Raw genomic sequence first — 569,937 nt, forward strand, 5'->3', positions numbered from 1 at the left:
CTGCTCCTCCCCTGTGCCACTGTGACCTCCCTGTTCCTGCTTCTCACCTGTGCCACTGTGACCCCCAACCCTGCTCCTCACCTGTGCCACTGTGACCCCCCCGTTCCTGCTCCTCACCTGTGCCACTGTGACCCCCAACCCTGCTCCTCACCTGTGCCACTGTGACCCCCCTGTTCCTGCTCCTCACCTGTGCCACTGTGACCCCCAACCCTGCTCCTCACCTGTGCCTCTGTGACCCCCCTGTTCCTGCTCCTCACCTGTGCCACTGTGACCCCCCTGTTCCTGCTCCTCACCTGTGCCGCTGTGACCCCCAGCCCTGCTCCTCACCTGTGCCACTGTGACCCCCAACCCTGCTCCTCACCTGTGCCACTGTGACCCTCCTGTTCCTGCTCCTCACCTGTGCCACTGTGACCCCCCTGTTCCTGCTCCTCACCTGTGCCACTGTGACCCCCAACCCTGCTCCTCACCTGTGCCACTGTGACCCCCCCGTTCCTGCTCCTCACCTGTGCCACTGTGACCCCCAACCCTGCTCCTCACCTGTGCCGCTGTGACCCCCAACCCTGCTCCTCACCTGTGCCGCTGTGACCCCCCTGTTCCTGCTCCTCACCTGTGCCACTGTGACCCCCCAGCCCTGCTCCTCACCTGTGCCACTGTGACCCCCAACCCTGCTCCTCACCTGTGCCGCTGTGACCCCCCTGTTCCTGCTCCTCACCTGTGCCGCTGTGACCCCCAACCCTGCTCCTCACCTGTGCCACTGTGACCCCCAGCCCTGCTCCTCACCTGTGTCACTGTGACCCCCAACCCTGCTCCTCCCCTGTGCCACTGTGACCTCCCTGTTCCTGCTTCTCACCTGTGCCACTGTGACCCCCAACCCTGCTCCTCACCTGTGCCACTGTGACCCCCCCGTTCCTGCTCCTCACCTGTGCCACTGTGACCCCCAACCCTGCTCCTCACCTGTGCCACTGTGACCCCCCTGTTCCTGCTCCTCACCTGTGCCACTGTGACCCCCCTGTTCCTGCTCCTCACCTGTGCCGCTGTGACCCCCCCAGCCCTGCTCCTCACCTGTGCCACTGTGACCCCCCCAGCCCTGCTCCTCACCTGTGCCACTGTGACCCCCCCAGCCCTGCTCCTCACCTGTGCCACTGTGACCCCCAGCCCTGCTCCTCACCTGTGCCACTGTGACCCCCCCAGCCCTGCTCCTCACCTGTGCCACTGTGACCCCCCGTTCCTGCTCCTCACCTGTGCCACTGTGACCCCCAACCCTGCTCCTCACCTGTGCCACTGTGACCCCCCAGCTCCTGCCCTCCCGTGGCTCAGCCCCAAGCACCGCAGCCCTGGAGCTGTGTCGGCACCGATTGTTCCAGAGGGTGACCATTACCTCTGCCGCCATTGCATCCAGAAGTGCCCACCCTGCTTCCCCGACCCTGGCTCTGCTGCTGGCCCGTGGCTCTCTGCCACTGGCCCGTGGCTCTCTGCTGCCGGCGCTGCCCGGGCCGTGGTGCCGGCTGGGTGCGCTGAAGCCGCCAGCCCGGTGCTGGTGCCCCAGCCCAGCCATGCAGCCACTGCAGCCCCAGCGGGTGCAGACCCTGCGGGCACACGGAGCCCAGAACAGCCCCAACCGGAGCCGGTTCACACAAACCAGCTTCTGAGCAGGGACAGAAACCTGACAGAGCTGACATCTGAACCAATTAACAACTACATCCTGAGGCTGTGTCTCCAGCCCCTGCTTCTGAGACAAGCCATCGTTTTATCATCCACGAGCACCCGTGCTTTTGGAAGGAAAAGAGGTCTGGCGCCTGACCCCGCAGCTTCCCGCAGGCGAGGGCTGGAGACACACGTCTGGGCTGTGCTGTGCAGAAGCTGCTGCCGCCTCTGCCTCGTGCTGCCTGTCACACCCCTGCCCCGCGAGCCGCTGGCCCGCTGGGGGCTGCTGCTGGCCACCGGCTGGGAGCCTGGGCCGCTCTGCCCTGGCGTTGCCCTCAGAGCGTGGTGTCTGCACAGCCTCCGCAGGGCTGGGGGACACGGCCAGAGAGGGGCTGCGACAGCCCTTCCTTGCCCCCACCGCTCCCCTCACGAAGGCCACACAGCTTGTAGCTGCCACCGGAGCGGTGCCAGGGCGGGAGCCGCGATGGCATGGAAGAGCACACGGCAGCCTGGGACAAGGGGACAAAGGGACCCTGCGCCCATTGGTGCGGGATCCCAGCCACGGGATGGAGTCCAACAGCAGCGAGAACCGTACAACATCACAACACTGCACCGTGATTACCGAGCACTTAAGAAAATTGCCGTTTTGGAATAAAAACACTTCACAGGATAAAGCGTGCTATTCGCCATGCCCCAGCTGAGGCGGGCCAGGGTAGCAGACCGCCCGCAGGGTGGTGGCAGGAGCCAGAGGGCGTTTCGGGGCCGGGGAGGGAGCTGCTGGCGCAGGAGCAGGGCGGCAGCAGCCAGGCGGTGCACAGCCCTGGCACTGGGCAGAGCGGGCACAGCTCACCACGGTCGCGGCAGCAGCCAGGCGGTGCACAGCCCTGGCACCGGGCAGAGCGGGCACAGCTCACCACGGTCGTGGCAGCGGCCAGGCGGTGCACAGCCCTGGCACCGGGCAGAGCGGGCACAGCTCACCACGGTCACGGCAGCGGCCAGGCGGTGCACAGCCCTGGCACCGGGCAGAGCGGGCACAGCTCACCACGGTCGCGGCAGCGGCCGGCCGGTGGCACAGCCCTGGCACTGGGCAGAGCGGGCACAGCTCACCACGGTCGCCTCGCTGTGTGCTCAGGCAGTGACATCCCCGGACACCGAGAAGGGGACCGCGCTGGTGACGGGGCAGGGTGGCAGCTGCTCGCCCAGAGCTCTGCTGGTGACACGGCGTGGGACTGGCAGAGCTGGCGGGCAAGGCTTCTGCTCGCCACAGCCTGTTCTGCCATTCACCAAAGTCTTCCAGGATCCAATCCTGCTGCAGCAGCCCTGCTGGTTCAGCCCCCTCCAGCCCGTCCCTGTCATCGGTCCTGTGTGAGGGACCGGCAGGACAGCAGCGGCCGTCCCCAAAGGTGGGCTCACCACGGCTTTACCGCAGGGTCCCAGGGACCTGTTGCGCTGCCCTCCGGCTTCCAAAGCACAGCTTGTGGCTGCAACAAGCAGGAGCACAAAGCAGCTTAAAGGACAGCAAGGTGACACCTGACCTGGCGTCCCTGCCTCCAAACAGCCCCTCTGCTGGTCTGTCTCCTCACTTTGACTTCCACCCTGCACGAAGGCACAAAAGGAACACTGCGTGTGGGGAAGCCACAGCCAAAACCAGTGTTTGCTGCGGAAGCTGATCCCCTGCGCTGGGCCGGGCAGGAAAGCGTCTGGGATGGGCAGTGACGGGCAGCAGTGATGGAGCAGGACACCCCTGCCCAGGCACAGCCCCCCCGCATGGGCAGGGTTTGGGCAGAGCCGCGGCAGCACGCCGGGAGCGCGGCTGCGCGTGGGGACGGGGGGAACAGCCACCCAACCTTGTCCAAACTGCCAAGAAACGTTCCTGCAATGAGGCAGCAGCGCTCAGCGCCTCCAGCGCAGCAGACACCGGGGCTGCAGGATCAGCGGCTCCTCCAATAGCTGCACAGGTCAGGCAGCTGGTTTCTGCCTGAAATAAATGGGTTTAGGACACTGCTTCACCTCAGGGGAAAACACGTCCTGCCAAGCTGTAGTTACCCAAGTGCCCCAGGGATTTGTGGTGCCTGGTCTCAAAGCCAGGAACAGATTTGTACCCAAAATGGACAAGGCAAAATAAAGAACCAGAGCAAGCAGTTGACAAAAATGTACATTTCACCCACCTCATTAGTTGTTCTGGATCTGCAGCACAGGGCAGGGCTGGGAAGGGGAAGCTCTGCTGTTGGCATGAAGCCTCGTGTCTGTCAGGTACAAACTCTCCCCTGTGCTTTTTCTGTTCGCTTATGCTGATTGCCAGAAGTCGTAACTAGAGGAATACACCAGACATCCCCTGGGTCGTGAATTCTCACGAGCTCTCTGCTAACGAACCAGGACGGCTCATTTAGAAGCCGCCACTAGTGCACTGGTGTGAGCTGGGCTGGCACACGCTGCTGTGTCGGAGGTGGCAGAGTCCCCTCCTGCCCCGAGCGCCACCTGCCCCCTCCCAGCCCCGCGCGGGTCAGGGCGCTGCGGGCTGTGCAGTCTGTGGACCAGCAGCAGCTGCAGAGCAGCCCTGCAGCAGCGGCACCGCAGGAGGAGCACAAATGAGCTGACTCGAGAGGAAACTGCTCGGGCTTGTTGAGAGCAGCAGCCCGGGCAGGACACGGCGGGTGGAGCGTCACGTCCTCCCGCCGTGCAAGGCTGACATGACTGTCTGGTTTAAAGTAGCATTTAACATGGTGAGAGGTGTTGGATGGGTGCAGGGGCGCTGGCTCTCCTCAGCTCTTCCCTTGCTGAGAGCCTGTCTAGATTACCATATGTTATTCTGCCATATACTTCATCGTGCTTTATTTGTCATCCGCTAGCACATATGCTTACAGCTCCACTGCCTGGCACTCAGAAAGGCTGAATTTAGCTCTGAATCAGTTACAAACAAACACTCGCTCAGGGCAATGATCTCTGCTTCTCACCATCCTCACTTCCCCACCGTGCCTCGCAAGAGAAGAGAAGGGTCAGGCAGTTGGACTAGATGATCATTGTAGGTCCCTTTCAACTGAAAATCTATTATTCTATTCTATTCTATTCTATTCTATTCTATTCTATTCTATTCTATTCTATTCTATTCTATTCTATTCTATTCTATTCTATTCTATTCTATTCTATTCTATTCTATTCTATTCCTGCAGCTCCTGCTGTTGCAAGCAGGAGGGCAAATCATGTCTGTAGCACACCGAGTCACCCTACAGTCATTGACAGAGCAGCCACCCTTCAGTTTGGGAAACATTTAAAACCATCCTGAAAGAGAACAACCACCGCAAAGGAGGGAACCAAACGTGAGGGACATTTTGTACAGGCCAGGCAGCACGCAGCCCTGCATGCAAAAGCACAAGTCAACTGTTCCCCCTGGTGCAATCATGTTTACTTAAAAAGAACACACTTGTTCCTTCTATCTTGAATGCAGCAGGCACGAACGGCAGCAGGAACATTGCTTACTCAGGATTCCACTGCGTACCTTTCCAGGCAGAGCCGCGGCCCCAGGAGATGTCTGTCTCTGCTCCCTCAGCGGGGCCACCCTCCCAACCCTCGCCTGTTGGCACAGTGGGTGCGGGTCCCCATGGGGGGCATGGTGGGTGCGAGTCCCTCCTCGTTGGCACAGTGGGTGCGGGTCCCCATGGGGGGCACGGTGGGTGCGAGTCCCTCCTCGTTGGCACAGTGGGTGCAGGTCCCCATGGGGGGCATGGCGGGTGCGGGTCCCTCCTTGTTGGCACAGTGGGTGCGGGTCCCCATGGGGGGCACGGTGGGTGCGGGTCCCTCCTTGTTGGCACAGTGGGTGCGGGTCCCCATGGGGGGCACGGTGGGTGCGGGTCCCTCCTTGTTGGCACAGTGGGTGCAGGTCCCCATGGGGGGCACGGTGGGTGCGGGTCCCTCCTTGTTGGCACAGTGGGTGCGGGTCCCCATGGGGGGCACGGTGGGTGCGGGTCCCTCCTTGTTGGCACAGTGGGTGCGGGTCCCCATGGGGGGCACGGTGGGTGCGGGTCCCTCCTCATTGGCACGGTGGGTGCGGGTCCCCATGGGGGGCACGGTGGGTGTGGGTCCCTCCTTGTTGGCACAGTGGGTGCGGGTCCCCATGGGGGGCACGGTGGGTGCGGGTCCCTCCTTGTTGGCACAGTGGGTGCAGGTCCCCATGGGGGGCACGGCGGGTGCGGGTCCCTGCCCCACCAAGAGCCAGCGCCTCGTGCCCTCACCGAGCAGCCGCAGGGTGCAGGGGAAGCCCTGGCCCAGCTCCCGCAGCATGTGCACAGCCGCCGTTTGCCAGCAGCAAACCTTCCTGTTGCTTTCTCTAAACCAAGTAATGCTAATTGGACAAAACTGTGAAGATCTGCATGACAATCACTGCATTAGCTGCAGTGTGCCTGAAACATGGTGTTTCATGCTGAAGGCTGCAGGAGGAAGATGTGTGGATCCCTAAGGAAAGGGTTCTCTCTGCCTCGTGGTGCAATCTGGTGCACTCTGAAAGGAAAAAGAGACTCCAGATTCTTATTCTTCAGGAGCCTGCAGAGCGTCAGTAATAAGTCATCTTTGGCAGATGTGTGTTAACAGCATCCAGGGAGGGGAGAACTTCATCAGAGTAGAGAAATCATTCCAGCCTGACTTTGGTATGGCTCCAGCAGTCTGAAATACCATTAGGGCTCCACTCCCATTGCTCCCAGATCCATCCTGACGCTGTCTTGGGCAAGACACCCAATTTACACTTTTCTGTATCACTGGTTTGTAACACTGATTTGCTTTCATACAGCGTTTTGCCTTTTTAAGGGTTTGGACATGTATTTGCTCAGCAAAAGGCTGCCTCAGTCACAGCAATTACCTTCCCCGCCCCGTTAGCGAAGCAGGACCTCGTTAGCGCCTGCACTGCGCTGCAAGCAGGCCAGCACAATGTGCTGTTAAGCAGGGCTGCGGCTTTGAATGGAGGGCAACTGTGCTTTGATTGCCTTTCGTTTATTTGTAGTGCTTATTAGCCAGGTAAATGGCAAAGAAGAAAACCACCAGGCATGACGGGTAAAGGCATCTGGAAGGAGGGGGCCTTGCAAATCACTTTGGGAGAAGCTGACACTATTGCCAATAACCAGAGGATGGGGTGGCAGGAGCGGGGGAGCCAGGAGCCCCGTCCCCCAGCCCCGCGGGACACTGCGCAGCAGAGCTGCTGCCGTCCCCCGGCACCTGGCCCGTCTTGGGGTTTGGTGCTCCTTTGGGTAACTCTGGGCGGCCGGTTGCCCCGTGTCGCGAGCCCGGTGCTCAGCCCAGGACCTGGAGACGCAGGCACGGCAGGGGACCAGCTGCTGGGCTGGGGGCAATATGACAATAGTATAACAACAACCTCTGTAGTCAGTTAAGGTTGCCCAGAGGCTGTGAGGAGCCCTGGCTGCTCCTGGTGCCTCTCTGCAGTCCACTGCTGGGACGAGCACCTGCCGAAACAGCCGTGGGACCTGCAGTGGTGACACGTGAGTCACAGAGAAGTGGCCTGAGACAGCAGCAGATCAAAAGCGTTGGCTGGCAGAGTCTGCACTGAAATCAGACATGGTTTTCGGTTCAGCTCACCATGGCAATTAATTACCTAGCACTTATCTTATTAACCAGAGCTTTCATCTACCATTCCCAGAGGCCAAGACCAAACGCCAGATTCTGCCCCTTCAGCCACTGCCTAAAATGTTTTCCAGAGCAACACCCTACGTTGTATCAGGTCAGGCAGCAGGACCAGCATCGCCAGCGCTCTCCCTGGCTGCAGCAGCCCGTGCACATCTGGCTCAAACAGCAGCTCATGCTGCCCAGACAAACGTGGGATGCAGAGCCCGAGCGGCCGCAGCCTGGGCAGCAGCACCGCGGTGGGGGCTCGGACAGACCCTTGGCTCGACGCCGTCACACAGCGGGCAGGCACGAGCCGGCACGTGCCGCGGTGACCGGGCACACCTGCACAAACAGCTGTCGGGACCAGCCCCTCGCTCCCACCGCGCAGAGGCGCCGGCCGCAGTTGGTCTTGGAGCCGCACAAAGCAGAGAGAGCGTATCGAACCCCGCGGAGCCCTGCAGAGCCCTGCAGAGCCCTGCGCTCCACAGCCCGGCACCCGGGGAAACAGCGGCGCCGCCTCTTCATGTTTTTGCAGAGTATCGCTTTCAGCTGACCCCGGCAGAGCCTCCGGGGCACAAACAACAGGGTACTCCCAGTGACTAACACGGGGGGACTTGAATTTGTTTTAGTAAGACATGAAAAACATTCTCTGGGTTTTATTTAAGCCTTGTTTAATAAATGGACCTATATTGTGATTTAGTTGCTTTCCCTCTATTGAAGCAGGTGGAAGGGGAAGGCAAAGTGGGCTCCTGCTGTCTGCAGAATCTGGATGTAATTTGCACTTGTACTGCTAGGCAGTTATTTGGGACAATATAAATGTAAAATCCTGATTTGTTAAGAGCTCAATAAGCTGTCACACGCAAAATACAGCAGTACATTACTCTCTAGATATTTCTGGCAGAATTATATGAAAGAAAGAGCTAAGGTTCCCATTGGCAAAATTGGTGATAAATACTGAAAGACATTTTCTGCCAAAGACACAGACATAAACAGAGGGGTGTTGAAGAGGTTATCAGTGGTGATGGGCGCGCGGAGGAGGACAGCTCGTGTGCCACAGGGCTCTGACAGACAGACGGACGGACAGCCCGGGCACCACGCAAAGCTGGCCTGTCCCTGGCACCAGGGCCGCACGTGCCCCTTGCAGGGTCCCAGGCCACCCGTGCCCGTCCTGCCCTGTCCCTGTCCCCGTGGGTGCTGCCGGACCCATCTCCCTGCAGCCCCAGCCTTGCCCATGTCAGAAACCTGCACTTGGACTCAACACAGGAGGCTGTTCTGTGTCACTTGGCAGGGAGCACACAACCCGCTGGCAGTGTTTGCGGACATAGCGGTAAATAGCAGGTGCAAAGGGAGGCAGCAGCTTCCACCCCGCAGGCTCTGCAGCCCCTCGTCCCACAGCTCTGCGGCCCCTCGTCCCACGGCTCTGCCGTCCCTTGTCCCACAGCTCTGCGGCCCCTCGTCCCACAGCTCTGCCGTCCCTTGTCCCACAGCTCTGCGGCCCCTCGTCCCACAGCTCTGCCGTCCCTTGTCCCACAGCTCTGCGGCCCCTCGTCCCACGGCTCTGCCGTCCCTTGTCCCACAGCTCTGCGGCCCCTCGTCCCACGGCTCTGCCGTCCCGGCACCCGCCGCTGCCGGCACTCCCACCGGGGACAGGGGCGGCTGCTTGGCAAAGGGACTTGGCAACCCGGAGCATCCCGGGCAGGGAGCCCATCTGTCCTTGCTGTTTTGGGCAGAAATCCCAACCAAAACCCACCTTTTTAAAGACCTGTAGTTCTGTAAAACCTGATTCTGTATTGGCTCCCGTATCAGAGGACAGACGGAGAAAGCATTTGTCCAAAGCATCTGAGCATCATCTACTGCAGACAAGGCAAAGAGGATGGAATATTTCTGGCAGAGACCTGCTGTCAAACCCAGCCTGTCAGGACCACGTTCCTCTTCTGGTTTAAGCTACACCATTTCCCCAGGGGTGGGGGAAGATCCGCGGGGCCCCGGGGCTGCAGCAGCCCGGCAGAACCTGGTACAGCCCAGTACTAATCCAGCAGAACCTTGTACAGCCCGGCAGAACCCGGTACAGCCCAGTACAGCCCGGCAGAACCTGGTACAGGCCAGTACAGCCCGGCAGAACCTGGTACAGCCCAGTACAGCCCAGCAGAACCCGGTACAGCCCGGTACAGCCCGGCAGAACCCGGTACAGCCCAGTACAGCCCGGCAGAACCTGGTACAGCCCAGTACAGCCCGGCAGAACCCGGTACAGCCCAGCAGAACCCGGTACAGCCCAGTACAGCCCGGCAGAACCTGGTACAGCCCCACACGGCCCTGTCAGCGTGGGTTCCCGCTCCTCCGTGGCGCTGGCAGCCGGAGCAGCAGCGCTGCCCTCACAGCCACATGCTGATCCCCCTCCTACCTCCAGGGAACATTTTTCTTTAAAATGTAAAATTTGTCTTTTTTCCTCCCTGACTTTATGGCCTCTGTGTCCTCAGCAGTGCTCACTAATTGCAGTCAGCACTGTTGATAGAATAAATTAAACGATGAGCTGCCCTAACATCTGGTTTTGCTTTGCTGTCAGTAGGAATGCTAACAGCTTAAATTTGCTAAATTAATTTAGATTTTCTTGGCCCGGGACTGATACCCAGACACGTACAGCGGTGTGGACCTGCACAGCCACAGCCCCAAGGCAGCACCCGCTCGGTCCTGGTGCCGATTCCTTTGTGAGACCGCGGGTGGTGCTGATGTCCCTGCAGCGCCTGGGGGAAGCAGCGTCCTGCTGCCGCGGGGACAGCGGGGACAGCGGGGACAGCGGGGACAGCGGCGCCGCACCCGCAGGGCCCCGCAGGCTCTGCGTGAGACACCCCCTCCCCCCCGCTCCCACAGCCCCCACCAGCAGATTTCCCCCCTCTTTTCAGTTTTTGGCTGTTGCCACCAGTACAGCCTTTCGGCCGTGGTAAAGCTGCTTCTGTCTGAATGACGCTCCTGGGCACTCTGCATGTTCGGTTTAAACTGCATTGTAGTGAGAATGAACACGCGCATGTTTTGCTCAGCTCAGCAGTCTGGCAATTGGAGAGGCAGAGAGCACTACTCACCGCACACCAGCTATGAGATATTGCCATACTAGTACATTGACATGAGCTCTGAAGTCAAAATCTTGCTTTATTATCCATCATTCTCTAAGAGCAGCAGAAGTTTTGGCACTGCACAACAGAAAAAGCAAATGCAGGCTGTGCCGGCCGGTCCTCATACCCCAAGGCTCAGACCTGCCGTTATTTCTTCAGGCACAAGATTAGTCTTAAATCTGATATACAGGAGATGGCGTCACACAACAGAGCTCATATTTGGTCCCTCTGACAAATCCAAACCAAACTGACTGCCAGGAAAGCCTGAGGGGACCCAAGGGAAAAACCCCCACAAGTGCTGCTGTTCCCAGCCTGGTAGCAGCTGTGACACTGCAGCCTGTGCTGAGCTCTGGGCCGTCACCAGCAGCTGTGACACTGCAGCCTGTGCTGAGCTCTGGGCTGTCACCACTCCTGCAGCTGTGACACTGCAGCCTGTGCTGAGCTCTGGGCTGTCACCAGCAGCTGTGACACTGCAGCCTGTGCTGAGCCCTGGGCCGTCACCACTCCTGCAGCTGTGACACTGCAGCCTGTGCTGAGCTCTGGGCTGTCACCAGCAGCTGTGACACTGCAGCCTGTGCTGAGCTCTGGGCTGTCACCACTCCTGCAGCTGTGACACTGCAGCCTGTGCTGAGCTCTGGGCTGTCACCAGCAGCTGTGACACTGCAGCCTGTGCTGAGCTCTGGGCCGTCACCACTCCTGCAGCTGTGACACTGCAGCCTGTGCTGAGCTCTGGGCCGTCACCAGCAGCTGTGACACTGCAGCCTGTGCTGAGCTCTGGGCTGTCACCAGCAGCTGTGACACTGCAGCCTGTGCTGAGCTCTGGGCTGTCACCACTCCTGCAGCTGTGACACTGCAGCCTGTGCTGAGCTCTGGGCCGTCACCACTCCTGCAGCTGTGACACTGCAGCCTGTGCTGAGCTCTGGGCTGTCACCACTCCTGCAGCTGTGACACTGCAGCCTGTGCTGAGCTCTGGGCTGTCACCACTCCTGCAGCTGTGACACTGCAGCCTGTGCTGAGCTCTGGGCTGTCACCAGCAGCTGTGACACTGCAGCCTGTGCTGAGCGCTGGGCCGTCACCACTCCTGCAGCTGTGACACTGCAGCCTGTGCTGAGCTCTGGGCTGTCACCAGCAGCTGTGACACTGCAGCCTGTGCTGAGCTCTGGGCTGTCACCACTCCTGCAGCTGTGACACTGCAGCCTGTGCTGAGCTCTGGGCCGTCACCACTCCTGCAGCTGTGACACTGCAGCCTGTGCTGAGCTCTGGGCTGTCACCACTCCTGCAGCTGTGACACTGCAGCCTGTGCTGAGCTCTGGGCTGTCACCAGCAGCTGTGACACTGCAGCCTGTGCTGAGCTCTGGGCTGTCACCAGCAGCTGTGACACTGCAGCCTGTGCTGAGCTCTGGGCTGTCACCACTCCTGCAGCTGTGACACTGCAGCCTGTGCTGAGCTCTGGGCCGTCACCACTCCTGCAGCTGTGACACTGCAGCCTGTGCTGAGCTCTGGGCTGTCACCAGCAGCTGTGACACTGCAGCCTGTGCTGAGCTCTGGGCTGTCACCAGCAGCTGTGACACTGCAGCCTGTGCTGAGCTCTGGGCCGTCACCACTCCTGCAGCTGTGACACTGCAGCCTGTGCTGAGCTCTGGGCCGTCACCAGCAGCTGTGACACTGCAGCCTGTGCTGAGCTCTGGGCTGTCACCACTCCTGCAGCTGTGACACTGCAGCCTGTGCTGAGATCTGGGCTGTCACCAGCAGCTGTGACACTGCAGCCTGTGCTGAGCTCTGGGCTGTCACCAGCAGCTGTGACACTGCAGCCTGTGCTGAGCTCTGGGCTGTCACCACTCCTGCAGCTGTGACACTGCAGCCTGTGCTGAGATCTGGGCTGTCACCAGCAGCTGTGACACTGCAGCCTGTGCTGAGCTCTGGGCTGTCACCACTCCTGCAGCTGTGACACTGCAGCCTGTGCTGAGCTCTGGGCTGTCACCAGCAGCTGTGACACTGCAGCCTGTGCTGAGCTCTGGGCTGTCACCACTCCTGCAGCTGTGACACTGCAGCCTGTGCTGAGCTCTGGGCCGTCACCAGCAGCTGTGACACTGCAGCCTGTGCTGAGCTCTGCGCTGTCACCAGCAGCTGTGACACTGCAGCCTGTGCTGAGCTCTGGGCTGTCACCACTCCTGCAGCTGTGACACTGCAGCCTGTGCTGAGCTCTGGGCTGTCACCACTCCTGCAGCTGTGACACTGCAGCCTGTGCTGAGCTCTGGGCTGTCACCACTCCTGCAGCTGTGACACTGCAGCCTGTGCTGAGCTCTGGGCCGTCACCAGCAGCTGTGACACTGCAGCCTGTGCTGAGCTCTGGGCTGTCACCAGCAGCTGTGACACTGCAGCCTGTGCTGAGCTCTGGGCCGTCACCACTCCTGCAGCTGTGACACTGCAGCCTGTGCTGAGCTCTGGGCTGTCACCAGCAGCTGTGACACTGCAGCCTGTGCTGAGCTCTGGGCCGTCACCAGCAGCTGTGACACTGCAGCCTGTGCTGAGCTCTGGGCTGTCACCACTCCTGCAGCTGTGACACTGCAGCCTGTGCTGAGATCTGGGCCGTCACCACTCCTGCAGCTGTGACACTGCAGCCTGTGCTGAGCTCTGGGCCGTCACCACTCCTGCAGCTGTGACACTGCAGCCTGTGCTGAGCTCTGGGCTGTCACCACTCCTGCAGCTGTGACACTGCAGCCTGTGCTGAGCTCTGGGCTGTCACCAGCAGCTGTGACACTGCAGCCTGTGCTGAGCTCCGGGCTGTCACCACTCCAGCAGCTGTGACACTGCAGCCTGTGCTGAGCTCTGGGCCGTCACCACTCCTGCAGCTGTGACACTGCAGCCTGTGCTGAGCTCTGGGCTGTCACCACTCCTGCAGCTGTGACACTGCAGCCTGTGCTGAGCTCTGGGCTGTCACCAGCAGCTGTGACACTGCAGCCTGTGCTGAGCTCTGGGCCGTCACCACTCCTGCAGCTGTGACACTGCAGCCTGTGCTGAGCTCTGGGCTGTCACCACTCCTGCAGCTGTGACACTGCAGCCTGTGCTGAGATCTGGGCCGTCACCACTCCTGCAGCTGTGACACTGCAGCCTGTGCTGAGCTCTGGGCTGTCACCACTCCTGCAGCTGTGACACTGCAGCCTGTGCTGAGCTCTGGGCTGTCACCAGCAGCTGTGACACTGCAGCCTGTGCTGAGCTCTGGGCTGTCACCACTCCTGCAGCTGTGACACTGCAGCCTGTGCTGAGCTCTGGGCCGTCACCAGCAGCTGTGACACTGCAGCCTGTGCTGAGCTCTGGGCTGTCACCACTCCTGCAGCTGTGACACTGCAGCCTGTGCTGAGCTCTGGGCTGTCACCACTCCTGCAGCTGTGACACTGCAGCCTGTGCTGAGCTCTGGGCTGTCACCACTCCTGCAGCTGTGACACTGCAGCCTGTGCTGAGCTCTGGGCTGTCACCGGCAGCTGTGACACTGCAGCCTGTGCTGAGCTCTGGGCCGTCACCACTCCTGCAGCTGTGACACTGCAGCCTGTGCTGAGCTCTGGGCTGTCACCGGCAGCTGTGACACTGCAGCCTGTGCTGAGCTCTGGGCTGTCACCAGCAGCTGTGACACTGCAGCCTGTGCTGAGCTCTGGGCTGTCACCGGCAGCGATGCCGAAGCCCCGTCGCCGGGCTCGTCCCTGCGAGGCGCACGGGGCAGAGCACCCCGCAAACCTCCCCCAAAACGCCTCGTGCGGAGCAGCTGCCAACATCACATTTTTGCAAGTTGCTTAGAAACACAAGTGAACTCGAACATACTGGAGGCAGGAAAGTTTCCTGCTTTGAATATTTACAATGAGAATAAATTCTTTAGGCATCGGCAAATAAGTCAGGCTGATGTTCCAGAATAACAACATGCAAAAAGTTTTCATATTTAAAGCACGATACAAGCCTAATAGACCATCAGTCTCACAGCCAAATGAAAAGAGACAAAGCAATATGAAACCTGACTGCATATGTTACATCAACTGTGCTTCTTTGCATTTGCTTCCTTCAGGTTTTTGAACACAACAGCAAAACCAGAAAAACGTGAGGCATTTTTCATGGGGACAAAACAAACCCCACAGCAAACAGCTTCTGCTCTCAAAGGTAAAGCTGAGAAAAGGACATCGGGTGAGCGACGGAGCACAAAACTGAGAAGACGCTTGAGGGAGCGCTGGGCAGAAAGCAGAGGCAGCCTCGACAGCTCCAGACCTGCCGAGCATCTGCCAGCCCAGAGGAGCAGCAGGGACAGGGCAGGGGACACCCCAGCTGGGGACAGGGATGGGGCAGGGGACAGGCGACACCCCAGCTGGGGACAGGGATGGGGCAGGGGACAGGCGACACCCCAGCTGGGGACAGGGATGGGGACAGGGGACACCCCAGCTGGGGACAGGGATGGGGCAGGGGACAGGGGACACCCCAGCTGGGGACAGGGATGGGGCAGGGGGCAGGGGACACCCCAAGTGGGGCAGGAGGACGGGGACACCCCCAGGCGGGGCAGGGCTGGGGCAGGGGACAGGGACAGGGCAGGGGACGGGGGACACCCCAGCAGGGGCAGGGGACAGGGGACAGGCGAGGTGGGGCAGGGCTGGTGCCTGTGCAGGGGACAGCCTGCACGCGGGCAGGTCTGGTGACAGGGGACACTGGGTGGGCTCGCGGGCCAGGCAGCAGCACAGGCGGCACGAGGCTTCACGCGGCAAACGCCCAACCCCAAAACCAGTGTCAGGGTGCAAACCATCCGCCGTCCTGCACGCGCAGCGGGGCGGGCGGCGCCGGGGCGCTGGGGGCCGGTTGCAGTCACACACCTGTCACCTGCCGTGTCACATTCTTCTTGTCTCTCCCCCCAGCAGCACGGGGAGGACATCCCTTCCATCTCCGTCCCACTTCATGGACTAATCGAACTGCTGCGCCGTGCAAAATGCCGAGATGGTTCTATTACACACATGGGCATTCCGGAGGCTTAGGTAAGCTATCCGTGGTCTTCCTTCAGAGCCAAAAAGCTATTGATAACAGATATTCTTAGCAATAGGTCACACAATTACAAGCTTTAGAATTTTGCCAGGTCCCCAAATATCAAACATGATATTTTGTTTTGTGTTAAAACCCAGCACACTTCTAGAGACCCGCTTCACAGAGTGCACGTTTTCATAACGAACAAAGGCTCTGAATTCCCACCAACGGGTACCACTTCTCAGACAACACACCTGCCCGATGCCCTTCTCGAGCCCGGGGACGCCCGGGCTGCGCGGGGACCTGCCGGGGGCATGTTCTGCCAGCCGGGAGCAATTAAAGCGGCCAGCACCTTCCCAGTCACTCATCATGTGCTGATTCTGGACATTTTACTGGTACATCTGTGCTACTGCATGAATCTCAATTATTGTCTCACCGAAAGAACCACCCCACAGTCTCACATAAATCCATGGAGATGTTCCTGTCAGGCTGAACTCGCAGAGCAGGTGACAAGCGCCGTGAGCTCTGGCTCTGCCTCAGCCTGTGTCCACAGGGACGGGGCCGGCGCGTTGTGAGCAGGGACGCGGCTGCGGCTCCTCCTTCCTCCGCGGTGTGCGCGGGGTGCTGGACCGGGCGCAGGGCACTGAGCGGGACAGGGAACCACCCGCCCGCAGCGGGAGACCCCGGCTTTCCCACGCTCATCGGCCACCCCGCCTGCGCCCCCGACTCCTGTGAATGTAAAACGGCCTTTGACTGCCCTTCCCCTCAGACACGACGACAAACCTCTGTGTTCTTATGAAGGCAGAACCATGCCCAGGACCACAGCCTGAGAAGTGCTGCGGGAGCAGACCCACCGACAGCCAGAGCCCGCTCAGCAGCCGGGCAGGGGAGCACCGGGTCCGGCACTTTGCCAGGGAACCTGCTCGCTGGTCTCTCGTGCAGCTCACAGGTGATTGTTCACTCTCTGCAGCTCACAGGTGATTGTTCACTCTCTGCAGCTCACAGTTCATTGCTCACTCTTGTGCAGCTCACAGGTGATTGCTCACTCTCGTGCAGCTCACAGTTCATTGCTCACTCTCGTGCAGCTCACAGTTCATTGCCCACTCTCTGCAGCTCACAGGTGATTGTTCACTCTTGTGCAGCTCACAGGTGATTGTTCCCTCTCGTGCAGCTCACAGTTGATTGCTCACTCTCTGCAGCTCACAGTTCATTGCTCGTGTCTCCTGCCGGGCCATGGCAGCGGCTGTCCCCGGGACAGGTGGGTGCTGGGGCCGGCGGGCGCCCTTCCCGGAGCCGTGCGCGGGAGCACGGCCTCAGCTGCAGAGGAGCAGCCCTCGGCCCCGTCCCGCAGCGGGCTGGGAGAGCTGCATCCCGCAGGACTGTAAACCCAGAGCTACCAAACACCAGCAAACCGTCAGCAAGCATGCGACGCTCACGTAAACAAACTTTGGTTATCTGTAACAGTTTCCCTTGCAAAACTAAATGCTGCTTGCAGAGTAGATGAAATGTAACCAATAAAGAATTAATAATCTGAGGGCTATTTACAAACCTTTGGATCTGTGTACAAACATGACCATCTGTGCATTGCTGAAGGCCACGTTTTATTTAAACAAAGAGCCATTTGAGAAGGTTCACAGCAGGAGCAGCGCTGGAAGGCAGCACCGCCAGGTGAGCACAGGTACAGTACAGTACAGCCGTTCCCAGCACCGCCAGGTGAGCACAGGTACAGTACAGTACAGCCGTTCCCAGCACCGCCAGGTGAGCACAGGTACAGTACAGTACAGCCGTTCCCAGCACCGCCAGGTGAGCACAGGTACAGTACAGTACAGTACAGCCGTTCCCAGCACCGCCAGGTGAGCACAGGTACAGTACAGTACAGTACAGCCGTTCCCAGCACCGCCAGGTGAGCACAGGTACAGTACAGTACAGTACAGCCGTTCCCAGCACCGCCAGGTGAGCACAGGTACAGTACAGTACAGCCGTTCCCAGCACCACCAGGTGAGCACAGGTACAGTACAGTACAGTACAGCCGTTCCCAGCACCGCCAGGCGAGCACAGGTACAGTACAGTACAGTACAGCCGTTCCCAGCACCGCCAGGTGAGCACAGGTACAGTACAGTACAGTACAGCCGTTCCCAGCACCGCCAGGTGAGCACAGGTACAGTACAGTACAGCCGTTCCCAGCACCGCCAGGTGAGCACAGGTACAGTACAATACAGCACAGCCGTGCTTCGCAGCACCGCCAGAGCACGGTCTGTGCCGGGGCAGCCAGATCACCGCGGGGCACAGGAGAGGGTTGCCATGGCGCCTGTGCCCCGTTCATCTGCTCAACACACAGCAACAACCCAGAAAATCATCTTTAAGTGTCTCCACAAACTGCAAGAGACTAAACTGCCTGGGCTGCACGGAGGATGTTTCCAGAGGGGCACTGACAGCCTGAACGGTCTCCACCAAAATCACCTCCAGTTCCTCATGGTTCCCAGTTTCTATTCCAAGGCTGCAGTTTTCAGGCTCAACATGAATCTGACAGGGGAGGAGCCCCAGGAGAGGGCCAGTGTCCTCCCAGGACAGACACATCCGCTCCCCTCACCTCACGTGCACTCTAACCTCCCGTTCAAACGCAGTCCTGCTACGTCCCATGGCCACTTAAGAAAATTCTGTACTAATAGCAACGTACCTCGAGTTCTTTGTGAATAATGTAAAAGCACTGCAGGAGAAGCACCGTGACACTCGAGCAGTTTGCCTGGTTTGGCAGGTGAGGTTTGCTCTGCCCAGCTCACAGACACACAGCCCTGGTCACTCACTTTCTGGAGACAGAGAACTCTGTTTTCCAGGACATTGTCCAGCGAAGAGACTCCTGTTCCTCTTATTTTGCTTTTAGCTTAATCATTATGTTGTTACACGGGTTTTCTGCTGCACATTCTAAGTGTGACCCTCTGTAGGGGTTTCGGATGAGTCAGTAGTTTGGAGCTCAGAACGCGTGTCCTTGGTGAGCTCCTTTTCCAAATATTGACGGTTGCTGCAAAGCCCTCTGTTCTCAGAGGGGTCAGAACTCACGTTTTTCTTTTTCTATAAATAAATGCAGAAATATGCATATAAGCTTATGTGCACAGAAGTTGGCACAAAGTCTACATGTCCTGCAACAGCTGGATACAGCACCGACCGACCTTGTGCCAGTTGGGTGCTTGACTTTCAGGCATTACTCGATATTTAAGCCACTTTTCTGACTACCAGAATTCACTGGTAAGTAGTATCTCTTGAAACCAAATAACTTGATTTTCACAAAGAAGTATTTCTCTAGGCTTTAAAAAATCAGATTGTTAGACAAACTGCATACGCTTCATACGCTGGCATAGCGGACAGCCGAATTCTGAACTGTTACCTCACCGAGTCAGAACCAACAAAGCAGGGCTGCAAGAGATGCTGGCTGAAGAGTCTATTTCCCATTAACAGCAATTTTATAAACTACTGGGTTTATATACAAGTAATTTCCTGCATCTTTCCATGGCCCCGGTCCCACGGAGGCGCCGGCCAGGCCGGGACAGCGGCTGCGGGAGCTCCAGGAGCGGTGCCGAGCACAGTCCCCGCACCCATGCACACCCACCGCACCTTTTCCATGCTCCACCCGGGCAGGAAAACCCCTCTAAAAATCCTCATCTGGCCCCACTGTATCAAGAACAAGACCCGACCCACAGCTACAGTGAACAAGCACAAACTCGTCCATGTGAGCAAACCTCCGTCCAGCCTGTTCCCTGAGAAACAACAGACCCGAGGACAATCACGAGACACTGCCTCAAAATCAGTGCCCTTCACTTTAAAAAAGTCTGCTTCGTTTAGATTTTTTTAATAGATGTTATAAAAGATAACTATAATCTGAAAAGATTTTGTACCGCTGAAATGATCTTACCGATCTGCTTTCAAAGGAAAAAAAGCCTGTCCTGAGCGTGGGAAGCCCTGTCTGCGGGAAGGCGGCCAGCAGCCAGCCTACGCCCCGCAAACGGAGAGCAACACTGCGCCCAATGCACAGCACCCAACAAGCGGCGAAGCTGGCCAAGTGTGCCTTGAAAACCATGAGCTGCCCCAAACGAGACACCAAAATAAATGCACAAATATACACAGAGTCGTAATTTTAGCACAAACATGCAAAGGCCCAATGCAGACGACACGCAGCTCCCACGGCTTTCGGGCAGCCCTGCAGCGTTCCCCCGCTGGAACGACCTGGCTTGGGCGCCCAGGCTGCGCTGCGCGTCGGGAGCGCGGCCGGTCTGCACAGCAGCTGTCGCTGTCCCCGTCCCGTCCCTGCCCCGGGAGCTGCCCGCGCTGATCCAGACACAGCCACGGATGTTCAGATCCTTCTCATGTCAGTCATTGTTAGAAATTTTTGGTTAAACCGCTAATTGTCACTTGTTTACATACATTTTACACTCAGGTGAGGCTTGAAAACATAATTGGTTACAAAATGAAACTACATCCATTTCCCTTTCATTTAATAGCATCATTTTCAGTAATTTCAGCTCCAAAATAAAGATCCCAGATCTGAAATGTTATTTGTAATTTATAGTGAAAGACCAATCTGCAATATAAAACTGCACGGCTGGTTTGCAGTAAACGTGATGCAGCAAATTGGTTTCTAAATATAGACAAAGGTTGTGTTTCTTCTTATAACTATCAAGAAATAATAGAAACACTAATGATAATGAGGATTTTGTAATTAAAATGATCAAATTCTCAAGAAAGCTGGAATGAAAGTTGTGGGATGTGTTCACGTATCATAATATAAAGTGGCTGTTCTGTAAAGCTGTTTTGGATTTAGGGTGCCAGTTGAGCCCCGGTGCTCACACTGGAGACGCCGTGAGCCGGCGTGGGCCGGCGGGAGGCTCGGTGCCGTGTCCTCGCTCCAGGACGGGACGTCAGCCCAGCCCTGGCCCTGCCGGCACGGCATGGTGGGCACAGCACGGTGGGCACGGCACTGCCGAGGGGGAACACGCCAAGAACACAGCGGTTCAGGGACACGCCGAGAACGCGGCGGTTCCAGGACACGCTGAGAACGTGGCGGTTCTGGGACACGCCAAGAACGTGGCGGTTCTGGGACACGCCAAGAACGTGGCAGTTCTGGGACACGCAAGAACACAGCAGTTCTGGGACATGCGAGAACACAGCGGTTCTGGGACATGGCCCCAGGGAAATTTATTTACAGTTTCCACATTATAGGCCGGACAACACCCCCGAGGCTTTTCTGCTCCTGATGCGAGGTACTCTACATCTTAAACGCTGTAGATTCCATGTCTCTCCTTGGAAGCTTCGGCGGAGGGATTTTGGGTAAGATCTGTCTCGCGTACGGCGCTCCGTGAAGCCCGGCTTCCCGAAGAGCCAGCTCCACACGCAGTCTGGGGTCAGAAACGATCTGTTCACATAAACCACAGCAATGAGAAGCAGAAACAAAACAATACTGTCCTTATACACACAGTGTATCTTACTGGTTATCTGTAGATGCATATATTTTAAAAAATTTAAAAGACAGTCAGCAAATTAGGGCCGTAACACAAAGTCTTCAAAAGCAGAGAAACTCTACAGTGAACAACCCTTATATCACTACACATATCTTCGTGTTATCCTTTTCAATATTAATGATCACACAGTATTTAATGATGAGCCCTGGTTGTCATTCCTCAGCAACACTCGAAGGGTGGGTGAGGAGCAGGGAGACTGTGAGCCTGGCTGCCCCGGCCGAGCCGCGGGCTCCACCGGCGCTGCCATCGACGCGGCTGCCACCAGCACCTGCTCCGGCGCCACGCCGGAGCGCTCCGGCCCGTTCCACGGCACCCGGGTGCTTCCAACGCACCCACCGTTCTTCTCACGGTGTTGCCTTGTGACTACATGGCAGCGCCACTTCCATTTACATGACAACAATCAGTGCCAGGGAAATTTCTTCTAAAACTTGTCGAAAGGATATTTGACAAAACTGTTAAGCCTCTTTCCAAGGCTTCTTCCATGGGCTGCAGCGGGGGAGCACTGGAGGTGCAGGAGTCCCGTTGTCTCCAGTTCCAGCAGCCCCGGAACGTGACCCAGAGCCAGAGCCACTGCAGTGGGACGAGCGCCCCAGGCGTGGCAGGAATGGCCCGCGGCAGCACCGCGGCTGCTGGGAGCCAGAACACGAGCCATAGTCTGATCATTCAGGTACCAGTCCCAAATACGCATTTTCTCGGAGCATTTTTAAGCGAAGGCTTTTCAGAACCTCATACGTAGGTCAGATTTGGCTAAATTCTAATAGCCAAATAAAATGTACGTCTCTTGTACCACATCTCTCCTTTACTGAACTGAGAAGCTTTAAAATGTCTTAAAATGGGAAGTGCTGGCCAAGCTTAGTTATACATACCATTACATTTCGGATTATTCATTGCTAAAAGAAAGCTTTTGTGCCATAGAATTATATCATGGCACTTCTCTTTCTCTAAACGTAACTTTCAAATTCCAGGATGGGAATAATGTCAAATGACTGAGCAGATGGGGACAGTAAGGGAATCAAAAAGTCCTCCCCTATGCTGTTGAATTCCATTTGCAAGTGAGCTAGCACTGTCCTCAGCAATCCCAGGGACCTGAAACTGGAGTGCAGGCCAGTTCCCTGCTTCGTTTACACTGGTTGCTTCTCCTTCAGCCCTTGCACATCACATCCCAAATGATCTTCAATCCAGCAGTGGTGTAAAGACAGTCAAGATGCTAACTTTCACACTGAGCCTACTTACCTCAGATACTTAGTACAACGCAAACTGGAGCAATGGAAAGGAAGAAAAGGAGGAAGGGCTCTCTGAACAGGTGTGTAACAACGTGAAAGGGAGAGTTCTGCACAGGCGCAGCGAGCGCAGGAGGACGCGCTCCGCACAGCGCAGGGGAGGCGCTGCTCGGGGAGCCCGGGACGCCTGCTCGGCTGCAGGGACCCCGCGTCCCCTCCCGTGTCCCCTCCCGTGTCCCCTCCGGCGCCCGCGCTGTGTCTGAGAGATTACCCCGCCTATGACTCCTAATGTTTTTATTTTTACACACATTATATTCTATGTTCTACTGTTAATATTGCTGTTTAGTATATATTTTTAACATTATTGTCATATATTGCTATTAAAATATATGTGCATACAATAAACTATACGTCATGATTACAATTACCTGCTGTTCACTGTATGTGTGCAACTTAAACAGCGGCTTTTGAAGATAAAACTCTTCCTCAGCTCCGATGCCCATCCGAGCTCTAGAGGCCACCGTGTCAGCCACTGCCCTGGCTGGATCCAGCTTTGCAACAACGGCGACCTGAAGCACAGGGCATGGAAATAACAGTTACTCTATGTCACCTAACAACTACTCCATCTATGCAGACCTAAGGTGAGAAAAGTTATTAGCAATAAGCTGTCCTTTGAGAACATCACCATTTACCTGGTTTAAAAATGTCTAAAGCTGTCTAAAGCCACGTTGTACCTAGAACGTGACTGCAGCGCGGCCGGTCCCGGCGCAGCCAGGCACCGCGGCTCCGGGGAGGCGCCGCACGGGCTCAGCGCCAGCGACCAGAACCAGCGCGCTCCTGACTCAGCAGCGCCCACAGCTCCCGAGGTACAAACTGCCTCTTCTTCAAGGCGTTCAGATCAGTAGTTCACAATTTGAGAGTCATGGCCAACAACATTGAGTGATTCGCCACTAACCACATAATTCCTTGGGTGTTTTCTTAAGCCCCTCGGTTTTAACCGTCTGATCAGTATCTAGATTGTCCCAGACACTACTGTGAAAGAATCAATCTTTCTCCATTGCTTGTTTCCTCTGTGTTAATATTTTCAGACACCGGCTAACACTACTTTGGTAAATACAGGAAGACGCACGAGCAAAATAACCCAAGTCAGGACACCACCTGAATAGTTAAAACCAGAAAAAAGATCTAAAATTGTGTATGATAATATTTTTTTCCATCTCTTCAATAAAGTATCATCTTTGTATTTACAGGCTGTCAAAATATACAGACTGGATGACTTTACTAAAGATCCTTTTTGTTTTTCCACAAACAAGCAAGGGGCATGTTTTATGAAGCAATATTTCCTCAGTGTGAAACACAAACGATAAATGTTAGTTAGCAAAATGCAATGAAGCGCGGCCTCTGCCACCCTGGTCACGGGCCGCTCTAGAAGCTTCTTCTGCTTTGGAATGAGAGTTGGGTGGGTCAGAAAAGATCAACAGATCAAGACGCTCTTGTTAAACCCAGCACAAAAGATAACGCAATTCAACCAGTAACTCAGAAAAGATGGAACAGAGTTATTATTAAAAAAACAATGACAACCTAAAATAACACTGTTAATACTGCAAAATATTTAATTGAAGCACGTTATTAAAAACAAAGCATTATTGACTGGAAACGAGCCTGAGTTGAGCAGTTGAAGAAGGAGTGAAATAAGAGCCCGGTGAGGTCTGTTCCCTCCCGTGGCGCTCAGCTCTCCCGCAGAAGGTGCCTCGGACATTTGGCCCCGTCACGGTTGTGTTTGTCCCCAGCTGCCGAAGGGTGAGCACCACGAGGCCACCAACGGGCCGCGAGGGACCACGGGCCAGGTCACGGGGCGCGAATCCTGACCCACGGGCCGTGCCGAGGTGAGCTCAGGGCCGCCTCAAACACCATGCCCTGGACACGGGCAGTCCCGCAGGAGCTGCTGCACCAGTGCTGTTTAAACTACCCCAAACCAGCAGGATTGTGGAGCGCCTTTGCTCCCTCCCTTGCTTTGCTTTAGCTGCACCTTTAGGCTGCAGCTCCTGGGCTGTAAAGAATGTGAACTCCAGATTTTCGCTTTTAGTCTTTGGAGAAAGAAACAAGGAGATAAGATACAAAAATATAAACAAAGGTAAAATTACTCCTTCAGAAGTCAGCACTAGGAAAAAAATCCCCCTACATGTATTATGACAAACATTAACAAGCATTTTCTGGGATGTCCTTCTGAAATAACATGCAAAAGTTTCACGGAGAGTTAAATGTCTCTCTGAGGAAAAGTTGTCCAAGGTCTGTACGTTTTCAGAATTTAAAAAGAATTTCAATTACTCATAAATCTCGGCTAAGACTCCAGGCAGACTTAGGATTATTGAAAAAAAGAGAAAGGAAGTCACATCCAACCCAGAAAAAACAGTATCTATCTGCTTTCAGATATCACCAGCTTGTACGGTGCAATTTAACATCATGATGTTACTGTTGTCGGAGTTATAAAGCACAGAAGATTTATAACGCAACAGAATTACTGTTAAAGTTGGACTAAAAGCGCATTTTAACTTGCTCATTTATTTGCCTTTGCTAGGTTGTTCTTCCTATGGTTCACACAAACGCCAGGGCGTCTGTGTCGCGACTGCGTGTGAACGCGCGCAGGCGGTGCCAGCCCCACCTGCCGTGCAGCCCCACCTGCAGCGCCAGCCCCACCTGCAGTGCAGCCCCACCTGCAGCCCCAGCCCCACCTGCAGCGCCAGCCCCACCTGCAGTGCAGCCCCACCTGCCGTGCCAGCCCCACCTGCAGTCCCAGCCCCACCTGCCATCCTAGCCCCACCTGCAGCGCCAGCCCCACCTGCAGCGCCAGCCCCACCTGCAGCCCCAGCCCCACCTGCAGCGCCAGCCCCACCTGCAGCGCCAGCCCCACCTGCAGCGCCAGCCCCACCTGCAGCCCCAGCCCCACCTGCAGCGCCAGCCCCACCTGCAGTCCCAGCCCCACCTGCAGTCCCAGCCCCACCTGCAGCCCCAGCCCCACCTGCAGCGCCAGCCCCACCTGCAGTGCAGCCCCACCTGCAGCCCCAGCCCCACCTGCAGCCCCAGCCCCACCTGCAGTGCAGCCCCACCTGCAGCCCCAGCCCCACCTGCAGCCCCAGCCCCACCTGCAGCGCCAGCCCCACCTGCAGCGCCAGCCCCACCTACTGCGCCAGCCCCACCTACTGCGCCAGCCCCACCTGCCGTGCCAGCCCCACCTGCAGCCCCAGCCCCACCTGCCGTGCCAGCCCCACCTGCCGTGCCAGCCCCACCTGCAGTCCCAGCCCCACCTGCAGTGCCAGCCCCACCTGCAGCCCCAGCCCCACCTGCAGCCCCAGCCCCACCTGCAGTGCCAGCCCCACCTGCCGCGCCAGCCCCACCTGCGGTCCCAGCCCCACCTGCAGCGCCAGCCCCACCTGCAGCCCCAGCCCCACCTGCAGCCCCAGCCCCACCTGCAGCCCCAGCCCCACCTGCGGTCCCAGCCCCACCTGCGGCGCCAGCCCCACCTGCAGTCCCAGCCCAACCTGCCGTGCCAGCCCCACCTGCAGTGCAGCCCCACCTGCAGTCCCAGCCCCACCTGCAGCGCCAGCCCCACCTGCAGCCCCAGCCCCACCTGCCGCGCCAGCCCCACCTGCGGTCCCAGCCCCACCTGCGGCGCCAGCCCCACCTGCAGTCCCAGCCCAACCTGCAGTGCCAGCCCCACCTGCAGTGCAGCCCCACCTGCAGTCCCAGCCCCACCTGCAGCGCCAGCCCCACCTGCAGCCCCAGCCCCACCTGCTGTGCCAGCCCCACCTGCAGCGCCAGCCCCACCTGCGGTGCCAGCCCCACCTGCAGCCCCAGCCCCACCTGCAGCCCCAGCCCCACCTGCAGTCCCAGCCCAACCTGCAGTGCCAGCCCCACCTGCAGCCCCAGCCCCACCTGCAGTGCCAGCCCCACCTGCAGCCCCAGCCCCACCTGCAGCCCCAGCCCCACCTGCCGTCCCAGCCCCACCTGCCGTCCCAGCCCCACCTGCCGTCCCAGCCCCACCTGCAGTCCCAGCCCCACCTGCCGTCCCAGCCCCACCTGCCGTCCCAGCCCCACCTGCAGTCCCAGCCCCACCTGCCGTCCCAGCCCAACCTGCAGTCCCAGCCCCACCTGCCGTCCCAGCCCCACCTGCCGTCCCAGCCCCACCTGCAGTCCCAGCCCAACCTGCCGTCCCAGCCCCACCTGCCATCCCAGCCCCACCTGCAGCGCCAGCCCCACCTGCCGTCCCAGCCCCACCTGCCGTGCAGTCCCACCTGCAGCCCCAGCCCCACCTGCCGTCCCAGCCCCACCTGCCGTGCAGTCCCACCTGCCTCCGGCGCGCCGGGCGGCACCGCGCGCTCTCCTCCTCCGCGCGGGCTCCTCGCAGGGCCAGCTCCCTCTTCTGCAGCAGCCGCTTCTCCAGCAGCGCCCGTCTGAACCCGACCCTGCGAACCAGCACACACACAAACGGGAACAACATCGGTCAGGCGTGACTTCACACTTCTGTTATGTCAGTCTGAAACTAGGCTGATGGCTTCTGTATCTACCTAATAATAATATGGTGGTTCATCAAAACACCTGAAAAACGCCAAAAATGCTTTTTCATTTCAATGTGTTACTTTTGTTAGCTTTTTGACTTGGAGTTTTTGGGAAAGTGGGGTTCGGGGACTTGCATTTGTTACTTGTTTGGGGATTTTCTTCTTTGGTTGTTGTTGTTTTTTTAAACAACTTGGCCAACCTTTCAGATTTCATTTCCAGCACACAGACGTTCTCTAGCATGCTTTATATAGCCCTGTTACTCTTTTTTCCCCCGCTTTCTTTGCCAAGAGGAGGCACAGACATCTCTGACATCTGTTCCCTGACATCCGTGTATGGCAGGAGAGCTCTTTCCTATAACCCTTTTCCATTATAAGAAACATCACTCCCAAGCTTCTTACTGGAAAAGGCAAGAAAACTTTTCAAAAGGAAAACCCAGGAGGTTAGCACAAATCACCCTGGAACCTGCCCTACAGCGTTATTTTGGCTGGTCAGCCTGCCACCGTGGGATTTACAGCCCCGACCGCGCCACCACGGCCGCGCTCGCGACCCCCCGGAGCCCGGCTCCGGAACCCGCGGCGGCCTCTGCCGAGCCGCTCCCAGCCCTCGCCCAGGGCTGCCCCGGCCGTGCTTTGCATTCAGACGATCGGCCTTCTTTTGCCCTTCGCATTTCAACTTGCCTTTAGAGGGACGGGAAGGAAGAGCTGCTTCAATTACAATGAAACGTGTAGTTTTCTTTTCTTACTTTCAAAATTGTAGTAAGCTCAAAGGAGTATATAACTTGCACTACAAACTGCAAAATCAGAATTAAACACGCAGTTATGCTGGCAGCTGGAAAACCCCCTGCATCAACAATGCAATAACAAGTATCTGGGCAAACAAACGTGTGCCAAGAGCGGAACGAAGTGCCCGGGGCCGTCCCGAGGCGCCCGCAGGTCCCAGCGCAGCCGGCAGATGGATGCTACAGCGCTGAGCTCCAGGAGACAGCACGGCCGGCTTCTTGTGGGACGGAAAATAAAAAGGAGATGTTCATATTTGTATGAAAAATCACAAGAAAAACACCCTATTGCAAACCTTTCACTCTGCTTGAGCTGACTGCTATGATATCTGTTCTAAAATACCCCAGTGTTACCAACCATGAAACTCAGTACCCTGAAAACTTCTGTAAATGACCAAGAAGGAAAATGGAGGGGCACTCACACAGCCCTGAGCTCAGATGCTTTGTCTCCGCTGCGGAAGTTTCCCTGTACATCGGAAAGCAAAGTATTGGCAATGGGAACCTTTCTGGCATTTCCAGCCCCAGTGTGAGCAGATGTGATTGTAACCAGTGTGACCGTGGGCAGCCGGCACAGCGAGGACGCAGCACCTCCAGCAGCAGCTGGTGTGACCGTCACCGGTGTGACCGTGGGCACAGCGAGGACGCGGCACCTCCAGCAGCAGCTGGTGTGACTGTCACCGGTGTGACCGTGGGCACAGCGAGGACACGGCACCTCCAGCAGCAGCTGGTGTGACTGTCACCGGTGTGACCGTGGGCAGCCGGCACCTCCAGCAGCAGCTGGTGTGACTGTCACCGGTGTGACCGTGGGCACAGCGAGCACGCGGCACCTCCAGCAGCGGGTGTGACTGTCACCGGTGTGACCGTGGGCAGCCGGCACCTCCAGCAGCAGCTGGTGTGACCGTCACCGGTGTGACCGTGGGCACAGTGAGGACGCGGCACCTCCAGCAGCAGCTGGTGTGACCGTCACCGGTGTGACCGTGGGCACAGCGAGCACGCGGCACCTCCAGCAGCAGCTGGTGCTCCTGAGAAGGCGGCTCCTGTTTGCGTGACCTGTCCCAAGATGTCATGTTGCCCGTCTGGAGAGGCCGAGGCCAGGATTAGCAAGGCTGAGGTTCCGCTGTCTGAGGGCAGCAGCAGAGCTGTGGGATCTGCACTGGGGCAGGGAGAGAACTTGTAAATACACACCCAGCCGTACATTGTGTTCCCAACTTGGAACATTCTTCCAATATTTTTATACTTGGCTTTAAATGTTTACTTGAGCGTTGGTTTCACAGTGTCCTCATCCAAATCGTTAGTTCTCTTTCACCCTCTTATACTTAGCACTATGTTAGCTACTTCACAAATTTTATAGGAAAGCTTTAAATTGTCTTAATACTCGATTTTGGCTTTAAGTACCACGGTGAGTAACAATTTTACTAAATCACCAGCTGAAAAAATAAGCTTAGCTGCTTAGTTTCAGTAAAGCTACTTTTTTGAGGTATTGTGGGTATACACTTATGTAATTTTTGACAAGCATAATTTCATTAAAACTCTGCTTGCAGACACCATCTCATAAACATTCAATAGGAAATAATGAATTACTATGGTTATTATGAAAGCTTTAGCAAAACTTTAAAAAGCTGGGTTACTATATAGGGGTTTTTTCCCTATATCACAACTTATCCTGTTCTCTGCTGTCAGTCGCCCGGCTCAGATGTCTGCTTGTGCTCCCAGCTGTGCAGCTCCCAGCTGCAGCGCTGCGCACAACGTCACCGCGCAGGCGGCGGGTGAATCCTGTGCAGCTCCCAGCTGCAGCGCTGCGCACAACGTCACCGCGCAGGCGGCGGGTGAATCCTGTGCAGCTCCCAGCTGCAGCGCTGCGCACAACGTCACCGCGCAGGCGGCGGGTGAATCCTGTGCAGCTCCCAGCTGCAGCGCTGCGCACAACGTCACCGCGCAGGCGGCGGGTGAATCCTGTGCAGCTCCCAGCTGCAGCGCTGCGCACAACGTCACCGCGCAGGCGGCGGGTGAATCCTGTGCAGCTCCCAGCTGCAGCGCTGCGCACAACGTCACAGCGCAGGTGGCGGGTGGACCCTGGCGCTCCCCTGCCCGGCGGCCGCACCCTCTGCCCCTCACAGGTAGGGAGGAAAACACTTGCACAATTCCCTGCCAGTTTAATTCTTACCCTGCTACATTAAGGCATTAATGTGTTGCTTGGGAGAGGTGGGGGAAATAATATTTTAGAATATTTTATGTATATTCAATCCAGTGCGTACCTACAAGACCTGATGGAGACCCTGACTGCAACTCACTGCATGGATAAGAAAAGGGTGGGGCGGTGCGGCGGTGGGGCGGTACGGTGGTGCGGTGGTGGGGCGGTGGGGCGGTGCGGCGGTGGGGCGGTGGGGCGGTGCGGCGGTGGGGCGGTGCGGGGCGAGGGCTCCGGGCTCTGCGCTCACCGTGCCCGCGGCTCCTCAGCGCAGCCAGGACAGGCTGCACGCTGCCCTAAGCCAGACGTGTCGCACCACCCTACCTCATAACAGCAACAGCTCTGCCCTTCTGTGGTTAACATTTCTAAAGCTTTGAAGATGAAAAGCGTTAAGTAATTTCAAAGAATTATTAATCTCCACAAACAGTAAGCATTTTTCTTTAAACCGTGTTATTTTGTACAGTATGCCAATTCTGGGAAGCATAATGCTGAGCTTTTACCGACTTTTGATTCATAATAGCCTGAAGGTGTGATTATTTCCTTCATGTGCTCCTCAATGAACTGTGCCATCTCCTCACCTTTCATTCTGCAGCGTTCATTAGCACCAGCAAAGAGCAAAGCCCAGCTGTGTGGCATAGTGCCCGACACAGGTTTAAATAAAACCACTTTTCCTGATCACTAATGCTGAAAACTCAGTAATTCAAGTATGTGTTCCTTTCGCTATGTGCTAAAATCATTGCAGGTATGTGTAAGGAACGGTACAAATAGATTTGTAGCATAAGGATGCAGACATTTAAGTTGAGCTGTCAGCAAGGTATCGGAACACAATCCCATTTGAAGTAGTGTTCCCACAGAATGCTTAAGACCACGTTTAATATTCTAATGCCAGCGGTACTTTAACCCTATCTTAATTACATTTCTGGTCCATGCAATTTGGTGGCTCCCTCCATGTAAAAAAAGTAATCTTGTGATATGAGAGCAGTTAGAACCAGACCCCATACAGGGTTTCTATGCTCCTCTGTGACAGAGAATTTCCCTATGAAATCAAGTATTTCTTCACCAGGTCCTTAGAGGGCATGTTTGGCAACAAAGGCTTGGCAAGGATTCAGATGTGACAGGTTGAACTCCTAAATTACGTCCAACAGGCGAACAGCATCTACAACTACACACACAGTTTAAGACCCTCTTAAAGAATTGTAATTATCTCTGAGGCTGTTAAGTGCTTAATGTGCTCCTCTCACTTGCCTCTCAAACAAAACAAACGTAGTTATAAATAATTTTGCAAAGTGGAAACGTAGAAGGTCTTATTATCAAGCTACAATTGAAAAAAACACAAAGGGAGCTGGTTTTAATGTGTGCACTCTATCATGATTACAGCAGGTGAGCACTTACAGAGGTCTAAAACTTCAATGGATATGAATGAATTCAAACTAAACTAAAAATGACACCCAGGATCCGAGCATGGTGCAACTGCGGTGTATGGACTGGGGTAACCGTGAAACAGAAGTTAAAAACATACTTATCTCAATTGATTCTAATTTAGAAAGTCGATTATAAGAAGTTCCTACTGATACTATAGGTATTAACGTTTGATTTCTTTTACCGTTCTCTGTCTCTAACTGCTTGTTCAGCCATCAGTTTTCTGAACTCCTCCAGACGCTGTAGACCTTTCTCTTTCTGTTCTTGCCACCTGCGCTGTTTCTCAGCCCAGTACATTTTCACCTGGAGTTTGAACAAATACAGTAAACAAAAACCAAATCACTCACAAGCCAGGACAGTGAGAACAAATAAAGTAAGAAAAGTATTAAAGAAAATCCAGGTTTAATCTGTTTAGAATAAAATTTATATTCCAGAACGGTATGGGCTAACAAAAGGTTTGCAAGGAGAACAACAGAAAGAGTAAAATCAGACTGCAGGCACTACTGTGAATGCAGGTTCTGACTCCGCAGACTGAAGATCACCCTGTGACTCGCTCCTCGCTCTCCTGCGCCGCCACCAAAGCCTTCAGCCGCGCTGCTCCAGGCAGCCGGCGCTCCGGAGCGGGGGGCCGGGGCCGCCCAGCCGCCGATCCGCCGCCCCGGGAGCTCCCAGAGCCGAGTGAGAAACAAAGGGCAGAGCAGGAACGTGAGACCTGAGCAGGGAAGCCCATCTGGAAAGATGAGGGGCTTTGGGTGCAAAATGAGGAACGGAGGTTTAAGACAATATTGCTGAAGTGAAATTCCAAATTCTTCATTTAAAAAAATCCTACAGGACTGTGTTCCTAAACCCAGGACAGTTCTTCAAAGACAAGCTGTGGAATTTGCAGCAAACTTGTAATTCCCACCTTGCCATGACATCTGTTACAAATCATAGAACCATTCAGGTTGGACAAGACCTTTAAGGTCATCAAGTCCAATTGTTAACGTTGCACTTGCCAAGTCCACCACTGCCCCCTGTCCTGAGAACCTCCTGTCCGTCTGTGCAGCCCTCCAGGGATGGTGACTCCAGCACTGCCCTGGGCAGCCTGTTCCAATGCCCCACAGCCCTTTGGGGAAGAAATTGTTCCTAAATCCAACCTCAACCTCCCCTGGCGCAACTTGAGGCCGTTTCCTCTGCTCCTGGCGCTTGTTCCTGGGGAGCAGAGCCCGACCCCCCTGGCTCCAAGCTCCTTTCAGGCAGTTCAGAGATCAGAAGGTCTCCCCTCAGCTCCTGTTCTCCAGCTGAACCCCCAGGTCCCTCAGCCGCTCCATCACACTTGTGCTCCAGCCCCTCACCAGCTCCGTTCCCTTCTCTCCACTCGCTCCAGCACCTCAAGGCCTTTCTTGGCGTGAGGTGCCAAAACTGCCCCAGGATTGGTGGTTTGTCCTCCCCAGGTCCCAGCACAGGGACGGTCACTGCCCTGGGCCTGCTGGCCACCCTAGTGCTGGGACCAGCCAGGATGCTGTGGCCTCTTGGCCCCTGGGCACCCGCTGGCTCGCACAGATGGCTCTCACCAACACCTTCAGGCTGCCTTAAGGAGAAAACCACTGCCGCCCTTTTAAAGGATCTCAGGTGTAATATACTCAGATGAAACATCTGCCTCCTGATCTCCAACAGCTGCAGCTCCACCCGTGCACAGGCAGAGAACTGTTCCATATAGACGTTACACACAGGCCAGAGAAAAGCGTAAAGTTTGCACAGCTAAAGCATTCACGCGTAAAAGGAACGCTGGTGGTGGATTGGTGGCACAGCCCCACTGAGCCCCTTCCCGTCCCCTGCCCTGGGAGCACAGTGTGAGTTCAGAATAACAAGCGGAACAAGCTGCAGCAGACAGAAAAGCAGCAGTGAAGTTTCTCATAACACAAGCAGCAAACACGTATGTGACACAGCTTGATTTTCTGAAAGCATTACATTCACTATACCAGATCTGTGATTTTCTATTAAGTTGAAGTTTAGGCTTACGCCTCAAAGCCATTTCCCAGGCAGTCACCAGTTCAGTCCTTAGAATGATCTAACCTAGACTTCCAATCCCCTGAAACCGTTAATGTCCCCACTGTGCTGCAGGGCTGACGGGGTCCCCGCGCTGCCCCGGGGTCCCTGTGCTGCCCCGGGGTCCCTGTGCTGCCCCGGGGTCCCTGTGCTGCCCCGGGGTCCCTGTGCTGCCCCGGGGTCCCTGTGCTGTCCCGGGGTCCCTGTGCTGCCCCGGGGTCCCTGTGCTGTCCCGGGGTCCCTGTGCCGGCCCGGGCTCCCCGTGCCGCCCCGTGCCGCGCTGGCTGGTAGGCGGCTCACCGCGGGCTGGTTTGCTGCATTGCAGCACGCTGAAGTGCAGCGCTGGAGCCTGCAGCGGCCGTGCCACGCTGCTGAACTGCAGAAGTCTGCGAGCAGCAGAAACCCAGCAGTGCCTCTGCACAGACGTTTGTGACAGGGAGACAGTGACATACGCTTACTTGTGTACGCCTTTTTCTTTTGACAAATGTAATGGAGTACCATAGCTGGTGTGTAAGAGCAGGCAGCTTTAAGGCTAAAAGGGCCAGCAGCAAGGCTCAACTAACCATTCGCTCATCTCTATACTAATACTTAATACTTTACGAGAATATAAGGTAGTGAGATCAGTTAGGGATTTTAAAGGCAACTGCACACATGAACATATGTAAAAATGTATAAAAGGTTCCCATACTTTCTCTCTCTCCTGAGCTCTGCGAGTCATCTCCTGCTCTTTCCGAAGCCTCTCCTCCTCGTCCTGCTTCTCTCTCCTCCCGGCAGCTCCAGCAGCCTCGAGCCTCGCGGCCTCCTCCTGCTGCGCCTTCCACTGCAGAACCTGCGCACGGGTGAGGAGACGGAGCTGCAGCAGCGTGTCCGCGGAGCTCCTGCCCACCCCACGCAATCCATTACAAACCGTGATTTGTAATCCTATCAGCAATACATAATCACTGAGCAAGCACCACCTTTCCGCATGTTAATGTGCAATTCACACCTGACTGGCATAATATGCAATAAAATCTTATATGGAAAAGATTTTAGGCAAAATTGCCAAAAACATTTCAGTAACATCAGATCATAAATTCCTCTTCAGCACTCAAACTTTCAATACGTGTAAAATCCGTTAATGAACCTATGAACTAACCGAGGCCAGCGCTGCCAGCCCAGAGTCCGCTCGCATCCTTCAACTTGGGCACGTCTGTAACTGCACGTCACTCCCAGCCAGGGCCCGTGGAACTCAGCGGGCTCCGGCGACAGACGCTTCACCTTCTGGCAGCTTTTGAGCGGTGCAGTTAGCCAAGGGTCCCTGTCACCAGCCTGAGGGCAGCAGCTCTGGCCAAGGGTCCCTGTCACCAGTCTGGGGACAGCAGCTCTGGCCAAGGGTCCCTGTCACCAGCCCGGGGACAGCAGCTCTGGCCAAGGGTCCCTGTCACCAGCCCGGGGACAGCAGCTCTGGCCAAGGGTCCCTGTCACCAGCCCGGGGACAGCAGCTTTGGCCAGGGTGGGCAGATACGGGGCAGGGCCCAGCCCCACGGCTCCTCTTGCCACCGGGCCGGCATCATTCCCAACATAACGTGGTTGGGACAGCACAGATCACTGAGCCCAACGCGCCGAAATCCATGCCTGACGTATTGCCAGCCCGCGGTGCTGGTTGACACGACGGCGAGCCCCGCAGCGGGTGCGGCAGTGGGTCATGCTCATGGCTCGTGGCCAGCGCGGACCCCGCCGCACGCGCCGCTGTCCGGAGCAGTGGGACGCCCGGCCGCTTCACGCTGCTCCCAACAGGATTAACCGTGTCCCTCCTTTGTTGGCCTGCCAGCTCTTTTTGCAATGGATTCGTCAAGCACTAACAGAACTCTGTACTTCTCAAAGGAACAAGCATTGCAGCCATTTTTCATCTGTTTTTCTATGCTACAGTAAGTGCTTTAATACCAAGATACTAGAATACTTTTTTTCCCACCTCTAGCGCATTTCACTGTGCACACAACCTCCAATTCTGCTGCTCTGTGCTTGGGAAAGACTTTGGCTCAGGAAGCCAGTGCTGCCCGGGTCCGAGCTCCCGGTGAGCGGCATCTCCAGTGACGCCGTGTCTGCCCCACTTCTTGCTTAAACAGCAATTCTGTTCTGTTCCTTGCAAAGTGTCCCACCAGAGTGAACACTGCTGTGAGTTTTCATGAAGTACAGGCAAATTAATAACATGAAGACAACAGAAAATCTTACAGTGGTTGTAAAATCAAAGTCTCTGTTAAAATATTTGCGGATAACTTGTTAGAGATACTCTGCCTGCAAGGAATGCCACGTTGACACAGACAAGCCAGCAGCTACTTTGCCTCCCGCAACCTGAGTTAATCTTCAAAAGTTCAATGCAGTTTGTTAGCACAGACAAGCACAAGCACTAACTGGTGTGTTTTCATGTTTTAATGAAAACTAACGAGTTTTGAGGTTCTTCAAGCAACTTCCATTTATGCTGCTATTCTCTCAGAACACACACAACTTTTCCCAGCTCCAACTCTATCTCCAAAGTTAAGAATTACGATTTAGCTGAGCATTAAACTCTTTTTAACCTATTTTCTTCCATTTTGTAACTAATTCTCAGTGAACTAATTCTCATAACTGTGTTGCACTTGCTGAAATGTCCTTTCTAGAAAAAAAGGCAGCTAGAAAACAGCCATAATTGCTAATTCGATGTTTTAGAGGAGGAGAGCAGAGGCCCAAGCCAAAACTTACCCTTGCAAGCAGGGAAACAGGCAGCCGGGAGAAAAAGGCACGAGATCCCAAACCCCAAGCTCTCCGCTTCCCGCCCTCCCCGCCTCCCCCGGACAGCGCTGCCACTGGGGTGCAAACCGGGTGGGTTTGTCTGTGCCAGCCAGGATTCATGGCACCGAACCAACGTCAGAAACTGCAGTGGAACCGTTTGCGGTGGTTTACAAACACGGCGACTGCAGCTGGGCATGGACGCTTGACATATGCAAGAGGGATTAATTAGGACACGTACATGCAAATGGCACCTGTCCATTCGCATTCCAGTGATGCAAAGGCACACAGCATGGAAACGGCTGCTTTTCTTTTAGCTATTCTTACAAAATTATTTCAAGCTAGAGTTCAAACTTACACAGTATGGAAAGAAAAATGTAAAGTGTTACAGCAGCGCTCCTTCACACAGATGTTACTCTTCACAGATGATCTTTCCCCTCAGAATTTTGAAGGCGTTCCCTTAGCAGGATCACAATGAGGTAATAATAATAAATTGTAATGAGAGACGTGTTTGGTAGAGCTGCTTTAGCAGTGGTAAAGCTACCATTCCATTCCTAAAAAGAACGAAGCACCCACGGCCGCCAGCCCGAGCCCTGGAGGTGCCGGGCAGGTGTGCCGCCCCGTCCGAGCGGGACGGGCTGAGCGCCCGTGGGGCACCCAGCGCCCGCTGTCCCACCCGGCGCTGCGCTGGCCAGGAGTGACGTACCCACATCAACAGCCCTCCGGTGTGAGCCCTGTGACGTAAATAGCTCCGAGCATCCTCACTAAATCACGTCCTTTTTCACAAAGGAGAATTGAATGTGACTAGTCCCACCTGAATAGATGCATATGAAGCATTTACCTTTATTTCCTCAGAAGAAGTTATTAAAAGAAGTACTGGGCAATAATTTTTGCTAAGTAGTAGGTTTCCCCTCTACAAATTTCATGCTTTTGGTCATCCCAAATACTTTAACGAAATCAAGCAGTTTCCAAATTTTCCTTTAATGACTGGATTAATCAAGACTGCCATATCACAGCATAACTACCTTGAGCCCTCTTAGCCAAGCTGTGGGAGCCCCACATTCAGTTCTTTATTCTGTAAAAAAGCAATATGAAGCCATGTTTATTGTTAAAACTGTTCCAGGCTGCAGGAACCAGAATCAGAGCAGCTGAGGCGGGAAGGGACCTCTCCAGACTATCTAGGTCCTAAGTGCGTTCACAAGTTGAAAACATCAGGCCAACAAGTGGATGCTGTAAGACTTCAAGTTTCAAAAAAAAGAATCAGGCATTTAGCTCTGATTTTGTGCACGGCAGAAATGCATTTTCTTGAGGAACACACAGCGCAAGGCTCAAGTGGTGCAGCTGGGTGCAGGAGGGCGGCAGGCGAGGGGTCTGAGCCGCTCTCCCGGAGAGCTGCCCGAGCAGCCCCGGCGCTGCGCGGAGCCGCGGGGGGTGAGGATCCGCCAGGCGGAGGGAGTAAGACGTGCGCAGACCTTACCTCAGGGCTTTCCTAGTTCTGGCGTCAGTAGCAAATTCAGCACTAGACAGAGCCTAAACAGCTTGCTTAGCCTGGCAAGAATGAAAAAGCAGAGGTTTGTGAGCCGGACCCTGCAGAGGGCAGCGGGCCGGGCCCGTCTCGAGCAGGGGAAGGGCAGACGGTCAGTCCCACGCCACACAAGGGTCATAACTCCAGCAAGTGGGCAAGAAATCCACAGCTGCTCAGCACCCTAAAGCAAGCGCCTTCCACGGGAAGTGTCCGCAGAAGAACGTGCCTCACTTCATAGAACAGCCAGCTATTAGTGCAACTCTGAGCCATCTGACTAAACAAACTCTCTCAACAGCCTGTCACTCTCTTCAGTAATGAGGAGCATGCCAGGGTAATGGGCTCGTGATTCAGCTTCAGTCTCCTCCAAGTCTCAGACCCTCTTGACCCTTTGCTGGTCTTCACTAGATCCTCATTTCCCAGTCAACCAGGGATCTTTTAGTTGGTTGCCTGCAGCCACAAGTTAGTGTGGAGAGTCCCCTGAACTGGTGTCAATACGAGCTGCAGTTAACTCGTCCTTAGGGGAGCTGCTGCTGGAGATGGTGTTGGGAGCAGAGCGGCCCCGCAGAGCCGGTCAGGACAACCACCGACTGCAGGACCGCAAACCACAGAGCGCTGAGCAGGTACAGACGCTGCTCTGGACTCGAATCATCTCAGCCTCCTTAATTCATTTGATTAGCAGTGGTTTGCATGCCAAATCTTACACAGCAAGTTCATGACAGGGCACAATCACTTTCCATAGCTATTTTCATGTAGCTCTTGTGTTACAGCCTTGTGAGTCAAGGAGGAATCAATACTGGGGCACAAGCTGGATTTCCAATGGCTTTCATGCAAACCAGAGAGCACAAATAAGCATCAAATAGATAACTTTGCTCAGCTGACAAAACATGAACCGCACAATCGTGTTCCTCAGACAAAACTGCTATGCCAGTAACTCCGTGCTGTCTCCACTGTTTGTGCAGTGCTGTCTGCACTGCCCTACATCACTGCACACACCTATCCACCCACCGCCTAGAATCTACTTTACATTTTTATCTCGTTAGTTTTTCCAAATACATGAGCCCATTGCCAATCAAGAAAACGGGCAATAAGAACGGCAGAGGGAAGGGAAGTTTCATTGTATTATACTTCCCACAATACCCATTCACTTGATCCTGGGAGCAGCATATGAAGTTAGTTTACATTATACCTGCCCTTCCCACGGTCATCCAATCCAGCCTTTTTATTAAGGCAAAAGAGGAGTCACTCCCTTTGAAAACAGATCCATTACTAGGGGAAAACACACAAGCAAACACACACACAACACCAAAACTAGTAAAAACCAGAAAAGCACTGTTTGCAAAATATTCATGAAACGCCATTCAGTAGGCTGGCATTGTGCCACATGAAGAGCTCAAGTCATATAGGACAGAATGTTCTTAACAGAGCTGAGCTAAAAAGTGTTTTACTATGTAAGAAATATAAAAAATCAGGAATTAAATGGCTGATTCAAATGTCCAAATGCTTCACTTTTCCAACCACGTTCAAGCATTGAAATGTCTCTACCAGAGGGCAGCTCTGGTCCCACAGCCCCCACGTGCCTGGGGCCAGGCGGCCCCACGGGGCACGTCCCACGGGTGGCGTCCCAGCGGCGGCGGGGACCGAAGGGACAGGTTCCCAACCAGCCCACTGGCCACACGGCCACAGGTTCAGCAACTTAATTCAGGGTAACAAGGGATACAGCCAGCTGCCTTGGACGCTGAGTTTCCAGCACTCTGCACTTTACACTTCTCAAGGAAACCCACTGTATCCATCACATTTTTCCTCCACAGGTAGTTTCGTGCAGATCTGAAGAACAACAACAAAAGCCCTGAACAGTGATTCTGATTCACTAAGGCAGTAATGTGGGACCACAGAATCCACACCAAAAATAGTGTGTTCTTGATTGCATTCTTTCATTCCCACGAGTGCAAATCAGAAGGGCAGAGATTACTGTGTCAATAGTAAATGTTCTGCTTAAATATCTAAGAAATACCAGCAGTTGAACTATTATTGAAAACAGACTGAAAACTGGAGCCCCTCTCGCCTGTTTCGCAAAGCATCCACATTCTAGCAGTGCATGTACTGCCAACGTGAAGCTTGAAAGTTCTTAATTACAACTGGCATTTCAACCACATTTCACAGTTCATGTATTATTAGAGGAGCTTTTGCCAAGTGGATTATTAAATTGCTGTGCTGAACAGAATGCACGCATACCTCTTTTCTGTTCATTATTTTAACATTGCACATTACAATAATGTAAAGTACACTACAAACTAATTAAAGTAATAAATTAGTTCTTTCTCTGCAATATCTGAATATTAACAATGTACTTAATGCCACAGATACAAGTCTTTTAATGACAAAACAATTGTTGAGATACTTTCGTTGGGAATTCCCATTGAACCGGCACATGTAAGGTTTGCTCTTTAAGCAGCACTGACACACGTTATAACCAGGTTACAAATGGCTGCCGGGGTGACACAGGGCTGGCATCGAGCTCCTCCCGGCTGGGCAGGGACACGGGCGAGGGGCCGGGGCGGGAGGGACACGGGACGGACACGGGGCGAGGGGCCGGGGCGGGAGGGACACGGGACGGACACGGGGCGAGGGGCCGGGGCGGCAGGGACACGGGGCGAGGGGCCGGGGCGGGAGGGACACGGGGCGAGGGGCCGGGGCGGGAGGGACACGGGGCGGGAGGGACACGGGCGAGGGGCCGGGGCGGGAGGGACACGGGACGGACACGGGGCGAAGGGCCGGGGCGGCAGGGACACGGGGCGAGGGGCCGGGGCGGGAGGGACACGGGGCGAGGGGCCGGGGCGGGAGGGACACGGGGCGAGGGGCCGGGGCGGGACGGACACGGGGCGGGAGGGACACGGGGCGAGGGGCCGGGGCGGGACGGACACGGGGCGAGGGGCCGGGGCGGGAGGGACACGGGGCGGGAGGGACACGGGGCGAGGGGCCGGGGCGGGACGGACACGGGGCGAGGGGCCGGGGCGGGAGGGACACGGGGCGAGGGGCCGGGGCGGGAGGGACACGGGGCGAGGGGCCGGGGCGGGACGGACACGGGGCGAGGGGCCGGGGCGGGACGGACACGGGGCGAGGGGCCGGGGCGGGAGGGACACGGGGCGGGAGGGACACGGGGCGAGGGGCCGGGGCGGGAGGGACACGGGGCGAGGGGCCGGGGCGGGACGGACACGGGGCGGGAGGGACACGGGGCGAGGGGCCGGGGCGGGACGGACACGGGGCGAGGGGCCGGGGCGGGAGGGACACGGGGCGAGGGGCCGGGGCGGGAGGGACACGGGGCGGGAGGGACACGGGGCGAGGGGCCGGGGCGGGACGGACACGGGGCGAGGGGCCGGGGCGGGAGGGACACGGGGCGAGGGGCCGGGGCGGGAGGGACACGGGGCGGGAGGGACACGGGGCGAGGGGCCGGGGCGGGAGGGACACGGGGCGAGGGGCCGGGGCGGGACGGACACGGGGCGGGACGGACACGGGGCGAGGGGCCGGGGCGGGACGGACACGGGGCGAGGGGCCGGGGCGGGACGGACACGGGGCGAGGGGCCGGGGCGGGAGGGACACGCAAGGAGTGAAACTGGAGCCTGGGGGAAAAACACACTGCAAACGGAAAGGACAGAAACGATCAGGAGGAACCGTATCAGAACAACTACACAGAGCTCCAGATCAGTTCTCATAGGCTACCCTGTGCTACACAGACAGAATAAGCTGCTAGAATTCCAGTTCTAAGCAAGAATTCCCAGTAACTGTGATAAGGTCAGCCGTGTTTCTCATAACTAAAGGGATGAAAAGAAAATCCTCTGATAGCCCTTCCGTGATTCTCTCTAGCTCACTTTTTCAGCCTTATACAATGACTCATTCCCAGTACACTTTCAAAACCTCCCAGAGCTTTGCTAATCTTTGAAATATTTGTGCACACCTTTCTCTGTTTTTATGATGGTTTGCAGGTTTGTTTCCTTCTTCCAGCTGTTCACAACTGGTTCACAACTGATTGGTTCACAACTGATTCTAGGAATGTCTGGGGAAAAACTCAGAGGATCTCTTGAAGAAGAACTTCACCAAAGATGCTGCATGGCGCAAGGAGGGCAGTGGGCTGGGAAGGACAGGCTGCGGCGTGCACCAGAGCACCAGAGCACCACTGCAGCGCTGCGGAGAGACCAGCGCTCCCCGGCGCCGCCCCACGCGACCCAGAGCAACGGAGCTGCACCATCAGCAAGCGCGGCTGGAGACGCTGACACGCGACTACGGCATGACTAGAGATTCAAATACTACTTGAAGGAATTCAATGTAATAGTAATGCTAATCATAAAACAAGCAATCACAGAACGCATGTACATACATTCGTCCCACAGTTCTCGCTGGCTGCTCTGCAAAGTGGTTGGGAAATGGCACCAAGTAATAGCCATGAATTGCTATTTCATGTTTCACAGTCAGGACAGCACAGACTACCCAAGATTAGTGTTGTATCATGCATGCCATCTGCCAAAAGCTGGTTTAAGAAGCAATAAAATACCTCTTGTGTGGCAAAGTTCCACGTTAGGCTGCTGAAGGTACCCAAGAAAACACAGAACATTTCAGCAGCTTTTTGGCTTGACCAGCTAGAGCCTAAATCATCACTCAGAACCACGAACGACACTGTGGAAAGGAGAGTGCCAAACTGTGTGGGAACCCGCTCCCTTTCCACGGGATTATCAGCGGAGTCCGCAGGTCACCTCGGGTCACCTCGGGTCACCGCAGCTGCCGGCACCGCGCTCGTGAATGCGGCACAAAGAGGACGCTTGGAATCAGAGTCCACAAGCTGAGCAAGACGCCCCCGGCTCAGCCAGCGCGGCGGACGGTTACCGGCAGGGCCGCGCTCCCCCTTCCCACCCCTTCCCCACTTCACCGCCCCGCTGCCACCTTGCTCTCCCGGCTTCCCTGCCCTGCTCTCACTCCATATGGAACTGAGAGTTATCCCATTTATGGAAGTCAGAAATGCCTCTCTGTTTTTCCAGATCGAAGCCACAAGGCACAGAAGGGAAAAAATCTTACCCTTAATTGCAAGTTGGGATTCAAACCACATCAACCGTGTTGTTTTTGCTTCATGTCCTTAAGATAAGGACTGGAGCCACGGAACGAGTTGGTGACTAAGGAATTCTGTTTGCACAGAAGAGAGCTATGCATTTGTAGTGTGGCCTGGAAAGCAGAATCAAGCAAAGCAGATGTAAAAGCTGATTAAGTGATAAAAAGTTATGGACTAAAGGAATTACAGGATTGCAACATCAGGTCTTCAGTGAGGATATTCTTCTCAGTTCAGTTCCTAAGGACTCACCGTCCAATCAACGAAGATGATTTAATATATCTGTCAAACTTATTTCCCTGCACAAGAGAAGGTCATCACTTTGTATCTACTACAGAACTGGTCCAGGAGCACAGCCAAGCTGAGATCACTAGGAGATTAACATGGAAAGCTCATCAAGAGGTGACTTTCATTGCCAGCAGCGCAGCCTCTTCCATTGCGATCCGGCTGAGTCTTTAACACTGCAGATAAAAGCGCTGCGTGCTGACCCGGCTCTGCCCGAGCGACTCCCTGCCGCTCCGAGGTGGAACGGACAGACAGACTGCCACGAAAAGGAGGAGGGAACGGCAGAGAAAATAAAGAACTAAAGACCTGGTCTACCACAGGACGAGGATCCACCCAGATCATTTTTACTAAGGTTAATGGAAGTTAAGCACATAAATTCCCCTTGAGTTAATGGGGTAATAGATCCCTCAGACTTAAATATTTTATAAACGGAAAATGACAATAGAAGCCTGTGTTACAAAATGAAAACTTTTTTTAAGTCGCTAATTATACAAAGACACCTGTTCAATGACTATTAAAAAGTAGCCCATTTCACTGAAAAAAAAAGCAGTTTTCAACCTTGCCTGCGTTCACTCAGTCTCCCATTGCAAACCCCAGCTTGCCTGCTCACATTTTAAGTCTTTCTGCTGGGGACTGGGAGAGGGAACGTTCTCACATCCGCTTGGTAGCAATGCTGTAGCAGCCTACAACCCGCCAGCTTCCTGAAGGAGGGTCTGTATTTAAAACTGAGGTTATTAAAACTTGCTTGTATTTCCCATATCCAATAGACCAACAGGTCACACTTCTGAATAGAAAACTCTTCTTTTAAATATCCCACCTTTAAATATTTATTTTTTAAAGTTTTCTGCAAAATGATCAGATTATTGTAAACATACTGGATTTTATACCTATCCAGGCATTTTTTTTTTTTTTACGTTCAGTTGTAATATTTCAATGTTGATCTCCTATGGCAGCCAAATATTCAAAGCAGTGCCTTGACTACATGCTGAACAGGGAGACACAACTACTCTTCCCCCAGGTTTCCTGACACATCCTTTCTTCTCCTTATACCAGAAGCGAGAAGGAAGGTGACCTGCAACACACTTTACATGATTTGCAATATCCCAGGTAGCTCCACCCAAACTCTTTTCCTTTTAAATGAACAGGAGGAGGGCTGCGAGGGCTGCGCCCGGCGCGCGGGAGGCGCTGCAGGGCGCGGGGCTGCAGCGGGCTGAGCGCGGGGCTGCAGCGGGCTGAGCGCGGGGCTGCAGGGGGCTGAGCGCGGCGCTGCAGCGGGCTGAGCGCGGGGCTGCAGCGGGCTGAGCGCGGCGCTGCAGCGGGCTGAGCGCGGGGCTGCAGGGGGCTGAGCGCGGCGCTGCAGGGGGCTGAGCGCGGGGCTGCAGGGGGCTGAGCGCGGCGCTGCAGGGGGCTGAGCGCGGGGCTGGAGCGGGCTGAGCGCGGGGCTGCAGCGGGCTGAGCGCGGCGCTGCAGCGGGCTGAGCGTGGGGCTGCAGGGGGCTGAGCGCAGCGCTGCAGCGGGCTGAGCGCGGTGCAGCAGAGGCAGGGCGGGCGGCACAGCCGCGCGCGGCGGGAGCAGCCTCCTCCAGTCTTTGTACGTGAAGATGGAAAGTACTGGGTTGTAAACACTTGAAGATACATTCAATGGAAAAACAACGTTCTGAATGCATGCAGATACCTCGACTGAATTCCTAAAGGTACCAGAGCAAGCGCTCCAATCCTTCCCAGAGGCGCTGGGAAGCAGCACCTCCTAACCCTCCCGCGAGATCACACTCTCACTTCTGTGCTTAACTACAGACAAGAAGTTGCTCCTCTGTGTTGATCAGAAAGAGGAATTTTATGCAGAAAGAGCATTTTCCTTGTTTTACGCGGTACCTGCCGCAGACCCCTGGAAGCGGTGAAATCCACCCGGGCCCAGCCCATCGAATGACGGTCATCCTGGCCACTCACCGGTGCAACCCCACCGGTTTGTTGTGTTTTCACACCGCAAGCGGTGTTGGAGACGCACACCAGAAACATCTCCGCTTTAAGGATGTACAGGAGAGCCTCACTAGTGCCACCATTTCACACGTTATCTCGTTTGGGTTACTGCCATATGGCCCTCGTGAGCTTCTTGAGCTGCTCCAGAATTCCTCCTCAGAGACCCTGGTTTCTGTTGAGGACGCACATTGATCTGCTGTGAGATGGAACGGGGAATAAGAATTTGGAAGTGCTTTCCCAAGTAAAAACTGCTAGAAACACTCATTTAACTTCTCTGTTGCTTTACTTTTTAATTGTCAGCACCTCTTGCCAGTCAAAAGGCCTAGAATATCACTTACAGCATAGTTGCTTCTTGTGCATTCAAAACAGCTTTAAATCAAGTATTCTGTAGCATACTTTCTATGCCTTTGGTTTGTTGTTGACAGATTAAAAGACCTATACAAAAGTTGTACCATGCGGTTATTGCAGTAATAAAGGTACATAGCCTGTCATGTATGACTATTTTCTCTTTTCAATTGCTCGATCTGTACTACAATTAGGAACAAATTGATTTTCACACACGAAGAAAAACTCTTTTGAAAAGCCCCACAAGCTCAAAGCAGCATAGAAATTTACAGCAAGATATCCCTTTAAAGAAGATCAGTAAAGCAGGCTGAGCGGTTTACTGACTGGAAGGGGTCGTATTCAGAGCCCAGTCTTCTCCCACGCTGTCACTAACAGCTACTCACACAATCCGTTTTGATTTTAAGGTATTTCTGTACATCCTGTCTGCAGAACGGAACTAACGAGCCTTTGCATTTCTGGAATTGCTGACACCTCTTACAGCGTGCGAGTTATAACTCCACTTTACAGCTGATTTCAACGGCCCGCTGGTGTAACGAAGGAGATCTGTGCCTGGCGTTCAGGATGCGAGCTCTTCCCAAGCCCACCTGGAGTCTACCGCACAGGCAAACCAGAGCAAAGCGGCACATGTAAGATTTCCTTATGCTAGACTTACTGAAATGGGAAAAATAAAGTCAACTAATGGCCAAAAAGAAAAAGCGGGAGAACAGCCCTACTCCCGATTCCCAGCTGAGCGCTCGTCCCTGTACAGGCTCGCTGCTCGGCCGGGCCTGGAGGGCTCCTCGTCAGGCCGCGCTCGTGTCGGTGCCGTGCCCGCCCGCCGCTCCCCCCGCGCGGACCCGACCGCAGGAGACCGGTCTGCAGAACCAGCTGTAACGGGGTGAGGTGTGGCCTTCCAGATGTGTGCGCCCACTGAACCCAAACACCGTCCGCACCTTCGGAATAACTTCTTTGAACAACAGCTAGCTCCTCACCCATTTCACTTCCACCCGCCAGCTGCAGAGCTGATCAAAACAAGGTCACAATGATATCCTTCTTCAATGACAAAAAAGTACCTTTTCCATTCCTCTTTTCTGGGAAACAGGTGAATTGGTTTTGTTCAAACGTTCGATACTGTAACAAAGCTGCCTTTGAAAGCCACCCTTAAAAAGTGTAGGCTTAATAGGTTTCTGTTTCAAACAGCTCCAGGTTACTGGAAACAGGAGGTCACAATCCAAACAACTTTCAGACAATGTTCAATGCACCAGGGAGAACTTTAAGCTACGTGGAGACAACACAAGTATTCCAACACCGCTTGTTGCTGTTGTGGGGAGTCAAAAAATAGACTGACTCATAAATCTCACAAATTCCCAGCTCTGGAATAGATGGCCCTTCTAGCTCCAGCTGTGCAGATAGGGGACACACGGCAAGGCCAGAGAGGGCGGCGAGGTGACAAAGAACCAAAGCCCCAGCTGCAGAGACACACTCCCGAGCCAGGGGACACGGCCCAGGAGGGGACACGGGGGCTCCCGCCCAGCCAGGTGTTGAGATCCAGACCTTCCTGCAACAGACAGCTCAGACAGCAGGGGTTTGTATTACTGCTACAGCAAAGAACTATCATCCACATCAAAAATCTTAACCACACTACAGGTTTTCCTGTGTTTTTCTACTGTAGAAAACCAGAATCAAGGGTTTAGTATTTCTGTGCAATGTAAGGGTTCGACAGAGATAACGCTGGTGAAGCGAGAACAGCGCAGAGTGTGCTCGGTGATCCCTGTGCTAGTGGAAGCCACACCGAGCAGGTTAAACGAATCTTAACGCGCCTCTCATGCCCAAAAAAGTGATTCCCCTTACAAACACCTGAGGCATCAACATCCCAACACCTTCTCCTGTGTCCAGGCTCCTCCCATTTTAGGCTATTCTCTAACAAAAAACAACAATTTCACCCTTCACACAGTAAATCACCTTTCAGAATATTGTGAAACCTCCATAATAAGGGCAAACAAGTTATAGGATCCATTTTTTCAGGTCTTAAAAGCATTCTTAAATAGAAGGAAAGACATATTTATTATTTCTCTGAAAACAGACTAGCATTTAATCTCAAACTGCTGTGGCTCTGATGATGAATAGAATGCTTTGCTTCCGCTGCTGAGAACGCCAGTGTTAAAAGCAGATATGAGGGAAGCCCCAGACAGTGCAGATACCAATCCCACTGCTGAGGAAGAAACAAACACACAAATACTTTGTGACTTGCCAAGCTCACACAGGAGCCCAAGGAAGACGCTGCCAGGCCTCCACTCCTGCAGCTTGCTCACAGTCTCCTAGGCTGTGAACCGCAGAACAAGTCTGGTTCTTCCAACACTGAAATACAGTTCAAACTCTTTGATGGTGCTCAAAATCCACTAAAATAAATGTGATCGGGGCTTATACAGATTATACCCACAGTATGAAACTCACAGTAGGGTCTAAAGTATGCTAGATAATCAAGACAAAGGTCAAGAGCTGGTTGAAACACTAACGAGGATCCTTGTCCGTAGTGAAACAGAGTGTCTTCAAAACCATGTGCAAGTCGGGCTGCACAAACACCCTGATCTCTGCCAACGGATTACAGTTTGCATTTTTCCTAACCACCAGGCCAGTAAAAACAGGATTATGACAACTAGCTTCAGTTCATTTTTCATCACTTAAGCACCGTAACTTGAATTTGGATGTAGCGGTGAACCCAGCAGAGGAGGAGGCGGTAGGCGTGTGCCTGGCCGTACCTTGGCTCTCAGGTCAGCACAGACGCGCTGCTGGCGCCGCCGCGTCCCGGCCAGCGCCGCCGCCTCCCGCCGGGCGGCAGAGGCCCGCGCGGCGCCCGCCGCGGCCCTGCGCAGGAGGGCTCTGCTGGCCCGCGCCCAGTCCAGCAGCAGGGCCCTGCGCCGGCTCCTGCCCAGCTGCTGGCCATCCCAGACCTCCTCCTGGGCAACCTGGGAAAGTAAACAGAAACGTTTGGAACTATGCATCAATGAAACAACTCCAGATACTTTCATAAACCTTGACAATGACTGATTTAATTATTATATTTCAAGTACTCCTATGGAACCCACGGCTTGGCGCCCAGCAGCTCTCTCAGGTGCCAGGTAGCTGCAGCCCCAGTGCGGGTGACACCACGCCAGCTGTTCCGCTGCCTGTGCCGCATGGCGCTGCCACAGCCACATCCCGCTCTTCCTTTCTGAACTGTGCTTTTGCGATAGGAATACATTGAATGCAATGGTTCCTTCCTGCCCTAAAGTACATAAATGCAATTAACTCCTTTCAATATATCTTCAGAGATATTGAGCACTTTTAGCAAGATGAGGCTCTTTGTAGGAAATTACAATCTATAGAGAAACAGAACACCTATTAAAGCAATTGCACAAATGCAGTGCAGATGAGAAGTAGCTCCATGTTTTCTTTCCTAACAGGAAGTTTGGAAACAGATTTCTAGCTTGCCAGCTAGATTTCTAGCATAGATTTCTAGCACTGCCACCACCAATGTCACCACCCAACAAAAATGGTGTTTAATCTTCAATACACCTTAGTTGGCCTTATTCAGTGAGGTTCCTGAGGACATTCACCCTTCAAGATCTTGACAGAAGATGTATCAGGTGAGGCTGCATAGACTGAGGCATTAGAGGCTTGGACCTATCTTATATTCCAGCAATCACAAGCAACAGGGCTGAAGGAGGTTCTAGAGCCGGCTGTCTGCTCACACGTGGCAAGGGCACCATTTCTGACACCCGTTTCCAGGCTGTTGGCAGGAACAGGGGATGCTGACCCAGCTGTGCCCAGCTCGCAGATGTTGCTCTCAGTTCACAGCTGTTCCCATCAGCTCACAGCTGGACTAAGATGAAGTGATACCGCCACGTCCGGACCTTCTTTTGGATCAATGGCACACAGGCCACCGCACCAGAAGTTCCCATTGCCAATGCTGCCGCAGACTCTGGTGAGCGGGTGCGAGGACGGAGCTCCCTGGTGAGCCGGCGCGGGAGCCGGCGCTCGGCGGCTGAGCTGCACCCCAGGGCTGCAGAGCCTCCAGGTTCAGTGCTCCGATGTAACACAAACGTCTTAACAACAGGTTCTTAGTGCTGGTGTAACAATGCTGTATTTTTCAAGCTCATATAGATGTTAAGATGTATCAATTTAATGCAGAACTATGATTTTTAAATTTAGACTTTTTAAATTTTAAATGAACCTTCAAAGAATTATGGAAACCCATTAATAATGGCTATGCTTAAAATATACCTACACTGTACAAAGCAGGTAATTATTTAGCCCAGTTCTCCTAGTCAAAAGTTCTGAAATCCACAAGAACTTTATTTTTGGTGCAACTTTGCTAATTATCAGAACCATTTTGCTGGTGCTCTCTTGCACTAGGCCGCCCTCAAACACCAGCGAGTAGATGGTCTAAAAATACATGCAGAGATAAAAAAAGATTCCTACTTTACTTATGACATCCTGAAGCGTCCTGGCCTTGCAATGGGTTTCTCTATTAGCCACTATGTTCTTAGTCACTGTGGAGCGTAAAAGGAATCGGCAATCAATTTGAAAGGCATTATGCATATAAAAATAGCCTCTCCCTGAGAACAGGAGATAACTTTCCTCTGTTCCTGCTATATATGTGCCACAGTCCAATTAAAATAGCTATTCCTAGACAGACAGTGACAATGCTATACATCCTCATAAAGAATAAAACACAAAGAGCAGCAGACCAGCATGACACAGCTATAAACTGTACAGCAAAGCAACGCTAACACACTAATCCTGTGGATTTGGCTGAGAGACTTATGTGGAACTATCAACTGCCCAGGGCTTATCTGAGGAAGAGATGGGTTTTCAAGTTACGCATTTTGAAGACAGGGACATCCCTTCCTCACTGTGCATAATAAAATGAATCATTAAGAAATCTTTAAGTAAAAGCCTTTGATATTGTTAACACAAATCTTAACTGCATGGTTTATGTAAGAATTTCTGTAATTGCTGTGCTGTTTAAAACAAGACTGACCAGCTCATGCCTGGATTTGTGAGGAAGGTACCTCTGCAGCGCGTCCAGGTACAGCATCCTCCTCCTCTGGAGATCGCTTGGGTACTGGTGCATAACGGTCTGAAAAACCCACTGATCTTCCTCCGTCCAGTCCATGTTCCTACAGAAACGCAAAATTATCAGCCCCGGTATAACTGGGGTGATTCAAAACAGGGGAGAGAAAAGACCTGGCTCCTGTAAAAAGGTCGTTTGCAGCGACTGACGGCTACTGAGCAGATGTTGGAGACAACATAACAAGTGAAATTACGTTAGCAGAAGAGCAATGAAGGTGTTTCTTATGGGTGATGGCTTAGGTTTCCCATGACAGACAATGAATATAGCTGCCTGAGCTGAGGGTTTTTCATACGCTGCGTCTGAAGGAGGCGAGAGGGGCTGCGGGACGGCTGTGGGAACATCCCGCAGCCTCCAAGCTGCAGGTCCTGCAGGGCGGACACGGCTCTCCAGAGCCCCCGAGCTCTGACACCGAGGTGCTGTTGGACACATGTGCTACTTCTGCAACATCTGCCGCTTCTCAGGAAAACATCGTGCAACTCATCCTCTGGAGTTAATGTCTTCACCTCCTTCCTTTTCTCTAGAAGGAGCTTTGCCATGAAATCAGTTCACTTATTAATTTTAGAATCTGTGTCATAATTTAATATAATGAGGTATAGGTTTTCTGAAGAATAACTTTAATGAACAATTTAATTATTCTTTGCTATGATTTAAATCTTCTTCACCACAACTGCTCCTACTGATGCCAAACTGAGTACAAAATCTACATTTTTCTTCAGATAACACCTGGCATTCTTGTCTTTCCAGCCCCAATACTTTACTTATTTTTTTTTTAGAAGAACCACCATGAGCTCCTGCTATTCTTCACTCAGATAGAGAACCAGCGATCCCCTCTGCCTCCAGCACACAGGGCGGCTGGACCAGCTGCCGCAGCCCTTGCTGCTCCTGCATCCCTTGCTGCTCCTGCAGCCCACGTCTCCCTCCAGGTTCCCTCTGGCCCAGACACTCCTCTAACAGCCATCTCACAATGCATCTGTGCGCCAACAGCCGTCGAACAATGCATCTGTGCACCAACAGCCGTCGAACAATGCATCTGTGCGCCAACAGCCATCTCACAATGCATCTGTGCACCAACAGCCGTCGAACAATGCATCTGTGCGCCAACAGCCATCTCACAACGCATCTGCGCACTAACAGCCATCGAACAACGCATCTGTGCACTAACAGCCATCGAACAACGCATCTGCGCACTAACAGCCATCGAACAACGCATCTGCGCACTAACAGCCATCGAACAACGCATCTGTGCACTAACAGCCATCTCACAACGCGTCTGCACACCAGCAGCCATCAAACAACGCATCCGTGCACTGCTCAGGAACAAGACAGAGACATGAAGGTTTGTGGGAGCAAGAGCCAGAGCCACAAGCAGTCTATTGTAAGTAGGGACAAGCCGCCCACCAATGCTTGGTTTGTCAGCAGTGCCAACGTTTGTCAGCTGTGCTGAGGTTTTGTCAGCTGTTCACAGACAAACAGCCAAAAAAAGAAAAGAAAAGGGCACGATCCAGCCCTATGTATTCATTGCCATTAAATGCACGGAGAATTTCAAAACATCCTGCCCAATTGAATTCAAGTTGTCACCTCACTTAAACTTGTGTAAAATTCCAGAAAGGAAGATCTCATCTACAATGAGTTTGAGAAGCACCAACACATTTTCCATTTAATATTTGAGCTAATATCAGCTCTTCAGTGTCAAGATATTGACAACCTTTTACAAGGCTGGATGCATGACCCAAATTTTAAACATAGTGCTTGCTTCTCTTGTGTGAATCATTCTACTAGAAAACAGTGCGATCTTTATTCCGAGCCAGAACTGAAACACAGCAACTGTCTCGCATTCGCCAGCCCTGGGGCAGCTGCTTCCTTGGAGCAGACGCAGCCAGCACTAATCCCGAGCGCAGGGCGGGCGGGAGGCCGGTCCGGGCAGCGCTAATCCCCGCTCCGCGGGCTCTGAGGGGCGCAGGGCGGGCGGGAGGCCGGTCCGGGCAGCGCTAATCCCCGCTCCGCGGGCTCTGAGGGGCGCAGGGCGGGCGGGAGGCCGGTCCGGGCAGCGCTAATCCCCGCTCCGCGGGCTCTGAGGGGCGCAGGGCGGGCGGGAGGCGGGTCCGGGCAGCACTAATCCCCGCTCCGCGGGCTCTGAGGGGCGCAGGGCGGGCGGGAGGCGGGTCCGGGCAGCACTAATCCCCGCTCCGCGGGCTCTGAGGGGCGCAGGGCGGGCGGGAGGCGGGTCCGGGCAGCACTAATCCCCGCTCCGCGGGCTCTGAGGGGCGCAGGGCGGGCGGGAGGCGGGTCCGGGCCGCAGCGAAGTGCTGCACACGGGGAGCCCGGCCCGAGCGCTGCCCGGTGCTGCCGGGCCAGGCGCGGCCGGAGCAGCAGCGGGACTCGGTCCCACCGTCCCGCCCGTCCCGCAGGCTGCTGCAGAGCGCGCGGCGCCGCACACGGGAGGCTCCGTTCATCCTTCGCTTATTTACGTGACACCCTTTTGACGTTGTGGCAAAAACGTAACAGTGCTTAGAGAATCATCAGCTACAACTAACGTGCCAGTTCCAAGTCCACCATTTCTGGGATAACTCAGGACTTGGGTATTTCCCAAACACAAGGATTTGTGTTTTAGCAGCAGTAAAAGAAGCAAATTTAGATTATAAAACATTATAATCCTATATTATCCTTGGAAAAAACCCCAAATCCTTATCCAGTTTCCAAAAGCAATAAACACTGTAACATGCATTCTAGTAGGACTACAAAGCACACTAAGAATGTAGCAGACCAGAATAGTGTCTTATTCTGGTTTTTCTTTGGAAATTCTGTGCACGTTCCCAGTTCTCTGCCCCAGACTGTCCCACCAGCTCGGCAATGAGACGTGCTGTGCCAGAAGACCCGTGTTAACTTCAGCTTTCCTCACCGTGCACACGATGAGAGAGGCCCGGCAGAAGTAATGCTAAGACAAAGTGACTAAATTACCATGTTATCATCTAATCACATTGTTCTTCTGAGCACCTTCTCCAAGTAGGAAAATTACTAAAAAAATGTACTGCAGGAGACTGTTTGGTATCTTTGTGTCTAGAGCACTGACAGTAATTGCCGAGGCTTCAGTGAGGCTATATAATCAGTAGAGTACGGTGGGTACGTACCAAGGACAAAAATCCATCACTCAGCTTTGACAGTTTTCTCTGTGTTAGTTGGATCAAGGTTGGTTCCATTAATTATAGAATACTTAAATCACAAAGTTGTATCTTTACATACATAAAAATATTTTTGTGCAAATTAGCCAATATAAAAGTAAGAGGTATCAGTGTTTTGTCTTTTAGAAAGCCCAGGTCTTGGAACCAAACAATTCTACAACAACGAAGTCTTGGGTTTTTGTAACTGAAAACACATTTTCAACATTGTTGTGGCTTAAAACATAGAAACCTAAATGAGCAACACATGAAAGATTTGGAGACCAGAAGGCAAATTAAACAAAAATACCAAGATCTGGATTTAAATAAAACGCCTGAGATAATTGCTGGTGGCTCGTTTCTGATTTCATCCACTCCCAGCTAACGATACCGGCAGACGCTGGTGCCAATGGGGTGAGCTGTCCTGCCCCGTGGGCTGTGCCTCTGCCACCACCGCACACAATAACCACTGCTAGTCACACAAAGCCTGTGGAGAGGACCCCTGGTGCACACCAGACTGTTTGCTCTTCAATCCACACAACGTTGTGCGCGTTGTTTCCGCGGAGCTGACAGGGAGCGCCTCGGCTCTCTCTGGTACCGGCAGCGCAAAGCGGGACTGAGCGCTCACCGCAGCAGCTGCTCCGTGCTGCGCGAAAGCCGGACCGACTCCAGCGGCACGGGCGGCCGCAGCATCCACACGTCACAAAACGCATTAGAGTTATGTATTTTATACCCAACAAGAGAAATCCAGATGTCATTACCTATATGAAACTTGTAGCTGTTCGTCAATCTCTTGGAGCCTGGACCAGTATGCACCGGCAAGCTTTCGGTATTCATCGATAATTAAGGTCTTCAGGTCCGGGCAGGGGCATTCCAAAGACAGCAGTGCCGACGGAACTTCAAGGACAAGTCCATTTTTCTCTTCAAAAGAACATGCTAATGCCTGTCGTGAAAACACGCTGCTCAGCAGACTACTCAGCATTTCTCTCTCAAGAAAGTGCTAATTAAACTTGTAAGGAAAAACTTACTTCTAGTTTATATTCTTCTAGCTCTCTTTCCAAAGCCAGACTTTCAAGGGCAAGGAATTCCAAAATTTCCTTCTGTTGCTTCTTCACAGATTCAATCTATTCCATGAAATACGTTAGTGTAACTTCTTTCTCGTAGTACGAAAGCTCTTTCTTATAAACAAAGAGCCAGATCTGTAGTTCTACACTGCTGTGCTTTGACAGACCTCAGCGGAGCAAGTACAGAGCTTACTGGGTACTCCGAATGTGAGTTATGTTCTCAACATATTACAGAAAAATAAATGAAAATGCTAAAAATACAGTGATAATAAACTGTAAAAATTAAGATAAAATACCAACCTGCTGTAACATGTCAAGTGCATTGATTTTAGACGTCAGAGGGGACTCTTCTGGGAGGTAACACTGCATCTCAGACAGCCTGGACTTCAAATCTTCTCTTAGTTGCCAGATAGGAGCTACAGTATTTGCTTGGTGTGTATCCCGCTCCTTTGATAATTTACGTTCTATATCCAAATGAAACATAAAGCTTTCTCAAATACACAAAATACTACGCAGCAATGTAAATTCTAAATCTAACCATGTCATGACAGAGATCTAAAAACTCAAATAATCAAGAAACAAATAAAAAATTCTTACCCAAGTCACTCATATCTGAAAAAAAGCCGTGGTTATGGCTTTCTTCATCCAGAAAAGTCTTTATGTCTGCTTCCACCTTTTGCCTGGAAGGTATGAATGTGAGTTTTACAGAAGCTTTAATTTCTTATTCATTATGTTTTCAAGAATGATAAGCCTCAAATACTCTAATAATTAAGTAAAAAGCGGAATTCTCTGCCTGGAAAAGTATGAAGTGCAGGACTCGGACAAGAAGGTGGTACAGAAGCCACACTCCTCTGAGCAAAACCAGGCTCCCGTGAATCTGCTGCATGCATAACATAACACACAGGTAAAGACCAGAACAACGTTAGTGCTCCCTGTGACAGGTGTGAGCTCAGCACGCACGTCTGGGACAGACGTGAACGGAGCAGTGTCTGAGAGCTTCGCTGGTCCTGCACGCAGCCGCTTTCCAGCCGGGACGGGCCAGCTGGACGGCTCCGGGGTCCCCGAGGGGGCCGCGCAGCCCCCCGCCCTGCTCTCCTGGCACGTCCCTGCAGAGCCCTCACTGCAGACCCAGCACTGCAGAGCCCTCGCTGCAGACCCGGCACCACAGAGCCCGCGCTGCAGAGCCCGTGCTGCAGAGCCCGTGCTGCAGAGCCTGCGCTGCAGAGCCCGCGCTGCAGAGCCCGCGCTGCAGAGCCCGCGCTGCAGACCCGGCACCACAGAGCCCGCGCTGCAGAGCCCGCACCGCAGAGCCCTCACTGCAGACCCTGCACTGCAGAGCCCTCACTGCAGACCCTGCACTGCAGAGCCCGTGCTGCAGAGCCCTCACTGCAGACCCAGCGCCGCAGAGCCCGCGCTGCAGACCTGGCACTGCAGAGCCCTCACTGCAGACCCCGCACCTCAGACCCCTCACTGCAGACCTGTTACTGCAGAGCCCTCACCGCAGACCCCGCACTGCAGACCCCGCCCCGCAGAGCACATCTCCCACACTCACACAACACATCGTCTGCAGTGCAGCTATTTTAATTGTTTCCTCTTAATGTCCAAGTATGGACATTAAATCAAGTATGTCACACCAGATCCCTGCCTACTGCAGTATTTCTCCAATAACGGCTAATTACAGTTGCTCGGCTCTTACCTGTCCTCCCTCAGTCTTTCATGCTCTCGCCACCACACCTGCCGATGCTGTTTCAGCAGCGCCTGCTCTTTGTTAATTTTTGAAACTTGCTCTGTTTTTTTAATCTGCAGGAAAAATTAAAGCTTGTGTTTTGAGTCTGTTCAATGGCTTTATCAAATACCTTCCTATGGAAAGTTTTAACTCCAGAATGGTGAGCTTATAAGACTTTTTCAAAACTGTTTTTTTCTAAAGAACAGCGGGTTCAAATGTAACCAACTTTCATGAAAAAAAAATAAACCATTTCAAATTACAATTAAACAAGAGGAAAAGGCAAAAAAATGCAGTACATTTTCTTCTTTCCCTTGCCGCCCGTTTCTGGGCGGTGAAGCGGGGCAGGCGAGCAGGAGCACGGAAGGTTCGCCTTCTGCAGGCAGGGATCAAAGGGTGAGAGCGTGTCTGTTGAGACAAAGAATTTAAAACTTGACTACTCAAGAAAGAGTGTTTTTCCAAATGTACCCAATTAAAGAGGGTCTGACAGTGTCTGAGGGCTTCACAGAAGCATTGCTTCCACCCTCAGATAACGCAGGAATACTCTGTTTGGAGACAGATGGAGTTCCTGCTAAAGCAGCGGCCAGGCCACCGGGGAAGGGGCTGGAGCGGCAGCCAGGGGCCTCAGGGCACCCCACGGCAGAGGGGAAGGCTCAGGAGTCGTCTGTGGAGCCGGGAGCCCCGGGACACGTCAATTCCCATCCTGCCGCCACCACGGCTCCCTCTGGCCTCTCCGTGGGTACTCGGCACAAAGCATTTCAGCTCGGAACTGGCTCCTTTCCTGCTCCTTCTCCTTTTGCCACCGTCCTCCCCCCAACACCAGCCCCGGCCCTGCCCAGCCAGCGGCCAGACCCTCCCATGGCAGAGGCTCCCGCAGCTCACACCTTCTCCTCTCCTCTCCTCTTTCCCCTCTCCTCTCCTCTTTCCCCTCTCCTCTCCTCTTTCCCCTCTCCTCTCCTCTTTCCCCTCTCCTCTCCTCTTTCCCCTCTCCTCTCCTCTTTCCCCTCTCCTCTCCTCTTTCCCCTCTCCTCTCCTCTTTCCCCTCTCCTCTCCTCTCCTCTTTCCCCTCTCCTCTCCTCTTTCCCCTCTCCTCTCCTCTTTCCCCTCTCCTCTCCTCTTTCCCCTCTCCTCTCCTCTTTCCCCTCTCCTCTCCTCTTTCCCCTCTCCTCTCCTCTTTCCCCTCTCCTCTCCTCTTTCCCCTCTCCTCTCCTCTTTCCCCTCTCCTCTCCTCTTTCCCCTCTCCTCTCCTCTCCTCTTTCCCCTCTCCTCTCCTCTTTCCCCTCTCCTCTCCTCTTTCCCCTCTCCTCTCCTCTTTCCCCTCTCCTCTCCTCTTTCCCCTCTCCTCTCCTCTCCTCTTTCCCCTCTCCTCTCCTCTCTCCCCTCTCCTCTCCTCTCTCCCCTCTCCTCTCCTCTCTCCCCTCTCCTCTCCTCTCTCCCCTCTCCTCTCTCCTCTTTCCCCTCTCCTCTCTCTCCGAGCTGCCTTCACACAGACACATCCCGCTGGTGCAGAACGCAGCAAGGCAGGACAAGGATCTGGAAACTCTTGCCCTAGTTCGTAACAGGGACAAATGAATAACATCTCACCCCACATCTAGTTCAGGAAAGAAACGCTGGTTTTCCAGTTGCCCGACGTGCAAGCAACCTGCTCTGTTCAAAGGCTTAGTGGGTGTCACTGCCCAGTGATGGCTGGACACAAGGACACACCACCCACGCTAGAGCACGGACAGCAAACCCCTGCGGCATGTCCTCTGTCCCTCCTGCATGGGCACACGTGTCAGAGCATGGAGAACAAACCCCTGCGGCGTGTCCTCTGTCCCTCCTGCATGGGCACCATGTCAGAGCATGGACAGCAAACCCCTGCGGAGTGTCCTCTGTCCCTCCTGCATGGGCACCATGTCAGAGCACGGAGAGCAAACCCCTGCGGCGTGTCCTCTGTCCCTCCTGCATGGGCACCATGTCAGAGCATGGACAGCAAACCCCTGCAGCGTGTCCTCTGTCCCTCCTGCATGGGCACACGTGTCAGAGCATGGAGAGCAAACCCCTGCGGCGTGTCCTCTGTCCCTCCTGCATGGGCACCATGTCAGAGCATGGAGAGCAAACCCCTGCGGCGTGTCCTCTGTCCCTCCTGCATGGGCACACGTGTCAGAGCATGGACAGCAAACCCCTGCGGCGTGTCCTCTGTCCCTCCTGCATGGGCACCATGTCAGAGCACGGACAGCAAACCCCTGCGGCGTGTCCTCTGTCCCTCCTGCATGGGCACACGTGTCAGAGCACGGACAGCAAACCCCTGCGGCGTGTCCTCTGTCCCTCCTGCATGGGCACCATGTCAGAGCATGGAGAGCAAACCCCTGCAGCGTGTCCTCTGTCCCTCCTGCATGGGCACCATGTCAGAGCATGGACAGCAAACCCCTGCAGCGTGTCCTCTGTCCCTCCTGCATGGGCACCATGTCAGAGCACGGAGAGCAAACCCCTGCGGCGTGTCCTCTGTCCCTCCTGCATGGGCACCATGTCAGAGCATGGAGAACAAACCCCTGCGGCGTGTCCTCTGTCCCTCCTGCATGGGCACCATGTCAGAGCATGGACAGCAAACCCCTGCGGCGTGTCCTCTGTCCCTCCTGCATGGGCACCATGTCAGAGCACGGAGAGCAAACCCCTGCGGCGTGTCCTCTGTCCCTCCTGCATGGGCACCATGTCAGAGCATGGAGAGCAAACCCCTGCGGCGTGTCCTCTGTCCCTCCTGCATGGGCACACGTGTCAGAGCATGGACAGCAAACCCCTGCGGCGTGTCCTCTGTCCCTCCTGCATGGGCACCATGTCAGAGCACGGACAGCAAACCCCTGCGGCGTGTCCTCTGTCCCTCCTGCATGGGCACACGTGTCAGAGCACGGACAGCAAACCCCTGCGGCGTGTCCTCTGTCCCTCCTGCATGGGCACCATGTCAGAGCATGGACAGCAAACCCCTGCAGCGTGTCCTCTGTCCCTCCTGCATGGGCACCATGTCAGAGCACGGAGAGCAAACCCCTGCGGCGTGTCCTCTGTCCCTCCTGCATGGGCACCATGTCAGAGCATGGAGAGCAAACCCCTGCGGCGTGTCCTCTGTCCCTCCTGCATGGGCACACGTGTCAGAGCACGGAGAGCAAACCCCTGCGGCGTGTCCTCTGTCCCTCGTGCGCGGGCAGGTGACATGGCGGCTCCTCCAGAGGAAGCTGCAGACCGGTGGGCACAGCGCTCCTGTGCAGGTGAGCAAGAACCTCGCAAACCACAGCTACAATCTTACATCCAAACAAAGTACCTCCAAAGTCAAAACCAGAAACACGTACACCTCTCAAATGAATCTGAGCTCAGCAGATCGGTTGAAAACGCCTGCTTGTACAGTCACATGAGGAAGCACCACAACCAGAATGCGGTTAATCCATTGTGCTCTTGCAGCAAACCTGCTGCACTCGCATTATTTGAGCAAGAAGCTGCAATAGGTGCTGTGGAGAGATTTTGTGACGGTGCTGAGAAACAAGGTGTTCATTGGAAGCTGCAAACGTGACTGCGCTACAAGAGTCTGCACTCGCCTGCTTGAGGCTTCGGTCAGTGTCACAACGCTTTTGGATCAAAGACAATGTCTCACGATTTTTATTGTTTGCATGTTTTCATGTTTAAAAAAATCTCTCATAGCTTCATCTTGATCACTATTAGGTGCATAAAACCAGACTTGGGCAAACAGGATACTGTATTTAAAGTATATGAAAATAAATACATCTTCAATTCTAAAACTAAAGGGAAACAAAAGTTGTAGTAGATCTGTAGACAAAGTTTAATATGCTCTTGAAATTATTTTACCACAACAGCAATGACATTTATGCAGAACTGCTGCAATATTATCTTCTTTCTGTATGTGCTGTATTTTTCTTTCTGAAACGGTCAACTGATTGACCATTTGCTGCCTTGGTTGTACCCGAACGGAGGAGCTCAGCGCCTCAAACACGGCACAGCCTGAATCAGCAACAAAAAGCAGTAGGTGGGAACACGTTCCATTCTCTGCGGAGCTTTCCGCAGATATATTGTACTGCCTACTCGGCTGGAAAACACTTGAAAAGGTGAAATACCAAAAGACATGACAAAAAATTAGTTTAATGCTTGAATGAATTCAGTAGGATTTTGTACTGCCGATTCATGAAGAAATAGTTGTCAGAACTTTTGATGTATTATACTCATCTGCATTAAAGGAAGCAATACTATAAAAAAGTATGTATTTTTTTCTCCTGTCTGAATGAAGACCTCGGTTATATTTTGTACACGCCAAAGCCCTGCGGTGATCAGGCCCCTTTGCCAGCCCCGCCAGCACACTCCGGCACCGCAGCCTGCGCGGTTCCGCACTCAGCGCACTCTTCATTCCAAAGGCCACCCACCAATTGCAGCTGTTCAGGGCAACGGCCAAGGACTGAGACACAAATGGCCGTGGTAGCCCAGGTTAAGCATCAAAACCGTGTAATCCTTCGGCTGCGTTTGCAGTTCTCTGAAAAAGCATTCGAATGACGTTACTGCTGGAGCAGTCTCTTTCAAATCAATATGTTTTCCGCTCTTGTATTGTTTCTCGGCCCAAAGGAACTATTTCAGCTGACTGTGCATCAGTGCCCGTTTCTTCAGAAGTCACTTTTTCCTGGGGATGTGACTGCCTTTTCAAATCGTGACAGCCCAGAGTCACAGCGTTACAGGCCGCACGCAGCTCCGCGCTCAGGAGGAGCCCCGCGGTGTTTCCGGAGCAGCGTCTCGGCACCGTTGGGGCAGCTGCGCAGCGACAGCCCCTCGGCGCCGTCACGCGCTCCGGCAAACACGGCGCTGAAACACGCTGCTCCTGGCTGCGGGGAGGCAGCACACAAACATATTCTGCATCTCCGATTCAAGGAAATCACAGTAACACTGACTGTGATAAACTTTCATCTTTTGCCCCATTTTGCCGAACAGTTACAGCAATTGCTACCCCTACTCATTCTCAGATTCCTTGGGGCACTGACAAGAAATACGAACATTACATTTTAAAATCATTCACATTACAAATACTACAAAAATCATACCTTTAGTTGAATTTTTGCAGACGCCCGTTTTTCCGCCGCAACAAGTTCCCGCAGGTGTTTGTAGCCGCCAGGTTTGTAGCTCTGGCTGCAGAGACCGTTCCTCAGAGGAACAACCCGATTTTCTAGCCAGCACATAGAACACACACAGTCATTTCAAATTCTGCAGAAATATTTTAAGTCTGAGTCATAAAGTGAAAGCATCATAGATAGAAATTAGAAACAGTAGATTTTAAACATTAAAAGTTTCCATAACAAAGAAATTGTTAGTTGGTGAATAGGAATGTGAAACAAACGTCAGCTAGCAGAAGTTATTGGAGAAACATTACCCATTTTTCTGTTTATAAAGAGTAAATTTTAAAAGTTTTTTTAATATGTGAACTTAAATAATAAAACTGGGTTTACTGGCATTTTAGTAAGTTCTGCTACAGAAGTACCTAGGTTTCAATATACGCACTATGGTTTCACGAATTGGAAAATGACCTCAATATGTATCGCAATCCATGGACTGAAAAATAGGAGCAATTTCTTTCTAAAAGGTATGCAGACTGCTAGCTGTGCGTAAACAGGAGGAGTTGCAGTTACGTTTCCCCTTGAACCTGCAGCCGTAAGAACAGCATCACTTGCCCACTAAACTTCTGTAGGGCCCTGGGAAAAGAAGGGATCTCCTTAAAAAAGAGAAGGTGCTGAAAGGCAAGGAAAACGTCGTTCTGGGTTTCTGCTGCATGCACTCTGCACTGTAACGTCCACTTCACCAGTATGTGAAAGACCGTGGCAGTACGGAAAGACTGTTGTCCAAAACACCCAGAGGAAGCAGTTTTGCTGAAGAAGCATTTAAAGTCAATAAAGACTGAACCAGGCTGGTCTTTGGCCACACAGTGAAGACAACTCCCAACGGTCCCTTTGGCAATTGCCATCGGGCGATTGCCATATTCACTGAGCTGCAGTTACCTCAAGTTCACCACAGAGTCCTAGTTCGAGCTTATGTTCACACTCCTAAAACCCACCCGCTCCATTTCCGCTCCCCCTCGCCAGCCCCCCAAGGACAGGCACCCCCAGCATGTACCCCAGGAGCCGGCTGAGACTGAGCAGAGCTGCAGCCACATCAGAGCGAACACAGAAACCGAGGCTGCAGATCCTGTTTGGACAAGGTGAGTCAACAGACAAAGAGGAGGGCGCTCAAGGTAACCTCAGACACATCACTGCCTAATATTAACCAACTTGTTTTCCTGGCTTATTGGCCTGTGCCAGGCTCTCACAGAATCCCAAACAGCACCGCATCCTCATCCCCCGCAGGAGGTGTCGGGGGAGTGGGTCACCCACGCGGGGCACGCCTGGGTCCCCACCCCACGCTCCTGCCTCGCTGCCCCGGCCCCGCGCTCCTGCCCCGCTGCCCCGGCCCCGCGCTCCTGCCCCACTGCCCCGGCCCCGCGCTCCTGCCCCGCTGCCCCGGCCCCGCGCTCCTGCCTCGCTGCCCCGGCCCCGCGCTCCTGCCCCGCTGCCCCGGCCCCGCGCTCCTGCCCCGGCCCCGCGCTCCTGCCCCGCTGCCCCGGCCCCGCGCTCCTGCCCCGCTGCCCCGGCCCCGCGCTCCTGCCCCGCTGCCCCGGCCCCGCGCTCCTGCCCCGCTGCCCCGGCCCCGCGCTCCTGCCTCGCTGCCCCGGCCCCGCGCTCCTGCCTCGCTGCCCCGGCCCCACACTCCTGCTTTAGTCCCCCAGCCCCGCGCTCCTGCCTCGCTCCCCCAGCCCCACGCTCCTGCCTCGCTCCCACTCAGCTGCACAACATGCCAATTATTTCATGAAATCAGTGTTACGCTAACCAGGTTACAGCTTTGATCTTGTATTATGACTACTTTTTTATTCTCTAAATACCTTACACAAAAAACTATCAGTAGTTTGATTCACTCATTTCTTCCATTTTACCCCTCCTATGAGCTTGGTATGGATCTCCTTTCTCCCAGTTTTTAGGACTTGACGCAGCTTTGTTCATCTGTGGGCTTTTATCATCTGTCCAAATTTGAAGTTCTCACTCCTAATTCAGCAAGATTTTGTGTGAAGATTTTTTTCCTTGTTTTTGAGATTGCTTCCAACATCGTCCAGCAGAGATCCTGGAACATAATTCCATGTTCAAAGAAACAAGAGTCCAGTCTCCAAACCCTCTGAAAAGCCACTGATTCAGTTCTTCCTCCTAAGCCTATAACTCCTTCGTCCCTGCTCCCAGAGGCTCGCGGTCCCTTCCCATCTACAGCAACCCCAGTGCCACGCTGTGCAGGACAGGGCAGGGGCTGCGGGGCAGCCCGTCACAGGCTGGGGCAGGGGCTGCGGGGCAGGGGCTGCGGGGCAGCCCGTCACAGGCTGGGGCAGGCGGACGCTCAGCAGCACCGGGGAGGCAGCTCAGCTGCGTCCTGGCACGTTCACCAGGAGCCACTGAGCAAGCCTCCTTGGTGCAGCGCTTTTGAATCGCACGATACTTGAAAAGCATGTGCGTGTGACGTTCCAGCATCAGAGATCCTCAGCTAATCCCAGGACAGCAACCTGTGTGCAGGTAAGTGATGGAACAGAGGTGCGACACGGTCACCTTCCCGAGGAAATGGAGATCCAAGTCGCTCCTTGCAGCACCTGCTGCAGAGGCCTGTGTGGGCACCCGACGTCGGTGTTTCCGGAGCGCTCTACACGTGTGCAGTGCCTGTGTTGCCCAAGCCCTTACGCTACAGCCAGCTCCTCGCTTTGTCACTCCCCTTCTGTCCAGGGATCTGAGTTATTCCCAAATCATTCCACTTGCGTGGATCTCTCCCATGGCTTGTTCTGAGTTGTGGTGCTGATACCCAGGGGCAGGAGCCCTGTCTGGGTATGGCACTCAAAACTGCAATATCTGGACCAATTCTCTTTTCTTTGGCCTATATGTCAGCATCGTCATCTCAAACCACTCAAAGCGATCCCAGTTTGCAGTCCCTGTTTGACAGCTCTCACCGTTGCCTTTGCAATCCTGCTTCCTCTACGCCACCTTTCTTCCCCAGGACAGTGCAATAAGGATAAGACGTGACCGCGAGACACATCCATGTCATCTTTTTTGCACCCTTTCTCACAATATGAAGTGAGAGAAGACGGTTGACAACAAAAAGCATGGAAAACCAGAATTAAAAATGTAAAGTGTATACTGGTATACAGGAAGCAATAACGAACACAGCCCAGAAAACAACTAGGAAGGGAGGCTGCGGGATCCCCCTGGATGAATAGATGGGAAGAACAAGGAATGCTGTAATTCAACAGGGAGAAGCACTGTTTTGCTTTGGCTGGGCTGTCTTCATCTGTGCTACCCACAGAAAAATGTACCGGAGAGCAGTGAATAAGCAGAGAGAACCCATTTATGTAGAAAGGTTAAACACGGCGGTATGTAGATTGAAAAAATGTTGTTACTATATCGGGTTTCTGAACAAAAGAGCTTGTGGTAATGTTTGGAAGCCTGAAAGTTGTCTCTGAAAGAACCCACTTTAATTTAGCAACATCATCTGATATTTTCTACACTCTTAAAAATGTTTTGCATAGAACATATAAATATACATAGCTATACATAGAACTAATGTAAGAGGAAGTAGGTACCCCAGGTACTTCCTCAGGTAACTCATTCACCATCCCCCATATCTAAGAAAAGAACAAGGAAGAGTGAAAGACAGGTTCAATTTCCAGACATCTGCCCCCAGATAATTTCATTTTATCTTTGCTTCTGACATGCTTTTTCCTTCAGCCTGTGCGTCTGAACCTCATGGATTGTTGCTACTAATCTTAATCTCTTTCTTCTTCTACTGAGGACTTTACTCAGAAGAATTTTCTGAAGTCAACTGGGTCTACTTGTGGGAGATTAACTCCAAAATCTGGCCCTTGTCCTGTAGGATGTAAACTTTGTATTTAACAGCTAACGTATTGGATGTGCCTCATATTTTACAAAGAAAATTAATTTTATATATTTTTATATGTATGTACATACCCACAAATATATACACATGAATAAAAATAGAAAATATTAACCATTTAGGTTTTAAAACGCGTTTTCACAATCTTCTCTAACAAACATTTGCTAAAGCCTGAGATACAGTTATGATGGTATACGAAAATACTTGGTCTTTTGTCCCAGTACTGTAAAGCATTAGTGCACAGATCCTCAGCAACTTTACACAAGCTAGGAAGCTTACAGGGATAAGGAAAGGGCCTTTTATTCCAACCTCTTTTTTAGGTTCCCTTGGTAGTGAAACTTGCTGTCAGGTATTAGCAGAGAGATTTTTTGCCATTCACTGTTAAAACCACAGTGGCTGGAAGCGATGGGTCTGGCAAACGGTTTTGCAGAAGGGCCCCATATAAAACGATAAGGTAGATCCCGCCAAGCTATGCCCTGGTTCTCCTGCGAGTCTCCCCTAAGGGTTTTCATTTGCCACCTGCCTACAGGAAGTTTGACACCGTGACCCCAGGCGGTTCCTCACTGTGGAAAGATCCTTTTCCAAGTCAACCACCAGCACCATCCCCAGCGTCAGTACAGACCGGGTGTTGAACAGACCGGGAGCAGCCCCGCAGAGGACAAAAGAATGGGACAGGAGCCAGCAACGTGTACCCTGCGCTGTGTCCCCAGCCCTGGGGGCAGGTCAGCGAGGGCGTTGTCCCCTGTGCCCGCTCTGTGAGCCCCTGCAGTGCTGGTCCAGCTCTGGGTCCCCAGCACAGGACACACATGGACCTGCTGGAGAGGGGCCAGAGCAGCCCCAGGAATGACCGAGGCTGGAGCAGCTCTGCTGGGGACAGGCGAGAGAGCTGGGCTGGTCAGCTGCACAGGAGAAGCTCTGGGGAGACCTGACTGCGGCCTTTCAATATATAAAGGGGGATCATAAGGAAAACAGAAAAAGTTTTTACCGGGGCCAGCAGTGACAGGACAAGGGGAAGTGATTTTGCACTAAAAGAGGGGAGATTTAGTAGATATAAGGAAGGAATTGTTGCCCTGAGGGCGGTGAGAGCCTGGGCAGGTACCAGAGGGGGTGGATGAACCATGCCTGAGACATCCCAGGCCAGGCTGGACGGGCTCTGAGCACCCTGAGCTGGTGACGATGTCCCTGTCATGGCAGGGGGGGCACTGGGGAGCTGGGGAGGTCCATCAACCCAAACCAGCTGTGATTCTACAATCAGAATGCCATAGCAGCTTCCATATGTAGCTATTAATTTCACATTAATTTCATAAGTAGTTTTATTCTAGATTGTGATAAAGCAATTAAATTGAACATGATAGCATACCTACCTACACCACTCATCCTACGACTTGTAAAGGACGTTCCATGGTCTGGTTCGCCCATTTTCATTTTTCACGTATTTTTTGTATCTGTTGAGAAACAAACGAACGCTTTGAGAATACCAAGATTGTGGACACACGCTAAAAGCACATTAAAAATATGTATTGTTTTCTGAGGAGAGAGGAAACATCTCACTAAAAACATAATTGAACAGAAATTCCAGAAGTTCATCTTTGATTTTAAGAGAGATTTCATGTGCCTCTCAATTTAATAGCTAAGAAAAAGAAAACGCAATATTATCTCCTTGATGAATCTGTAATGCTGTCACATAGATCACCTATTCTTTGCTTTGTGCTTTTCAAAATATAACAGCCCTCTTGACCCAAACGTAAGTATTTGAAGTGGTCTTTGCTTTTCAGAAACAGCGCCTGAAAAGATCCCTCTTTTCCTACATTTAGAGACCACGGTTTACGTACGGAACCCTCTCCACCCCGTGAGAGTCTGTGCAGCAGCACTTGCCAACCGAGTCCAGCGGCAGCTCAGCTCCCGAGGAGCAGCTCTGACAGGCGCCCAGCGAGTGTTCATGTCATCCTACAATATACAACATAGTAAAGAACCTTGATGTTTTAAAACCCGTACTTTCACCTTAAACACGGATGGGCACCGTCGCAGGTCTGGCATACAAGGAAAAACAATCAGTCAAACCAGGTGTTGCATTTGAGCTGAACTGATTGCTGCACAGCGCCAGAAGGTGAAGGTGAAGTACAAGCAGCCTCACAAACCCTCTCCCTCAGAGCCAGCTCTACGTCACCAGGATTTCCTACACACAAGGTCCCGTCCGCTCTGTCACACCTTTGGCATTTGTCTGGTTGCACATTAATTCTGGACTTGTCAACTGAGCAAGACACAAGGCAAGTGATGCCATGAGCACCAGGCTTTGCACAGCGACTATTCCATGACCAAACCAGGTAGAAAACAGTGAACGCTCATTGATAAAGCGTGACGTTTCTCAGTGCTTCTTCATGGGTATTTGTCACTGTTATTTAACAATGCCATGAAACTGCCCCTTGCACTAAACCAAAAATATCAAAGTCTAAATGTCAGCTGTCTTCACCCAGGAGTCACCCTTCATTAACAACAAAGGGACCTCTTCCAATTTGTTCTGAAAGTAATTGACAATACCAGCTGGTCAGAAGCTACATCAAACAACATCTGATGACAAAGGCTGACATTAAAGATACACCGGAGTAAGAAAACATGATAATACGTGAGGGAGTTCATTCCCCTTTTGAATGATTAATGCGTATTTTACAATCTAATAGTAACCTGTAAATAAGTTCACAGTTTTATCTCAAAGTCACCACACTCCTCAAGAGTTGAGGGAAAAAGAGAGGAAGAGAAAGGTCCGCCCACTCATCCCCTTGATTCCATTTTTCCCCACTTAAAGCAACTATTTGGTTTCGACCTGTAACCACAGAATCACAGAATGCTGGGGTTGGAAGGAACCGCTGGAGACCCCCAGTCCCACCTGCACTCACACAGGGGCACAGGGCGGGGGGCACAGGGCGGGGGGGGGTGCACAGGGGCACAGGGCGGGGGGGGGGTGCACAGGGCCGGGCGGGGGGGGGGTGCACAGGGCTGGGGCGGGGGGGGTGCACAGGGGCACAGGGCGGGGGGGGGGGGGGGGTGCACAGGGCCGGGCGGGGGGGGGGGTGCACAGGGCCGGGGCGGGGGGGGGGGCACAGGGGCACAGGGCGGGGGGGGGGGGTGCACAGGGCCAGGGCAGGGGGGGGTGCACAGGGCCGGGGCGGGGGCCGGGCACAGGGCAGCCCGGGGTGAGCAGTGAGAACAGAGCTGGCGCAAACACACTCACTGGCCGGTTGGTGTGCCCACTCCTTTCCAGCCTGTTTGTATTTGATCTCAGCCTTTTAATGGACATTATTTTCTGTTATGACAAATTCAACATTATGACTTGGCTAAAACAATGCAAATGAATGCTAAGGTGGTTTTGGAAAGGGCAAGATCTGTATAACTCTGTATTTTGTCTTCAGTAACTAGAACATGTACCAATCAAAATTATAAAAGCCCTGCAAGTTAAATTTACTTCTGCTTTAATGCTGCTGCATGTAAAAACCCCTTCAGTACTACGGAAGTTGGTCTGAGCCTGAATTCAGACGCCCTGCTGCAAGGCTTTGTTCAAACTCCAACGCAGCCTCTAGGTCGGGAGCCTTGATGCATCTTAGACAGCAAGAGTACAAAAGATGAAACAGGCATCCAACAGAAGCCTTTAGTCCACAGAAAACTGCTCCCCAAGAATGCTAAATCAGCTCTGTCTACAGCCAGCCATGACTAAACCCTTTAGGAACAGGAAAAAACATGAGGTTTATCCGTGCCCCGCTTCTCCTCCCGCTGACACTTTTGTAAAGATTATCTTCCAATTCAGCTCAACACTTGGGCGGATCTTAATGTAAACACTTGCCAGAGACTGAGGTGTGTGGCTTAAGTACATTCTGAACTATGGGAATAGCCAGTAATAAAGCAAGACCCTCCTCCCTTCCATCCGAATAGAAGTTGAACCCCGAGCGCCGGTGAGTCAGCTCTGGAGCCAGCGCAGCAGCAGCGGCTCCCGCCGCGACCACGGGAGGGTCCGGTCAGCAGCCCTCAGCACTGCCCAGAGCGGCCCGGAGCCCCCCAGCTCACACCGTTTGCACACACATCCCCGCACACTGCACACTCCCGCCCAGCTCACACCGTTTGCACACACATCCCCGCACACTGCACACTCCCGCCCAGCTCACACCGTTTGCACACACATCCCGCACACTGCACACTCCCGCCCAGCTCACACCGTTTGCACACACATCCCGCACACTCCCGCCCAGCTCACACCGTTTGCACACACATCCCTGCACACTGCACACTCCCACCCAGCTCACACCGTTTGCACACACATCCCTGCACACTGCACACTCCCGCCCAGCTCACACCGTTTGCACACACATCCCCGCACACTCCCGCCCAGCTCACACCGTTTGCACACACATCCCCGCACACTGCACACTCCCGCCCAGCTCACACCGTTTGCACACACATCCCTGCACACTGCACACTCCCGCCCAGCTCACACCGTTTGCACACACATCCCGCACACTCCCGCCCAGCTCACACCGCTTGCACACACATCCCCGCACACTGCACACTCCCGCCCAGCTCACACCGTTTGCACACACATCCCCGCACACTCCCGCCCAGCTCACACCGTTTGCACACACATCCCCGCACACTGCACACTCCCGCCCAGCTCACACCGTTTGCACACACATCCCCGCACACTGCACACTCCCGCCCAGCTCACACCGTTTGCACACACATCCCCGCACACTGCACACTCCCGCCCAGCTCACACCGTTTGCACACACATCCCGCACACTCCCGCCCAGCTCACACCGTTTGCACACACATCCCTGCACACTGCACACTCCCGCCCAGCTCACACCGTTTGCACACACATCCCGCACACTCCCGCCCAGCTCACACCGCTTGCACACACATCCCCGCACACTGCACACTCCCGCCCAGCTCACACCGTTTGCACACACATCCCCGCACACTGCACACTCCCGCCCAGCTCACACCGTTTGCACACACATCCCGCACACTGCACACTCCCGCCCAGCTCACACCGTTTGCACACACATCCCGCACACTGCACACTCCCGCCCAGCTCACACCGTTTGCACACACATCCCCGCACACTGCACACTCCCGCCCAGCTCACACCGTTTGCACACACATCCCCGCACACTGCACACTCCCGCCCAGCTCACACCGTTTGCACACACATCCCCGCACACTCCCGCCCAGCTCACACCGTTTGCACACACATCCCCGCACACTGCACACTCCCGCCCAGCTCACACCGTTTGCACACACATCCCTGCACACTGCACACTCCCGCCCAGCTCACACCGTTTGCACACACATCCCTGCACACTGCACACGCCCGCCCAGCTCACACCGTTTGCACACACATCCCCGCACACTGCACACTCCCGCCCAGCTCACACCGTTTGCACACACATCCCCGCACACTGCACACTCCCGCCCAGCTCACACCGTTTGCACACACATCCCCGCACACTGCACACTCCCGCCCAGCTCACACCGTTTGCACACACATCCCTGCACACTGCACACTCCCGCCCAGCTCACACCGTTTGCACACACATCCCCACACACTGCACACTCCTGCCCAGCTCACACCGTTTGCACACACATCCCTGCACACCGCACACTCCCGCCCAGCTCACACCGTTTGCACACACATCCCCGCACACTGCACACTCCTGCCCAGCTCACACCGTTTGCACACACATCCCCGCACACTCCCGCCCAGCTCACACCGTTTGCACACACATCCCCGCACACTGCACACTCCCGCCCAGCTCACACCGTTTGCACACACATCCCCGCACACTGCACACTCCCGCCCAGCTCACACCGTTTGCACACACATCCCCGCACACTGCACACTCCCGCCCAGCTCACACCGTTTGCACACACATCCCTGCACACTGCACACTCCTGCCCAGCTCACACCGTTTGCACACACATCCCTGCACACTCGGGTCACGACGGGCAGTTTTCCTCTCAGCTAAACGGTTGTTAATCAACACAAGGGCAAAATGACCGGGTGGGGGCGCAGTGTTTAATGACCTGGACATGCTCCTTGGAACAAAACTTTGTGTGCATCTTTTAAATCAGTCAAATTACTAAGTGTAAAATCAATGATACGAAGCCACATCAGCTCTACACAAAATACAATTTAACAGCATAATCAATGACAGTTTAATAGCTCCTCATATTTTGTGTGAATGCAGGTTAATTTTGCAGCAGCAGGTGCTGCGAACCCGCCGGCGGTTGACACAGGTTACTAGTGGGCATACACAACTGAACCCAGACGTGAACCGCTGACTGCGCTGGGAACGTCTAACACAACACCAGTGGGCTTGGATTACAGATTCACACACGTTTCCTAAAACATCCAAACCTGGGAAAAAACCCCAAACATACCAGTCCCTTATTTCAGTGATCTCTTTTCAATACCTGGAGATTTATGAAATATTTTGTGGGAGGTTTTTTCTAGGTTTTCAATTTTAAAGGAAATGTTAATTACTCATCTCCTGCACGTTTCCATTCAAATAGGAGGAATATTGACATGCAGTTGTTGGGTCCTAATTATTGCTAGGGAAAAGAGGCCGAAAAATCATTTTTGTCATAGGGCATGGAGTAAAAACAACAAACCAATAACCAGCTTTATCCTTTAATCAGATGCCTTCTCTGGTCCAGTTGAACTGCCCAGCTGGAAATGGCACTCATCCAGAACGCTTTAATCTTGCAGCAGCCAATCCTTTCCCCAGAAGAAAACACACAGTATAATACTGGTACCATTCAGTGTCAAAACACTTGCTAGAAAAGTCCCACAGTTTGATTATCATTTAAATTTGCATTCCCTAAAGAAAGAATTATGGATCTGTTTGAAATAAAGTCAAGTATCAGAAATGGTGCATTCCCAAAAGAGACATGGTCCTTTTTGTCTGTTATAATCTCATTACTTCCTCATTAAGTAAAACTTAATCCAAAGTAGGAAGATCAATTTGAGTAACACTTAAAACAATCGGCTTCGTGAACAGCCTGTGAGTGCACGGGGACACAGCTCACCTGCTCCGGAGCGCCCGCCCGTCACCAGACAGCTACTGCTCACCTCGGCCTTTGCACATTGCAAGGAGCAAATCCGAGATTAAACACACTTTAAAAACGTTTCATGTAGAGGGAAAAAATTGCAACAAGCAAATAAAAGTAAGGAAGTCAATGTTTTTTGAGTTGGCAAGAGCCAAAGAGAGGGCAGGAAATGAAGTCACCCAGGCCACCCGCCACCTTGAGCCGAGCAAGGCAGCTGGCGCCTCGGGTGGCGGCTGGTTCCGAGCAAAGGCCGGTCCAGGCCGGCAGCGGACGCACGGCCGCGGCAGCACCGACGGCGCGGCAGCACCGACGGCGCGGCAGCACCGACGGCGCGGCAGCACCGACGGCGCGGCAGCACCGACGGCGCGGCCGCGGCTCCGCAGGGAGCGCAGGCACTGCGGGGACCGGGACACGCCACGCTGCCCGGAGCCAGCGGCACCGCCGGCACGGGGCAGAGCCGGGCAGACCCGCCACGCCGAGCCAAGGGCAAGAGTTCACAGGCAGCGTTCGCAGGCTTTGGGATTCGAACACGAGAAATTCAGAGTTTTATTATATACTGTTTATATTCTTAATGTTCCATCTAGCTTCCTAGATATAAGTTACAAATTAAACAATATACTTCAACATACTAATTTAAAGATGCGAGTCTGAGTTATCCATTATGGCACCCTCCAATTTTCTCCGTTACTTAAGAAATAACAAATGTATAGTTAAATCGACCTTTAACTGTCTGACTTGTAAAGCAAATCTGCTCGTTCGCTAGTCCACGTGGAAAGCGGGATATTGGCAATGGTGCGGTGAGCAGCCTCCCCCGCTGCTGCTCTAGCACCCAGCAGGTGCAATGCTTCAATCTACGGTACTCATTTAGCACAACAGAAGATACTGTAACAGAAAATTGCCATAGAATCAACATCCTCTGCGCTACAACAGAGTACCTGGGCTTTGCCTTGGCTCTTTTTTCACTTTGCCTTTTTTCTGTTAGTAAAAAACAAAGCCAAAGGAGTAGCTTGAGAGCCTATAAAGAAATTTATTAATATATTAGTGGAACAAAATATTGCAATTTCATTATCTCTTAAGGCGTTTCGGAACCAAGTGTTTCAGCCACCCATATAAAAATTATACAGTGTTCTTTCTGTTTTAAACCAAAAAAGATCCAATTCACATGAACAAGGAGACCAGACCTAATAGTGCAGAAAAACATTGGGAAATAACTTCCTTGATTAGGATTTCTTTGCTCAATAGCACCAACGAAATGATGCTCATGTCCAAAATTTGACCTGCCTTCTAAGTGCTAAAATGGATCAAACGAATACTGCTTGCTTATACAGAACTAGAACATTTGACTTCACGGTAAGAGGAAAAAGCAAACAACCTATCGCTTTAGTAGCTTAAGAAAACGCTTCCTTGCCCCACCAGGCGGTACTCGGAGCTGCGCAGGGCACAGCACTTCAAACTCCATCTGTGTAGAAATTAAAAACTGCAACACTTTCACCATTTAAAAGATATTTCAGAACAAAGTCATATTACCCATGTAGATAATTTCAAACGGTGCAAGAAGAAAATCTGCCTGTTATTTCCGCATAAGAGTTCCAGGGCCGTTCTTCCGGCCACGCAGTCAGACCTGGTGCTGAGGGTCCTGTTCCGCAGGGTACCGGCCCCTCGCTTACACGGGGCTGCAGGCGCAAGTTCAACACACCACAGTGTTTTGTAAAGTCTGGGTCGATACTAAATACTCTTCATATTGTACAAATACACAACAGAAAGGAAGTGTTTGTATTTCTAAGGGAACTAACACACATTAAAAGACACACACCAACACCACCGAAACTAACTAAGCAACCAGGAGAGAACGTTTCCTAGGACTAATACCATCCGCTAACATCTAACTTTGTGATGATAACCTGAAAGCTGGAAGCATTTCCACCTCCCCCATTTTCACGCAGGCTTTGTTACTGCCGGCGCACGGAGCCGTTCGCCGCCCCAGCGCTCCGCTGGCAGACCCTTTGCTGGGCACACCTCTGGGGTTTCGTGATGAGCTCCAGCAGAAGTCAGCTGCCTTACTTTATGCTGGATGGGGAGCAGTTTTCATTTAGCAGTGCTTCAAGAACTTACTACTCTGAGTAAGTCAAATTCCTCCTTAAGCCAAGCTCCTTTTTCCTATTACACTCTATGAGAAGCTACAGCTTTCTCAGTTGCAGTGATTTGCACATTTCTGGCTGTATTTCAGAGCAAGTGTGCATCAGGCCTCTCAGAGTTTAACAGATTGTTTCACAAACCGAGCTTAAGGAGCAGACACAGCCAGGCCTAAGGGCCACCGGGGTCAGGGAGCCCGGGGAAGCAGGACCCTGTGGCCCCAGCTCCGATCCCCTCCCGCGCCGGACGGCAGCACGGCTGAAGACACAGCAGGTTGTCTGCAGCCTGTGAGACGCAGGCAGGAGGGACAGACAATTCACGTGATTTAGAAGCCCCTGCGGGTTATTTTGTCAGCACAACCAGTATCATTTTGTAAAGCTTCTGCCAGTTTGGCCAGGCTGAATCTGCAGAGTTGTGTGCAGGGAAGTGTTTGGCACACCTTCACTTTAAATTAATGCATGATGTTGTCTGACATCCCGCTGCAAAAATCAAAGCATGCTTCTCTGAAGCATCTCATTTACAACCCCTGGAAACGTACAGTCCATAAATAAGAACCAAACTTCTTTTTGCATATATATTTTCTTCATTGCCTTCTTACTAAAATTGAAGGCTACTATCTGAAACTTTAAGTTCCTGTGAAAGCCCTCACTGAAAGAGAAAAACGTTAGTCCACCCTACTTCAGAAATACACCTTCTATCAGGTGCCACTCCTCCCCAGTTCAACAATAACAAAGCAGAACATTCATTTAATTTAGTTTAAAAAGCAGTAACAGTTTCCAAACTACCCAAAGCCAATTGTATCATGATCAACTGAGTTCTCATGACATCAACACATGGCCTGCAGTGACGTTTGAAATCAGATTGCAGGTTTTAACGGGGGCAGAAACCCCCCATGCACCCGAACCATTTCCCGCGTGCCCGCTGCGCGGCCGCCCCGCGGCTCAGCCGGCTGAGGGCATCGCACTCTGACCTGTTATTTCTTTGCCAAACCTTCGTAATTTCAGCATCTGTAGGAAATCACAGATAAAACAGGTAGCACTGGATAGTTTCCAGAAAAAGAGAAACAAAGGCAACACTGTTTTTGGGAATGGTATTTATCTCTACAACCCGCGTTTCCAAGGGCCGAGCATCCTGTGCAACAGTTACCGCTTTCTCGCCACATGTTTACACCCAATGGGAAAACCGAGGTGATCTTGCAACCAGAGAAACAATGCTAAACTTCAAGATAGGCGTGCCAGTCCTGCAAGGGACATCTGTGCAATACTAAAGAAGAAAATCCAATTTGGATTAATTTCAGAATAGATTAAATGAAGCAAAACAACATATTAATGACTTGAAATACTGAAGGAGCACAGTAGCAACAAAACAACCAGCAAATACCCACTAACTAAATTGCTCATCTAAAAAGCTGGAAAAGAAGCACAATCGTTTTAAGACATCCCATTTAAGGCTCATAAGAAACCAGGAAGGATAAGAAGGAAACCATGTCATGAGATTTTTATAAGATTTGCAAACATAATAGAGTCAGTGCTTGCTGAACGATGCTGAGAATGAAAACCAAAGATCATCTTACTTTCAAGTCACTGCCTGAAAAAGGTAAATAAAAAGAAACAGTTCTTGTTTGTTGCTGATCCTAAAACTGATACAGGGGTTTAAATACGTATTTGACAAAGGCTATTATCAACTAGTAGAATAAGAAGTCAAAAGAATCACTACAGCATGCAGCTTTCTATTGGGAGGTTCAAATGGGGTGCCTTTCCATAACATATTCTGTCCCTATTGGGCTCAGTACAGGGGCAACTGGGTGAGAATCGATGGCCTGGGATAGGCTGCAGTCAAATTAGATAATGTAGTGGCTGCTCTCCCTGCCAAAACAAATTTTAAAAGCTATGCCTGTATGACTAATACCAGCTAGAATGAAATAGCTGTTCTTCACTGATATTCAATATATTTGCAAATCTGACAGGACCTCAAAATATTTTAATTCTTTATACTTCTATTGTGCCAAAACAAACTGGCTCAAGATCACTCTCTCCTCCCCACCGCTATTTCTTCCCTTTCCCCATGGTGCTCCAGCACAGAGCCCTGCAGCGCGGGGCTCCGCAGGGATCCGGGCACCGGGAACAGCCCGTTCCAGACCTGGCCAAGGTCACAGCCCCCCGGGCGCAGGGCTGGGGACGGCGCCGTGCCCCCTCCACGTCCCGCGGGGCCGTGCCTCCGCAGCACAGCAACGCCCAGCAGCAGGGCAAGGAAGCAGCTGCCTTTTCTCCCAGCTGCGTGGCTGTGGACGCTAAGACAACGGAGCCGTATCCAAAGCACAGGTGAAAACCCGTTAAGGCTGATATGGAGTTGATTTAATTAACACAGAACACCTTTGGTAGAAGCAACCCTGCAACCAATGGAAGTCATTGCGCCCACAGGTTCTGTGCTTTCTCCTCCCTTTACTTATCCTGACTTCACACTTTATTTTTCCTTCTTTCTTGCTCTCCAGCCTTGTTTGACCCTTCCCATGCTTATCTTATTTTACTCTTGTTACTCCTTGTTTTATTAAGTTTCTGCTATTATTTCTCTGGACTCCTCTTTCCTAGAAGGAGACCACCGTTCTGGTTTGGTAACATTTTATATCCACTTAACACAGCATGAATCATGAGATTTTCAGGGCAGTGAGGAATCAAGACCCCTGTTTACATCTGCCAGGTGTTTTCCATTGGGCACATGATCATACTGTAAGAGTTCCTACTGTATTAATCCATACAAATTGCAACAAATATTAGAGAGGTTAAAATTATATCAATAACCTACATAGTTTCCAGCATAGCAGCTACATTGTCAGTGGGAAATTAAAAGAAGAGACTATATGAATTCTGAGTTTATAGGTGACTCCCCCTGTTCAGCCTCCCCCTACTTGTTATCTGCAGTTCTTGTCTGAACAGAGGCTAAGAACACAGTTCTACCTGTAGTGTCAGCACTTACTAAACCACATCAGTGTTATCACATGTCCTTATGTCCACACAGAAATATGGCACCTCCCATTGCACACTGACCTGGAGAACGAACCTGGATGGAAAAAAAGGCACCAGTAAAAATGCAGGTACCATTTTCATGTTAGTTTTCAGCAGGATTCCTGCACAGTCTGCATCAACGCAACAGGGGAAGGGGTTTAAGGAGACAACATCTTAAGACAGCATGGGCTGCTGAGTTACACCCCAAATCCAAGTCTGCCAACAGGAGAATGTCTGGAGACGACTTAGTGCACCAGCCAAGCATCAGGAAAAGATAAAAGGCAAAAGCATAACAGAGTAAAACGAGAACATATGCATTTCTGGGAAGATTCAAGCAGCAAGCTGATCTTGCTTCTTTCAGCTGTTTACAGCATCATCCTCATACTGGTCAATGCAGCAGTGAGCGTCCCATCGCGGCTGGAAGAGCAGCGGGCTGGGGAAACGATACTGCCAGAAACCCCTGGGACACGGGGAGGGGTTGAGTTTGGGAGAGTCACGTAACTCAAAAAGAAGGCCAAGCATTTAACACAGACCCTCTCACCCAAAACCCATTTTCAAAGTGTTTTGTAGTATCTTGAGACATATTGGATTTTCTCTGCATCTATAACTATTTACATCATAAATTTTATTAGACCACTAGTAGAAACTTCAAAACGGTGAGATTTTAAAACACTGTAGAAAGTGTTTTTCTGCTCTTTCACGAACACCTCGACCCGCCAGGGTGTGAGCAGAGGGAAGGGCTGTCGGACCCGCACCCGGCACTCGGGGCTGGCTCCCGGCAGCCCGGGCCGCCCCAGCTCCGGTCCCCGCTCTGCCGGCTCCTCCGGGGCGGCGGCACCGCCCGGCAGCCCGCGAGGCCGCTGGGGCAGCCCGCCTCGCCAGGGCGCCCGGCCGGCGGCAGGACCGCGCCGCCCCGCAGCGGCCATTTTGCAACCGGTTGCTCCAGCCACCTGCGCCCCGCCCGCTCCCGCGCCGCGAACGGACACTCACCGCGAGGAGGCTGGCGGGCTCCGCGGCGGCGCTGGAAGAGCCTCCCGGCCCCGCGGCTGGCTCGGGCGGGCGGCCGCGCCCAGCAGGCACCCCGGGCGGTGCGGAGCCGCCGGGCGGTGCGGAGCCGCCTGACTCTGCGCACCGCTCCGCCGCGAACCCCGCGCGGGGAACGGCGGCGCCTCCCGCTCCACCGTCTCACAGCATCAGTAACCATAGCAACCTCAAGTGCCGCCGCCATTGGCGGGTTTAACGCGAGGCAGTCACCAATGGAGTGCCGCCTTGCGCCGCGCCTAGCCAATGGGCGCGGCGCAGGGCTGGGCGCTGCGCTGACGTCACGAGCGGGGCGGAGCGAGGCCAGGCGGAGCGGGCGACGGTGCTCGGCGGCGCCGGCGCCTCCACCGCCACCATGGAGACCCCGGGCTAGGGCCGCCGCGGCCCGCCGGCGTTGAGCGGGGCCGGCCCGCCGCCCGCTGGCGCCTCCCTCCGCCGGTGAGTGTCCGAGGGCTGGGGAGGCCGTGGGCTGCCCGGGGCGCCGCGCGGGTGAGGCGGGAGGCGAGGAGGCGCGGCGGAGCCCATCAGGGGCCCGGGGCAGCGGGGCCGATGAGCCGCCGCCTCGGGCGGACCCGCGCCCGGCTCGCCAGCGCCGCGCCCTCCCGCGCGGGCGAAGCACGGCGTGCCCTCCGCGCCGCCGCCGGTGCCAGCCGCGCCGCGCGGGCCCTGCGGGCGGAGCTGCCGCCGCCCGGCTCCTGCCCCGGGCTCCGGGCGGGCACCTGGGCGGCGGGGGCAGGAGCCCGGGGCGGGCGGGCGCCGCGGGGCAGGTGCGCGCGGGCCGGGAGCCGCAGCGGGGTCGGGGCGCGGGGCCCGGGCCCGCCGTCTCCAGTTCGCCTCGGCCGCTCCCTCCCGGCGCTCCGGCTTCCCGCGGCGCGGGGCGAGCCCGCGGCGGATGCGCAGCCCGCGGCCGCGCCGTAGGGCGCCGTGTGCGCGGGGCGGTGCGCGGCGCCGCGGGCGGGAGCGGCAGCCGCAGCGGGCTGGGCCGCCCTGCCGGAGCGCACCCGCCGGACCGCGCCCGCAGCGCCCGCGGCCGGGGGGCGCGGGGCGGAAAGTTCGGGGGCCCACGGACGGGCTGGGCCTGCGCTCCCGTCCGGCAGGGTCAGCGCGGCGGCCGCCGAGCCGGGCAGCACCGGGCCCGGTGCCGGCTGCCCCGTCTCTCCCGTGTCGGGCTCCTCGGGCCGCGTTCCCCCAGGAACGCGGTGTTTCCGTACCGGGTGCCGGTGTCCCCGGTGCGAGGCGGGCTCCCGGCGCTTCGTTCCCCGAGCGTGGTTTACTGTGAGAAGGGTTGTTCACCTCTGTGTGACCGCGCGGTGCGCCGGGGGGTCCGCTGCCCGCGCCCGGGGAGCGCGGCTGCTGCAGCCGGCAACTTTTTGCAGTTCCCCCATTTACCCCCCTGCTCAAAAAAAAACCAAAAAAAGGAAAGAAGCAGGAGAGCAGCGGCACAGGAGCACAGGAGCACGGGCACGGGGTGAGCGCGGCTGGCGGGTGTTGCGTGTGGCCGTTCGCTGGCGGGGGTTTGGGCTGGAGCAGAGCGCCCGGCGCTCCGCAGTGCTCTGACCAGGGCAGCCGCAGATACGAGTTACTGAATGCAGCTCCCTTCTCTAGGGCTGGGACAGCTGGGAAATGAAGTCTTGGAAGAATAAAATTACACTGATGCTGAACCTAGGCTGTTTCAGCAAAAGAATATATTTAGGTGATTGTAATTTCTGCAGAAGGTAGAAATACCAAATGCTACAGAAAAGCAGTTTAGGAATTGAGCCGTCTCTGGTCCTGTTCCCCTCCCAGACGGCTCCTGAGAATGCATTGGTACCTCACCGGAGAGCCGGCTGTTTCCAAAGGGCTTGTGTTTGCCCTGTAGACCTTTGTACTTTTTTTCCCTAATAACCTTCTGCTCCATGTTAATTTTACATTAGTCATTGCTTCAAGATCTGTCTGTGTGAAGGAAAAGGTGTGGTTGGATTAGCAGGAGTAATGTTTCATTAACCAGCTTTTCGTTTTTTTCAGCATTCTTATTCCTGATAGTTTGGAGTTTAGAGATTAGGAGACGACAAGGATGATAACATTTTCCCCTTTAACTAATAACTGTATTTTTGAGGTAAACACTAAGTATTATCTACACTGATATGAAAACATGGGAACCTCTAAATGTTCTTGTTTAGTGTATGGAGGAACATTCATACAGACTCGTCTGTCACGTTTAAAATGGGAGGAGTGGGTTTTGGGGGCAAGAGCTCATTGTTGGCACTGACCTGCTGCAGCGCCTTGGTTAAATGCTACAATATTGCATGCAAATGAATGTAACCTATCCACGGAAAGGCAGGTTGCAATAACATTATTTTGTTGAAATTGCTTGTAAAGTGCTATATTGCTACTGAAATGAGTTGCTATTAATATTTTTAATTAAGGTAGAAGAGCTGATGGGCCTTTTCCAGTAAAAATTGTGTCTTTTTTTCCTTTCATCTTGGTAGATGTTAAGGATAAATAGCAGTAATAGTAATAAAGGTTCTCCTATAAAACGCAGTTAGAGCAAGTTTTGAGAGAGCAGTCGTCTGTAAAGGAGGAAGATTTGTTCTCATTTTTCTTAAGAGTCTACAATATAACACATCTCTTGGTGTTTGTGTTTTCAATAGTAACGCAGGGTCCTTTTCAAATGGACAGACTAATTGAGTCACAGAATGTAAACAAGGAAAGCGATATTATACTTTTTTTTAAATAGCAGCTTTATATACTAGCGAAATAAAATCTGTAATGTGTTTTGGGCTATTTTTATATTGAATGATAGCATGTGCCACGTAAAAATATTAGTAATCTTAATTAGTAAGCTGTGTCAGGTGTTTAGTACAGGAAACGTACATGCACTGCAAGAGAAGCCTCACTGGAAGAAACACTGCATATTAAAACAGGAAACAAATAACACTATACACTTCCACTTGATGTAGGTTATTTGAATATATTTATAACAAAGGAAAGGCTGAAGCAGTTCCAAGATGTGTAACTCAGAGCACTGTCTTAATTTTTGTTTTCCTTAATCGTGATGCTGAAAATGAGCAAGTTCTGCAAACGTTTATCTGCTTATTTACTTATCACAGGATTGCACTGACTAGTTCAGGCACCTCTGTGAGCTTAATGAAGTTGTTGTAACTATAATCAAGTATGATTTGGTTTATTACTAGAATGTAGTTATTGTAATACGATATAGAAAAGATGCCTTAAAAGCAAGTAGACCTTGTGATACTTGTCTGGAAAAATTACCTGTCAGCTTGTCATCAGACATATTTTGTATTGCTCTCATTGACTTTCCTATTATTTTCAACCAAGTCAGTGAGTGTAGGTTAGAACTGGGTTCTGCGCTCCTTTAAAGCCGTTTACAGCCCGGTTAACGAGAGCGGCCCCCGTGAGCAGAGTTTTATGGGCTGGCGGTGGCGGGGAAGCCCCAGTCCCAGCCTGGGCCCCGCTGGGCTCGCCCTGGTGTCCGTGTGCTGCGGACTAACGAGCTTTGAACAGTAACTTCATTAGCCAGGCTCCCTTTGGAAGAAACAACTTGGGGGAGTTGCTGCAGAAAGAGCAGGTTTTGTCGTCTTGAATAAAAGCCGCGTGGGTAACTTGTGTTGGTGCAGTTCAGAGGTTTTGGTTAAGTTTGTGTGGGTTGTTTTCTCTAATGAAAAGGAGGCAAAAAATAGTTATGGATATGACAGGTACTGTCACTCCAAAAGTAATCTGAACTGGTTTCAACTTCACTAGTTGGGGAGGGAAAAATACTGAGCTAGCGTAGCTTTGTGTGCAAGTGCACGGGAAGCCAGAGCTGAGCTGGGCTTCTGGGCATGGCTTGTCAATATTGCTGCTGTTCTCATCCTGATTGCAAAGATTGCTGACAACGAGGCAGCTCCAGTGAAGACAGAGTAAACACGGAGCAAGAGCTGAGCACGGCCCTGCCACACGTGGTGAGAGCACAGCCCTGCCACACGTGGTGAGAGCGCGGCCCTGCCGCTGGTGAGAGCTGCGCCTGGTCCCTGCGCAGGGGGTGCCCAAGGAAGGAGCGAGGGCAGCGGAGGCACCGCCAGTCCCAGCCCTCCTGGGCTGCTCAGCAGCTTCTCTGGGGCTCAGCTGCGCTTCCTAAGGCCTGAGGTATGTCTGGATACGTTGGAGAACTTTTCATGTCCTGTTTATCTAAACAGAATACTCATTTATTCTGTTTGGGAAGGTTTGCCCAGGGAGGGAAGAGGTGGGTGAGGACAGCCAAAATCCACCTCTCGTGACCTTCCCAAAGTTGCTGCTTGCACAGAACAATGTCGGTTCAGATCTGTGTGTCTGGCACCAGCGCTGGGACCTTTGCTCTTTCCCACTCGCTGCCCCTGGCGCCCGCTGGCTTGTCTGCCGAGGCAGAGGGGAGACACGTGTGTTCTGGGAAGAGGGAAGGACTCTCCAGTTTCGCAGTGAATTAATTTATTGCTTTTTTAATAATGAAACTCCCAACACTATCATCAGAAGGAAAAGCTAAGGAGGCAGATCTTGGGATGGTATCTGGCAGAGGTTTGGCTGCTCTCCCAGCGCTCAGAGGTGGGAGGACGTGTCTGTCCAGTCCGGCGGTGACCGGGCTGGTGACGGCGGCACAGCTCATCCTGGAGGCTGAGTCAGGCCTGGCTGAGTCGGGCCTGGCCGCCCGGCTTTGTGAGGCTCTGCTGGAGCCGCCCGTGCACACCTGGGCACAGGAGCCGGGAGCCCTGGTCCCGCTCGCTGCGTCCCTCTGGCTCAGGCGAATGAAGGCAGCATCGCTTTGGGAAGGGCAGTGAAAAACTCTTCTTAGTGTTTCAGTGTTTTTAAACTAGACACATTTTTAACAGAATTTTTTTTAAAAAGGCATAATTTTAATATACATGTGTTTTCCTCCTATCATCACAATTTTAAGATGTTGTGGTAACAAAAGAAAAAGAAATCACTATTTTTCTCCAAAATGTGTCCATGGTCATCTCTTACATGTCTTCCACGTCCTTTTTCAATTGCATAGCATTTGACACAGTTCTTACCTAGCACTAGAAATTGAAGACCAGTCAGCTTCCTGTTGAACGCCTTTCAAATTTACTTTAAGTACGCCTTCATTGCAGTGGAGAAAATAAAACTGTGAGCTATTACTTTATTTGCGAGTGGTTGATCCGTTCTTGAAGGAATAATTAAAATGAAGACTTCCCCACCCCTCACCTCCCCTGTGCAGTGAGGCCTTTTACTTATAAAATACTTGTGATCTAAGTGAAATGTAGGGGGTTCTGTGAACCTTAAATCAACACTATAGCTAATCTAACATTCTGATTGGTATTGCTATGAATTCATTATTAAAGAGGAAAAAAGGAATGTATTGTAAATGCTTTGAAGGCGTACAAGCTGCAACTCGCTCTCTGCATCACAGCTCAATGGGGAGATAGGTGAAGTATTTACTGTTTATGCAACTGTGGGGTGGTAGTTGTGGGCAGTGAGTGAAATTACCCTTCAGCTATTGGATCTGCCAGGCAGACGTTTGTACGCAGTGCGTGGGGTGTGTAATGAGCCAGCTTTGGCTGCTCAGGGGTTTGTCCCCGCTCCGTGATGGGCGCGGTGGGTCTGGGGTGTTCGGGTGCGCTGCGGCGGGACGCGGCTCTGCAGGGGACACGTGCCCCTGCAGTGCTGCCCCTGGCTGCCCCTGCAGTGCTGCCCCTGCAGTGCTGCCCCTGGCTGCCCCTGCAGTGCTGCCCCGGCTCCAGAGCCACCCGAGCAGGAGCCGCGAGGGGACACCCAGGCCAGGAGGCACCGGGGCCGGGGAGCAGCTGGGCTGGCTGCGGCCAGGGCTGCTTTTCCCAGACGAGGTTCAGCTGTCAGGAGACAGGGGAGAAGTGTTAACAGAAATCTGGATTTCTGTTTGTTTGCGTGGCTGCAAAAAACAACTCCTCACCCTCTTAACCAAACGTCATTATGGCACACAAGGGGTGTGGAAAGCCCGAGGCTGTCACCTGTGCTGTACTTTGAGCATTTTTAAATAAAAGTTCTCAAAATCATTTGCATTGCACTTGTTCAGATAGAGAGCCCCCACTGCAGATCTTAATTTGCCTTGAATGGTTCTAGTTATGCCATCTCTGCTGGAGCACCGCGCCAGCGCGTGCTGTGCAGTTCCGCGCTGCTCCTGCCCGGAGAGCGGCTCCCGGGGAAGTCCTCCCCGTTCCCACACTGCCCCATCCGCCCGGCGTGGCAGAGCCCTCTGGGACTGCAGCACGTGGGCGAGTGCTTGTGCTCGTTACCATGAAGGTAGATCCGGCTGGTGGACCCGGGGCTGCGGTGGCAGCTCCACTGTGTGTCCCTGTGGCGCGGGGACAGGGCCGGGGCGGCAGGGCCCCCTTGCTGCCACGTGCCCTCGGGAGCTCTTGGTTCGGACACGCTAGCGCTAATATATCTTATTTAATATGCTGAAATTCAGCACAATATCTCTCACTTCGTAGTGGCAGGGTTTGTAGTAACTCCAGTTTAAACAAACAATTAAAATTCGCTGATCTCTGAAATAATTTCAGGTAAATTATAACTCCTTGACCCCTGTGTCAGTGTGACATGCTTAAAAAGGAAGTGTTTCTTTCACAGAAATAAAACCAAGGTGTAACACAATTGATTTAAAGGGCTTCTGCACAAGCGAAGTGCTGGAGTGTTAACGGGAGCAGTTCGTGTACAGATGTTCGTGTGACACTGGTCACTGTCTTGTCCTGATTCCTACGCGGGTCTTGTGCTGACTGAAGATAAACAGGGAGACTGATCCTAGAAAGAGCTGATATTCTTGTCTTGTTTTTGTTTAGGAACAAATTGCCACATTTTGTTATTAAGAAATAAGACAACAATATCAAAATGATAGCCTGTAATGAAAGGAGATGCCATTGGTACTGTCAGAGTGCCTAATCTGCAAACTGGTGTTCGCTTCCATGGAGCCGAGGGAAACCCGTGCTCCACGGAGCTCACGGGCAGAACGGCGAGAATAAAACACGTGGAGGACAAGAGATCAAGAACGTGACTTTTGTAGGATATACCTGCATCCAGGGTGCTTGTGAGCCAGGAGTAATGCCGAGTTCTTGGTAGCTATTCTTTGAGATAGCCTTAATTGAAGATACGCTGCAGAATTTGCCATCTGTTGCTGCTCTGTATCCTTCATATCGAGCTTAGTCCTCACAAGCAACGTAATGAAAATAGCCAGTGCCGTATTTTAGCTGGAACAGAAAATATCGGCGTGCGAGATGACTGATACAATGCATCGCTTGTTCCTGCGAGCGTGTTTATGTTCCAAACGAGAGATGAAGGAGCCCTGGACCCCAGATTTCAGATGGGCCTAGAGATGGGAGACGTGTCTGTTTTCTCTGGCCTGTTTGGACTATCCAGTAAGAGAATTACTAAGTTTTCTCAGTTTTGCCATTGTTTCTTAGCATAAATCACAGCAACAGCACACACCGAGATGAGTAAGATTTCACTCTAATTACATGCATTCTTTTCCAGAAGATACTTTTAAAAAAATAATTGTTTCTCATTCTTTACAGAATAGAAAGAGTGACACACAAACTGGTTCAAAGGCTCGGAATATTTTAGGGAAGCTGGGAGGTTCTGGTGGGCGGCACTGCCTTTTGGGGGGTGCTGTGATCAGTCTTCCAGTACTGAGACAGCTTTTTGATATTGTTGTGGAACACAGAGTTGACTTCTAAACAACAGAAGAAATTCACCAAGTCATGTCCCGAGACAGAAATAAAATCGATTAAAAAAACGCAAACAAACAAAATCCAAGCAAAACAAACGAAAGCCAAAGAGCAAGCCCTGACCCAACAGGGCCAGCCCGGGCTGGGCGGCCGCGCTGGCCGGGGCGCCGCGTGGGCTCGTGCTGCCCGGCTCTGGGGGTGGGCAGAGCGCGGAGCCCCCGCCGCCGCTCCGGCGCTCGAGCGGCCGGACATGCGCTCGCACAGTGCAGGAGACAACGCTCTAGGAACCTTCATGTGTTCGGTGGTGTTCATCGTGGTGTTTTATATCTGTTAGGCTGTAGGAGATGTGAAAGAAGGCGCCTTAAATCACAGCTTACATGTGTTAGGGCGCGTGTAGTTCGTCAGGTTTAGAAAGCCTTGACTTACTTGAACTTGAGCAAATGCTGTTTTAGTGATATAGTTAATTGTATTATTTTGCGTTGTATTATTAAATTGTCTTGTATTACCAGTATGTGGATTTACTCTATAACATAAATGTTTATTAATATATTGCAGAAGCTCTGAAATTTGAAATAGAAATTGTTTTAAATAGCAAGGAAAACTCAAGTTATTGCAGTTTTCCCAGACTTTTCCCTTCATCTCAAAGCATCACAGGCATCATATTACAACACAACAAAAATATTTTACTCTGGTAATATTCCAGATAATTTTTATTCCAGAAAGCTGAAAATAATGCTTTGTGTATAGCATTGCAAGCTGTTTGTGGTTTGCACATGTTCAAATTCTATGTTTCGATAAGATCCACTGATTAAAAGCTCGTTTATGGGTTGCTTAGTCCTGTGTGCATGTCTTTGCAGATTGAAATGGTTGATGGAAAAATACCAGGTTGGTAGACTAGTTAACTTACGTGCACCTGTGATGTCAGGAGGCATCGATGCAAGTAATGCAGATACCCATTGTCACCCGCAGGAACAGTTGTGCAGCAGGTGGGTGAACGGCTGCTCTGGCAGCTCTGTTGCACACCTGTGAGTCCTCAGCTCCCCATGCCGGGGCTCGTTTCCTGCTGCTCGCTGAACTGCGTCCTTCTCCATGGATGGTTCTCAAACTCCCGTGTTGTGGAAACAAAGATCTTGCTGTGCAGCCGCCTTCTGCCATCGGAGGTGTGAACGCTCGGTTTTCCGTGCGAACGGAAGCTGGGACTGATCGCGCCTCAGCACAAAGTCATTGTGTGGAAGCTCTGGCAGCATCTCCTTCAGTCGCATTTTGTCATCAGAGCAGCTCAGAGATGCGTCATCCTACAGGCCAACAGTCAAACGCGTTCTTGTACACAAGTCTTTTGTTACAGAATCAAGAGCTACTAACGCTAAGCATGTAACTTCTTCAATATTTCATGCGTCTCCTGAACGGATGTTTGGTTCTGTGTGATCCTGCGGAAGCGTTTTCCCGCAGGTTCACTGGAACGAGCGGGCGGTTGGTGACTCCTGACGCTGTTGTCTGGGTGGCAAACACCCCCGCGTGCTCCAGCTGCGCCTGGCAGTGCGGGACGTGTCCGCGTCCCCTCCCTGCAGATCGGCCGCTGCGGCCCCGCGGGGGCTTCGGGCTGGGCTGAAGGGCGCCGTCCAGCTTTAGAAATTCAGTGTGCCGCGTCCTTTTTCCCCAGCATGAATAAATGCCAAGCGTGAAGCCCCTGCAATGTCATTGACTAACGTTCATTAACTAATCAACAACTAACTTCAAAGCCTCTGCTCTGGCAACTTGTAAGAGCCTCGAACAGAAGGACAGCAAAGATGTACTTGTGATAGTTAAAGAATCTTCTTAACTTTCTTAATTTTTCCAGCTTTTGTCAACCCTCCCATTGTACCGCTCTCTTTTGTATTTACACTTGTCAGTGTGTTTTATGATTTCTTAAATTAAGACATTGGGTGAAAATCCTTATGGAATTGTGTAGTCTGTTGAAATACAGAACTCTTTGGCTCGCTTGGCCTGTGTTTCAGAGTGCAGTTTGGTTCCAGACAGCAGATGAATAACTACTGTTCTTCAGCATCTTCTGTTGCAGGAATCTGGCACTTGTATTTAAAGGTTTCAAAAGAAGATTCTTTACAGAATATGGGGCAAAAACCACCTGGGAAATAGCTGATATTCTGTGTTCCTTCAAAATATTTCTCCTTCATTTTACACAACCTTTTAGAAGATTGGGTCTTTTTTAGAAGTTTGGTCTTTTTATCTGCTTTTGCCTCAAATTGCCATAACCCAGCGGGATGTAGTAAGTGGTTGGAAGCTGCCGTGTGGTGGGGAGCCCGCGGGTGACAGCAGCGCACGCTCCGCGGCCCCTGTTCTGGGCCCGGGGGGGCGCACCAGCTGCACCCCGGTTGGGGCGCTGCGGCCTCGCTGCATTTACCGCGTGCAGCTGGTATTTGGACTTTCTCATTCTCTGTTTAAGGCAGGACAATCCAAGCTGACGATGATGGGTATAATGGAGGATACGCTATGTTTGAAATATAATGCTCTCTTATTTTTAATACATTTAATAATCTCTAGTGCACGGAGCGAGCAGCTATCTTAACAGCAGTATTGGTGACTCAGTTTGCCTTTCAAAGGACCTCACTGATGGATGCCCTGGATGCTCCGAAGTTTAGACTTCTTACCAGTTTTTAACATGAGTGTGAGACAGGCTGGCGTGATGTTGCCTCATGATGTGATGGTTAAATTTTTAAAACGTGACCTCTTAGGTGTACGAACACAAACTTTGCCTTTTCGGTTGCAGGTGCACAGTGTCTTTCCGCCCAGCTTTTCCTAAAAGGCAGAGCTAGTGTCCAATGCACTGAGTCCTGCCCCGTTCCCTGGCAGTGATCTAGTGACTCTGCGTGACGTGCTGCTAGTGTCTGGTTTTGTTTCTGGTCTGCCTTTTCTATTCCAACGCGTGTGTTGGGAGATGCGGTGACTGTGCCTCTCCCCTGGCCTCATCAAGATCATTTCTTCATCTAGATGAAAGAATATGTGCTGTGGACCTTTGCACAGGGTAGGATTTACGTGTAGGTTTGTATATTATCTTCTGTTAGCAGAGTGACTTCCCTGTGCAGATGGACTCGGGTAGGGGCGTTCAGCTGCTCCCAGGTGTAAGGTATTGTTCACCATGGCACAAGTACGACTGCAGATTCTCTCCTGTGCTGCTCCTTGTGGGCTGGTTGGAGCAGCTGTCGCCTTGACCAGCTCTAAACTGAACAGACAGCAGATATCCATTGTCACCCGTAGGAACAGTCAAATCCCCATCTAACCCCAGGCGAATTTAACCCCAAAAGTGAAGTCTTACCAGAAAACCAGCAGAAGGAGACGCAGTGGCTTGAAATGATTGTTTTCAAATGCCAGTTTGTACCTTTAGACATGGTGGAACCTGAGTGTGTGACTCTCAAAATCCAGTGGATGTCCAGACGTATTTGGCATTGTTACAGTGCTATAGGTAGATTCTAAATGTAGTAATAGCTTTGATTATCAATGAGTTTAGCTACTGTATGAAGATATTGATGTATATTTTATTCAAGAGCCCTAATTAAAATGACCCTACCACGGAAGGAAAGCAAGGAAGCAAATCACCTTGGTTTGACTGTAACAATTTCCAGGTGCAGAGCAGCCAGCAGGATGTGACCCAGCCGGTGCTGGGCGCAGCTGCGGCCGGAGGGGCCGGCTGCTCTGCTCCTTTAGCCGTGTGCCTGCAGGGGGCTCGGCCTTCCCTGGGGCAGATAGGATTTTATTTGTATACCCATGTGCCCTATTGCCATAAGAAAAAATAAATTGGATATACTGATATGATAGGAATCCAACCTAAGGATCCTAACAGTGCAATTACAACTGTGTGGAAAATAGCCACAAATAATTGTATTCTCAGGTAATAAATTCCATATATTTTTTTTTTCACTTTTCGAGGATGTTCGTTAGATTGAGAAGTTCCCCCATTTATATTTTTAGAGATCAATTTCTTTATTGTCATTTAAGACCTATTTGGTCTTCTTTCAAACGTGTCCTTATCCTCATTTTTACCCCCAAGCATTCACAGAAAACACTGTCTCCTTAGTCTGTTTTGTGGGGTTTCTGCCTGTCCAGAGGAAGGTTCGGTCCATTTATTAACATGACAGCCTTTTAATTCAGTCAGACCAGCACAACCAGCTGCAGATGTGAGAAGCAAGGCCTGTGCCAGACTCCGGGTTAATCTGTGTTTCATTAGACTGGAAGCACTACTTTGGAACTGTGTATGTTTGGTGTGTTCTGCCCTGGCATGGCCACCTCACCGGAGCAGCCAGCAGGTCCGTGCTGGGCTCCGCGGGCGCCTCTGTGCGGTGAGCTCGGCGTCTGCCTGGGAACCGCGGGCCCCTGCGCTGTGGCCCAGGACAGCAGCGGGGGCAGCTCCCTGGGCTCTCCCACTCAACGCGCCTTCTCCGTGCCCCCCAGTCTGCCTGGGAACCGCGGGCCCCTGCGCTGTGGCCCAGGACAGCAGCGGGGGCAGCTCCCTGGGCTCTCCCACTCAACGCGCCTTCTCCGTGCCCCCAGAGCCCACGGCGCTGGGACACGTGTGAAGGCCGGTTGTTCTGACGATGTTCAATGGGATCAGTCACAGGAGAATTTCTACTGGAGGAGCTTCTTACCAGATGGAGCTTCTCGTTAACGCTACTTTTTGTGTTCCTTCCCACAAACAGGCTGAATACAAAACCACGATCATTTTCAAATAGAGACCACATGAGGTTATTCTGTCTTGGGTACCTGGTAGAGTACTACCTGGCCATGTTTTCTCTACAAACAAGTGTTTTTGTCACTCTTGGAATTTCTTTGCTGCGCTAGCCAGTCTTGTTTGGCTTGTCTGTAACTTTCACATAATTCCATTAATATTTGACTTGGAAAACAAAACAGCAGTTTTCAAATCCATGGCTGTGTAGCTGTGTCCTCTGCCCTTAGGGTGCTCTACCTTTCCAGTCAGATCTCCTTTCAGCAGGTTTGCTTCCCGGATAGGAGCGCTTTGTTGGCCCCGGTGTACGCCGCGTGAACCCGTGAGTCATCCCTCCAGCGCTCCGGACGGATTTATCTGGAGCACGGGCGTCAGCCAGCGCTGCTGAGCCCACCTGCTGCATCCCGCCACCTTGTTTTCTGTTCCATAAGCTCTGTTCTTCCCAAATGGATGGCTCCAGTCACGGGTCTGCCTACTTAAATGACCCTTTCATTTAAAATTTAAATCAATCCATAACAATGTGCTCCATGGCTGTTTCAGCAACAGGTTTTTTTTCTGTTCTGACTTCAGGCTCGGGTTTGTTGAGCTTGTAATCTTCTATGTGGGTTTAATTGCTCTTTCGTCACCATGTCCATGAAATGAATACCTGTGCCCCATCATTATGATGATTAATCATGCATTAGTCAATGTCTAGCAAAGGTAGGTCTTATAGGACCAAGTTTCCAGTGGCATTTGTTTCCCGTGGAGTTTCCCCACCAAAGTGTGCGTGGCCGCTGCCCGCAGCGACCTCCTCTCTGCTGCTGGAGAGGCGCTGAAAGCTGTGCATGGTTATGCCGTGAGCTCTGCCCATTTCCCAGGGGGAACAGCAGTTCCAGAATGACCGGTCTCCAGAGAGATGGCTGCTCGCTGAAGTTGAGAGCTGGTAACCTGACTATTCTCATCTTTTGAATTTTGCTTGGTTCTGTGGGTCTTACAGTTCATCAATGGATTGAGTTGATAACTAATAAACTGGAAATATCAGAAAAGTCTTTTGTGAAGACACCAAATCAATAGTTTATTAAGGAAGGCTTTTTTTGTTGAAAGTTGGTAGCTTTGGGCATGCTATACTGGGCATTGACACAAGCCTTTCCATGCTTTGCAAATAGGTCATCGGTGAGGGTGGATCATTGGTTCTTCAGAATTCGGTGTCAAACCTGAAGTTCATCCTGCCATTCCGGTAAATAAACTGTTTGATGTTCATGAAGGCTTATTTGGGGATAACGAGGTCTAAAGGCTCGGCCCACCCCTCTGAGGTGTCAGTTGGTGACAAGTGTGGAACAGGTAGCCAACCTCATGCCCGAGCTTTGTCCCGTGCTGGTTCTGCTACATTTTCCTTTCTTTAAGTGCTTTATATTTCTAATTCCTATTGAGGACAGTGGTGATGGTGGTGACCTCGGTTTTGAAAGAACTTCAGACTGGCTCCTCCAAGATGAGGGCTGGCTGGCATCGCTCTGAGCCCTGAAGCACAGGCGTGCTGTGCCAGGTGCCGTGCTGGCGGTGCCGTGGCCGCGGTCCCCTGCTGTGCCAGGCGCTGTCCCTGGCGGTGCCGTGGCCGCGGTCCCGTGCTGTGCCATGGCCGTGCTGGCGGTGCCGTGGCCGCGGTCCCCTGCTGTGTCAGGCGCTGTCCCTGGCGGTGCGGTGGCCGCACTGGCGGTGCGGTGGCCATGATCCCCTGCTGTGCCAGGCACTGTCCCTGGCAGTGTGGTGGCTGTGCTGGTGGTGCCGTGGCCACGCTCCCGTGCTGTGCCAGGCGCTGTCCCTGGCGGTGCCGTGGCCGCCCTGCTGTGCCAGGCGCTGTCCCTGGCGGTGCCGTGGCCGCCCTGCTGTGCCGGGCGCTGTCCCTGGCGGTGCCGTGGCCGCCCTGCTGTGCCAGGCGCTGTCCCTGGCGGTGCCGTGGCCGCCCTGCTGTGCCGGGCGCTGTCCCTGGCGGTGCCGTGGCCACGCTCCCGTGCTGTGCCGGGCGCTGTCCCTGGCGGTGCCGTGGCCGCCGTGCTGTGCCGGGCGCTGTCCCTGGCGGTGCCGTGGCCGCCCTGCTGTGCCGGGCGCTGTCCCTGGCGGTGCCGTGGCCGCCCTGCTGTGCCGGGCGCTGTCCCTGGCGGTGCCGTGGCCGCCCTGCTGTGCCGGGCGCTGTCGCGGCGCTGGCAGTGCCGTGGCCGCGGGCGGGCCGGCCGCTCCTGCTGGCAGAAGCCGGGCTGTTGAGCTGGGTACCGCCCTGGCGCGGTTCCCGTGTCTGTGTCACCGCAGCCGGCGCTGCCGCGTCCCGCTCGGCTGGGGACAGCAGCTCTCCAGAGCACACGGGCACTTTGCTCCAGCAGTTCGGTTGCCGGTAGACGCTGCCTTTTAAGGTGGCTGCAAATGACAAGCAAAGGGACTTCTGGCTTATTCTGTGTATCTGACAAAATTGGGCACGTCCTTCCTGCGGCTCCACGAGGGGATGTTGACAAGCAGCAGCATCGGTATTGAAACCGGATAAAAATGGGACAAGGTAGAATGTGAGTGTGTGTGTTTCCCTTCCCGTATTTGGACATGTTGATCCGAGTCTGCATTAACAGCCTCGCTGAAGTCTATTTTTAAAACATATACAAAAAGATCGGAAACAGTGTTCACTAGAAGGTGTGTTGGAAGTTGTTTGGGGTTAACCAACAGCACTACTGTAGAGAAACAAGTTACAAACTGCATTTGCCATTGTAAGGAAGACATTTCTTTAAAAATGTTATTGAAGAAATAATTGTATGCAGACTGTACCTTGTGGACATTTTAAATTAAGTTTTTATTGTGCTTTCGTTTGTCAAAAGAAGTGGAGCGTTATATGCTTCCCTTAAATGAGACAAGTGTAAGGTGGATTTTGGAGCCTATTCCTGCCCCTCCTTTGCTGGGCATGTTAACGTTGCCCTGGCACTTGTCTGGTGGCGGGAGAACTGAACTAACACAGAATGCCCTGGGCAGACTTCAGAAGAAAAACCAAAAAGAGGTCACACCCTCTGTGGAACCTCTTCTGCGCCTTTGCGGAAAGGCTCAGCTTTGAAACGTTTGGATTTGAAGTGCGGTCTCTCTCAAATAGAAAGGCAAAAAGTGTGATTAGGTCCGTAGGTATCCAGTTAGCAGCTGTGATCTATCCCGCCATCCGGGATGTTGGAAAGATCACTAGCAACTGACAGCACCTTGCTGAAATGCCGCATTTGGCGACAGCACAAGTGATCTGTGTAACAAATATTCTCCTTTCCCATGCCATGGCAACACGGGTGTTTCTCGGCCGTTCCCCTCAGCCGGTCTCGCTGTTCTCTGCTGGTCTGTGTCCTGCTCACAGCAACACGGGTGTTTCTCGGCCGTTCCCCTCAGCCGGTCTCGCTGTTCTCTGCTGGGCTGTGTCCTGCTCACAGCAACACGGGTGTTTCTCGGCCGTTCCCCTCAGCCGGTCTCGCTGTTCTCCATGGGGCTGTGTCCTGCTCACAGCAACACGGGTGTTTCTCGGCCGTTCCCCTCAGCCGGTCTCGCTGTTCTCTGCTGGGCTGTGTCCTGCTCACAGCAACACGGGTGTTTCTCGGCCGTTCCCCTCAGCCGGTCTCGCTGTTCTCTGCTGGTCTGTGTCCTGCTCACAGCAACACGGGTGTTTCTCGGCCGTTCCCCTCAGCCGGTCTCGCTGTTCTCTGCTGGGCTGTGTCCTGCTCACAGCAACACGGGTGTTTCTCGGCTGTTCCCCTCAGCCGTCCTCGCTGTTCTCTGCTGGGCTGCAGCGCTGCCCTTCCTGCTCCCCTCACAAAGCTCCGGCACCATCGGCTCACTGAAATGTATAGATTTTTATGGACCCTAAGTAAGACATTCTAAAAATAAAAAGAAATGCCTCTAACTACAATGACCATTGAAGCGTTCCATGAAACAGCAACCTTGCAAGTTGTGCGAGTGCATTCTTTTCTGCTGTTGTCATCTGATTGTGCTTCCTGAGCTGCTGCGCGGAGGTTTTCCTGGCTTGCACAGTGCAAGCAGGAGCAGGCTCTCTCTGCTTCAAAGTGGAAATCCCCTAAAACGGTACTTAATGCTTCTGCCTTTTTCAGACTTAAAATCATGTAATTTTTCAACTGCTTCATATTATTAAGAGGATTTGCTTTTGATAGATGTGTCTTAAACTCCTCATTTTAAGCTTTATGTGAAAGCACAGTGAAAATAACTGATTAATTTCATAACTTTTCTGATGGTAGAGTTGCTTGTTTAAATATGTCAGTATTAATTGTCAGGCACATCTAAATCATAAACGTGACCATTTCATTTGTTCTAGTACCTGTAGTTATGAAAATGTCTAAAAAAAAAGTTTGTTTGAATTTGGAAGGGGGAAGGGCACCTCAATATCCCATTTAGAAGAGCCGGCAACACTTAAATAATTAATGTCATAGATATTATTTGATACCTGGCAAGAAGAGAGCAGTGGCTTTTAGGTATTATCCTTGATTATTGCTTTGTCTGTCCTGCAGTGACTTCGATACTTCAGCGGTTCCCACTGTTCCCCGTAGTCTCTGTTGCGTACCCAAACACAGGCAGCTCCTGCATAAAACGTGCGTAGCTTTGGTTGCTCTCTCTGACTTTTCAATTATGTAGCTTGAAACTGGGTGCACAAAGCTGGGTGTACTTCTCTAGCCCAGCACACTGGGAAGATCACGCATTTCAGCGCAGTGGGACACGGAAGATAAGCAGGAGTGACAAACGAGCTTTGTTTTTTTCTCTTTCCCCTCCCTTCCTTTCCATTCCTCTGTCACAGGAACGTGTGCTCTGGTTGCAGCAGCCCGGCTCACCCCGCTGGGCAGCGCCTGGGACAGAGCCCATCCCAAGCCTTCTTTCGATGAAGGGAGCCATCAGCTACTGCTTTGGGAGCGCCTTCCTGACCGTCCCGTGGTTACCCGTCCCGTCCCCACCTGCACTGTCTGGGCTGTTTGTCCAGAGGCCATGTGGCAGCATCAAAAACTTTCGGTCCAGATGTATTTCTAGTGCTCTCGTTGAAGAACAAAATGAGTTAGATTTGATGTAATCTCCTGACAAGCCCATGCTTTTCCTTCGCACTTGCAGTGCCAGTGGCACAGTCTGTTCCTGGTTTGGTGTGCTTCATTTTCCCTGCTCAGAAGTTGGAGTTAGACTGGGATATGAGGCAGGGAATTAAAAGGTTGAAATAAGAATGAAGTTGTGACCAGTATCTGAGATTCCTCTGGATGATCATGGGACCATGTTGGTAGAAGAGCTGCAGGACGATGCGGTCGCCGTGCCGCTGCCGCACCGCGCGCGCCGCCCGGCACCCGCGCTGGGACATCGTGTTTGAACTGAGCACCAGGAGAACCCAGCTCTGTGCCATCCTTCAGTGTTTGTTTCCCTTCTTGACTGTTTCCACACTTGATCTTCATTGCTTTGGTCTGTAGTTCTTTGTCCCTCTGAGTTTTCTCGTTGCTAGATACTGAATTGTCACATTTGGTCCTGTGGGCCTCTGTTTCACAGTGGGGTTAAAATTACTGACATTCTTTAATGGATCCTTGACCTGACTTATTTCCCTTATGGCACTGCTGCAAAAAGTCTTCATGCATAGCCGAACATTTTATCTTGAGTCTCATTTGTAGTTATGCTTCTATCTTCCACCCCCTACGATGGGAAGGCATATGGTTCACTTTGATAGGAATAGTTAATATCATTTTATATTTATCAACATTACCTCACTCACCTTGTTTTATGGTTTTCCTCAAGTTACTCAGTTGTCTTTGATCTCCAATCATGTCGCTTGTACATGTTGGTGTTTCAGAGATCTTCATCTCTTTATAGTGTATTAGCAATACTGTGTTCTCTCTGGAGTGGAGCTCTGTGTGATCCTGCTACGAGCACTTCAGGTTTTGAAGGGTAACCAAAGAAAAGATACCTCAGAAAAAGTGATACTGATGATACCTGCTTTTCGGGGCATTGGAGACTGACTGAAGTATTGGTAATTTTGCTCTTCAAAGCCAGACACGTGTTGTCTATTTCATGGAGGGTTTGCTACTATCTGCACCTTTTTCAGCTTCTAACTTGGAGAACAGGAGAAAGATCCATCTGCTTCAATAGAGAAGTTTGCATGGAGAGCATTCTCAGCAGCAAACTGAGTTTTGCTGTCCAGTTCTGTTTCAGAGCAAAATGAAGAGTAAACTACAGTTTAGCAATTAATAAAACTACAGTTTAGTAAAACCTTTTGCTAAGCTGTAGCCGTGTTCATTAGAGAACAGTGGTATTCCCTAATTCTGCAAGAAGTTGGTATTGCCATAGTAGTCATCTGAGTAGGAAAAAACAGAGGTTGCATTAAAGAACTTACAAATGTGTGCCAAGTAAAAGCAGAAGTTTTAACAGCACCACGTCTCAGTTTTGCAGGGCTGTAGTTGGATTTTTCTGCCATCTAACCCCGCTGAAGCTGCTGCTCGTTGCTCTCGTTCCTGAGCCGCAGTCCCGGGTCCTGGCTGCAGCGCGGCTCTGCTCTGCTCCGCCCCGGCCGGCCCCAAAGGAGGCTGCAGTGGGCTCCGCGGTGTGCGGGTCGCTCCGAAACCCACGCTCCTCAGCTGCCTTTGCATTGTGCTTGTAGCTGGTAATTTCTGTCTTTGGGAAAAATATCATATTTTTTTTTCGGTGTACTATATGACAAACTTGAGAACCATACTTTTATAAATGCATGTAAAATAAAATTGGGTTTATAATTCTTCCAGTTGGCATATAGCTGCATACAGTTAGTGTGCAGTAATGTATAGAGTAATACTTCAATAATAATTTTACAGAGCTAGGAGAAAATGTAAGTGGAAATTGAATAAGGCCTGCAGCTGTTGGTGGTGGCTGTGTCTGTGCCGGGGCTGTTCTCAGTCTAACCCGGTGTGTGTGTCTCGGGCGGGCGATGGGAGCGTGTGGCTCTGGAGCCGCGGTCCCTCGCGGGCGTTTGGCAGCTCTGCGCTGCCGTTACTGGGCCCCTCGGTTTTCGGGTTGTGTTGCTCTGCCACGTTCATTCTGAATGCCTTAATACTCTTAACTAATTGAGAACATCCCAGCACCAAACTAAGAATTGATCCTTCTCTGAATGGTTGAATGAATAATTGATGGCTGTCGTCGTCACCTGCCCGCGCGTGTGGAAAACGCGAAGCCCATCCGTGATGGCGCAGCTGCCGCGTCCCCGTGCGCGGGGCAGCCCAGCTTGGTCCCCGCGCTGAGCGTGCGCCGGGCTCGCTGCCCGGGCTGCTCCGAGCAGCGCGCTGCGAGGCTCCCGCTGCGAGGCTCCCGCGGGGCTGCGCTGCCCCCGCGTTCGGACGGGCGCTACAGCCGGGCTGGCCCAGGGGAACGCTGGCGTCTGGGGGCTCTCCTTCCTCTTGTCTGCGAGGCACAGAGCCTTGTTGGCTTAAACTACTGAAAACTATTCATTGCCAATTAGCTTGTGGTACTTCATACGTCTGGGAAGTGGGAATGTTCTCCAGATACCCTTTCTTCTTTTTCTAAGGTGAGCTACAAATGGTGCCTCGGGCCTTGAAGGAGATGATCGTAAATATGTCTTTATTCAAGACGGTCGTCTTGCAATACCTGTCTGATCTGTTGAATGGTTAGTTTGAAAGCTATAAAAATATGAATCTTATGAGCGTGTTACAACTGGATATTTGCGGATGTAGAATCTTGCCTGCTCGCTGCAGTGGAGTTAAAGTATGTAGCCATCGGCCAGAAAAAAAAGGGCTCTCTTTTACTAGGAACTTCAGCAAAAATACAGTTGTCCAAAAAACAGGGTAATAATTCTTAACCTTTTAAAAAGGACACAGCACCAGACACCTTTTGGACATGCATGTTTTTGAAAAAATACAAGGAGAGAGGGAGGAAAATGTGTCCTGGAAAGAAAAGGGGATGAGGCAGATGGTGCATTCAGCACTGAGACAGTTGGAGGCGTCTCCACCTCGCTCGGTGGCTCATCGGGTGCACGCAGGTTTCTGTGCTACTGGGGGACTCGGTCTGCACAATTATGCAGGTCAGTCTTTTAATCCTGTCATTACAGAGGTCAGTTTCTTCCATGTTTTCACCAGATAATATGTTTACTTCCCTGGTTTCATCCTGAAGTCCACGTGAAAAAAACTTCTGCACTAGTAAGGTCCATACAGAAAAGTGATACCTTAACAGAATGCTGAGCCCAGAGCGTGATCTTTGGAGTATCTTGACTTACAGCATCTGGAAATTTTAAACGTGTTTTTAATGTAAACTTTCGAGCCACCTTTTGCAGACTTGCATCATCTTTGCAAGTGGATAAGTTGTCATCTGCTTTGTTTTCATGCAAGCCCGTGGCTGTAGGGTAACAGGGTTTGTCCGGGCTCAGCGGGCCGGAGCATGTAGATGTCAGCGGAGCAGGGAGGCGAGCGGCGACGGAGCCAACGGGAGCCGCTCATTCCTGAACTGTGCTGACATGCCTGGCAAGTAACTCAGAGAATCAGATACATTTTAATCACGTCTTCATCTAAAAACTGTGGAACTGTAGCGAGTCTTGCTTTGGTTTCGACTTTCACAGATACTGTAAAGGATGAAAAAAAATGAAAACCAAAATACCACAAGAGTGTTTGACCAAGAGCGGAGATGTGCCTTGCTGCTTAAATGGAGAGTTCTGAAAATAACATGTTTGTGCAATAACATGTCAACATCCCAGCAAGTTGATTTGATCTTACTGGAGCTTTTTTCTTCTGTATATTGAGTCTTGCTCTGATGTCTTCGGTGATTTACTCCTGTTGCCTGAGTTCATTTGTAGCTAGATAAATACAAGGATATTTAGTGATGAGATGTTGGTCATGGTTTTTCTCATGTTTCCCTCATGAACTACAGTCTGTTGTATTCTAGTTGGCAGCGTTCATAAGAATTCTATTACCTGTTCAGTGCGAAGTCCTCTGGTGACCTTTGTTACGGGCTCAGGTCAGCAGTGGGAGGCTCCAGGACAGGGAGCACAGGGGTGTGCTGGGAGCGTGGCGGCTGTGAGGAGGGCAGGAGGGCTCGAAGGGGAGAGTGGCAGCGGCAGGCGGCAGCCCCATTGCCGAGGGCAGGCGGCAGCCCCATCGCCGAGGGCAGGCAGCGGCGCCATCGCCGAGGGCAGGCAGCGGCGCCATCGCCGAGGGCAGGCAGCGCCCCGTCCCCGAGGGCAGGCAGCAGCGCCATCCCCGAGGGCAGGTGGCAGCGCCATCCCCGAGGGCAGGTGGCAGCCCCGTCCCCGAGGGCAGGCGGCGGCGCCATCCCCGAGGGCAGGCGGCGGCGCCATCCCCGAGGGCAGGCGGCAGCCCCATCGCCGAGGGCAGGCAGCGCCCCGTCCCCGAGGGCAGGCAGCCGGCGCCATCGCCGAGGGCAGGCGGCGGCGCCATCGCCGAGGGCAGGCAGCGCCCCGTCCCCGAGGGCAGGCAGCGCCCCGTCCCCGAGGGCAGGCGGCAGCCCCGTCCCCGAGGGCAGGCAGCGCCCCGTCCCCGAGGGCAGGCAGCGCCCCGTCCCCGAGGGCAGGCAGCGCCCCGTCCCCGAGGGCAGGCGGTGCCATCGCCGAGGGCAGGCAGCGCCCCGTCCCCGAGGGCAGGCGGCAGCTGTGACCGAGGGGACGGGGTTTGGGCAGGCAGGGACGGCCAGAGCCGTGTCCTGTTCGGTGAGGTCTCGCTGCTGAGCCAGGTGCGAGCAGCCCATACAGCCACGGACCTGCTTTCCTGAGGGTGAAGTCTGGCTGCTTGTTTTCCAGTAATGAGCCAGTTATCTGTGCCCAAAGGAGTGAGTAACGCAACTCGGGAAGTGTCTTCAGCCAGTAAATCCCAGTCTTGCGCAAGGAAGAAAGAGGTTTTCTTGTTAACTCCTCCTGATTTTTACTCGTACCTGATGACTGGTATGAATCCTGCGTTGGGTATTTCCTGTTCCTGTAACATGACCATGAGAATCTGAAGTGGGCTGGTGAGCGCTGTTCCCCAGCAGGTGCCCAGGCTGGTGGTGGGACGGGTCCTGCGCGGGCTGGGCCGTGGGGACATGTCCCAATCCCGCGTCCCCGCTCGCACCCCGCGCAGCTGCCGGGGCTCCAACAGCCGGAGCGGGAGCGCCAGGGTTTGCAGGGTCACGGCCAGCAGCTGTCTGCTCTGGACACCAGGGTCACAGCACTGCTGGCCGTGCCGAGAAACGCGGTGATCGAAAGGGCAGCAGCCAAAACAACTGCGTGTGTGGAACGGTATAGCTCTGATCACACCTCCTAACGCTGCCATAGATGTGCACTTAGCACTGGCATCTTCACTAATAATTAAATTGATTGTTTTTCATCTGAGTGTTACCATTAGAGACTCGGTATCTATTCCAAAAAATTACTAGTTCAGATGTACATTTTTTTGACTGATTTGTTACAGAAATTTACTACAGAGAGGTTGAAGAGTTACTTCACAATGTTGGGGTGAGACGAGATCGCCAGCTAAAGTTACGGAACAGACAGACGGAGATGGTCTCGCAGCTGTGCTCGTTAGGTCATGTTCTCACGGGGTTTGTGGCTGGTCCAGCTGTAAGCATTCATTTAGACAATGCGCTTTGAAAGTGGGCGCTTCGAAGGAACTGGCACTGCCTTTTGTAATACTTCTGTGGTACATCACAGAAGCTTCAAAAAGTCACTGTTTTGAAGTAAAGTTAAAAATCCCATGCTTTTCTTCCCCACGTGTCTTAAAGAAAATTAAGAAGTCTCTTGACAGAATAAATATTGATGGGAAAAATATTGCACTGATTTCGGTGTTTTAAGGTATCTCATAACTTATCTTTTTTTTTTTTAATCCATAGTTAGACCTTTGGAAAGAACCAGAAAGTTATAACTATGACCACAATGGCATGTTGTGCTGGTTTTGGCTGGGTAGAGTTTAATTTTTGTCATGGTATATAGTATGGTGCCCATAAGAGCGTTGGTAACACTGCATGGACAAGAAAGCAGCCCATTTCTGCAAGAAGCTCAGGTGTGACTTGTCAGAGTTATTGAGATTTGGCCTTTTGATGACTTGGCAAATATTCCTAAATGAAGGAAAAGCTTGACTGGGTAGTTTTATTGCTTCATTATATGCTTGCAAATCTAACAGTCCATTTAGAAACCTGAACACTGAGCTATAGTCATAAAAGAGCCGTGGAAAGTGATTTAAAAAATCAGGTATGACCCAGGGAATCGTAACATGTATTCTGTGATTCTTTGGGTTATTACAGCTTGATGAAAAAGTTGATCTTTAAAAGTAAACCCTTGAAAGAATACATTTTAATGTTCTAAAACCTGGAAGTTATGTCTTTACCTTTGACTTTAAAAAAATCCCGTTGTATAACTGAGAGATCCCGTTTCCGGCGCTGCTTTGTGAAAGCTCTCCAGCTTGCTCTGCAGAACGAGGGCCCCGCGGCTCCGGGCGTGCGCCAGGCTCACGGCTGGCACCCGTGGGGCAGCCTTGGACCCGCAGTCCTGACGGGAAGAACAGTGTTGTTCCAGACCCAGGCAGATCTGGCTGGGTCCTTTGGTGTCACTCTGCAAGCCAAGCGGCGTGTGGCACCGTTTCATGTCTCCTGTGCCAGCTCTGACAGACCCCAGGGGCTCCCTCAGCGGGCCAGAGCAGCGGGGGCTGGGAAGAGACGGGAGAGATGGTTGTTATCCTCCTTTTCCCTTCTGGTTTCTTGTGTGGGTTTCCTTGTCTGTGTCAGTTTCCTTGTCTGTGTCGGTTTCCTTGTTTATTTTTTCTTGTCAGTTTCTGTTTCCTTTTCAGTTTGTCTTTTTGCTGTGTTTGTTGTGGTTGGTTAACCCGGGCAGCATTCCAGCCCGGGCGCTGGGGCAGGGCCGGCGGGAGGGGACAGAGCGGGCGGGACCGGCGGGAGGGGACAGAGCGGGCGGGACGGTGGCAGGAGGGGACAGAGCGGGCAGTATTGGGGCAGGATGGTGGCAGGAGGGGACAGAGCGGGCAGTATTGGGGCAGGATGGTGGCAGGAGGGGACAGAGCGGGCAGTATTGGGGCAGGACGGTGGCAGGAGGGGACAGAGCGGGCAGTATTGGGGCAGGACGGTGGCAGGAGGGGACAGAGCGGCTGCTCTCGTCGGAGGGCAGGGCCTCGCCGCGGCCTTGGCCTGGGTGCTGCGCGTGGCGGGAGAGGTCCGTCCGGGCAGCGTGGGCAGGCTGGTGCTGCGGTGGCAGCGTGGGCAGGCTGGTGCTGCGGTGGCAGCGTGGGCAGGCTGGTGCTGCGGTGGCAGCGTGGGCAGGCTGGTGCTGCGGTGGCAGCGTGGGCAGGCCCGGTGCTGCGGTGGCAGCGTGGGCAGGCTGGTGCTGCCGTGGCAGCGTGGGCAGGCTGGTGCTGCGGTGGCAGCGTGGGCAGGCTGGTGCTGCGGTGGCAGCGTGGGCAGGCCCGGTGCTGCGGTGGCAGCGTGGGCAGGCTGGTGCTGCCGTGGCAGCGTGGGCAGGCTGGTGCTGCGGTGGCAGCGTGGGCAGGCTGGTGCTGCGGTGGCAGCGTGGGCAGGCTGGTGCTGCGGTGGCAGCGTGGGCAGGCCCGGTGCTGCGGTGGCAGCGTGGGCAGGCTGGTGCTGCGGTGGCAGCGTGGGCAGGCTGGTGCTGCGGTGGCAGCGTGGGCAGGCTGGTGCTGCGGTGGCAGCGTGGGCAGGCTGGTGCTGCGGTGGCAGCGTGGGCAGGCTGGTGCTGCCGTGGCGGTGGCCGTGTGCTGTGGGAAGGTGAGGGGAGAAGGAGCAGCAGCTGCTCTCCGTGTGGCTGAGCTGGCGTGCTCGGGGGTCCCTCTGCACTCCTGCCTCAGAAAGCCGGCAGCACAGTGTGTGTGCAGTGTCTTTTCCCGTGTTCCAGAAGGCCAATGCAATGTGGACACATGGTGAGGACGGGTGCCGGAGGGTCCCCAGGGTGCCTGGCGCTCGCTGAGGGCAGGATGGGCCCTTCTCCAGATGTAACTCAGCCCAAGTGAGGCTCTTGCTCCAATCTGGTTTTAGGAGCGGCTCTTATTTTTCCATTTCAAGAGGTAGAAGCTGATCTGTGACCAGACTCCTGCCTCTCATCCTTCACCTCACTTTAGTTTCTCTGAAGCTGTTGTGGCTTCAGCAGCTGATATGAAACTGCACATTAACCCTGTTACCGGCTCTTGCAGCAGCCCGGAGTAGTGTGGTTAATAATGGCCACCTGCTCGTGCACTTGAAGCGCCTTGAGCCTCAGCAGAGTCCTTGTCCCTCTCGCGACGCTCATACTGCTGTACGTGAAACATGACAAAAGTACTTTTCCTCACATCATCTCTCTTCTGGTTTCCACCCCCTGCCCCAGGCTGCCCGCAGTAGCTCAGGGGTGCTCTGGCAGCACCATGCTGTCTGTGCTTGGCCTCTGCAGACACGTCCCGAGGGGACGGTCGGTCCCGCGGGGTGACCCAGACAGATCCCTGAGGGTCAGCTCCACTACCCATCCGCTAAATGGGAAACGCCCAGCTCCACAGCACGGCCGCCGCTCTGGGAGGTTGTCCTGTGCCGTCAGGGTGGCGCGCGCCAGCTCTGTGCCGATTCGGCGTGTAGAAGGCAGGTGGTGGACAGGGATGGTCATGGTGAAAAGAGGTCAGGACTCGGGTCTCACGGGGTCATTCCCGGCCTTGTGGACTGTTCGCAGTATAAGTTGCTCCGTGTGAAATGAAGGGGAGGAAGCTGCTGTTCGTGTTTGTGTCCCCTGGGAACATTGTGTTTGTTCTGAAAATCTAAAATGAAATATTGACTACTTTTAATATTAGACCTCACAAGCTTTGTTTTCTTTTTTTCTGAGGGAAATTAAAGCATGGTATGTGTGCAGAAACTACATCGATACTACCTACTTGCTATTTTCATAGTATTAAACACATTTCGTAGCTATCTCTGTAATATTAGTTACTAGAGACCTGTGCAGTTAACCGAACGACTTGCCTGGAGCTGTTAGTGTGCTGCCTCGGCATTCCCGGCCGATCCTGTCTGTCCTTTCCACACTATCCATAGCCCGGGGCAATTGCTTTCACTTCGGTGTTTGAATTTCTTCTTTTGCCAAAAGAACACTAGAAGCGTTGTTCCATATAACTTGTTATTACCATAATTAGTGTCTCCCATGGCTTGTTCCCAACAGGAACGTGTTCTGCTCTTACATGTCATTATTTTATGCTAAAAACTGCACGTGTGGTAAACTTCTACTGATCCTGGGTATTAGTCATGTTTAACCCCAGGATTTTTCATGCATCTTGAATTTTGCTACTTTAATAACTTCCACAAAACAGTATTTAAAAAATAATTGTTGAGAGTCGCACTGGCTGGTTGTTTCTGCCCGCCCCTCGTGTTCTGTATGGAATTCTGGTGTCAACTGGAGAAGGTGAAGCACAGTGATAGCACCATATGTTGATACTAATAATACAAAGTTTTCTGCTAATTTGGTTAAGTTTGGAAAGGTTTCATAAAAAAGATCACTTATAATCCTGAAAACTTGAATTTTGTTAAACGTCACTGATCCAAATGTAAAGTATGTTACCCTCTTGTTGTCGCAGGCGCGATGCCAGCCCCCGAGCAGCCCCCCATGGTGGACGAGGGGCTGCGGCAGACGCAGGAGCCTTCCACGGGCCCAGGCATGGAGCTGGAGACCACGGCCACCACCATCCTGGCTTCTGTGAAGGAACAGGTATCTGCCTCTTTCCACGAGTTCAGTAGGCACTGTGGGGTTAACCGTTGTCTGTTATTGCCTTGCTCAGAAATAACCGTCGCTGGTTCTAAAAGTTGGTGCCTAGCGTTGGTGTAGTATATTTTGTGGGTCAGAGTGTTAGAATCTGAATATAAAGGGCTCATTTAATTGCATTGAACAGAAGCATCATTATGGTATTCTCTGTCCCTAGGAACGTTCACGCTGTTGTTGTGAATCAGGCTTGAAATGCAGGTTTATTGTCTAAGACAGAAGAAAAGCTGGCGTAGAACGATTCCTTTTTGTACATTCTGCAAAGCTGTGTACAGTGATGTAGAAATTTGCACATAACAGTTTAGGTATCATTAACTGTATTTTGCTAAAGAATGGGTTTTAAACTCTGAGTTTGGTTTCAGTTATCAATACCAAGGTAGTAACATATTTTAAATTTGCAACACATTTATGAACATGTATCTTGATCACAGTTTCTACACGGAAGATAAAATTGGGTTTGAAATCGATGAAGCCTTAATTTGTGAAGATCATCGGGGCAAGTGACTTGCAGCTTTACAAAGAAGCGTTTGAAGTAAAGTTTCTGTTTATAACAAAAACAAAACCAGCCAAGAAACCCCGACAAAACAAAACAAAAATAAGACACACCCTAAAGAGAGAAGTACTAGTTTGGTTTTCACTGTCAGAACTAGAAATAATGATCATCTTTCTTTGCTTAATATGTGGATTGCAACATTTGAATTTCAGAATGAATCTGCTTTGCTGTCTCTGTTTCAGAACTTCTTTGAAGATAAAGCGGTACTCAATTCGAGATATTAACTCTTAATACAAACACTTGATGTATTGGTTCTCATGTGTTGTCCCATATTAATATTAAAAAAAGTGAGAATTAGATTATAAGGTCTTGATATAAAAAGATTCATACCCATAGAACCTTCAGTCTTGAATGAAAATTTTCTACATGATGATGAAATGTGGTTCTTTATTTCCATGTCGAAATTAATAGTTTCAAAATTATTTTAAGATGATAATGGCAACCCTAATACTTTGTTAACGATATTAAAACTAATATTAAATCCTCCAGTGTGGAGGGTATTAATGGTGGAGGCTGTGGAGATGTGAGTGATGCAAGTGATCCTGAGCCAGCTCCCATCGCCTGGGACAGCAGTTTGCCTGGTGCTGCCTTAGCTTGGCACAAACGTCAGCTATAACTCGTTTGCTTGCTGGGTGGTTGCGCTGGGTCTGAGCGGGGCCGTAGCGCTGGGTCTGAGCGGGGCCATAGCGCTGGGTCTGAGCGGGGCCGTAGCGCTGGGTCTGAGCTGGGCCGTTGCGCTGGGTCTGAGCTGGCCCGTAGCGCTGGGTCTGAGCGGGGCCGTAGCGCTGGGTCTGAGCGGGCCCGTTGCGCTGGGTCTGAGCGGGGCCGTAGCGCTGGGTCTGAGCGGGGCCGTAGCGCTGGGTCTGAGCGGGGCCGTAGCGCTGGGTCTGAGCTGGCCCGTAGCGCTGGGTCTGAGCGGGGCCGTAGCGCTGGGTCTGAGCGGGGCCGTTGCGCTGGGTCTGGGCGGGGCCGTAGCGCTGGGTCTGAGCGGGGCCGTAGCGCTGGGTCTGAGCTGGCCCGTTGCGCTGGGTCTGAGCTGGCCCATTGCACTGGGTCTGAGCGGGGCCGTAGTGCTGGGTCTGAGCGGGGCCGTTGCGCTGGGTCTGAGCGGGGCCGTTGCGCTGGGTCTGAGCGGGGCCGTTGCGCTGGGTCTGAGCGGGGCCGTTGCGCTGGGTCTGAGCGGGGCCGTTGCGCTGGGTCTGAGCGGGGCCGTAGCGCTGGGTCTGAGCGGGGCCGTAGCGCTGGGTCTGAGCGGGGCCGTAGCGCTGGGTCTGAGCGGGGCCGTTGCGCTGGGTCTGAGCGGGGCCGTAGCGCTGGGTCTGAGCGGGGCCGTAGCGCTGGGTCTGAGCGGGGCCGTAGCGCTGGGTCTGAGCGGGGCCGTAGCGCTGGGTCTGAGCGGGGCCGTAGCGCTGGGTCTGAGCGGGCCCGTAGCGCTGGGTCTGAGCGGGGCCGTAGCGCTGGGTCTGAGCGGGGCCGTTGCGCCGGGTCTGAGCGGGGCCGTAGCGCCGGGTCTGAGCGGGGCCGTAGCGCCGGGTCTGAGCGGGGCCGTAGCGCCGGGTCTGAGCGGGCCCGTTGCGCTGGGTCTGAGCGGGCCCGTTGCGCTGGGTCTGAGCGGGGCCGTTGCGCTGGGTCTGAGCGGGGCCGTTGCGCTGGGTCTGAGCGGGGCCGTTGCGCTGGGTCTGAGCGGGGCCGTAGCGCTGGGTCTGAGCGGGCCCGTTGCGCTGGGTCTGAGCGGGGCCGTAGCGCTGGGTCTGAGCGGGGCCGTTGCGCTGGGTTTGAGCGGGGCCGCTGTGTTGTGCAGCTCAGACGGTGGCTGCAGCGGTGCCGCAGCCCCCGGGGTGCCGCAGCCCCGCCGATCCCAGCGCCGCGGTGGCCGTCCTGCGCCGTCGCAGTTGCGAACGCCGAGCACGCGGTTCTGACAGCACCGGATATTGAGTTAATATATGATGAGTATACAGTAAAAACCCATTTGCTAACATCTCCTTTCCTACCCAAGAAATGTTTTTATCTTGTTCTTAGAGAAAAAAATGTTAATGGAATCTTTCTTCATTTTAGAAAGGAGGTTAAAACCTCTTCCCCTTTCCATTCATAAAAAGACTATTAAATATGTGGACCATTACGTAACTCAATTCTGATGAAAGGAAAAAGCAAAACTAAAATTGTGTTTAATAGTTAGTGAAACACAAACTTCAGAACTGTAGCCGAAGTTTAAAATGTATAGACACATTAGAACAAATACCAGGGGAGGGAATTGTACTTACTCTTGGAAATGATAATGAGAAAGAATTAAGAGCTGAACTGTTGCTTTCTGGTATTATTTTTCTGTTGATAATAATTATGGACACTGACATATTCGCCACCCTTCCTGTATGGCAGAAAGCCCAGAACAGAATATTTTCCAGTGCAGTTATTTACTTTATTAAGCTTGAACAGAAACCACTGTGCTGTTGGCCATGGCCTAACTTCCTTTCCTACAGGAATCTCTGCTTGCAGTGGCTCTGCACTTGTGAAATAGTTGCCACACCTTAACTTCATCACTTCTGCAATGCTACGGTGGAGACACAACTCAGAAAAGCCTTTATTATACTCGTCAAATTGTGCAAGATTTTAGCTTAATAAAAACTTAAAAATTACTGCAGCGGTTCTGAAATAGGTAGATACGTTTATCGAATGACTTTGTTAAGCCTTCTACCGTAGTCACATAGATACGTTTGTACAAGATTTGCAGTAGTTAGTCTATGTACCCTACAAGCCACTTCAGATAAGCTCCCCGTTGGTTTATCCAAGAGGAGACGGGACTCGCGGTGTGAACGGTGAGGTTGTCTGTGCAGGGACAGGAGCTGGACCCGTGATCCTGTGGGTCCTTCCAACTCGGGGAAATTCTGTCATTCTAGGATTATTTTTCCTATGACCCCAAATCAGTTTAAAGCAACTCTTTTACCAAACTAGAGCACGTCCCCTGGACTCTGAACCGTGTCTGACTAAGACAAAATTGTCAGATGGCTGTGTACATCTCCCTTGGTTATATTTTAGGAAAGAAACATTTCAATTTACTTTCACTGTTTTAAAATAATACATGCAGAATAAGTATAATCTGCAAAGGAGTATAGATGACTGCAGCTTTGCAGTACTACAAGTTCTGTTTTAATGTGCACACACGTCCCTGCCAGCCCAGCCCCGGCCTCGGCTGCGCGGGGGTAGTTCTGGTACCCGGTTCAGTTGTCCTGTTTGCACCTACACCAGTGCAGGTGTTTCTGGGTGCACATCCAGGCCGGGCTGGCTGCCTGGGCTGAGCTGTGTCTCCACGAGGGGAATTCCTTTTGGATGCAGGGAAATCCTAAGGCCAGCTGTAATGAAGCTGAAACACGTTTTGGCCTTTTGATTTCTCGTCGTGAATTTGATGACGGCTCGTGTTGGTTTGGTTTGGGGAGGGGGCTGTTTTCTGTGCGTTTGGTTTGGGTTTTGTTTGTTTGTTTTGTTTTCCAAAACATATTTTACTTCTAAAATGTGACAAAGTTCCCAGCTGGAACAGACAGAAGTATCTTAGGAAACGCTGAAACAACTTCTAAGTAAAACTAAAGCCTTGAAATGTACACGTCTATATTTCTGAATCCTGTGGAGTGTTTGGATAAAAGTTTAGTTGAGTTCTGTAGGGAGTCTCTCTCATATTAAAAGTAAATGGAGTATTTGGATGCTAAAGTTAAAGTTGTTACAAATTGCAGGCGAGCCGGCCGCAGCCCGTTTGGTGGGAGCGGTGCGGGGTCCCGCTGCCGCGCGCCCGCCGCGCCGCGGGGCTCGGGGCGAGCGGCTGCTGAGCGGCCGGGTTACGTGGGCCGCTCGGAACTGAATTTCCCGCCTAGCACGGGAGTTTTCCTGTTCAGAGAGGAAAGGCCTCACAAGGACACTGCCCATGGTCCAGTTTTCCGAGGCCACGTGGACGTGCCGGTTGGAGTTCTTTGCTAAGAGGGAAGCACTCACAGCAGCGACAGGCTTTTTAATGACTTTGGTCTAGTTGTTTGTTGATGGACAGCTTTTCACCTTTTCTTTTGGAAACAGGTGGCAATAGAGCAAGAATGGTCGAATATGCTTTTGGATGAATAATCGTAAATCTCTTGAGTTTTCCTAAGTGTTTTCTGTAAGTGTTCACTTCAGTTCAACACTTGAGCAAAACCTTTTCATACAACTGTGTCAAACCATATCAAGTTCTTAGAAAGTGTGCACTTTGCTTTTTTCCATTCTTTAGTGTTTAAGTACAAAATTCTTTACGTAGTTCTTGAGATTTTTGTTAATAGGGTTTGCGGGGGGGCAGGAAGGCAAACCCCAAAGTGTTTCAGATGGAAATGGAGGAAAGAATGCATTCTCCATACAGCAAAGCATTTATTATTGCACGGTTTAAAACATATTTCCTAGAATGACAGTATTTTAATGTTAAGTTCGGGAGATGTCTTTAGCAGCTCTAATAGTTTGCAACCCGACCGCGTAGTCATGTCGCTCCAACAAGATCCCGCAGAAAAAGACTCAGTGAATGCACTTTCAGTAATTAGGCACAAACATTAAAGAGCCTCACTTTGAAATTCTGATTTGCTTGCATCTAGTGATCAGTTGGGTGGATAAATGTGTATCAGTCCTGAAATGAAGGCCATTCTTTTTATTAACTGGACTTCTGAGCTTTGCGTGAATGTAACAACAACTTTGTCAACATTTTCCGAATGACTGGAAGAGCTGTTGTGGTTTTGGGTTGTTTTTTTTCACCTCTCTTTATACTGTGTTCAACTGAATAGGTCATTCTTCCCTGTTTGATCCCAGAACCCTGACCTTGGCTGTTTCTGCTGTTTACACACGCTTCCAGCTCTGGTGAGTCGGGTCTGAGGAGTCCACTTCCCCAGGAAGGACAAACACACGCCGCTGCTTCTTAGGTGAAGTGACTAACTCATTTCCTTAATCAAAATCGTGTGTGCTCCTTCATTCATATGAAGGTCTAGAAGGCTTTTTTCTTTCCAGGATGTCCTGTTAGGATTCTGGGGAGAAACAGCCCTTGACAAAGAGCCTGCCTGGAGCTGCGGGCGCCCCGAAATACACAGCGGTGTTTAGACCTGTTGCAACACTTTGATGTTCATCTACTCGGAGGTAACTGAACTCCGACTGCCCGCTGACAGGACAGTGTTCTTGGCTTTAAAAACCCCGGTTTCCACAGGGGATGCTGCTCAGCACAGCCAGCGGATACCCCAAGCAGCATTCTTCTTTCTACCACCGACTAAGAGTAAGCTTTCTATTAATCGCTTACATTTTGATCCCTCATCAGCCAGAGCAGCACTAAACTGTTTTACCAGCCTAGTGAACAATGTAGGCGTAGAAGTATTAAGGGCTTTAATGGTCTGCTGCCGCTGAATACAGAATAAGTGTGATCAGCCGGTAATTGTAGCTGTGTCATTTCACATCCTGGAATCTGTAGCTCTCTTTACCCTCGCCAATTTTTTATCTTTTGTCTTCTGTTTTGGAAGATGCTGCGATACTGAAAGCATGCAAACGCACTTGTGTGCATGAGTAAACTTTATTTTTACAAAAAGTGTTAAGTTATATCTGGTATGGTTATTTAAAAGTACAGGTTTTTTTCTCAGTAGGTTCTGGTACAGAATTTATTAGATCACTACAGTGTGATAGTCATATTGGGAAAAATCCAGTATTCGGTGTGCTTTTAGGGAGTCAGTTGCTTGGTCTGGCTGGAACTGCAGTGAGTGGAAATCTGTAGAGCTCTGTGTAGATCGGGGCAGGAGGTTAGTGGGAAGAAGGTATGCATGACCATAATGCTGTTTGTCCTCCTCTTTGTTGCACGTCTGTATCATAGCAATGTCCTAAATGAACTGACCCTTTCCTCAGCACCATTTCAGTTTCCGTAGACGATGGCAGCCATGTGGCTCTGCTCTGTGTGTGCGGTTGGTTCAGAAATGGGACGTGCCAGGTAAAGCATCCTCTCACGTGCTGGCTGCCATAGATCAGCTCAAACTACTGGAAGAGGCTCAACTGAATTGTTCAACAGGCAACGTTTTTATGATGAGAAAAACATTTCATAGTTCAGCTTACAGTCACCTTCTGAATGTTTCACAGTGACACTGGGCAGCTGTAGCACCTTAGCACACCCGTGTTACTGCACCTCGGAACGCCCTGCAGCGCTGCTGCTGCGCAGGAGCCGCCGGGATGCGGGAGCGCAGAGACCTGTTGGTCAGTGCATCCCCTGGGGCGTCCCCCCTGCTGACCGTTCCAAGAGCTGGGGCTCGTCCCACTGCTGGGGCCGCTGCCCCTGATTCTCGCAGAGCCGCCACTGGAGAACCTTCGGCCAGCCAAGCGGACCGCTGGTTGGGCAAAGTTTTAAGTTATCTGTTTTGCCAGAGGTTTTCAGATTGCAACAGAGCAGGAAAGAAAGTAACTTTTATTTTTTGTCATAGTGAATGTGGACTCCTCATTCTCCTCTGTTTTACTGAGGAATGAAAATTCCTCATTAACAAAATGAAACTGTTGAATCTCTGCAAAATGGTATCATAATGGGATGCAGATAGAAAACACAGAATTGCCTCTAAGCCTTTTATTATCCGCAGTCTGCAACAGGAGAATGAGTCTTCATGGCCCGTCATACAAATTCCATCCCCATGACTTGCCTGTTTTCAGCCGTTGACTGTTAGGAGCCCAGCGCGGCGTGTCGGCGATGGTCCTCCCTGTCAGAGGCACACGGCTTTCCAGCCACGAGGCTGTTGTTTGCAGGACCATGTAACATGTCTCGCCTGCATCTCGCGGCAGCGAGGACCTGCAGGCGTGTTCTGGGTGAGATCTCTGGTCGCCTCAAGGAGCGGCTGCTGCGCCCGCCGTGTGCAGCAGGAGCCGCGGGCGCGTTGGCTGCGCCGCGGGCCCCGAGCTCCCGGTGCCGCGGGCCGTGGTTCCCGACGGAGGCGGCGCTGCCTGCGCGCTGTCTGACTGCCCCGCGAGCCAAGCTGCTTGCTGCTCTTTCTCGGACCATCTACGGCATTCCTGTGCCTTCAATGTAATTGGTTTTAAAGCCAGCGCTTTTTGTAGCTTAGCGTTAAGAGATGTGGTCCGTGGTTTTGCAGTGGAATTTAGGTTATGTACAAAAACTATAGTTTTATAAGGTCATTAAGTAGTTACTGCTGAACAGATGAATAGAATTGTAGTGGTGGTAGGGGGGTTTCCTCCTTTTCCCCCGCTCCCAGATGTATATTGAATAATTTTGAAAATGTAGCTCTGGCCGAGGCACTGTAGTGGTACGTTTCAGAAGGTCTGGTTCATCCTTTTGGTGCAGTATGGCAGTGTATTCTGTAACCTACATCTGTAATTTTAGTATGTTCTTGCCACATAGATGCTGTCCTGCAGATGCAAACAAGCTCATTAATTGTTTGATTTGACTCCTGTCACGTCTGTTTGTCACAAGCCGGTGATCCACATGAGGAGGTGGTGAGCTGTGGCTGGCCCAGCAGGCTCTGTGTCCCTGCGCTGTTCCTGCTCGCGCAGGAGCACGTTCTCAGGATCCCGTCACCATAGCACACCGTCTGCTGGATCAACAGGCTCTGTGTCCCTGCGCTGTCCCTGCCCGCGCGGGAGCACGTTCGCAGGATCCCTTCACGACAGCACACCGTCTGCTGGATCAACAGGCTCTGTGTCCCTGCGCTGTCCCCGTTCGCGCAGGAGCACGTTCGCAGGATCCCGTCACGACAGCACACCGTCTGCTGGATCAACAGGCTCTGTGTCCCTGCGCTGTTCCTGCCCGCGCAGGAGCACGTTCGCAGGATCCCGTCACGACAGCACACCGTCTGCTGGATCAACAGGCTCTGTGTCCCTGCGCTGTCCCCGTTCGCGCAGGAGCACGTTCGCAGGATCCCGTCACGACAGCACACCGTCTGCTGGATCAACAGGCTCTGTGTCCCTGCGCTGTCCCCGCTCGCGCAGGAGCACGTTCGCAGGATCCCGTCACGACAGCACACCGTCTGCTGGATCAACAGGCTCTGTGTCCCTGCGCTGTTCCTGCCCGCGCGGGAGCACGTTCGCAGGATCCCGTCACGACAGCACACCGTCTGATGGATCAACAGGCTCTGTGTCCCTGCGCTGTTCCTGCCCGCGCGGGAGCACGTTCGCAGGATCCCGTCACCACAGCACACCGTCTGCTGGATCAACAGGCTCTGTGTCCCTGCGCTGTCCCCGTTCGCGCAGGAGCACGTTCTCAGGATCCCGTCACGACAGCACACCGTCTGCTGGATCAACAGGCTCTGTGTCCCTGCGCTGTTCCTGCCCGCGCGGGAGCACGTTCGCAGGATCCCGTCACCACAGCACACCGTCTGCTGGATCAACAGGCTCTGTGTCCCTGCGCTGTCCCCGCTCGCGCAGGAGCACGTTCGCAGGATCCCGTCACGACAGCACACCGTCTGCTGGATCAACAGGCTCTGTGTCCCTGCGCTGTCCCCGCTCGCGCAGGAGCACGTTCGCAGGATCCCGTCACGACAGCACACCGTCTGCTGGATCAACAGGCTCTGTGTCCCTGCGCTGTTCCTGCCCGCGCGGGAGCACGTTCGCAGGATCCCGTCACGACAGCACACCGTCTGATGGATCAACAGGCTCTGTGTCCCTGCGCTGTTCCTGCCCGCGCAGGAGCACGTTCGCAGGATCCCGTCACGACAGCACACCGTCTGCTGGATCAACAGGCTCTGTGTCCCTGCGCTGTTCCTGCTCGCGCAGGAGCACGTTCGCAGGATCCCGTCACGACAGCACACCGTCTGCTGGATCAACAGGCTCTGTGTCCCTGCGCTGTTCCTGCCCGCGCGGGAGCACGTTCGCAGGATCCCGTCACGACAGCACACCGTCTGATGGATCAACAGGCTCTGTGTCCCTGCGCTGTTCCTGCCCGCGCGGGAGCACGTTCGCAGGATCCCGTCACCACAGCACACCGTCTGCTGGATCAACAGGCTCTGTGTCCCTGCGCTGTCCCCGTTCGCGCAGGAGCACGTTCGCAGGATCCCGTCACGACAGCACACCGTCTGCTGGATCAACAGGCTCTGTGTCCCTGCGCTGTTCCTACCCGCGCGGGAGCACGTTCGCAGGATCCCGTCACCACAGCACACCGTCTGCTGGATCAACAGGCTCTGTGTCCCTGCGCTCTGTCCCCGCTCGCGCAGGAGCACGTTGGCAGGATCCCGTCACGACAGCACACCGTCTGCTGGATCAACAGGCTCTGTGTCCCTGCGCTGTCCCTGCTCGCGCGGGAGCACGTTCGCAGGATCCCGTCACCACAGCACACCGTCTGCTGGATGAACGGGGGGTGGAAGGAACCCGGTTAGAGTGGGAGAAAATGTCATTGTAGGGAAGCAGAGACTATGGAAGTGATCAATGCACTTATTTAGAATTGATTAGGACTTAGTTTTCTGTAATAATGTGGTGATTTAAGCTAAAAGAAAATAGGTTTAAAACATGAGGTATCCCAGCTGTAAAGAAGATGATACCTCTAAAATTATCCCTCTTATGTATTTATACAGGTATTTAAGACATATCAACTACAGCTGCAGATAGCAAATTTAAGGAGACACATACAAAATTCAGCACTCATTGTTTCAAAAAGTATGTAAACTTCGCTGCTGCATTGGAACCGCCGGCTGCAGGCACAGAAGCGTCATGCAGACTAGAAAATACAGTGGGGGGGATTTACTGTGTTACTCATACTTGCAAAATACGTTAGATCTTCCTAAGCATCAGATTGATTTACAAATGGCAAGTTGGTTTCGTGCCTTTTACACCTTTGCGGTTCAGTTGCACCAAAATACAGAGTTATGAAGAATATCGTAGATAGACAACTGGCGGTGTTGTTCACTAATTAAAAGATCGGTAAATAACAATAGGCAACTGAGTCTTGTGTTCAGGTTCATAGTTTATATCAATGACATTGCTGTTTAAAAACTGATTTAAAAGTAAGGAACAGGAAACAACTTTAAACGTAGGGTAAATGTTTTATGTGATTGCTGCAAGCAAGCAGTGCAGCACTGTGTATTTTAAAGATTTGTGTTTGTTACATACTACATAATACCTCATGGTTTACTTGGGAAAAAGCTCGTCTTGCTGCTTTTGCTTCAAAACGTACAGAGCTTCAGCATCTGATTTATTTTTTTTCCTAAATCACAGCATTTTCCACCAGCATGTTAATAGCCGGCTGGTGAACCAGCGTTTAGATGGATGTGTTATCTATAGTCACACTTGGAACTGGAAAATAAATTCTCATTTATAATTTTCTTGGATTTTTTTCCTTGATACACTTGTTAGTGTTTCCTGTCTGCAAGACAGCGTGTCCAAGTGCAGTGCCTGGGCGCGTGTGCCTCCGGCGTAACGCGGAGTGCGATCCTGCCGGGAGCCGCTCCTGGACTGCGACCCCGGCTCTGCGCTGCTGGCTGCAGCTGCGCCTGCTACACACCTCCTGACGCTACCCGTGCTTCTCCTGCGCATACAGCCCGACGGATCCGCCGTGCTCTGCAGTTGTCATGGTCGTGAGACTTTTCGTATCGAGTCTCAGGACTAACAGGGTTTAGCTTCAGAATTCTGTTGAGAAGCAGGTTTTAATAAAATCCAAGTTTGGGACATATGCCCTTTCATGCCTGAGCACTGACTGCACTAAGCTTTGCTAATGCTGGAGCTTGACAGCGAATGCCAAGCCAGTGCTGCTGCCGTGGCTTGTGTACTGATTTTTAACAGCACTGCAGAGAACTCTGTTCTGTTGAACTGCTTGTAGGAGAGCAATGGTACAGAAATGCCGTCTGTTCTGTGGGTGCTCGTGCCCTGTGGCAGCAGTGGGCAAGTTCCATGGCCCGGAGGCAAGTGGGTTTGCTGGCCAGCGTCAGGAACAGCAGAGCTGTTTATTCAGCTCGGTGGTGAGCTCTGTGTTGTATGGAGCTCCAGTCAGACTTTCAGAAGTAGGTTTGGTTGGTGGTTTTTTGGGTTTTTTTGGTCATATAATGTGGAGAGTAGTTTTATCGGCATGGCAGCTGCTGTTTGACTCAGCCCTCAGCTGGCTTCCTGAGGAAATCAGTGCTAATCAGCCTCTGTTCAGAGGTCCTTGGAGGAGATGTCAGTGTCTTGTCAGAGGAACAGCTTCAGCCCTGCTCCTGCAGGGCAGCTCCTGGCTGCAGAGTAGCTCTGTAGCACAGTGTTCTCTGCCCCTGGGAGCAGAGAGGAGGAACCTGCAGGCTGCTGTGCCCTGGGGTGCTCTGCTGTGCCCACACTGCTGTGCACTGGGGTGCTCTGCTGTGCCCCCACGGCTGTGCCCTGGGGTGCTCCGCTGCGCCCCCTCCACTGCGCCCCCTCCTGCTGCGCCCCCTCCTGCTGCGCACTGGGGTCCTCCTGCTGCGCCCCCTCCTGCTGCGCCCCCTCCTGCTGCGCCCCCTCCTGCTGCACCCTGGGGTCCTCCTGCTGCGCCCCCTCCTGCTGCGCCCCCTCCTGCTGCACCCTGGGGTCCTCCTGCTGCGCCCCCTCCTGCTGCGCCCCCTCCTGCTGCACCCTGGGGTCCTCCTGCTGCGCCCCCTCCTGCTGCGCCCCCTCCTGCTGCACCCTGGGGTCCTCCTGCTGCGCCCCCTCCTGCTGTGCCCCCTCCTGCTGCGCCCCCTCCTGCTGCACCCTGGGGTCCTCCTGCTGCGCCCCCTCCTGCTGCGCCCCCTCCTGCTGTGCCCCCTCCTGCTGCGCCCCCTCCTGCTGCGCCCTGGGGTCCTCCTGCTGCGCCCCCTCCGCTGCACCCCGCTGTCCCTGCTGGAAAAGGGGTGCAGGCTGCAAGAAGGAGCCCTCTCACAGGCACCAGGTGAAGTATTTAAGCCTCGTTCGTGGAATGTCAGCTGTGGAAGAACAGTTTGCCTTCACCGTGATCTATGGGTGAGGGTGATTCGTGCACCGTGGCAAGGCACACAACTACTGTCTAATACAATGTAACCATTTACATTCAGAAAAAAACCCTTATTAGTAATTTGCACTTTAAAGGAATGCTCTTTGCTGTATTTGACTTGTGTGTGACACCTGCATCATCAGATTATTCAATATTGGTGTTCATCTATTTTTAAATAGTGTTAAACAGTTTACTTAAACTTCAGGGGATGCAGAATACCAGTTTGTAAAACGATCCAGTTGCGCTGACCGCATCCTTTTAGCCGGTTGACAAGAGCTAGCTGTGCGTGAGAACGTCACTGCATTCCCTGATCCGGTACGGACTGCGGAGCTCCGTGTTCGCAGAGGTTCACAGCACACCCGTTCTGTGCAGTGTGAGCAGCGGCCGTGTCTTCCTCGAGCTCCGTGTTCGCAGAGGTTCACAGCACACCCGTTCTGTGCAGTGTGAGCAGCGGCCGTGTCTTCCTCGAGCTCCGTGTTCGCAGAGGTTCACAGCACACCCGTTCTGTGCAGTGTGAGCAGCGGCCGTGTCCTCCTCGAGCTCCGTGTTCGCAGAGGTTCACAGCACACCCGTTCTGTGCAGTGTGAGCAGCGGCCGTGTCCTCCTCGAGCTCCGTGTTCGCAGAGGTTCACAGCACACCCGTTCTGTGCAGTGTGAGCAGCGGCCGTGTCTTCCTCGAGCTCCGTGTTCGCAGAGGTTCACAGCACACCCGTTCTGTGCAGTGTGAGCAGCGGCCGTGTCTTCCTCGAGCTCCGTGTTCGCAGAGGTTCACAGCACACCCGTTCTGTGCAGTGTGAGCAGCGGCCGTGTCCTCCTCGAGCTCCGTGTTCGCAGAGGTTCACAGCACACCCGTTCTGTGCAGTGTGAGCAGCGGCCGTGTCCTCCTCGAGCTCCGTGTTCGCAGAGGTTCACAGCACACCCGTTCTGTGCAGTGTGAGCAGCGGCCGTGTCTTCCTCGAGCTCCGTGTTCGCAGAGGTTCATAGCACACCCGTTCTGTGCAGTGTGAGCAGCGGCCGTGTCTTCCTCGAGCTCCGTGTTCGCAGGGCCGCTGCGGAGGGTCGGCCCCCGGCGGGCCGCAGCAGGGCTGCGCCAGCGCGGCGCAGAGCCCGGCCCAGCCGGCCTGCCAGGGACGGCGCGGGGCGCTGGAGTGCTGGGGGCAGAGCAAAACCTGGGGCGGCAGCTGGGGTTTTGCAATTGGCCGGGTTAGGGTACAATCTTCTCCAGTACCTCTGCTACAGGTGAAACTGAAGAGTCACCTTATAGGCATTGGTTTGCTTAGATTGTAGCAACATACGGAGATACAAACATTGCAATTGCAGGAGGAATAAAATCCACAAATGCTTAAATGTGTTTTTCCTTTTGTAACAGGTGATAAATCAATATTTGCGTAAATCACTTATTTAAAGAACCATTAAATTCCCACTTTAATCTTCTAATAGGTTATTCCACTAAGGAAGAGTCAAAGCAAATATGATTGTGATGAAACAGTGATTGTTTCAGAATGAATCCACACCCAGTTTTTAACATCAAGAATGCTTTTCTTTTTATTTTGAACTTTCAGGAGCTCCAATTTCAAAGGCTTACCAGAGAACTGGAGGTGGAAAGGCAAATTGTGGCTAATCAGCTAGAGAGATGTAGGCTGGGAGCAGAGTCACCAAGTGTCGCCAGCACAAGGTACAGGTCCTCATGACTTTATTTCATATGTCCCATAAATCAAAGGGCTTTCTAGTGGTGCTTATGTCCTACATGCATCTATTTTCACTGGTAGCTATTCACCTTCCATTAATATCTGAAGTATTAAAAAATTGCTGTAAAGAGTTGTGGGACAGTTTCCAGAGGCCTCTCTAATAGTTGGTTACATTGTCTATAGAGTGTATGTAAAGCTTTAATTTCTCTTTAAATAAGTTTGTTTCTAAGATTTAGCCCAAGAGAAATACATTAGACTTATACCTATTTGTATCAAAGAAACAGTACTAGTTAAATGTAGTAATGCAATTGATTTTTCCCTGAATTAACTTCAGCTTTTCTGAAATACTTTGTGGTTACATTTGTTTTCAGGGAACACATTGCTATAAGTGTATTGTTAGCATGTTTAAATAGTGTGACACATACCCAATATATTTCACATACAGTGACATGTAGCAAAGCATTTTGTTACTATTTCAGCTTTAGCTAGTATTCTGATTTTGTTTAATTCCTTAGCAAACTTTTAAACTCGAAATGTATTTGAGCAATCATTCATCTCAAGCATATTAATGATTGGTAGCTCTTGATTCTGAAAGCCTTGATAAAAATGTCTTCTCTTATGAAACATTTATACCTGCAGTTCGGGTTACAGCATAACTTGCCTTAAGTACTGTTTGTTTCTATATTCTTTCAGCAATAAAGTTGGGCATCACTCTGACATGGTTCCTCCCGTGACCATAATAAATATTTCTGCAGGTTAAATGGGAAGTTTTTCCTGCAAAAACTTGAGAAACAGGAGGTGATTATTTAAAAATAGATTTTAAAAGTCCGGTGTACCGGCTACCACCGCTGGTTTTACACATCCAACTGCTTGACCGGGGTTGTCGTTGACAGTGTGGTTACTGGCATGAGAGCTTTTGTTTGGGAAACCATGAAACATTCCAAAACCTTCCTTGGACGAGAGAACTGATTTATTCCCTTCCTGCTTGCCTGTCTTCTCTCTAGATCCACAGAGTTCTCCAGGTGTTGCTCAGATTTTGTTTTGAAAGCTAAACAAGTTAAATTCCTATGGAAGAATAAGCAAAAAGCTTCAGTTGCTTTGTGACTCCAACCGCCTTTCACTCAGTATTGAATGTCCATTTTCAGTGAATTTGCCTGAGGAATACAAAGAAGGTTTTTCCACACCGCAGGTCCAGAGATTTTCGCATACAAAGAACCCCAGAGTTAGCTTATCCCGCAAATAATGGTGTGCAGTTTTTTAACTAATGTACGATTACCAGTGTCTACACAATAAGTTAGATGTATCAAATACTGTCATTTACTGAGACGGAAAACATAATTTATAGTATCATGGAGTCATTTCTTCCTTTGGTTGCTTCCTGATGGCTGAATGATGTTTATTCGTATTTAAAAAGCTGGTGACGGTTTAGGGGGAGACAAGACGAGCACACAGCGTGGTTTGTGGTTCTGTGAGTCAGATAAACTCCTCAGTCTCTTGTGTTCTGAGCCATACGTTTTCCGTAGTTATTAGTAAAGTATTTTGCACGTTTAAAATCAAAGCCTAATTATGTTCGTAGTTCTTATGGACACTTCTGTGTTCTGAGCACCCTTGTTGTTTTTCTGATTTTTCTGTCCCAGCTGATTCTAGTCCTGTAGAGGTGACCGTACAGTCCTGTAGAGGCGACCGTACAGTCCTATAGAGGTGACCATACAGTCCTGTAGAGGTGACCGTACAGTCCTGTAGAGGTGACCGTACAGTCCTGTAGAGGTGACCGTACAGTCCTGTGGAGGTGACCATACAGTCCTGTAGAGGTGACCGTACAGTCCTGTAGAGGTGACCGTACAGTCCTGTAGAGGTGACCATACAGTCCTGTAGAGGTGACCGTACAGTCCTGTGGAGGTGACCATACAGTCCTGTAGAGGCGACCGTACAGTCCTATAGAGGTGACCATACAGTCCTGTAGAGGTGACCGTACAGTCCTGTAGAGGTGACCGTACAGTCCTGTAGAGGTGACCGTACAGTCCTGTGGAGGTGACCATACAGTCCTGTAGAGGTGACCGTACAGTCCTGTAGAGGTGACCGTACAGTCCTGTAGAGGTGACCATACAGTCCTGTAGAGGTGACCGTACAGTCCTGTAGAGGTGACCATACAGTCCTGTAGAGGTGACCGTACAGTCCTATAGAGGTGACCGTACAGTCCTGTAGAGGTGACCGTACAGTCCTGTGGAGGTGACCATACAGTCCTGTAGAGGTGACCATACAGTCCTGTAGAGGTGACCGTACAGTCCTGTAGAGGTGACCATACAGTCCTGTAGAGGTGACCGTACAGTCCTGTAGAGGTGACCGTACAGTCCTGTAGAGGTGACCATGCTGTGCTACATCCCTTTGTTACTGAGGACGCGGGGTGAAAGTTGGCTTAGGCAGTGCGCTCTGAGACGTGTGTGCCCTTGGTTGTTTTTTTGACTTACTCTTGGGTGCGGATCTCTGTTTTAAGAGGTGTGTGAGAAGCTAGGAAAAAAATATCGGTATCTGAATGAGATGCTTTAATTTCTTCACAACCTGTTGTTTCCAGTGTAGCTGGAAGAGTTGTTGAAAGGATCAGGGTAAAACAGTCTCTTAGAGCGGTATCACAGCAGACACAAACACAGCAGCAAAATGCATAGCCGTAAAAAGGTGCACGAGTTTCCCCAGGCTAGGTGATGTAGGTGTTCTGCTGGGGCTGGGAAGAAGTGAGCCCTGAGGAGGGCAGGGGCGCAGGCTGGGAGCCGAGCACTGTCTGAGAGCTGGGCAGGGGCGCAGGCTGGGAGCCGAGCGCTGTCTGAGAGCTGGGCAGGGGCGCAGGCTGGGAGCCGAGCGCTGTCTGAGAGCTGGGCAGGGGCGCAGGCTGGGAGCCGAGCGCTGTCTGAGAGCTGGGCAGGGGCGCAGGCTGGGAGCCGAGCACTGTCTGAGAGCTGGGCAGGGGCAAAGGCTGGGAGCCGAGCGCTGTCTGAGAGCTGGGCAGGGGCGCAGGCTGGGAGCCGAGCGCTGTGTGAGAGCTGGGCAGGGGCAAAGGCTGGGAGCCGAGCGCTGTGTGAGAGCTGGGCAGGGGCGCAGGCTGGGAGCCGAGCGCTGTCTGAGAGCTGGGCAGGGGCGCAGACTGGGAGCCGAGCGCTGTGTGAGAGCTGGGCAGGGGCGCAGGCTGGGAGCCGAGCGCTGTCTGAGAGCTGGGCAGGGGCAAAGGCTGGGAGCCGAGCGCTGTCTGAGAGCTGGGCAGGGGCACAGGCTGGGAGCCGAGCACTGTCTGAGAGCTGGGCAGGGGCAAAGGCTCAGAGCCGAGCGCTGTGTGAGAGCTGGGCAGGGGCAAAGGCTGGGAGCCGAGCGCTGTCTGAGAGCTGGGCAGGGGCAAAGGCTGGGAGCCGAGCACTGTCTGAGAGCTGGGCAGGGGCGCGGGCTGGGAGCCGAGCGCTGTCTGAGAGCTGGGCAGGGGCGCGGGCTGGGAGCCGAGCGCTGTGTGAGAGCTGGGCAGGGGCGCAGGCTGGGAGCCGAGCGCTGTCTGAGAGCTGGGCAGGGGCAAAGGCTGGGAGCCGAGCGCTGTCTGAGAGCTGGGCAGGGGCAAAGGCTGGGAGCCGAGCGCTGTGTGAGAGCTGGGCAGGGGCGCAGGCTGGGAGCCGAGCGCTGTGTGAGAGCTGGGCAGGGGCAAAGGCTGGGAGCCGAGCGCTGTGTGAGAGCTGGGCAGGGGCGCAGGCTGGGAGCCGAGCGCTGTCTGAGAGCTGGGCAGGGGCAAAGGCTGGGAGCCGAGCGCTGTCTGAGAGCTGGGCAGGGGCAAAGGCTGGGAGCCGAGCGCTGTCTGAGAGCTGGGCAGGGGCAAAGGCTGGGAGCCGAGCGCTGTCTGAGAGCTGGGCAGGGGCGCAGGCTGGGAGCCGAGCGCTGTGTGAGAGCTGGGCAGGGGCGCAGGCTGGGAGCCGAGCGCTGTCTGAGAGCTGGGCAGGGGCAAAGGCTGGGAGCCGAGCTCTGTCTGAGAGCTGGGCAGGGGCGCGGGCTGGGAGCCGAGCGCTGTCTGAGAGCTGGGCAGGGGCGCGGGCTGGGAGCCGAGCGCTGTGTGAGAGCTGGGCAGGGGCGCAGGCTGGGAGCCGAGCGCTGTCTGAGAGCTGGGCAGGGGCAAAGGCTGGGAGCCGAGCGCTGTCTGAGAGCTGGGCAGGGGCAAAGGCTGGGAGCCGAGCGCTGTCTGAGAGCTGGGCAGGGGCAAAGGCTGGGAGCCGAGCGCTGTCTGAGAGCTGGGCAGGGGCAAAGGCTGGGAGCCGAGCGCTGTGTGAGAGCTGGGCAGGGGCGCAGGCTGGGAGCCGAGCGCTGTGTGAGAGCTGGGCAGGGGCAAAGGCTGGGAGCCGAGCGCTGTGTGAGAGCTGGGCAGGGGCGCAGGCTGGGAGCCGAGCGCTGTCTGAGAGCTGGGCAGGGGCAAAGGCTGGGAGCCGAGCGCTGTCTGAGAGCTGGGCAGGGGCAAAGGCTGGGAGCCGAGCGCTGTGTGAGAGCTGGGCAGGGGCGCAGGCTGGGAGCCGAGCGCTGTCTGAGAGCTGGGCAGGGGCGCAGGCTGGGAGCCGAGCGCTGTCTGAGAGCTGGGCAGGGGCGCAGACTGGGAGCCGAGCGCTGTGTGAGAGCTGGGCAGGGGCGCAGGCTGGGAGCCGAGCGCTGTCTGAGAGCTGGGCAGGGGCAAAGGCTGGGAGCCGAGCGCTGTCTGAGAGCTGGGCAGGGGCAAAGGCTGGGAGCCGAGCGCTGTGTGAGAGCTGGGCAGGGGCAAAGGCTGGGAGCCGAGCGCTGTCTGAGAGCTGGGCAGGGGCAAAGGCTGGGAGCCGAGCGCTGTCTGAGAGCTGGGCAGGGGCGCAGGCTGGGAGCCGAGCACTGTCTGAGAGCTGGGCAGGGGCAAAGGCTCAGAGCCGAGCGCTGTGTGAGAGCTGGGCAGGGGCAAAGGCTGGGAGCCGAGCGCTGTCTGAGAGCTGGGCAGGGGCAAAGGCTGGGAGCCGAGCACTGTCTGAGAGCTGGGCAGGGGCGCGGGCTGGGAGCCGAGCGCTGTCTGAGAGCTGGGCAGGGGCGCGGGCTGGGAGCCGAGCGCTGTGTGAGAGCTGGGCAGGGGCGCAGGCTGGGAGCCGAGCGCTGTCTGAGAGCTGGGCAGGGGCAAAGGCTGGGAGCCGAGCGCTGTCTGAGAGCTGGGCAGGGGCAAAGGCTGGGAGCCGAGCGCTGTGTGAGAGCTGGGCAGGGGCGCAGGCTGGGAGCCGAGCGCTGTGTGAGAGCTGGGCAGGGGCAAAGGCTGGGAGCCGAGCGCTGTGTGAGAGCTGGGCAGGGGCGCAGGCTGGGAGCCGAGCGCTGTCTGAGAGCTGGGCAGGGGCAAAGGCTGGGAGCCGAGCGCTGTCTGAGAGCTGGGCAGGGGCAAAGGCTGGGAGCCGAGCGCTGTCTGAGAGCTGGGCAGGGGCAAAGGCTGGGAGCCGAGCGCTGTCTGAGAGCTGGGCAGGGGCGCAGGCTGGGAGCCGAGCGCTGTCTGAGAGCTGGGCAGGGGCGCAGGCTGGGAGCCGAGCGCTGTCTGAGAGCTGGGCAGGGGCAAAGGCTGGGAGCCGAGCTCTGTCTGAGAGCTGGGCAGGGGCGCGGGCTGGGAGCCGAGCGCTGTCTGAGAGCTGGGCAGGGGCGCGGGCTGGGAGCCGAGCGCTGTGTGAGAGCTGGGCAGGGGCGCAGGCTGGGAGCCGAGCGCTGTCTGAGAGCTGGGCAGGGGCAAAGGCTGGGAGCCGAGCGCTGTCTGAGAGCTGGGCAGGGGCAAAGGCTGGGAGCCGAGCGCTGTCTGAGAGCTGGGCAGGGGCAAAGGCTGGGAGCCGAGCGCTGTCTGAGAGCTGGGCAGGGGCAAAGGCTGGGAGCCGAGCGCTGTGTGAGAGCTGGGCAGGGGCGCAGGCTGGGAGCCGAGCGCTGTGTGAGAGCTGGGCAGGGGCAAAGGCTGGGAGCCGAGCGCTGTGTGAGAGCTGGGCAGGGGCGCAGGCTGGGAGCCGAGCGCTGTCTGAGAGCTGGGCAGGGGCAAAGGCTGGGAGCCGAGCGCTGTCTGAGAGCTGGGCAGGGGCAAAGGCTGGGAGCCGAGCGCTGTCTGAGAGCTGGGCAGGGGCAAAGGCTGGGAGCCGAGCGCTGTCTGAGAGCTGGGCAGGGGCGCAGGCTGGGAGCCGAGCGCTGTCTGAGAGCTGGGCAGGGGCGCAGGCTGGGAGCCGAGCGCTGTCTGAGAGCTGGGCAGGGGCGCAGACTGGGAGCCGAGCGCTGTGTGAGAGCTGGGCAGGGGCGCAGGCTGGGAGCCGAGCGCTGTCTGAGAGCTGGGCAGGGGCAAAGGCTGGGAGCCGAGCGCTGTGTGAGAGCTGGGCAGGGGCAAAGGCTGGGAGCCGAGCCCTGTCTGAGAGCTGGGCAGGGGCGCGGGCTGGGAGCCGAGCGCTGTCTGAGAGCTGGGCAGGGGCACAGGCTGGGAGCCGAGCGCTGTGTGAGAGCTGGGCAGGGGCGCAGGCTGGGAGCCGAGCGCTGTCTGAGAGCTGGGCAGGGGCAAAGGCTGGGAGCCGAGCGCTGTCTGAGAGCTGGGCAGGGGCAAAGGCTGGGAGCCGAGCGCTGTCTGAGAGCTGGGCAGGGGCAAAGGCTGGGAGCCGAGCGCTGTCTGAGAGCTGGGCAGGGGCAAAGGCTCAGAGCCGAGCGCTGTCTGAGAGCTGGGCAGGGGCAAAGGCTGGGAGCCGAGCGCTGTGTGAGAGCTGGGCAGGGGCGCAGGCTGGGAGCCAAGCGCTGTGTGAGAGCTGGGCAGGGGCGCAGGCTGGGAGCCGAGCGCTGTGTGAGAGCTGGGCAGGGGCGCAGGCTGGGAGCCAAGCGCTGTGTGAGAGCTGGGCAGGGGCAAAGGCTGGGAGCCAAGCGCTGTCTGAGAGCTGGGCAGGGGCGCAGGCTGGGAGCCGAGCGCTGTCTGAGAGCTGGGCAGGGGCGCAGGCTGGGAGCCGAGCGCTGTCTGAGAGCTGGGCAGGGGCGCAGACTGGGAGCCGAGCGCTGTCTGAGAGCTGGGCAGGGGCGCAGACTGGGAGCCGAGCGCTGTCTGAGAGCTGGGCAGGGGCGCAGACTGGGAGCCGAGCGCTGTGTGAGAGCTGGGCAGGGGCGCAGGCTGGGAGCCGAGCGCTGTGTGAGAGCTGGGCAGGGGCGCAGGCTGGGAGCCGAGCGCTGTCTGAGAGCTGGGCAGGGGCGCAGACTGGGAGCCGAGCGCTGTGTGAGAGCTGGGCAGGGGCGCAGGCTGGGAGCCGAGCGCTGTCTGAGAGCTGGGCAGGGGCAAAGGCTGGGAGCCGAGCGCTGTCTGAGAGCTGGGCAGGGGCACAGGCTGGGAGCCAAGCGCTGTGTGAGAGCTGGGCAGGGGCAAAGGCTGGGAGCCGAGCGCTGTCTGAGAGCTGGGCAGGGGCGCAGGCTGGGAGCCGAGCGCTGTCTGAGAGCTGGGCAGGGGCAAAGGCTGGGAGCCGAGCGCTGTCTGAGAGCTGGGCAGGGGCGCAGGCTGGGAGCCGAGCGCTGTCTGAGAGCTGGGCAGGGGCAAAGGCTGGGAGCCGAGCGCTGTCTGAGAGCTGGGCAGGGGCAAAGGCTGGGAGCCGAGCGCTGTGTGAGAGCTGGGCAGGGGCACAGGCTGGGAGCCGAGCGCTGTCTGAGAGCTGGGCAGGGGCAAAGGCTCAGAGCCGAGCGCTGTCTGAGAGCTGGGCAGGGGCAAAGGCTGGGAGCCGAGCGCTGTGTGAGAGCTGGGCAGGGGCAAAGGCTCAGAGCCGAGCGCTGTCTGAGAGCTGGGCAGGGGCAAAGGCTGGGAGCCGAGCGCTGTCTGAGAGCTGGGCAGGGGCAAAGGCTGGGAGCCGAGCGCTGTCTGAGAGCTGGGCAGGGGCGCAGGCTGGGAGCCGAGCGCTGTGTGAGAGCTGGGCAGGGGCAAAGGCTGGGAGCCGAGCGCTGTCTGAGAGCTGGGCAGGGGCAAAGGCTGGGAGCCGAGCGCTGTCTGAGAGCTGGGCAGGGGCAAAGGCTGGGAGCCGAGCGCTGTGTGAGAGCTGGGCAGGGGCAAAGGCTGGGAGCCGAGCACTGTCTGAGAGCTGGGCAGGGGCGGCCCGGCCCGCTCCCGGAGCAGAGGAGTCAGCATCCACAGGGCAGGAGGCTGCTTCTTCAGCCGGGGGAAGAATTGTCCAACAGAGTCGTGTAAAACCAAAACCATGACAAAAACTAAAACGGCAAGCGAAACTAAACATGAGCTGCATTTGCCTTTTTATCCGTTGTTCGAGGCTTGTGTCCCTGAGGAATCGGCAATGCTTTATTTCAAAGAGAGCGCTTTAAGCTGCTTCAGTGAGGTTGAAATACTGGGAGCGTTTCGTTTCAGAGGTGCAGGTGAAGGTTTTGTTGAGTTTGGCAGCAATGCCCCGATTTCCCCGCTCTGAACTGGGTTCCCGCAGCAGCGCTGGCGGGAGGGCTGGGGGAAGTCCCGGGTGCTGCTGTGCCTGCACTCGCCTGTCACCTGTGGCGGTGGCTGCAGCTCAGGCCTCCCGCTGCCCTGTGGCAGTCAGGCCACCCCCTGAGCCACCCGCCACCACAGGACGAGATCCACCCCACGGGAAGTCGTGGCGACAGCTGCCGAGGGAAGGGGGAGATACATCAGTGTCCTGAACCAGCGTAAACTTCTCTGCAGCTGGTACGGGAGCTCCTCCACTGGGCTGTGTGGCTGGGAGCCCAATGCTAGTGCAGTGTGGAGTGCAGGTGTGCAGAACACACCTGGATACACCATCTGCAGGAGGCATCGGTGACCGGGCTGTCACCGTATGGAACACAGCTGTGCAGAGCACACCTGGATACACCATCTGCAGGAGGCATCAGTGACCGGGCTGTCACCGTATGGAATACAGCTGTGCAGAACACACCTGGATACACCATCTGCAGGAGGCACCAGTGACCGGGCTGTCACTGTATGGAATACAGCTGTGCAGATCACACCTGGATACACCATCTGCAGGAGGCACTGGTGACCCGGCTGTCACCATATGGAACACAGCTGTGCAGATCACACCTGGATACACCATCTGCAGGAGGCATCGGTGACCGGGCTGTCACCGTATGGAACACAGCTGTGCAGAGCACACCTGGATACACCATCTGCAGGAGGCATCAGTGACCGGGCTGTCACCGTATGGAACACAGCTGTGCAGATCACACCTGGATACACCATCTGCAGGAGGCATCAGTGACCGGGCTGTCACCGTATGGAATACAGCTGTGCAGAACACACCTGGATACACCATCTGCAGGAGGCATCAGTGACCGGGCTGTCACCGTATGGAATACAGCTGTGCAGAGCACACCTGGATACACCATCTGCAGGAGGCATCGGTGACCAGGCTGTCACCGTATGGAACACAGCTGTGCAGAGCACACCTGGATACACCATCTGCAGGAGGCACTGGTGACCAGGCTGTCACGGTATGGAACACAGCTGTGCAGAACACACCTGGATACACCATCTGCAGGAGGCATCAGTGACCGGGCTGTCACCGTATGGAATACAGCTGTGCAGAGCACACCTGGATACACCATCTGCAGGAGGCATCGGTGACCAGGCTGTCACCGTATGGAACACAGCTGTGCAGAGCACACCTGGATACACCATCTGCAGGAGGCACTGGTGACCAGGCTGTCACGGTATGGAACACAGCTGTGCAGAGCACACCTGGATACACCCGTCTGCAGGCGGCACCGGTGACCGGGCTGTCACTGTATGGAATACAGCTGTGCAGAGCACACCTGGATACACCCGTCTGCAGGCGGCACCGGTGACCGGGCTGTCACTGTATGGAATACAGCTGTGCAGAGCACACCTGGATACACCCGTCTGCGTCAGCGCCTGGCGTGTGCCCGAGCAGGACGCTCATTGCAGGAGCGTGGCGGCTCTGTGGCTGCTAGTCCTCACCAACTGTACACACAAACAGAAGGTACTTGTAGTTCAGGCTTGTTAGTCTGTCACCCACCTGTATTACAACCATACTTGAGTACAAGCAGCACACAGGAGTAGTTGTGTGTTTTATTCTCTTAAGAGTGTGAAAGATGAGAACATGAGCAGATCTGCAGATCCTAAGCAATTGTAGTGTCATGGGTGGAGAAGGAAGAACTGGATCAGCTGCAGCCCTGGATTCCAATACAGCTTTATTTTTGTGTATCTGTAGGTCACTTGGCTGTTAAAACTATTTCTTCTCATAATTATTTTTATAAATGAGTGTTGCGCTCAGCACTTTTAAGATCTTTCATGGGATCTCATACGCTTTCAGACCTCTAAAGAGCCAGAAATGATACCTGCTTAGTGTTACGTGTAAGCATTAAATATTTTCATCCATGCTGTACACTGCAAGACCTGAGATGACAGGCTGGGGCAAACAACGTGTGCTTTCAGTTGTATGTTTTCACTTCCGTTTCGTGCAGTAACACGCGCAGGTTTCTGTGAAGCAGCCCGGGCTGCTCAGGCTCCTGCACTCACACACGCTGACTCGCACACACTCGCGCACACTCACCGTCTCCAGCACCCTGCGCGTCCCGGCCGGGCTGTGTCGGTGCTGCTGCGGGAGGTGCCGGTGTCCGGCGAGGGCAGCACCGGCCTCGGCAAACAGCTCTGGCTGGAGCTGCCCTGTGGCTGCTTCGCTTCGGGAACTGGCTCCTGAAAACCCAGCGGTGTTGGCAACCGAAAGGCTCATACCTACTTAATTGTAAAATACTGCACTCGTAACAGCAGCTTGTCACAAGCGCTTTAACAAAAGCATGTACATGGCACACTGCCCTTTCGGCAGTACAGTAAATAATGTTTTAAAATTCAACTTTTTGAGTACTGAACAGTCAGTTTGAGTAATAATGTGCCTACCTGAAGCCAGCTGAGTTTTGTAAAGTTAAATGTGTTTCATAGTTACTAGGATGGTTTACTTTCTCTGCTTTAAGTTGCAGATAATATTTTTTTCCCAATGCCAGCTGACATGCAACGTGCACTCTCTGCAGCAGCAGAAAATATTCCAAAGGGCTTCAGTATTGCGTGCTGTGAACTTTCTGTGAGATCAACGTGTGTTGCATTTCATGGTCACGGTTTTCTCTGTGAAGTGGGAGAGGCCAATAAGGAGCGTGAGCGGAGTGGCAGTTCTGCTCCCGTTCCCGCGGGGAGCGGCGGTTCCGCTTGTGTTCCTGCGGGGAGCGGCGGTTCTGCTCCTGTTCCCGCAGGGAGCGGCAGTTCTGCTCCCGTTCCTATGGTTCTGCTCCCGTTCCTGTGGTTCTGCTCCTGTTCCTGGGGGAGCGGCGGTTCTGCTCCCGTTCCCGTGGTTCTGCTCCCATTCCTGGGGGAGCGGCGGTTCTGCTCCCGTTCCCGTGGTTCTGCTCCCATTCCTGGGGGAGCGGCGGTTCTGCTCCCGTTCCTGTGGTTCTGCTCCCATTCCCGGGGGAGCGGCGGTTCTGCTCCCGTTCCTGTGGTTCTGCTCCCATTCCCGGGGTGCGGCAGTTCTGCTTCTTTTCCTGTGGTTCTGCTCCTGTTCCCAGGGGAGCGGCGGTTCTGCTCCCGTTCCTGTGGTTCTGCTCCCGTTCCCATGGTTCTGCTCCCGTTCCCAGGGTACGGCGGTTCTGCTCCCGTTCCCGTGGTTCTGCTCCCGTTCCCGGGGTGCGGCGGTTCTGCTCCCGTTCCCGTGGTTCTGCTCCCGTTCCCGTGGTTCTGCTCTCGTTCCCGTGGTTCTGCTCCCGTTCCTGGGGGTGCGGTGGTTCTGCTCCCGTTCCCGTGGTTCTGCTCCCGTTCCCGGGGTGCGGCGGTTCTGCTCCAGTTCCCGTGGTTCTGCTCCCGTTCCCGGGGTGCGGTGGTTCTGCTCCCGTTCCCGTGGTTCTGCTCCCATTCCTGGGGGAGCGGCGGTTCTGCTCCCGTTCCCGAGGGAGTGGCGGTTCTGCTCCCGTTCCCATGGTTCTGCTCCCGTTCCCGGGGTGCGGCGGTTCTGCTCCCGTTCCCATGGTTCTGCTCCCGTTCCCGGGGTGCGGTGGTTCTGCTCCCGTTCCTGTGGTTCTGCTCCCGTTCCCGGGGTGCGGTGGTTCTGCTCCCGTTCCTGTGGTTCTGCTCCCATTCCCGTTCCCGGGGGACCGGCGCCGGGCGAGCCTCAGCACGCTTGTCCTGATGAGACCGCGCGCTCCGCGCTGCTCCGGCTCCCGTTGCCCTATGCAAACTGGTTTCGTTTTGTTCCTGTGGTGTGTCAAGCACTTTGGCATTTCCAAAAGGTTTATTTGAAATTGCCCATGTATGTTGCAATATATAATGTCACCAAACTTCCATGGCACATTGTAAGCTCTGTAAATATTACCTTTAGAATCGGTATGTCCTTTCAGGATGAGGAGAGGAATCACAGTAATTTAAACTATTTATTTACTTACACTAATATCACACATACTGAAATTTGAAAATAAATCAATTACAGGGCTACATTAAATTTAAAAGCAAGAAAAGATATACCTAATTTTCTTTGCAAAGCTTCAGTGCACTGTAAAAGCGGGACTGAAAAGTATTTGACAGAATTTAGCTAAGTAATGAATAATTTAAAATCAACATCTCCTGTTGATCATAATAGAGTATGGGAGAGTATTTTTGGCACTGATATTAATATTATGTTTATCTCAACGATTGAGAAGCAATAGTGCTGAATTCAGTGATCAGTCGCTAGCTGGGCACCTGTAAGCTGACTGGTCCCCGGGTGAGCTGGCGCTGCCGGCGCTGGGCACGGAGGAGCGGCTGTCTGGCTGCGGGGCGGAGGGACCCCTGCGGGTAGGAACCCGGCTGTGCTGCGGCTGCTTAGGCCTTGCACTTTGAGTGTACTATACATCTTCTGCCGTCTGGCTGTGGAGTTTCTATTCTCTCTATTACAATAATTACATACAAAGATTCAACTTTTATTGCGCTGTAGACTGTAATGTTAACCTGTGACCTTGATTTCAGAGCTTGCGAATGGACTGTTAGGTTTGTTCTCCTGGATTTTCAAACAGTTTCAGGGAATGTCTCTTCCTCCATCTTTATTACTTGATTTAACTATGAGATGCCCTTACTCTACAATTGTCTTAGGAAATTAACTTTTTTTTTCTTTTCTACTAATTCCCTAGTCAAAAGAATAAAAAATAAGAACAAAACCATTAGTCTATGTAACATCAGCAAATTTTGAGGATTTTTTCGTGTTGTCTTCACAGCCTGGTTCGGATTTGGGTTTTTTTGGCTGTACTACGTGTTAGACAGAGGTTTCCACGGATGGGTTTCCTTCTGGTTTGTGCAGTTCCCTGCTCGCTTGCTGGAGGCCGCAGCAGTGCCGGGCGGCAGCGCCGGCGGAGCCGCGGTGGCGAAGGCGGCCGCACAGCCCTGCCGTGCGCACGGCACGGTGGTGCGCGCGTCCCAGGTTGTAGGTTTGTCAGACGGCTTCTGGAAGCATCGCACAGTCCCCTCTCTGACTCGGAGGACCTGAACAGTCACTCTATTTCCAGTCACTCCATCAGTTAATAAGGCTAATGAAGATGTTTAACTTAGTGCGTGGGTGATCAAAGCACAGATCTGCAGATACAGGAGACATCAGTCCAAGTGTCTGGTGCTGAGTTTACAATTACAGGGTGTGCTGCCATTGGTCTTGAGTCCACAGAAATTTAGAAGTGTTAGTTTTTTGCATGTCTGCATCAAAAATGAATGAAATTTGCAAAGTTTTCTTGTTGCGGCTCCAGTATTTATATTTTTGTCCTGTTTACCCAGACTGTCAGCCTTTCTGAAATTCCATCAAAACTTCTGAATGCCAGTAGACCTGAGGATCTTTGGGGTTTTATGCAATTCACTGATGCTCATGTATGAAAGAAATAAAAAATCTTGCTGTTGAAGGCAGATAAAGGACAATTAAACAGTATGTTGAGTCCCAGCCAGCCCTGAGGTCCTGGCTGGCGGCTCCACGGCTCCGCGCAGGCAGAGGCACCGTCCCCCGCGGGTGAGTGAGCCGCCCCTGCGGCTGCTGGCGGAGCAGACGTGCTCCAGCGCAAAGCTCAGCCGAGCCGTGAGCTAACGTGCTAAAGAAGTACCCATGAAGTACACACCTATTCAACAGAACTGGATCTTTGGCTAGTTACAGCTTTTCACAATTTTAGAGATATTTAATAAAAAATACTTATTTTTTTCTGCTGTTGCCTTTTTTGATGACAACACCAGTATATTCAAGCACTTAAGGTAGACAATGGACATCACTACTTTTCTCTCAAGCAGTACTGGCTAAATCAGAAATACATTTCATCTTATGGAATACTTGCCAAGATAATAAACTTAAACGTGAAGCTTAAACTGCTCCATGTCATCTAATACCTGCAAAAGATGTATGCGGCACCGAGAATTCAGTGGTGCGGCCTGCCCGCTGCCTGCGGAACGCTGCTGCTGCTGCTGCTGCTGCTGCTGCTGCTGCTGCTGCTGCCGCCGCCGCCTCGTGCGCTCGGGCTCCACATGAAGCCACAGGAAACATTTGCCATTTATCAGAATTTTTTTCCAGATTGGCAACTGCTGAAATGTTGTGTGTAAAACACCGGCTTTGAACTGAGGCTGTAAGACGGCAAAGAAAAGGTGTGAAATTACACTAAGAAAGGAACAAACAAACCCCAAACCAACGCGAAACAAACAAATCAAGATAATTAGGAAATAAAAGTGAAAAAAAATGCAAACAGATACTTACAAAATACAAGTGAGGAAAAAAAAAGTAGAGGATGCAAACAAAGTGAACAGATTGCCCTCAGCAGAGATTGTGTGCATGCTCCATCTTCGGTTACCAACTATTGTGTTACTGGCTAAAACATAGTGTCTCAATGTATGCATTGTATATGCACTTAGCATTGAGTTATGGTTTTATTTCACTCACTCTTTGTGCTCTCACAAAGCAGATTGAGAAGGAAAGAGAGAATTCTATTAATGTCTGTGACTGTGTGTCTGATATTTCATCTATGCTTTATAGCGTTTAAAAATGGCTGCTGTACTGTAATGATGTTTGTCTCTAACTTTATTGAAAACTTTATACATCATACCGAGCTGTTCTGAAAGAACAAATTGATTTCTGCTTGTCTGCCCTACTACCCTGGTTCATTTTCCCGGACAATGGTGGGCTGGAATGCAGTGCTTTAGAGCGCGGCGCATAGGGCCCTCTGGCACTCGTTACCTGCTTGCGCCAGGACGGGGCAGCACAGCGGCTGGTTGGGAACAGCTTCTCCCTGCTGGGCGGTATTTGGCTGCACTGGGTGTTAACAGCAGGCTAAAATGCGTTAGACTTATCAAAGCTGGAAGATTTAGTCACTTAAAGCATTTCATCTATAAGGTGACAGAGTTAGATGATGAAGTCAATAGGTAGTGGATGCTGGACTTTTGCAAAAATAATTTAGTAAGAATCAAGTTAAATTCCTAACCAGTTTAATTGCAGCCCTGGAGGTGTTAAAGGCGAGGTCCTAGGGACATGGCTCAGTGCTAGAGCTGGGTTAGGCTGTGGCTGGACCACGATCCTGAGGGTCTCTTCCAAGTGAAATGACTCTGATTCTGTGTTGGTGAAGCAGCCTCCTCCGTATGACCCGCAGCCAGAGCAAGCTTTCTCATCGGTGATGCTGAGCGCACAGGAGCTTCAGTTGGGCAGATGTGCTGGGCAGAGAACGTTTGGGGGTTTTATAACCTGGTGTGTGGAAGAGTGCAGTGTTTCTGTGTGCTGAGCACCCGTGCCTTTGCCAGCACCGCAGACCATGTCGTCTCACTGGAACTGGCTTTCCCGAAACTCTGAGGGCTGAAGGAGGAGGTGGAGAGCGTGAAACTCGGTGTTCAGGTAGTGCGAGATTGCTGGGGCCGGTGGTCACAGTATCCATCAAATACTCTTCACATTTCTTCATTTCAGTGGGGCAAAGTATTAATGAACTCGAGAGCAGGAATTGATTGGAGAACCCGTTATATCCAAGTTTGCTCGGCGAAGAGTAAAGAGTATACTCTGTAAAGAATTCACGTAGACGAACTAACATTCAGAACTCAGCTTTCAATAATTAAAAATCATTCTGCTTTGCACAAATTATTTTGAATTCAGTACCAGTTTCAGTACAAATTTCCCCATGAATTTTTAACAGTAATATTTTTAAAGGTTACATAGTTACAAGGTTCATTTTGCAGGCAGAAAGCCAGTGAAGTTGTATGGAATGTACCGTGGCACGTAGTGACAGTGGCACAGAAGGGTTCGGGTGCGCTGGAGCCATAGGACCCCATGGCAGCAGGTTTGGGAAGGCAGCTCTGGTGCTCGTGGGGGTTCTCCAGCTGTCCTCCACAGCCCCCAGGGTGACAGTCAGCTGAGCTCATTCCTTCTCTCAGCATCTTGCTTCATTTTGTTTATGGGCTTGTTTAGTGTTTCTGGCATTCGAGCACTGCTAAGTGACTTGGTCTTAGTCTAAGCTTCAGATGTCTGTGCTTCTGGGCTTGGACAAGGTGGTCCTTGAGGAGAGAGAAGCCCTCTGTGGAGGTTGAGGCGCGCGTCTGACCGAGGTGGAGCCTGTCTGAGCAGCCTCCTCTCCACAAGCACCTTGATGGTAGAACTCGGAGGGCCCTGCAGGTGAGGAGCTGCAGCCTCAGCGGGAGTTGAGCTCGTCCCCCAGCTCTGCCACCCAGCCGGGTCTGCTGCGCCGTCCCCTCATGGACACGCTGGAGAAGCCCGGAGCACGCCGGGAGACTCCGAACTGGGGCCGAGGGAAGCAGTGGCCAACATGCACTAAAAATGCTGGCTCTATCTCGATATGAAGCTGTCTTTCAGATACTCAAAAACGGCATTTGAATTCTCCTTATTCTCTAAATTTCATTGTAACTGTAGCTTAGTTTGTCCTAGCATGCAAGTTTAGTACTCCCCTATGCACAAATACTTTGTTTCCAAAAAAAGCTCCTAAATGACTGTGTGTATTTTGGAAAATAAGTATCTAATGCTGTTCTTGCCGCTGTACTTAAGTTTTTTTTGTAATTCGTAGCTATGTTAGAAGTAAAACAATACTAATTTAGAAATAGATATGTCCTATACAAAATTAGTTTCATACTGATGTTTAGACATCATAAAATCTGATGGATTTGCCTGTTTTTACTCTAAATAGTTTTGCTTTCAAAAATAGCAATACTCATTGAAAAATGATTACATATGAATTATCAAACTTTGAATATTCAGAGTGAGAAAATACTGACTTGGCGTGTACATGTTTGAGTGTGTCAGATGACTTCAGTTCTCACCACATGCAAAAGCTCGAGATTCTCTCTGGAAAACTGGAAAGTGAAATAGCAGTAAAACTTGTAGTTGTATTTCTGTTCAGGTTTTTTTGAACTGCCTTACATGTAGAAGCAAAGTGCTCTGGAATTGTGACTCCTCGTTCCCTTTGCTAGAGCCCCTGGGAGCAGCAAGTGCTTTGCTGCTGCAGTGACACTCGGGGCTGGGGACACTCGTGTGTCACTGACACCCTCACAGGGAATTCCCAGGGATTAACACCAAATTCGAGTCCAGTACCCAGTGGGTCCTGGGGCCAGCAGGGTGACCATGAGCCAGCACTGGGCCCTTGTGGCCAGGAAGCCAATGGTACCTGGGGTGGGTTAGAAGGGGGTGGTCAGTAGGTCAGAGAGGTTCTCCTGCCCCTCTGCTCTGCCCTGGGGAGACCACACCTGGAATCTTGTGTCCAGCTGTGGCCCCTCAGTTCCAGCAGGACAGGGAACTGCTGGAGAGAGTCCAGCGCAGCCACCAAGATGCTGCAGGGAGTGGAGCATCTCCCGTGTGAGGAAAGGCTGAGGGAGCTGGGGCTCTGGAGCTGGACAAGAGGACACTGAGGGGGGACTCATTCATGGGGATCAATATGGAAAGGGGGAGTGTCAGGAGGATGGAGCCAGGCTCTTCTGGTGACAACCAGTGACAGCACAAGGGGCAATGGGTGCAAACTGGAACACAGGAGGTTCCACTTAAATATGAGAAGAAACTTGTGGGGGTGAGGGTGGCAGAGCCTGGCCCAGGCTGCCCAGGGGGGTTGTGGAGTCTCCTTCTCTGCAGACATTCCAACCCGCCTGGACACCTTCCTGTGTAACCTCAGCTGGGTGTTCCTGCTCCATGGGGGATTGCACTGGATGAGCTTTCCAGGGCCCTTCAACCCCTGACACTCTGGGATTTGGTTGGGTGTCAGGTGTGAAGAGCTGCCGAGTGTTGCTTTACCTGGGCTACTGATATTTATCTGCTGGGTGTTTTGTACAATTTTGTCTGCTTTGGTTAAAGAGATAGAAAATCCAAACTAGCCACCTGGTTCTTTTTGTGATATGTTTTTTTCTTTCTGCAGCTCTACTGAGAAGTCGTTTCCTTGGAGATCATCAGGTATTATCTTTTATGTGTACATTTTGCTTTAAGCCCAAAAAACTTTACTTTTGTTGGCATTCGTGGCTTGTTTTGAAGTGAGCTGAACATCAGCAGCAATGCTACATATCTTTCTAAAGGATAACGTTAATAGCCCCTTTCCCACACACGAAGAGGCTGGTGTGTTCCTCTGTTGTATCAAAGGTGGGTTTGGCTTAGGGGTAGGCACAGGTACTTTTCTGGCACCTTTATGTGCCTTTGAATTTTTGTGCAAGATTGACCATAACAAAGTCTTGTGTGTTTGGTGTCCTTTGCAATTAATTAAAAAATACCTTTGAGTATTCCGCTTGGCAGGTAAGGAGCATGAGAAAATACTGTGTATTTTAAGCTTGAAAACTGATTTACAGATATTCTTAATTAAGAAAATCTCCAGTGAGCGAAGGTTTTTGAGAATGCTTTTTCTACTTTTGTATCTCAGCTTGAACTTTCTTTCCAAAACCAGAAATGTTTGTCTTGTAGTACTTGTGCATCTACTCTTGAGTATATTAGGTGGAGTGGGTAGGACTCGATACTAAAAGTAACTTGAAGTGTCTGTTGAAATAATCCGACCTGTCCATCACGGATCAGAGCATTTCACTGGTCAGGTTTAGCTGCGGCTGAAGCGCAGAGCACGGAGGGGTCCGTTTGCGTGGGGGGTCCCTTTGCGTGGGGGTTCCCTTTGCGCGGGGGGTCCCTTTGCGCGGGGGTTCCCTTTGCGCGGGGGTTCCCTTTGCACAGGGGGGTCCCTTTGCGCGGGGGGGTCCCTTTGCGTGGGGGGTCCCTTTGCGCGGGGGGGTCCCTTTGCGCGGGGGTTCCCTTTGCGCAGCGGGGTTCCCTTTGCGCGGGGGGTCCCTTTGCGCGGGGGTTCCCTTTGCGCGGGGGGTCCCTTTGCACAGGGGGGTCGCTTTGCGCGGGGGTCCCTTTGCGCAGAGCCGCGGGCGGGTGCCGAGCCGTGTGCGGAGCAGGACCTGACGGCGCTGCCGCTGCGGGACCGTGGCGCTGGTTCTGTCCTGCACTCCTGGCACAGCGTTGGTTAAACAGACCCCTATCAGAATTGTAGGTAGCATGTTAAAGCTTTGTTAACCAAGTTCCTATCTGTACCAGGATGCACGCACTTTAAAGAGCTGTCTAGTTTCTGCTGTACAGAGAATAACACATCAGTTATTTGCTTGTTCACTCAAGCATATTTATAATTATGATTAATTGTGACTATTTTAGGCAAATAAGTCTCTCTCTGCTTTCTCTTCCCCTTCCTGTTTTTTTTTGTTTTATTTATGGATTAAGCTCTTCTGTATAATCTTATTGACATGGTTTCAGTTGCCACCATGGCATCGCCTCAGCGGAGGTGAGACACACATGGGCTCTTTTTCCTTTCTTTTGAATCTCATGCTCTCAACAGCCTTACATGTCTTGGCATTTAAATGTTGCTGGTCACGGTGATGTTTTTCAGGTATTCCTTCAACAATGTTTTTAAACAAGTCCGATTTGTTCTCCTAAAGTAACTGAGAATTAGCTGTACTTATTCTTTCAATGTGGAAATGATTTGTGTTGGTTTAGCTGGCTTTTGGCGGTGTGGTTTGCTCTGGTTCTGCGGTGCTCCCGCGCCGCTGCAGCGGGACGGCTCCTCGGCAGAGCGTGCTCGCTGCCTGCTGCGCCCGGCCCGGCGCGTCCCATTGCCTCCGTTCTCCCCGGCTTTTCCTGACACTGGTGCTTCTTTTCTCCTTGGCTGCCTATTAGTTTCTTTCTTTCGGCTCCTATTTTTATTTTATCCTATAATTCTTTCCTCCCATTCCTCTGTTTCTTTTCTTTTAGAAATCTCCTGGGCACACCCCTGCTAAGAAACCATTTAACATATGGCAAGAACTCTTATTTCTACTTAAATACTCTGAGTTCATATAAATCTAGATGTATGTTTCCCACATCTCTGTGTATCTAAAGTAAGGCTTTTCTGGAGTAATTGCTCAGAAGTGAGCGCATTTGAGAAAAACAACATTTTTGCTTAGAATTTTGTGTCTTCGTTTCATTTCTTATTTACGTTTCTGTTGCGATTGTAGCATGTGGTGGGTTTTGCTTACAGATTCACTCCTAAGCTGTATTTTAAAGAGGTGTCACTAGATGATGCTTTACCAGCTGCGATCTGAAAACTCCTGAAGCTCAAGATGAATGCAAACACTCCCTTAAGTCACCTTTTTCCTATTGCAGATAGTACATATCAAAAACCATCAGCAGATGATGTGATAGGATGTGACCGTGGCTGAAACTGCTTCATGCGTCCGTAGAATTATCCAGAATTTTTAACAGAAACATAAAATGGTGTTGTTTTGCAGATCCTTATAAATAGAATGTTAGCTCAGCCGTTCCTAAACAGGCTATTATTTTATTCAGGGTACTCTCCCCATGGTTTCTAGCAGCAGAAAAGCTAGAAAGGCAACAATTGGCGGCATTGAGCATTGTGCCCGAGCAGCCGGTGTTTGGGCCCGGGACAGCCCTGGCTGGCGGCAGATGTGGCGCCGGCCGCTGTCCTGGGCACATCTGTCCGCTGCGCACAGCCCGGCCTTGTTCTGCCCGCGGCTCCGGCGCCGAGGCCGTGCCGGTTTGGTAGCCCTCTAGTAGCATGGCACATCGAGTAACTAAAATAACAGGGCTTTGTACTGCTGAAACAACAGACGCTGAAGATTAAAATCTTGACGTTGAGTATAATTAGAGTAATTTAAATGTCCCAGTCCCCACAAGCCTTTTCTGCTGAAGAGCATCTGGTACCAGCCGATGTCTGTTATGGTCTCTGGTGGAGTTGGTGTAACAGCAGCTGTAAAACCTAGTTTATTTCAGTGTTGTTTTCTGTATAATTTCTAGGGATACTGATGATTTAATTAATGGAAGTGTTATAACACTTCCTATTAAATCTTAAGTAAAATTTGATCATAATACTTCTACTATAGTAAATTAATTAGTATCAAATTTTACTAGATACTTTGGACCTAAGAATGTGCTACTAATAAATAACTGCACTGACAGCCTGTAATTGCTAAGAGTTATCCATTGATTTTTTTTTTTAATCTAGTGTTTGAATGGCGTTCAAACCTTCATCATAATAGCAATTAATGAGTAACGTATCTAGTATGAATGTTCCATTATGGCTAATTGTACAAATAGTGAAACACCAGCATTTTGCGTACAGAGTATTTCTTTACAGCTTGGCAGGTGCAATACTCTGGTTCGGTTTCTCTGTTGAAGCACACTGGAATAACCGCTGTTGTAAAGAATTGCCCGTAGCTCATCTGTTAGGTTTGTCGTGTTTGGTTGGTTTTCTGGGGGACTTTTTCCACGAGTGCCAGTAGATTTTATGTTGGAGTGTCTCTTGTGAGCCGGAGAGAGTTGTTGTTGGCCGTTGCATGGGATGTCTCGTCTTCCTCGGCGGCCCTGCAGCCCATGGCGCAGCCTCCCGGCGGGTTCCTCTGCAGCCCATGGCGCAGCCTCCCGGCGGGTTCCCGTGCAGCCCGTGGCGCAGCCTCCCGGCGGGTTCCTCTGCAGCCCGTGGCTCAGCCTCCCGGCGGGTTCCCCTGCAGCGCATGGCGCAGCCTCCCGGCGGGTTCCCCTGCAGCCCGTGGCGCAGCCTCCCGGCGGGTTCCCCTGCAGCGCGTGGCGCAGCCTCCCGGCGGGTTCCCCTGCAGCGCATGGCGCAGCCTCCCGGCGGGTTCCCCTGCAGCCCGTGGCGCAGCCTCCCGGCGGGTTCCCCTGCAGCGCGTGGCGCAGCCTCCCGGCGGGTTCCCCTGCAGCGCATGGCGCAGCCTCCCGGCGGGTTCCCCTGCAGCGCATGGCGCAGCCTCCCGGCGGGTTCCCCTGCAGCGCGTGGCGCAGCCTCCCGGCGGGTTCCCCTGCAGCCCGTGGCGCAGCCTCCCGGCGGGTTCCCCTGCAGCCCGTGGCGCAGCCTCCCAGCGGGTTCCCCTGCAGCGCGTGGCGCAGCCTCCCGGCGGGTTCCCCTGCAGCGCGTGGCGCAGCCTCCCGGCGGGTTCCCCTGCAGCGCGTGGCGCAGCCTCCCGGCGGGTTCCCCTGCAGCGCGTGGTGCAGCCTCCCGGCGGGTTCCCCTGCAGCCCGTGGCGCAGCCTCCCGGCGGGTTCCCGTGCAGCGCGTGGCGCAGCCTCCCGGCGGGTTCCCCTGCAGCCCATGGCGCAGCCTCCCGGCGGGTTCCCCTGCAGCCCATGGCGCAGCCTCCCGGCGGGTTCCCCTGCAGCCTGTGGCGCAGCCTCCCGGCGGGTTCCCCTGCAGCGCGTGGCGCAGCCTCCCGGCGGGTTCCCCTGCAGCGCGTGGTGCAGCCTCCCGGCGGGTTCCCGTGCAGCGCATCGCGCAGCCTTCCGGCGGGTTCCCCTGCAGCGCGTGGCGCAGCCTCCCGGCGGGTTCCCCTGCAGCGCGTGGCGCAGCCTCCCGGCGGGTTCCCATGCAGTGCGTGGCGCAGCCTCCCGGCGGGTTCCCCTGCAGCACGTGGCGCAGCCTCCCGGCGGGTTCCCCTGCAGCGCGTGGTGCAGCCTCCTGGCGGGTTCCCCTGCAGCGCGTGGCGCAGCCTCCTGGCGGGTTCCCCTGCAGCGCGTGGCGCAGCCTCCCGGCGGGTTCCCCTGCAGCGCGTGGCGCAGCCTCCCGGCGGGTTCCCGTGCAGCGCATCGCGCAGCCTCCCGGCGGGTTCCCGTGCAGCGCATGGCGCAGCCTCCCGGCGGGTTCCCGTGCAGCGCGTGGCGCAGCCTCCCGGCGGGTTCCCCTGCAGCCCATGGCGCAGCCTCCCGGCGGGTTCCCCTGCAGCCCATGGCGCAGCCTCCCGGCGGGTTCCCCTGCAGCCTGTGGCGCAGCCTCCCGGCGGGTTCCCCTGCAGCCTGTGGCGCAGCCTCCCGGCGGGTTCCCCTGCAGCGCATGGCGCAGCCTCCCGGCGGGTTCCCCTGCAGCCCATGGCGCAGCCTCCCGGCGGGTTCCCCTGCAGCCCGTGGCGCAGCCTCCCGGCGGGTTCCCCTGCAGCGCGTGGTGCAGCCTCCCGGCGGGTTCCCCTGCAGCCCGTGGCGCAGCCTCCCGGCGGGTTCCCCTGCAGCGCGTGGTGCAGCCTCCCGGCGGGTTCCCGTGCAGCGCATCGCGCAGCCTTCCGGCGGGTTCCCCTGCAGCGCGTGGCGCAGCCTCCCGGCGGGTTCCCCTGCAGCCCGTGGCGCAGCCTCCCGGCGGGTTCCCATGCAGTGCGTGGCGCAGCCTCCCGGCGGGTTCCCCTGCAGCGCGTGGCGCAGCCTCCCGGCGGGTTCCCCTGCAGCGCGTGGTGCAGCCTCCTGGCGGGTTCCCCTGCAGCGCGTGGCGCAGCCTCCTGGCGGGTTCCCCTGCAGCGCGTGGCGCAGCCTCCTGGCGGGTTCCCCTGCAGCGCGTGGCGCAGCCTCCCGGCGGGTTCCCGTGCAGCGCGTGGTGCAGCCTCCCGGCGGGTTCCCGTGCAGCGCATGGCGCAGCCTCCCGGCGGGTTCCCCTGCAGCCCGTGGTGCAGCCTCCTGGCGGGTTCCCGTGCAGCCCGTGGCGCAGCCTCCCGGCGGGTTCCCCTGCAGCGCATCGCGCAGCCTCCCGGCGGGTTCCCCTGCAGCGCGTGGCGCAGCCTCCCGGCGGGTTCCCGTGCAGCCCGTGGCGCAGCCTCCCGGCGGGTTCCTCTGCAGCCCGTGGCGCAGCCTCCCGGCGGGTTCCCGTGCAGCGCATCGCGCAGCCTCCCGGCGGGTTCCCGTGCAGCCCGTGGTGCAGCCTCCCGGCGGGTTCCCGTGCAGCGCATCGCGCAGCCTCCCGGCGGGTTCCCCTGCAGCCCGTGGCGCAGCCTCCCGGCGGGTTCCCCTGCAGCGCGTGGCGCAGCCTCCCGGCGGGTTCCCCTGCAGCCCGTGGCGCAGCCTCCCGGCGGGTTCCCGTGCAGCGCGTGGCGCAGCCTCCCGGCGGGTTCCTCTGCAGCCCGTGGCGCAGCCTCCCAGCGGGTTCCCCTGCAGCGCGTGGCGCAGCCTCCCGGCGGGTTCCCCTGCAGCGCGCGGCCGGGCGCGAGCACAGAGCGCTGTGCAGCCTTGGCTGCCCGCGGCTCCAGCTCCTGACGTGAAGCCGCGGCTCAAGCTTTGACTGGGCTGTTGCTTCCTAGGATGTTTTTTCTGGTTTCCATTGTAGGCTCATCCATACATTTCTTCAGCAAAAATGTACGTAGCTGGTGTTCCCTTTAAACGTAACCCATGTTTCCTGCTGCATCTCTGATGCCTGTTCTGCATCCATCGGTGTAACATGTTGGCAACTGAATGCTTAATAATTCTGTAAAAATCATTCCGATTCCAGTTTCTTGTTGTTCGAGTGCTCATCTTTGTCCTGTATTTCCAGTCCTTCCCTTTTTCCTCTCTGTGAGGCATGTGCGATGTCTCCTGTGCTGTCTGCTGTGTGCGCTGACGCAGCCCTTGGCTGCCGCTGGAGTTCAGCTGATGTTCTGAGCACTGGGCTCAAGAGTGGGGAAAAGATAAACGTTTGGACAGCAGTGTATGAAGTAAAGATGTGTAATACGTGTGCTAACTTGTGTTGCTGGTGCACAAACAGGGATGAAATCCAGCTCAGCCTTTGCTTTGTGGAGCTCTTGAGACACCGGGACCCTAGGGCAGTGCTAGTGACCCTCCCTGCGCTGCAGCGCGGCTGCGCGAGGTTTTTACTCCGTAAAACACACTTACTAGGTGGTTAATTACATTTTTCATTAAAGTAGATTGGAATGTACGTTTGAAAAATTAGAATTGTAGAAATACATCATACTGACAGGAAGCAACATTCTCAGACATTTGTATGAACGATGTGTGTTTGGCAGATGATACCTGCCTACCAGGAGACTCTGTTGATGTTGGAAGCCAGTTCTTCGTTAGCGTGCATGAGAAAATTATTGAGTTTGCAAGAAATGTACATATGAAAGGTTGGATTTATGTAATTAACTTATTCTTTCAGATCCTCCAAGCAGCAGCGTAAACAAGCCCCGAGTGTCAGACAGTGTTCACGCCAATGCCTATGACGTTAGGACAGAACCCGAACAAGGGAACCTCTACTCGCCAGAACAGACGTCTCTCCATGAAAGTGAGGGTCTGTTGTGTGCATTTTAAATATTAGAATATATTTCTGTATGGACCGCATAAAAATGTAATACGGTTATGAATGCAACAAATAACAAACTTATACAATATTTTTGTGAAGTTGTTAGATGCTTTTTCTTCTTACGCTGGCTTCACATCTACAGGGTCTGTAGGTAACTCAAGAAGTTCAACACAAATGAATTCTTACTCTGACAGTGGTTACCAGGAAGTAAGCGGTTTCCATAACAGCCAGAACCTGAGCAAGTCAGAAAGCAGACAGCAGCATCCCCTCGCCGGACCCGCTGCCAACCCCTTGGTGCGGAGCTCGCGCGCGGAAGGGCAGGCGTCGGTCCAGGTACGCTCCAAACGGACACTTCTTCTCTACAGCATCTCTAACACTCTTTTAAAGATAATTGTGTAGCTGGACCTGCCTTTGTGTAGGCTGGAGTTCATGTTATTAAGTTGCACCTCTATTTAACATCTTCACCGGTTAAAAAGCCGCGGTGGCTTGCAGCACACATAGACTTGCTTGCTGCAGTCAGCGCCTGTGTGATCTGGTTCATTCACTGTACCTGACATTAAGTAAAACTGAGGAGTCCTGACTGCAGAGTGTGCTCCTAATACAATATTGACAAAGTATCATTCACTTAAAATTCGGTTGTAATATTGGAGAAAACCTCCTAGAATTCAACCCGCATGTAAAAATGTTGCTTAAATGAAGGGGGTATTTGTGTTCCCTGTACTTTCTGATGTTTCTGGGTTTTTTCCCCTCCTTTTTCATTATTCAGAATGATAGTAAGACAGTAATTGACAAAACTTCATTAGCTTATACTGGAACTGTCCGCATTACTGTTCATGATTTTCTGAAGTGGTAGAATAATGAAGAAAGTAAGCATAGGTGCATATTAAAATAGAAAGCCAAAGAATGAGGAATGGAAGGTTTTTTAATGTTAATTCGCCATTTATATACTAAGAAATACTGGTAAGAAGTTATTTTACAGGAAAACTTGAGGAAATTATGTTTAGGGTATAGGTTGTATAGGTTGTTAAATTGTGTGCATTTCTTGTTGACTTCTCTGTCTTATGGGAGAAAGGTCTCCAGCCCATGGCGCAAATGCAGACACTAATGAAGGTTTGTGTTTCAAACAGCCCGCAGTGAACGTCGCCAGCACCCGCGTCATGAGGCGCGTCAGCTCCGTGCCGTCCCGGGCGCAGTCCCCGTCGTACGTGGTCAGCACCGGCGTGTCCCCGTCGCGGGGGTCGCTGCGGACGTCGCTGGGCAGCGGGTTCGGGTCCCCGTCCGCGGCCGAGCCGCGGCCCCTGGGCTCTCACGCCTACTCCTCCACCACGCTGCCGGCGCCGCGGGCAGCGTCCCCGTACGCGGCGCAGAGACCCGCGTCCCCCACGGCTGTGCGGCGCGTCGGCTCCATCACCTCCCGGCCCGCCAACCCCAACGGCGGCAGCGCCCTGTACCAAACGCCCCTCCGGGTCGGCTCTCCCCTGGCCTTCGCTGACGTGCAAAACAGAGTCGCTTCTCCCACCCAGACGCAGCTGGGATCGTCGTCCCCAAAGCGTTCTGGCATGACCGCGGTTCCGCAGCATTTGGGAGCGACGCTGCAGAGGACAATTCATGATATTGAACAGTATGGACAGCAGTATGACATCTATGAGAGAATGGTCCCTCCGCGGCCAGACAGCCTTACAGGTCAGTAAAAAGGAGAAGACGCAGCTTAAAACTTGCTCCAAACCTGCAACTGCAGAAAACCAGTAACCAGGGTACTGCTGTGCATGAAACCTTGTAGCACCAGGACATAATTGCAGCGGATCTGTCAAACCAGTTGCAACCGCTGGTGTCAAACACTGTGATCAGTCTCACCATAAGTTTGCAGTGAACGCTGTCTTTAATTACTAGATTGCTAGGTATGCATTAAATTGAATCACATGTTTTAAGTAGCTAAGTGAAATTCTGAGTGTTCCAATGCTGGAATTTTTTTAAGAGCAGGGCTAGGGGAGAAGCGGATGAAGGCAGAAGAGCTTTTCCCTCAGGTGAGGCACCCTGCAGAAGCTCTGTGCCCACAGCCAGCGAGCATCGCACGAGCTGGCGAATGGTCAAGAACTCTCAGAATTAACTACGTTCTAACTGGTTTTCCACTAGTATATTATATATTATATGATTATTCTCTGTAGACTTTGGAAGTATAACCTAGTAGAGGAGCTAGGATGCTTTAAATGAAAGCTTTAAAAACAGATGAGAAGTTGGAGGAGGACAGCTCGTTAGTACAGCAGCAACAGCGGGAAGCGAAGCAAATACAAAGTGTGCATTAGATAGTCAATGAGAGCGCTGGTGCTAGATGTTAAAATATGTTCTGGGGCTGGAAAAGAAGACTTAGAGAAGACTTACAGACTTAGTGCACCACCAACCTCCTAATCAGGATGGCAACAGTCAACTTAATAGGAGGTTGGTTGCTAATTCAGTTAGCAAAATAGTAAGGGGAAAGATATTGCACATCAGTGCTGGTTACGGAAATAAAGTAACACTCTGGAATGCACGGAAGGAAATTCTAGGCAACGTGAATAAGTTTTCGTGGCGCGGATAGAGGAGAAGCGAGTCTGAACGTGTGCAGGGCTGTTCAAAACGCTGCTGGTGGCGGCTGTTCTGCGCTTCTGCCAGTAACGTGCTTGGATCTTGCACTGCGACAGCGGTAGCAGGAGGTTCGCTGCTGGGGATGCGAGCAAATGGGACAAGGAGAAGGTAAAAGGCACTGCAGAGGGACGGCTGAAAGGCAAGGGGAAAAAGAGTTCTCACACAGCTGCAGCATAGCACTGCATATACACACCTCCTGGGCTATTTAAACCTTGATAAAGACTTTTCTCCACATGCTGAAATCTCTGCTGCCACTGCCAGGACAACGTTTGCTCTTACTGCTGCGTATTGTTTCATTTTCAGGGTTATGACCCCACTTTGCGCTGTGCCCTATTTCACAACCGAATTTCTGTTGAGTTCACAACTTACCTTGTCATTGCTAAATCTGTGAACTGCACACGCTGACTTAGGTTTTACCCTGTATGTTTTAGATTTTCAACTGTAGATGCTACCAAAAAGAATTGAATTGGAAAAGTTAAAGCTGTCAGTGTATAGACAAACTTTTCAGCAACGAAATGTGGCTTTGTCAATGAATCTTTCAGTATGGATCATTTAAGTATGGAAAGAAGTTGAGTGAATAAGTCTTTATAACTGTAGATGTAACCAAAACCTTTTCTTGGCTGAAATAAGAAAGATTCAAGCATGACAGCTTTATTATTTGTAACTGACGTGGGCCGTGGGCGTCTTTCCCTTTGTTGGTTGTAGGCCTGAGGAGCTCGTACGCCAGCCAGCACAGCCAGCTGGGACAGGAGCTGCGCTCGGCGGTGTCCCCGGACCTGCACATCACCCCCATCTACGAGGGCCGGCCGTACTACAGCCCGGTGTACCGCAGCCCGACCCACGGCGCCGTGGAGCTGCTGCAGGGCTCGCAGGCCGCCCTGTACCGCGCGGGCTCCGGTGGGTGCAGCGCCGAGCGCGGGTCGCGGCCCCGCTCGCGCTCCGTTGCGCGCTGGGGTTGTCTGCAGCCCGCAGCCTCTGGGAGAGCGCGCATGGGATACGCAGTGCCAGCTTAAAAGGGAAAACCAGGTGTTACAAATTAATGGAGGCAGAAGCTAGGCTTGAAGGACTTAAAATAATCACCAGGAATTAAAAAGCTCTTGCTATGTTTGCAATAAATACTTGGGGCTATATATAGGTGTCAGCTTAGGGTCAGAATATTTTCTGTTTGATATCGTGCACTCAGGTACATCCAAGCAAAGTGTGTTTCATTACACAAACAAGGTATGGGTTCCTCTGGCATCTCTGTGCGTCATTCTCTTTTGAATTGACTTTGTTGGTGGGTTTTTATTCATCACTGCAATTCAATGATAGCTTTCACCCTCAAATCACCTACCGCATCTTTCACAGCAAAAATTCTGGTTTTGTCCAACTTTTCAGCAAAGGATAATGTTAAATTACTATATCTGAAGATGGCATATTGAAATGGAAATATTTCTTAGAATTGTTACTCGTATTTTATGAAATGTACAGGCATTAGATTAGTATTTGAAGGGATTTTCTGTAAAGAGAAATGTGATGTGTGTTGCAGTGCAGTTTGTCCTTTAAGACTGATTAATAATTTGTGTAGTGGAGTAGTTTCCAAAAACTCTCAAAACATTAGAGTGATTTAACTAAGTAACTCTCTAGAAATATTTATAGAGAAATGTCTAAATCATACATAGCGTTTTCACTCGTTTGAGAATTGCTTTTTAATGTTCTTGAACTGAAGCACCGAGAGCACAGAATGGTGAAGGAGGCAGCGGTTTCCGAGTTGTGCAGCCTGGCGTTCGGTCAGGATGCGCCAGTGAGGAAATACAGCTAGAAACTGGAATTCTCTCTTTACTCCTCTATGTAAGGTCACTCACTTGGAAGAACAAGAGCTGCCAGAGCAGCCCTGCTAAGTCAGGGAGATACACGTTCCTGGCTTTGAATCTATCAGCTTAATCTTTGAAATCATCCTTTTGTTAGCTTTTTGTACATGTCGTTTGGAAAATGGATATATATAAACTAAATCAATTTTTGTTTACTTATTTTTTACTTTTTAGTACAGTTGGCAAGTTAATGTTAGTGATTGAATTCTGCTGCAAACCTGGAAAAGGTTTTGCATCCTTCTTTCTGCTCAGAGGCACAAGGCCCATTTCTCTCTTTCCATCCCTGTTGAGGCCAGCGGCTTGGGTTCTGGAGCTGAGCTGGCTGGCTGCCCGGGACGCTCAGCCCCTGCTCCTCCCCCTGGCGGCAGCTCCCCGTCTTCAGCACCGTACACGGCTTTAGGGCTGATTTTGTTATTTACTTTGTTTGCTTGCACTTTTAACCACGCGTTGCCTCTTCTCTTCAGCAGACAGCTGTTACCTAGCTTGTTTTAATGCTGATTATATCCTAGGAGTTGGGAATCTGCAGCGATCATCGAGTCAGCGTAGCACCCTCACGCACCAAAGAACCGCGTACGCGCTGAGCACGGCCGCGCCGTACGCGGAGCCGTTCCGGGTGCAGTACCGCCTGCCGCCCGCCGACGAGCCCACCACGCGCTCCCCCTCCATCGACAGCATCCAGAAGGACCCCAGGCAAGTCCCTTGTGCGTGCAAGAGTCACACCTGTGTGCCGTAAGGAGATTTGTCATACGTTCCTTGAACATACACGGCACACTGGGGTGCGTGTGTTCCAGCTTTCCATCATTTAAACAATCATTGCTAATTTAGATATTAAGATCTATACCTTTATAGCCACAGTAACAAATGCAGTCCACTTGTTACAGTAAGAAAGAATAACTTTTATGTTTTTAGTCGTTATTACATTTTCGTCCATGTTTCTTTTCACGTAGAAGTTATTACAAGAAATAAATTTGAGAATTGACTAGATTATTCGAAATAATTTTGAGTAACTCTACAGAGCATCCTATGATATTGTAGTAAGTTTTCTCCATATGGGAATGAGAATCAGGGTTTAGAAATTAGAAAAGTACATACCTCATTTATTTGAATTAATTTTTTGTGAGCAGCCTGTTTAAATTTCAGAACAACGTAAGTTTAAAAATTATATATAAATGTACCACTTTGAAAGCGAATACACATTCACATTTTTAAAATAGTTACTAGTCTGATGTTGTAAACATACGTACGCAGTGTGGGCACGTGAGAAGTGTAGTGCTATACTCAGAATTCGTTAGACACTGATCATTAAAGCCTTGTCTTTTCCAACGGGCTCATCGCCGCCCAGTCCGCAGAAGGCTGGGAGGGATTTCTGGTGCTGTGCGTGTTCGTGTGTGATTGCTGAAACTCCAGCCCGTCTCAGCTTGGCCAGCCCACTGAGGCCCCGCTCACGGGTGCACCTGACGCGTTTGCTGGTTTAGAAGCACCGAGAGGCTGGAGCGGGGGCTCCGGCGGTGCCGCAGAGCCTTCCCCATGGCACACGGGGCTCCGGCGGTGCCGCAGAGCCTTCCCCACGGCACACGGGGCTCCAGCGGTGCCGCAGAGCCTTCCCCACGGCACACGGGGCTCCGGCGGTGCCGCAGAGCCTTCCCCACGGCACACGGGGCTCCGGCGGTGCCGCAGAGCCTTCCCCACGGCACACGGGGCTCCAGCGGTGCCGCAGAGCCTTCCCCATGGCACACGGGGCTCCGGCGGTGCCGCACAGCCTTCCCCACGGCACACGGGGCTCCGGCGGTGCCGCAGAGCCTTCCCCAGGGCACACTGAGGCACCGGCGGTGCCGCAGAGCCTTCCCCACAGCACACGGGGCTCCGGCGGTGCCGCAGAGCCTTCCCCACAGCACACTGAGGCACCAGCGGTGCCGCACAGCCTTCCCCATGGCACACGGGGCACCGGCGGTGCCGCAGAGCCTTCCCCACGGCACACGGGGCTCCGGCGGTGCCACAGAGCCTTCCCCACAGCACACGGGGCTCCGGTGGTGCCACAGAGCCTTCCCCATGGCACACGGGGCTCCGGCGGTGCCGCAGAGCCTTCCCCATGGCACACGGGGCTCCGGCGGTGCCACAGAGCCTTCCCCATGGCACACGGGGCTCCGGCGGTGCCGCAGAGCCTTCCCCACGGCACACGGGGCACCGGCGGTGCCGCAGAGCCTTCCCCATGGCACACTGAGGCACCGGCGGTGCCGCAGAGCCTTCCCCATGGCACACGGGGCTCCGGCGGTGCCGCAGAGCCTTCCCCATGGCACACCGGGGCTCCAGCGGTGCCGCAGAGCCTTCCCCACGGCACACGGGGCACCGGCGGTGCCGCAGAGCCTTCCCCATGGCACACCGGGGCTCCAGCGGTGCCGCAGAGCCTTCCCCATGGCACACGGGGCACCAGTGGGCGCAGGACGGGGCGATGGCTGCGCCCGGCCCGGCTCTCACCAGAACTTCCTGGGTTCCCCCTTACAGAGCCTCACAGCACCATTCGCTTGTCTTCTAGTTTGGCCCTGCCTTTCAGTCTCGAAAGTAAAAGCGCCGTTTTTAATAGATTTGGTTGTTCTGTTCATTTGTGGAAATTAATATATTTCTTTTTTTATTAGATATTGAGAGACTGAATTAATTTCGTTTCGCTGAATGGCACATTCGTCTAAGTGATGTTAATAGGATAACCTTAGCTCCACATCATGCTTGCTAGCTGCATGCTGGCCTGCGCCAGCACGGCTGCAGGAAAACTGCTTGTAATAGGCATGCTTGAAATTCCTAGCAGGGAACTTAGAGAAATCCTGACTCAGTTTCCATTGCTGCTGCACCTTCTTAGCCTGTATTTCCCAGGGGGTGGTTTTACCTCACGTTTACCCTGTTTCGGTTTCTGCCGTGCAGCCTCGGCCGGGCTCCCTGGAGCGTCACTGCGCAGGAAGGGAGCGGGCGCGCGGGCGCTCCGCTGCGGGAAGGGCTGTGCCCTGAGCTCCGACTGGCACGAGCCCGGAGGGATCAACCTGCGAGTCGTTGAGCAGCTCCCAGCAGGCACGGAGCGGAGAGGCTGGCAGAGCCCTGAGCAGCTCCCCAAAGGCTCCTCCTGGAATGTCCTTTGGGGGGTTTTGGTTGCGGGTTTTGGTTTTGCTTTTAATTTACTTGTATTTGAGAATGGGAAAGCTTAGATAATACTTTTAAAAATTTATTTATTTTCCAAACCTTCCTTTACAGAAGGAAGATAGCCCAACAAACGTTAGTGGATATGTTTCTAAATCTGTGAACTGGGCATGGATATGTTTTATGAATTTTCCAAGATTTGTCTGCGCAAAATCATTCTGTTTAATGGAGGAGATTTGATTTTAATTATTTTAAGTTTACAATCCCTGAGTAACTCAACTGACGCAAACATCCTGCATCTGGTCGTGATGATGGAATTTCAGGCTGTGCAGCGTTTATTGAAGTATAATTGCTGTCAGACTAGGAAGAATGTTGAGCACTGAGGAAGAGGTGTCGTGTGGAAGAGATGCACCTGAGCAGCATGGTGAAGTGGGTGTCTGTTGCATTATGTGTTTCAGTTTTGGGAGATTTAGGCAGGTTGCAGTGCTTGAGTTGGTCTAGTTTTAGTGTTATACGTATTTGTGTAATCAACAACCAGGCTAACTGAAGACCATAGGATACCAAGCGTCCTTTTCCAGTTGGAAGACTGGAAGGTGGTGCGGCTCCTGGGTGTTCCGATATGCCTGTTCTTCTTCCTAGCCCCAACACTCCAGAACAAAACCAGAATTGTCGAAAAACACTTGAGATGCTCTAGTAATTCTACTTGGTAAATAAACATGCGTTTGTAACTAATGCCTGCTCTCGCCTGTGTTCTGCTAACGAAGGGAGTTTGCCTGGCGAGACCCAGAGCTGCCCGAAGTGATCCACATGCTGCAGCACCAGTTCCCGTCGGTGCAGGCCAACGCGGCTGCCTACCTGCAGCACCTCTGCTTCGGGGACAACAAAGTCAAAACGGAGGTAGGGCCCGGAGCGCCTGGCTGCTCCCGGGAAACTGCCAACGGGAAACCACACTGCTTGCTTTTTCTTTTTTTCGGTATAGCACAGTAGATATATATATATATATGTATGTATAACGCAGGCATGTCAACCGCACCGCTCAGCGTGGTGTCATCCACAGACCTGCCGAGGGTGCGCTAGATGAAGACATCAAACAGCACTGGTTCCAGTACGGAGCCCATGGGACACCACTTGTCTCTGGTGTCCATCCAGACACGGAGCCATTGACCACGACCCTCTGGATGGGACCGTCCAGCCAGTTCCTTGTCCACCCACCAAATCCGTATCTCCAGTTTAGAGAGCCGGATGTTGTGGGGCAAGCAGAAAAGTACTGCATGGAAATGAGATCTCAAAACATAATGTTTAAATTTTGTTTAAATGTATAGTGAGGAATAAATGCAACTAACCTGCTTAAAGCAGACAATAGAAGGATTTTTTAGCCTAGGAAATTTCTGCAGAGTAAACCCTTCGGATATACCGATAGGACAGGATATATGCTAATTTGAACTGATTTTGTCTGTGTGTGTGTTTGTGACTTCTTATTTCTAATATTCCCAAAAAAGATATTCTACGGTATAGGAAATTACCTAAAAACTGCATTATGGGGAAGCAAAACTTTAGCAGGAAAATTCTTCTCTGCACACAGCCAGTGACTGAAAATGGGCATCAGCCTTTTCTACAGGGACGCCAGTGGTGCACAGGAGTTTTCAGTACGGTGTAACAATCAACTTACTAATATTAACCAACAATATTTCTTCTTGAAGTAGAATGGAATGGGCTGGTTGTATTTTAAAAAAAAGCCTTTGGAAGCTGTAGAGCAAAACGGGTGAAATCAGTGGTGCTGATGGTCCCGACGCTCTTTTTGCAGGTGTGTAGGCTGGGAGGAATCAAGCACCTGGTTGATCTCTTGGACCACCGGGTCCTGGAGGTCCAGAAGAACGCCTGCGGCGCGCTGCGGAACCTCGTGTACGGGAAGTCCACGGATGAAAACAAAATAGCAATGAAGAACGTCGGTGGGATACCTGCCCTTTTACGACTGTTGAGAAAGTCTGTTGATGCCGAAATTAAAGAGCTTGTAACAGGTACGTTTTGAATAGAAACAAGCAGAGAATTATATTACAGATAATTTTTCTCAAGTAGACAAGATGGGAATAACTGGCAAGTGACTGGAATTGAGTATATCGACTGGGTTGTTATTTGAGCATTGGTATTTGCGAATACAAACCCACTTATTTTGATAACTGGTAGTTAAAGTGTTAGCAGAGAAGTGTAGATTCACCAGGAGAAGTGAATCTTGAGATAGTTGCGCTAAAGCTCCACTTAGGGTACATTTTTCCCAGAATGATTCTCCTCAATACACAGCTCGGTCTTGGATAAGTATTTCTGTATTGACTCCTAACATTTGGTTTATTACAGGCTTTTTCTTACCATCCGCTGACAAGGGTTTTAAGTAAGATCTTGCAGAATTCATAAGCTGGACCCAAACTGTGTAAACGTGTGTTAAATTACAGACAGAAAATCGCTAGTAGTATGCAAATGATAGAAGCATCTCGGTGCACAGAAAGTGATTTGCAGTTCTAACACGTGAAGGAACTCCATTTCCATCAGAACAAGGCAGATTTGCTGGGTGCTGCATACATCCGCTATCTCTTTTTCATAATTTTTTGCATAGGTAGATTATCCTTCTCCTATTTAGTGATGTCTTTTGGGTTGTAAAGGCTGTTGTTATTTGCTTGCCAAGTCTGTTCTGACTGTTGTACAATGAAATCTGCAGGGGTGCTCTGGAACCTGTCTTCCTGCGATGCGGTGAAGATGACAATCATCCGAGACGCGCTGTCGCCGCTGACCAACACTGTGATAGTGCCCCATTCCGGGTGGAACAGCTCCTCCTTTGATGATGATCACAAGATGAAGTTCCAGACCTCCCTGGTTCTGCGCAATACCACGGGATGCCTGAGGTAGTTTGCTCTTCTGGAAGGTTCCCTTGCACAGAGTAATCATGTTATCCAGCGGGTCCTTCTTATACTGTCATTTTTAAGACACAGAGGTTGCTACGTAATTGTATCATTTAGGCAGCTTCTGCATCTGGGTTTTTTGTTCCATATTAGAAAATTATGAAAACTACCAAGTTAGTGACTAAGAGATGGTAACTATAACGGCTAGTGGTTACATTTCAGTTGTATTTTTTTATAAATTAAAATCATAGCACTTTTCCCCTATTAATTACTGCAATTTTTTGTATTATGTGTAGGGCTTATGAACATTATTTAGGGAAAAAAATGTGTGGTGTTTCTTTATTGTTAGATACATATTTGTGTGTGCATGCATGTCAGTAAAGAAGTGTTCAACTGTTCCCTTTGTGGATTTCTCAAACAGTAGGAAGAAAGAAAAAGGCATTTAGAATAATAAAAGGCAGGACTAAAATATCTGAAGAGAATTCAAGGGCCAGGGGTATGAGGTGTTTCTGTGTCCAGTGCGTGCAGGCACAGCGTGGGCTGCGGCCCTGGCCCGGCGCACATTCTGCCTGCACCCTGCGCACCTTCTGCCTGCGCCCTGCGCACCTTCTGCCTGCGCCCTGCGCACATTCTGCCTGCGCCCTGCGCACCTTCTGCCTGCGCCCTGCGCACCTTCTGCCTGCGCCCTGCTCACATTCTGCCTGCGCCCTGCGCACCTTCTGCCTGCGCCCTGCTCACATTCTGCCTGCGCCCTGCTCACATTCTGCCTGCGCCCTGCTCACATTCTGCCTGCGCCCTGCGCACCTTCTGCCTGCGCCCTGCGCACATTCTGCCTGCGCCCTGCTCACATTCTGCCTGCGCCCTGCTCACATTCTGCCTGCGCCCTGCGCACCTTCTGCCTGCGCCCTGCGCACATTCTGCCTGCGCCCTGCTCACATTCTGCCTGCGCCCTGCTCACATTCTGCCTGCGCCCTGCGCACATTCTGCCTGCACCCTGCGCACCTTCTGCCTGCGCCCTGCTCACATTCTGCCTGCGCCCTGCTCACATTCTGCCTGCGCCCTGCGCAGCCTGTGCCAGCCCTTCCCTCCCCGCTCCCTCCTGTGAGCCGCTCTGCCCGGCCGGGCCAGCACCGCTACACGGTCCGTGAGGCTGCACCACAGCTCACCCACTGGATCCGGACTCCAGAAGGGTATTTCCAGCACAGATCCGGTCTCCAGAAGGGTATTTCTAGCACAGATCCGGACTCCAGCAGGTTATTTCCAGCACAGACCAGCTCAGCGATCAGTTCTGCAGTGCATACGGACATAGAGCTGGACTTGGACAGCAGAGAGGGCTCAGGGTGCGAGAGGGTTCTGCTTGTGCCAGGCTCTGTCAGGGACTCGGTGCTCCCTTGAAACTGGTTTGGAATCGTGTTTATCTTTTATAAGAAAGGGGGTGGGTTCCTGCACAAAATGATGTGTTTGCCTTTAACTTCTCCATATCAGTCAGTTGGATAAAAAACTGCCGCAGACTGTCTAATGAGACCATTGTGGATACGTGTTGTTCCTTGTCATTCCACCTGCAGGAACCTGAGCTCGGCGGGCGAGGAGGCGCGGAAGCAGATGAGGGCTTGCGAAGGGCTGGTCGACTCGCTGCTCTACGTGATCCACACGTGTGTGAACACCTCAGACTATGACAGCAAGGTGTGTGCACGCTTCCTGGAAAAGGTTAACCGTGCTAAACCGTGTGTCCCATAGCATCGTAGGGGTCTGTGGAGCATCGTTTAGCGCTGTGATGTGTTAGCTCAACTGGGCTTCTCTCCCGCTCCTGGTTTACTGATGCACAATCAAATTCTGTTGCATAATACAACTTGTTCTGTGCTTTTCATTTTCATCAGTGTTGAAGTAGTCATTCTTTAAGAAAATAATAATAAGCTCTTGTGCTTTTCATTTTCAGGGTACTAGAAGTCCCACTATAGTAGAGATTGCTGTTATATTTTCATATTTGAGGATATCAGGAGAGAGATCGCAGAGAAACAGACAAAGCAAGGCCTAGAATTACAATGTGCTGCTTGTGCTCTAAATGCCTTTCACCTCTGCTTGGTTTGTTTGCCTTGCTTTATCACTATGTAAGAAAGTACCTAATTGCCCGACATCTTTGTGGTTTGGCTCCAGACAGTGGAAAACTGTGTGTGTACCTTGCGAAACCTTTCCTACCGTTTGGAACTGGAGGTACCTCAGGCACGTCTGCTGGGGATCAATGAACTGGACGACTTGTTAGGAAAAGAGTCACCCAGCAAAGATTCAGAGCCAAGCTGCTGGGGGAAAAAAAAGAAGAAGAAAAAAAAAACTTCACAGGAGGATCAGGTTTGCCATTTCCTTTGTATCACAGCGTGTCAGCTGTAGTTCAGCTAGTTATGGGGGTACATAGCTTGGGGAACTACCGCACATTGATTGAAAATACGGAGGTTTGATGCAGCTCCGTGTTCCTTTTGCAGTGGGACGGAGTTGGGCCCATCCCCGGGTTCTCCAAGTCCCCCAAGGGGGTGGAGATGCTGTGGCACCCGTCGGTGGTGAAGCCGTACCTGACGCTGCTGGCCGAGAGCTCCAACCCCGCCACGCTGGAGGGCTCGGCCGGCTCGCTCCAGAACCTGTCTGCGGGCAACTGGAAGGTCGGTCACCTCCTGCTCCTCCTCCTGCCGTCCTATTTCAGCTGGGATTTTTAATAAGATACTGGAATGTGTTTGGAAGGAACACGTAATTTTCAGTATGCGTGTGAATATGTCTCTCTAGTGCGTATCGTTAGTGTTTATGTGCTACGGTAATGTCATTTGCACAGTGAAAAGCAACATTGCTTTGTAAGAGGCATGAGTAAAAACAACAAAGAGCCAAGCCGTTCTAATAACAGAGAAGATACTCATTTAACATGTCAGCTCTTCTTTGGGAAACAGCTCCTAACGTACTCACGAATTCCAATGCAGTAAGAGATTATTTCAGTCGGAACGTTGTGGTAGAATTGTGAGTAACTGGCGTGTGTCACAGTTCGCAGCGTACATCCGAGCCGCGGTAAGGAAAGAGAAGGGGCTCCCGATCCTGGTGGAGCTGCTGAGGATGGACAACGACAGGGTCGTCTCGTCCGTGGCCACTGCCCTCAGGAACATGGCGCTGGACGTGCGGAACAAGGAGCTGATCGGTACGTACAGAACCACGGCAAAGCGCCGTCGCCAGCGTGTCAGACCTCCGACTGCACAAACACCGGGGTGGGATTTACCAGTACAAATAGCAAACTCCATCTCACTGTATCATGGCATTTGGGGCAAGAAATTCATCTTTTTGTCAGCAGTAGCTTTTCCGTAGCACTGACATTTCCGTTGGCCTTAGCCAGCTGCACAGCGGTCTCTTTCCAAAGGGTAGGTCACCTCCGCTAAATGGCACCGGGCAGGAAGCTGTCAGTACAAAACACGACGGAGAACACAACTCTGCTTCCTTGGAGCTGAGCAGCGACCTTCTCTGAGCGTTCCAAGGCCCTTCGTGTTCTACGAGGACAGGAAGCTCTGCTGCCGCTGCGTCAGGAAATACTTCCTTTAATAGTACGGGATAAGGAGAGAGGGAAGAAATCCTCTTCTAGTGAAGTATTTCTATGAAAACTCAGAGGCAGAGCAGTATGCATGTGTGTCTGCTGAATTAAGTAATCAACAAGAGTTCTTGCTAGAAAAACTGTTTTCCTTTTGTCAATTTTAATATTTAAAAGTTAAAGTGTTCATCTGTGCCTTTCTCATGTCGCATTTAAAAATCCCAAATAACAGTTTTGCTGCCTTGATCGGGAATCTCAGTAGATTATGGCAGGTGTTGAACACACCTCACCTCAGACTGCTGTGGCCTAAAGGAACCCTACTAACATGTGGTGTGATCTGAAAAAGTTCCCCTTTTGTTACAGAAGCATTTTCTGTGTTGTAGACAAGTGGGAGAAGTATATAACAACTATTTATACAGAGAAGAGCATCACTGTTCTTAAAGATATCAATGCAGGTGAACAGAATGTTGTTATTTATTTCTGACGCTTGTCCATCCTGGATGTTCAGAACATGTTTTCTGGCAGTGTGGGTATCACCTCCATGAGAAATGAGCAAAATGAGAATCCTGTTGTATAGCAGCAGCCACAGACATGTCATACTCAGGTGATGTTGTCTTTCCAGGATTGTTTTCCAATCCTGGCAGAACTTCTCCATTCAGGAACACACCTCCACCTGCTCCCCCCCCTGGCCAAAGCCTTAGATAGGAAAGAGCTGTTGGCTCATCTGGGTATCAATGTCTGGAGACATGAAGCGAGTCGCAGGTGACCCATGCTGGTCACCTGTTCATGCACCTTCGCTGCCGGTGGCAGGGGCAGGAACGGCGGGTTTTCAGGGCCGGAACGCTGCAGAAAGCTCCGGTGAACAGCAGCCTGCACCGGTACACGCAGCCGTGCGATGAGCCTGCGAGGCTGGCGGGGACGGGAGCTGCTGCAGCTGCCTTGGTGACAGTTCTGCGGTGGCTTTGAGAAGCTTTTGTTTGCACAGTTCTTTCTTGGATTTTTTTTCCCTGAGGTACATTGTGCAAATAGGTAACTAATGGCTTTGTAAAGCTTATTCGTTGTTCACTGTTATGTACAAATACATGTTTTCAATAAAATCGATTAATCATTTAATTAACAACACAGCCTAAACAGGAAAAAAGAAGTTCCCTGAGCTGTAGTTCGTTTCCTTTGTCTGCAGTGTGATTGTTCCTGTGCCTCAGTCAGGAACTGAGATCTGAGAGTGCTGGGATCTGATCTCTTAGGGTAACCAGTAAAGTGAACAGAACGTCTGAAAGAAAAGAATCCAGGTTTCTGTGAGGATTTCTTTAACCATGCCCTAAACAAAGCCCCGGAACCTGCAGCTCTCCGTGGTCAGAACCAACAGTGTGATGTTTTTCCTTGAACAATTCTGCTTTCTCCAAATAATTCCTGTTTACAAAAGTTCCTGTTTTAGTGCAAAAATGCAACTTGCACATTTCTAAGGTAAAAGGAAAAAAAAAAAATCAGAAGTCTCCCTTGACTCTCCGTAAAATGTCAATTCTTGGAAGGTTTCCATGATTTTGATCCTGTGTTTCATTTTATTGCTTTCAGATGCAGTTTTGTGATGAGTCCTATAATTTCAAATCTTAAGTACCAAAATGTATTTCTTCACTTGGTTCTGTCGGTGGGTTTTTCTAGGTAAATACGCCATGCGAGATCTGGTTAATCGGCTCCCGGGAGGCAACGGCCCGAGCGTGCTGTCGGATGAGACGGTGGCCGCCATCTGCTGCGCTTTGCACGAGGTGACCAGCAAGAACATGGAGAACGCCAAAGCGCTGGCGGACACCGGCGGCATCGAGAAGCTGGTGAACATCACCAAGGGCCGCGGGGACAGGCAAGTGGCAGCTCCTGCTCGGTGCTGGGCGCGGTGACCCGCGCGGCTGCGCAGAAGTGATTGCCCGCTGGCTCGGGTTCCGCAGCAGCCTCCGGGTCAGGCTGCTGGCTCCGCTGTGGCCACGCCGCGCTGGCGCCACGTGCGGTGTCGAGACCCCGGACTTGCTTCACGGCATCAAGGTTCAGGCTGTTTTGTAGCTTAGGAACATGGTTCTTTTTAAATGGAGTAAAGTGGCTTTCTACAACGTCATATTCTTTACTTAGGTCCTCACTGAAAGTTGTCAAAGCAGCTGCCCAGGTACTGAACACATTATGGCAATACCGAGATCTCCGTAGCATTTATAAAAAGGTAAGTTACCAAATCAGCCTGCACTGGAAAATAGTTCTACAAAAACTCCTGATTTAATAAAAAGTGATTTCTTTTGATGTTTTTTTCTTTCTGCCGCTCCACAGGATGGATGGAATCAAAGTCATTTTATTACACCAGTATCAACACTAGAGCGAGAGAGATTCAAATCACATCCTTCCTTATCAACAACAAATCAACAGATGTCACCTGTCATACAGTCAGGTCAGTCAGGAAACATGGAGATTTACTGAAGGGGCCCCCGATAGCCCTTTTTTTAACTCAGGTAGCCCTCAGTTGACTGCTAATTCTACCCAAACCACGGAGGCCGTGCTGCCTCTCCTGTACGCGAACGCCCGCTGGTCACGCACCGCAGTGCTGCTCCGCCGTCCCTGTCGGGCGCACAGGGCTGGGGGGTCTGCACTGGCCCCGTGGTCTGGACACAGCACTGAGCACATCTCAGGCCCTGCTGACGTGGCTGAGCTCTCCCGTTTCAGCTGATTTCTCCACCATTATGGTATGAAGTTCTCATCTCAGGGTACGTCGTTCACAGGTCTCACACTGGGGTTCTTCATACAGGAAAAAGGATGGATGAGTTTTGTCCATTCCGCCCATCTCTGTTTTGTTAATCCTCGGGGACAAGGAGGGTACAGAGAAGGCTGGGCATGGCCACAGCTGTTGTAGATACCGACCGTCCTCTTTTCTCCTCAGTTGGCAGCACGTCCTCATCCCCGGCCTTGTTAGGAATCAGAGAGCCCCGCTCCGAGTATGAGCGAACGCAACCTTCTATGCAGTATTACAATAACCAAGGCGATGGCATCACACACAAAGACATATACACCGGTAAGATACCAGTCCGGTGAGCTTGTAACCGAGCACGTAACATTGCTGTGCGAGGGGTTTATACAGTCTGGACAGCGCGTCAGCAACCTTCGCAATGTTGTTCTCCGTGTTTATTCATGACATTCCCTGCACGTGGAACAGAGCAGGTTTTTCCTCTGTCTCTGCTATTCTCTTTAAAATTGCACGTTACCAGAATAAGAGAAGGTCTGGTTACATATTGGGAGGCGAGAGGTGTTTGGAATTTCTATTTTTATTTCAAATCCTATTATAGATTTTTTTTTAATGCACGTTACATTATTATTATCATTATCAACATTTTATAAATAATAATATGTGGTAGTATATTATAATAATAAAATGTTATTATTGTTAAATTATACCAGTATTTCATCTTTTCCCTGATCTCCCTTTTCCTTCTTACTATTTGACACAAGTCACAAAACAATATAGAGATGACAGTAAACAAAGAGAAGGAAATTCCTTGTTTGAAAGGTTATTAGTCTGTAAAACAAAAATCAGCAATGCAAAAGAGCCTCTTGGTTTCAATTTAACTTCTGCTGAGGCACAACATTTGCCTGCACTGTGTTGTTATTAGTAGATACTGAAATCTGTAGACTTAATTGTTTGGGTAAAATAGAAGTAAATAGACTTACAGACGAAAGAATAAAGACTGAAGTTTATGCCATCAACTGTTTTCTCCCAGGTTCCAGCAAACCGTCACCAATTTACATCAGTTCCTATTCCTCACCAGCAAGAGAACAGAACAGACGACTACAGGTGAGTGCCAGTGTTCTGTGGAGAGGAGGCTCAGCACGCAGGGTTCAGCAGGGCCTGTTGTGCTCAGTGCTCTCTGGAGCGGGTTCCACAGCAGGCTGCATTACTGGGCACTAATGCGCCTGAGCTGGCCGCTGCTCCTGTCCGTGTTAGCTCTGTTTCCCTCTTCCGTGACGTGCTTTAGCGTGTTCTTGTGCTGGGATCTGAGGCCGCTTTCGTGGCCGGAGCGCGGGGTCTGGGCGGTGCGGTCAGTGCTGTGCTCTGCCCTGTCACCGTTCTGAGAGCGGGGGGCAGGCGCGCAGACAGGCTCAGCCCTTTGTCCCCTTTAGTTTAACTACAGATGAGGTTCATTTCCTGGAGGATTGAAACCTCTGCTACCGTCACCATTGGCAGGGCCGCACTGAACTTTGTAGGGAGAGGTTCTGTATAACGTGTGTGCGTTTGAGAAACAAATATTTTCTCTGCTAACTATATTTTGAAAGCTTCTTTTTCTACCGTTTTGTCAACAGCATCAGCAATTGTACTACAGCCAAGAAGACGCCAACAGGAAAACGTACGACGCGTACAGGTTGTACCTGCAGTCCCCGCACAGCTACGAGGACCCGTACTACGACGACCGCGTTCCCTTCCCCGCCGCGCCGGATTACGCGGCACCGTACGGACTGAAGTCGGCCACCAACTACGTGGACTTTTACTCCACCCGGCGCTCGTCGTACCGAGCGGAGCAGTACCCGGGCTCTCCCGACTCCTGGGTGTAGCAGCGAGGGGACAAACCGCGGAGGCTTCTCACCTTGCTGGGACGAAATGGAACGGCCTCTGTGCTGGTTTGGGTGTGAATGTGAAAGTGAAAGTGAAGTACAAGAAGGAATAAGGAAGATTGATTTTTTTTTTTCCTTTTCTTTTCTTTTTTTTTTTGGTTTTTTTTTTTTTTTTTTTTTTGAGTGAGGAATTGTCAGGAAGAAAAGCTGGAAGGGAACTGGAAGGGGTGGTTTGGGTTCCGCTCTGTTTAGGTGTTAGGTATCATTATTGTAGCTCCCGTAGTCTGGTGAGGGTGTGGGCGATGTGATGAAAGGTTTGAGAATTGAGTCAAATGAATTTGGAAGGCGTGTAGGTCAGAGCAAATTAAAGCTGATTGGTTTTTTTTTAATGTGAATAAAAGTCTTGTTCTGATAGTTTGTACAGAGAAAATAAAATGGATGCCCTTGTTTTATTGCTCCTTCTAGATGTCAGATTGTACGCTCTTCCGTCTTGTAAATTTCTTCGTTGGTGTAAATATGGAGATGCCACATTGGTTTCAAGTGCCATCCATTTGTAATGCAGTGTGTCATTTTAAAAGGAATTCGAAACATCATGCACAAAAAAAATCCAAGAAAATGTTATAAATTTTAAAAGGAGAAAAAACCAAACTTTTAAAAATGAATAGTGTAATTTTGAAGCACAAGGTCCAGTCTGGTATATCTGCACCTCTCCCATTCCCTGCCTGTTTCATAAGAAACTTCACTGCCATTTTCTATGCACATGGAATAACAATAAATATGGAAGTCTCATCCATGGAAAGCTGTGCCCTGTTCATTCTTTTTCATTTTCCGTGTATGATATTGGAAACCGTTACTGTGAATATGAATCTGATTGCGTGGCTTTAACGAGGTGAAATGTGTCAAAACCTTCGGGCCACCTTCCCAGGTGTTTTCGGTGCACGTCTCCTGAACGGCCAGGCTGGCAGACCAAAGTGTGAAATATGCACTTGCTCCCCATTATTTCTTCGACTACTATTTTTACTTCTGAGATGGGCAATCCAGGATATTTCAGAACTCTACCTCGTTTTCTTCCTGTCACTCCTGTGCTTGCTCTCCCCCAGAAAAATGAGGTGATCTTGATTTCATAGAAATTATAGTCTCCATTTTTACTACATTCTGCTCGATTTATTTCCAATAAAAATCTTTGATTATTTTAAGTAACTAAATCACACACTTTCCCCATGCCTAGATTCTCTTGACCTCCTGCTGTGTGAAGCCGCAGTCGCCGTTCCCGTTGTTGCGCTGCCCTTCGGCCGCGCGCCCGCGTGCGGGCGGCGCCAGCGCCGGGGCGCAGGTGAGCAGAGCCCGGGTCCCAGGGGGCGGCGCCAGCGCCGGGGCGCAGGTGAGCAGAGCCCGGGTCACAGGGGGCGGCGCCAGCGCCGGGGCGCAGGTGAGCAGAGCCCGGGTCACAGGGGGCGGCGCCAGCGCCGGGGCGCAGGTGAGCAGAGCCCGGGTCACAGGGGGCAGCGCCAGCGCCGGGGCGCAGGTGAGCAGAGCCCGGGTCACAGGGGGTGGCGCCAGCGCCGGGGCGCAGGTGAGCAGAGCCCGGGTCCCAGGGGGTGGCGCCAGCGCCGGGGCGCAGGTGAGCAGAGCCCGGGTCCCAGGGGGTGGCGCCAGCGCCGGGGCGCAGGTGAGCAGAGCCCGGGTCACAGGGGGCGGCGCCAGCGCCGGGGCGCAGGTGAGCAGAGCCCGGGTCACAGGGGGCGGCGCCAGCGCCGGGGCGCAGGTGAGCAGAGCCCGGGTCCCAGGGGGTGGCGCCAGCGCCGGGGTGCAGGTGAGCAGAGCCCGGGTCCCAGGGGGTCACGCTCCCTGCTCGCGGTGTCCGCGCGGCCGCAGGGCGGGAGTGGGGCCGGAGGGTGCTGGGTGCTGCCCCCGCGCGCTGCGCGGTCCCACTGCCTCCCCTCTCCTCAAATACTTCATTTGTCGTTCTCAGGTCCAAAACTGTCCATCTGCTCGACTGGGAGCTTGTTTCTCGTGGCGATAATTCCCCGCTGACCGTCGCTGCTCCGCGGCAGCGCCCCGTGCGAGCGCTGGCACCCAGGCTGATGCTGTCCACACGGATGATCCGGTACGTCTGTCACCTGCTGACGGTGCTGAGCTCTCTGAGCCGCATACACTTATTTGGCGTTTTATCGTCCCAGGAAAGTTTAAATTAGCTTCAGGTAACAAAATAATAGACTGAGAGTGTCATTGTCACTATTGGCCTCTTTGAATCTGTTAATACCTCTCCAAAACAGAGGGAGGGACTCAAACAAAGCAACTGTGCAATGCAATGATTTTTGTTTCTCATCTGAGGCAGTTTCATCGAGGTCAAATCCAGCAAGGTTTGGGACAGCACCCCCACTTTGGATTTGTTATGCTGTAGAATATTTATATATATATATTTATATATTGTTCATGGTCAGTTTTGTTTCATTGGTCTCATTTACTTATATATTTTTACACACTATGTCTTGGTGCTATACTGCTTAAAATGATCTGTGCAGTATATTTACTGGTTAATACCCCTTTACGTGTGGTTTCAGACTGGATGTGTGGGAGCGGGGCAGAAATGGGGCACGGTTTCGTTTCACTTTTCACTGCCATGGTGCAGTCTGGCTTTGGGGCTGTTTCAAAGTGTCGGGACTATAAATCTAAGCTGAATGCATTTAAATCGCGTTGTGTTTGCGATTTTGTAATCAGATTGCTAGGCCACTGAGAAAGATACAAATTGTTAACTTTTGGAAAAAGTGGTGGTCCTTGGAAGGTGATGCTGATTTGGAAATAGGTAATAATAGTGGCCTGGGAAATTTAACTTTGTTTCCACCTTTCTGACAGTTGCAGATGTGGTGAAGGAAAGGAGGAGTTAATGTTCACACTGGGGCGGTTCGGCAGGAACGGATCGGAGCGGGCGCAGCAGCGCCGGTGGGGCCCCGGCGGCCCCGTGCGTGCCGTCCTGTCGGTGACGGTCCTGTCAGTGACGGTCCTGTCGGTGACGGTCCTGTTGGTGACACCCGTGCGTGCCGTCCTGTCAGTGACGGTCCTGTCAGTGACGCCCCGTGCGTGCCGTCCTGTCGGTGACGGTCCTGTTGGTGACGCCCCGTGCGTGCCGTCCTGTCAGTGACGGTCCTGTCGGTGACGCCCCGTGCGTGCCGTCCTGTCGGTGACGGTCCTGTTGGTGACACCCGTGCGTGCCGTCCTGTCAGTGACGGTCCTGTCAGTGACGCCCCGTGCATGCCGTCCTGTCACTGACGCCCCGTGCGTGCCGTCCTGTCGGTGACGGTCCTGTCGGTGACGCCCCGTGCATGCCGTCCTGTCACTGACGCCCCGTGTGTGCCGTCCTGTCGGTGACGGTCCTGTCAGTGACACCCCGTGCTGTGGGGACAGCGAGCTGCGGGGACAGTGAGCTGCGGGGACAGCAGGCTGTGGGGACAGTGAGCTGTGGGGACAGCAGGCTGCGGGGACAGTGAGCTGCGGGGACAGCGAGCTGTGGGGACAGCAGGCTGCGGGGACAGTGGGCTGCGGGGACAGCGAGCTGCGGGGACAGCGGGCTGCGGGGACAGCGGGCTGCGGGGACAGCGAGCTGCGGGGACAGTGGGCTGCGGGGACAGTGGGCTGCGGGGACAGTGAGCTGCAGGGATAGTGGGCTGCGGGGACAGCACCACCACCGCTGGAGCAGCCCAGCGCGCAGGGAGCACCCAATAAGGGTTCTGGAACACTGGAAAAAGACAAACGCTTTGGCGTGTCGGAGCTGACAGACACTGGCTGAACTGGAGAGAAGACATCTCTGCCAAGGACAGTGCTCGTGCGCGTTCTGGGTTTGAGCCTCTACGAAAGACCGATGCTCATGAAAGGTAAGAACGTGAACTTTAGTCAGCTTCTGGGGAACAACCAACCAACCAAAGGTGGCTTTGTGGCTGTGGGTGGATGGGCCCTGGTGCTGTAGCCCGAGCAGCCTGGCTCGGGAGCGGGGCCGCTCAGGGCTCTGCCGGGCTGCGGAGGGACAGTGTCTGTCGGGGTGCACAGGGACAGTCTGTCGGGGTGCACAGGGACAGTCTGTCGGGGGGCACAGGGACAGTCTGTCGGGGTGCACAGGGACAGTGTCTGTCGGGGTGCGGAGGGACAGTCTGTCGGGGTGCACAGGGACAGTGTGTCGGGGGGCACAGGGACAGTCTCTGTCGGGGTGCACAGGGACAGTCTCTGTCAGGGTGCACAGGGACAGTCTCTGTCGGGGGGCACAGGGACAGTCTGTCGGGGTGCGGAGGGACAGTCTGTCGGGGGGCACAGGGACAGTCTGTCGGGGGGCACAAGGACAGTCTGTCGGTGTGCACAGGGACAGTGTCTGTCGGGGTGCACAGGGACAGTCTGTCGGGGGGCACAGGGACAGTCTGTCGGGGGGCACAGGGACAGTCTGTCGGGGTGCACAGGGACAGTCTCTGTCGGGGTGCACAGGGACAGTCTGTCGGGGTGCACAGGGACAGTCTCTGTCGGGGTGCACAGGGACAGTCTGTCGGGGTGCACAGGGACAGTCTCTGTCGGGGTGCACAGGGACAGTCTGTCGGGGGGCACAGGGACAGTCTCTGTCGGGGTGCACAGGGACAGTCTCTGTCGGGGTGCGGAGGGACAGTCTGTCGGGGTGCACAGGGACAGTCTCTGTCGGGGTGCACAGGGACAGTCTCTGTCGGGGTGCACAGGGACAGTCTCTGTCGGGGGGCACAGGGACAGTCTCTGTCGGGGGGCACAGGGACAGTGTGTCGGGGTGCACAGGGACAGTCTGTCGGGGTGCACAGGGACAGTCTCTGTCGGGGTGCACAGGGACAGTGTGTCGGGGTGCACAGGGACAGTCTCTGTCAGGGTGCACAGGGACAGTCTGTCGGGGTGCACAGGGACAGCCTGTCGGGGGGCACAGGGACAGCCTGTCGGGGGGCACAGGGACAGTCTCTGTCGGGGGGCACAGGGACAGTCTCTGTCGGGGGGCACAGGGACAGTCTGTCGGGGTGCACAGGGACAGTCTGTCAGGGTGCACAGGGACAGTCTCTGTCGGGGTGCACAGGGACAGTCTGTCGGGGTGCACAGGGACAGTCTCTGTCGGGGTGCACAGGGACAGTCTGTCGGGGGGCACAGGGACAGTCTGTCGGGGTGCACAGGGACAGTCTGTCGGGGGGCACAGGGACAGTCTGTCGGGGGGCACAGGGACAGCGTGTCGGGGGGCACAGGGACAGCGTGTCGGGGGGCACAGGGACAGTGTGTCGGGGGGCACAGGGACAGTCTCTGTCGGGGTGCACAGGGACAGTCTCTGTCGGGGTGCACAGGGACAGTCTCTGTCGGGGTGCACAGGGACAGTCTCTGTCGGGGGGCACAGGGACAGCCTGTCGGGGTGCACAGGGACAGCCTGTCGGGGGGCACAGGGACAGCCTGTCGGGGGGCACAGGGACAGCCTGTCGGGGGGCACAGGGACAGTCTCTGTCGGGGTGCACAGGGACAGTCTGTCGGGGTGCACAGGGACAGTCTCTGTCGGGGTGCACAGGGACAGTCTCTGTCGGGGTGCACAGGGACAGTCTCTGTCGGGGGGCACAGGGACAGTCCGTTGGGGTGCACAGGGACAGTCTCTGTCGGGGTGCACAGGGACAGTCTGTCGGGGGGCACAGGGACAGTCTCTGTCGGGGGGCACAGGGACAGTCTCTGTCGGGGGGCACAGGGACAGTCCGTTGGGGTGCACAGGGACAGTGTCTCCCCGCAGCGTGGGGTGAAGCCCCGTCTGCACCGCCACGGGCTGTGTCTGCTCAGCCAGCGCCCAGTGGTGCCTGGGAGCTCCGGTATCAAACTGCTCATTACCGCAGCAGAGGTTCGAAATATTCTTTTATACTTAGGTGCACACAACTAACAGGGTGCTCATCAGTCTAAAATGTACGTATTTTGAAAGAAGATGAAGGGGTTTTTCACTCTTATTAGGTTTTTCAGGCTATCAAAAAAAATAATGTTTACTTAGCTTTCGTTATGGCATTTTAATTAACAGTAGAGTTGATAATTACATCATAATTAGACATGCTAGTGTAATCATCCTAGATGTGTTATTTTCATAAAACCTAATCAGATGAGCTTAAAACATGTAACGGGGACATTCGGGAGCACTTTTAGATTAACCCCAGAAACCAGTTGTGACTGGATTCCGTGAGGTAGGACGATCGAAGCCCTGGTCAGCTTGCAGCTTCGCACCAGCCGTCTGCTCTGGAACCGCTGGAGCCCCTCGAGCCTGCGTGGGACCCTCTCTGTGTCCACAAACCCACCGCAAGGGGCAGTACCGGAACAGATTATTTCCCAGAGTAAACTGCCAAAAGCCTGTGTTCTCCATTTTGAGAAGAACATGGAGACTTCTCTGACACTTGTGTGCTGCAGTTCAACCTGCCATGAGCACAGCTTTATTTATGGCGGTGTTTTAAAATGGGCAGCATCGAAACAAAGAGACAAAGCACCCACGGCACTGCATCTCAGAGATTTCTATCATTGATTTCAGCAGCTAGAGCACAGGTGGTAGGTGAAAAGCAATAGCATGTGTTTGCCCGAGGAAAGAAGCCAGGTCTTTAAGTCTCTAGAAAGTAAACCACCCACAGATGACACGTTGGCTCATGCCAGCAAACAGTTAAGACAACAGCTTCCCCTGCCTGCGGAACCTGACCCGCTGGGTCCGAAAGAGCAGCAGAACAGTGAAACTGGGGAATCAGCTGCCCATTCCTTGTTGAACATGGGCAATCATACACAGTATTAGGGGTCTGGTTCTCTTTGTATGTTCAAAGCATTTCTGCCCGCTCAAACCGCATGAGAAGTGGATTCAACTCCTCTGCATTATTTGAGGGAACAGGGAGTGGCAGTGCGGCCGGGGCAGGCGGGTCAGCGGGCAGACGGGTTAGCGGATGGGCAGCCGGGGCAGGCGAGCGGGCGGGCAGGCGGGTGAGCGGGCAGGCAGGCGGGCGGGCAGGCGGGCGGGCGGGCAGGCGGGTGAGCGGGCGGACAGGTTAGCGGGCAGGTGCGGGCATCTCCTTTCCCAGCCCATTGTGTTCAGGGTTTCATTAAACTTTCATTTTTAGTCCTCTGTGTACATACAGCAACTACATTTCAGCTCTGTCCTACTGCAGGTCACCCAGCCCTGCTCTGAGTGCCGAGCGGGCAGCAGGAGCCGGGCAGCTCCCACTCCTGCTCTCGCCGCCCGGGGCTGGGCGTCCCGCGGCCGGTGCTGCTCCGGAGAGCTGCTGTTCCAACGGCAGCCACTGCAGAATTGAATCCACTTCTACCCACCACAAAAAGGCACATTTCTCACTTACAACTGGGTCCAGTAGGAACTTACGTATGGGAAGGAATTAATTACCATTCAATTACTGTCACACGCTCTCTAGTGGCCTCTCACCCTATTACAGACAGTTGCTTTCGTGTATTTGTTCAGAAACATGGGAACGATAACAAGTAATTCGCAGCTGGCTGGTTGCAAGGAGTTCAGTATCACAGGATGTGTGAACCTCCAGGATACTCATAAATATTTTGCTTTCCTCTGCTTCCACCGTGAAGCTGCTCCCTGTGGTGAAGGTCCAAGGCCACCATGAACAGCAACAAATCCTCGCGGTCAGCCTTTGAGGAAACGAGTGTTGCTGTTATGATATCACAGAAATAGTGAAGCTTGTGTAGGGGCTTCCATACAGCTCAGTGTGCTGCAATTTAATTCTTTATAATTGATTCACTTATTCCACCACCCAGTAATATTTTTTTAACAAGGACACTCGGGTGGATAAAATGTGATGACAAAGGTGTATCTTTCTAGGCAAGCTCTCGAGAAAGTTTGGTTCCATGGCCCAGAATGAGCCGGTGAGGTTTATCGTCTCCTCAAGGGCATCCCCCTCCCCCAGCGCCCCCGTGCCTGCGGTGTCCGTCCCTCTGCGCCCGCAGCGTCCGTCCCTGTCGCGGGCTGGAGGCCGCCGGATCCAGCCCAGAGCCGGGGCCGAGCTCCGCAGCCGCCCAGGAGGAGCGGGTCGGCCTCTCAGGTACGAAACCGACCTCCTGCAGGGTTTGTCTGAGGCACAATGCACTAGTCAACAATTACGTCAACGTAAAATCACCGAACGTGTGGCTGCCTCCACTGATTGATCTTCTCTGGGCTTTACATACTTAGCAATAATGTTCCTTGCAACATTATTAACTTTATGCTGAACTACTATAAAGAGACAATAAAAACCAAGGACAGATTAAAAAAGTGAAAAAGCATGTACTAATAAATAAAAGCCGTGTACCTGCACCAGAATATTTTTGTCTCCATCATGCTCCTGCAGCATCTAACAACAGCAATATTGGCTCAGCTGGAAAACGCGTTGCCTATCTGTAACTGAGCTTAAGAAACAGCAATGGTATTTCACCATTCCATTACCAGCTGTGCAAACACTATCGGTTTATATCAGTAGCCACAAATGAGTAATTCAGACATCTGAAAATGATCAGTACTGGAGATCAGGGGGATAAATACTGCAGAGTCATGAGCAGCAGACTCAACAAGAGCGGTGTGAGTTAACCACGGCACGCCGGGAGGATATCCCACACGCATGGGTGCTGAAGCGCTTGTTTTAGATGTCGACTGTGCTTGGTGTATAATTACGCTAATAGCCATGAGCTGGATTAGATCCAGTAATCAGACAGTGTGCCTGGGAAAATGGTGATTCTTGATCCTGCCTCGTGACTTTCCCAACTTCACAATCAGGTCAGAATCGCCTGCAGAACGCAGATTCTAGAGGAATTGTCACAAAGGGTGAGAGAGTACCTCTCAAAATTCCTGTGACTGCTGTCTCTTTATCACGGTGACAATTCTGTGTCTGTCCCCAGGTTTTCCCACATCTGCCTCCATTGGGAAAAAGAAAAACCAAACCCATACATTCCAAAACCACTTAGAACTATGACCATATAAACTCGGTTCCTAATTCGGTCATTCCCAGACTCCTACCACCAAAAGCAATCCATCCCCAGCACCAGATGGACATCCTGCCCTCCGGGGCTCCTGCGCCGGGGCTTCGGTGGGAACGGGGCTGAGAATGGAAGGGAAAGGAAGAGCTGTAAACCGCACCACCCGGGGCACAGGAGGGTTGTTCTCACACTCTTTCGTCCCACCCAGACAAACCAGTGTAATGATTTCCAACGAAAAAAATCTAAATAAATTAAAGCATTAAATAAATCAGACCTTAGAATTTCCTTCTTTCAATCACTTTTGTAGAGGTTGCAGAAGATTTTACGGGAAGCATGGATGAGAACTGCTATGGCTTTTGTGTTCGAGTAGGAATATAGCTTTGTTTTTAACTAAAGAGCCAGGAGCGGCTGGGTTTGGATAGTGAAGCAGGCTCGTGGGCAGTGGCAGAGGCGGTCACCTCGCTGCCAGAGGCAGCGCTCTGAGCAGAACCACGAGGCCAGTGTATCTCATTGGCAGTGCCACGGCATCAGCTCAACTGCCGAACTCCGGGTTTGAGCCCAGGGCACCGAGGGGACAGCGATGGAGACGAGTTGGGCACCGAGGGGACGGCGATGGAGACGAGTTGGGCACCGAGGGGATGGCGATGGAGACGAGTTGGGCACCGAGGGGACGGCGATGGAGACGAGTTGGGCACCGAGGGGACGGCGATGGAGACGAGTTGGGCACCGAGGGGATGGCGATGGAGACGAGTTGGGCACAGAGGGGACGGCGATGGAGACGAGTTGGGCACCGAGGGGATGGCGATGGAGACGAGTTGGACGCCGAGCGCACAGGAGGTGGAAGCTGCAGCAGGGTAACCAGCTCGCACGGCTTTCCGGGTTCTTCTGCTCTCCCTGCTTTATTTATTCTGATTTTCTCACTCTTGCTTTTCTTCACAGCTATTTCTTCCTTATCCTACCAGCAGATTCAGTAGCATCTCCAAGATAACGTCATTTTTCTTCCCAAAAAAGTAAAGTAGGCTGTGTCAGCACATTAAAATAACGGCTGTTTACAAAAAGTATCCACTGGAGAGGGTTATGTCTGATCTGAGCTCTACTGGGGCCTTAAATCTGAGATCAGAGCAGCATGCGTGGGAATCCCCCCCACAACTTGCCGGAGCGTGGCGGTGGTTGCACCTGGGGCTGGCGGCTCTTGGACGGCGCCTGCCCAGAGCTGCCCCCTGCCGGGCGCAGGAGCCCCGCGTGCCGCGGGGTCGCCAGCGCCAACCGCAGCTGTTGACAGTATCTGACACGGACTTGCGTGCGAGTACAAGAACCCTCTGGTACCTGAGCAGTGCAAAGAGACGCTGACTTTGCTTCACTCGTCGTTGCTACCGGCAGATGCAGAGAAAGCAAATGCTTTATTAGCTCCCAAATCATTCAGCTCTGATATGAGGAAGGTACTATACGCAAGTTCATTTAAATAAACTGAAAAATCAATGTTTCTCTGCTGAGGCAGAGTAGCATTAATACAAAAAATCCTTACTACTGAACAAATACTCCAGAAATAGTTTCTTTTGTTATCTCTCCTTCAGACTGATTTATCTGAACTTCTTTTGCGGATCAATATTGTCATAATCCATTTCAAGCAAAATCCTTGTTGGCAGAGACATGCAGTACTATTGACTTTCATATTGGCAAAGTAAGTTGTTTTTCTGGGGAGGAAATTGCAGCATTTCAAAGCTATTTCCTGCCTCATACACACAGAACTAAAATATCAAACAGACTTGGCTTGGTTTGAATGTCCTTTAACTTCTTCTGCTCTGGAAGTCCAAGCCAACAGTAGCCACCCATGAGGCAGCTGTTGTGCTATAAGTCCTTACTGGTTTTTATTCCATGTTCTCTTCCCCTTTTTCTGCTTTATTTCCCCCTTCTGATTCTGCCTAATCACATCTTATTTTCACATTCTCTCTCTGCTTTTAGTTGTTGAGATGTAAGAACAAGAGAATCCCAAAGACATCCTGACACTAAGGATTTTCTTCTCCCGCGTTTTCTTTGGGAATCTCTCCAGCGCGGTTTTTGTGGGAGGCGCTGGGCAGAGCAGAGCGTGTCTCAGCGTCCTAGAGGCAGCGCCCTGGCGCCCACGTTGCGCCGCCAGCAGCCGCTCGGGCGCGGTGACGGCCCAGCCCGCGGGGCACAACCGCCGGCGCGCGCGGTGGAGATTCCTTACAACACAGGCACAAACGTCAGAGAAAATGCCTTCATGGAACTTTTACTTTAAATACTGAAAATGAAGTGTATCAAATAAATAACTCCAGATTAGCTGTATCTACTTCCAGTTCCTATATTTCATCGTAAAGTTGTTACAATCAGACATTTCTCTTGGGTGATGCTATTCCTACCTGGGACATCTACTTTGGACAATGCTATTTCCAAACAGGATGGAACAGGATTAACGACCAGAACTCTGCGAGGATGGAAATCACAGACAGGATGCAGAAGATCTTACTGAGAGTTGACAGTAGAGCTATTTCAGAACCAGGTATTAATTACAGAAAGGCTTCACGAGTAGTGGGAACAGCCATCTGAAAGGGGCCGTCTCCTGCTGCAGCCGGTGCTGCTGCTCAGCCCTGCAGGGCCTCCGGGGCCCCCGTCCAACATCCTCCTGGGGCAGGAACAGCTGTTCGTTTGGGTGTCTCCATCATCAATCACCCTATTGAAACAGAAGGGACCGGCTTTCATTAACAGTCTGTAACCAAGTTCTTGGTTTCTTATTTAAGAATGAAAATCATTACAATAAAGTATATATGGGAAATTATGTAAAATCACACAAGAAAAATCTGCTTGTGCCATCCAGTGCTGGGAAATTTTTAACCGAAGCATACTATGACTAATTACACCTATTTAATATATTAAGCAACAAAGAAAAACAATGATGTCCCCAGTTTACTGCGGTTTTGGATGCCAGTGGCATCGCTATAAGATGTTTGACTGACGTCAGCTCTTTGAAGGTGTGTCTGTCTAACACGTGTCGCGGTCCCTCTGTGGCAGACTGTTAACTGGGGGTCACGGTGCTGCTGAAGGCAAAGAGGCTTCGTCGTGCCAACGGTTTCATTCCATGCCACAGCTTTCCAAAGAGCAAATGAAATTCAGGACAGACTTTCTGAACGACAAACTGGATCTTTTGGCCGAAGTGATGAAACCCTTGATAATTTAAATGTTATGACAGGTGGGCATTTTCAATAAATTGGGTGAAACTTTTATGCAGGTTAAGTAACACAACTTATTACTATGGATTAGATAATTTAGAAGGGTTCACTAAAGGCTGCATTGCTGTATTTTTGAAGCGTGACAGTAAGTTATAACAGGCCTGGAAACAAAGGGGGTTTTGAACCTTTTTTTAATATGTATATGACACGCAACAAAGTCCCTGTGTCCGGCTGCTGAGGGTCCTGCGGCCCGGCGGCACCGGGCAGGAGCTCGCGGCACACAGCCACCTCATTCAGAGCACTGTGACACTGTGACTGCACCGGATTCGTGCTCATGCTGAGGAGTGAGCGCCTGTGGGTGTCACCGTGGCCCCTTGTCCCGCGGCAGCTGCTGACCCGCCGGGACAGGTGACAAACCGGCCGGACCAGGGGTCCGCGTGCGCGACTCCCGAGCTCCGGCAGCGTTTCTGCAGCGCCAGGCTGCGTTTCGGGAGCCCGCGGACTGTCCGGTGGCAAACTCGGCAGGGCGAAGGCGGGTACGTCCAAAATGGCAAACTCGGCAGGGCGAAGGCGGGTACGTCCAAAATGGGCAAACTTGGCAGGGCAAAGGCGGGTACGTCCAAAATGGCAAACTCGGCAGGGCGAAGGCGGGTACGTCCAAAATGGCAAACTCGGCAGGGCGAAGGCGGGTACGTCCAAAATGGCAAACCCGGCAGGGCGAAGGCGGGTATGATCTCCAAAGTACTGCAATCCAAAGAGAAAACTAAAATCTACCCTCTATAACTGTGCTCTCCAGACTTTTTTATGGTGCACGCCTCTCAGTAAAAAGAATTTTGAGCCCACAACCCCAATATATGTATAATAACTGATAAATTACATATATTATATAAGTTATTGGTAAATAAAATATATAAACTACTATATAAATTATATAAAGTACACTATAACAAATAGACTAAAATAGACATTTTTAAAGGCTGAGATAAAGATAAGTTTTAAAAAATTATTTTATTTATTAATGGTACAATAAACCTTTTTGCTCTCAGAACATTAATAACGGACAATATAATGTTAATAACAATTACAGTATTTTAGCAAGAGCTATATGATTGAATTTGCTTCATTATTTTTTGAAGTATCGGTTTAACACTGTGATACAGCATTTCCAAAGCATCCTTCTAAGTTCGGTTTGTTTCCATACTTGGGTTCAATGGCTGTCCCAGCTGGGGAAAAACAAACCAAACCTCACGAAGACGCCCGGATCCAAATGCTCTAGACGTGCATTGCTGGCTGCGCTCACTAAAGCACGACAGTCGTTATGCGCTCTCATCTGCTAATGGTGCAAAGGCTTTTCTCGAACTCTGGCCAGTAAATTTTCACCATCCCTGATGCTAATCAGCTGTTCTTGCAAACCGATGGAAAGGTTGTCAAAGGTTCCCGGTGACAGAAGGACCGTGGGGACACAGGAGCTGAGCGCACAGCCTCGGGTTCTGGGGGAAGCCCCGCAGGGAAGCTGGAGCAAGTGGGCAGAAGCGATGGCAACATTGCAAAGGCAACGATAAAAACCAACCGCACGCACAGCGGCGCCGCCTCGCGTCCGGCTCTGCAAAAACCGGCTGGCAAATCACTGAACACACGGGAAAGAGCCATAAGTGGACCCTTTCTCTTCATGCTGGAAAAAAGGTGAAGTGGGAAAGCATTTCAGAGGCCAGGTTTGATTCCCAAGCACTTTAATTTATTTATTTATCATACCATATTTAAATGAGAGGGAGAAAAAAGCTAAAGTTCTGGTTTTTAGGTGTGTGGAAAGTGATCAAAAAGGGATGACAAAATCAGGAACTGCAGAATGCAAAACATGATGCGGAATTATTGAAGGAAAGGGATGCATCAGAGTAACAGATGAGGCATCGTTCGGTTCAAACCGTATGAACACAGAGCTTTGCTGGGTGGGAGAAGGTGCCCAAAACAGAGAAACATTGCATTCTAGTACAAACCAGATGCGGGACTTGGAGGAGACACAAGCAAATATGGGATAAAGAGAAGTTCATCTTGAAATAAGAAATAGAAAACATATATGAAATGTATAGAAAATCATATGTGTAATGTATGCAATATGCCAGCACCACTTCTCTTGCTTGGCTTTGGGTTGAACCTTCGGCTGAGCGCTGTATCCCAACGCGCACGCGGGCCCGCCCCGCGCCGCCCGGGCCGCCGCACAGGGCGCTGCGCGCGGCCGCTGCGCTCCCGCCGCTCCCGCCGCTTCCCCGCCGCTCCCGCCGCTTCCCCGCCGCTTCCCCGCCACTTCCCCGCCGCTCCCGCCGCTTCCCCGCCGCTCCCGCCGCTCCGCCCGCCATGGCGCGGGGAACGCTCCGCTCGCCGCTCCCGCCGCGGGGCCGGCGCCGCCCGGCAGGTAGGGAATGGGGCCGGGGCCGGCCCGGGCTCCCTGCGCGGAGGCGGCGACACAGGCGCTCTCTTTCCGCGGCAGCGGGCAGCCGCTGCAGCCGTGCCCGGGCAGCGCCGTGCGGGCGGCCCCGCGGTGCGTGGCGGGTCTCCGAGGGGCCGCCGCGATCCACCGCCCCCGACGCCGCGGCCGCGGGCAGCGCCTGGCACCCGCCCGACCTGCCGCACCTGCGGGCTCGGGCGCGCCCGGCCGGGCGGGAGGGGGCCCGGGGAGCGGCCCGTCTGCGGGGCAGCACCGGCGGGTCCGTGTAGCCCGAGCGCGGAGCGGCCCGGCCCGCTGCCCGCTGCGCCCAGCACCGTCACCGGACACGGCCCCGCGCTGCCCCGCCCGTTACACCGGCTCGGACCCGGGTGGCGCGGGCCGTGGAGCGGGGCCGGCGGGCTGCGCTCTCTGCCACGGGTCCCTACGAGCGGTTATTGCCTGGAGAGCACAAGGCAGAACTTCTCTGTCCCATCGTACCGTGAAACTTGGCTTGGTTCGTTAAAGTTTATTTTTTGAAGCATGCTTTTACATGAATTTGTGACGTAAGTAGTTTTGGCTTCCTTTTCCGCTTTGCTTGTCTCTGCCCGTCCCTGGGTTCTTGCGTCTGTGGCAGGGACAGTCGAGTTGGCCCTGGAAGGGCCTTTGAACCACCACAGGTTTTCAACCATCCCGCCTGGACACCTTCCTGTGTAACCTCAGCTGGGTGTTCCTGCTCCATGGGGGGATTGCACTGGGTGAGCTTTCCAGGGCCCTTCAACCCCTCACATCCTGGGATTCAGCCGGTGGCCTGGGCTGGGAGCTGGTTTTTCTGGACGTGTGTGGCAGGAGCCGCGGCCGGTGGGGCTGATCTGTGCCCGCGGGGCGAGCGGTGCTGGCACAGGGGAGAGGCGGTGGGAATAACGTTTCAGCTCTTCACTCACCGAACAAGGCAGGTTGGAGGTGGACAGCTTTGTTCTGACCATGGTGTCCATAAGTAACCCCGGGATTCAACTGAGCTCAGTGCCGTTGTTTTCCGCTTGGATTGGTTGTTTTTTGGGGAGTGTGTTTGTGTGTGTGAGGGGTTTGTTCGTTTGTTTTGGTGGGGAAGAAGAAGGGTATTCCTCCCTTCTTTCTTTAAAAATAGGTAATGTTTTCAATATAGAAATCAGTAAATATTTTGGCACTTAGCTCTTAGCTATTAACTGTTAGATTACGTGGCTTCCAAGGTTTTTACAATAATCTAAAAACTGAACTCTGTGTTAAAACTTTGACGATCTCGTAGTTGCTTTGGCAGAAGAAACGCACACCAGTTTCTGTTGCATTGCGAGAAGCGTCCGTGTTCCCCTCCCGCTGCCGCGGGGCCGCGCGCTCTGACCGCGGGCGGCAGCCGTTCCCGGCTCCGGGAAGAGACTGGAACAAGTCCTGCGCTATTCCTAATTATTATAAATAACTTTCTTCTCTGGGCTTGCTGGTAGTAGACACGATTCCCAATGGGCCCGTTAGTGTTTAAATATGTCTTCCCATGTTGTATCTCTCTCTCCTTCCACCCCCAACACCTCAGCTCCTGCTTTTTATAACACTTTGTAGGTTTAAAATGTCTTTGCCTCATTCTGGGTCTGGATCTCTGCACCCTGCTAAATTAAAACTGTAAAAAATGCTTCCATTTAGAAATGGACAGTCCTGCGTGTGTGCCTGGTGCAGGTCCCAGCCCCAGAGTGGATCTAGGGTCACTCAAGGGTTTTTATCCACTTCCAAAACTTTAGGTGTGTTCCTATTTGTGGTTTGAGTTGTTCCTAAAATACTTGGGGTAACTAGTGCTGGTGTTCTGGATGAGCTTGTTCAAAAGAGAACAGAATGTCAAGAAGACACCAGCCTAAGGATCTTGGAATACTCCAGGATATTTTGTCTCCGTGGTATATGGTGGGTTTTGTTCTGTTGTGGTTTTGGTTGGGTTGTGGTTTTGGTTGGTTTTAACCCTTTGTCATTGATGTTTAAAGACACCTGCCATGTTATCTCCTGCTTCCAGAGATAAGGAGCGGCGGGTATTTAGAATCTTGTTTCTGCCCCCTGGCAGATAATGGGAAATGGTTGATGCTCCCGTTTCAGGGTCACTTTCCCCTGGGCAGTGAGACCCACAGACAGTTTTGCTGAGCCTGGCTCTCTGGTGCATTCACAGCACAATTGCCGGGGGCCCAGTGCTGCTCCTGCCGCGGTGTCATTGACCGCGTGTGCGCGTTGGGAGACCAGAGCGCGGTGCGGGCGCCGCAGGCTGCAGAGCGCAGTGCGGACGCCACAGGCTGCAGAGCGCGGTGCGGGCGCCGCAGGGCTGCAGAGCGCGGTGCATGCGCCACAGGCTGCAGAGCGCAGTGTGGGCGCCGCAGGGCTGCAGAGCCCGGTGCGGGCGCCGCAGGGCTGCAGAGCCCGGTGCGGGCGCTGCAGGCTGCAGACCGCGGTGCAGGCGCCGCAGGGCTGCAGCGCCCCGAGGCTGCTCCGCACACGGCTGGAGGAGAATTCCTCTTCCTAAAACCAAACCCGCAACCAGGAGGGAAAGGTCAGATTTGATAGCAATGGGTGTTAGTTACAGATGGACACATCTGCTCCCCCTAAAATGCCCAAATACATTTTGCGTGCTATTTAGCTGAGTAATTCTTGAAACTTTTCTCCTGTACCCAAATATCTGAGTTTGAAAACTCCGGTCTTGGTTATTCAGTATAAGAATAGGAACCTCGCTGTAAGATGAAGCAATTTCTTTGAAATAATTAGGAATGCATACAAAATGTGTTCTGACTTTCAGAGATTTAAAACTTAAAAGCCCCTTGCGACCAGGAAGGAAGTATTGCTTTCAGCAAGGTGCTTTGGATAACTTTACATGTTCTGTGCTCGGATTTGAATTTTCTGACACACCTTACAACTTCAGTTGTTATTGTTAGGTCACATGTAGCTTAATTAGTGCTAATTGGTTTTGTGATTGGCAGATATCTTAATAGAATATAATTAAACTTGTTAGAACACAAGTACAAGAAAAGTTTGCAGCTGGTTGTTATCTGCATTATTAGGTTTATTCTAGAATACGTGAGCAGCTGATGAAACGTTTATGGCCATCAGTGGCATTGTGCAACCACCTGAAAGTGATTAGAGGTTGGCCGGTTGGTTTGCTTTTTAAATTCAAACTGGAAGCTGTGCCAGCCGAGGTTTGCGGGGGAAGGATGTGTGTTCACGTGCGGTGTCAGGAGTGCCTGCAGCTGCGGGACCAAAGCCCCGGCCCCGGCGTGTGCGGCGGTGCTGAGCCCGCACCGCGCGGCGCTGTGCGACGTGTGCGTGTGCTCAAAGTGAGGCACGGAGCTACAAATTGAAAGATGATTCCTTGTTAACAATTATCTGTGTTTTCCTTCTCTAAGGATACATAATGTAATATGCAATCCTGTAGGTATTTTTACATAAATGTGTTTTCTTCTTGCAGTCAGAGCTGGAGGTATGAGAGTGTCTAAAAAGCAAGAAAATGGACCGATGGAGAAAAACGCTAAAGCTGCAGGAAAAGAAAACGCGAGGTACTGCACTGCAGGGCTTGTTCCCTGCGCCTTGTGAAGCTGACGGGGAACCCAGTGACAGAACGACAGAGTGTAATGCCTCATGACAAGCAGATGCCTGACAGTTCTCTGACAATACATTACATTTGCTCGTAGTTTGGTGTGTTCTGGAGTTTTACTGTTGTTTTTTAATAACGTGGTTGTTAGGGTTGTGCTGGCGCGCCGGGAGGTGCTGGTCTCGTGGGCTGCCGGCTGCGGGGCAGTGGCGCTGCTGCCCGGGCAGCCCGTTGCCCGGTGGCACAGACGGGTCTGGGGTGACTCGTGTTTGCCGGTGCGGCAAAGTGATCGATTGCCAAAGTGAAATTCCAGTAGGAAATGCGTCGTGCCCAATCCACAGAATCGTTAACTCAACTAAAGCAGTGTCTGCTTTGCCAAGAGTCACATTTAAGGTTCCTGATTCTGTGTAAGGATCATAATGATTTTTCTTGGCTCCATTTTAAGCTGTAGAAGTATCGGTGCAAATACTGGTATCATCAGAAGAGTGTGCATTCCACAGCTCTTCCTCTTGCTGAACTTAATTATTTCACATCCACAGATCATTTGTTTGTGCAGTACTGGTAACGTAGCTGTTCTTCCTTGGAATATAAAGAAGTCAATGGGATAGTATTCTTGCTTGACAAATGGCTGCTGTCAAAGGAAACTCTCTCCAAAAGCAAAGGGTGAATTTCGTTCATGGGTCTAGACTGGAATCAAGAAAATTACAAAGCCCGATCTTGCACTTCTGGATATCAGTGCTCAGATTCTGTGACGCTGCTCCACAGCGTACAAAAAAATCCCTTCTGAGATATTTAGGGACATTTTAGATATCAAATTTTTGTATAAAACTATATCTAAATAAAGCAGCCTGCAACGCACATTTTGCACTGTTCTATTCTGAGACAGCGTATCTTCCTAAATATCATATAGTCTTTAATGTGATTAAAGGATTTAGCTCCAAAACCTAAATTTCCATTACAAAATGTTCTGTGTTAGGTGTGGAAATGGAAGAGAGGAGTGTTTCTGTGAGCCGGAAGTGCTGAACACCTTTCTGCTTTGCTTTGCAGCGCCGTCGCCAGCTTTGCGAGGACTCGGCCCGTGGGGGTGCTGCTGGCCCGAGTGCTGAGCAAGGTAAGTACAGCCGGAAGGACAGCATACGTGTTAGCGGGACATCTGTATACAGCTCAGCTAAACAAAAAGATCAAACCCTGAATCGTCCTTAAACCGCTGGTATCTGACATTTCCGTGTTTGTCATCTACCACTAACTCTTCTTGAGATTCCCTGTTTCTTCAGCAGTTGTGTGGCTAAAACACTACCCTGTTTCCCTGAAAATAAGGCCTACCCTGAAGATAAGCCCTAGTGTGATTTTTCAGCATTTTTGAGGGTGCTCAAAATATAAGCCCTACTCCAAAAATAAGCCCTAGTTACAGTTCACAAAAAAGTCAATTTAAGTAGTGTCCAGACAACTATACATGTAAAAAAGTAATACGTTTTGGAGCAAAAATTAATATAAGACCCTGTGTTATTTTTGGGGAAACAGGGGAGATGGTTAGAATGTACCTCACCTCCCCTCCCGGTTCTGCTGCGTTTGGTCCCATTCCTGTTGAACACTAAGTAGCCCAGGGTGGTCGTGTGGCCCTGTTACAGGCAAGTACAGCGGGGTATCAAGGTGGGATTACAACCTAGAGCAACACCCAGTCCCGAGGTCTGTGTCCTGTGGTGGCAGTAGCTGTAGCTTGTGCACGGGTCTGACGCAGGAAGCGGGAGCTGCAGCGGCGGGTGTGCACGGGGCAGCGGCACAGCGTGTTCCCTGGGAGCTGCAGCAGCGGGTGGGCACGGGGCAGCGGCACAGCGTGTTCCCGGGAGCTGCAGCAGCGGGTGGGCACGGGGCAGCGGCACAGCGTGTTCCCTGGGAGCTGCAGCGGCGGGTGGGCACGGGGCAGCGGCACAGCGTGTTCCCGGGAGCTGCAGCAGCGGGTGGGCACGGGGCAGCGGCACAGCGCGTTCCCTGGGAGCTGCAGCGGCGGGTGGGCACGGGGCAGCGGCACAGCGCGTTCCCTGGGAGCTGCAGCGGCGGGTGTGCACGGGGCAGCGGCACAGCGCGTTCCAGGGCAGTGTCAGGCTGCGGTGGTCCCGGGGCAGTGTCAGTGTCAGACTGCAGTGGTCCCAGGGCAGTGTCAGTGTCAGGCTGCGGTGGTCCCGGGGCAGTGTCAGTGTCAGACTGCGGGGGTCCCGGGGCAGTGTCAGTGTCAGACTGCGGTGGTCCCAGGGCAGTGTCAGTGTCAGACTGCGGGGGTCCTGGGGCAGTGTCAGTGTCAGACTGCGGGGGTCCCGGGGCAGTGTCAGTGTCAGACTGCGGTGGTCCCGGGGCAGTGTCAGTGTCAGGCTGTGGGGGTCCCAGGGCAGTGTCAGTGTCAGACTGCGGGGGTCCCAGGGCAGTGTCAGTGTCAGACTGCGGGGTCCCGGGGCAGTGTCAGTGTCAGACTGCGGGGGTCCTGGGGCAGTGTCAGTGTCAGACTGCGGGGGTCCCGGGGCAGTGTCAGTGTCAGACTGCGGTGGTCCCGGGGCAGTGTCAGTGTCAGGCTGCGGTGGTCCCGGGGCAGTGTCAGACTGCGGTGGTCCTGGGGCAGTGTCAGTGTCAGACTGCGGGGTCCCGGGGCAGTGTCAGTGTCAGACTGCGGGGGTCCCGGGGCAGTGTCAGTGTCAGACTGCGGGGGTCCCGGGGCAGTGTCAGTGTCAGACTGCGGTGGTCCCGGGGCAGTGTCAGTGTCAGACTGCGGTGGTCCCGGGGCAGTGTCAGGCTGCGGTGGTCCCGGGGCAGTGTCAGTGTCAGACTGCGGGGTCCCAGGGCAGTGTCAGTGTCAGACTGCGGGGTCCCAGGGCAGTGTCAGTGTCAGACTGCGGGGGTCCCGGGGCAGTGTCAGTGTCAGGCTGCGGTGGTCCCGGGACAGAAGCACAGCGCATTCCGCGGCTGCTGCGCCTCAGGCCTCACAATACAGAGTCAAGTGTCTTCGTGACTTCTCCCTTGGAAATCCTATGAGATCATTTACAATTTTACGTTACAAAGCGGTTGATGGACCCTTCTGGTCATCATTCTAACAGCTCCCGTGCAGTGTCTCGCTAGGCTGTGGGTGCAGACTCGTACACCTCTGCTTTGCAAGAGCTGATTGAATGAGCAGCTTTTTAATTTGTGTGCCTGTCTGAAGGTCTGACAGTTATTATCTGTTGTTCATACACACACAGTCTTTAGATTCTGAAGCACGCAGGAGTTCCTCATCCGTAGAGCTTGGTAAAGCATCAGTTGCGTCCCTTCAACGTCAGCCTTTCATCAGCAGGTCAGATTATAGCTTTAGTGTGTAGGCCTTGAAGTTTTGCTCAGATTGTTTGCTCAGGAGAACAGACACAGCTCGTCCATTTCTCTGGCACTTGCCCCATCTCTGCTCTGACCCACCACTCACTTCTGCTGGTTTCCAGGATCTCATATGTGAAGCCTCCGCGGTATTTTAGAAAGTGATAATTAGATACTGTAATGATGAAGGTTTGAATCTGGGAAAGTAAGAATTTGAAGCAATTTACTGTTAACTCTGACATACTTCTTACTCTGTTTTCCTTCCTTTGACAGCTCATTCTCTGAACTACTAAAAAAAGGGAGGGGAGAAAAATCAGTAGTTCATTGAATGTAGTGACGCCAATAGCACTTTGAAAACCGAAGTTACAGTCACATGTACAAGTCACCATGAGTTTTATGGATTGATCATTTGGACTTTTTGTAGTCAGGTTTTACTGCCATTTTTAAACTGCTTTTGTCTGATGGAATTGCGGAAGAGGACAGCACAAAAGCTGTATTCTGTCCCAACTTCCCCCCCGCTTTAATGTTACAGATGAGCCACAAAATTCATGCAGCAGCGTTACAAGTAGCTCACCGGAAGCCACGGCCTGCCCTGGAGAGGTTCCCACTGCCTGGAAGAATTCGCATTATTCAACAGCCACGGAAATGTTAAGATACTTGTTAAAATACTCATGTTTACTTAAAATTGAGTTTCTATTCTAACTAGCACTGAGCACACTGGGGTGAAATGATTAAAAGCTGTGCCTTGTATCGTACTATATTTCTGCTACTGACAATAAAATACTTAAGAAGAAGAGTTACTAAATGTGCTTGGGATTTATTAAAATATCACGGCTTCTGTCTAACCTGGTTGTACAGGTGTACACTAATTACTCAACGCTAAGGAGTCCAACAGCTTCGCTTACTGTGTGAATTGTGACTGAAGTACTGGAATCTGTCAGCCCTCTTTATATATTCTTTATATATTTATTTATTTAAATTTAGTGATAGCCGAGCTGAAGCGAACATGACCCTAAGAAAGCGGGTCACAACCGACAGGCATGGTTTGTGCTTTAACTGAGGCCGTGTTCCACGCTGGCTGTACGACAGGCTTGCTGCGTAACGACAAACCTCAGGAAGCCCTGGGAGAGATTTCCGTGCAGTGGAGAACATATTTTGTGTTGCGTTCTGTAAGGAAATGCAGCAGATCCCTCTGCTGGGCTGCGGACGGAGGGAGCGCCGGGTGAGCGCAGCCGGGGTGCGCCTGGGGGGGAGGGCGAGCGGGGGCGCTGCTGCACGGGACCTGAGCTGCTGGGGGAACGCGGGGTTCCGGGCTGCACAGACAGAGCCTCTGGAACGCGGGGTTCCGGGCTGCACAGACAGAGCCTCTGGAACGCGGGGTTCCGGGCTGCACAGACACAGCCGCTGGAACGCGGGGTTCCGGGCTGCACAGACACAGCCGCTGGAACGCGGGGTTCCGGGCTGCACAGACAGAGCCTCTGGAACGCGGGGTTCCGGGCTGCACAGACAGAGCCTCTGGAACGCGGGGTTCCGGGCTGCACAGACACAGCCTCTGGAACGCGGGGTTCCGGGCTGCACAGACACAGCCGCTGGAACGCGGGGTTCCGGGCTGCACAGACACAGCCGCTGGAACGCGGGGTTCTGGAGCTGGGCGGCGCAGCCGGCGGTGCGTGGCGCGGCTGGCGGTGCGTGGCCCGGCTGGCGGTGCGTGGCGCAGCTGTCCCGGCTGGCGGTGCGTGGCGTGGCTGGCGCGGCTGGCGGTGCGTGGCGTGGCTGGCGGTGCGTGGCCCGGCTGGCGGTGCGTGGCGCGGCTGGCGGTGCTTGGCCCGGCTGGTGGTGCGTGGCCCGGCTGGCGGTGCGTGGCGCGGCTGGCGGTGCGTGGCGTGGCTGGCGGTGCGTGGCCCGGCTGGCAGTGCGTGGCCCGGCTGGCGGTGCGTGGCGCGGCTGGCGGTGCTTGGCCCGGCTGGCGGTGCGTGGCCCGGCTGGCGGTGCGTGGCCCGGCTGGCACGGCTGGCGGTGCGTGGCGCGGCTGGCAGTGCGTGGCGCGGCGGGCCGGAGCTGGGCAGGTGCAGCTCCGAGTGGCTCCGCGGTGCCGTACCGACTGAGGGCCGAACCCAGCGTGCCATTTCTGACTCGTGTCAAACCGCGGCAGGTGAAACGGCAGAGAGATTACGCGTGGCAAACCTGGGAAGATACTGTGAGAGAACTGTAACAAAATACTGTGTTGCTTGAAGCTTCTGTCCCTTCCAAGCTGTACTTGTTTAGCCTGTTTTTCTCTAAGCAGCATGCACAGGTTTGCAAGTCGTTTCAAGTGCAGTGACCTCTCCCTGGTGTACAAAACCCAGAAGCTCTGGTAACAGGTATACACATAACCCAGGTGTTTACTGAGCGTGTCTCTAGTTTCAGTGGTAGAGGAGTATATTTCTAGAATGTACCAAAAAAAATTCCTTGGTATAATCAGTGTCATTTGTGCTATTCGTAGTGCGATGGCTCCTGTTGTAACTCCCGCGGCAGGTTCGCACTGAAGCCCCTCCTGGCTTTGGAAGCCCTGCTGTCCCCGAGGCCGCGGTTTAATGTGCTGCCGTTCCTCCTGGTCCCTCGCGCATCTTCCAGATTATCCTCTCCTGCTTCACACGAGCAGCCGACCAGTTTAGCGGCAGGAATGTGCTGCCAGCTGCCTCGGCTTCCCTGGAGGAACCAGTCGCACTTTGCCCTTTATTCAGCAAAACCACACAGAGAACAATGATTCAACATAATAGCATGTTTATTGTTCTTGCCAAACTTGGCCACAGACTCTACTCCTGGCTATTACTCCACTCTTGATTAATTTTAATGACAAATTTTAGATCATTTTATTATCAGAAATTTCAGTCTGGCACTTCATTTATAGCAGGCTGCCACTGTTAGCTCATTCTTCATTGAAGAGGACTTAAGATTCAGAAGTCTGAGAATGGCCGACTCTCTAACTCTCCAGCTGTTTGCTAACACTCAAGATTTTATCGAGGTTTGTGGCTCGTATCAAGAGTAGCTTAAGAAACACCAGTGGTTCTTTATTATTGCGCTTAGCCACAAGAGGCTGCTGTGTGCCGCCCAGCGCTCAACACACGGCTCTGCCTACGGGGACCTGTATTGTAATCTGCTCAAACAGTTTCAAAGGAAAAATAATAACTCCTTTATGAAAGCATCATTTGGTGTTTCACAGAGGACATGACTCCTTAGAAGCTGTAAAGATACAAAGGGCATAACCCGATGGTAACAAAAAGTGGTTTCTGATTCCGTGTCCTTCCTGCGTCCTCTGCGTTCACAGCTGTAGGCGATGACCCGTGAGAGCAGCACAAGGAATGGGGTGAAATGCAGCTGTACTGCTACCAGGTGAGTTCAATGAGCTAACTGAGATTGGCTGGTTTTGCAGATGTTTTCTTATTGTGTTTCTAAATGTGGTCTCTTCAGAACAAATTCATTGCTTCATGACCAGGGAACACTGGAAGCTGGATACAGCATTTCCTACCCAACAGTTGGGTGAAAAGGGGTGGGATTTCCCCAGCTGCCTTCAGTGACACACACCGCTTTTCCGCTTGGGTTTACAGCTGGTGATTAAGTCAGAAGTTGTTTTTATATAAAGGAATGATTAAGACTTTTCCTAAGCTACTATTAAACATGTTTTATATCATAGCCATCATTTGAGTTGCACAATATGCATTTAGTGTATACTGAAATAGAACAGTCACTAAAATGAAGATTGACTTTAAAATTGAAATCCAACCTTCTCCTTTCATTGTTGATAACTCTCTTAAATTCCTTCTAGTTGAAATTTTCCGTAGCTGGTGTGCGTTCTCAGAGTTAAAGAGCCGGAGCAAACCGAGCTATCCGTAAGCTACAGAAGCCTGTTTGTTCTCACGTTACTATCAAGAAACATCAAAAAGCAGTGAAATGCAAGATTTCTATTGAAAAAAACAGCTGAAACTGAAAGCTTTTAACTTGGTTTATTCTGTGGATCTTAGCCTTAAAAAGTCAAAAAGCCCGGTTTCGAATGGTTTTGTTGGAGCTGTCAGACGGGCCGGCGCACGCTCGCTGCCCACAGTGGGTGTGCTCTGAGCCCTCCGGACCAAGGTGTGCTGGGCTTTCTGAGGACAGCCCTTCAGAATGGGGTGCGAAGAGCCCTCCAGTTGCGTTGCAAACTCCAGCTGCCAGTCCTCTGGTGGCAGCGAAGAACTGGCCTTGCTGCCTTGAATTGCAATGAATCAAGAGAAACACCTGTGTGGGGCGGGAGAGGAGCGGAGAGTCGAGTGTGCCAAAGCTCTGTAAGGATTCAGAAACGTGGCTGACAAAACTGGATACACTGCATGCATCTGCTGGTTTATATGCATATGCTATTCTAAACTAATAAGCTCACACTTCACAAATTGAAGAGCCTTGAAGCTGGTAGGGATGATAGAAGGCTCATACCTTTAAATGTTTCATATCTTTCGTCCTAACTTCTTAGCATGTACATGTATTTGTGCGTAGGCCAGGAGTGGCTGCTCGCTCGTTTTCGGTCACTGCCTTTAGAGCCGCCTCAGTTAAGGGGGCGACGTGAGGAACTCTGAATTAACAGGAATTCTCTCAAGTGACTTCTCACTTGTCCTGTGGTTTCTTGGATTTCAAGCTGGAGGCTACATAAAGTGCACTCAAATCCCCCATTGTCACTAAAATGCGACAGTGCGGTACTGCCATCCATCCAGGTTTGTGGAAGCCCGCTGGGTCCGGCCTCTGGCGCTGCGGGCGCGGAGCTGGGTGTTGTGAGCCCGGCCGGCGCGCACGGATCCGCACACCCGCGGATGGAATAACGAAGGGCACCACCATCTCTTGGTGGTTTTCTGATTCACTGGAGCAGCAGAAGAGGCCTGATCTCCCACACAGCCTCCACAAACCATGCAGAAGTTAAATAAGGAATTAATACTTATCTGCAGATGAAATAGAAAACTCGTTGGGTAACCTGGATCTACTCTTGCAATGCTTTAGTCTTCTGTGTGTGCTGTCAGTCCAGCTCCTGCAGTGGGGCAGCAGATGTACTCGTTACCTTTTTCTTTCTTCTCTAGGCAACATCTGGTTCAGTATAGTGAAGCCATGTGGATTTCTCTAAAAAGTAATCCTTAACCAGAAAATTTACACCTTCTTGGACATCTGCAAATCCAACAGTCACAAAGCTATTGAATATAAGGTTGTGTTGATTCTAGTTCTAGAACAAGTTGTTTTCTTAAAATCAGTAAATCAAGGATTTTCTATGAAATTATTATTTTGCATGAGAATGAATCTGACAGGATAAAAACAGCTGCATTGAAAAGAAGCTCCTAAAATTTACAAAACTATCTTATTTGCAGAAACACTCCAAAACCAAGAATTGAAGTATTAGGCTAAAACAAGAAGTCCAAACTAACATAAACAGCCCTGGAGCTGAGCAGAAGTGAGAGGTCTGGTTTCTTATTCCCCTAGTCCCCAGCATTACAGTGAACATTGCTGCCATGGTCTAGGATTCCTGATTTCCCCAAAAAATAAATAAATAAAAAGAAGCTTTAAAAGTATGAGAAGCTTGCATGATAAGTGTGAGACTCTGTGAGAGAAGGAAAAGGAATAGCTGAAGAATTTGGGCGTCTGGGAGTGGACAAATCATGTGAACAAATGAGTGGAAGGAGCAGAGGGCAGAACAGTTAAAGTAGAAAAGCAGCTGTGGGCTAAATTCTTCCCTAAAGGAAAGCACTGGTGAGAGCACAAATGTTGGCGTTGCTACTATCAAAAGCCTTGCTCTACTGAGACAGATAGGGAAGCAGCAAAATCATGCCCTAGTTAAAAATACTTTGAGTCTGAGGTTTCCTGTGGAACAGCAGGACCCAGATCCAACTGGCTGTAAATACTGTTTCAGAACTGTGGGTTCATATCCAGAGGGAGGGAGCACTTGGCCTGATGAGGAATGGGTCACGGAACGCTGAAGTCACCAGGACCCCCAGGTCCCTTTCCCCTACACTGCTCTCTAATATGTAATTTCCCAGCCTATACTGGACCCTGGGGTTGTTCCTGCTCAGATGCAGGACTCTACACTTGCCCTTGTTAAATTTCATCAGGTTATTCCCCGCCCAGCTCTCCAGCCTGTCCAGGTCTCTGATGGCAGCACAGCTTCCAGTGTCACCACTGCTCCCAGCTTGGTGTCATCAGCAAACTTGCTGATAGAACACTCTATTCCCTTGTCTAAATCGTTAATGAATATATTGAATAATATTGGCCCCAGTACTGACCCCTGAGGCACTCCACTAGATACTGGCCTCCGACTGGACTCCGCACCATTGACTACCACTCTCTGGCTTCTCTCCCTAAGCCAGTTTGCAACCCACCTCACTACTCTATTGTCTAGACCACACCTCCTCAACTTAGCTGTGAGGATGCTGTGGGAGACTGTGTCAAAGGCTTTACTGAAGTCAAGGTAGACCACATCCACCGCTCTGCCATCATCCATCCACCTTGTTACATTCTCATAAAAGGCTATGAGGTTGGTCAAGCATGACCTACCCTTGGTAAAGCCATGCTGACTGCCCCTAATAACCCTCTTATCCTTGATATGCCTTGAGATGGCACCAAGGACAAGCTGTTCCATTACTTTCCCAGGGACAGAGGTGAGGCTGACCGGTCTATAATTACCCGGGTCCTCCCTCTTGCCCTTTTTGAAGACTGGAGTGACATTTGCTTTCCTCCAATCCTCGGGCACCTCTCCCGTTTCCCAAGACTTGGCAAAGATGATGGAGAGCGGTCCCTGAAGGTGCCATTTCCAACCTGCCTCCTGAGCGCCTTACATGGCCCAGTTCAGCGAGTGATGTGGCTGCTCCGAGTGATCTGTTGTCATTTTTATTTATAATTCACCCATCTTTTTGAAGACCTTACAAGCCAGGATGTAGCTAATTTCAGGTTACCGATAAAAAAGGCTGCACTGCTTGAAGTGGGATCAAGGCACCTGTGCTGCGTGTGCAGCCCCGGGGCCGCCCGGCCCCGGCGGGGCTCACAGCCCCCGGCCGGGCTTGGGGCGTTCACAGCGGGCTGGGGTCACCGCAGCCCCGCACGGCGCAGCGCAGGCGAGCAGGAGCCCCGGGGACGAGCAGGAGGCGCGGGGACGAGCAGGAGCCCCGGGGACGAGCAGGAGGCGCGGGGACGAGCAGGAGCCCCGGGGACGAGCAGGAGGCGCGGGGACGAGCAGGAGCCGCGGGGACGAGCAGGAGCCGCGGGGACGAGCAGGAGGCGCGGGGACGAGCAGGAGCCCCGGGGACGAGCAGGAGGCGCGGGGACGAGCAGGAGCCCCGGGGACGAGCAGATGCCCAGGTGTTCTCGGCAGCCTCGTGGCCCGGGCGGGCGCGGCCCCCGCGGTGTTCCTGAGGTGGCGAAACATTCCGCGAAGGCGGCGGCTGCCGGGCCGTGCCGCCGGGCCGGGGCCGCCCGTTCCTCCGCCCGCCGTGCTGCGGGCCGGGCGCCGCGGGGCCGCGCCGAGGGAGCGGCGGGAGCCGCCCCGCCCCGCCGAGCCGGGCTGTGCAGCGCGGGGCGGGGACTGCAGCCGCTCCCGAGCTCATCCCGGGCCGCCCGCGGGGAGCGGAGCGCAGCGCCGCCTGGGCCGCCTGGGCCGCCCTGCCTGGGCCGCGCTGCCGGAGCCGCCGAGCGGGGCCGGGCCCCCGGGCCGAGGTGAGCGCTCCTCATTGCCCCTGCTCCCGTCTCCGCCGGGCCGGGCGCGGCCTCTCCGGGCGCTGCGCGGGGTCGGCGGCAGCGGAGGCGCGAGTGAAACTTTCCGGCCGAGGAGCGTGTGCGGGCATGTCGGGCTGGGGCCGCGGGGCGGGGGCCGAGGGGCGGCGGGGCCGGGGCCGGGGCGGTGCCTGTCCCCGGGCCGGCGGGGCCTGGGCCGGGAACGCGAGGAGGCCGGAGGGCCCGGGGCCGGCGGAGCGGGCGGAGGCTCCCGCAGGCCCGGCCCGGAGCCGCCTGCGCCGCGGGATCGCCGCCCCGGCACATACCGAGCGTGTCTGTGACTGGTGCCGTTTCGTGCCTTTATCAGCAGAGACTGGGGGGAACCCAAACACACACAAAACTTCCTTTCGGGAAAACTTGATTTTTCTGTGGTTACTGGTTCTCGATAGTAAAACGTGAGAAGCCCCCGCTGGAACGGGCAGCGCCGCGGCGGTCTCGGCGGCCGCGCGCAGCCGGAGCGGATGGACGCGGCCGCGCCGTGCGGCGGGGCTGCCCGCGGGTGTCCGCACCGCGCCGTGCGGCGGCGCTGCCCGCGGGTGTCCGCACCGCGCCGTGCGGCGGGGCTGCCCGCGGGTGTCCGCACCGGGCCGTGCGGCGGCGCTGCCCGCGGGTGTCCGCACCGCGCCGTGCGGCGGCGCTGCCCGCGGGTGTCCGCACCGCGCCGTGCGGCGGCGCTGCCCGCGGGTGTCCGCACCGCGCCGTGCGGCGGCGCTGCCCGCGGGTGTCCGCACCGCGCCGTGCGGCGGCGCTGCCCGCGGGTGTCCGCACCGCGCCGTGCGGCGGGGCTGCCCGCGGGTGTCCGCACCGCGCCGTGCGGGGCTGCCGCGGGTGTCCGGACCCCGCGGGCCGCGGGCCTGCCCGCTGTAGTGACCTTGTTCTACTTCACAGAGCGGGAGGTCCTGCCCTTGTGCTCATCGCTGTTGCCTGCTATGATCTCAGTAATACAACGATAATTTGTTTTGTCTTTTAATATGTGAGTTACTAATCATGTATAGTAACTGTGCATTTTGTAACATGCTTCCTAAAGTTTTCTGATTTTGCCAGAGTGTTATTTTAATGATTTGTTTGTTGTAGCCCCGTAATGCATATTTATTGAACAGAGAGTAAACCGAGTCCTAAGTGATTGTTTTCAAACCCAGAATGTGACTGAAGACATCTTTCTGTGAGGATGAGCCTTGGGGGGGAATGGGGGTTCGTATCTGTTTCAGTGTGGCACTGAGGGGTCCCCTCAGCGCCGTCCCCGTGAGCTGGCGCTGGCACCGGGGGGGCTGGGCCGGGAGCGAGCGCTGCTCCCCGTGTGTGCGCGTGGGAGGCTGGCGCTGGGCGCGGAGCCGGCTGCAGGACTCTGCTGGGTATGGTGAATGTTGGACTCATCCAGGCTGCTGCAGAGTTGTGCAGGACTATTCATAACATGTTAGTTGTTTGTGAGTCCTGTGTCAGCTCGTGTTTGGTAGCTGTTGCTTAAAAATAACCTGATGCTTATAAAACTAAAAATACCAGGAAATAAGGGAAATGAGTGTGATACCTTGGATCCTACAGAATTTCCTTCCACTGTAGTTTGATCTGCAGCTGCCCAGAATGAACCTTCCCCATTTGTTCTGATCTGACAGTTAAGTGCTGGAAAAATAGCATTATTTCATTAAACAATGCTGGTAAACGAGGTAAGCACAAAGACAACAGCTTTTTGCTATTGCTAGGGCAGTGTATTTACAGCTGGGTGTACATGGATGCTCCAAGTGCTGGTTGTCTCTCTTTCTCAGTGTACCTAACCATTGGAATGTCCAAACGGTGAGGAATTATGTCTGCTTTAGAGCCAAAACATATTTGGTTCATGGCCAAAGTTGCTCAGCTTCCCATAACAGTCTGTAGGAAAAAGACATGTAGTGTGTGTAACCACAGTCCTGAGGCGGATGCCATAGCAACTGGGTGATGTGAGCGGGCACTGCTGGCGCAGCCGAGCGCTCTGCGCAGGCCGGGCCTGTTTCCTTTAGCTGGACTGCTGTCGGCCGGTTTAAGCCTTTCTTTGAGGAGGAAAGATTAATCAGCAAGCCTTCCAACTCTCGTGTGTGTGAGAACATCGGCCTGATCTGGTTGTTTGTAATGATACCCATAAAAACATCTGTCAGTCAAAGTTTACATTAATGGTTTTAAAATTGAGGTTTTTCTGTAGAGATGCTGTTTTGACCATAAGTTGGTATTTCAGGCTCTGTTAGGAGGTAGATACTTGTGTTTTGCAGGGAAACAAAGGAAGGTCAGCTTTGGGTTTTGTGGGTGGCTCAGGTTTGAGAAAACTGGGTTAGTTTATGTCTTTTGGTTGCTTAAGGCTCCCAAGACTTAATGTGGAGATTGGAGAGTTTATTTATCACAAAGCTGTGGCAATGGAAGGGAAAAAGTATATGGCCTAACAAATGTCTAAGGTCCTATTTTTCTGAAATACGTTTGCGTGTAGGAGGCACTGCTGTTAGAAAAGGGATAAATAGGACAGTGTAACACCAACCTGAAAAACAAACACACACCAAAAGGCAAGCACTGAAACAGCCTGATCCTCACTGCGTTTGGGTTTGTATTGAACTTCAGTCTCAAAAACTTATTTACATTAAAAAAAAAAAGTTTGTTGGAGCCTTAAACTGTCTGATCTTGTCCTGAAGGGCAGTGAATAAAAGGATCAGTTGCTCATTAATGCAAAATATCTATTGTGTGGCCTAATATTAATGCATCTACTTCCTATGCAATCTCTTACAACCTCCTTCTTTTAAAATTCGTTGCTTAGCATGGCTGATTAAATCCTTTAGCATTCATTGTATGTAGGAAATTGTGTAAGGATATTTCAGCACGCTCACCTGATGAGGTGATTTCCCGCAGTATAAAGTGCGCTGGGGATGGCGAGCTGCCCTCCCCGCGGCCCGCAGGGCTCCAGCGCAGCGTACCCGGCTGCTCACTGGGGACGGGGACAATTTTAAGTAGTCTGAACCAGAACCTGGTGTTTTGCCATCCGGTTCTGTGCCTCGGCAAAGTCTGTGCCTTTGATCTCCTTATTGTAGCTGAAAAATGTGCCGTTGCTCCCCCCCTTTCAGCTTCGTACAGAGAGTAATGCCCAAGAGTTTGCTTTGTAGTTATTTCAGGTTTCTGTGCTGTACCAGGGATGCACCACTGTATAGACTTCTTTTTTGTCCACTCCTGTGTCTTGAAATACATGTGTTGTGGGTCATGTTAATGCAATGACTTTGACTTTTGAACTGCTGTTTCTCTTGCCATGTTTTGGCAATTCTGTTTGTATTTCTTCCTCTCACTGAGAGGAGTCCCGTTGAACTATGGGCTATAGGCTCGGTCTCTAAAGGCACTTGGTACTGGAATAGTAAACTTTGTAATATCTTGAGTGTTTGGCTTCCCTGTATAACGTGTGGAGATGCTCCGGTGTGTAAGTAGTTCAAGAGAGTCGGGAAGCAGAAGGCCAGGTAACAGAAACTGTCTGTTATCTATTTTGTGCCCAGCAGCCGTTGCTGGAATATATGCTTTATTTCCAAACTAGTACTTCACTTATTTTGTTTCCTCTTCTTGATCTGGAGCACTAATTTCTGAGGAGGGTTCCTGTTAGGAAGCAGAAGTTCCCCGTGTGTGGGGGCACACCTGGCAGAGCAGCCAGCCCGCCGGGTTTGCCGTGTCCCCCCGTTGGTGCCGTGTCCCCCCGTTGGTGCCGTGTCCCCCCGTTGGTGCCGTGTCCCCCCGTTTGCCGTGTCCCCGTCGGTGCCATGGGATGCCAGGCCCCACGTGTTCACAGAGAACACTTCTCTGCACGATGCTTTCCACACGAGAATCTCGCTGGCTCTTGAACAGGAAACAGTTCCGTGGTATCAGTCAATGAGCTCTTGGTGTAGCCATTAACAGATTTTAGATGTCTTTGAGGTCAAATCAAGAGCTGCCTTTAGGACCTCGATGTTGCTGAAGTTGGTGGCAATGCTCAGCGAGTTATTGCACATTTGACCTTTCTGTGTAAACCCTGTGAGCCAGCAGGCGGGGGCTGCGGGCGCTGGTGCTGCGGGGGCTGCGGGCGCTGCTGCGGCGGGGGCCGCGGGCGCTGGCGCTGCTGCGGCGGGGGCCGCGGGCGCTGGTGCTGCTGCGGCGGGGGCCGCGGGCGCTGGTGCTGCTGCGGGCGCTGCTCTGGGGGAACTGCTCAGGCACTCTGCCGTCCGGATGACCAAAGCAGTTTTGCAAATAGGGCTGATTTTGAAGTCACCTACTTCTTCCTCATGTGCCCTGGTGAATTCAGCTGTCTCTAGATGTGTATGAAACTGGAAAACTAGATGGAGCATAGAGTTGCAGTGATCTTAAATATCGTAACAACAGGAGGTACAAAGCTGCAGATGTGTATTTTGAATCTCTCTCTGCATTTTTCTTATCAGCCGCCTTAAATTTATGGTGTTGCTTTAAAATTAGAACCTGTAAAGTATCAATAAATGCAGATTTCCATGTTTTAGATTTCCAAAATACAGAGTGGTGCTAAAAGAGAAAAAACTCCATAACCTACAGTAGAGTTGTTTGCAGTCTCATTTTAGCCCACTGTAGAATTTTCCCTCTCATCAGTGGTCCAAGTATTACTGAAGTTGAACTTCCGTATTTTTTTTGAAGAAGCATCACTTTGCAGCATGGTCAGAATGAACCGGTCAAGGAGCCGTGTGCGGCGGAGCCGGCCGTGCCTGCAGGCGGGCGCTCCAGCGCTGCACCACCTTCGCTGCTGCCCGCCCGTCCCCACATCTAGCTCTGGCAAATCTACCCTCAAAATATTCCAGAATTAGCATGTTTGTAACAAAGTCTGAAGACTCGGTAAGGACTCGGCTTGGCTTCGTCCCGGCTGCTGCTGCTGCGGTCAGTCCTGCTGTTCAGACAGTAAAGCCGGCCCTGCTGGGAGCCCTGGCTGCTGGCTGACTCCTGCCGTCCCCAGCAGTGTCACCGTTGTGCACCCACGGCTGACTCCTGCCGTCCCCAGCAGTGTCACTGTTGTGCGCCCATGGCCGACTCCTGCCGTCCCCAGCGGTGTCACCGTTGTGCGCCCATGGCCGACTCCTGCCGTCCCCAGCGGTGTCACCGTTGTGCGCCCGTGGCTGACTCCTGCCGTCCCCAGCGGTGTCACCGTTGTGCTCCCACGGCTGACTCCTGCCGTCCCCAGCGGTGTCACCGTTGTGCTCCCACGGCTGACTCCTGCCGTCCCCAGCGGTGTCACCGTTGTGCTCCCACGGCTGACTCCTGCCGTCCCCAGCAGTGTCACCGTTGTGCGCCCATGGCCGACTCCTGCCGTCCCCAGCAGTGTCACCGTTGTGCGCCCATGGCTGACTCCTGCCGTCCCCAGCAGTGTCACCGTTGTGCGCCCATGGCTGACTCCTGCCGTCCCCAGCGGTGTCACCGTTGTGCGCCCATGGCTGACTCCTGCCGTCCCCAGCGGTGTCACCGTTGTGCGCCCATGGCTGACTCCTGCCGTCCCCAGCGGTGTCACCGTTGTGCGCCCGTGGCTGAGCTGCCGTCCCCAGCAGTGTCACCGTTGTGAGCCCATGGCTCAGCTGCTGTCCCCAGCAGTGTCACCGTTGTGCGCCCATGGCTGACTCCTGCCGTCCCCAGCAGTGTCACCGTTGTGCGCCCATGGCTCAGCTGCCGTCCCCAGCGGTGTCACCGTTGTGCGCCCGTGGCCGAGCCCTGGCTGGTGTGCGCAGCCGTGCCGCAGCACACAGAGCACACTCGGCAGCGTGCAGGGCTGAGGGGCTGCTGCTGCTTTGCTGCGTATTTCCTAAGTACCTTCAAAGTGTTTGCTGGGCTGCATTCCAGTTCCATATATGGGGGGGTGCGTTCTTTAGGGGTTGGGTTTGGGTTTTTTGGTTTGTTGGTGGGGGGTTTTTGGTTTGGTTTTTTTTGGTTTGGCCTTTGTTTTTTGAGACTCAGTCTCAGTCTTGGTTAAATTTAGATCCAGCAGGAGAGAAGCTGGAACTTGTTAGCAGCACAGGAAACGCCCTGCGAGCGGGTTTGATGTGTTTGAGCGCAGACGTGAGCCGGCAGCTGCTCGCTGGAGCGGGGCTGTGTGAGCTCTGCTCGCTGGGAGCAGCTCTGCACCTTTACATGTCGTGTTAGGCTCTGGTGGAACTTTGCTGCTATGCTCTTAATGTAATTAAGTATTAAACATACATGAGTTGCCAAAAGCCAATAGTTTTAAGTCAGATTCAAAGCTATTGTACCTAAAATAGCTGAGGTGTTTATTTGCTGAAAAAGCCAGAGTCCACATTAAATTGCTTTGGTTTCTCTGAAAACATATTAGAATTTGAATAGTCTAAAGACTGTGCTTTTCTTATTTCAGCCATTTGCGATGAAACTAGTCCATGTCTTTCTTAACAGATGTCCTTTCCTTAGAATCTCTGTTTCTGACCGTACTTTAACAAGTTAGGGTTTGAACAATATACAAATAAGAACAAACAGAAGCAAAATATAACCTTTGCTTTTTGAAACTCAAATGGGATGGAAGTTTCTGGAGAGTTCAATGTGTGGGGTTGGGTTTGGTTCGGGGTTGGTGTTTTGCCGTTTTTGTTGTGGTGGGTTTTTTGTTGTTGTTTTGATTTGTTTTTGAACAAAAATGAGAAAACTTCAAGTCCTGTCAATGTGCATTTTGGAGGGGGACGGCTTTGTGGTTTTCGCTAGAAATGCCTTTGAGTTGAGTTGGTTATTTAGCTAATATGGTTCGGGCCTGCTTTGCACAGGGCCCGATTCCCGCTGATGTCACAAAGGGATCTTTCTGTGTCGGTGAAGGACTGAGCTCCTGGATTTTTGTACAGTCTTTGCCACTAACCGGAGGTTTGAAGACAAGAGGGAGGAATATTAGTGTCACAAAGCTGGACGTGGTTTTACTATGACAGAGTGAAATTTTCAGCACTGCCCAACCCCTGATACAGAATCTCCGTGTGCACGCAGGAACTGCTCTGAAAAGTTCAAAAGGAACAACGAAGAGATATCAGGGCAAACTCTGCATTATCCTCAGATAAGTTGTACTTGGCAAGGCGAGCGCAGTGTGGGAGCGCTGTGCCGTCCCGTGTGGGTGCCAGACTAAGGTGCAGTTCATCAGGGGAGTTCACTGATGCACGTAAAACTCTGGGAACACAGGGTTGGTGTGCACAGGGGTTTATTATTCTCTAAGTCATTATTTGTGCCACTGTTGTATCTTCTCTGTTTTCTGTAAGACTGCAGTAAGTCAGTCGGCGAGTGACGGGCGCACTCTGTGAAGAGTTACACCCAGTGGAACTGGGCCTATTTTGAAAGTCTGGGGGAAAAAAATCTAATTAATGGTGGCGTTTTTTGGTGGCCAAAAATTCTAAAGCTTGTCTTTAAAAGCCAGCATGGAAAGGAGGGCAGAAGTGACACTGAGTTATTCTGGAGCTCAGACTCTGTAGAGGTCTGTGCCAGAGGGAGGCGGCGGCAGTTTGTTGGAGAGGCTGGCTCCTGCCGCCGTGCCCGCAGGGGCTGCGGCGTGTGCCACCGGAGCCGTGTCCTGCCGCCGTGCCCGCAGGGGCTGCGGCGTGTGCCACCGGAGCCGTGTCCTGCCGCCGTGCCCGCAGGGGCTGCGGCGTGTGCCACCGGAGCCGTGTCCTGCCCCCGTGCCCGCAGGGGCTGCGGCGTGTGCCACCGGAGCCGTGTCCTGCCGCCGTCCCCGCAGGGGCTGCGGCGTGTGCCACCGGAGCCGTGTCCTGCCGCCGTCCCCGCAGGGGCTGCGGCGTGTGCCACCGGAGCCGTGCTCCTGCCCCCGTGCCCGCAGGGGCTGCGGCGTGTGCCACCGGAGCCGTGTCCTGCCGCCGTGCCCGCAGGGGCTGCGGCGTGTGCCACCGGAGCCGTGTCCTGCCGCCGTGCCCGCAGGGGCTGCGGCGTGTGCCACCGGAGCCGTGTCCTGCCGCCGTGCCCGCAGGGGCTGCGGCGTGTGCCACCGGAGCCGTGTCCTGCCGCCGTGCCCGCAGGGGCTGCGGCGTGTGCCACCGGAGCCGTGTCCTGCGTGGCGCTGGGACGGGCCTCTGGAGGCCTGGTGCCCCGGGAAGGCGCTCCAGAGCGCGGCAGTGGCCGAAACCCGCGCTGTCCCTCGGCCTGCTGCAAACAAGGCTGGTTTCTTCCTGTGTTCATCGTGCCTGCTGACAGGAAAACCAGGTGCTTTTCTCCTTAGAGAGTCTTGCTTGAGCCTCCTTTCTTTCTTAGCTTGCTTCGGGAGAAAAACGGAATTTTGTTTCTTTGCAGTTTTTCTTCTCTCTGATGGGTTTTGAGCCAAGTGAATTCTTGTTGGAGTGGTGTCTGTTCTCTTCACAAGTCAGTGAACTTGGCTCGTTTGATTTATGTGGGACCTGCAAGCATCCCATTAGCAGGTTACGGTGAGGCAGTACGTGCTGTCTTGGCAAACTTGTAAAGATCTACACAGAATTAAGATTTTCATGAATTTTTTTTTTTGAAGGATACAAGTTTGTGTTCCACTGTGAGTTAAATTCTGGTTGTGAAGATTTAAATTTGGGGGTTTTTGCACATTTGCCTGTGGATGGAATGTTTTCTGGCATCTGAATTAGAGGCTTTAGCGGTGCTTGGCTGTTTAATTACTGAAAGCAGTAGGCCAACTGTAAAATTGTAATAAATATGGGCTTGCCAGATATTTCATATTTTTGGTAAGAGCATGTAGGAGCTTGTCTACACCAGGGAGTTAGTGCAGAAGAGGCAGGGTGTGAATGTGAAGCACTTCTCCCCTTGCATAGACAAGCCTTTAGTTTTTCTTCAAGAGCAAACTCCGGGATGTCCTCGTCCCTGGCCCGAGCTCCGTCGGGACTGGCGCTCGCGAGGGACCGTGCCACGGTGTGTATCCGTTCCTGTGAACAGCCTCTGGCGCGGTGGCTGCTGTGTGCAGAGCGCAGGCCGCTGCGCTGCGGCAGGCGGGGCGCGTGCTGGCCAGCCCGCGGTGCGCGCTGCGGTCACCGTGTGCAAACAGCTCGCTGTAACACCGCCAAGAGGGCTCGGTGCTTCTGCATTGTACGTTGAAACGAAAAGTGCTTTAAGGGAAAAACAGTTGGAAGAATAGGGATGTTAAGAGTGTTTACTTGTAGTTTACACTATAGAAGAATGCCCAAGTCTTATCCATAAAATAGCATAATCAAGTAATTAAAAAGGGAAGGTTTTCATTCACAAGAGACAGCCAGAGGTGGCCCAGCAGGGTGTGAGAAGGGAGTCGGGAGGGTGGTGTTTCTGCCTGGCCACATTCCTCTGGGTGAGGGAGGTTTCGGGAGGCAGCTGGGCCAGCCTCACGGTTTGGGGTCGGCCAAGGGAGCGGTTTCGGCCGCGCACCCGCCAGGAGACGCTGCTTGTTCTCCTGTGTCACCTGTGCAGCTCCGTGTGTGTCACCTGTGCAGGTCCCTGTGTGTCACCTGTGCAGGTCCCTGTGTGTCACCTGTGCTGGCCGGCACTGCAGCTCCGTGTGTGTCACCTGTGCAGGTCCCTGTGTGTCACCTGTGCTGGCCGGCACTGCAGCTCCGTGTGTGTCACCTGTGCAGGTCCCTGTGTGTCACCTGTGCTGGCCGGCACTGCAGCTCCGTGTGTGTCACCTGTGCAGGTCCCTGTGTGTCACCTGTGCTGGCCGGCACTGCAGCTCCGTGTGTGTCACCTGTGCAGCTCCCTGTGTGTCACCTGTGCAGGTCCCTGTGTGTCACCTGTGCTGGCCGGCACTGCAGCTCCGTGTGTGTCACCTGTGCAGCTCCCTGTGTGTCACCTGTGCAGGTCCCTGTGTGTCACCTGTGCTGGCCGGCACTGCAGCTCCGTGTGTGTCACCTGTGCTGGCTGGCACTGCAGGTCCCTGTGTGTCACCTGTGCAGGTCCCTGTGTGTCACCTGTGCTGGCCGGCACTGCAGCTCTGTGTGTGTCACCTGTGCAGGTCCCTGTGTGTCACCTGTGCTGGCCGGCACTGCAGCTCCATGTGTGTCACCTGTGCAGGTCCCTGTGTGTCACCTGTGCAGCTCCGTGTGTGTCACCTGTGCTGGCCGGCACTGCAGGTCCCTGTGTGTCACCTGTGCAGGTCCCTGTGTGTCACCTGTGCTGGTCGGCACTGCAGCTCCCTGTGTGTCACCTGTGCAGCTCCATGTGTGTCACCTGTGCAGGTCCCTGTGTGTCACCTGGGCTGGCCGGCACTGCAGCTCGGCACACATGTGGTGTGTCTGAGCTTTGTGTTCCCGCTTGTTTGCACATTTTAGGGTCACTTAGGAGTTGCATCTTGCTCCTGTCTGCCTTTTTTTGGGCGGTGGGTAGAGGGATGTGTTTGTCAACAGACCCGTGTAGGCAGTTGCATTCTCTGAAGGAGATAACTGTCTGCGTTGCATTTTCAGTACAGGTTTCCAGCATTTTCTGGTGTGACTTGCCCTACGGGGGCAGGGCCTGGACCAGACAACCTCCCGAGGTGCCTCCAGCCCAGCCGTTCTGTTCTCTACCCTAATCACGGAAGTCTTAATGAGTGCGGTTACTTTAATTTTAGGCCTGTGAAGCAGGACGTATCTAACGTGTCCTTTGTACAGAGTTTGGATGGAGCTCTGCATTCGATTTCTTGCTAAAGTGAGGAACTGTGATTCGCAACCATTTCAAGATCAGGTGTTTTATGATTAGGGATTACAGAAAACACACTGTCCTAGAATTTCTAGGGATAGCTGACATGGGAGGGGGGGAAATAGAACAGAACATGTTTTTCAACAAATGAAAGAAATGCTGGAAGAAGCCTTCACTTCTAGACACTAAGCATACATTTTCATACCATGTCCTACGGCATTCTCCCCGAGTTGTATGCATCTGCTAATCAAAAACTGCCCTGTTCCCCGGTACCGGCCTTGCCTTGGCAGCAGGTGATTTCAGCTGGCGTTTGGGGCAGATCTGCTTTCTGAAGGATGGTCCGTTGGTCTGCTGAAGGCGTTGGGGTTCAGGGGGTGGTGCCGCTGTCAGACCAGATGCAGTAGATGCGGGAGGTGACATGTTGGGCGTACAAAAACATCCCCTCTTTGAAACGGTGACTGCGGACAGCCATGCTCTGTGTTGATCGGTAGTTTCGGGCACAATCATGTCATTTTGAGGTACAGCAAAGATTCTTAAAATCCGGAGCTGCTTAGTGGTTTTTTCCTTTGTTCTTGTTTTGTTTTCTGGTTTGTTATGTGTAGCTTTGTAGACAAAAGAAACAAATATGGACTTCAGTGTGTTCGTTGGACCACGTGCTATTCTAGTACGTCCAGCAGAGACCTGTGGTGCTGGGTCACTTTGAAGTCACTTGGTTTTGATATTGCCTAGAGTTGTGTTTTGAGAGCTGCCTTCGCTTCCCAGTGTGCTCCACCGAGATTCTCGAGACATGACTCGTTTTGGTCAGGTCTAGTTTGGGAAAAGATAGTTTGTAATTCCTTTATTTATTTATTTATTTATGCTTAAATATTGAGGCTGCTAAGAGCTTGGTTGTTGTTCTTTGGATTGAAAAAGAATGAAAGTGGCTGCTTTGCAAGAACTGAGTTACAAATACACATCTGAGACGTGAAAACAAGACTCAAGGTTCTGCTTCCCCTCTGCTCTGCCCTGGGGAGACCACACCTGGAATCTTGTGTCCAGTTGTGGCCCCTCAGTTCCAGCAGGACAGGGAACTGCTGGAGAGAGTCCAGCGCAGCCACCAAGATGCTGGAGGGAGTGGAGCATCTCCCGTGTGAGGAAAGGCTGAGGGAGCTGGGGCTCTGGAGCTGGACAAGAGGAGACTGAGGGGGGACTCATTCCTGGGGATCAATATGGAAAGGGGGAGTGTCAGGAGGATGGAGCCAGGCTCTTCTGGTGACAACCAGTGACAGGACAAGGGGCAATGGGTACAAACTGGAACACAGGAGGTTCCACTTAAATATGAGAAGAAACTTGTTGGGGTGAGGGTGTCAGAGCCTGGCCCAGGCTGCCCAGGGGGTTGTGGAGTCTCCTTCTGTGCAGACATTCCAACCCGCCTGGACACCTTCCTGTGTAACCTCAGCTGGGTGTTCCTGCTCCATGGGGGGGTTGCACTGGGTGAGCTTTCCAGGGCCCTTCCAGCCCCTGACATTCTGTGACTCTGTGACTCTGTGATTCTATGCAGGCGTATGACTCGATAGGTTTATGTAGGATTTTTTTACGTATAGGATTTCTCATCTGCAATATTTGGCAAGTTGAAAGTGAAACTTAATAACTTTATCCTCCTTGCTATTGGTTTAGCCTCATGTTTCCTTCTAATAAAGTCTTTTACGATATTAATTCTCTCTACGTGGGATAACTTCCTTCCCTTGAAATTTTAAGGTGGTTGAAATAAACAGTGATTTATTTATGAGCTATGTGAGCTGTAGCTGAAAAGCCACAATGAACAGCAGATGGTGGTTTGCCTGTGTCAGCTGCAGTGGCTCATTTGCTAAGCTTGTGGATTTTAGTGGTGTTTAGTCAGTCCAGGAAGGTGAAGTCATTGGCGCTCAGCCTGACTGGCAGACCTTGGAGTCCTCAGGAGCGACGTGTGAGGGACATGTGGCACTTGGCTCCTCACCCATCGTGGGACTGGGGACCGTGTCCACCCTCAGAGGGGACTCTGAGTAGAAATGGGGTGACGGAAACAAAACTGGGTTCTGGTTGAGACGATTCTGTCCAGGGTTATGATAGCAGATGAATCTTGTGTATGCTATCTGATGAGGAGACGCTGATGATCTTCAAAGAATGTTCTATAATAAAAACTGGTAATAATTCAACTGTCATGATGTCATTTTGCTGCCTGCCAGATGAAGTTGGGTCTCGTTCTCCTCCAGGAGTGCACAGAGAGGGCCCGTGCGGCTGGAGGAGACGGCCGTGGGCTCCACAGCGCGATGGATCCGCCTGCCAGGCGGTGCTGCGGCCCGGCCGGCGGGCGGCCTGGCCACGCGTGCACGGAGCTGTCGCTGGGCTCGGGGCGCCCTGTGGCGCAGGAGCCGCTTCGGCGCCGGAGCAGAAACTCTGCTTTTCCCTCCGCTGCAGCACGGAGAAGATCCCTGGGCAGTGGAGGTGGTGTGGCCGTTTGAAAATCCCGCCCAAAATGGTTACAGATCCACGGTGTGGCCCATCAGTTTGGTATGTGAAGGTTTTAGTCTGTCCTGTAGTAATGTATTTTTGTAAAGTAGGTATTATTTCTGGTTATTGCTTGTCTTTAACACTAAAAATATTTGTTACAGCTAGATGGATTTCTTCCGCTTCTTCCCCCACTTCCCTTTCTCGCGCAGGGCGGTTCCTTCAGAGTACCCGCCGTCCAGCAGGAGCAGAAGCAGCTCGCGTGAGTACAGGGAGCAAAGACTGACACGGGCTGCCCGCTGAGCCTTTTCAGGAGCGCGGAACCCACGGCTCTTGTGAAGGATGTGCTGGAAACTGCGTGGTGCCCGAATCGTGCAGAGAGCCCGTCCCGCCCGTGAAGTGTCGTGGTCACTTAGAGAGGACGGTGCTATCCTAACCCAACCATGCAACTATGCGGTGAAGTGAGAGTTGATTACTATGAATTGGGGTGAGATTTTGGTTAGCAGGATTGATCTTCATTTTCTGTACACTAGTAAAGCTGAAATGGCAGATTCTGATATAGTTTTCATCTAGTTTTAGGCTCTGGATTTTCTGCTGACAGTGTGTGCAAGGCATTGCTTCTGCCAGCTGAGAAGTGCTGAGTTTTCTTGTCCAGTGTCTTGACCCTTTCATAATCCATTTTAAAGTAGGGGCTTTGTCACTTTTTCTATGTTTAACGTGGGAGGATGGAGAGAGATGGGATGAAAACGGCCATTATGACAAAGGCAAGAAAAAATACACGTACGGTTATATTTCATTGTCCTTTGGTCGCTCCTGCCTCAGTGCAAACGCGTTGTGACAGCCAGGCTTTCCTGGGCTTGCTGGCTGGGGTGCTCGCCGTGGGGTTTCCTCAGGACTTTCTTTTAAACCTCGTGACCTTATTTCATTCTAGAACGCCTCTCTAAATAGGGACCTTCCAGTTAGAGGAGGGCCAGCTTCTTTTAACCTGTTATCGAGATGCAGATTGCTGCTGCAGACAATAGCAAGAGTCTTCCTCTCAGCCGCCCTTTGTATTTCTGCTCCCACCACACCTGCCCACCTCCTGCCCAGGAGCACAAACTGATTTCGTGGCATAATCCATGTACACTGATCCCTGTCTTGCAGAGCTGGGGGAAAGATAATTCATTCAGCTGAGAAATAAGAGGCAGTGGGGTGATAGAGGCTTTGCTGCTTGATACCTAAAGCCAGCGGTGAGGTATACTGGCATACCAGTAAACCAGGGTTGGCCTCTGCGATGCCTCGAGATAAAAACTGAGGGGGAGAAACAGCCCTGTTAGCCAGTCAGGCCTGGGGAGAGGAGACCAGGGAAGCACGCGGCAGCTTTTGATCCTCGGAGGAAGCGGGAGGTACCTTGTAAATGCCGAGAGCTGCCGCGGTGATGTTCCGAAAGAAGCCTAAATAGAAAGGATACGTTCCGTAGGGATGAAGAGCAGGGTGTTTTTTCTAGGTAGTTGTTGGTTGTCTTTTTGAGGGGTTGTTTGTTTTCAGTTTTTGTAAGTCATAAGTGAAGAAAGGGCAGATTGTTTAGAAAATGGTGGAAGGCTGTGGTTTTGGCATTTTCTCTGGAGAGACTTGGCAGAATAGGAAGAGAAGGTGAAAAATAGTCTTGTCTGCACCTCCTCTGTGGTCAGATGTTTTTCTTACGAGAAGCAGGTGTGAATGTTAAGGTTTATGGCTCCTCTGTTGACAGCTGCTGCTCTTTCCCCAGTGTAGGCAGGCGAGTGACTCAGCCGGTGATTCGTCATCTGCATCACCGCTGAATCGCCAGCTTGGCTCACACGGGTGCTCAGGACCTGCGCCATTAATGCTGTGCACGGCGAGCGCTCTGCGCAGCGCGGCAGGAGGGGAGCGTGCAGTGCGGCACAGGGGAGCGTGCAGTGCGGCACAGGGGAGCGTGCAGTGCGGCACAAGGGAGTGTGCAGTGCGGGAGGGGAGTGTGCAGTGCGGGAGGGGAGTGTGCAGTGCGGCACAGGGGAGTGTGCAGTGCGGGAGGGGAGTGTGCAGTGCAGCACAAGGGAGTGTGCAGTGCAGGAGGGGAGTGTGCAGTGCGGCACAGGGGGGTTGTGCAGCACTGCAGGGCTGTGTGCAGTGCAGGAGGGGTTAGTGCAGCGCTGCAGGGGTGTGTGCAGTGCCGGGGAGGTTAGTGTGGCGCTGCAGGGGTGTGTGCAGTGCAGGAGGGGTTAGTGCGGCGCTGCAGGGGTGTGTGCAGTGCGGGAGGGGTTAGTGCGGCACTGCAGGGGTGTGTGCAGTGCAGGAGGGGTTAGTGCGGCGCTGCAGGGGTGTGTGCAGTGCAGGAGGGGTTAGTGCGGCGCTGCAGGGGTGTGTGCAGGGAAGGTTAGTGCGGCGCTGCAGGGGTGTGTGCAGTGCAGGAGGGGTTAGTGCGGCACTGCAGGGGTGTGTGCAGTGCAGGAGGGGTTAGTGTGGCGCTGCAGGGCTGTGTGCAGTGCAGGGAAGGTCAGTGCGGCGCTGCAGGGGTGTGTGCAGTGCAGGGAAGGTCAGTGCGGCGCTGCAGGGGTGTGTGCAGTGCAGGGAAGGTCAGTGCGGCGCTGCAGGGCTGTGTGCAGTGCAGGGAAGGTTAGTGCGGCGCTGCAGGGCTGTGTGTGGCGCTGCAGGGCGGTGGGAGCAGCTGGGAGCAGTAACCCTGCGACTGCTGAGCCCTCGTGCCTGCGCTGTCTGGCACCTGAGCGAGAAGGGCGGCTCAGCAGGGAGATGAGGACACCTTCCCCTGCCCCCTCAGCTGTCCTTAGAGACACGGGCGAAGTGATCAGCCAGGCAAAGGAGCAGAGCGGAGAACAAGGTGGTTGCAGGATAGAGCTGGGGAGTCAGGCTTGGAACCAGACCGGTGGGAAAAAGCTCCTGCAGAAGCACATTCTAATAACTAACACGATAATGAGACGCTTCTCACGCTTCCTCATCTTTCACCTCTTTCATTCTATTTTAATAGTGCTTCAGGGCGTAATTCCGCTGTGTGGAAGCCAGCAGTGAATTGGAGACTCGGTGTTGGTTCGTAGTCTGCTGTGGAATGGCTGCGTGGCTTTCGGAGTGCCGGATAAGGGGCTTGGGAGTATCTCATAGGTGAGATTAATGACAATTAGCTTGTTCAATGAGCAACAAATGAAACAAATGCAGTATAGCTTGTCAGTGTAATCTGTGTTGATCTTCCTGCATAACAAATACCTACAAAGGGTAAAGGCCACGTTTGTTTAGGGTGTTGTAGAAAAATATTTCAGTAATCGCTGTTTAACTTCAGTGAATTTGTTTAGGTTTGGTTAAATACAGCCCACTGGAAACACACATGCCATTTAGTTTTTGTTGTATGAAGTCAGAGACGGGCCTGTCAGTGTGTCTGCTCTGCCAGTTTTGTTCATGCGTTTTGAACAATCACATGCATTTTGTGTTCATGCGTTTTGAACATATAAGAAGTTGAACCTTAAACAAGCAAACAAACACCATTCTCTTTGTTTCAAATGTTTTCGTTCATTGTTGAATTAGGAGTCTCTTAGAATTAGGAATATTCCCTCTTTATTATAAAATGTTAGATATAGGTGACTCAGTGGAGTAATTGTAAAGGATTTTCACTTACTGTCTTGCCTTGTTTTCTGTTACATCAGTAACCTTGCTGCTTGAAGTGGTTTTGTTGTTTCCCTCTTGTTTGGAATATACACTTAAGCTTAAGGGATTCAAATTTGTCAGAAAAGGGAAATGTTGAAACTTTTCTATGTGTAAAGAACAAAATTCTTAATGCATTTAAAGGCAATGAAAGCAGGTGTGACTAAACGAAGTTTTCTGCAAACCTCAGGACGGAATATTGGGGTATTAACAAAATACACTTTTCAAAATGCTACTTTTGTGAAGTATATGCTTAATAAATCCTACACTGAAAGGCAGTAAGTCCTTAAGTACTGTGTGTGCATGGCAGAATGACTAAGGTGTCCCACCCTCTGTTTGTTTTCAAGCAGGTGAGGTGCTGTTCAGGATTTGTCTGTGCAGGAGGGCACAGCACGGCAGGGTGGGCGTGCAGCTCGGGGCACGAGCTCCGGGTTACACCGCTGGGGGGTTGTCTGAGCTGCTGGGGGGTCTCTGAGTGACCCACTGCTGGGTAAGGGGTGTGGAACAGGGGTCTGTGAGTGACCCACTGCTGGGTAAGGGCTGTGGAACAGGGGTCTGTGAGTGACCCACTGCTGGGTAAGGGGTGTGGAACGGGGGTCTCTGAGTGACCCACTGCTGGGTAAGGGGTGTGGAACAGGGGTCTGTGAGTGACCCACTGCTGGGTAAGGGCTGTGGAACAGGGGTCTGTGAGTGACCCACTGCTGGGTAAGGGGTGTGGAACAGGGGTCTGTGAGTGACCCACTGCTGGGTAAGGGCTGTGGAACAGGGGTCTGTGAGTGACCCACTGCTGGGTAAGGGGTGTGGAACAGGGGTCTGTGAGTGACCCACTGCTGGTTAAGGGCTGTGGAACAGGGGTCTGTGAGTGACCCACTGCTGGGTAAGGGGTGTGGAACAGGGGTCTCTGAGTGACCCACTGCTGGGTAAGGGCTGTGGAACAGGGGTCTGTGAGTGACCCACTGCTGGGTAAGGGCTGTGGAACAGGGGTCTGTGAGTGACCCACTGCTGGGTAAGGGCTGTGGAACAGGGGTCTGTGAGTGACCCACTGCTGGGTAAGGGCTGTGGAACAGGGGTCTGTGAGTGACCCACTGCTGGGTAAGGGCTGTGGAACAGGGGTCTCTGAGTGACCCACTGCTGGGTAAGGGCTGTGGAACAGGGGTCTGTGAGTGACCCACTGCTGGGTAAGGGGTGTGGAACAGGGGTCTGTGAGTGACCCACTGCTGGGTAAGGGGTGTGGAACGGGGGTCTCTGAGTGGCCCACTGCTGGGTAAGGGGTGTGGAACAGGGGTCTGTGAGTGACCCACTGCTGGGTAAGGGCTGTGGAACAGGGGTCTGTGAGTGACCCACTGCTGGGTAAGGGGTGTGGAACAGGGGTCTGTGAGTGACCCACTGCTGGGTAAGGGGTGTGGAACAGGGGTCTGTGAGTGACCCACTGCTGGGTAAGGGGTGTGGAACAGGGGTCTGTGAGTGACCCACTGCTGGGTAAGGGCTGTGGAACAGGGGTCTCTGAGTGACCCACTGCTGGGTAAGGGCTGTGGAACAGGGGTCTGTGAGTGACCCACTGCTGGGTAAGGGGTGTGGAACAGGGGTCTGTGAGTGACCCACTGCTGGGTAAGGGCTGTGGAACAGGGGTCTGTGAGTGACCCACTGCTGGGTAAGGGGTGTGGAACAGGGGTCTCTGAGTGACCCACTGCTGGGTAAGGGCTGTGGAACAGGGGTCTGTGAGTGACCCACTGCTGGGTAAGGGCTGTGGAACAGGGGTCTGTGAGTGACCCACTGCTGGGTAAGGGCTGTGGAACAGGGGTCTCTGAGTGACCCACTGCTGGGTAAGGGCTGTGGAACAGGGGTCTGTGAGTGACCCACTGCTGGGTAAGGGGTGTGGAACAGGGGTCTGTGAGTGACCCACTGCTGGGTAAGGGGTGTGGAACGGGGGTCTCTGAGTGGCCCACTGCTGGGTAAGGGCTGTGGAACAGGGGTCTGTGAGTGACCCACTGCTGGGTAAGGGCTGTGGAACAGGGGTCTGTGAGTGACCCACTGCTGGGTAAGGGGTGTGGAACAGGGGTCTGTGAGTGACCCACTGCTGGGTAAGGGCTGTGGAACAGGGGTCTGTGAGTGACCCACTGCTGGGTAAGGGCTGTGGAACAGGGGTCTGTGAGTGACCCACTGCTGGGTAAGGGGTGTGGAACAGGGGGTCTCTGAGTGACCCACTGCTGGGTAAGGGGTGTGGAACGGGGGTCTCTGAGTGGCCCACTGCTGGGTAAGGGCTGTGGAACAGGCATTCTGCAAACTCTCTGGAACGTGGGACAGAAGTTGGGGATGGGAACAAACGCCGTGAGCCGTCTCGTTGCTGGTGCCCGTGTCTGTCGGCAGTGGCCGTACACGGAAGGTGTTCTCATGCCAAGCAGGTGCTCAGTTCTAAGGGAGACTCACAGGCAGAGGGAAGATGTGGGGAGATTTTTTGTGTTGTCTTTTTGGAGGGGATTCCCTACATGGTGAAGTACTTAGCTTGTAAAAGATGAGGAGTGAAGTAAACTGGTGTGTATGTCTGCCCTCCCAACTCTTTACATAACCTTGCATTTTTGTTTTATGAACCCGATTTTGGAGTTGCTCATTTATAACAAAGCTGATTGTACACATTCTTAAACCGAGGAACTTTCTGCCCCCTCCCTCCATGCTGTGCGGTGCGGTGATGCGGTGCGGTGACGCGGTGCGATGTGCGTGGCGTGGTGCGATGTGCGTGGCGCGATGGCGCTGTGCGATGATGTGGTGCGATGGTGCGGTGCGATGGTGCGGTGCGATGGTGCGGTGCGATGGTGCGGTGCGATGGCGCTGTGCGATGGCGCTGTGCGGTGCGATGGCGCGGTGCGGTGCGATGGCGCGGTGCGATGGCGCTGTGCGGTGCGAAGGCGCGGTGCGATGTGCGATGACGCGGTGCGATGGCGCTGTGCGATGGCGCTGTGCGGTGCGATGGCGCGGTGCGATGACGCGGCGCGGCGCGATGGCGCGGCGCGATGGCGCGGTGCGATGGCGCGGTGCGATGGCGCTGTGCGGTGCGATGTGCGATGACGCGGTGCGATGACGCGGTGCAATGTGCGATGACGCGGTGCGATGGCGCTGTGCGGTGCGATGTGCGATGACGCGGTGCGATGGCGCTGTGCGGTGCGATGACGCGGTGCAATGTGCGATGACGCAGTGCGGTGCGCTGTGCGGTGCGCTGTGCGGTGCGCTGTGCGGTGCGATGTGCGATGACGCAGTGCGGTGCGCTGTGCGGTGCGCTGTGCGGTGCGCTGTGCGGTGCGATGTGCGGTGCAGAGGGGCAGCACCGCAGGAACGGGCTTCGGTGTGAGCCGGGCTGCGGATCCTGAGCTCCGAGGGCATCAGCAAAGGGTTAGTGAGGGACTTTATTGGCCCTTGGACAACAGGTCCACATCTGGTATCTGTTGTAAAAATGGAAGCAATAGTTAAATGTTTTAGAAGACCTTAAAATCTTAACAAAAAACCCAGAAAACAACAACAAAAATAAAGCCACCAAAAACCACCACAAAAAACCCTCACCGACCAGAAACAGGTGGTTTCAGGGCAGAATTTAAAAATTGGAACCAGGAAAATGTAAAACTGAGTTGTTTATCAAAACAAAACCATTTCAGTGGCTGGAAGTGCTTCTGAAATCTTAGTCGATGAATCATGGTATTTAAACTTGGTGGTGGGGAAGGAGGAAATGCAACGGGCCCAGGAAAGACAAGGCACCAGCATTACTGGAAATATCCTATTAATCTAAATGCTCTCAAAACAAAGCAAGGTCCAATATACCTTGTCTGTTTCAAGGGATGAGGAAATATAAATGCACAGTATTGCTGTTCAGTTTGATCAGTCTTCTTGAAGTGGGAAGGATGGGTATGATACCTTTTATCTGAGCTGGAATGCTTTTGGCTATCCGTCAGCTTTACAGGACGTGTAGGCAAGTTTGGGCTTTTTCTAAATAACACATAGTTTATTTGTAATCAGTATTTCCAAGCAGTAGCATTAGGTTCATTTCCTAACCAGTTCCAATACCCACCTCTGTGGAGTTTGAATGAGGATGGAAAGTAACCAAAGTGTTGGCTTTAGGATTAAGAAATCTGTATTTTTTGTACCTCTCAGCTTGTGAATGAATAGTGGATTTCACTGTGTGCTTTCCTGCTGGGAGCTTTCCTGGTTGGGTCTCTCCTCGAGTGTAATTTGGGTGGCTGAAAGGTGTGTTTCTTTGGAAGCGATTGTCTTTCGTTTTGCATATCGTGTATGGGGAGGCAGAAGGAGGTGGGTTTTGCTTCCAGGTAACAGCAGCTGTTGTATCTACACTGGGTGTGTGAACAAGCGGCCGCCTCGCGTGCCGTCTGTGTCTGTGTTGGAATGGGTCTGGGAGCACCGAATGCACAGCAGGGAAGTTGCCCTCAGTTCTGAAAAGAGGAAACCTGGGATGGAATTGTCCTTGATTCCCCCTGTTTGATCTCTTGTTGCCCCCTACCTGTATCCTAAAATAGGAATGAAATATACTGTGGAACTTCAGTTCTGTGTCAAGCTTCTCTGTTCTCATTAATTGAAAATTTATGCTTGTCATGTTTGCAAAATAAGAAGAAAGTTAAATATAATATGCAGGTTTTCAGGTGTTTTTTATTGCCACTCTTTTCTAGCTATGCATGTAGAGTATCATCTTCAGCTTCTGAAATTCTTTAACAGTTCCAGATCTTACCATTGCATAATGCAGACTTTCTAACATTGTATGTGCTTCTTGTGTGGAAAAGAAAAACAATATTTTTATTTAAAAAGCAGATCGTAATAATACGTTGGGGCTTTTATTTTCTTTGATGTCTTATCTTGGGAGGCGATGTAGGGAGAGGGCGTTTGACTGTATTTAGAAAAAGTGCTTGGACTTGTTTTTCTTTCCTTTTGGAATCTGAGAATGTTCAGGTCTTGTAGCACTGGGAGGCGAGTGCCGCGTGCAGCGAGGCTGGGCCGGGGATGCGCTTCTGGTACCGCGCAGCCGCTGTGGGCCCGCCGGGCGCTGAGCGCGGCCGAGGCTCCGCGGGGCAGCGGCTGTCCTGGCTGCAGCCCCTGGCGCTGGGTGTTCAATGCACAGCCGCTGTGTCCCGCTGTGTCCCGGTGCCAGGCCGAGGCTCCGCGGGGCAGCGGCTGTCCTGGCTGCCGCCCCTGGCGCTGGGTGTTCAATGCACAGCCGCTGTGTCCCGGTGCCAGGCTGAGGCTCCGCGGGGCAGCAGCTGTCCTGGCTGCCGCCCCTGGCGCTGGATGTTCAATGCACAGCCGCTGTGTCCCGCTGTGTCCCGGTGCCAGGCTGAGGCTCTGCGGGGCAGCAGCTGTCCTGGCTGCAGCCCCTGGTGCTGGATGTTTAATGCACAGCCGCTGTGTCCTGGTGCCAGGCCGAGGCTCCGCGGGGCAGCAGCTGTCCTGGCTGCAGCCCCTGGCGCTGGGTGTTTGCTGTCTGTGCCAAGAGTGTGAGCCCAGCGGAGGTTTGATGGAGAAGGGGAATGTCAACATCTTCATCAGTCACAGGGTGATTGAGGTCGGAAGGGACACGGGAGGTCCCTGTGTCCAGCCTCCCTGCTCAGGAAGGTTGTCTGGGGCCGCTTGCCCAGACCGTGTCCAGACGGCTCTTGGAAACTTCCAAGGAGGGAGATCCACAAGCTGCCTGGGCACCTGTGCCGCTGCTGGGTGTCCTCACCGTGCAAAAGCACTGCTGGTCTCAGAGGGAGCCGCTGCCGCTCCAGCCTGCGCTGTCCGGGGAGCAGCTGGCTGCGGTGCGCGGCAGCGCGTGGGCAGCGTGCGGGCGTTACCTGCTCTCAAGTCTTCAAGCAGCTGTGGGTGCAGCACTTCAGGTTTTGCAGTGTACAGGGAAGCCTGTGCTAATGTTAGTGCCGTAATGTCTTGCCAAACTCTGCAGACAAACTGTATTCTATGTAATATTTCAGAAGCCATGAGTTTGCCCACGTTGGATAAGAATTTTTGTATGTACACACACAAATATACCAAATTCTTCGGGTTTATACGTAATGAATTTTTCAGATATTATTGAATATTTTTGGTTTGTTTTTCTCTTGTAAGAGGGTACTCCTGCTGTGTATTCGCATCCACTGTAAGGTTTCAGGTCCCCGCTGCAGACAGGGGTGTGTGGCGGATCAGCTGCAGCGTCTGGTCGCCCGTGAGCTGCGCAGGGAGCCGCTGCTGTCTGGAGAGCAGGGACACGGACCTACGCAAACTGGGGTCCCCGGCCACCGTCGGCAGAGCGAGGAGCCTCTCGTCAGAGGGCCCTGTGCTCCTTTCTCTGGGAGGAGTTCGGCGCTTTCACGCCATTTGTCCTTTGCATTCCTCTTTGCACCCAGCGTTTTTCTGCTTTCTTTTAAACTCACATTTCTTCTGTCTTTGAGCTGCTGTGGAGGATGTCTTGTAGTGCTGCACCTATTCAGGACCCTGTAAATGTTGTGGTTTATTATTACCTTATTGTTCTTAAGAAGGATCCAGTTCTGGTGCAACAGTGCCGTTGCCTTCACTTGCAGTAGGCTGCCCCACCATCAGCTCTGTGAAACCAAACTCTTCCACTATTACCCTGGTGTACTTTGGTTCTGATTGCATTACACCACTAAACTGTGTTGCTTTTGGAAAAAGAAACAAAGGTGCGGTGGTCTGTGTAGAGCAGAGCTGGGCTGGACGCGCTCTGGGAGCCTCGGCAAGGCTTCAGGTGTGCTGCTGCTTCCTTGTTCTGTGATAATACCAGCTGAATTTTAATAAAGTCACTGCTGCTCTTCAAGACTTATGAGGCTTTTAAATGCTGGTAAGTAAAATTTATCACAGAATATACCAACAATATGCAACACTGCATAATTTTAGAGGTAATATTTACGTTCCAAAGCCAGGCAGAAGTTAGGGAATACCAAATTAGGAATGTGTCTGCAGCTCTAATTAGACTTGTCATTCCTCTACATATGCATTATGTTTCAGCCTTAAATTACATGACTGAACACTGTTTTCTTCACCAAATGCTCTACTGAACCTGTGAATGCCTGCTGGTAACGTTAAAAGCTACAGTTCCCTCGAGTACATTTACCTCAATAGCAATGTGCTGAAATGAGCTGAGAAATGTTTTATTTTAAGGAACTGTAAACATATAAACATATAAAAATGGGTTCCAAAGAGCAGAAGACCTTCAAATTGTAATATTAAGGTGAAATGTACGTATCTAGGTTTCTGGAACAAATGACCAGTGTCTGAATACGAAGCACCACGTCTCTGTGAGTTCCAAGCTCACGTGTGGACCAGTGTCCTCCAGTGCGGAGTGGCTGGGAGTGGCGATGAGTCACAACAGTTGTTTTCAGACTTTTGCTTCTCCCTGAGGGTTTTGTACGGCATCCCAGCAGTGCGGTGCAGGACTGCGCCTCCAGAGAGCCCGCGCAGCCTGGGCCTGCAGCGACACCCCTCACTGCAGCACCGCCACGGCCCGGGTGGCCCTGCAGGGCAGGACTGCGCCTCCAGACCCCGTGCAGCCTGGGCCTGCAGCGACACCCCTCACTGCAGCACCGCCACGGCCCGGGTGGCCCTGCGGTGGCCCTGCAGTGTGTGCTGCACGAGTGGGCATTTGCTGCTGCTGCAGCCTACGTGGCATGCACAAGGAGGAAGCTGCTCTGCAAGAATACTTAATGAACCTGGGAAGTGAGTGACTCAGATGTCAGGAAGAAGCGTGTTCAGGGTGTTGTAGCAGTCGTGCCTCGGGACTGCGGCCCGTCCCTCCGGGCCGCGCCGGGCGGCCGCGCGGGTTTGCTCGCAGCGGGTTTGCTCGCAGCGGGTTTGCTCGCAGCCGTCCTCGCCCGCCGGCGCACAGGCCGTGCTGAGCTCATTAGAGGTTCTAGCACCGTTTGTGCACAAATTTGGATTGCACGGTCCAGCCTTTACATTTCTGGTTTCCTAACTTTTTGCTGCTTGTCCTCAACAATTTGGCATCATTTATATTTGTTTAAGCCTTTTTGTTTTATCTGCAAATTTTAATCATTTGGTGTAATAAGTAATATTTTAAAACACTTTTTTCCATACTAGTAAAGACGAATATTTATAGGGATTTTGTAGAGGAAAGTTAGCTGCCTGTAACATTAGGGAATATCTGTAATGACTCAAATAATGCTTTTATACAGAATTTTCAATGTGAAGTTACTCTCACTCGGTGTCTATTTCAAGCTATGGAAGATGTTCTTAGTCTCTTGATTTGTTAATACTATTGGAAGATGAATTGGATTTCCAAAAATACAAAGTGGTCACATGACTCTTCCTAAGAAAAACCCAGACTCTATTTAATCAAAAAATGGTATTATTTCTCATGGCCTACATTTCTGTAGGAGATACCGGTTGTTAAAAAAAGTGAAACCGCTTACATCGTCAGAGTTGGACCCCTGTTTTTCTTCAGTATTTGTCTCTCTTCGCTGCGTTCCACAGCTGCCGGTGAGCAGCCGCGCTCCGGCCGGCGTCGCGCGGGCGCGCTGCGCTGTGCGGCCCACCCTCCCCAGGAGCGCGTCGGTAAACGGACTGTGATACAACTGGAAAAAATAACCTTTACAGTTTACAAACTCCTTTTCATGCCTGAAGAAGGAGCTGGTGAGGTTTATGCCTTGTCTGTGGGTTTTGTGTTGTCCTCGTCCCCGTCGCTGACTCCTGTGTCACAGCGTGGAGCCTGTTCGCTCCGACACGTCTTGCTCCAGCCGCAGCCGCTGGTGTTCTGCTTCCGCAGATGGCTGTTCAGAGAGGAGTATTCCACTCCTGTATGGGCCAGCAGTTCTCCTGTTGTTCATGTCTATACTATAGTACTAGGAAGCTTTTTCTCAGTGTCTAAGCTAAATTTTGGCTGCTGCAAAGCAGGCCCGTGTTCCTTGGTCCATCGAGAGCTGATCTATAGGATAGATTGTTCCCTTCTGTGTAACAGTCTTAAAATACACACCAGGCTAACGTAGTCAGGCCTCTCCTCAAGCCTGCCTTTAAAAATCAGCCCCGTTTCCAGTCTCTCGGGTTGCAGTGTCTGCACTGCCGGCCGCTGGCCGTGTCTTCTCCGTCCCCCCGCCTGCTCCCGCCCTGGATTCTGGTGTCCCCAAAGGCACGAGGGCTCCTCCGGGGGCCTCCTTAGTGCCAGATACATTGGATTGATGACTTTCTTTGTTTTAAAGGCAACGTTGGGCTTCATATGACTTAATGATGTAGTTGGTTGTATCAGCATGTGGGCTGTTTCCAGCTGAGCGTGTCTGAGTCTCTCAGAAAAGTTGTTTTTCCCTTTTTGTAGCAGTGTGCTGAGGACAGGACTCGTCCTTTTTCCTGGTCACTGCTCTTGTGGAAGCTGTTGTCTGAGGGAGGTGCCGCTTTCTCCCTTTGCAAAGCCAGCAGGCGTGAACGCTGCGAGGGGGACGCTTGGGGAACACACGCGATGCAGTGGGGATCCAGGACTTGCCTCTCTCGTCCCGCGGGAATCAGCCCTGGGGGAACATGCAGTGTGTGGTATTTCAAGGGAAGTAACCAGGGCTGCCGCTGAACTCTGGCTCAGGTGTTTCCTTCTGAACTTCTTTTTGTACTTGTCAGAGCCGTTTGTGAATCTCAGAACATTCTTTGCTGGATTGTCTCTACCCAGGTCATCCAGACAAGTGAGGAAGGGGAAGTGTCTCCTCATGTTGCGTTTAGTTTTTCCTTCTCATGTTCATGTGGTTGAATTTTAGGAGATATTTTTTTTATTTTCAAAAGATAGCGTTGTTCATGGGGGTGTTGTTAACCGTGTTCTTTCAGTCCAGCGTTTTATGCATTGCTGGTCAGATGTGCTGAGAACTGGCCCATTCCCTTTGCCTACAGAACACGATTGGTGTTGAGCCACTGATTTCACAAGCACATAGAGCGTATGCTTAAAAAAAACCCAACGCTTTCCTCTTCCCAGTTGCCATTCGGCATTGTATTGCAGTACAGCAATGCTTATTTTCAGAAATCTATTTGTGGTGTGTATTCCATAAATAATCATAATTTGCTTCCTTGTCATTTATTTGATTTTCCACGTAGGTGGCCCAACTTAGGGGGTGTATTTTGTGGGCTTTTTCAGTCTTTTTTCAATGCTGAGCTGGAAAGGGCTGCTTAATGTCCATTCTGTGTGAAACACCTGAAGATACCATGGAACTTGTACTGCAGTTGGCAGAGGGGCAGGGTTTGCAGAGTGTGCTTTTCCTCTGGTGACGCTCGGCAGATTCCTCCCCGAGCTGCGGAGCCCGGAGGGGGTGCAGTGCTGCCGGCTTACCCCGTGCTGCGGGGAGCCCGGGCTGTAACCGTCAGTGCAGCGTGCTGGAGACGTGTGGGGTGCTCGGGCTGTAACCGTCAGTGCAGCGTGCTGGAGACGTGTGGGGTGCTCGGGGTGTAACCGTCAGTGCAGCGTGCTGGAGACGTGTGGGGTGCTCGGGCTGTAACCGTCAGTACAGCGTGCTGGAGACGTGTGGGGTGCTCGGGCTGTAACCGTCAGTGCAGCGTGCTGGAGACGTGTGGGGTGCTCGGCGTGTAACCGTCAGTGCAGCGTGCTGGAGACGTGTGGGGTGCTCGGGGTGTAACCGTCAGTGCAGCGTGCTGGAGACGTGTGGGGTGCTCGGGGTGTAACCGTCAGTGCAGCGTGCTGGAGACGTGTGGGGTGCTCGGCGTGTAACCGTCAGTGCAGCGTGCTGGAGACGTGTGGGGTGCTCGGGCTGTAACCGTCAGTGCAGCGTGCTGGAGACGTGTGGGGTGCTCGGGCTGTAACCGTCAGTACAACACGTTAGGGATGTGTGGGATGCTCAGGTTGTAACTGGTCAGTACAACGTGTTGGGGATGTGTGTTGCAGTGTTTCAGGGCATTATCCGTCTCCGGGTGCAGGTGTTGCAGTGGTTCGGTGCATTGTCCGGCTCTGGGTGCGGGTGTTGTGGTGGTTCGGTGCATTGTCCGGTTCTGGGTGCAGGTGTTGCAGTGGTTCGGTGCATTGTCCGGCTCTGGGTGCGAGTGTTGTGGTGGTTCAGTGCATTGTCTGGCTCCGTGTGTGGGTGTTGTGGTGGTTCGGTGCATTGTCTGGTTCTGGGTGCGGGTGTTGCAGTGGTTCGGTGCATTGTCCAGCTCTGGGTGCGGGTGTTGGGGTGGTTCGGGGCATTGTCCAGCTCTGGGTGCGGGTGTTGCAGTGGTTCGGTGCATTGTCCGGCTCTGGGTGCGGGTGTTGGGGTGGTTCGGGGCATTGTCCGGCTCTGGGTGCGGGTGTTGGGGTGGTTCGGGGCATTGTCCAGCTCTGGGTGCGGGTGTTGCAGTGGTTCGGGGCATTGTCCAGCTCTGGGTGCGGGTGTTGCAGTGGTTCGGGGCATTGTCCAGCTCTGAGTGTTGTGGCGGTTCGGTGGTTCGGGGCATTGTCCGGCTCTGGGTGCGGGTGTTGCAGTGGTTCGGGGCATTGTCCAGCTCTGGGTGCGGGTGTTGCAGTGGTTCGGGGCATTGTCCAGCTCTGGGTGCGGGTGTTGCAGTGGTTCGGGGCATTGTCCAGCTCTGGGTGCGGGTGTTGGGGTGGTTTGGGGCATTGTCCAGCTCTGGGTGCGGGTGTTGCAGTGGTTCGGGGCATTGTCCAGCTCTGGGTGCGGGTGTTGCGGTGGTTCGGGGCATTGTCCAGCTCTGGGTGCGGGTGTTGCAGTGGTTCGGGGCATTGTCCAGCTCTGGGTGCGGGTGTTGCAGTGGTTCGGGGCATTGTCCAGCTCTGGGTGCGGGTGTTGCAGTGGTTCGGGGCATTGTCTGGCTCTGAGTGTTGTGGCGGTTCGGTGGTTCGGGGCATTGTCTGGCTCCGTGTGGGTCAGCGTGTGTCCATGCGCGGGAGCAGCGGCCGTGCTGGCTCCGTGTCCCTTGTCACCGCGGGGCCGATGGACTGCAGGCAGCAGTTGGACCTTTACTGGGTTTGATTTTCACCAGAGTGTCTCAGTGACTTACTCGGGTTTAGCCTTATAACCTTAATTATATGTGGAATGTGGAGAATGCTGCATTATTTTTCTATATAAGAAGACAGTGAACTCTAATTGCTTAGTTCAAGTATTAAAACATTCCTTGTGCATCAGGACTTTGCTTAACCGAGCTATGTTGTAAAAAATGAACGTCACTACCCAAAGGTTTCTTCTGATTACCTCACTGTTTTATTTGTGTTGATCTTGTCTTTATCTTGTTCAGTTTGGTGAGAATGGACATTATTAATGCTATTTTTGTTTCTCTGTTATCCTTTAGGAGCGACACTTAAAATGTTAAAGGCAGTTCTGAAAAAGAGCCGAGAGGGTGGAAAAGGGAACAAGAAGGACTCAGGTAAGACTACTAATGAAATGTTTTATAACGTGGGTGGGTTGTGTGTTATAAATGGGGCAGTTAAGTACATTCTGTTGCAGCAGCGATAAAAATTATTCAACATAAACGTAGTGAGAAGTTTTTAAGTTGGTTATCGAACTTCTGTCAGAGATTCCTGTGGCGAGGCTTTTGTTGGGACATTTTTCTTTAAAATACTAGATAGAAGTTGGTTTGAGCCCAAATGGAAAATCAGGCTGTTTGGAGTGGAGCGTTGACCAGGCTTTGATTAAAATCTGACGCTTGAAAAGCCTTTTCCTATAGGTCAGAAGACATGGTTTTTTATTTTAGGATCTCATTACATCAGCTACTCATTCTTAACTGGTTAAAAATGCTTCGGAGGTAGATTTGTGTTAGTATTTCCTGTTGGGTTTCTATGCTGCCAGCTGCTTTGCAGTGTATAATTATGTTTGTGTCTTTAAGTGCCCCAAAGCCAATGACTTGCTGCATCCTGGGAATCTGCCTTTTGTTTTTTACTTACTAAGTGAAAGACCATTCAGTATAAAATACTTGTGTCTCAACTGAAAGAGAAAATGAAGTCCTGTGTATGCAGCTTGCAGAACACGCTGGCTTGTTGGGATGGAGTTTGGTGGAGCGGGTGCTGGTTGGGGTGCAGTTTGGCGCCGGAGCGGTTGCTGGTCGGGATGCAGTTTGGCACCGGAGCGGCCGCTGGTTGGGGTGCAGTTTGGTGCCGGAGCGGCCGCTGGTCGGGGTGCAGTTTGACGCCGGAGCGGGTGCTGGTCGGGGTGCAGTTTGGCGCTGGAGCGGTGTAGCTGGTCGGGGTGCAGTTTGGTGCCGGAGCGGGCGCTGGTCGGGGTGCAGTTTGACGCCGGAGCGGGTGCTGGTCGGGGTGCAGTTTGGCGCTGGAGCGGTGTAGCTGGTCGGGGTGCAGTTTGGTGCCGGAGCGGGCGCTGGTCGGGGTGCAGTTTGACGCCGGAGCGGGTGCTGGTCGGGGTGCAGTTTGGCGCCGGAGCAGGCGCTGGTCGGGGTGCAGTTTGGCGCCGGAGCGGTTGCTGGTCGGGGTGCAGTTTGGCGCCGGAGCGGTTGCTGGTCGGGGTGCAGTTTGGCGCCGGAGCGGTGTAGCTGGTCGGGGTGCAGTTTGGCGCCGGAGCGGGCGCTGGTCGGGGTGCAGTTTGGCGCCGGAGCGGGCGCTGGTCGGGGTGCAGTTTGGCGCCGGAGCGGGCGCTGGTCGGGGTGCAGTTTGGCGCTGGGGCACACTGGTGCTCCTGAGCCGGCGCCGGCCGGGCTCAGCCGTCGCGGCATCGTTGTGCTGCCCCAGCCCCAACCTCAGTGTCACCTTTCTTGTGTTGTGTGTCATTAAACGTTTCTGTCCGAGGAATGTGCTTGTAAGCAAGCTGAGAGCATCGAGAGCTTCAGGTACCTGTCTGGCAAAGTCACTGGCTAGAAATCATTAAACAAAGTGATCTTGCCTTTTAAAATTAAATATGCAAATTTAGTTGGCTTTTTCTGGCCAAAATCTCAATGACCTAATGATATAATTTGAAGTGTGAAGGGGCTTTCTGGTGCATGAAGCGCACACCCACTAGCTGGATCACTGGACTTCTACCGGAGGACTCCAGCATCGACTTTTTGTTGTTACTCTAAAAATATCTCGCAACAGCAGCAGCATTGTTTCATGCTTAAAATATGGAGCTGGTTTTGATTATTCTGTGTTGCTTTGCCCAGTTTCTGCGGCTGTTGACAGTTACTTAAGAGTTTAAACTCCTCTTTTTGCTGAGCAGCAAGTATTTAATGTGGTGAGTGTCTTTTCCCAGGAGCTAATTCCAGTGAGACATCCCGTGTACACATAAAAAGAAAAAAGATCCTGCCCTTGAAACACATAACTAGAAGTTACTTCAGTGCTCCTAATAAACCTCTATTTATCACTGTTTTCTTTAAAAAGTGGTTGTTTTCTTAAGTAAACACTGCAAGAGAACTTTAGTATTTTGTGTACTGAAAAAGCATCCAGAGCTCAGAACTAAATGCCAGAAAGTGAGAAAGCAATGTCAAGTACAAGGTAGCTGGCAGAGATTGTCCGTCTGGACCCTTCATCCCGATTTTCCGTGCTTGTTCCTCGCTCGGTGCCTCCGTGCTCCCTCGCTCAGGCTCTCAGGAGCTTTCTCCCCGGGCCAGGCGACTTTCTCCCGTTTTGTGGCCTCTGCAGAGTCTCGAGGAGCGAGGGGGTTGAAGGCTGGTGCTCCCGGTGCGCCCGCTGGCGGCGGAGCGCCCGTCCTCCCGCCGCGCTGCCGCAGGGCTGCGGGTTCCCCTGACGGGCGGGGTCGCCGCTCTGTCCCGTCACGCGCGGGGCCGTGTGCGGGGACACGCACGCTCGGCGTTCCCGCTCGGAAGCACACACGGCTTTCGAAGGACAGTCGTCAGCTGAAACAAAGGACCTTGTGCGCAGTCTCTAGCTGTGCTGCCGAGTCCCGCCTGGCGATTCTGGGGAAAAGCAGGACGGGAATGGAATGTAGAAGAAAACTGGGTTTTAAAGTATCACCCCCCTGGTTTTGGTAATCCTGAAAGAGTTTCTTGTTACTTAGATACAGTGATGCCTCCTTCTGGGCATCGCAGTCCAGCTGCACGGCTTTCCTCCTGCCACACAACTCACTGCCTTTTGCCCATTCACAAGTTCCTTCTGAACTCGTTTGTAATATCTCATCCCTTCTTACCATTTGTTAAGATGAAACACATTCAGCAATAGCATCCTGCAGTGGTAACACCACTTCTTTGGGTTTTGGTTTTTGTTTTTTTTTCCTTAAATCATCTTATGCAGAAGCACGGAATTTAAGATTTCTTCTGCTATAGCGCAGTTCTACATCAGTTCTATTTTTCAAGTGGTTTGAGGATCTCAGCAGTGCGCATTAAGAGCCCGGGAATGCTGTTCCGCGGTTGCGGTCTGCGTTGTCGCGGTCTGCGTTGGGGCCGTGGCGCGGTCGCGGTCTGCGTTGTCGCGGTCTGCGTTGGGGCCGTGGCGTGGTCACGGTCTGCGTTGTTGCCGTGGCGCGGTTGCGGTCTGCGTCGGGGCCATTGCGCAGTCACGGTCTGCGTTGTCGCGGTCTGCGTCGTGCCGTGGCGCGGTCACGGTCTGCGTTGTCGCGGTCTGCGTTGTCGCGGTCTGCGTTGTCGCGGTCTGCGTCGTGCCGTTCCGCGGTCGCGGTCTGTGTTGTCGCGGTCTGCGTCGGGGCCGTTCCGCGGTCGCGGTCTGTGTTGTCGCGGTCTGCGTCGTGCCGTTCCGCGGTCGCGGTCTGCGTTGTCGCGGTGTGCGTCGTGCCGTGGCGCGGTCGCGGTCTGCGTTGTCGCGGTCTGCGTTGTGCCGTTCCGTGGTCACGGTCTGCGTTGTCGCGGTGTGCGTCGTGCCGTGGCGCGGTCGCGGTCTGCGTTGTCGCGGTCTGCGTTGTGCCGTTCCGTGGTCACGGTCTGCGTTGTCGCGGTCTGCGTCGGGGCCGTTCCGCGGTTGCGGTCTGCGTTGTCGCGGTCTGCGTCGTGCTGTGGCGCAGTCGCGGTCTGCGTTGTCGCGGTCTGCGTCGGGGCCGTTCCGCGGTCGCGGTCTGCGTTGTCGCGGTCTGCGTCGTGCCGTGGCGCGGTCGCGGTCTGCGTTGTCGCGGTCTGCGTTGTCGCGGTCTGCGTCGTGCCGTGGCGCGGTCGCGGTCTGCGTTGTCGCGGTCTGCGTTGTCGCGGTCTGCGTCGTGCCGTGGCGCGGTCGCGGTCTGTGTTGTCGCGGTCTGCGTCGGGGCCGTTCCGCGGTCGCAGTCTGCGTTGTCGCGGTCTGCGTCGTGCCGTTCCGCGGTCACGGTCTGCGTTGTCGCGGTCTGCGTCGGGGCTGTTCAGCTTTCGCTGAAGGAACAGGGCTGCAACCTCCAAAGCAGTCTGAATTCCAACATCTGCACCAAACTCCACTTGGTGCATTTCGGTAGTTAGTATTCTTCTGGGTTTTAAGCGACTTGTATTGAGTGAAGTGTTAGATGTGGTTTATTATGTTTAATACTGAAATATACACTGCAAAGGTTTTCATTTTAGTTATCCTCACTAAACAGAAGGATTAGTTTAATCTTAACATTCAAGTTCTCTTTTAGGATATTTGGCTCCACAAAATCATTACTTTAGGCAGCCATCCTTGTATCTTTTTGTATTTAAAGGGAACAAAAAAAGTAGTTTGTTAATCAGATGATGCCTTTCAGTTTCATCCCTAGGTCCAACTAAACTGGGATTTGATTTCGTTCTCAAAGCTTTTTGTGTGTGGTTTTTAGAGCTATTAAGTTGCTTCCATGGTTACTTTGACCGCTGAGTAAGAACTCTGGTGCTGACTGATGCTTGTGAAACTTTGCTGCCCAGAGGGTGCTTGGCACTGGAAAACGCACAGCGCGGAGGTTTTAAAACTAAGAAGGTGATTTCACAGGACCTTTCCTTGTGTTTTAGTTTGACTGTATTAAAAAAGCTTGTGAGATGTCAGCTTCCTCCTATTCCAAAACTAATGTTTGTCTGTTTTACATTGGGATAGGGACCAAGAAATGTCATGCACGTTTAAATAATTGTTCTGGTAGCTACAATATTTGAAAGTACTAACCTTTAGGTTAGAAACAGTTTTGGTTTAGTGTGTGCATCAGTGTGTGCATCCGATTGCACGTGGGCGTGTAAGCAGTCGTGCTCTGGCTGTTGCCCAGGCGCTCTCCCAGGGCTGCGTCCCTGCCGCAGGTTGTGTGGACGCACCACGTACTGCTCTGTGCATCCCACGAGCTGCCGACTTCGGGTCTGTCTGGTCATGTGTGTAGATCCAAATGTCTTATGGGAATTTTGCTGTAGGGTGGATGAAATGTGTACATTTGGTCAACAGCCCAGTTAATACAAAATAGCAAATGCAGGATTCGGTTAAATTAAATATACAGGCTGGGTTCAGAGACCCAAAGCGTGCTACGGGCATGTGAAATGGAGCTTACCATCCCACACTGTGCCCGTGGCTGGGACAGCGTCGGGAGGGCTGCGGGTGTGTTCTGGTGGGCCCCCCTGTTCCTGGGGTGTTGTTGAGGTGTCACCTTTAGCAAACAGTCTTCGAGCGAGGTCCCGGAGGAGGAACGGTGCGGCTTCTGCTTTCTTGGAATGACCGTGTCTGTGAGCTGGCCTGCTGTTCCATTGTGTCCTAACCATTTTTCCTTTCTAAGATGCTTTTTCCTGCTTCAGTAGAATACGTGGCTGTTTAACGTGTTCCGACGTCACCGAGGACCTGGTGTCCTGTAGGTGATGCCAGCACGGCTGGGCCTCCTCAGGGTGTGATGTGTTTGCTCTAAAGAGCTCGTGTGTCTGAACACCATGCGTACGTGAGTAACAATAGGCAAAAGCTTGTTGTAAGATGAGCAAAACAGGCGATTGAAAAGAAATCGGAGCACTAGTGTAAGAGAAATTGCTAAGATACAGTGTCATGTATGTATAGACTCTAAAATACCTTTCAAGTTACTCTCATGATGAAATCATGTGAATTTACCGATTAGAGTCGTGCCAGTGGTGTGTTCAGCCCCGTCCAGCTCTGTTCCCCGGTAGAACATTGCATGTATAAAATATAAGAATAAATTAAAATTAAGTCAGTATTCAGAAGTCTGCTAAGAAGACCATGAATTAGATGGTGATTGCTCGTGTCGCAGTGTCATCTGACGAGGACACCCTGGCAGCTGTTTCTGCCGTCTTCGAGTCTTTACTGGGAGCAATGCATTTTTTGGTTGTTTTGAAAAGATATTTGTGATTTAGCTGAAAGTGCTTTTCCTTCAGCAGCAGGAAGTGTCTCCATTTTGAGTGCATTTCCCGTTTTTATATGCCACTTCGTATGTTGTGAACCAATAGCTTGTTTTTCCCTTAGACAAAACCACTGCTGCTGTCAAACAGCACATAACCGGACGGGCTCAGACTTCAAACAGAAACGGGAGCTCAGACTGTCTGTCTATGGGTGTGCTTTTCGGTGACCCGCCTTGTAATTGAGTGGAAGGGGTAACCCAACTAGATTTCTCCTTTAACTAGTTCAGCAAACAACATTTTCTGATGGTTTTGATTTTCAGGACATCACGGTGATTGTAAAATACCTTTTCAGCTGTAAAAACGCTATGATCTTCATAGGAAACTTTATTTGTAGCTCTAAGGGTGACATCTGAAAAGTACTTTGTTAAAAGTGAGGCTTTTCTTCCCCCTTGCTGTCTCTATTACAGTAAAATCCAGTCTCGCTTTCTCGTCTGTTTAGATTTTCCTGGTGGTTGTCTGTGTTCTGCCCCGCGGGCTGCGCGGTGGCACCACATGCTGAATGGTTGCTGGCAAATAGTTTTCCTCTGTTAAACACCTGTATTCCGGTGCAGGTCTGTGATCTTATTTGGGTGTCTGACGCATGCCCGGTTTTGTTCCCGCAGGGGAGTGCTGCCCGGAGAGCGCCGCGCAGGCCGCCGCGCCGCCGGGGCCCAGCGCCGAGCTCCCCGAGGACGCGCGCAGGGCGGCCCTGGCCAGGGGGGTGTCCGTGTCGCTGCCGTCCTCGCCGCTGCTGCCGCGCCAGCCCGCGCCGCTGCACGCCCGGCCCTGCGCCAAGTCGCCAGGTGAGTCCCGCGGGCACCGCGCCTTCGCAGCACCTCAGCAGCTCCGGTGCGCTCCGTGTGGAGGGAACACGGTTAAACCATGTTAATCCTTTTTGCATGTTCCCAGGGGAAGAGGCGATTGGTAAATAGATTAATCCATATGGCGAATAATTATTGTAAATGGTATCACAAATACCTAGATTGAAATGTCTGAATACGTTTAAAACTGGTTCTTTATGATTAGTGTATCAGTTAAGTAGAAGGCAGCCGCAGAGACCTTTGTTTGCACATGTGTTAGTGACTGTAAGAGTGGATGTTGTTTGTGGCTTTTATGCTTCATTTATTTTACTCGTATCTACATACATAAATGTATTAATAGATAAGTTGTTGCTGAAGTTGTGACAAGAAGCTCGTTCGTTTTCAACAGTTGTGCCCTTACTAATGAGCGCTCAGTTACGAGCGAGCCTTGCTAAATAAGGTGCTGTGTCTGGGTCCCTCCTTATCAGCATTCTGGACATATAGATCATTCCAACACGCCAGCGTCACTTGGGTTCGCTCAGGTCAGAGCGTGTGTGTCCAGTGAAATTGTCCATGCTCCTGGTACTTGTGGAGATACTCGACGGTTTTGAGGTTCTTTGTTGTAAAGTTTATAAGGTCCAGGAAGAAAGTGTCAAAAGCCAGGTTTTGTCAGCACCGAGAAATGTCTTGGTTAATGACCCATTTTACAGAAAACTAAAGAAGGAACATTGCTCAAAGAATTGCCACAGCACAGTACATTTAATTTGTAAAAAGCATGGTTGGTTTAAGTTGCCCAGCAATATCTACTTTCTCCTTTTGAAATTTAAAAATAATAGTCCGGTTCATGTTTAAATAATTTGGGGTTGGTTTTGACAGTTCGCATAAAGATTTTGAGCCACAGAATGTTATTTTGTTGTTTTATCTTACTGCGAGTGGCTTGTGTGCTGAACAGCTCTAGAAGATCGAAAGTCCGTGTAGGGAAGGAGGAGATGGGATTTTGCCGAGGAGCGGGGCGAAGGACGGGCTCCCGCTGGTGACAGCCGTGCAGAGCTGCGGGAGAGCCGGAGCAGGGCCGGGTGAGCCGCCGTGGGGAAGGGCTCTCAGAGGAGTGGTGTCCATGGATTGCGCTGCTCTTTTTCTGCCTGGGAGAAACACAGTTGCTGGGCAAAGGAGACAGTACAATTAGTATTTCATGCAACGTTGGGTTGACTTGCAGATAGTGCAGGCACTGACAGAAAGGCCAGGGTCAGTTCTTGGAAGGAAAACGCGTCCAGAACTGTGGAACAGAGGTGACCAGCCGGGAAACGAGACCCACCGAGCACAGGCCAGAGCAGGGGCCAGGAAGAGCGGCTTCCCTGCTGCGGTTCTTCTCCCCTGCTTGCTCCTGGTAAAATGCAGTTCCGGATGAACCTTCATCAGACCCAGTTCAGCCCTCTTATGCTTTTGGAGAACAGCTGCCGTTGTGCAGGTACAGGTCACGTTTCAGTGGGTCCCTTTTCATCCACGTGTCCTACTCCAGATTAGTGCATGAAAATAAACTCACCATGACTTTTCCTAGTTACTGCAATGTCATGTATTGCAGTTGCAAGAACTCTAAGTCACTTTCCCATTATTTTGTGAGGAAGAAAATTCAATAGAGGATCTCCTCCACAGCGTTAAAAATACATGCTGAAGATATTTCCATTCTGATCTGTTTTACAGGACTGCTACGTGTTGTTCTGGTTCTTTTAGAATGGTTGTGTTTTGTCGTTCAGCTTTGGTACATCTAATTGTACTTCTGCTTACAAATTACACATTTGGCTTATTGTCTCCTTAAAGAATGTGATTTTGTTTCAAAGGAAGGTATTTTTAGCTGCTTTCACCAAGGCCAATGCCCCTTGTTTTTGTCCTGGAACAGCTCTGAAAGAGCACCCTCTGGTGATAGCTGGGAACTAAGCTTCGAGTCTAGAAAATGGGATGAGCTCATAGTTTCCAGACAGGGAGATGAACAAACGTTCATATATGACGTACGTCAGCTGGGCAGCGGGGCTCGTGGTGGTCTCACAAATCCTGGTGAGCTGCTGCCATTGCCGCGGTAGAGCCGGGGAGTTAAAGCGCCCGTGAGCCGCGGGGCGCTGAGCAGCGCTGCGTGCTCCGTGTTTCACCTTTGCCGAGTTGGTCAGAGGTGAGAAACATGCACTTTTTGGAGTTCCCAAAATCAAATATTGTTGCCATTTTGTGGTTGCACTTTCTTCTTTCCCTTCTTTTCCCATCTAGCCCTTGAGAGAGCCAGTAGAACACAGTGTGTGAGCTGAGTTCCAGCATTTCGGCTTGTTCCATTTGAATTGGACAGATTTCAGCCTTGAGGTTTTGTTTGTTTGTTTGAAGAATGGAGTGACAGTGTAACTGTAAGTTCAGGATTCCGTGGAGCAGCACAAGAAATGCTCTTCATGAAAGGTGCTGAGTTCTGCATGCTTGCTTTTGAGACTCTGATCTTGTTATTGTTAATAAAATCATAACAGTAATACACAAACGTGCAAGATGCAGAAGTGGAATGCTGCCAGTAGCGTGGTTTCCTCTAGCACTTTGTCGCTGTACGTGCTTAAAAGTCATTTGACTGAAGCACGTTGGACATACTTTGAAGTGAGGAAACTTTCTTCCTGCTCTTAGGGCGATGAGAGAGGGAACCCGAGACGGCAGCTCGGTGACATGGCGAGAGGTGGTACTGAGACAGGAAAGGAAGATCGCTGTGGATTGCCAAAGCTGGGGAATCCACACAAATAACTCTGGGTTTGTATTTTGTTAGCCCGGCCATTGACTCTGTTTCTGGGGATTTTCAGGCAATATTTAGGTTGTTCTGCATGAAACATTGGAATCACCCACCACAGCTCAAGCTCACTAAAACTTTGCAAGTTTCAAGTGGTTTGTTACGCTCGTTACAAGGCATTGGGTTTGTCTTAACGGAAATTTAGGACAAGAATTTGTGTTTGTTTTCAGTAGCACTGCTGCTGATGTTTCCATTCCGCACGCCATTTAAATATCTTAGCTTCAGAGGCTGTAACTTTGCGAGCTTCCCTCTTCATGCTTCTCCACAGCTGCTTGTGCTGCAGGTGCCTGTACTTTGCTGGCGTGTCCAGGATGTGCCTGGCAGCCGGCAGCTGCGGCCGCGCGGCCCGCGTGGGCACAGCGGCGTGCGGGCCCCCGGCCCAGCCGCTGCTGCTGGGGCCGGCGCGCGCTCTGCCTGCGGGCCAGCGCCTTTCCATCCGCGCTACCGCGGACACGGCTCTTCTGGTAGTTAACGTCTCCTCTGGTTGCCACTAAAACGTGTTTAGCAAAGAATAGGATCATAAAAAGCCTGAAACCAAAGCATGAATATAAAAGCCAAAGAGTGAATTGGTTGAATTTTAGAAAAGTATGCATGTGCATGTGTGAACATACAATTCTTCTTAATACTGAAGTCAATATGTTTGAACCTCGTATGTACGTGAACTGGGAATGCTGCTGTTTAATAAAACCAGAAACCATTAGTAGCTAGTAATGCTTCAGTTTGTTGGGCTCATCTTCACCGTCCCGTGTGATCAGGCCCGTGTCGTGTTTGGAAAAGTGCGCTGTAAAGTGAAGCGTCACGGGTGTGAATTATTCAGCGTGTTGATGCTGCGGGCTGTCTGCCCGTAGTCTCTTTCTCCTGGCTTCAAAGATCCGATAACAACATTGTCTTCCCGTTGTGATGGAAGATAAAAGCTCTGAACCAAGGAGGCCCAGGAATGTTGTCTGAGTTTGAGCAGGGAACACGTCACTCGCTGCACATATCAGGAGCCCTTTCAGGTTCGTCACAGCGAGCAGATGGCGTTGTTTTCCAGCAGGCTCTGCGTGCCGAGGAGCCCAGGGAGAGTATTTGTTTCTCACAAGAGGGAAGTGCAGCAGCTTGCTGGTCTTTACAGTAGCAGCTGTGTATGTAAGAAATAGTTCCTCTGCTTGCTTTGTGTCGCAGAGGATAGACACTGTAAATGTGAAACCTGCGGTGCATCTGGAAAGAATTAGATACACTCGGCTCGTTGCCGTTGCAGGTCCGGCCAGGAAGCCCAAGTATGTGGAGAGCCCCCGGGTGCCAGGGGAGGCAGCGCTGCCGCCCAGAAAAGCAGCGGAGCACGGAGAGCCCGGCCAGAGCGGTAAGAACCTGCGCCGGGACGCGTGTGTGTGCAACAGCTGGTCGTTTCGGACACTGGTACAGAGGAGCCTGCACAGTAAGACAACATCTCTTTATTTGTGAGAATGTTTGCAGATTTAAGGTGCCCGTGGTAGGAGACGCGTCCCTTCACCAGCGGGCGATCTGTCCGTTCTGGGGCTGCAGCAGAGCGGTGGCCGCTGTGGCGATGGCCACGTGAACCAATGTCCATGTGCACCAACGGCCCGCTGGAATTCCTCTGAGCTTGTTTTTAGTGTAAATGGGTTCCGAGTTGGTAGCTCTGCGCGGGGTACAGTGCTTCATTTCAGAAACATAAGACTTGCTAAATAAGAAGACAGTAACTCCTGTGTTGGCAAAGCTGGGAAAAGCTGCTTTTCTATGGTTAATTGGTATTCTTGGAAAATACAACATTTGTTAAATTTGATTAGTGTGTGACAGTGTGGCTTTGACAGTGAATGTCACGACCAAAGCAAAATGACCCTTACGTTGCTGTGTGCCTACGTGCACTGTAACATGGATTTCGTGTGCCTTGTGTTTTTAGATGAATTTTCAGTTTACCTGACCTCATTGAAGTAACTGCACGTAACTGATGAGGTTCTACCTGAACAACTTTTTGTTTCCTTTTGCTTAAATTTTAAAGGAAACTACAGTTTTAAAAGCAAATATCTTCTTTTTTCAAGAAGTGGGGTTTTTATCCTTAGTGAAAGCAGAGGTCACTGTACTGGTTTTCACGGCTGTGTTCTGTGTGCCCTGTTCAGCGTGTCGTCGTTCCCGGTCCCTCTCGCTCCTCTGTCTGCTGAAGGTCAATCCAGCCCGCGGTGTCGAGGGGCTGAGCGGCAGCTGCTGGGCCGAGCGCCTTCGCTCTTGGCCTCATCTCTGCCGCCCGGCTGAATGCGGGGCTGCGCCCAGCGTGCGCTCACACGTGTGGAAGATGAACATTTAAACATAATAATAATTGGGTTTTGTGACTTTGATAGAATGAAGATGTTGATTTCACAAACTCTGTCATTTCCAGGATTGTAACTTGAAAGATTAATTTAATCCTCAAAATGACGATTTTACAAAGAAAACACATTTTCTAGTCCAGTATTCTAAACCCTGTCAGCTTGCAAAATATTCTCAGATGCAAAAGTTTTTACTATCTGCTTTTAAAAAGACACCGTTTCATAGACTTCCTTCTTTTGGGATTAAGTGAGAATCAGGTAATTCGATTTTCCAGCATAAAACCCAAATCTGTCCACAAAACTAAGAAATATGTGTGTTCAAGTAGGTATTGAGCTTGAGTGGAACGAAGGATTGTTGACCAGTGAATTACTGATGCTTGCAAACCGCGGGGTTATGCCACTCATAAAACAAAACATCGCTGAAGTAGTGCTTATGGTCCAGATATTCAGTTAAAATCATTGGCAAATGTTTTTCTGTCAGTCTTGGGGAAAACGTGCTATTTATTGCAAATCACAGGGCATGTCAGCTGTGTGTGTGGTTAGAGACCGCGGGTTCTGGGGAAGAGTGGATATAAATACCTATAAATACATGCAAATACTGTCCTGGACTCTCTGGCTTGGCAGAGCCCTGGAGGAGAGACCGGAGCGGAGGCCGGGCCGTTCAGCACAGCGGGCTCTTCCTCAGAGCCCTTGGGCGATGCTCCCGAATAAGTGACCACTATACCTGGGGACGGGACAGCCCGACATGCTGTTCCTTTTTGAGTGGACAAAAGAACCAGTACCGTATGAACGCTGGTGCCGGGGAGCGCGTGGCGGGTGGTGCGCAGGCCGAGGGCCGCCGGCGCTGGGTGGGACGGTGTCGGCAGCAGGGCTGTCCCCGCGCAGGTCCCCGCGCAGGTCCCCGCGCAGGTCCCCCACAGGTCCCCCCGCAGGTCCCCCGCAGGTCCCCCCGCAGGTCCCCCACAGGTCCCCCCGCAGGTCCCCCACAGGTCCCCCGCAGGTCCCCCGCAGGTCCCACGCAGGTCCCCCGCAGGTCCCCCCGCAGGTCCCCCCGCAGGTCCCCCGCAGGTCCCCCGCAGGTCCCCACACAGGTCCCCCCGCAGGTCCCCCCGCAGGTCCCCCGCAGGTCCCCCGCAGGTCCCCCCGCAGGTCCCCACGCAGGTCCCCACGCAGGTCCCCCGCAGGTCCCCCCGCAGGTCCCCCGCAGGTCCCCCACAGGTCCCCCACAGGTCCCCCCGCAGGTCCCCCGCAGGTCCCCCACAGGCGGCTGGCTTTGTCGAGCGTTGCCTCCTTTTGGGCCTGGACACCAGGAGACATTTGAAAGTGCTGTACTGATAAAATTAAATGTTTTTGCAACCAGAAAAGATGGGACATTTAGAACTGGTGTCACATCCTTTGCATACCAAGCACAACAAAAACGTATGGTATTACTTGTGGTGTTGAATGTGAGATTACAAAACATCTGTATTATTAACCTCTACTTTCCACGTTTTTAGCACTTTAGAAAACTTTATAGGAATTACTGGAACAGAATGCCATTGAACTCTGATAGCGTTGAGTTTGATGCTGCTGTTGGAGAAGAATCCTGTCGATCGCCAGCCGGGCGCTGAACTTGTTCCACTGCCCCGTGGCTGGCTTGGCGGGCAGGGTGGCCTTTCTCTGCCCCGGATTTGTGCCGATGTGCAGAGAGTCCAGGACCCACCAACAACTTAAAGTCTGGGGGACAGAAAGTTTAAATGGCTTCAGCTTCTCTATTTAGATATATTGCTGACAGAAGAACTGGCATTTACATTTTATTGTCCTTTTTTCTACGTCTTGTCGCAGTTTCCAGATATAAGACTCTAACCTTCACCAACTTTTTTCCCCCCTCTCCAAAGCAAAATCTGACAAAGACTCGAGCTGTTCTCCTGCGGCACAAGAACTGATGACAAGATTGGGCTTTTTGCTGGGAGAAGGGATCCCGGCTTCTGCTCACATGGAAGAGAAAAGCGAAGTCATGGTAGGATAACGGAAAATAATCTATTTAATGTTCATCCTGTTTCTGAGAGGAGTAATGTTATTTCCTCTATTTGCTAGTTGCAGTCACTTGATATTGACCAAAATACAATCCATTTTGATAGAGATATGGTAATAGAATTGTACATTAATTATAGCAAGCATGTATTTGTTTTGAAATTGAGAGTTGATCTTGCATTCTTAAGGAAGAGTGGACTCATCATTTCTGGAAGTTTAATCTCCTGTGAATGTGTGCAGCTTCTCGGGCTCTCTGCCTTTTTCGAACATTTATGAGGAACGTTGTTTTTTCCTTGTGTTTTCAGTAATTTCTGAGATGGGAGATGTCAGTGGTTTGTTACAATAAGAGCCTGCTTTTGGGGCATGTTGTTAATTTTTTCCGGAGAAGCTGGCTTCCGTTTGACAGCCTTGCTCTGTCGTTGCGGGGCTGGGGAGCAGCGGGCAGCTCCTGTCCATATGGAACTCGTCTGCACCGTAGCCACCAGTCTCTCTTTCCTCCCCTTCCCCTCTCCACATTTAGTCCCAGGCCTCGTAAATCTCAGTGCATCGGTGCGGGTTTCACTGATAGTGAGACTGCAGTTCTGGCGGTTCCAACCCAAAGAATGAATGCTGGGAGTGAAGGGGAGGGGTGTCCGCTGAAACGTTTAATGGAGGAGCAATCTGCCACTCTGCGACCAAACTGTGAAACTCCCTTTGTTCTTCACAGGTCACTTGTTAAGAGCAATCTGAAATCATGTCGCTAAGCTTCTGCTTCGCGAAGGTTTTGCTTGCAAATGGGCTGTTTGCTGTGTTGTGGCTGTGCTCCCGGGTGCGTCGCAGCGGCGCGCGGTCCGGGCAGTAACCGCGCTGTTCTTGCCCCGCAGTGCGCGGTCGCCAGCCGGGGCGTGAGCCCGTGCTCCACGCTGACCAGCAGCACCACGTCCCCCAGCACCGACAGCCCCTGCTCCACGCTGCCCGGCCTGGGCAGGGCCGCGGGCGGCCAGGGCAGCCCCTGCGGGACCCTGGGCAGCCCCTGCGGGACCCTGGGCAGCCCCTGCGGGACCCTCAGCAGCCCCAGCTCCACCCTGGAGAGCCGGGACAGCGGCATCATAGGTGAGTGTCTGCAGAACAGATTGACCTTCTCTTGACAGCACGGCTCTGAATGGCTCTGTTTCGCTCCATTTCTTGTTGCCTTCTACCTTTGTCCTTTTCCGTTATATATGTCTCTACAGTACATTTCAAAATGGTGAGGATCAGCGTACCGTGAAGCTGGTTTAATTGCCAGCTGAGGAAAAAATAATTGATGCTACTTCTTCTGAGAATAACTTAAATAAATCTGTTTAAAAACAGTGCAAACTTCTGAGTAATTGACATGAAAATCAAGCTAAAATGGGGCATCATGGAAGAGGTGAAATTGTGTGATCATCCACCAAACAGATGTCTGAACCGGAGTCAGTTATCCTGAGAGAGGCAGCTACCGTTACATAGCTCCTTTTACCAACTACCTAAATATTTCAGTAAGTCTGATCAATTCTAAGGAAAAGCTCCGAGTTGTTGGCTGCCTTGTTTGTGCCATCTTCCCTCCCTCTGCTCCCTGCCCTAAGGGGTCTCCTGTGAGTATCCCCCTGTTCTAAATGAGGTCAGAACTGGCCTCGTGTTTGTGTAAAGTAGTATAAATGGCATGACGCTACATCGTCCACTGCATAACCTTGTAAATACTAATATTTTTAAACCCACTGATAAAAGTTCCTTCTGGAAACAGTGAAAAGGAAGAAGCTTCCAAAATAGGAGAAACATTATTATACAGGGAGAAGAGCAAATGGTGGAGTTGTGAAGTGTAAGAGTGTGAGAGCAGGGGGCAAACCCTAGAGAAGACATGAGGGTGGGTGGGACCTCCTGCATAGCTCCTTCGGTCAGGTTATGTGGTTCAGGGTTGTGGGACCATCAAAACTCACCTGCCGGTTCTGGGCTGTCATTCGTGTCTCGAATTCGGGGAGAACCTGAACACCCCTTGGCAACCCACGTTGCACCCCTTCCACTAGAAAGGCCTGGAACCAAGGAGGGAAATCAGAGGCACCTCTGAAAAATGATCCCTGGTTTTGTTTTTTAAATACAAATGTGTCTGTGCATTCAAATTTGTTAGTAGTAGCAAATAAGTGTTTTAAGTTATGTTAAGCAAGTATGTGTTTCCTAACATCTTTGACAGAGTTCATCCAACCGTTACAATACCATAGCTTGCTCTTCCAAGCTACTTACACAGGCTTCCAGTGTATTCTGCTCCCACTGTGTTTTCTGGGCCACAGACTCTGATGGGAAATCTATCTTTTCTTCTTTCCTGCTTTTTTACTTACGGTTCGGGTTCCTTCTAGTTTTTTAATACTGTACTGCTGGCGTTGAGTTCTTCTTTGCTGTTAGTGAGTGTGACAGAGTAGCAGTAGAGCCAGGTTTTAACCTTGCACAGTGAGCTAAGCAGGAGAAAAGGCTGGGCTGCTGGCCAGAGTGTGGGCTGTTCTGGATTCCTACCACTGCTCCAGTACGGAAACCTGGAGCAGCCAGGTTTCCCGATGCTGCATTTCACTCCAGAACGAATCATAGTTTAAAATATTTCATACTTCAGGAGGAGGCAGATTCTTTTGGCACTACCATAAAAATGAAATAGATTTGTCATATGGAAGTACGATCTGAGCTGTGTGCACAGGCCAATGGAATGCCCAAAAAGCTTTTTCTTCTATTGCCTCTAAAATGTGTGTCGTTATTGGTGTTTCTCAGAACGCGAGCTCTTGAGCTCAAGCTCTGGCTCTCGGACCGGGGAGCAGGAGCAGCCGCTCCCGCGAGGCCGCGGCGCTGGGGCCGAGCGGAGCGGCCGGTGCCGCGTGGGGCCGCGCCAGCCCCGGCGCCGCCTGCGGTGCAGGCCCGGCGCAGGGCCGGCTCGCCTGGTGGCTTGGGCAGCCACGTGTAGACTCACCACACGTATAGCTTTAACGTTTCAAACGTTAGCCTGCAGAGGACCCACAGTTCACATAGACATTACTAGTTAAACTGGCATTGATATGTGTTGGTTCTGTTGTGGTTGGTTGGTTTGTTTGGGTGGGTTGGTTGGGTTTTTTTAATCGTGATACCCTCTTGTCCTTCTTTGTATTTTCCTCTGTTGCATTCAAGTGGTCAAAGTGCATTGAGTGTTGGCTTAACATTTAATAAAAACTAGTTGTTGTTCAGTGATTTCATGAGAGTTTAATGTAAGTATTGAAAACATTTTAAATGAAACAAAGTAATTTCACTAGTAAACATAGCAAAACCAGCATATATTTGCTAAATGTTCTTATGCGGGCACACTAGTATAGTTTTATCCCACGTTACTAAAGCAGGACTTCAGGAGCGCGAGTTCTTCACACCTGCAGGTATTGCAGGAGGCCTCGGTCAGGCACAGCCCCGAGGAGCTGCAGCTGCAGCCCGTGACCCTGGGACACCCGTGGGCCCCTGCAGCACCTGACAATGCACGTGATGCTGTTCGGCTTTCGCTTGAGCAAATCACTGCAGCCGGGAAAACTGCTGGTCTGTAGGGCAGCATCCAGAACACCTTGTGGTCTTTAGTTGCCTTTTAGCTGAGGATCTCTTTAGCTCCATGCTGCTTATTTTTCAGCTTCTGAAATGTTGGCAGTAGGATGTGCTTTTTTGCTATGGAAAAGTTTCACATAGTGTTAAGAAGTTATCTGTAAATGTCTCGTGATTGGTTTTTAATGACATCAGAAACAAGCAAAGAGGAAAGCCTTTGAGTCTCTGATTGACTCTGTACTGCAGTACACTGCAATACTTCAAAAACCTAAATGAGTGTGTTCAGCGTAATCTGCAGCTCCGTCCGTGTGCTGCCCGGCTCTGACACGCTCCTCTGGCTGTGCACGCTGTTGGGGGCACAGGGCAGCGCTCGCTGCGGGACAGCGGGACCCGCGGGGCGGGCGCTCCGCAGGATGAGGCCCCGCGCGCTGTTCGGGGCGCAGCGCAGCGCTCGCTGCGGGACAGCGGGACCCGCGGGGTGGGCGCTCCGCAGGACGAGGCCCCGCGCGCTGTTGGGGGCGCAGGGCGGCGCTCACTGCGGGACAGCGGGACCCGCGGGGTGGGCGCTCCGCAGGATGAGGCCCCGCGCGCTGTTCGGGGCGCAGGGCAGCGCTCGCTGCGGGACAGCGGGACCCGCGGGGCGGGCGCTCCGCAGGACGAGGCCCCGCGCGCTGTTGGGGGCGCGGGGCAGCGGGACCCGCGGGGCGGGCGCTCCGCAGGACGAGGCCCCGCGCGCTGTTCGGGGCGCAGGGCAGCGCTCGCTACGGGACAGCGGGACCCGCGGGCGGGCGCTCCGCAGGACGAGGCCCCGCGCGCTGTTTGGGGCACAGGGCGGCGCTCGCTGCGGGACCCGCGGGGCGGGCGCTCCGCAGGACGAGGCCCCGCGCGCCGGCGGCGCTGGGTGAGCGGTCTGCGCAGCACCCAGCACGGTGCTGCACGACGCACACGGTGCCGGGCACGCGAGCCTGCGCAAAGCGTCCCAGCTTTGGGAGAAATGGGCAAGGTTTTTCAAACAATGGAATTTTGAGTTATTCTTGTAAATTATTAGTCTTCAAAAATTATCAAGAAGATGCATTTAAATCTTTTTCTTGCTCTAGATGCTATTTTTACTTCTTGATGAGATGATGTTGTCTCCATGTTTACCGAATGATTTGAAAATTTGCAGAGCATGTTACACAATTTTAATTTTTAAAAAAGTTGAGATGTTTTGGTGAAGTAGGTGATTCTTCCTATAAAGTCATACGTGTCCTGATGGTTTGTCCGTTCCGCCAGCCCGCAGCACCGATTACATAGATGTAAAGATAAAACTGGATTCTTCGGAACACTTTCTTGCCTCCTTTCTCAGGTGTTTTTCCCAGTCTGAGAAGCTGCGTTGTTTGGCTCATTTAGATAAATAAAACTCCTGAAGTTCAACAAAACATCCAGTAAAGAAATAACTTGAATATCTGATGGCCCAAAATGCCATTTCAGTATGGAAATCGTAGCACATGTTAACACAAGTGCACCATTTTCCTCTCGTGTGTACTTCAGTTGTTTTTTTCCTCTCTTTTTCAGCAACTATAACAAGTTCATCAGAAAACGATGATCGCAGTGGATCCAGTTTGGAATGGAGCAAGGACGGGAGCGTGAGAGCCGGGCGGCAGCAGGGGCCGGGCCGCGGGCCGGGCGGCCGCCCGCCGGGGGCGCAGGGGGACCCGCCCCGCGCCGCCCCCTGCGCGCAGGGCTCCGGCTCCGGCTCGCTCGGGATGCCGCGCCCGAACTCCGTTGCAGGTAGAGTCCTGAGGCAGAGGAGAGGATGTTCAGTATCTCCGTTGGAGATTTGGTTTTAGTATGAAAGTATTTTTATACGACGAGAAAAGCATAGGTTCCAAATGGAGTAGATGAGCATTACCTAAGTTATTTTAGATGTCAAAGAGGGTGTTTTATCATGGTTTTTGGCAGGTATTGGCTAGGCCAGGACTCGTGGAACATCAGTCATTCTAGGACTGGATCTGGCATCAGCTAATCCTTGAGGCCGTTGCTTCTGTGTGTGCTCACATTTCCTAGATCTGTAAATTCGACTGACACCAAGACTAAAATCGTACTTGGAGCTCTGATGAACAAGTGACATGTATAATTTTTTGAAATCTATGTGAAATTCTGCCTTATAGTTGAACCGTTCTTCTAGAAAACGTGAGTCTGTCAGTTGTGATAGATACAAATGGGACTTCAGCCTGACTTTTTCCAAGCTGTGGGATACAGCAAGTCTCTGAAAAAGCACTTCTTACTTTAAATCTATTCGTAGAGCCCATCAAATCCTGATAGTCGTGCCAATTGACTTACATACGTAAAACCCTGCAAGAAGGAGTTCTGGCAGCGCTCAGCAGCGTGGGTGCTATAGACGTGGCAGTAGGTTTAGCTAGCTGAACATTCAAAGTTAAAAACTTGGTAAATGTGGAGTGAAGAAAACTTCAGTAATGAGGTTCGGGCTTAGGAGCTGGTGCTTCTGGGGGGAGGATATTACACTTCCTCCCAGCTAGAAAACACCAGCACTGAAAGGGAGTATTTCCAGTATAAAATCACAGAGTCACAGAGTGTCAGGGGTTGGAAGGGACCTCGAAAGATCCTCCAGTCCAGCCGCTGTGGAGCAGGAACAAAGGTTAAAGAAAAATGGATACGTGGAATTTCTTAGCATGGTAAGGTGTGTAGGGGAAGTATTGCTAGGAAACCAACTTTGGAAATTCCCAACGGCGAAGGTTTGGCAGAGGTCGCGCCAGCAATTTTGATGAGAATCTCCAACTCTGACAATACCATGTTAGATTTTGGAGGGTTGTGGATTGTGACATGAGCACCAGTTCTGTGCTGCTGTTGTGAAGATACAAACATGTTGGTTCAGCTGAGGGGAAAACCATGATACGTTCTCCAGTTCATTTCCAAAGGAACTATATAACGTGTTTATTCCAGAAAAGTCCTACGAATTCTCATATATTGGAATTTCAACAAAAAGGGTACTAACATGCAGCTCAATAAATGTTCTGAAGAACTTAAGACTTGCCACTAATAACCAAAATCCAATGGTTTAAAAAACCCACCAAAACAGTCCTGTATTTAGAATGCTTCATGAAGTGTCATAAAGGTGCTGAAACACACACTGCGGTCTCAATACAGGTAACCTGAGGTTTTAAAATACATGAAAGTTATTCGCACATTGTTTCAAAATGTGCCTATTTTGCAGCAACGTCCTGTGCTATGAACACACCAATGCCCGGGCTGTGCCGCTCCTCCACAAACCCACCGGCCCCGCGGGAGCGGACTGTGCCCCCATCGAGCCGCTGCTCAGAGGCGAGCGCCGTGCCGCCAGCAGCGCAAACCCTTGCCGTGAATTCGCTTCTCTGGCTGGTTTCTGTAGTTACAAAATCACAAATGTTAGAAACAGTTGTGAGTCTGCTCTGAAAATGGCTCGATTGACCTGCGGTCTCGCGTGTTTCCCCGGCGCCGGACAGGTCCTGCTCTGTGTGAACTGTCCCATGCAAAGGCAATGGAGCGTCTGATTTAGATGTTCTGCTATCTGACAGTGCCAAGATTTTGGCTACAATTTTTTTGTGAAAACTGGTGTGCTTTTAAGGTCTAAGTGACTGTTTTCTGGCTTTGGAGTGCCAGTGCTAAATAGCCCTCTTGAAAAACAAGATACCTGTGCTACACCCGCAAGAAGTTAAATGATTAGCCTGCGATCTCCTTGCAGATAAAGTGACTGAAGAAGCTTCTCCTGCACAAAGGTGGGGTTGGACGTTGTCACACCTGTTCCTAACACGTCTGACCTCACCGATGTGGTGGTTCTTGTAGGAAGGAGGAGACTGTATTAACACAGGGGCTGTTTACCACTTGGGGAAGTGAGGCAGACGTGAGGGCCATCTGAATCTTTAGTAAACTTGATCGGAAAGGATTCTGGAGATGTTACAACATGAATGGCTTTAACTTCTGTCATTGTCTAGAAAACTTATCTGTAAGTAGTATGTTTAGGAAAAAAACTGTAATAAATAATCTTATTCTTTGTAACTTATGCTGAGAGAAAAATAAGCTTCTCTCCTTTAATACTGCAGCAACAAGTTCAACCAAACTGGAAGATCTGAGCTATTTGGACGGACAGAGAAACACCCCTTTGCGCACCTCGATCCGCCTGCCTTGGCACAACACGGCCGGCGGGCGGGCACAGCCGGACAGCAAAGGTACCGGTCTGGACACCTGCGTGGGCACCCGGCCCGGTCCGGGACACCGCGCCGAGGTGTTTGTAACACCCCGTCCCACCGCCATCGTGCTCGTGACAGATCCCTCACCGTGTCTGAAACCAGGATGTTGCTGACACTTTTTACTGCATAACGCTGTGGGTTAGCAGTTGAACGTATGGCTTTGAGTAAGAAATCAGTATATTGTTCGTGTCAGAGGGCACGGGCAGCGCAGGCCGCGGGAGTCCCCGGCGTTCAGGAGCTGCTGACCGTTCTCCTGGCTGCCGGGTTGTATCCGTGCGTTCAGATGAGAGCGTGGGCGCCTGCAGTGCTGCGCCAGCTTACGGCTTTGGAGAGCCCGTCCTTAGAGCTCTGGCTTAGGAAGAAAACCCATCTAGTACCATTAGACTTATTTATGACTCTGAACCGAAAAATGTTTGCCACTTCATCATTTATAGAATTCTTAATGCATTTTCAAGAGAACTTTTGAATTCTGTGACAAATTAACTCAAATTCAATTATAAAAAGCCCTCCAATTATACTTGTAGCCTCTCTCCTCTAGAATTTAATTCATTGTAGGAATTATGGAGGAGACCTGAACTGAGCAAATCAGTTTTATTGTTTCCATGATGAAAGCTCTGAGGAGTCTGATGATGAACACTGTTAACAGAGTCACTGAATGAAATTCTCTTCTGAAACAATAGTGGTTTATTGCACATCGAGTTTCTTGTAATAAACTTTTCTCCCTGCCATCTCTTCTCAGCTCATTTCGTCCCCTATAAGCCTCAAGACATTTTGCTGAAGCCGCTGTTGTTTGAAGTTCCGAGCATAACAACGGACTCAGTGTTTGTTGGAAGAGAATGGCTGTTCCAGGCGATTGAAGAAAAATTGCAGAGCACTGATGTAGCGGAGAACAGGGGCGCAGTCATTACGGGGAATGTGGGCTTTGGGAAGACCGCAATTATTTCACGGCTGGTGGCGTTTAGCTGCCATGGAAGTCGCATGAGACAAATAGCTTCAAACAGCCCTAATTCCTCCCCCAAAAGTATGTATATTGTTTGGGTTATTGTACTGATAACAATAGTCGGGTTGTTGTTTGCTTTGCTGGTTTAGGTCAGTTGGGCCTCGTCAACTCAGCAAATGCTTGTTTCCTGCAGCGAGAGAAGGAAACTGTTAAACGGTGCGCGTTGATGAACGTAAGGGCGCACGGCCCAGCCGGCGAAGGGCGGCACGGCGGCTGTGCGGGGTCTCGTCCCTCTGCCGGGCGGGGCCCTGCGCTGCGCCGGCGCCGCGGCTCTAGAGCTGCTTCTGCCGCTCGTTTGGAAAGAGAGAAGCGATGGGGTTCCCCTGCCCGGTGCCACACGTGTTCCGTGGGATTGCAGCAGGGGCAAGAGTGAAGCTGTGGAGAAACCCCTTTTGTCTTCTGCTGGGTTCCACAGGCTTCTGTCACCCCGGCAGTCCGGTCCCTTCGGTGACTGGAAGGACGTGTGACTGTCCTCACGGCTGCTTCCCCTCCTGACGCTTCGAATAATAGTCATAATAATCACGAGTTGTTTATGTTCCTCAATATTTCAGTCATGCAATAACTATTAGTTGAAATGAGTCATCACAGGTATATTTTTCATATGGAAACCATATCAGCATACTTTGATTTCAGTAACTGTACAGTTTTGATCTCAAAGTCAGTTGAATTGTGTAAAATTGTAACGTGCCTGTATTTCTCAGACTAGTTGCAGGCTTCTTTTAAAGCAGCTTCAGATTTTACTCTAGCAGCAAAGAGATTCCGTGACGCTTTCCTGTAGAACGATCTTCTGCCAGCACCCCCAGTCTCTGGTGTCTGTTGTCGTTGCAGCGGGCGGTGAGCGCAGCCCGGAGGCCGTTCCGTTCAGCCAGCTCGCGGCCGGCGGCGCGGGGAGGACGCTGCCCGGCCCCGCGTGCCCGCAGCGCGGGGCGGACGCCGCCCGGCGCCTGGCGTCCAAGGTGAGCCGGGCACACGGCACTCGGGCTCCGGGCGGCCCGGCGTGGGCTGGGAGAACGGCGCACGGCCGGCGCCGGGGGTCGGGATCCTTTCCTTGCAGAAGGGGCCGTGTGCTCTGTGTACCTTCCAAAAGATAACATGCTTGGCCTGTGTATCATCTGTATTCTATGATACAGGTTGAGTCTGAATGTAGTCTATTTTCAATACTTTGAGAGTCTGAAATAAGCAATTGAAAGTTATTTTTGCATTAGATTATTATTATAAGTGGGGTTTTTTTTCCTAATTAGTAAAAATAATCAACATCTGAATTGCTTAGTTCATGAAATAGTTGTGAGCAAAACATGAGGTTATTGTTTCAGTCGTTAAGGTGATGTGTGTTACTTGGAAACTGTTTTGAAACCCACTGAAAACCAAACTTCTTATGTACTGTGAACACCGTGTTTTCCGTGCGGTTTGCTATAAGTCAGAAGTATTGCACACCTTTGCAGTAATCAGAACAGAGCCCGTTGTCTGCTTTCTCTGTTTGCTACATGAGGGTGTCTTTAATAGCTGTTGTTTTACTTTTGCCTGATGTTGATCAAATTAGGCCTTGGGTCCTGACAGTGTGTGACACCATGTTCTTAAATTAGAGCTAATAAGTTGCTTATTCAGAGCTTCAAGTTATTTTTCTCCTGCTCCTTAGTTACTTGGCTGTACCCCTGTATCCAAATGAACTCAAATCCCTGTTTTCCTGCCAGAATCTGACACTTTTATTTCTTTTCAGTTTTTCATGTCGTCCTTTCAGTGTCTCTGACACGACCAATTGTGGAGTTGGATAATTACTGTAACACTGAAAAATACCCTGTAGGGGAAATATAGATGTCGTAACGCTTTATTGTAAGTGCACTAACTAATAACCAACTTAGATGCTGAAGGAGTAACGCCTTTATTTTTTGAATTGCGCAGGTCGTTGCTTACCACTACTGCCAGGCTGACAACACGTACACGTGCCTGGTGCCGGAGTTCGTGCACAGCGTGGCGGCCCTGCTGTGCCGCGCGGCCCCGCTGGCGGCCTACAGGGACGTGCTGCTGCGCGAGCCGCAGCTGCAGAGCGTGCTGAGCCTGCGCTCCTGCGTGCAGGACCCGGCCGCGGCGCTGGCGCGGGGCGTGCTGGAGCCGCTCGCCCTCCTCCGGACAGGTACGTGAGGCCCGAGCTGCCCGGAGCTGCCCGGAGCTGCACAAAGGGTGGAAAGGTCTCAGAACGTGTGTCGCAGTGCTCTGAGAGAAAGACAGAAATCAGAACGGTCCTGGAGAAAGGGATTCCTTCATTGTGCTACTTGTTTGTAGCAGTTTTGGAACAGATTTGGAACAGTTTTTTCATATTTTAAAATAAAATTCTGTGAAACTTATTAAGGATCATGGAAACTTCACATTTTTTTGTTTTGCTAGAGAACTCAAGGATGATGTTGTATCTTGAAGCTAAGGCTGGCACACCTACATTAAAGGATTTAGGTTTTGGGTGCTTTTGGGTTGTTTCCGTTGTTTTGTAATCTTCTGTGCCTGAGCCCCTGCAAGGCGGATGTGCTTTTTGCTGGCTTTTAGAATGGGTACGGCAGTTTTCCAAGGCAGCGTGTAACAACACGGGTCTCCTGTTAAACCCAGGCCGGCAAGCTGCTCTGGCCAGCAGCGGCTCCAGCGCCGGCCTGGCCGCGGCGGGACGGGCGCAGTTTGTGCGCCAAGGAGCGCGTGTCCTCCGCCAAAGCGGGTGTGCAGCTCTTCAGCTGCCGTCATGGCTTTTGCAAATTGTAAACGTTTTTTGTTCGGTATGTACAATAAAGGATAAGTTTTAAGTAAACAACTAATATTTAAAACCCTGGTTAACTAATGGCTTAAGCAACCTATACGTGCCCTCTTCTCATATCCATGCATCTCTTATCTCTTAATGTTAATGGCCTTGTTTACTCCTTTTAAGTCAGTTGAGAAATAGATCCATAAGAGCACAGTAAAAGCCACTGTTTTAAGAGCTTGCTTCCACTTAGCATTTCATGGCATTGTTGTTTCATATCTCCTAATGTTGTTTTTAATCTCCTAAATGATGCTTAACCGCCATAGAAATGTATTGCTGTGCATAAAGATATGTTTGTATTTCTTGATGTTCAAAATTCAGGGATATGTCACTGAATAGGGGAATTTGTATTCACCCTTTGCTTTTTTATCTTCATCTTTCAGAGAGGAAGATTCCTGAGGAAGACTACATAATTTTGATAGATGGCTTAAATGATGCTGAATTTCATAAACCCGATTATGGTGACACACTTTCTTCATTTATCACAAACGTAATCTCTAAGTTTCCTCCGTGGCTGAAGCTCATTGTGACTGTAAGAACCAACTTACAGGTAAAAACACCTTGCATCGCTTTTCTTACCTCAAGCACTAAGTGATCTTTTATGTTGGTGCAGCTGCATTATTATGAAAAGTAGTAGTTTTAGAGGAATTCCAAGTAAAGTCTCTGGGTTTTTTTCCTCCCTTCCTTGCGTGTTTCTCCACAGTGCACAGGTGTGATATTGGAGGCCTTTATTGTTCCGAATCACCTTCTTGGGTGTGCTAGAATTCATGATACAGGGGGTGGAATCAGGGTATGTTTCCTTGTCCTTCTAGAGAGAAATGGGCAAATAAATGATTGAAAGCTTCAAAAAAATGGCAGTAATTAGGCAGCCATAGTGATTTTTCCCTTCAGTGTTTACTTGTTGGTGTATTAAACTCTGGATTTTCACTTTTTAAGAAGAGATAAGCCACAATATTACTGTCTATGTTGATGAAATTGCTATAGATCTCTTTGCATCTCTTCATCTGTTTGCTGCCCCTGGAAGAAAACAGCCCCAGGACTCGTGGTTAACGTGTTCTACCGGAATGGAGCAGCTGAGAGAGGCTGGCAGACATTCCCATGCAGAATTCCCATTTTCTGAACCAGACAGCAGAGTCCTGAACTAAGTTCTGGCTTATTTTCCAGCACTAGTCAGGCTGTCTTAAGATAGTTGCCTTCTGGTTTAAAGCAGGTGTGTCTGCTTTAGTCTTCCGCGCTGAGACAGCCCCTCAGTGTTTTCATGTTTTCTCGACAAGAAGGAAAGTTCTGGCTCCAGCACTGCTGCAGATGTGCTGACAGCTGTGAGCAAAGCTGGGCACTGCTGGCAGCTGGCTCCAGCGCTGCTGCAGATGTGCTGACAGCTGTGAGCACAGCTGGGCACTGCTGCCAGCAGGCTCCAGCGCTGCTGCAGATGTGCTGACAGCTGTGAGCACAGCTGGGCTCTGCTGGCAGCTGGCTCCATCGCTGCTGCGCACGGGCTGACAGCTGTGAGCACAGCTGGGCTCTGCTGGCAGCTGGCTCCAGCGCTGCTGCAGATGTGCTGACAGCTGTGAGCACAGCTGGGCACCGCTGGCAGCTGGCTCCAGCGCCGCTGCACACGGGCTGACAGCTGTGCTCACAGCTGGGCCGCGGTGTGGAGCATCAGCGGGTCAGGGCGCCGCTGTGCCAGCAGTGCCGCTGTGCAGCTCCGCTCCGCTCCGCGAGCTCCGGTCCTGCCTCTTGCCCCCTGACTGGAAGCTTCTGCTGCCCGGGAGCCGTCAGTTCTCAGGTCCGTCGTTGTGTTTGACGGGGTTTCCAAGGCAGGCTCTTTCCCTTCGGCAGGCGCCGCTGTCACTGCAGCCCGCACTCGCCTGGCGCCTCAGCTTGCTGAAATCCAGAGTAGAATAGAAAGGTCTTTTTTGTGTGTTGTGGGATTGTTGCGAAGTTTGTTAAACCCTTCTGATGTATGACTCTATCTAAGAGGTTCTTTTGGATCTTTAATCACATAAACATAAATGTGTTCCATGTAACATAAACTGGTGTTCAGGTGAAGCTGTTGAAGTGGCTGTGCCATGGTTGGTACTTACCTGAAACAAAAGGGGCTGTAGATGTGTGGCTGGTGCCTTTCTGGTACATGGTTACTGGAAGATGTAACAATGAGGTTATTTTCTCTCCTGTCAATTGCAATATTTCTTAATAAATCATGCCTCCTATAAATCATGACTCCTTCTACCTCCCCTTGTTCCCGGGCCTGTTCCATGGTCCAGTTCTGGCAACTCTTTTCTGTTCCCTTAGCTGTGAAGTTTTCGCTTCTGCAGCTCGTTCCCTTCGGTTGCCTCGCTGAGCTTGCTCATTAAAATATTTGAGACCTTCCAATGAAAAATGATGAGATGTAGAAATATTGTTCTATCCGTTAGCAGGGGACAATGTCTGTAAAGCTGTTCCATAGGTACTGGATTTCTTTTCAACCTGTCTGGTACTCGTTACAGAAGAGAAATCCAGCAAAGATGCGTTGTTTCAGTGCTGGAATGCTGTAATGCCTGTGGTGGTGTTTTCTTTCTCCTTTTTTCCCTCACAGGAGGTAGTAAGTTCACTGCCCTTTATCGCAGTATCTCTGGACAACTTTCCAGACAACAAAGAAATTCACGATGACTTGAATGCTTATATTCAGTACAGAATAAATAACAGCCAGGAAATTGTGAACAACATATCTTTAAATGGAAAAGCTGATGCAGCTGTTATTGGGAAAGTGAGTAACCACTTGATCACGAGAAGCCTGGGATCTTATCTCTATTTGAAACTCACTCTGGATCTTTTCCAAAAAGGTCACTTAGTAATCAAAAGCGCAAGCTACAAGGTTGTGCCGGTGTCTCTGTCAGAGCTGTACTTACTGCAGTGCAACATGAAGTTCATGACAAACTCTGCTTTTGAGCGAGCCCTGCCAATACTAAACGTGGCGCTGGCGTCCCTGCACCCCCTGACAGATGAGCAGATTTTCCAGGCTGTTAACGCAGGGCAGATCCGCGGCGAGCAGCAGTGGGAGGACTTCAGCCAGAGGATGGAAACCCTCTCGTGTTTCCTGGTCAAAAGACGTGACAAGACGCGCATGTTCTGCCATCCGTCCTTCCGGGAGTGGCTCGTTTGGAGAGCAGATGGTGAAAACACTGACTTCCTGTGTGAGCCAAGGTAGGTGAAACCTGCATAAATCATGTCCGGATAAGTGCAATTACATTCTATATAATTGGTTGCAACAATTAGTGAGAGGAGAGAGTAGTGTTAAAACACAAGCGCACCTGATTTTCCAAAAGGAACACTTCTATATATGTAGAGGTTGATTCGACCTGAAGTATCAGAGGTTACAGTGCATAATTAACTTTGTAGAATTTGCAGATTTGCATTTGACTTTGTTGCCTTCATGGGGAAGTGAGAGTATTATGTTGTTATTAATATAACAAGATCGTTAAGCATTATGTGCAGCCACACCTGTCTGCTTAGAGTGCAGGGACAGAAAGCACAGATCGTTTGGGCTCTTCTAAACATAAATGTAGTAAGACATTGTCTTCTGTCATGATATCCGTGTAGCCTTGTTTCAGTTTGATTGAGAGACCACGAATTACTTAAATTGGAGACAATAAACTGTTGTTGTTCACGCACATTCTTGCATTCTGCATCTTCCATTTTTTTCACATTCTTCAGGGTCTTATTTTCCCTGACGGGCAGAAATATTAGCAGTGTGCTTCAGCTTTGAAATTTGCCTTTGCCTTATTTGTGACGGAAGGAGTTGTGTTTGCAATGGTGTGTGTCGGTGGTCTGCCGGGCGCGGTGTGGGGTTCGGGGCGTTCCCGCTAGCACAGTGTTCACAGCAGATCTCTCTTCATCCTTCGCTAGGAGCGGACATGCTCTCTTGGCTTTCATGTTTTCTCGACAAGAAGGAAAGTTAAACCGCCAACAAACTATGGAACTTGGCCATCATATACTTAAAGCTCACATTTTTAAGGTAAAGCTTACAGCTTAATAGGTTTGATGATCTATTCATATTAATGTGTCCTAAAGATTCTCCTCTGAGTTGCTTTGATAATTTGTTAGAAGCTTACATGAAATACTTGGTAATGCTAACAAACACAATCGTTACTTCTCTTTATACTGATGAGATACGGATATAAATAGCATTTCTAATCCTATAGAGAGACTTCTGTTGTGTGATTGCTGTAGGGCCTCAGTAAAAGGACCGGAATGTCGTCCAGCCAGCTGCAGGCGCTGTGGGTGGGTTACAGCGCCGAGGGGCTCTCTGCCGCCCTCGCTTCCCTGAGGAACATCTACACGCCCAACGTGAAGGTAGGAGAACGCGCGGCGCTTGGTCTGCCCTGCGCCTGCGCCGCTGATGAGTGATGGAGCTCCTGCAACCTTTAGACGCAGAAAAGCCACCGCTGTCATCTGTAACGAACCCCTTTAGAACAAGTCTTCCTGTGCTTTTTTAAGCTGTTGTGAAAAGTCCAGGGCGGTTTCCCTCGCTCGCTCTGACGGAAGGTTCCACCCTGCGCCCGGTGTGGCCGCGCTCGGTGGCACAGACAGGCGTGCGGCTGCGTTTTCGGGGGCTCAGACGCTCCTGACTGCTGGACAGATTTGTTTTCAGCCGTGTTTTCTACTATGGGGAAGTATCAAGGGAACTGTAAAAGGGGAAATACTGTGGGAGCGAAGGATGTCAGAACCTGGCACTATCGTTTGAATCCCTGGGTTGTGGATAAGGAAATGGAAGCCGGCAAGCTGCAGTTTTAGCCAGTGCTAAGCCTTTGATTGGAGATTGGTGTGTGCGTGCACACACGCAGCTCTGCTAGTTCCTGACGTTGTTCGGTATGCAGTCTGGTTCTTTATTAATGGAGTCAGCTCCATGAATCTGCAGAGCAGTAGCAAGTGACACAGATGAAACTGTGGTGAGAGAGCAGCGAATCTGAATTTCAGGGAAGCAGTGAGTCTTCTGTTAGGTGTTCGTAGTTCAGTAATTCAGTAAACTGTTTGCTAACTGATTATTTTAAACTTTCATATTGCTATATATGTGACAAAGTCGATGTCTGCCAATAAAATCTACATCAAAATTAGAGAGTAATCTATGAGTACCTGAATCAAGATGTTAAAGTCTCTTCATAAATTCAGAAATATCTGAATTTAAAATGGTTTTTTTTACATTAAATTTTAGGTGAGTCGGCTGCTGATCTTGGCAGGAGCAAATGTGAACTACAGGACTGAAGTACTAAACAACGCTCCGGTGCTGTGTGTTCAGTCGCACCTGGGACATGAAGAAGTGGTCACTCTCTTACTCGAATTTGGAGCTGCTATAGATGGAGCTTCGGAGAACGGGATGACAGCCCTGAGTTACGCAGCCGCTGCGGGTCACCTGAGCATCGTGTCACTGTTGTGCAAGAAAGGTGCAAAGGTGAGCTGGTGCACAGACTACAGGATTTGCAACCAAAAAATCATGCAAAGGCATAAGAAAACTGTCATTGATTACATGATTATATAGTTAACATACGTGGACCCGGTCCACTGATCACAGCCTCTGGCCCATCCGCTCAGCCCGTTTTGGGTGCACCTCGCTGCACTTACGTAACCTTGCATAACGTGGGGCGTCATGGGGCAGACACGGCGGCCCTGCCCCGTCGCCACGGCACCGCCTCACCGGAGGCTGCCGGGCCGGTTAAGCGTGATTCCCCCGTAAACCTGCACTGACTGCTCCGAGCACCTTCGTGTCCTTCGTGTGTTCGGAATTAGTCCAGGACTGATTTCTCCACCGCCTTCCCAGGGACAAGGGGCGGCTCTCTGGCCCGCGGTCCCCAGCCCCCTTGCCCCTGCAGACAGCGGCCCGATGCTCTCAGGAGCTGCTCTGGGGGCCGTTCCTGCACCGCCATTAACTGCGCGTTTCTCCCCGCTGCAGGCTGACTGCGTGGACAAGAAGGGGCAGTGTGCGCTGGTGCACAGCGCGCTGCGCGGGCACCGCGACGTGCTGCAGTTCCTGCTGGCTCTCTGGGGCGCCGCGGCCCCCCCGGCCCCGCGCAGGAGGCAGGTGCTGCAGCAGGCGCTGACGGCGGCCGCCAGCATGGGACACGGCCAGGTGCGCTGCGCTCGCGGCCCGGGGACCCGCCCCATCGTGCAACAGTGCTTGCAGCTATTGTAAAGAAGTTCTGCTTTTAAAAGCACAACTGTTGAAACTTCTGACGTTTGAAGTAGTTTACACATTTGTAGCGGCTGTTTTAAATGCTGTACTTAATTATCCAATAACATTATTTGCTTCAGGATTTGTATTATCTGTAACTTTCTGTCTGCCTTTCCTGTCTGTTGTTGGAAGCTGTCCCAGGTCTCCGTGGCAGTGATGCTGTTCTGTGTCAGCGATCCACCCCAGTCTGTGTCTGCGTTAGGGCGAACTGGTTTTTCAGAGTATAACAAATGGCATATTGCACGTGCTGGCACTTTTCAACCTGATGCGCGTGTCAGGTTACAGACTTAGCTTAAGGTCACAGCAGAAATGCGGATTGTCTGCATGTTCATGACGGAGTGTTTGCCAGCATTACAAGATGATTCAGTAAAAGGAACACTGGAAGTAAACATATACTCAAAATGCTTTAGAGATTTAGGTAATACAAAAGTATGTCTTGTGTTCATTGGGAAAATAAATCTTAACCTTGATATAAAGTGATCAGTAAGTAAAGGTACTTGAGTAGAGATCACACTGCTCAGGCTGGTGGAGTTTCCTGTGTGTGTTATAAGTGATGTACCACAAGGGAAACTTAAAATCTATTCCATAAAGCCATTTAATAGTTACTGACTCTAATTCTATTTTTTAATTGCTGTAAGATCAAGAATCTGATCTTTGAAGTTGTTTACATTATTCAGACACAGAAGTGTCTGTGTGCAGTTAATGTATGGTATGATACATAAGCTGCTGCTGTCTCACAATGTAAATTTGAGGATTCTGAACTATTAACTTGAATTTACAGATAATTCCTTCACTCTCAGAAAAGCCCTTCTGTGATATCCACTGAGTCAATGAGAGCAGTCAGCTCCTGAGAATCAGCAAAATAGGTTAAATTAATCGCAAATACTTACCTGAAAATGTCCGTCTTTTTCCATTGTAGGACACTAAGAAGCCTAATTCTTCTTAGTTGGAAAAAAAGACCTGTCTGTTTAATGAATTTCAAACAAATTATAGCATTTTAACTTTAGAATCTCCATACATTGTATACAGCGCCTCTCAGACAGGCAGATGCCTGCGGACCGTGTCTGTCCTGCCTGTGCTCTCCCGCGGCACCGCGGGGCTCGCAGCGCGACTGCCCCCCCGTCGCAGCCTCGGCCGCCGTGGCCCCGCCGGGCAGTTCCAAACAGCCGCTGGGAGATACGGGAATTCAAAGAGCTCTTACTAGCAGGGGGTTACAAAGCAGAGGCTTCCTGAACGAAGTAGGAGCACAGCAAAGCTTCATTTTTAACTTGTCTGAAGTTTAAACTGTAGTAGATTACAATGCATGCTCGAACCATTTGGAAAAAGGCTACAGTATAAACCGTGTAAAATGAGAAACACAGCAATGGCCATTTTACAAGATGTATGCGAACAGTGTCTCCTTTTCCCTTTGTTTTAGACAGTCTGGAGCGTTCTCGCTGAACTGGGCTGCCCCGGCGCTCAGCTGGGGCTTTGTTTGTCTGGCTGGCTCTGGTGTATGTAGGTCACATAGGAGCTCATTAAATCATCCTCATGAAAACACCCTGCACCAATTAACAGAAGGGCACTGGGCTTGTTTTTAAACTAGTAATAGTTGCAATAACATTTTATCAAGTTGTACTAAAATCCTGCTGAACCTGCTTTGATGGAATATGAGCAATGTGAATTTTAATGCACTAAGAGAGAAACAATCTCCCATGTTGTACAGCTTTCCTGTGGCTGTGGTGCAACGGATGGTTTTGTGACCCTGCATCTCTGGTTTTGACAGGTGGTGTGTTACCTCTTGACAGCTCAGAAGGACCACGGAATAGACATCAATGACACTGATGCCTTGTGGGGAGAAACAGGTATGTGTGTTCTCCTGTTTTCTAATTGAGTTGCTCATTTAGGAAGTAAGAGTATTACATTTTGATTTTTAACATTTTTCTGTCATAATAGTCACGGGAAAATATCAGTTTTAATAATGAAATGCAGTTTGTAAGTACAGAGGTTTTTAACTTCTTAAATCTACTCATATATTGAAGAGTTATTGTGTATTAAAATTACTGTACATTACTGACTTCCTAATTAAATAGAAACCTGTCTGCGGCCATACAATGCGCCAGGCTTCAGTGCAGAGCTGCATAGGGTTACCTGTAAATGTCGCTGGTTTCCAGGAAAAGCCGGGCAGGCGGTGGCCCCGTCTGTTCTGACGGGCGGTGGCCCCGTCCGTTCTGAGGGGGCGGTGGCCCCGTCCGTTCTGGCGGGGGATGGCCCCGTCCGTTCTGAGGGGGCGGTGGCCTCGTCCGTTCTGGCGGGGCAGCGCCCCGTCCGTTCTGGCGGGGGATGGCCTCGTCCGTTCTGGCGGGGCAGCGCCCGCAAGACGTGCCTTTGGACGGATGGGAAATGCCAAGTATTTTTTACAGACAGACTGTAAACGGTGCAGCCTGCAGCTTTTTTACCATCTAGCATCTCAGTTTCATTGAACAGCTGAGATTGCACAAGCAGGAGCGAAAATGGTGTCTTGTAATGATTGTCAGTAGCCCCTTCACATACTGGAGAAGCAGAACTGCCTCTGGCTGGTGGGCTTATCCAAAATATTCATAAAGATTCCTTTGAAACTACAAACTGTGCCCATGATACAGTCGTTATCTTTGCGACTCATGTTTTTATTAGCCAGAGAATGCCTGTGGCATATTGATCCAACTTGATTCCGACCGAGGTGAGTCCCAGAGCAGTCAGGGAGCCCTTGTGAGCGGCGCAGCAGAGCCGCGGGGTGTGCGCAGCGCGGGTGCCGCTGTGTGTGTGTGTGTGTGTGTGTGTGTGTGTGTGTGTGTGTGTGTGTTCAGAGCAGCGCGGGTGCCGCTGTGTGTGTGTGTGTGTGTGTGTGTGTGTGTGTGTGTGTGTTCAGAGCAGCGCGGGTGCCGCTGTGTGTGTGTGTGTGTGTGTGTGTGTGTGTGTGTGTGTGTGTGTGTGTGTGCAGAGCAGCGCGGGTGCCGCTGTGTGTGTGTGTGTGTGTGTGTGTGTGTGTGTGTGTGTGTGTGTGCAGAGCAGCGCGGGTGCTGCTGTGTGTGTGTGTGTGTGTGTGTGTGTGTGTGTGTGTGTGTGTGTGCAGAGCAGCGCGGGTGCCGCTGTGTGTGTGTGTGTGTGTGTGTGTGTGTGTGTGTGCAGAGCAGCGCGGGTGCCGCGGTGACGCTGTGTGTGTGTGTGTGTGTGTGTGTGTTCAGAGCAGCGCGGGTGACGCTGTGTGTGTGTGTGTGTGTGTGTGTGTGTGTGTGTGTGTGTGTGCAGAGCAGCGCGGGTGACGCTGTGTGTGTGTGTGTGTGTGTGTGTGTGTGTGTGTGTGTGCAGAGCAGCGCGGGTGACGCTGTGTGTGTGTGTGTGTGTGTGTGTGTGTGTGTGCAGAGCAGCGCGGGTGACGCTGTGTGTGTGTGTGTGTGTGTGTGTGTGTGTGTGTGCAGAGCAGCGCGGGTGACGCTGTGTGTGTGTGTGTGTGTGTGTGTGTGTGTTCAGAGCAGCGCGGGTGACGCTGTGTGTGTGTGTGTGTGTGTGTGTGTGTGTGTGCAGAGCAGCGCGGGTGACGCTGTGTGTGTGTGTGTGTGTGTGTGTGTGTGTGTGTGTGTGCAGAGCAGCGCGGGTGACGCTCTGTGTGTGTGTGTGTGTGTGTGTGTGTGTGTGTGTGCAGAGCAGCGCGGGTGACGCTGTGTGTGTGTGTGTGTGTGTGTGTGTGTGTGTGCAGAGCAGCGCGGGTGACGCTGTGTGTGTGTGTGTGTGTGTGTGTGTGTGTGTGTGTGTGTGTGCAGAGCAGCGCGGGTGACGCTCTGTGTGTGTGTGTGTGTGTGTGTGTGTGTGTGTGCAGAGCAGCGCGGGTGACGCTGTGTGTGTGTGTGTGTGTGTGTGTGTGTGTGTGTGCAGAGCAGCGCGGGTGACGCTGTGTGTGTGTGTGTGTGTGTGTGTGTGTGTGTGCAGAGCAGCGCGGGTGACGCTGTGTGTGTGTGTGTGTGTGTGTGTGTGTGTGTGTGTGCAGAGCAGCGCGGGTGACGCTGTGTGTGTGTGTGTGTGTGTGTGTGTGTGTGTGTGTGCAGAGCAGCGCGGGTGACGCTGTGTGTGTTCAGCCCTGACAGCCGCGGCGGGCCGGGGGAAGCTGGACGTGTGCGAGCTGCTGCTGGAGCGCGGGGCGGGCGCGGGCAGGAGCAACCGGCGCGGCGCCCCCCCGCTGTGCTGCGCCGTGCGCCACGGACACCGCCAGGTCAGCACCGCGGCCCCGCTCTCGGCCTCTCGCGAGTCCCCGTGCGGGTTCTTACACGCGTTTGCACCAACCTCTAAGGATCGTGTTCAGCAGCTCACTTTGTATCACTTTAAATAAGTTAAAAAGGCTTCGAACGTGCATGGGCCACACGACAACCTTAGTTATAGTGTACCTGAAAAACAATACATGGGAGTTTAAATATTTGATTTCCAAGAGCGAGAACAGAGGCAATTTCAGATCCCCTGCCCTGCTGCTGTGTTAGTGGGGACCCCCGGGGTCTGGAGCCGCTCGCGCCGCCTCCTGCCGGGACAGCCCCGGGCCGCGTGCAGTTTAGACCTCAGCTGCATGGATTTCTCAGGGATTGCTCTAAATAACACCTCAGTCCTCCTCCTTCAAAGATCTTGCTACTGTGACTGAAACTCAGATCTGCCGGTTTATTTTTCAATGGCCATTTTCCGTTGCAGATTGCCCAGCTTCTAGTGGAGCATGGGTCTGATGTGAATGTGAGCGACAAGCAAGGCCGAACTCCACTTATGGTGGCTTCTTGTGAAGGACATCTGAGCACTGTGGAATTTCTGCTTTCTGAAGGTAGAAAATAAATAGTGGGTCAAGGCAGCACAGCTGTGCTAGAGACTGCATGAGCTGGGTAATTTTGCCTATTAAACAGGACGTCTTCATAACAAAAGTTGTTTTAATTTTGCAGGTGCAGCTATTTCATCTGTGGACAAAGAAGGGCTGACAGCGCTGAGCTGGGCCTGTCTCAAAGGGCACAGGGACGTGGTTCAGTATTTGGTTGAGAAAGGAGCAACAACTGATCAGACAGACAAAAACGGACGAACACCCCTAGACCTGGCAGCCTTTTATGGAGATGCCGATATCGTAAGTAGAACGAACAGTAGAAAAACTAAGCATGTATGGAATACAAAACAAAGCTTAGAAAAATATTGCCAACCAAAACAGAAAGGAAATTGGAAGGAGTAGTCAGCACTGTGAGCATCGTGAGTGCAGTGCAGCATTTACTCAGAAAAGCATTTTCTAGATCCGGTTTTAGTACCGAGGTAGTTGTGGTAAAGTCCAGCATTATGCTGTTATGTTTTACAGTGTGCTGTTGCACTTCATCGTGAGTTTTAAATCTCAATAAAAAGTAGCATTTACAATTCCTGTGTTGGATCAAACTGGAATAAAAACCCAGCCTGTGGGACATGAAAGGCAAATACATGTCTTGTTCGGGCTGTGTAGAGCTGCCCAGGTACCTGGGCTGACGGGCCCGTCGCGCGGGTGCGCGCTGGAGCACGGAGAACAATGCCAGAGGAGATGAAACGCACAAAGGTTTTGCTTCCCCGTCCCAAGGCAGCAGTACTTGTCTTTAATAGGTATCTTGCATGCTTTGCATGATGGGGAGAGAACTGTTAGAAATCCTGACGCTTTTTGCCCTGCGGAGATGGCACTGAGCACCTCCCGGTGTTACTGTCCACTCTGTACATGTGCAAATACAAGACCCGAGGCGTCGATTCATTTTTTCTCAGTTTGTTCCACAGGCCATTTCAGAAATGGGACAACAACTGAAGTTCCTTTTTCAGTCCTGTACCTTTCTCACATACGAACTTCTTCCTCTGTAATAAATGTTACAAGAATTTAGGGCATTGTAGGTGAAATGTTTCTGAATCTGAAATGGACCATGCATGCAACTGACATCAAAAGTATACAATAAGTTTAAAGCCTGTGATTTAGAATTCTCTGTATCTCTAAAATCACAGATATTTTAAGTGATTGTGTGTTTGTTCTCCTGCCGTTAAGCACAGTTCAGAGCCTGAGCAGACAGGACGCGGGTTCCACGGGGCGCTGAAGGACGCGCTCGGGCGCGCGGGCGCTGTGGGCAGACGGAGCTCCCGCCTGCGGGAGGAACAGCAAGCGCAGGCTCTCCAGCCAGCGCTCTGGTTACGGAGCTCACACACAGCGCCCTGCTGGAAACGGCAGCTCTTGAGCAGACACGCTGCTGTACAGTGCAGCTTGCTATAGCACATCAAGTCCCATTCTCCCTTAGTCAGAATTAACTTGAAGCTGTAAATAAGCCCTTAGATTTGGTGCTGCCTGTAACTGACTTTTGCCAGAAGTCGCATCCTGGGGCTGTTCCTGCGGCCGGGGGTGTTTCTGGGTGACACCGGGTGTCCAAGCAGGAACGTCTGTCCTGCTGGGGAGCGAGGGACGTCCCGACTCCCGGACACCCGTGTCTGCAGTGGTTTTAAAGTGCTGTTAGCGTTCTATGGGCTCAGTGTGCTTCGAGGAAGATGAGGCTGTAGCTTCAGTATTTCACTGTTCTGCCTCCCCTACCAAAACCAATGTCTCAAGGCTGTCCTGTTTCTTCTCGCAGGTGCAGTATTTGGTAGAGAAAGGAGCAACGATCGAGCACGTCGACCACAGCGGGATGCGGCCGCTGGACAGAGCCATCGGCTGTCGCAACACGGCCGTGGTGGTCACGCTGCTGAGGAAGGGAGCCAAACTGGGTGAGTAAAGCTGCCTGTGCTCGGAGAAACCACATTATTGAAATTGTAGTACCTTTAAATCATCACTTATTTCTATTTGAGTGCTACATATGATCAAATATGGGTCCTGTACTTAGGCCTGAACTTTCCCAGGGCAGCGCTGGAGTCACCGTCCCTGGAGGGCTGGACAGGCGGAGATGAGGTTCTCAGGACACGGGGCAGGGACAGGGCTGGGTTATGGGTGGACTCCATGATCTTAAAGGTCTTCTCCAACCACAACAGTTCTGTGATTCTGTGCTAGTCTATACTGGCTTTAGAGCAGGGGGGAAATGAATTGGACCATGTAACATCCGGCTGCTGTCTGCGCGGGGCAGGAGAGGGCAGGTATGGATATATATGTATTTTAAATACATGCGCACACACTCATCATAGTTCCATGCAGGTGGAGTATCTACAGCAGTAGGATTAGGCTTTCTAGTGCAAACAGATATAAGAAACACGCTTGCTTTCCTTTGGTCAGAGATCCTTAAAATTTAATTTGCAGGAAATGCAGCATGGGCAATGGCCACCTCGAAACCCGACATTCTCCTTATTCTGCTGCAGAAGCTGATGGAAGAAGGAAATATACTGTACAAAGTAGGTAGATTTTTATTTTTTCTAATATCAGAACATTATAATTGGACTTTTGTCTGCAAGTAGATTTAAGTTCTTTATAGCTCCTGTTCAAACAAGGTGTCCTTGCATATCCTCTCATGTTGGGGATGAGCCCAAGAAATCTTGAGAACCCGAGGAAAGAATCATTGAAAACTTCTGTGTAAAACAAATAAATAAATAACAATTTAAAGCTGGATAAGTACATTTTCTTTCTGTTGAGCAAGTCGCTCTGTGAACGTTTGTAGCAGTCAGTTGCATCTTTAGAGCAGCTCAGTACATAAGGTGCTCGTGTGGACGCGCCTTGTTGAACTAAGGGACCTTTGGGCATTTCCTTTTCCTCAGAATCGTGGCTTTTTGTGTCCACACAAACAGTCCACCAGAGGACACGTTCTACTAGAACATCTGGGCCTTAGAGTCTGAATCAACTACACCAGCAGATATTTGACTGTTCTCTTTAAAAAGTAAAGACAGATACAAATAATTAATTGTATCATGCAGGAATTGTACATACGTGAATATTTCTGGTGGAAGTACGGTGTATTAATGCAAATATTATCCTGGTGAAAGGTCCGAGTTTAGAAACAAACCCAGCTCTAGTTACACGCAGGTTCTCTCGGTTGTGTGTATGGGCGATCCATACTGTACGAAGTCTGGCTCTGTTCCGTTCGCAGAGCACCTGTTGGTAGATGTCAAATCTAAACGTGCTTTTTCGCAGCAGTCTGGCAGTGTTGAGTTTGTGAAAGCCTCTCTTTCCCCGCATGTGTAGAAAGGCAAGATGAAGGAGGCGGCGCAGCGCTATCAGTACGCCCTGAGGAAGTTTCCAAGGGAAGGATTTGGAGAAGAAATGAAAGCGTTCAATGAGCTCAGAGTTTCATTATACCTGAATTTATCACGGTGTCGCCGAAAAACAAATGTAAGCTCATGCTGTTCACCTGTTGCCCCTCTGGTCTTTGGTTTAACCAACAATTCACTAAGCTTGTATTCTGTGTTCTTGTTAAATGAAGAGCAGGTGCATTACACCTAGTGCAATTCTTCTCTGGAAGCCTCACATACCGTATCAAAGCAAGCTCTGGACTAGGCCAGCCCATTCCCGATTTTCTTGTTTTCCTCTGGATTCCTGGGGCTTTAACTGCTCTTGCTGGCTGGTAAAGGTGACTTTTGATGCTGCAGAAGCCATCAGTGCCTTTGAAGCAGTGCTGTGACTAAAGAGCGTGCAGCTTGCTTTTACCATCGCTGTGCACTGAGTACCTTTGTTTAAATTATCAGGACTTCGGTATGGCTGAAGAGTTTGCTACCAAGGCATTGGATCTGAAACCCAAGTCTTACGAAGCCTATTATGCCAGAGCGAGAGCCAAGAGGAACAGCAGGTACTGTTTGATTCTGTGCATCTGCCTGCGCAGATTTTTTATTTACCTTCAAACACTTTGAATAACTGTTTTTCTTTTCCGCTAGTTGTATTTGGAATTTGCAACAGAAGTTGTTTTCCGCGTGCACTTTCCACTTGCATTAGGTCTCTGTATCAGTTAAAGCCAACCAATCCCAAAAAGCAGTACTGAATACTCCTTTGGATGATTATTAGGCAGTCCAGAAAGTAACTCATTGCAATGCTGAGAACCAGATCTGCCCTGGGTTTTCATGAAGTTTGTTTTTTTGTTTTCCTAACCAGGAAGCTCCTTGCTGCTCTTGCTGATCTACGAGAAGCCACACAGCTGTGTCCCAGCAATCAAGAGATAAAACGCCTCCTGGCTCGAGTGGAAGAGGAATGCAAACAGTTCCAGAGAGCACAGCAGCAGAAGCATCAGTCCCCACAGCTACTGCAGCAAATGAACAGCTCCGATAATGAGGAGGAGAGCCCTGCACAAGGTGTGAATGACACTTGTAATCTCCAGGACAGGGAGGAAGAACTGCCCCACGCCGAGGACTCTGCTTCCTCTGCACAACGGCTGCCGCGTTCCGTAGCGGCTGCGTCGTACGGCAGGACCCTTCAGGAAGGTGCTCAGCAGAAAGCTGGAACGGCGTCCCCTCAAAGCAGAGCCGGCAAGAAATACCTGAGAGAGCCAGGGTTGATCGTGCAGCCGACAAAGCAGGCACAGATCGTTAAAACGAACCAGCACCTGAGCTCCAGCCAGCCCGGAGCAAGAATGGGAAGCAGTCAATGTCATACAAAGACACAATCGTCCTTCCAGCATCTTCCCCAAAGTCCCTTGCCGGTCCGACACGCTAAAATTCAGCATGTGGATGGGACAAGCACGCTATCATCTGGAAGTGTGCCCACAGGTGCTAGTGCTGAACTGTACAACGAGTTCATCTCCAGCCAGTGTTCCTGTTCGCAGCACGATGAGAGTCTCTCCTCTCACTCTTCTAGAACTGCGGACAGGTTAACAGCCCCTACTCAAAAGAATTTCAGTGAAGGGAGGCAGCAAGGTCCTGGAACCAGTGCAGTCTCTGCTGCTTCTCCGTCCAGTAGTGTGGTTCTTGCCAGCTCAACCAGCAGCTTAACCTCGGCCGGTAGCTTTTCAGATAGTGTTAAGGGCCCAGACGTTCGACTCAAGGAGAACATTAACCAAGTTCAGGGTTCCATTGCTGAACACAGACCTCGCAACACCCCGTTCATGGGGATCATGGATAAGACGGCACGGTTTCAGCAGCAGAACGCCCAGGCCAGCCGCACGTGGCACTCTCAGGCAGCGGATGGGCCAGCAGCAGCTTCTGGGGGCATTCAGTCCTCAAACTCTGAGCTCTCAGTCAGACAGCACCAAACTAAAACCTCCTCTGCCGGTGCTGCCCCAGGAGGTGGCAACCAGAACGGTGTGCAGGCTAAAGAGCGCGACGAGCTGCAGTGCCAGGTCTCTGCCCACCCCCCCGACACAGCTCCTAACCCCGCTGCACACTTACACCCCGATGCTCTGAGTGGTAAGGAAGCCCATCTCAGCCATGTCACGGCTGCAAAACCAAAGCGATCATTCATTGAATCAAATGTATAAGTATATTTTTTGTATATTTACAAGATTGTAACAAACTTAGCTCATAGCATCATGGCCTGTTATTATACTTCTATACGAATTCCACCTGGCTGGTCAGTGGTTTGGGCAGCAGCCCATGCCAGCCAGTACGTATGGGGAACAACCACTTGAAACTGTCCCTGCCATCGCGGGCCAGTCAGTAACTGGAATGGCAAATCCATGCAGAGAGTCAGTCGGGATCATCAGGCCACCAAACTGGGACCTCAAGCAGAAAAATGTTACCTTTACCATTAGGTAAGACTCTCCTTTTCCATAGGGCTTTCATCTTGGCTTTTGGCTCTAGTCCATCTCACCACTTAGATAATCATCGTGCCTCTATAATGCTTGAGTGTTTACTGCTCAAAACAGTGTTCAGGAAGATCTCTGCTGCTTAATACTCAGATCTGTATATGTATGGGCTTTTTTAAAATCAGATAGAGTATTTTATCACTTTTCTAGTGGGCTCTAATTTGGGTTGCATGATGTACATTTAGGAAGCATAAATAATTTGTGTATGAGTAAATATAAGCAGCCATGTTTTGACATGTAAATATAACTATTTTTCGTAACTAGGAGAAATCAAGTAAAATAAACAGTGACATTTGCATGTGTATTGAAAGGCTTTGACCATATTGGTTATTGCACTGAAGAACATGATATTATGGCATATTAACAATAATCGCACTTTATATAGTTTATCTAATCACCTTTGGGTGCTATCTTAAAGCAAAATGATTTATTGTTTATTTGTGAAAAAGGTACAGCAGTGAAGCGTTTAGTAAGTGTTTTCATGAGAAACCCAAGAGATGGAGGGAGTGAAGATGAAAGTTTGAGGAAAAAGTGTATGTGCGGTTGCATGACAGGATGAGGTTGTGAAGCTGTTTTGGAGGAAACAATGTTTTGTATCAGCAAGAACGTTCTGACAATAGGGGCAGTGACATTCCTGAGCGCACCGAGTCGCAGCGGCCACTTGACAGGAGTCACGTCTGGTTTGTATGCAGTGTTTTCTGTACATTGTAAACAGCCGTACCCATTTTTACAAATTCTGAGTTTGCATCATTATGCTTTAGCTTATTTATTGGTTACTGTTTCTTTGATATTTTGTACAAGTCCTATATTAGTCTTGCCCTCTAGTTCTATTTTTGCACAGCTACTGTATTTTTCCCATACAAAATAAAGATTATTAATATACCTGTGGTATGAGATGCAGTCACTGGTGGTTACAAATCTCTCCCAGTTGTCCCAACTACATGTTCGGTCATGGGGACCAGAGAAAGACACATTTTTGTTTTTTAAATTAGAAAAAGAAATACAGATTAGATACTATGCTTATCTTCTGAAAGACTAACTTGGCAAAATCAAGACTCAAAACTCATAAATGCAGTGAAAATTTTAAGAAAACTTTACTGGAAAAAGTATGAAGCTGAATACTTCATTTCTTAAACAGAAATAGCACAAAGAAAAATCAGCACTAACTTTAAAAGCTTTTCAGTAATTTTCCAGGAACTTCCACAGGTGGACGTTTTCTTTCCAACAGACGTTTCAGTGAGAGCCACAGATCAGAAACACACTTTTTTCTTTGCAGTTGTTTCTGATAGGATGATTTCCTTTAGCTACACATGATTTCATTTCAGCTGATTTTAGCACGCACCTTCAGTCGTGTTTGTGCTGCGTCTCCAGCCAGCGCCCGATGGCCATTTTCAGAGTCCTGTTGGGTGTGAGCAGCAGCGAGGGCAGCGGCAGGTTCGTCATGGGGCTGGAGCGCCTGCTGGTGCTGATCCAGCTTTCCATTGCCTCCTTCTCGTAGGAGTAGCCATCTGCAAAGAAACCACAGCGAAAGCTTTGAGCTGAGGCTCCGGCGCCGCTCCGCTGTACAGCGTTCAGCTGTTTCAATCGCAAATGTGAGGGAATCAGGATTTCCAAACAGGAAAGCTGAGATACAGACACATCAGCCAGCCCTGTCCCCCCAGGGGACGGTCACTGATTAACCGCGTTTGTGCGACACCAAGGTACACAAGTGCTGAAGAGCACCACATTACATCAGTTCTTCCTGGGTCCTTATTTGTCGTTAAGGAATTAGAGTTCATTATGAGGCTGTAAAAAGGCATCATCATGTTGAAGACATGTAGAACAAATTATTCTGAAGACACAGTAATAGCCATTGTCAAGCATCACCAAACATTGGCAAGTAATATACCCCCTTCCCTGCCTCACAAAAATATATCACAATGTCTAGATCTGCTAGTTAAGGACCATGGGAGAGGAAAGATACAGGGTACTGAACCCTTACTGGACATAAAACACAGTTGGTAATAAAATACCAGTTGTTAGTTTAAAAAAAAAAAAACCAAATGAAGTCCTGTGCTTTACCAAAAATGCATAAAGGGCATATTCGTGTTAGAGTTGCTGCACACCGTAGGTTAATACAATGATTAGCATTTCATCACAATTTCAACACTTCCATTTAGGTGGATCTAAAGTTGTTGAGCAACGTCTTTTAAAAATTTCACTTCAGGAACCCTTTATAGTGAAAAAACGGGCACCGGAAGCTGGCAGCGAATATGAACAGTTCAGGCTATTTCCCGTCTCTGACTGCAAAGTACCAACACACTCTACACACACAGAGTGAAAGTCAAAGATCTTTCTCACTTGGCTGACAGAAATCAGCACTTGGCATTCTACATTCTTTTTTCTTAAATTCTACATAGCACAGCACCATAGAAGTTTTACTTAACTCTGATTTAGCTTACTGATCTAATCAAAATACCCAACTCACGTCAGTTAGGTCCTCTCTAATCTCAGAAATACCCGAACTCCTGCAGTTTCACTGTGCAGCCCTGCCCTGGTGCTGCAGTGGGCTGCGCTGCAGGGGTCCGTCCTGCGGGCCGGGCAGCCAGCAGCAGCGGAACGGGGACGGTGCCAAACACACTGTGTCCATCTGTCTCACCACACACCCACCATCCTCCTGCTGCAGGCGCTGCCCTTTCTGTCCTCAGGCAGCAACGGCCTTAAAAATGAAGCGGTGCGAGGAACTCCCAGACCTGCCCCCTGTGCTGAACGCAGAGCAGGCCCGTGTTCCAGACCAGCGGTGTGCCACACGGAACGGCTGCCCGTGTTCCAGACCAGCGGTGTGCCACACGGAACGGCTGCCCGTGTTCCAGACCAGCGGTGTGCCACACAGAACGGCTCGATCCCCGTTCCAGACCAGCGGTGTGCCACACCAGCACAGAACGGCTCGATCCCCGTTCCAGACCAGCGGTGTGCCACACGAACACGGAACGGCTCGATCCCCGTTCCAGACCAGCGGTGTGCCACACGAACACGGAACAGCTCAATCCCCGTTCCAGACCAGCAGTGTGCCACACGAACACGGAACGGCTCGATCCCCGTTCCAGACCAGCGGTGTGCCACACGAACACGGAACGGCTCGATCCCCGTTCCAGACCAGCGGTGTGCCACACCAGCACAGAACGGCTCGATCCCCGTTCCAGACCAGCGGTGTGCCACACCAGCACAGAACGGCTCGATCCCCGTTCCAGACCAGCGGTGTGCCACGCGAACACGGAACGGCTCGATCCCCGTTCCAGACCAGCGGTGTGCCACACGAACACGGAACAGCTCGATCCCCGTTCCAGACCAGCGGTGTGCCACACCAGCACAGAACGGCTCGCGGGCAACAGTTACTAGATCATGAAAATACTACAGTTGGTCACACACACACTGTGAACATCTTATTTTAAAAGGTAACAGTTTCTCTTAAAAAGGCCTATTTGATCGTGTAATCTGCATGTGAATAGCGACCGGCAGTCATTTTCAGATTTTTCAACAAGATAATCAGATCTAAAACTATATATCCTTATTTCAAAATTATAAAAAGAGAAAAATATATGCAAAACTGTCCTCCTGCTATTGTTTAGAAGCTCGAGCCCCATAAGTGCGATGCTTACCACTCTGACAGTCATCAACTGTTTTCGTGTTTTGAGTGGTTTTTAACTCTCAGCAGTCTGGCCTGGTATGAAGTTGTCAGTCGCTGTTTGCAGAGCACCAAGAACATACGCTGGTCCTGTGATGATCACACATGCTCACTCCCTGCCCCCGAGATTAGAACTATAAAACACTAGCTCTGCATAACGTTTCACTACACAGCACCTTCTGCTCCTTGCATATCTCAGTTCCAAGGTCTTGCTGAATTTACATGCATTTAATTCTGTACAAACCTTTAAGTGCCACAGACATGGTCTGCTAAGAGCAGCAATGGGCTTGTTCTTTTGTTCCCATCCCCCGGGTGCACAATTTCACTTTGCACATGCCAAGACAAGTCTGTAATTACACGTGTAATTACATATGCAAAGGTACATAAACGAAGGAACATTTAAAACAAACAACAACCAACACAAAAAACCCAGAAAACCCTATATAGCCTCAGCAGCAGAGCTGACACTGAGCAAATCGCTTGATACAGTATTTTTCTCCATATCAGAGATGTAATTTGACAAATTAAACATTTACCACAGTTCTATTTTGTTTCAACAGCTAATTAGAACAATTTATTTATCTTTCAACAGCTAATAAGATACGCCCATTTTTGTGTTCCTCCACCTATCTTTAAATTACATTGACTAAAATGAATGACTTAAGTGAAGATGTACCTGCTGCAATGACAGGATCCTTCATAAGCTCCCTTGTTATGGGACATAGGAACTCCTCAGGGACAGCCGCAGAAACAGAGGCCATCTTCATCCTCAGGTCTTCAATCTTCTGGAGGACTTTACTGCGCAGGCCCAGAGACTCTGAGAAGTTATTTGTACATGGAGAACACAGACACATAAGGCACAGAGATTAGTTCTTGCATTAATCAGCAGTTGTGTTACAAGAGACATAGCTCCGTCTCGCCAACCCACCTCAGACAGAACAGTCCGCAGACACCCGGCCACCGCTACCAAGAGCTCAATACAGCAGCTCAGGAACAACGGAAACAGACAGTAACCAGAACACCACCTACCCCCAAAGCGCCAAGTGAGGAGACGCAGAATCACAGCGTGTCCTGAGTTGGAGGGGACTAACAAGGACCAAGTCCAACTCCTGCTGTCGTGTGGGACAACCCCAAAATTCACTCATCACCCTTGGCCCAGGTTTGCCCTGCAGTCTGGCACAGGGTCCTATTTATGCCCCCATTATGGCCATGAAGTGCTACATTTGTCACACATCAGCAGGGAGGCATTCAGATGCTGCTCCATCTCCCAAAACATCTAACTCCAGTCAGGCTGAGCACACTGAGCACAAGGACCCTGCAGTCGGTGCAGCGTCACACGGCACGCGCGAGGTGCGAGATTTGGCCCTTGAGCCCTCAGGAACAGCTCACGGCAGCGCTGCCCACGCTCCCAGGGGCTGAGCTCCGGCCACCCGGCACCACGGCCACCCGGCACCACGGCCTCACGGCACCACGGCCTCACGGCACCACGGCCTCGCGGCACCACGGCCTCACGGCACCACGGCCTCACGGCACCACGGCCTCACGGCACCACGGCCACGCGGCACCACGGCCACCCTCCTCACAGCCAAGTCTGTGCACCAGCCACACGTGCAGTAGAACATGACACCAAGCAGGACAGGAAGGTGGGCCCCAGGAAGGACCACAGGTTTATTTATGTATCCCCAAACTGATCAGAGTACTTACTATTACTTGTTTATTGAGAATAGACAATAGCTGTGAATCTCAAAAAAGAGGTATCTGTGCTTGAGCCAGCAGCCATTCTTCCCAACTTAATTGTGAGCAGAAGAGGAAAAAAGAAATCTGATAATGGGAAAAGTAATTTTACAGTTCTATAAACTGTCACACTACAATTTTAACCTGTCAAGATTGGAAATGCATCCCAGATATCAGTAATCATCTTGCAGCAGCACAAAGCATTCCTCCTTTTAAAAACTGCTCTGTGTCAAAAAAACTGCAGTGCAATGTGTCGCAATTCTTTCTTCCCCTCTAGCAGTGGTACATACCACTCTGGTTAATCTTCCATGTTCAGTACTACAATAACAAGTTGGTACAGCAGCCTTCCCAGCACTGCCCGGCCCTGCTGCCGACGGACACGCAGCCCGGCCCGAAACCAGCGCCCCCGCCCCACCGACCGGCTGCCAAACAGCCACTCCGGCACACACACCAGCAAAGACAAACCCTGCCAGAAAAACACACGCAAAGACATTCACCTGCCTTGCTTAATCGGGGCTATGAAATAACATACGTAAAGATAAAGGCAAGGTAAGAACTGAAATACAGTATTGAAATACAAGTTCATGCTTATTCTTAGGAAGGGTTTGCATGGAAATTTTGTAAAAATCTACAAGATCAGTTTGGGATCAAGAAAAATTAAAAATATAACCAAATGGAAGGACGGTAAAAAAGAAACCAAATAATTCTGTAGAGGTAACTGAATTTTGAATTTTTAATCTTCATCACATGGGCAATTTTTCCTAAATTCCGCTCATGCAAACAGATTAAAAATATTGCATCCAGTTTGCACTTCAATTAACTACCTCCTGATTAAATCTCTAGTCAGGGATTAAAGAATTATCCGTGACACGTCATCTTTGAAAACTAGTTCTAAAGAACACTTAAACTAAGATTTTGCTGATACAGGCAAAGCATGTGCCATTTTCTGTTAATCCATACTGAGCAATCCCCCAAAGCTTACTCCTACCTCAGTAGGCATGGTGAATCACAAGTGATTCAAATTCTGCCCCAAAATGTTGGTTTGAAGCTCATTCTCAGACCCAGAGTTTCTTGAAGAAGATGTGAAACAGGAAAGAACTTACACTTGTACGTACCTAGAGCAAAACCTGAGAAGCAAGAGGAAGACAAAAAAACCCCACACCTGAGAGATCACATCGCTGACGAGGACAAACTCAGCCTGATCGGAGACTGCAAAACTCAGCGTATTCATCCCTGGTTTACATTATGTTTCCAGGACACCCTGCAGTGAGGAAAGGCCTGAATCTGCTCTCTCTACTTACCCAACCTAAGTCCGGAGCCACACGGAAAGACGCCTCTCAACGTGCTGCAGAAGGGAAAGCGTTTGGAATGCCTCCAACCTCTTCACAACTTGTGATCTCACGGTACAAATCACATTGTTGGGCATTAGCCCCTAAACTAAGGGGTGGTTTTCCAAGAATCAGACCTAGCCTTTCCTCCTGCAAACAAACTGCAGCCAAGATTGACCTTGCGCTGACACATCCAGCCCGGCCCGAACAGCGAGGGTGCGGGCACAGAACCACGTACCCCTCTGCTACCCACAACTGGAACAGGATGCGCGTTGCTCTTCTTTCTGACTCAACTGCATTGCAGAATCGAATGAATGTGAGAAACCCTCAACTTTGCTGAACGTACACAAGCTTTTCAGCCAGAATGTACATAATGGTCACTTCACTTCACTTTTGCTCAACATCTCACAGAGTTTAATACAGTGTTATTTATATTGTATGACAACTGGGATGGAAAGAGGCAAGTTCCATTTGCATGGTAATGAAGCATTCTTTCAAAAAGCTGTCAAAAACAATCAAAGCAGCTAATGATATGTTATGTGAACCACTTCTTGTCGCTTTCCCTTAGATTAAATGCCTTCAAAGGCGAGAATATACCCTTTTTATTAAATGCAAATCAGAGCTGAACCAAAGGCTAACAGGACAAGAAATAAGCAGCTAATAAAAATAACAGAAGAAAAAGCTCCTATCCTATCAATCATCAAGTAAAATAGTCTAAAAAAAACCTCCCTTTGCAAAGACTGTAGAAAAACTAAAGAGTTTTTTGGAAAGATCTTATGGAACTGTGAAATACTGGGTTTTTAGAGCAAAGAAAACAGATTACTAAGGAGAGAAAAGACGTGCTCATTCTAGTATTTTTATAGTGATAGATTCCTAAAATTTAGTTAAACTGGAATTTGAATAACACCAAAAAGCACTCAAGGTTTAGGCAGACAGTATTTTCCTATTTTGTAAATGCTCGAGCCATGGCAGATAAATTCCTCAAGTCAAATAGATCAGGCTGTAGTTTCTATCCTGTACCAATTATAGCTGTGGAGTGATACACAGAAGCAGAATCACAGCATTTGCCACTTCAGAGCTGATCGATTCGAATGATTTTATTTGGCAACTTTGAGTAGCATATTTTCTTTTTAAAACTTCTTTCATATGACCAGTAAAGTGGAACTCATTGCTTCACATCGTATACATGCTGGCTCGTATTTGTGGAACAGCTTATGTTCATTAAGACAGTAAGTGATTTGAGCTAGAGCTTTTTACAAAGTTTCTTACAGCTGCCCGACACCAGTGAAAATCTGTCTCCTTATCCCACGATCTTATGATGGACGTTAAAGTACCCACTGAAGAAAAAGCCTGGCAAAAGACCAAAGTCTGGAGAACACAGACTGAGCAATGAGCATTTTATCTGATAATGGGAAGAACAAACTGAAGGCACTTCAGCTCATCCGTACAATCCATCCTCACCGCATGGCGCCACAGCTCACCAAGAGGCGGAAGGCAGAGGTCCCCGTAATCGGCCTGTGTTCTACACGTGCTCTAAGGCCACATCCACTCTGCACCTCACAGCCTGCCTTACAATGCACAACTCCGAGTTACTTTCTTATTTGACTTTGAAATGGTTCTTGATGGCGTCATTACAGATCTATCAGGCAACACATGCTTTTGTGGCTTTTCTTCTCCAAAGAGAATGCTAGAGTGAGCAGGTCAGTTCTCACCATTGCATTGAACTCTCACATCACTTTCCAGTCAGCACTATTTGATTAGCCTCAGCTGGTGACTGCTGCAACAGAGTTTCAGGTACTCCAATGGGAAAGAAAATGTGTGCAGAAACAGATGAGGCCCAATGTCCTTCATGGATGACAATTCCTGACAGATTCCCAGCATCGCTGTTGATCTCTAGAGTTCAACAAAGCCAGCTCTAACACTGAGGTACTATGAGCTGATACAGACCAATACCAGACACACACACACAACAGAAAAGGAAGGGATTGGTCTTCCTAAAATGTAGGATACTACATTCTCAAAATAAAACCATGCTTTTTAAAAAGTTTCTTAACTCACTCAGCCTTTTACTATACTTGATCTCACTTTGGCAAACACACCAGCACCTGATCTACACCTAAGTTTTGCCATCAACATGAATAGAGAACTTATACGCAGAAAGTTCCAGTGTAGTTCACCATCCTTAAATTTCTTATTTGAGAATTACCACTGTGGAATCATTACTAAAAAGGCATTTCCTTGTGATTCCTTCTAAAACATAACCACAATTTTGCAATAAAGCGACAGGACAATGTATTCGCTGGGACTCCTGATGAATTATAAAGCCTCTGAGCCAGGCAAGCTTTGCTTGATCCTCACTAAATGGCAACATCAGATCCTTCATCTCCAAGTAAAAACTAAAACCTTGTGGTTTTCTATTACAGTAACAGTACACAGAAGAATTTCACTGCTAAATTCAAGAGAGTTGACCACCCAGTATTATAAAGATGCACTTTTGCAGACCGATAGGAAAAACTACCGAGTACCCTATTTACCAAAGCCAGGATCATTAAGTATACACAAAATATTAAATTCCTTTTCCACAACTTAATTAAAAAATATCTAAAAAGGAAAACAGAAACAAAAGTAGGTAAGACCATTTAATATGGTGTTGTTAGCAGAAGTGTATTTTATGTCCTTAGGTATAAGCAAACACAAAAGAGTGTTGCAGATAATGTGGCATTTAGGGTTTTTTATCAGCCCTGGTAATAAAATAATTTCAGAGAAAGAAAATCCATGTATGGAACTTCTAACTCACCATCATCCCAACATTTCACATGCACTCTAAAGGTGAAAAACTATTTGGATTTCTATACTCTTACCGATTTTCAATTCATTAGTCAGACTCTCTTTAGTAAGGTTGAGTAGCTCCTTGCCATCAATGTTATTAGTTTTGAAAAGCCCAACGAAGTCTGCCAAGCCCTGTGCACGCAGCCAGGCTGAAACATCGTCCTCTGACCAGGCCTCGACAGCCGCTTTGGGTTCATCTTCTACCGTAGTTCCTTTGGAAAGGAAAGAGAAAAGACAGTTAAAAACAGACAAACAAAAACACACCCCCAAACAACAGTGAAAAAAAAACAGTTGTAAGAGCAATGGCAGTAACAAACGCTGGTTTTCAAGTGTTCTAAGTACTAAACATTCCCCAACATCTAATAAAACAAATGCTTATTAAACATTACTTCAGTGGGGGGTAATTTGGGTTTGTCTTTTACTTATGGATATTCAACGTTTAGAGGAATTTCATCTCTCAGATGCCTGCCCTTCTATCAAATTTGAACTGAACCAGAAGACCGCAAAGCGTCAGCAGACAATGGAACCGAGTCTCAGACTTCCTTCGAAAAGCCGACCAAAGTCCAGACTTGTGCTATGAACAAATGACCTATGTACTTTTGTTCCACCACTTCAGGTGCTGATATACTTTGTAACACTAACTATCCTGGTTTTCTCCACCTATAATAACTGGTAAGCTCTATTTCTTGTTGACAGTTATGTTTGCCATTAGCATATTTTCTGTGTAACTCTTCACCAACAATACTTGTCTAAAAAGTCTTCCAGCACTCTGGGAATAACATTAATCTCTTAAAAGCTGTCCAGAGAGTAAGAAATGGTGAATATCAGAAAAGAAGATATAGCAGTAAAAAAGCAAAAATACTTCAAATGTATCTTTTCTTTTCTCAAAAAAAAGTACCTCTGTGGGACATTAATAATATCACTTCACAGAAAACATAAATATCATGCAAATAATCCTGAGGTTACAAACTAACTGCATGAAATAAAAAGTGGGATTTTTGCATCTTAAGAAGGTGTTCAACAATATTGCGCTTTAAATTGAAGGAACAGATCACAAATACTTGACACACTAACCTGCACAGGGTTGCTTAAGGTCAAACTGCCATATGTTCACAGTTTTATCCATTGAACCCGTGGCAAGTAAGGGACTATATGGTGCAAAAGCACAAGTTGTAACATATCTACAAATAAAAATACATGTGTGAATATTCACAAGAAAATAATTTAGGTTTTTTTATTTATTAACAGTAAAACAGAATAACCATACGGAACTCTTACCTGGTATGCTGAGTCAAAGTCTGAAGGGTATTGCCAGTACTCTGTAAAATAATTTTTTTCATTTCAAATCTTAAAGAATAATGCATTCATTTCTACACTTTCTTTCAAAATAAGGAATAATATTGTTTCTTGGAAGATGGCAGAAGTTACCACCAGAGCAGTGACACAACCTGCAGAGCCAGCAACGCCACCTGTGCTCCCCGCTGCAGGCCCGTCCTCGCTGCGCCGAGCACCGACCCGGAGCACAGGCAGCGCCGACCCGGAGCACAGGCAGCGCCGACCCGGAGCACAGCCAGCGCCGACCCGGAGCACAGGCAGCGCCGACCCGGAGCACAGGCAGCGCCGACCCGGAGCACAGCCAGCGCCGACCCGGAGCACAGCCAGCCCCGACCCGGAGCACAGGCAGCCCCGACCCGGAGCACAGGCAGCCCCGACCCGGAGCACAGGCAGCCCCGACCCGGAGCACAGGCAGCCCCGACCCGGAGCACAGGCAGCGCCGACCCGGAGCACAGGCAGCGCCGACCCGGAGCACAGCCAGCCCCGACCCGGAGCACAGCCAGCCCCGACCCGGAGCACAGGCAGCCCCGACCCGGAGCACAGCCAGCCCCGACCCGGAGCACAGGCAGCGCCGACCCGGAGCACAGCCAGCCCCGACCCGGAGCACAGCCAGCCCCGACCCGGAGCACAGCCAGCCCCGACCCGCAGCACAGCCAGCGCCGACCCGGAGCACAGCCAGCGCCGACCCGGAGCACAGCCAGCCCTGACCCGGAGCACAGGCAGCGCCGACCCGGAGCACAGCCAGCCCCGACCCGGAGCACAGCCAGCCCCGACCCGGAGCACAGGCAGCGCCGACCCGGAGCACAGGCAGCCCCGACCCGGAGCACAGGCAGCGCCGACCCGGAGCACAGCCAGCCCCGACCCGGAGCACAGGCAGCCCCGACCCGGAGCACAGGCAGCGCCGACCCGGAGCACAGGCAGCGCCGACCCGGAGCACAGCCAGCCCCGACCCGGAGCACAGGCAGCCCCGACCCGGAGCACAGGCAGCGCCGACCCGGAGCACAGCCAGCGCCGACCCGGAGCACAGGCAGCGCCGACCCGGAGCACAGCCAGCCCCGACCCGGAGCACAGCCAGCCCCGACCCGGAGCACAGCCAGCGCCGACCCGGAGCACAGCCAGCCCCGACCCGGAGCACAGCCAGCGCCGACCCGGAGCACAGCCAGCTCCCACAGCACACCAGCGGAACCACCGGCGCCCGCCGGGCTGCTGCCACGCGGATAAAGCACCTCATCTGCAAACCCGGGGTTAGAAATGCCCAAAGGTGAGGAGGTAACTGAAATTCAAATAGGACCTCATGCTACAGTCCTTCAGTTGGGCCAATAAGTAATCGCACCTGTGCTTCTATGTGGCCACCGGATGCTACTAAAAACCAAATCCCTGAAGTTCTGCTAAGTTTTAACTTATGATTGGAAGTCTTCCTTCTACTGAAAGGTATTGTTTCTTTGACAGGTACAGACAGACTGGAAAGACAAAGAGGACTGATGGGTCTGAAGGACTGATGGGTCAGCACTCCAGTTTTTAGAGCTGTCCCTCATGAGGAAAGTGCCCCATTTTAGCTTGAAATCCTTCTGGCTCCCATGAAGGTTTATTGTTCCCACTTCTTATTTGGTGAAAACCTAAGGCCATACAGCTTACAAATACTATTAAGAAATACTTATGCTGTGGTTGTCTGCATCTTTCAGCTTTCTAGGGTTCCAAAAATCTCGGGGACTTCTTACATACCTGTCGAAGCAACAAACTACTAAAATAATTGGACCAAAAATTGAGAAAGTATCAATTAGTGATTTTGGTGAAAAATTTTAACCCTAATGAAAAATTCTATCAGTATAGTATGCACAGAGCAAGGTGGAGAAGCTTAAAATTTGTTCAGCCTTCATTTTCAACAAAATTATTATAGTTTTTAATACTATAAAGTACTAACGGTAAACACCACATAAAGGTGAACCATGAAGAATGTAATAACAGCATTATGGAAAATGTCCAAACAATATGTTTAAATAAAAGACAACATATTTAACATAAAAGTTTCTTTAATTTTATTATTATGCTTCTATTTTATGTGCACTTTATTTATAATTAACTGAAGAATTTTACATCAAAAGCTACAGTCCTTCCTGCTTTGGAAGCGAAGATAAATTAAGGGTAACAAAAAATCTACTTCAATATGAAGATAACATGTAAGTGTGGAATTCATTGGATAATACTTCACTGTAGAGAAATCAAATAACAAACCATTCAAAGAAATGTAACTGAAGTGAGAAAGACTGATCAGTTCTCAAGAGATATTTTTCTTCAAACTCCTTCCCCACCCAAATGCACAGTAAATACTGCGGGCTTACGCAGTTCCTGTTCTTTGATATTTCTTCACATTGGTCAGACCCTGCAGAAAGAGTGCTCAGATTTAAAGCCAACGATCCAATGAACGATCTTGCACTATGCTCTACTTACCGTTTCATATATTATGACACTCTTGTCCACAGACCTGTTAAAAAAACAAACACACACAACACATTGACATTAAAAGAATGCAGAGGAAAAACTAAACTATGTTTAATTAAGAAGAGGAAGAAAACCACCTTTTCCACAAACGAAAGAGCAAACAGATTTCTTAACATTACTTTATGAAAAGCTTAGATACCTAAATCCCCTCCCTTCATGCTCCCCTTGAAACCCCACCACTGCTGAGCTGTACCCCCAGCGGGAATAACCGCAGCGGTTAAGCGGGAAAGCTGCGGCTCCAGCAGGTGCGCGGTGCCCGCGCGCCGCGCTGCCCCCCTCCGCACCGCGCTGCCCCCCGCCCGCACGCCGCGCTGCCCCCCGCCCGCGCCGCGCTGCCCCCCGCCCGCACGCCGCGCTGCCCCCCGCCCGCACGCCGCGCTGCCCCCGCCCGCACGCCGCGCTGCCCCCCGCCCGCGCCGCGCTGCCCCCCGCCCGCACCGCGCTGCCCCCCGCCCGCACGCCGCGCTGCCCCCGCCCGCACGCCGCGCTGCCCCCGCCCCCGCGCCGCGCTGCCCCCCGCCCGCGCCGCGCTGCCCCCCGCCCGCGCCGCGCTGCCCCCGCCCGCACCGCGCTGCCCCCGCCCGCACCGCGCTGCCCCCCGCCCGCGCGCCGCGCTGCCCCCCGCCCGCGCGCCGCGCTGCCCCCCGCGCGCGCCGCGCTGCCCCCCGCCCGCGCCGCGCTGCCCCCCGCCCGCGCCGCGCTGCCCCCTGCCCGCACCGCGCTGCCCCAAGCCCACCCGCTCGCCAGCGCGGCACGGGCACGCTGCCCATCCACATCGACCCTCAGCACTTCCGTGGCTTTTGGAAACATCGCCGTTTCTAAAGCCTGCTAGAGGAAGCAGTGCAATGCAATACACAACATCCAGTGGTGCAATGCAACCAATACACAAAATATTCCACGAAATGCGAATTGCATAGTTATTTACCACGACAGCACTGCTTCTCGAAAGACTTAATGGAATAGACATTTCACTTATGACAATGCAAGCGAAAACAATCCACGTCTAATGGAAAACAAAATAGCTCTAGATCACAAACACTATTAATGACCTTCAACTACTGAAAAAGACTCCCTTAAAAGTAACAAAACCCGAAATGTCAAAGCAAGCTACTGTCTCCTGACGTTTGTATAGTTTTCAGTTTATTTGCCAGCTATTCTTTTCTTTTTCCTTTGCAAGACAACAGTTTTTCTGTTTCAGATTAGAAAATCTTCGTAAAAAAGACAATTAAAATGTAGAGTTGAGTCCCACAGTTACCTCAATCATGCACTTTTTATGGAAAAAAAGGCTTATGTTGCCATATGCTGGGTGTGGAACAGTGAGGAAATTTTCATAATAACTTCAACCAAATCTATCAAAGACAAAAACCTCAAGATATTTACCTTTCTAAAAAGTTCCTGAAAGTATTTAAGTGAGAAGGAGTCCTAAATGATGTCCCAAAGAGACTGTAAGATCACAGTGGAGATTTGTATTTTCAGTAGATCTAGGATCATTTTGGTTGGAAAAGACCTTTAAGATCGAGTCCAACCGTCACCCAACATTGTCACCTCACCTCTCCGCCCCGTCCCTGCGCACCATGGCTACGTGTGTTCAGCCCTCCAGCGCCGGTGACTCCCGCGCTGCCCTGGGCAGCCTCATGCCGGCGTATCCGCAGGAAAGGCCACAGAAATGCCCCAAAACCAGGAAATCAATCTCATGCCAACGCTCCAGAGAACTGAGCTTGCAACATCCTACATTTCAAACTCAATCACCCGCAAGGCGCAGATCAAATGGAAAGGGACTTCAATAGTCCTACTCCTTAAATATTGGAAATATATTTTGAAGTGTCCAGCTCTCCTGAACTTCCTGCTTTACAACACTGAAGCCTGAACCCAGACAGCCATCGGCGTGACATTTAAACAAGTAAAAGATACTGCTCACCCTGAAACCAGCAGCTGCCCATCGTAAGAAAAGGCACAAGCCAGAACTGGGGCAGAATGTCCACCCAACGTGCATTTATGTTTTAATTCAACACCTAAAAGAAAAAACTAAATTACTACACATGGACGTATTTGACAAAGTACAAAACAAGCTGCTTTAGATGAATAAAGCTGCACCAAAGATCTAACTCTGTGACATACTGTCTACAAAAAAGGGGATAAAAGATCAGAGACAACTTAATTTTAACATCTCCGACTTCCTCACTTTGTGGCTTTAGCAGGTCTAACAATTTTTTAGATCATTAAATGTGTGTCTGTAAACAAAATGTTCACCCTTACAGACTTTTGTATAAAAGAGATTACGAAAAAATCCCCGCTGCAGATGTTTTTGGCCATCTGCCTGGTCTCCACACAGCACTCACACATCTGCACTGCAGTTTTAGCAGGAGTCAACACTCTTTTCAGTTCTCCAGCTCTTGTACTGAAAGATGAAAGGAAACCTCTCCCTGGAGTGGTAGATTAAGAGGTTTCAACCTATCGACCTGCTCAAAGGCCACAGTAGAAATGCTACTAGTTACCAAAAACTAAAGATGCTGATTAAAATGACATGTTCATCATGACACTAAGTTTAAGAGAACTGGGGGAAATTTTTAAAAAATCTTTTCCAATTGTTGATAAATAGATCACTGAATAAAATGAACAGGGCCCAGTGTCACAAAGTGCTGCATGCCTTCACTGCTCTCCTGCCAGCAGTTACAAGAAAACTGTCCACTTGTGCTTAGTTTGGCTGTGAATCCATGACAGCAGTACAAATGTGATCTTAGATGTAAACTGTCACTTAAAGACTTAAGACACTGGAACATGAAAGAAACATCACTATACACACCTGAGAAGTCTGCAACCAAAAGAAGCCAGAGCTTGATCTGATTATCTTGACCACAAGAAGCCATCTGGAAGTATCTGAACCCATGTTCACCATCTGATAAAGTTCAAATACATTAATGGGGCTTGGAAGTACTGAACATAACAGCACATCAGTGAACCACATCAGCATTCTGACACTGGAAAATGGTACATCTCCTTAATCTCAGCACTAATTTTAAAGAGTGTTAATTAAAATAATTGCAGAAGTTCTAAAACCATTTAGAAGAAAGAAGTACGCACCACTGCCACACTGTTCCCTGAACCAGTAGATACAAACCAGAACTGGGCTCATATTTTAAGTTTTCTTGATAGTAAACATTTGATTCTTCTGTCTACTGAGGGCAACAATATACTCTTTTAACCTAAACTATATGGTTATATCCATTGCTTCTACAGTTCAGCTGTTCTCAAACTTAACCACTTAAGCATGTATAAAATGTGAGAGTATCTGGCAGGCTGTTTTCATAATTTTAAATGCTCAAGTTTTCATTTTTATAAGCTAACTGATGTTTCATGACTGCACTCCAGCCAACCACTCAAGAAATACTGCATTAACGATTAAATACAACAGTAACAGTTCTACAGCTTTCCCCTCTCTGTTCAGCGGATATGAACATTTCTGAATTATCACGTTCTATTCTGCATGAGTTGTTTCAGCTTTTTTTTTAATTATTGTTATTATTATCAAGTCCTGTGCCAAATGATTCCTGCTGTTGTACTCCACTGAGCTGGCACGAGCTACGGAACAGCCCTTCGTGGCACTACCTCTGCCTGCACCAAGCCTTACCATTCCTGCAAGAACCACCAGGACCAAAGCTGGACATCAGAAAACCACAACAGACATTTTAAGGGCTACTTTTCCCAGCTCTGTAGTTACCAGAAACATCAAGATATTTACCGCCAAGTGTCTTACAAAATAACCCCAGAGACTTCATCTCTATTTTTCCAACACATAAAGTACATTTTAGTTTCACAGGGTTATCACAATAAAATCCTAGCATACATAGACCTGTTTGTTCACAGGAACAATCAGAGCTACGACAACTGTGGCAGATCTCAGGACTTGCCTCAAATCTGTTAAACATTAAAGCATCAAAGTGCATCATTTTTGCACAGCACCGCACGTTTGTGGGACACAGGAGATTCTGGGCTTACTGCTCCCCCAAATTCCTTCAACTGAGAAAGTCAGGTGCAGGAAAACAGTCTATCTGTTCACATCCCGCAGCTCAAGCATTTAGCTTCTGAGGTTTACAGTTCTCTGCACTGCCATAATCCAGCCCTGCTCCTCGGGGAACCAACGCATGAAAGAGCAAAGTGGGAATGGTAACCGAGCACTGCACCTTGCAAGGCCCCGGCAGCCACGGCACAGCCTTCGCTCACAGACGCTGCCCAGACAGCTCCCCAACCCCGATAACTACCTGCTGAAAGCTGCCATAGCATGCCAATCACCTTGGCTGTGGACCTAGTACATTCCTTGTCATCAACCTGACCACGACTTCTACTGAAGAATATTCAGAATATTGCAAAACATCAGCTCTTCCCAATGTCATTTGTATCTCGAGCATTGATTACAAAAAGAATATGAAAACAAGAGCTTAAGAGAAAGGAAGTAATTCTTCTTTCCATGCTCCTCCCCTGACAAGTCAAGTAACTAACCAGAAATTGGCTGTGAAGAAATATCGCAACAGGTAACACCAAGATCATGTGCTTTTTCATTATGTAGGCATCTCATTTTATCGTCCCAAATGGTTAAATCACCACATGATGATCCAGTGACAAAGGAATTTCCATTAGGAGAAAATGCACAGGCCACCAAAGAACCATCTTTAACATTCCCAGATCTGAAAAGCAAAAGTACATGGGATATGAATTTAGAAAAAGTGACGTTCTGAAGAAGCGATCTCTGAAATGCAATCTGATACAATCCGCCAAACTGTTCTAAGTTTTGCACTTTGGAATCTGGTAACAGAAGGGAGAGAAACTCCCACTAACAGTGGAAAGAGATGCAAAGGAGCATGGCTGCAGGAACCAGGACCTGCTCTTGACTGCGGGAGGCAAAGTGTGAGATGGTGCGCAACGGCAAGGTTTAACGGAGAGAGAAAATACCTTTCAAACTAATGACCTGCACGGGCTCACCGTTTGAAAAGCACAATGCACTGTTAAAATTCTATGGCAGGATATATTGTAAAAGTCAAAGATAAATACACAGCTATCATAACACAAACAGGGGAAAATAAGACACCCACAAGCTCTCTGTTCTGTTTTGAAAGACAAAACAGAACACCTGCTAACCCATATGATAAGCTGTAGCTGAGTAGAGTACCTTGTAATTTATGATACAGGGCTAATTTTGGACTACTCATACACAAACGAATGCAACGTGAAAAAAGAAATTCTATATTTTAACTAAGTCAACCAAAGCACTTTGTAAAACTGATCTTAGAAGAAAATTCCTTGCAGATATGGAAGTGTGGTCAATCCTCAGGAAGGAAGTGAGGTCCATCTAACACTCTCCAGGTTACCCAGTAATAACCTAAAGTCAGTTGGAAGTGTCCCACTCCTTTTAATGGACACTAAATCCTCCCTCATCCTGTGCGGAACATCTCACCAGTTCCCTCAAATTCTTAACTTCTTTCCTAACTTTAGACAGATGTTATACAATTGCTGCTCTAAAACCTAAATGATGTCTTGCCTAAGTACAGATTACAACAACCAGACTGAAGACTTTACTGAAAGACTTTGAAGATCACCCTGTGGTTTATGCCTTTAACTGTGCAACATCACTGAAAAGGCTCATGTGCTTTGTTTCAAATGTTTATTGGACACCCACGTGAAATGTTGACTCTCACACTTAACCCACTCAGCTCCAATACTCCTCTCTGTCACCGTTATATCTTAAGCTATACGGTTTCAGGATACATCAGCAGCTCCCAAACTCTTTGATTGCTAAATTACTATTAAGCTTCTAAGACCTCCCTGGACGCCAAATAGCCTTGTAACTAACTATTTAATTAAAACCCACTACGTATAGTCCAATATGAGGCACACAGCCCCGTCAGGGTACACTAACAAACTGCATATTACGCATCATAGTTTGTTGACCCACTGCATGCAATGCATAATGCATCCTGATTTCACGTTAAATCAACAAAAACATTTCCATGAACTTAAAAAAGACGCAGGATTTAGATGAAAGACAGCTTAGTAAAAATCAAAGCTTGAGTTTGCATTGTTTGACTTTCAAAAAAGCAGACTCATCACTTCTCCCTCTCCTATTGAAAATCTTTTGGTCTTCTAAATCCTATTCCTGTTTCTCCATGACATCAGTTCAGTGGTGTAAGTCTGCAAGTCTTGCACGCAGTACAACAAACTACTCGCATGGTATCACTGTCACTGTAAACAAGGCTGTTAAAAACTATCTGGCACTTACCTGTGCAGTTTCAAGGAGCGGGTGTCCCAGAGAGCCACGGTCCCGTCCGCTGCCCCCGACACCAGGTACGCGGCCCCGGGGGAGAAGCGGCAGACGCGGACAGGACTGGCGCCCGGCTGCTCCAGCACCGCCAGCCGCCGGCCGTCGCCAGCGTCCCAAACCACCGTCGTGCCGTCTGTGGAACACGAAGCCAAAACGTGGCCTGATGGAGAGAAGCAGCAGCAGTGGACAGCATAGGTGTGACCTTTTAAAGGCGAGTACGGAAGCTCAGTGAAGTTGTTTAAAGAATAAACGCGAACAGTTTTGTCCAAGGAACATGTAGCCAAGCACGATGATGAGAAGGCACAGTAGTTGATGTCATCACTATGATCTGCTAACGTGTGAATTAAGGTTGCCATTTTATCTACTTTCAATGAAAATATCTGAAAAAAAGGTTAACGGTTAGACTTATCTCTTTTATTTCATAAATGAAACATACTACCTTAGCGAGACAAATTATCCAGGAAAAACATAATAATAACATTTGCAGAGGCAGATATTTCATCTAAGCATTGTTTTATATTCAACTTAAATCAGCGATTAATCACAGCAACAACATGGGGGGTTTATGACTTGATGAGAATTAACGTATCTAAACATTTAATGTCAACTTGCAATTCTGCAGCATAACAAGCAAGATGACATTGTAATGACTTGCTCTTAGATCAGCAGCAAAACAAGTTATTCTAGCTACTTAATTTATGCTAAAAAGTTCGCTGTTCAGATTTGTTATTATTTGCACCCACACTAGACCCAATGGAGCAAATGGCCACTACAGAAGACAGTCACAGCATTAATTATGTGACACTAGGCATACAGAATCATAGCACGGTTTGGGTTTACAGAGCACCCAGACCAAGCCCCTGCCACGGCCAGGGACGCCTTCCCTGCCCCGGCTGCTCAGAGCCCCGGCCCCGCGCTCTGCGGGACGGGGACCCGCAGCTGTTTCAGTGTCTCACCACCCTCGTGGTAAAGAATTTCTTCCTCACACCCATTTTAAACCTACTGTCTTTCAGTTTAAAACCGTCTCCTCTTGCCCTGTCACTGCAGGCTCTGGTAACAAGTTCCTCTACATCTTTCTTATGGTCCCCCTTTATACACTGAAAGGCCACAATCAGCCAAGCTCTGTCATTTTCATCTTCTGTATTCTTGAACTACTACAGAGGATGCAAGCAGGAGGAGGCCTCGTTGGTCTGAACATAATACAGAGAAAAGGTAAGCCTTGTACTAGCAAACTTACAAAGTTACCTAAAAAGCAGCAGCAGAGATAACAAAAATAGAATAACTGAGCACAGAATCAAGGGATGCCTGTTCAGAATGTTTCACAGTAAAATGTAAATATTGGCAGAGTCCAACAGAAGTAAACAAAGATACTGTTCGCTCTTTAACTCCCTTAATTCATTATTATGAGACCTGTCTTCAACTATCCTTTAATAGAAAACAATCTGTGGTTCTGTGAATAGGGAAGCATAAAGCAAAGGGAATTGCCTACAGCTCTTACAAGTTGTTTGTGCTGAACGACAGCAACAATGCTATTTATATTGAGTTAACACATCCAAGACAGTCAACTATTATTATAGTGCCTCATTATGAACAATAATTTCAGAGCTAAGAGGCAATCACAAAAGGGTTTGGTTTTGTATATACACATACACACATTTGTCTTTACATGTAAATATATACACACATGTTTATATATATGTGGATATATAAATGTGCATGCATAAACGTATGCACACATGCACAAATATATATGTATACATACAGACACAAAGGTATATTAAGGGCAAAACAGCTGTTCCTTTCAGGCAGTATAAGGCATATCAATTTAGTTAAAGATCAGATCTTTGGATACTGTTTTAGTGTCACGATTCTCACAGTTTTACTGCTATTCTCTTTAAAACCATTAAACCGATTAAGAAGAATCAACATCTCTTTATGTGTATAAAGAAAAATCAACGTACTTCTCTCGACTACGAGAAATTAAGAGTCAGGCAAAGCTGGACTCCTGGCAAGCCGAGGCTGCCGTAATCTCGTAGTTACGAGATTTCCAGGAGCTCACTGCAGAAGAGCAACTTCAGAACGAGAGGTTCCGGTATCAGCAGCCTGAACTGGCTGAAGGACGATCTGGAGCATCTGTCCCCAGCGGTGTTCGGCGCGATGCCGCTCCCCTCTCCCGCAAGGGCAGTTTCTGCTGACCCCTGCGCCACCCGCAGCCGCTGCGGGCGCTGCGGGCCCGTCCTGCCAGCACTAACGCCCCCGCCCCGGAGGCGCGGGCAGGGGGCTCGGGATGCGGCCGTACCTCACCGGTCCAGCGGCGGCTGTCGGGGACGCCCGGGAGGACCCGGCCCGGCTGCCCGGCGCGGCCGGAACCGCAGCCGTTCCGCACCGGCGGCGCCCAGGGGAGCGGGGCGGCCGCAGAACACCGGCCCGCCGCCTCTCGAGCCGCCGCTCCCGGCAGCGCCGCGGACACGCCCTCCGGCCCGAACCGCCGCCGCCCAGCCCCGCGGGGCCCTCAGAGCCCCGAGCCCCGCGGGGCCCTCAGAGCCCCGAGCCCCGCGGGGCCCTCAGAGCCCCGAGCCCCCCAGGGCCCTCAGAGCCCCGAGCCCGGCGGCGGGAACAGCAGCAGCGCGCGCGACCCAGGCACAGCGGCCAGCTCCGCTGCGCACGCGCAACGCCCCCCGCTCCCCCCGCCTCCCCGCGTGGTGCGGTCCGAGCTGGCGGCCGCGCGCTGGGCTGCACCACGGCGCGAGGGCGCAGGGGGGTTGCTGTGTTAACCGCTCACTGCCCGGCAGCCGCGGCGGGTGCGTCGCCTTTACCGCGGCGGGTGCGTCGCCTTTACCGCGCCCGGTGTGTCGCCTTTACCGCGGCGGGTGCGTCGCCTTTACCGCGGCGGGTGCGTCGCCTTTACCGCGGCGGGTGTGCCGCCATTACCGCGCCCGGGCGCCGTGCGCTTTGCAGACAGGGCGGCCCGGCCGGCGTGCCAGCCGCCCTCGCCGCGCGGGGCGCTCCGCCGCGTGCCGGGCCGCGCGGGCCGCGCTGGGGAGCTCGCGCAGAGCCCGTGGGCGCCGCAGGCTCGGCGCCCGATCGGCCGGGCCGGGCCAGCGCTGCACGGCTGGGAAACAGGGCCCGGCCCCGCTGCCGCCAGCCAGGGCGCGTGTACAGGTACCTGCTGTTGACAGGGTAACTGAAGTAGTTTCAAACAATAACTTCTCCAACCCCATAATCTCTCCGGTAGTTTGTATCATTTTTCACATCCAGATACATGCTTCGCAAGTCAAGCGAAACAAAGGGTTTATCATGGCACCTACCGTTTTGAGGAAAACAAAGTCACTTTCTTGAGTCACCTTTGCCCAGGAGACACTCGGTTCTGTGTAAAGGGTCTGCCTCCACGGCTGAGCCAGGACGATCCGCACTGTTGTGCCGTACGTTACCCAGTGGCACGCACCAGCTGATGGCTGCTGTTGGTCACTCCGAAGCCCAGGTGTGGCTGGCACTCTGTCCCTCTCACCTGTGCGGCACTGATTTAGCGATCCAGCAGAGCAGACATGACAAAATAAAAAACACCTGCCTTGCATGAACGTTATACCAGTTCTTAGAGACTTCCTTACTGAAGAGGGCAGACAGTTAATTGCGAATACTGGACATCAAATTCTGTGGATTATGCATACCACACCAATACACTTAAAAACTCAAAATTACTTGCTAAGTAAGTTGTCATGAATCAGTAACATGCCCAGAAATTTAGCCACTATCAGTTAGTGATGATGGTTTGGACAAGCAATGCGAGTTTGTGTAAACAAAGATAACACATTCATTTATCTAAATAAACATACCAGTTATAAAAATTTCTGGTTAACTTTGAAGCTGTAACCTCAAGGTAGTTCAAAAATAGTTACATAATCAAATCGCATAACCGTGGTGTTCCTGATTTCAGCCTTTAGCCCTCTGTTTGCAGGCATGTTTTCATAAATCCAAGACATCTAAGAATGATACCAGTTTAATAAACCAAGTCCCCTAGGCCACCCATTCAGCATATTATATAAAGTGATTGTCCCTCCGATGTCTGTGCCCATTGTCAGGTAACAGAGCACCTCTACCCTTCTAATTGTCGTTAGGGAGCTACAGAAACCATATACAAACACTAAAGGAAAAGCTTTAGACATCTTCCTAAAGACAGATCTTTTGTCCAAGACAACTACAGCCTTCTGACTTTCTGTTCAACAAAACCTTTGTTAAAAACAGGCACTGACAGTTCTTGCTCAGCAGAGACGAGACGTATAATGGCGAGTATATAAAACAAGGCTCTAAGACTCAAACATGGCAGGCCGAGCTTAAAAACAAAAACCAACACCCCACCCCCCAAAGAAACCCCAAAACATTATCTGATAAGGGAGCTATGGGTATCGGGGTTCCACAATATTAATTTGTAATTTCCTTCCGTCAGAGCAAAGATTAAGACTTCGCCCCTCTCCAGACCAAAGGAAGGACAGACCCTTGCACGGACAGCGCTTCCGAGGAACAGGACACGTGCCACGTATTTCCATGTATCTACATTACCATCCGCATCCACACTGGGACAGCTGTGAGCAGGACCAGCAGGAACGGGTCAAACAGTCAGCAGCCCCGTGTTCCACCCCATGCTATTCACGCTCATTCAGTTATTAACAGGTGGTTGAACTGCGGTCTGACTGCTTGGCAATCGCTTCTTTTTGAACTACCGCTAACGGGCCAGGAGAATGAGATGCATCATCATTAGAACTGAATGATAAATGCAAGACTCCCAAGATCCTATTAAAAAAATTCCTGTAGACACAGGATCTGAGGTATTAAAATCGCCAAGAAAATCTGGTTTGCAAAACAGTCTTTTATTGTATCCGTGCCACACATACTAGTGAAAAATAACACTCCTAAAAAGGCAAAGGAAAAGAATGCTACCTTTCCACAACATTTCTTTTAAATAAAACCTCAAGTACTCTTACATCAGTACAAAAAGAATCTGATCTATCTGCCCCAGCAGGCCACCACAACACACAGCAGAGAACACAGTGGTTACAAACGGGTCCTTATTCCTGTGGCAAGGCGAATGGAGGGAAATGTTTCTATGAAAAAATACTGTGTGCGTAGGAAATTGTCACAATTTTCTTCCACATGGATACAAATGATTATACTTGAATTTGAGGCCGTGGTGGCTTGAAATTATATAACAAAATAGAAAAATGGAAAACTAATATCCCCTACACCCTGTTTTGAAGGCAGGCACTACCAAGATTAAGGAGACTCCACAGTGTCGGTAGAGGATAATTACTGTACAAGCCATAGAGCTATAATTACCTTAAGACTAAAATAAAATGCTACCGCCCTCCTAAGGCATAAACAATAATGTCTGCAAACAATATGTACACATCATACATATTTAAAACAAGACTTAATATAAACAATAATGAACAGTATATACATGTCTCAATTTTTCTTCACTGTCTTGAAATACAATTTAACTACACAAGTGATGCAGCAACATATATATATAAACGTACTTGTAACTCTACAGTAAAGTTTAATTTTTAGTGCTTTTACAGCACATCAGTGTAAACAGTTTTACTTGGCTTTGTTTTATATTTTAAAACATTCCTTGTTGTATTTTCAAGATTTAAAGCAATTTTCTAATTCTTCCTTTTCACAGAAAACGAAGATTCTGAATGCTGTATAATCATAAATAATTCATAAAATTAAATACATTCACTAAAAAATGAACTACAAAGTAAAAAAATGAAAAATAGATATTTATTGAAAGGGAAAAGTGAACCATTTCCCCAAGTAGAGCTCTGGTGGTTGAATATTCAGTGCGTTTTGATATATTTTAAATTGCTATTGCACTATAACACCCCTTTCTTTGAAATTCTTTGGGTGTGCTTCCCTGTTCTACCTAAATTAGTTTGTTAAAACACACAAACCAATAACCAAGGGGCCACGGTTGCTGTAGGAGTGAAGCCTTTCGAACTAGTATCACAACTCTGTGACATTTTAAAGGAAAGAACAGTCACTAGTTACGCGTGTGCCTCGCACTTCCATGTCAATACAGTTCACATTGCTGGTCTCATCAGTCCTCGTTTAATGACAGAAAAGACAGACAGAAGAGTTTGGTAACTTCAGCTCACTTTGAGAACCTCTGTCCACTTCCTCTCGAAGTACCTCCGCATGCTGTGGCCGGCCCTGCCGATGTCCGAGTCGTCTTCGTTGAAGGTTTCGCAGTTGTCAAAAACAAGCCTGACATCCAGCGAAAATGCTTCCAGATTAGGATACCTGAAAGAAGAAAAGGGTGAGCCATTTTTGGAACATGGGGAATCAAAGGGGACATGACAAAACCGCCATAACATCAGCGAATTTACAACCAGCCGCAGAATACTCAATGAATGTTCTACATGTTGTAACATCTCTGGAAGGAAACACCCTCGTCATTGTATTTGTTACTTCACTCAAAAACTCCGTAAGGCAGAATTTCAAGCCTGTACTGGAAACAAACTTTTTATAAACCAACTTCCCCTTCAGTTGATTGCTAGTTAAAATGCTATGACTATTCTCCATTTATTCATGCATTCTTGAGCTCAAGACCTTTCAAAGTAAGTGTTGAGTACAACTGCATTTACCTACAAGAGGAACAATCAGGTACAAAATAGGCTGCCCAGATCAATCCCGTGACATCGCCTTTGTCATCCTTTTTCTTGTCCTTACAGGTGGCCCAAATAGTGCTCCAGTATTCACAGGAATTATTAAAAAGAAAGACAGCAAAAGTTCCAAGTCTATCAGTACCAATGAGCATGTGTGGAGCATGTAAACCAAAGATTCACGGGACAAAAAGCCCCTTTGTTATCCTGGGAACCGTCCTTTTGTGGAGCCGACAGACACTGACCAGGGTTGATCTTTATGGATGACAAGTTCTCTTTGGTGGCAGGGAGTCCTTAGAGCACAGGGTGGAAACAAGGAGGCGAACACAGGCATGCAGTGTCTTTTCTAAGAAGTTGTGCAGTCTAATTCTAATGTCTCAATAAGAAAAGATTAGGAAATACAGCTTTCCTGTTGGTCAATGTTGTGCATTTGGCCCGGCAGTTCCATTGGTTTTAGCCGGTTCCACAGGCTCTGCCGCCTGATGTGCCATTGAACTTAGACATGGCAAAGACAAAATTGTACACTTCAGAATGTTTATTTTCACTGTAGAAATAATCACAGATAAAAATACTTTAACTGATTTTTAAATGTACTGCATTTCAATGTTTAAATGTTTTTAAAATGTAAAGTAAAATTTACAATAGGTTTACTTACTGTCCACTACTTAGCTTGTCTCTAATGGTGGAAAAGTCCATAGGTTTTTTAATAACTTTCTTATAACCAGGAACAAGTTTCAAGTTTACAGGGAGTAGGAAAGGCCAGGCATCTTCATGCGTTTCCAATTCCGAGAGAATCATGCTGAATAAAATAAGGTGTTAAATCAATATTTTTAACATGTTCATATATTCACAGAGGTTTTTCACTGTTCCATGAATCCATCATGTACTGCCAACCTGTTCCCTTTATAAAAGGAAAGCACTTTATTCTGTGCCCTGTGCAAGGCTGAGAACAATGTCGATAAAGACAGATGTCTTAACTGAGTATTTAAAAGAGCTTTACATTCTCTCCAGGCAACCTATGGAAGATGAAATTCCAGCAATCAACATTCTAAAAGAAAAACACGGCCCTGCAACTTCAGTACTTTGAACCTCAATGCAAACGGATCACACGGGTGCTAATGCTGGCTTTGCAGAACTGTGAGAGACTAAACGATGTCACTTCTGCCAGACCAGCAATACTACACAAGCAGATACATCCCTATCGCTGTCTCCTCCGCAATTCGACACCTTCTGGACACAGTGGATAATCATCCTTGCTGCGCCTGAGAAAGCCGGCGGGAGCGGAGCCGCAGGGAGCGGGGCCGCAGGGAGCGGGGCCGCAGGGAGCGGGGGCCGCAGGGAGCGGGGGCCGCAGGGAGCGGGGGCGCAGGGAGCGAAGGGAGCGGGGCCGCAGGGAGCGGGGCCGCAGGGAGCGGGGCCGCAGGGAGCGGGGCTGAAGGGAGCGGGGCCGAAGGGAGCGGGGCCGAAGGGAGCGGGGGCCGCAGGGAGCGGGGGCCGCAGGGAGCGGGGCTGAAGGGAGCGGGGCCGCAGGGAGCGGGGCTGAAGGGAGCGGGGCCGAAGGGAGCGGGGCCGAAGGGAGCGGGGCCGCAGGGAGCGGGGCCGAAGGGAGCGGGGCCGCAGGGAGCGGGGGCGCAGGGAGCGGGGGCGCAGGGAGCGGGGGCGCAGGGAGCGGGGCCGAAGGGAGCGGGGGCGCAGGGAGCGGGGGCGCAGGGAGCGGGGGCGCAGGGAGCGAAGGGAGCGGGGGCGCAGGGAGCGGGGCCGAAGGGAGCGGGGGCGCAGGGAGCGGGGCCGAAGGGAGCGGGGGCGCAGGGAGCGGGGCCGCAGGGAGCGGGGGCGCAGGGAGCGGGGGCGCAGGGAGCGGGGGCGCAGGGAGCGGGGCCGCAGGGAGCAAAGGGAGCGGGGGCGCAGGGAGCGGGGCTGAAGGGAGCGGGGCTGCAGGGAGCGGGGGCGCAGGGAGCGGGGGCCGCAGGGAACGGGGCTGAAGGGAGCGGGGCTGCAGGGAGCGGGGCCGCAGGGAGCGGGGCCGCAGGGAGCGGGGCTGAAGGGAGCGGGGCTGAAGGGAGCGGGGGCCGCAGGGAGCGGGGCCGGCGGGGCTCCTTCCCCGCACCCTGAGAAGGGCAGGAGGGACGATCGCACAGACCAGTCCCACACTGGGCGCTGTCGTCCTGGGCTTCGTCAGCGCGCAGCAGTCACTCGAGCACACACTAAACCTTCATGTAGAGACTCGAGTTGCCACCACCTGTGTGGCACACCTGACAAACAACAGGGTTCTTGCTTTGCAGGCCCCACTTGTTTCAACAGCACCGAAGTTTAGAGTTTGTCACTTTACCTGCATATAGCCAAGTCCTTGGAGTCATCTCTTCGGGGTTTTTTAACAGCTGTGAAATTTTCTTGCTTTAACTGGCTTACAGAAACATTTTCATCCATTTTTCGTTTTTTAGGGTCTGTTTTTCCTCTTTTTAAGGAGGCACTCGTGGTTGCAGAGTCTTCATCCTCTGTATCACCTGCTAATTTCCTGCTTCTCTTTTGTTCGTTGCTCTTTTTCCCTTTGATTTGAAGTTTTTTTATTTTCAGAGTCTGACCACTTGCCTAAAACAGAGAGAACTGAAATAAGCAATAACCGAGAAACTGCAGAAGCCTCTGTTATTACTGACAGACAGCAATGCACATCAGACAAACAGAAGGACCAAAACAATTGAAATACTTCATATCAGAGATTATTCACTTTTTAATTGTCTCTAAAGGCAAATAAGGCTGTAGAAACTCCTGTTACTAGTGACTTCGGTTCTCAACCTCTGACAGTGTAAAAGCACCCGACCTTCCGACTGGTAAAACACCACCTGCCAGCAAACCAGCCTGGCGGAGCTTTGGACATGTGTTTGTCTGTTCCTAAAAGACCGATACAGCCACACCTGGAGTGGCATATTCATTTTCAAGCAACCATATTATTTGCAAGATGTTGAAAACTGGAAAAGAGGTTTTAAAAGCCAGGGAGGGAATCAGCTGTTGGGTGGACAAGGAACTGGCTGGACGGTCCCATCCAGAGGGTCGTGGTCAATGGCTCCGTGTCTGGATGGACACCAGAGACAAGTGGTGTCCCATGGGCTCCGTACTGGAACCAGTGCTGTTTGATGTATGTTGTGCATAGAATTCCTTTTGCTTACTACAGAACACTAGAAAGATTTGTAAATACTTGCACTCTCAACACTGCTCTGTACATGACTGTTCCTGGTCCAAGGATACAAAAACAGTCAAGTGTATCAGTTCACATGGCAATTGAAGAGGAATGTGGATTTTCAGCCATTAGGTTAAAATCACAACGTAAGGCAGTGAGAACAGATGAGACGTTCTGTGAATGTTCATTGTAAGTAGGTGGGAATGGCTGCTAATTCAGTTACTGAACAGAACTGTCCCAAAGTTCTACTTAGAATATTTTTCTTGGGAGGGCACACAAATAAGCCTCACGCAGGAAACATAAATTGCTTCTCTCTCAAATGTACTGTGTAGCAAACAAATGAAACTGAAGTATAGTACAAAAATGACAAGAAATATTTATCAGGTATTTTCTCCAATTTTTCTTTTCAAATGGAATCTAAGACATTGGTCTGTCAACAATTAACAATGAAGCTCAACAGACAAATACTGAAAAAATTCTAGAAGAGAAATAAAAAACTATGGCACTGAATCAGCAAGAAAATTCTGTGCCCACTTACATTAAAAATACAGTTTAAAACAAATAAAATTGGACTTCACTGCCACTACAATCCAAGTTAAATAAACCCATTGACCTCATTACTTAATGGAAGCCCAACATGAACCGTTTTCATTGCAAAAAGCACCGGTAGGCCTGTCATTCTCCCAGCCCTCGCGAGGTCCCCATCAGTCCCCTCGGCTCCGGTCCGCGTCACCTTTGCGATGCAGGCGGGACAGAACCAGTCCCCGTCCGGAATGGTGCTGATCCTGGGCCGGTGGCAGTAGGTGTGACAGCCCTTGTCACAGCCGTCACAAAGGAGCAGCAGCTCCTCGTTATCTCCCTTCCGACAAATTTGGCAGTACTGGAATACATCAGAAATGGCTTTAATTCAGGTGTAAAAATTTGAAACACAGGAATGGTACCTAAATTACCCTTCCCCTCCAAACACACTAATGCACTCTCAAAATTGTTCTCCTTTCATTTTACCACAAGCAGAGTCTGCTAATGATCACATTTGTAAAAGATTACATGTAGAATGTGAGGAACTCATCTGCAGGCTACACTTGGGAACACACTGGAAAAGCAATTCACTATAAGAAAGATGCTCTACAGTGCACAAAACTATGAACAGTTCTTATATTTCATTAGTGTCCGTGAAAAGTAAAGGTATTTTATGTACCCATCGAAATCAGTTGGCCCACACACAGCAACTCAGGAGCCCTCTCTTCATTTATGCCCAAAATGCATAGATAAGTTACTATTTCATAAAAATAACCTGTATTTTATTATAGGATTTTCAAATAATAATTAGTAAGGATCTTATCCAAAGGCCACCATGAACAAATTCAGTAGGGAAAACCAAACGACCCTAGCACTTCCTAAAATTCACACTCACCTAAAAGTATCCATTGTACCATTGATTTTCTAACACACATGGTGTGATTCTGATACTCTCCTAGATCTGCACTTCTTTTTCAGGAACTTCAAGATCTCCATATGTTTTTACCAAATACTTACTATTTCATTAAATGTATAGAACATTTCAATTAAACTGAGAATGATACTATACATTTTTTCTGGATAATAAATTACTACACCTTGAAATATTCAAATGCCTTTTCAGGTGCTTCTACTAAATTAATACACTTTTTGCTCTAAAGATACAGCTTTAACCTTACAACCACACAAACTTAAAGCTACAGCCTTACACTATAGTTTTATTAAAATCATCCTTTAATTGTCCAGCTGTAATTAGAATCTGTATAGCACTGGTGGGAAAACGAGGGAAAACACCGCTAATGGAAGAATCACTTTTGCCACCCACTACGTAGCACTGGCCGCACTAACTCCCATCATCACCATCGCTATTGCTGCAGCAGCCGTTTCCAGAAATTTGAGGGTTGAAGGTCAGTGCAATTTTGACACCCACTTTTCACGCCTGCTCTGTACAGGCAGTTCACACAGATCTACTCGTTAGCTGTGCAAGGGAGCAGGTATTCCAGCCCAGTTTGCGCGTTCAGCTGTGAGAAGAGTGCGTGCCAAGAAGCCGCGCGTTGGCAGCACCCCCACTTTCTGACAATGACGTCCTTAATCGGGACACGTGATGTTGAACCTCCATAAAGCTTATGTCAGAGGTGGCATCACAAATACTTCATCAGAGAGCGTATCTTACATCAGAGGGAGCCAGAAATCACTCTTTCTAACCAAAATGTTAACAATAAAGAGTAATTACCATCTTAAATAAAGCAACCAGTTACATTTCAGGGGCTTTTTATCTCAGAAAGCTCAGGATGTTGAATTTGGCAAGAAAGGAACAACCTTTTCCATCAGGCTTATATGTATCTATGCACAATGTACGGTTTAACCATATTAAGTTTTACACACAGTAATAAGAAATGCATTATTAACCATGGTATCTCAAAACGTCTAAAGTGGGAAAATAGGATATAGCAAAAACAGTTTAGCAACAGTATTTAAAAATCCCGCAATACTTACGACTTTCATAATGGATTTCTCCCAGGCTATGGCTTTCTGCAGCTGCTGGATGCACAGCGCCAGCTGCGCGGCGCTGCGCGCCTCCGCCAGCGCCCTCCGCCACACGCGCAGCCCCGGAGCCAGGTCCTCCGCGGTTCTGCATGGAGACACGGACAATTCAGGACGTCACTTCCTTTTTGACCATGTTTAAATGTGGAACAATCATCATCACATTGAAAGCCAAGCAATGACAAAACGTACACAGCCAATAAGTATAAGGTTTAAGCAACTAAATTTCATGTAGTGCACAGACTGTGGCTACGTGCCTCCAAGCTTAGTCACAACCAGTTAAATGTAAGATAACTTCGCAAGATTATCAAACGGAACAAAAAATATCTTTACAAAGCACCATGCAGAACAGCATGATCCATATGGATCACAGACATACAAGAAAGTACATAGATAACAGGCAATAAGAAAATAGGCTCCAATTAGCAAAGAAGCACAATAATTTTTCAAGTTAATCTCAATAACCTACCCGTCACCATCACCACTAACGGATGGTGCAGGAGCAGGGACAGTAACTGTGCCCACATTATCCAGTTTGATCTGAATGGTGGTACTTAAGGGGCTCTTCAGATACCTTCGCTCTATGTTCCGCTCCAAGTCAGCCAGCCTGGTTACAGCTATATCTAGAGGGTTGTCACTCCTCCGCTCTAGAGAGCTGGCACTGCCTTCTCCGCCTCCAGCACAATCGCCATCGTGCTTCTTGTGCAATCTAGTAATTGACTTATGCTCGCGATATACCAAGTCGTCTCTCTCTGACGCAGGCTCAGGACACAGCCAACCCTATGTCAATAGAAAGGTTTGTGCATTTATTGGTTGCTGTTCACTTAGTGTGGAAACAGACGAACTGCTTTATGGAATCAAACTAAGTAACTGAAGTGCTCTTTCCAGTAGATCTTGGTTACTTGTAATCCATCTGTAGAGACAGTTTCCAAAATATCCAGAGAACTAAAATAATTAATCAAAAAATACAAGCATTACCAGACTTTCTGAAGCGACCTTTCTGCAACAGTCTGCATTCTTATCTCCTTTTGAAGTACCTATTTTATTGGTCGAAATGTCACAATAGGCCTGTCTGTCCAACAGGCTCGGGAGACAGTATCAATTGGTCACACAGAAATAACATCCACCTCTAAAACTAGACCCCAAATATTACATCTGTACTACAACCAAACGTACGCAATTTGACATCCCTACACCCACCTTGCAAAATCCCAAATTGTCATGGGAGCCATTGAATTCTTAACCTTTTCACACGCACACCTCCACATGTTCCCCATGACCCTACAACACTCAAGCAAAGCATTATGATGTACTTGCAGGCTCTTCCCAAAGCATCAGCAGCGACAATCACCCGAGCAGGCACAACTGTGGCAAAACCCACTACAATTAAGCAGGGTATATGCAACAAAACGTATGCATTTGTGGCAGGTTAACAAAACGCGCATGGAACTGCACACTGTGCAAGAACACTCTTCAGGAACTGCCATTCTGAGCATCTTCAGCTGAAGATTTAACTGCAATAAAGTGTTTCAAACACAAATATCCATTACGCTCCTGCGTAGATTTATTTGCAGACAATTAGAGATGGAATAAGAAGGCACTTACCAACAGCAAAAAGACTGCTACCATCTACTTTAAATTCTTACCACTTAAAGAGACATTTTACTAAAAGTGGGTTTTACCTTAACTTGTAAACTAGCTGATGCAACTCTCCTCTCTAGATCTTCCACCTGCTGAAGAATGGCAAGATCCACCTCCATTGCTTGTTCTTCTACTGACCAGTTTTCCACAACATCTCGAGTTACCTGGTTATCTTCATTTTCATTGATATCAATAATTGCAACTGTATTTGAGAATCACATTTTAATTATTTTAATTAGTATCATAACTTCTCTGAGTAAATTCAAGCTGATTTACCTGTCCACTGACCAATGCTGGAGAACTGTTGTATAGCGTACTACTCTTAAGATACCCAATACGGACAACAAATTCTGCAGATTTTCAAACTTGCAATGTAAAGGCAACAAGAGGAACGAGGGGCTGAGCCAGAGCGTTACAGGGGTGGGAAAAGCTTAAGGGTTACCCGCACTGACGCCACTAGAGCCATTTATATTAAATGGGATTTCTCCAGCCCTCTAGTTTTCCAGAACAAGGCTGGTGAAAAAGCAACTACAGACAAGAAAATCTTTACCTTTTTTCTCCTTTTCTTGCTCTGTATCTGAACACATCTCAAAGAGCTCTATGCCAGCCATCTTATGCCCCCACACCACGTGTAACATAAATATCGATTACATACCATCCTTGTTTTTTATGCAAGCCAGAGTGATATAATCCATGTGTTTCTGTATTTGCTTCTGTAAGGCCTTTTCTCTTATTCCCCTGAGATGCAGCACTTTGAGCAAAGATTTTAGGTCCTCCGGATCAGTAATCCTCCACCACCCGTACTGCATGTCTAAATCGGGACAAGCACAGAAACACATTGTGGGCATTTTTTATGTGACCACACACAATCAGATTATAGGAATCACCTAGCCAAATTCAATAGGCAAATTATTTTAAAAAATTGTAACATTGGAGTGGGACTGTAAAAATGATCCTTCACATAGCTCTATCTTATTGCTGCATTCCGCTTACCTTCTGGTATAGGTTTGGGGTTGGGATAATCCACCGGCTTGGCTACCTCAACTGCTGCAGGAGGGGCAGAGGCTGTTTTCTCACTCTGTAGTGCTGGTGATTCGCTTTTACTCACGGGAGCACTAGATGCCAAGAACGAGTTCCCATTCACTTCTGACAACGCCAACCCGGACCCAAGGGCAGGTAAGGGAGATGAAAATGGAACGTTTGAAGCCAGAACTCCTGTAGGCCATCCACAAAACTGAAGTCCCATTATAGGCAGGCCAGTCTTCATCTGCTACACAGAACAGATCGTTAACACAACTACCATCAGTAATTATCACCGAGAAACATGAATTATGATTAGGATGCTGTTTGTCAAGCAATAAACAAAACATAAATGAGGCTTTTACTCAGTACTTTGATTAGTTTAAGAAAAACTAACATAACACTAACATGTAAGACTCCTTATTAGGGCCCTGTTAATGCTTAAAAAGTAATAGCTTTTAAAGGGAGGGTGTGGTATGTCACATTTCTGAAAACTAGTTTTTACTCATTTATTTGTTTTTCATTTAATACTGGTGGCCAACCTCCTAAAAGCCTAATTGAATTATCAAAATACACATACAAAATAGCATACATTGGCTTACCTAATTTTACCTTAAACATTTTATCAAAAAACTTCTAGTATTACAAAACTTCTATAATGTGGAATTAGTTATTAACATTATAGAAAAAAAAAAGATATGCTAACAGTTCTGTGAAACGATTGACCTAACCAGAAATTCTGCCCAAACACGCACAGCGGTGGAGCGCCCAGGACCCCCCTCACCTGCAGCGGCGACAGCGCGAAGGGGCCCAGCGGCACCGGGCTCTGCGCGGGGGCCGCGCCCACCTGAGGGGACGGGACGGGCGACGGCGACTCCGACGGCGGCTGCGACGGGGGAGTCAGCGCCGCCGCGGTGGCCGGCGCGTCTACGTGCGTCACCGACAGGTCATCGCAGGGCGTTCTCGGCAAGAGGCTGAACCACTGTCTGCTCTTCTCAGTCAGAGTCTTCAACAGCTGATCGTTGGGAACTAGCGGAGCACTGTAAAACTTTCCCGGCCCGCTGGCACTCGGGCCGAAAGCGTTACTGGGATCGGGCTTCTCGGCGGCGCCCGGTGCCGCGGCGGGCGGGAGGCCGCACAGGGACGGCTTGGAGTTACCGGGGTAGGCCAGGGCGCAGCCGTTGGCCGCGCCGCCGTTGGGCTTCGCGGGCGCCGCGTCCGACTCGGGCGGCATTTTCGCTACCTCTAACAGTTTGCTTAGTTTTGAAAACGACCCAGGCTTTTGTAAAAATAAATTAGTGTTGTCCTTTTCTTTCAGATCTTCCTTTTGCTCACAGTGAGTTGTATTTGAACAGTGTAATTTCTCTTCTGTCTCAAATTCTTCTTCTTTGATGTGCATGGTTTCTACTTTTTTTAACTTCTCTTTTTCTTTTGCAATTTCTTCTAGGCCTAGAAGTGTACAAGAAATACAGATGAAATATAACAGACCAACTAATTTAGACCATTTTTATCATCACAGTTAAATAAAAAGTTACTTCACTTTGGCTCAACACATGCTAGATCACAACGTCTTTTTTCACCTTACAGAACGCTTGGCACAAGGAAATGGGCTTCAAGGCACACACAGATTTAAACCCTGCTAAATACCTGGAGGAAGAACCTCCGCGTCGTTAATGCAGCTATAGTATCCTCCCTTACCACGCATGTACGTTTGAAGTCGTTTGCTAGTGCCAAGTCTGAAAAGGAAAATCTTTCGGTAGCCTTCTTTTTGCAAGACTCTCCGCGCTCTACTGAAAAACTCCGTTTGTATCAAGAAGGTAAAACGTTTATAGCCTTAAAGCTTACGTTTATAAAAGACCATTTCATTAAACTCACAGCCAACTACAAAAAGGACCACAATTCCTGTTGTGAAATCAGATATTGCCCTGATATTGAAACACAACATTAAATACTTCACCTCTTCCAATAAACTCATGACCCGATGCCAACGCTGTGGGCAGTTCAAGCCTCCGCCGGCCCCGCGCCTGGAGCGGGTGTGACAGCCCCGAGGGCGCAGGGAGCAGGAGCCGTTCCCAGCGCCAGCCCCGGTGTGACAGCCCCGAGGGCGCAGGGAGCAGGAGCCGTTCCCAGCGCCAGCCCCGGTGTGACAGCCCCGAGGGCGCAGGGAGCAGGAGCCGTTCCCAGCGCCAGCCCCGGTGTGACAGCCCCGAGGGCACAGGGAGCAGGAGCCGTTCCCAGCGCCAGCCCCGGTGTGACAGCCCCGAGGGCGCAGGGAGCAGGAGCCGTTCCCAGCGCCAGCCCCGGTGTGACAGCCCCGAGGGCGCAGGGAGCAGGAGCCGCTGCCAGCGCCAGCCCCGGTGTGACAGCCCCGAGGGCGCAGGGAGCAGGAGCCGTTCCCAGCGCCAGCCCCGGTGTGACAGCCCCGAGGGCGCAGGGAGCAGGAGCCGTTCCCAGCGCCAGCCGCGGTGTGACAGCCCCGAGGGCGCAGGGAGCAGGAGCCGTTCCCAGCGCCAGCCCCGGTGTGACAGCCCCGAGGGCTCAGGGAGCAGGAGCCGTTCCCAGCGCCAGCCCCGGTGTGACAGCCCCGAGGGCGCAGGGAGCAGGAGCCGTTCCCAGCGCCAGCCCCGGTGTGACAGCCCCGAGGGCGCAGGGAGCAGGAGCTGCTGCCAGCGCCAGCCCCGGTGTGACAGCCCCGAGGGCGCAGGGAGCAGGAGCCGTTCCCAGCGCCAGCCCCGGTGTGACAGCCCCGAGGGCGCAGGGAGCAGGAGCCGCTGCCAGCGCCAGCCCCGGTGTGACAGCCCCGAGGGCGCAGGGAGCAGGAGCCGTTCCCAGCGCCAGCCGCGGTGTGACAGCCCCGAGGGCGCAGGGAGCAGGAGCCGCTGCCAGCGCCAGCCCCGGTGTGACAGCCCCGAGGGCGCAGGGAGCAGGAGCCGTTCCCAGCGCCAGCCCCGGTGTGACAGCCCCGAGGGCGCAGGGAGCAGGAGCCGTTCCCAGCGCCAGCCCCGGTGTGACAGCCCCGAGGGCGCAGGGAGCAGGAGCCGCTGCCAGCGCCAGCCCCGGTGTGACAGCCCCGAGGGCGCAGGGAGCAGGAGCCGTTCCCAGCGCCAGCCCCAGTGTGACAGCCCCGAGGGCGCAGGGAGCAGGAGCCGTTCCCAGCGCCAGCCCCGGTGTGACAGCCCCGAGGGCGCAGGGAGCAGGAGCTGCTGCCAGCGCCAGCCCCGGTGTGACAGCCCCGAGGGCGCAGGGAGCAGGAGCCGTTCCCAGCGCCAGCCCCGGTGTGACAGCCCCGAGGGCGCAGGGAGCAGGAGCTGCTGCCAGCGCCAGCCCCGGTGTGACAGCCCCGAGGGCGCAGGGAGCAGGAGCTGCTGCCAGCGCCAGCCCCTCGGGCTGCGGCGCCAGAAAACCTTCCACCAAAAGGAAGAACTTCTTTCTCTTTTCTTTGCTCTCTTAGTCGTTCTTAACCATTTCTCCTCCACCCTATTTCTGATGTGTCAGCTTAGACTGACGGTCTTGAAAGTTTAGGGTGGAATGGAAAAACACCAGGAAAAAGGGAAGTAGGTAGAAAATCCCACATTCCAACTTCTTAAGTTATTTCATCAGATACTGCAGTCACAAAGAAGCCAAGGTCCTGCTTGTCGTTCATGGCCCGACCATCCACTACAGCTTACTTGCTCGTTCCGGAAAAGACAATTCATTAAATAAAAGAATATCCCCTCCCAATAAAACTTAAAAATTTGTCCACAGTTATGGCGTATGTCAAGACATATACAACTTGAGTTCAGCATAGGAACCGAAACGACTACAGGAGAGGGAAGGAGAAGTGTTTCTAAATGGATCATTCTGCAGTTCACATCTCGTAATTCCTGTGTCTAGAGAAAGGAATTAGGAATGGATAAACTGTGGAATTTACTTAAAACGGGGCAAAGTAAGAGCTGAGGGGAAGAGGGAGCAGTTGAGAACTTTAGAACATGTCCATTGCTATTCAGGGATAAACTGCCATTAAAATATATTAAATATATATATATAATATATATATTTAATAAATATATATATTTTAATATATATTTAATATTTAATGATATTTTATATTTATACTTAGTAATATAATATTTAATAATATATAATGTATATATTTTAATATATAATGTTTAATATATAAATATATTAAAAACCATGGGTTGGCCCTACAGCTCTTGGCCAAAAACTTCCATGTGTGTGTTCGTTTGACTGTCTGAAGACAGGTAGGCGCATTCCACTGATTTTCACTGAATTTCCAAAGTATTTGGGGATTCACGTGGTGAGCAAAGCGAACGCGAGCAGTGCAGCACAGACAGTTCACCGCCCGCACGCGCTGCTCCTGCGCCCAGCGGTTCCCGCGGCGCAGCACGAGCCGTGCAGAGCAGACACGCGGAAACGCCTCCCGCGTTACAAGGACAACTTGAAGGCCAAGATTAGACCCAGGAAACGTTCTACAGCCGATCTGGGGGGCCAAGACGGGGCTCCGCTTTCACACCACGCCGTAACGCGACAGCTGGTTCACGTAAACAGCTCTCTAGAATGACGCGGCTCTCGTGAGATCACGCAATTCTAATGCAGATCGGAGATTATTTTTTATTTTTTGGGGAAAATTGTGAGAGTAATGGGGTTTAACTTCATCTACATTAGAATTACAAAGGATTTCTCTGTGACCAAAATAGAGGCTTATGTTTAAAAATTCTCATATCTACAAAAAGGCCAGACTAATATATGTTTTCTACATCTATCCAATTTAAAGTGTGTGTAAAATTCAATCACAGTTAGTATGCAGCTGTCACAACCACAAAAGGACATCTTAATTTTAGCAAAAATTACTTCAGCATTTGCTGGATTGGAAGAAAGATCAGCTGGTATAATACAGAGACTAAATCATACTGTTGATTAGAAAACACAGTACTTCACACTGTGTGAAACTCATTTTCATGGTTTTGAAGACATATATCAAATCCTCGAGCACAGAACAGTCTGTAATTCTGCACAAAATGTAACAACCGAAGATGAAAATAGGGTTTTTGGCATTGTATGTTCATCATGGTTTTCATATGCAGAGCTCACTACCCAGGGAAACGTGACAGCTCATAAAGAGCCAAAAAATATCTCACGTGGACAGATACAAAAAAGATACAAAAAAGCATAACATATAAAACTACACCAACTGAAAACTTGAAAACATTAATCCTCATTTGAAAGCTATTACGGTGAAGCCTCAAGACCTTGCTGTACAACGTTCCAGCCTCCAGCGGAGGGCAGGACGTCTGGCCTGACCTGGGACACTGCCCCCCCGTGCCAGGACACCGAGCCCCCCGCGCCGGGACACCGAGCCCCCCGCGCCGGGACGTTGTGTCCCCCGCGCCGGGACACCGAGCCCCCCGCGCCGGGACACCGAGCCCCCCGTGCCGGGACACCGAGCCCCCCGTGCCGGGACGTTGTGTCCCTTGCGCCGGGACGCTGTGTCCCCTGCACCGGGACGCTGAGCCCCCTGCGCCGGGACGCTGAGCCCCCTGCGCCGGGACGCTGTGCTCCTGCGCCGGGACGTTGTGCCCCCTGCGCCGGGACGCTGTGCCCCCTGCGCCGGGACGCTGTGCTCCTGCGCCGGGACGCTGAGCCCCCTGCGCCGGGACGCTGTGCCCCCCGCGCCGGGACGCTGTGCCCCCCGCGCCGGGACGCTGTGCCCCCCGCGCCGGGACGCTGTGCCCCCCTGCGCCGGGACGCTGTGCCCCCTGCGCCGGGACGCTGTGCCCCCCGCGCCGGGACGCTGTGCCCCCCGCGCCGGGACGCTGTGCCCCCTGCGCCGGGACGCTGTGCCCCCCGCGCCGGGACGCTGTGCCCCCTGCGCCGGGACGCTGTGCCCCCCGCGCCGGGACGCTGTGCCCCCTGCGCCGGGACGCTGTGCCCCCTGCGCCGGGACGCTGTGCCCCCTGCGCCGGGACGCTGTGCCCCCTGCGCCGGGACGCTGTGCCCCCTGCGCCGGGACGCTGTGCCCCCCGCACCGGGACGCTGTGCCCCCCGCACCGGGACGCTGTGCCCCCCGCACCGGGACGCTGTGCCCCCCACGCCGGGACGCCGTGCTCCCTACCTTCGCCGCTTTCCATGCCCTCCACAAAAACGCCACCACACTGGGGCAGGATCCAGTACCGGCGCCTGTAACGATCTTGACCAAACATCATGGAACGCAAACAGTGCGACGCTTCAAATAACTTCTTCCTGTACTGGCTCTGTTGCTGTTTGGAAAAAGGGAAAGTGTAATTCAACCATGTTAGAACGGAAAGCACCTCCTGGCCGTCAGACTGCAGAACAGGTCTGGGATCACCTGAGGAGGCTCCGGAGATCCCGTGCGTGTGGTGTGATATTCCACTCACAATCGCTGCCTCCGTGACTTTTCTTACAGAGCTCCCTTTAAAACAATCAATTCAATCCCCTCCTAGTTCAGCTTAAGCTTACCAGTCTTCCATTCAAAAAACCCACATTTTGTGATGGCAGGTCCTGTCTGTTTAACGCTGACTCTCAGAGGACAATAGGATCAAAGATTTCATTGCACAAGAACAGCTCAAACCCAGCAGTCACACAGTAACAGCAAAGGTGGGCAGAGCACTGACGGTACTGCAGCTGCTGATGGGACACCAATGAGATATTTTCACAGAATCACAGAATCACAGAATCGACTGGGTTGGAAAAGACCTCAGAGATCATCGAGTCCAACCCTTGGTCCAACTCTAGTCCGTTTATTAGATCATGGCACTAAGTGCCATGTCCAATCTCAGTTTAAAAACCTCCAGGGACGGCGAGTCCACTGAGAACAATACTGTCTGCAAATAAATTCCTGATTCAAACACAAACAGTTCTCTGAGGGGGCCAACAAGAATTCAGCACATTTACTCAATTCTTGCTCTGCTGAATTGACACTGCTGAAGTCAGGTGTAATTCTGGACTGCTCATTTATTGCAATTTAGAACATGAGAGAAACCAAGAGATAAAGTCTTAAATGATGAATTTTCAAATATGAAGCGCAAAAACGTGGGCCGTGAGTACACCTATCTACAGCATTCTTTCCTGTTTATGTTTCTCCTCCTAGTCCATCGTTTCTTAATCTGAAGCAGACAGAGTTCTCTGCACTGCCTGGAACACAGCTGCAGAAATCAGGCAGCTGTAGCAGTGAATGAGAACTGCCACCATTTGTATAGTGGAAAATTCCTTCCTTCTCCTACACAAAATTTATCATCACTTTCTAAGATCCACAAACAGAAGCATATCATTTAGGTCTGGACAAAAATGATATTACTTTTGATTCTGAGATGTGCAAATATATTGTCATCAGCTTTCCAACCATCTTTTGAGTCATGTCCACTCAGGGCCACCAGACTTAACTCACAATTCAGGTGTCATCAACAGCAGCATCTTCCATGTTTTCATGAAACAAAGGCTGATCCTTATTTCAATTGATATTAAGTTGGAGCGCTGAAGATGATGGTTAACAGTTTAACTCATGGCATCCGATGATCAAATTTGTAGTATAACAAAGACAAACGACCTCTCACCTTTGTCAGTTTTTCAATCTGCTTCTCTAGCTCATCGACACTTGCTGTCTGGTCCCCATCATCCTGCAACCACCAAGCACACTGTCAGGCTGTAGTTATTTCAGGATAAAATCATACTACCACATCTTATTAATATTACAGTAAAAAGATGTAACAGAAAATAAGAGGCAAATTCTAAGGGTAAAAAAGGTTCCGATTTGGTGCTTGTTTAATATATTTGGCTAGGAACAACGTAGCTGGAAAAAGATGTATCTTGAATCTTTCCAAACCACCCCAGATGCAGACGAAGGAGAAAGCTTGTGGCCAAATGTCTGCTGAAAACACTCTTTTACTGGAAAAAATAATTCAGTTTGTGCATAAACACTTATGACTACGGAATTTAATCTTCATTTTCTATGAAGCCTTTTGGATATTCTAATTCATTTCTAGGCGTTCTTCATGTATGGAATAATAACAGAATCTGTCAAAATCTTATCAATCAGTCTTTGTTCAGTGCATACTTGCATTTTATTTTACAGTATCACAGTATGTTTGGGATTGGAAGGGCCCTGGAAAGCTCATCCCGTGCAATCCCCCCATGGAGCAGGAACACCCAGATGAGGTTACACAGGAAGGTGTCCAGGGGGTTGGAATGTCTGCACAGAAGGAGACTCCACAACCCCCTGGGCAGCCTGGGCCAGGCTCTGCCACCCTCACCCCAACAAGTTTCTTCTCAAATTTAAGTGGAACCTCCTGTGTTCCAGCTTGATCCCATTACCCCTTGTCCTATCATTGTTTGCCACCGAGATGAGCCTGGCTCCATCCTCATGGCACTCACCTTTTATATACTTATAGACATTAATAAGGTCCCCCCTCAGTCTCCTCCTGTCCAGCTCCAGAGCCCCAGCTCCCTCAGCCTTTCCTCACACGGGAGATGCTCCACTCCCTGCAGCATCTTTGTTGCCCTGCGCTGGACTCTCTCCAGCAGTTCCCTGTCCTGCTGGAACTGAGGGGCCCAATTTCAATATCTACAAGAAATTGCAGAGCTCCTTTAAAGTACCAGTCTGCTGCAAAGGTTCCAGCATTAATCCTGCTGTTTTTTTAGGAGGAATGCACCCATGATTAAACTATGGTTCCCTTCTTCTTGACACCCTTTAAAAGTGAGAGTCATTTCCACAAAGAGACTTCTAATTTAGTTCAGGAAAGTCTTGAATACAACCAAATCCTAGGAGTTCCCAGTCACCTGCACCGTTAGACACTGGTCTCATACTCCTTGGCTCTGTCCAGGTACACCAGAGCGCAGCCGTGTGAAATACAACATACAGCACAAATGCAGCGGAACTTCTTCTGTACCAGTCTCCTACGGAGTTACAGGACTCTAGTCTATGAAACGTCTAGTGCACCGAAACAGGAGATTGTAGTAAAGGGAAAACGAAAAACAGCACAAAGGGCTGTTCTTACCCTAGAAACTAGCTGGGGTTCTAATGAGGACTGTCTGAACAGATCTGAGTTCCCACGTCATGCTGTGTACACGCACTGTTCAAGTGGCCGTGTCCACAGCACCAGAAGCCCCACTGTGAACACCCATAACTTTGCACAGATGGCTCATTTCCCGTGTGCTACAAGGATGTACTCGGTGTTGCTTGTTTCTTCTATCAGGTTTCATCCAGCAGAGAATCCCAGAGCTGTACAGTGAATTGCACGGGCCTGTGGCACTTCTCGTAAACAATCTTTTGACTCCTGTAGATCACTTCAGCTCAACAAGCTGAACTGCCTCACAGATCCCTCCTGTATCCTGTCTGATACTGACTAGTGAGACCCACCATCCTGGGACAAAGTGCAGTCAGAACCCACCACCCCAGAGCACTTACAAAGAAACACACAAGAAGATCACGGGCAAGCTTTGTAACAGTTAACGTTAAATGTAACTTTGCACTACATTAGTGTTTTGTTAACTAATAAACGACCTGCATTCTCCTCCAAGAGAAAACTACAGTTATGCTCATTTGCTAACAAAGCTTCCATTCTCTGGATCTGGTACCATCTTTCAGAATTTCAGAGAAATTAAGAATAAGTCAAAACGAGTAAGCAGAAAAACCCCACACCATAGTACAACAGTTATTAAAAAATACTCTGGAAAAGAAACTTATTACAAAAAATTTTAAATATTGGAGGTAAGTTACTCTTCCTTCATTTTACTGTGAGAGTTTGGGAAAAGAGTGCCATATTGCAGAGAAACAGAAGGAAAGCAAGTTTTAACTTCTAAGCTAATCAAGCTCCACTATACTTAAAATCCCTCACCTCATCCTCGCAAACTTCTGCCTTCTTTCCTTTTTTATCTTCCTTGTCCTCTTCATCCTCATCATCCTCGTCCGCCTGGTCGTCGCTGTCGTCGTCGTCGTCCTCGTCGTCGTCGCTGTCCGCCTTCCTGCGGCGCCGGCGGCCGGGCGCGGGCGCCCCCAGCGCCGGCTGCTCCTCGGCGCCCGCCGCCTCCCTCTTGCCCGTCCTCTTGGCGTGGATGATCCGCAGCCTGGAACACAACAGGGTGGAGCCGTGGGGCGCGGTGCAGCGCACACGCGCCTTTCCTCCCACTGACTGGAAGCAAACCGTACATTTTAGATTCAGATTAGCTCTTCTGTTCTAATATGACATTGCATTTGCTCAATATTTAGTGCCATTAGTCAAGAAGAAAAATTCAGGTTGTAAAGCCCCTTAAGCCTCTAACTCAGTTATGAACAGAACTTCTGTTTTCTCCCAGGTGAATTCTATTGAGTAACTGTTCAGCAGAAATGAAACGCAAGAGGGACTTTGAAAAGTCAGGAAAAACAACTAGAAGAAAGAACCATTTCGACTTCTTCATCTTTTGTTTTATGCATTTAAGAACACAATCATAAAATACCTGTGTCTGAGGTGGGGAAAAGGGCAAAAATCTTTACTTGGAAGTGTGATATTATTTACATTTGCGTGGCAACAGCAAGGTTTTCTCTCCATTTCAGATTTGTATGCATTTTTAATCGATTACATATTATTTGACTCTAGTTCTTTCGCTGATCTTTTTATTCTAGGACATGCTTTCTTTTCTGAGAAATCTTAACTACCTAAACTATAAGGAGATTACTCAATCAAACTCTCATTTTTCCTTTTATGAAAGAAAAGGGAAACTTACATACCAGTAATTATGGTTGTAGTAGACCTTCTTCTTCTATAAAACCCTATAAGACAAGATTCCACACAGCAACAATTACAGTTCCAGCCTATCAGGGAGCTGGCAGGCAAACATGCTGAATCACAGGAGGTATCAATAGCCAGGCCTACCCAGTCACTTACAACGCAGACCGAAAATGCAACTGACTTAGAAGAGATTCACAAACGGGTAGAAAAGACAAGAGATTTTTGTAAGAGATGATTGGAAGAGGGTAGGATGGGAAAAGTAGAACGGTAACGACAAACACAATTACCAGTACGTAATTCTTCCTTGTCGTGCTTCTCTCTCTTCCCATCCTACAAAACAAGATTCCATACAGCAAGTGCCTACAGGTCTGGAGTGCTGCACGAGAACCGGCTCTGGGCACAGGACGCACGTGTGGGCCTTGGAAAGCGCGGCTCAGCAAAGCCAGGACTGCGCAGCACAGGCCCACGGAGCTGGTACTGCGAGCAGCGCTTTAAAAGGACCATTAGTGATATGTCATCAAGGGACCTTCTGTCCGCTCAAGAACAGTCAGGCTTTGGTTTGGTTTGGTTTGGGGGGGTGGTCATTTTGTTTGTTTAGTGGGTTGGTCTGGGGTTCTGTTTGGTTTGGTTTCTTATTGCCTTTTTTTTTGCTGCAGTGGTGAATCAACTGGAGAATTTAGACAGTTTTATACTTTTATCTTTCCAATATAAATGGATTTTTTGTTACTTTAGTGATTTTTTTTTTTATATATAAAATACTTGTCAAGCTTTCTGGTGAATTTGGAAGCGAGTAACATTTTCAGGTCTGGTGCAAAAAGCCTTCATCTCCCTGAGCATCCATCCTACTCCAGGGTGCCACCAAATTGAGTTTGTTAGAAAAAAATCCTTTTTTATAAGAACAACTTCAAACTATCAAATCCTGTTCATCCGGACTGGAAATTCGGCCTACACACAGGAATTAACTGTCAGACAAAGCCACTAGTCAATGACGGGACCGACTGCTGCATGACCGGGCGCTTCTAGAGACAAGTAAGACTGAGACCACCTTGAAGACCGTTCAGTAATAAGGCTGGCAGGCTGAGTTCAACAACCAGCAGGCACCTCTTCCATACAATCTAAGAGAAGCAGCCCAAAAGTCTCCTTTTGGTGAAAGCAAAACCAGAGATGTACCGCGGCCAAACACTGGAAGACGCCTGCGTGACACAACAACTCAGAGGGATGGAAATGGAGCGGAGCTGCTCTTTCGGTAGCATCACAAGCACGAGTCTGCACCCCAGGGAGCGCAGAGGAAGAAACCAGTGAGAACAAAGCTTTGTAAACGCTCAGGTGTTCAAGAGATAGCGCAAGCGTCCTGCTGCTCCCTACACGCGGCTCACCAAGAGAGGAAAACCTTCGCCCACAACACTCTCTCATCTTTCGCACTTTCAGGCGTATACCAAACAACATCTGCAACTGCTGAGGGAATTCTAAAGCCTGTTGGCCAGTAGAAAGAGTGGGCGGCCCATCCGATAACCAGATGTGTCACTTAAGCCTGCTCTAATATAATCTCTAATTTTTCCTAGACCTCAGAAGGAAAATCCACCTTTTGACTTAATTTTCATGCCTTCCTCATAACTTTGCACATAAATATTAAGGAGTAGCAAGGCAAGGAAATTCTAAACATCGCACACTTAACGTATTTCAGCTTGGGTCCCAAAACATGGAAGTTTCCCAAATCAGCATCAGCAGTTCCTGCTCAGACACAGGCTGTACCCCCTCCCTCTCGTGCCGCTGCTCTTGAACACCGTCACCTGCCCCTGAGCTGGCCGCCCTGGGAACACGTGAGCTCACAGGGAGCACGCCGTCACACCGGCACGTTAGAGAGAACACTGCGACAAACCTGTTCTGCAGGATTCCGAGTCCTGTACAGAAACGATATTACCTGATCCTGCAGGTGATTTATGTCATTTTTATTCCCTTTCATATTGACCAAGCTACAAAAGACATGCCAGGGAGAAGACATTTAACGGAGAAAGAGATACTGAGATTCTGATTATCTAGTTGAAAAACAGCTGAATCATCTTCAGGCGAGAGAGTCCTCTGACTGCAGCTGCGATACAGAAAGCACGGGGAGAAGAATCGATTGCGTAAGACAGGTGCCTTTACAAAAATGGTCATTAGTGTCAAGATTCACATCTAAATGTGACAGAGGAGGAATCAGATGCAGCCTCTCACGGACAGTCAGCCCAGCAGAAACAGTCCAGGCACCTTACAATTCACTTTCCAACCATAAATGTTATACGTATAAAGGAATTTTGTTCAATATCCTTAAGAGGGCATTACAAAAATAAAGCATCCCTAGGGGCTTTTATACAATGATTCCCTTTTCCAACCTGGGATTTTAATGTTGACTTTTATATCTTACAGGTTTCATATTATTTTTTTGGCCCTCGTTGCCCCTCCCCCCAATACCCAGTTGAGGTGATTCATAAAAAGTGAGAACGTAGGCACAAAAAACCACTTAATGAAGACATGTGGTACAAGTAGTCCCTGTTCTCATCCCACCTGCACGTACGTCGAGGCAGTCTGGACACGGTGCTGTGAAGATCTACCACAGCAAACACTGGTGAACCAGGCTGAGATTAAACAAACTCATCCCTCAGCATCGTTATTGTACCACTATGTGCTTCCCAGGCACAATGGGCTTGCGGTGAGTGCCACATACAGGTCTGTGTGCTCAGGAAGAGTACACGTCCACTGATCACACTGCGGGCAGCCAAGAAACCACATATTCCTATGCAAAACTGGGGCTGGGATGCTTAACAACCAGACTGAGCTTTGAAATGGATGGGGAAGACAACATGTATAAGAATGAAGTCTGGAGCAGAAAGAAACATCAAACAGCAAACTGAAATGGACAGATTTCTGTTCAGAGAAGCCCCAGAACACTTGTAAGAGTTTATGAAAAATGCCAACTGATATAATAAAGAAGAAAACGTAGTTTAAAATTGATCAAAGAAGGCTCTTCTAAGAAGAGAGAAAAACAGAGAGAGATAAAGCAAGTCCAGAGAATTCAAAGAAGTGGAAGAATAAGGTTTCTGAGCACTCGCGCGCTACTTATGCGCAAAAATAGGGACAGCGCTATTGGAACCTGAACTCCACGTGAGGGGCAACAGGAGCAATAGCAGTGACTGCAGAGGGGCCGGAGACTGCAGGGTACTGTGTGCACTATGTGGAAGGGAAGAGAAGAAAGATCGCGAGGAAAAGGAAGGATCCTACATCTACCCGTACTTACAGTTTGATGGAGGGAGAAAAAGACTAAGCAGCCCCAAGGAGACAAGGACAGAAAGGGCCCCATTCCACTAACGGGCACTTGGCTACATCAGAACTCCAGTAACGCTTTTTAAACTATATCCCATAGAAGGGATACAGATGAAGACAGGAAAAGGCATTTGGATTGTCCTAAAAGATAAAATATATTAACCCTGTGCAGACTGGGATCTGCAGTATTAGTAGGTAATTGCTTTTCACTGGTCTAATTTTTTCATCTATCTCCCTCGTCGTCCTTCTTTACTTCTTTCCTTCTTCCTTCTGAGATAAATTAAAGGGAAAAAAGGGAGACACATCATTAGAAACACAAGTACCTTGAGCAAGGGCGAAGAAAGGAGTCACCGTTCCTAGCAAGAGGTAAAGATGACTAAGGAAAAGAAAGAAAGTAGAGTCTGGCTATGTATTTTACCCCCTGTGATTCATGAACTTTATGCCTTCAAGCTTCATGGTAGTTGGAGCCATTACGCTTGCTGTATGGAATTTTGTCTTGTAGAATGGGAGAACAGTTGATATGAAACTGAAAACCCTTTAAAAGTTCCAATTTTACCTTAAATAAAAATATAAAAAATATCTCAAAGTTTGCATTCTACACACGATCCCTAACTATAGGGAACAACGCAACATACAGATGGGAAACACTAAGATAACATCATACAAATTAGCAAAATTCTATTGGTAATTGTTGTATGAAAATCATGTCTTCTTAAACCACCTTTCAGAATGAACACTGGTAATTATGGTAGGTCCGAATAGACTTTGATAATGTCAATGGCAATTTGACAGCTCCTGTAACACTTCAATTAAAAAAAAAATTACTTTCTTGCAAAGCAAACAAAAATAGCCTTGACTGTGTTCCAGTTTTGAGGGACACCAATCCTCCGAACCTCATGCACCTTCAACAGATTGCAGCAGACGGGTGCTGCGCCATTCTAAATCCACAAACGGCTTTGTTAAGCAGGTCAGTTACTGACTTCTTGGTAAACCTGTTACTGTATCAGCTAAATTTGTCCTTAGAACCAATTGTCTATATAGCAACACATCTGAATAAATGCAAAAAAGCAATATATTGTAATAATTAAGGAAACAAAACTTACTTCCGAAGTTTGCCTTCAACCATCCATTTATCTCTCCTTAAGTTTGACATATAGTCAATGTTTTTATCAATTTCACTGTCAAAGACAAAATAATCCATTAACTGTGAACTTACATGATTTTTCTGACAGATATTTACATACAAATACTTTGCCTCAAAGAACTATCTCAGAGAAACGTTTGCAATTCAAAACAACCAGTGCTAAAGCCAAGAAACGCCAGCACGAGCAGCCCTGTCGCAGCACTGTGCCGTCCTGCTGTCCTCTGCTCCCGGGTCAGGCTGCCGGTATTTACAGCATCAGGGGAGCTTTCTTCCCACAAGAACCACGGCGTTCGAAGAACGTCTCACTTCTCTCCAGAGCCCTAACTCAGCGTCGAGCTGCCAGATTATCTGTCACAAGACCCAGCCCTGCGCTGGAAACAGACTCGTCGCTGGTCCGCCCGTGTGTTCTCCCTGGGAGCCACGGGACCTACCAACTACCTTCTACTCTTCGCTGCAGAAACTGCAGAACCAAAGTGCTTCGGTACAGTGACCACGTAAGCCCACTTCTGAAACAGCCCAGCCCCAAGAGTTCAGCAGGTTAGAGTTGTTTCTATGATGTAGATAGAGAATCTCCAGTTCTGAATGATCATTTCTGCAAATCTGACTTAAGAGTTGGTCACCTGCAATAGCATAACGTTTGAAAACAAACCTAGAGACCAAACATGGAAACGTTCTACTCTTCCATCGTATCACAAGTACATAAAGGTAAGAGGCAGTAATGTAACCAATTTCAGCTTTCATTATAGGAATATCAAGAATTCTCCTGTAACAGAACACAGTGTATACAGTATTTCTGAACTACACCATTTTTATACTTGTATTTTTACACACCTGTTTGGGCAGAGTCCTTACCTTACTACGCTCTTGCTGCACGCTAACTCGTTGACAAGAAGAGCAAGCACCGATGCTTTCTGAGCTGGAGTGTGTGCCTGGAAAGCCTTTGTCTTCAAGCTCTCCGTGAGCTCCGTCTGCCCGCACTGAGCCTCCATGAAGATCTGCAGAATCTCGGACACGTTATCGCGATTGATACCGACATTCAGTAAGTGTTCCCCAAGAATAGTTTTAGCCTAAAAAGAATGAAGACATTCTGACCAATCACATTTTAAAATATTCCTCTGCAGGCTATATTATTGACTATAAAATAATGAAGTGGGTTTGGTTTCATTTTTACGTAAGGGCTTTCATCAGGATTTTTCTTTAAAACTATTCAAATGTAAATATTGAAATGTCTTCACCTCTAAGTTTTTAAGAACAGAGATAATATTCACAAAATCGGCTAAATGAAAAATACATGGCCCAGCTAGAACCTGGTGAATATTGTTTTGAACAATCATGCTCTGTGCAGTTCTAGAATAGAAAAGGGATATTTTGGCTTGAAAAAGAATGATATAAGAAAGAGAATTATGAATGAATCAGAGTTTTGATGAAGTGACGTACAGAGCAGACTTTGGAGAAAGAAATGGCAAGATTCCCTGAGTATAACACAGGGTAAGAATGAGAGGAGGAAAAAACAAGAGTTAAATGACGTGTGGCAGTGCCTCAGTGCCGCACACGAGGTTCCAGCGAGAACGCGGGAGGCTACGGAAGCTTCCCAGAAGTATAACCTTTCTGGAAAACTGGAAGGCTGACAGGGCACAGAAAGTCTTGGAATGACATGAGAAGAGTGAGACTGAAGAGCAGAGTTAGGAAAGAGAATGGAAATCCAAATCAGAGAGGTGTCAAAGGCACGTTAAGAAAAACGCATTCAGAAATATGGGGTGTTTACTACGGGGTTTTTTGCTTACCTTGTATCCTGTGACGAGCCCTGGATCACAGACGGCTGCAGAGACGAGCTTTACCAGTAAGTCCTGTACTTCTCCCATGCTGTCCCCTACGTTCAGCAAACCCTCCTGAAGGACGCTCAGGGAAGGGACATCCACGTTCACATCAAAGCCAAGAACTTTGCCAAAGTTCCGCAGGAACTGCACTACCATGAGACAGTCTGAGAACGTGCTGCCACCGAGAACGAGGCCTGGGATGCGAGGCAGCTCGGGCAGGGGCTGGAGAGCAAAGAAAAGCAACGAAAGATTCAGCAGAGTATTTCAAAAGAACGTTCTCGTGATACTAGCTGGGGACACTTGCAGATGTTTCCACGGGACCTACAGCATGGCAATGCTAGAAGGTAAAGGCCATAGGGAAGCTGACCCCCCCATCCCATCCAGTACATTTAAACCTGAAGCACAACTACCTTTTCACATGTTATATGAGGCAGGAGATTAATAAATACCTTTTGGCCAGGAGACGCTCTCAGGCCCTATTCTGAGCCAAAATACTATAGGAGATGGTGTAAAAATATTTGGGAGACATAGGGAGGGGAACTCTCTGGAAGAGAGCGGCTGGAACCGGAGCTGGAGCGAGTCCTGAAGGACAACAGCTAAGAACACGGAAGGCTGGGAGAGTCACCTTCTTGAGCCGCAGTTGCACAATGAGAAAAGCTCTATCTAGCACCTGTGTACTGAAACACGACACACATTCCTGCTGTCAAAGTAACTCAAGAGTTATCGCATTTTTTGAAGCAAACATGCAAGTGCTTTTTGGGAAGCGGGCCACTTCTAAACAAAATGCTTTTAATTAACTAAATATATGCTACTTCAGTGTTCATAGTGTCTTGAATTTGTACATATTTCAAATAGTTATCTAACTATCTAGACCAAAGCTCGAATGCTTTGGGAGTGGCTGCAAGAAAAAAGTCATTTCCACAACAGCAAAACACAGAAACAAGAAGCAAGAGAAGAAGTTTTCGCTATTATGACTACCTTCTGGTCTGCCAAGCACATATCTTCATTAGGCTTCTTTAGCTCCTTTGCCATTTCTAATTCCAGTCTTCGCTGTTCCAGTTTACGTTCTTTATTTAATCTTTTTTCATCGCGTTTCTCTTGTTTTAACCGTTCTTTTTCCTTAAATAGAATTTAAAAGGCAGAAAATAAACCCCACGTATTTTACTTACAATGGAACAATCTAAGAATCTGAAAAGCACTACTTATGCAATCTTAGTAATTACCACAGCAATTAAGGAACCTGTATTCAAGCAAAGGGAAGGGGGAAGCTACAGAAACAGAACAAAAACATTGAATTTGTGAGCAAATCTAAGATTCTGCTTTTTCTGTCCTGTCGGCGCAGACATGGACGCTGAGCACGTTTACACGGTGCGTGCTGTTTCAGCACGAGGGCGGGTGCAGAACGGTGAAAGCGCCGCATCGCAGGGCGGCTCGCGCCAGCACCGCGGTGCCTGCACGGGCACGCTGCTACTCACGGCTCGCTCCCTTACCAGCACAAGTCGTGGATGGAAAGTCACACTAACGCAGCACACAAAAGCAGTAACTTTAACACACAAAATACCCCTGGCTTGTTTCCTTACATGGGATGCTGTTCGCCACTGTAGGGAGAAAATTAGCGTGGCCAAAGCTCACTTAGAGTTCAAGCTGGATTGTACTGTGGAGGCCAACAAAAGGGGTTGTTCAAATATGCTAACAGCAAAAGGAGGATCAGAGGTAGCGCTGGTTTGTCACTTGATGAGGTCAGTCACCTCACACACAGGAACACAGAGAAAAGCAGACGTGCCTCTGTGTTCAACACTGATGCTGGGCCCTGGGACCTCGGGAGCCCCGTGCTGGGAAACCACGGGAGGCAAAGAACTCTGACCGCGCTTGAGACCTGCTGCTCCAGCGGCACCACACAGCCAAGCCCGTGAGAGACGCTGCTCTTGTCCAGGTCACCGCACAACGAAACCGGGACAACCTCAAACCTGCCGAGGCTGGTACTCACTTCTGCTTTCTTCCGTGCTTCCATGGCCTTCATAAGCATCATGTGTTGCCTTCTCCTTTCTCGTTCCTATTGAAGCAGGTAAGATTAGAACAAAACTAATCCACATTTCCAAATCAGTAAAGAAGCTGAGTAACAAATTTAGCATTAATAGACAAGTCACAGTAAATACTAAATATAGGACAAGAATGGCCAAGTCTGTGCATGTTTTAGTTCAGGTTTAGAAAGCAAATACAAGAACAATCAAAAGCAAAAAGGTAAAGGAATGAACATGGAGACAGTGTAAAAAAGAAGCATACAGATTTACTTATGGGCAGTTGTGATGCTCCTTCATAAGCTGGCAGAACAAAAAGCATAATGGTTGGCTGGAACAGGTCAGTTACCTTACATCTGCTATCACAGAACTTGTAATTTACTACTTCAATAGCCAATTCGGCAGAAATTTTCAACTGGTCATTTTCAGACATCGCAAATATTCACATTTTTGTAACCAAGCAACAAATTCATGATTAATTTTCTCAGCTCTAGATCAGTTCTAATCAAGCTAGTGGTGGCGCATATACATACGCAACAACACCTGCGTTTACTGATGCCTGTCCCTCAACAAATTATGTCGCTAACTTTGAATGCATGGAGGAGCCGCATTCTAGAGCATTACATACGGGACTGTTGCCTTAAAAGCTGCAGAGTAAATCTTGGCCCCAGAAAAGGCTACGAGAATTTCATCATCTAATCCAGCGAGGCCAGGGTCACATTCTGTGTTTCACTCTACACTTGTGACATTACATATTTAGGACTGACTTACAGCTAATTTCCTCAGTACCCTGCAAACCTACAAAAGACATCATCCTGATTTCTAAAAGAGGTTAATTCAAATTGTATTTAAAATGTCTGGATTCATTCCCAGTGAATGGGACAAGGCTTGCAAAAATTATCTAAGTGATTACCTATTAATTTTGCATTCATTATTCCCAGACTTTATACAGTAGTCCAGTTTCTATGGGGACATCAGTAACAGAGACTTCTGGTTAAAAAGCTCGTGTATTCATTGACACGTTCAATTTATACACATGTTCAAAACATGCCTTTTTTCCTGAAGAGACAAGACAAGCAGATGTATGCAATGCACTGTGCTGTAAAGCCATGCAGCAGTATGTAATATGACAGCAGCCAGTGCTACATTTTATGCATTGCTATGACAACCATATCACAACCAAATCACAATGCGGTGTTAGATGTACAAAAATAAACATACCCATACCATATCTAGTCTATGCCTCTCCAACTCCTGGTAGAAAGAGTTGGCACAACATTATGAAACAGAAATCACAAAGTCATAAAACCACTTTATAATCCCCCAAAAGACCCCAATACCAAAGCAAAGCAACAAATCATCGGGTGAAAGAAAATCTGTGCAGGAATCAAACCCAGAAATTTTAAAAGGGCGTATCTGAAAGGACCCCCCACCCCATAGCGTAACGGCAGCTGACAACCGGCACCCTGCCTGCTCGGCCAACTGAAGGTTCACCCACCTGGTGCTTCAGCAGAACAGCTTGCTGCCTTCGCATCTCCTTCTCCTTAAACACAACGACAAAAACGTAGTTCAAACATCCATCAGCATTTACTGAGCCATTTACTTACACTTTTGCCACACTAAACAGCACATCTGAATTAAATTCTTACTTCCTTGCCCACCATAAACGGACGACAGAGAAGTACAGATGGTACACATGACAGCCAGTCTACTGAGCTGGGAGGTCCATGTTAAAATACACCAAGAATGCTACAGCAGTGACAGGAGTAAACACATAAACTGCACTTTCCAACATCTGTAAGAGTTCTGCAGCCTAGAAAACACTACACTTGCTGAGAAGCAACAGAGGTTTCTGCTAAATTGTGCTTAAAAGAACATTGTGAATTATGTTCTTGCACGAGGTTTTCACGTTATACAAACCAAGTGTCGTACGAGCAAAACTCAGGTAATGGCACACAAAAAATTACTGTCTATCTCTATATTCATGTGTGTCTATGTGAATGCAGGTATGTTTGTGTTTGCGTATGTCATACATACACACGCTTCTCTGTTTATGCTCCATGTATTTATAAACACATATGTACACATTATTCATATGCCCTCTTTACAATTTCATTATCAATGAATATTCTTCCAAATGTACTGCCTTTATACATGAACATATATTATGCACAATAACACAGTTCTTGTTTTGGAGCTCCTCTAAACTAACCTTTATTCGCTTTTCGGCCTCCAATAATTTGGCATTTGCTGCTTCTTCCTTCTTTTTCTTTTTTGCCTGTGCATGCAAAACAGGTCACACAACAGCACCATCACACCTTGAAAACAATCTGACTAGAAATCAAGTTACATGCCTTTAAAAGTTCAAAACATCATCACATATTGTGTACATTGCGACAGACGTCTTCCCCAAAGCAGTTTTCATAACCAATTCACAATTCATTTCCTTTTTAAAAATTAAGCCAGAATTTCAAGTCCCAGTCAAAATTGCTTCACCTGGCTACTATAATTAAGACAGTAAGTATACAGAGAAACCATAACATATAAATGGCAAAGAGATTACCATTAATTTTTCCAAGAATGGAGCCTTGAAAACCAGCTATCCCCGCTATTATACTAGAAACCAGGGTAGTACACCCGTATATTCTAGCACACAGGAAAGCTCAGTACTTCAAACCACCGCACTTCATAAAGAGCAGAGCATGATGCTGCTCTAACATCCTTCTATTGCAAACTTATTTTCTCACAAAGGAATAGTTATGCTGTTAACTTCAGCAAATATAAAACCATTCGTGTGGAGAGTTGGGAAATCAAGTGAACGTGGCAAGACTGGGGATGCAGTAATACGGATTTTTTAAGAGGATATTGTAAGACCTGTTTTTGAGCTAGGCTCTGGAAGGCCAGCTTGTCAGAGCTGCTAGATTTAGTTACACACCTAGCGGCACGTGTGACTGTGAAAATACAACATCTTTAAAATGGCAACACAAAAATGGTATTCGAGCCATTATTTTTACCTCTAAAATTTGCTGAGCTCGAAGTTCTTTCTCCATTCTGATTTGCTGGATTCGCTTGATTTTTTCCTACATGGGGAAGAAAGAAATTTCTTTTTAAAAATCTTGAGAAAATAATATTACTTTTATATCTTTTAAAATGACCAAGTTTATACACGTGTAGTTTTTGTTATCGCGTCTCACACCCACTGCAGCCGACAGCTCCCATACAGCAGCGGCTGCTCAGAACGTCGCTAACGTGACGGTGCCCGGCGCGTCCCGAAGGCGCCGCCGCTCAGCGCACGGAGCTGCTCCTGGGTAAGTGGCCACAGTATTTCTAACAGCTTTAAGGGAGCAGACGTATTTCATTTCTGAACTGTGCAGTAACTTTTATGCAGAACAGAACAAATATAAAAAACCTACCACACAAATATACTTTTGGTTGCCAATTATTCCTTTTTACAAAGTTTCAGATTCCAGACACACATAACTTTTCACTAATTTGTTAAAATAAAAAAAAAAATCAAAAGTCTCCTTCTGTAATAGCTTCATATGGTAAAGTTTCTATGGATTCCCTTTTATCGGACATATTTGCTCTGCCAGTATTTAACAATACTTGTATGCTTAAAAACACGTACAGATTCACTGGCGTACTGATCCGGCCCTTGGCACGCACCTAACGCCACGGAGAGCAGAAGCGCTAAAGTTAATGATGCTAGTCCAGTATTTACATGAACAGATATAACATTGCTTGCACTGGGCCAGGCACAGGCAGACCACACCACCGCACTTTTGCAGTAGTCTTCTAAATTTCTTCCTGCTATTGACAAGCAATTACATACGTTGGGTGGTTTAAATCAAGACAGACAAAACTGCGACGTCCCGACAACATGAACAACAGCTGTAGAGTTTAGCATGCTAAATAATACACACTGTCTGCTCTTTAAACCTAGATTTAAAACATTCACTTTGTAATCCACATACTTAATAATTTACTAAATAATTAAAATACCCTAATACAATAATTTGAAACAAAGTTAAACAGCTTACTTAGCAACCACAAAGTTTACCTGCTGCTTCATTATCTTTATCTGCTCCTTTTGCTTTCGCTTTTCTTCAGCTGCCATAATAGCTAACAAACCAAAGCAAACAATAAATTAATATCAGCAGAACACGACAAGAGACAGTGACATCAATTTTCAGTGATTCCTTCCCAAACAACCTGCTCGTACGCACAAACTCGCACAGGTCACGCTTACCTTGCTGTTTTTTCGCCTCTTTGGCAGCTCGAGCTTGTTCCTGCTTCTGGAGTTTCCTCAGTAGCTTTATTTGTGCTGCTTGCCTCGCTATTTCTGTTACAAAATGGAAGTACTAAGTTCATAAAACCAGTGCTGTCCAACAATAAAGATACAGCTCATATTTCAGACAATTGCATGAGGTAAAGACAGAGGAAACAGTGGATTTGGTTTTCACACATTTATCTTGACATTTCACTATCAGCATGTATCAGTAACTACATAAATAGCACAAATGAACACGGATACTTTTTTTTCTGTAAAATGAACTTTTTTGGAGTTATCTACTAAGTTATCTATTAAGTGATAGCATCAGGCTAATAATGCTGCTTCATTTCAAAACTGATTTACTCTTTCTTTTTAAAGCAGAAAATATTTGTCTCAGAGTACCAAATCAACATTTTATTCAGAATATAATTATATAATTATTTAACCCTTTTTTAACAGTGCAGTAGAGCGAACCCATCCGGTCACACGTCTCTCTACAGCGGAACCCACAGCAGCCACTCTCCCTCATCAGCGACCTCCCGAAGCATCTACCCCATTGAGAGCACCTATGGAGTTTGGGTACTGCTCGGATGAGTGGGGAACCGCCACGCTGCGGTCACACACCGCAGGAACGAGGAACGAGGATGAGGGGAACCGCCACGCTGCGGTCACACACCGCAGGAACGAGGATGAGGGGAACCGCCACGCTGCGGTCACACACCGCAGGAACGAGGATGAGGGGAACCGCCACGCTGCGGTCACACACCGCAGGAACGAGGAACGAGGATGAGGGGAACCGCCACGCTGCGGTCACACACCGCAGGAACGAGGATGAGGGGAACCGCCACGCTGCGGTCACACACCGCAGGAACGAGGATGAGGGGAACCGCCACGCTGCGGTCACACACCGCAGGAACGAGGATGAGGGGAACCGCCACGCCGCGGTCACACACCGCAGGAACGAGGATGAGGGGAACCGCCACGCCGCGGTCACACACCGCAGGAACGAGGATGAGGGGAACCGCCACGCTGCGGTCACACACCGCAGGAACGAGGAATGAGGATGAGGGGAACCGCCACGCTGCGGTCACACACCGCAGGAACGAGGAACGAGGATGAGGGGAACCGCCACGCTGCGGTCACACACTGCAGGAACGAGGAACGAGGATGAGGGGAACCGCCACGCTGCGGTCACACACCGCAGGAACGAGGATGAGGGGAACCGCCACGCTGCGGTCACACACCGCAGGAGGAGGCTCCGGAGGCCGGATTCAGCCCCTGTCCAAGGAGGTTCAGGACCTCTCTGACAGCGCTCTCAGAACACCAACAGCTCCTCGTGCAACGACCACGGCACAGGCAGACGTGGAAAACCCATGGACAGACAAGATGATGCTGTGGACAGCAAGCGTAGTGTAAACAGGTACCGACAACAGGAAAACCTTCAGGGCCAAGGGTAAGCCATACAGAGGAAGTTACACCTTAATCAAAACAGAACCGGTAGCTGGAAATCACCATTTATGTTATAGAGGAGAACTTAAAACCGTGAAACTATGGAAAGGCCAAGAGGTGCAGAGGACTGCTCAGTGCAAACCCGCGCAATCCGCGAGGAGATTTAGTAAATGTTCAGCATGCATTTGAAAGAGACAGATGGGAAACAAACACCTACACTGCAACAAGCAGGGACAACAGATCCGATGACCTGTATTTCCGGTCACTAGTCCGTGCTGTACCGAGCACAATTTAAGGGCTTCTGCATCAAGCCAAGAAACCTAAACAAAAACTAGGGAAACCAGAATTCTCGGTATGAAACGATAATGAGGATGTAATGGACATCACATCGGCACAGCAGAAGGATGGTTAAGAATCCGTGGTGTTGGCAGACACCACATCGCAGGAACGCCGGAGCGGGCTGCGCAGGCCGCAGAGCAGCTTTGCAGCGGAGCTGCGGGACCCAGGCGCTCGGTGTAACACCATGGGTTAGCAGACGGCTGCACCGCCCATTCGGCGGATTCCCCATGGGTTAGCAGACGGCTGCACCGCCCATGGTGGATTCCCCATGGGTTAGCAGACGGCTGCACCGCCCATGGCGGATTCCCCATGGGTTAGCAGACGGCTGCACCGCCCATTCGGCGGATTCCCCAAAGAAGCTCTACAAGAGCCGTACTCAAGCATGTTTACTTCAGCTGAGCAACCCAGAAGCAGTTCAGAACAATGTACACCTGTCCAGGTGAACACTGAGCCACACCCAGAACAGGTAAAAGGTAGTCCGGATGGGGCTCTTCAGAAACGGAGGCCACCATAGGAAAATGGTGAGCACGTGAAAACTAAAAGCTTGTTCAAATAACAACAGCAAAGCCTATGACACACCAAAATTAAAAGTTAAAAAGGCCAGAAAAATAATTTGAAGAGCACCTCACAATGGATGTCTGAGCACACAGTAAAAGTTCTTTACATGCATCACGACAGGAGGCCAGAAATGCCATCAGTGGGACCTAACAATGAACAGGACAGAAAACAGAGTAATACAGGGAAAGGGAAGATACAAAGTGAAGCGAAACAGCCTAGTGACCAGGGCTTGTCCTTTTTCACTGAAGAGAGGAGACTTCTGGAAGTCAGTTACTGAAGCTCGGCAATAAATACACAGCCTCTCAGCGAACGCTACAATGCTTCAGCCCGTGACACGTACAGTGCACTGCTTCTCAGACTGAATAAAAGGTGTTGGCAACCTTAGCACACAGGCAGAACGCCTGTGCGGCACTACAGGACACACAACCGCCGCCTGTCTGCCCGCGGGTCCAAAGCGTCACCGCGGCACGCCTCGAGCTGTCCACACAACAGTCCTCTTTGCAGGCAACAAGAGGAAACAACGCTAAGAACTGCACCGAGACGGGTATTAAAGGCACAGGGACAGTTAACAAGGACGTTACGCAAAGTGTAAAGCAGCCACCCAAACACACAGTCGGGACAGGAAAGAAAAGTTAAGGCGTAAGTTCAAAGAAACATCCTGACTCCCAGTCCGTAAGAATTTTTCATACTGGATTAGATGCATTCAGAAAACACGATACATTTAGGGACTAAACAACTGAAATTCAAGAGTCACGTACCTGATGTTTATTTAAGATAAGGCCCTCATGCTTTTGACATATTGTAGTATCTGATATCATGAAAAGTTCTACTGTCAGGACTGGTACCACTTATTATAGGATCCTATTCAACCTTTTGGGCATTTAAATCTCGTCACTACCAGGGGTTTCACAAAAAAAGCATTTTCCCTGGAACAGCCAAGAGCTCCTCAGAAACACTAACTCCGGTGGTTCTCAATTTCAATTTCTAGCTCCACTGTTGTTTGAAATAAAGATCTGTTAATTTTTGCCAAATAAAACGTTGCATACAACATCCTAGTGAAACGTATCGGTCCTCTTCGAAAACACACGGGCTCCGCCTGCCCGGTCAGAGAGAACAGCAACACAGCTCTTACCTTGCGCCTGGAGCTTCCGCAACAGCTTCGCGTCGGCGCCGTCCAGGAACTCGGAGCCCCCGACGTTGGGGGGCCGGCCCTTGCGCCGCCGCGCGCGCGTCTCGTCGCGGGCCGGTGGCCGGTCGGGGTTGGGCGGCCGCCCCCGCCGCCCCTCCATGGCCCGCAGCCGCGGGGCCACCTCGTCCTGGCGCAGCAGGCACCACTGCAGGCCCTGGGGACAGGCAGACACCGCGTCAGCGGGGCAGACACACCACACACCTGAGACTGCAAGAGACTTCTCTTTCTTCTCAGTAAGCTACACATATAAAACACGCGAGAGCTGGTGTGCACACTTGGGTAGTACAATGTTTTGATGATGCACAGAAGACACATATTGAGAGCTTTTGGAAACTGCACTACTGTGCAAGGCTGTGAAGACTATTCAGTGACATACACGAGTACTACCCAGCAGGTATACCACTACCATGTTGTTTCTATCATTTCTGACCAAATTGCTTATTGCTCAATCCTTTTAAAAAGGTGAAATAGATTCTTCCTTATTACATAAACTAAAAAATAACTCCTCTGCTTTCACAGAGCCCGCTGCTCGACACGAACGACAACACGTGTCAAGCTGCCAGCTGTGCCCACAGACATTCGGACAGCACGACAAGCACAGGCAAGGCCTGTTCTCAAATATTGCTTTCGGGAGCGTTGTACATCTCAACAACCGAGTTGAAAAAACACAAGACTCACTTTAGTCTTGAAGTTTTATTTAGTACAATTTAGTTCTCTCCTCATTCACTGCAAGAAAATTCATTTCTGCACCAACCTGAAGCAATAAGAAGTTTGTAACTTTTAAGAATCCCTCTATCCCAACTAGGAGTTACATTAACTACATTCTATAACCACACAAAGTATGCAGCAACACATTCAACTGTTTCTTTCACTATTACTGCTGGGTTTTTTGAAATCTCAACAAATACTGAAGCACTTTGTTAATACAAATACCCAAGTTAGCCCTCACATAGATACAGCTTTACTTTAACTGATAAAAGGTCGAGTTTATCATGCCTGCTGAGCAGAACAGGAGTACAGTATCTGATCCTGTTTGACCGAACACAAGGTTTTCAGAACTGTAACATCCCTCATCATTTTCCCAAGTGTTTGAAGAACGCAGGGAACAAATGGAGGCTGCGCGTCCCGTGGCATTACTGCATGATCTGCCTCAGAAGATTTCAAAACATTTTGAAAATGTCTGCCAAAGCAAGAATGGAAGTTGACAACTTATAAAACCCATTAATTAAATAACTATATGCATACACAAATACTGAAAACAAATTTGCTGTACCCATAAATTTTCATGAGCTTATTCTGTCAATTTATCTTTTAATCCTTTCTGCTCATTCTTTATAATTACAAATGTTCGATAAAGGATTGGACAATGAAATGCCATTTCGGTAATGAAACTTGCAGAGTCCAAGAAAGCCAGCAGCATCTGCAGAGACACGTTTTTGAAGTCTGAATCACCCCCCCAGGAGCTCATCTCACACTTACTGACGGGCACGCCAAAGCCTTTGTTATTAGTGATGTTCCTGAGTACAAGCTGCTCCCAATCGCAACCATCACACTATGTGCACAAGGACCTTTCAATCCAGAACAGTTGCTGCTACCACGCGAACAGAAGTTAACCCATATTCTACCTTTAAGAGCGCTCCTCAGGCATACGCTTTCGATTCACTGCCTAGGACCTGACTGATGACTTATCCCAGGTCCAGTCCGATGAGTAATGTAAGCCAGGTTTAATACAGCGATGTAAGCCAGGTTTAATACTATACTCCTCACCTGCACCAGCCTCCAACCTGCGAGCACCAGAGGCGAGGAGAAACAAGAATGCAAGATAGAATTCAAAGAAAAGGAGGAGAAGCAGCCATAGTTCTAGAAGTACCTCAGATCCTGCAAAGGAAACTGTTCTCGCTCTGTTTGTATTTTCTGTGGTTACTGATAAGAATGATAACAAACAGGCAGAAAAGATCGAGGCCTACAAGACCATGAGTGCCACAGAGACCACGGATGTGTATTACATTTTCCTAATGACTCCCAAAAGAGAAAGAAGAGGCCACCAAATGCAGCTAGAAGGTTCAAGGAACGGGAGAAGAGCGTTTTACCTCCTGCCAAAGGACATCATGGCTGCAAGAACGTTCCACGAGTTTACGAGAGGACGAGACAAACCAGTCCAGAACGGATCCATTAAGGGTTAAGCAGGAGTTAATGGACCATCTATATTTTGTGCTCAGATATCTTTTAAAATCTGACCCAAAATACATTTCTGTTAAAAGAAAGTACAAACTGATATTCTGTGGATTTTCAATATTCCAAAGAAAAAATATGGGGGTTGTGCCCCAAGACAGGAGAATCAGGAACTTCCATAAAATATACGCTTCACTACACAAACAGGAAAGAAAAAATGGGAATAACACTGAAATGTTGTGTTTTATTGCCAAAAGTAATCAAAATAAGAATTTAATACAATTTCTCACCTTTGGGCATCTACCATCTATTGCAACACTGTCCTATAAGGACACTTGCCGAAAAGGCGCCAGGTAACTACGCGTGGAAGCAGAATCAAGCTCAGTCTGTTAACAAACTAATGAGCAAACCAGAGGAACTGTGCAAGAAGCACTCGTTAAATTCAGCTTAGATTCGTGAGAAAAAGTTGATAACAAAGCTTTCTAAATTGAATCGCAGGATTCAAAATATGACAAAGATATTAAATTCTGGTTTCTAGAAAAGGAAACAAATAATTACTACTACACTACAAATGCATATGACAGCTGATTTTATAGTTGGCTGTTCTGTACTGTATTTCTATTTTAGACTTCTGAATACTTATTCACAGATTAAGTCTCTTAAGTACACAACAGCAAGCTCAAGAACTGGCTTAAAAGAGGTAGATTTCGGGTCTGATAAAGATGCAGTGCGTCTGTTCCGAGGCCGCCTCCTGGTCAGGTACTCGAGGAAGCCCCATGTACAGCAGCAATTACTTCACACTCAGGAGACAGCAACAAGCATTTTAAGCACTTTCCTCCTTTCCTGTTCCTGAATTCCGCTGCCCCCTAGGCTGGCATGCAGGCTCTGGGAACAACAACAACAAAAGCATAACTTTCACAGCTTTATGCAAAATCTTACTGGGGAAAAAGAAAGGGCATGCCATGTTTAGCACAATTTAATGATTACTCCCAAAGAGCTATATCCAGATTTAAAAGTCTGTATTTTGCCCTTACTGATGTTTCATCTTCAACTAAAGTGGATCTGGATGAAGCTGCATGAAGAATCGGGTTTTCTGTGCTGCACAGCGACTGCGAAGGAAGCGCTGAGAGCCGGTCAGGCTGGGGGCTCAGGTCTGGTCAGGGGCTGGGCCGGCCAGGCTGGGGGCTCAGGTCTGGTCAAGGGCTGCACTGGTCAGGCTGGGGGCTCAGGTCTGGTCAAGGGCTGGGCCGGTCAGGCTGGGGGCTCAGGTCTGGTCAAGGGCTGGGCCGGCCAGGCTGGGGGCTCAGGTCTGGTCAGGGGCTGCACTGGTCAGGCTGGGGGCTCAGGTCTGGTCAGGGGCTGCACTGGTCAGGCTGGGGGCTCAGGTCTGGTCAGGGGCTGCACTGGTCAGGCTGGGGGCTCAGGTCTGGTCAAGGGCTGGGCCGGCCAGGCTGGGGGCTCAGGTCTGGTCAAGGGCTGGGCCGGTCAGGCTGGGGGCTCAGGTCTGGTCAGGGGCTGGGCCGGTCAGGCTGGGGGCTCAGGTCTGGTCAATGAGATGAACACCTGGAGGGAGCTGCCCAGAGCACAGGGCCGGCTCTGCTCAGAGGGGACAGGGATGGGACAAGGGCAGCGGCACAGACTCAGACACCCGAGGTTTGCCCTGAACATCAGGAGACACGTTTTCACCGTGGCAGGAAACCGGGAACTGGAAGAGATGACCCAGGGAGGTTGTGGTGTCTCCCACCTTGGAGACTTTCAAGAGCTGTCTGGACCTGGTCCTGGGTAACTGGCTCTGGGTGAACCTTCCAGCCTCAAACATCCTGTGAGGCTGTGATGGATACTCTTCACAGTATCACAGTGTGTTTGGGATTGGAAGGGACCTCAGAAGATCATCTAGTCCAATCCCCCTGCTGGAGCAGGAATGCCCAGGTGAGGTCTTGCTGTTCTATATTAATAAAATCCAGCAAGATGCAATCCTAGGGCACAGCTCCATATCACTCCACGACGTTCTCCTCCACCTACTACTGGACACAGTATCCCTATCCATACTACTCCAACTCGTACGGACCCGTGCCCTCTCCATCACCCCAAATCACAGTCACACTTATCTTTTTAATCACAGTACTTTAAAGCTCCAGGTCCTGCCTCTGCATTTCTACATTTGCCCAAGTTCAAACATTCCTCTAACCCTACTACTTCACAGCCAATTTCTACCATAGACGCCTCTGCTAAAGCAGTCGATTACAGCTTTGAATAACCCACAGCATCTGATTGCTGGTGTACCAGGAGAGAGAAACACAGGCACTACCAAGGAGCAGGTAATCCACGGTGCAGGTTTGCTGTAGGTAATTCTTCAATGTAACTGGTTTGCCTTTGAATAATTTCCTTTGCATCTTGCTCCACCTTTGAGCTTTGCGAAACTTACCCAGTCTTTTTGGCTGCATGTCTCCAAAGATGACAGAAATAGATAACGAAGAAAGGGAAGAGGAACTACAAATAATCAAAATTACAGCAAAAGCCAAAATAAAATTCCTGGAATTACCTCTAGACATCCATGAAGATATGATTATCACATATCGTTTTGAAGCTGGACAATTAAAAAAATCTCAGTAAAAAAGGGTATAAATTATCTTTATGAAGTATCAGTATCACTTCTGTTAGTGCATATTATCAGCCTGAGTGTAGTTCAGCTGTTGACATTATCATTTTCTCATTCAAAATCGCATACATAAAATGCAAATACATTTTAGCACATATGAGTTAGCTGCCCTCGGTCCCTTTGTTTTCACAAGTAAACTCTCCCTTTGTCTAACCAAGAACAAACGGAACCTACCACAATGTGGACCAGCGGGAACTACCGTGAGATGTACAGTAACTCAGCATTCACGCTGCCGGCCCTTCTACAGAAACCTGCCCTTCCCGATGCCGCCAGTCGGAAGCTTTACAGTATCAAGGAAGGGCAACATCTGCAAATCACCTCATTAATTAAGGGGAAAAGAAAGAGATAACTAGAGAAGGGGACAAGACTAAAGAAGGAACATGGGCAACTGGCACACAAAAGGTAACGGGCTAAAAAGAAAGCAGATCTGCTGACATGACATCGTGTTCACAGGACAAGGCAGGACTTCAGTCAAGCCATTCAGGTACATAATGAAGTTCACAACTACATGAACTTGCAATGGTTGTTTGATGAAGGCCAAACACGAAGACGGTTTAGCAATGCTTGGCCCTGTAAGCCAGGAATCAGTAAGCAGCACCCAGAAGCACGCCCTGCTATGAACTTAGTCTTTATTGCTTTCAGATTTATGCTACATAAACCTTGTGTATTTCTGCGGGTATCACAAGGACATAAGGCTTAACCAGAACTTGGATCCAAGGTTGCTGAGAGCACGATGTCTGTCCACATTCCTGGAGTAACATATTCAGGATTCTAATCTTTTAAAGAAGCAAATATATTCACTGACAAAAGTCCAAAAACTTTTGTGCGCATCCTGAAAAAATCTTAAGATGACCAAAATACAGTGACACAGTATGGCACAAACGCATTAGTTTCTGAAAATTATAACTTCATTTATCCTTGTGTAGTTTATCTACAAAAGAGCCTAGCAGCTGTACCACCACAAAGCACAACTGGTGTAACCCAGCACTCCTTCTGGTAAAAATGTCACGCTCCAGGCAGCTCAGACTGTTTTCTCTATACAGGAAACACTTCTATTGGAACACGTATTTTATACATATTATGTACACGAATACACAAAAAGAGTGTGATTTAATGCACACACATAAATTACTATCAATATTAGGCTTATACAGTAAAGGAAGAAATGGAGTCTTAGTCAGAAGTATCTGACCACTAAGATGCAACAGGCAGCTCAGAGCTGTTTGGTACTGGGCACAGCCAGGCCCAGGGCTGGCCACGCTGAACCCCTGCAGCACCCCAACAGGGTCACCGAGCAGCAACCTTCAGCTCTGCCCAGGATCGAGCTCTCAGCAGCTCAGAGTAACTACTATTAACAAATACGCACCAGTTTTAGAAAGAATTAGTGAAAAACAGGCAATGCTCCAGACTGCAGCAAAAATCACTTCACCTAAATTTAAGTTAATGTTCCTTGGATCAAAGACTTTACTTTTTAAAAAGCAGATACCTGCGGTCCATCTCTGGCTTCATAGAAGTCACCCACTCCTATTTTTGCACTGAAGCTGAAATTGTCCCTTGAGATATCCATTATTCCATTTCTGCTGAGGTACTGAAAAAATCACATATTTTTCCACTTCAGCGTGTAAATCATTACAACCCAGCTTTGATGTACAGCTGACTTTGTGAGTGTAACGCTTTGCATTCTCTATCAAAGGGATATGCATTTATAGGAGATCAAATCAGTAATGGACTGAGATACATTACGCCTTGCATGACGGGACATTTTCAAATAAGTATCTTTATTGGAGGGAAAAAATGGCATATTTTAATTGCAAGCATGCTCAGTAGCATTAGAACACAGGAGTTAAAGAGAAGGAACGTACCTTTACTACTTCAGGATACTGTCTCAGCTTCTTTCCACAAGGTGCAAAATACGCTACTTCTCCTTGAAGACGACCACCAAAGTTTCTTATTCGGGTTTCTCTTTGCCAGCTAGAGCAATGGCAAATAGTTGCATAAAACAATACATTTCTTAAAAAACAAGTCATTAATGTCAATTTAAGATTTTTACATAAAAAGGCACATGTCTAAAACGTGACAAGAGTATCGTACGTCAAATCGGCAAAACCAGAAATGGTTATCATGTAGACTATCCAAATTCGGACTCTATATGGATTTATAATCAAGCTACTTACATATTACCAGATTTTAAATGGATTAGAACTATATTTCAGGGACTTATTTGGAGCCTGCACTGGCTCAGATCTAACCATCAGGATCCACTTCCAGCGGTAAAAATGCTGATGGGTTGTGTTTGCGAAAGAGTAAATTTGCTGCACAAAAATTAATATGATACATGTTGACACTTTTACTAGAGAGATCCACAGTCACTGTGCTTGGAAATCTCAGTTGCTGAAGCCCTTTCCTTATTATCCATGCTCAGAAACTCTTAAATGGCCATTTCTCTACCAGCCGACTTGAAGGCAGCGTCTCCGTTACCGATCCCAGGCGCACACGTACCCGCACTCCAGAGGAACACGCAGCTCGCGTTCATCCGTCACTCGTCGCCTTTTTGAAACACCTGAGAGAGAGTTTCTGATTAACACTCGAGAGAACTTACAAAATGAAAACATGTTCCTAAAATACACCTTTTATACTTTTTATCCCCAAACTAAAAGAGACATCATTTTTACATTCTAGCCATTAAATACCTCAAGAACCAAGAAAATTAAGGTAACTATTCTACTTCTGAAATTGAATTGAAAACTGAGCTGTCCAGCGAAACACAGACACACAGAAGAGCCAGAGACCTCTCCAGCGACGGACCGGCTCCAGGCAAACGGGACACACGAGGATTTTAACTGTGTTATGGTGATTCTTATTAGGAAACAGCACTACACCAAAGCAAGGACCCCAATTTAATTTATTCTACTTTCCACCCAGTGAACAGACAAAGATCTGCTACTGGTCTGTTCGAAGCACCGCAAAGCACCAGACTACTGAGCACAGAAAATTAACTTTGCACTTAAACACTCCGCATTGCTCCTGACTCATGGCAACCATTTCACAAACTGCTCTGGCCTGCTCTGGGAAACACGGGCAGACCACACTGCTTCAGAGTCACGAGGGGACAACACGGAACCGAACTCCGCTTCACTAATCCAAACAGAGAACAAAATCTAGGAGTAGATGTCCCCAGCTACAATCTACCGACTTGCATGTCAATTAAATATCAGCTTTCTAATTCGAAGTAGTAAATGCATAATTTCATTTAATTTTTGCCATGCAAATTGAGAAGTGACTTTCAAAAATGCATTCGTTCTTTTGTAGCAGCAGTAATTACTAAATGTTGCATTATTAGTCATCAAATGAAGGATTATATCAGGGAAATGCTAAATGTGCTTTTCATGAACCTTTTAAAAATAACGCCTTGCCCGTAATCCATAGATCCTACTAAGAATTTTGAAAGAATAATGAATAAAAATATATTTTAACTAAATACAGTTATTAAATTTGTTGGGAAAGGGGCAGAACTGGAAGATCCAGAATGCAAGCTATAACACATAGAATTAGAAATAAACAGGAATACCTGGGTTTAGACTAAAATGGTAAAGAACAAAGACTAAATAATTAAGAGTTTCAATGTAATAAATACCAATTCTGGCTATTTCATCCTGTCTTCTTTCAAATAATTATATGAGCTAAAACGTCCTGGACTAAGTGTAATGTTCATGTCTCAAGAACCTGCGATCTGCGGCCTCGGTTTAACATGTGCTGCAAGCCCCCGTGACAAGATCACAGGGACCTTAGAAGATCATCTGACCCAGCCTTCCGTAGGAAAGGGAAGCTGGATGAGAGGATCCAGCGCCTTGTTCAGCCACAGCTTAAGAAACCCCCAGTGGTGGGGACCCCACCACATCCCTGAGGACCTTGTTCCAGGGAATTATTGTTCTCACTGTAAAAAATGTATTTCTTATATTGAGTCTGAACTATTTTTATAACTACTTTTACAACACATGCCGCTGGACGTTACGCGCGCTACAGTAACAGACGTTCAGGTACCGCAGTGTGTGCTTGTTCCGAGGGCAGCCGGTGCTGTCCCAAGAAAAACCGCGGGCTGGCTCTCGGGACATAAGGCAGCTGGTGCAGAGCTCGGGGTCTTTGCTACTTGGAGATTAAGCGGGGTGGAGTGAGCCGCAGGACCAATGCAAGAGCTCTTCACAGACGATGGAGTCTTATTCACTTTCAGCGGAGATTTTTCTCCCTCAGTGTCTGTATCTGATTCATCTTGATCTTTATCATCTTCATCATCTTCATCCTCAGACCCTTCTGTATCTGACTCAGAATTACTGTCAGATTCTGTTGAAAAACAAGCGTGGCAAAAGGCACATTATGATTCCATAATTAATGGCAAACACATTTCAGTTCTAACACTTGCAAAGTCTTTTGTCTTATTAAATATGCTTTTTTGACTTATTTTTAATAGCGATCTCTTGAGTATATATAGACGGTTACAATTAACTACCTACATTTTAAAATGACTACAAATACGACAGCACGAGGTAATTCTGCATGATAATGCACTGTTGTTTCAGATGGAATTCTTTGGCTTTGCACGAGGAGGCAAGAGATGGAAGCTGAAGCGTTTAAGAGACTGTTGACCTCAACAGCAGCTCCGGCTCCAGCATCCCCTGCGCACACCGCGGGCGAAGGGCGCCCTGCAGGCTGGGAGCCGAGCGCGGGGAGCAAACGATGGAAGGCTGCAAGGTGTCAGGACTGGCAGGGCGGCCGTCTGGGCAAAGGAAGGGCTAGATAAAGGGTGGACAGGGTAAGGAACTGAAGAGGGGCCACAGCTGTGAGAAAACAGAGAGGATTAGTACAGGGTGTGCGGATGATGGTGAAAGAGCCGGGCCCGAGGAGGGGCGGAAGGTGAACACCTGGGAACACAGTCAGCTCCTGAAACGGGCCCTACCCTTCCGAACGGCCTAAGAGCCTTACAACAGTAGTTCCTCTCTACAAACACTGGGGCCCTTACAACAGCCCTGGTATTTTCCTCTGCTCTTGCTCATTGACTGCTGCGCTCCCGACCGAAGCCTAGAAACGCTTCTCGTGACCACGTGAAGGCGTTGTTAGTCCCTCTTGGGCGGGGAAGCCTGTTGTGCAGAGGGCTCTGCCTGCAGAGTACTAACGACAGGCAGCTCGCGGCACGCTCGCCATCAGCCAGCACCCAGAACGCCCGAAACACGATCCGGGGATGACACAACGGGGACTGGGAGGCCATGTGCCACTGTCCAGGATACCTGCAGGACACCATGTGGGCCGCGCTACTCCCAAAATTCCTACCCATTTTTGAATATGGTGGGAAATAAGTTTTCAATGCTCAAAAAATAAAGTTTCTGCTTTTCCTATTAAAAAGGTTAAAGCACCTGATTGGCTATCATCAGAATCATCATCTTCATCGTCCTCATCTTCGTCTTCATCGTCGTCATCGTCGCCATTTGAGTCATCAGAGTCCTTGCTGCTGGGGGCATCCGAGTCCAGCCCCCGGAACTGCTCCACCACCAGCTTTGCAGAGTGAAGGCGGTGTTGGGTTTTTACAGCATTTCCTGCGTTATTGCTGACGGGTTTCTCCTTTCCTGAGCCGGGTAACACAGGAGAGGTAGAGGGCACACCAGGTGTCCGGGTACCAGCTGGCTTTTTCCCACCTGCGCTCAGGTTCACTGGCACAGAAAAGGGGGCGCTACTGGAGATGGCTACACTATCACTGGTCTTGGTCTGGGGCTTCAGTTTCGTAGTAAGTGCAAGAGGAGCCTCCTGGATGACGCTCTGAATAACTCCATTGGGATGGTGATTACCTAAAAGTGCATTTGTCAGGAATGGATTGGAATGGTTGTTTTCCAAGGATGTGAGTTTTTGATGAGCTGGTGAACTAGAGGTTGGTTTGGGGCTTGACAAAGCCGCAATAACCTTCTTCAGGTTCTTAGATGATTCCTGTTTCTTTAGCTGTGCTGCTGGGAATGTCTGTTTATATTGTTCCTGAAGAAATAAGAACACACAGGAATAAAACAAATAAAAACTCCACATTTAAGTATTCATGCAGGTGAACTCTATGGGATCTTGATGATCCGCTCAGCTATTATTTAGAGAACGCTCTTGGCATAGAAAAATGTTATTAAAAACAACATGGAAAAAAGGTATTAGTGAGAGGTGCTGTGAGACGCTCGTTTGTGAACTCTGACAAAGTAGCACTTGACTGTCAAACACCAGTAACGGCTCAGAAACGCGTGTAACGCTTACGTGGCCTTTAGGCTCAAGACTCTTCCAAGGAAAAAGAAAATACATCATCTTTGACAGAAAAAAATAACAGAATGGAAAAAGATGGTCCATTTTAAATCAATTTCTAAATATTAAGTCAAATACAATACATTCTTGAAGTTACTCACATTTAAAACTCAATATGAAATCATGGAAACCTACAAACTAAATATTCACAGAGTACATGTTTCCAGCTCAAGTTTTAAAGAATCCGAAGCACTAAACGGCTGATGTGTCACCAGCTGAAGCCCCGTAACCTGAATGTGACAGCGGGAACATCTTCCAGTGGCAAAGGCGTATGTTGTCATAATTACCATTTCTTTAACCACTCCAGAAGAATGAGGAGCTTATTTGAATTTGACAAAATAACCGGGAGCTGAAAGGAAAACAGTGTTTCTCTTCTAATCTAGGAACACAAACCACATGACAATATTTTCCAGCACTCCATGAGGACTGAGAGTTAGCCGAGAATCTGAATTGAGTTTACCCTCACCTAATACTACTTAGTTGAAAACAAAGTTTGCTTTTCATAATGAAACTTGCCTTGGGAAGTGCACTTTTTAATATATTTATATATCTCTCTCTTTCTCAAGACTCAGCATTTCTAAAATGCTAGATTTTTATTCTCTTCTAGCACACATTAAATCTAACTGAACAGAAATGAAAATTCATCACTAGTCACCAAAATCGCTATTAACAAAATCAACTACAAAGAACTTTGGTAAGCTATGGAAGGGCTAAGACACGTGTAAACACTTTGTAGTGTCCTGCCCAGGAAAAGGAAGATCAGATTTACTGCAATGGCCATACTGAGCATTAACAGCTATCAGAGCATGAATACCCTCCTGTCTTCAAAGAGCAAACAAAGCCCAAGACTAAATCAAACATGGTTTAGAAAAGGCTTTCAGCTACTTTGTTTAAAATAATGATTGGAATAGGTAATTTTAATTACTTTGACTTAAACCAATCCACCTTGAAACAAAGCGAAGCCATGCTTACACACTGCATATGGAAAGTGTTAAACCAGCGTTCCAACTGAAACCTGGAGAAGCGCACAAAGAACTGTTCAGGCCACACAATTTACCCATGACTACTTCATTTGATATTGATTTTAGGTGCTTATTTGCCTTAAGAGATGCACGCCAACATCCTTTGCTGTCTCCGCACCCGTAGCATGATTATTTGCTACTCTTTACAATAAACCCCAAACAACAAAAAATCCCTCCCAAAACAACCAGCCGCCACAGTTCAGAACATACGCTACTCACACAATTTAGTTAATTTACGTAACTGCGAAATCCATGTAAAGCTAAAAACATGTCAAAAAACATTATATGAAAATAAATACATACATCATTTTAAAACATTATATTTCAAAGAGCTTGTTCAGCAGGCAACGCACGTTACAAACAGTCAAACAAACCCGGTGATTTTTCACTCACCCGTCTTGATCTCGCATCGCTGGTCACAGAGACAGACTCTTCAGAGGTATTTTTACTCCCTGCTTTGAGTAGATCAGGGGAAGGAACTATGAGTTTTAAATAGGTTTCCTTTTTGGCTTGATGTACCAAGGACAAAGGTTTCACATTGGGAACCAGTCCCGTAGACTGTATTACACTTGTGTGTTTGTTCACAGATTCCTCCTTTGCCTGAGAGCTTTGGAAAATAAAGGGAAGCTGCTGTGACAAAACCTGAGGCTGCTTCTGCTGGGACTGGAACGGCGAGGGGCTCTGGGGATCAGACACAAGAGGTATCTGCTGGTGTGTTCTCTTTTCTTGGGACTTTTCATGGGGTTTCTGGCCATCAGTTTTCGTATCGGTTATGCCACTATGCATTAGCACCTGCAAAATAGGTATTTTTGACAGTTCACATCAGATCAGTTAAAGATCCTTCCAAAAAAACCTACATCAGCTTCCATTAAATAACTACAGAACTGTACAATTTTTAGCAGAGGATAAACAATAATAATTTTAAAATCAATCTTGTCATAGGTTTACTGTTTAGGGATCTTTTTCCCCAGATAGTTTCAGCATGCAAAGACACTGTTTAGTAGAGAAGAAGTACTAAACTATGGTCGTTTTAAAACGTATTTTTGTCTGTAAAGCTGAGAGGAAACTCAAGATTCCGACCTTGGTTTTCTATTTCTAGGAAAAAAGCAACTGCCAAAGCATTATCCACAGAAAGACACATTTCCAACACACTACCAGCACACAGCACTTCATTTCTTTCTATTTCCCACTACAACAAGAGTAACAGTCTACCAAGCGTTAAACTCCTAGCCAGGAGAGAACAAAACACACACGTGCACGCACGCGAGGGAAGAAAAAAACCCCAGAAAACTCTGAAGCGAAACCAAATTCTTAGCATTCATTAATACGCAGTTAAATAGTTGCTCATTGGTACAAACATGAGCAGGTGGGCTTTTCATAACCAGCGACCAGACCGCAAGCAGCAGAGCGAGGTGTCGTACCTTGTTCTTGGTTTTGTGATGTGCTTCGTTTTCGGAGTCAGATTCATCATCCTCACTCTCCTCAGCACTCTGATCCTCCTCCTCATCCTCCTCCAGATCGTCAGAGTCGCTGCTGCTTATGCCTTCGCTCGAGGTGTCTGACGAGGAGCCCGAATCGCTGTCGCTGTTACTAGAGCTTTCCACTGCCTTTTTTCTGGGCTTCTGCCAGGAGGAGAAATCTCTATTCATGGTTCAGCTTTAATCTGTTACATCGTATTACTATGCATAATCTTTAAAACACAGTAAGACTTCAGAGTAATCTGCAATGCTTGAACACAACTGACTGTCTTGCAGAAGACTAAAGAGAAGGGTACAGATCTTGCTTTAACAAACAATAATAAGAAAAACCCGAAACATTTTGTACTGGGAGAAACATTTTAAAATGCTGCTGTATGCACAATCAGAACACTTACCATGTCAAGTTTTCACCTGAATCTTAAGTTTTTTTCTGTATATTTACCTTATCTTTGATTTTGTCAGCTCTGGCATCCAGGAGCTGGACTTTGCTTGGCTCCTGGTTGTATTTGCGGCCTCCTGCTCCGGGGGCTACAGCTTTCACTGGTCCTGCAGATGTTGCAATGCTGGTGGGCAGAACAGATGTGCCGACAGCAGACACTGCAGCGGTGCTGCTCCCATTCAGCGATCCATTTATACCTATGGGTGACAGATTACAAATTGACACTTGAAAAACTCTGAAGCTGCAGATACTATGAGATGTTCCAGTCACACCAGCTTCCATAAACCCGTAACAAGACCCCAACGTATACTAAAAATATGCCATCCAAGAGCCACTTCAATTTGCTCATGGAGCCATTTTAATTAAAACATGCGGGGCAGAGGACAAACACATTTAACACTGTAAGAAGACCAAAAAACCCTGAATTAATCCATTTTTAAGTCCAAACTATCCTTGAGTTTAGTCAGAGGCAGAAAAATAAGATTTCAAAGAAAGAAGATACAAAAAAGTATACATTCCAGTAAATATCTCACAGAATAATTTGTTTCCAAGTTTGAAGTATCAATCAGCTCCAAAGAAAAGCCATGAAGCCCAAGATACTGTATGAGTATTGCCGCATGTAACAAGAGGTGGAGAATTGCGGGAATACTATTGGAAGTAATGTCTGCTTTCAAGTTTACTAATCTGTCAAGAAGAGAGTTGTTTTCTAAGACAATTACCCCTATTCACACAGACTTGCTCTGCAATCCCAGGTCTATTATCAGATTGATTCTGAAACACATATCAGGTCCTAAAACCTACCAAAAGTATTTTAAAAAGCTTTGCTCATACATCATAGAATCACAGAATAGAAGATCCTGAGTGGGAAGGGATCCACAGCCATCACCAAGCCCAACTCCCGGCTCCACGCGGGACACTCAGAGGTTAAACCCCAGACCCAGGAGCGCTGCCCAAGCAGCCCCTGAGCACGGCTCTGGGACCACGGCTCCGGGACCACGTCCCGGGAGTCGCTCCCCTCTCAGTGAGTGACACGCTCCCAGCGCCCAGCGTGCCGCTCCCCACGGCAGCTCCACGGTCCTGGCGGCCCGTCACCGGACGCCGGCGCGAAGCCGCCAGCCCCTCAGCAGGACAGGAACAAGGTCACCCTGCAGCCTCCTCTCCGACGAACAATCCTACCGTCGAACATCGAACACACGTCTCCTACATCCACAAAACGTGTGCAATACCGCTGCATAAGATACTGGTTTGAAATGTAAGAAAATGTTCTAATGTCACTGAACTATTTTCACTGAGATCCCGTAGCCGTAGCTGTCCTTCCCTTCATGCTCCCAACAAATAACTACCTGCTGCCTGCTTCTTATACGCAGAGGAACGGTAGTCACTATGGAAGTACAAGGCCTCCTAAATAAAACCACAAACTTTAAAAGAAAAGCTTGGTAGAAGGAGTATTTTGTTGTTGAACGTCCATACTTTCATGCCTCATGCTTAGCTAACGGAAGCAATTTTTAAAGAGCTGTTTAGGAACGGGAAGAACAATGGAAGGTAAAGCTCAAATTCACATCTATACGCACGTGCAGGAGTTATTCCCTATACAACTTTAGCCATTACCTTTCTCTGTACTGCTCCGACTACTTTTTCCTGTGGCTCTGGAGTGGAACGAGGCAGAATCGTGATTCTGTGCGGGAGCTGCAAACAGCGGCGGGATCCCCAGGAGCGGCGGGAAGAACGCGGCGCCGGGCCGAGCGTGCGTGTCGGCTGCGCGCCACCACTCTGCACGGGACAAACAACAGGCGTCAGTCCTGACAGCGTACGGAACTGCTCCTGTGAACACGCTGCCGTGCAGCATCTAGAGCAGATTTACTACATCTGGGAGTAAGAAGAAAATGCAACACTTTAGAACTTTAAACGACATGAATTTCCCACAGCAACTCTGGTCTTCAGTCATTAAAGCCATTCTGGTAAAGATTTCAACGCAGCTTCATTTAAACGCATTCTGAAAATAAATACTTAATGGAAAGCTAGGTGACAGCGATCAGCCTGAAACGAAACTATTGGTCTTTCAACTGTACTCACAGGTCACTGTGAACATCCGTTCTTACCTCAGTCTTCCTGCACCAGAACGACAGAAGCCGACAGCTCTGCTGACCCTGCTGTCCGGAACGGCCCCGCCTCCCGCCCGCGCCCGGAGGCCCCGCCCCGCGGCGCCCGGAGGCCCCGCCCCGCGGCGCCCGGAGGCCCCGCCCCGCGGCGCCCGGAGGCCCCGCCCCGCGGCGCCCGGAGGCCCCGCCCCGCGGCGCCCGGAGGCCCCGCCCCGCGGCGCCCGGAGGCCCCGCCCCGCGGCGCCCGGAGGCCCCGCCCCGCGGCGCCCGGAGGCCCCGCCCCGCGGCGCCCGGAGGCCCCGCCCCGCGGCGCCCGGAGGCCCCGCCCCGCGGCGCCCGGGGACTGCCCGCCCGCAGGCTGGCGGGTTTCCGTAAATCCCACTATAATGGTTGTTTCACAACCAGACGCAGGGCTGCTCTGTGCTGCTTTGTTACAGAAATTCAAGATGTTGAGCAAGGAATAAAGATTTCTTATTTTAAAAACATTATAATACTCCTTTTAATTTTGTTGCTGTTTTAAGCTTTCATATTAAATGGTTATTGGTATTTGTTTTCCAGGAAAATAAACTTCAAAAGAGTCGATATGGTCCCTACGACTTTCAATTTTTGAAGTTCTTTACTATAGCAGCAACTATTTAGAATATTTATGCAACCCTTACGTAATTCTTTCCTGCAGATTCTTGTAATTCTGCAAGACAAACCAACTATATTTTTAGTAAGGCAGAGCTAAGCCTGCACAGGCAATCTCCAGCGTCCTGCTCTCGGCACAGGCTCCCGTGCGCCACCGGAGCCCGGGAACAGCGCGGGTCTGCAGAGAACCCCTTCGATACATCGGGCTCTCCTGCAAGAGCTACTGCAGTACCTACGACGTTTGGTAATACATTTGTTAGTCCACGACTGAAAATAGCCCACAAAGTGTAATTAAAGAAGAAACTTTCAAATCCATCTAAAGGGAACAAAGATCCTCTGTGTCAGAGAAAGAACATGTGTGTCTGAAAAAAGAAATGCAGCAATATTTTGTGAGGAAAGAAAAATCTCTTCTCTTAAAAGTAACTCTTCCCACCCACCAATCAAAACACAAATTCTATCACATCACCAGAAGCAGAAGGATCAGAAACATGACACATCAATGCCATTGTGCCAGGGGCTAGAAACACAGGCCGGGTCTACATAAACCCGGCAGCAAACAGCTCGGGCGGGCGCGCTGGGCACGGCCCGGCCCCGCTCTGCTGTGCCGCGCTCATTAATCAACATCAAAAACACAGGGCTGTTTTTGGCCTTGTTTATGCTCACAGTACCAGATGTGTGAGTATGCTCTCCTGCCTTACAGCGGAAGCCTCATTAGGCAGCACTTAACGCTGGAAACACGGGAAGGCACAATCCACACAAGTTACAGGGCAGACTAGGGGGTAAGAACGTCTCTTCTCACTCCTGAGACTGACCTTTTCCCTCTCGTGAAAATGATATCTTTAGGGCTTAAGTGCAATTCTGATTCTTTCTGAACCCTGAAACATAGACGAAGTTGCGGCACCCATTCAGGACAAGCAGTTTTGCACAGTATCCCTGCACCAGCTGAGCAAGAGCAAGGCCTGTGGGCTGGCCCACGGGCATGCTTCATTTCTTAAAGTGAAAATATAAAGTTTGTACATAATGAAAACTGTGCCATAAGTATAGGACTTGTGCTATTTTATGCATTAAACCATATAACTGAGCAGGATTTAGACTAACACATTATAAGGTGGTTATTTCATATTGCTATAAAACACATTAAGAAGGTAAGGAAAGTAAGAAACAGCTACGTAAGTACATGGACGTTACATACAGTAATTAAGACCCTTAATTAATACATAAATGAAGCGTGAACAATGCGAACAAACGAATTTTAACCTGCCAGTGTCAACAGACACTGAAACTCTAAGAACGTACATCACAGCGATTTTAAAATGTTATAAACGCAAGACTCGAATTGCTAGAAGGACAGCACATCCTTGGTTTCACACCCGCTCCGGTGCTGCGGACACCGGGCGCCCGGAGCCCTGAGACCCCAGGAGTCACCGAACACCCACCAGCCCCAGGCAGAACCCGGGACTGCAAAAACACCGCAGAAGGAACGTGCTTATACAGTTTCGCATTTTAGGCACTAAATCTGATCTTTCTCAACATGTATTTAAGGAGCTACATTGTCATTCTTCTATAAAGACCAAGATACCAAAAAATAGCTGCTGTTGAGAAAAAATAAAGTCTTCCATCTCAATCTTGTCACTACAAATCAGAAAATCAAGTGGAAAAAGGCACTTTTCAAATTCAAACAATCCTGTCACTTTGTGCATTATGTCCACGATTTTAAAATCCTCCTGGGTTTCACTTGAGGAGATCGTTGCTCAGAAGCACTGAACGTTTTTGATTTCACACACGCAGCTTCTGGTTCAGAAAAGAAGACTTATTTTTTAAAAATAATTTTGTAGAAAGTTAATGAACTTCCTTTTTTTGAAAATTAAAGACCCTTAAAGTCTGATAACACTAAACCAACAAGAATCTCTTGTTCAGCTTTGGACAGTTTCACAGGCTGGTATTATTGCCCCCCATAAAGACAAAACACTGAACTATTGTATCATTTACTGATGTGAGAAAAGGCCATTGATTTATATTCCTACAAAGCTGCTAACTTTCTCATGAGGAGGAATTTAAGCCTCTTTCCAGATTCGATTTGCTTCTCCAATGCCTTCTTATTTTTAGCAATTGGTGAATAAGAAGCAAATGAAGTATCTGTTTACTTGATTGGAATGCTTCAATTATTCAGAAACTAGTGCTGCACTAACCAATTAAACTAATGGTATGTGATGTATTTCATAATGGTTTCACACAGGTGCTTTGTCTATTTGACCTGGGAATATGCCAGAATAATTTATCTGCAGTGTACTCTCCTGGCGAAGCACAAACCCCCACCCCGCCGCCCGCGCACCACGGGACCGCAGGGGCCGCCATCGGGGCCGCGCTGGAGACCACTTCATAGGCTATTGATTGCTGCACTGAAAATAAATAGATGGATTGGAATAAAAGGAGCCTCTCCACTTTAATGCATAGATTAAGATGCCTTAACCTTCTCTTGGCAAGAATAATTGTTCATTCTTGATCATTTTACTAGATGCTAGAGAAATGCATTTTTAAATGTGAAGATAATTTAATTATCAGATTGAGATAGACAGACATTGTCATAATGTTTTTATTTCAATATCACGGAAGTGAGTAACATCTCCGTTTAGGAAGCAGCCAGGACACCAGTCTATCCTGAGCACAGAGCACCTCGTAAACTCGGCCGTTCTGGCTGCGGGAGCCGCCTGGGCTGCCGGACGGGACCGTGTGGCCCCCGGGGCCGCGGGCGCCGCAGCCGCCACCGCGCGCTGCGCCCGGCCCGGAACGGGCGGACAGTCCTGGGAGCAAACCGCACGGCAGCCTGCTTCAGGAGTGCAGTGTCCTTGGGAAAATATGTATACATTATACACACACATATACAGATAGAGAGAAAGACTAGATGAGATGCAGCCAGGCAAAGGATGTGACCACTAAAAAACCCTAAATGGAAACAACCCGGGAATACTGGGTATTCCGATCAGTATTTATAACTATCAGCTACCGGACACAAGTAAAGCTGCTTTTTTTCCTTTTTTTAAAAATAAAAGTTGAGAATAAAATCCTAAAACCTATTTAAGAAAAGGACTACCGGGATTTTCGAACGAAGAAAGGATCTGACAGTTCATTATCTTTACTACGTTACTCATCTGCTTTAGTCTTCTAGTATTTTGATAGACCAAATATATATCCTATACATACACACAATGTTACAGGAGACACAAAATTACTTGCTGTAGTATCCACAAAGTAAAGAGAGTGAGCAGAGCAAAGTGAGTCACACAAACACCTCCGTTCGGGACTGAACATTTATAGCCATTTGTAAATTAACTCCTACTACATTCTGGGAGCGACCATTGAAATGGCACGGGCTAATTAACACAGACACAGAAATCTTTTGGAGTTGAATTTGTAGTGGGGTACTGAAAAACAAAACGCATTGTTATCCAGTTTGTTTTAGCGAAGAACTTTTCTGGCTGATCTCAGAGTAACTACAATAAATAATTCTAGGTGTGCAGGCGTTCTGGTTTCCCTCTCATCCCAGACAGCCGCAGATGAGCAGGTGCTGGCTGTAGCGGGGCACTGAGAATCGGCTGTTCTACGGTGTCGAGGCACAAGAGTTGTTGGGTTTGGAGAACACACGCTCGCTCACCCTGCTGCAAGAACCACGTTTGCTCTGGAAGCGGTGGATTACCATATATGCGACTTGTAACGATAACTGCAAGCGCTGACAAACAGGAAGATCACATTGCAACATATAATGGAGCCGTTCTTACCACAGGTGCTGATGGCGGCGCTCAGCGCCGCAGCCCCGGAGGACAGGCCGCCCTTCGCCACGGCCGGAGCCGCCGGCGGGGCAGAGGGCGCTGGAGTGGAGGCGGCTGCCGCGGAGGAGGCCGGTGGCGACGCCAACCGCTCTGCAGACTCCATCTCTGCCAGAGAGAAGAGGAGAGAAGAGAAACCCCGTCAGAGGCAGCAAACGAGGGGCCGGGGCTGCAGGACCCGACCCAGCCCGGCTCCGCAGACCCGTCGTCACGCCAGGAACTGCACATCCCGGCTCTTCGTTTAGGAAAAGACCCAGCAATTATGACGAGACCGTACAAATACGAGGGCTATGAGCTTCCAGAATAATAGTAAAAAACATGGAAACTATTTCCCTTCAGAGAATTTACCAAGGCAAAATATTATTAAACGTTTTAAATTTTTAATTCAGGACTGCTAAATACATCCTTTTCTCTAATAAACCATTTTCTATCCACAGTTAAAGAATACCTCATTGATTTTAGTGATATATTATAACTCAGCTAAAGTGCTACACAGTGGAAGCAGACCACTGAAAAACACCATATGTACTGCAGACTTCAAATGCTCAATTATGTCCATTAAATGCTATAATTATTCCTAAGGATAATAATTAATAAAAATCCCTTTCACACGGGATTATGATTTAAGTCTGTATCTGTGGATTTAAGTCTGTAGTGTTTGCAAACATGCATCATTTCACACTACAAAAAACCTGCTGTCTTTAGTATAAATGTAGAGATGGATAAATAGACACCAATGAATACAACAAAGCACATTCTCTAGACACTGTGGATGACGGAACTTTGGGGAGGCCAACAGGCAGCCCTTGCACAAAGACCTATGGTTTTGCTGTATTTTAGTATTTGTTGTTGTATATGGCCATGGTGATTTTACTGTATATACACATGGCATAGGGGACATGAGAAGCACATCATAATGGTATTATTACAGTAATCACTCATAAAAGGGAAGGTGTTTCCAAGCTTTAATGCACTGCATTCAGCACTCAGGATTGAAATGTTGTATTTTATGTATGTTTCCTGACAGAAACACCCAGAACTCTCCAATTTCTAAGGAAAATTGCTGCCATGTTGTGCATCATAATATGGCATTAAAACAAGTCTTCCATTTAACGTGTTTCACAAATAAGCACAGTTAAGAACCAACTATAAGCAATCCCAATTTGTGTCCTATCCTTGGTAATTCAATAGTTTTCAATACAGAAATAAATTCATCTGTGCTTGCAAGCTCTTCACCACCAAATGCCGTGTGTTTGAACTGTAATACAGCATCAGGTAAGAACTGCAGGAACAGTAATAAATTGCCCTTTTAAGGCTCCTCTTCCCCCTCCCCCTCTTTTTATTTGGGGAGGGGGGTTGCCAAGGGAGGGCCCTTTTTCAACCTTTACTTAAGCTTGTCTAAAGGGATTAATAGAAAATTGCAATATCACTGTTCCTAAATGATTCTGAACTGAAGAAATTACCTTCTCTTCCTAAAGACACACACGCTTTGGCTTTCAAACGCAGCCGAGCCTTGACAGGCTGAGCCGCTCACCGCTCCAAGCACAGCGGATGCCGACCTCACAGACAGTCCCACAACAGCCGCTGGCCAGGACCGGCAGCAATCCTTACGCTGTACACCTCGCGTGTTCTGTGACTAAAGTCCATACCGGCCACAGCAGATCCAAATTCTTTTTAACCTCCAGTATAAATCAGGCATTTGCTCCATTTCAGTGTATTTTGCCAGTCAATACTTGTGAACTTTTATGACTGGTTTTTAAACTCTCATATTTGTAAACTGAATAACTAAAACTAGGGAAAAAAAAGGCTTTTTAAATTATCTGGGTACAGTAATTTGTGTCAGTTCCTCTCAATGCTTTGCTCAAAACTCCAGTGATTTTCCCAGAATTTCCCATAGTGAATAATAATCATGAATGTAACTGAATCCAGTGAAAACAGAAAGCAATGTCTCTATAAAGGAACAAAGGGAGGTATGGGCACTTTACACAAGGAAAACGACGCCCTTTCTGAAAATAAAATTACTAATGTTGAATAAGAACACTAAGAAGAGGTAAAGACTTACTACAGGAAACAACAATGTAGTCATTTTCACATTTAACAACGTGAAACTTCTATAAACTAAATTACGTACCAATTCCATGCTCAAAAACTCTGATGAAATGTACACTAACAAAAAAAAAATTCATTCTTAAACAGGTATTAACAAATAACTCCCCTCAAGAGATAATGGTATGTAATAGCATCCTGCCAATGACAGCTGAGATGCACAAAAACTAGATAAAGTGCGTCTTGAAACACTCTGACCAGCAGACTTACCTCCAGCTGGCAGTGCAACCTCTACACTCCCACGTATTGCTGCATCATTTCAATTACTACCCCTAACACAGGGAAAAAGAAGCAGAAAGTGATGGGGCACAAAAATACTTCAGTCTTCTTCAACGACCAGGTGAAATTTGTAATGACTCTTTGACGGCCAACTGCAAGAGGGTCCTACAACACGGGCTGTTCTCTTGCCTCACACTGATCCACGCTGCTGCCCGGGGGCGTCTCTCGAGGGGCAGCGAGCGCTCTGGCGCTCAGGGCGTCACGGCTGCGAGGGGAGCAGCCCGGCGGCCCAGAGCAGCGCGGAGAGCTCAGCACCACCAACAGCCTCACGGCACGGAGCACAGGCCACCCGCCCGCGCCCTCGGCGGGCACACACACCGCGCCGGCACGGGAGGGGACGCCGAGCGGGCGCTGGGGGGACCTCACGGGAGGGGACGCCGAGCGGGCGCTGGGGGGACCTCACGGGAGGGGACGCCGAGCGGGCGCTGGGGGGACCTCACGGGAGGGGACGCCGAGCGGGCGCTGGGGGGACCTCACGGGAGGGGACGCCGAGCGGGCGCTGGGGGGACCCCAGCCCGGGTTCCGCACCGCCCGTCACAAAGGCCGCGGAACCAGGGGTGAAAGCAGCGATGTGCCAAGAACCGCACAAACAGGTGCCCTGAGCAGAACTGCCCAGAACGGGGCAGCTCACGGCAGCCAAGCTGTGGGCACGGGAGGCTCCCAGTGACGCTCCTGCTCTGGTGGCACAGCCTGGTCAGACCTTCCCACATGCACACCCTGTGGCTACGGTGCTTTACACACCTGAGGTTTTTAAACTCAAATACAAGTGTCAATATAATCAATGAGAGTCCCTTTACATGGCTCAAATGCTGTACAAATCTTAGAGGCCAGGTTGAGTACTAAGTAATTCAAGTTCTGCAGAACTTCACTGTAATTATGTCACTTTCAATAATTTACATTAAGCACATTACCTAGAACTCACTAGGGAAACAAGCCACCGTCAATCAACCACCACAATAAAACTTGTTTTAGTAAATCAACAGCAAGATTAGCCTGTGTTTCACAAGTATCAGACCAGCTACAAGACCCCAACGATCCATGACTGTCAGTAACACTGTGCGAGGCACAGGGCACATTCATGCATTATACCCCAAACCCTTTATAGCCCCCTTTCTAGTGCCAGGCCAGGTTCAACCAGGGCTGTAACAGCTGTTTATTGCGTCAACTATGCCCTGCTTATGCACAAAATATCTATTTATTTCACAGACGTGAAGACATGCATTTAGAACTCATGAAAGTATATTATTTCCTTTTTCCTCACCTACCAAGAAGGGACAATGAAGAGTAGTGTTATTTTCGAAATTAAGGTATGGGGATGACCAGGGAAGCGGAGCAGCTCAGTCTCTTCCAATACACTTCTCGAGCAGGTCTTTGAAGCAGCAAAGCCTGAGTGCTGAAATAACACCCCTGACACAGAACTGCTTGAGTGGACCCCAGCAGGAAGGCAGAGGAAAGGAGCGCTGGGAACCGCGGCAGACAAACCCACTAGAGCCTGGAGCGCTCTCACCAGCACTGCGTTAGGGAACGGGCACCCCGCGGCAGCAGGCAGAGCTGCACTGGCAGCTCCAGAGAAGGTCCTGGGCCTCACATCACCGAGCACTTGGGACTTGCTGCCAAGAACCACATTAATTGATCTTTTTGTACTTTAATGTATAAACAGCTAACCGAACTCCTGTTACCGTTTTCACTCCAACTTCAAGTATGCAATAAAATCATAGTCCAGTAAGAATAAAGAGCAAAGAGACGAACATTGCCCTGCGGTAAACGCCTTCTCTTGTTCCATTAACGCCAGGGGCTCCTGAGCTGTTCACTGCCATCGGATACGCAGGCCAGCTGTGAAAAACCAGCTCCATTGCTTGACTGGTAAAAACACCGAAAGCTTCTTCCCCAGTGATGCAAACCTGTTTAACAGGGTTGTACACTAGATTAAGATACGCATCCTTTACTGAACTAACGCTATTTTAAAGTCACGGTGATCCAGCCAATTTTCGACACTACCTCCTTTTGTAATCTGCCTGAGAGCTCTGGACCATCGGGTGCTGGAGAGCTCTGTGTGTATGAAGAACCGGTCTGGCTTTCCCAGCGCCCCGCTGCAGACACAGCGCCTGGAACCACCTGGAGGCACAGGCGTCTGCAGACCGAATTACGGGTGCTGTGACGGCCATCTGTGCACAGAGGGCAACCGGAAACATCAAAGCTTCCACAGTTTACATACAGTCATTTCACTAAAGTGCCTGTGACACTAACGTCCTGAAAGTGCCTTCGTCTCCAGTAAGTACAGACCTAAAGAGATGCCTGACAAAAGAGTTTATCTGCCCTCTACATCCTGCTTTCTCCTCAGAGATAAATATTCCTCCCTTTGGTGAGGAAAGCCTGAAAGTTTTGGCACCTTGACTAAAAACTTACCATCGAGGAATGCTAATTCCTCCGTTTTGATCTCCTAAGGCTCCTTGTGCTGTCACGAACAGGAACGTAATGGTTCCCACTAACGCCTGACCAGCAAGGCTGAGACACAGAGGAATGGTCTCCCCATCTTCCCGTTGTTCCACTCACGCAGCTCTCTGCAAAACCAGCCCAGCCCCAGGAGGACTCCGTGCTATGCCAGCCATCCACTTAAGGCAGCTCCACCACTGGCGTCTGCCCTTACTTCCAAGTATCTTTCTGAGGTTATTTGTTTCTTACACTTTTAAGGCATTATGATCTTTTGAAAAAAAATAATAATTAAGCAAAACAAAACCAACTAAAATAAAACAGTCCACTGAAGTTTACCTAAAGAGAGTAACTAGCAGGAATAATATCTGGGTTCTTAAGATACAAAGAAATAAACCCGAGCCTGAACAGAAGCCATGGCAGATCTTACCATGTCAGACTATCCTCGCTGACTTCATCCACAAAACCAGACAGGTGCAAAACTGACATCCCAGTGTCACTGACACACCTGAAAGAAGTGGTTAGACATTAAAAACCTGACAGCTTGCATTTCTGTTTCCACATACTGCAGAAAAAGCAGACAACAAACCGTTCGTATTTCCATCTACAAAAACAAACGTACATGTCAGAATACCTATCTAGATTTCAGGCTTCTAACAAAGCCACATGCTAAACATTACATTTTCCTACATGATTACAGAACACCCGTTAAAATACAGGAGTCCATTCTAGCTGTACCAGGTGTTGTTTCCTTGGCAAAGCCTGGTTATCATTTAAAGATGAACAATGATACCCGGTATTCCCGTAAACCGTTGTCCAGCAGCACCACCAGGGCTGTCCCTCCTGTTCTACAGGAACCCAGTTCTGCTACATAAGCTGAACTGAAGCTTTAAACAAAGAAACTCGGCTGTGAGGCACTGAGCCCTGAGCTTAAGAGGCTCTATAGACATGGAGTATGGAAAAAGATTAAAAATAGTGAGGGGCACATCTTTAAAACACCAGGACTGCAAGACACAGGACAAAAACTGAGCAGGGGTGCAGACTGCCGGCCCGCTGGGAGATGATTCGCCTGTTTTGCTGGTATGAAGTTTAATCTTGTGAGAGGAGCAATTCAGTATTTTCTTAAAAAAAGGAGCCTTGTTTTGTAAGCGGGATTAGTACGGACCAGGACTCCAGCTCACTGGTGTTCCAAATCAAACTCCCGGCGTCCCGGGCCGGTCGGGGCAGCGCAGCCCGCCTGGGAACTCCCCACCGACACGAGGGGTCAGCTCCGCCAGGACGCCGACCGGCGTGGCTCCTCAGCAACCCTCGCAACACGCGCCTGGGTATTCGGGGGAAAAACAGCGCAGATAACAGTTCCCAAATACCAGGTCTCCACCGCCAGCTGAAAAGAGGAGCTGTTTAACAAATTGACGTAGGTTGGATCCTCCTCCTTCCCTTCCCCACGGCCAGCCCTGTGCCCAACAGCCCACGGGCCCCCGGCACCGCTGCCGCCCCCGCTGGGAACAGCCCGTGTCCTCGCCCGTTCTGCCACAGTGGGAACAACCACAGATCCCTTGTATATGCTGTTTACTTCACCAGTTCTTTAATAATGGCTATTAAATTTGAAAATATATATTTTTTAACTATCTATTATGAAAATATTTATTTCTTTTATCTGAGTCATAACTTTTCTCCAGATTCCATTTTTGGTTCAAGTATCTGTCAACATACATAGTGGATACAGTTTCATTTAGTAACAGGAGGTAAGTCATTTTATTTCCATAGTAAGGGAATTCACAATAGGTGTTTTTCAGACTCTAAACAGCGTATCCAAAAAAAGGACAAGAAGTCTTTGGTACCGAGAGCACAATATTATTTTAATACAAGTTTATATTGGAATGGCAAAATTTGACTTCACACCTTTCTAAACTTCCCTCAAATAATCAAGAACATGCATTGGTATCAGCTGGTATAGAACTTCAGTAATGCTTATCACGGTACATACAATGCTATTGCAAATTCTATTACATTTATACTGGTTCAAGATAAGACCAATCTTAAAAAGACAAAACAAAACAACAACTCACTGCACACCCGTTTAGCAGAGCAGCGTGAGCCCCAAAACTCACCGCAGCCATCGCTTCGCAGCATGAAACCGGTTACCACTGCCACCCTGGAGCAACAGGCACCGGAGCTGTGCGCCCGAGACAGCGGCACCGCGCCGCCGGCAGAGCCCAGCGACCGCCCCAGCGCAAACACAGCAGCTACAGCAGATACCCAACAGCTGAACAGTTACCGCACCGCGAGAAAAGCTGACGAAACAGCTGTTTTATTTGAAAACTTAAGTTCATTGGACATGAAACAGTTCTGCGAGTGATAAGCCATGAAATGAAACACGTGCATTTTATGTCACTGTATTTGCCCAGCGAGTATTCACCAGAATTGTTCATGAAGTTAATACTAGCTCTCTAACACCTAAATAGACTTTAATTTGTTTTAAATCTCATGCAAATCAGATATTTGCTCATTACTACTATCAGATAAGCATTACAAAAAAGCAGTAGTTGTCTGTCTCAGAATATCGAAAAATTCAAAGTTGCATCTCTCTATATTGTGTCTTGAAGCTCTAAACATTCCAGACTGTCACCGCGGGGGAAGGGGGAGGGAAGGGAGCGGAACACGAACAGTGCGGCTTACTGTGCAGGCAGCTCAATCACAGGGAGCCATTATCCCGTCCTACCGAGCAGTGACAGCACTCCAAACAACAGCCGGGGCGCTGCTCTTGTTTTCTTCTTTCTTTCAGGCAAGAAGAAAGAACACGAGCTGCCGTGCCCCCGCTCTGCCGAGCCCAGAGGTCACCAGATGCCTGCTGTCAAGAGCTACCCCGAAAACCAAATTCAAGCGAGCGTTTACAAACTGGACTGGAGGAAACAGCTCAAATCCAGCACAGCCTCCCTGCGTGTTCCACACCAAACATGGCCGTCTCATTCAGAGATTAGCAATTATTGTAATGAGATCCTGCCCGGGGTCAAACGGCGCTTCCTGCAGGGACAGCCCGGCTTCCTGGGAAACAGCCAGGGAAGCGGGGACCCCAACACGCACGGACCGGGGATCCCAACACGCACAGACCGGGGATCCCAACACGCACGGACCGGGGATCCCAACAGGCACGGACCGACCCCCAGCAGGCACGGACCGGCGGGCAGCGATCCCAACACGCACGGACCGGGGACCCCAACACACACGGACCGGGGATCCCAACACACACGGACCGGGGATCCCAACACACACGGACCGGGGACCCCAACACGCACGGACCGACCCCCAGCAGGCACGGACCGGGGATCCCAACAGGCACGGACCGACCCCCAACAGGCACGGACCGGGGATCCCAACACGCACGGACCGGGGATCCCAACAGGCACGGACCGACCCCCAACAGGCACGGACCGGCGGGCAGCGATCCCAACACGCACAGACCGGGGATCCCAACACGCACGGACCGGGGATCCCAACAGGCACGGACCGGGGATCCCAACAGGCACGGACCGGGGATCCCAACAGGCACGGACCGGCGGGCAGCGATCCCAACACGCACGGACCGGGGATCCCAACACGCACGGACCGGGGATCCCAACAGGCACGGACCGACCCCCAACAGGCACGGACCGGCGGGCAGCGATCCCAACACGCACAGACCGGGGATCCCAACAGGCACGGACCGGCGGGCAGCGATCCCAACACGCACAGACCGGGGATCCCAACAGGCACGGACCGGCAGGCAGCGATCCCAACACGCACGGACCGGGGATCCCAACAGGCACGGACCGACCCCCAACAGGCACGGACCGACCCCCAACAGGCACGGACCGGCGGGCAGCGATCCCAACACACATGGACCGGGGATCCCAACACACACGGACCGACCCCCAACAGGCACGGACCAGGGATCCCAACAGGCACGGACCAGGGATCCCAACACGCACGGACCAGCGGGCAGGGATCCCAACACACATGGACCGGGGATCCCAACACACACGGACTGGGGATCCCAACACGCACGGACCGGCGGGCAGGGATCCCAACACACATGGACCGGGGATCCCAACACACACGGACTGGGGATCCCAACACACACGGACCGGCGGGCAGGGATCCCAACACACATGGACCGGGGATCCCAACACACACGGACCAGGGATCCCAACACGCACGGACCGGTGGGCAGGGATCCCAACACACACAGACCGGGGATCCCAACACGCACGGACCGGCTGGCAGGGATCCCAACACACACGGACCGGGGATCCCAACACGCACGGACCGGCGGGCAGGGATCCCAACACACATGGACCGGGGATCCCAACACACACAGACCAGGGATCCCAACACACACAGACCGGCCGGCAGGAATCCCAACACACACGGACCGGGGATCCCAACACACACGGACCGGGGATCCCAACACACACGGACCGGGGATCCCAACACGCACGGACCGGCCGGCAGGGATCCCAACAGGCACGGACCGGGGATCCCAACAGGCACGGACCGGGGATCCCAACAGGCACGGACCGGCGGGCTGCTGGGCATGCACTGCTAATTACACCTGCCGTAATTAGCTCAGCCAGCGAGGCAGCAGGAAACTCCCAAATAACTGAACCACAAAGGAAATCTTTCACAATGTTACACAATGCCGTACTTCGTTTCCTTCTTTTTAAGCCAAGCCCAACAAAACTATTGTATTGTCTTTTAAATAATGCTTATGTACATACCCCACAACAAACTGCTCTAAAAGTTGTTTTGGTATGAGAAAGTGCTATGAAATGATAACCTGAATCAACCCTGGAAAACCCTGAAACTGAGGAAAAAAAAATGCTTATTGCTGTGTTCAGAATTTAAACATCAATCTCCAAAAAAGCACAATTAAAGAAATCTAAAGGTATTCCAAAATGAACAAAATTAACTTACTGAACACAGTTTTACAAGAAAAAAAAAAAAAAAGCCTTTTTATTTTTTTTAAACTGCCTAACGTTTTTGCTCTTGAAAAGAATTAATTACATATGGCTAGATACATGGCAGCGATCCAGTGAGAAAAGGTGGTTGTTTCCTACCCATAACTCTTCCAAACACTAATTTCAACAAGCTCCAGTTTAAAACCAGATTCTCACAGTAGAACTGAAGGGGGCCCCCGGCTACTATGAAAATTAAAATAACCACCTCCCAACCAACAACCAACTCTCCGTAACACAGCCTTTGACTAGTGAAAGGAAATCCTGCTGCTCCTAAGCAACTCAAGTCTTTGGTCCACTGACAGAAGGCAGAATCTCTTCAAGGGGTAAATACAGCAGGTTGATGCAAGTGGAACTGCCACAGCACGAGGGCTGGGAGTTCAGCATGGAATGAGATAAGAGACCATTTGCATACTAGAGGAACTACGCAAAGGGCGGGGAAAGGATCCTCCATTAATTCTCCCTCTCTCAGAAGCACAGCAGCAGGAAACAAGAAACCCAGGGAACGCACCAAAGTAACGTGACTGAAGGAACAAATCAAGGAACAGAACAAAAGCTTCTAATAACAATGTTTTAAATACGCTGCAGCCATTTTTCACACTCAGCTCAAGAAAGGAATGAAAGAAACTAGGAGAACGCAACCCGCAGAAGGCACTACCAGAACGGCCGCGAACCCGCTCCTGGATGCGCCCGGTGCCAACCGAGGGCTCTGCACCCAGAGCACGCCAGAGGCGGGCTCTGCGAGATCAGTACAGCCACGGTCTCCTAATCAGACACATGGACACAACTCCTTCCTTTAAGAAAAAAACACATCAAAACTTCAGCAGCATTTTGTTCATCTCGCCTCTTATGGCTACTCATCTTACAAAAAAAAGCACTCTTGTCAAACCTTCAAATCAGAAAATCCCTCTGCAGAGACAAGGAGTTATCAGCAGAACTCTTCACAGTAGTCTTGAAATAGTTTTAAAAAGCAATGTATGTTGTACTTACATTATTTGTAGTAGTATCACTGCAAACAAGCTCTCACAGCAAGATTTAGGCGCTCATGATTTAAAGGTTTCTATACCAAGTTCTAACTATAAATATGGGTATTAGATACAGATCTAGCTATATATATGGGTATTAAAAAATAAATCCAATGAAGCTAAAGAATTTTAAAACGGTACATACAGTAACAGTGAGTAAAATACTGAAGTGTTCTTTTATTGAGATGTCAAACATTGCCCAGGGCAATTAAATCTATGGCCATAAAGAAAATGAAAGATACTGAATTTATTTTTTCAAACACGTCAACAGCTGCTCATGGAGCCTCGTGTGCTGCGATTGCTGCCAGCGCAGCTTTACCGAGAATCGCACCACCACAGCGTAAGAGTCACCTCGAGCTGCACCAGCCCCAAGGAGAGATCCGAGCCTGGCTGCAACTGCTGCACCAGCCCCAAGGAGAGATCCGAGCCTGGCTGCAACTGCTGCACCAGCCCCAAGGAGAGATCCGAGCCTGGCTGCAGCTGCTGCACCAGCCCCAAGGGGAGATCCGAGCCTGGCTGCAACTGCTGCACCAGCCCCAAGGGGAGATCCGAGCCTGGCTGCAACTGCTGCACCAGCCCCAAGGGGAGATCCGAGCCTGGCTGCAGCTGCTGCACCAGCCCCAAGGGGAGATCCGAGCCTGGCTGCAACCGCTGCACCAGCCCCAAGGGGAGATCCGAGCCTGGCTGCAACTGCTGCACCAGCCCCAAGGGGAGATCCGAGCCTGGCTGCAACTGCTGCACCAGCCCCAAGGGGAGATCCGAGCCTGGCTGCAACTGCTGCACCAGCCCCAAGGGGAGATCCGAGCCTGGCTGCAGCTGCTGCACCAGCCCCAAGGGGAGATCCGAGCCTGGCTGCAACTGCTGCACCAGCCCCAAGGGGAGATCCAAGCCTGGCTGCAGCTGCTGCACCAGCCCCAAGGGGAGATCCGAGCCTGGCTGCAGCTGCTGCACCAGCCCCAAGGGGAGATCCGAGCCTGGCTGCAGCTGCTGCACCAGCCCCAAGGGGAGATCCGAGCCTGGCTGCAACTGCTGCACCAGCCCCAAGGGGAGATCCGAGCCTGGCTGCAGCTGCTGCACCAGCCCCAAGGGGAGATCCGAGCCTGGCTGCAGCTGCTGCACCAGCCCCAAGGGGAGATCCGAGCCTGGCTGCAACTGCTGCACCAGCCCCAAGGGGAGATCCGAGCCTGGCTGCAGCTGCTGCACCAGCCCCAAGGGGAGATCCGAGCCTGGCTGCAGCTGCTGAGCACGCAGGCAGCCCCGCTCCAAAAGGAGTTTTCATCTAACACTTCATAGCTCACCTGTGATAAAGAAATAAAAAACCAGTTTAAGCTATGAATGTTGCTTATGCTCATCTGAGAACATATTAACTCTATGCAACCTCTAGAGAATGCCAGCAAAGCCAGAGATCTATATTTGCATCATATCTTGATGCGAATATAAAAACTGCTTCAAGAAATGCAGATTACTTCACAGCAGAAACACTTGCTTAAAACAGTAAACCCTGATGAATATAAACACTATGTAAAATCCAGCATCACCTGTGAACACAAGCTGCGGCAGCGGCTCTAGACAGCACCAGCTCCCGCAGTCAGCCCTGCAGCATGTTAAATCAGCACACCTGTTTCTCCAAGTTTCTCCTGCAAGTGTTGGTCTGTGTTCAGCAGTTTCATGCAGAGCCCTTTGATGCTGGCTGCACGGACAGATCAGGAGGGGACACAGGGACAATTCACTGCCTACAGAAATCATCTGCTGGAGCGGGACACCAGAAGTTCTAAATCACTTTTTACTGAAGTTAAAAGGTTAACAGAAATGACCTTTCAGAAGTGGCCCTTCACACGATGGCACCCCAAACTAGTCCTGTTTGTGTCCCTGTGAACGGGACTGACAGCGCTCGCAGCCCAGCGCCGCCCGCCCAAACCCTGGGCCGCCCAGCCTCGAAGAGCCACGAGCAGAGGCTGCGCAACCTGCACCCGCAGCCCGGCCACAGCTCAGCACCGGCAGGGACGGTCCTGTCCCCGGCCCGCCCCCGGTTCCGCACCGGCAGGGACGGGCCCGCCCCCGGTTCCGCACCGGCAGGGACGGTCCTGTCCCCGGCCCGCCCCCGGTTCCGCACCGGCAGGGACGGTCCTGTCCCCGGCCCGCCCCCGGTTCCGCCCCGCCTCGGTTCCGCCCCCCCCGGGTCCGCCCCCCCCTCGGTTCCGCCCCCCGCCCCGGTTCCGCCCCCTGAGCACACTGCTCATGATTCACCTTGGTTTTGAAGGCCCTTTGGTCCTCACAGAATTGTTAACCGAACGCACGGACGCTTCATCTAAAATAGTATCTCGGAATTGAAGAAACATAGTAGCTACTACTAAACTACCATCGGGCAAGAGCCACATCCCGCTATTACTAAATGCACGCCTGACAAAAGCCCAGTACGGACACGTCAGGGCACGGAGAAGGGACCGCGCGGAACCGGAGCGGGCTCTGCGCGGCACCGGAGCGGGCTCTGCGCGGTACCGGAGCGGGCTCTGCGCGGCACCGGAGCGGGCTCTGCGCGGCACCGGAGCGGGCTCTGCGCGGAACCGGAGCGGGCTCAGCGCGGCACCGGAGCGGGCTCTGCGTGGAACCGGAGCGGGCTCAGCGCGGCACCGGAGCGGGCTCTGCGCGGCACCGGAGCGGGCTCTGCGCGGAACCGGAGCGGGCTCAGCGCGGTACCGGAGCGGGCTCTGCGCGGCACCGGAGCGGGCTCTGCGCGGCACCGGAGCGGGCTCTGCGCGGCACCGGAGCGGGCTCAGCGCGGCACCGGAGCGGGCTCTGCGCGGCACCGGAGCGGGCTCTGCGCGGTACCGCGGTGCCCACGAGCGCGCCTCACGCTGGCCCACCGCCCGCAACTCATCACAACACTATTCAAAACACCACAGTAACATTCATTTAGTAGCATTTCATACACTTGCTACTAGATTTTGACTCCACAAAGTTCATATACGGAATAAATTCTGAAAGAGCACAGAAAAATACCTGAATTCAATAATTTCAGTGCATTTTAGTTCTTCTGCATCAAAGCCTTCTTGTCTGTTCCCTCTCATTTTGGACATTGTGTTTGTAAGTAGCCACTTGGAAAGAAACAAAAATAAAGCCCGCCAGTATCTGAGGGAACCCCTGCCCTGTGTACCAGAACAGACCATTGCTAATAAAGTTGATGTAATTCACAAGAAACAGTTTTTCGATATTTTTCAGTATATTCCATTACAATATACAGAGCGATTTGAGTCTGTGAGATTTGCGATGATGTGTGTTTCAATGCTCTATAGACGTCACTATCAGCCATTTAAAACGCATTACAGAAACCAACCTCTTAAAATGGAATTTCTGTTTTTTTATGTGGTAAATTCAGTATCAACTGTTATTCAGTCAGACTGCAGGTTCTGGTGAAAAGATCACACGGGTAGCAAACACAGCAAAGAGATGCACAGAGAAGGAGGGTTAAACTGCTCTTTCCCATACAAGTAACCACTAATTTACCATTTTATTAGAAAATTGAAATATAAAATTATTTTGAAAGCAAAGATTTCTCAGAAGTTTTCAAAGGTTAGAACAACTGTGACTATATATTCTTTATGCATCACCACAATACAACATGCTCACACACGCAGCCCCTCTGAGAATACACTATTCATTTTGCTGCAGAAGAACAGACATTGCATAACAATGAGATTTGCTAATGAAATCAGCCATCAACCTGGAATACATATGTATTAAACCAGGACCTCGGTGTCATTTTCTTTGTGCATCGTTTGTTCTCTCTCCCATCTTCCCTCGACCTTTCGGTATCTTGTCCTCCTCCCGGTCTCAAGTGCAGCAATACTGCAAAATACTTTGTTAGCACTGTACGTACAACACTTTTTACTTTACAACATTTATTTCTCTCCTTATTGCTAAATGTAGATTCTAATCGCATGGGTTCTATCAGCACTGTTAGCGTAGCCCTGAAGGAAAAATAAACATCAATGGGTGCTGAGGAGACAAAGGAGTTTTATTCCTCGGTAAAACAGCAGCAATGTCCGATAAAAACTGGGTGGCACTTGGAACAAACTATACCCGCACAGATATTTGCACACCGGTTAATACAACACCACCACATTTATGAAAATCTCCTCTAGATTTATCTAATGATTAAACAGGAATAGAGTTTAGAACCATTACATGAATAAAAGTGCAATTGCTTTGCACAAACATGCAAAACCATCGTGAAACCAAGTCAAACAAGCCAGCCGGTTGAGTACCGGTGTGCACAAGCCAGCATCAGCTATGCAAAACACCTAAAAAGAGAGAAATACTGAATGGAATTATTTATTCTACTGCTCAGAGCTGGCCATAAAAATTAAACACTACCAAAGCATTAAAAAATGGGTTTTTTCCCTCATTATGCTAACATCATCTTTTGGTTTTGTGGGATATATGCTGCCTTCTACTTCATAGACAAAAAGCAACCTATTTACACAGCTAGCTCCAGGAGTGTCAGAACACGGCTTGGGTTCACCCCAAACGAGTAAAATTAATAATACAGCTGAATACACTTGTCCACTGTTTTCATTTGACGGAGTTTTTTAGTTGAAATAATCCAATAAGATACTGTTACTATAATGCCACTATCAAGTTAGCGGTTTTGTTGATAAGCGTCAAAGTTCAAGTCCAAAAACTAGTATAAACCAGTAGAAAACAAATGTTTGCTAGCTTGTCTGGTAGGGTTGGGGTTTCTTTGGTTGTCGGTGGGGTTGGTTTGTTTGCTCTTCTTCCTTTTTCACCCTAATTCCATTAAGCCAAACCCCAATTAGTCAGTTACTTTTAGTATACAAAATCGCATACAGAACTCCTGCGAAATAAATCAAAGTAATTTGTCATTTATTCCTCATTTTATCTTGAGGCCATGAGGAAGCCACTCAGTCATTCTATAGCTACGATGGCCATCACACCACCAAAGGAACAGGAGGCACAAGAGACCACTGAAAAAGAGAGGAGAAAACTAATGAAACGTCTGAGAACAGACCTGAGCAGCCCTGCAGCCAGTCACACCCCACGGAGAACGCACAGCCCGCGAAGCAAACAGAGGTACTGGAGGTAATGAACCAGGGGACTCATTAAAAGCATCAAAAAGTCCATAAGCTCTCTCCACATATGCCCCAGTTGTTCCTTTTTAAGTTACCAAGCACTTCTGTCATTGGGAGCTCTGACAGCTGAGAGCAGGTACCCCACGGCCGGACTTTCCCTCGTGTCCCTCGCTTGCACAGACACAGCTACACGGTACAGACAGCCAGACGAGGGCTCTGACTCTCACGTGTACGTTGCCATGTCCTAATAAAGAGATGCAGGAAGATTATTTTCAATCACATTATCAAAAATGCTTCTGTTTCAATTACAAAGCACTCGTCCTTCTGCAAAAAAAGCCACCCATGTTACATCTCAAGGTGACTGCAACAGAACAGTTACTCAGAGCGGGCTCACCTTTGAAAGCAGAGCCTGCACTGCTCCTGGCGCTTGAGAGAGACACTAATGCAACAACCTTGACCCCAGAGTGCCGGGTCGTTTTCTTTTGTGATGAACAGTGATTGCTTTCTATAATTCCAACAACTGCCAAGTAGACTAAAGAGTGTGGCTGGCAAGTGATGGCTGTGAAATGCTTGCACTTTTAACAATGACTTATTACCCTGTAATATAGGTCAACTGTCCAATTGAGCATCTTCTACAAGATGTTATAGGCTCTGGAAGCCATATACTACAACAACTGACATGAACGGATTTATTAGGGATCAAACTAGTGGATACAGAGAATTGTTAAAGGACATAGTCTTAATTCAAACAATTGAATGAGAAGGACTTCAAGAGATCCAAATCTACTGTACACATGAAATATGTGATTCCGGTACACAACTTCACACTAGACAGCCATGCATATATCTTAAGTACAGGACAAAATTCACAAATCACACAACCCGGCACAAATTTCACCGTTAGGAATGAGAATATATAAACCAGTTACTCTACAGATAAAAGCAAACCTTTGTTCTATAAATATGGACTCAACCTCATAGAAGAACACAGACGAAACCATATCAAGGGTACAGAGAATTAGATGGTGCCAGGTGCTAAAACACACCTGAATTTTCAATCAGTAAAGAAAAAGCATGAACTCAGAAATGAGACTGAATTTATCAGCCACATTTAATCTCTCCGAACTAACCAGAAATAGCTTCCTCAATATGTAGTCTAAAATTGTGTCTTTTATTGGGATAAATCAAACAGATATAGATGTCCACAGTAGGAATATGTTCTAAAAATTAACAGTGTCCAGTTTAGCACCTTTTGTTGTAGTTTAAAGTCATATTCCAGAGGATCAACAGCTCACACCCGGTTTCAGTACTGTGCTGTACAATATCCATGCACACAAACACCTTTATTTCCAGTACCACACAACGCTCAGCTAAAGCTGTTTCTGGCACTTCAAGCACAAACTGCAAGCATGCTTCAAAGCTTACTTGTAAAAAACGGGCAATGAATACACCTTTTCACAATTAAATACTCCAAATTGTACTGAATCACGGTGACTACTGTTTATCTACTTTTAAGGAATAAAAGCAGAGGACAATTTATCAGAGCACAGGAGAAACCCCCGAACACTGAAGGTCACAGCCTGTGTGCTGAGCTGCCGAGCAAAAACATTCATGATGTTCCAGAGCTGCCATTTTTCTTCCTTGACAAAGACTCCATGTGCCACAGAGCCATTTACAGCCTCCGAGTCAGAATATCAATGATTTCCAACCATTCTGCGAGCCTGCGCTCACCTTGGCGTCACCTCTGCACCAGCCAAAGGAGCCGACACGCCGGCCCCTCCACAGCCCGAAAGCCGGCGCTTTACCGCCCGCCGCGCTCAGCTGTGCTCCGCGCCCACCGCTTCCCCTGAACCACGCCAGGAGACCAAAACGCTGAAGTCTACACCCTTCCCTTTGTTTTAAACCAAACATCTAGAAAGAAAACCTTTCAAATATTGACAAAACACACAAAAACATTTCAAAAATACCTGTTAATTTCATATTTACATTATGTACATGAACACAATCTCAATTTATTTCTTCTTTACCAAATAAAAACATGCCTAACAAGATACTCATTACAGACCACCATAGAGAATAAACGATCGCAGCGTCACTGACACCAACAGAACCACACTGAGCTCCAGTCTCTTGACGTATGTACAAACTGACGAAAGATTCCAGGTTAGAGCTGGGACGAAAGGAAAGAAAATCTTGCCTTACTGAACAAATACCTGAAGACTTTGGTCCTCAGATAAAACAGATTACACATAGATCGATAAAGGCAGTTTTTGATAGGTATATCTCCATATATACACATACATGTCTACGCACACACACGCTCTCCATCCTGAGGCTCGTCACAACATGACCTCAATGAATGTTGGCATTCTCCTTGATGGCAGCTCTTGAAATTCAGGTACATGTTGGTACTCTACACAAATTTTAAAACATGCAAACTTGTAGCTTGATTTTACAGTGAAAATGGAGCACAGCAGAAACATTTTGTATTATGAATAGGTAATATGCAAACACATAGGATCACATAGCTGATGTCCAACTACTGCCATACAAACCCTCGATATGTTAAATATTTGGAGTAAAACATTTCAACACTAGTCACAACTTGCAAGCACCTTTATGAAAATGTACTTCATAACATACGTAAAGTACATATTTTACAATCTCAGCTTCACCTCCCATCTGTCTTCTCACTGCCTGTGTCTTCACTTCGTCCCATTGCAGCAGTAACAGTGTCAGACACTTGATAAATTTGATCTGTTCTGTTCTATGTGCTCTCTGCCCACTATTCACTTTGGTCAGGCTGCTTTTCATATCCCAAAAGTAGACACAATTTAAGCCAAGAATTTTTTTCTAATGGAAAAAATGTCACTTCATCCCCAGAACACGTTCCCCCTGCGCTCTCCCTGGCCAAACCCCAGCACTGCTCGGGAGACGGCAGGATAGGCTGAACCAGCTCAGGCGTTACCTCTGGGCCTGGCTTAGAAAGAGCAGGATCACATATACACTGATACATACCCAACATGTTTATTTTATGACTTATACATATTCACCTGACACTCTCAGATCGCATCTCTCACCCAAAGAAAAAAAAAGTCCACCAAACTTGTACAATTTTCCATCTGCTAACAAGATACATTTCAGTTGTTTCTTTCATCTGCAATTCAACTACCTCTACCCATCTCCTCACTACCAATAGCTAATTACTTCGGGGTTTTAGTGGTGTTAAAGGAGGTTGGCAAACTACAGAATGCAAGGGAGCGCCTGCATGAAACGTACTTGTCTCAAACACGGACCTTCATGGTTCCCTGTTTTGTGCCTCTGAAAAAGGGCACCACATTGCATCCAAATTTAAAACAATTGTTCCCAATCTGGGGAAACCCAGGCCAACAGAAGAGCAAAGGAATGTGTCTCCAAGAGGATGTACTGCGATGCAGCGGAGCTAATGAGGCCCCCAGGCCAAGGGGGTCAGGCATGGCCCGGCCTGGGAGACAGCACGGCCCCAAGAGAGATGGCACTGAGGATGTGGAAGGCGCCGGCACAACCAAGTGCCAGTCGCTGTCAGAAATCCAATAGCTCCTCAGCATTACACGAGGGCAGCTACCTCCCACCCCATTTTCCCTGCTATAGAGCACTGACTTGACTCAGCAACTCCTTGAACTACTTACTGCCTCTTTCTAATTCTACCTTCTTCCTGTAAAAACCCTAGGAGGAAAGAGACAAAGCGGAATAAAAGGAAAACAATTAAGATCTTTCTGGTTAAGATAGAATCAAAAAGTTGTTGAGATTGGAAGGATCTTAGGGAGGTCATCTGGTCCCATCTGCTCAAAGTACAGTTAACTGCAAAGTCACATCAGCTTGCACAGAGCCTTGTCCAGTAAAGAAGCAGATTTTTGCAGGCTCTCTGAGCACCCATTTCAGTGTTTCATAGAAGCACAGACTGGGTTGGAAAGGACCTTGAAAGATCATCTAGTCCAACTCCACGCTGTAGGCAGGCACATCTCATACTGGGTTAGGTTGCTAAAGCCCCATCTAACCAGACTTGACCACTTCCAATGATGGGGCATCCACAACTTCTCTGGGCAAACCTATTACAGTGTCTCACCACCTTCATCATAAAAAATTTCTTATGTCAAATCTAAAACTACCCTCTTTCAGCTTAAAGCCATTTCTCCTTGTCCTGTCACTATAGGCCTTGATAAAAAGCCTCTCTATCTTATGATCCCCCTTTATATATTGAAAGGCCGCAGTCAGGTCTCCCCAGAGCTTCTCCTGTGCAGCTGACCAGCCCAGCTCTCTCGCCTGTCCCCAGCAGAGCTGCTCCAGCCTCGGTCATTCCTGGGGCTGCTCTGGCCCCTCTCCAGCAGGTCCATGTGTGTCCTGTGCTGGGGACCCAGAGCTGGACCAGCACTGCAGGGGCTCACAGAGCGGGCGCAGGGGACAACGCCCTCGCTGACCTGCCCCCAGGGCTGGGGACACAGCCCAGGGTACAACTGGGTTTCTGGGCTGCAAGCGAATGTTGCCAGCTCATAAAGTTTGACAACTTTCGCGCTCAGAATTTTTTCCCTTTTGTCTAATCAAACTTTCTCTTTGCATAATTTGTCTTTTGCCTCTTCTCATTTCATGGCACACTCCCAAGCAGAATCTGAGTTTTCTTCTCTCTAACGCCCTCAAGGCAGCTCAAGACAACCATCAGCTCCTCTGATCAATCCCAGTTCTCTCACACATGGTATTGCATCCCCTGCTCCTGTTCCCGCCCGTCTCAAGAGAGCTCGGCACTGCCTGTCCCTGTGACACAGCCCCTGGTCTCAGCACTGCCTGCTCCTGTGACACAGCCCCTGGTGTCAGCACTGCCTGTCCCTGGGACACAGCCCCTGGTCTCGGCACTGCCTGTCCCTGGGACACAGCCCCTGGTCTCGGCACTGCCTGTCCCTGGGACACAGCCCCTGGTCTCAGCACTGCCTGTCCCTGTGACACAGCCCCTGGTCTCAGCACTGCCTGTCCCTGGGACACAGCCCCTGGTCTCGGCACTGCCTGTCCCTGGGACACAGCCCCTGGTCTCGGCACTGCCTGTCCCTGTGACACAGCCCCTGGTCTCAGCACTGCCTGTCCCTGTGACACAGCCCCTGGTCTCGGCACTGCCTGTCCCTGGGACACAGCCCCTGGTCTCGGCACTGCCTGTCCCTGGGACACAGCCCCTGGTCTCGGCACTGCCTGCTCCTGTGACACAGCCCCTGGTCTCGGCACTGCCTGTCCCTGGGACACAGCCCCTGGTCTCGGCACTGCCTGCTCCTGTGACACAGCCCCTGGTCTCGGCACTGCCTGTCCCTGGGACACAGCCCCTGGTCTCAGCACTGCCTGTCCCTGTGACACAGCCCCTGGTCTCAGCACTGCCTGTCCCTGGGACACAGCCCCTGGTCTCGGCACTGCCTGTCCCTGTGACACAGCCCCGGTCTCAGCACTGCCTGTCCCTGGGACACAGCCCCTGGTCTCAGCACTGCCTGTCCCTGGGACACAGCCCCTGGTCTCAGCACTGCCTGTCCCTGGGACACAGCCCCTGGTGTCGGCACTGCCTGTCCCTGTGACACAGCCCCTGGTCTCAGCACTGCCTGTCCCTGGGACACAGCCCCTGGTCTCAGCACTGCCTGTCCCTGGGACACAGCCCCTGGTCTCAGCACTGCCTGTCCCTGGGACACAGCCCCTGGTCTCAGCACTGCCTGTCCCTGGGACACAGCCCCTGGTCTCAGCACTGCCTGTCCCTGGGACACAGCCCCTGGTGTCGGCACTGCCTGTCCCTGTGACACAGCCCCTGGTCTCAGCACTGCCTGTCCCTGGGACACAGCCCCTGGTCTCAGCACTGCCTGTCCCTGGGACACAGCCCCTGGTCTCAGCACTGCCTGTCCCTGGGGCACAGCCCCGGTCTCAGCACTGCCTGTCCCTGGGACACAGCCCCTGGTCTCGGCACTGCCTGTCCCTGTGACACAGCCCCTGGTCTCGGCACTGCCTGTCCCTGTGACACAGCCCCTGGTCTCAGCACTGCCTGTCCCTGTGACACAGCCCCTGGTCTCGGCACTGCCTGTCCCTGGGACACAGCCCCTGGTCTCGGCACTGCCTGTCCCTGGGACACAGCCCCTGGTCTCGGCACTGCCTGTCCCTGTGACACAGCCCCTGGTCTCAGCACTGCCTGTCCCTGGGACACAGCCCCTGGTCTCAGCACTGCCTGTCCCTGTGACACAGCCCCTGGTCTCGGCACTGCCTGTCCCTGGGACACAGCCCCTGGTCTCGGCACTGCCTGCTCCTGTGACACAGCCCCTGGTCTCAGCACTGCCTGTCCCTGTGACACAGCCCCTGGTCTCGGCACTGCCTGTCCCTGGGACACAGCCCCTGGTCTCAGCACTGCCTGTCCCTGTGACACAGCCCCGGTCTCAGCGGGGCTCGGCCTGCCCCTCACAGCCCCGGTCTCAGCAGGGCTCGGTCTCAGCAGGGCTCGGTCTCAGCAGGGCTCGGTCTCAGCAGGGCTCGGCCTGCCCCTCAACGCCTGGGCTGACTCACCTCCCGCTTACTCTCTGCCAAACCCCAGGGCCTTTCTGCTACTGCCCCCACCTGTCCTGCTAGACAAAAGTCTCTGGAAAAAAAATAATCTTTTATTCTGACTCACCCACTGTTAAGATAAATTAGTAAATGATTTATGGACTTCCAAGCAACACAAGAGCAGAGCTACAACCACAAATGAAGAACAAGCCAAGGCCTGGTGCCCTTCACACGCGGCTGAAGAGAGATGCTGATCAGCTGCCGCTCCCTGGCACAAGGCTGTTCTGTTTTCACATCCGTCTCCCAAAAACACATATGTAAACTCTTCCAGTTGTCAAGCTGAAAATTAAAGAACTCTAATTGGTTTTTTTTTCATTCAAGGATGCTGGTTGCCTTCTCAGTTTTGACCCTCTTGATTTCAGTATTTCAATTTTCCCTTTACTGCCACAGGATCTGCTACCTTCCTCAAAATCAGAAAATTAAATAAAGCCAATTTAGTTTTGCCTAAGGATTTTTAAGACTTTAAGAATATAACCAAATATCAAATGATTCATAGTAGTATTACGAATCCCAGTCACAGCACAAAAAGCACCACATACAGTACGTTCCCTCACTGTGACCTTACCCAGACCAGGGTTCTGGAGCCTGCCTGGGGTGACCGGTGAAGTCCCACTAGAAGCAGCTTTGCAGCTGAGGAGGGAACACAATACTCACATCAGCTACCAGCAGAAAAGTCCCTGAAGACCGAGATGCAAAAGATAAAGCTGTATCAACTTACACAGGGAAAATTATCTTTTCAATAGTTGCCCAGAAATGTCCTTTTAGCCTAAACATTTAAATTACAGAGCTACTGTATATTACAACTCTGACATTTAATTAGAAGAAAATATTTCTTGTTTCCCATAAGCAGACAAAGCTTTGTATGCAAATGCTAAGAACACTTCTTCCTGTAAGAAAGTCAAAGCAAAGTGAAAACTCTAATCATATGTGCTTTGAAGCACTTCTGAACTTCTAAACTTCTGAAGTAACTGCAAACAACAGTAACACTTGGTGCAAACAGATCAGCATCACTGCAAAGACAACCAGCTGCTCTTAACAATACACGGATACCACCTAAAATTCAATTTGCATCTGAGCTTCTCCAGTTGCCATCTGTACAGTAAAGCTTAATAAACCACTCATTCCTCCTAACAGATGCTAATCCTGGATTGGCAATACGTAATCAAAAGCTGCTCCTTAACCCTTACAGAAAATAACTGTTCTTAAACCTGATTTGCAGCAGCAGCATTAAAACAATTTGGAGTAACTATTACAGCAGTTGCTGTGGTGGTTTGTTTGTTTTGCTTATCAAAACTGCCTTCCGATTATAAAATACAACACATCAAACATAGTCTATTAGTTTAAAAGAAAACTGTAATAAAACTATGTATTCCACAGAGAAATACATAGCTTATTAGTTCTTTCAGTTCTCACTGCAGCTTTGTCTAAAGCCAAGTACCAGAGTAAGACAAAAACACCTTTTCTCTTTAGCTATCCCAAAAAAACGCAAGCAAATTGATGTAAATGTAAAATTATTGATTTCATAATAATCTAGTAAGCTATCTATTAAAAAAAAAGATAATTCATGCTCACTCATCATGTAGTAAAACTTACTAATTTAAGTATGTTATTTGCTATTTTCAGGGTATATTATCACAAGCATATGAAGAATTGATCATTAACATGAGGAGTATAAAAATAATAAACTAATAAACTAATAAAAACTAATAAACTAATAAAAATAATAAACATAAATAATTCATGTCAAATTCATTTCCAATTTCCCTCTCTTACTTCAGGTACCCGACAGACAGCAAGTGCCACCATAGAGTCAAGAACACACCTGAAAGATGCACCTGTGAGCTGAGCAAAGGTTTAAATCTCTATTTCAGTTCTCACTGCAGCTTTGTCTAAAGCCAAGTACCAGAGTAAGACACAAACACCTTTTCTCTTTAGCTATCCCGAAAAAACGCAAGCAAATTGATGTAAATGTAAAATTATTGATTTCATAATCATCTAGTAAGCTATCTATTAATTAAAAAAAGGATAATTCATGCCCACTTATCATGTAGTAAAATATCACACATTCTCTGACTATCCAAAATATTTTTCAAAGTTGCTAAAATGGATTTTGGAATCAAAATTCTCAGCACAACCTCTCAATCAATTTTAACTATTCCCTGAACTGTATACCATCAGATACCAAAGCTACTAAAGGCATACTGAAAACGTGCAACACACTAAAATTACATTCTATAATATTTCTATTTCAAGCCTACACACAAATAGATCCCGAAAGCACGATACCACTGTTATTATGGACAGCACTGCTACAGATCTACTCAACAGTTAGCCTGAAGTCACAAAAGTAACTGCAGATGTGGACTAAGGATCTAGAAGTCTTAGTTAAGCTCGTGCTTAATGTCTTGTGGAAAAATCAGGACCTGGATGCAGAACTTAGCACTAAGCACACAGTGCATAACATTTTCCTTCTCCCTGCACAGCTCACGCTTCTCAGAACATCATCACAACGGCCATTGCTGCAGGTTGGTTACTTACTGGGTTGGCCACGGTCAGTTCTGGGACATCGCTGGTTTGCAACCTGCAAACAGAAACAACCGTCAGCTGAGGACACAAAGCGTCCTGTCCCGACCCCTTCCCGGGGACAAACACGCCAAACGGGGCAGGAAACGTCCGCGAAACCTGTGCCTGCGAACGACACAGGACCGCGTGTCCCTTTGCGTGTACACGGTGAGTCAGAGGAATCTTCCTGTTAACATGCAAAAAGAACTCCAGCCTCCCGGAAATCAATGGGAATTTCAATTTCATTTATCCAGGCCAGAGTCGCATTCCATTGCTGACTCTCCCTAGCATGAGGGTCCCAAATTCTCCTCTCGTTATGAGGACTGAGAAGCATCACTATGTCAGCACAAAATCCACACACATTTCACCCAATGTAAAACCAGTTTTTGAAGACTTGTCCAGATTGCTTTCTTCCCAGATTTTCTGTTCCCTGGGTAGATCAAGTTTTTCTAAACACACCGTTCATCCCATTGTACAGAAAAGAGAAAAAGGCGTAAGAGATGAAACATTTGGAATACAACCATTTCAGGAAAATATTACTTGCTATAATAGGAGAACACTGATATTGTTGAGGGCTTCTAATGTTTTTTCACTGAAGACCAGTCAAGAGTCAGTGAAATTTCACATATCCTATGGTACTATGCAAATCACCCAGCATGACCATGTTAGCATGACATACTATCATTAGGCTTAACAAAAAGTCTGTATTCAGTAGGTAAATTTTAGCAGCCCATTCAAAATTACAGGTAATAAAACTAGTATTGGTGCTGAATTAATCTAATGGAGTGGTCAAACAGTGTCAACTGCACACAGTCAAGATGTTAATGAAGGTCCAAATGCAGGAATTTGACAGACTGGGAAAGCAACCGCGGGCAGATGTGCACACACAGCCTCACCGACCCTCTTCCGACGAGCCGCAGCTGACGTCAGCCGGACCACCGAGTGTCGCACACACGGACCGACAGACGTCCTGGCTATCGAATGCTGTCTGAGGGAAAGAAAAGTGCATCTTGGTGCAACTGCTGTTTCCCAAGCTAATAAATTCACTTTTAGTAGCAAAAATAGAGTTGTCTGTTATATGCGAATCTAACTTCCCATTTCTTAGTCAAGTAAACAAAAGCAAATACAATGCAACATATACCAAATGCATCACACACCGCCCTATTTCCTTCTCCCATATGCTGTACATATTCACAATGAACAAATTAAAGACCATTATCCATTCTTCATCAACAAAGAAAAGCAGATTGAACACATGGTCTTATATAACTGATGTTGTTTATTCTCCTTCCAAAGACAAAAGGTTCCATGGTTCAGAGTTTAGTCCCTTGCTGTAAACGCTACCTCAATACATTCGTAACACTCGCCACAGTTAGCAAACAAATAAAGGCCTCTACAACAGGCGGCGCAATTCCCGTCCCTTTGCAAAGGAGAACGAGCGCCCGTGCTGAAGGCCCCGGCTCCAGCGCCAGCACATCTCAGCCCCGCACGCGCGCTGCCCCTCCCGGAGCCCGCGCTCCTGCCGGCCGCGCTCAGCCTGCAGTAGCTCACCAGGGAACGGTCCTCCCTGCGGCTGTAACACTGACGTGGAAAACGGCTTTTCGGAAGTCAGCTCAAGGAAGAATCCAAATTTCTACATTTACTGAAGGTTTTAACAATAAACTGTAGAAGAAAAAAAAAAATCATTATCTACAAAGAGACCCAAATTTTATTTATATGGTAAAACTAGGGGAAAAATGACTCTGACAAGTGACTGTGAGGTTCCAAAAATCATATCATTTGCTGCAGATTTGTATACACCAAGACTGAAGCTTTGAAATTCCAAAACTAAAAACAAAGGAAGCATCTACTTCTATAAATACCACTACTAATATGCTCCTTACATATGTCAGTGTTTTTCTTCTCCCTGACTAAAAGCACCCAGGCTGGTTTTGGTCCCAGCACACAAAACACAGTGAACAGGTGCCGCGCCACACAAGCACTGCGCAGAGCGCAGAGCGCGCCAGGGCTCGCGGCCGACACGGCACCCGGCGCCAACCTCAGGAAGGTACACATCGACGCTGCCCAATCCAGAAAGCATTCAAGACCACCCAAGAATATTGTTTCAGATTAAATATTCTCTTCATGCACAACTGCACACCCGCACAAACGTGGAAAGCTCGGGATTTACCACTTAGTTGTGCAATAACAGAAGTCCTTGCGACCAGTCTGTTCTTCTCCCTCTTGGTACTCACAGTTATTGCACTAACAAAGCCCACAGAAAAGCATTTTATTGTGGTTTATTTTTTAGGTTTGCTTTTAGAACTGATTATTAGAAGCATAAAACAAAGTAGCCTTACGTGCAAACAAAATCCTAATGCAACTTGAGAATAAAAGGCTAGAAGAGCCAACATTCCACACTCAGTGCACAGAGGTAGCATTTGAAAATGTAAAAGAACAGAAAAGGCAGAGTGCCTGGAGAGGAGACTGTCAACTTTCTATCGTGTTTATACCATGTTGTTTCATGTCCATATCATGTCTCTGTGTCCTGGAGTCCGCCTGTGTCCCCGAGTCCGCCTGTGTCCTGGAGTCCGCCTGTGCCCCCTGGCTGCAGAACCGCGGGTGCAACGACCGCCGCTCATGGCAAGAAAGGGACGGTTCATGGACAGATTACATTGTTTTGTATTTTTAAATGTCATCATTAACTATGCAACATTAATGGAACCTCATCTTTTTTCCCCTACATTATTTCCTTATTGTGTACAAAGTACAGAAAAAGGAAGTTTCTTCGCTTATTATTAATAGCATATAAATGGAGCTAATTGAGGTTTGACTTAAGTGGGAAGACAGGGTGGGGTGAATTCCCACCTTTGTTACTGTTATCACTTTGCATGGTGGGTTTTTTTTAAGCAAGACTAGAATAACTGGTTCACATCCTTGCAATAGCATCTTCTTAATTAAATCAGAACTTAAAATCTGAAAGCACTGCAGAAAGCAGCAAAAACTGCACCATTTTCATCAAGCCATGGGCCAAAATGTTTTCTCTCTTGACCGCAATTTACTTCTTTCTCCAACGCAAACACACTGCAAAAGGTATGCCTGCCTTTTAAAAACAGACTCGCTGCCTGGTTTAATTATATTGCAAACAAGGGTTGAATGAACATGAGTTTTCAAGCTCATTCTTCCTGGTTTTCATGCGTAATTCAGGTGTGTCTGCTCTGGAACTGCTGGGACAGGACAGTTCACCAAGTCACGGTGTCGAAAATTACTGAAAAAGTGAGATGAGGGCAATGTTAACGTTTATAACCGGCATTTCTTGAAAACATGATAGAATATTTGATCAAATGGGGGCACTTCCCTAAAACTCACATAAATACCTGAAAAAGCTGAAGCAAGTCTCCCTGTGCAAGACAAGACATGGCACTGCTGGTACATCTGAAGTCTCAGCAAAAGAGCCTGTGATACCTATTGAAGACTAACGCACGACAACCTGCTTCTTGGAAAACCCCTCTACCGAATGGCCGGGGAAAGAGAAGTGACGGCCCTTAAACACACAGTTGTAAGAAAGTGAGCTGATTTTTAAAACACATCTTTTTTAGAAATAGTTGTAATGGCTTCTATCTCCTTTGATGAACTAATGTGTGGAAAAGCAATACCTAAAAATATTAATTTAGAACAACAGATCAACAAAAAAAGTCTCTGTTAACAATATAAGCTTTGTGCAAATATATAATTTCAGAAAGATTTTAATCTGCCAAGGCAAAAATACCTATTCTGATTTTGGAGACTGATAATTCAACAGCAGGTCAGCATTTCAGCAGCAGATTTCAGCAATGTGCCCATCGGTGCCAGCAAAGCTGGGCATCCGTCACCACGAGGAACATTTAATGCTCTCCCGAAGAGTCTGGGTTCTGGGTTTCATTGTCTTTAAGAGACTCCTGTAGTCAGGTTCTGGGTTTAATTCTCTTTAAGAGACTCCTGTAGTCAGGTTCTGGGTTTCATTGTCTTTAAGAGACTCGTGTAGTCAGGTTCTGGGTTTAATTCTCTTTAAGAGACTCCTGTAGTCAGGTTCTGGGTTTCATTGTCTTGAAGAGACTCGTGTAGTCAGGTTCTGGGTTTAATTCTCTTTAAGAGACTCATGTAGTCAGGTTCTGGGTTTCATTGTCTTGAAGAGACTCGTGTAGTCAGGTTCTGGGTTTCATTGTCTTGAAGAGACTCGTGTAGTCAGGTTCTGGGTTTAATTCTCTTTAAGAGACTCCTGTAGTCAGGTTCTGGGTTTCATTGTCTTGAAGAGACTCCCGTAGTCAGGTTCTGGGTTTCATTGTCTTTAAGAGACTCGTGTAGTCAGGTTCTGGGTTTAATTCTCTTTAAGAGACTCCCGTAGTCAGGTTCTGGGTTTAATTCTCTTTAAGAGACTCCCGTAGTCAGGTCCCGCCTGCCTGCAGTCCCTTCCTGCCCCCCCTATAAACCGGTGCTCCTGCTAAAAGACTTCACGGACCAAACCTCCTTCCGTCCCGTCCCACCTCACACAGCCCCTCTTATCACGGATCAAATGCCATTTATACATTTACCTCCTTCTCCTGTCTTTACATTCCTCAGCTTTTCAGCCTAAAATTGTTCTTTATCAGCTTAACCCCATTGGTTTGAGTCCTACATTTTGGTGGTTTTTACACTGTTTTTCTGGAGTTTGTGGCCCATAGGGCAGGAGTGTGCAAGCTCTCAGTTTTTAATTTTGTTAAATGAAACCAGCCTAGGCTCTACCAAATCCTTCAGAAAGCCTCCAAATCACCATCAGAATCCCAGAATATATTCTTCTAGATCTTCTGGTTTCTTCCACTAACTTGCAATTACGCATTCCTAACTCCATTAAGTATTTGGAAAGAGAAAACCAAACATAAGTTCAATTCCCCCAAAATCGCAGAATCATTTAGCTTGGAAAAGCCCCTTGAGATCAGAGTCCACCCGTTCCCTGCCCCATGTCTGAGAACCTCATCTCCACGTCCAGCCCTCCAGGGCTGGTGACTCCAGCACTGCCCTGGGCAGCCTGTTCCAATGCCCCACAGCCCTTTGGGGGAGAAATTGTTCCCACATCCAACCTCAGCCTCCCCGGCACAAGACTGTCTGATCATGATCAAGTAAACGCCCTCTAGACACAGTTACCATTCTGTGAATTGTTATCCTTCCCCCTAAATCACCATTAATTTAAATTTGCTGGTCTGGCCATTTTCAAATATTCTAAAAATATTAATTCTTATACTTCCAGTTCTTCTATTTCCAAATGCTGAAAATCTCTATATACACTGTAAAGAAAAATGATCCTCTTTTACACTTATTTCTTTTTCAGTGCAACAGACCACAGAAGTTTAACGACTGATCTGAGGTTTCATTTAATTCAGTAGTACCAAAAAAAAATTCCCAAGTCTTCTTCGCATTTTTCAGGTAAAACGTGTCTGAGAAACACACCGGTTTTGTGGCATCGTTATCCTCCCACGGAGACAGAAGCCAAGCTAACAAATGGGAAAGTTCAGAACGCTGAGGCACAGTTTTTATTCACGTTGCTGACTATTCCCCACAGCTTGACCAGGCGAGACTCACCTACCAAGACAAACCATCCCTTCGGGAGGAGCGGGGGCGCGTGGATCAGCCAGGCCCCCCAGCACACCAGCCCTTCCAGACCAGGAGTTCCACCGTTCTCAGGGACGGACACAACAAAGTCAGCAACGACAAAGTCTACATCAGGACTGGGTATTTTCATCAGGATTCAAGACAAAGCTTGTCTAATAGTGCTGAAAGGTTTTTGCGTCATTTAATTAGTTGTCATCAACTCCCACACTCCAGAGCCACGCAGAGTCTCCGTGACTCGGCGCTCGCAGGACACGCTCGCGTTCGCGGGACCTCCCGCGTCCACGTCCGCACGTTCCATGGACAAGAGCCACGTCATGGCCGTTCCCAGCAAGCGGAGACGTGTTGATTAACAACTCCATCGTGTCAGTGTAGATGGAAGAAAGGAACGCTGTCACTAAAAATACAACACTGATCCTCTTCCTGCCATCACCATTGGGAGGTCAAGGAAAATGTGAAACAAACTGAGTCTTTCTTCCAGCAAAGCAAGTGCCATTTTATACTTTAACATCCATTTTGAGCTGAACAAGAGAAAACCTGAGTATTACTGCACTACGAGGGCTGTATCTTCATCCTCTGTTTGAAGGCCAACCACCACCTCGAGACGGCGCTTTTGCTGCAGAACGTGTGCACTCTGGCAAACCACGGAGCTGTAACTTCAGCATCCGCGGAGCTGCTTCCATTGCCAAAACCACAGAGTTTTGCATTCTGCCCCATCGGACAGAAACCCCAGACACAAACACAACTGCACTGCATTTTGCATCACTCAGGGAACCGTGCACAGTGCTAAAAATCAACAGTCACACAGACAAATACAGCTGGGAAAAGAGAGGAAAAAAGGATGAGAAAAACAGCTAAGGGAAGAAAAAAAAAAACTATGAGAAGCAGGGAAAGCCCTTTTAAAAAAAAAAAACAACACACGTAATAAATTAGTTTACTTATTGTACTTATTGTAATTATTAGAACTGCGAATACAAATAGTTTGAAGTTATTTTGGTTTTTGCAAATGCTCACCACTGATCTAGGTACCTTTATTATGCATGTGTTCACTGGCACGGCCAGGACAAAGTTGAGACACCATATTTAAAAGGCCAGTAAGTCACTTTTATTTATTAAGCCTCCCAGCACTGCAATCTCCTGATAACACGTTTAGATGAAGTCAGAAATATAGACTTGATTCCAAATTAAATTATATCAAGTACATAAATTGTAGCAAGCAAATATCAAGAATTCTGTTCTGCACATTGTAACAAGAAGCCACTTCTTTCCAAGTAAACATCTGATTCCCAGGTCCTTAAGAAAGAAAGTAGTTTGATGTCTAGAACTTGAAATTTGGGCTCCCTCTGATGTGACAAACAGCCTGTCTCTCCTCTAATGAAAGCAAAGCACTTTAACAAATTAAACTGGAAGTTAATTGGTTATCAAGTATAGCTACATTTAAACATCCTTTACATCAGATCTTGTGTCTCTGTGTTTTTATATCAATGACAAAAACACTGCCCTGCCTGCTAGCAAAATCAATTAATCCAACTGTAAAAAAAAATATACATATCTATATAAATATATAGAATCATAGAATGTATACTTATATATCTTTCCTACTCTTAATCATGGATTCACATCATCACAGCTGGTTTGTGTTGCAGGGCCCTCCCCAGCCCCCCAGTCCCCTGCCATGACAGGGACATCGTCACCAGCTCAGGGTGCTCAGAGCCCGTCCAGCCTGGCCTGGGATGTCTCAGGGATGGTTCAGCACCCCCTCTGGTACCTGCCCAGGCTCTCACCACCCCCAGGGCAACAATTCCTTCCCCATGTCTAATTTTAACCTGCCTCACCAACCAGCTGCCATTTAGAGCCTGAGATTCCCTGGGAGAAAAAGACCACTTGTGTTGGGTGACACCGAAGAGTTAATTTAGACCTCATGCAGAAGTACTATTTTTGAGAGAGAAACACGGTTACTTTTAACATTTACTTGTAATTGTTCTCTTGATGTGTGATACATTTTTAAAAAATCATTTTTAGTATTAAATATACAAGAGATTAGATGACCTGAAGCAGGTAGGACAGCATATTTTCATAAAACGGGGAGGGGGATGGCGTGGAATTCTGTGCCATGAAAGTTTATTTGGCAAAGGACTGCTGGAACCCAGGAACAAAACCACTTCAGAAAAAGCAACCTTACAAACTGCTAAGATCATACTATCTACTATATAACAGTACACGTATTTTATAGGCACATCAGAAAAAAACAATAATAGATTTAACAATAAAAGCATTACAGGAATGGAGACAATTTTTACCCACAAATATGTATTAAGGAACAACAATAATCTACTGTAATTCTAATTCACTCTTCCCCAAGGTAACATTCTCTTCTTTAAGCACAACTGCGGAACACTTTCAGGCACTGGAATATCCTGCTGATGGGACCAAGAGTTTCCGTGTCCCCACACACGATGTTCAAACCCAGCCCTCGGTCACCCGGGCACCAACACCACAGCTCCGGCACCAACACTGTCCTACGACACACCGCGCGACCCCAGCTCCGCCTGTCGCACAGTCCCTGACACCATCGCATCGCCTCTGCTGTATCCACACGCTCTGTCCTGGAGACCCGCAGCCTGCTGCTCTTGCACAGAAGCAGCACATACTCAAGCCAGTTACTCAGCTTTGTACAGGGAGGAGCCTTTAACAAATACCTAGTAATATAAATAGCAGCAACACATAAGAAAGATGTATCAGGATATGAAGTAGCTGTGATAATAAAATACCCCATATATGATTCAAATATTGCATCTTCATTCTCATTTAATACTGTTTAGTAAAATATTTTAAATTAAAAATCTTGTAGTAAACTTTATTCATTTACATCACTCCACTACAGTTAGAACGCTGCTCTTACTCATAACAGTGAGAGTTAGAAGATAACGGGTCATACAGTATGTTTCCTTGTTACATGTACAGCGAAGGCAGCATACTTTTCAAATCCAACACAAGATGTAAAAATGGCCTTTGTTATTGTAGAGAGATTTTTAAGTATTTCTTTAGTTTCTGAAGTTTACTGTCTTTCCAAAAAAAGGCACCCAAGTTAGTAAGGTAACTTCAGCACAGCACAGAACAGGGGGAAACACCTGTGTTCCGAATTTGTAAAATCATGGTACCTTTATACATTACTTGATGTCTTTGTACTTGCAGAAATGGAGAGTGACTATTAAAAGGCAGAACTACAACCATAAAAAACCAAAACTACTGAACGCACTTTATCAAATTAAAACAATTACTTTAAAGTAACATATTACACTTTGGGAACAATAAAAGGCTTCGAACTGGTCAAAGTGCAAATAATCATATCACAGGCACTATAAAAGCCTGCATCACAGAAAAACAACAGCACTAATGGACATCGTGGGTTGTTTATGCCACACGACAGGCGTACCTCGACGACTGACACATCACTTGTACAGGTGTACAACACGGAGCCTGAAAACAAAACCACAGCAGCCTGGGGGGGGGCTGTTCCAGAGGCCCCGAACGCAGAACCCGGCTGCAGAGAGTTCGCTGCTCTGAGGCCGAAAGGCAGAGCGGACCCAGCACCACGCGCGGCTCCGCACCGGAGGGACCCGGCACAGGCACAGCCGGCGCCGGAAAAGCCGGGCGAACGGCGCTCGCGCCCCGCGGGAACGCTGACACGCACCAGCCGCGCTGCCGGCGCCACCAAAGCGTGCTCCTTCCCTCAAACAGAAGAGAACTTCCACTTCAATTTATGCCAATAGTGTCATTGATACTACAGCTCTGTGATGCTTGGTTAAGGAAAAAAAGCAGGTAACAATGATTTACATCTAGTTGGACTCAGTAATTATTTTATTATAAGCTTAGTAACAAGTTCTTCAGTTCTATCTCTGACAGATTACTGTACATATTTACATTGCTAAGTTCTCTCTTACCCAAAACCTAAGGTGAAAGGGAGAAGAGTTGATTTTTCTTTTATTAATATTAAAATTAGCTCCTTTGTTTTTCCCTGAAAAATGAGGATTATCTCCTTTCAACTTTCTCCAAGCCTAAACAAAATACACAACTTTCTGGTCTGTAGCTCCATTCCGTTAACATACAACATTTGTATTATTCTGAGGAAACGCACCAAGAAGAACGGAAGTTTAACCAATAACGCTCAGGCTTGTACTCACACAGTTTACCACAAAGTTACTAAGACCTCCGTTGTGTCAACCTTCCCTCACAACATGATATAGCAGCAGGATTATAAAAAAGCCATTTTTGTGCTTTCCACATTTGTCCCTTTCCTTAAGGCACGCTTCCATGAAGTCCTTCTCTTTCAGGACATTGTGCATTGACTGTCAAAACAGTATAAACCACGAAACAACAAAAAGCTAACTTTTCAAAGTTCACATTGGGTAGACCATATTTTAATCCTCATGCATCTTATTCCAATGAAACTTAAAGACCTCTGAATTTTAGAATACATTACTTTGAGACCATAGCAATATCCTACCCTTCTGGTCAGAACTTAAGACCCTGCATGTGCTCCTAGCATCGCTCTGACACAAAATCAGTTTAAACAAATCACTAAAACATCCTAAAATATAGAACGTCAGGATCATCCTAACATCCTAAAATATAGAACACAGGATGACAGAGTGGTCGAGATTGAGCGGGAGGTCACCAAACTCCCTTGCTCAAGCAGGGTCACCCAGCGCCAGTTGCCCAGGCCTGTCCCCAGATGACTCTGGAGTATCTCCAGGGGTGAAGGTATCACAGCCTCTCAGGGCAGCCTGTGTCCCTGCTCAGTCACCCTCACGGTGAAAACGTGTCTCCTGATGTTCAGGGCGAACCTCGGGTGTCTGAGTCTGTGCCGCTGCCCTTGTCCCATCCCTGTCCCCTCTGAGCAGAGCTGGCCCTGTGCTCTGGGCAGCTCCCTCCAGGTGTTCATCTCATTGACCAGACCTGAGCCCCCAGCCTGACCAGTGCAGCCCTTGACCAGACCTGAGCCCCCAGCCTGACCAGTGCAGCCCTTGACCAGACCTGAGCCCCCAGCCTGACCAGTGCAGCCCTTGACCAGACCTGAGCCCCCAGCCTGACCGGCCCAGCCCTTGACCAGACCTGAGCCCCCAGCCTGGCCGGCCCAGCCCCTGACCAGACCTGAGCCCCCAGCCTGGCCGGCCCAGCCCTTGACCAGACCTGAGCCCCCAGCCTGGCCGGCCCAGCCCTTGACCAGACCTGAGCCCCCAGCCTGACCAGTGCAGCCCTTGACCAGACCTGAGCCCCCAGCCTGACCAGCGCAGCCCTTGACCAGACCTGAGCCCCCAGCCTGACCAGTGCAGCCCTTGACCAGACCTGAGCCCCCAGCCTGACCGGCCCAGCCCTTGACCAGACCTGAGCCCCCAGCCTGGCCGGCCCAGCCCTTGACCAGACCTGAGCCCCCAGCCTGACCGGCCCAGCCCCTGACCAGACCTGAGCCCCCAGCCTGGCCGGCCCAGCCCTTGACCAGACCTGAGCCCCCAGCCTGGCCGGCCCAGCCCTTGACCAGACCTGAGCCCCCAGCCTGACCGGCCCAGCCCCTGACCAGACCTGAGCCCCCAGCCTGGCCGGCCCAGCCCTTGACCAGACCTGAGCCCCCAGCCTGGCCGGCCCAGCCCTTGACCAGACCTGAGCCCCCAGCCTGGCCGGCCCAGCCCTTGACCAGACCTGAGCCCCCAGCCTGGCCGGCCCAGCCCTTGACCAGACCTGAGCCCCCAGCCTGACCAGCGCAGCCCTTGACCAGACCTGAGCCCCCAGCCTGACTGGCCCAGCCCTTGACCAGACCTGAGCCCCCAGCCTGGCCGGCCCAGCCCTTGACCAGACCTGAGCCCCCAGCCTGGCCAGCCCAGCCCTTGACCAGACCTGAGCCCCCAGCCTGGCCGGCCCAGCCCTTGACCAGACCTGAGCCCCCAGCCTGGCCGGCCCAGCCCTTGACCAGACCTGAGCCCCCAGCCTGGCCGGCCCAGCCCTTGACCAGACCTGAGCCCCCAGCGCTGCCCCGCGGCAGCTCCAGCCTGTGCTGCTGCCCCAACAGTCACCGCCTGCCACAAAACTGGAGAACTTCGCCTTTGCATGTCTGGCCTACTCTCAGTTATGGCTGAAAATGAACAGCCAGCAAAAGTTACCGCATGGAACAGACAGGCACATGGACAAACAGGTGAAAAGACACAGCGTGGTCATAGAATTTTATGTGTGTTGACAAGTACTTAAAAGGGAAAGAGCCACAAAGGAACCTCCTGTGTAATTAGGAGTAACCAGAAACATTATGGAAGCAGATCAGTTTTATCAGAAATTTCCCATTCCATTTCATAAACAGCATTTGAGTTCCATTTCTAAACGGAGTGTAAACACAAGTTAATCTGCAGCTCCAAGGCTAATGAGGCTCTAGATCCATGACAATAACTATTTCAGGATTCTCAAAACTCTGTATTTTGTAGAACCAGTATTCAAATGCATGTTTCATTTTTTAACTAATGCCATCCTATGTGTAACACGCAGCTTTTTAATTGGGATGGTACCTCACATCATAAAGAATCACAATGTGAATAGTGTATGTGCACCAAGGCCTTCCCAAAGTCCAGGTAAACAACATCCACAGCCTTTCCCTCACCCACTGAACAGGTCACCTTGTCACAGGACGAGATCGGGTTGGCCAAGCAGGACCTGCCCTTTGTTAACCCGTGCCGACGGGGCCGGATCGCCTGGCTGTCCCGTAGGCGCCTCGTGACGGCTCCTGGACAGTCTGCTCCACGGGCTGCCCGGCAGCGACCTCAGACCCACAGGCCTGCGATTCCTCCTTCGCGCCCTTCTCGTAGACGGGCGTCACCTTTGCCAGCCCTCAGTCAGCTGGGACATCCGCGGTCAGCCAGGCCTGCTGAGACGTGCCTGGAGGTGGCGGGAGCTCCCTGCTGCGCCGGGCCGGCCTTCGGCACCGCCTCACCTCCAGCACACAGGGCCAGGCTGCTCCTGCGCCTCCGCCGCCTCCTAGAACCTTCGCTGCAGTAGAGCATAACGTATTCCAGCTCTTTAGAACTAACTACCCAACTATCACATACAATCTTTCACATTCCTGGCACTGCTATTTCTCTGTTTCTTGCAAAGAAAGTTAAATGCAGTATATCCACATACAGAACAGCCAGCCTAATACTTAAGCCTGTTTATGACAACTAATACACTCAGGCTTCTGTGTTTAAGAAAAATGTTGTTTGCTATTAGGAGCAATGTCATAGCAATTATAACTCTGAGATGTTGTTATTTTAAAAGCTGCATTTCAGCAATTTCCACCAAAAATGCGGTTACTAGTACTATGTCTTTCACGCTGACAGCGCTCACAGGTTGCCTGTCGCACTCAAACGAACCAACAAACCAACACGTTTCTGGTGTGTCCCAAGCGCCTGCTCTCACGGGGATCCCGCCGGCCGCGGTGGCCTCCCGTGGCGCTGCCTCCGCGCGGGCCAGCGCAGAACCAGAGCCAGAGCCCAGAGCCCAGCTCCGCTCCGCGCACGGGGGCGCCGGCGCTTCCAGCTCCTTCCTTACCGCTCCAGCCAAACGCGCCAGCTCCAGTTCAACCACAGCTTCCTTGCAATGTTGTGTGACGTCTTTAGGATAGGACATTTTTCATTTCCACTTAAATTAATGCTAACAATATACTTCGAGTTGACACCTACCACAGTTTCTCTTTTGGGGTTTTTTTAGATGTTAATTCACAAGACTTTGGTACTTTTCATGTAACAGTTTTGTTGTTTACTACATTGCTATCACATTTTTTTCCCAATGAGAAGAACTTCTATTGACTAAGTAACTAACCTATTTATACACTTTATACATTTTTACTAGTAGTTGCACACTATTTCCATTCCTCAAAGTTCCGTTCAATGTTGAACACCTTTTCAGAGAGTTCTTAAAAACATATTTAAGATAGACCCAACACAAAGTTTTATATAAAAACTTTCTTGTACATAAAAAAAAAACCCAATTTTTAAAGAAAGTTCTACCATCATGCTGCAAGGACTTGCCCAAACCCCTTCGTGTAGAAACGTCACGCCAGCACCCCTGCTATTGCTTCACATGGCTTGGGACTTTCACACTTGTCAGGCAAACTCGAACTCCAAAATTAGAAAAGAATTGGATTTTCTTGTTATTTTTGTCATATGTGCTTTAGTTTGTATCTCTAATATGCCAGTTGCTACATCTTAGCTATAATATGCATCATGCACACTAAAACTGTTGTGTTTTGTAATTCTGTCATCCAACTATTGAAATGTTCATATATGCTAATATACAAACACCTACACACTACCCAAAGCTTAACTAAATCTTCTAAAACTAACCAAGGATCAGGTCCAGTCAAAGAACAGTCACACAGAACAACAGCTACTCAAATGCATCAAACAGTTTATAGTTTCAAGAGTTCTCTTAAACTAAGAAAAAACATACAATAGAACTATGTAGTTGGTGCTCTAGGAATTAGCAGAACTAGTACCGGATTAACAGTTGAGGCGTGTAAGGATTTGTTCATGGCCCAAACTATCAACACCAAAGGAACTGGTTTAATGGCATGTCCCTGGTTTTTAGAATGCTTTATTTGACTAAAATACATGTTATTTTGCCTGTCAGACACCTGTGCAGTTTGGTCTGAATGAAATTTACTTGCATCTACCAAACTTTTATGAAATCAGTGACTGAAAGGCATTTATGGACACATGCACTATAGTCAAAATTGTTCATTTTCAGGATTTAATGGAAACTTACACAAATTAAGACAGAATATACTTGCGTATCAAATCCCAAAACCATTTGTCAAATCCAAAACTGAAGCAGCTCTTCAACTCTGTCTTCTACTGACACATTAACCTGACTGCTCATGGCCTGTTCCTCAAACTCATAGAAAAAGACCCTGTTCTCATGTGCTTTCTCCCAAGTCACAAAAAGGTGAAGCAAAACGTGCCACAGTAATTTAAGTATTTGCTTTATTATCCCCTCTAAAACATCTGTTCCCACAAAAAGACAAGGAGAAACTAAGACAGTTCTGGCACTGGCTGCTGGTTCTCGGGTTCTGCTTCTGTTCCCTCAGCAACTGATGTGGCATCAGGAACAACAAATCCAACAGAAAGGGTAAACCACAGCTGGGGGTGGAAGTGACCTCTGCGCTCCAAACTGCTACTGAACACAAATGACACCATTAGAGGCCCTGTGCTGAAGCCAAAAAGCAGCCTGCGAAAACAACCACACCAGTATGATCTGAAGCATCAAACTCTGCATTTCTAAAAGGATCCGCACAACAAAGAGCTCTACATCATCCAGCAAAACGGCCTATATAAGAACACACACATACACTGCCATACACGTAGCTGTCACTTATTTGCTCATGCATATCTGGCACCAAAATAAATGAGCTTGTCCCAGGCTTATTTTAGAAGAGAAATAGCCTCTGGTTCCTCTCCCCTTGTATTCGTTTCCCCCCTGAGCAGCTCGGCTGCATTGCCAGAGCAGCGGATCAAATCCCAAGCACTCTCGGCAAGTCCTGCCCAGCCTCAGTTACTCTCGGGCACTGTCTCCAGAGGAAACAGAACGGGGCTGCTGATGGGACAAAACTCTAATCACGTCTCCGAAGTAAAATATGGCAAAATAGAAGGGATTCCTTTGGTCTACGCACTGGTCCTTCACTCTGCCATTCCCTGGCCAGTTTTTCCTTCCGAACGCTTTCCTCTTTCAATCCTGGAGCTTCTGGTCTGTTTTTCCCTCTGCTGAAACTTGACAGTCAGTTACAGTCTACAGCCTATGACGATCTTATTTTTGCCCCCATTTTTCCAGCTTGAGCTATGATTACATAAACCAATATACATTTACCATAAGCAACACTGCAACAGCTAGTTCAAGACTATTTCCCAAATACAGAAAACATCCACAGCAGGACTAAGGGCTAGGTACAGAAGGGACTCCCTGCAGCCCTCCCCTTCCAGTTTTGACAATATTTGAGATCCAGACTACTTCAGAAATGTATGACCCTCATCAGCTATAGTGTCAGGAGAATTTATTCAAGAAGCAGAATGAAAAGATCCTTTTCCCCAAACTAAGTTTCTAGAGCTGGAAAGAATGTAAAGAAACTTAAACAGCAGGGGTGGAATAACGACTGAGTTTACAGTTATCACAGGTGATATACCTGAAGACTAAATATACACACGGGGACAGAGAAGGAAAGGATACGGGAAGAATCTGTAAGGTTGAAGTTACAGTACATAGAATTATTCTCCATTACACTATGTTAATGGAAGAACGCACGTTAACAAGCTGTGCAAAAGGAGCACAGTGCGGAACCAAGGATGAAGGGCGGGATAATCAACTGTGCTGAACAACCACAACCTAAAGAGGATTACTTCTCAATCCCTCACACGAAAACAGGACAAAACCTCTATATTCGTGTAAATCTTAGAAGAACTTGTGTATTATTTGAATCTTTATTATTCCATCTATACAAATTATCAGACACAAAACATCAAATATTAACAAAACCAAAACTAACTAATTCAGAATAAGGTCCATCTACACAAGTAATAAACATTTTGAGAAAGAATAAAGGTACATACCCTTCTCTCAGCAATCACACGTATGAAGATGTAACAAACCCAGTGCTGATTTCAATCGCCATGTTCAGCAGCCATAATAAACTCATCTTCCATTAACATATCTCCTCATTCTAAGTGTGGTGCAATCTTCCTCTCCGCAGTATCCAAGGACTATTCCACAATTTAACCCAGCACTAAGTGAAAAGCACTACTTACTGGTTTATGTTAACAAACTACTGGGTTCTTTTAGTTCCAATATTACATTGCCAAAAAAATTGTTCTCTATTTACTCTACTATTCCAAGCATGACTTTGTAGCACCTGGTCACAGCCCAAGCTGAAGACTTCAGTATACTCTAATCTCACATCGAAAGTGTTCCAAAACTGATTATTCTTTCAGGTTTATTTGCTTTTTATTCCACTTGACAGTGGTGACCTGAACTAATAACACAGTATCCTGCATGCTTTCTGTTTCGTCCTTTTTTTCCTCTCTCGGTGCTGTGTCAGACTTGCTCTGTGACTGCTGCTGCTGCAGCTCCGGCATTTCTACCCGATGGCAGGTAACTGACTTAGAACCCATCACTGTGCGTTTATTCATGTTCTTCTCCCTGCTCCCCTCTTCTCCACGTGCGTTTCTGCAAATTCATCAGTGTTTAATATCATGCAGCCACTTAAGTTTCCTGAGATGTTCGGTTTGATCTTTTATAAACACGGTGGGTTTTCCATCATGGTAAAACTCTTTTTTGTTAACAGATAAACTCAGCCTGTTCCCTACAAGGTCCTTTGAAATCACATCCTATCAAGATAAATATCCTGCATTGTAACCAACCCATTAAAAATCTGACATCATTCATGATAAAAGGGTCTTAACTTTTAATCTGCATGTCCCCACTGCTTGAGAAACTTTAAAAAGTCAGAATTCCAGTAAACCAAAATATACGAAGCATTTGGTGAATTTGTGCCAAAAGTGAAATTGTCTTACAAAATTAGGTATATCCATGAAGAAATCTGATGCCACTTTGCCTAATTCATGCAACATTTTAGAGTCAGTTTTGCATTTTTCTGTCCATAAACACTAAAATGAATGTTCAATAATCCAGTAATATCTTAATTTTTATTAAGATACTGCCATGGGACAGGTTACAGCCAACGGGCTGAGGCTGCAGACCAAACCACCGCTGACTGCAGAAGAGAACTGTCCTTTTGAGAAACCGAAGGCCCATTATGCCCCTTTTTCAGGGAAACAGTTTAGGTTTGAACAGTTTTACCTGAAAAATGGGCAGGACCTGCCCCTGTGAATGTCTGTCCATGGCTAGTGGGACAGGCAAACGCACTCTGGAACGACCCCGACGATCCCGCGTGCTCCAGCGCTTCCCATGAGCAGCGGCTCCGCCAGCTCCGTGCCACCGCTCGCAGCGCCCCCGTTGGCCAGGACACGGACCCTCCGCCGCCGGGTCACGTTCTCTGCCACGAGGCCCCCCAGAAGTGAGCATACGGATTTTTTCTAAACAATTTGAAGTTTTTATTATAAAGAGACAGATTTGAGACCTGGCACTCAAACAGCTCTTTAAAATTTAAACTAACTTTTGCAGAAAACTGCAGATTATTTATTGATTCATGACCACTAAAATTAAACATGGAAACAGACACTTGTAAGGGGCTGCTGAACTAAAGAACAAGATTCTGCGTATAAACAGAACATAATACAATCAACACAAAGATTCGCACACATCACCCAACCATCCTAGCACTCCAATTATCTGTTATCGCCTGCGCTGCTGGAAGGGACAACAACCTGCGAGGAACAAACCCTTCCCTCAGTCCAGGCCTCATAGAACTAACAGAACGCAGGCCAGTGCTGCTGAGGTCAACGCAGGAGGCAAAAGGGGAACTCGGCTTTACCAAGTGTTAGAGACCCCACCTACCTGCATTTCAAACGTCTCCTGCAACATGTAACACAGATCATTCCGTAAGATGATTGCTCGTGTATTGATTTTAAGCACTTCACAAGATACCAAAACTACAATTGTATAAATTAAGCACTTAGAGACAAAGAAATTTTAAAAGTGATTGTCCCCCCTACACCCCTGGTTTACTACAAAGCCTTTGCACTATGAACAGATCCCTCAAAATACATCATTAATTTCCATGACAGCAAAAACACTGTAGGCTACATTTAAAGGCCACTCTGTATAAACCACTTGTATCAACACAATAAACTTTGCAATATGCTGTATGTCCATAACTGTTAACACAGAAAATTTACTGGTATCTGCAAGAGTGCAAAGATGATAAATTTACCTCAGTGATAATCAAAACCAGCTTGACATACAAAGAAATGTGTCTCAAAGAACAGGACAGTATTCCAACCTGCTCTGTTTCTTTATCACACACAAATAAAAGGAAATTACCTGCATAATCTGTTCCTTCTACTTCCTAAAGTCAGGAGAAAAAAGGGCATTTTGCACCTGTTTGCACTCACCAGTGCACCTATCACTGCTGGTACCCCCGACAGGAGCAGCTCCCCCTCCGTCCCGCCTGCCCGGCCCCGCTGCTCCCTCCGCAGCCACGGAACCGGCGCCACCACCAGCGCGGGGCCGGGCTCGGCCGCCGCCCGCTCCAAAGCGCGTCTGCTTCAGTGAAGAACATCTGCTATACATTTAAGCCTTAGCGGGAGAAAACAGGGCTTGAAAAGCACTTCTAGAAAAGAAAAAAGATATGACAGCTGCAGAAAAACACAGTGCTAATATCATAGTTAAATGCCAAAACATAGCGGACTTGTCATTTTGGGAATATATTCTTTCCTTACGTCTTTTTTCCTTTCCTAAAATTTGCTAATTTGCTTCTCCAAACACTCTCAAATGAAATAAGCAGCAAGTAAACTATACAAACCCTTTAATATTATTTTTATTTGGTAACTCCTGGCAAGTTTGAAAAACAAACCAACAACCGATCCGAACCCACCCCAACCACGGCTGCCCAGCGGAAGGCGCCCAGCGTGCCGTCCAGAGACCGCGGGCAGGGACGGCCCGTCCGGCGTTCAAACATCCATACACCCACTGCCCCAGCGTGCCGTCCAGAGACCGCGGGCAGGGACGGCCCGTCCGGCGTTCAAACATCCATACACCCACTGCCCCAGCGTGCCGTCCAGAGACCGCGGGCAGGGACGGCCCGTCCGGTGTTCAAACATCCATACACCCACTGCCCCAGCGTGCCGTCCAGAGACCGCGGGCAGGGACGGCCCGTCCGGCGTTCAAACATCCATACACCCACTGCCCCAGCGTGCCGTCCAGAGACCGCGGGCAGGGACGGCCCGTCCGGTGTTCAAACACCCACCCACTCTGCTTCAGCTCCCCCTCCAAACCTTTCCCCAGTATATTCAAGGTAAGACAAGATCCAAGGGCTTTCTCTACTAAATTGCCAGGAAGAGAAAGAGAGCAATGTATTACTGTGGGTTTTTTTTTCCCAATAATCTACACCCTTTTGTTGTCTTTTATCGGGACTTTGGATCTCGGACTTTGGGACAGCAGCTTTTGCACATGGTCCACTTGACGCCACTGCTGTTCTCCGACTATTCCCATTCAGTATCTCAAGCGGAGGGAAGACGGGGTGGGGGCAGGAAAAACATGCATTTACTTCTTTGGAGTTCCACTTAAGGTAACTTCTCTGAAGGAGCCCAAACAGGACTCAGGATTGTTTCGACTATCAGGCTTGGTGAGCACAGCACGGCGCGGCAGAGCAGCGGGTCCTGCGGGCCGGCCGCGTGCGGGCCGGCGCCAGCAGCGCTGCGCTGCCTCCCTCCCGAGCCGCAGCCTCAGCTCCCGTCTCTGGATCCAGCATTTCTCAGCATGGAAAAACAGCAGTGAGGTCCTGATGGGGAACCGCGAGGATAAAAAATGATCAGAGCTGCAATGGAAAAAACACCGTTGTGCATTTCTTACTGTTTAGCCTCTTTTAAACTGCCATAACTACTTAGAGAAGACCGCAGCTGTACGGAGTGATAATACCTTTTACTAAATCAACCGATACAGCTTGAAAAACTCGACCCTCGCTCAGGCATGTATGCCTGATATTCTTAACTCACTAACACAGTAAGGAACCTTCTTAACAGCTCCATATTCCTGGATCCATTCGTATGGAGTAAAAATCAACTGACACCTTTCCTTAGCAATACTTTCTATTTACGTGCCAGATTATGAGGTAGTAACTTATACCGGCTCAAAAGATGTGTGAGAGTGGGAATTCTGGTATTGTTCTCCTTTCAGAAGCTCCGGTCACTAGGGGAAGCAAAGACATCGAAAAGTTGTCAAACTAAGTGTATAAACTAGTGGAAATGCTTTGCTTTATTTCTAAGCTGGAAAGGCAAAACTGAAAAAGAGAGGGGGAGAAGGGGAATCAACTTTACTAGCACAGCATAGAAATATTGCTTAGTAATACATATAAGTCTGTTTTTTTCTAATTATAATGACAGACAAGCTTACCCATGTAGGAGCAGAGTCATTTCTAATACCTCCATCATTTTTCCCGTGTGATACTGAGCAAGACTGTGCTCACTGCTATTCTACCACACCATCATTTTGTGTAACATAAGCACATTTTATACTTCTGGGTTTTCCTCCAAAAGCACTGGGCATACGATGCACCAATACCACAAATCTCAGCAACTACAGTTTTAGCAAGGTAACCTTGGGTAAATCATAGAATCGTAGAATCTAAAACAGATTTCTTATTCAGAATAACAAAAGCTACCAAAGGACTACAAAGGTTGGCTGACGTTACTTTTTCAGGCTGTTGTACATAACAAAATCTTGTATTTAAGATCTATGTCACTGCTCACCCTTTCACTTTGTTCCTTCGAAGCTCACAGTTTATTATTTTATTCAGCATTTAGTTAAAATTAAATATTTAATACTGAGGCTGTTCCATGATGCAAGCACAGCTAAAATGAAAGGCCTCTGTGGCTGCGGTGACCAGATTTCAAATGCAGGTAGATCAATAAAGAGAAGCTCAAGCGCAGCCTCCATGTGTGAGTGGAATGGTTGATAATCGCTTGCAAACGACTACATGCTCCTGTACCCAGCTGTTCTTAAATTATGAATATGCAACCAACTCATGTTAAAGCCAAATCCCAGCACTATTTCTACAGGGAAATCCCAGTAGTTTTTCCTTGTTCTACATGTTAGTTCTGTTAAGGATACAGATAGCAGTAAGCTTCAGAACAAACAGGACCAAACTATCAGCATTTCATGCACTAAGTCCATTATCACAGCAGGGGTTGTCAATCTCCAGATCCTTCCTGCAGCAGCTCAGGTGATACAACAATGATCCGCCAGCCACAAAACCAAAAGAACATCAAAACCGGCGATTTCCCAGCACCCAGGAAAGCCCCGCTCGGCCTCAGCAGCCGGGCGGCCCTGACCCGCCGGAGAGCTCGCGCCGAGCTCCAAGCACTTAACAACATCCATCAAAACCAAAGACAGGACATTGAATTATACAGTATTAACCTCCAGGGTTTGCATACAAAGACCTCAGATTTATTTATGTCCTAGTACATTAAGAGCTTCAGTACACTGTTCTTTACACCACACTGGCTGCCAACGTGATGAACCTTCCTACCCTCAGCAGGAGGACAGTGTCTGTGATTAATGAGGGCATGCTTGTGGAAAAGTGTAACAACAGAAAATGGGGCAAAATCCACACAATTATGTCCCTGCGCACCCCACAGACCACTGCAATATGTTTGTCAAACTGGCTTTCTTTTGTACAAGAAGAGACTGAGGGCTGAGAAGGGGGTTGTGGGGTTATCTTGCTGATTGTACTTGAATACCACACACCGCTGTTCTAAAATAAGTATCTGATAAAATGTGATGCATTGTTTATTAAAGAATCTTTCTGCGTTAGAAAAACATGAATTCATTAATACAAACCAATTAATAAATAGGGTCACAATCCAAAAACCTTAGCTATGTATCCAAAGTGAAGGAAAAATACTCCCTAGAGGATTTCAAAGTTTTAGCTTGTCATTCCACAGTCCCATGACCGAGATTCGAGCTCAAGGACAGCTGGGCAGAGCATTTTGTGCCTTTGTATCACCGTATTTAATGAATATCCTAAAGAGAATCTAGCTTATACTCCCTGCAATCTGCAAGAAAACACAAGTAGGCTTCTCCATTATTCAAAAATTACAATTCTTCATTATCCCTCCCAACAATTCCAGAGCAGTTTTGTGTAAGACATTATCGGATGGTCACTGCATTATTTCTAGACCGACCGTCTTTTCCAAGGTTTTATACTGCAAACATTACCTGAGATGAAATGTGTGTACTCAGCAGCCCCACTGATTCAACGGGACCATTACTAATGTAAACTGTCCAGGAGGTGGACCAATTTTTCAGATGGTGCCTTTACCCTTCTAGTAGTATGAATTTTCAGGTTTTGTGTGATTCCTCCCTCAGGGACTAGAAAAATCCCTGCAATCTCTTTTCGAACTACCAAGGCTTAACCCATTCAGCTCTTGACAATGCCTGACCCACATCACATGAAAAGAGCCTAATGTCCTTTGCACACAGAGAACAAGACGCTCAGGGGCCCTGGAGGGTGTGAGCAGGGAGCCGGTAGCAGAGGGTCCGGGCAACGGCGACAGGAATCGCCCTTCCGAGAGGGGGACAGGGACCCCGACGAGCCCGGGGCGGGACGGGGGCCCCGACGAGCCCGGCACAGCTTCTGGTAAGACCCAACTTTCAGACACCATTTCTGGGAGATCATCTGTCGCTAGGTAAGGTTTAAAAGCATGTACTTCCTTTCATATTTTCCCCATTGATCTGAAAAACATTCACATAAAAAGAGAATGTCGTCAAATGTTTAAATTAATTCTGTTAAAGTACACAGAGAAACCCCTGTATCCTCGTTGTCACACTACAGAACTGAACCGCACAGACCCGCACTCTCAGGGTGCCTTTCACCAGGTGGCCTCATCTAACACCGCAATAACACCAATGCTAACACCAATGCTAACACCGCAATAAAATAAAACACCATTTCTCTTCCTTCGCCCAAAAAAGAAACAAAAATCTAAATGCTACTGTAAAATTACTGAGTTTTTCTGGTTTATTTCCATTTAGATCTCAAAGGAACTTCTGGATAAAACTTTCAAAAGTCCATTGATGTTTTTTCTCTTTAAGGAATAGCTCAGGACCACGGCAGCGTGTAACTGTAAATTTAAGGGCAATAAAGAGATAAACACAGCTGGTATGTGAAACTGTGTTAATTGGATTAAATGTTCTACATTTTTTTAAACTTAAAATTTTATTATTAAGAAACAAAGTAACAGAAATTACTGCATCTTGCTTGGCCCTTTTGCAGACACTGGATGAAAACACGGTCCCAGTTTCCCTAAGGACTCGGTGCCCTCAGCTCACCCACCCGGTGGCACCGGTGCACAGCAGCACCCACAGCCACGGGACCCACCCGGTGGCACCGGTGCACAGCAGCACAACAGCCACGGGACCCACCCGGTGGCACCGGTGCACAGCAGCACCCACAGCCACGGGACCCACCCGGTGGCACCGGTGCACAGCAGCACCCACAGCCACGGGACCCACCCGGTGGCGCCGGTGCACAGCAGCACCCACAGCCACGGGAGCCACCCGGTGGCACCGGTGCACAGCAGCACCCACAGCCACGGGACCCACCCGGTGGCACCGGTGCACAGCAGCACCCACAGCCACGGGAGCCGCGGGGCCGGGCAGGCAGCCCCTCCGCCCCATCCACCGCTCCTGGTGATGCTGGGGAGACTAAACCCTTCCGTGCAGAGTCCTCACTTGTGTCACAGTGAAACTAATACATTCTCACCTTCATAAGAAAGAAGGCTAAGAAACAGAAATTTAAAAAAATCAAAGTGAATGTATTTTCCTTATCCAAATTTTCCAGTGACTCCTTGTTGATTTTTTTGTTGCTTCTTTCTTGCCCCCTTTTTTTTAATAAATAGGTGGAAATTGGGGAGTGGGGTGGGGAGGATCTATTCTCTCTATTCTTACTAACACAGCTTCCTTGTTTCTGTTCCTCACCAGTAAAGAGCGTGCAGGGAAGAACTCCAAGCTCTGCCACTCGCTTAAAACAAAGATACACTTTCATTCTACCATTACACAGAAAGAATACAATAAAACTAGTTTTAAAGTTAAAATGTAGCAGCATAACCAAAATTTTTTAAAAGCATAAACGCCAGTCACAAGGCAGACATCTCATCTCCTCTGACGCAGCAGGGAAGATCATCTGTACCCGACGCCGGAATTCTGCACAGTGTTATGCTCCCCACAGACCGCCAGTTTCTTTGCAATACGTTGACTGACACATATTCACTACCTGTTCGGGATGTTGTGAACTCGCAAACAATCACAAAAACAATTGCCGTCCTCGACATCTGTGTCAGTGTTTCCTCTGATGGCAATTTACCACACCAAACTAGTTAATAATGTGGTATGACATAATTTACTGAATGTACTGTAGTGAAACAAAGTTACCTCAAAAGCTGAAGCACACTTGGAAGGAAATTGGTAGACTTTGCAAATCTTTGTTGGGCCACATTAGCTACATGACAAAAACACAAAGTACCACTATTCTGCAATCTTCTATTAGAACAAAGTTATAAAGTCGGCTGTTAAAACAAACCAACCAACCGCTATTTGGCTTTATTTAAAGACACCTGTACTGGGGACTGGCGAGTGGCAATCACAGTGAGCAGTTCGCAGCGTCAATGCCCTTACTGGGGTGGGGGTGCAGCAAATCGCATTTTTGGTAGTGTTAAATCTGCCTCCAAACAGCTAAAATCTCCTCATCCCACAGCCACCACTAGAAGAACATTATGAAACTGAAAGCAGCCAAGTACTAACCCCCGGTTTCCCTGATTTAGGAGATGAGACAGAGAGCGCAAACTTTCCTTTCTTTGCAACTGTGATACTCCCCGTCTTGTGCACACCGAGGAGCAGCAACAAAGCCCTGAGCAGCTGCAGCTGGCGCGGGGAGCGCCCGCTCTGCTCCAGCCCCGGCAGCCCCGGCAGCCCGCTCTGCTCCAGCCCCGCCGCCCCGGCAGCCCCGGCAGCCCGCTCTGCTCCAGGCCCGCCGCCCCGGCAGCCCCGGCAGCCCCGCTCGCCCGAGCCGCCCGCTCTGCTCCAGCCCCGCCGCCCCGGCAGCCCCGGCAGCCCGCTCTGCTCCAGCCCCGGCAGCCCCGGCAGCCCCGCTCGCCCGAGCCGCCCGCTCTGCTCCAGCCCCGCCGCCCCGGCAGCCCGCTCTGCTCCAGCCCCGCCGCCCCGGCAGCCCCGCTCGCCCGAGCCGCCCGCTCTGCTCCAGCCCCGCCGCCCCGGCAGCCCCGCTCGCCCGAGCCGCCCGCTCTGCTCCAGCCCCGCCGCCCCGGCAGCCCTGCCCCGCTCGCCGGAGCCGCGCTGCAGCGCGTCGGGAGGGTTGCACAACATCTGCGCCTTGCGCTGCAGCTCCACAACCAACACGCAAACAAAGAGAATGGGGAAGAGGGCAACAGCACCTAAACAGAAAGACTTCCATTACTTTCTTATTTGCATTTGCAGTGTTTCCCAAAAAAGACAATTCAGTCTCCAAGCACTCCTTATCATAAGGTCAGTATAAAGACTAAACAAATATACTGCAATGCTCAAACAGGGCTTATTCCCTCCATAATATAAAAATACTGCTAATTTATCTGCTGAAAGTACAAAGCATCTTATTCCATGTTCACAAAAAAGAACTATTTCCCACCAAAAGGTACAAAGCATGCATTTAGTTATCTTTCCCCTAACACTATTCAAATAATTTTGCAATGTTATTGACAACCTACAATAATCTACAAGAACAGATCTTAAAAACAATTACTTTTTGTTGGAACACCGACTTATAAGGAACTTAACACAGTGGTATTTAGTTAAAAAAATAAATAGGATGAGAAATACCAGTACCAAAATGCCAATATACATTAGTCATAAAACATTATTTTGTGCCACTCAGAACAGACTTCGGGTCAGTAATGAAAAGGGAACACTTCCTGATCTTCCGAATGAATATTTTTTACTCTCCAGAGACTTCTATTTGTTAAGAACTCCATTACAACCTGATATTAATACTCCATTGCATGCAAAGAATTGGTGCCATCTATGATTAAACAAACGTCCCCTGCATGAAATTAGCATAAAATTTCAAATGAATCCCTTAAAAACTCCTAATGCTTCCTCTAGACACACTACAAAAGTTACCTTGGCTATCGTTTTCTTTATATTACATAGTTTATTGATTTTGCAGCATTGTGATAAACACACGTACATAGTTTATCACAGGTATGAGATGTCACGTATGCTACCATTTTCTGAAACTACTTATCCTGTGTTGTTCATCATTTATACTCTGTCAAATCTTCCAGACCTTTGTTGCACGTATAATTCAGAACCATCTGTTGTACATGCTTTCAGCTACTTAAACATTTTCATCTACCAAATATCCATGTAGCTGGCAAATACTCAATTCAACCCCTCTTTATGGTGTATTAAAAAAACCACACATCACACACAGTCCTCGAGGTAAGCATCTGACATTTGTTCCAATGTTACCTTAAGGACACTTCGTTTTTCTATCCAAGTCAATATTGAATGATGTACCCAGTCTTGATGTACTAACAGCTACTCCTATGACTTTCTACATTTCTACATTAACTGCTGTCCCAACCCTGAAGACAAAGAAATGCCAATTAAATACAGGCAGTTTCACGTCCATGTGACTGTAATATGCAAGTAAGACAAGTACAGGAAAAAGAACAGAAAACCAGAACTTGGCTTGCACTAGTTACTCCTCATCCAGTACCCCGCGTGTCACCATGTGACCAGAAAAACTTCTATGAGATTTCAAAAGAGAAATATTAGTGCAATTGAGAAGCAAATTAACAGAACAGTGTCTTCTACTGGTTCCCTTTTCACAACAGCCGACATGGAGCTCGTAGCCACAGGTACAGGGATTTGGGGTTTGGGGGCTGTTTTGGGTGGGGCTTTTTGTTCGTTTTTAATGAGTTTAGCATAGTGACTGTGTTTTGCCACCCATATAATACAGTATTTGGAACACAACCCAAACGACACGCAACACCTCTTAACAACATAGTTTAATAAATTTGTTCCTCCCAAGTATGCCCCCAAAATCTGTCATCTACAAATGGAATAACTGTGTATTTCCATGTTCCTCATCCCAAGTAGAAACTGTTTATTCCTCAGGGAAGAGAGTGTATTAAGTGTTTCATATAAACTTCATGATTGCGACCTGCTGTATACAAAAATAATGCAAATCTCCAGAGGATTTGTTATTTAACATAAGAACTTCAGAATGTTGGACTTTTTTTTTTTTTTAAGTAAAGTGAGCATTAAGTATTAAAAGGCCAAAAAAAAAAAAAAAAAAGCGCCAGGGGAGAGAGGAGAGTAACTCCAGAGCAGAGTTATTTCTCCCCCTGTTACAAAACCAGACACTGGATAAAGCAGCATATTCTGCACATCCCCTGCAGTCTCGAGCAGGAGCCCTGCTCCTCAGGGTTCGCCACAGCTCCATGAGGAATTCCGGGAAAGCACGCTCTGGGAAAATTCCCCTTAAACTTTACATGACGTCACCATCCGTCCCTGTAACATTTCCCAAACTTCGAGTCTCATCCAAAAGGGCTTTCAGGATTTCCACCCGCTCCCTCGCTCCACTCACGGACAGACTTGGGAATAAAAATTTGCCCAAGATGGCGAAAGGCTCGTTGTTTAGAGGGCAGAAAAATGGAGGATATTGTAATATACACAAAGGGACAAATTTCAACAACTCGGCCAAGGGCTGCAGCTGCTTGTTCCTGTGCACAAGGAAGCGACACGCACAAAAGATAAAGGCGAGGGGCCCGCGGGCCCCGGCTGCTGCCGGCCCGCACCGCTGCGCGCCCGCGGAGCGAGCGGCCCCTGCGCGCCCGCGCACACAGGAGCGCGCAGGCCGGGCCGCCCGGCGCGGGGGGACGCGCTCCCGCCCGCTCCCCGCGGCCCTGCCCAGCGGCCGCTCCGCGCGGCCCCGCCGAACGACCCCCGCCGCTCCGCGCCCGCGCACCGGCCCGGCCTGACAGCGGCAGCCGGCGGGCAGCGCCGGCCGGGGAGAGCGGGGCGGCTCCGCAGCGCCGAGCGGAGCGCGGGCGAGGGGCGGAGAGCCGGCCGGAGCGCCCCGCCACACAAAAGAGCCGCCGCGGAGCCTGCGGCCACCGCCGGCAGCCACGGGCCGGCGCCGCCCGGCCCAGCGACGGGCTCGCTGCCACGAGTAAAGTTTAAAACCGCTCGGGACCCCGCCATCCCGTCAGGAGACACCCGGCCGGGCCGCCCGGGACTCGCCTCCCCGCGGCCTCCGCGCCTCCCGGCCGCAGCCGTGCCCGGCAGGGCCCTGGCGGGACCCGCACCGGCGCCCGGGGCCGCGGCCGGCCCTGCACAACAAAGGCGGTAGCAGCGGCCGCCGAGCGGGCAGGCGGGCTCCCGGGCTCGGCGCGGCAGCCGCGGTGACGCTCCAGCAGCCCACCCGCGGAACAGCTCCCCGGCACTCACCTCGCAGCGGGGCCGCCGGTCCCGGGGCCGCCAGGCCGCGCGCGCGGAGCGGCCCTGCCCGGCGCTCTCCAGCGCCCAACGCAGCCGGGGGGCGAGCGCGCGCGGTGCGTGTGCGCGCGGCGGGCGCTCCGCTCCGTGCCCCGGCCCCTCCGCGCGGCTCGTGCTGCTGCACCCGCCGCCAGTGACGTCAGCAGCCCGGCCCCGCGCCGCGCCGGGAGAGCGAGCGGAGTGTCGGAGCGCGGCGGGCGGGCCCGGGGCCGCGGGGCGCCCGGACGGTCACCGGCGGTGCGTGTCTCCCGGCGCCCCGCGCTCGGCCGTCGTTCCGTGGCGACTGTCGGCTGCGGGAGGAGCGCGGCTGGCCGCATCAAGTGCGTGAATTAACTCTTACGCGCCGTCTTAGTGATTAAGTTCTGGGGAAAAAAATAGCAACAAAGAATCTGTAACACAACGAATTGCCATCTACCGAAGAAAGGGAAAAAAAAGCGACCCATTTCCGAAAGAGGAGACATTGTAAAGAAAACAGCAAATCAGAAATTCACACGGGAAGCAACATTCAACTTTTATGTTCTAGAACTAGATAATCAAAGTAGAACAGGCAACAGGGTGGGGGAATTAAGTTGAACACCGAAGTATTAAAATTCACCAGGTATTGACACAAGACTGTAAAATAAATACAGGACATCTTTTAAGTACCAATGTTCCTGCCCTTCCTGCAGCACCCTATACAGGTTGTTTGTACAGAAAGAAAAACTGTGCTTCCCTACCCCAGCCCTGCAAACTCACGTACGGACCCTCCTCTTCCCTTTCTGGGCACAGCCAGGCCCGGGCAGGTTAAAGGTCACTTGAGGAGCCCAGGACTGTGCCCCAGAAACCCTCACACCATAAAGTTATACCACAGCGCAGCCGAGAAACGTAAGTGATTTCAGAAGGAGCTGCTAAAAATCGTCCTTGCAGAATTCAAAAATGTGTACGGCTTGTTAACCTTCTTCAATGCTACATACCAGCATTTTTTAAAAATAAACATTATTTCTAAATAAAGCTGATCTCAGCATAAAGAAATATGTATACGTAGAAAGATGCCATTGTTTTCTGCTTCCTCTTCAGCCACTGGCTGCGATTTTAATTGTGCTGGAGGATCTTCATTAGTATTAACACATGGGGAGATTTCACAAAGCTGCTTCATTAGGAAAAAAAAAGCCTGGCAGCCCAGCTCTTTTCGCATGCAATGAGAATGTCAGCCTTACCTCGGTCATTTGTAACATAATAAGTGCGAGCACAATGATTGCAATGCAGGAACACTGGGGGAAGGGCAAACTGCTGCCTGATGCGGGCAGGAGGAAAGAAAGCTGCTCATTACACAGTAAAATGTATGCTAAAAATTAGTGAAGATGATGTCTCACGAGACTCATGCTAAATACATTAATGTGCTGATATGTTTTTAATTATTATTTTTGTACTAGTTTATTTCGTTCCCAGCATTCACATCCAGCAGCAAAGGTTTACTAGCATTTATTGATTTTTTTGTCTGCCACATTCCCGGAATACAGATTTTAATCATTTCACCACACCACATTGAGTAATTTCATTAAAAACTGGAACCTTCCATCCCCAGAAAGGCATTTAATTCCAATGACACACAATTCCTTTCAGCAGCAAACTGTCTCAACAGCAAAAGCTGGCCTAAGGTTCAAATGCATAATTTAGTCCTGAGTTCTCCATGCTCTGCATTCCTTTGAAGCTATAATTTGACTAGCTACCTAATAATTGTAATAAGGACAATGATTTCCTTATAATATGTTATTAACCCATATTTAATTAACTCGGAGGCCAAGCTCTGTACATGTTTGATTGGGTCAGTACCTCTCTAACCTCAAAATTTACTAATAATGGTCTCAGAAAAAGAGTGTAGGATAAGAATGAGTATGGGTACAATAAACAGCTGTTTTGCTCGGAATGTTACGCATCAAAAGCTCATGCATTTTCCAAGACACAATATTGTCACTCAGGAGATAACAGGACTTTATAAGGGGAAACAATGCATGTAGATAACACACTATGAAACCTACTGGCTGTTATATACGTATTTAATATCACTGCTTGTAATATTTAAAACACATTCTAGTGTCTATGATTATTACGGCTCCTCTAAATAACCATTCTAAATCTATTTTCTGCTGTTAATAAGTCAAAGCATAGTATGTTGTGAAAAATGAAGAGGCGTGCATGTCTGGACAATGTTATGTAATCTTTGTTTTCTATAATGCTCAGCAGGACAGAATTTAATCGACTTGAGTACAGAACCACAGGCCCCAACACGTACTTCTCCTCTCCACAAAGTTCAGCCAACTATCCAGATTCAAACCACTGGGACGTATTTGACATCAAAATACGAACCGTATCTTTCTCATTGTGCTGAATAGTAATTTGGCCTTCAGTCAACAATTTAAAATGTTTTTAGGTCACTACATGGTATTTTATAGTCTGCACCAAAATATGTTTAAAAGTTTATTATTTTTCCATTGGTCACAAACAAATCAGTTTTATTAGCACAAAACTTACAAGGTTTAAAAAATGTATTAATAATTCCCTTGTTTTAATATGCTTTTTCAACAGAAGTGGTTGTTAGTGGACACCACTGATGCCCTTAAAGTGATTAACTATTACATCAGAAGGGTTCCTGGCTTTCAAATTTGGCTGTTCTCCCCCAGGCAATATTAGAGCTGTAATTCTCGATTTAAAAAAATGCAGATTCCAACTGCAGCATGTATTCTACAAAAATAGGATTCTTGTTTCTTTTGCTTTCTTTGTATGGTGGATTAATTCCAAATGTAGTTAGCCTTTGCATTCTTTTCAGGCTTCTGGAGTAAGTGCCATAAAAATACATATATATATATATGTATATGTATATATACGTACCATGACAGAGTACTGTTTTGTAGTTCCTTTTGTCTTTTCTGCTATGCTTTTTGACCCTATCATTAATATTTCTTTAACTAGTTGCACCCACTGACAGAAAAACTTAATTGCTGAATTGGATGAAAACAGAAATAAAATCAAGTAAGCTCCACATTTACGGGCACGTAACCTTACATGTCTGAATCCTCACACCGGTGTCACCAGTGACACCAGTGACACCAGTGACGTGCCTCACACCAGCAACTGGAAGGCCAAGCCCAAGACTGGCCCGGGACTGAGCGGGTGGGGTCACGGCGGGATCTCCCAAAGGCAGGTGCGGTTCCGAGGTTCCTGCCCAGCCTCCCGGGTCACAGCCTGATTCTCAGCCTGCGCCTGGACCCGTCCGGCCGCTCGTGTGCGGGGCTGAAACCACGCACAGGTCCAGACCCTGGGCTTGCAACGCGCTCTGTTCTAGGCAGACTTGCTTATCCACCTAAACACACAAAAAGTCCTTTAAAGTGTTTTAAAAGGCTATGCGGTATTCACTGGAGTCTTGAAACCTTACTATATACTTCTCTTGACAGATGTCCCGGAGTAGTGTTTGCAAGGCAGGTATTTTATTATTTTAAAATATATTAAGACAGATTGGACACACAGTAAGGACCGGTAGAAAGTTACCATCCAAGAAAAAATAACAAAGCTTTTGCAAGGTTAGTAGAACTAGTTACTCTCCTAATGAGGGTAGAAACAGTTAGCATTTAATGCACGTTATTAATTTTTTTTAAAAAAGGTCATTTTTAATAAAAAACTGAATACATAACTCAATTCTTATGTGTAATCTATGTTTTAGAAAATTACATTCAAAAGCAATAACAGTGTAAACCAGTCAAAGGCACAGCTTCTTTGCGGAGTTTACTCTGTGTTTAGGAGGTTCATTCTCATCACAGGTGCCTGTTGGCCCTGCAGAGGTGACACTGGCACTCACAGCTGTTCACACCAGTTGAGGTGTCTCAGTACTCCTGGCTTTACGTTCCTACTCCGCTGGTTTTATTACGTCACCCCAGAGTGGCCAAAGGAGGATCTGCGTCTCACTGCAAGAGGTTAGAAGCACAAAAGGCCAGGGCATCTTTAAAAGCACAAACAAGTTTATGTACAATATAAACCGAAAGTAATAGCTTTGCAACAGGATCGATGTGTTCACCACTAAGTTGGTTCCATTAAGAAATGCTGTTTAATTGCTGAAAAATCGGTATGTAGGTAGCTTTTCTTCTGCAGCTTTGCAAAGGTGCTGAAGCAAATGAATGCCCAGAAGAACAGCCGTAACTGTTTGCAGAAAACACAAATTTGAAGTCAGATGACTGGAACAAGGGACAAATAAGAACTTCCAAAGGATGGGACAGAATCTAGACTGCAGTTTCACATGGATTATCAAAGTCTGAAAGTCTTCCCTGAGGAGCTTCTGCATCAGCCTGTGTGACAGACCACTTCCCAAAGACCCTCGCTGAACGTGCACTGCGCTCATCACGCACCTCTCTGGGAGAGACACAGCAGCTACGCGTCATTGCAGCTCCCTTTCAGTCCTGAGCTGCCAAAGGGTTCTTCCCTCTTCCGAAAAGACAGCGAACTCGCATTTGCTCTGCCAGCCCCTTTCAGCGCCCGCACTCCAGCCCCCCGGGGCTCCTCCAGCCCCCTCCATGGCTCCTCCCACCTGGAAGCCCCAAGTGTCAATAAACGTAGTATTTTTATTAACCAGTTGAATCCCTAACAATGTGAAAGGTCAGTTCATTCTAAACCATTAAATTATTAAGCCTTCAAAGGTAGGCAGATAAAACATTATTCTTCACTCTGTTCCCTCTATCCTGCTCTTCTCATTCCGTTTTATGGTTAAAATCCGCAGCTCTGAATGTCTGACCCTCAGTACTCGAGGGCTTTCAGTTGCAGCTTATTGGGGTCAGATACCCAGGGTGTCATTTTGACCTTCCGAATGAATGAAAACTAAGCTAATTTTAAATTTTTCAGTCAGGTAATAAAATACTTCTACCTTAGGAAAGAATTAGGTGACTTGTTTCTGTTTGACTGGAGAAACACCAGCCTCGCCAACAGAAATGTCGGCAATTATGGCACTAAAAATCCTTCGCTATCATGAGACCTCACCTTGTTCCATCAACATCTTTGTCAAATAAAGTGACCAAAAGAGATACATAAAAAAACAAACAATCGGGATTTTTTTGTATCCTTTTTTCTAAGTCCTTTACAAGAAATAAGACAGGGAAATACTAACTTGCAAATCCAGCTCATTGTTATATTCTTCCAAAAAAATCAGATGCTTTTTGCTATTTAGGCATATTTAGCATTTCCCCTTCCCTGTGAAACCCTCTGAAACACCTTATAAAATAGCTTGGTTAATTTTCTTTATGTCGATGAAGTTCTCCTGTTTCTGCACCAAAACAAAAACTGAGTTTTCTCTGGTCAAAGGATGCAGCGCTTTGGGTGTTGTGGCTTTTTTAACTCCTGTTGTTTCTTTAACCACAAGGATTCAAAAATCCAGCCTCAATATTTTTAATGTGGATCTGTAGCAATTACATCCACAAGTGAAAGAAGCTTTTTCAGGGCAAGTACAAGAGCTGTTGCACAGCAGACAAGACTGCACAATAGTTTAGGACAGGAAGTGATGGCATCTCTTATTAGCAGGAAATAACCTTATATAATTAGCCAACTTGGAATCTGGCCAAGTCACGAGGCCTGAGAACTCTTGCAAAAGGTTCAGCACACTCTTCGTTAATTGTCCATGAACTTAATTTGAAAGCACAGCGCATTACTGCTGCGTATGTAACACAGCACATACCAAAAGAAGCTATGACAAACTATTGTGTCAGTATTTACATATTCAAGTTGCACTTGGGTTATTAAAGGTAAGTTACCTCTAGTGTGCTTTAAATAGTTTTATCCATAAAATGCTATGCAGCTGGCTACCTTTAAAGCTACATCAAATTTATACATATTGTCGAGCTGATTTTAGTGTATTAAACCAGAGTAATGCAGAATTTCTTTTCCATACCCAACAATACTGTGACACAACAGAGAAGTTTTTTGGTTGGGTTTTGGTGTTTTGTTTCGCTTGTTTTTTAAAGAGGTGCATACTGGTCAAATTTTATTCAATGAAAACTGCTGGTGCAGTTTTGAGGCGCAAACTGTCTTTGCTTCTGCAGTTCAGATTCTACCTCTTCTCTTAGTCCATACTTACTGTGTTTACAAATAATGTTGCTGAAGACATCATAAACACTTTTCTCTTTCAAGAACATCCATAAAATGGAAAATGTACAAAACTCAAAAAGGATAACTGCAAGAAAGCTAACCTGGAGGATAAACTGGATTAGTTTAAAAAACACGCGTTCATAAAGAAAATAAAATGACATTCTAAAATACTGTTCATCCGACATACAGGTGTATGTTTGACCAAATTAGCCCCCAGTACTTTTCAGTTACAAAAGTCTCTATTAACAGCTTCTTCCCAGAAAATGATTTCGCTTAATCTGATACTGTATCATTGCAGAGAACTTCACCGATTTGACTAAATATTGTGGATACAATAATGGCCGAAGCAATTCAAGACAAAGGATGCCGTCCGCCCAAGTGCTCTGAGCTACCTGCTCAGCCGTTGGGACGAAGGCTTTTCCAACAACACTGCTGAGTGAAAGAGACACAGAGGACATGGGTCTGGTGTCCAGAGAATGTCCTTAACCTAACAGAATCAACCAATTAATGAATCTCATTTTCCCCTATCTCATAAGTGCTATTCCAGATGACAGCCAGATTCAAGCTAAATTATACAGTGATGCTTAAAAGTTACATGTACTTGTCATTTCTTCATTGCCTCACCAACAGTAATCCTTAAATTTGAAAACTGCTAGTGACCGTGTCCTTTCTATAGATGAAGACTGAGGCAGAACGAAGAGCTGGAATTGAAAGCTTGTGATTCTAAGTCTTACAAAGCTCCACCTTCCAAACACTAGATAGAAACTTTTTAGGAAGAGTTTTGTAATAAGGTTATTGTACATGTTGGTAAAGAAATGCCCATTCCAGAAACAGATGGTTTTCTAGGAATTTGGTTTATAATAATACGGTTTGTAGAAAAGTTCAGAAGTACTCTTCCCACAAGCAACACTGACTCCCGTCAGGTTTCTATAACGTTTATCCTGTCTCCATGCCTCCAGAAACTCTGCTAATCCACTATTTCTTACTATGAGCACATTTTCCTCATCACCAGTTTGATTCCCCAGCTGGCGCGGCGCCCTCACGACAGCGCCAGCGCGGCCGGGACCGCGGCCCCTCCAGCGCGCGGCCGGGACCGCGGCCGCTCCAGCGCCCGGCGGGCGCCTCCTGGAAACCGCCATCGCCGCCATCAGGACCTGAGCGTTCGCCCAAAGTGTTTCTGAAAGGATTGAAAGACGTATTAAGGAAATTTTACAGTGTTTCGTACATCGAATAACCAGCAATGCTTAATATGAAATCAAGTATGAAAAGGACCTTTTCCTTACTAGTGAAAATTGGAAGCACCCTTGGTTATTTGTTATCTATTTGGGGCATCTTAGGCAAACAATTGTAACAAAAAGCTACTTATTGTAACTAGAAAAGTAGGAAGCTGACACATACATATTGGTAACTCAAAACTTTCACACTCTTGGCTGTCCTGCTACCTTTTCCCTTCTTTTCTGCCCCCAAATGACACTGACTTCCTTTGCTGGAAGTTAAAGCTGCGTAAATTCATTGCTGTCCCCTGCAGACCAAAAGCTCTGTGATAAAACCTCGCCCGAAGCGCTCATGGCCTGCTAAAACAACCCATTTGTCGTTCTGTGAAAGCACAGAAGAATTTTCATAAATGGGAAGAGTGTATCGTGTTTGAACTTTTTATTACTGTAATAGATATTGTCCTCAAATTAACTATGTCAATTAAAATTTTGGCTTCTCAAAATTACTTTTCTGATCGCATTTTGATTAAAGAAATCAGTAAAGATTCCTTTGATGCCTCACATGCCATTATTTTTTAACATAAACAGGGAAATACTAAAAAAATAAAATAAAATCCAGGTGTCTAGTCTTGAATTTCAACATTAAATCATACTCAGCAAATATAAATACAGCTGCCTGCCAAAGGCTGCATACATTTATAAAATGCAAAACTTAAGAATAACCTTGATGCTTTCCCCAGCACTCCTAACCAGCCTCACATACTAAATCCGACCCCTTTTCCCGCGGCACGTCAGCAGCTGAACCAAAGCTGGGCCAATGACCGGCAGCAGCCGAGCGGGCGCTCCCAGCTGAGCGGGGCCCGGCTGGTGTAACGTGGGCTGGACGTGACCTCACGCTCAACCCGAGTGGTTTATTGCGCAACTACATTTCTTGCTTACCTCACTCCTTGGCAAGTATTCTTCTAAACACCATGAAATCCAGTCTGTGCCCCTTTGTTGAAAACGTCTGCAGGTGTCACGTAGGGCGGTGCTTCAGAATGAGTCACTTCATGTACATGAAGTGTTAGGCAACAGCGAGTGAAGTGTTTAATGTAAGATATGTGAGCGTTTTGAGTAGTTGTTTGCACACGGAGGAGTCAAGGCAGACAATGGGGGAAGTAGTACCCACCAACACATACTCGAGCTGGAAAACATTCATTAAGCTTTTGTTTTTCAAAGCAGTTACACATACGGGTGAATAAGTGTTCTTGCTGCTTAAAAGACTGCACCTTTTATGGAAGACTATGAAAAAGCTGGACTAGGCATATTTATCAACATTTTTCACTGCTGGGTGTAGCTCTGGTATGGAACTCTGCAGTGAAGAGACTGGCAAACACTCTTCTCGATCTGCTAATAACGGCATCTGAACAAAAGGCCCGGGAAGCAATTTGTAACATTTTGAGGCAAATATATAAGCTTCAACTCAAAAGGAGATGTGTAGATGGTCAGAGAAATGAAGCCAAGAACCCTGAGCTTTAAGACTGTCACTGTAAAGGTAATAACAATGCCTCTGGACTAATCTTGAGTGCAAGTCTTCAATTTTACAGGGGGAATAAAAGCCTAAGCCAGTTTTGGACCTTTTTCTCTCAAAACATATAGAAAGAGAGGAATAATTATTCCCCAGAGATACCAATGTAGAAACTGAACTAAGAATTCCAGTAAGAAAGAATTATTAAAAAAACCTTGATCTGTATTAGACATATTATCTGCTGTCAAAAATAGGTGTTGGTAGTAGGTGCAGTTCAACAGGTTTGTCCGGAGTTGAACATTGTTTAAGGGCGAGGACAATCTGCCAACAACAGGCTATTTTCCCACTGCAGGCTAACCTCAAATGATTTCATCCCGTATGATTCAGGGCATGTAGGAGAGAGCCAAAAAATCTATAGATACTGCTGACTGCAAGGGAAGATCGAGGCAAGTGTGGGGCACCCTTTACAGCCAGCCCCACCAGCATCCATACAGCGCTGCTGTCCAGAGACCGGGGTGCTGGCTGGAAACCGCCAGCAGAGAATTCCTGCGGTGACGTTTGGGACCTGTCACTAAGCAAATCCTCACGAGTCTTGTCCTTTCCTCCATGAGATATTTATTAAGAAAATGTGTTCACTAAGGAAACACTGAATTTCTGAACCCATTCTCATCAAGCATGAATTTTAAGTCTTACCAGATACAAAAGGCTATGCTTCTGCTCTAAGACCTTGAGCTACGCATTGTTTTTTACGAATATTTTTCCACTCACTCTACTGAAGAGTTCATATAAAAACAAGTTGTTTTATTTTCCCCAGTGTCAAATATATTCAGTTCTCTGAGTCATCCTAACTTCCACTAATTTGTATCAAGTCAAATTTATTGACAAAAGTAATCTAGTTTTTATTTCTTTGCCCTGCTTTGCTGCATAATATTAATTGTAATGTTTACACCATGTTCTTTCACAAAAGCCTGTGTTCTATAAGCACACCAGCAGGTATTTACTATTAGCTATTAAGTTACTTCTTAAGGTTGTTCAAGACTTACCTGGATCTTCCCTCTTGCAGTCATCAGCATTTATAGATTTCTTGGCTGTCTTCTATGTGCACTTAAGTAAATGGAATAAAAATAACTTGGGGCCAGGTTTCACGGTGTAACAAGGCAAAGCTCCACGCACGCTTTGAGGAAGCTGCGGAGCGGCCGGACGAGGCGGGTTTCAGGGGGGCTGGGCCGCGAGCGCGGCGCCACCGGCCCCTGACGCCGCGTGGGTGCCGGCGCTGCTGGGCACACCGGCCCCGGGACTGCTCTCTCCCACACCCGCCCGCGCTCTTGAGTGGGCTACAAATGGCGTCCCTGGGACCCCTTCAGTCTGACCCAACTGCAGCTACGGTGGCTTCACATTCCGTAGCTTCATTTACATATTTTCAGTGGTGTGCACTGTTCATCATTGTTGGACTTTGGGGTTGTCACTGGTTGTTTTTTGGTGTGTTTTGGTTTTGGTTTTGTGTGTTTTTGGTTGTTTTATGTAAGAAAGTAAAAGTTCCAAATACCCCTCATTCATGTGTGCGTGAAAATCCACACCAGAGGATAATACTGGGTTTAGTTATATGCACAAGAGCTTTGTCACAACAGACAACTGTATACTCATGTATATGTCTGTAGGAACAGACTGGTGTGTCTGGATTCCTAATTCCTGGCAACTGAGAAAGAGAGAGAGAAAGAGAGGGAAAGAGAGGGAAAGAGAGGGAAAGAGAGCAAGAAAGAAAGAGAGAGAGGACGAGAGGGAAGGAAGGAAGGAAGGAAGGAAGGAAGGAAGGAAGGAAGGAAGGAAGGAAGGAAGGAAGGAAGGAAGGAAGGAAGGAAGGAAGGAAGGAAGGAAGGAAGGAAGGAAGGAAGGAAGGAAGGAAGGAAGGAAGGAAGGAAGGAAGGAAGGAAGCAGTGAGAACTGACAACTTTGATTCCTATTCCATTGGCTTAAATTTTTCAGTACACTGAAAAGATAATCTCAGGTTTAGCTTCCTGTCAGGACTACAAAATCGACAGCTGTTGAATGCCAGTCATCTGTGAGCTGAGCAGGCCTAAAGACCGAAAATGTACATGTATTATAGAAATAATCCTATACCTCTTCATTGGCATCACATTTCGCTGTTATATAAAAAAACTCTTGTCAAGACTGCAAGGACAAGCCCTCAGAGTCAAGAATGAACAGAATGAAAGCTGCACCAGTTTGGCCCCCTGTTACTCATGAGTTCATTATTCTGTTGTGGTTGGTGGGGTATCGGGGCTGTATATGGAGGCAGCTGCCTATTGAATTCCAGTCTCATTCGCTGCAGGAGTTGGAGCACAGAATTAATGAAATACTGAGCTGTTGGTGTCTAAGGTAAGGAAAAGGAACACGGCACGGGAGAGCTGGCTTTCTAGCTCTAGCTCTGACATGAAATGGTTTTTCCTTAAACTGATTTTTCAGAGCTGGTCAGTAATTAATCTTCATTACCTAAATAAGCAGTTTGACCAGCTGTTTTCTGAAAGCATAGGCTGTTCACAACTGCGATTGACACAAATGTAGAGTTGTTGTTTGAGCATAGGTGCTTGACCTGAGTATCCAAACTGGCCAAGCCAAGTTAGCAGATATGTATTCCACTAAGCCACATAGCAAAATGAGAAAATCATTCATAATACATATAAACTGGTATGCTGAATGAGGACTACTTACTTGAGAATAAACTATCACGTAAACAAGGTCTTGTGCATGGCCTAATCACCACATTGTAAAGAATCTACTTTAAATTCATGTCTGCTCTTGTTCCAGTTTAGCTTTCACCTGTAAAAAATCGTTACTCACAGCCTGCTTCTTGCCTCTGAATCGATATATTCCTCATGTGCCTTTCTAGCGGCTGCATTGCTACAGTATGAGAAGTAGAAGCTGCTTGTGCTGTCTTCATTTTGTACACACAAGCAATTACCAACATAATTTGGCTTTGTAGTTTGACTTCTGTTGCTTTCAAACAGGGCAATTGATTCCTGGTCAGTGCAGCAACAAGCCTATGAAGACTTGTCCTGCAGACCTCCCCGTAGTCCGATGGGCATTGCCCGCGCTGGAGGGCGCAGAGCAGGCTGAGCCCTGCGGCTGGAGGCACTTTGGCTACAGGTTCCTGCTCCCAGGACGCTGGCGCTTCTGACAGTGATTTACTCGTGTGCCTCATTCCAAAGCTGATTTTTCTTACTGCAGCTTCGTAAGTGTGGCAAATGAAATAAAAAAGATCTTCTCAAAGTCCTCGCTTTGTGGAAAAGGTGATGAATCTATTTTATTTTGTCACTAATTTCAGGGGTATTTTTGTCTCCATAAATTAAACAATTTTGTTTTCCATAAGCTTAGTTATAATTTAAAAAAAAACAATTTGTTCAAGGAAACTTAATTAAATGATAGAGATTTTAGTTTAAAAACTTTGTAATAACCAACGCATTCCATTCCATTCCATTCCATATTAACATTTTGTTAACTACAGAAAAAGCTGCAATATGTTCTTCTGGAAGAGGGAAAGAAAACTTGGCTTTGCTAGTTCCACTAGTCATGGAACTGTTTTAACTTGCATTTATTGGTGTACTTAAAGAAAACCGTCCAGCTGAATATTTATGTTTGCTCAAAATACAAGTTTTCAGTGAACAGCAGAATCAGGAAAGCGTTGTTTCTGTGGATTTTTGTCCGCTGACTCCTTTACTGCAGTAGTCCAGTTTACCCCGGATCCCTTGGATATCCTTCCCAGGGAAGGACACAGCGTGTGTTATGTGAATGTAAATTTGTATGAGTGTCGACTGGCAAGACGGCTTGTTCCAACCAGAACATACACCATATGTATCCTGCCCTTCTTTTCCTCTCTTAAAAGTGTTAATTCGTACTGATGTTCTTCATGCCTGGAAAGATCAGCTACCGAGACCTCCAGGGAGGGCCCAGGACCTTCCCCAAGCAGTTCGGTCTCAGCAAGAGACTTCTGTCTGCTCAGGCTTAGGAACCCCTGCTCCCATGATGCTGGGTTATCACTGAACGGCTCCTATTGGTTTGGCATTCATCTCTGTATAGCCACTGATTTTCAGAAATCACACAGTTATCTTTGAGATTTCTATTCATCTTTCAAAATGGTTAAAATTGGTCAAGACATCGACTGATGCACCTGGTAAGGCGTCCGTATCAGGGCCATTTCCTTGGGAAAGCCCAGTGGAACTGGGTCTCCCAGCCGTGCCGGTGGGAGCAATGTAACCCATGCAGGGAACAAGGAGCCCCAGTGACGGGGCGTCGGAGAACACAATTCTCTCCATTGTGGTCTGACCACCAGGCCTGGGCGCATCGCTCCTGGGGTTTTACAAGAAGCCTCTAACAAAACACTGGAATTTATGTATGCTAAATGTTTAGATCACACAGACATGTGAAAGAGAAAGCAGTCGGTACATGACTTACAAAATTATTCCTGCATTTTTCAAATCCAAGAAAAGACGATACCAGGAATGCAGAAGAGCTGAAAATGAGCCCCGCCGGACAGGCAGCAGGAGGCAGCTGCGTGAGGAGAGAGGCCGAAGGCAGGAAAACCACATGGGGATTGCGGGGAACCGTGAGTTTCTGACATCTGCAAAAGATCCGTCTCAATGCAAACAGGGGCATGCTGGAGGAAAAGAATATCTAGGTGCTATGAAAAGGAATCTGTATCAAAATTTGTTTCAAATACATTTTTAAGATTGACTCTGATCTTGACTTGAAGTTCATGTTCTAAGCAGGAGCAGGAGCAGGAGCCTGCCAAGATGTGCTGTGGCATGGCGCACTCAAACCCTAACTGGCTCAGTATTTAAAACCAAGCAGGTACATTGTCTTTATGCAAGACTCAGGTGTAAGACTCTTGGCAACCTTCTAGACAAAGCAAACAGTTGTCACACACACACTAGCTAATAGTTTCAGAAAGGTTTCATTCTAAGTGAGGAAGTGGTGAGAAGGCGCAGCTGATCGTGCGTGTGTTCCAGCAGCGTGGGCTGACGGGCTTTTTGCTGGGTCCTGAGTGGGTGCGCATGGTTGGCTGCAGGTTCCTCCAAGAACGTGCGTATCTTGCTTTCTGTATTTTTTATTGCAGAGTATTGGAGAAGATGCTGGGATAGATATAATTTTTAGTAAAATATTTTTAATACAAAAGGGAGGAAATTTCCTCAAAATAATATGACTCTTTTTTTCAACTTTTTGCATTATTCTTATACTTTCTTACATTATCTTTGTTTCTGTACTTTCTTCCATTAGCTTTGTTTCCACATGATAAAGTCACAAGTTTCTCAGGTTTGTTTGTTCTTTGCTCTTTGACAATAGTTACGGTTTCTCATGAGTCTTGTGTTGATACTCTTTTGTGTGATACTCTTGTGTGTGATACTCTTTTGTGTCATTATGAAGTACCAGTGGAAAGCAGCATATATTTGGCAAAAGTGGACAAAAAAGTAAAATAAGTATCTGGTCAAGTGTGATGTTAGAAAAGCTACCCCACTTCATATTTGGAGAACTCCCAAACCAGCCGCTATGTCTACGCAACACAGAGGAAGCAAGGAACACAGACCCATTTTCCAAACTTCAGAAAGAGATGCGCAGCAGAAGTTGGGTGGAATGAGTAGACTGTCATTGAGTGAATTACTGGTTTAGTGGTTCATTTTTCCCCTCGTCATACGTCATCTTTCCCTCCACCACTCGGAGGCGATCCCGACAGAGCGAGCACCGAGGCCGCAGCTCGTCCTTCCCAGCGCCGCACCAGCCGGGCTGCGCTGTCTGCGCCCCCGCGACGGGGGCACAGGGACCCCTCTCGTGGCCCCAGGGCTCGTTGGCACCAATATCTCAGGCCGCAATAACAGCCACCCATCTAATGAAAAGACACTGCAAAAAGCACCAAGCCTATTAGTAAACAAATCTTTGGAGGGCCACAATATAACCTTTAATTTAGTTTTAGACAGAAACCAGCAATTTGTGTTCATGTAAAGCACTTAATATCATGCCAATCAAACAGGCACCTGTGAGCCCAAGGCTTTGAACATCAGTTTTATCCAGACTTCTAGAAATCCTCAATGAAACTTCAGATGGCTCTGGGCTTTTAAATGTCTAGAACTATTGCCTAAATGATTTCTGACAAAACTGCTGCGAAGGTGTAATATGCGAACGCCCTATTCTGGTCATTCATTTTTCTTTTGTGTGTTTGCTTGTTGTGGTGGGCTTTTTGTTTGTTTGTTTTTTAAGGTCAGTAACTATTTGGATTCAGGACCATAGTCAATGTTAATTGCGTATGTTTGTTGTGGATTATGCTTGGATTATGGTAAAGTAAACACTACCCTTACCTAGTTATTTCAGCGCTGACCACGGCAAATGCAGACCAATTGTTTTAAGGGAGTACTGTATCTATTTTCACCTGTCACTTGCAGCTCATAGAGCTTGGTGCTGGGATTAAAACCATGTGTTTTCTTTTCCCCTGCACTATTTCTTAATAAAAACTGCCAGTTATGCTTATTTATTAGGGCAAACAAAAGAACCTGCGGTTTTGGTATCAAATAAGAAGTACTAAGTGATTTAACGAATTCCAAGAATGTGCCTTGAACTACGAGAAATTATGAGTATTTCTTACCGTATTTGTTCTTTATCTTATGAAGTGACAATAATGCAGAGGCTAAATGACACCTTCCAAACAAAACACATTCTAAATTTAATTATGTCAAGTGTTTTCACAGGAATCTAAATATATTAGCATAAGAATATTATAATTCTGTACAGTAAATAGAAGACTGAGTTATGTTATAAAAAAATTAAGATATAAGCTTTCATTTTGTCAGACCCTTACTTTGCTCTCCAGAGCTAGATTCAAATCCAGGGTTTTTAACTTCACAGATAAGCAATAATCCATAATTCAATCCATTTTTCCTCAAATGCAACTATTTTTCTTACTGTATCTCCACCATCCAAATTCCAGACACTGTTACTTGCTCAGCGATATGCTGAACTGCGGCAGCCCGGGCTAAGAAGACAGACGGGCTTGAAGGTGAAGCAGGAGGCAGCTCGAAGGCCATGGCTGATTTCAAAACAGACCGACACTCAGTTGGTGGAGACCCAGAAGCAAAAAGAAAATAACACCAGCCTTTATGATTGTAACTGAATAGAAAGTCTCTGACGTATTATAAAAAGAATCTCTAACATTGATAATGACATAAAAAAAAGGCTGGTGGTTTTGCATGCAGTTACATGGATGCAAGTCTCATTTGCGAGGGAAACAAAGAAAGGGAGTAAATTTATTAAAAGATGCTATGGTTATGCTCAAAACTTAAAGAAGATTACTTATCCCCAGCATATACACTCAGCCTTTTCAGTGGTGTAATAAGTGACCTTGTCCTTCTCCCTTTACATTCAAAACGTACGCATAAATTACACAACAAAGCAGCATAATGTCTGCCAACAAAGCGATTTCTCAAAGGTATTAAAGGCAGTTCGAGAGTATTAGGATTGGGGTGGCACATTTTGTCTTGCTGTGTGGTCTTGCCCCTCTTTGTACATCGCTAGGATACGTTGATCAATAAGAATTCAGTTACAAAATTGCTTCAGTGTGTGGCTTTCCAGGGCAAGTTCTACCCATCTGAACGGTTTTCCTCACAACAGGAAGAGGAAATGGGAAGAGTACATCAAAGTCAGTTTTTACTGCAGCGTGGGGTTTCCGACGTCGCCGGTCAGCGTTCCTGTGCCAGCCGGTGCTGACAAACTCCTGTAACACAGAGGAAAAGACATGCTGCATCGTGAAGAACATGGATCCTGAGACACAGAAAAAGAGAAGAGAAAGCACAACGTGATGTGTGATCACACAACAGAGTCATTGAGACTGGAGTATGCTTTAGAAACCTGTTCTACCTACAGATGGGATTTGGTGTTTTAAGGTTAATAAATTATGGTGAAAGCCTTATTTGTGCTTTGTCAGTTTACTATTGCTTGCTTTATTTGCTGGAGGTTACATTTTGGCAGTGTGTAGTTTCGGTGAAATCTAAGGAATCTAACAGATGACACCAATGCAGTTGTTCACAACCCCACCTAGCGGCCCCACACATTTCCCATGGATTTATGTAGTTCGCAGCCTGTATGTTCAGAACTCTCTCAATTTTTTCTTGCCATGTTCTTCTTACTTTAATACTTGAAAATTCAGTTAAAAACTAAATGCATTTTATTTACCCAAGGTTTGCAGTATCTCTATCACAGCAGTAATTATTTTACAGATATTTAGCAATTTTCATCCGGAAGAGTCAAAATATTTTATGACCACAGTGTAACAAACCAGGATGCAAACTGTGTATAGGGGTCCTGTCACTCAGTGACAACCGCACCCATTCTCAGAGTGGGACTCAACACCTGTTTGACAATATACAGCCACATTACAGACTGTTTAAGCCAAAGAGCAGTAGTGTCAAATCTGAAACGGCAAAGAGTCAGATAGAGGCTCATACTTCCTGAATGAAGGTATAAGGAGTACGCAAGTACCAATATTTTAGCTCTTGCAAATAATGACCTAGAACACGTAATCGCAAATGCTGAGGATTTTGACCTTGTATCCAAACTGGGAAACAAAGCGCCGGTCACCTGTAGGAGAGTGCTGTCCCATTCCACCCCGGGACACGGGACTTGTGTTTCTCAGGGGAAAGGATGCCATCTGCTGAACTAGCAATGTGCATAAGCAAGTTGTTTCCCAACATAACCTGAGAGAGAGAATCTTGCATTTAGAAATCTTTAAGCACTTGCATCTTAACCATCTTTACATCAGTCTGCTGCACACAGGGATTAGTATTCAGTCTTTAAATATATAATGACCTTTTGCTGAGACCGCTGTCTATCTAGTGAGAAATATGCTCTGATAGTCCGGTGTCCCATTTCCTTCTACTTATTTCACATGCTACTGGGGTTAAGACCATCTGTTTGGGTTTGTTTGTTCTTTTCCTTTCTTTCTGTATTAGAACAGCAGCTATTTCAAAAAGATCCAATATGTTGCTACAGCTTATGTGTGCTTCATGCTGCAGATAACACAGAAGTATCACTAGGGTGTTGGCTGAAACCTCATGGACCACATATGAAGTGTCACTAAGGAGTGAGAAATACATGCATTACAAAACTGTATTTCTTAGAAAAGAAAGCAAGCACAATAATTTGGGAAAAGAAAAACATGCCTTTGCAATAAGCAATTTTTCTAATTGGATTTAGGATGAGGCCTTCATATATACATTTGCCCTCTTTAACATTCCAAATAGACCCTTAACTTCTAAATAACGCCATGGATGTGAAAATCTATATGTAAAAGTTGTGTTTTCATCCAGAAGAATAATTTGTTTCTGTGAAAAAAAAAACCCACACAATTTTGCCGATGTGATTATGTCTGCTTATTAGTGGTAAGGGCAATAATGTTTTAAAAGCTATAATCTTATTTCCTGGTGTCGAGGGTTTAGATTGCGGGGTGACAGTAAAACCCTGGCAGGTGTATTGTTAACCCCCTCTCCCCCCCACTTCCCCCTTTTGCCCCTCCCTCTCCCCCCGTCCCACTCAGGACAGGCGATCGGGAGGGGGAGAAGGACAGAGAGAAGAGAGCTGGAAATATTAACAATGTTTTACTAATGCTACTGATAAGAATAGAGAAAATAATACAAAATATACAAAACCAATCTTGGATGTCTCAGGAACTGCAGAGCCGGCAACCAAAGTCCTGGACTGGACTCTGCAGCCAACCGGAGCTGGATTCAGTCTCTCACTAGGCCTCCGTTCGCAGGGATGACTAGCAAGGTCCTCTCCTAATGTCGGCCATAAGCAGAAGGGAAAAAGGAAGGGATCCTCGTGATTCCTGCTTTTATATGAAGTATTCATGTGAATGGAATGTTATACACCGTTGGTCAGTTTCTTGGTTACTTGTTTCTTGTCACCCCTCTTGCAAGATGTCCATCCATGCTTATCAACAAGTTAGCATTCCATTGCTCTGTTTACCAAAACATGTGTCTGGTTCTCCAGGAAAATGCAGCTAATATGAAGCTTTAGCTGACAGGCAAATTCACTGAAAGAGAAACTTGTTTTTAACAAAACCAGGACACATGGTTTAATGGTTATTGAATTATTTTTAACATTTTTCTGCACAGTAGCTTCCAATGACAGGACCCATCCTTCTCACTTTTTCACATGCACAGCCTAGCCCTAGTGTAACATGGGGACATTTCATAGAATATATGAGTGAGTATCTCCAGAAGGAGACGGAACCTGATTTGTAGCTCTCCTGGGCAAGGGTTCAGCTGACCACAAAACGGGGAGATTCTCTTACAGATCCAAGTCGTAGTTTGCGTTTCTGATGACTTCATATTATGTAGGAATGATCTGGAGTTCCCTTGTTCAGTTTCCATGGCAAGTTTCCTGAGTTCCTGGCTGTAAGGATTTGCATTTGTTTTCCTTACGTTTGTGTTCCAGCACGAACGGCAATGTTGTACCTCCAAAGCCACCCACAAGGGCCACACGCAGATGGAGCGATGGTTGGCAGCAGCTCGGGAGGAGCTGAGGGGACACGGAGGTGCTGAGCTCTTGTCCCTGGGATCCAGGGATAGGACGTGTGGAGTCAAAGCTGTGCCAGGGGAGGTTTAGATTGGACATTAAGAAGCATTTCTTAACAAAGAGGGTGGTCAAACGCTGAACAGGCTTCCTAGAGAGGTGTTTGGTGCCCCAAACCTGTCAGTGTTTAAGAGGCATTTGGACAATACTCTTGTCATGTTTGACTTTTGGTCAGCCCTGAACTGGTCAGGCAGTTGGACTAGATGGTCATTGTAGGTCCCTTCCAGCTGAAACTGTCTGTTCTGTTCTAAACCTTTTGTCTGAGTTAGTTGTACAGTATCTTTGTTTTAAATTATCCATTCAGTTTATTATAACTTGGCTGATACTTTATCTCATTTGTCATGAAGTGCAATACTACTTGATCACTGATCCCTTTTAATTATTGCCTTAAACGCAGAAATGAGTTTAAGGCTGTGGTTTCTATTAGACACTTAAGCTGATTTAATAGATAACTACAGAGAAAAAAGGGAGATACCATTCAGCTCACGTCTTCCTCCCAACTCCCAGCTATTTACTCTTACCCTTAACTTTTACTGTGACATTATTTTGACTTAATTAAAGTGAAACAAAACAATCCCACCCCCCTGCAAGCAAAGATTGTTTTCAGCAGTTTAGTGCTATAAATTCAAACGTATGAATCACAGAGAAAAAATCGGTATAAAGGAAGGGTATGATCTGTGAATATTCAGGGCCAAAGGGGGAGCAAGAGAGGGGCCAGGTGGGGATGGGCAGATGGAAAAGGCGAGGAGATTACATAACCAATAGTCATGGGCCACTGGGTGAGCTCAGCTGCCCATGGAACCTCCTGAGGACAGTAACACAGTGAATAGTAAAAGTCTGTGGCCAGGTCTGGTCCTTGGAGCAGAACATCAGCAGGTTGCATGAACACGGGTGACTCTGCACAGGCCTGTGGACTTGGAACGAGGTGGAAGCTCCAATTACTGGAATTTAACTGGGTATCAGGTGACCTATCCTAACTACCTGTGAGTGCTCCTTACCCATAGCAAACTTGAGGTTAATTTGGCTTACACTGAAAGGGAAGAGGCTTGAATTAGGATACGTCACCTAATATTTACCATGGTCCAAGACTGGGCCCTCTACCAGGGTGCACACGGCTCAGCAAACAAGCAGGATCTTGTTCAGCCGCAAGAACTTGTTCCCGTGGATACGTCCTGACTTGGTCCATCGCACGTGTCCAGCTCCCAGCACCCAGACCACAACACACGTGTGGTCTTGAGAAGCTTTAACACGAGCTGCAGCTGGCGGGGTCCAGGTGGCTGTTGCTGGAACTTCATGCAGCTGTAGAACTCACTCTCATTCCCAGCTCCTGCAGCACCTGCTTTTGTGTATCTACACCCCCACTTACGTGTAATAAGCAACATATTACACCACTATTACGAATCCATCAGTGTTTCATTATAATAATTCTGGTAATGGTCTGTTCTTTCGATTCAGATGTACTTTAAAGTGTCTGCCTTTACCATATTCAGAGTGTTTTCTCCTATGCAGCCCTTTTGCTTTTTTAATTCAAGTCCTTGCTTCAAAAAGGTCAAAGCCATTTAAATTCTTATTTAAAAGTGATTCAGCTGCTTTGATAAGTCAGTTAATTATTTTGCAGTTTTGCATAGGACCTTGTACCTTGCATTTACATATGTTACTTCAAGAGCTCGGCAGAAATACACGTATCTATATGTAAAAAAAATAAATACGCACTGTAGCACCTAATCCACTTTTATATTCGGTCATAAGGTTTCCGCAAAACAAAACTGCATTCCTATTTGGTGAATGCAGTTCTGCACATCCATAGCTACAGGATGGTGTCAGCTTCATCACATTGCAAGCTTTTGACACTGCATTAAGCAAATAGTAGCTTGTATAAATTTGTTTCCAAAAGTATTTGGGGATTCCGTGTTTAATCAAGGTGAAGAGTAGAAGAGGAATCACGTGCTTGGCAAAGGTCTCGTGGCACCCACAGGCCAGCAGACCGAGCGCTGCTCGCGCGGGGCCCGCGGGACTCCAGCGCCGCGCGGCCGCAAGGAGGGAGACGCTCGGAGCCAACAGGTTGGCAAGTAAATATTTTATGGCTCTGCTGGTTTGAAATCGAGCCTTCAGAGAAAGAGACAAACTCAGCAACATTTCACAGTAACGTTTTTATTGGAGTTTAGATTCATTCTTGGGTGGATACAGAGAAGGACACCAAACACTGAGTTATGTTATTTTTGCAGATACAATATGATTTGAGAAATATATAACTTCATTTAGAAAGAAAAGTACAAGCTACAAAAGAAAAAGACATTGTAATAAGTGAAATGAGAGTTTGAGAAGGATGCGAACTATGACCTCTTTACCATGATACTTAGTTCTCCATATTATATTTAAATCTTTTTCACTTCGCACTCAATACATAAATATTTACTGAAGTAAGGTGGCTCTCGAAATTAACTCCTTGTAAATTCACATCTAGGTCTGAAACAAACTTCAGTAGCAAATAATCCTCACTCTATCCAAGATCACTTTGATATTTAATCTCAAAACAATGAGCTGCAGCAGGCTGAACTCTTCTGTCACTAGTGAAACAAAATGTAGGTTGTCAGATGGAGAGGAGTTAAGCACATAGAGCCGAGGGAAGAGCACAAAAACCATGCACGCAAATGATCACCGAATGGAGACGTGACCAAAGGAAACAGATTGCAAGTTTTTATACAAGGAAACACTTTTCATCGTGTATTACTAATGGAATTCTAATTTGGGCTGCCAAAACATTTGCCAAGGTTAAATCCAGGGCAAAAACCTTATCTGCTTGAATATCAGTTCTGAACTCACTGAATCTCACTGTACCAAAATATATTTCAGTCAAAGAAGTTGCAAGGATCTTGATGTAGGCAAATGTTTGAAAGATTCCAGAAAGTATACGACCCAGTAATGAGATCTAATATCTATGAGAAAGCTTCTGTGAATTGCAGGAGTGTTGTGTCAGGTAAAAATGGAAGTTGATAGATCAACATCAGTTGCCATGAACTATTGATTTGATCCTATTTATTGTAGGGCAAACATGTTAGCACAGAATCATAGACTCACAGAATCATTTTGGTTGGAAGGGACCCTCAAGAACATCGAGTCCAACCATAACCCAGCCCTGTCCCTGCCCCATGTCCTGAGAACCTCATGTCCGTCTGTCCAGCCCTCCAGGGATGGTGACTCCAGCACTGCCCTGGGCAGCCTGTTCCAATGCCCCACAGCCCTTTGGGGAAGAAATTGTTCCCAGATCCAACCTCAACCTCCCCTGGCGCAACTTGAGGCCGTTTCCTCTGCTCCTGGCGCTTGTTCCTGGGGAGCAGAGCCCGACCCCCCTGGCTCCAAGCTCCTTTCAGGCAGTTCAGAGATCAGAAGGTCTCCCCTCAGCTCCTGTTCTCCAGCTGAACCCCCAGGTCCCTCAGCCGCTCCATCACACTTGTGCTCCAGCCCCTCACCAGCTCCGGTCCCTTCTCTCCACTCGCTCCAGCACCTCGAGGCCTTTCTTGGCATGAGGGGCTAAACCAAGTTTGCATTCTGCAATTGTCGTATTGTACAGCTGCCTTAAAACCAGAAAAGCTCCACTGGCACAAAACTGGACTTCTAGGGAATAAAAAATCATCTTCTGCATATTTTGATTCATGTCATTGCAGGTGTAGGGAGCTTCACGTGAAGGAAACGTGAAATAGAATTCCAACTTGCTATAACATAGATGAAAAAAGGGTATGATAGCCCTGTGCTTAACCATATGTATTCTGAAACTGCTTGCATGAGGAACTCTGTCTTCCCTGAAACCCAAAATAAGCCATGTTAATGGTGCCACCAGTAGATGCAATTGGTCTTAAATACTAAGTAATACATGTACCGGGTGCTCTACAGGCAATCAATATAAGCAGAAGTGTTTGCGTTTCCACGCATGACCATACATGAAGTTCTTCTTAGTATGCTTTTCTGTTTAAAAACGTATTTAAATTATCATTGCAATCGTAAGTTAATCCTATGCAGTTTGACTTTCTTTGGATAAACGCTTCTTTGAAAACATTTAAGATGGCTTGGAATCATGGGTTATATTTTTGTTGATCATAAATATATCAGGTGGATATTAATTAGGACTAAGCTTTGGTGCATTTATACAAAAACATTTAGACTACGTACACTTGGAAAAGGAAATTAAACCACGTTCTAATTTTGCACAGGTCTCACTGGAAAAGAGAAATGCACTGTACATTATACAAGCAACCTGACCATAGGCTTCTCAGTCTTTGCAAGACAAAACGTGACTGTAGTTAGTCAGGTAGAGTGGCAAGATGTCGAAGTAATCAGTGAGTAAAAACAACACTACATTTCCAAACCAGAAATATATACCCAAATTGTTTCCAGAGACAATCAGTATGCTTTCAATAAATTACAAAACATACTTTTAATATGTGGCAACAATGTACAAGCCCACATTCCTATTGCAAACTTAGGAACACACTGCCAGTACAGCCGCTATCTCTGTATCAATATAATTGTATAATTTGCTACTCTTAACCTCCGGCATTACAAACGCTTATGACTTGGAAACTGTCATGGTTTGTGAGAAGCTCCATAACCCAGGCAGCAGGTAAGGGCAGCTGCCAGAGATCTAAGTATAAATGTCACGGGCTGTTACAGAGAGGGTGTCAGTAATATCTGTAAGTATAAGCTTAATATTAACTTACCAGTTGCATATACAAAGTTTGTTTATTTGAGTGAATTCTGTAGAACCAATTCCGATATATCAGCAATCAGATACTAGAGGCACTACTAGTTTTTACTAGACTGTGAAGAGCATGATAAGATCTCAATATCTGCACAGGTCAAACCCAAACCACATACCTGTGATTCCTTGGAGAATGTATGAAAAATAAACCACAAAAAAGGCAAAACATAATATATATGTTCATTGTTTAACAGATAAGACGATAAATATACTATGGTAAGTGTTATTCCATTTCTACAACAGTGTGTTACACACATTTTTATAATAAAAGTAAACATATTAACTACATTTTCTGTAACATGGCTTACGTCTGGAAACGGTTATAGCTGGAAATGGAGTAGACGAATCCTGAGCCTGGACGCACCGGAAGGAGCTTCAGCACCCGAGGGGACCCCAGAGAGCGGGCCCGGCCCTCCCAGAGCCGGCGCCGCAGCCCGCGCCCCGGCCCCCGGTGGAGACCCCTCCGGCCGCGCAGAGCGCGGTCCCGCACTGATTCGTCCGCGTCTTTGTCTTGCACGTAAAGTGAGAAATACTGCAAACTGTCATTCTGGAGACCGTGACCTCTGACCTTCATCTGCATTTAACAACGGCTCAAATGCCACGTTTTGTTCAAAATAGCATTCACACAAAACCCTTCTAAATAGCCCTCTGCCAACTGCTATTCGGCATGTGAGAGCCGCCCTCATTGCAAAAGCCTTTTCTCCCACATTTCGTTGTTTTAGGAGTAAATTTTCCTGATTGCATTTTTAGATTTTTTTTCTTTACGTGGTTAATGAGAAGTGAAAATGTTAATAGTCTGACATGCAATTTCTTCCTGTGACTTTCTGCCAAGTACAGCTGAACCAGCAGTCAAAATACTAACGGGTTTTATGTTAACAATAAGAATAATATAATAGTGGTTTCAAAGCTGATTGTTTCACTAACACTTTGGCGATTTCCATCCACCCAGCAGACATTTACAACGAAAGCAGATACTTCCAGCGGTGATCATTTCTCGTTTTCACAGCTGGTGCCCAAACCCTCCCTTGACTACTTTAGGAACAAACAGATTCATTAGTAATGTCAAGCTCCAATAATGAAAAGGTTAAAAAGTGCTAAATAACAATATGGAGAATATGATTTAAAATGTAAGATCTAATTTTTCTTATTCTGTCTTATGAATGTGATGTTATATATTTGTTACTCAGGCCACAGAGTTTGGATAAAACTAATTTATTATTTACAAAACCAAAACATGTACGAAACACCTAAATGGAAGATTTTTATATTGTATTTGACATGTAAGGGGAAGAAAGAAACAGAAATAAATTACTCAAAGCTAGGGGAAACAAAGACATTCTTATTTTCCTAAAAAGCAAGTTATAAATATAAAGTTAAGATGCGTGTGAAATAAGAGAAGCCTGTATTTAATTATTCCTGAATATTCGGTCCTAATTTACAGGATGAAGAGCACAGCCCTCCGAGTCACCGGCATGTGTCCCAGTGCAACAAGGGAGCGACGGGCCCTGTGTTCAGCAAGGACTGCGCGCTTCTCCTGACGCTTCGGCCAAAGCCCCGGGACGATGGCGTTGTCGGGTGGGAAGGTGCTGCTCACCCCCCGAAGGGCGCTGCTGTCCCTGCTGTCCCTGCTGTCCCTGCTGTCCCTGCCGTCCCTCCTGTCCCTGCTGTCCCTGCTGTCCCTCCTGTCCCTGCCGTCCCTCCTGTCCCTCATGTCCCTGCTGTCCCTGCCGTCCCTGCTGTCCCTGCCGTCCCTCCTGTCCCTGCCGTCCCTGCCGTCCCTCCTGTCCCTGCCGTCCCTGCCGTCCCTGCTGTCCCTGCCGTCCCTCCTGTCCCTGCCGTCCCTGCCGTCCCTCCTGTCCCTGCCGTCCCTCCTGTCCCTCCTGTCCCTGCTGTCCCTGCTGTCCCTCCTGTCCCTGTCGTCCCTGCTGTTCCTCCTGTCCCTGCCGTCCCTCCTGTCCCTCCTGTCCCTGCCGTCCCTCCTGTCCCTGCCGTCCCTCCTGTCTCTGCTGTCCCTGCTCTGCCTGCTGTCCCTGCCGTCCCTCCTGTCCCTGCCGTCCCTCCTGTCCCTCCTGTCCCTGCTGTCCCTGCTGTCCCTGCCGTCCCTGCTGTCCCTCCTGTCCCTGCCGTCCCTGCTGTCCCTGCCGTCCCTGCTGTCCCTCCTGTCCCTGCTGTCCCTGCTGTCCCTGCCGTCCCTCCTGTCCCTGCTGTCCCTCCTGTCCCTGCTGTCCCTGCCGTCCCTCCTGTCCCTCCTGTCCGTGCTGTCCCTGCCGTCCCTCCTGTCCCTGCTGTCCCTGCTGTCCCTGCCGTCCCTCCTGTCCCTCCTGTCCCTGCTGTCCCTGCTGTCCCTCCTGTCCCTGCCGTCCCTCCTGTCCCTGCTGTCCCTGCTGTCCCTGCTGTCCCTGCTGTCCCTGCTGTCCCTCCTGTCCCTGCTGTCCCTGCCGTCCCTGCTGTCCCTCCTGTCCCTCCTGTCCCTGCTGTCCCTGCTGTCCCTCCTGTCCCTCCTGTCCCTGCTGTCCCTGCCGTCCCTCCTGTCCCTGCCGTCCCTCCTGTCCCTGCTGTCCCTGCTGTCCCTCCTGTCCCTGCTGTCCCTGCTGTCCCTGCTGTCCCTCCTGTCCCTCCTGTCCCTGCTGTCCCTCCTGTCCCTGCTGTCCCTGCTGTCCCTGCTGTCCCTCCTGTCCCTCCTGTCCCTGCTGTCCCTGCTGTCCCTCCTGTCCCTGCTGTCCCTGCCGTCCCTCCTGTCCCTGCCGTCCCTCCTGTCCCTGCTGTCCCTGCTGTCCCTCCTGTCCCTGCTGTCCCTGCTGTCCCTGCTGTCCCTCCTGTCCCTGCTGTCCCTGCCGTCCCTCCTGTCCCTCCTGTCCGTGCTGTCCCTGCCGAACCTCCTGTCCCTGCTGTCCCTGCCGTCCCTGCCGTCCCTGCCCACGCCGCTCAGGCACGGCGCAGAGCTTCCTGAAGCCGCCAGGTCGCACGCGTGCTCGGCGTGCAGGAGAGGACAACACATGGACTTCGAGACTGCGCATGAAAAGAAGGAAGGAAAGGGCATTAACAGCTTCCTTTGTGCATGTGGACAAGAGCTACATGCACTACGGTAACTGAACGGAAATTAACACATATAAATTCTAGAAATTCACCTTCTCTGGATCAAGGCAGTACAATCAAAAATTAATCCCTTTTTATGCAAAACGCTGCATGTGAGACACCCAATGGTTTTAGATACAGCATCAGGAAGGAAATCATCCAATTAATTTGTTTCAAACTTGCCTAATCTCATGTAAGCTTGCCTTAAATGAAAAAGGCCATATATCGCTAACTGTAGATTCTGATTTCAGGTTCGGTCCTTCCAGGCAGGAAGATTCAGGTTTATTTAGGGGCACATGCGGAGCAGTAATTAAGTCAGCTAATCGTGTGGCTGTTTTGTAAAGCAGTGGAGATGCTGCCTCTGCCTCCCGCTGAATCAGACTGCTGGTGGGCTCTATGCTGAATGTGTTGTCTGGGTTCTAGGTATGCTATCAAATCTGTCATTAGAAGTCCTACAGATGCCTTTTTTGTGCATGCAAAGAGACTTTGTCCATCCGTGGCAATGTCTTTAGGTACTTACGCTGGCAGAATAGCAAGTGCCCACAAAATGCCAGTGGAAAAAACATGCCACCTACAGACAGACACAAAAGAGGTTAACTGCTTCTGTTGTTTTGTTTTAGCTTTTCTGAGCCCTACTCCCAGACCTACAAAATTAAATTCCACTTCAGCACCTAAATGTTTCTAGAAATGAACCTGAGCAAAATGAGTTCTGAGTTCACCGTATCACGAGATTGTTCCACAGCTCGGTGTTTTCAGCTTGCTGTACGGAAATCTCCAATGACCGTATAACCGCAGACATAGCGGAAACAGTAAAGATATTTGCTGTGTGACAGCTACATGTCATTTTCCTCTAAATCTCTTTCTGTCAATCAACTGTCTGGTCTAATTAAGAGACCTCTCCTCAGGGTGATGTAGAGTCATCTTGCCAGTAGAGCTATCAAACTCACACTGCAAGAAGGGATCAACTCGGTAACTGAGAGAGATTTAGTTTGACACCTTTCCCACTTATAGGACATTAAAAGAATGTGAGTAAACACACAGTCCACCTATACAGGGTCAGAAAATGAGCATATCCAGGCCAGTATCTTGTTTCAGTACCTGTCAGACTGGTACTAAGTCCCTGATCACAGTCTGCATGTAGGAACATAGGCTGGGTGCTGGCTTTGTTCGACGCGATCGGCTCGGCCCGGCAGCATGCTGTGCTCAATTGTGCCAGGGCTAGGACACACGCTGTATTTTTGTTGAAGTCGTAATCTGTCCTGTTTTCTGCTGATAGAGTTAATTTTCTTTCTAGTAGCAGGTATAGTGCTGTGTTTTCGATTTAGTATGAGAAGAATGTTGATGATACACTGATGTTTTGGTTGTTGCTAGATAATCAAGGACTTTTCAGCTTCCCACACTTTGTCAGGTGCACAGGAAACTGGGAAGGAGCAAAGCCAGGAGAGCTGACCCACGCTGGCCACCAGGTATTCCTGACCGCAAGACGTCATCCTCAGCAGGGAAACTAGAGCTGCCTGGAGGCAAATACGGCTGCTTGGGAACAGGTGCACTATTGGTGTCGCGGGAGGTGAGCACTGTGTATCACTTGTTTTGCAGAGTCTGTTGTTGTTATTACTATTATTATTATGTCTTCCTTTGCTGCCCTATTAAAGTGTTCTTAACACACCAGTGGTTTGTTTTCCCCCTTTGATGCTCTCCCCCATCCCACTTGGGGGGCATATTGAATGAGCAACTGCGTGGTCCTGGTTGCTGGCTGGGGTTAAACCATGACATACTCCTTTTCAGAAACAGACGGAAGTGTAGCTCTGCTCACATGCAAAGCATACTGGCCTGTACCAGTCATGGTAGGCAATGTGGAATGCGATTGCACAGGTATGCTGCCCCTTACTATTTCCCCTTCATTAGTCAACTAAGTATTAACACCCATGACTCTTATTTATAAATGTCCTCTCCAATGCACACACAAACACACTCCACCCAGCTCCCTCTCATTGACATTTCTTTTTATGGAGGTCAGAACAGCTTGGTGTGATTCAGCACTCAAGGAGCCAGGGATCACACAAAGAAAGGCCGGACCTGCCCACGGGGCTGCACCCTGCACACAGGAGTCCACGGCGGGAATTACCCTGTGCTGTCTGAGATCCCCCCAGCTCATTCAAATCAGATGAGCACAGAATTCTGCTTCAGGTAACTTGCTTATAGAAAAAAAGACACGAAACATTAAAACCAGTTATGTTATTCCTTGGCCCTTAATGGCACCTGAGAAGGAAAAGGTACCCTGCAGCATCAGTCTGTGTCTGTGAGGCTAAAATAAACAGTCATAGAAATGAAGACTGAAGATGTGTTTTACTGCCCGTTTTCAACGTGTAGCTCTGGGCTGTGAGTCTGGTATTTGGTGTCTCTTCTACAAACACTGTGAGCGTCCAGTCTCACAGTCTGTACAACACTGGCAGTGTTTATCATCACATCAGCAATAAACTCAACGACAGGCAATGGAAACGCCTCGGGTGTCCAATGTCCCGTGGAGTCAAGGAGCATCTTTACTCCCCGATCTGTCCCCAGCATTGTCTATGTTGTCTGTGTCTATGTCTGTTGTCTATGCTGTCTCTGGGAGGCAAAGGTGAAGACGTGCTGCCCACAGGGGCCTCCCTGATAAAAATCTCCAAGAACACCTTACACCAAAAGCAGAAGCGTGACCTCATCTTCCCTCTTCTCCCTTCCCATCTGCTGGCTGGTGGGTCCCCATCCTCCGTCAAAACAAAATCCTGTTGTTTCCTCTTTCAATTTCTTAAGCTGGTATAAAATGGACACACTAGAGAATACGGTTTGGTTCTTTAGTGCAAATCACTCATTATCAGGTAAACTCAAACTAGGCCTTTGTTCTATTAATGTACATGCCCTTGTGTTTTAAATCAATAATTGTATGTTTTTAAAAAATTACATTAGTTCATCTCCCACATCTGAACTGTAAAGCAGAAATCAGGCAGCCAGGGAATAGTTGAGCAGCTTTTCCACAGGTGAAATGCACTTCAGGTACATATAGTGAGTGGAGATGGCAGCGGGCGATGGCAAAGTTGAGAACCTCTGGGTAAGGATTAAGGGTCAGACAAATAAAGTGCATGTCATTGTGCGTGTCTACTCCAGGCCACCCAACCAGGATGACAACACTGATGAGTGATTCTTTAAGGAACTAAGCCTTTAAGGAGCTAACCTGTCCTTGTCCTTGTTGCCACAGTGACCACGACACAGTGAGGTTTGAAATCTTTGCTAATGGCAAGAAAGCTGTCAGCAAGACCTGAACACTAGACATGAGGAGAACAGACTTCAGTTTGCTCAGAGAACTGCTCAGTAAGGTCCCCTGGAAAGAAGCTTTTGAAGGTGTTGGGGTCCATCACTGTTGGTTGTTTTTTAAGTACCACCTACTAAAAGCACAGGACCAGGCAATTCCAGAGCGCTGAAAGTCAAGCAGGCGAGGCAGAAAGCTGGCTTGGCTGAGCAGGGATCTTGAACTGTGGTGGAAAAATAAATTACATGGTCAGTGAAAGCAAGGTCAGCCGTCATGGGAGGACTACGGAGATGCTGCTCAACACACGCGACCAAAGCTCACTTAGAGTTGAAGCTGGCCAGTACCATGAGGGACAATAAAAAGGGTTTTTTAAAATATGTTAACAGCAAAAGGCAAACCAGGAATAACATTGGCCCTTTGCTTGGTGAGCATTGTCGCCTCATAAAGAGAGACGTAGACAAAGCCGAGATGTTTAATGCTTCCTTCACCTCGGCCTTGAACCCCGAAGATGGACTCGGGGCCCCTACAGCCCTGGGCTAGAGAACCGCGGCTGTGTGAGCAATGAACTCAATCAACCCAGAGCTTGTGCGGGATTTGCCAATCCAGCTACATCCCTGCAAGTCGATGGGGTTTGATGGGGTTCCTTCTATGATTCTATGATAACCGTAGAAGCTAGGATTACGTTCCTAATCCCACATTTGATTTATTAGTCAAGTCCTCTTGATATTTATTTTCTTACTTGTATTAGGCACAAGAAGAAGATATTTGCTCTGGTCTTATTAAGTGCACAGCAAAACACAGTTGTTCATTTTGTCTTTTTCTTAGTTGAACCTCAAGAAAGGGATATTGATTTTTTCAGCCATAGGTTGAAAATGTCTTCTGTTTTAATCATAGTCATTTTTTACTACCCATAAAAATGATGGACATAATCTACCTTAAGGAAAATAAATAGATAGATAGATAGATAGATAGATAGATAAATAGATAGATAAATTCAAGCAGCTATTTTGAGAGGGAGAGAGAGAGAACTCAGCTTCAGTTACTGGCAAAGGACAACGATCCCCTTGTTGTGTGTACGTGCCACTAACAATTCCTGATGCTTTGCCCCTCCCACTTCCTTCTCTGCTTTAACATTAAATTAGTCACAACAACACAACAACAATAATTATGTTGTTCTTGGATTCCAATCCATTCTCATCAACGCAGTGGTAAAACATACTGTACTCCCCACCCTAGTTACACACTGTCCCCAGTAAGAGAGCTCAGATTGATTTCAATAACATTTATATTGCTGTACTTTTTGTTAAAAATCTTCTTAACCCCATTTTATGTATATATATATATAATATATCTGTGGCTTTGTACAATTGTTTGATTCTTATAACGTAGGCACAGAGAAAGATATGTTAAAGATATCCAAGTTTTACTAAGTTGTCAGTAGCAAAATTTTCATCCTAAATGGCAATAAGCAAAGACATTTTAATCTTCAAAGGAGTAATTTCCACTGCTCTGGGCAGGGTTAATCAACAGAAATCACCTGAACCTGCAGAGATCAGGTTTCTCAGATCAGCAAGCACTGTCCCTAACTGAAGACAGCATCCTGGGCAGGAAGATGGAAGATTCGTTTGGTTTAGGTAAAGTTTGAAAGTCTTTTCATTTCAAAGCTTCCTGTATCAAAATTAGTTTTTATTTAAACTAGTTTCCTATACCAAAAAGTTTAAGAGCAGTGATTTTGACCTTGCCTTAAAAAATTACTATGTTCAAAATGCCTGCATTGTAAAGGTTGAACATATATATTTGATAAATAATTTATTTCTATAATAATTATGAAATGTTTCTGGCTGGTATTATTACAGTAGTTTCTTTAAGGTTTTATCTGTTCTAAATTATTTTGTGTCTATGTCCATTTTTGTTTCTTTTTTTCCATTTTCCTACTGTGTGCTTTCAGTTTGGGTGGTTGGAATGCGCCTTTCGCAGCCACTGCACTTCCCAGGTGTGTTCCACTGTGGACTGTGATTTGCATTTGTCCTCAGAGGGCAACTTTCTGGTCCACTGTCCACCCTCAGAAACCTTTCTGTGTAATGTTTACCACAGACCTTCCTGCTGCCATTTCTCACTGAAAGGAGAGAGTAAAAATTGTTATGATATTGCCTGAAGTCCTTCATAACAAATTAATATTCAAGATGCAATCTAAACTTCATTTAAAAAACCAAACCAAACCAAACCATGAACTGGTGCTCTCTAATAAAATTCTTGAAGTCTGGTCAGAAATGTTATGAAAACTCTTTGGAAAGTGTCTATCTCCAGATGGGTATTAGAAATTAATTTTACTTAAGTATGACTTACCAACATGGGTAGATTAAAACTTGACAACTAGACATCAGTTTCAGTTTATCTTAAAATTTCAGACAACGATCTGCTGAAGCTAAGGACAGACTCTACAAAATTTCAGTTGTTTGTGGACAGTTTCTGTCAGAGGGTGTAAGAATGAAGAGTTAGGGATAGTAACTCTGACTTGAATCTATTTCCATATTCTTGCTATGGTTATGGCATGATGAAGCAGATGTGCTCTAAACCTGCTGCTCTGCCATTTACAAGCACGTTCTTACACAGGCTTTCGTGACTTCAGCTGTTATCACTCAACATTTGGACGTTTTCCTTAAGGCAAATCCCAAACTGTATTTCAGGCTCATTAGATTTTGTCATTTTAGCAATGATTCACAACGCAGAGCAGTCTTTGTGCAATGTGGTGATATTGGTCATTGTACCTTAAGCTTTCCTAATTTTGTGTATTTGTAATGGAATTAATTTACTTACGCAATATTACAGGGTAGATCTTTGATCCATTATGCAGATTAGAAAAAAATATGCAAGCCTATGAGCTCAGGTGATAGCATCGGTTTTTATTCTAAGAAGAGGAACAAAGTTGTGACAAGAGTATGGCCAACAAATGGCTCATAGACGGCTAATGAAAGGGATATTGCATCAGCCCTCAAGTAATACGGATGGTGCATTGTATCGAACAGGGCTAATGAATGGAATGGTATCACATCTTTCTGAGCAACCCCAGTAAATCCTCTCCTGATGACAGTGATACTGACTCAAAGAGCTCTGAGGTTTTGTGTCGGATAGAGCTTACCCTACTCACCTTCTAACTCGCTGTTAAAAATAAAGCATAACCGACCTGCTTCGTGGTGGCCGCGATCTGCTGTGGCTCTGTGCTACATTCACAGTGAGTTCGCTTGATCTATGCATTGCAGCTGACCTGTGCATGACTATAAGGCAGAATGCCTCCTTTAAGTGTTGAATTTAACACAGATCTAACTCTTTCTAGAAGTGTTCTTGTTTGCTAACCAGGAGAAAGGGCAGTTGCTACTGCGGGAATTATTCATGAGGTCAGCTCGCCGCCGTCCTCCGTCCCTGCAGACAGAGAGGCCAAATAAGTGGTCCTGGCAGGGGCAGCAGCCTGCTTCTGGCTGCTAGAGACAAGATTTTCCCATGGCCAATAAGCATTGCTTGGGGCATTCTGGTGAAAGGCAACATGCCCATCAGCAAAAAACCCAGCAGCCTTTCTCTCCTACCAGTTTTTGTTTGATTGCCTCTCTCTCTACTTACAGCTGTTCCCAGTTCTTTGTCTCCAATTCACTGATACTTTGCCCAACATTTCTCTATGAAAGAGAATTGGTGAACAAACCCTGTCACAATCTAGACATATGGAAAAACACATTTAAAAGCATAAATGAGAAGCAGAGTGAAGGATATTGCTAAACATAGGACTGCCCTATTATTTAGGGATGCCACCTGGCCAGTTTCTAACCAGCCCGGCTGGTCCTACACGTGTCCCAGATCTGTCAGAGCTATTAGGCATGCATGCATGGAATTTCTATGTGTTGTAGCCCTGTGCCAGGGTGTCTGGTCATGTTTTCTGGGTTTTGTTTTTGTTTTTTGCTTCCCTTAAAGAATGAGCAGCCTGGTACTATTGCACACCACTTTATCTGAATTGCAACAATGCAATTGAGGACACTCATTATAATATTGGGATTCGGGAAAGCCCTGCTGTAGACTGGTGACAGATGGATATTGAATCAGTGAAATACTGAGATTTGTGACTGCAGTGCCAGAAGGCCACACTCCATAGTAACAACACGTCTTCTTCAGAGCCTGGTTCAGAAAATACAGCGGTGTGAGCTCTGTGCCATCTCTGTAGTGGGCAGGGACGCTGGAACCAGGACTTGCTCAGGACTGACAGGTTTTGTGAAGGCTTGGCATTTTCAGTGTTTGATAAGATTATCTCCTGCTTTCATAAAGTCATGCAAAATATTCCCCTCAAGTACAAATGTCTGCCAACGCCAATTCAGGAGGATGAAGCTGAAGTCTGAACACAATTAAAACGCAGGGCATTTCCGTCACTTTGCAGTTGGGGAGGCTCTCTCCAGCCTCCTCATCCAGGGAGCCGAAATCAAACCCAGGCTCACGAGAGGCAGCGAGTCATTTATAAACAACATCGAAACGGGAACACGTAGCATAAGGAGCAGACTCAAATCCTCTGCTTGCAGTTTTAAGGCTGAACGTTGAATATGCAAGCCGATTCAAACTGTGGCTTTTGGGATGTTTCTCCACAAAAAGAAATCCTGTATTTAACACGAAGGGTTTCCACACCGCCCGCAGTTTGCGGAGCGTGTTTTCAATTGCCAGCAGCCGCGGGGAGCGCTGCCGATCGGCGCCCGGGCCCCGCGGGCCCCCGCCGTAGCTCTCGCGAGAGCTGCGCGTGGGCGGGGCGCGGGCGGTGATTGACAGCCGCGCAGTCTCCGCGCGGTCGCCATTGTGCTGCAGGGAGCGGCGGTGGCCGTGGCGTGTCAGCCGGTGGGGAGGCCCGGCCGGGCCCTTCGGGGGATCCTCCGCTCCTGCGTGTCGGCGTCGTGAGGGCTGTGCCGCGGCAGTGAGTACCGGGGAGGGGCAGGTGTCCCCGTACGGCCCAGCTGCCGCCTGTGTGCGGGGCCGGCGGCTCCGCGCCAGGGCCGGGGGAACCATTTTGTCTGGGCTGGCGCCCGGCTCCTCCGCCAGGCCCCTGAGGGCCGCTCGCCTCCTCCGCAGCGGAGCAGCGCGACACCCCGTCCCGTGCTCCGGTCCTCCCTCTGGGGGTCCTCTGCCCCGCGGGGCCGGGCCGAGCGCTCGGGGCTGACTCGCAGCCTGACGCGAGCCCCGGGTCGGCGTTGGCCGGAGCCTGCGGGCCGGGCCTCTCCGTGCCGGCCGGGGTAGCGCCCTTTTCAGCGGCCCCGCGGAACGCCCGCTGCGCGGAGCCCGCGGCTCCCGTCTCGAACGGCAGCCCTGCGTCCTGCAGCGGCTGCTCCAGCGGACGGTCGACGTCGGTAAATACTGTTCTCGCTTATGGGACTCCCGAGAGGCTGCGGAGTTTTTGGTCAGCCTTTCTTGGCTGGAGGTTGAAAAAATAGCCTGAACAAATAATTGTGAAAACTGAGAGAATTGTTCCTGAACTCCATCTTGTTTGTCATAAAAACATTGATTGTGAGTAAACGCTGAGGAAGATTCATGATCAGAAGTTGCTTGGGAGAAATGAACAGGTATATATCAAACTGTACAAAAACTTGCAGTCATAAAATCTCGAGGCTTAGGTAGGAGTGTCACCACGTTCCAAGGTAGAAAAGTGAATTTAGGAGCTGGGAGCAAAGCGTGTGGTTCTTCCTGATTGAAGGTACCTTGAGCTGTTAGCAGAAAGCATGGAAGTTGGTAAAGGCTTCTGCTCCTGGTGGGCAGGACTGCCTCCCATTGCCCGTAATTTCTCAGTTGAGGGGGTCAGGGCAGAAGAGAGGAGGAGAGGTTTTTATTTGCAGTGCTTGCTGTTTGTGTTATTTTTACCTTTTGAGATTACACTGCTTTCCTGTAAAGACTTCTTGGATCTGTTATCTCTATCCCGTGGCTATGTTAGGTCTAGTTGGTCTTTTATAATGTAGTTGGAGGGGTGACAGATCAAGAAGGGCAGGACACTTGAGCTGTGTACTCAAAATAGGCTGTTCAGCCCCACCTCTCCTTACAAGCTGGTCATCTGTTTCCCAGGTACAACCTGGAACTTAAAGTTTTATTTCAGAACTTGGTTTCTTTCAACTCTTGAGAGGTATGACAGGCATCCATTATTCCAGTAGACACAAGAATTATTTCCAGATTTTTCCATGAAGGTTTGCTATGTTGTGTAACACGACATGAGCCGAAGAAATGCGTTGCATTTTTTTTTTGTATTTGTTCCTCAGAGAAGTAATTTCAGGTTTTTTTTGGTGTCACTACCTTCTGTGAAAATTGAGGTGACTACTTTGTCATTGTAGAACTCATTACAGCATGTTAATTACCACTTGGGATTTGTTGAACTCCAGTGTGGGTAAAAAAAGATGTTCACGGTTTTAATTTGAGTGTTTTTGTGCTCATTCAAAAAAACCCTTCAGATGCTGATACTGTAAAAGGGAGCCATTCTCATTCCAAGATATCTATAAAAACACAATATTCCTCTTGCAGAAAAGTATTATTGTGGCTTTAATAATATGACTTCTTTTTAAATTGCGAGACCACTGTCCCATTCTGCCTTGCCTTCTCTGATAGCATGTTCACCTTGGCCACCTCCTCGTGTTACCGTGATCAGCATTAGCCTTACGTGTCTGTTGTGTGTGTTCAAGCCAGCTATGAAGACAGTTCTCAAGCTTCAGAGGTGCAGTGCTTAAAATGGTTTTCAGAAAACTCTGAACACAAAAGAACCCAACAAAACACAAACTAGAAGACCCTTACTAGTGTTGATTACCAAAGTGGCGACATCTAGTATCTGGTTTTATCTATTTAATATATTCAAGTCATGGCTCCATTCACTTCAGTTGCACATACATGCTTTCATGATTTCTGCTACTTGGATTCCAGGTAAATTTTATGAATCTTTATTGAAAGGCAAAGATAAAATCCAGTTTCCTTGAGCAGAAGTTATTTGCCTAGACCATAAAGCCTTTTTTGGGTACCTTTCCACCTCTGCACTGAACAAGGCAGCGTTCCTCTTGTCAGATGCCTGTTCTTATACAACTCTGACTCATCTTGATAGCAGATCCTTCTTGTTTGCTGGCTGAGGCCATGACTGCAGAAATTAATCATAATTTGTATGCATAAACTGACACTAAATTTTGTATTTTCTAACATGCTACCTTTAGTTTGTTTATGAAGTCATTTTTTGTGTATAGCTTCTGCAGTATTTCTTCACTTAGAGAAAGAAAATACTATATAGATAGGATCATCCTGACATATTCAGGTTGAAATCACAACCTGTGCTCATTTACAAGATTAAGATGATTGATAAGAGTGTCCTCTTGGAATTAACGCTGGAGGAGTCTTGTGCCTTTTTATGTATGTTTGTAGAAGCGATTTGCTAATCTTGGACTCCATTTCAGCTTCTAGAGATAATTGACTCTGGTGTCCACAGACTTCTACCCTGTCCTTTCCTATCAGACTGCTCATTTTGTCCTGTGGCTGGTGATAAGTATTAAATTATCTCTAGTCTTGACGTTGTTATAAATTCTTACACTTCCGTCTCTTCCTTCTCTTCATCCAGACATCAGTTTCTACTGGTAGGAGCTTCCATCCCTTCTTCTAGAACTTTTACATGTTCTACATATGTATGTGTCTGACTTTTATCTATGTTCTTTCATTCATCTGGTTCCACACTTACCTGAAGCAAAGTGATCCAGAGGCAGAATGATCCATAACTAAAGTGATAGCGGTAGCGCTGGTGTTCTTTGTCAAGTACTTATTAGTAGAGAATCGGATTCATTATTCTGCGTCTGTCTCTTATATTTTGTATCAGGGTACAATGTAGATTAGCAGTGTTTTGGATGTCAGTTCTCATCAAGACCTACAACTGTCCTGTCCAGCATATACCCTAGTGTATAGTACATTAATTTAGCCTCACAGTTTGCAACTTGAATAGTTACTTTTTCACTCTCAGTGCAGTTTTGGACAAGTGCTAGATTTGCAGTGCACATTATGGCAGATTACTCTAAATCTTAAATTAGTCATCCTTCCAGTGTCATATCTAATGTTACAAATAAGAAGTATGATTGTTACATTTTGATGTTACATGCAGGAACAATCCACTTGAAGTGTGTAGCTGAGGTTATTAGGTTTGTCCTTACTGAGTTTCTTGTAAAGTTCCATGATTGACTGTGTTCTTCTGTACTTCAGAACACTGCTTAGAGCATTCTTACCAATACAGCTTTGACAATTGCATACCATTGCTCCATATTTACTTCGGGGTTTAAATGTAATCTGAGAAATGTGACAAATTCATGGTTTCAGGTTCCTAATCCAAAGTTGGGCAAGTGGGAATTTTGGATTCTTGAACTGATCTTTTTTAACTGGTGATGTCTCTGGCAAAGGCAAATGTGTTGCTGATGTCTGGAGCGTGGTCTAGAAGCTGGTGTGCTTCTCTGTAATACAAGCCAGTAGCTCTGTTTTACGTGAATGTAAACGTTTGCCTAAACTTGGTATGCTTAGTGGTTGATTTGTCGTTGATTTCCACCCCCCCCCCGCCCCCTTCCAAATTAAAAAAGTCCTACTTGCAAGATGAAGCATTTAGGCTACTTTAGGTTGTCACCTGTGTTTTAAAGCTATCAACTGAACATGCACCAGAACACTGGTTAAAAACCTTCCATTATGGAAAATTAACCCAGCTGTCCAACTGTTTGGTCAATAGAGTTCTGTAGAAACTCACATTTACCAGGTAGAGTATGTAATGCAGAGTGACCTCCAGCTCGGATTAGAAGTCCTGAGTATGTGAACTCAACTTGAAACTGCACCCAGACATAAGGTACGTCTGGATGGATGCAACAGCTTTTTGCAGGCTGTTACTGGTGAGCATGGCTAATGTGTGGAAAAAAATGTGCCTTGCTCATTTTTTTCCTTGATATAACTTGTTCTCAGACGGTTAGGCCAGAACTAAAAGTGGTTAAATCACAGAGGTTGTACCACTTTACCACTTCCGCAAAATACCTTATAGCACTGGAGTTCTTGGCTGTCTGTTTTAGAGTTGTTTATTATCTTGCTACTCTTCCTGCATCCCACCAGGGAGGATAACCCAGTTTTCTTAAGTTTCTTAAGAGATACCTTTTGTGGTCTGATTCTGTCTGTACTATCCTGAGGAGGAAGAATCTGGGAATGTTACTGAAAGGGTTAGGTATCTCTCTGGAGCCTTTGAGCAACATTAAGTCAAAATATCCTTTCAGGGACAGGAATGACTACAGGATCACTTCTCATGTGGAAAAGGCATCAGCATTTCTTTTGAAATGCCTAGAAATACCAAAAGAGCAAATAAACACTCAGTGACAAAGGTAAACTTATATATGTGTATGTGAGAGATCATGTGCTCTTTTGTATACATTAATTTTCATGGGAGTTGTCTTTGGAGAAGCTAAATGTTTGTCTGAGGCAGGGAGACAGGAAATGTATTTTTTTCATGGGAGAGTGAAGCTTCATAGTTCTGACTGAAGGATAAGTCTGAGTGTAGTTCCTGCAAGTGTTGAGATGTGGTTCACTAACAGAAAAGTAATGTATGCGTTTAGGAAATCTGAGGACTCTTTCCCTGGCTCCTGGCTCGTTTTCTGTTAATACTAGTGCTGCAGAGTTCTTAAGGGAGTTCTACTTGTAGTACAATAGCAAGAATCTTAAGAATAGCAAAAGGGGCTATGTTTCTAGTTTTCTAGTATGGAATTGGGAGGACATGTAAAGAAGGGGTTACAAAAACTAGGTTAAGAACTCATTTCCCCATCTTACTCATGCACAGTCAGACCACAGTGCTGTGTAAGTATTTGTATGTGTGAGTCATATTTATGATACACTCAGAATGACTAATGTGTGTTTTGCATGTAGGTCCCTGCTTCTTAAAGAAAAACTAAGCGTGTCCTTATGCAGGATGCAAAGAATGGAGTCAAAACCCTCAAGAATTCCTCGAAGGATATCTGTTCCGGCCTCCAGCTCTCCACTAGGATCTAGAGCATTGACTGGAAACAGTTTAGCTGGTGCATATAGTGCAAGAGAATCTTCACGGAGATTAGAATCTGGATACCAGGTAATATATTTTGTTGCTTTCTGTGAAGTGTAAGTTGATTTAATATCTTGGTTTTATCCAGAAAATCCCTAAAACCCAGACAAAAAAGGGAAATATAAGGAAAAACCGCACCCATGGCCTTGCATTTGCGAACGAAACCGAAGATTAATTCTAAAGTGCAAGAATTTAATAACCAGGCCAATTACAGTATTCTGCAGTGTGAGTGGGTAGTTCTAGGTTTGCCATCTTTACTTGCTTTTGTTTGTAGCTGTACCTTTAAAAATCATTGGTTCAATGAGTGAAGGTCACCCTGATGCTATGGGTCTGTTTTGGCACAAGGCACTGCAGTCTTAACCCTGGGTAAATGGGGTTTTCTGTTGAGGGGCAGTGAGGATTTCATCGGAATTTTGATGTATGTATCACACTGAAAGCTGTAGATGACAAGATGAGCTGATCTGGTGCTGTGAAGTTAGATGTGTTACTCCTGGTCTGAAGTTAAACCACAAGAGAGTTATGTATTTCATTTATGACATGAACTGCAGTGTATTCACTGCACTGTGTATTATTTTTTGATTATTTTCTGTTGAGCAAAGTGCTTCCGAGGAATGATCTTGATAACACTTTCAGGTTAAAACAGAAGGGAAAATAATTGTACAGAAGATCATGTTGTATCCTGTCTTTTCACTCAAATTCATAGAAGGTAGACTGAGAGCTTGTTACCCAAGACTAGTGCTTAGTGATAAAAGCAGAGGGAAGCTGCCTTTCTTGGCTAACTTTCGGTACTTACAGAGCTGGTAGGAGCAAATTCAGTTATTGATTGCAGTTTAAGATTACAAGTGGCTGGAACAAGAAGAAACAAATAGTCTAAATGAGATTAAGTTTGGTCAGATAGGAACAGAATGGGCAGGCCTTTTTGCTTTGTTAATCCACTCAGAAGCCTACCTTAAAATACTAAGAACTGCTTCAGTTCCAAAGCATGTAGAAGATACGTCATTTAGAAGAAGTAGTAGTATGACTGTCAGTAGTGCTTTGGGTGTTCAGAGGCAAGAGAACTTGGAGCCTTGCTTTTGTAATATACCCATTTCTACAGCTAGAGACCATGATTATAGCTTAGCTCAAAAACTTTTGGTGACTGAGCAGTCAAACCTCAAGTGTTTGGTTTTGACTTGGGCCAGAAAAATAAAGGTTTCTATCAGGGGGGTTTGTTCTTCTTGCCCTTACCTTTTTTTTTCATATAGGTGTGAATTCTTGTGTGTCATATACTTTTGAGATCAGTGCCTCTGCTCATTTGAGGACGCATAACAAACGGGTTAATTGTAAACTGTATGATCTAATGTATGTGACATAGCGCTGTTTCTAGGTGACTTAAAATACAAAAATCAAGTTAGTGTAATGGCACGAAGAAAAAAATTCCTGTGCTTTATGATACAACATTGTTAAGCGTTTTGTGAGAAATTAAGTGGAAGTTTGTTGGTTTTTGGTTTTGTCTTTTTAATGGTGTAATAGTGTCAAGTGTAATATATAAAATTTTGAGTGTTTTCCCCATGACATTTTTATGCTAATGAAAATAGACACCAAAAATAGAATACCTTTATAATGCTTCAATTATTAAGTTCTGATGAGGGATGTTTAGTAGTCCTACCCTTTTTAAGTTTCAGATATAGTGATTAGGTTGAGCTTTCCTCACGTCATGCCTGATGATTACTTTCTCTTAAAGCCACTTTTTGGATACCAAATATGTTGCTTTTTTTCTTTCTGTTTTGCCTTTGGGACATCTTTACAAGAAATGAGCACAGTACAGAGATGCCGCAGCTCCCAAAAGCTGTGTGGGCATTAGAACGGTAGACAGTGTAATTCCATGAACTGTCTTTTAGAGCTCTGTGAGTGTGCTGTTCATGGATTAAGGTCTTTACTGTGGCGATCCAGACACTTAAAATAAGACAAAATTCAAAGATCTTGAGAATCTTAACAGCTGGAGAAAAAGGAAAGGCACGTATTTCAGGACCAATTAAATCTGCAGGCATGGCTCTTATTAAGAATGTTTTAAGAGAGCTTTACTTTTCTCTTGAAGTTTTGGAGCCTTATGCTCATGGGTAGATCATCCATATAAGAAATAATTTGGAAACCTGATGAATCCTACTGAGACTTTGAAACACGAGAAAAGTTACTGGCTGATACTTTATTTTCAGGTTTAGTTTTGCCTGTGACAATGATGAGCATGAATGTTCCTTCAGCTTTTTACATCCTAATACTACAACTTTTAAGAAATAGTGATAGAGACTATGGTAGTTGTAGTATTAATAGTTAATAGGAAGAGGATGGACGAATAGTCACCTAGGAACTCTGCTTAGCTGTAATAAAATGGTTGGATTTCCGTTATTTCTATTAATTTTACTAAAATAAAAAACTTAAACAATGGTAAAAGGGAAGTGTTTAAGACTGGGAGAAGATACTGTGTCATCTGCAGTACTATGCTATGTTTTTTTAAGGAATAACAACTTGATGACATGCTTTGCATTTCTTGTACCATGTGTTTCACTAAGACAGAATACACTGCTTATGTAAAAATAATTATCTGTTAATAGACCTGAAATTGATTTTTTTTATTTTTTTCCCCCCCTTCCTCTTTGCAGCCACTCTTTCCCACATTAGAACCGATGACCAGGACAAGACAGACAGCTTGCTTTAGTGGCCAAAAAGCCACTTTTGCTGTGGCACTTTTCCTGTTATAGACACTTTTTCTGCACGTTGGGGTTTCTTTACTTAACATTTTAAAGTGAGGTCCTTAATTCTGCCCTGCAGCTGGAGTGTCTAAGTTGGGGTAATGCCACAAAAGCCTTACATTTCAAGTTTTTGTTGTCTGCAGTCAGATATGAGGACAGATAAAGGAGCTGATAATTACTAGAAAGTAATGTAAAAAAAAAAACCAAAAAACTTTCCTTTTGCTAGTGGTTCCCTCTCAAGCCTATTTAATTTTTTGTTGGGTATCCCTTGAGATTTCTTACGAAAGGTTTCCAGATGTCTTAGTCCCTTCATGTCTCTGTATTTTAAATATTCAGATCAGACAGGATGCATATGATAAGCATGTTGTTCTTCAGGAGTCCGGTGTGTTGAATAGTTCCAGTAGAGACTGGGGAATTGGAGAAGGAGACACCCACGAAACTCCTTGGAAGCTTACAACGTCCTCTCCAACTCGCTACTCAGGGACACTTGATCATCCACATGCTGGAAGATTTTTGGGAAGCAGAAGCAGACTGGTGAGGATTGCTAATGTGTAATACTTAAAAAATCAGAGGTTTACCTTACCCTTGCCAATCTGAAAAGCTGCTAGCAGGCGCTCACTGTAATGTTTCTAGGTAAGTAGATCTTGTCAAGTCAAGATGAAGGGAAAGCAAGAAGATAGTTCAGAGGGTGAAAATAATAATGTATATTAGTTTTACAAGTATTTAAGAAATAGATTTGAAGTGAGAGTGGCTCTGCAAGTATCCATTTAAAAAGAAAAAACGAGGGTGATTAGAATCTGATGTTGTAGTCCTATGGAGGGCAGAATTAATCTTGTTTGTACTCAGCTTGTTCCATCATGAATTTTTAGGGGTTGTGGTTTTTGGATGGTATCAACTTCGTGGGTTAACACGAAGTTCATGGTTTTGGCCACCTGCTGTAGTAAGGTTGCTGTGGAGGAGCAGTTCCTGACTGTGCCTGCTGGTGTGCTGCTCTCAGATACCCTGAGAGACAGCGAGCTGCCCGCTGATTGAGCTCCAGGGCTCAGGCCCTTACAGCTTAACTGGGCTCTAGAATGTGCTTTCATAACTCCGAAAAGAAAATAGCTTGCTTCTGTGACATGCTCATGCACTAAAACACTTTCAACTGCAGTAGCAATAGTAGGATGGGAAAAGCAGAAAACTGTGAAGATGCTTGGTGGGAAGGTAGTGAACAAGTGAAAATCCTGCTCGCTTTGAAACGGAAAGATATTTTGTACTTGAGAGTGCTCTCACCTTATCTAGGCAGTTTACTGTGACTCACAGGTGAAGACCCTTTAATTAGGGGGAGTGAGGAACTAGGGTGGAGTTGCTGGCTTCAGGGGAAGTTAGAGTAGGTGTCTGCACATGGGTGAAATACAAATGGAGTCTGTGGTTTTAAGTGGCCTGCTTATCTAGTTAACTTGGTGCTGTAGAGTTTTCAAAATTACGGAGTTTTTCGCATTGAGGTTAATTTTTCTCTTAAGTTCTAATGCCAGTGAACACTGCTGAAGATACCCTGAAACTTCCACTTATCGAATAGCAAATGATTAAAAGACAAGTTACATGTTGAAAAGGTGATTTGTGAGGGAAATCAGCCTGGTTTTGTACTTGGTTTGTGACATTTGTTTCTGTGTCTCCCGATCTGTCTCTTATGATGGGATAAGAGAGGTACTTAGATACTTCTTAGTTTTAAAGAGTAAAAAGTAGTGACATGACTTTAGTAAAAAACCATAAAATATAAATAAAACACAACTATAATGACTACTATAATTTGGTTCATACTTAAAGGATCCTGGTTGTAGGTACTTTGTGGGAGCTCAGCTGAGCTTTTTGATAGAGCTCAAGGGTTTTTATATTAAAAAATAAAATAAAAACATTTCAAATAGAAAACAAATTCCTTGGCTGTGGGTAACCAGACTAACAGCTTTATAGGCTATCCCGATTTCTAGTTTTTAATTTTATTTTAGTACTGCTTCTGAAAACTGATTTATTTCAGTGCTGTATACTGCAAAAATTGTTTTGTACCCGTTCTTCACTCTGAACTGTTTCAGTTGCACTTGAACTTAATATAATAAAAATACATCTGGTCTAGATAGCTTACTGGAAGCTAGAGCTGACTCCTTAGTATACTATTTTAGATTAATTAATCCATCTTTTCTTTTACTAAACTACTAAATAACCTAATGAAGCTGGTCAGTTTTGGCCATTTCTGGACAGCAAAATTATGTTTCCTTGGAGATCTGTAAAGCTATATTTGATCATGTTTATAGCATTTTACAAGTCAGGAATATCTTTTTCCACTGTAAGCCACATCTCTCTATAAAGGTAGAAATAATGCTGATTGTAATAGAAACCAGCTATTGTTAGTAGGACTGTCTTGAGTAAACCTGGTAATACTGATTGAGAGCACAAGCATAAATCCTATGTTATTTTTAAATAATAAGGCTTGCATCTTAAAGTTGTTCTTTACTATTTTTGTGAGTCTTGCATTATGTACACTTTTGTTCAGTGTAAGCACGTCTCAAATACTGTGTCTGTATTTTTTTTAAATGTTATTTCAGTCTACGTCGTCTTCCTCTCATTTTACATCTGTGTGTTATGGTGAGTCTGAGAGAACTCAGGGAGCATATTCAAGACTGCACAGCCAGCAGCGAGATAGCGATTCAAAGAGACCGAAGCTGTCTTGTACATCTACCTCTTCTGTGAGAAGTAATGGCTTGTCTGCCTTTTCAGGTGAGAAGTTGATTACTAGAGCTTGAGTTACGTGAAATTTGTCTAAGTAGTAAGATGAGGTTTTATCAAGTTTTTAAAAACTTACTTTGAAATGTTACGCTTTTGTTACTTTTAAATATTGAAAGCCTGTACCTAACGGGAGAGTATGTTGGCACTGGTAGCAGCACTGGAAGTACTGAGATTGCTGTTAACGTGGTCTGTTGAAAACCCAGTTGTATGCATGTCATTTTAAAATTATTACCTGTACCTATTCCATTTGCAGTAAAGCTGAACTTTATGCCTCAAATATGTCTTAATTGGTTGAGATGTCAAGGAAAGAATGAGTACAGCTGCTGTTGTGAGTCGGATTGTGTTGGTAAACCTCCACGTGCCAGGGACAGCAGAAGGGGTATCTGCATCGCTTAGCTCTGTGTTTCCAGAAGTGCAGTGTTGTGGCCTGTTAGAGCTGGAAGAAAGTTCTTTTTTAGCAGCAGGGCCTAAACTCATTGTATAGGCCAAGCGAAAATAAACATCCCACACTGAGAATGTTTATTTAAAACTGAGATTCTCATTGAAGCTCTAACTATGTGTGTGATACTTGGATAGATGTAGGCTAACCAATATGCTGATGGCAGTCTAAAGGTCAGGAAATAGCGTCAAAAACTTACATTGAAAATAGTTCTAGAACGTTTTGAAACAGACTGTTAGATCCATTCAGATTACCCTTGTGAGTGTGGATCAGCGTTCTTTTACAACCCTGTGTGGAACCGCACAGACATCCAAATAAAAGTGAATAAATTATTGTTCAAAACCCAGTACTGTTGATGCTAAAATGACCACTAAAATTTCTCATTATGTTGTAGGACTCAGTCTTTCTATTTATCAATTGTTGGTCATCACACTGCCAACCAATGAATGCTTAAATTTGGATTTATAAGTTAGTAGTAAAATGAAATCAAGGTGGATTTTTCAGAGCTGTTGAAAAATGCTGTTTTGGAACAAGCACTTGGTTCACAGCTGAAGTATGTACAGTTCCCTGTTTAGTTGTTGGAGCTGTTAGCAAAAAAAAAAAGCAAAGATCCCTTTTTAAACCGAAGTGGTTTACTCTGCAGTATGAGCAAGAAGAGTATTAATCGTTCTTAAAGTCGTGTCTAAGTGGCATTTAAGCTTCAGCTATCTCTCTGGAAAATTAGTTTTAGGAGCATTTAAGAAGCATCATTAGAACAGCAGCATTTACTAAGTCTCAAGCTGCTGTTTTGCCGTATTGTGAAACCTATTTAGTAACTAGCTAGCATCAGAAAGCAAGATGCTATTTCTTTTCCTCCTCCTGTCCCGTATGAGTGTTAATGGGTCTGACTCTTCACAAAAGTATTATTACTTTTTTGCCAGTTTAGGTTTCAGAATTAACTCACTGCAAGATTAAATAAGTGCCAGCATCAGCAGAGTGCTGCTTTATCTTGGCTTTATGCTGGTGGCTGACACTTGATCAGCTTAGTGGTATTGTTAAATTCTCCTTGATATGGTATAACCAGAATGCATGCGTAAGTACCAGCTTTAATGGATTTTTAAATTATGACAAAACCAGGGAATGTATTTACTTTTTCTTTCTAGATTCCTCTTGGAGGTACAGTAGGATTCCTAGATCTTCTTCAGTGATGCTTGGCTCCCTTGGAACTGAGCTGGCGAGAGAGCGAAGAGAGTTAGAAAGAAGAACAGATCTGTCTGTTAATAACCTGGTGGATCACAGCTACAGAAACAGTGACTTTTCATCTTCAACATGTATGTATTGTACAACTGAAAGCTTGTAAACCCATAGGTTGTGTACCTGTTAGTTTCTTCACATGTTCTTTTAATAATTTCTTCAAAATACAAAGCCAAAAGACATATTTAATTTTAAGGTTTCCTTTTAAAAATAAAGTTGGTTGGCTGCTTTCCATGCATTGGCTAAACCTTCAAAGGATACATGAATGGTCTAGCTTGCAGATGCGTTCAGTCATAAGAAAATGCCATATTGGTGTTTGCCACTGGAACTGTGTGAATAGTCAGCAAGCCTATTTTCTTCTTGTTCATCTTAAGATCTCTTTGTATTTAGCTATGGGGAAAGAAGTAACTTTAATTCAAGAAAGGGTTTTCATGTAGGTTCCCATATTGTATTCTCCATTTCCCTTTGGGTTCTTGAGTGGTTATTAGGGAAAACTGCTAGACCACTGAAAATAAAAATGAATAAACTTACACTTTACATGAGGTGAGAGGTTTGTTCCAGGGTAACTGCTAGGAGTAGTACAGACTTCTGCACTCTTTTCACTTTCCATTCAGAGTGTTGTGGCCTTTTACAGCTGTCTCAGGAGAAGCCCGTCATCAGTCGTGGTCTGTCACCTTTTGCAGATATATTAGTGATATTTTATAATGTGGCATTTAGAAAAAAAAATATTTTTTTTTACAATTATAGAAGATAAGCAGAAAAGACAAAAACTAGTTCCACATTTCATCTTGCAGTTTTGCCTTTCCACAAGAGTGTGTTTAACATCATCATACTCTACATTTCTTTAGTAAGTGGATGGTTGGAGGTTGCCTGATTGACCCTAAAGGGTGAAATGGATGGGTGGACAGCCTCGCTGTCCGTGCTGCATTTCTAGGAGTAGTGCCACTGTTAAGTGCTACAAAAATAACTCGCAACTGTTTCCTGTGTGTAATCAAAGCCATTTGACAGATTCTTGGCATCTATGCAGATGTTTCTTTAGTAAGAATCTGCCACGTGCATAAACCTCAGCTTGAATGGTGATTGCATTGCAGAAGCTGTTCAAAAGAACAAACCAAAACAAACCTACAAATGTGAAAGGTTTCAGTTCCAGAATGCGTTGAGAAAGCTAAACCTCCTACCTTAATCTACTTGTGCTTGTTAAGTATTTGAAATATTCAATAACTTTCCTTTCCTACGAGGTTAGCAGGCTTCAGCTGTGTCCTTCTTCCCCCTCCACGCCCCTCAAATCCAGCCATTTGAGTAAGGAGGCTGGCTGATGTTTGCCGCCCCAGCTGCTTCAAGTAATGGTAACCACAGTTCAGCTACAGTAGAATTCTTCTTAGTGTGCTGAGGTACTTAAACAGTATTTACAGAAATGTGCTTATAAGCATCGTAGAATGGCTTGAGTTGGAAGAGACCTTCCCAGCTCCCCCAGAGCCCCTCCTGCCATCTTCACCAGCTCAGGTTGCTCAGAGCCCCGTCCAGCCTGGCCTGGGATGTCTCCAGGGATGGTTCATCCACCACCTCTCTGGCCAACCTGGGCCAGGCTCTCACCACCCTCATTGTAAAAACAATTTCTTCCTCATGTCCAGTCTGAATCTCTGCTCTTTTAGTTTAAAACCATCACCCACAACAGGCCCTGCTGTCTGTTCCCATCTTTCTTATCAACCCCTTTTAATAAGTACTGAAGGGCCGCAATCAGGTCTCCTTGGAGGCTTCTCTTCTCTAGGCTGAACACCCCAGCTCTCTCAGCCTTTCTTCACAGGAGAGGTCTTTGAGCCTCTGATCACTCTTGTGGCCTTCTCTTGATCTGCTCCAGCAGGTCCATGTCTGTCTTGTACCAGGGACCCCAGAGCTGGACACAGCACTGCAAGGGGGTCTCAGCAGAGCGGAGTAGAAGGGAAGAATCTCCTCCCTCCACCTGCTGGCCACTGGGAAACACTGGGTGATCAAATGTAGGCTTTAAAAGCAGGAGAGGACACAATGTAGTGACAGTTATCTAATTGGTTATAGGTAATCAAGGTAATTGGGAGAGCAGACAAGATTACTGACACAGAATGGTTAAGTCTGATTGTGCTAAGCCAGTTGCATAGTTGAACATGTGAACTTGCTTAGTCGTTCCATCGATAGCAATAGCTAGATAACCCTTTGGGGCTGGAGCAGTTCGAGTATTTCTAGGGTATTTTTATTTTTGAGGTTTTGGTTTCAAACATAATAAGAATAGCCATCTGATTTAGATACTATTCCATTTCTATTATCCAAAGTAAATATTTTTTATGCTACCTTTAAGTAGTGTTTTTAGCTGCAGTTCTTGATGTTCTTATGGTGAGAAGAGTATGGGGAGCTTGTAATAGATGAGGAACATATGTGGCTTTATCCATGTGTCTGCTTCAGGTGCCCTGGTGTCTGCTACATTGCTGAAATTTTGATTAATCCATCTTTCTCAGTCTACAGGCAGTTATAAAGTTTAAGTTATAAATAATATCCTATATAATTTGCTGGTTTTAATTCAGATGCTGTTATGTGGCTTCTGAAAGATGGTCAAAACCCTCATAGTCACATATAAGAAAGTGAGTCATACCTTGATAATCTGAAGACTTAGGGGGTGTTAGATTCCAAATAGATTTACCAGACTGAAACCAGTGTAGGTTTTAGTTCAACTTTAGAACTCTGGTTACTAAATTTAAACTTAATGCTGCTCTGGAATCTGCCTGCCAAATTTGAAGCAGTTTTGAATAAGGATCACGAAATCCCGAACTTCTGCATTTACACTTTAGAGTTATTCATCTGGAATGTAATTATCAGAGAGCTGTAGCATTATCCATCTGGAATGTAACAGTTGGAGTGCATCTTTTCATGGTATTTCCTCTGCTTTTCTGCACCAGATCTTCAAGACAGACCTGCCTCTTCGTATGCAGAGGGAGCAAGACCAAAAGAGAGCTCATTAAGCACTTTGAGGCTGAATGCATCCATGAACCGCCAGTTGCCTTCTGATCATCAGCCATCCTTTTTCAACAGAGACTCTAACTTGAGCTCTTCAAGATCCAGCTATTCTGCAAGACAAAGGAGAAATGAATTGGAATCTCCCCAGAGGACCATGCAGCCAGCATTTTCTCTTACTGCCATTAGAGACGAAACTCCTTCCTCAAGTGGTTCTGAAAGGGTTCTATCTTCTCGGAGGCCATTGAACGAGCCTGCAGCCGACAGCGAAGGGAGGCGCACAACCAGACAGCTGCTGTCTCGTTTAGCATCTACTATGTCATCCACATTTTTCTCTCGACGGTCTAGCCAAGACTCATTGCACACAAGATCATTAAGCTCTGAAGAGTCAACAGTAGTCCCAAGAGTTCAGGCTTCTACCTTATCAAGTAGTAGTGGAGCTGTGACTCCAGATGTTCCAGGACTTCAGACATCTGAAGCTTCTCAGGGATTTAGTTTTCTTAGACGAAGGTGGGGTTTATCAGGAGTTTCACAAAATCATAACTCTGATTCAGATGGGGAAAGTTACAGACCAGACTCTGAAAGCAGGAGCACAGGATCCTGGTTGTCATCATCTTTGAGGAACAGATGTACACCTCTCTTTTCCAGAAGAAGAAGAGAAGGAAGAGATGAATCTGCAAGGATCTCTACCTCCGATACAACTGCTAGGTCACAACATGTCTTCAGAAGAAGAGAGCCAGGTGACGAGACCTCTCTTGAAGCATCAGATAGCTCTCCTCGGGCTTCTGTTAGCAGGTCACCAACGCCTGCAGTATCTGGTGTTCCTACAGCTCCTGCCTCCCCACCGGACTCGGCCCACAGCAGGAGAAGTTCTGGAATTCTGCCTGGTTCTCTCTTTCGCTTTGCAGTGCCTCCAGCATTAGGAAGCAGTCTGTCTGACAATCTTATGATAACTGTAGATATTATTCCCTCTGGCTGGAATCAGTCTGATGGACAAGAAAGTGGCAAGTCTAAAGTACCACCTTCAAGAGATCCGGAAAGGCTCCAAAAAATTAAAGAGAGGTAAATTACTATGGGTTTTTTTGAGATAATAGAATGTACCTGATTTACCATGAGAGGGTTTTCTGTAACCATGAAGTTAGAAGGAAAATTTCCTTCAGGGAAGGTGGCAACTCCGTTCTCTGTCATCTGTGTTCTCACTTTTGTCTTTGGAGAAACTTGTTTTAAATCTCATTGGTTTGAGAACAGTTGGATGAATGGAATTGTCATTATAAAAAGTCTTACATGAAATGTGTCACAGCATTTGTTGATATACCTTCCTATTCAGCCTGCTTTTAGAAGATTCTGAAGATGAAGAAGGTGACTTATGCAGAATCTGTCAGATGTCCTCTGCAAGTTCTGACAACCTTTTAATAGAGCCATGCAAATGCACTGGAAGTCTGCAGTATGTTCACCAGGAGTGCATGAAAAAGTGGCTGCAGTCAAAGATTAATTCAGGTAAAGCAGACTTCCAGGTACACTGGGAGGCTTAGCAGGAGATTACTAACATGGAGGTATTCGTTTGAAAAACAAGCAGTTGGGGACAAACAAGAGTGTGGCACTTCCAGGCTTATTGTCATTACACAGCTTCCCATGTTAGTTCCAAGAACTGTGTTTCTCATTCAGATAATTATATTTTTGGGATCGTCTACTAAAGATATTAGGCCAAATATAACCCTGCAGAAGTGTGGCTTTAGAGTTACTCTACCACTTTGGGTGAGCTTGTTCCCCACCATTCCTCATGCTTGTGCTTCTAGTTTTTTAGACTTTTATAGCCAGGCTGCCTGTAGTAGAGTGATAGGAATTTGATAATCCAAAAATGTTTTTCTGTTGTAACTATATTTAAATATATATACTATTTTTTTTGTTGTGTTTTTTTTTTTTTTAGGGTACTAACACCTGTTCAAGACCGTTAAAACTGCTTGTTCAAAAAGTTACTTCAGAGGGCATATAGAATTTTTTTTTAAGAAACGCTTTAGAAATCGCACACTGTACAGTTGTTTTTGTAGTAGATTGGCTAGTTTATAACTAAGTTATCTGTAGTGTTTTTAAGACTTAAAAATGGGTGTCTTGGTAGAAGACATGAACATCATGGTATACTTTTTACCAAAGGAAGGTGCTGGCATCTGGTTACTTTTTTACTCAGTATCAGAAGACTCATAACAGTGTAGGGATGTATTAGAAGCCCCTGCCTGCAGGAGAAATTCATATGAGGTATTTAACCATGTAAGACATAGATCTACCATAAACTTTATTCATTTTTTTGCTTATGGAGCAGCTTGTTTTAAACCTTGTACTGTATGACAAAATATTACTCTAGCAATAACTTTAAGCTATTCCAGTATATTTATTGTAACTTTTGTGTATATTTGGGTTACACTGTAAAATTCAAACAGCCCAAGCAGTGATTTTATGCCAGACTTGCAGTAAGATGCATGTCCAGAATGAACATGAGGCAGAGAATAAACATTCTATAGTGTTTAAATTCTGACACTAGCAGATAGTCACTGCATTCATATTAGAGGCTTGCTTTTCTTCTAACATTGCTCTGCAAAATGAAGTCAAGAATTAGTTACGGTTTGTAACGCTTGTCTGTCATATGTTAGAGATTATTGCAACTCCACACTGACTGTCCCTCTGCTCCTCTCCACCAGGTTCTTCTTTGGAAGCAGTAACAACATGTGAGCTGTGCAAGGAGAAGCTGCACCTGAATCTGGAAGACTTTGACATTCATGAGCTCTATAGGGCACATGCTAATGAACAAGTTAGTATATTTTGCGTAGCTTGGTAAGTGTTGCTTTTGTGCTGGGAGGGCGCTCTTCTTTAGGGAAGGAAAATGCGTCTCCTTTTCAGAAGGACTGTTATGCACCTAAAGTAATGTCAACATGGAACAGATATTTTTTTCCTCAATATGCAGACAAATTCTATCTTACTGCTGTGCTTCCTATAGCTGAGCTTTCAGTAAGTGTCTCATATCTCTTATCCGTTTCTTACTTGCGGATCTGTCGTTGAGCTTTGCAGTCCAGTGTCTCTGCTGCGTAGGCGCAGTGGGAATACTGGTATGGTTAGATTGAATTTCACGTCGTCATTAATTTTCTTTGCTTTGAGCTGGTTTTTTTTTTTTTGAACGCGTTTAAGCAGTTGTTCTAAACATTTAAAAACTTGTTTCATCGGAGTGGTAGAAACTAACCTGTTTTCTAACAGCTTCCTGCTGCTCCTTCAAGTCCTTTCCTAATTTAGAACAGCTAAAGGCCATTAGTATTACTACTGTTATATAAATACATTATCTTGGAACTACTGGATTGTTTAGTATTTAAAAGTTAATAACAAAATTATGGTGTTTTAATTAACTTAGTTCAGGGTTTTTTCCTCATTTTCTGGCTTGTATTTTGTGAATATAGAAAGACTAAACATTTCCCTACCACAGAAGTTGAAAGAAGATACAAAGTGACACCAGTTTTGAGGGCAAGCATCAGTGTCTAATTTTCCTATTATTTAGAGTGAGCTCTTGCCCTGGTACTGTCGTGCCTGTCACTTGCGCCAGACTCTGCAAAGTCTTTCTAGAGAGTGCCCTCACCTTATGTTCTAGCGGTGGTTACTGTCATTATACTTCGATAGAAATAAGAGCTTTAAAACCTTTTCTTAAAGAATTGACTCTAAATGACCAGTTTGGCAGTAGCATCTTGAAAGTTTATCTTATTAGGGAAAATAATTTCTAAAAATATTCGTAGCGTCGTAAAGTTTTTTACAACATTTCCTTTTATTTTGGCTTTCTGTAAAGCTTTGGGAGCACTGAAAAGAAACCAGAACCGTTTGTTGTCGTTTTTTGTTTTTTTTTTTTTCCCCAGTGGTAAATACTCTGACTTTCAGATTCCTTCCTGTGAACTAACCATGGTGAGATTTTATTTACAGAACTCTGTCTTCAAGGATAACATGTTACATCTGGGGTGGGTGGCAGGAACCAAACGTATAAATACTTTCAGTACTTAAAATTGTTTTAAGTGTTACATTTCCCTAATTTTCTTCGAACAACCAGAGATCAAATACATGTTTCCAGTAAAATTTAATTCTTATTCTACTTCTTGAATTGTATATGCGGACTTAATACTGACATCTGGAATGTCTGTTTTGATCTCCTTTAAGGCAGACTATGAACTCATCAGCTCCGGTCTCTACCTTGTAGTGTTGTTACACTTATGTGAGCAGCGCTTTTCTGATATGCTGGGAACTGCCAGTGAGGCCAGCACACGTGTCAGAGTAAGTACAGTGATTTTATGGCAGGAATTGCTCATACAGAGAACTTGGAACTAGAATGTTACCTTGAGTGACCTAGGAGCTCGATATCCGGGAAGCGTGCTTATTTAACAGATTTAGTTCTAAAATGGTCTGGGTTTGTCAATGAGTAACACCACGTTTGAATTGAAACTGAAGGTGCTGCTTTATTGTAGTTAGTGTTGCAAAATAATTTTTTGTCAAGGTTGTTGGTAATACGTTGCTTTATACATGTGTTGTCGTGGTTATTCTGAATTTACGTAAACATGGAAGATTAACCTCCCTCTGTACAGGACATGCAGTTAGAGAATGTTGGACTGTCTTATTCAATTAACTTTTCTCATTATGTCAGTCAATATTGCAAAGATCTGGACCTTGCAATGCTTGTCAGATGGATTGTGCCTAAATATGTACCTTCATATTACATTCTGAAGCTGAGTGGCTATGATATGATTTTCTGGCATTAGTCAAAACTCTTATTAGTTGTATTTGACTAGCTTCTTGTCACTTAAATGTCTTGGCTTAGAAATGCAATAAGTACACATTTTACCAGTAAGAGCTCATCATACACAATTATTTCTGCATAGTGGCTCATTCAGAAATCCTATATTCTACATGTTTATTTGATACTAGATAATGAAGTGGTGCTCTTCCTCAGCTAAGCTCCTACAAGCCAATTTGTTTTCTTAGTTACATACAAAGAATGGACCGTATTAAGTTTGTCCAACACTTACTGGAATGGTTGAGAGCAGGTACTAGGTCCCTGGGGCAGGACTGTACTCTAACCTCTCACTGTGTTAGAACAGTGGTTCTCTTTTCTGTAGACATATAATGTAGAGCTTGTATTCCATGATCCACAAATGGCATGTCCGGTTTTCTCTGCTACAATTGTAGAGACAAAAAAGACGTATAGTCTAATAGTAGCCAGCCTCAGTACAGGTTATTATATTGGGTGTATTGCAGAAATAAGGTGTTTTTACTGTTCTTCTGTCAGATGTGGCGCTGCGCAGTTGTGTGCCAGTGCATTTCGAACCATTGAGGGCGCTGATGCGTCTTCAATACCGAGCATACAGCTGAGCTATGGAAACTGTAGTAGTCTTGTTCCATTTTATTTGTGTGTCTCAACATGTGCACTAGCACTGAAACAGGTGTAGATTGTCACTGACAAGAAACACTTGGTTGAGACTTTGGAAGTTGCTTGAGGAACTTGTATTCCAAGGGATTGTGGTACCACAGACTTCTAACACTGAACTGCCACCATTGCCTAATAGTAATCCTGCTCTCGAACTTTTTGTTTATTACAGCTAAAATCTTAAGTGTATGTATGCATTTTTCATTATCCTAATTCAGAGGGCTGTGTTTTGACATATTAATGTTGAGTTGAAAGGATCCAGCTAATGCCATCTGTACAGATTATGGTTTTCTGCATTACAATTTCTAGGAACGGTTTTCGTAAAACCGGCCCTTGCTTATGTGTGCTGCCTTCAAAACTGATGTGTTTTACAGACTGTAGAACGTGGAGATGATGCCACCAACTGCTGCCAGAAACATTTGACATAGAGTGGAAGCTGGAATAACTCTGCAGTAGCAATTTGAAGTCTAATATGTGGGCATTTGCATTAAATTTTGCACTGATTTTTCTAAGTTGGGCAAATGGGTTAGGATAATCAGCATCTGGGACAAAGCTTTGGGATGAAAAAGTGAAGAAAACTGTGCTAACTTGTTGCAAATTTCTGCAGATAACTTTGCAACTTTTAAACTACTTTCTCTCTGCCTTGTTTCTAGTTTATTAACCTTGCAAGAACTCTTCAGGCACATATGGAAGATATTGAAAGTAGGTGCTTCCCCTCTTCCCCTCCCCTCCCATTAGAGCAACTCAAAATTAAATGAGTACAATCCTCCTTGCCAAGATTCATAATACTGAACTTAATTACTGAAAATTTGACTTTACCCAGCAGTCCTTTTTCCGTTATCAGTAGCATTATTGCAAGAGGGAACTGGTTTTAATTCTCCATGACTAATTTCCCAACAGCATAGATTTGTTTAGACCACAGAAGTGTTTTCTGCAAGTGATAATGAGATTCATGACTAGTTACAGCTTGGTTATTTGAATTCTAGCAATATGAAGTTATGGAATTGGTGGTGACGTTCAGCTTGTAGCCTTTTACATGAGTCCTAGCAGGAAAGAAACATTTGAAGTTGAATTGCACTTCAATTATCCTACTTCTCCTGCCATTTCTTCTTCTCCCCTTTGTTTTTTTGCCATGTTTTCTACCACCTGCTTCTTTTTTTTTTCCTATCCACACACTTTTCAGTTGTGTGCATCACTTGATCAGACCATGCACTTCAGGCATGGAATTGAACAGTTGCCAGCTGTGACAAAGGACCACCCTGCTCTTCACCTAATGGCCTCTTCAGTGCGCTTGAATGAAAAACTATGTGCTGACTTGTGGTGCATGTACCCAGGATCTCAGGCACTAGATGAACAGGCAGTAGAAGGGTACTTGATCTGCCTTTTTTGGTTTTCCCTCTAATGTGCATGTGAATGTCAACGTTCAAAGTTTGTATATGAATTTTCAGTGCACGGGACGCATTTGGAGTATGATAAGGAATGGTGTGGGTGTGTGTGTAAGTTTTGGTTCAAGGAGAAGATGATTATTTTTACATTCATGGCAGCCAAAGGTAGACTTGAGTTTAGAATTTATTCCTAAATTATGTGCATCCTTTTAGAGTAAAAAATTAAATCTGTATTTGATTCAGACTTTATCTGACTTGCAGATGAGGAATACTGAGTTTTAGATTTATTATAGGTACTATTTTATTCACATTTCTCTTTGAAGAACCGGAGAAGTGAGGAGACAGACCTTGCTGCTTTCTGTGTTCAGAGATGGAACGAGTTACTCAAGTGGAAATACTTTCTTGACTCCAGAGTTTGCTTAAGAGGACAGATTAAATTCCTGTTACAGACAAGCTAATGCTTTGCAAACTTATTCTAGTTGTCTGTACTGACATTATTTAGTTGACAAGGGTGTATTTGTCTTTTAGTTCACCTTGTGACAGTAAAATCCTATGCATATGTGGGCTTTATGTTCCTTTTGCATATGTTGAAAGAATGAGGGTGGAGAGAGGAGCTGCTTCCAAGTAGGCCTGGCTTTACTGCATTAAGCAACGTATATATGAGAATTTAGGAGTCTCTCTGTAGTTTAGTCTGCTGGACATTTCTAGATATTTTAGTATCCAAATTGTTAACTTTGTGAGCCATTTCTTTCCCTGTGCTGGGTGCTGCTGTCATGGATTGAATAAACTCTCCTCTGACTACTGTTGGAATTAGCTGCTGTAAACACTACATAAAAGTTGAATCTCTGGCGTAATTAAGTTTTCTTCCTTTTATGTTGAGGAAGGACAGCAGGAGGAGACTGCATTTTGTAATGTTGAATTTTGATTTGAAAATGCCATATTTTTCAGACATGAGATGCATTTAAAAATTAATTACACAGGGTTTGGGCAAGTATTACAATGTGCTATTTAACATTATAAAACTACTTTTATTTCCTCTACTGATCTTAAAGTGCTCTAATTTCACAGACCTTTGTCAAGGCTGCTGATTATACTGTGTTGTTCAACAGTTTCTGAGGATGATTCTGAAGACTGATGCCAGCAGAACTTTGATACTGCAAGAGACAAGTGGAATTGCTGCAGAAATGCTGAACTGGCAAGAACAACATCAAAATACATTTGTTTTTTTTCCTCTCCTTAGTAAAAAGTGCATTGATATTACTGTAGTATCTGAAGCATTGTTGAATTCAAAATCAACTGCTGCACAGCGGAACTCAGCGGACTTGAGAACTACTCAGCTTGTGTGAGGATTAGAGATGTATAAAGCAACTTGGCTTTTTAAATGATGAGGATTATGTGCTTTGTTTTGGAAGACATCGGATTTCGAATATTTAAGGGAGCTCTATATCTACCTTGATGTTTCCTCCTTATTGTAGTTGGCTTCCTGGTGTTGTCTGTCGAGTTGTGCTCCTCTCCTGGCACTAAGTGGTGATCGTGGGGCTCAGGGTGAGGGGGGGCAGGGAGGGTGGGGGTGTCTGTGGACTTAAATAAGTTTTGTTTGGGGTTTTTTAAACGCCTCTGTTGACACATTGTATAAAAACTGATTGCTGCAGTGTTAATGAATGAACAGGAGGATGAGCAAGAGACTGTAGAGATTGTTTGGGTTTTGGTTTATTGGAAGATTATTATTTAACTCAAAAAGCAATAAGATCTTGCAGTGGTCTTCTCATACTTAGTGATAGCTTTTTAATGTACTGGTTTGGAACCTTGAGATTATATTTGATATTAAGTGGCTGTTCCATTGTGGAATATTGCAGGGGTAAACTCTTGCATTTCAGCATTCCTGGCAGATATGCAACTTGATAAAACCTAAGGTTGTTTAGTTTAACCAGACTTTTGTAGATCCCACCTTCACTGTTCAAAGCACTGGCTGTCAATGTGTTTTCTAGCGTTGTCACTTCTTTCTAAATAAAGATGACAGAGGTACGCAGCTCTACTGGTATTGTCTGTTTTATTTAAACATGGATATCTACAGGAACCTTAACTTGAAAGCTTAGAAAGCTATGGTCGGTGGTATATCGTTACTGATGTTTGTTAATTCTTATGCAGATATTTATGATTGTTTCTGATCAATTTGGATTGAAATGCTTTATATTAATGGTGGTACAATAAATTGTCATACTTATGTTAGAATTGTATTTGCTATAAATATTTATATTAGCTTTTAAAAATTACTACCGTAACAATGTATCTGCAAAGAGTGAGGTATATTGAAACACCTTGAGTTCAGTTTATTGTATGTAGAACTAACTTAGGGGGAAGAAAGGACATGCCTCAACAGCCAAGATGAACTTGTGATGTTAAGAGTTACCTTTGCTGGCGTTACATGGGATGGCCTGTCATCAGGCTGGAAAGAAGATGGAGTTTGAAGGAAATGGCACATTTTTGTACTCATTCAGGTAACCTTAGGGCTGGATGTGCAGCGCCCACACTCAAAAGTATCATTCTAGCAAGTAGTTGAAATACAGCTCTCTTTTAGACACTAATTTGAAAAGTGAAGGTCCAGGCATTCATGAAAATGTTTCGAAGTCATTTCTGAAGAAAGTTAATTCAGGTTTATAATAGAAGTTAAATGTTTAATTCTCTCTGAGTTAGTTGGTATAGCTTAATAAAACATTGTACAGTGAAGCAGACAGTATTTTATGTGTGCTCAACACATTTAGAGTTACAAGCATGAGCTCTGATATCCTTCAAGTCATCAGTTTAGTAGAGTATTTTTAACTTTTTTTCCTGTCCTTGTAACAAACGTTCCATGGAAGTGAGCAATTTCAGTAGCTGCAGTTCCATGTCTAAATTTGATTCAAGTGAACTGTCACTTCGTCTTGCAGCCTTGTTGAGCTCTAGTGCAAATGAGGGTGGGACATGGGAATATCGTGGTGGGATGGGCCAAGAGCAGAGGGTCTGACGCACTGGACAGAAAGCTGCCCCAGGAGAGCGGTGCCGAGGGGCAGGGCCGGAGCAGCTGGGATTTGCTGTCTCGCACACACCTGTGCTGTGAGATCTCTGTCCATGGCAGCATCTGTGTCCATGCATGTGGCTGTCGAAGCAGGTGTTGGTCTTGTCTGCTGGTGCTGTCTCATGTCTGCACCATCCTCTTTCTCTGGGTTTGGAGACGTGGGGAATGGCCACAGTTTGTTGCTGGCCCCAGCTGTTCCCAGGTGTACCTGACCCTCACTGCTGGGCCCAGATCTCCCCAGTGGGGTCAGTAACGACTGAGCCAGGTGTGGACGGCACCAGGCTGATGGGAAGCAGCTGCAGAGCTGAGCATCTCCTCTCATCTTGGGGCAAGTTATGAGCTGCAAGGTTGATGTGGCCCACGGGGGTTGCTCAGTGCTGTTGAGAGTCCTTTGGGCGGGAGCTCCCTCAGATGGAGATAGATGCTTCAAGTGTCCATCCTGGGGTTCTACGGCTGCTCCTGTGTCAGCAGTTAGAGGGAGTACATGTTTTTCCATGTCACAATTCTGAATTTTGCTACTGTGTGAGTGCTACTCTTCAGTTGTGTGCCAGCCTTATGTTCCAGGTTGCTTACACTGCACTGGGTTGTGTTGTTTCAAATGTCCTTTGTTGTGTGCATTGTCCCAAACCTGGCCATGGTTCTGGCTTTTCTGCCGCTCTTCCATCATGAGGAAGTGACTTCAGGCTCGATACCACTATCAGGGAGCTCAGAAGAGCCTGGAGTTGTGGGTCACCCAGCAGGTAATGAGATACCACGGAGATTTAAGCCCTGTGCCCTTCCCACTCCAGTGCTATCTGTTCCAGGCAGTTACACCAGCTGGTTGTCGTAGGTCCCTTCCAACTGAACTCCCTTCTTGAGTCAGGTGGGTTGTGTGTGTGGAATTCTGGGTGTTTCTTGTTTGAAAAATGATGGGGGGATGATCCCTGTGGGCCACCGTGTATGCTTGATGGCTACATGGTGCAACTGGTGTGATATTGAAGGCTGGGGACATCTGGAAAAGGAGTTGGTACAAGCTCTGGTGCTGGTTTCTGTAGATGTGTGTAACCTCGTGTACCTGGGAGAGGTTGCTGGGGTGACAATGGAATTGGGTGGGAGGCTGCAATGCATTTCTGTGTTGCAGAACATGACTTGCAGGCTTAACTTTAAAAAAGCATATAGTGGAAGTTAATGTGATTTGGAGATCATCTTATGCTCTCTGTTCCCTCCAATGCTCCCATTGATGGACTGTTCACTGGAAAGCCAGTGACATCTACAACAAGCTGGCAACTTATAAACTCAAAATCAAGAGGAGACACCAACACGGTACTATCTTCAGAAATTCTAGAAATTTATATGTTGGACAAATGGCTTATCAAGCTCTTCCTATACCAGCTCCATTCCCAAACAATTTGGTTCTTTAGCAACAGTTTTACCATCATAATCTGGATGGCAACGTTTCTGCATGTGATCTTAGGTCATGAGTTTAGAATCTGATGGTGCTTGTGTTTAGTTTTATTCTTTTTTTTTTTTTCCTTGTATCTCTCTTAGTTTTATTTTTGCAATTTCTGGGACAGTTTCAGGTGTATTTATATTGGTATTATGCTTTGAGGAATTTCTGGCTAGGTTGTTTGAGATTTTCAGTATTAGATGCCTCATAACCACATGTATTTATTTCCTCAGCCTTAGCATATGATTCCAGGTTGTAATTAGTGCCTCGGTGTCAAAGTGTACCAGTAGGTCTGTAAAACACAGCATATGGATATTATGATGAAAGGAAATTGAGATATTGAGAGCTGCAGAGCAGGTATGGAAGGAATGACCACAAAGAATCTCAACCGGCGTATAAAATGGAAGCTGAAGTTTGTTTTCTTTTTATGATAAAAGAAAGAACACTTTGCTAAGGTCACACAGAGCTGAGCTGTGCGGGCCTGGCTGTGCAGCTGTGTGCGCTGACGTGACACTTCATGGAACGAGGTTCTTTTCGTTTAAATATTCAGTTCTAGAACTTTACTCATTGATTATAAAACACGGGGTTTAAAAAATCTACATTAAATTTAATTATGCTCCCTTTTGGGTGAGAAGGCCATAATAGATATTGCAAAGTTCATGTCGTTTTTTAATCTCATGAGCGAAGAGGAAAGCGGTGATCACTCGTGGTGCAGTACGACCGTCTGGCTACTTACGTGGGAAGTCCTGGTCACATATACTCGTTTACGAATAAGCACAAGTGTTCTCACGCCGTCCCGTTCACAACACCTGATCAGCCAACTTGACTTTGTAGCAAATAGTAGATTATTACCTACTTACCTTCTATAGATTTCAGTAAAGCATTGAAGTGCCTTCCAGGCTAAAACATGGTGCTATAACAGTGCTCCAAGATTTTTCTCCCTTTATTTTCCTTTTCAATTAATTTGTTAGTGTAATGCTACATTAGAATTGCAGTGAATTAGTGTTCAGTGTGAATTAGCATTCATGACCTTTCAAAATAATTTGTCTCCTTTTCATAAAATGACTGGTTAGAGCATTCTGTTAGTTGTTTTTCATTCCATTATTAACAGTTCTAGAAAGAAAGATGATGTGGCAAAGCCATGTGCATCTTTTACATCCCTCAGTATTGAAGGAATTATGTTGAATTTATGTATCAGTCAAATGCTGCTGGTTGTGTAACCGTATGTTGCTATGACGAGCAACATGTACACGAGCCCAGTGGCGGCAAAAGTCAATGTATTAACAGGACCACGGAGGAAGTTGGTCTGAAAAGTGGATTGCTTTTAACTGTAAAATTTCAGAATGTCATCTGCCATCACTGATGGGAAAGGTGGGTCCTGAAACGTATTAACTGTCAGGTGTTTATTATTGATCTTTTTATTGGTAATAGTACCAAGTGTCTAAATAGTGGGCGAAGCAAGATCTTTTGTTACATGTACAGAATGCACATGTGCTCGCAAATGCTGATCAAAGCTGGTAAAACCAACAACCAAACCTCCACCTAATAACTGGTGACACACTGGAATATCTGAATAGCCTAATCATGTTTTCTTTATAGAATTCATTCTGTTTTATTTTTTGCCAGATTCAATAAAATTACTGTTTAAATACATGTTGGAATCTACTTCAATAGCTTTTAATGAGAAAAACCACAGCATTACATTCTCATTGAGAAACTAAATTTGAAGAAGACACAGGAGGGACCAGACTTTTTTAAACACTATTGTGTGGCTGGGGCTGCCCAGCAAGACCAGGTGGTCGCAATAGCAAGTTCCAGAGCTTTACTGAACCCAAAAGCCTGTGATCGGGGAGCAGGCGCCCTGTCTCGTGAGCTGCTGCTGCTCTTCAGCGTGTTCTTCCTGCTTCTGTAGATCTAAACTGCTCCACGTGCTGCTGTGTCACAGCAACAGACAGTGCTATTAGGGGAGGCTTTTTGGGACTGGACAGACAAGGTGTGGAAGTCCTGGATGTGGGCGTCTCCATGTTGGGGCTGAGCTCTGGAAAGGGGGGCTGTGTCGGCCGGGACCCCGCTGGGATGGTGCTCTGGAGGTCGTCCTTGCTCAGCTCTCTGCCTCCCATAAGTGATCCAGCCAGTTTCTTCACCTCTGTTCCTCTTTTTATTTTCTTTTCTTTCTGCTTCCCATAACGTGTGAGTCCTGTGAGGGAATGGGCTATGCGGAGGCCAAGGATTCCTGATTACTGGAAAGGCAATTATGGCGTAATGACTTTGTTTCCTTGTATGAGACACCACCAACTGACTGGTTCTTCACTTTGTGCACAGAGATACTGAGGAGAAGGAGACAGCGATTGTGTGGGACTGAGGTGGGTGGGTGGATTCCCTGACGGGGGGCACGGGAACGGAAATCAGCCTTGAGGATATGAAGGCCCACCCGTGAGGAAGATGGGAGTAACGGAGTATCCGGAGATGTTAAGGATGTACCCGTGAGAGAGAAGGGAGTAGAAGAATAACGTCAATGACAGCAAAAATAGCCAATGAGATGTCACTGCTGTAACTTGTAAGCAATAGTGAAGAGGCACGTGATTGGTAAAACTGTATAAAAATGCACTTGTGGCAATAAATGGCATCTGCTACTTTCATCCTGGAAGAGCTTGGTCTGTGTCGTTTGTCCGTCTCAAACATGACATCTGGTGACCCCGACGTGATCCTGCATGAAGAGGATCTCGCATGAGGAGCCAGCGGCGAAGCTGCGGCAGCGCAGACGAGCTGTGACACGGAGCCGGTGCAGCTGCCCGAGCAGCAGGGGGAGCCGCCGGAGATCCCGATCCTGGCAGGGGCGCCGCGCCAAGAGCTGGTGAGATACCGGGAACGGGGGCAGAACTTATCTAAAGAACAGGGTATTATATTATCTACATGGAAGTTGCTTCTGAAGAAGGGGGTGTTAGCCTTCTGGAACTGACTTTATGAAGGACGTTACTATGGGGCAAAGCACTGCTGAAAGATCCAAAAAAACAACTGAACTGTTAACAACATGGCACTTGTTGCTAGAGACTTTGGGAGGATTACAAGAGCAACGGGAACAGGCAGAGACAGCAGAGCGGGGTGATGGCTTCCCTGGGCTAGATTTGAATAAAAAAAAGTGCACTGTTCCAAACCCCAAACCCCCCATTACTGATGATTCTCCAGCACCGTTCAAGTCCGCGTTGTCTGATGACTCAGATGAGAATGGGGGTCTGCAGCATTTTCTTGAAAAGTTAAAAGAAAAAGGAGTATGTGTACGTGTTGCCCCAAGATCAGATACAAACCATGAAAGACTCAAGCAAAATTAGACCTATGCAATGTAACAGCTCTAGATCATTTAGGATGGGGACTTGTTGAAAGGGGCGGCTATCCCCCAACTCTTGGAACAGACACTAATTGACACACCACAATTACAGGCGCTATTAGTTTCTGAAATCCTGAGGCAGGCAGCAGACCTCGCATATCAAGCTATGAAAGAGGTGCCTGAAACCAACAAAGCAGCCAAATCATTTGCAACTATTAATCAGGGTCTCAATGAGAATTACATGCAATTTATTGACCATCTTCAAGAGGCCATCAATAAGCAGGTTGAAAACTTAGAAGCTAAGAAAGCACTGGTGTTGAAATTAGCAGTAGAGGATGCTAATGTTTGCTATCAACGTGTTATCTGCGAGTTTTACAGCACATATTACGTGCTCCGGTGTATTGCCTCTCTGACAATCAAGCAGCTTGTCGGGAATGTGAATTGTTTTACTGGTGGTTGTTAAACTGTTTCTTTTTGGTATAAGTGCGCAGTAAAACCTTCTCCCCGCTTTTCCCACTCGCGCTGCTTGGCCCTGTGCTTCCCCCGGTGTCACCGCTGAGAACTGTCACACCGCAGCAAGGCGGCTGGGGGGAAATGTAAAGGCATCGCCAGGGGCCCATAGCCCTAATGAAGCTGGGAAATTAAACCAAAATTTTTTTTAATAGACTTATTCTGTGGTAACTGGTTGTAAGAGGCTTCTCAGTAAATTCACCGTGCTAGTTTTTGAGGTCATGGGAGAGAACGAAAGAAAGGCTGGCTGTTGAGACCAATGGAATGCCAAATTTGGAACAAAGTTTTACCATATGAATTCTTGTAGTTGCCAGAAAGCCCTATACTTTCCTTGGGTCAAGATTTGTTAAGTGAATTGTAAGCTCAAATAACATTTTCTGAGAATTCTGTTTAGCTGCATGTCTTATAAGAAGCTGCTTGGATGGTGCAGATCTGCTTGTGCAAGTGAGAAATCTCCAAGGAAATTCCGAATGCCTTATTTCCACTAGTATTAACAGCCAATGTCTCGATAAAGCAAACACTGCACTGGTGGAGCTGAAACAGGACTTCGATCCGGTAAGAGAAAACAATATCCAATAAATATGACAGCCAAAATGGAGTTAGAAACTTTGAGGAATAAATTTCTGACAACCTTACAGGCTGACTGCATTTGATTGGACTTGCAGATTTGTCTATTTATAGCTACAACATAGAAACAACCTGTGGCTATTGTGGGACAGTATGATGAGATTGCTAACAGACATATATCTATTGTTACTCTGATCGAGAAATGCAGGGAATGAATTTAAGTCTTAATAGGCCATGATCCTTTTGTTATATATGTACCATTTGTGAAATTTAATTTTGATTTTTTTATTTGCAGTCTGTGTCCTTGTAAATTGCACCAGCTGGTTTTCCTAACAGCACAGCTGTTGGCATGTAAATGTAAGTTGCTGCAGAACCTGCAAGTCTTTAACGTCAGGTCACAGACCATACGTGTATCTGGTCTGATCCTGCGTACTCGCACAGTTTTTGTTGATGGTTCTGGGCCATCTCATAAAGCTGTTGTGGTCTGGTGTGAAGATAACGATTGGCATCATTCTGTAAAAATTATTGAAGGTTCAACCCTGTCCTGGTTTTGTTAAAATCAAGTTTCTCTTTCAGTGAATTTTGCCTGTCAGCTAAAGCCTTCATATTAGCTGCATTTCCCTGGAGAACCAGACCCATGTTTTGGTAAACCTAGCAATGGAATGCAAACTTATTGATAAGCACGGATGGACATCTCACGAGAGGGACGACGAGAAACAAGTGACTAAGAAACTGACCAACTGTGTATAACATTCCATTCACGTGAATACTTCATATAAAAGTGGGAGAACACGAGGATCTCGTCCCTTTTCCCTTTTTTCCCTTCTCCTTATGGCTGACATTAGCAGAGGACCTTGCTACTCATCCCTGTGAACTGAGGCCTAGTGAGAGACTGAATCCAGCTCCGGTTGGCTGCAGAGTCCAGTCCAGGACTTCGGGTGCCGGCTCTGCAGTTGCTGAGACTTTCAAGATTGGTTTTGTATATTTTGTATTATTTTCTCTATTCTTATTAGTAGCATTAGTAAAACATCTTTAATTTTTCCAACTCTCTTCTCTCTGTCCTTCTTTCCCTCCCAATCGCCTGTCCTTAGTGGGAAGGGGGGAGAGGGAGGGGCAAAAAAAAGGGGAAGTGGGGGGGGAGAGGGGGTTAACAATATATCTGCCAGGGTTTTATTGTCACCCCGCAATCTTAACCCTCGACAAACCCAATGAGCAGAACTTGGCGCAGCTTTACATTACTTAGAGCTTTTTAAGGAGGAACCTCTAAATTTGATTTGTGATTCTGAGTACGTAGTCAAGGTCCAACGCACGTATCTGATTCTGAACTGGTTTTGTTTGTTTGTTTGTTTGTTTTAAGAAAGGGGGGAAGTAGGGGAAACACCACAAAACCAATTGTCAAAAGCGTTGTATGTGATGAATCACTTATATCTAAGTGGTGCAGCCCAAATTTGCCCTGTGATGAAACACTTTGCAAGTATGACCCAAAAACATGGTAAATCAGAAAGAGCCTACGTTAGTTAAGGTCAAATCTCTAGTTAATGGTCAATGGAAAAGGCCACATCAATTGATAACCTGGGGAGAGGCTCTGCTTGTGTCTTCACAGGTCAAGGGCCGCAATGGTTACCGGCATGAAATGTGAAACCTGTGTGATCCTCCTGACAGTGATTGCTGCAGCTGCTGCGGTTTGGATGCCTGTGCAGACAAGACTAACATGTGTGTTACTTCAGCCAACATGACTGACTAGGACTCTATATGCCTGGCTATGGCATCTCCAGAAAACCCGTTCCACACGTGCTGGGTTGGCGTCCCCCTTGATGACGACAGCGGCATCACACGACTGTTTCACAATAGTGGTCTGTGCAGAGGTATTGCAACGAACCGTAATAACACCAACACGGCGCTTTGGATTAATTGCCTCCCGGAGGCAGATACTGAACCACAGGAACTGGAATTGCTGGCATCTGTGCCCATGGACGCTTGTGTCAATCTGGTTTGTGAAAAGTGTCAGAACAATATGCAAGAAAATGAATGGATAAACTGCAAAATGTTAATGCTGCCCTTGGTGGCTATAGAAATGAAACTCGATGGTGTAACGCCTCGCAGAAGAATCCAAGGGGGGGTGTTGATAATGTGGGACAGCGACCTCAAAACCTCCTGTATGGTGTATTTTTGATCTGTGGAGACAGAGCCTGGCCAGGAATTCTTTCTAATGCTGTTGGAGGACTGTGTATTTTGGGACAATTAACTCTCTTCATGCCCAATGTATCTATGATAATAGATCACAGAAGAGCAAGACGGGAAAAACACTTTTTGCATGTATATGAGTCAAAATGTGATGATAATGTAGATTTTTGGGGATCAGGGTTAAGGGTTTTAGGATCTCTTGTATCTGGTGTTGGCACAGCTAAAGCTTTAAATACTTTAGAAAAATTAGGGTGCTGGCTAGTTAAGCAAACTGACAGAACTTCTAAGGCTTTAAGTGGACTTTTGTTAGATGTGGATTCTGTAAGACATGCTGCACTGCAGAACAGAGCCGCAGTAGACTTTTTGGTATTAGCTCAAGGACATGGGTATGAAGATTTTGATGGGATTCGTTAAATAAATTGTTTAGTGGGTGGGGGCTTTCAGGGTGGTTGTTATCAGTAGTGAAAACAGGATTGATTTTTTTGACGATTGCTGTGGTTGTGTTATTAATGTTGCCATGCGTGATTTCTCTGCTGCAAAGGGCCCTGCAGCAGACAATGAAGGCAGTCTTATTAGCACAAATCCAAAAAGGGGGAATTGTGGGGCTGCAGTGGGTGGGTGGATTCCCTGACGGGGGGCACGGGAACGGAAATCAGCCTTGAGGATATGAAGGCCCACCCGTGAGGAAGATGGGAGTAACAGAGTATCCGGAGATGTTAAGGATGTACCCGTGAGAGAGAAGGGAGTAGAAGAATAACGTCGATGACAGCAAAAATAGCCAGTGAGATGTCACTGCTGTAACTTGTAAGCAATAGTGAAGAGGCACGTGATTGGTAAAACTGTATAAAAATGCACTTGTGGCAATAAATGGCATCTGCTACTTTCATCCTGGAAGAGCTTGGTCTGTGTCGTTTGTCCGTCTCAACCACAACATAGTAGTTTATTTTTGATGCATCATATTAAATTTATTTTAAAACATTATTTTTCTACTCTGTGAAAGTATGCAATGTGACTCAATGTTTGAATTTTTTAATGATTTGTCAGGTGACACATAGTGGAAGTAATCTTTATTATGATAGTGATTTTTTTTTCAAATATTTTGCTAAGAAAAGTGAATTTCTCAGATTAAATGGGTAGAAGTCAGCCAATACCTTTTTCAAAGAATGTGAGTTTGTCTCTACCTCTATGACTAGGTGGAAGTATTCGAGTGTACATAATGTATACATTAAAAACAAATAAAGGCATCACTGATGTTATACTTGTTGTGTATGGATATTTTTTCCTGTTGCTTCATAGTGGTCCAGACAAACTAAACAAAACACACCAGCAGAGTGTGAGTCAGTGCACATGGAGCTGGATCGTGTAATCTTGATCTTTATCACAAGAGACATGTGATTCAATCAAACTAAAAGAATGCTCGAATTGATATATGTCCACCTGTAAAATAATCACTGCATGCTTTGGTACAGTCTGTATAGTTATGACTGAAAATATGGCAAGTTCTTATTGTTAGTTTGAATTCCCTGTAGGTCACTGAAATGAAACACACATACAGCTTCATTTCAGCAGGTTTAATAAAAATTAATGGAAGATGTCAGGAATCCCTGAGGGAAATGTATCACATGAACTACTTGTGAGACCATTTAAAACTATTTATTGTGTGTTAACTACACTTAATTTGTCCAATTAACAGCTAATTGCATGCTTTCTTAACGCTATCTTTCTGTTAAGTTATGGCTACTTACAGAAATAATCCAAAGCGACATTGATTCTGTGATTCTGTCATCCAGTGTCCTTCTTGAGTCAAAAAACCCTCACAAGGTGTGTGTTGTACTAAACATGACTACAAATATACAGGCATTTATTAATAAGGGTGACCTTCATATTTACTAATTTTTATGGGTGAATTACCCACACAAAGTGACACAATGCATTAATTCTGTAATGCAGAATTGTTACTTTTAATCCGTTCCTTGCATTTCCAACAGAACTGTCTATTCTGTGCTGTCCTTGCTGCGGGTCGGTTGCTCTGCCGTCTGGTTCAGGAGACTCACTGAGTGTAATGTTGCATGTCAATTTTATGGACATTCTTTCTAGAAACTCTGTGGGGTTTTTATTAATGTGAGGGCCTAGGGGAATTAGAGTTGCATTTGACGTATTGATAAAACACACTTGATTCCATAGCTGTATTTTTAGTTCATTCTCTTGTGAAGCTTTCTTATGAGCTGTTGGCATTTGAGCTCTGTGTCCTGTGTCTGATAGCAGAATTTGACCTGAGATGATGGTATAAGATTGGAATTTGCTTCAAATAAATATATACATTTGCTTGTATCTGGCAGAGATGATTGCATTTTATGAGTAACTTCCTATCCTGATGTATGGAGTATGAACATTATGAGCTTGCTTTATTTCTCCAAGTTGTATAAAGTGACAGTATGTACCGTGCAACAATTAAATCAGTGTCTCATTTCAGAATAGTGTGTAAACTACTGAACAAGACCCGTGAGCGTGTGCATTTTCTGTTCATTGTTCTGTTTTAATTACTTTTCCAATTTGACTCAGTGTTTTTCTTTATCACTGGAGTCCAACCCCGCTCACTGTCCCGCGACTGGGGACGTCCAGACAAGGGGACACAGACACGGGGGTGGCTGCACAGCGGAACTCAGCGGACCTGAGAACCACTCAGCTGTGTGAGGATCAGACATGTACAAAGCAACTTTGCTTTCTAAATGATGAGGATGATGCGCTTTGTTTTGGAAGACATCAGATTTGGAATGTTTAAGGAAGCTGTAACAACCTTGATGTTTCCTTCTCACTGCAGTCAGATTTCTGGTGTTGTCTGTCGAGTTGTGCTCCTCTCCCAAGTGCTGGTCGTGGGGCTCAGGGTGAGGGGGGGCAGGGAGGGTGGGGGTGTCCGTGGACTTGAATAAGTTTTGTTTGGGGTTTTTTAAACACCTCTGTTGACACATTGTATAAAAACTGATTGCTGCAGTGCTAATGAATGAACAGGAGGATGAGCAAGAGACTTTAGAAATTGTTTGGGTTTTGGTTTATTGAAAAATTATTATTTAACTCAGAAGACCACTGCAAGATCTTATTGCTTTATCATACTTAGTGATAGCTTTTTAATGTACTGGTTTGGAACCTTGAGATTATATTTGATATTAAGTGGCTGTTCCATTGTGGAATACTGCATTTCAGCATTCCTGGCAGATCTGCAACTTGATAAAGACCTCAGGCTGTTTGGTTTAATCAGACTTTTGTAGATCCCACCTTCACTGTTCAAAGCACCGGCTGCCAATGTGTTTTCTGGTGTTGTCACTTCTTTCTGAACAAAGATGGCAGAGGTAGCAGCTCTACTGGTATCGTCTGTTTTATTTAAACATGGATATTTACAGGAACTTTAACTTGAAAGCTCAGAAAGCTGTGGTCCGTGGTATATCTTTGTAATGTTTGTAAATTCTTATGCAGATACTCTTATGCCAACTAGCACGGAACGTTTGTGAGTGTGAACTGCTGTGCAGTTAGAAGGAAGAAAGATGTGTGAGCTAAAGCAGCAGGAAGGCTGCAGCCGTGTAAGCCGGGGGTGCAAACGGCACGAAACGGGCTGCAGCAGCGGGGCCCTCGGTCCCGGGCCGTCCCGGGCAGGCGGCGGAGCCCTCGGTCCCGGGCCTTCCCGGGCAGGCGCAGCCCGAGCGCTCCCGGCCCCGCTGCCGGCTCTGCGGCCGCCGGTGGTTTCGGGCCGGGAGGCGGGGGGGCGGGGCCCGGTGGCGGGCGCGGACGGGATTGGCTCCTGCGCGGGATGGGCGGGGCCACGCTGCAGAAGCGCGCGGGCCGAGGAGCGCGTGCCGCCGGTGCGGCGCGGGAGCAGCGCGCGAGGAGCGGCGGGGCCGGCGGTGAGCGAGGGGCGGGCGGACACCGGGAGACTGGACGGGGCCGCCCCGGTCCCGGCCGAGGGGGGAGGCTGGAGGGGGAGGGACGGGCTGGTTTCGGCAGGAGGAAGGCGAGGGGCAGGCAGCCGCAACAGCGCGGCCCCGGGCCGGGCCGAGAAAGGGGCGAGGGGGAAACACGCGGCGGCTGTGAGGGAAGGAGCCCCGGGCTGAGCGCTGCGCGGGGCTCGGGCGGGGCCGTGGGGCGGAGGGGGAGCCCGTGGGGACACAGGGCAGAGGGAGGAAAGCGAGCGGGAGGGGCAGCGCCGGGGCGGGAGCGGCGCAGGCGGGGCCGGGGCCGCCGTGGGGGCGCCAGGGGGCGCGAGGGGCGGGGGCGGCGCTGCCGCGGGGAGGGGCCGGGAACGGGGGGAGCGGCGGAGGAGCCGGAGGGCGGGACGGCGCGGGAGGAGCTTGGGCGGGAAAGGCTGAGGGACCTCAGGGAGGGGGGGACATCGGGGAGGCTTTGGCGGGAAAGGCCGAGGGACCTCAGGGAGGGGGGGACATCGGGGAGGCTTTGGCGGGAAAGGCTGAGGGACCTCAGGGAGGGGGTGACATCGGGGAGGCTTTGGCGGGAAAGGCTGAGGGACCGCAGGGAGGAGATGGCGTCGGGAGGCTGCAGTGGGCAGTGCTGAGGTAGCTCAGGACGGGATGGCACTGAGGTTGGTTTCAAAGGGAAATGCTGAGGTACCTTGAGGAATGGACGCTGGGCTGGGAACTGTGAACACATCAGACTGGTTGAGAGTGTTCATGACAGAAATTTCTGCAGTAAACCAGCAAAGAGAGGGAGAAGAGCCAAACTTAGATCAGGCCTCCTAGGACGCCTGCAGGTTTGGGGACAGGGATGATAAGGTTGTTAAACCAGTCCTAACTTTTTCTTTCTCTCTCCCTCTCTTGCAGGAAGAGGCGGTTGACCTGCAACTCCAGAGCGAGGAGAAGCAGAACTTGGCGTGGCCTCTGAAATCCTCCTTTAATCTGGGCTCAGGGAAGCTGGAAGCAGGGGCAATAGGCTGGGGTTTGGCAGGTGGGCAGGTGAGAAATGATCCGGTTTTTTGACTGAAGCGCCTGGGAGTTCATTTATAGTTGCTGCCTTACTTGGTTTTACACCGACTTCTGCATTATCTTTTCATTACGTAGAATTTTCTGTTCTGACATCGAAACCTAAACTTCTTTGGAAATCCATCCGCTGTCCCTTCAGTCTCAGCTCGTGGCACTTCCACTGTCTCGTGGCCCATGTTTCAATGCACATGAGGTCGCTCCCTGGGCCTTGCATTTTAACTGACGATCCGTCACTTTCTGCATGACGTATACTATGTTTTTATCACCATGTTTTCTGTGAATATTTTCTTTGGTTCCCCTTTAAGTTTGTTTTTCTTGTCCTTAACAGGCAGCTTTGAGAGCTCTCTAAGTAAAAGTGATACCTTTTTGCCTTTTTATTGCTCTTTTCTTGTTACGAGCAGCCACCCTCTTTATGCTCAGTCTCATGCTTTTCTTCCTTTCTTGCCCAGGTTCAGAATACTGGGAATTCCAAGCTTCAAGTTTCCTGTGGAACGTTGCGGGAGACCTTGATAACGTGGCACTGAGTGAGGTGATGAAGAGAAACAATACCTGTTCCTTTTCCATTTTGAGACGTTATTTTTAACCTTCCTGGTAGCTGTGAGATGATTTGCAATCTTGCGCTAGCATCTGCCTGAAAGAGAACACGGACCCTTTGGGTGCCTCCTCCAGAAATACTTGCTCTGTGGTTCTGGTGATGTCCAGGCTTCGAGGGTGGGGGATAGGGGAGCATAAATGTTATGGGGCCTCCCGGGATGTCTGCAGGTTTGGGTGACCCGTGGCTGGGACGGGAATGCCAAGGTTGTCAATCTTGGCCTGAATCTCTCTGTCCCTCTCTTGCAGCACCTGAGACCGAATGGAGGAGCAAGTGGACGGGAAGTTCCTGCGCCACGACACAGATCACGTTTATCGCTCTCGCCCTGAGAGACCCGGAGAACCAAACCGTTCGCATCGTGCCTTGAAGCAGCCTCTGCTCACGCGCTTCTCCCAGGGGGAAGGCAGAATGGCAGTAACTGGCCACGTTAAACCACAGGGTGCGCACTCTGCAGCTCTCAAGCCCAGCTCTGCGTTAGCTCACACCTGCGATTTTGCGCTGCACACGCAGATTTGAGTTGTCGCTGGTTGTTGCAGCGTTTGGCTTTGGTGAGGACAGCGTGTGATTGTCAGCAGTTGATGTAGGTGGAATCTTGAGGAGAAAGCGATATTTCCGTGCCAGAACTGGTTGGTGTTTGCATGGTATTGTGGCAGTTGTTCCCGCAGGCGATCAGCGCAGGAGTATTATTGCAGGATGAGGGGATTTTGGAGGCTTGTCTGTGAGATGCACTAGAGGCAGCAGCTGAAAGCGAAAGGCTGAGATTTGGAGAGTTTGTCGGTGGGTTTTGGGCGGTTGTCAGCTGAAGAGTTGGCTGTTTGCAGGTGAGGTGTAGGCAGAGGGTGAAGCTGACTTTGCCTGGGTGGCGCAACTGGCTGGGTGTGCAGAGCTGAGGAGAGCGGGCTGCTGCGGGGGACCCTAAAGCTGGAGAACCAGCCGCAGCTCCAGACGCTCCTGCTGCCGGGCAGGGCCGTGCAGGCCAGTGCCCTGGGGCACAGCGACAGGACCCTCCGCAAGTACCAAAGAGCAGGTGAGGACCGCGGGCATTTGTACTGAGCTGTGACATCTCTAACCCGTGACATTGGGGTCCAGCAAGTACCAGAGAGCAGGTGAGGACCGCGGGCATTTGTACTGAGCTGTGACATCTCTAGCCCGTGACATTGGGGTCCAGCAAGTACCAGAGAGCAGGTGAGGACCGCGGGCATTTGTACTGAGCTGTGACATCTCTAACCTGTGACATTGGGGTCCAGCAAGTACCAAAGAGCAGGTGAGGACCGCGGGCATTTGTACTGAGCTGTGACATCTCTAAGGCAGGTGCGAGGGGCCGGGGCCAAGGCACGGTGGGCGCGCTGTGGGGTGTGGGGAGGTGTCAGCCCCCAGACTTGTCCCCTGTCTGACTGTAGTGCCCTTGGGCTGGTGTAGCTCAGTCCTTTGTGTGTTTCTCTGCAGGTGGAGCAGCGTGCAAAGGAAAAAGGAAGCAGAGGAAGGTGGTGAGCCTGTGAGGAAGAGTGTAGCGAGTCTGGCGTGGACTCGCGGTAAGGTGCCGTGGGAGACATTAATTACAAACTCAGGTTTGCATTTATACTCGCTATGATGCTTGCTCAAGCATTTGCTGATTAGCTAAGTTAGACGTTACATAAGCAATGTATTTTGTGTTCCCACCAAAGTTACTGCCAATAACACATCTTTTGTCTGTCATAATCTGTCCCTGCTGGTGTAGCTCAGTCCTCCGTGTGTTTCTCTTCAGGTGGAGCAGCGTGCAAAGGAAAAGCAAGGAAGGAGGCGAACCTGTGAGGAAGAGTGATGGATAAAGAGGGTTGGAGCGCACCTGCCAGTCAGGAGGGATCAGGGAGGAAGACACCGGTGGTGGAACCACAGGTCAGGAGAGCTCAAGGAGGGAGAAAGGTGACTGTGGCCGTATGGGTTTTTCTAGCTCACACGCCAATGAAAACAGTTTGGATAATAAAAGAAATGTATGCAAAACCGATAAGTAAAGGCAGAGAATGTTTATATGCTATGTATGGGATAGACCTGAAGGTATATTTATTCCTACAACAAAGGAGAATTCGCAATGATAATTAACTGGGGATGTGAATTTCCAGATTGCATTGGCAACGTGTGCAGGGAACATATCAGTTTATTGACCTCAACATAAACTGTGGGCTGAAATTGGTAATTTACCGTTGTGCAGCAAATGCTGCTGTCAGCAGCAACCAGTAAGCGACAAGACTGTATTTACTGATGCCTCTGGTCGCTCACGTAAAGTTGTAATGACGTGGCTAAACTCAGATACCCAGTGTTGCAAACACAGGGTAGAAAAAAGAGACCAAGGGTCACACAAGTTCTTGAGCTCACAGCTGTTGGGATTGCTTTGAGGTGTTCTGTAACAAACCTTTGAATGTTGTCACTGGCTCATATTATGCAGCTGGCATACTTAACCGCCTGGAAGCTTCTTTTCTTAAGGAAGAGGATAATCCTCTTTGATGGCTGAATTGAGAATGCTATGGTTTCTAATAGATCATAGACATCATGGTTATTATGCAATGCACACCCGCTCTCGCACGGCCCTTCCAGGACCTCTTGCGGAAGGCAATAGGAGGGCCGATGCACGAGCTGTGCCGCTCACTGTGCCTAAAGCCTTGGAGCAACGTAAATTATCACATAAATTATTTCACCGGAATGCAAAGTCATTAAAACGACAATTTCAAATTAGAGTGGATCAGGCCAGGAGCGTTCTTTTGTCCTGCCCTGATTGCCAGCAGTTGGCACTCGTGATCCACAGAGGGTGTTAGTCCAGGAGGGGTTACTGCCAATGAAGTACGGCCAGCGGATGTAACGCATTGTTCTGAATTGGGTAGATACGTACGTGTTTCTGTAGACGCTCATTCCAGATTTCTCGTTGCTGCTGCACGCGCTGGTGAAAGAGCACGAGACGTCTGTAACATTGGTTGACATGTTTTGCTGTTTTAGGAGTTCCACGATATGTAAAAACAGGAAAGCGGAACGCACGCTCAGTTAGAGGAGCGATCCCCGAGTGCCCAGTGCGCTGTAATAAAAGGGCCTGCTGTTTAACACTTTCAAAACAATGTTAGAGAGTCTGTTTGCCGACTTTTCGGTATCGTTTTCTGGTGACGAGGATGGGATAATCTGCCTGACCTCCCGTGGATCCCAGGATCTCTGGGACCTTGTGCCGGCACCGGGGAATTCCCGGAAGGGACCACAGATCCTCGGCCCAGCTCGGGACGCGGGTAAAGCCCCATCAATGGGATACGGCACTTCCATTGTCTGGTTGGGTTGGCAGCTGCCTGCGCGAGATGTGGGCGGCACCAGCACGCTGGGTCTGCGCATCCGCGTCTGCGCATTTTGTAAACTGGGGAACTTAAAAAGAAATAAAAAATTAAAGGGGAAAATGAGAAAACAATGAATAAAAGAGAAAAACGAGGGAACAGTAATTTGGTAAAGGTACCTTTAGTGATTTTGCTGTTTTTGCCTTAGCAATTGTATGATTGTGTCTTCAGTGATCTGTTGTTGTTGTTACTTGTGTCTTGGATGATTTTGTAGTCCAATACTTACAGTTCACCAATTGTCTGTTATTGTGATTATGAAATAGGTAGTGGTACAATTGACAGGAGGGATTTGGGAGAAATTCCCCCCGGGCTGTGTTTTGTGACATTGGAAAAGGATCATTTGACTCTCTGGGGAACAGCAACCAGGGGGAATCTGATTAAATATTGTAATTAATGGTGGCCACTGTAAATAATATTAATATGCTGCACAGGTCTAGGTGGGAATACTTTGAGATGTGTAGTATAGTACTGCACTACATGTAATATATAATAAGATCTATATTTTAAATCATATATTGCATATTACATAATGTGTATTACACAATACATAATGTTACATATGCATTGTATTTATCCCTGTCAGATCCATTTGTTTTGAAAAAGGATAATCAGACATTGAAACCAGTAAAAGGTTTGTTGAAGAACAGATATTGGTGTAGAATACACAGAGAACATGAGATCAGAATTGTCCCTCGGTCAGTCCAGGGTGGCATCCTAAGGTCCTTATGTCGGGGGACAGGCTGCATTGGTATCGCCAGCGCATTTTATACGGGATTAGACACGCTGTGCCTAAAGCTGCAAATATGCCAAAACCTTCTGAGATTAAACAGGATCGTGAGGAGTCTCCCACTGAGTTTTTACACCGTCTTAAACCGACAGCTCAGAAATATATTAATATAGATCCTGACTTGGAGAACAGAGAATGAGAATTCTTAGTTGACTGGGAGCTCATTATTCTGTGTTAAACACTATGCAGGGAATATTAAGTAGTGATTCTGTAACAGTTATGGGTGCCACGAAAATTGCCAAACACGGCCCTTTAACCCGCTGCTTAGGATGTTTGTATGTGGAGTCTGGTACTTATTGATTGTGTACCATGTGTCTTCTCTTGTGCACAACAAATGGTTGAAAAAAGCTTTAATGGTGCAGTGGCTGTGCGGTTACACGCTGCTACGGCTGCAATTGTTAAACAAAGAAGGGGAGATGTGGCAGGGTTGTGACATCAGGCGTGTGAGAAACTGCAAGAGTCACAGTGTGAGAACAAGCGCTGGTGGAACAACACACGCAGCAAGGACTGTGTGGGACATGAACCGTCAGGGACAGAGGGACTGATACGGGATCGGTACATCAGGGACAGAGGGATTGATACGGGGTTGGTACATCAGGGACAGAGGGACTGATACGGGATCGGTACATCAGGGACAGAGGGATTGATAGGGGATTGATACGGGGTTGGTACATCAGGGACAGAGGGACTGATACGGGGTTGGTACATCAGGGACAGAGGTACGCGATGTTTCAAATGCAAACCTGAGTTTGTATTAAATGTCTCTTCGCATCTTAGAGTCCGTGCCTCATTTGCTACACCCCTTTATCTGTTTCCCAAATTGTGATTTAAACACCATTGTAAAAATAAAGCTTTCCCCCCTTAATTTTTGTCACATATTGTAATTAGAATTAATAGAGATCTTGAAGCCCGTCCTAGCTAAACTGGAGAAAAGACAGCAGCCATGTGTATTTTTAAATAAAGATTAAATCAAGTCTGCTAACTCATTATCTTAAAGCATTTTCTTGTGATCACCTCCCTCCCAAGGTTTTGTGTCTGTTGTCACCCACGGCCACAGTGGAGGAATCACCGTGGGCACAACGCCAGGAACCGCCTGTTGGTGTCCAGGATATCAACTCCAGCAGATGCTGTTAGTAGAAGAGCACATCATGGAACTGAAAAACCATCTGATTGTGTCATTATGCACATTCACTGCTCTTTTTTCTGCTTTATACCCCTTGTAGCACACGGAGCCCGATTTTCCTTCTCTAGGGCCTTTCACCCGGTTCACCGCACCCGTGTGATCATTGCGCTGCACGTGGGCAAAATCAGCCGTGCCCTGTGTTTCTCCTGTAAAATAGTAAGAATGATAATATAATCGGGCCAGGAACTGCCTTCACAGTGAATATTTGAAGGAACCCACTGCTAATGTATTGTTAATTGGTACTTGCATTATGAATTAGATGTAACAAAAATCCATACTTTCTTTTATCCTTTGCTGTACAGGAGGTGGTTGAACTTTTCTATAGCAGATTCAGTCACCTGTTGTAAAGCAAGATGCTTGTCTCCTGTGAGGAAGCAGGGTAGATTTATCCATACTCTATAAGCACCATGGATGAGCTATATAGAGTAAGAGCTTAAAAACAAACAAACCAACAACAAGAAGCTAATGATAAAAACAACAAAAGAGGCAAAAAAACCCCAAACAAACCAACCCGAAAGCGCAGAGGCTCCTGAACGCCCCCTGTCAGTGCTGTGCTGTCCATTTTCCAGGGAGCCCGTGGGGTGTCCCCAGAACCACAGACACAGGTGGCCCGGCTGGGTGGTGCCAGCAGAGAACAGTTTGTGTGACCGACCCGCTGGGCTGCCCTGGGAAAGCCGGGGACAAAGGGCCGGGCCGGGGCATCAGGAGGTTGGTTCCAGCTCACGGAGCAACTCACAGCGACTGCGGAAACAGCCCCGAGCCGGGACGTGCCCCCGCCGTGTGCTCCTGTCCCACCGCCGCGGGCTGTCCTGGCTCTGGGCATCGCTGCGCAGGATCGTTTGAGAACCGTTCCTGAGGGATGCGAAGCGCCCAGAACAGCAACACCTGCCCGGCTGCTGCTCAGCTGCGGGTAAGGGCTGGAACTGACCCCTAACAGCCCCAGAGCTGCCACAGCTGCGGAGGAGCCGAGTTATTGCTGCAGACAAGACACGGGCACAGGCAGAGGCAATATATTTTATTAGGCCAGAAGACATCTTGAGGAAAAATAATACTTTATAAATGTCGGGGTTTTATCTTTTATCAGTGTGTCTGCCATGTCCGCGGCTCTGGGAAAGCGCGCTCAGGGAGCTCAGGCTGCCCACGGGTCAAGAAAAGGGCCCGCGCTGCGGGGCCCGGGGGGTGCTGCGTGACCGCGCTCGGTGCTGCCGTCTGGTGGCCACATCCCGGTACTGCAGCTGGGGAGCGGCGCCCTGTGCCCGTGCCGGGGGACGAGGCGGCGCTGCCGCTGCGGGCGGGGTCGTGCCGGTCAGAAAGGGGGGGCAGCGGTCGGACGAGCCGCCGGGAAACAAAGAGGCCCCCGGCTCTCCGGGGGCAGCCCCGCTGCGAGGGGAACGGGCGAGGCGGCAGCAGGAGGCGGCGGCGTCTCCTCGGTCCCGGGCACAGGGAAGAGAAACCTGCCGGCCGGAGCTCCTTAGGGCTCTCTCTGTTCACAATGAATTTATGGGTAGGTGACCACCCGCCGCCCTTTTCAGTGTAAAGCAAATGAGCGGGGTTTGTTGTTCCATTTTAAACGCGGCTGCTGGAAGCCGCGCGGCCAAAGGGCGTGGGGGTCTCGGCAGAGCAGGCGGGTGAGGATTCAGAATGGGCCAATCAGATCGCTCGGGAGGGCTGGAGAGGCGGAGCGCTGATAGGCGGGGAGAATGGCAATTGATGTGCGTAGGCAGCCAATGAGATTGCGAGAGAGGCGGGCGTTCAGGTGTCGGTACTGCGCATGCCCAAATTGCGCAGTCCTCAGTCAGGTCCAACCCCGAGGCGGGCACCTGGGCGTGGACCGCGGGAAGGCGCATCCAATGGGATCACGGCGCGGTGGGGTGGAAAGCAGCCAATCAGAGCGCGCCGACTCAATCCCGTTTGAACAGCTGCCTGCCTGGCCAACGCGTCCGTGGTGTCTCGGCGCGGGTAGCGGGAGTTAACGGGGAAACGGGGGTCGGGGCGAGAGGGGGGAGGCTGTGGAGCGCTCGTTTTGGCCTCTCCGTCCCGTTTGCCTCGCTCTCCCTCTCGCTGTGTCACCTTGTCTGGCTCCCTGTCACTGTCTTTCTCTGATAAGCTGACCTGCTCTTTGCTGTCCCTTTTTGTGGAATCACAGGCTCGTTCTGCTTGGAAAAGACACGTGCAATTTTAAATTTGGGGTTGACTTCTAGGGTTTTTTTTTTCCCCATTAGTGTAAATCGATGGCACGTTGTCCTGCGGCTCAATCCCCGTTCTGTTCCGTGGAGTCTTCAATTTAGGATGTTCAGGTAAGAAAGTTTGTCCTTCCAGAAAAGGAGCAGTCATTGGTAGGACTGAGAGAGGCTTTGAAGTGCACGATCAGAATTGAAGCCAGATTGCACTTGCCGTTGCTGCTGTCAGTCTTGGCTTTCACTGGTTTCCCCACGGCTCCCTAGTGTTTGGGAGCGGTGAGCGGGCGGGTGATGATGCAGAGCGGGCCAATCAGATGGCGCGGGAGGGCTGGAGGGCTGGAGGGGCGGAGCGCTGGTTGGCTGCCTAGGCACGTCAGTTGCCACTCTGTCCGCCTATCAGGTTGCTGGAGGGGCGGGCGTTGAGGCCTCCGTACTGCGCATGTCCCAAAGAGCGAGCGCTGATAGGCGGAGAACATGGTGATTGGCGTGCAGCCGGCAGCCAATGATGTTGCCGAAGAGGCGGGCGTTGCGGTCTCCCTACTGCGCATGTCCCAATAGCGAGCGCTGATAGGCAGCGAGAGAGGTGATTGACGTGTCCTAGGCAGCCAACCGGGACGCGGCAAGGGGCGGGTGCTGCGGTATCCCTACTGCGCATGTCCAAACCGCGAGCGCCTCGGTTGGGGGGGGGGTAACCGGGATCGAACGGGAACGGGGGTCGGGGCTGCTGCGGAGCGCTCGCTGCGGCCGGCGGGGTCGCTGCCCGCGGAGCCCGGCGGGAGAGCGCGAGGGGAACGGAGCGGCGAGAGACGCGGCAGGTGAGTGCAGCCACGGGGACCGTGCCGTTGGAACGGGGGGAGCGGGATGGGCTCCGTTTCCCCCCCGCCCTTACGGCCGAGCTGGCAAAGCTGGTGGGCGGTGTGCGAGCCCGAGGGCAGGTGCGCTGAAGGCTTGCGGGCTGGAGCCGCGTCTCCCTCCGGCGCAGCGCCCGTGCCCGGTCCGGCAGTCCCTCCGGGAGCGGCGCAGCCCCCGTTAGTGGGGGCACGTTTAAAAGCGGAGCTGAGGCGCGGTTGCAGGCTCGGTGGTGGGGCGCCGCTTCGGCGGGAGCTCGGGGCGAGGCGCGGCGGGTTCCGTGTCCTGTAGGCGCGGATTTCGTGCCGCGGCTCTCCGTGTGCTTTTTTGTTTTGTTGCGTTTGATTTTTGTTTTTTTTTTTTTTTTTTCGGGATTCCCGCGACACGTGGCGCGACCGCTCGCCCGGGGCTGCCGCGGCGGGTTTCAGTGCTGCCGCCCTGTGGCGAAACTCGGGTACTGCAGCGCACGGCCAGGGGGCAGAGACGCTGCTTGCCCCGCAGCAGCCAGAGGAGCCAGATAAGAAACACAAGCAGTCAGAGGTGCCAGATAAGAAAGAACCGTCAGAACCGGCAGGAGCTGCGGCTTCACAGCTCCATCAGCGTTGATCTTATGAGTCTGATGTTGATGCTAGTCATTTTAACTTACATTATGCTACAGTGTTCTGTTTGGCACTGCTAGTGGGTAACAAATAATTGTGCTGTACCACAGCACGAGATGATAATATTTTGTAGATTTATACTGTCAAAGAATTTGCAAGTATATTGCAAAGGGGGGAATTCAAGAGAAGCTGCCAAGTTAATGTATGCTGTGATGAAGTTATAGAACTCATACCCTCATTAACCAGTTGATGTGAGGTAAAATGCTTTCTGACCCCCTGCACGCGGAGGGGATATTTTTCACCTTTTGGATCCTTCTGCATGACAAGAGGGAGACAGAAGATTAAATAACACGTTGTTTAGAAGCAGAGTGCTTAGTTTCTATTTAATAGGTGTATTGTCAGTGTATTGGCCAGCGTGCCGCAGAGGAGCAGGAGGTGCCAGCCGGCCGGGGGCAGATGCCGGGTGCGTCCCCAGCTCGCCAGAGCTCCCCCTGAGCCTCCTCCCGCGGCCCCGCTCGCCCCGTGCAGCCGCCCCCAGCCGCGGCAGCTCCTGCGAACCCGTCCCGTGTTCCCGGGCCGCTCCCGAGCCCCATGGTGAAGGCGGCAGGCCGGCCCTCGGCACCTCTCCGGTGGCCCGTGCGGAAGGAGCAGGCTCAGGCAGGGGTGAGCTACGGTGCTAACGGCTGCTGCTTCTTCTTTCCCGCTCCCAGAGGCCACGCTGAGGATGCGGCCGTTTGCTGCCACCCCAGGGATGCCGTCGGCTGCGCCCGCCTCGGGCTGGCGAGGCTCGTCTGGCAGCGGGTCGGGAAAAGGGACGGGTGCTGCCGCGGCTGGAGCCGGAGAGGTAAAGAGGAAGAAATGCGGGGCCGTCGGGCCGACGTCTGCTTCCTGCGGCGGGCAAGAGAGGGAGCCCCTCTCTCCGGGTGGCGAAGGGTCCCTCTGCGTGGCGCGCAGCGGGCCAGGCCGTCAACGTGCGCGGCAGGTCCGTGCGCGTATCCTGGAGCGGGACGGCTGCGTGGCGAGCGAGCCAGCGAGGCTCCGTGTCCCCGAAGCCTCGTCTGGTAGCAGCCCTGACACCCCACCGTGTTCTCCTAGGCTGAGGACGGCCGAGCGCCCCGAGGGAGGAGAGGAGGGGACAGGAGCGTCTGAGCTGTTAGAAGCCTCCTGGCAGCCACCGAAAGCGAGAGCCGCTGTGAGTCCCTGGCCCTCGGGCCTCGTCCCCGGCTTGTGTGTCCTGGTGCCTCCCTGCCCCTCCGTCTCCTTTTTCCCCACGCTTTCTCTGGCCTGTTCTTGTCCCCGCTGTTCTCTTGTCCCCGCTGCGCTCTCGTCCGTGTGCGTGTCCCCCCGCTGCGCTCTCGTCCGTGTGCGTGTCCCCCCGCTGCGCTCTCGTCCGTGTGCGTGTCCCCCCGCTGCGCTCTCGTGTGTGTGTCCCCGCGCTGTTCTCTTCCTCTCTGTGTCTGTACGTGCTGCTCTGTCCCCCGACCTTCCTGTCTTTCTCTTTCCTTCCTCCCTCCCTTCGTCTTCTCTCTCTGTGCCTTTGTCGTGCTCAGCGTTGCTGGCGTTCTTCATTCGGTATGGCACTGTTCCCGTCCTCGTTCCTGTTCTGAGCCTTCGTGCTGCCCCCCGCCCCGTTTTTCTCTTTTTTTGTTGTTTCTTGCCTGCCCTCCGTCTCTCCGCGGGGCTCCTCATTCCTCTCTTTCTTCCTCCAGCCCCCTGTGCTCCCCGTGGTCTCTCTCGCTCTGCCATCGGTTTTGCCTGTTGCTCTCCCTCTTGCTTCCTGTTGATAGGAGGAACAAAAATCTTTTAGAAAGCCCTCGGCATAAGGTAGCAAGACCAGGCCTAACGTAACAGAAACCTAACGGAGAAAAACTGGCTCTACAGGGATTGGAGGTGGCGCAAAGCGGGATGTGGTTGGCTCGCAGGCTGGGAAAATGGAACGTTCCACTGAATGGAGAAGGAGCTACTTGAGTAGCAGCACAAAATGACAGTGGGCGTGCTCAAGAAATGAGGTCGAGAAGCCGACACCGGGGCGGGGGGGCACCGGGGACCGCTGGAGACCCTTGGTGGACACGCTGGCACACCAAGGATGGACTGCCAGCGAAGGGTGGGGTTATGGAAAGAGCTTCCGTCTAATGCATTAACTAAGCGCTGGGAGCAAATGAATATCCAATAGGTAGATGTAATCAATACCAAGAAGCGTGAGTCACATGCACGCTCGATTACAGGGGCGATCCTTGAGCGTGCGGTGCGCTGTATTGAAATTGCCTGCCGTTTAACACTTTCAGAACAGTGTTCAAGAGTCTTTTTTGCCGACGTTTTGGTATCTCCCCGCGTCCCGTGGTTTCTCGCTGCGTCCCCGTGTCCCGCTCCCTGCCCGTGGCCGCGTTCCTCTCTGTCCCATTGACCGTGCCGGGCTTTTTTCCTCCGTCTCCGCCCCACCGCGCCGATTTGTTTCTTCCTCTGCCCTGTTCCTCGGTGCTCTTCCGGCCTCTTTTCCTCTGTGCCCCCCGCTGCTGTGTTCTCTGCCTTGTTTTTTCAGATACCTGTCCCTGTTTTCTCTTCTCGCTTGTGAAGAGAAGCTGCCAGGGGGCAGAGACGCTGTGTGACCCGCGGGGTTCGCAGTCAGGTCTCCGCGTGTCAGCGTCCGTCCCCCCGACGGGGGTCAGGTCCCCGTTTGTGTGCAAACAACATCCCTCCCTTGGTGCCTCCTTAGAACGTTTAATGGTGTAAATATTGCTACTGCTAACGTTGTCGGTGCGGCTTCTTTCCTCAGTGGATCCGTCCTGCAGTCGGTGGCCCACGAATGCTCGGCAACAGCAGGAGCGGATTGAAAGGACCGGCCGCTGGAGGATGCCGAAGACTCCCGGGTCACCGATGGAAGCAGCTTTGCGTAAAGCAAGGGGTACGTGAAGCCGGGCGTGCGGGGACGGCTGCCCAGCAGGTAATGGGAGCTGAACCTTTACCTCCAGGGACTTCTGCCCAGAAAGCTGAAGAACTTGCTCTCCCGCGAGAGAGCGAAGGGGGGTATCGATATTGGCCGGCACGAACAGCTCCCTGCTCAGGCTGGCCAGCAGCATTGCCGTGCCGGGGGGCAGCTGCCGGCCGGGGGGCCGGGGGCTGCGGCTGTTTGGGGCGCTGCCCCCGCTTTGTTTTCCTAGGGGAGCCCCCCACTTTTGGGGGGTGGTGGTACGTGCACGTGTAAATGACAGGATGTTCCTTTTGTTGCCATTTCAGGATCTATAGGCACGGCTGAGATTTGCATGGCTTGGAGTACTGAATGTGTTAACCGAATAAAGCACGGGATCATACACGGTACAAACAGCTCCCCCAAAGAAGTGATCCCACCAATGGCCGGTAAGTATAGAATTCCATTTCTGTACTGGGACATGCGCAACTCGTTTTATCTCCTCTGCTATTTTCATGATAGCTTCCCCATTACCATCTATTTCTAAACAACACTCAGAAGTATTCCATTTCCCACAGACACCCCCTTCTTCAGCTAAAAGATAATCTAAGGCTACCCGATTTTGGTCCACTGCAGCCCTGGTCTGAGACAACTGTCTCGCTATGAGATTCAGTGCCTCAGCTGTCCGGTTGCTTCTTATTTCAACCACTGCTTGCAACCGGATAATTCGGTTTAGCGTGTATATTGGGGTACGGTATCCCCAGCTTCCATCTTGGGCCCAGGTGGCTGGATCATAGTATTCAATTATCCTTTTCGCAGGCCATTCATCATCTTTCCAAGTTTGCGTTCCTCCTCTGGGGACATTTGTTAAACCCCTCTTCTCTCTCTTTAAAGTTTCGTACAGAGGTTTCCCCAGATGACTCCCTTTTTCCTTTGGGAAAAGGAAAAATGCTGGTTGAATTATCCCTATTGTACAAGACCCTCTCCATTTAGGCATTAACTCATTCTAAGCTCTGTTCCCACATATCCAAAATAATCCATCGGGGGCTTTCCATGGTTCGTTGGCATCGGTAGAGGCAGGATTCTGCCAAGATCTCCTTAAATCCCCCATTTCCTCCAAGGGGTTTGCTTTGCTTCGATTCTTCCAGCATATCGTTTCATTTCCCAAGCTACAATTTCGAGACCAATATCCATTAGGAGGACAAGATCCTCACGATGTCCCACTTTTATATGAAGTATTCACGTGAATGGGATGTTATACACAGTCGGTCAGTTTCTCGGTCACCTGTTTCTTGTTGCCCCTCTTGCAAGATGTGAATCTGACCTTAGCAACAAGTTAGCATTCCATTGCTCTGTTTACCACAACACGTATCTGGTTGTCCAGGAAAATGCAGCTAATATGAAGCTTTAGCTGACAGGCAAATTCACTAAAAGAGAAGCTTGTTTTGTAACAAAACCAGCACAGCCCCCCACCGCGAGGGGCATGTTTTTTTCCCCCAGGAGTTCCGGAGGGGACCCAGGAGTTCAGGAGGGACCCGGGATTTCTGGGGGGACAGAAATGCCATTTGTGCCGCGGCGGGTCTCAGTGTCGCCGTCCTGTGGACAAAGCGCGGTGCTGCACCCGGCCGCCCCAATGCGGTGCCGCGGCGCGCCTCCGTGCTGCCGCCCTGTGGCGAAACTCGGGTACTGCAGCGCACGGCCAGGGGGCAGAGACGCTGTTTGCCCCGAAGCAGCCGGAGGTGCCAGATAAGAAACACAAGCAGTCAGAAGTGCCAGATAAGAAAGAACCGTCAGAACCGTCAGGAGCTGCGGCTTCATAGCTCCATCAGCGTTGATCTTATGAGTCTGATTTTGATGCTAGTCATTTTGACTTACATTATGCTACAGTGTTCTGTTTGGTACTGCTACTGGGTAACAAATAATTGTGCCGTACCATAGCACGAGATGATAATATAAGGAAGATGGCTCAGCCTCAGATAGGGCAGACGTGAAAGGAAGGGTGGGCTACACTGTCTATACATGCTGGATTTTAGGAAAAATAAATTTATCACGGCCTTATTCAAATCTGACTGTCTAAAGCCAGGCATTTCTGTTCCTCAGAGCTCTGCCCCAGGGGAGCTGGTGTGCGGGAAAGTAAATTCAACTGGAGGCGGCTTAGTTTTTAAACTGCGTGATGTGCTTTTTCTGGGGTGGCATTAACCTGAGAAATTTGGGAACTCAGAAAAAACCATAAAATTTATCTGCACTGCCACTGCCTGTTGTCAGCCCAGCATTTTCATCAGGCAAGGCGAGGTCTAACCTGAGAATGGGCTGCTCACAACCAGAGACCCACGGTTCAGGGAAGCCAAAGGATTTTATCACGGGGTTGTTTTGGGAGATGTTCTGATATGTGACGGGTGTCTGCTTTTGGTCTTACACAGGAATAAATCAGTATGGCTTAATGCACCGTATATCAGCAGGTCTATGTGTCAGGTGGACTTAATGGGTCTGAGCAGCTTCACCTGGGACCTCACCCACAGCCTGACCGCAGGCCCTGGATCCTATTTAAGCTCAGCCCAGGGCTCTCACCTGCTCTTTGAGCTCTGCTGCAGGAGTGCTGGTCTGCAGCCTTGTTGTTGCCTGTGCTCCTTGGACTGATGCTGTCGGTAGGTGTCTCCTGGATGGCCCCTTGCGTGTGTGTTGTGGCTTGTCTGTTCCTGTCTGCATTTGCTCCTGACTGGGTTCCTTGGGTGGCCCTGGGCCTGTTCATCCCTTGGTGGTTCTGTTTGCTGTGTCTGGGCTCTGTGGGAGCTGGGCAGAGCCCTCACTGGGGTTGCTCTTGGTTCCTTTCCCTCAGGGAGCATCTGGAGCAGTCGCTGTAATGAAGCTAAACCACCTTGTATGTTGCTTATGTGCATTGTCTTTTCAGGAAGTAAAGAAAGGAACTCTTTCTTCGTGAGCTGGGAGTTGCATTGTTTAAATTAGGGAGGAGTTCCCCCAGACCGTCGTGTTGGTGGGAGAGCATTTCTTCGTCCATGTGAGTAAGAGTACATGAGCTGGCCCCATCTGCCTCAGACATCAAGCTCTATGAAAGGGCATGAGTTTTTTGGGATCTTCCTCAAGCAAAGATAATATATAATGGTTTCTGACTTCTATGGCGCCTCTTTCCTGCTCTGAAATGGTAATTCTGACAAAGGCGCAATATCTGAGTATGTATTTCTGTAGCTGTCACCCTGATTTCACTAAAAAGCAATACTGCCCCCCATCTCTTTATTTTCCTGTTATAAAAATTACTGTGAGCAAATATGTCTCTTGTAGGCATGGACTTAAACTTTTGGAGTGAACAAGTAATTCTGGTTCACGGGAAATGATCACCTTGCCAAGGGAAGCAGATAACTACAGGAGTAAATCCTCACGGCTCGTTAAAACCACGCTGTGGGTCTAGCTGGTGACAAACCACATGTGTCAGACTGGAGATGAAAGTGGCTGTACCTTTGTCAAAGCATTGGGTAGGCTGAGGAGCTTGGTTGTTAGTATAGCTATGCTAATCTGAGAATGACGTTCAGATGGAGGCAAAGAAAGGCTGGGAAGGTGTCTGGGAACTCCCCGTGTAGTTGGCTGCAGTCTGGGAAAGTGGATGTGTTGCCGGATGCTGCTTCCCCAGCGCCTGGGACCACAGGGTGGGCAGCGCTAGGGAAGACCTGCAAGACTTGCTTAACTTGTTTTTCTCAGGCTCCTTGGCTTTTTTTGAAGTATCAGTTTATTAGTGCTCTTCTCTAATTGACCTCTCATCACATTGAGTTTCACATCAGGTTGGTGATGGTCAAGTCACTTATTCCTTTTGTCTTTCTTTGGAGCTTGCTTTAGAGACTAGACCAAGTGGGCTGGCACCCTGGTTGAATTCACTGTGGTGGGTGATTTATTACTAATATACAGGGAAGGACCACTTTGGAGGTCCTGCTGAGATGGTACAGATGTAAATGGCATACAAAATAAAGATGGGAAATGGTAGCAATGCCTAGCAGTAAGCTGTCACCTCAGAGCAATAGTCCAATGAGGTCTGTGCCCAGGAGTTCCCTGGTTTCAGTCTTTTACTGGAGTTAAATCCAGTTTTAGCAGAAATCTTGACTGCAGCTAGTCTAGCTTTGGGCAAGAACAAGGCTGAGCTCCTTTAAATCAGTACTGAAATGGGTATCAGCTGCTGATTATCAACCAGCAAAGAACTGAAGTGTGAGGATGAATTAACATTGTGTGTCTTTTAGGATGAGTTGGCTGCTGTGTTCTGCAGCCTGGCTTCTGGAACCCCTGGGATCTGCAGTCCTGTAGGGGCTGGGAGTTGGAGTGGCTACTCTCACTCGAGTGTCAGAGGAAATTACACAGCCCTTCAACCTAAACCTTGCAAGCAGGGCTGAGGGGCTGTGAGTTATTGCTGTGATTAAGCTGATCCAGTCCTGAGGAGGCTAAAGGGTTGCTTAGCGATACTTTAGCAATGACTAACAGTGCTTTACTAGGCTTTCACTGTTTACTATGGCTTTAATACTGGCTCAGTGGGTTTTTTTTTAGTGGAACGTTCTTACTATTTTTGTAATGGTCTCCCTTCTTGAGAAACTGTCAAACTCATCACTTACAGTGACCAGGCAGCAGTTAGCAAGCATTTGATTGCTGATCATGTGTTGATTTTTTGGCCTGACCTCATTAAGTTTCTTTATCTCTACCTTCTCTTTCCCTAGCAGTCCTTAAATGAGCTACAGAGATTAGATAATTTAAGTGCTTTTCATATAAATGCCTCCTAGTCTGTTGACTTTTCCTAAACCACCCCTTGTCCGTGTGGAAGCTTATTTCTGGTACTTAAAGGAGAGATGGACTGGGGAAGAGATGGTCTGAACCAGCCCAGAGCCACATCTCACAGAAAACTTTATTATGGTCTTCTGTAAAGCCCTTTAACAGGACAAGATGTATATTGTTCATTTAATGTTCTTCAGCAGCATAACTGTTAAGACAGGTCTCCTTCCTGATGTCAAGAGGCTGCTGTAATATGTAGTATATTCACATAATTTCCGTTAAAAAGTATATTGAGGGCCAAGCTCTCTATTAGCATTTTTAAATTCTGAGCTGAAAAATGCAAGCACACATCAAATAAATGGAACTTCCTTTTCTCTACTGAGGTATCTGAGTCATGGCTGTCACCATCAAAAATGTCTAGTAATATTTTGGGGAAAGGAAAACCCATTAAAGCTGAGGAGGGCATCTGGAGGAGTGCAGAGGAGCAGGAGGCGCCAGCCGGCCGGGGGCAGGTGCCGGTGCAGAGACGCCGTGTGACCCGCGGGGTTCTCAGAGGTAAGAACCTTTCGATTTGTTCTCCTCAGGGCACGTCCCTTTGCCTCTGGCCCCCTCCCAAGCTTACTCGCCTAATGTCGCCATAAGCAGAAGGGACGAAAAAGGGCAAAGAGGACAAGATCCTCATGATCTCCCACTTTTATATGAAGTATTCACGTGAATGGGATGTGCGGGAGGGACCCGGGATTTCTGGGGGGACAGAAATGACATTTGTGCCGCGGCGGGTCTCAGTGTCGCCGTCCTGTGGACAAAGCGCGGTGCTGCACCCGGCCGCCCCAATGCGGTGCCGCGGCGCGCCTCAGTGCTGCCGCCCTGTGGGGAAACTCGGGTACTGCAGCGCACGGCCAGGGGGCAGAGACGCTGTTTGCCCCGAAGCAGCCAGAGGTGCCAGATAAGAAACACAAGCAGTCAGAGGTGCCAGATAAGAAAGAACCGTCAGAACCGGCAGGAGCTGCGGCTTCAGAGCTCTGTCAGCGTTGATCTTATGACTCTGATTTTGATGCGAGCCATTTTGACTTACATTGTGCTACAGTGTTCTGTTTGGCACTGCTAGCGGGTAACAAATACTTGTGCTGTACCACAGCACGAGGTGATAATATTTCGTAGATTTGTACTGCCAAAGAATTTGCAAGTATATTGCAAAGGGGGGAATTCAAGAGAAGCTGCTAAATTAATGTATAGTGTGATTAAGTTACAAAAGACAAGCCTGTCATCAGGCAGTTGACATAAGAAATGCTTTCTGGAAACGTGCAAAACGAGGGGCTATGTTTCAAGAACTCTCCTGTGGAATTGCTGTGTTTCAGGGGGAGCTGTGACCGCCCCATGCTCAGCAGACCCCCAGCCCCGGTGGGGGGAGCAGCGCCGGAGCGGGAGACGCGGCACCGTCGTCCGTCCCCAGCGTGCCGGGGGGCGGCTGCCGGCCTGTGGGACGTGGCTGCGGCTGTTCGGGGCGCTGACCCCCGGGTTTGGGGGCTCTGGTATGTACGTATGTGAATGGCATTTTAAAGTAATGAGCTGCCCGCTGGGGCTGTTTTCCTTTTCTAACTTTTTTTTTTGGAGTGAATCAATGGGGGAACTCGGGGGATGACGATGATGTTACCGGAGGAGCAGGCCAGCGAGAGATGGGGGCTCACAGCCCCAAAATGCCTGAAGAATCAGGGTGTTCAGTGGTAGTGTGGGGAGGAGAAATTTCTCCCTGTCCGCTGCAGGGAAAACAGAACAATCCCCCATCAAAGCTGTCCTAGAGAAATACTTGCTGTTTGTCATTCAGGCTCTAGAATGGGCCAGTGTCCCGTTAAAGGTTGCGGTGGTGCGGGTCAGGGATCCCCAGGCTGCGCCGGGCCCACAGGACGGCTGCTGGTGGAACCCAAAGTCCAGGACAACTTCTCGGAGGTAAGAACCTTTCGATTTGTTCTCCTCAGGACACGTCCCTTTGCCTCTGGCCCCCTCACAAGCTTACTCGCCCCCTGGTTCCCTCAGAAACCCATTTCCTTCCAGCTCCTCTGCGATGACCCTGCCTGCCTTTGGGTCCCTGCAGGCTCTTTGGTGGCATCACGGTGCCCGTTTGACCTCTTGCCCCATTAAATTCCCCTCTTTTCTCTCTTCCCCTCAAAACTTCCCCATTTGCCCTTGACACATCCCAGAGGCCTCATTTTTGCCCTCTTGTCTCCTCTCAGGACCCCCCATCTGTTGGCGCCTGTCGAGGGCTTAGATTGCGGGTGACAGTAAAACCCTGGCAGGTGTATTGTTAACCCCCTCTCCCCCCCACTTCCCCCTTTTGCCCCTCCCTCTCCCCCCGTCCCACTCAGGACAGGCCATCGGGAGGGGGAGAAGGACAGAGAGAAGAGAGCTGGAAATATTAACAATGTTTTACTAATGCTACTGATAAGAATAGAGAAAATAATCCAAAATATACAAAACCAGTCTTGAATGTCTCAGCACCTGCAGAGCCGGCACCCGAAGCGTGGTGAGCCGGCACCCAGCCGTGGGGCTGGTTGGGCGCGTCGTTGGCGGAGCCGGCACCGACGATCTCTGGACGCGTCGAGGCGCTGCGGTGGGTTTTCCTGGAAATTCCAAGGCCCTGGTGTTTTATGATTGTAACTACTTACTTACTGTAAGACATTTAGAATGAAAACGTGAATAAGAGTAACCAGAAGAGTCTTTGGGAGTAAATAATGCCTGTCATCTACTCTAGCTGTTACTCAAAACTCTGCAGACAGTAATTATCTCCAATTGATGTAGTAAAATTTAAAAGAGTGGACTATAAATACTGGAGCACTAATTGGAAGTAATACCTGTGGAGAAAAACTCTCTAGTTTATAATAAAAAATAATGTGTGCTAGTTAATCCGGCTGGTAGTAATGTAATGATAAAAATGTTAAAGTGTAAATAAATGAAATTATTTAGGCGTGAGCAATAACTGAATTTAATTTCAGCTATTACTTGTTGGTGAACTAGGCAGCAGTTATTCCCAATCTGACTCCTAGTTTAAAAACCACATTGTTTGGAATTCCTTTGAAATGGTAAAGGCAGAAAACTAATGTGGAGTCATTGGTAGCTCCATTTGCACAACCGTTATGAAATAAACTGCAGGCACGAATGACTGCATAGGAAACAAAGTAAGGAAGCTTTAGATTTTAAACAGCATTGGAAAGTAATCGGGAGTGTTTAGTATTTAAATTATAACAGAGCCATGAGATTGGAGGCAACAAAGCTCAGAACCAAACGGAGTCAAAACGTTTTTTTTTTTTTTTTTTTTTTTTTTTTTTTTTTTTTCAAAGAGAAGTAAAAAGGAACCACTAAGTAGCGGCTGTTTCTAAATGGTGAGGATTCAGAATGGGCCAATCAGATCGCTCGGGAGGGCTGGAGGGGCGGAGCGCTGATAGGCGGGGAGAATGGCAATTGATGTGCGTAGTCAGCCAATCAGGTTGCCGGAGGGGCGGGCTTTGGCGTGTCCGCACTGCGCATGCCCAAAGTGCGCAGTCCTCAGTCAGGTCCGACGTGAGGCGGGCACCTGGGCGCGGACCGCGGAAGGCGCATCCAATAGGAGGACGGCGCGGTGGGGTGGAAAGCAGCCAATCAGAGTGCGCCGACTCAATCCCGTTTGAACAGCTGCCTGCCTGGCCAACGCTTCCGTGGTGTCTCGGGGCGAGGGGGGGAGGCTGTGGAGCGCTCATTTTGGCCTCTCCGTCCCGTTTGCCTCGCTCTCCCTCTCTCTGTGTCACCTTGTCTGGCTCCCTGTCACTGCCTTTCTCTGATAAGCTGACCTGCTCTTTGCCCTCCTTTTTTGTGGAATCACAGGCTCATTCTGCTTGGAAAAGACACGTGCAATTTTAAATTTGGGGTTGACTTCTAGGGGTTTTTTTCCCCGTTAGTGTAAATCGATGGCACGTTGTCCTGCGGCTCAATCCCCGTTCTGTTCCGTGGAGTCTTCAATTTAGGATGTTCAGGTAAGAAAGTTTGTCCTTCCAGAAAAGGAGCAGTCATTGGTAGGACTGAGAGAGGCTTTGAAGTGCACGATCAGAATTGAAGCCAGATTGCACTTGCCGTTGCTGCTGTCCGTCTTGTCTCTCACTGGTTTCCCCACGGCTCCCTAGTGTTTGGGCATGTTTTTTCCCCAAGGAGAGGCCGTGCGGGTGAGGATTGAGAGGCTTCAGAGCGGGCCAATCAGATGGCGCGGGAGGGCTGGAGGGCTGGAGGGACGGAGCGCTGGTTGGCTGCCTAGGCACGTCAGTTGCCACTCTGTCCGCCTATCAGGTTGCTGGAGGGGCGGGCGTTGAGGGCTCCGTACTGCGCATGCCCCAAAGAGCGAGCGTTGATAGGCGGCGAGAGAGGTGATTGACGTGTCCTAGGCAGCGAACCGGGACGCGGCAAGGGGCGGGTGCTGCGGTATCCCTACTGCGCATGTCCAAACCGCGAGCGCCTCGGTTGGGGGGGGGGTAACCGGGATCGAACGGGAACGGGGGTCGGGGCTGCTGCGGAGCGCTCGCTGCGGCCGGCGGGGTCGGTGCCCGCGGAGCCCGGCGGGAGAGGTCGAGGGGAACGGAGCGGCGAGAGACGCGGCAGGTGAGTGCAGCCACGGGGACCGTGCCGTTGGAACGGGGGGAGCGGGATGGGCTCCGTTTCCCCCCCGCCCTTACGGCCGAGCTGGCGAAGCTGGTGGGCGGCGTGCGAGCCCGAGGGCAGGTGCGCTGAAGGCTTGCGGTCTGGAGCCGCGTCTCCCTCCGGCGCAGCGCCCGTGCCCGGTCCGGCAGTCCCTCCGGGAGCGGCGCAGCCCCCGTTAGCGGGGGCACGTTTAAAAGCGGAGCTGAGGCGCGGTTGCAGGCTCGGTGGTGGGGCGCCGCTTCGGCGGGAGCTCGGGGCGAGGCGCGGCGGGTTCCGTGTCCTGTAGGCGCGGCTTCCGTGCCGCGGCTCTCCGTGTGCTTTTTTGTTTTGTTGCGTTTGTTTTTTGTTTTTTTTTTTTTTTCGGGATTCCCGCGACACGGGGCGCGACCGCTCGCCCGGGGCTGCCGCGGCGAGTCTCAGTGTCGCCGCCCTGTGGCGAAACTCGGGTACTGCAGCGCACGGCCAGGGGGCAGAGACGCTGCTTGCCCCGCAGCAGCCAGAGGTGCCAGATAAGAAACACAAGCAGTCAGAGGTGCCAGATAAGAAAGAACCGTCAGAACCGGCAGGAGCTGCGGCTTCACAGCTCCATCAGCGTTGATCTTATGAGTCTGATGTTGATGCTAGTCATTTTGACTTACATTATGCTACAGTGTTCTGTTTGGCGCTGCTAGTGGGTAACAAATAATTGTGCTGTACCACAGCACGAGATGATAATATTTTGTAGATTTATACTGTCAAAGAATTTGCAAGTATATTGCAAAGGGGGGAATTCAAGAGAAGCTGCCAAGTTAATGTATGCTGTGATGAAGTTATAGAACTCATACCCTCATTAACCAGTTGATATGAGGGAAATGCTTTCTGACCCCCTGCACGCTGAGGGGATATTTTTCAGCTTGTAGATCCTTCTGCATGAGAGGAGGGAGACGGAAGGTTAAGTAACACGTTGTTTAGAAGCAGAGTGCTTAGTTTCTATTTAACTAATAGATGTATTGTCAGTGGGAAATGAAACATTTATAACTAACATAATCAGTAATTTCTTAGGCTAGATATATTGTATGTTTAAAATTCCCCAAAATTGTAATGAATATGTAGCAGTTGTGTGACTATAAGCAATGCAAGAGCATCCAGTCGTGGGAGCACTTACAGAGGACGACCCCTGGAGCTCCCCAGTGCTGATGAAAGAAACATTGCCTGCTCAGCAGTGTCATTGACTCTGCTGTCTCGCTTATTGCTCCGTTTCAGTACGAGCCCGTCCCGTGGCCTCACAGGGCTGTCTTCTGTGGCGCTGCTGCGGGGAAGGCGCGAGATGCTTTCCCGCACCAGTGGGAGTGTTTGCTTTTATACTGAGCGTGTCCTAAACGGTGTCAGTTTGTCTTAATGCCGTCTGGCGTTGCTCCAGTCGCTCTGGTTTCTCAAGGCTGCCTTGCGTTTCGAGGCAGCCCATTTCCCTGGAATCCTGCGTTAGCTCAGCTGCTCTCCTGTCCCTTCTCCTGACTAGTTCCTCTGCTTTCTCCTGCTCTATTTTTTTCAGCCGCTGAACTCTAATTTGGAATTTCTGTTTTTCAGAGGCGGAGCTGTGAACGCCCGATGCTCAGCAGACGCCCCAGTCCAGGCGGGGAATGGAACGGGGATGCTCCAGGTGGGGAGCAGCGCCCGGGTGGGAGGCGCGGCGCCGTCCTCCGTCCCCAGCGTGCCGCAGAGGAGCAGGAGGCGCCAGCCGGCCGGGGGCAGATGCCGGGTGCGTCCCCAGCTCGCCAGAGCTCCCCCTGAGCCTCCTCCCGCGGCCCCGCTCGCCCCGTGCAGCCGCCCCCAGCCGCGGCAGCTCCTGCGAACCCGTCCCGTGTTCCCGGGCCGCTCCCGAGCCCCATGGTGAAGGCGGCAGGCCGGCCCTCGGCACCTCTCCGGTGGCCCGTGCGGAAGGAGCAGGCTCAGGCAGGGGTGAGCTACGGTGCTAACGGCTGCTGCTTCTTCTTTCCCGCTCCCAGAGGCCACGCTGAGGATGCGGCCGTTCGCTGCCACCCCGGGGATGCCGTCGGCTGCGCCCGCCTCGGGCTGGCGAGGCTCGTCTGGCAGCGCGTCGGGAAAAGGGACGGGGGAGCGCGTCCCGTCCGTGGACGGGTGCTGCCGCGGCTGGAGCCGGAGAGGTAAAGAGGAAGAAATGCGGGGCCGTCGGCCCGACGTCTGCTTCCTGCGGCGGGCAAGAGAGGGAGCCCCTCTCTCCGGGTGGCGAAGGGTCCCTCTGCGTGGCGTGCAGCGGGCCAGGCCGTCAACGTGCGCGGCAGGTCCGTGCGCGTATCCTGGAGCGGGACGGCTGCGTGGCGAGCGAGCCAGCGAGGCTCCGTGTCCCCGAAGCCTCGTCTCGTAGCAGCCCTGACACCCCACCGTGTTCTCCTAGGCTGAGGACGGCCGAGCGCCCCGAGGGAGGAGAGGAGGGGACAGGAGCGTCTGAGCTGTTAGAAGCCTCCTGGCAGCCACCGAAAGCGAGAGCCACTGTGAGTCCCTGGCCCTCGGGCCTCGTCCCCGGCTTCTGTGTCCTGGTGCCTCCCTGCCCCTCCGTCTCCTTTTTCCCCACGCTTTCTCTGGCCCGTTCTTGTCCCCGCTGTTCTCTTGTCCCCGCTGCGCTCTCGTGTGTGTCCGTCCCCCCGCTGCGCTCTCGTGTGTGTGTCCCCGCGCTGTTCTCTTCCTCTCTGTGTCTGTACGTGCTGCTCTGTCCCCCAACCTTCCTGTCTTTCTCTTTCCTTCCTCCCTCCCTTCGTCTTCTCTCTCTGTGCCTTTGTCGTGCTCAGCGTTGCTGGCGTTCTTCGTTCTGTACGGCGCTGTTCCTGTCCTCGTTCCTGTTCTGAGCCTTCGTGCTGCCCCCCGCCCCGTTTTTCTCTTTTTTTGTTGTTTTTTCCCTGCCCTCCGTCTCTCGGGGGGGCTCCTCATTCCTCTCTTTGTTCCTCCAGCCCCCTGTGCTCCCCGCGGTCTCTCTCGCTCTGCCATCGGTTTTGCCTGTTGCTCTCCCTCTTGCTTCCCGTTGATAGGAGGAACAAAAATCTTTTAGAAAGCCCTCGGCATAAGGTAGCAAGACCAGGCCTAACGTAACAGAAACCTAACAGAGAAAAACTGGCTCTACAGGGACTGGAGGTGGCGCAAAGCGGGATGTGGTTGGCTCGCAGGCTGGGAAAATGGAACGTTCCACTGAATGGAGAAGGAGCTACTTGAGTAGCAGCACAAAATGACAGTGGGCGTGCTCAAGAAATGAGGTCGAGAAGCCGACACCGGGGCGGGGGGGCACCGGGGACCGCTGGAGACCCTTGGTGGACACGCTGGCACACCAAAGATGGACTGCCAGCGAAGGGTGGGGTTATGGAAAGAGCTTCCGTCTAATGCATTAACTAAGCGCTGGGAGCAAATGAATATCCAATAGGTAGACGTAATAAATTCCAAGAAGCGTGAGTCACGTGCACGCTCGATTACAGGGGCGATCCTTGAGCGTGCGGTGCGCTGTATTGAAATTGCCTGCCGTTTAACACTTTCAGAACAGTGTTCAAGAGTCTTTTTTGCCGACGTTTTGGTATCTCCCCGCGTCCCGTGGTTTCTCGCTGCGTCCCCGTGTCCCGCTCCCTGCCCGTGGCCGCGTTCCTCTCTGTCCCATTGACCGTGCCGGGCTTTTTTCCTCCGTCTCCGCCCCGCCGATATGTTTCTTCCTCTGCCCTGTTCCTCGGTGCTCTTCCGGCCTCTTTTCCTCTGTCCCCCCCGCTGCTGTGTTCTCTGCCTTGTTTTTTCAGATACCTGTCCCTGTTTTCTCTTCTCGCTTGTGAAGAGAAGCTGCCAGGGGGCAGAGACGCTGTGTGACCCGCGGGGTTCGCAGTCAGGTCTCCGCGTGTCAGCGTCCGTCCCCCCGACGGGGGTCAGGTCCCTGTTTGTGTGCAGACAACATCCCTCCCTCGGTGCCTCCTTAGAACGTTTAATGACGTAAATATTGCTACTGCTAACGTTGTCGGCGCGGCTTCTTTCCTCAGTGGATCCGTCCTGCAGTCGGTGGCCCACGAATGCTTGGCAACAGCAGGAGCGGATTGAAAGGACCGGCCGCTGGAGGATGCCGAAGACTCCCGGGTCACCGATGGAAGCAGCTTTGCGTAAAGCAAGGGGTACGTGAAGGCGGGCGTGCGGGGACGACTGCCCAGCAGGTAATGGGAGCTGAACCTTTACCTCCAGGGACTTCTGCCCAGAAAGCTGAAGAACTTGCTCTCCCGCGAGAGAGCGAAGGGGGGTATCGATATTGGCCGGCACGAACAGCTCCCTGCTCAGGCTGGCCAGCAGCATTGCCGTGCCGGGGGGCAGCTGCCGGCCTGTGGGCCGGGGGCTGCGGCTGTTTGGGGCGCTGCCCCCGCTTTGTTTTCCTAGGGGAGCCCCCCACTTTTGGGGGGTGGTGGTACGTGCACGTGTAAATGACAGGATGTTCCTTTTGTTGCCATTTCAGGATCTATAGGCACGGCTGAGATTTGCATGGCTTGGAGTACTGAATGTGTTAACCGAATAAAGCACGGGATCATACACGGTACAAACAGCTCCCCCAAAGAAGTGATCCCACCAATGGCTGGTAAGTATAGAATTCCATTTCTGTACTGGGACATGCGCAACTCGTTTTATCTCCTCTGCTATTTCCATTATAGCTTCCCCATTACCATCTATTTCTAAACAACACTCAGAAGTATTCCATTTCCCACAGACACCCCCTTCTTCAGCTAAAAGATAATCTAAGGCTACCCGATTTTGGTCCACTGCAGCCCTGGTCTGAGACAACTGTCTCGCTATGAGATTCAGTGCCTCAGCTGTCCGGTTGCTTCTTATTTCAACCACTGCTTGCAACCGGATAATTCGGTTTAGCGTGTATATTGGGGTACGGTATCCCCAGCTTCCATCTTGGGCCCAGGTGGCTGGATCATAGTATTCAATTATCCTTTTCGCAGGCCATTCATCATCTTTCCAAGTTTGCGTTCCTCCTCTGGGGACATTTGTTAAACCCCTCTTCTCTCTCTTTAAAGTTTCGTACAGAGGTTTCCCCAGATGACTCCCTTTTTCCTTTGGGAAAAGGAAAAATGCTGGTTGAATTATCCCTATTGTACAAGACCCTCTCCATTTAGGCATTAACTCATTCTAAGCTCTGTTCCCACATATCCAAAATAATCCATCGGGGGCTTTCCATGGTTCGTTGGCATCGGTAGAGGCAGGATTCTGCCAAGATCTCCTTAAATCCCCCATTTCCTCCAAGGGGTTTGCTTTGCTTCGATTCTTCCAGCATATCGTTTCATTTCCCAGGCTACAATTTCGAGACCAATATCCATTAGGAGGACAAGATCCTCACGATGTCCCACTTTTATATGAAGTATTCACGTGAATGGGATGTTATACACAGTCGGTCAGTTTCTCGGTCACCTGTTTCTTGTTGCCCCTCTTGCAAGATGTGAATCTGACCTTAGCAACAAGTTAGCATTCCAGTGCTCTGTTTACCACAACACGTATCTGGTTCTCCAGGAAAATGCAGCTAATATGAAGCTTTAGCTGACAGGCAAATTCACTAAAAGAGAAGCTTGTTTTGTAACAAAACCAGCACAGCCCCCCACCGCGAGGGGCATGTTTTTTTCCCCCAGGAGTTCCGGAGGGGGACCCAGGAGTTCAGGAGGGACCCGGGATTTCTGGGGGGACAGAAATGCCATTTGTGCCGCGGCGGGTCTCAGTGTCGCCGTCCTGTGGACAAAGCGCGGTGCTGCACCCGGCCGCCCCAATGCGGTGCCGCGGCGCGCCTCAGTGTCGCCGCCCTGTGGCGAAACTCGGGTACTGCAGCGCACGGCCAGGGGGCAGAGACGCTGTTTGCCCCGAAGCAGCCAGAGGTGCCAGATAAGAAACACAAGCAGTCAGAAGTGCCAGATAAGAAAGAACCGTCAGAACCGTCAGGAGCTGTGGCTTCATAGCTCCATCAGCGTTGATCTTATGAGTCTGATTTTGATGCTAGTCATTTTGACTTACATTATGCTACAGTGTTCTGTTTGGTACTGCTACTGGGTAACAAATAATTGTGCCGTACCATAGCACGAGATGATAATATAAGGAAGATGGCTCAGCCTCAGATAGGGCAGACGTGAAAGGAAGGGTGGGCTACACTGTCTATACATGCTGGATTTTAGGAAAAATAAATTTATCACGGCCTTATTCAAATCTGACTGTCTAAAGCCAGGCATTTCTGTTCCTCAGAGCTCTGCCCCAGGGGAGCTGGTGTGCGGGAAAGTAAATTCAACTGGAGGCGGCTTAGTTTTTAAACTGCGTGATGTGCTTTTTCTGGGGTGGCATTAACCTGAGAAATTTGGGAACTCAGAAAAAACCATAAAATTTATCTGCACTGCCACTGCCTGTTGTCAGCCCAGCATTTTCATCAGGCAAGGCGAGGTCTAACCTGAGAATGGGCTGCTCACAACCAGAGACCCACGGTTCAGGGAAGCCAAAGGATTTTATCACGGGGTTGTTTTGGGAGATGTTCTGATATGTGACGGGTGTCTGCTTTTGGTCTTACACAGGAATAAATCAGTATGGCTTAATGCACCGTATATCAGCAGGTCTATGTGTCAGGTGGACTTAATGGGTCTGAGCAGCTTCACCTGGGACCTCACCCACAGCCTGACCGCAGGCCCTGGATCCTATTTAAGCTCAGCCCAGGGCTCTCACCTGCTCTTTGAGCTCTGCTGCAGGAGTGCTGGTCTGCAGCCTTGTTGTTGCCTGTGCTCCTTGGACTGATGCTGTCGGTAGGTGTCTCCTGGATGGCCCCTTGCGTGTGTGTTGTGGCTTGTCTGTTCCTGTCTGCATTTGCTCCTGACTGGGTTCCTTGGGTGGCCCTGGGCCTGTTCATCCCTTGGTGGTTCTGTTTGCTGTGTCTGGGCTCTGTGGGAGCTGGGCAGAGCCCTCACTGGGGTTGCTCTTGGTTCCTTTCCCTCAGGGAGCATCTGGAGCAGTCGCTGTAATGAAGCTAAACCACCTTGTATGTTGCTTATGTGCATTGTCTTTTCAGGAAGTAAAGAAAGGAACTCTTTCTTCGTGAGCTGGGAGTTGAATTGTTTAAATTAGGGAGGAGTTCCCCCAGACCGTCGTGTTGGTGGGAGAGCATTTCTTCGTCCATGTGAGTAAGAGTACATGAGCTGGCCCCATCTGCCTCAGACATCAAGCTCTATGAAAGGGCATGAGTTTTTTGGGATCTTCCTCAAGCAAAGATAATATATAATGGTTTCTGACTTCTATGGCGCCTCTTTCCTGCTCTGAAATGGTAATTCTGACAAAGGCGCAATATCTGAGTATGTATTTCTGTAGCTGTCACCCTGATTTCACTAAAAAGCAATACTGCCCCCCATCTCTTTATTTTCCTGTTATAAAAATTACTGTGAGCAAATATGTCTCTTGTAGGCATGGACTTAAACTTTTGGAGTGAACAAGTAATTCTGGTTCACGGGAAATGATCACCTTGCCAAGGGAAGCAGATAACTACAGGAGTAAATCCTCACGGCTCGTTAAAACCACGCTGTGGGTCTAGCTGGTGACAAACCACATCTGTCAGACTGGAGATGAAAGTGGCTGTACCTTTGTCAAAGCACTGTGTAGGCTGAGGAGCTTGGTTGTTAGTATAGCTATGCTAATCTGAGAATGACGTTCAGATGGAGGCAAAGAAAGGCTGGGAAGGTGTCTGGGAACTCCCCGTGTTGTTGGCTGCAGTCTGGGAAAGTGGATGTGTTGCCGGATGCTGCTTCCCCAGCGCCTGGGACCACAGGGTGGGCAGCGCTAGGGAAGACCTGCAAGACTTGCTTAACTTGTTTTTCTCAGGCTCCTTGGCTTTTTTTGAAGTATCAGTTTATTAGTGCTCTTCTCTAATTGACCTCTCATCACATTGAGTTTCACATCAGGTTGGTGATGGTCAAGTCACTTATTCCTTTTGTCTTTCTTTGGAGCTTGCTTTAGAGACTAGACCAAGTGGGCTGGCACCCTGGTTGAATTCACTGTGGTGGGTGATTTATTACTAATATACAGGGAAGGACCACTTTGGAGGTCCTGCTGAGATGGTACAGATGTAAATGGCATACAAAATAAAGATGGGAAATGGTAGCAATGCCTAGCAGTAAGCTGTCACCTCAGAGCAATAGTCCAATGAGGTCTGTGCCCAGGAGTTCCCTGGTTTCAGTCTTTTACTGGAGTTAAATCCAGTTTTAGCAGAAATCTTGACTGCAGCTAGTCTAGCTTTGGGCAAGAACAAGGCTGAGCTCCTTTAAATCAGTACTGAAATGGGTATCAGCTGCTGATTATCAACCAGCAAAGAACTGAAGTGTGAGGATGAATTAACATTGTGTGTCTTTTAGGATGAGTTGGCTGCTGTGTTCTGCAGCCTGGCTTCTGGAACCCCTGGGATCTGCAGTCCTGTAGGGGCTGGGAGTTGGAGTGGCTACTCTCACTCGAGTGTCAGAGGAAATTACACAGCCCTTCAAACTAAACCTTGCAAGCAGGGCTGAGGGGCTGTGAGTTATTGCTGTGATTAAGCTGATCCAGTCCTGAGGAGGCTAAAGGGTTGCTTAGCGATACTTTAGCAATGACTAACAGTGCTTTACTGGGCTTTCACTGTTTACTATGGCTTTAATACTGGCTCAGTGGGTTTTTTTTTAGTGGAACGTTCTTACTATTTTTGTAATGGTCTCCCTTCTTGAGAAACTGTCAAACTCATCACTTATAGTGACCAGGCAGCAGTTAGCAAGCATTTGATTGCTGATCATGTGTTGATTTTTTGGCCTGACCTCATTAAGTTTCTTTATCTCTACCTTCTCTTTCCCTAGCAGTCCTTAAATGAGCTACAGAGATTAGATAATTTAAGTGCTTTTCATATAAATGCCTCCTAGTCTGTTGACTTTTCCTAAACCACCCCTTGTCCGTGTGGAAGCTTATTTCTGGTACTTAAAGGAGAGATGGACTGGGGAAGAGATGGTCTGAACCAGCCCAGAGCCACATCTCACAGAAAACTTTATTATGGTCTTCTGTAAAGCCCTTTAACAGGACAAGATGTATATTGTTCATTTAATGTTCTTCAGCAGCATAACTGTTAAGACAGGTCTCCTTCCTGATGTCAAGAGGCTGCTGTAATATGTAGTATATTCACATAATTTCCGTTAAAAAGTATATTGAGGGCCAAGCTCTCTATTAGTATTTTTAAATTCTGAGCTGAAAAATGCAAGCACACATCAAATAAATGGAACTTCCTTTTCTCTACTGAGGTATCTGAGTCATGGCTGTCACCATCAAAAATGTCTAGTAATATTTTGGGGAAAGGAAAACCCATTAAAGCTGAGGAGGGCATCTGGAGGAGTGCAGAGGAGCAGGAGGCGCCAGCCGTCCGGGGGCAGGTGCCGGTGCAGAGACGCCGTGTGACCCGCGGGGTTCTCAGAGGTAAGAACCTTTCGATTTGTTCTCCTCAGGGCACGTCCCTTTGCCTCTGGCCCCCTCCCAAGCTTACTCGCCTAATGTCGCCATAAGCAGAAGGGACGAAAAAGGGCAAAGAGGACAAGATCCTCATGATCTCCCACTTTTATATGAAGTATTCACGTGAATGGGATGTGCGGGAGGGACCCGGGATTTCTGGGGGGACAGAAATGACGTTTGTGCCGCGGCGGGTCTCAGTGTCGCCGTCCTGTGGACAAAGCGCGGTGCTGCACCCGGCCGCCCCAATGCGGTGCCGCGGCGCGCCTCAGTGCTGCCGCCCTGTGGCGAAACTCGGGTACTGCAGCGCACGGCCAGGGGGCAGAGACGCTGTTTGCCCCGAAGCAGCCAGAGGTGCCAGATAAGAAACACAAGCAGTCAGAGGTGCCAGATAAGAAAGAACCGTCAGAACCGGCAGGAGCTGCGGCTTCAGAGCTCTGTCAGCGTTGATCTTATGACTCTGATTTTGATGCGAGCCATTTTGACTTACATTGTGCTACAGTGTTCTGTTTGGCACTGCTAGCGGGTAACAAATACTTGTGCTGTACCACAGCACGAGGTGATAATATTTTGTAGATTTGTACTGCCAAAGAATTTGCAAGTATATTGCAAAGGGGGGAATTCAAGAGAAGCTGCTAAATTAATGTATAGTGTGATTAAGTTACAAAAGACAAGCCTGTCATCAGGCAGTTGACATAAGAAATGCTTTCTGGAAACGTGCAAAACGAGGGGCTATGTTTCAAGAACTCTCATGTGGAATTGCTGTGTTTCAGGGGGAGCTGTGACCGCCCCATGCTCAGCAGACCCCCAGCCCCGGTGGGGGGAGCAGCGCCGGAGCGGGAGACGCGGCACCGTCGTCCGTCCCCAGCGTGCCGGGGGGCGGCTGCCGGCCTGTGGGACGTGGCTGCGGCTGTTCGGGGCGCTGACCCCCGGGTTTGGGGGCTCTGGTATGTACGTATGTGAATGGCATTTTAAAGTAATGAGCTGCCCGCTGGGGCTGTTTTCCTTTTCTAACTTTTTTTTTTTGAGTGAATCAATGGGGGAACTCGGGGGATGACGATGATGTTACCGGAGGAGCAGGCCAGCGAGAGATGGGGGCTCACAGCCCCAAAATGCCTGAAGAATCAGGGTGTTCAGTGGTAGTGTGGGGAGGAGAAATTTCTCCCTGTCCGCTGCAGGGAAAACAGAACAATCCCCCATCAAAGCTGTCCTAGAGAAATACTTGCTGTTTGTCATTCAGGCTCTAGAACGGGCCAGTGTCCCGTTAAAGGTTGCGGTGGTGCGGGTCAGGGATCCCCAGGCTGCGCCGGGCCCACAGGACGGCTGCTGGTGGAACCCAAAGTCCAGGACAACTTCTCGGAGGTAAGAACCTTTCGATTTGTTCTCCTCAGGACACGTCCCTTTGCCTCTGGCCCCCTCACAAGCTTACTCGCCCCCTGGTTCCCTCAGAAACCCATTTCCTTCCAGCTCCTCTGCGATGACCCTGCCTGCCTTTGGGTCCCTGCAGGCTCTTTGGTGGCATCACGGTGCCCGTTTGACCTCTTGCCCCATTAAATTCCCCTCTTTTCTCTCTTCCCCTCAAAACTTCCCCATTTGCCCTTGACACATCCCAGAGGCCTCATTTTTGCCCTCTTGTCTCCTCTCAGGACCCCCCATCTGTTGGCGCCTGTCGAGGGCTTAGATTGCGGGTGACAGTAAAACCCTGGCAGGTGTATTGTTAACCCCCTCTCCCCCCCACTTCCCCCTTTTGCCCCTCCCTCTCCCCCCGTCCCACTCAGGACAGGCCATCGGGAGGGGGAGAAGGACAGAGAGAAGAGAGCTGGAAATATTAACAATGTTTTACTAATGCTACTGATAAGAATAGAGAAAATAATCCAAAATATACAAAACCAGTCTTGAATGTCTCAGCACCTGCAGAGCCGGCATCCGAAGCGTGGTGAGCCGGCACCCAACCGTGGGGCTGGTTGGGCGCGTCGTTGGCGGAGCCGGCACCGACGATCTCTGGACGCGTCGAGGCGCTGCGGTGGGTTTTCCTGGAAATTCCAAGGCCCTGGTGTTTTATGATTGTAACTACTTACTTACTGTAAGACATTTAGAATGAAAACGTGAATAAGAGTAACCAGAAGAGTCTTTGGGAGTAAATAATGCCTGTCATCTACTCTAGCTGTTACTCAAAACTCTGCAGACAGTAATTATCTCCAATTGATGTAGTAAAATTTAAAAGAGTGGAATATAAATACTGGAGCACTAATTGGAAGTAATACCTGTGGAGAAAAACTCTCTAGTTTATAATAAAAAATAATGTGTGCTAGTTAATCTGGCTGGTAGTAATGTAATGATAAAAATGTTAAAGTGTAAATAAATGAAATTATTTAGGCGTGAGCAATAACTGAATTTAATTTCAGCTATTACTTGTTGGTGAACTAGGCAGCAGTTATTCCCAATCTGCATCCTAGTTTAAAAACCACATTGTTTGGAATTCCTTTGAAATGGTAAAGGCAGAAAACTAATGTGGAGTCATTGGTAGCTCCATTTGCACAACCGTTATGAAATAAACTGCAGGCACGAATGACTGCATAGGAAACAAAGTAAGGAAGCTTTAGATTTTAAACAGCATTGGAAAGTAATCGGGAGTGTTTAGTATTTAAATTATAACAGAGCCATGAGATTGGAGGCAACAAAGCTCAGAACCAAACGGAGTCAAAACGTTATTTTTTTTTTTTTTTTTTTTTTTTTTTTTCAAAGAGAAGTAAAAAGGAACCACTAAGTAGCGGCTGTTTCTAAATGGTGAGGATTCAGAATGGGCCAATCAGATCGCTCGGGAGGGCTGGAGGGGCGGAGCGCTGATAGGCGGGGAGAATGGCAATTGATGTGCGTAGTCAGCCGATCAGGTTGCCGGAGGGGCGGGCTTTGGGGTGTCCGTACTGCGCATGCCCAATGTGCGCAGTCCTCAGTCAGGTCCGACGTGAGGCGGGCACCTGGGCGCGGACCGCGGAAGGCGCATCCAATAGGAGGACGGCGCGGTGGGGTGGAAAGCAGCCAATCAGAGTGCGCCGACTCAATCCCGTTTGAACAGCTGCCTGCCTGGCCAACGCTTCCGTGGTGTCTCGGGGCGAGGGGGGGAGGCTGTGGAGCGCTCATTTTGGCCTCTCCGTCCCGTTTGCCTCGCTCTCCCTCTCTCTGTGTCACCTTGTCTGGCTCCCTGTCACTGCCTTTCTCTGATAAGCTGACCTGCTCTTTGCCCTCCTTTTTTGTGGAATCACAGGCTCATTCTGCTTGGAAAAGACACGTGCAATTTTAAATTTGGGGTTGACTTCTAGGGGTTTTTTTCCCCGTTAGTGTAAATCGATGGCACGTTGTCCTGCGGCTCAATCCCCGTTCTGTTCCGTGGAGTCTTCAATTTAGGATGTTCAGGTAAGAAAGTTTGTCCTTCCAGAAAAGGAGCAGTCATTGGTAGGACTGAGAGAGGCTTTGAAGTGCACGATCAGAATTGAAGCCAGATTGCACTTGCCGTTGCTGCTGTCCGTCTTGTCTCTCACTGGTTTCCCCACGGCTCCCTAGTGTTTGGGCATGTTTTTTCCCCAAGGAGAGGCCGTGCGGGTGAGGATTGAGAGGCTTCAGAGCGGGCCAATCAGATGGCGCGGGAGGGCTGGAGGGCTGGAGGGACGGAGCGCTGGTTGGCTGCCTAGGCACGTCAGTTGCCACTCTGTCCGCCTATCAGGTTGCTGGAGGGGCGGGCGTTGAGGGCTCCGTACTGCGCATGCCCCAAAGAGCGAGCGTTGATAGGCGGCGAGAGAGGTGATTGACGTGTCCTAGGCAGCGAACCGGGACGCGGCAAGGGGCGGGTGCTGCGGTATCCCTACTGCGCATGTCCAAACCGCGAGCGCCTCGGTTGGGGGGGGGGTAACCGGGATCGAACGGGAACGGGGGTCGGGGCTGCTGCGGAGCGCTCGCTGCGGCCGGCGGGGTCGGTGCCCGCGGAGCCCGGCGGGAGAGGTCGAGGGGAACGGAGCGGCGAGAGACGCGGCAGGTGAGTGCAGCCACGGGGACCGTGCCGTTGGAACGGGGGGAGCGGGATGGGCTCCGTTTCCCCCCCGCCCTTACGGCCGAGCTGGCGAAGCTGGTGGGCGGCGTGCGAGCCCGAGGGCAGGTGCGCTGAAGGCTTGCGGTCTGGAGCCGCGTCTCCCTCCGGCGCAGCGCCCGTGCCCGGTCCGGCAGTCCCTCCGGGAGCGGCGCAGCCCCCGTTAGCGGGGGCACGTTTAAAAGCGGAGCTGAGGCGCGGTTGCAGGCTCGGTGGTGGGGCGCCGCTTCGGCGGGAGCTCGGGGCGAGGCGCGGCGGGTTCCGTGTCCTGTAGGCGCGGCTTCCGTGCCGCGGCTCTCCGTGTGCTTTTTTGTTTTGTTGCGTTTGTTTTTTGTTTTTTTTTTTTTTTCGGGATTCCCGCGACACGGGGCGCGACCGCTCGCCCGGGGCTGCCGCGGCGAGTCTCAGTGTCGCCGCCCTGTGGCGAAACTCGGGTACTGCAGCGCACGGCCAGGGGGCAGAGACGCTGCTTGCCCCGCAGCAGCCAGAGGTGCCAGATAAGAAACACAAGCAGTCAGAGGTGCCAGATAAGAAAGAACCGTCAGAACCGGCAGGAGCTGCGGCTTCACAGCTCCATCAGCGTTGATCTTATGAGTCTGATGTTGATGCTAGTCATTTTGACTTACATTATGCTACAGTGTTCTGTTTGGCGCTGCTAGTGGGTAACAAATAATTGTGCTGTACCACAGCACGAGATGATAATATTTTGTAGATTTATACTGTCAAAGAATTTGCAAGTATATTGCAAAGGGGGGAATTCAAGAGAAGCTGCCAAGTTAATGTATGCTGTGATGAAGTTATAGAACTCATACCCTCATTAACCAGTTGATATGAGGGAAATGCTTTCTGACCCCCTGCACGCTGAGGGGATATTTTTCAGCTTGTAGATCCTTCTGCATGAGAGGAGGGAGACGGAAGGTTAAGTAACACGTTGTTTAGAAGCAGAGTGCTTAGTTTCTATTTAACTAATAGATGTATTGTCAGTGGGAAATGAAACATTTATAACTAACATAATCAGTAATTTCTTAGGCTAGATATATTGTATGTTTAAAATTCCCCAAAATTGTAATGAATATGTAGCAGTTGTGTGACTATAAGCAATGCAAGAGCATCCAGTCGTGGGAGCACTTACAGAGGACGACCCCTGGAGCTCCCCAGTGCTGATGAAAGAAACATTGCCTGCTCAGCAGTGTCATTGACTCTGCTGTCTCGCTTATTGCTCCGTTTCAGTACGAGCCCGTCCCGTGGCCTCACAGGGCTGTCTTCTGTGGCGCTGCTGCGGGGAAGGCGCGAGATGCTTTCCCGCACCAGTGGGAGTGTTTGCTTTTATACTGAGCGTGTCCTAAACGGTGTCAGTTTGTCTTAATGCCGTCTGGCGTTGCTCCAGTCGCTCTGGTTTCTCAAGGCTGCCTTGCGTTTCGAGGCAGCCCATTTCCCTGGAATCCTGCGTTAGCTCAGCTGCTCTCCTGTCCCTTCTCCTGACTAGTTCCTCTGCTTTCTCCTGCTCTATTTTTTTCAGCCGCTGAACTCTAATTTGGAATTTCTGTTTTTCAGAGGCGGAGCTGTGAACGCCCGATGCTCAGCAGACGCCCCAGTCCAGGCGGGGAATGGAACGGGGATGCTCCAGGTGGGGAGCAGCGCCCGGGTGGGAGGCGCGGCGCCGTCCTCCGTCCCCAGCGTGCCGCAGAGGAGCAGGAGGCGCCAGCCGGCCGGGGGCAGATGCCGGGTGCGTCCCCAGCTCGCCAGAGCTCCCCCTGAGCCTCCTCCCGCGGCCCCGCTCGCCCCGTGCAGCCGCCCCCAGCCGCGGCAGCTCCTGCGAACCCGTCCCGTGTTCCCGGGCCGCTCCCGAGCCCCATGGTGAAGGCGGCAGGCCGGCCCTCGGCACCTCTCCGGTGGCCCGTGCGGAAGGAGCAGGCTCAGGCAGGGGTGAGCTACGGTGCTAACGGCTGCTGCTTCTTCTTTCCCGCTCCCAGAGGCCACGCTGAGGATGCGGCCGTTCGCTGCCACCCCGGGGATGCCGTCGGCTGCGCCCGCCTCGGGCTGGCGAGGCTCGTCTGGCAGCGCGTCGGGAAAAGGGACGGGGGAGCGCGTCCCGTCCGTGGACGGGTGCTGCCGCGGCTGGAGCCGGAGAGGTAAAGAGGAAGAAATGCGGGGCCGTCGGCCCGACGTCTGCTTCCTGCGGCGGGCAAGAGAGGGAGCCCCTCTCTCCGGGTGGCGAAGGGTCCCTCTGCGTGGCGTGCAGCGGGCCAGGCCGTCAACGTGCGCGGCAGGTCCGTGCGCGTATCCTGGAGCGGGACGGCTGCGTGGCGAGCGAGCCAGCGAGGCTCCGTGTCCCCGAAGCCTCGTCTCGTAGCAGCCCTGACACCCCACCGTGTTCTCCTAGGCTGAGGACGGCCGAGCGCCCCGAGGGAGGAGAGGAGGGGACAGGAGCGTCTGAGCTGTTAGAAGCCTCCTGGCAGCCACCGAAAGCGAGAGCCACTGTGAGTCCCTGGCCCTCGGGCCTCGTCCCCGGCTTCTGTGTCCTGGTGCCTCCCTGCCCCTCCGTCTCCTTTTTCCCCACGCTTTCTCTGGCCCGTTCTTGTCCCCGCTGTTCTCTTGTCCCCGCTGCGCTCTCGTGTGTGTCCGTCCCCCCGCTGCGCTCTCGTGTGTGTGTCCCCGCGCTGTTCTCTTCCTCTCTGTGTCTGTACGTGCTGCTCTGTCCCCCAACCTTCCTGTCTTTCTCTTTCCTTCCTCCCTCCCTTCGTCTTCTCTCTCTGTGCCTTTGTCGTGCTCAGCGTTGCTGGCGTTCTTCGTTCTGTACGGCGCTGTTCCTGTCCTCGTTCCTGTTCTGAGCCTTCGTGCTGCCCCCCGCCCCGTTTTTCTCTTTTTTTGTTGTTTTTTCCCTGCCCTCCGTCTCTCGGGGGGGCTCCTCATTCCTCTCTTTGTTCCTCCAGCCCCCTGTGCTCCCCGCGGTCTCTCTCGCTCTGCCATCGGTTTTGCCTGTTGCTCTCCCTCTTGCTTCCCGTTGATAGGAGGAACAAAAATCTTTTAGAAAGCCCTCGGCATAAGGTAGCAAGACCAGGCCTAACGTAACAGAAACCTAACAGAGAAAAACTGGCTCTACAGGGACTGGAGGTGGCGCAAAGCGGGATGTGGTTGGCTCGCAGGCTGGGAAAATGGAACGTTCCACTGAATGGAGAAGGAGCTACTTGAGTAGCAGCACAAAATGACAGTGGGCGTGCTCAAGAAATGAGGTCGAGAAGCCGACACCGGGGCGGGGGGGCACCGGGGACCGCTGGAGACCCTTGGTGGACACGCTGGCACACCAAAGATGGACTGCCAGCGAAGGGTGGGGTTATGGAAAGAGCTTCCGTCTAATGCATTAACTAAGCGCTGGGAGCAAATGAATATCCAATAGGTAGACGTAATAAATTCCAAGAAGCGTGAGTCACGTGCACGCTCGATTACAGGGGCGATCCTTGAGCGTGCGGTGCGCTGTATTGAAATTGCCTGCCGTTTAACACTTTCAGAACAGTGTTCAAGAGTCTTTTTTGCCGACGTTTTGGTATCTCCCCGCGTCCCGTGGTTTCTCGCTGCGTCCCCGTGTCCCGCTCCCTGCCCGTGGCCGCGTTCCTCTCTGTCCCATTGACCGTGCCGGGCTTTTTTCCTCCGTCTCCGCCCCGCCGATATGTTTCTTCCTCTGCCCTGTTCCTCGGTGCTCTTCCGGCCTCTTTTCCTCTGTCCCCCCCGCTGCTGTGTTCTCTGCCTTGTTTTTTCAGATACCTGTCCCTGTTTTCTCTTCTCGCTTGTGAAGAGAAGCTGCCAGGGGGCAGAGACGCTGTGTGACCCGCGGGGTTCGCAGTCAGGTCTCCGCGTGTCAGCGTCCGTCCCCCCGACGGGGGTCAGGTCCCTGTTTGTGTGCAGACAACATCCCTCCCTCGGTGCCTCCTTAGAACGTTTAATGACGTAAATATTGCTACTGCTAACGTTGTCGGCGCGGCTTCTTTCCTCAGTGGATCCGTCCTGCAGTCGGTGGCCCACGAATGCTTGGCAACAGCAGGAGCGGATTGAAAGGACCGGCCGCTGGAGGATGCCGAAGACTCCCGGGTCACCGATGGAAGCAGCTTTGCGTAAAGCAAGGGGTACGTGAAGGCGGGCGTGCGGGGACGACTGCCCAGCAGGTAATGGGAGCTGAACCTTTACCTCCAGGGACTTCTGCCCAGAAAGCTGAAGAACTTGCTCTCCCGCGAGAGAGCGAAGGGGGGTATCGATATTGGCCGGCACGAACAGCTCCCTGCTCAGGCTGGCCAGCAGCATTGCCGTGCCGGGGGGCAGCTGCCGGCCTGTGGGCCGGGGGCTGCGGCTGTTTGGGGCGCTGCCCCCGCTTTGTTTTCCTAGGGGAGCCCCCCACTTTTGGGGGGTGGTGGTACGTGCACGTGTAAATGACAGGATGTTCCTTTTGTTGCCATTTCAGGATCTATAGGCACGGCTGAGATTTGCATGGCTTGGAGTACTGAATGTGTTAACCGAATAAAGCACGGGATCATACACGGTACAAACAGCTCCCCCAAAGAAGTGATCCCACCAATGGCTGGTAAGTATAGAATTCCATTTCTGTACTGGGACATGCGCAACTCGTTTTATCTCCTCTGCTATTTCCATTATAGCTTCCCCATTACCATCTATTTCTAAACAACACTCAGAAGTATTCCATTTCCCACAGACACCCCCTTCTTCAGCTAAAAGATAATCTAAGGCTACCCGATTTTGGTCCACTGCAGCCCTGGTCTGAGACAACTGTCTCGCTATGAGATTCAGTGCCTCAGCTGTCCGGTTGCTTCTTATTTCAACCACTGCTTGCAACCGGATAATTCGGTTTAGCGTGTATATTGGGGTACGGTATCCCCAGCTTCCATCTTGGGCCCAGGTGGCTGGATCATAGTATTCAATTATCCTTTTCGCAGGCCATTCATCATCTTTCCAAGTTTGCGTTCCTCCTCTGGGGACATTTGTTAAACCCCTCTTCTCTCTCTTTAAAGTTTCGTACAGAGGTTTCCCCAGATGACTCCCTTTTTCCTTTGGGAAAAGGAAAAATGCTGGTTGAATTATCCCTATTGTACAAGACCCTCTCCATTTAGGCATTAACTCATTCTAAGCTCTGTTCCCACATATCCAAAATAATCCATCGGGGGCTTTCCATGGTTCGTTGGCATCGGTAGAGGCAGGATTCTGCCAAGATCTCCTTAAATCCCCCATTTCCTCCAAGGGGTTTGCTTTGCTTCGATTCTTCCAGCATATCGTTTCATTTCCCAGGCTACAATTTCGAGACCAATATCCATTAGGAGGACAAGATCCTCACGATGTCCCACTTTTATATGAAGTATTCACGTGAATGGGATGTTATACACAGTCGGTCAGTTTCTCGGTCACCTGTTTCTTGTTGCCCCTCTTGCAAGATGTGAATCTGACCTTAGCAACAAGTTAGCATTCCAGTGCTCTGTTTACCACAACACGTATCTGGTTCTCCAGGAAAATGCAGCTAATATGAAGCTTTAGCTGACAGGCAAATTCACTAAAAGAGAAGCTTGTTTTGTAACAAAACCAGCACAGCCCCCCACCGCGAGGGGCATGTTTTTTTCCCCCAGGAGTTCCGGAGGGGGACCCAGGAGTTCAGGAGGGACCCGGGATTTCTGGGGGGACAGAAATGCCATTTGTGCCGCGGCGGGTCTCAGTGTCGCCGTCCTGTGGACAAAGCGCGGTGCTGCACCCGGCCGCCCCAATGCGGTGCCGCGGCGCGCCTCAGTGTCGCCGCCCTGTGGCGAAACTCGGGTACTGCAGCGCACGGCCAGGGGGCAGAGACGCTGTTTGCCCCGAAGCAGCCAGAGGTGCCAGATAAGAAACACAAGCAGTCAGAAGTGCCAGATAAGAAAGAACCGTCAGAACCGTCAGGAGCTGTGGCTTCATAGCTCCATCAGCGTTGATCTTATGAGTCTGATTTTGATGCTAGTCATTTTGACTTACATTATGCTACAGTGTTCTGTTTGGTACTGCTACTGGGTAACAAATAATTGTGCCGTACCATAGCACGAGATGATAATATAAGGAAGATGGCTCAGCCTCAGATAGGGCAGACGTGAAAGGAAGGGTGGGCTACACTGTCTATACATGCTGGATTTTAGGAAAAATAAATTTATCACGGCCTTATTCAAATCTGACTGTCTAAAGCCAGGCATTTCTGTTCCTCAGAGCTCTGCCCCAGGGGAGCTGGTGTGCGGGAAAGTAAATTCAACTGGAGGCGGCTTAGTTTTTAAACTGCGTGATGTGCTTTTTCTGGGGTGGCATTAACCTGAGAAATTTGGGAACTCAGAAAAAACCATAAAATTTATCTGCACTGCCACTGCCTGTTGTCAGCCCAGCATTTTCATCAGGCAAGGCGAGGTCTAACCTGAGAATGGGCTGCTCACAACCAGAGACCCACGGTTCAGGGAAGCCAAAGGATTTTATCACGGGGTTGTTTTGGGAGATGTTCTGATATGTGACGGGTGTCTGCTTTTGGTCTTACACAGGAATAAATCAGTATGGCTTAATGCACCGTATATCAGCAGGTCTATGTGTCAGGTGGACTTAATGGGTCTGAGCAGCTTCACCTGGGACCTCACCCACAGCCTGACCGCAGGCCCTGGATCCTATTTAAGCTCAGCCCAGGGCTCTCACCTGCTCTTTGAGCTCTGCTGCAGGAGTGCTGGTCTGCAGCCTTGTTGTTGCCTGTGCTCCTTGGACTGATGCTGTCGGTAGGTGTCTCCTGGATGGCCCCTTGCGTGTGTGTTGTGGCTTGTCTGTTCCTGTCTGCATTTGCTCCTGACTGGGTTCCTTGGGTGGCCCTGGGCCTGTTCATCCCTTGGTGGTTCTGTTTGCTGTGTCTGGGCTCTGTGGGAGCTGGGCAGAGCCCTCACTGGGGTTGCTCTTGGTTCCTTTCCCTCAGGGAGCATCTGGAGCAGTCGCTGTAATGAAGCTAAACCACCTTGTATGTTGCTTATGTGCATTGTCTTTTCAGGAAGTAAAGAAAGGAACTCTTTCTTCGTGAGCTGGGAGTTGAATTGTTTAAATTAGGGAGGAGTTCCCCCAGACCGTCGTGTTGGTGGGAGAGCATTTCTTCGTCCATGTGAGTAAGAGTACATGAGCTGGCCCCATCTGCCTCAGACATCAAGCTCTATGAAAGGGCATGAGTTTTTTGGGATCTTCCTCAAGCAAAGATAATATATAATGGTTTCTGACTTCTATGGCGCCTCTTTCCTGCTCTGAAATGGTAATTCTGACAAAGGCGCAATATCTGAGTATGTATTTCTGTAGCTGTCACCCTGATTTCACTAAAAAGCAATACTGCCCCCCATCTCTTTATTTTCCTGTTATAAAAATTACTGTGAGCAAATATGTCTCTTGTAGGCATGGACTTAAACTTTTGGAGTGAACAAGTAATTCTGGTTCACGGGAAATGATCACCTTGCCAAGGGAAGCAGATAACTACAGGAGTAAATCCTCACGGCTCGTTAAAACCACGCTGTGGGTCTAGCTGGTGACAAACCACATGTGTCAGACTGGAGATGAAAGTGGCTGTACCTTTGTCAAAGCACTGTGTAGGCTGAGGAGCTTGGTTGTTAGTATAGCTATGCTAATCTGAGAATGACGTTCAGATGGAGGCAAAGAAAGGCTGGGAAGGTGTCTGGGAACTCCCCGTGTTGTTGGCTGCAGTCTGGGAAAGTGGATGTGTTGCCGGATGCTGCTTCCCCAGCGCCTGGGACCACAGGGTGGGCAGCGCTAGGGAAGACCTGCAAGACTTGCTTAACTTGTTTTTCTCAGGCTCCTTGGCTTTTTTTGAAGTATCAGTTTATTAGTGCTCTTCTCTAATTGACCTCTCATCACATTGAGTTTCACATCAGGTTGGTGATGGTCAAGTCACTTATTCCTTTTGTCTTTCTTTGGAGCTTGCTTTAGAGACTAGACCAAGTGGGCTGGCACCCTGGTTGAATTCACTGTGGTGGGTGATTTATTACTAATATACAGGGAAGGACCACTTTGGAGGTCCTGCTGAGATGGTACAGATGTAAATGGCATACAAAATAAAGATGGGAAATGGTAGCAATGCCTAGCAGTAAGCTGTCACCTCAGAGCAATAGTCCAATGAGGTCTGTGCCCAGGAGTTCCCTGGTTTCAGTCTTTTACTGGAGTTAAATCCAGTTTTAGCAGAAATCTTGACTGCAGCTAGTCTAGCTTTGGGCAAGAACAAGGCTGAGCTCCTTTAAATCAGTACTGAAATGGGTATCAGCTGCTGATTATCAACCAGCAAAGAACTGAAGTGTGAGGATGAATTAACATTGTGTGTCTTTTAGGATGAGTTGGCTGCTGTGTTCTGCAGCCTGGCTTCTGGAACCCCTGGGATCTGCAGTCCTGTAGGGGCTGGGAGTTGGAGTGGCTACTCTCACTCGAGTGTCAGAGGAAATTACACAGCCCTTCAAACTAAACCTTGCAAGCAGGGCTGAGGGGCTGTGAGTTATTGCTGTGATTAAGCTGATCCAGTCCTGAGGAGGCTAAAGGGTTGCTTAGCGATACTTTAGCAATGACTAACAGTGCTTTACTGGGCTTTCACTGTTTACTATGGCTTTAATACTGGCTCAGTGGGTTTTTTTTTAGTGGAACGTTCTTACTATTTTTGTAATGGTCTCCCTTCTTGAGAAACTGTCAAACTCATCACTTATAGTGACCAGGCAGCAGTTAGCAAGCATTTGATTGCTGATCATGTGTTGATTTTTTGGCCTGACCTCATTAAGTTTCTTTATCTCTACCTTCTCTTTCCCTAGCAGTCCTTAAATGAGCTACAGAGATTAGATAATTTAAGTGCTTTTCATATAAATGCCTCCTAGTCTGTTGACTTTTCCTAAACCACCCCTTGTCCGTGTGGAAGCTTATTTCTGGTACTTAAAGGAGAGATGGACTGGGGAAGAGATGGTCTGAACCAGCCCAGAGCCACATCTCACAGAAAACTTTATTATGGTCTTCTGTAAAGCCCTTTAACAGGACAAGATGTATATTGTTCATTTAATGTTCTTCAGCAGCATAACTGTTAAGACAGGTCTCCTTCCTGATGTCAAGAGGCTGCTGTAATATGTAGTATATTCACATAATTTCCGTTAAAAAGTATATTGAGGGCCAAGCTCTCTATTAGTATTTTTAAATTCTGAGCTGAAAAATGCAAGCACACATCAAATAAATGGAACTTCCTTTTCTCTACTGAGGTATCTGAGTCATGGCTGTCACCATCAAAAATGTCTAGTAATATTTTGGGGAAAGGAAAACCCATTAAAGCTGAGGAGGGCATCTGGAGGAGTGCAGAGGAGCAGGAGGCGCCAGCCGTCCGGGGGCAGGTGCCGGTGCAGAGACGCCGTGTGACCCGCGGGGTTCTCAGAGGTAAGAACCTTTCGATTTGTTCTCCTCAGGGCACGTCCCTTTGCCTCTGGCCCCCTCCCAAGCTTACTCGCCTAATGTCGCCATAAGCAGAAGGGACGAAAAAGGGCAAAGAGGACAAGATCCTCATGATCTCCCACTTTTATATGAAGTATTCACGTGAATGGGATGTGCGGGAGGGACCCGGGATTTCTGGGGGGACAGAAATGACGTTTGTGCCGCGGCGGGTCTCAGTGTCGCCGTCCTGTGGACAAAGCGCGGTGCTGCACCCGGCCGCCCCAATGCGGTGCCGCGGCGCGCCTCAGTGCTGCCGCCCTGTGGCGAAACTCGGGTACTGCAGCGCACGGCCAGGGGGCAGAGACGCTGTTTGCCCCGAAGCAGCCAGAGGTGCCAGATAAGAAACACAAGCAGTCAGAGGTGCCAGATAAGAAAGAACCGTCAGAACCGGCAGGAGCTGCGGCTTCAGAGCTCTGTCAGCGTTGATCTTATGACTCTGATTTTGATGCGAGCCATTTTGACTTACATTGTGCTACAGTGTTCTGTTTGGCACTGCTAGCGGGTAACAAATACTTGTGCTGTACCACAGCACGAGGTGATAATATTTTGTAGATTTGTACTGCCAAAGAATTTGCAAGTATATTGCAAAGGGGGGAATTCAAGAGAAGCTGCTAAATTAATGTATAGTGTGATTAAGTTACAAAAGACAAGCCTGTCATCAGGCAGTTGACATAAGAAATGCTTTCTGGAAACGTGCAAAACGAGGGGCTATGTTTCAAGAACTCTCATGTGGAATTGCTGTGTTTCAGGGGGAGCTGTGACCGCCCCATGCTCAGCAGACCCCCAGCCCCGGTGGGGGGAGCAGCGCCGGAGCGGGAGACGCGGCACCGTCGTCCGTCCCCAGCGTGCCGGGGGGCGGCTGCCGGCCTGTGGGACGTGGCTGCGGCTGTTCGGGGCGCTGACCCCCGGGTTTGGGGGCTCTGGTATGTACGTATGTGAATGGCATTTTAAAGTAATGAGCTGCCCGCTGGGGCTGTTTTCCTTTTCTAACTTTTTTTTTTTGAGTGAATCAATGGGGGAACTCGGGGGATGACGATGATGTTACCGGAGGAGCAGGCCAGCGAGAGATGGGGGCTCACAGCCCCAAAATGCCTGAAGAATCAGGGTGTTCAGTGGTAGTGTGGGGAGGAGAAATTTCTCCCTGTCCGCTGCAGGGAAAACAGAACAATCCCCCATCAAAGCTGTCCTAGAGAAATACTTGCTGTTTGTCATTCAGGCTCTAGAACGGGCCAGTGTCCCGTTAAAGGTTGCGGTGGTGCGGGTCAGGGATCCCCAGGCTGCGCCGGGCCCACAGGACGGCTGCTGGTGGAACCCAAAGTCCAGGACAACTTCTCGGAGGTAAGAACCTTTCGATTTGTTCTCCTCAGGACACGTCCCTTTGCCTCTGGCCCCCTCACAAGCTTACTCGCCCCCTGGTTCCCTCAGAAACCCATTTCCTTCCAGCTCCTCTGCGATGACCCTGCCTGCCTTTGGGTCCCTGCAGGCTCTTTGGTGGCATCACGGTGCCCGTTTGACCTCTTGCCCCATTAAATTCCCCTCTTTTCTCTCTTCCCCTCAAAACTTCCCCATTTGCCCTTGACACATCCCAGAGGCCTCATTTTTGCCCTCTTGTCTCCTCTCAGGACCCCCCATCTGTTGGCGCCTGTCGAGGGCTTAGATTGCGGGTGACAGTAAAACCCTGGCAGGTGTATTGTTAACCCCCTCTCCCCCCCACTTCCCCCTTTTGCCCCTCCCTCTCCCCCCGTCCCACTCAGGACAGGCCATCGGGAGGGGGAGAAGGACAGAGAGAAGAGAGCTGGAAATATTAACAATGTTTTACTAATGCTACTGATAAGAATAGAGAAAATAATCCAAAATATACAAAACCAGTCTTGAATGTCTCAGCACCTGCAGAGCCGGCATCCGAAGCGTGGTGAGCCGGCACCCAACCGTGGGGCTGGTTGGGCGCGTCGTTGGCGGAGCCGGCACCGACGATCTCTGGACGCGTCGAGGCGCTGCGGTGGGTTTTCCTGGAAATTCCAAGGCCCTGGTGTTTTATGATTGTAACTACTTACTTACTGTAAGACATTTAGAATGAAAACGTGAATAAGAGTAACCAGAAGAGTCTTTGGGAGTAAATAATGCCTGTCATCTACTCTAGCTGTTACTCAAAACTCTGCAGACAGTAATTATCTCCAATTGATGTAGTAAAATTTAAAAGAGTGGAATATAAATACTGGAGCACTAATTGGAAGTAATACCTGTGGAGAAAAACTCTCTAGTTTATAATAAAAAATAATGTGTGCTAGTTAATCTGGCTGGTAGTAATGTAATGATAAAAATGTTAAAGTGTAAATAAATGAAATTATTTAGGCGTGAGCAATAACTGAATTTAATTTCAGCTATTACTTGTTGGTGAACTAGGCAGCAGTTATTCCCAATCTGCATCCTAGTTTAAAAACCACATTGTTTGGAATTCCTTTGAAATGGTAAAGGCAGAAAACTAATGTGGAGTCATTGGTAGCTCCATTTGCACAACCGTTATGAAATAAACTGCAGGCACGAATGACTGCATAGGAAACAAAGTAAGGAAGCTTTAGATTTTAAACAGCATTGGAAAGTAATCGGGAGTGTTTAGTATTTAAATTATAACAGAGCCATGAGATTGGAGGCAACAAAGCTCAGAACCAAACGGAGTCAAAACGTTATTTTTTTTTTTTTTTTTTTTTTTTTTTTTTCAAAGAGAAGTAAAAAGGAACCACTAAGTAGCGGCTGTTTCTAAATGGTGAGGATTCAGAATGGGCCAATCAGATCGCTCGGGAGGGCTGGAGGGGCGGAGCGCTGATAGGCGGGGAGAATGGCAATTGATGTGCGTAGTCAGCCGATCAGGTTGCCGGAGGGGCGGGCTTTGGGGTGTCCGTACTGCGCATGCCCAATGTGCGCAGTCCTCAGTCAGGTCCGACGTGAGGCGGGCACCTGGGCGCGGACCGCGGAAGGCGCATCCAATAGGAGGACGGCGCGGTGGGGTGGAAAGCAGCCAATCAGAGTGCGCCGACTCAATCCCGTTTGAACAGCTGCCTGCCTGGCCAACGCTTCCGTGGTGTCTCGGGGCGAGGGGGGGAGGCTGTGGAGCGCTCATTTTGGCCTCTCCGTCCCGTTTGCCTCGCTCTCCCTCTCTCTGTGTCACCTTGTCTGGCTCCCTGTCACTGCCTTTCTCTGATAAGCTGACCTGCTCTTTGCCCTCCTTTTTTGTGGAATCACAGGCTCATTCTGCTTGGAAAAGACACGTGCAATTTTAAATTTGGGGTTGACTTCTAGGGGTTTTTTTCCCCGTTAGTGTAAATCGATGGCACGTTGTCCTGCGGCTCAATCCCCGTTCTGTTCCGTGGAGTCTTCAATTTAGGATGTTCAGGTAAGAAAGTTTGTCCTTCCAGAAAAGGAGCAGTCATTGGTAGGACTGAGAGAGGCTTTGAAGTGCACGATCAGAATTGAAGCCAGATTGCACTTGCCGTTGCTGCTGTCCGTCTTGTCTCTCACTGGTTTCCCCACGGCTCCCTAGTGTTTGGGCATGTTTTTTCCCCAAGGAGAGGCCGTGCGGGTGAGGATTGAGAGGCTTCAGAGCGGGCCAATCAGATGGCGCGGGAGGGCTGGAGGGCTGGAGGGACGGAGCGCTGGTTGGCTGCCTAGGCACGTCAGTTGCCACTCTGTCCGCCTATCAGGTTGCTGGAGGGGCGGGCGTTGAGGGCTCCGTACTGCGCATGCCCCAAAGAGCGAGCGTTGATAGGCGGCGAGAGAGGTGATTGACGTGTCCTAGGCAGCCAACCGGGACGCGGCAAGGGGCGGGTGCTGCGGTATCCCTACTGCGCATGTCCAAACCGCGAGCGCCTCGGTTGGGGGGGGGGGTAACCGGGAGCGAACGGGAACGGGGGTCGGGGCTGCTGCGGAGCGCTCGCTGCGGCCGGCGGGGTCGGTGCCCGCGGAGCCCGGCGGGAGAGGTCGAGGGGAACGGAGCGGCGAGAGACGCGGCAGGTGAGTGCAGCCACGGGGACCGTGCCGTTGGAACGGGGGGAGCGGGATGGGCTCCGTTTCCCCCCCGCCCTTACGGCCGAGCTGGCAAAGCTGGTGGGCGGCGTGCGAGCCCGAGGGCAGGTGCGCTGAAGGCTTGCGGTCTGGAGCCGCGTCTGCCTCCGGCGCAGCGCCCGTGCCCGGTCCGGCAGTCCCTCCGGGAGCGGCGCAGCCCCCGTTAGCGGGGGCACGTTTAAAAGCGGAGCTGAGGCGCGGTTGCAGGCTCGGTGGTGGGGCGCCGCTTCGGCGGGAGCTCGGGGCGAGGCGCGGCGGGTTCCGTGTCCTGTAGGCGCGGCTTCCGTGCCGCGGCGCTCCGTGTGCTTTTTTGTTTTGTTGCGTTTGTTTTTTGTTTTTTTTTTTTTTTTCGGGATTCCCGCGACACGGGGCGCGACCGCTCGCCCGGGGCTGCCGCGGCGCGCCTCAGTGCTGCCGCCCTGTGGCGAAACTCGGGTACTGCAGCGCACGGCCAGGGGGCAGAGACGCTGCTTGCCCCGCAGCAGCCAGAGGTGCCAGATAAGAAACACAAGCAGTCAGAGGTGCCAGATAAGAAAGAACCGTCAGAACCGGCAGGAGCTGCGGCTTCACAGCTCCATCAGCGTTGATCTTATGAGTCTGATGTTGATGCTAGTCATTTTGACTTACATTATGCTACAGTGTTCTGTTTGGCGCTGCTAGTGGGTAACAAATAATTGTGCTGTACCACAGCACGAGATGATAATATTTTGTAGATTTATACTGTCAAAGAATTTGCAAGTATATTGCAAAGGGGGGAATTCAAGAGAAGCTGCCAAGTTAATGTATGCTGTGATGAAGTTATAGAACTCATACCCTCATTAACCAGTTGATATGAGGGAAATGCTTTCTGACCCCCTGCACGCTGAGGGGATATTTTTCAGCTTGTAGATCCTTCTGCATGAGAGGAGGGAGACGGAAGGTTAAGTAACACGTTGTTTAGAAGCAGAGTGCTTAGTTTCTATTTAACTAATAGATGTATTGTCAGTGGGAAATGAAACATTTATAACTAACATAATCAGTAATTTCTTAGGCTAGATATATTGTATGTTTAAAATTCCCCAAAATTGTAATGAATATGTAGCAGTTGTGTGACTATAAGCAATGCAAGAGCATCCAGTCGTGGGAGCACTTACAGAGGACGACCCCTGGAGCTCCCCAGTGCTGATGAAAGAAACATTGCCTGCTCAGCAGTGTCATTGACTCTGCTGTCTCGCTTATTGCTCCGTTTCAGTACGAGCCCGTCCCGTGGCCTCACAGGGCTGTCTTCTGTGGCGCTGCTGCGGGGAAGGCGCGAGATGCTTTCCCGCACCAGTGGGAGTGTTTGCTTTTATACTGAGCGTGTCCTAAACGGTGTCAGTTTGTCTTAATGCCGTCTGGCGTTGCTCCAGTCGCTCTGGTTTCTCAAGGCTGCCTTGCGTTTCGAGGCAGCCCATTTCCCTGGAATCCTGCGTTAGCTCAGCTGCTCTCCTGTCCCTTCTCCTGACTAGTTCCTCTGCTTTCTCCTGCTCTATTTTTTTCAGCCGCTGAACTCTAATTTGGAATTTCTGTTTTTCAGAGGCGGAGCTGTGAACGCCCGATGCTCAGCAGACGCCCCAGTCCAGGCGGGGAATGGAACGGGGATGCTCCAGGTGGGGAGCAGCGCCCGGGTGGGAGACGCGGCACCGTCCTCCGTCCCCATCGTGCCGCAGAGGAGCAGGAGGCGCCAGCCGGCCGGGGGCAGATGCCGGGTGCGTCCCCAGCTCGCCAGAGCTCCCCCTGAGCCTCCTCCCGCGGCCCCGCTCGCCCCGTGCAGCCGCCCCCAGCCGCGGCAGCTCCTGCGAACCCGTCCCGTGTTCCCGGGCCGCTCCCGAGCCCCGCGGTGAAGGCGGCAGGCCGGCCCTCGGCACCTCTCCGGTGGCCCGTGCGGAAGGAGCAGGCTCAGGCAGGGGTGAGCTACGGTGCTAACGGCTGCCGCTTCTTCTTTCCCGCTCCCAGAGGCCACGCTGAGGATGCGGCCGTTCGCTGCCACCCCGGGGATGCCGTCGGCTGCGCCCGCCTCGGGCTGGCGAGGCTCGTCTGGCGCGCGGCGGGAAAAGGGACGGGGGAGCGCGTCCCGTCCGTGGACGGGTGCTGCCGCGGCTGGAGCCGGAGAGGTAAAGAGGAAGAAATGCGGGGCCGTCGGCCCGACGTCTGCTTCCTGCGGCGGGCAAGAGAGGGAGCCCCTCTCTCCGGGTGGCGAAGGGTCCCTCTGCGTGGCGTGCAGCGGGCCAGGCCGTCAACGTGCGCGGCAGGTCCGTGCGCGTATCCCGGAGCGGGACGGCTGCGTGGCGAGCGAGCCAGCGAGGCTCCGTGTCCCCGAAGCCTCGTCTCGTAGCAGCCCTGACACCCCACCGTGTTCTCCTAGGCTGAGGACGGCCGAGCGCCCCGAGGGAGGAGAGGAGGGGACAGGAGCGTCTGAGCTGTTAGAAGCCTCCTGGCAGCCACCGAAAGCGAGAGCCACTGTGAGTCCCTGGCCCTCGGGCCTCGTCCCCGGCTTCTGTGTCCTGGTGCCTCCCTGCCCCTCCGTCTCCTTTTTCCCCACGCTTTCTCTGGCCCGTTCTTGTCCCCGCTGTTCTCTTGTCCCCGCTGCGCTCTCGTGTGTGTCCGTCCCCCCGCTGCGCTCTCGTGTGTGTGTCCCCGCGCTGTTCTCTTCCTCTCTGTGTCTGTACGTGCTGCTCTGTCCCCCAACCTTCCTGTCTTTCTCTTTCCTTCCTCCCTCCCTTCGTCTTCTCTCTCTGTGCCTTTGTCGTGCTCAGCGTTGCTGGCGTTCTTCGTTCTGTACGGCGCTGTTCCTGTCCTCGTTCCTGTTCTGAGCCTTCGTGCTGCCCCCCGCCCCGTTTTTCTCTTTTTTTGTTGTTTTTTCCCTGCCCTCCGTCTCTCGGGGGGGCTCCTCATTCCTCTCTTTGTTCCTCCAGCCCCCTGTGCTCCCCGCGGTCTCTCTCGCTCTGCCATCGGTTTTGCCTGTTGCTCTCCCTCTTGCTTCCCGTTGATAGGAGGAACAAAAATCTTTTAGAAAGCCCTCGGCATAAGGTAGCAAGACCAGGCCTAACGTAACAGAAACCTAACAGAGAAAAACTGGCTCTACAGGGACTGGAGGTGGCGCAAAGCGGGATGTGGTTGGCTCGCAGGCTGGGAAAATGGAACGTTCCACTGAATGGAGAAGGAGCTACTTGAGTAGCAGCACAAAATGACAGTGGGCGTGCTCAAGAAATGAGGTCGAGAAGCCGACACCGGGGCGGGGGGGCACCGGGGACCGCTGGAGACCCTTGGTGGACACGCTGGCACACCAAGGATGGACTGCCAGCGAAGGGTGGGGTTATGGAAAGAGCTTCCGTCTAATGCATTAACTAAGCGCTGGGAGCAAATGAATATCCAATAGGTAGATGTAATCAATACCAAGAAGCGTGAGTCACATGCACGCTCGATTACAGGGGCGATCCTTGAGCGTGCGGTGCGCTGTATTGAAATTGCCTGCCGTTTAACACTTTCAGAACAGTGTTCAGGAGTCTTTTTTGCCGACGTTTTGGTATCTCCCCGTGTCCCGTGGTTTCTTGCTGCGTCCCCGTGTCCCGTTCCCTGCCCGTGGCCGCGTTCCTCTCTGTCCCATTGACCGTGCCGGGCTTTTTTCCTCCGTCTCCGCCCCGCCGCGCCGATTTGTTTCTTCCTCTGCCCTGTTCCTCGGTGCTCTTCCGGCCTCTTTTCCTCTGTCCCCCCCGCTGCTGTGTTCTCTGCCTTGTTTTTTCAGATCCCTGTCCCTGTTTTCTCTTCTCGCTTGTGAAGAGAAGCTGCCAGGGGGCAGAGACGCTGTGTGACCCGCGGGGTTCGCAGTCAGGTCTCCGCGTGTCAGCGTCCGTCCCCCCGACGGGGGTCAGGTCCCCGTTTGTGTGCAAACAACATCCCTCCCTCGGTGCCTCCTTAGAATGTTTAATGACGTAAATATTGCTACTGCTAACGTTGTCGGTGCGGCTTCTTTCCTCAGCGGATCCGTCCTGCAGTCGGTGGCCCACGAATGCTCGGCAACAGCAGGAGCGGATTGAAAGGACCGGCCGCCGGAGGATGCCGAAGACTCCCGGGTCGCTGATGGAAGCAGCTTTGCGTAAAGCAAGGGGTACGTGAAGCCGGGCGTGCGGGGACGGCTGCCCAGCAGGTAATGGGAGCTGAACCTTTACCTCCAGGGACTTCTGCCCAGAAAGCTGAAGAACTTGCTCTCACGCGAGCTTTAGAGTTATGCAAAGAGAAGAAGATTAATATTTGCACTGATTCTAAGCAGGTTTTTCGAGTAGTGCATGCCCTTGAAGCCATTTGAAAAGAATAAAGTTTATTAACAGCACAAGGAAGGCAGATGGAACGGGATGCTCCAGTTGCTGGAAGCTGTGCTGTTGCTAGAAAAGTTGCCGTCATGCGTTGCAAAGGGCCTCAGAAGGGAAACGCCGATCAGGAAACTGGAAATAAATTGGCAGACGCCGCTGTAAAACCAGCCAGCGAAAGGACAGAGACCGACACAAAAGCCACGTCTCTGATCCCAGGTGGCTGTCTCCTCCAAGCAACATCAGGAAACTGTAACAAAGAGGATAAGAAATTAATAGGAGATTTATAGCTGAATTAGAATTAGGGTCCAAAGAAGCCGTCACCGGCGACGGGAGAGCAGCGGTGCCTCGCGGCGTGAGGAGCTGATGCGCTCTGTCGAGATGAGACGAAAAGGTACGAACGAATTTAGAAACTCTTTGCGAGCGAGTGACCCGGCAATGTGAAATGTGTCTAGAAAACCATCTTAATACTGTATACAGGGTACAGAGAAGAGCAACTGGACGAGGGAAATGTACCGGGGCAACACTGGCAAATAGAGTTCTCCAACCTGCCTGGAGAAGGGGGCTGTCGATATTGGCCGGCACGAACAGCTCCCTGCTCAGGTTGGCCAGCAGCATTGCCGTGCCGGGGGGCAGCTGCCGGCCTGTGGGCCGGGGGCTGCGGCTGTTTGGGGCGCTGCACTCGCTTTGTTTTCCTAGGGGAGCCCCCCACTTTTGGGGGGTGGTGGTACGTGCACGTGTAAATGACACGATGTTCCTTTTGTTGCCATTTCAGGATCTATAGGCACGTCTGAGATTTGCATGGCTTGGAATACTGAATGTATTAACCGAATAACGCATGGGTTCATACACGGTACAAACAGCTCCCCCAAATAAGTGATCCCACCAATGGCCGGTAAGTATAGAATTCCATTTCTGTACTGGGACATGCGCAACTCGTGTTATCTCCTCTGCTATTTTCATGATAGCTTCCCCATTACCATCTATTTCTAAACAACACTCAGAAGTATTCCGTTTCCCACAGACACCCCCTTCTTCAGCTAAAAGATAATCTAAGGCTACCCGATTTTGGTCCGCTGCAGCCCTGGTCTGAGACAATTGTCTTGCTATGAGATTCAGTGCCTCAGCTGTCCGGTTGCTTATTACTTCAGCCACTGCTTGCAACCGGATAATTCGGTTTAGCATGTATATTGGGGTACGGTATCCCCAGCTTCCATCTTGGGCCCAGGTGGCTGGATCATAGTATTCAATTATCCTTTTCGCAGGCCATTCATCATCTCTCCAAGTTTGCGTTCCTCCTATGGGGACATTTGTTAAACCCCTCTTCTCTCTGTTTAAAGTTTCGTACAGAGGTTTCCCCAGATGACTCCCTTTTTCCTTTGGGAAAAGGAAAAATGCTGGTTGAATTATCCCTATTGTACAAGACCCTCTCCATTTAGGCATTAACTCGTTCTAAGCTCTATTCCCACATATCCAAAATAATCCATCGGGGGCTTTCCATGGTTCGTTGACATCGGTAGAGGCAGGATTCTGCCAAGATCTCCTTAAATCCCCCATTTCCTCCAAGGGGTTTGCTTTGCTTCGATTCTTCCAGCATATCGTTTCATTTCCCAGGCTACAATTTCGAGACCAATATCCATTAGGAGGACAAGATCCTCATGATCTCCCACTTTTATATGAAGTATTCACGTGAATGGGATGTTATACACAGTCGGTCAGTTTCTCGGTCACCTGTTTCTTGTTGCCCCTCTTGCAAGATGTGAATGTGTCCTTAGCAACAAGTTAGCATTCCATTGCTCTGTTTACCACAACACGTATCTGGTTGTCCAGGAAAATGCAGCTAATATGAAGCTTTAGCTGACAGGCAAATTCACTAAAAGAGAAACTTGTTTTGTAACAAAACCGGCACAGCCCCCCACCGCGAGGGGCATGTTTTTTTCCCCGAGGAGTTCAGGAGGGGACCCAGGAGTTCAGGAGGGGACCCAGGAGTTCAGGAGGGACCCGGGATTTCTGGGGGGACAGAAATGCCATTTGTGCCGCGGCGGGTCTCAGTGTCGCCGTCCTGTGGACAAAGCGCGGTGCTGCACCCGGCCGCCCCAATGGGGTGCCGCGGCGCGCCTCAGTGCTGCCGCCCTGTGGCGAAACTCGGGTACTGCAGCGCACGGCCAGGGGGCAGAGACGCTGCTTGACCCGAAGCAGCCAGAGGTGCCAGATAAGAAACACAAGCAGCCAGAGGTGCCAGATAAGAAACACAAGCAGCCAGAGGTGCCAGATAAGAAAGAACCGTCAGAACCGGCAGGAGCTGTGGCTTCACAGCTCCATCAACGTTGATCTTATGAGTCTGATTTTGATGCTAGTCATTTTGACTTACATTATGCTACAGTGTTCTGTTTGGTACTGCTACTGGGTAACAAATAATTGTGCCGTACCATAGCACGAGATGATAATATAAGGAAGATGGCTCAGCCTCAGATAGAGCAGACGTGAAAGGAAGGGTGGGCTACACTGTCTATACATGCTGGATTTTAGGAAAAATAAATTTATCACGGCCTTATTCAAATCTGACTGTCTAAAGCCAGGCATTTCTGTTCCTCAGAGCTCTGCCCCAGGGGAGCTGGTGTGCGGGAAAGTAAATTCAACTGGAGGCGGCTTAGTTTTTAAACTGCGTGATGTGCTTTTTCTGGGGTGGCATTAACCTGAGAAATTTGGGAACTCAGAAAAAACCATAAAATTTATCTGCACTGCCACTGCCTGTTGTCAGCCCAGCATTTTCATCAGGCAAGGCGAGGTCTAACCTGAGAATGGGCTGCTCACAACCAGAGACCCACGGTTCAGTGAAGCCAAAGGATTTTATCATGGGGTTGTTTTGGGAGATGTTCTGATATGTGACGGGTGTCTGCTTTTGGTCTTACACAGGAATAAATCAGTATGGCTTAATGCACCATATACCAGCAGGTCTATGTGTCAGGTGGACTTAATGGGTCTGAACAGCTTCACCTGGGACCTCACCCACAGCCTGACCACAGGCCCTGGATCCTATTTAAGCTCAGCCCAGGGCTCTCACCTGCTCTTTGAGCTCTGCTGCAGGAGTGCTGGTCTGCAGCCTTGTTGTTGCCTGTGCTCCTTGGACTGATGCTGTCGGTAGGTGTCTCCTGGGTGGCCCCTTGCGTATGTGTTGTGGCTTGTCTGTTCCTGTCTGCATTTGCTCCTGACTGGGTTCCTTGGGTGGCCCTGGGCCTGTTCATCCCTTGGTGGTTCTGTTTGCTGTGTCTGGGCTCTGTGGGAGCTGGGCAGAGCCCTCACTGGGGTTGCTCTTGGTTCCTTTCCCTCAGGGAGCATCTGGAGCAGTCGCTGTAATGAAGCTAAACCACCTTGTATGTTGCTTATGTGCATTGTCTTTTCAGGAAGTAAAGAAAGGAACTCTTTCTTCGTGAGCTGGGAGTTGCATTGTTTAAATTAGGGAGGAGTTCCCCCAGACCGTCGTGTTGGTGGGAGAGCATTTCTTCATCCATGTGAGTAAGAGTATATGAGCTGGCCCCATCTGCCTCAGACATCAAGCTCTATGAAAGGGCATGAATTTTTTGGGATCTTCCTCAAGCAAAGATAATATATAATGGTTTCTGACTTCTATGGCGCCTCTTTCCTGCTCTGAAATGGTAATTCTGACAAAGGCGCAATATCTGAGTATGTATTTCTGTAGCTGTCACCCTGATTTCACTAAAAAGCAATACTGCCCCCCATCTCTTTATTTTCCTGTTATAAAAATTACTGTGAGCAAATATGTCTCTTGTAGGCATGGACTTAAACTTTTGGAGTGAACAAGTAATTCTGGTTCACGGGAAATGATCACCTTGCCAAGGGAAGCAGATAACTACAGGAGTAAATCCTCACGGCTCGTTAAAACCACGCTGTGGGTCTAGCTGGTGACAAACCACATCTGTCAGACTGGAGATGAAAGTGGCTGTACCTTTGTCAAAGCACTGTGTAGGCTGAGGAGCTTGGTTGTTAGTATAGCTATGCTAATCTGAGAATGACGTTCAGATGGAGGCAAAGAAAGGCTGGGAAGGTGTCTGGGAACTCCCCGTGTTGTTGGCTGCAGTCTGGGAAAGTGGATGTGTTGCCGGATGCTGCTTCCCCAGCGCCTGGGACCACAGGGTGGGCAGCACTAGGGAAGACCTGCAAGACTTGCTTAACTTGTTTTTCTCAGGCTCCTTGGCTTTTTTTGAAGTATCAGTTTATTAGTGCTCTTCTCTAATTGACCTCTCATCACATTGAGTTTCACATCAGGTTGGTGATGGTCAAGTCACTTATTCCTTTTGTCTTTCTTTGGAGCTTGCTTTAGAGACTAGACCAAGTGGGCTGGCACCCTGGTTGAATTCACTCTGGTGGGTGATTTATTACTAATATACAGGGAAGGACCACTTTGGAGGTCCTGCTGAGATGGTACAGATGTAAATGGCATACAAAATAAAGATGGGAAATGGTAGCAATGCCTAGCAGTAAGCTGTCACCTCAGAGCAATAGTCCAATGAGGTCTGTGCCCAGGAGTTCCCTGGTTTCAGTCTTTTACTGGAGTTAAATCAGTTTTAGCAGAAATCTTGACTGCAGCTAGTGTAGCTTTGGGCAAGAACAAGGCTGAGCTCCTTTAAATCAGTACTGAAATGGGTATCAGCTGCTGATTATCAACCAGCAAAGAACTGAAGTGTGAGGATGAATTAACATTGTGTGTCTTTTAGGATGAGTTGGCTGCTGTGTCCTGCAGCCTGGCTTCTGGAACCCCTGGGATCTGCAGTCCTGTAGGGGCTGGGAGTTGGAGTGGCAACTCTCACTCGAGTGTCAGAGGAAATTACACAGCCCTTCAAACTAAACCTTGCAAGCAGGGCTGAGGGGCTGTGAGTTATTGCTGTGATTAAGCTGATCTGGTCCTGAGGAGGCTAAAGGGTTGCTTAGCGATACTTTAGCAATGACTAACAGTGCTTTACTAGGCTTTCACTGTTTACTATGGCTTTAATACTGGCTCAGTGGTTTTTTTTTTTAGTGGAACGTTCTTACTATTTTTGTAATGGTCTCCCTTCTTGAGAAACTGTCAAACTCATCACTTACAGTGACCAGGCAGCAGTTAGCAAGCATTTGATTGCTGATCATGTGTTGATTTTTTGGCCTGACCTCATTAAGTTTCTTTATCTCTACCTTCTCTTCCCCTAGCAGTCCTTAAATGAGCTACAGAGATTAGATAATTTAAGTGCTTTTCATATAAATGCCTCCTAGTCTGTTGACTTTTCCTAAACCACCCCTTGTCCGTGTGGAAGCTTATTTCTGGTACTTAAAGGAGAGATGGACTGGGGAAGAGATGGTCTGAACCAGCCCAGAGCCACATCTCACAGAAAACTTTATTATGGTCTTCTGTAAAGCCCTTTAACAGGACAAGATGTATATTGTTCATTTAATGTTCTTCAGCAGCATAACTGTTAAGACAGGTCTCCTTCCTGATGTCAAGAGGCTGCTGTAATATGTAGTATATTCACATAATTTCCGTTAAAAAGTATATTGAGGGCCAAGCTCTCTATTAGCATTTTTAAATTCTGAGCTGAAAAATGCAAGCACACATCAAATAAATGGAACTTCCTTTTCTCTACTGAGGTATCTGAGTCATGGCTGTCACCATCAAAAATGTCTAGTAATATTTTGGGGAAAGGAAAACCCATTAAAGCTGAGGAGGGCATCTGGAGGAGTGCAGAGGAGCAGGAGGCGCCAGCCGGCCGGGGGCAGGTGCCGGTGCAGAGACGCCGTGTGACCCGCGGGGTTCTCAGAGGTAAGAACCTTTCGATTTGTTCTCCTCAGGGCACGTCCCTTTGCCTCTGGCCCCCTCACAAGCTTACTCGCCTAATGTCACCATAAGCAGAAGGGACGAAAAAGGACAAAGAGGACAAGATCCTCATGATCTCCCACTTTTATATGAAGTATTCACGTGAATGGGATGTTATACACAGTCGGTCAGTTTCTCGGTCACCTGTTTCTTGTTGCCCCTCTTGCAAGATGTGAATGTGTCCTTAGCAACAAGTTAGCATTCCAGTGCTCTGTTTACCACAACAAAACCAGCACAGCCCCCCACCGCGAGGGGCATGTTTTTTTCCCCCCAGGAGTTCCGGAGGGGACCCAGGAGTTCCGGAGGGGACCCAGGAGTTCAGGAGGGACCCGGGATTTCTGGGGGGACAGAAATGACATTTGTGCCGCGGCGGGTCTCAGTGTCGCCGTCCTGTGGACAAAGCGTGGTGCTGCACCCGGCCGCCCCAATGGGGTGCCGCGGCGCGCCTCAGTGCTGCCGCCCTGTGGCGAAACTTGGGTACTGCAGCGCACGGCCAGGGGGCAGAGACGCTGTTTGCCCCGAAGCAGCCAGAGATGCCAGATAAGAAACACAAGCAGTCAGAGGTGCCAGATAAGAAAGAACCGTCAGAACCGGCAGGAGCTGCGGCTTAAGAGCTCCGTCAGCGTTGATCTTATGACTCTGATTTTGATGCGAGCCATTTTGACTTACATTATGCTACAGTGTTCTGTTTGGCACTGCTAGTGGGTAACAAATAATTGTGCTGTACCACAGCACGAGGTGATAATATTTCGTAGATTTGTACTGCCAAAGAATTTGCAAGTATATTGCAAAGGGGGGAATTCAAGAGAAGCTGCTAAATTAATGTATAGTGTGATTAAGTTACAAAAGACAAGCCTGTCATCAGGCAGTTGACATAAGAAATGCTTTCTGGAAACGTGCAAAACGAGGGGCTATGTTTCAAGAACTCTCCTGTGGAATTGCTGTGTTTCAGGGGGAGCTGTGACCGCCCCATGCTCAGCAGACCCCCAGCCCCGGTGGGGGGAGCAGCGCCGGAGCGGGAGACGCGGCACCGTCGTCCGTCCCCAGCGTGCCGGGGGGCGGCTGCCGGCCTGTGGGACGTGGCTGCGGCTGTTCGGGGCGCTGACCCCCGGGTTTGGGGGCTCTGGTATGTACGTATGTGAATGGCATTTTAAAGTAATGAGCTGCCCGCTGGGGCTGTTTTCCTTTTCTGACAGGCGATCGGGAGGGGGAGAAGGACAGAGAGAAGAGAGCTGGAAATATTAACAATGTTTTACTAATGCTACTGATAAGAATAGAGAAAATAATACAAAATATACAAAACCAATCTTGAATGTCTCAGCACCTGCAGAGCTGGCACCCGAAGCGTGGTGAGCCGGCACCCAACCGTGGGGCTGGTTGGGCGTGTCGTTGGCGGAGCCGGCACCGACGATCTCTGGACGCGTCGAGGCGCTGCGGTGGGTTTTCCTGGAAATGCCAAGGCCCTGGTGTTTTATGATTGTAACTACTTACTTACTGTAAGACATTTAGAATGAAAACGTGAATAAGAGTAACCAGAAGAGTCTTTGGGAGTAAATAATGCCTGTCATCTACTCTAGCTGTTACTCAAAACTCTGCAGACAGTAATTTTCTCCAATTGATGTAGTAAAATTTAAAAGAGTGGACTATAAATACTGGAGCACTAATTGGAAGTAATACCTGTGGAGAAAAACTCTCTAGTTTATAATAAAAAATAATGTGTGCTAGTTAATCTGGCTGGTAGTAATGTAATGATAAAAATGTTAAAGTGTCAATAAATGAAATTATTTAGGCGTGAGCAATAACTGAATTTAATTTCAGCTATTACTTCTTGGTGAACTAGGCAGCAGTTATTCCCAATCTGCATCCTAGTTTAAAAACCACATTGTTTGGAATTCCTTTGAAATGGTAAAGGCAGAAAACTAATGTGGAGTCATTGGTAGCTCCATTTGCACAACCGTTATGAAATAAACTGCAGGCAGGCACGAATGAACGCGTCCGTGGTGTCTCGGCGCGGGTAGCGGGGGTTAACGGGGAAACGGGGGTCGGGGCGAGGGGGGGGAGGCTGTGGAGCCCTCATTTTGGCCTCTCCGTCCCGTTTGCCTCGCTCTCCCTCTCTCTGTGTCACCTTGTCTGGCTCCCTGTCACTGTCTTTCTCTGATAAGCTGACCTGCTCTTTGCCGTCCCTTTTTGTGGAATCACAGGCTCATTCTGCTTGGAAAAGACACGTGCAATTTTAAATTTGGGGTTGACTTCTAGGGTTTTTTTTTCCCCATTAGTGTAAATCGATGGCACGTTGTCCTGCGGCTCAATCCCCGTTCTGTTCCGTGGAGTCTTCAATTTAGGATGTTCAGGTAAGAAAGTTTGTCCTTCCAGAAAAGGAGCAGTCATTGGTAGGACCGAGAGAGGCTTTGAAGTGCACGATCAGAATTGAAGCCAGATTGCACTTGCCGTTGCTGCTGTCAGTCTTGTCTCTCACTGGTTTCCCCACGGCTCCCTAGTGTTTGGGCATGTTTTTTCCCCAAGGAGAGGCCGTGCGGGTGAGGATTGAGAGGCTTCAGAGCGGGCCAATCAGCTGGCGCGGGAGGGCTGGAGGGACGGAGCGCTGGTTGGCTGCCTAGGCACGTCAGTTGCCACTCTGTCCGCCTATCAGGTTGCTGGAGGGGCGGGCGTTGAGGGCTCTGTACTGCGCATGCGCCTAAGAGCGAGCGCTGATAGGCGCAGAGAATGGTGACTGGCGTGTCGCCGGCAGCCAGTCAGGATGCCGAAGAGGCGGGCGTTGCGGTCTCCCTACAGCGCATGCCCCTACTGCGAGCTCTTATGGCGGCGATCGGTGGAGGGGGGGGGGTAACCGGAAGGGAACGGGAACCGGGGTCGGTGCCCGGCGGGAGAGCACGAGGGGAACGGAGCGCCGGAAGAGGCGGCAGGTGAGCGCGGCCGCGGCCACGGGGACCGTGCCGTTGGAACAGGGGGAGGGGAATGGACCGGCGCGGCGCGGAGGCGTTCGTTTCCGTTTCCCCCCGCCGAGCTGGCGAAGCTGGTGGGCGGCGTGCGAGCCCGAGGGCAGGTGCGCTGAAGGCTTGCGGTCTGGAGCCGCGTCTCCCTCCGGCGCAGCGCCCGTGCCCGGTCCGGCAGTCCCTCCGGGAGCGGCGCAGCCCCCGTTAGCGGGGGCGCGTTTAAAAGCGGAGCTGAGGCGCGGTTGCAGGCTCGGTGGTGGGGCGCCGCTTCGGCGGGAGCTCGGGGCGAGGCGCGGCGGGTTCCGTGTCCTGTAGGCGCGGCTTTCGTGCCGCGGCTCTCCGTGTGCTTTTTTGTTTTGTTGCCTTTGTTTTTTGGGGTTTTTTTTTCGGGATTCCCGCGACACGCGGCGCGACCGCTCGCCCGGGGCTGCCGCGGCGAGTCTCAGTGTCGCCGCCCTGTGGCGAAACTCGGGTACTGCAGCGCACGGCCAGGGGGCAGAGACGCTGCTTGACCCGAAGCAGCCAGAGGTGCCAGATAAGAAACACAAGCAGCCAGAGGTGCCAGATAAGAAAGAACCGTCAGAACCGGCAGGAGCTGCGGCTTCACAGCTCCATCAGCGTTGATCTTATGAGTCTGATGTTGATGCTAGTCATTTTGACTTACATTATGCTACAGTGTTCTGTTTGGCGCTGCTAGTGGGTAACAAATAATTGTGCTGTACCACAGCACGAGATGATAATATTTTGTAGATTTATACTGTCAAAGAATTTGCAAGTATATTGCAAAGGGGGGAATTCAAGAGAAGCTGCCAAGTTAATGTATGCTGTGATGAAGTTATAGAACTCATACCCTCATTAACCAGCTGATATGAGGTAAATGCTTTCTGACCCCCTGCACGCTGAGGGGATATTTTTCACCTTGTAGATCCTTCTGCATGAGAGGAGGGAGACGGAAGGTTAAGTAACACGTTGTTTAGAAGCAGAGTGCTTAGTTTCTATTTAACTAATAGATGTATTGTCAGTGGGAAATGAAACATTTATAACTAACATAATCAGTAATTTCTTAGGCTAGATATATTGTATGTTTAAAATTCCCCAAAATTGTAATGAATATGTAGCAGTTGTGTGACTATAAGCAATGCAAGAGCATCCAGTCGTGGGAGCACTTACAGAGGACGACCCCTGGAGCTCCCCAGTGCTGATGAAAGAAACATTGCCTGCTCAGCAGTGTCATTGACTCTGCTGTCTCGCTTATTGCTCCGTTTCAGTACGAGCCCGTCCCGTGGCCTCACAGGGCTGTCTTCTGTGGCGCTGCTGCGGGGAAGGCGCGAGATGCTTTCCCGCACCAGTGGGAGTGTTTGCTTTTATACTGAGCGTGTCCTAAACGGTGTCAGTTTGTCTTAATGCCGTCTGGCGTTGCTCCAGTCGCTCTGGTTTCTCAAGGCTGCCTTGCGTTTCGAGGCAGCCCATTTCCCTGGAATCCTGCGTTAGCTCAGCTGCTCTCCTGTCCCTTCTCCTGACTAGTTCCTCTGCTTTCTCCTGCTCTATTTTTTTCAGCCGCTGAACTCTAATTTGGAATTTCTGTTTTTCAGAGGCGGAGCTGTGAACGCCCGATGCTCAGCAGACGCCCCAGTCCAGGCGGGGAATGGAACGGGGATGCTCCAGGTGGGGAGCAGCGCCCGGGTGGGAGGCGCGGTGCCGTCCTCTGTCCCCAGCGTGCCGCAGAGGAGCAGGAGGCGCCAGCCGGCCGGGGGCAGATGCCGGGTGCGTCCCCAGCTCGCCAGAGCTCCCCCTGAGCCTCCTCCCGCGGCCCCGCTCGCCCCGTGCAGCCACCCCCAGCCGCGGCAGCTCCTGCGAACCCGTCCCGTGTTCCCGGGCCGCTCCCGAGCCCCATGGTGAAGGCGGCAGGCCGGCCCTCGGCACCTCTCCGGTGGCCCGTGCGGAAGGAGCAGGCTCAGGCAGGGGTGAGCTACGGTGCTAACGGCTGCTGCTTCTTCTTTCCCGCTCCCAGAGGCCACGCTGAGGATGCGGCCGTTCGCTGCCACCCCGGGGATGCCGTTGGCTGCGCCCGCCTCGGGCTGGCGAGGCTCGTCTGGCAGCGCGGCGGGAAAAGGGACGGGGGAGCGCGTCCCGTCCGTGGACGGGTGCTGCCGCGGCTGGAGCCGGAGAGGTAAAGAGGAAGAAGTGCGGGTCCGTCGGCCCGACGTCTGCTTCCTGCGGCGGGCAAGAGAGGGAGCCCCTCTCTCCGGGTGGCGAAGGGTCCCTCTGCGTGGCGTGCAGCGGGCCAGGCCGTCAACGTGCGCGGCAGGTCCGTGCGCATATCCTGGAGCGGGACGGCTGCGTGGCGAGCGAGCCAGCGAGGCTCCGTGTCCCCGAAGCCTCGTCTGGTAGCAGCCCTGACACCCCACCGTGTTCTCCTAGGCTGAGGACGGCCGAGCGCCCCGAGGGAGGAGAGGAGGGGACAGGAGCGTCTGAGCTGTTAGAAGCCTCCTGGCAGCCACCGAAAGCGAGAGCCGCTGTGAGTCCCTGGCCCTCGGGCCTCGTCCCCGGCTTCTGTGTCCTGGTGCCTCCCTGCCCCTCCATCTCCTTTTTCCCCACGCTTTCTCTGGCCCGTTCTTGTCCCCGCTGTTCTCTTGTCCCCACTGCGCTCTCGTGTCCGTGTCCGTCCCCCCGCTGCGCTCTCGTGTCCGTGTCCGTCCCCCGCTGCGCTCTCGTGTGTCCGTGTCCATCCCCCCGCTGCGCTCTCGTCCGTGTGCGTGTCCCCCCGCTGCGCTCTCGTCTGTGTGTCCCCGCGCTGTTCTCTTCCTCTCTGTGTCTGTACGTGCTGCTCTGTCCCCTGACCTTCCTGTCTTTCTCTTTCCTTCCTCCCTCCCTTCGTCTTCTCTCTCTGTGCCTTTGTCATGCTCAGCGTTGCTGGCTTTCTTCATTCTGTACGGCGCTGTTCCCGTCCGCGTTCCTGTTCTGAGCCTTCGTGCTGCCCCCCGCCCCGTTTTTCTCTTTTTTTGTTGTTTTTTCCCTGCCCTCCGTCTCTCGGGGGGGCTCCTCATTCCTCTCTTTCTTCCTCCAGCCCCCTGTGCTCCCCGCGGTCTCTCTCGCTCTGCCATCGGTTTTGCCTGTTGCTCTCCCTCTTGCTTCCCGTTGATAGGAGGAACAAAAATCTCGGCATAAGGTAGCAAGACCAGGCCTAACGTAACAGAAACCGAACAGAGAAAAACTGGCTCTACAGGGACTGGAGGTGGCGCAAAGCGGGCTGTCCTTGGCTCGCAGGCTGGGAAAATGGAACGTTCCACTGAATGGAGAAGGAGCTACTTGAGTAGCAGCACAAAATGACAGTGGGCGTGCTCAAGAAATGAGGTCGAGAAGCCGACACCGGGGCGGGGGGGCACCGGGGACCGCTGGAGACCCTTGGTGGACACGCTGGCACACCAAGGATGGACTGCCAGCGAAGGGTGGGGTTATGGAAAGAGCTTCCGTTTAATGCATTAACTAAGCACTGGGAGCAAATGAATATCCAATAGGTAGATGTAATCAATACCAAGAAGCGTGAGTCACACGCACGCTCGATTACAGGGGCGATCCTTGAGCGTGCGGTGCGCTGTATTGAAATTGCCTGCCGTTTAACACTTTCAGAACAGTGTTCAAGAGTCTTTTTTGCCGACGTTTTGGTATCTCCCCGTGTCCCGTGGTTTCTCGCTGCGTCCCCGTGTCCCGCTCCCTGCCCGTGGCCGCGTTCCTCTCTGTCCCATTGACCGTGCCGGGCTTTTTTCCTCCGTCTCCGCCCCGCCGCGCCGATTTGTTTCTTCCTCTGCCCTGTTCCTCGGTGCTCTTCCGGCCTCTTTTCCTCTGTCCCCCCCGCTGCTGTGTTCTCTGCCTTGTTTTTTCAGATCCCTGTCCCTGTTTTCTCTTCTCGCTTGTGAAGAGAAGCTGCCAGGGGGCAGAGACGCTGTGTGACCCGCGGGGTTCGCAGTCAGGTCTCCGCGTGTCAGCGTCCGTCCCCCCGACGGGGGTCAGGTCCCCGTTTGTGTGCAGACAACATCCCTCCCTCGGTGCCTCCTTAGAACGTTTAATGACGTAAATATTGCTACTGCTAACGTTGTCGGTGCGGCTTCTTTCCTCAGCGGATCCGTCCTGCAGTCGGTGGCCCACGAATGCTCGGCAACAGCAGGAGCGGATTGAAAGGACCGGCCGCTGGAGGATGCCGAAGACTCCCGGGTCACCGATGGAAGCAGCTTTGCGTAAAGCAAGGGGTACGTGAAGCCGGGCGTGCGGGGACGGCTGCCCAGCACGTAATGGGAGCTGAACCTTTACCTCCAGGGACTTCTGCCCAGAAAGCTGAAGAACTTGCTCTCCCGCGAGAGAGCGAAGGGGGGTATCGATATTGGCCGGCACGAACAGCTCCCTGCTCAGGCTGGCCAGCAGCATTGCCGTGCCGGGGGGCAGCTGCCGGCCGGGGGGCCGGGGGCTGCGGCTGTTTGGGGCGCTGCCCCCGCTTTGTTTTCCTAGGGGAGCCCCCCACTTTTGGGGGGTGGTGGTACGTGCACGTGTAAATGACAGGATGTTCCTTTTGTTGCCATTTCAGGATCTATAGGCACGGCTGAGATTTGCATGGCTTGGAGTACTGAATGTGTTAACCGAATAAAGCACGGGATCATACATGGTACAAACAGCTCCCCCAAAGAAGTGATCCCACCAATGGCTGGTAAGTATAGAATTCCATTTCTGTACTGGGACATGCGCAACTCGTTTTATCTCCTCTGCTATTTTCATGATAGCTTCCCCATTACCATCTATTTCTAAACAACACTCAGAAGTATTCCATTTCCCACAGACACCCCCTTCTTCAGCTAAAAGATAATCTAAGGCTACCCGATTTTGGTCCACTGCAGCCCTGGTCTGAGACAACTGTCTCGCTATGAGATTCAGTGCCTCAGCTGTCCGGTTGCTTCTTATTTCAGCCACTGCTTGCAACCGGATAATTCGGTTTAGCGTGTATATTGGGGTACGGTATCCCCAGCTTCCATCTTGGGCCCAGGTGGCTGGATCATAGTATTCAATTATCCTTTTCGCAGGCCATTCATCATCTTTCCAAGTTTGCGTTCCTCCTATGGGGACATTTGTTAAACCCCTCTTCTCTCTCTTTAAAGTTTCGTACAGAGGTTTCCCCAGATGACTCCCTTTTTCCTTTGGGAAAAGGAAAAATGCTGGTTGAATTATCCCTATTGTACAAGACCCTCTCCATTTAGGCATTAACTCATTCTAAGCTCTGTTCCCACATATCCAAAATAATCCATCGGGGGCTTTCCATGGTTCGTTGGCATCGGTAGAGGCAGGATTCTGCCAAGATCTCCTTAAATCCCCCATTTCCTCCAAGGGGTTTGCTTTGCTTCGATTCTTCCAGCATATCGTTTCATTTCCCAGGCTACAATTTCGAGACCAATATCCATTAGGAGGACAAGATCCTCACGATGTCCCACTTTTATATGAAGTATTCACGTGAATGGGATGTTATACACAGTCGGTCAGTTTCTCGGTCACCTGTTTCTTGTTGCCCCTCTTGCAAGATGTGAATCTGACCTTAGCAACAAGTTAGCATTCCATTGCTCTGTTTACCACAACACGTATCTGGTTCTCCAGGAAAATGCAGCTAATATGAAGCTTTAGCTGACAGGCAAATTCACTAAAAGAGAAGCTTGTTTTGTAACAAAACCAGCACAGCCCCCCACCGCGAGGGGCATGTTTTTTTCCCCCAGGAGTTCCGGAGGGGGACCCAGGAGTTCAGGAGGGACCCGGGATTTCTGGGGGGACAGAAATGCCATTTGTGCCGCGGCGGGTCTCAGTGTCGCCGTCCTGTGGACAAAGCGCGGTGCTGCACCCGGCCGCCCCAATGCGGTGCCGCGGCGAAACTCGGGTACTGCAGCGCACGGCCAGGGGGCAGAGACGCTGTTTGCCCCGAAGCAGCCAGAGGTGCCAGATAAGAAACACAAGCAGTCAGAAGTGCCAGATAAGAAAGAACCGTCAGAACCGTCAGGAGCTGTGGCTTCATAGCTCCATCAGCGTTGATCTTATGAGTCTGATTTTGATGCTAGTCATTTTGACTTACATTATGCTACAGTGTTCTGTTTGGTACTGCTACTGGGTAACAAATAATTGTGCCGTACCATAGCACGAGATGATAATATAAGGAAGATGGCTCAGCCTCAGATAGGGCAGACGTGAAAGGAAGGGTGGGCTACACTGTCTATACATGCTGGATTTTAGGAAAAATAAATTTATCACGGCCTTATTCAAATCTGACTGTCTAAAGCCAGGCATTTCTGTTCCTCAGAGCTCTGCCCCAGGGGAGCTGGTGTGCGGGAAAGTAAATTCAACTGGAGGCGGCTTAGTTTTTAAACTGCGTGATGTGCTTTTTCTGGGGTGGCATTAACCTGAGAAATTTGGGAACTCAGAAAAAACCATAAAATTTATCTGCACTGCCACTGCCTGTTGTCAGCCCAGCATTTTCATCAGGCAAGGCGAGGTCTAACCTGAGAATGGGCTGCTCACAACCAGAGACCCACGGTTCAGGGAAGCCAAAGGATTTTATCACGGGGTTGTTTTGGGAGATGTTCTGATATGTGACGGGTGTCTGCTTTTGGTCTTACACAGGAATAAATCAGTATGGCTTAATGCACCGTATATCAGCAGGTCTATGTGTCAGGTGGACTTAATGGGTCTGAGCAGCTTCACCTGGGACCTCACCCACAGCCTGACCGCAGGCCCTGGATCCTATTTAAGCTCAGCCCAGGGCTCTCACCTGCTCTTTGAGCTCTGCTGCAGGAGTGCTGGTCTGCAGCCTTGTTGTTGCCTGTGCTCCTTGGACTGATGCTGTCGGTAGGTGTCTCCTGGATGGCCCCTTGCGTGTGTGTTGTGGCTTGTCTGTTCCTGTCTGCATTTGCTCCTGACTGGGTTCCTTGGGTGGCCCTGGGCCTGTTCATCCCTTGGTGGTTCTGTTTGCTGTGTCTGGGCTCTGTGGGAGCTGGGCAGAGCCCTCACTGGGGTTGCTCTTGGTTCCTTTCCCTCAGGGAGCATCTGGAGCAGTCGCTGTAATGAAGCTAAACCACCTTGTATGTTGCTTATGTGCATTGTCTTTTCAGGAAGTAAAGAAAGGAACTCTTTCTTCGTGAGCTGGGAGTTGAATTGTTTAAATTAGGGAGGAGTTCCCCCAGACCGTCGTGTTGGTGGGAGAGCATTTCTTCGTCCATGTGAGTAAGAGTACATGAGCTGGCCCCATCTGCCTCAGACATCAAGCTCTATGAAAGGGCATGAATTTTTTGGGATCTTCCTCAAGCAAAGATAATATATAATGGTTTCTGACTTCTATGGCGCCTCTTTCCTGCTCTGAAATGGTAATTCTGACAAAGGCGCAATATCTGAGTATGTATTTCTGTAGCTGTCACCCTGATTTCACTAAAAAGCAATACTGCCCCCCATCTCTTTATTTTCCTGTTATAAAAATTACTGTGAGCAAATATGTCTCTTGTAGGCATGGACTTAAACTTTTGGAGTGAACAAGTAATTCTGGTTCACGGGAAATGATCACCTTGCCAAGGGAAGCAGATAACTACAGGAGTAAATCCTCACGGCTCGTTAAAACCACGCTGTGGGTCTAGCTGGTGACAAACCACATCTGTCAGACTGGAGATGAAAGTGGCTGTACCTTTGTCAAAGCACTGTGTAGGCTGAGGAGCTTGGTTGTTAGTGTAGCTATGCTAATCTGAGAATGACGTTCAGATGGAGGCAAAGAAAGGCTGGGAAGGTGTCTGGGAACTCCCCGTGTTGTTGGCTGCAGTCTGGGAAAGTGGATGTGTTGCCGGATGCTGCTTCCCCAGCGCCTGGGACCACAGGGTGGGCAGCACTAGGGATACCTGCAAGACTTGCTTAACTTGTTTTTCTCAGGCTCCTTGGCTTTTTTTGAAGTATCAGTTTATTAGTGCTCTTCTCTAATTGACCTCTCATCACATTGAGTTTCACATCAGGTTGGTGATGGTCAAGTCACTTATTCCTTTTGTCTTTCTTTGGAGCTTGCTTTAGAGACTAGACCAAGTGGGCTGGCACCCTGGTTGAATTCACTCTGGTGGGTGATTTATTACTAATATACAGGGAAGGACCACTTTGGAGGTCCTGCTGAGATGGTACAGATGTAAATGGCATACAAAATAAAGATGGGAAATGGTAGCAATGCCTAGCAGTAAGCTGTCACCTCAGAGCAATAGTCCAATGAGGTCTGTGCCCAGGAGTTCCCTGGTTTCAGTCTTTTACTGGAGTTAAATCCAGTTTTAGCAGAAATCTTGACTGCAGCTAGTCTAGCTTTGGGCAAGAACAAGGCTGAGCTCCTTTAAATCAGTACTGAAATGGGTATCAGCTGCTGATTATCAACCAGCAAAGAACTGAAGTGTGAGGATGAATTAACATTGTGTGTCTTTTAGGATGAGTTGGCTGCTGTGTCCTGCAGCCTGGCTTCTGGAACCCCTGGGATCTGCAGTCCTGTAGGGGCTGGGAGTTGGAGTGGCTACTCTCACTCGAGTGTCAGAGGAAATTACACAGCCCTTCAAACTAAACCTTGCAAGCAGGGCTGAGGGGCTGTGAGTTATTGCTGTGATTAAGCTGATCCAGTCCTGAGGAGGCTAAAGGGTTGCTTAGCGATACTTTAGCAATGACTAACAGTGCTTTACTGGGCTTTCACTGTTTACTATGGCTTTAATACTGGCTCAGTGGGTTTTTTTTTAGTGGAACGTTCTTACTATTTTTGTAATGGTCTCCCTTCTTGAGAAACTGTCAAACTCATCACTTACAGTGACCAGGCAGCAGTTAGCAAGCATTTGATTGCTGATCATGTGTTGATTTTTTGGCCTGACCTCATTAAGTTTCTTTATCTCTACCTTCTCTTCCCCTAGCAGTCCTTAAATGAGCTACAGAGATTAGATAATTTAAGTGCTTTTCATATAAATGCCTCCTAGTCTGTTGACTTTTCCTAAACCACCCCTTGTCCGTGTGGAAGCTTATTTCTGGTACTTAAAGGAGAGATGGACTGGGGAAGAGATGGTCTGAACCAGCCCAGAGCCACATCTCACAGAAAACTTTATTATGGTCTTCTGTAAAGCCCTTTAACAGGACAAGATGTATATTGTTCATTTAATGTTCTTCAGCAGCATAACTGTTAAGACAGGTCTCCTTCCTGATGTCAAGAGGCTGCTGTAATATGTAGTATATTCACATAATTTCCGTTAAAAAGTATATTGAGGGCCAAGCTCTCTATTAGTATTTTTAAATTCTGAGCTGAAAAATGCAAGCACACATCAAATAAATGGAACTTCCTTTTCTCTACTGAGGTATCTGAGTCATGGCTGTCACCATCAAAAATGTCTAGTAATATTTTGGGGAAAGGAAAACCCATTAAAGCTGAGGAGGGCATCTGGAGGAGTGCAGAGGAGCAGGAGGCGCCAGCCGGCCGGGGGCAGGTGCCGGTGCAGAGACGCCGTGTGACCCGCGGGGTTCTCAGAGGTAAGAACCTTTCGATTTGTTCTCCTCAGGGCACGTCCCTTTGCCTCTGGCCCCCTCACAAGCTTACTCGCCTAATGTCGCCATAAGCAGAAGGGACGAAAAAGGGCAAAGAGGACAAGATCCTCATGATCTCCCACTTTTATATGAAGTATTCACGTGAATGGGATGTGCGGGAGGGACCCGGGATTTCTGGGGGGACAGAAATGACGTTTGTGCCGCGGCGGGTCTCAGTGTCGCCGTCCTGTGGACAAAGCGCGGTGCTGCACCCGGCCGCCCCAATGCGGTGCCGCGGCGCGCCTCAGTGCTGCCGCCCTGTGGCGAAACTCGGGTACTGCAGCGCACGGCCAGGGGGCAGAGACGCTGTTTGCCCCGAAGCAGCCAGAGATGCCAGATAAGAAACACAAGCAGTCAGAGGTGCCAGATAAGAAAGAACCGTCAGAACCGGCAGGAGCTGCGGCTTCAGAGCTCTGTCAGCGTTGATCTTATGACTCTGATTTTGATGCGAGCCATTTTGACTTACATTGTGCTACAGTGTTCTGTTTGGCACTGCTAGCGGGTAACAAATACTTGTGCTGTACCACAGCACGAGGTGATAATATTTTGTAGATTTGTACTGCCAAAGAATTTGCAAGTATATTGCAAAGGGGGGAATTCAAGAGAAGCTGCTAAATTAATGTATAGTGTGATTAAGTTACAAAAGACAAGCCTGTCATCAGGCAGTTGACATAAGAAATGCTTTCTGGAAACGTGCAAAACGAGGGGCTATGTTTCAAGAACTCTCATGTGGAATTGCTGTGTTTCAGGGGGAGCTGTGACCGCCCCATGCTCAGCAGACCCCCAGCCCCGGTGGGGGGAGCAGCGCCGGAGCGGGAGACGCGGCACCGTCGTCCGTCCCCAGCGTGCCGGGGGGCGGCTGCCGGCCTGTGGGACGTGGCTGCGGCTGTTCGGGGCGCTGACCCCCGGGTTTGGGGGCTCTGGTATGTACGTATGTGAATGGCATTTTAAAGTAATGAGCTGCCCGCTGGGGCTGTTTTCCTTTTCTAACTTTTTTTTTTGGAGTGAATCAATGGGGGAACTCGGGGGATGACGATGATGTTACCGGAGGAGCAGGCCAGCGAGAGATGGGGGCTCACAGCCCCAAAATGCCTGAAGAATCAGGGTGTTCAGTGGTAGTGTGGGGAGGAGAAATTTCTCCCTGTCCGCTGCAGGGAAAACAGAACAATCCCCCATCAAAGCTGTCCTAGAGAAATACTTGCTGTTTGTCATTCAGGCTCTAGAATGGGCCAGTGTCCCGTTAAAGGTTGCGGTGGTGCGGGTCAGGGATCCCCAGGCTGCGCCGGGCCCACAGGACGGCTGCTGGTGGAACCCAAAGTCCAGGACAACTTCTCGGAGGTAAGAACCTTTCGATTTGTTCTCCTCAGGACACGTCCCTTTGCCTCTGGCCCCCTCACAAGCTTACTCGCCCCCTGGTTCCCTCAGAAACCCATTTCCTTCCAGCTCCTCTGCGATGACCCTGCCTGCCTTTGGGTCCCTGCAGGCTCTTTGGTGGCATCACGGTGCCCGTTTGACCTCTTGCCCCATTAAATTCCCCTCTTTTCTCTCTTCCCCTCAAAACTTCCCCATTTGCCCTTGACACATCCCAGAGGCCTCATTTTTGCCCTCTTGTCTCCTCTCAGGACCCCCCATCTGTTGGCGCCTGTCGAGGGCTTAGATTGCGGGTGACAGTAAAACCCTGGCAGGTGTATTGTTAACCCCCTCTCCCCCCCACTTCCCCCTTTTGCCCCTCCCTCTCCCCCCGTCCCACTCAGGACAGGCCATCGGGAGGGGGAGAAGGACAGAGAGAAGAGAGCTGGAAATATTAACAATGTTTTACTAATGCTACTGACAAGAATAGAGAAAATAATCCAAAATATACAAAACCAGTCTTGAATGTCTCAGCACCTGCAGAGCCGGCACCCGAGGCGTGGTGAGCCGGCACCCAACCGTGGGGCTGGTTGGGCGCGTCGTTGGCGGAGCCGGCACCGACGATCTCTGGACGCGTCGAGGCGCTGCGGTGGGTTTTCCTGGAAATTCCAAGGCCCTGGTGTTTTATGATTGTAACTACTTACTTACTGTAAGACATTTAGAATGAAAACGTGAATAAGAGTAACCAGAAGAGTCTTTGGGAGTAAATAATGCCTGTCATCTACTCTAGCTGTTACTCAAAACTCTGCAGACAGTAATTATCTCCAATTGATGTAGTAAAATTTAAAAGAGTGGAATATAAATACTGGAGCACTAATTGGAAGTAATACCTGTGGAGAAAAACTCTCTAGTTTATAATAAAAAATAATGTGTGCTAGTTAATCTGGCTGGTAGTAATGTAATGATAAAAATGTTAAAGTGTAAATAAATGAAATTATTTAGGCGTGAGCAATAACTGAATTTAATTTCAGCTATTACTTGTTGGTGAACTAGGCAGCAGTTATTCCCAATCTGACTCCTAGTTTAAAAACCACATTGTTTGGAATTCCTTTGAAATGGTAAAGGCAGAAAACTAATGTGGAGTCATTGGTAGCTCCATTTGCACAACTGTTATGAAATAAACTGCAGGCACGAATGACTGCATAGGAAACAAAGTAAGGAAGCTTTAGATTTTAAACAGCATTGGAAAGTAATGGGGAGTGTTTAGTATTTAAATTATAACAGAGCCATGAGATTGGAGGCAACAAAGCTCAGAACCAAACGGAGTCAAAACGTTTTTTTTGTTTTTTTTTTTTTTTTTTTTTTTTTTTCAAAGAGAAGTAAAAAGGAACCACTAAGTAGCGGCTGTTTCTAAATGGTGAGGATTCAGAATGGGCCAATCAGATCGCTCGGGAGGGCTGGAGGGGCGGAGCGCTGATAGGCGGGGAGAATGGCAATTGATGTGCGTAGTCAGCCGATCAGGTTGCCGGAGGGGCGGGCTTTGGGGTGTCCGTACTGCGCATGCCCAATGTGCGCAGTCCTCAGTCAGGTCCGACGTGAGGCGGGCACCTGGGCGCGGACCGCGGAAGGCGCATCCAATAGGAGGACGGCGCGGTGGGGTGGAAAGCAGCCAATCAGAGTGCGCCGACTCAATCCCGTTTGAACAGCTGCCTGCCTGGCCAACGCTTCCGTGGTGTCTCGGGGCGAGGGGGGGAGGCTGTGGAGCGCTCATTTTGGCCTCTCCGTCCCGTTTGCCTCGCTCTCCCTCTCTCTGTGTCACCTTGTCTGGCTCCCTGTCACTGCCTTTCTCTGATAAGCTGACCTGCTCTTTGCCCTCCTTTTTTGTGGAATCACAGGCTCATTCTGCTTGGAAAAGACACGTGCAATTTTAAATTTGGGGTTGACTTCTAGGGGTTTTTTTCCCCGTTAGTGTAAATCGATGGCACGTTGTCCTGCGGCTCAATCCCCGTTCTGTTCCGTGGAGTCTTCAATTTAGGATGTTCAGGTAAGAAAGTTTGTCCTTCCAGAAAAGGAGCAGTCATTGGTAGGACTGAGAGAGGCTTTGAAGTGCACGATCAGAATTGAAGCCAGATTCCACTTGCCGTTGCTGCTGTCCGTCTTGTCTCTCACTGGTTTCCCCACGGCTCCCTAGTGTTTGGGCATGTTTTTTCCCCAAGGAGAGGCCGTGCGGGTGAGGATTGAGAGGCTTCAGAGCGGGCCAATCAGATGGCGCGGGAGGGCTGGAGGGCTGGAGGGACGGAGCGCTGGTTGGCTGCCTAGGCACGTCAGTTGCCACTCTGTCCGCCTATCAGGTTGCTGGAGGGGCGGGCGTTGAGGGCTCCGTACTGCGCATGCCCCAAAGAGCGAGCGTTGATAGGCGGCGAGAGAGGTGATTGACGTGTCCTAGGCAGCCAACCGGGACGCGGCAAGGGGCGGGTGCTGCGGTATCCCTACTGCGCATGTCCAAACCGCGAGCGCCTCGGTTGGGGGGGGGGGGTAACCGGGATCGAACGGGAACGGGGGTCGGGGCTGCTGCGGAGCGCTCGCTGCGGCCGGCGGGGTCGGTGCCCGCGGAGCCCGGCGGGAGAGGTCGAGGGGAACGGAGCGGCGAGAGACGCGGCAGGTGAGTGCAGCCACGGGGACCGTGCCGTTGGAACGGGGGGAGCGGGATGGGCTCCGTTTCCCCCCCGCCCTTACGGCCGAGCTGGCGAAGCTGGTGGGCGGCGTGCGAGCCCGAGGGCAGGTGCGCTGAAGGCTTGCGGTCTGGAGCCGCGTCTCCCTCCGGCGCAGCGCCCGTGCCTGGTCCGGCAGTCCCTCCGGGAGCGGCGCAGCCCCCGTTAGTGGGGGCACGTTTAAAAGCGGAGCTGAGGCGCGGTTGCAGGCTCGGTGGTGGGGCGCCGCTTCGGCGGGAGCTCGGGGCGAGGCGCGGCGGGTTCCGTGTCCTGTAGGCGCGGCTTCCGTGCCGCGGCGCTCCGTGTGCTTTTTTGTTTTGTTGCGTTTGTTTTTTGTTTTTTTTTTTTTTTCGGGATTCCCGCGACACGCGGCGCGACCGCTCGCCCGGGGCTGCCGCGGCGCGCCTCAGTGCTGCCGCCCTGTGGCGAAACTCGGGTACTGCAGCGCACGGCCAGGGGGCAGAGACGCTGCTTGCCCCGCAGCAGCCAGAGGTGCCAGATAAGAAACACAAGCAGTCAGAGGTGCCAGATAAGAAAGAACCGTCAGAACCGGCAGGAGCTGCGGCTTCACAGCTCCATCAGCGTTGATCTTATGAGTCTGATGTTGATGCTAGTCATTTTGACTTACATTATGCTACAGTGTTCTGTTTGGCGCTGCTAGTGGGTAACAAATAATTGTGCTGTACCACAGCACGAGATGATAATATTTTGTAGATTTATACTGTCAAAGAATTTGCAAGTATATTGCAAAGGGGGGAATTCAAGAGAAGCTGCCAAGTTAATGTATGCTGTGATGAAGTTATAGAACTCATACCCTCATTAACCAGTTGATATGAGGGAAATGCTTTCTGACCCCCTGCACGCTGAGGGGATATTTTTCACCTTGTAGATCCTTCTGCATGAGAGGAGGGAGACGGAAGGTTAAGTAACACGTTGTTTAGAAGCAGAGTGCTTAGTTTCTGTTTAACTAATAGATGTATTGTCAGTGGGAAATGAAACATTTATAACTAACATAATCAGTAATTTCTTAGGCTAGATATATTGTATGTTTAAAATTCCCCAAAATTGTAATGAATATGTAGCAGTTGTGTGACTATAAGCAATGCAAGAGCATCCAGTCGTGGGAGCACTTACAGAGGACGACCCCTGGAGCTCCCCAGTGCTGATGAAAGAAACATTGCCTGCTCAGCAGTGTCATTGACTCTGCTGTCTCGCTTATTGCTCCGTTTCAGTACGAGCCCGTCCCGTGGCCTCACAGGGCTGTCTTCTGTGGCGCTGCTGCGGGGAAGGCGCGAGATGCTTTCCCGCACCAGTGGGAGTGTTTGCTTTTATACTGAGCGTGTCCTAAACGGTGTCAGTTTGTCTTAATGCCGTCTGGCGTTGCTCCAGTCGCTCTGGTTTCTCAAGGCTGCCTTGCGTTTCGAGGCAGCCCATTTCCCTGGAATCCTGCGTTAGCTCAGCTGCTCTCCTGTCCCTTCTCCTGACTAGTTCCTCTGCTTTCTCCTGCTCTATTTTTTTCAGCCGCTGAACTCTAATTTGGAATTTCTGTTTTTCAGAGGCGGAGCTGTGAACGCCCGATGCTCAGCAGACGCCCCAGTCCAGGCGGGGAATGGAACGGGGATGCTCCAGGTGGGGAGCAGCGCCCGGGTGGGAGGCGCGGTGCCGTCCTCCGTCCCCAGCGTGCCGCAGAGGAGCAGGAGGCGCCAGCCGGCCGGGGGCAGATGCCGGGTGCGTCCCCAGCTCGCCAGAGCTCCCCCTGAGCCTCCTCCCGCGGCCCCGCTCGCCCCGTGCAGCCGCCCCCAGCCGCGGCAGCTCCTGCGAACCCGTCCCGTGTTCCCGGGCCGCTCCCGAGCCCCGCGGTGAAGGCGGCAGGCCGGCCCTCGGCACCTCTCCGGTGGCCCGTGCGGAAGGAGCAGGCTCAGGCAGGGGTGAGCTACGGTGCTAACGGCTGCCGCTTCTTCTTTCCCGCTCCCAGAGGCCACGCTGAGGATGCGGCCGTTCGCTGCCACCCCGGGGATGCCGTCGGCTGCGCCCGCCTCGGGCTGGCGAGGCTCGTCTGGCAGCGCGGCGGGAAAAGGGACGGGTGCTGCCGCGGCTGGAGCCGGAGAGGTAAAGAGGAAGAAATGCGGGGCCGTCGGCCCGACGTCTGCTTCCTGCGGCGGGCAAGAGAGGGAGCCCCTCTCTCCGGGTGGCGAAGGGTCCCTCTGCGTGGCGTGCAGCGGGCCAGGCCGTCAACGTGCGCGGCAGGTCCGTGCGCGTATCCCGGAGCGGGACGGCTGCGTGGCGAGCGAGCCAGCGAGGCTCCGTGTCCCCGAAGCCTCGTCTGGTAGCAGCCCTGACACCCCACCGTGTTCTCCTAGGCTGAGGACGGCCGAGCGCCCCGAGGGAGGAGAGGAGGGGACAGGAGCGTCTGAGCTGTTAGAAGCCTCCTGGCAGCCACCGAAAGCGAGAGCCACTGTGAGTCCCTGGCCCTCGGGCCTCGTCCCCGGCTTCTGTGTCCTGGTGCCTCCCTGCCCCTCCGTCTCCTTTTTCCCCACGCTTTCTCTGGCCCGTTCTTGTCCCCGCTGTTCTCTTGTCCCCGCTGCGCTCTCGTGTGTGTCCGTCCCCCCGCTGCGCTCTCGTCTGTGTGTCCCCGCGCTCTTCTCTTCCTCTCTGTGTCTGTACGTGCTGCTCTGTCCCCCGACCTTCCTGTCTTTCTCTTTCCTTCCTCCCTCCCTTCGTCTTCTCTCTCTGTGCCTTTGTCGTGCTCAGCGTTGCTGGCGTTCTTCGTTCTGTACGGCGCTGTTCCTGTCCTCGTTCCTGTTCTGAGCCTTCGTGCTGCCCCCCGCCCCGTTTTTCTCTTTTTTTGTTGTTTTTTCCCTGCCCTCCGTCTCTCGGGGGGGCTCCTCATTCCTCTCTTTCTTCCTCCAGCCCCCTGTGCTCCCCGCGGTCTCTCTCGCTCTGCCATCGGTTTTGCCTGTTGCTCTCCCTCTTGCTTCCCGTTGATAGGAGGAACAAAAATCTTTTAGAAAGCCCTCGGCATAAGGTAGCAAGACCAGGCCTAACGTAACAGAAACCGAACAGAGAAAAACTGGCTCTACAGGGACTGGAGGTGGCGCAAAGCGGGATGTGGTTGGCTCGCAGGCTGGGAAAATGGAACGTTCCACTGAATGGAGAAGGAGCTACTTGAGTAGCAGCACAAAATGACAGTGGGCGTGCTCAAGAAATGAGGTCGAGAAGCCGACACCGGGGCGGGGGGGCACTGGGGACCGCTGGAGACCCTTGGTGGACACGCTGGCACACCAAGGATGGACTGCCAGCGAAGGGTGGGGTTATGGAAAGAGCTTCCGTCTAATGCATTAACTAAGCGCTGGGAGCAAATGAATATCCAATAGGTAGATGTAATCAATACCAAGAAGCGTGAGTCACATGCACGCTCGATTACAGGGGCGATCCTTGAGCGTGCGGTGCGCTGTATTGAAATTGCCTGCCGTTTAACACTTTCAGAACAGTGTTCAGGAGTCTTTTTTGCCGACGTTTTGGTATCTCCCCGTGTCCCGTGGTTTCTTGCTGCGTCCCCGTGTCCCGTTCCCTGCCCGTGGCCGCGTTCCTCTCTGTCCCATTGACCGTGCCGGGCTTTTTTCCTCCGTCTCCGCCCCGCCGCGCCGATTTGTTTCTTCCTCTGCCCTGTTCCTCGGTGCTCTTCCGGCCTCTTTTCCTCTGTCCCCCCCGCTGCTGTGTTCTCTGCCTTGTTTTTTCAGATCCCTGTCCCTGTTTTCTCTTCTCGCTTGTGAAGAGAAGCTGCCAGGGGGCAGAGACGCTGTGTGACCCGCGGGGTTCGCAGTCAGGTCTCCGCGTGTCAGCGTCCGTCCCCCCGACGGGGGTCAGGTCCCCGTTTGTGTGCAGACAACATCCCTCCCTCGGTGCCTCCTTAGAACGTTTAATGACGTAAATATTGCTACTGCTAACGTTGTCGGTGCGGCTTCTTTCCTCAGCGGATCCGTCCTGCAGTCGGTGGCCCACGAATGCTCGGCAACAGCAGGAGCGGATTGAAAGGACCGGCCGCCGGAGGATGCCGAAGACTCCCGGGTCGCTGATGGAAGCAGCTTTGCGTAAAGCAAGGGGTACGTGAAGCCGGGCGTGCGGGGACGGCTGCCCAGCAGGTAATGGGAGCTGAACCTTTACCTCCAGGGACTTCTGCCCAGAAAGCTGAAGAACTTGCTCTCACGCGAGCTTTAGAGTTATGCAAAGAGAAGAAGATTAATATTTGCACTGATTCTAAGCAGGTTTTTCGAGTAGTGCATGCCCTTGAAGCCATTTGAAAAGAATAAAGTTTATTAACAGCACAAGGAAGGCAGATGGAACGGGATGCTCCAGTTGCTGGAAGCTGTGCTGTTGCTAGAAAAGTTGCCGTCATGCGTTGCAAAGGGCCTCAGAAGGGAAACGCCGATCAGGAAACTGGAAATAAATTGGCAGACGCCGCTGTAAAACCAGCCAGCGAAAGGACAGAGACCGACACAAAAGCCACGTCTCTGATCCCAGGTGGCTGTCTCCTCCAAGCAACATCAGGAAACTGTAACAAAGAGGATAAGAAATTAATAGGAGATTTATAGCTGAATTAGAATTAGGGTCCAAAGAAGCCGTCACCGGCGACGGGAGAGCAGCGGTGCCTCGCGGCGTGAGGAGCTGATGCGCTCTGTCGAGATGAGACGAAAAGGTACGAACGAATTTAGAAACTCTTTGCGAGCGAGTGACCCGGCAATGTGAAATGTGTCTAGAAAACCATCTTAATACTGTATACAGGGTACAGAGAAGAGCAACTGGACGAGGGAAATGTACCGGGGCAACACTGGCAAATAGAGTTCTCCAACCTGCCTGGAGAAGGGGGCTGTCGATATTGGCCGGCACGAACAGCTCCCTGCTCAGGCTGGCCAGCAGCATTGCCGTGCCGGGGGGCAGCTGCCGGCCTGTGGGCCGGGGGCTGCGGCTGTTTGGGGCGCTGCACTCGCTTTGTTTTCCTAGGGGAGCCCCCCACTTTTGGGGGGTGGTGGTACGTGCACGTGTAAATGACACGATGTTCCTTTTGTTGCCATTTCAGGATCTATAGGCACGTCTGAGATTTGCATGGCTTGGAATACTGAATGTATTAACCGAATAACGCATGGGTTCATACACGGTACAAACAGCTCCCCCAAATAAGTGATCCCACCAATGGCCGGTAAGTATAGAATTCCATTTCTGTACTGGGACATGCGCAACTCGTGTTATCTCCTCTGCTATTTTCATGATAGCTTCCCCATTACCATCTATTTCTAAACAACACTCAGAAGTATTCCGTTTCCCACAGACACCCCCTTCTTCAGCTAAAAGATAATCTAAGGCTACCCGATTTTGGTCCGCTGCAGCCCTGGTCTGAGACAATTGTCTTGCTATGAGATTCAGTGCCTCAGCTGTCCGGTTGCTTATTACTTCAGCCACTGCTTGCAACCGGATAATTCGGTTTAGCATGTATATTGGGGTACGGTATCCCCAGCTTCCATCTTGGGCCCAGGTGGCTGGATCATAGTATTCAATTATCCTTTTCGCAGGCCATTCATCATCTCTCCAAGTTTGCGTTCCTCCTATGGGGACATTTGTTAAACCCCTCTTCTCTCTGTTTAAAGTTTCGTACAGAGGTTTCCCCAGATGACTCCCTTTTTCCTTTGGGAAAAGGAAAAATGCTGGTTGAATTATCCCTATTGTACAAGACCCTCTCCATTTAGGCATTAACTCGTTCTAAGCTCTATTCCCACATATCCAAAATAATCCATCGGGGGCTTTCCATGGTTCGTTGACATCGGTAGAGGCAGGATTCTGCCAAGATCTCCTTAAATCCCCCATTTCCTCCAAGGGGTTTGCTTTGCTTCGATTCTTCCAGCATATCGTTTCATTTCCCAGGCTACAATTTCGAGACCAATATCCATTAGGAGGACAAGATCCTCACGATGTCCCACTTTTATATGAAGTATTCACGTGAATGGGATGTTATACACAGCTGGTCAGTTTCTCGGTCACCTGTTTCTTGTTGCCCCTCTTGCAAGATGTGAATGTGTCCTTAGCAACAAGTTAGCATTCCAGTGCTCTGTTTACCACAACATGTATCTGGTTGTCCAGGAAAATGCAGCTAATATGAAGCTTTAGCTGACAGGCAAATTCACTAAAAGAGAAACTTGTTTTGTAACAAAACCGGCACAGCCCCCCACCGCGAGGGGCATGTTTTTTTCCCCGAGGAGTTCAGGAGGGGACCCAGGAGTTCAGGAGGGGACCCAGGAGTTCAGGAGGGACCCGGGATTTCTGGGGGGACAGAAATGCCATTTGTGCCGCGGCGGGTCTCAGTGTCGCCGTCCTGTGGACAAAGCGCGGTGCTGCACCCGGCCGCCCCAATGGGGTGCCGCGGCGCGCCTCAGTGCTGCCGCCCTGTGGCGAAACTCGGGTACTGCAGCGCACGGCCAGGGGGCAGAGACGCTGCTTGACCCGAAGCAGCCAGAGGTGCCAGATAAGAAACACAAGCAGCCAGAGGTGCCAGATAAGAAAGAACCGTCAGAACCGGCAGGAGCTGTGGCTTCACAGCTCCATCAACGTTGATCTTATGAGTCTGATTTTGATGCTAGTCATTTTGACTTACATTATGCTACAGTGTTCTGTTTGGTACTGCTACTGGGTAACAAATAATTGTGCCGTACCATAGCACGAGATGATAATATAAGGAAGATGGCTCAGCCTCAGATAGGGCAGACGTGAAAGGAAGGGTGGGCTACACTGTCTATACATGCTGGATTTTAGGAAAAATAAATTTATCACGGCCTTATTCAAATCTGACTGTCTAAAGCCAGGCATTTCTGTTCCTCAGAGCTCTGCCCCAGGGGAGCTGGTGTGCGGGAAAGTAAATTCAACTGGAGGCGGCTTAGTTTTTAAACTGCGTGATGTGCTTTTTCTGGGGTGGCATTAACCTGAGAAATTTGGGAACTCAGAAAAAACCATAAAATTTATCTGCACTGCCACTGCCTGTTGTCAGCCCAGCATTTTCATCAGGCAAGGCGAGGTCTAACCTGAGAATGGGCTGCTCACAACCAGAGACCCACGGTTCAGTGAAGCCAAAGGATTTTATCATGGGGTTGTTTTGGGAGATGTTCTGATATGTGACGGGTGTCTGCTTTTGGTCTTACACAGGAATAAATCAGTATGGCTTAATGCACCATATACCAGCAGGTCTATGTGTCAGGTGGACTTAATGGGTCTGAACAGCTTCACCTGGGACCTCACCCACAGCCTGACCACAGGCCCTGGATCCTATTTAAGCTCAGCCCAGGGCTCTCACCTGCTCTTTGAGCTCTGCTGCAGGAGTGCTGGTCTGCAGCCTTGTTGTTGCCTGTGCTCCTTGGACTGATGCTGTCGGTAGGTGTCTCCTGGATGGCCCCTTGCGTGTGTGTTGTGGCTTGTCTGTTCCTGTCTGCATTTGCTCCTGACTGGGTTCCTTGGGTGGCCCTGGGCCTGTTCATCCCTTGGTGGTTCTGTTTGCTGTGTCTGGGCTCTGTGGGAGCTGGGCAGAGCCCTCACTGGGGTTGCTCTTGGTTCCTTTCCCTCAGGGAGCATCTGGAGCAGTCGCTGTAATGAAGCTAAACCACCTTGTATGTTGCTTATGTGCATTGTCTTTTCAGGAAGTAAAGAAAGGAACTCTTTCTTCGTGAGCTGGGAGTTGCATTGTTTAAATTAGGGAGGAGTTCCCCCAGACCGTCGTGTTGGTGGGAGAGCATTTCTTCATCCATGTGAGTAAGAGTATATGAGCTGGCCCCATCTGCCTCAGACATCAAGCTCTATGAAAGGGCATGAATTTTTTGGGATCTTCCTCAATCAAAGATAATATATAATGGTTTCTGACTTCTATGGCGCCTCTTTCCTGCTCTGAAATGGTAATTCTGACAAAGGCGCAATATCTGAGTATGTATTTCTGTAGCTGTCACCCTGATTTCACTAAAAAGCAATACTGCCCCCCATCTCTTTATTTTCCTGTTATAAAAATTACTGTGAGCAAATATGTCTCTTGTAGGCATGGACTTAAACTTTTGGAGTGAACAAGTAATTCTGGTTCACGGGAAATGATCACCTTGCCAAGGGAAGCAGATAACTACAGGAGTAAATCCTCACAGCTCGTTAAAACCACGCTGTGGGTCTAGCTGGTGACAAACCACATGTGTCAGACTGGAGATGAAAGTGGCTGTACCTTTGTCAAAGCACTGTGTAGGCTGAGGAGCTTGGTTGTTAGTGTAGCTATGCTAATCTGAGAATGACGTTCAGATGGAGGCAAAGAAAGGCTGGGAAGGTGTCTGGGAACTCCCCGTGTTGTTGGCTGCAGTCTGGGAAAGTGGATGTGTTGCCGGATGCTGCTTCCCCAGCGCCTGGGACCACAGGGTGGGCAGCACTAGGGAAGACCTGCAAGACTTGCTTAACTTGTTTTTCTCAGGCTCCTTGGCTTTTTTTGAAGTATCAGTTTATTAGTGCTCTTCTCTAATTGACCTCTCATCACATTGAGTTTCACATCAGGTTGGTGATGGTCAAGTCACTTATTCCTTTTGTCTTTCTTTGGAGCTTGCTTTAGAGACTAGACCAAGTGGGCTGGCACCCTGGTTGAATTCACTCTGGTGGGTGATTTATTACTAATATACAGGGAAGGACCACTTTGGAGGTCCTGCTGAGATGGTACAGATGTAAATGGCATACAAAATAAAGATGGGAAATGGTAGCAATGCCTAGCAGTAAGCTGTCACCTCAGAGCAATAGTCCAATGAGGTCTGTGCCCAGGAGTTCCCTGGTTTCAGTCTTTTACTGGAGTTAAATCCAGTTTTAGCAGAAATCTTGACTGCAGCTAGTCTAGCTTTGGGCAAGAACAAGGCTGAGCTCCTTTAAATCAGTACTGAAATGGGTATCAGCTGCTGATTATCAACCAGCAAAGAACTGAAGTGTGAGGATGAATTAACATTGTGTGTCTTTTAGGATGAGTTGGCTGCTGTGTCCTGCAGCCTGGCTTCTGGAACCCCTGGGATCTGCAGTCCTGTAGGGGCTGGGAGTTGGAGTGGCAACTCTCACTCGAGTGTCAGAGGAAATTACACAGCCCTTCAAACTAAACCTTGCAAGCAGGGCTGAGGGGCTGTGAGTTATTGCTGTGATTAAGCTGATCTGGTCCTGAGGAGGCTAAAGGGTTGCTTAGCGATACTTTAGCAATGACTAACAGTGCTTTACTAGGCTTTCACTGTTTACTATGGCTTTAATACTGGCTCAGTGGTTTTTTTTTTTAGTGGAACGTTCTTACTATTTTTGTAATGGTCTCCCTTCTTGAGAAACTGTCAAACTCATCACTTACAGTGACCAGGCAGCAGTTAGCAAGCATTTGATTGCTGATCATGTGTTGATTTTTTGGCCTGACCTCATTAAGTTTCTTTATCTCTACCTTCTCTTCCCCTAGCAGTCCTTAAATGAGCTACAGAGATTAGATAATTTAAGTGCTTTTCATATAAATGCCTCCTAGTCTGTTGACTTTTCCTAAACCACCCCTTGTCCGTGTGGAAGCTTATTTCTGGTACTTAAAGGAGAGATGGACTGGGGAAGAGATGGTCTGAACCAGCCCAGAGCCACATCTCACAGAAAACTTTATTATGGTCTTCTGTAAAGCCCTTTAACAGGACAAGATGTATATTGTTCATTTAATGTTCTTCAGCAGCATAACTGTTAAGACAGGTCTCCTTCCTGATGTCAAGAGGCTGCTGTAATATGTAGTATATTCACATAATTTCCGTTAAAAAGTATATTGAGGGCCAAGCTCTCTATTAGCATTTTTAAATTCTGAGCTGAAAAATGCAAGCACACATCAAATAAATGGAACTTCCTTTTCTCTACTGAGGTATCTGAGTCATGGCTGTCACCATCAAAAATGTCTAGTAATATTTTGGGGAAAGGAAAACCCATTAAAGCTGAGGAGGGCATCTGGAGGAGTGCAGAGGAGCAGGAGGCGCCAGCCGGCCGGGGGCAGGTGCCGGTGCAGAGACGCCGTGTGACCCGCGGGGTTCTCAGAGGTAAGAACCTTTCGATTTGTTCTCCTCAGGGCACGTCCCTTTGCCTCTGGCCCCCTCACAAGCTTACTCGCCTAATGTCACCATAAGCAGAAGGGACGAAAAAGGACAAAGAGGACAAGATCCTCATGATCTCCCACTTTTATATGAAGTATTCACGTGAATGGGATGTTATACACAGTCGGTCAGTTTCTCGGTCACCTGTTTCTTGTTGCCCCTCTTGCAAGATGTGAATGTGTCCTTAGCAACAAGTTAGCATTCCAGTGCTCTGTTTACCACAACAAAGCCAGCACAGCCCCCCACCGCGAGGGGCATGTTTTTTTCCCCCCAGGAGTTCCGGAGGGGACCCAGGAGTTCCGGAGGGGACCCAGGAGTTCAGGAGGGACCCGGGATTTCTGGGGGGACAGAAATGACATTTGTGCCGCGGCGGGTCTCAGTGTCGCCGTCCTGTGGACAAAGCGCGGTGCTGCACCCGGCCGCCCCAATGGGGTGCCGCGGCGCGCCTCAGTGCTGCCGCCCTGTGGCGAAACTTGGGTACTGCAGCGCACGGCCAGGGGGCAGAGACGCTGTTTGCCCCGAAGCAGCCAGAGATGCCAGATAAGAAACACAAGCAGTCAGAGGTGCCAGATAAGAAAGAACCGTCAGAACCGGCAGGAGCTGCGGCTTCAGAGCTCCGTCAGCGTTGATCTTATGACTCTGATTTTGATGCGAGCCATTTTGACTTACATTATGCTACAGTGTTCTGTTTGGCACTGCTAGTGGGTAACAAATAATTGTGCTGTACCACAGCACGAGGTGATAATATTTCGTAGATTTGTACTGCCAAAGAATTTGCAAGTATATTGCAAAGGGGGGAATTCAAGAGAAGCTGCTAAATTAATGTATAGTGTGATTAAGTTACAAAAGACAAGCCTGTCATCAGGCAGTTGACATAAGAAATGCTTTCTGGAAACGTGCAAAACGAGGGGCTATGTTTCAAGAACTCTCCTGTGGAATTGCTGTGTTTCAGGGGGAGCTGTGACCGCCCCATGCTCAGCAGACCCCCAGCCCCTGTGGGGGGAGCAGCGCCGGAGCGGGAGACGCGGCACCGTCGTCCGTCCCCAGCGTGCCGGGGGGCGGCTGCCGGCCTGTGGGACGTGGCTGCGGCTGTTCGGGGCGCTGACCCCCGGGTTTGGGGGCTCTGGTATGTACGTATGTGAATGGCATTTTAAAGTAATGAGCTGCCCGCTGGGGCTGTTTTCCTTTTCTGACAGGCGATCGGGAGGGGGAGAAGGACAGAGAGAAGAGAGCTGGAAATATTAACAATGTTTTACTAATGCTACTGATAAGAATAGAGAAAATAATCCAAAATATACAAAACCAATCTTGAATGTCTCAGCACCTGCAGAGCTGGCACCCGAAGCGTGGTGAGCCGGCACCCAACCGTGGGGCTGGTTGGGCGCGTCGTTGGCGGAGCCGGCACCGACGATCTCTGGACGCGTCGAGGCGCTGCGGTGGGTTTTCCTGGAAATGCCAAGGCCCTGGTGTTTTATGATTGTAACTACTTACTTACTGTAAGACATTTAGAATGAAAACGTGAATAAGAGTAACCAGAAGAGTCTTTGGGAGTAAATAATGCCTGTCATCTACTCTAGCTGTTACTCAAAACTCTGCAGACAGTAATTTTCTCCAATTGATGTAGTAAAATTTAAAAGAGTGGACTATAAATACTGGAGCACTAATTGGAAGTAATACCTGTGGAGAAAAACTCTCTAGTTTATAATAAAAAATAATGTGTGCTAGTTAATCTGGCTGGTAGTAATGTAATGATAAAAATGTTAAAGTGTCAATAAATGAAATTATTTAGGCGTGAGCAATAACTGAATTTAATTTCAGCTATTACTTCTTGGTGAACTAGGCAGCAGTTATTCCCAATCTGCATCCTAGTTTAAAAACCACATTGTTTGGAATTCCTTTGAAATGGTAAAGGCAGAAAACTAATGTGGAGTCATTGGTAGCTCCATTTGCACAACCGTTATGAAATAAACTGCAGGCAGGCACGAATGAACGCGTCCGTGGTGTCTCGGCGCGGGTAGCGGGGGTTAACGGGGAAACGGGGGTCGGGGCGAGGGGGGGGAGGCTGTGGAGCCCTCATTTTGGCCTCTCCGTCCCGTTTGCCTCGCTCTCCCTCTCGCTGTGTCACCTTGTCTGGCTCCCTGTCACTGTCTTTCTCTGATAAGCTGACCTGCTCTTTGCCGTCCCTTTTTGTGGAATCACAGGCTCATTCTGCTTGGAAAAGACACGTGCAATTTTAAATTTGGGGTTGACTTCTAGGGTTTTTTTTTCCCCATTAGTGTAAATCGATGGCACGTTGTCCTGCGGCTCAATCCCCGTTCTGTTCCGTGGAGTCTTCAATTTAGGATGTTCAGGTAAGAAAGTTTGTCCTTCCAGAAAAGGAGCAGTCATTGGTAGGACTGAGAGAGGCTTTGAAGTGCACGATCAGAATTGAAGCCAGATTGCACTTGCCGTTGCTGCTGTCCGTCTTGTCTCTCACTGGTTTCCCCACGGCTCCCTAGTGTTTGGGCATGTTTTTTCCCCAAGGAGAGGCCGTGCGGGTGAGGATTGAGAGGCTTCAGAGCGGGCCAATCAGCTGGCGCGGGAGGGCTGGAGGGACGGAGCGCTGGTTGGCTGCCTAGGCACGTCAGTTGCCACTCTGTCCGCCTATCAGGTTGCTGGAGGGGCGGGCGTTGAGGGCTCTGTACTGCGCATGCGCCTAAGAGCGAGCGCTGATAGGCGCAGAGAATGGTGACTGGCGTGTCGCCGGCAGCCAGTCAGGATGCCGAAGAGGCGGGCGTTGCGGTCTCCCTACAGCGCATGCCCCTACTGCGAGCTCTTATGGCGGCGATCGGTGGAGGGGGGGGGGTAGCCGGAAGGGAACGGGAACCGGGGTCGGTGCCCGGCGGGAGAGCACGAGGGGAACGGAGCGCCGGAAGAGGCGGCAGGTGAGCGCGGCCGCGGCCACGGGGACCGTGCCGTTGGAACAGGGGGAGGGGAATGGACCGGCGCGGCGCGGAGGCGTTCGTTTCCGTTTCCCCCCGCCGAGCTGGCGAAGCTGGTGGGCGGCGTGCGAGCCCGAGGGCAGGTGCGCTGAAGGCTTGCGGTCTGGAGCCGCGTCTCCCTCCGGCGCAGCGCCCGTGCCTGGTCCGGCAGTCCCTCCGGGAGCGGCGCAGCCCCCGTGAGTGGGGGCACGTTTAAAAGCGGAGCTGAGGCGCGGTTGCAGGCTCGGTGGTGGGGCGCCGCTTCGGCGGGAGCTCGGGGCGAGGCGCGGCGGGTTCCGTGTCCTGTAGGCGCGGCTTTCGTGCCGCGGCTCTCCGTGTGCTTTTTTGTTTTGTTGCCTTTGTTTTTTGGGGTTTTTTTTTCGGGATTCCCGCGACACGCGGCGCGACCGCTCGCCCGGGGCTGCCGCGGCGGGTCTCAGTGTCGCCGCCCTGTGGCGAAACTCGGGTACTGCAGCGCACGGCCAGGGGGCAGAGACGCTGCTTGACCCGAAGCAGCCAGAGGTGCCAGATAAGAAACACAAGCAGCCAGAGGTGCCAGATAAGAAAGAACCGTCAGAACCGGCAGGAGCTGCGGCTTCACAGCTCCATCAGCGTTGATCTTATGAGTCTGATGTTGATGCTAGTCATTTTGACTTACATTATGCTACAGTGTTCTGTTTGGCGCTGCTAGTGGGTAACAAATAATTGTGCTGTACCACAGCACGAGATGATAATATTTTGTAGATTTATACTGTCAAAGAATTTGCAAGTATATTGCAAAGGGGGGAATTCAAGAGAAGCTGCCAAGTTAATGTATGCTGCCATGAAGTTATAGAACTCATACCCTCATTAACCAGCTGATATGAGGTAAATGCTTTCTGACCCCCTGCACGCTGAGGGGATATTTTTCACCTTGTAGATCCTTCTGCATGAGAGGAGGGAGACGGAAGGTTAAGTAACACGTTGTTTAGAAGCAGAGTGCTTAGTTTCTATTTAACTAATAGATGTATTGTCAGTGGGAAATGAAACATTTATAACTAACATAATCAGTAATTTCTTAGGCTAGATATATTGTATGTTTAAAATTCCCCAAAATTGTAATGAATATGTAGCAGTTGTGTGACTATAAGCAATGCAAGAGCATCCAGTCGTGGGAGCACTTACAGAGGACGACCCCTGGAGCTCCCCAGTGCTGATGAAAGAAACATTGCCTGCTCAGCAGTGTCATTGACTCTGCTGTCTCGCTTATTGCTCCGTTTCAGTACGAGCCCGTCCCGTGGCCTCACAGGGCTGTCTTCTGTGGCGCTGCTGCGGGGAAGGCGCGAGATGCTTTCCCGCACCAGTGGGAGTGTTTGCTTTTATACTGAGCGTGTCCTAAACGGTGTCAGTTTGTCTTAATGCCGTCTGGCGTTGCTCCAGTCGCTCTGGTTTCTCAAGGCTGCCTTGCGTTTCGAGGCAGCCCATTTCCCTGGAATCCTGCGTTAGCTCAGCTGCTCTCCTGTCCCTTCTCCTGACTAGTTCCTCTGCTTTCTCCTGCTCTATTTTTTTCAGCCGCTGAACTCTAATTTGGAATTTCTGTTTTTCAGAGGCGGAGCTGTGAACGCCCGATGCTCAGCAGACGCCCCAGTCCAGGCGGGGAATGGAACGGGGATGCTCCAGGTGGGGAGCAGCGCCCGGGTGGGAGGCGCGGTGCCGTCCTCCGTCCCCAGCGTGCCGCAGAGGAGCAGGAGGCGCCAGCCGGCCGGGGGCAGATGCCGGGTGCGTCCCCAGCTCGCCAGAGCTCCCCCTGAGCCTCCTCCCGCGGCCCCGCTCGCCCCGTGCAGCCGCCCCCAGCTGCGGCAGCTCCTGCGAACCCGTCCCGTGTTCCTGGGCCGCTCCCGAGCCCCATGGTGAAGGCGGCAGGCCGGCCCTCGGCACCTCTCCGGTGGCCCGTGCGGAAGGAGCAGGCTCAGGCAGGGGTGAGCTACGGTGCTAACGGCTGCTGCTTCTTCTTTCCCGCTCCCAGAGGCCACGCTGAGGATGCGGCCGTTCGCTGCCACCCCGGGGATGCCGTTGGCTGCGCCCGCCTCGGGCTGGCGAGGCTCGTCTGGCAGCGCGGCGGGAAAAGGGACGGGGGAGCGCGTCCCGTCCGTGGACGGGTGCTGCCGCGGCTGGAGCCGGAGAGGTAAAGAGGAAGAAGTGCGGGTCCGTCGGCCCGACGTCTGCTTCCTGCGGCGGGCAAGAGAGGGAGCCCCTCTCTCCGGGTGGCGAAGGGTCCCTCTGCGTGGCGTGCAGCGGGCCAGGCCGTCAACGTGCGCGGCAGGTCCGTGCGCATATCCTGGAGCGGGACGGCTGCGTGGCGAGCGAGCCAGCGAGGCTCCGTGTCCCTGAAGCCTCGTCTGGTAGCAGCCCTGACACCCCACCGTGTTCTCCTAGGCTGAGGACGGCCGAGCGCCCCGAGGGAGGAGAGGAGGGGACAGGAGCGTCTGAGCTGTTAGAAGCCTCCTGGCAGCCACCGAAAGCGAGAGCCGCTGTGAGTCCCTGGCCCTCGGGCCTCGTCCCCGGCTTCTGTGTCCTGGTGCCTCCCTGCCCCTCCATCTCCTTTTTCCCCACGCTTTCTCTGGCCCGTTCTTGTCCCCGCTGTTCTCTTGTCCCCACTGCGCTCTCGTGTCCGTGTCCGTCCCCCCGCTGCGCTCTCGTGTCCGTGTCCGTCCCCCGCTGCGCTCTCGTGTGTCCGTGTCCATCCCCCCGCTGCGCTCTCGTCCGTGTGCGTGTCCCCCCGCTGCGCTCTCGTGTGTGTCCGTCCCCCCGCTGCGCTCTCGTCTGTGTGTCCCCGCGCTGTTCTCTTCCTCTCTGTGTCTGTACGTGCTGCTCTGTCCCCTGACCTTCCTGTCTTTCTCTTTCCTTCCTCCCTCCCTTCGTCTTCTCTCTCTGTGCCTTTGTCATGCTCAGCGTTGCTGGCTTTCTTCATTCTGTACGGCGCTGTTCCCGTCCGCGTTCCTGTTCTGAGCCTTCGTGCTGCCCCCCGCCCCGTTTTTCTCTTTTTTTGTTGTTTTTTCCCTGCCCTCCGTCTCTCGGGGGGGCTCCTCATTCCTCTCTTTCTTCCTCCAGCCCCCTGTGCTCCCCGCGGTCTCTCTCGCTCTGCCATCGGTTTTGCCTGTTGCTCTCCCTCTTGCTTCCCGTTGATAGGAGGAACAAAAATCTCGGCATAAGGTAGCAAGACCAGGCCTAACGTAACAGAAACCGAACAGAGAAAAACTGGCTCTACAGGGACTGGAGGTGGCGCAAAGCGGGCTGTCCTTGGCTCGCAGGCTGGGAAAATGGAACGTTCCACTGAATGGAGAAGGAGCTACTTGAGTAGCAGCACAAAATGACAGTGGGCGTGCTCAAGAAATGAGGTCGAGAAGCCGACACCGGGGCGGGGGGGCACCGGGGACCGCTGGAGACCCTTGGTGGACACGCTGGCACACCAAGGATGGACTGCCAGCGAAGGGTGGGGTTATGGAAAGAGCTTCCGTTTAATGCATTAACTAAGCGCTGGGAGCAAATGAATATCCAATAGGTAGATGTAATCAATACCAAGAAGCGTGAGTCACACGCACGCTCGATTACAGGGGCGATCCTTGAGCGTGCGGTGCGCTGTATTGAAATTGCCTGCCGTTTAACACTTTCAGAACAGTGTTCAAGAGTCTTTTTTGCCGACGTTTTGGTATCTCCCCGTGTCCCGTGGTTTCTCGCTGCGTCCCCGTGTCCCGCTCCCTGCCCGTGGCCGCGTTCCTCTCTGTCCCATTGACCGTGCCGGGCTTTTTTCCTCCGTCTCCGCCCCGCCGCGCCGATTTGTTTCTTCCTCTGCCCTGTTCCTCGGTGCTCTTCCGGCCTCTTTTCCTCTGTCCCCCCCGCTGCTGTGTTCTCTGCCTTGTTTTTTCAGATCCCTGTCCCTGTTTTCTCTTCTCGCTTGTGAAGAGAAGCTGCCAGGGGGCAGAGACGCTGTGTGACCCGCGGGGTTCGCAGTCAGGTCTCCGCGTGTCAGCGTCCGTCCCCCCGACGGGGGTCAGGTCCCCGTTTGTGTGCAGACAACATCCCTCCCTCGGTGCCTCCTTAGAACGTTTAATGACGTAAATATTGCTACTGCTAACGTTGTCGGTGCGGCTTCTTTCCTCAGCGGATCCGTCCTGCAGTCGGTGGCCCATGAATGCTCGGCAACAGCAGGAGCGGATTGAAAGGACCGGCCGCTGGAGGATGCCGAAGACTCCCGGGTCACCGATGGAAGCAGCTTTGCGTAAAGCAAGGGGTACGTGAAGCCGGGCGTGCGGGGACGGCTGCCCAGCACGTAATGGGAGCTGAACCTTTACCTCCAGGGACTTCTGCCCAGAAAGCTGAAGAACTTGCTCTCCCGCGAGAGAGCGAAGGGGGGTATCGATATTGGCCGGCACGAACAGCTCCCTGCTCAGGCTGGCCAGCAGCATTGCCGTGCCGGGGGGCAGCTGCCGGCCTGCGGGCCGGGGGCTGCGGCTGTTTGGGGCGCTGCCCCCGCTTTGTTTTCCTAGGGGAGCCCCCCCACTTTTGGGGGGTGGTGGTACGTGCACGTGTAAATGACACGATGTTCCTTTTGTTGCCATTTCAGGATCTATAGGCACGGCTGAGATTTGCATGGCTTGGAATACTGAATGTATTAACCGAATAACGCATGGGTTCATACACGGTACAAACAGCTCCCCCAAATAAGTGATCCCACCAATGGCCGGTAAGTATAGAATTCCATTTCTGTACTGGGACACGCGCAAGTCGTTTTATCTCCTCTGCTATTTCCATTATAGCTTCCCCATTACCATCTATTTCTAAACAACACTCAGAAGTATTCTATTTCCCACAGACACCCCCTTCTTCAGCTAAAAGATAATCTAAGGCTACCCGATTTTGGTCCACTGCAGCCCTGGTCTGAGACAACTGTCTCGCTATGAGATTCAGTGCCTCAGCTGTCCGGTTGCTTATTACTTCAGCCACTGCTTGCAACCGGATAATTCGGTTTAGCGTGTATATTGGGGTACGGTATCCCCAGCTTCCATCTTGGGCCCAGGTGGCTGGATCATAGTATTCAATTATCCTTTTCGCAGGCCATTCATCATCTTTCCAAGTTTGCGTTCCTCCTATGGGGACATTTGTTAAACCCCTCTTCTCTCTCTTTAAAGTTTCGTACAGAGGTTTCCCCAGATGACTCCCTTTTTCCTTTGGGAAAAGGAAAAATGCTGGTTGAATTATCCCTATTGTACAAGACCCTCTCCATTTAGGCATTAACTCGTTCTAAGCTCTATTCCCCCATATCCAAAATAATCCATCGGGGGCTTTCTGTGGTTCATTGACATCGGTAGAGGCAGGATTCTGCCAAGATCTCCTTAAATCCCCCATTTCCTCCAAGGGGTTTGCTTTGCTTCGATTCTTCCAGCATATCGTTTCATTTCCCAGGCTACAATTTCGAGACCAATATCCATTAGGTGGACCTGGCCACCGAGTGGGAGGAATAGAGGTATTTGATGAATTTGCCCGTAACGCTAACTTACAAGGGGTTTGTCCAGCGTATTCAGTAAAATCCAGTTTACCATCATCCCTTGACAGGCATATCTGCCCTATTATTAAGTGACTTAATACCCATCCTTCTGGTCTTTTTTCTCGAGTTACGTGAGTTCTGTTCCGTACCAGTAATCCTTCTGGGCTTACGCTCTCTCCTCTCCAAGGCCACCGTTCTGCCGTTGGAGACCCCCCACATATCCAGCATGAGGTGACATTTAATTCCCGGGCTATCTTTTCCATAAGACCTATAAACAGGTTTTTCCCTACTGTTGGTAATTGTAATCTCTTGTCTTTTTTCCTTATTTCTTCATACTGATCCTTATTTTTTGGTACCAGTTTCTGTTTCTCTTGCCTTCTTTTCGATTCCTGATTGGCACTCTTAACTAACTCCTCCTTATACTGATCTTGCGCTCCCCCTCCATCTGAACAGCCCCACATAGCAGCTTGTGTAAAACAGATGCTCTGTTCTCCCCTAGGGCAGGAGACAGAGCCCACACCGAGTCCACCTTTCCCTAGGTGAGTTGCTACCCATAACTTCTGCCCTTGGATTTCACATTTTTCCAATTTTGTTCTGTCATAACACCCAGAATTAACATGAGTGTGATAACTGAGAACATCCTGTGTCAGTCGTCCTATTCTCACGCGCTCATAGCATTTGGTACAGGGGTTGGCCAGGCTAAGTTGGGAACAGTAAGTCCCCACTCCCAGCAAGAGGATCAGGTCCAGGTTTCTACACCCTCTGCCTCTCTGGCCGACCAGGTTGCAGCCGCAGCCGAGTTCGTCATCTTCTCAGCAGCAAGGGCGGCGTGGAGTCGAGGACGTTCTCGGCGCGCCCCAGGGATTTCTCTGGAGGTGGCTCTGGTATGTACGTATGTGAATGGCATTTTAAAGTAATGAGCTGCCCGCTGGGGCTGTTTTCCTTTTCTACCTTTTTTTTTGGAGTGAATCAATGGGGGAACTCGGGGGATGACGATGATGTTACCGGAGGAGCAGGCCAGCGAGAGATGGGGGCTCACAGCCCCAAAATGCCTGAAGAATCAGGGTGTTCAGTGGCACTGCGGGGAGGAGAAATTTCTCCCTGTCCGCTGCAGGGAAAACAGAACAATCCCCCATCAAGGCTGTCCTAGAGAAATACTTGCTGTTTGTCATTCAGGCTCTAGAAGGGCCCAGTGTCCCGTTAAAGGTTGCGGTGGTGCGGGTCAGGGATCCCCAGGCTGCGCCGGGCCCACAGGACGACTGCTGGTGGAACCCAAAGTCCAGGACAACTTCTCGGAGGTAAGAACCTTTCGATTTGTTCTCCTCAGGACACGTCCCTTTGCCTCTGGCCCCCTCACAAGCTTACTCGCCCCCTGGTTCCCTCAGAAACCCATTTCCTTCCAGCTCCTCTGCGATGACCCTGCCTGCCTTTGGGTCCCTGCAGGCTCTTTGGTGGCATCACGGTGCCCGTTTGACCTCTTGCCCCATTAAATTCCCCTCTTTTCTCTCTTCCCCTCAAAACTTCCCCATTTGCCCTTGACACATCCCAGAGGCCTCATTTTTGCCCTCTTGTCTCCTCTCAGGACCCCCATCTGTTGGCCCCTGTCGAGGGTTTAGATTGCGGGGTGACAGTAAAACCCTGGCAGGTGTATTGTTATCCCCCTCTCCCCGCCACTTCCCCCTTTTG

The 569,937-nt window shown here is 49.8% G+C and overlaps 10 protein-coding genes across 50 annotated transcripts; 4 read left to right on the forward strand and 6 right to left on the reverse strand.

The window, feature by feature from the left end:
• Nucleotides 1-20,528: 20,528 nt before the first annotated feature.
• On the reverse strand, nt 20,529-78,480 carry CCDC148 (coiled-coil domain containing 148; the record flags this gene model as incomplete). The annotated part of the gene is made up of 14 exons (XM_082055998.1): nt 20,529-20,751; nt 22,506-22,646; nt 26,423-26,540; nt 31,201-31,319; nt 33,733-33,873; nt 47,751-47,957; nt 50,015-50,153; nt 54,024-54,205; nt 54,291-54,386; nt 54,627-54,790; nt 54,924-55,006; nt 56,023-56,126; nt 77,622-77,712; nt 78,008-78,480. 14 exons carry the CDS (start codon nt 78,478-78,480, stop codon nt 20,605-20,607), a joined length of 2,205 nt encoding a protein of 734 aa, XP_081912124.1. The 3' UTR covers nt 20,529-20,604.
• A 110-nt stretch (nt 78,481-78,590) lies between these two features.
• On the forward strand, nt 78,591-165,084 carry PKP4 (plakophilin 4). 4 transcript variants are annotated; one of them, XM_082056427.1, is made up of 22 exons: nt 78,591-78,731; nt 105,230-105,360; nt 119,438-119,550; nt 137,906-137,940; nt 144,916-145,047; nt 145,202-145,392; nt 146,187-146,742; nt 148,387-148,578; nt 150,041-150,225; nt 153,423-153,551; nt 154,459-154,672; nt 155,365-155,548; nt 157,111-157,228; nt 157,700-157,891; nt 158,023-158,196; nt 158,567-158,717; nt 160,758-160,953; nt 161,217-161,301; nt 161,406-161,523; nt 162,010-162,141; nt 162,845-162,918; nt 163,425-165,084. In XM_082056427.1, exons 2-22 carry the CDS (start codon nt 105,235-105,237, stop codon nt 163,671-163,673), a joined length of 3,546 nt encoding a protein of 1,181 aa, XP_081912553.1. In that variant the 5' UTR covers nt 78,591-78,731; nt 105,230-105,234; the 3' UTR covers nt 163,674-165,084. The 4 variants fall into 4 exon arrangements, with proteins under 4 accessions (XP_081912553.1, XP_081912554.1, XP_081912556.1 ...); XM_082056428.1 differs by having other exon boundaries at nt 144,916-145,041; XM_082056430.1 differs by lacking the exons at nt 78,591-78,731; nt 119,438-119,550 and having other exon boundaries at nt 105,225-105,360; nt 163,425-165,079.
• LOC309441617 (uncharacterized protein) lies at nt 129,882-136,892 on the reverse strand. 3 transcript variants are annotated; one of them, XR_014184432.1, is made up of 3 exons: nt 134,749-136,892; nt 133,911-134,141; nt 129,882-131,760 (listed from the first exon to the last, which is right to left on the reverse strand). XR_014184432.1 is itself a non-coding variant. In XM_082056438.1 (3 exons), the coding sequence occupies exon 3, from the start codon at nt 131,659-131,661 to the stop codon at nt 130,624-130,626; it is 1,038 nt and encodes a 345-aa protein (XP_081912564.1). In that variant the 5' UTR covers nt 131,662-131,760; nt 133,911-134,141; nt 134,993-136,892; the 3' UTR covers nt 129,882-130,623. The 3 variants fall into 3 exon arrangements, 2 of the variants coding, with proteins under 2 accessions (XP_081912564.1, XP_081912563.1); XM_082056438.1 differs by having other exon boundaries at nt 134,993-136,892; XM_082056437.1 differs by having other exon boundaries at nt 129,882-133,430; nt 134,993-136,892.
• Nucleotides 165,085-165,200: 116 nt separating the features above from the next.
• DAPL1 (death associated protein like 1) lies at nt 165,201-192,229 on the forward strand. 6 transcript variants are annotated; one of them, XR_014184433.1, is made up of 5 exons: nt 166,947-167,545; nt 171,502-171,721; nt 173,146-173,482; nt 173,568-174,309; nt 174,591-174,935. XR_014184433.1 is itself a non-coding variant. In XM_082056440.1 (4 exons), the coding sequence occupies exon 4, from the start codon at nt 186,329-186,331 to the stop codon at nt 187,361-187,363; it is 1,035 nt and encodes a 344-aa protein (XP_081912566.1). In that variant the 5' UTR covers nt 165,201-165,486; nt 165,646-167,545; nt 182,869-182,932; nt 185,425-186,328; the 3' UTR covers nt 187,364-192,229. The 6 variants fall into 6 exon arrangements, 4 of the variants coding, with proteins under 4 accessions (XP_081912566.1, XP_081912565.1, XP_081912568.1 ...); XM_082056440.1 differs by lacking the exons at nt 171,502-171,721; nt 173,146-173,482; nt 173,568-174,309; nt 174,591-174,935 and adding exons at nt 165,201-165,486; nt 182,869-182,932; nt 185,425-192,229 and having other exon boundaries at nt 165,646-167,545; XM_082056442.1 differs by lacking the exons at nt 171,502-171,721; nt 173,146-173,482; nt 173,568-174,309; nt 174,591-174,935 and adding exons at nt 181,699-181,786; nt 182,869-182,932; nt 185,684-192,229 and having other exon boundaries at nt 166,934-167,545.
• Nucleotides 192,230-192,734: 505 nt separating this feature from the next.
• TANC1 (tetratricopeptide repeat, ankyrin repeat and coiled-coil containing 1) lies at nt 192,735-264,951 on the forward strand. Of its 3 annotated transcripts, none has more exons than XM_082056424.1 (26): nt 192,735-192,846; nt 221,863-221,937; nt 228,357-228,536; nt 232,580-232,681; nt 235,520-235,641; nt 236,519-236,747; nt 240,741-240,956; nt 243,266-243,391; nt 244,152-244,433; nt 245,241-245,368; nt 246,312-246,543; nt 247,575-247,741; nt 249,767-250,374; nt 251,077-251,185; nt 251,401-251,523; nt 252,383-252,619; nt 253,118-253,294; nt 255,162-255,240; nt 257,488-257,621; nt 258,086-258,209; nt 258,325-258,500; nt 259,993-260,125; nt 260,649-260,740; nt 261,525-261,671; nt 262,025-262,125; nt 262,425-264,951. In XM_082056424.1, exons 2-26 carry the CDS (start codon nt 221,877-221,879, stop codon nt 263,740-263,742), a joined length of 5,403 nt encoding a protein of 1,800 aa, XP_081912550.1. In that variant the 5' UTR covers nt 192,735-192,846; nt 221,863-221,876; the 3' UTR covers nt 263,743-264,951. The 3 variants fall into 3 exon arrangements, with proteins under 3 accessions (XP_081912550.1, XP_081912552.1, XP_081912551.1); XM_082056426.1 differs by lacking the exon at nt 192,735-192,846 and adding an exon at nt 192,868-193,298; XM_082056425.1 differs by lacking the exon at nt 192,735-192,846 and having other exon boundaries at nt 221,162-221,937.
• Nucleotides 211,664-220,083, reverse strand: LOC309441616 (uncharacterized protein). 3 transcript variants are annotated; one of them, XM_082056436.1, is made up of 2 exons: nt 218,007-220,083; nt 211,664-213,032 (listed from the first exon to the last, which is right to left on the reverse strand). In XM_082056436.1, the coding sequence occupies exon 2, from the start codon at nt 212,971-212,973 to the stop codon at nt 212,011-212,013; it is 963 nt and encodes a 320-aa protein (XP_081912562.1). In that variant the 5' UTR covers nt 212,974-213,032; nt 218,007-220,083; the 3' UTR covers nt 211,664-212,010. The 3 variants fall into 3 exon arrangements, with proteins under 3 accessions (XP_081912562.1, XP_081912561.1, XP_081912560.1); XM_082056435.1 differs by having other exon boundaries at nt 213,729-220,083; XM_082056434.1 differs by having other exon boundaries at nt 213,155-220,083.
• On the reverse strand, nt 222,043-226,568 carry LOC309441619 (uncharacterized protein). Its single transcript, XM_082056443.1, has 2 exons — nt 226,538-226,568; nt 222,043-225,969 (listed from the first exon to the last, which is right to left on the reverse strand). The coding sequence occupies exon 2, from the start codon at nt 225,877-225,879 to the stop codon at nt 225,298-225,300; it is 582 nt and encodes a 193-aa protein (XP_081912569.1). The 5' UTR covers nt 225,880-225,969; nt 226,538-226,568; the 3' UTR covers nt 222,043-225,297.
• Nucleotides 264,952-265,142: 191 nt separating the features above from the next.
• On the reverse strand, nt 265,143-285,864 carry WDSUB1 (WD repeat, sterile alpha motif and U-box domain containing 1). Its single transcript, XM_082056433.1, has 11 exons — nt 285,733-285,864; nt 283,730-284,151; nt 281,956-282,140; nt 280,262-280,354; nt 279,377-279,470; nt 277,408-277,441; nt 274,903-274,943; nt 274,699-274,805; nt 273,657-273,836; nt 268,410-268,550; nt 265,143-265,577 (listed from the first exon to the last, which is right to left on the reverse strand). Exons 2-11 carry the CDS (start codon nt 284,125-284,127, stop codon nt 265,414-265,416), a joined length of 1,437 nt encoding a protein of 478 aa, XP_081912559.1. The 5' UTR covers nt 284,128-284,151; nt 285,733-285,864; the 3' UTR covers nt 265,143-265,413.
• Nucleotides 285,865-288,617: 2,753 nt separating this feature from the next.
• On the reverse strand, nt 288,618-400,317 carry BAZ2B (bromodomain adjacent to zinc finger domain 2B). Of its 21 annotated transcripts, none has more exons than XM_082055553.1 (38): nt 400,152-400,317; nt 371,337-371,379; nt 351,529-351,606; nt 346,236-346,391; nt 341,339-341,500; nt 339,734-339,927; nt 339,235-339,435; nt 338,207-338,605; nt 335,876-336,485; nt 334,512-334,808; nt 332,970-333,030; nt 332,333-332,441; nt 331,957-332,058; nt 325,583-325,793; nt 322,081-322,173; nt 321,892-321,953; nt 320,846-320,911; nt 320,044-320,109; nt 319,330-319,374; nt 319,059-319,085; nt 317,801-317,866; nt 316,792-316,932; nt 315,781-316,035; nt 314,849-315,063; nt 313,956-314,030; nt 308,683-308,911; nt 306,403-306,465; nt 304,944-305,088; nt 299,616-300,280; nt 298,805-299,078; nt 298,467-298,622; nt 297,853-298,013; nt 296,640-296,950; nt 296,123-296,258; nt 294,342-294,488; nt 292,763-293,022; nt 291,089-291,232; nt 288,618-290,071 (listed from the first exon to the last, which is right to left on the reverse strand). In XM_082055553.1, the coding sequence occupies exons 4-38, from the start codon at nt 346,387-346,389 to the stop codon at nt 289,918-289,920; spliced, it is 6,456 nt and encodes a 2,151-aa protein (XP_081911679.1). In that variant the 5' UTR covers nt 346,390-346,391; nt 351,529-351,606; nt 371,337-371,379; nt 400,152-400,317; the 3' UTR covers nt 288,618-289,917. The 21 variants fall into 21 exon arrangements, with proteins under 21 accessions (XP_081911679.1, XP_081911678.1, XP_081911677.1 ...); XM_082055552.1 differs by having other exon boundaries at nt 298,805-299,081; XM_082055551.1 differs by having other exon boundaries at nt 319,053-319,085.
• A 35,222-nt stretch (nt 400,318-435,539) lies between these two features.
• Nucleotides 435,540-459,834, forward strand: MARCHF7 (membrane associated ring-CH-type finger 7). Of its 7 annotated transcripts, none has more exons than XR_014184442.1 (11): nt 435,540-435,689; nt 440,660-440,858; nt 443,936-444,094; nt 446,140-446,311; nt 447,902-448,069; nt 450,917-452,033; nt 452,299-452,468; nt 453,665-453,797; nt 455,154-455,267; nt 457,068-457,116; nt 458,909-459,001. XR_014184442.1 is itself a non-coding variant. In XM_082056542.1 (11 exons), the coding sequence occupies exons 2-11, from the start codon at nt 440,703-440,705 to the stop codon at nt 458,932-458,934; spliced, it is 2,241 nt and encodes a 746-aa protein (XP_081912668.1). In that variant the 5' UTR covers nt 435,540-435,689; nt 440,660-440,702; the 3' UTR covers nt 458,935-459,080. The 7 variants fall into 7 exon arrangements, 4 of the variants coding, with proteins under 4 accessions (XP_081912668.1, XP_081912669.1, XP_081912666.1 ...); XR_014184443.1 differs by having other exon boundaries at nt 458,868-458,957; XM_082056542.1 differs by having other exon boundaries at nt 453,665-453,774; nt 458,909-459,080.
• The last annotated feature ends 110,103 nt before the right edge of the window (nt 459,835-569,937 follow it).

This window comes from Streptopelia decaocto, assembly GCF_964273445.1.
Source record: "Streptopelia decaocto genome assembly, chromosome: 6".
Classification (NCBI taxonomy): domain Eukaryota; kingdom Metazoa; phylum Chordata; class Aves; order Columbiformes; family Columbidae; genus Streptopelia; species Streptopelia decaocto.

Excerpts from the sequence above, each read along its gene's own strand:
- DAPL1 (XM_082056439.1), top strand. The coding sequence starts at position 186,329 with ATGCAGCAGATCCCTCTGCTGGGCTGCGGACGGAGGGAGCGCCGGGTG.
- LOC309441619 (XM_082056443.1), bottom strand. The coding sequence starts at position 225,879 with ATGCACCAAGTGGAGTTTGGTGCAGATGTTGGAATTCAGACTGCTTTG.
- LOC309441616 (XM_082056434.1), bottom strand. The coding sequence starts at position 213,281 with ATGATTCATCGACTAAGATTTCAGAAGCACTTCCAGCCACTGAAATGG. Across the intron at positions 213,033-213,154 it reads CCTGAAACCACCTGTTTCTG|ATACCAGATGTGGACCTGTT; the intron begins GTCGGTGAGGGT and ends TTTTTACAACAG.
- MARCHF7 (XM_082056540.1), top strand. The coding sequence starts at position 440,703 with ATGCAAAGAATGGAGTCAAAACCCTCAAGAATTCCTCGAAGGATATCT. Across the intron at positions 448,070-450,916 it reads TGACTTTTCATCTTCAACAT|ATCTTCAAGACAGACCTGCC; the intron begins GTATGTATTGTA and ends TTTCTGCACCAG. Across the intron at positions 455,268-458,908 it reads AGGCCAGCACACGTGTCAGA|TTTCTGAGGATGATTCTGAA; the intron begins GTAAGTACAGTG and ends GTTGTTCAACAG.
- TANC1 (XM_082056425.1), top strand. The coding sequence starts at position 221,832 with ATGCTATTTTTGTTTCTCTGTTATCCTTTAGGAGCGACACTTAAAATG. Across the intron at positions 243,392-244,151 it reads GGCACAGCCGGACAGCAAAG|CTCATTTCGTCCCCTATAAG; the intron begins GTACCGGTCTGG and ends ATCTCTTCTCAG. Across the intron at positions 247,742-249,766 it reads CTGTAAGAACCAACTTACAG|GAGGTAGTAAGTTCACTGCC; the intron begins GTAAAAACACCT and ends TTTCCCTCACAG.
- LOC309441617 (XM_082056438.1), bottom strand. The coding sequence starts at position 131,661 with ATGGGAGCAGAACCACAGGAACGGGAGCAGAACCACCGCACCCCGGGA.
- WDSUB1 (XM_082056433.1), bottom strand. The coding sequence starts at position 284,127 with ATGGCAACCTTAATTCACACGTTAGCAGATCATAGTGATGACATCAAC. Across the intron at positions 282,141-283,729 it reads CGCTCCTTGAAACTGCACAG|ATCTGGGAATGTTAAAGATG; the intron begins GTAAGTGCCAGA and ends TTTGCTTTTCAG. Across the intron at positions 279,471-280,261 it reads TTTGGTTGCAGACTTCTCAG|GTGTTGAATTAAAACATAAA; the intron begins GTGTGTATAGTG and ends TTTTTCTTTTAG.
- BAZ2B (XM_082055550.1), bottom strand. The coding sequence starts at position 346,389 with ATGGAGTCTGCAGAGCGGTTGGCGTCGCCACCGGCCTCCTCCGCGGCA. Across the intron at positions 316,036-316,791 it reads TGTGCTTGGCAGACCAGAAG|CCCCTGCCCGAGCTGCCTCG; the intron begins GTAGTCATAATA and ends TTTGCTCTCCAG. Across the intron at positions 296,951-297,852 it reads CAGCTAGTTTACAAGTTAAG|GGTTGGCTGTGTCCTGAGCC; the intron begins GTAAAACCCACT and ends CTATTGACATAG.
- PKP4 (XM_082056427.1), top strand. The coding sequence starts at position 105,235 with ATGCCAGCCCCCGAGCAGCCCCCCATGGTGGACGAGGGGCTGCGGCAG. Across the intron at positions 137,941-144,915 it reads GTTTCCTTGGAGATCATCAG|ATCCTCCAAGCAGCAGCGTA; the intron begins GTATTATCTTTT and ends TTATTCTTTCAG. Across the intron at positions 157,229-157,699 it reads CCTCAGACTATGACAGCAAG|ACAGTGGAAAACTGTGTGTG; the intron begins GTGTGTGCACGC and ends GTTTGGCTCCAG.